General features: G+C 35.6%; 1 protein-coding gene, 1 long non-coding RNA gene and 2 pseudogenes across 10 annotated transcripts; 3 read left to right on the top strand and 1 right to left on the bottom strand.

Annotated features, from left to right (window-relative positions):
• Positions 1-86,594: 86,594 nt before the first annotated feature.
• LOC147829400 (uncharacterized) lies at positions 86,595-297,278 on the bottom strand. 2 transcript variants are annotated; one of them, XR_015449205.1, is made up of 5 exons: positions 297,137-297,278; positions 296,655-296,955; positions 218,247-218,434; positions 196,929-197,131; positions 86,595-88,294 (listed from the first exon to the last, which is right to left on the bottom strand). It is a non-coding gene; the product is annotated as an uncharacterized LOC147829400 (long non-coding RNA). The 2 variants fall into 2 exon arrangements; XR_015449204.1 differs by lacking the exons at positions 86,595-88,294; positions 196,929-197,131 and adding an exon at positions 214,076-216,837.
• Positions 297,188-428,437, top strand: Chrm2 (cholinergic receptor muscarinic 2). Of its 8 annotated transcripts, none has more exons than XM_087206290.1 (4): positions 297,188-297,327; positions 297,593-297,742; positions 422,473-422,544; positions 423,422-428,437. In XM_087206290.1, exons 3-4 carry the CDS (start codon positions 422,528-422,530, stop codon positions 424,860-424,862), a joined length of 1,458 nt encoding a protein of 485 aa, XP_087062416.1. In that variant the 5' UTR covers positions 297,188-297,327; positions 297,593-297,742; positions 422,473-422,527; the 3' UTR covers positions 424,863-428,437. The 8 variants fall into 8 exon arrangements, with proteins under 8 accessions (XP_087062416.1, XP_021119303.2, XP_087062414.1 ...); XM_087206288.1 differs by having other exon boundaries at positions 297,197-297,336; XM_087206289.1 differs by lacking the exon at positions 297,188-297,327 and adding an exon at positions 297,376-297,513.
• On the top strand, positions 355,221-355,680 carry LOC101714636 (translationally-controlled tumor protein-like; annotated as a pseudogene).
• Positions 428,438-503,463: 75,026 nt separating the features above from the next.
• LOC147829401 (heterogeneous nuclear ribonucleoproteins A2/B1 pseudogene) lies at positions 503,464-508,240 on the top strand (annotated as a pseudogene).
• The last annotated feature ends 68,476 nt before the right edge of the window (positions 508,241-576,716 follow it).

Consider the following 576,716-nt stretch of genomic DNA (forward strand, 5'->3'; position numbering starts at 1 on the left):
GACTTGAGGAGCTCAAATGGGATTCTTTGAAGTAACCCTTACAGCCACGTATTTAGAGGGGAGCAAAGATCTCACACCAGTAGCAGAAACTTCAAATGACAGTAGATTGTGGAACACTCCAAGAAGACTTATGAGTGACTACAAGATAATCAGAACTGGCCTGGAAAAAGAGAGTTGAAGATTTATTTGTTCTCTGCTGTTAGAAATAGCAACCTCAGTACTGGAAAGTAGGTTGCTAACTATGCCACCCTTCTTCTACTTTCTGATCCATCCCTCAAAATTACAAGGGCTATGTGAATCAGAAAGCTGGACAGCTCCTTGGATGTCTGTTTCAGAATATAGAGACCTTCAGAAGCTGAAGCATACTCTTCCTGCCTTTCCTGCATACTTGTGACTTAAGTATATCTTTCAGCCCAAGAAGACATCTACTCTTTCAGAAAGAACCATTTTAGAAGGAGGGTATTGGCACTGTGTTACAGACAGAGAAATCCACAGGTTATAGAAAGAATGCCCCCGGAGCACACTGTACACAGTAGTTTTATTTAACATTCCTTTTCTTTTTCTTTGAGTTCTTGGACACCATACAGTGAATATTGTAGAGGTTTTCTTCTTGGCCCAGTGGACTAGTCTAGATGAAAACTAGCCACATTTTGCAATTTATTATTCAGCTGTATACCTGAACATCAACTATTATACAAGTTAGATATGTGACACAGTGTCTCAATAAAATATGTATGTACATATATAAAGGAAATAACATTTTTAAGAATGACAAGAAGAAAAAACAATGAAAGTAACATATACTTGACACAAATTTTTACAAAAGAGTGTGTGGTATTGCCAATAACATATAAGGCAAAAAGAAATATCTTGTTATCAGCCCCTTCCAAATAAAAACAAGTAAACTAAATCAATGAATAGAATGTTATGGCTAACTACAGAATAAAATGAAAAGGGAGCTGGGTAAGGGGAAGATATAAGAGTTAAAAGGAAAGCATAAGTATGGTAGTAGAATTACATTTATTGGAATAGGAATTTAGGTATTGAAAAAGTAATTGTGAATTACATAACAGACTACATTAAATTCTGAAAGTAGCTTCACAAATGTATGAGAAAATTCTTCATCTATATGAAGAGTCCAAAAGAATCATATTGAATTATAATGTGTTGAAATCAATAATCAAGGATATGATTAAAAATTATCCTAAATTCTGAGATTAGACAACAATGAAACAAAGATTAGTCAATATCAGCAGAATAACTCCTATAATTAGCCACACATTGTCAAAGTTTAGAAATACAGAGACAAAGAATAAAAGCAAAGCAAACACAACAGAGTATTATGTTCAATGAAACAACAACAGCATCAGCACAAAAACAAAGACAGCTCCAATCCCTGGAGGGTTGGATTTGAATGAGTTAAATTGTTTGCTGTATTTATTTTTCTATGTCTCCCACAATTTTCATATGATATTTCTATAACTTAAAATTTAAAGAAGACATTATAGTGTATGTAAGTTATGACAGTTTCTAAAATTTGTAGGTTTTGAGTAGCTGTGTATGTTTATCTTTTGTTGTACATCAAAGTACTCATAATGCAACAATTTAAAATGTAGTTAAATTTATTTTCCTTTATATACTTTTGTAAATAAGCAGGATTTATTTTTATTAGAAAAGTTTTTATTGTGGAAGCATGAAATGTCTTTATGTGAAACAAATCTTTGAGAGATTAAAATGTAAATTTATGAATATTAGAAAAAAAATCTGAAAAACTATAAGAAAAAAAATAGCTTGGGAGAAAACTTCACCAAAACAAGACATCTAAAGCAGTAAAAAGGAAAATATTTTCCTACATAAGACATATTTTTGTTGGTAAAAAGATACTATAAAGAAAACAAAGAGATAAGTGTTATATAAAACAAATATTTCACAGCAAGATGACAAAGATTCCACACTGGTAATATCCAAGTCTTTATAAATTGATAAAAGTGACAAATAGCTTAATAGAAAAAATAAGTCACTAGTATGACTACACAGTTTGTGAAAGAGCAAATCTGAATGCATAATAAACACATGAGAAATGTTCAAATTCAGTCATTAGTAGGGATATGCAATTTAAAGTAACAGAGAGTACCAGATTAGCAAACATTCAGATGAATGATAATACCTTTCTGCTGGCAGAATATAGGGGAAAAGATTTGTTCTGCCCTGTATTGCTAATATAAATGTAGGAGAGTTTTTGCAAGATTTTCTAAAAGGAATTCAACAGCATCTGTTAAATTGTATCAGTTGGCTTAGCAATTCCATAGCTGGATATTTATACAATTATATTAAAGTAAACATTATAGTCTATAATGATATTTATACAAAGATGCACTGCTCTCAGTGGCAAAGAGAAGAGAGAAAGAAGACAATAACAAAATGCAATCAATCAGAGGAAGGCTAGGTAAATTAAGATAAATTTGGGGGCCGAGTGGTTGCAGGCTGACCGGGACCTGCTTCCTCCAGCTTGCTCCACCAGCTTGCCATCAGGACAGGCTTGCCATCAGGACAGGCTTGCCATCAGGACAGGGTGAGGGGACCACCCCCCCGGGCACGCCCACCAGCCGACGGCTTGGCCGCACTGGCGCCTCCAACGACAGCCCCTCTACCCCTGGCCTCTGGCCTTTTGGCTGTGAAGCTACTTGGTTACACACCGCACAGGCACATGGGGACATAAAAGCCATTGTCCTGAGTGGCAGAGGTGAACAACAGAGAAAGAGCCTGCCTCAGGCTCCCTGATGAAAACAAGCCCACCGGAAAAGTGAAGGGAATCTCTGCAACAAAGGCACACCAGACCACTGTAATTGGTAAGTTGGAAGGACAGGGAGCTCAATTTATCATCAGCTCCCATCAGAACCTGGAATCTGCCTGAATCTCACAGGTCTGTGACTGGCTTATTGAGACTCATTGACTTATAACTGGACACTGCTGCCCACGTTGTCTATTGTGGCAGCAGAGACATACCCTGAAGGAGGCCCTTCATTTTTAAGGGTGATAGATTAATAACTACCACAAAATGTCATTCTCTAAGATGTATTTGATGCTATGGTGTTGCTGATTGTATCACTTGGGCTAAGGGGCTGTGATTGATCTAATCAGTTGTCCTTCCTGGTATAATGAAAATGAGATAGCCTCAGAGTCATTAGAGACTCAAAACCTAAAGACCAGCTATATCTGGTAGACACCTCTGAGAAGCAATCATTCGATAAGGGTTTTAAACACATCAACAAAGATACTTACAACAAACAACTTCAAAATATCAACCCAGAAACTAAACCATGGACAGTACCAAAAAAAAAAAAAAAATGAGAAGACATTTTAGCAAGTCACAAACCCAGACTTCCATCCAACAAAAGGCAAATTCTGGGTGAAATGAGGTGGAAAAGTCTGATAATCAACCACCTGGACACTCTGAACTGATAGCACAGGAAGTAACAAAACAGATGAATGAGCCTCTAGAAAAATTCAAAGCAGAAATAATCTCCCAGATAACTACAGAGATTGTGAGCAAAGCGAGAGACATGATTAGAAGCTCTAGAACAGAAACTGATAAAAAAAAAATAGATGAGCTCAGAAACATGCTGGAAGCCAGGAATGCTCAGCATAAGAAAGAAATGGAAACCATGAAACAGATTCAAACAGATATTCAGGAGATTAAAAACTCTATTGAAAGCATGCAGAGCAGATTAAGAGAATCTGAAGATAGAATATCAGATATAGAAGACAGGATTGCATGGGGCTGGGGATTTAGCTCAGTGGTTCTGGCACCTGCCTTGTAAGCAAAAGGTCCTGAGTTTGATGCCTGGTGACAAAAACAAAACAAAACAAAACAAAACAAAGACAATAGACTCTGTAGAAGACAGGATTGTGGTGATGGACCATGAAAACAGAGATTTCTTAAAAATAGTAAGGGACCATGAGAAATCAGTTCAGCAGCTGCTAGATGATACAAAGAAGAATAACATAAGACTGATAGGAATCCACAAAAAAACAGGAGAAAGTACAATGGACATAAAAAAAATCTGTTCACAGAAGTAATACAAAACTTCCCAGATAGAGGTGGAGAATTGGACATACAGATAAGTGAGGCATATAGAACTTCAGCCATGATCAAAAAAAAACTACACCTAGACATATAATAGTCAAGATTCCAGAAATCCAACAGAAAAAAAAAATACTACAGGCAGTTAGAGAAAAGAAACAAATCACCTACAAAGGAAAGTCCATCAGAATCATGGCAGAGTTCTCAATATGAACCCTCAAATCAAGGAGAGCCTGGAGTGAAGTATTTTGAGCCCTAAAAGAAAATAACTTCCAACCTAGACTGTTGTATCATGCAAAATTATCTTTCAAAATCGATGGGGAAATTAGATACTTCCATGACAAAGAACACCTGAGAAATTTCGTGAACACCAAACCAGCACTCCAAAAATTTCTAAGCAATATCCTAGAAAAAGACAATGAAGGTCACAACTCCATGAGGTCCAACAGAGGGAAGCCACCAGGCAAGGTAAGAAACTAAAGGGAAAGGGGGAAAAAGAAATAAGAGCCAACAACAGTAAAACATCATGACAAGGATGAGTCAATATCTATCAATTATAACTATCAGTGTTAATGGCCTCAATTCACCAATCAAAAGAAGTGGACTGACAGAATGGATTAAGAAGCAAAATCCAGCAATATGCTGTATACAGGAAACACACCTAACTCAAAAAAGAATTCATAGACTGAAAGTAAAAGGATGGAAAATGGCTCTGCACAAGGCAGGAACCCAGAAAAAGGCAGGGGTGGCAATTTTATTTGCAGACAAAGTACATTTCAAACCAAAACTAATTAAGAGAGACAAAGATGGTCACTACATCCTTGTGAGGGGAACAATGCAAGAAGAAGAGATGACAATCCTAAATATATATGCACCAAATACGAATGCCCAAAATTATACAAAACAAATATTAATAGACATGAAAAACCAAATAAGCACTAATACAATTGTAGTGGGGGACCTCAGTGCCTCACTATCACAAATAGACAGATCATCTAGACAAAAAATTAACAATGAAATTCAAGAACTGAACCAAGCTATTGGAAAAATGGATTTAATAGATATTTACAGAGTGTTCCACCTCACAAAATCAGAATACACATTCTTTTTGGCTGCACATGGGTCATTCTCCAAAATAGACCACACGCTAGCTCACAGAACAGGCCTAAGTCAATGTAAAAGAACTGAAATTACTCCCTGTATATTATCAGACCATAGTGCAATAAAATTGAGGTCAATAACATGAGAAAGTGCAAAACTCCCACAAACACCTGGAAATTGAATAATACCCTCCTGAACAACCAGTGGGTCACAGAGGAAATCAAAGAGGAAGTTAGACAATTTCTAGAAGTAAATAATAATGCCAATACAACATACAGGAATCTGTAGGACACAATTGAAGCAGTTCTACAAGGGAAATTCATAGCAGTGAATGCCCATGTTAGGAAAACAGAGAGAACTCAGATAAATAACCTAATGCAGAATCTCAAACTCCTAGAAAAAGAAGAGAAGAACAAACCCAAAGCTCATACAAGAGAGGAAATTATAAAGATCAGAACAGAAATCAATGCAATGGAGACTAAGAGAATGATACAAAAAATTAATGAATCAAAGAATTGGTTTTTTTGAAAGAATAAATAAAATCAATATACCTTTAGCCAACCTTATCAAAAAAAAGGGAAGAAAAGGCTCAAATCCATGCAATTAATGAAAAAGGGGAAGTCACAACAGAACCAGCAGAAATCCAGAGGATCATCAATACCTACTTCAAGAACCTGTACCATAATAAAATGGAAAACACAGAAGAAACTGATAGATTCCTAGGTACATATGAGTTGCCAAAGTTAAATGAAGAAGATATAGAAATTCAAAACACCCCAGTTACAATGAATGAAATTGAAAATGTAGTAAAATATTTACCAACAAAGAAAAGCCCAGGTCCTGATGGCTTCACTGCTGAATTCTACAAGACATATAAAGAAGAACTAATGCCATTACTCTTTAAACTCATCAAAGAAATTGAAAAGGAAGCAAGGCTTCCAAACTCATTCCTGGAAGCAAGTGTTACTTTGATTCCAAAACCAGGGAAAAACCCATCCCAAAAAGAGAACTACAGGCCAATCTCCCTAATGAACACAGATGCAAAAATCCTCAACAAGATACTGGCAAACAGAATACAGAAGGTCATCAAGAAGATCATACACCCTGACCAAGTCGGATTTATGCCAGGGATGCAAGGATGGTTCAACATTCGTCAATCAATAAATGTAATACACTATATTAACAGAGTCAAAAGAACAAAAACCATGTGATCATCTCAATATATGCAGAAAAGGCATTTGACAAAATCCAACACCCATTCATGAGAAAAATGCTACAGAAAATTGGAATAGGTTTTATCTCAACCCGATTAAGGCTATCTATAAAAAACCAACAGCCAACATCATACTAAATGGTCAAAAACTGAAAACTTTCATGCTAAAATCAGGAACAAGACAAGGATGCCCACTATCACCACTCCTGTTCAATATAGTTCTGGAAACATTAGCCATAGCAATTAGAAAAGAGAAAGAAATAAAAGGAATACGAATAGGAAAGGAAGTAGTTAAACTCTCACTATTTGCTGATGATATGATACTTTACATAGAAGACCCAAAAAACTCTACCAAAAGACTTCTAGATTTAATTGACAAATTCAGTAGAGTAGCTGGATATAAGGTCAACACTCAAAAAACAATAGCCTTCTTATACACAAATAGCAGACTCACTGAGAGAGAAATTAGGGAAACAATTCCTTTTACAATAGCATCCAAAAAGATGAAATATCTAGGAATCAATCTAATAAAGGAAGCAAAAACCTTTACACTGAAAACTACAGCACCCTGAGAAAAGAGATTGAGGAGGATATAGGAAAATGGAAAGACATCCCTTGTTCCTGGGTAGGAAGAATCAATATAGTGAAAATGGCCATACTTCCAAAACTGCTATATAGATTTAATGCAATGCCAATTGAAATTCCAACAATATACTTCACAGAACTAGAGAAAACAATCCAAAACTTCATTTGGAACCAGAAGAAACCTAGGATAGCAAAAGCAATACTGGGCAACAGAGACATGGCTGGGGGTATCACAATACCCAACTTGAAGCTATACTACAAAGCTACTGTGATAAAAACAGCATGGTATTGGCAAAGAAACAGACCCAAGGATCAGTGGAATAGATTAGAGATGCAGAAACAGCTTCAGACATGCTCAGCCACCTCATCTTTGACAAAGGAGCCAACCACCATCATTGGAGGAAAGATAGCCTATTTAATAAATAGTGTTGGAAAAACTGGATTTTGACCTGTCAGAGATTAAAACTAGACCCATATCTATCACCATGTACTAAACTAAGATCAAAATGGATTAAAGATCTAAATATGAAGACAGAAACACTAAACTTGCTGGAAGATAAGTTAGGTAGAACTCTAGAAGATATTGGCAAAGGAAAAGACTTTATTAACAAAACCTCAGTAGTACGGAAACTAGCACAAAGAATCAACAGCTGGGATTTCATCTTATTAAAAAGCTTCTGCACTGCAAGAGAAACCACCAACAGCGCTAACAGACAACCTACATTGGGGGAAAAAATTTTTAGCAGTTGTAACTTAGACAAAGGACTACTATCTCGAATCTATAAAGAACTGAAAAAAGTCAGACCTCCCAAATTCAAAGACCCAATTCAAAAATGGGGATCTGAAATGAACAGACATTTCTCAGACAAAGAAGTAAAAGGAGAAAATAAACATATGAAAAAATGTTCAATATCACTGATCATTCAAGAGATGCAGATGAAGACAACCCTGAGATTCCACCTCACCCCAGAAAGAATGGCTGCTATCAAGAAATCAACCAATAACAAATGCTAGTGTTGGTGTGGAGAGAAAGGAACACTTGTCCATTGTTGGTGGGAGTGCAGACTGGTGCAACCACTATGGAAATCAGTGTGGAGATACCTCAACGAACTAAGGTTGTGGGTCCCATTTGACCCAGCTTTTCCCCTGCTGGATATCTTCCCAAAAGAATTAAAAGAATCATACCACAGTGATATATGTGCACCCATGTTTATAGCAGCACAGTTTGTAATAGCTAATGCTTTGCAACAGCCCAAGTGCCCATCAACTGGATACTGGATAAAGATGTGTTTTTTTTAATAAAATGGAGTACCACTCAGCCATAAAGAAAGAGAAACTTGAGTCATTTATAGCTAAATGGATGCATATTGAGGCCATACTCTTAAGTGAAATAAGTAGGACATATGTGTAAATATCAAATAGTTTCTCTAGTGTGAGAAATTGATAGTATAAATAAGGATTAAAATGATAAATAACTAATAATTGATACTTTGAAATAGGAAAAGGTCCAAAGTGGTAGGGGTGGTGAGAGGAGATGGGGAAAGGGAAGAATGGAGACGAAAAATTATGAGAAAAGGAAAAAAAATGGGAACAAAGTATGTAAATAGGGAATGGTGGAGGAGTAAAGGGCACACAGGTAATGGGGAAAAAAATAATAACCAAGATACATCAGGTATAAGTACAGGCACCTAATGATAAATGTATACGTATTGTATACCTAACATGTAGCAATAAAAGAATTTAAGCAAAAGAAAGAGATAAATTTACACCAAAAATATACAGCCCTTAGTGATGAGTTAGAGAAGTGGCAGCTGCTTTGGAAGAGCTGCTATGAGGTATTGGTGATTGAGAAAAAAATGTGGCCCTACTTCCAAAACCCCAAGTTCCCAAGTATGTCATACCAAAATGATTCCATAGTTGCTCCTCCACAAAATGGCTCAAATAAAGAGTAAGGATACCTTAAAACAGAGATTCTCAGTGGAAGTTTTTGGGAATTTGTGGGTATTGTTTTTATTGTTCTAATGCCTTTAGTGTAGTGAGTATGCTAACCATCCTCCTATGTGCAAGCCCCACCAGAACTCTAAAGCATTGTTTGACATCACTTATGACCTTCAAATGTCCTCAAGATTATTATTAGTGGTAAAAATTGTTCATACTTATTGAAACCTAACTTTATACAGCAAAAGTCTCCAGGTGTAATTGCAAGGCATTAGTGATATGTTCAGTTTTCAAGGGATAAAACTACTGTGTATAAAATGAAAACAATGTACTTTGGTTTTTGTTCAGAAATTTACCAGGAGCTATTTATAATTTTTGAGAATTATGTCACTGGTATCTATGTCATTCATTGTTTTTATTAGCCTACATTTGAATTTGGTACCTTAAAATATTTATTTATAGGTGTAATTATGTCTATTCTTTATCTAGCATTGTAGTTTTGTACAAGTGTTTATACATGAAGGGTGATCGAAATATATGGTGAATGTTTAAATTTTAAAAATTATTATTACAGTAAAAGACATACTAATCCTTCTCAAAATGTTTCCACTTACTTTCAGCACACTCATCTCATTTTTTGTGCTAGAGTCTGAAGCAGTTCCAGAAGTCCTCTTTTGTGTTTGTCTTATGAGGTATGGAAAGAAATATAGTGAATGCTGCTGCTGAGTGTCATCAACAGGAAGGCAGTCTTTAAGTGCAGTGGATCCTAGCATATCTTAGTTACTGGTTTGGCACCATGCAATTCCTGGCCCTTCCCAAAGTCAAAATGAGAACAAAACATAAATGTTTTGAATTGATTCAGGAAATCAAGGCAGCTATGGCAGCACAGCTAAAGACATTGGAAAGAAAGATTAGAAAAGAGTATTCAAAGTGAGGGGGAGTATTTCGAGGGGGATTTATGACAATGCTTATTTTATTGAAATAAATATTTAAAAAACTACAAAGATTCACGACAGTTATCAATTATATCTTGTTTTGAAATAGACATTACATTTTTGTATGTTAGTTTTTGTAAAGGCTTCATTTATATTTCACTTAGCATATTACATTCATTTTTAAAAATTGTTTTCGTAGCATTCTAATTTGTATTAATGTGCTTTGAGTATAATAAAGAGAACACTACCAAATCAGTTTTAAAAAACAAGAGGTGTAATATCACCTAGGGTTGAAAAGCACAGCTACAAATATCTGTGTCATCTATAAAATATTCAGTGTCTTGTAGAATTCAAAATTATAATGAACCTAATGATTTGTGGTATAATAATAATAAATCTAGAATATAAGGAAAATAGCTATCTGGGAATGAAAAGACCAAGAGGAAGATTTCTTGGAGGTGCATTACACGCCAAGTATCATGCTTATTAACTGTCTTTAATTCACATAATTTCTCTCGCCTTTTATTGTTGTTGGGAATAACTTGGCTAGGTAGATATGTTTCCCCACTAAAACTAACGAAACAGACTCAGAGCATTTAAGTGACTTATCCAAAAACAAATGCGGTTGTGTTGTGAACACAGAATTTACACAACTCTACTTGGCTTTAAAGCCCAATTTCTTAACCAGTGTACAAGATAATGTCCACAGGAAAAAAAAGCTCGCTGCAGTAGCTGGGGAGGCTGATGATTCAACAGGAATAGTTTCTGCCTGAGCCCTTCCAAGGGATATACGGCTCAGAGTAGTAAAGAGAAGCTGAACAGAGTTAGATTTCAACTCAATTTAAAGAATCGCAGTTGGTTTTCTCTCAGCTATCTAGTCTATTGGAGGAGGTACTGATTAAAAAAGACACTAACAAACAATAAAAATTAGTGTTGATTACCATTCAGAATTATATCCAGGGCTTTTTTTTTTTTTTTTTTTTGCATTTTCTGCATTTGAGTAAGATGTGTTTGGTCCTGGTTAACTCACTTTATTTTTAAAATTCAGTGACATTCTTCCACATGAAATTCCTTTCTGCAACACCCTGACATGTGGTCATAGAGCCAAATAACCAAAATTCAAGCAATAACAAGCCTGCTATCTCCTTGATATTCTGGGCTATGTGCATAATGCATAAAACTTTCTAATATTTTATTTGAATTTAAATACTATTGTAAATTACTTTTGGAGAAAGGTAGCAGAAAAATGTTTCCATACAGGGCTCATGTCTTAGACATAAACAAAAGATTAGACAGCACAAAGGATAAGAAAATAATTTTTCTTATAGTGAACCTTTTATTATCTTTATTTGTTGTGTCTGAAATATTTGAAGCCAGGAGCTATGTTTTCAGTAGTTTTGGTAAGGAACAATTTCTCATTTTACCTGGATTCCTAGTTGTTTGCCATCCTTCTCTGAATGTTACTGCCATTTTAAAAAATCACTTTATGTCATGGGCTTCAGAATAAAACACAATGGTATATACTATCTTCATAGACAGTTCACTGAAAAGATGAGCTCTGTTCAGCATCTGATCTATTTGTCAGGAAATGTAAAGAACCTAATGGGGTAAAACTCTGAAGTTTAAAATACCCCATTATATCAAATCAAGTGCACATTAAATACTGACTGGTAGAATTAAAATCCTTTCAAAAGGGTCCAGGGATTTAGCTCAGTGGTTTCACTGTCTGCTGCGCAAGCACAAGGACCCGAGTTTGATCTCTGGTACCCCCCAAAAAAAATCCTTCCAAAGATCATTCTCATGATGGACTATTAGTCAACACAGGAATGAGCCTAGGAAAGTTGATTTCTGAGCCCCTCAACATGAACTTAAAAAGGTTAGAGACTTCAACTGTTGGAGGGGTTTCCTGGAGTCCCTTTCAGATATTTGGTAAAATAAAACCCAAGGAAAAGCCTTTTGACACAAGAGTCCCTAGACAGTGTGTTGCCATTGTGCTGCCCAGGGCACTGGTCTGGAGATCTGATGTTAGTGTTCTCCAGCTATATATTTCATAGCTTTAAACTTTGATAACATCCGCTTGTCTGTGTATGCCTTTTGCTTGCTTATATTGCCTGGAATGGAAAAAAAACATAAACTTCCATTCAGTTAAACATAGATATGGGTCAAATAAAGGATATTTCTGGGACACTAAGCAGTATGTATCACATATTTAGAAAAAGGATTCTGTAATTGTAAGCCAAACAGTGAAGTTTAAATAAATCACTAGTATCTCGAGTTCCTAAATTCTTACTCCCACTTAAAAAACAAAACAAAAAACAAATAAAACAGAAAAACATAAGTGGAATACACCATAATGTTCAGGGATATTGGATATTTTTTATAGAAATAGGACAAACTGCTGTATAACTATATTTCTAGAGCTTAAAAATATTATTTCAATATAAATATATTATATTCTAAGAAGAGACAATCATTTTTGAGTCTGTGTAACCTATGAGTGTCTATTATATTCCCATCATGCAATGTCCAGTAGGATAAATGGTTTGCCAAGATCACAACTTGGTTATTAACACATATTGACCTCAAAATGACATCTGACAACCAGCCCAATGCTCTTCACATGATTCTATATAATTATGAGATGCTGGGGCAGATGATTCACGTGCTAATCTTTCAATGCCTCATATACCTGTCAAGATGCTTTAAACTCCAGAGGACTCTGTTATGAAGATGTTGAATTACACAGACACCACCTGTTTTCTGCTGGCCCAAACTTATTCCCAATAGACTTACCTAACATTATTTGCTTCCTGGGGTTTTTAGTCTCATGAGTAAAGTTACCCTTGTAGGAAGACATTGTTAAAATGCCAACTGATAAGAAAATGAGAGCCTGAGAAGGATACCTCTCATTATTATCATAACGTGGATTTATTAGTCATTTAGCTAATTGAGTAGAGTAAATGTTGCAAGATAAGTAAGCTTCATTTGAAAGGTGAAAATAATTATTATTTCTGACCGGCTGTTGAGCCTAAGGTAAGACAGTTAAAAAGTGGGATATATGGAAACTGATGGGCTATAGGTGGGGTGGTCATATAATTCATGCACAAAGTGAGACAGCATTTACAGTAAAATCTATACTATCTAGAATGCCAGATATTCATCCTAGGTATAGATAAATTACCTGGTGGGAATTTCAGTCCTCTGACAATACAAAAAAATGAATGTCCAAAGCCTGCCCTAGGGAAATGAGCTGTAGATTTGGAGCCTTAAAATGGGAAGAAAACAAATTTAGACAATGATAAATTTACTTAATCCACAATGTCATCCAGAGACATTGATGTTTCAAAGCCAAATCTCTAAAAAACCAAACAGGTAGATTGAACAGCATAGCATCACATTGTTTATATCCATAAATATCAGAGCAAACTGTATTTGCACTTCATCTTCCAACCTACTTGCAAATGATGTCATTATGCAGACCTAGCTTTGGCATGAAGACATAATTGGTATTCAGTCTGACAGAAACCCATTTCATTTAATTCCACTGGCTGAGTTCCAACCATCTCTCTATGTATGACAGCATACAAAGCAGGCACTTTGGGTAAAAGCAGGCTTGGCATTAGTATGCCAAACAGTGACCTGGACTGGGAATAGGGACAGAGCAAGGTTGGAAGGAGCAAAGGAACAGGGGGAGCTATCATTCTATTTCAGAGACCCACCGAGTTTGTGTTCTTGATACAAAGAATAAGGTTTATTTAATAAAGATTCTTATATCCTGTTAGCCATGTTGTCTGATGAATTTATGAACATAGTCATGATTAAACTTTTAACCTGAAAAAAATTACAAAATTCTCCAAGGAATTTACCTGGAATGAGAATCTGATTGCACATATTATATGTTTTTTTGTAATAGAAACTGAAAGCTGTACTTTTTTTAACATGCTAATTCTATCTCCCTGACCTGAGTATTTTGATTGAGCTGAGAACCATTTGAGTAAAGTACTTAATTGACTTAAGAGATTGCAATTAACCAATGATGATATTTAACACTTACAAGCCATCTCTGCTTTTCTCTTTCCCATTCTATGTCTTGGGAAAATGACTTTAAAGAGACTCCCTCATCCAGGGCTTCTGGTTGGATTTTGTCAGTGAGAAACACCAACAAGAGATCTGAAAGTTGGAATGAGTCCCTCATAGGTGACCCTCCCTACAGAGTATTCTGTCTTGTACTCCTACACCTTGTTTTTTCCAGGATTCAGGTAATCCTTTGATCTCAGTAACCCTGGGTTATTGTACCATTACAGTTCCCCCTAACCCCCATCCATAGCTTTGAAAATGGCCTCTAAACTACATAGTTTCAGTTTGTCATTAGCTTTCTGCCACTATTACTTAATCTAATAACAGCTGGCATTAAGGGAAAGAAGAAATAATTATCCAGAGGAGAAAAAGAAAATGCAAGCAGTGAAGACCAGGAGAATTTTGCTTCACAGGTATGGAAGGTAATAGCATTAATTGGTAGGAGTATGAATGGAAAGGAGTCTCAGAAGTCAGAGATGGGTTTATAATTCATTATTATAAAATATCTACTCAAGAATATTTCATCATCAGTAGAATGAGTGCTTTGATAATTGTTACAGAAATGAGTGGAAATTTGGGTTGATTTTTACTTTATTCTTTATATAAAAATAAATTTATATATTTTTATCATATCCATGATCATGAACCAAAATCACAGTTTTTAGTTGATTAATATGGGCCTGACTTTTCTTTAATGACCTCATAACATTCTTTTACCACACTCCAGTGTTACAATTATTAGGGCTTTAGATGCCTCAACCACCATAAGAGGGAGGAAAGTAAAGCTCAAGCAACAGTTGTGTGGATAGCTGTGCTGTGGGAAACTGAAAATCCTCTTTAATTTCTTCTATTTTCTTGATTAAAGGAAAGCAAAGTCATCAGCTGAACATAAATCTAGGGGAGGAGGTATAAGAGGTTTGCAAAGATGACAGCTTATGAAAATGTTGTTTGTGAGTTAAAAGATTGTTATGAAGAGTCTACCTGAGTTCAGTTAGTATTGGTTGAATGTGAGTCCAGTCAACATGACTAATTTTTCTCTAACCATTTGTCACCTGAGGAATATGAAAAACATGGGATTTAAACAAACATGTGGGAATAAAAAAGGGACAAAAGATTTGAGATGAATGCAAGAAGTGATTTTAATTTAGAGCATCATATCAAAACTCTTTAGATAGGGAATTAAAGACTGAGGAAAATAAAGGAGTATGAAAAGGAGTCAAGGTGCGTGGCTTGTACATATCAATGAAGATGAAGACTGTAAAAGTTAAGACACTAGAGCAAAGGATCTAGAAAGGTGGTAGATGGTAGATGGAGAACAGGATACGTAAAAATTAGTTTTGAGAAAGGATTAGAGATTTTGGTCATGGCTGTGGTAGGATGAGAAACTAACTATAGAAAATTTGAGAATTAAGAGTTTGGTTTTTGGAACAATTATTTACATGAAAATTTAAGTCACTAAGAATAACTGCAGAAAGTCACAGGAGCTAAAATAATCAAGGAATATGTATTAGTGATTTCTCAAATTGGTGGTAATAACAAAGGGGCATGTTAGTGATATAGTTTGCATTCAAGAGATTCAATTTTTTGTTTTGTTTTTATTTCCTGGGGAAGAAAGAAAGATAATTTAGGAGCAGTGAGAAGTGCCTCCTCCCAGGCGTAGTGACTGAGGGAATAAAAAGGAAAATCCACAATTGTTAGGAATTCTAGGAAAGAACAGCTTCAATAGAAAAGAAAGTTAAAGAAAAGATGGTACACTCTTGTACTTTTGCCGATGGTTTTCTATGAATTTCAAAGTTTTAGGAGTTTGGAAGAAGTGGGAGATGGACATAAAGAGTTCTTACAGAATTACAGTTGGATGTTCAGAGATAACCTGGGTGTTGCAACATTCTTCTCAGTGACTAAGTAAAGGCAGGTAAAATGAGGAAAATTGATCTGAGGGAGATTGGTCTCAAGATGATTAAAGTGGATTGGTGCAAGAGAGGAATAAGCAATTTACCAGGACCAGGGAGTAATAGGTTCCATGTTATTCCTGTAGAGAATTGTGGAGGTGGAAGGATGAGGAGAAAATAGTCTTATTCAGGTGAATAGACAAGTGTTACAGTCATGGAAATATAATATTCATTTTCCTCCTCTTCTTCCTATTTCTCTTCATCCTCATCCTTATACCAGATATAGCAAATATTTATCCTATGTCAGGTAATATAGTTGGAATCTACATGTACTTTATATTGTTGATTTCTCACAAGATAAATATTGTAAATTTTATTTAAAGTTTTATTATAAATTATTTTAATTGAGAAGTATGTATGTATATATTTATGGTGTACAACATGATGTTTTGATAAATATACACATTGTACAATGACTAAGTCTGACTATTTAAGACATTGTACTGATTCTCTTTCCCATTACTGGAACAAAATATTCAACAGGTGCATGTTAAAGGAGGAGAGGTTTAATACGGCTCACAGTTTCAGAGATTTCAGTTTAGGGTTGGCTAGACCCAGGGAAGAAACATGATGATGGAAGGGCACGGTGGAACAAACCTGCTCACTTCATGGTGGCCAGGAAGCTGAGTACAGGAGAAGAGCACCAGAAAGGAAAGGGTCAGAGGCCAAGTATATTCCCCAATGTCACGCCTCCATGACTGACCCAGGTACACACAGATGTGTACTTTACTAATCCCCTATGTGGCTCTCAATCCAGTAAAATTGAGAATCAAGATTAACTGTCACGAGCCTGCTGCAGACAGGCAGGTCTGCAGACCCTGTAGCAACAATGTAAGTCACACAGAACGTGCAGAATCAGCCCACGCCCTGGCAGCAATCCGCTCCTCTGTACAGCCATGTGGTTCCAGACTACAAAGACGCAGAGGTCACCGGACCACCAGACCACTGTACTGGGTGAGTTGGAGTCACCTTCACCTCCCATCAGGACCAGGACTATCTTCAGGGGAAGGGCAGCTGGAACCTGCAATACAGCTCTGCAGAGTTCAACCCTACAGGAGGACAGGGAGCTCAACTTGGGACTTGCAGCCAGAAATCTGCCTGAATCTCATGGGTCTGCAACTAGCTTGCTGAGACTCATTGACTTACATCTGCACACTGCAACCCACATTTTCTATTGTGACAGCAGAGACATATCCTGAAAGAGGCCCTTCATCTTCATGGTTTTTTTATTCCCAAAATTAGTTTTATTATTTTGCTTTTTTTCTCTTTTCTTTTCTTTTGCTCCTCTTATCTTTAATATTTTTCTCTACTCTGTGCAAATGTTTGTTTGTCTCTTCTTTTTTTCTTTTCTTTCCTTTTTGTCTTTCTTTTCTCTTTCTCTCTCTCTCACACTCACTCTCTTGCTTTCCCATATTGTTCATCTTTCCTTTTTGTCCCTCTTTTGGTCCTCATTCGGAGTTCTTCTTTATTTTCCTATTATTCTCTTTTTCCTTCTCACCAGTGTCCTCTGGCCACACTGCTAACCTTCCCCTATCCTTCTTCCCATCTATCCCTCCCTCCCCAACCCCTTCTAACTCCCCATCCCAAAGGGTAAAGTTGTTATATTGAAGAGTTTATTCACTATATGCTGGGTTGACCCTTGATCTTGATTTAATTCACACAGCTAAAGGTGATAGATTAATAACTACCACAAAATGTCATTTTTGAAGATGTACTTGATGCAATGGTGTTGCTGATTGTATCACTTGGGCGAAGGTGTTGGTATTGATCTAGTCAATGAACCTTCCTAGTATAAGGAAAAGGATATAGCCTTACAGTCATTAGAGACTCAAAACTTAAAGACCAGCTGTATCTAGAAGACACCTCTGAGAAGCAGTCATTCCATAAGGGTTCTAATTACAAGCAACAAAGATACCTACAATAAGCAATTTCAAACTATCAACCCAAGAGTTAAACCAAGGACAGTACCAAAAACAAAAATGAGAAGACATTTAAGCAAGGCACAAACTCAGACTTCCACCCCACCAAGGGTAAATCCTGGGGGAAATGAGATGGAAAAGTCCCATAACCAACCACCTGGATACCCTGAACTGATAGCACAGGAAGTAACAAAAGAGATGAATGAGGCTTTAGAAAAATTCAAAGCAGAAATAATCTCCCAGATATCCACAGAGATGGTGAGCAGAGTGAAAGACATGATTAGAGGATCTAGAACAGAAACAGATAAAAAAATAGATGAGCTCAGAAACATACTGGAAGCCATGAATATCCAGCATAAGAAAGAAATGGAAACCATGAAACGAATTCAAACAGATATTCAGGAGATCAAAACTCCATTGAAAGTATCCACAGCTGATTAAGGGAATGTGAAGATAGAATATCAGATATAGAAGACAGGATCGTGGTTAGAGACCATGAAAATAGAGATTCCTTAAAAATAGTAAGGGACCACAGCAAATCAATCCAACAACTGCTAGACGATGCAAAGAATAACATAAGACTGATAGGAGTCCATGAAAAAACAGGAGAAAGCACAATTGACATACAAAAACTGTTTATGGAAGTAATAGTGGAAAACTTCCCAGACAGAGGTAGAGAATTGGACATACAGATAAGTGAGGCATATAGAACTCCAACTAGCCATGATCAAAAAAAATCTACATCTAGACATACAATAGTCAAGATCCCAGAAACCCAACAGAAAAACAAAATACGACAGGCAGAGAAAAGAAACAAATCACCTACAAAGGAAAGTCCATCAGAATCATGGCAGACTTCTCAACACAAACCCTCAAATCAAGGAGAGCCTGGAGTGAAGTATTTTGAGCCCTAAAAGAAAAAAACTTTCAACTTAGACTGTTGTATCCTGCAAAATTATCTTTCAAAATCGATGGGGAAATTAGATACTTCCATGACAAAGAACATCTGAGAAATTTCATGAACACCAAACCAGCTCTACAAGCAATTCTAAACAATATCCTAGAAAAAAGCAATGAAGGTCACAACTCCATGAGGCCCAACAGAGGGAAGCCACCAGGCAAGGTAAGACACTAAAGGGAAAGGGGGAAAATAAGAAATAAAAGAGCCAACAAAATTAAAACATCATGACAAGGATAAATCAATATCTATCAATTATAACCCTCAATGTTAATGGACTCAATTCACCAATCAAAAGAAATAGACTGGCAGAATGGATTAAAAAGGAAAATGCAACAATATACTCTATACAAGAAGCACACCTAACTCAAGAAAAAACTCATAGACTGAAAGTAAAAGGATGGAAAACAGTTCTCCATGCCACAGGAACCCAGAAGAAAGCAGGGATAGCAATCTTATTTGCAGACAAAGTAGATTTCAAACCAAAACTAATTAAGAGAGACAAAGATAGTCACTACATCCTTGTGAAGGGAACAATCCAAGAGGAAGAGATGACAATCCTAAATATATATGCATCAAATACAGATGCCCCCAACTATACAAAACAAATATTAATAGACGTGAAAAACCAAATAAGCACTAACACAATTGTAGTGGGGGACCTCAATACCCCACTATCACAAATAGACAGATCATCTAGACAAAAAGTTAACAAGGAAATTCTAGAACTGAACCAAGCTATTGAACAAATGGACTTAATAGATGTTTACAGAGTGTTCCACCCCACAAAATTGGAATACACATTGTTTTCAGCTGCACACGGGTCATTATCCAGAATAGAACACATACTAGCTCAAAGGACATATCTAAGAAAATGTAAAAGAATTCAAGTTACCCCCTGTATATTATCAGACCATAGTGCAAGAAAATTGGAGATCAATAACATAAGAAACCGCAAAACCTGAACAAAGACATGGAAACTGAATAACACCCTCTTGAACAACCTAAAGAAGAAATTAAACAGTTTCTACAAGTAAATGAAAATGCCAGTACAACTTACAGGAATCTATAGGACACAATAAAAGCAGTTCTATGCAAGAAATTCTTAGCAGTGAATGCCCATATTAGGAAGACAGAGAAAACTCAGATAAATAACCTAATGCAGAACCTCAAGCTCCTAGAAAAAGAAGAGCATAACAAATCCAAAGCTCATACAAGAGAGGAAATTATAAAGATTAGGGCAGAAATCAATGCAACAGAGACTAAGAGAACAATACAAAAAATCAATGAATAAAATCAATAAACCTTTAGCCAACCTTATCAAAAAAAGGAAAGAAAAGGCACAAATCCATGCACTTAAGAATGAAAAAGGTGAAGTCACAACAGACCCAGCAGAAATTCAGAGGATCATCAATACCTACTTTGAGAACCTGTACTCTAATAAAATGGAAAAAAACAGAAGAATTGGACAGATTTCTAGATACATATGAATTGCCAAAGTTAAATGAAGAAGATATAGAAATTCAAAACACCCCAGTTAAAATGAGTGAAATTGAAAATGCAATAAAATATTTACCAACAAAGAAAAGCCCAGGACTGGATGGCTTCACTGATGAATTTTACAAGACATTTAAAGAAGAACTAATGCCATTACTCTTTAAACTCATCAAGGAAATTGAAAGGGAAGCAATACTTCCAAATTCATTCCTCAAAGCAAGTGTTACTTTGATTCCAAAACCAGGGAAAGACCCAACCAAAACAGAGAACTACAGGCCAATCTCCCAAATGAACATAGATGCACAAATCCTCAGCAAGGTACTGGCAAACAGAATACAGAAGGTCATCAAGAAGATCATACACCCTGGCCAAGTTGGATTTATCCCAAGGATGCAATGATGTTTCAACATTCATAAATCAATAAATATAATACACCATATTAACAGAGTCAAGGACATAAACCATGTGATCATCTCAATAGATGCAGAAAAAGCATTTGACAAAATCCAGCACCCATTCATGAGAAAAATGCTACAGAAAATTTTAATAGAAGGTTTTATCTTAACCTGATTAAGGCTGTCTATGAAAAACCAACAGCCAACATCATACTAAATGGTCAAAAACTGAAAACTTTCACAGTAAAATCAGGAACAAGACAAGGATACCCACTATCACCACTCCTGTTCAATATAGTTCTGGAAACATTAGCCATAGCAATTAGAAAAGAGAAAGAAATAATAGGAATAAAGGTAGGAAAAGAAGAAATTAAATTGTCATTATTTGCTGACGACATGATACTTTACATAGAAGACCTAAAAAACTCCACCAAAAGACTTCCAGACTTAATTGACAGATTTAGTAGAGTAGCTGGATACAAGGCCAACACTCAAAAAACAATACCTTTCTTGTACAAAAATAATAGACTCACTGAGAGAGAAATTAGGGAAACCATTCCTTTTACAATAGCATCTAAAAAAATGAAATATCTAGGAATCAATCTAACAAAGGAAGCAAAAGACCTCTACACTGAAAACTACAGCACTCTGAGAAAAGAAATCGAAGAGGATACAAGAAAATGGAAAGACATCCCTTGCTCCTGGGTAGGAAGAATGAATATATTGAAAATGGCCATACTTCCAAATTCAATGCAATGCCAATTGAAAGTCCAACAATAGAATTCACAGAACTAGAGAAAACAATCCAAAAATTCATTTGGAACCATAAGAGACCTAGAATAGCTAAAGCAATTCTAAGCAACAGAGACATGGCTGGGGGTATCACAATCCCTAACTGGAAACTATACTACAAAGCTATTGTGATAAAATCAGCATGGTACTGGCAAAGGAACAGACCTGAGGATCAGTGGAATAGATTAGAAGACGCAGAAACAACTCCAGACGTGCTTAGCCGCCTCATCTTTGACAAAGGAGCCAACCACCATCATTGGAGGAAAGATATCCTATTTAATAAATGGTGTTGGAAAAATTGGATTTCAACCTGCCAAAGATTGAAACTAGATCCATACCTATCCTAAACTAAGATTGAAGTGGATTAAAGATATAAATATTAAGACAGAAACACTAAACTTGCTGGAAGGTAAGTTAGGTAGAACTCTTGAAGACATTGACATAGGAAGACTTCATGAACAAAACCTCAGCAGCACAGGAACTAGCACAAAGAATCAACAACTGGTATCTCATCTTATTAAAAAGCTTCTGCACTGCAAAAGAAACCACCAACAGAGCTAACAGACAACCTACAATATGGGAAAAAATTTTTAGCAGCTGTACCTGAGACAAAGGACTACTATCTAGAATATATAAAGAATTGAAAAAAATCAGACCCCCCAAATTCAAAGACCCAATTCAAAAATGGGCATCTGAAATGAACAGACATTTCTCAGACAAGGAAGTAAAAGCAGCAAACAAATATATGGAAAAATGTTCAACATCACTTGTCATTCGAGAGATGCAGATGGAAACAACCCTGAGATTCCACCTCACCCCAGAAAGAATGGCTGCTATCAAGAAATCAACCAATAACAAATGCTGGCGGGGTTGTGGGGAGAAAGGAACCCTTCTTCATTGCTGGTGGGAATGCAGACTGGTGCGACTACTTTGGAAGTCAGTATGGAGATACCTCAAAGAACTAGGACTAGAGGTCCCATTTGACCCAGCTCTTCTCCTGCTGGGTATCTTCCCAAAAGAATTAAAAGCATCATACCACAGGGATATATGTGCACCCATGTTCATAGCAGCACAGTTTGTAATAGCTAAAGCTTGGAAGCAGCCTAAGTGCCCATCAACTGGAAACTGGATAAAGAAAATGTGTGTGTGTGTGTGTTTTTTTTATAAAATGGAGTAATACTCAGCCATAAAGAACAAAAAACTAGAGTCATTTATATCTAAATGGATGCATATTGAGGCCATACTCTTAAGTGAAATAAATATGACACACATGTGTAAATACCAAATAGTTTCACTAGTGTGAGAAAGTGATAGTGTAAACATGGGTTAAAATGATTAAAATGAATAATTGATAATTTCAAATAGGGAAAAAGGTCCAAAGACGAAGGATTGAAGGGAGGGGAAGGGGAAAAGAAAAGAGAGAAAGGAAAAACTATGAAAAAAGAAAAAAAATGGAAATGAAATCTATGTAAATAGGGAAGTGCAGAGGGGGTGAAGGGCACACAGGTAATGGGGGGGGGATAAGATCCAAGATACATCATGTACAGGTACAAACACCCAATGATAAATGTAAAGGAATTGTATACCTAAAATGTACCAATAAAAGAACTAAAAAAAAAAAAAAAAAGATTAACTGTACTGAACACAGCGAACAGGTGGTTTGTCCATTACAAGAGTTTGTCACTTCTGTGGAGGGGGCAAGGCCAGGACTTTGCTCCCCCCATGGTGAGAATTTATCCCTGTCTACGATATATCTTGCTTCTTTTTTCCCATTATCCCTCCTCCCTTCGACCCCTCTTCCCCTATTTATAAAACTTTGTTTCCATTTTCCCTCTGTTCTATTTTTTCTTGTCCCTTCTTTCCTTTCCTCCTACCCCTTCCCTTGTTTCCATTCCCATTGAATATTTTCTTCCCATTTCTCAATATCCATTGCACATTTTAGTTCTTATTTCCACTTTTGGTTTCTCACACCAGAGAAACAATGTAGTATTTAAACACATGTGTCTGATTTATTTCACTTAAGAGTATGGTCTCAAGGTGCATCCATTTAACTAGAAATGATTCTAGTTTTTCATTCTTTATGGCTGAGTACTACTCCATTTTATAAAAAACCCCCACATTTTCTTTATCCAGTTTCCTTCTTTATGGCAGAGGAGTTCTTTGTATTTTTTTAAAGCACGTTATTCTTTATCCATTCATCAGTTGATGGGCATTTGGACTGTTTCCAAGATTTAGCTATACAAACTATGCTGATATAAACATGGATGTGCATATATCGATTTGATATAATGTTTTTAATTATTTCAGGAAGATACTAGGAAGTAGAATAGCTGGGTCAAATGGAACCTCTAGTTTCAGGGGTTTTTTTTCCATTTAGTTTATTGGTATATTTTAGGTATACAATACAGTTACATTCATCATTGGGATCTTGTACCTTTACATGATGTATCTTGGCTCCCCCCCCCCGCATTCCCCTGCCCTCCGTTCACCCCTCCACCCTTCCCTATTTACAAAGACTTTGTTTCCATGTTTTTCTTTTTATCATATTTTTTCTTTTCCCTTCTTAGCTTTCCCCTTCCCTTCTCTCTTCCCCTATTCCTACACTTGATCTTAGCCAAAAGGCTGAGAAGCGATGACTTCCCCTATTCCTTTAGACATTTTCTTCCTATTTCAAAATATCAATTATACATTTTTATTCTTATTTATACTTTTAGTTTTTCACACCAGAGAAACTATTTGGTATTTACACATGTCTGTCCCATTTATTTTCCTTAAGAGTATCACCTCAATGTGCATCCACTTAGCTAAGAATGTCTCTAGCTTCTCATTCTTTATGGCTGAGTAATATTCCAATTTATTTTTTAAAAATCCACATCTTCTTTATCCAGTTTCCAGTTGATGGGCAATTGGGCTGTTTCCAAGTTTTAGCTATTACAAACTGTGCCCCTATAAACATGGGTGCACATATGTGACTGTGGTATGATTCTTTTAATTCTTTTGGGAAGATACCCAGTAGAGGAATAGATACATCAAATGGGACTTCCAATCCTAGTTGTTTGAGGTATCTCCATATTGATTTCCACAGTGGTTGCACCAGTCTGCGCTCCCACCAACAATGAAGAAGGGTTCTTTTCTCCCCACAACCCCGCCAGCATTTGTTATTGGTTGATTTCATGATGGCAGCCATTCTTTCTGGGGTGAGGTGGAATCTCAGGGTTGTTTTCACCTGCATCTCTCGTATGACCAGTGATGTTGAAATGTTTTTCATGTTTATTTGCTGCTTTTGCTTCTTTGTCTCAGAAATGTCTGTTCATTTCAGATGCCCATTTTTGAACTGGGCCTTTATATTTGAGGATCTGAGATTTTTGAGTTCTTTATATATTCTAGATCATAGACCTTTGTCTGAGAAACAGCTGGTAAATTTTTTTCCCACATTGTAGGTTGTCTGTTAGCACTGTTGGTGATTTCTCTTGCAGTACAGAAACTTTTTAATAAGATGAGATTCTAGTTGTTGATTCTTTGTGCTAGTTCCCATGCTATTGAGGATTTGTTCATAAAGTTTTTTCCTATGCCAAAGTCTTTGAGACTTCTACCTAATTTATCTTCCAGCAAGTTTAGTGTTCCTGTTTAAATATTTAAATCTTTAATCCACTTCGATCTTAGTTTAGTGCATGGTGAAAGATATGGGTCTAGTATTAATCTTTAGCAGGTTGAAATCCAGTTTTTCCAACACCATTTATTAAAAAGGCTATCTTTCCTCCAGTTCATACAGTTGGCTCCTTTGTCAAAGATGAGGTAGCTGAGTATGTCTGGAGTTGTTTCTGCATCTTCTAATCTATTCCACTGATCATTGGGTTTGTTTCTTTGCCAGTACCATGCTTTTTTGTTTTGTTGTGTTGTGTTTTTATCACAGTGGCTTTGTAGTACAGTTTCAAGTTGGGGATTGTGATACCCCCTGCCATGACTCTGTTTACCAGAATTGCTTTTCCTATTCTTGGCCTGTTCTGGTTCCAGATGAACTTTTGGATTGTTTTCTCTAGCTTTGTGAAATATGCTGCTGAGATGTCAATCGGGATTGCATTGAATCTATATAGCAGCTTTGGAAGTATGGCCATTTTCACTATATTAGTTCTTCCTACCTAGGAACAGAAGATGTCTTTCCATTTTCTTATATCCTCTTCAGTCTCTTTTTTTAGAATGCTGTAGGTCTCAATGTGCAGGTCTTTTGCTTCCTTCATTAGATTGATTCCTAGATATTTCATTCTTTCTGATGCTATTGTGAGTCTGTTGTGTATGAGAAGGCTATTGATTTTTGAGTGTTGACCTTGTATCCCGCTACTCTACTGAATCTGTCAATTAAGTCTAAAAGTCTTTTGGCAGAGTTTTTTGGGTCTTTTATGTAGAGTATCATATCGCCAGCAAATAATGGCAGTTTAACTTCTTCCTTTCCTATCTTTATTATTTTATTTCTTTCTCTTGTCTAATTTCTGTGGCTAATGTTTCCAAAACTATGCTGAACAAGAGTGATGATAGTGGACATCCTTGTCTTGTTCCTGATTTTAGCATGAAGATTTTCATATTTTGACCATTTAATATGATGTTGGCTGTTGGTTTTCATAGATAGCCTTTATCAAGTTGAGGTAAAGAACATCTATACCAATTTTCTGCAGGGTTTTTATCATGAATGGGTGTTGCATTTTGTCAAATGTTTTTTCTGCATCTATTGAGATGATCATATGTTTTTTGTCCTTGATTCTGTTAACATAATGTGTTACATTTATTGATTTACATATGTTGAATCATCCTTTCATCCCTGGGATAAAGCTGACATGGTCAAGGTGTGTGATCTTCTTGATGACCCTCTATATTCTGTTAGCCAGTATCTTATTGATGATTTTTACATCTATGTTCATTAGAGAGATTTCCCTGTAGTTCTCTGTTTTGGTTGGTTCTTTCCCTGGTTTTGGAATCAAAGTAACACTTGCTTCGAGGAATGAATTTGGAAGTATTGCTTCCCTTTCAATTTCATTGAAAAGTTTAAAGATTAGTGGCAGTATTTCTCCTCTAAATGCCTTGTAGAATTCAGCAGTGAAACCATCAGGACCTGAGCTTTTCTTTGTTGGTAAATTTTTAATTATGTTTTCAACTTCGCTGACTGTAATTGGGGTGTTTAGAATTTTTAGGTCTTCTTCATTCAAATTTTGGTAATTTATATGTATCTAGAAATCTGTCCATTTCTTCTGTGTTTTCCATTTTATTAGCATACAGGTTTTCAAAATAGGTATTGATGATCCTCTGGATTTCTGTTGGATCTGTTGTGACTTCACGTTTTTCATTCCTAATTGCATGAATTTGAGCCTTTTCTTTCCTTTTTTTGTTAAGGTTGGCTAAGGGTTTATTGATTTTATTTATTCTTTTGAAAAACCAACTCTCCAATTTGTTGGTTTTTTGTATCATTCTCTTAGTCTCCATTGGATTGATACCTGTTCTGATCTTTATAATTTCCTCCCTTGTACGAGCTTTAGGTTTGTCTTGCTTTTCTTCTTCTAGGAGCTTAAGATTCCACATTAGGTTGCTTATTTGAGCTCACTCCATTTTCCTAGTGTGAGGATTCACTGCTGTGAATTTCCCTCATAGAACTGCTTTCATTGTGTCCCATAGATTCCTGTATGTTGTACTGGTGTTATCATTTAATTTCAAAACTTAATTTCTTCTTTAATCTCCTCTGTGACCCATTGGTTTTTCCAGAGAGTGTTTTTCAATTTCCATGTGTTTGTGAATCTCCTGCAGTTTCTTATGGTATTGATCTCCAGTTTAATTGCAATATGGTCTGATAATATACACGGGATAACTTCAATTCCTTTGCATTTACTTAAACATGTTCTATGAGCTAGTATGTGGTCTATTTTGGAGAATGACTTGTGTGCAGCCAAAAAGAATGTATATTCTGATTTTGTGGGGGGGACCACTCTGTAGACATCTATTAAGGCCATTTGTTCAAAAGCCTGGTTCAGTTCTAGTGTTTCATTGTTGATTTTTTTGTCTAGATGATGTCTATTTGTGACAGTGGGGTATTGAGGTCCCCCACTACAATTATATTAGTGCTTATTTGGTTTTTCATGTCCCCTAATATTTGTTTTGTATAGTTGAGGTCATTAATATTTGATGCATATATATATATATATATATATGATTGTCATCTCTTCCTCTTGGATTGTTCCCTTTACAAGGATGTAGTGACCTTTGTCTTTCTTAATCAGTTTTGGTTTGAAATTTACTTTGAAAATAAGATAGCTATCCCTGCTTTTTACCAGGTTCCTGTTGCATGGAGAGCTGTTTTCCATCCTTTTTCTTTCAGTCTATGAGTTTCTTTTTGAACTAGTGCAATTCATGTATACAGCATATTTGGCTTCTTAATCCATTCTGCCAGTCTGTTTCTTTTGATTGGTGAACTGAGGCCATTAACATTGATGGTTATAACTGATATGTATTGACTTATCATTGTCATGTTATTTCTCTGTTGTTGGCTCTTTTTTATTTTTTTCTCCCTCTACTTTTAATTTCTTGCCTTGCCTGATAGATTTGCTCTGTTGGGGCACATGGAGTGGAGACCTTCATTATCTTTTTCTAGGATATTTTTTAGAATTTTTTGGAGTGCTGGTTTGGTATTCATGAATTGTTTCAGGTGTTCTTTGTCATGGTATTATCTTATTTCTCCATCAATTTTGAAAGATAGTTTTGCAGGATACATCAGTCTAGATTGGATGTTGTTTTATTTCAGGACTTGAAATACCTCAGTTCAGGCTTTCCTTGACCTGAATGCTCATGTTTAAAAGTCTGCTGTGATTCTGATGGGCTTTCCTTTGCATGTGATTTGTTTCTTTTCTCTCACTGCTTGGAGTATTTTGTTCTTATGTTGGGTTTTCGGGATCTTGATTATTATATGTCTAGGTGTAGATTTTTTTTTTTATTATTATGGCTAGTTGGAGACCTATATGCCTCACTTATCTGTATGTCAAATTCGTTTGCTCTGTTTGGGAAGTTTTCTGTCATTAATTCTGTGAACATTTTTTTGTCATTTGTACTTTCTCCTGCTTTTTTCATGGACTCCTATCAGTCTTATATTATTCTTCTTTGCATCATCTAGGAGCTGTTGGATTGGTTTCTCATGGTCCCTTACTATTTTTAAGAGATCTGTCTTTTCATGGTCACGGACCACCATCCTGTCTTCTATATCTGATATTCTGTTTTCAGATTGGCTCAGTCTGCTGTGTATGCTTTTAATAGAGTTTTTAATCTCCTGGATATCTGTTCACATCTGTTTCATGGATTCCATTTCTTTCCTATGCTGGGCAGTCATGGTTTTCAACATGGTCCTGAACTCATCTAATTTTATTTATCTGTTTCTGGTCTAGAGTCTCTAGTCATGTTTTTCATTCTGCTCACCATTTCTGTAGTTATCTGGGAAATTATTTTTGCTTTGAATTTTTCCAGAGCCTCATTCATCTGTTTTGTTACTTCCTGTGCTATCAGTTCAGGATGTCCATGTGGTTGATTATCAGACATTTTCACCTTGTTTACCCCAGATTTTGCCCTTGGTGTGCTGGAAGTCTGAGTCTGTGCCTTGCTTAAATGTCTCCTCATTTCTACTTTTGTTGTTGGTAGTGTCCTTGGTTTAATTCCTGGGTTGATACTCTGTTATTGCTTATTGTAAATATCTTTGTTGCTTGTATTTAGAACCCTTATGGAATGATTGCTTCTCAGAGGTATCTTCAAGATATAGCAGTCTTTAAGTTTTGAGTCTCTAATAACTCTGAGGCTATCTCATTTTCTTTATACAAGGAAGGACAACTGATTTGATTAATCACAACAGCTTAGCCCAAGTGACACAATCAGCAACACAATAGCATCAAGCACAGCTTAGAAAATAACAATTTGTGGTAGTTACTAATCTATCATCTTTAACTGTGTGAATTAAATAAAAATTGAGGACCAGCCCAACGTAAGTTTAAAGTGAATAAACTCTTCAATATAGCAACTTTACCCTTCAAGATGGAGACTTAGAAGGAGTTTGTGTAGGAGAGATAGATAGGTAGAAGGATAGAGAAAGGTTAGCAGTGAGGCCAGAGGACAGAGGAAGATCACAAGAACTCTAGCAAACTGTTGAAGATGAGAGGAAAAGACAGAATTAAAGAACAAAGATGAGTGCAGAACAACCTAACAGCAATAGGGAGGCTAGAAACTATATTTACTTTCCTTTCAAACTAATGACAATTGAGAGAAGGAAAAAGAGAAGAAAAGAAAAATAAAGAAGAAATCTAAATTAGGGCCAGAACAGGAACAAAAAGGGAGATGAAGAACAATGGGGGACAGAGAGCATATGAGCGAGAGAGAAAGAAAAGAGAAAAGAAAGAAAAAAAGAAGAGAAAAATAATAATTTGAAAAGAGTAGAAAAAGAAAACAAATTAAAAATAAGAGCAAAAAAAATTTTGAAAATAACAAGTAAAAAGTAAAAATGAAGGGCCTCCTTCAGGGTATGTCTTTGATATCACAATAGACAATGTGGGTAGCAGTGTGCAGATATAAGTCAATGAGTCTCAGTAAGCCAGTTGCAGACCCGTGGGACTCAGGCAGATTTCTGACTGCAAGTCCCAAGTTGAGCTCCCTGTCCTCCTATACAGTTGAACTCTGCAAGATTCTACTTCAGGTTCCAGCTGTCCTTCCCCTGAAGATAGTTCAGGTTCTAATGGGAAGTGATGACCCCTCCAACTTACCAACTATGGTGGTCTGGTGTGCCTTTATTGCAGAGATTCTCTTCACTTTTCCAGTGGGCTTTAATTTTTCATCAAGGAGTCTGAGAGAGGTCCTCTTTCTCTTGCTCACTTCTGCTCTATCTTCTGGAGCTCAGGACAATGGCCTTTATGACCCCCTGGGCCTCTGCAGTGTGAAACCAGGTACCAACACAGCCAGGAGGCCAGTGGGTGGGGTGGGGCAGGGGAGCAGCCTCAGATCTACATGGCTGAGGTCCTCACTAGTCTGCTTACTCCTTGCTTGCAGGTAGGGTGGGGCAGCCTCTAGTTTTAGTTTTTTGAGGAATCTCCACACTTATTTCCACAGTGGTTGCACCAGTCAACACTCCCACCAAGAGTGGAGAAGGTTTTTTTCCCCACAGCCATGCCATCATTTGTTATTGGTTGATTTCTTGATAATAGCCATTCTTTCTGTAGTGAGATGGAATCTCAGTGTTGTTTTATTTGTGTCTCTCAAATAACCAGTGATGTTAAACATTTTTCATATATTTAGCTGCCATTTCTACTTTTCCACCTGAGAAGTGTCTGTTCTTTTCAGATGACCATTTGTGGATTGGGTCTTAGAATTGGGGAGTCTGACTTTTATGACTTCTTTATATATTCTAGATGGTAGTCCTTTGTCTGAGGAATAGCTGGTAAAGACTTTTTCCTACTCTGTGGGTTGTCTCTTTGCTGCATTGATGGTTTCTTTTGCTGTGCAAAAGCTTTTTAATGAGATCCCAGTTGTAAAAAGAAAAAAGATTAACTGTCACTGATACCTTAAATATTTATTCTTGTGGTAAGAACATTCAAGCTCTGTTCTCTTACCAATTTGAAAGTGTACCATATTATTTCAACTGTAGTCAACATGTTGTACAGTTGATTTATTGAACATATTCCTCCTATCTTACTAAATTTTGTGTTCAGCATCTTCCCAAACACATCATCTTCCAACCTCTGACAACCATCATTGTACTCTATGTTTCTATGAGTTTGGCTTTTTAAAATGCCACTTACAAGTGAAGTCATGTGGTATTTCTTTCAGTGCTTCACTTATTTCTTTTAGCACAAAGTCTTGTACATTCATCTGTGTTATCCAAAATAATAGGACTTCTTTTTCTATCCTTTGAGTCTTAATACTTTCATACTATATATTGAACATTTTTCATTCATCAGTTGTTGGAAACTTATGTTCCCTTCATATCTTGGCTATTGTGATTAATGCTGCAATGAAAATGGAACTGCAGGTATCTCTTTAACATACTGATTTCATATCCCTTGGCTATTTACTCAGTGGGGAGGGTGGAGGATCATTTTTGAGAAAAACTCATACTGTTTTCCATAACAGCTATGTTAATTTACATCCCCACCAATGGTATACAAGGATTCTTCTTTCTCCATAGCCTGGTCAATGATTATCTTTAGTCTTTCTTATCATAGACATTCTAGTGAGTGTGAAGTGATATCTCATTGTGATTTTAATTTGCATTTTCCTGATAATTAGTAATGTTGAACATTTTTTAAAAAATATTCTTTTTGGCTATTTGTATGTCTTTTTTAGAGAAGTCCCCAAACAAGTTCTTTGCTCATTTTTAATTATTTGTTTTCATACTATTGAATTGTTTGAATTCTTTGTATATTTTGAATATTAACTCCTAATTAGATTGAGGATTTGCAAATTCATTTTCTTATTCCATAGGTTGCCTGTGCAGCCTGAAGATTGTTTCCTTTCCTGTGGAGAGACCTTCTAGTTTGATGTAATTCCATTTGTTTATTTTACTTTTGTGTGTGTGCTGTCATGAGATATCCAAAGTAATTTTTGACCAAATGAACACTATGAAAGTTTTACTGTACATTTTCTTCCAGTAGTTTTTCAGTTTCAGGCCTTATATCTAACTTTAATCCATTTGACTTGATTCTTATATATGGTATGAGATAAAGGTCCAATTTAATGATTCTGTATGTATATTCATGTATTTACCAGCACCATTTGCTGAAGAGACAGTCTTTTCTTCATTGTGTGTTTTGGCACCTTTATTGAAAATTAACTATAGATGCAGATTTATTTTTATGCTGTTTATTTTGTTTTATTTGTTTATTTGACTGTTTTTATGGTAATATCATAATATTTGATTACTATACCAATATAATGCATTTCAAAATCATGTAATGTAATGCATTTGGTCTTACTATCTTTGCTGAAGATTGCTTTAGCTATTTGGAGTTCTTTGTTGTTCCATATTAATTTTTGGATGATTTTTTTTCTATTTCTGTGAAAGATGTCATTGGAGTTTTGTCAGAAGTTGCATTGAATCTAATTTTGAGAAGTATAACATTTTAGCAATATTAATTCTTCCAATTCATGAACATGGGATATCTTTTTCTTTTTCAATTTCATTCATCAATATTGTATTCTTTTCATCATATAGACCTTTCATGTCTTTATTTAAATTTATTTCCAAATATTTTAATATTTTGTAGTTCCTGTAAATATATATATATAAATATAAATATATATATATATATACACATTTTTCAAAAAAATTTCTTTTCTGATATTTCATTGTTAATGTAATGCAGTGATGGCAAAACTTTTAAAGACCGAGTGCCCAAGTTGCAACTCAAAACCTATTTATTTATCGCAAAGTGCCAACACTGTAAATAAACTTGAATACTGAGGTTTTAGTTTAGAAAAAACAACTATTATCTGAAGCTCAGCTGCTAGGATAACTTGGCTCATGTGCCAACAGAAAAGTCTATGTGTTCACTGCAGCATTTATGCCATAGTTTCACTATCATTGCTATATGGGAACACTGCTGATTTTTGCATATTGTAAGTTGAAACTTCAGAAAATTTTTAAAAGTAAGTCTAACAGTTGTTCTGATAGAGTTTTCTATTTATAGGATATGGTTGTCTGAAAATAGACAATTTAACTTCTTCCATTTTGATTCTAATTAAAAGATTTAGATGGGTTTTTTAATTTATATATTAATTGGTCCATTTTAGGTATATAATACATTTACATTTATCATTGGGTGTTTGTACCTGAACATGATGTATCTTAGTTCTTATTTTTTCCCCATTACCTGTGTGCCCTTTACCCCCACCACCCTTCCCTATTTACATAGACTTTGTTTCCATTTTTTTTTCTTTCTTATACTTTTTCCTTTCCTTTCTTCCCTTTCCCCTTCCCTTCCCACCACCCCTCCACCTTTGGACCTTTTCCTATTTCAAATTATCAATTATTCGTTTTAATCATTTTCATCCTTATTTACACTTTCAGTTTCTCACACTAGAGAAACTATTCAGTGTTTACACATGTGTGTCCTATTTATTTCACTTAAGAGTATGGCCTCAATATGCATCCACCTCATCTTTGACAAAGGAGCCAGTCACCCTCATTAGAGGAAAGATAGCCTGTTCAATAAATAGTGTTGGAAAAACTGTATTTCAACCTGCCAAAGATTAAAACTAGACCCATACCTATCACCGTGCACTAAACTAAGATCAAAGTGGATTAAAGAGCTAAATATCAAGACAGAAACAGTAAACTTGCTGGAAGATAAGTTAGGTAGAACTCTAGATGACATTGGCATAGGAAAAGACTTTATGAACAAAACTTCAGTAGCATGGGAACTAGCACAAAGAATCAACAACTGGGATTTCATCTTATTAAAAAGCTTCTGCACTGCAAGAGAAACTACCAACAGAGCTAAGAGACAACCTACAATATGGGAAAAAAATTTTAGCAGCTGTACCTCAGACAAAGGCCTACTATCTAGAATATATAAAGAACTGAAAAAAATCAGACCCCTCAAATTCAAAGACCCAATTCAAAAAAGATTTGGATGCTTTTAAAAATTATTTTATCTTGCCTAATTGTTCTCAGGGAAAACTTCCAGTACCAAGTTGAACAGAGTGTGAATTCTTATGTGGGATCTTAGGGGGATATGGTTTCAAACTTTCACCTTTAATTATAATGTTAGCTGTTGGTTTGTCATGTGTGGCCTTATAGTGTTGAGGTATACATCTCCTATACCTAATAAATTGGGAGATTTATCCTGAAAGGATAACGATCAGTGTTGAATGCTTTCTCCCACATTTATTAACATGATCATATATAATTTTAAGCCTTCATTTTTAAAAAATGTGGTGCATTGTATTTTTGGATCTGTGTATATTGTAATATCCTCGAATCTTAGGGACTAATCTTGTTTGATCACAGTTTATGACCTTTTCAGTATGCTGCTGAATTTTATATGCTACTATTCAGGTGAGAATTTTTGAGTTTATAGTTATTGGAAATATTGTCCTTAATTTTATTTTCCTGTAATCTCCTTGTCTGAGTTTGTTGCTAGGGTAATGCTCCTCTTATAAAATGAATTAAGAAATATTCTTTCCTCTTCACTTTTGATTGAAGAGTTGTAAAAGTATTGATACTAGGTCTGAAATGTTTGGTAAAATTCTGCTATAGGCCATCAGATTTTGAGCTATTCCTTATTGATGGGAAAATCTTGATTAGTGATATAATCTTCATATTATTACAGATAGGTTTACATTTCTTATTTCTCAATCTTTGTAGTTTATGTGTGTCTAGGAATTCATCAAATTCTCTTAGGTTTTCCAATTTAATAGTGTATAATTTTTATAGTAGTCATCATTTTTTATTTCAGTTGTAATGTCTCCTTCATTTTACTTGTATATATGCATTACACATAGAAAAAAAACCTCTGATAAATTTTCCATGTGTTCTTGAGAATGTGTATTCTGCTGAAATTTTCTTTAGATCCATTGGTTTAATATGTAGTACAAATCCAATGTTTCCCTATTGATTTTTATGGATTTTTTTTGGTGTGGATGATATATCTATTGTACAAATAGAGTATTGAAGCCCCATACTGTTATTGTATTATAGCAAATATCTTTCTTCTACTCTATTATTGTTTGGTTTACATATTTAGGTGCTGTGATAAATTGAATCCTTTGTTGTTATATACATATTATATTCACCTTTTAAAAAATCTTTGTCTTTAAGTGTATGTCATCTAACTATAGCTACCCTTGTTTTACTTTGCTTTCTATTTGCATAAAAGTTCACTTTCAGATTAAGTGTGTCTTTATCAGAGAAATGAGCCTTTTGTAGACATCCTATACCTGCATCTTCTTTACTATTTTTTTAATCTGTTAATTTACTCTTTTGACTGAATAGATAAATCCAATAACATTCAAGGCACTCACAACTAAAGACTTAGTATTGGCCTTTTCTTACTTGTTTTCTGATTGTTTTAAAGTTTTTTTTTATTCCTCTTTTTATTTCTTTCCTTGTGATTGAAATATTGTCTCCAGAGTTATGCTTTGATTCCTTACTTTTATGTTTTGTATTTATAATTAGATTTTGGCTTTGTCTTTACTTTCAGGTTTGCATAAAACATCTTGCAATTATAATGACTGGTTTAAGATGACAATGAATTAACTCTAATTACACAAAATAACTGCATTTTACTCCTCAAAATTTTGTTTATATGGCATAATTTGCATCTTTTTATATTGTATATACCTTGACCAACCATTGTAACTATTATTTTTTCCATGAAGTATTTTATTTGGATGTGGGTATTACATAGAGAGAAAAAGATTCTGAGAATTATCTTCACTGTGCCTTTTTCTTTCTTCTTCCTGGTCCATTACATTATTCCAGCTGAGCTTGCCAGTACAATGCCATCAAACTGATGGGAAGGAAATAAATTAATCTGTCATTTTCCTATGTCTTTGAGATGTACACAAATCCAGAATTGATTGCTCCACTCATTTAACTTGCCTGTGAGGTTCACAACAATTTCCTCAGCTCTGTGATCATAAATGATTCTCACATTCACTAGTGAAACCATGCTTAACCATGACTTAGTAACTGGATGCTAATTTTGTAGCACAATCTCACAATAACTTGACATTTGTCTCTTTTTTGACAAATGAGTAGATGTACTGATTGTATATGCTCAAAGTTGACCCATTGTTAGATTTAAAATTGCTCTTACAACTATATGATGTTTTATGTAATCCTGACAGTGAATCTGATTTTCTTGTATCTGCAAGGACATTCATATACACTATTGTGAAAGCTCAAAAAGATGATAGAGGGGCCAGGGATTTAGCTCAGTGGTTTCTCTGCCTGCTGTGCAAGCACAAGGACCCGAGTTTGATCCCCAGTACCAAAAAAAAAAAAAAGATGATAGAATGACTGTGTCTGTTATTTTTTAATAGTTTAATCTTTTTATCTTTCTATAAAGATATAAATTATTTAAGTATAACTATCAAAACACTAGAATATTTGGAATTATGATGGTATATTTACTCTTGCCAGTAGGGTGTATAATTTCATATGTTTCTATGTTATGAATTAACATCCTTTTCTTTCCCCTGAAGATCTCACTGTAGCATTTTTGGTAAAATAAGTGCAATAGTGATAAACTCTCTTGGCTTTAGTTAGAGTGGAAAATTCCATATCTCTCCTTCACTGAACAAACCAGCTTTCCTGAGTGAAATATTCTTGATTAAGAGTTTATTTTTCCCTTAAGTACATTCAATAAGTCTGCTGTTCTATACATTTTCTGCTAGGAAACCCACTTCTAGACTTCCTAAAAGTTCTTTATATATTGTACACTTTCCTCTTGCTACTTTCAGAATTCTTTCTGTCTTTGATTTTTGATAATTTCATAATATATTATAGCATAATCTTATTAGGATTGAGCCTGGCTTCAAATTCATAGACTCTTTTGCAAAATGTAGTCATCTGTTAACACTTTCTATTGCGTTTTCTTTTTTATCTTTTTTCTTTTTTCTTTTTATTTCTTTCTCTTTTTAATAATAAATAATTACAACTTTTAAAATGTATTTTTTGCTTTGGCCATTCATTGTTTTCTTGATTTTGTTGAATTCTTTCTCTGTATGTTTTGAATTTCATCAAGGTTCCTTAAAATAATCATTTTGAATTCATTTTCAGGCAGTTGGTATATCACCATATGTTTGGAGTCAGCTACAGTGAAATTATTATATTTTTTTGGTGGTGGTGTTTCCTTGGTCTTTCTTATTGCCTCATGCTGATGTCTTTACTTTTGGTACTGCATTTGCACCTTCCAGACTTTATAGGCTAGTTGTGCTCAGTGAAGACCTTCTGCTACAGGAGAGTATAAGGGTGCAGTGGGATGTTGTACCTGTGACACGAGCAGTGGTGCATTGATGTGGTTTCTCTGAAGCTATCATCTAAGGACAACATTGAAAACATTTGCAGGGAAACTCAGCAGCTAATGATATGGGTGTTTGAGGTGGTAGTTACGGTTATTGTTGTCTTCATTGGCGACTTCTGAGGTTCACTAGATTGCTTTTTTTCCCACCAGGAAAGTGGTGGCCATAGTGTTCCTTCAATTAGCCCAGGGTCTAGTTGTAGGTTAATGCACAGTGATGGTGGCTCCATTGATTAACAGTATTAATAGCTAAACCAGAAGCACAGGCACATATGGAGCAAATACAGCTCTGGAATCCGAGGTGATAACAGAAACTGGTGCTGGGCCACAGGCCACCTCACTGCAGTGTCAATTACAACACGTGGTGTGTGAGTACTTGTGAGTGAGAGCATATGTTGTTCAGTGGCTCTAAGGTTAGGGTAGAACCTAGTTCTCCATAATGCCTGAGTTTGTGTTCCTGTACAAGCATTCAACTGTTGCTTATTGGCAAGGGGAGGGGTATGCAGATTCATCTTCTCTAAGATTCGCCAGTAGGAATTGCTATGGAGCAGGCCACTGGGGACCCCAGCAGTTTCTACTATGTAGCTAATACTGATAGCCTTTTCACTTTTCTTTGTTCCTACCTGTCACCTGCAGTCTCATGTGTGCCCATTTCAGTAACAATCCTTTCTGAGTAGGTCCTTTTCTTTTCCACTATGTTGCTGAAGTTTCTTTAATGGGCTCTTGAGCCTTTTAAAGGCTATTTTAGTTTGTAGTTAGCTGTTTAGATTTATTTCATTTTGTTTTCCGAGGAAAGAAGGCTGGTATATCCTTCCCCCTATCTTGATGATGAATCTGAAGTTTAAAAGTTGTGACAAATGAGACTCAGAAAGATTAAATAAACTGTGTGAGATCTCACTGTGAGTAAGAAAAATATTCAAGGCTAGGTCACTCTTTCCTTTGTAATATTAACTGTTTTTTCGACAATTCCCATATCTATTTATCTCTTTTTAATTGTTTTGCGTGGGGTTTTTTTCTTCCTAGACATCATAGAAATGTACATGTAGGAGAGTGTGGGCTCTTCTCTTGATGGGTGGTGGTCTCAGGTGATATTCCTTAGGGAAAATTAAATATTAACTGAAAAATGTGTGCAATTAGTGATGTCAAACCTAATGATTTCCCATTGGCTTGGTGTAATCTACATTAAAAAATGTCTAATTATATACCCACTGACTGTATAGCTCAAGCAAACAGAGATTTGCATGATCTTTGCTTAAAATAAAATACAAGTATTCTCCATGTTATTTATATGCTTTACCCTACTATAAATCTTTTAAAACCTCTCACTTACTTAAATGTTCTCTTTAGTGATTTATTTATTTAAATGCTCTCTTGGTACCAGGATGGAACTCGGGACCTTGCGCTTGCGAGGCAGGCAGGGGAACCACTGAGCTAAATCCCCAGCTAAATGCTCTCCTTAGTAATTTACTGCGAGATATTTTCTAGAGATCAACAATATACTACCAGTATATATAATATCAGTAGTGATATTATTTATTATTATCTAGGGTATCTGAAGCTTACTGCAGTGACTGACACCCCACAAAAGCATTTCTCATATAGCATAATAAATAATCCCTCCCACGGTCTTAGACAAAAATGTTGAACATTTCACTTTTTAGTACTTACAGTGGCAAAGAGCCTTCTTAAAACAAGATTCAAAAGATTTTCCTTTGGAATTGGAAAGGATTCCCAGGACATATACAGCATTTCAGATCCTTCTGTGTTCTATTTCTGTAGAACTCTTTTGTTTATTTAGATTCTCTTTTCTTTTCTCCATATTATTGTCTCATTTTATGCTAATTCTTCCCTTTCTTCCCTGTTAAAAAATCTTACAAAAGTAAATAAAATGTAAAATTGCAAAAGAAGCAAATATCTTGAATTTATCAACTTTCTACCTATCTCATACAAAAATCTACATGATGAAAAATAGAATTCAGAAACCAGCAAGATCATCTCCATCAATAAAATATAACAAGTTGTAAGCAAATATTAATCAAAGTTAAAATGAAATAAACCAGGAACACAAGCTTAATTATTGCATGGTTTTTCTTATATGAGAAACCCAAAACAAAAATAAAGAGCAAAATAAAAGATACATAATAGGAAGTAAGGTGATCTTTTTCAAATGAGGAGATGAGAGATGGAGGGAGAGGTAAGGTGTGAAGGAAAGAGGGAAAATGGAAATAGAGCTTTTGTAAATGGGAAGGGACGAAGAGATGGAAGGATCTGGAAGCAGTAGCAGTAGAGGATAAGAAAGAATTGAGATGTGTTATGTACATGCACCAACCCCCACAGTGAATGTAATCATTATGTACTGCATTCCTGTACTAATATTTAAAAATGTAAAAATACAAAAAAGTAAAGTACTCAAATTGCTTTCTTCTGAAGAAATTATAACCATCTCATTTAAGATTATAGTACCATTTGTTTGTTTGGGGGCTTCTGTCTTGTTGGATCTAATCACAGGAAATGACATTGAGAGTTTCATGTTAGAAGGGACCATGAGCTATTCTATGGATTAAGAAAAAAGCAATATTGTAATTACCAGAACAGAATATAAAAGCCAAAACTATTGTTTCTGAACATTAGATTTGTGTTTGCATAGTCTGCTTATCTTTATAAAAACAACTTTTATTTAGAGAGTACCTCTTGTTTATCTTTATGTATTCTATGTTTATCCTTAGTTGTTGTGTCTTTCAACCATACCCTTTATGCTGCCTTCCTTTCCCTCACACTTTCTGTATTTATTATATTAAAATAATTGTGTAGCAACTTTGTGTGCTAAACACTGTGCTTGATTTAGAAACAGAGGAGAAAATTCATGGACCCTATTTTCATTAACTCATTCATTTGTTTTCTCATTCACATAACAAATGTTTATTAAAAACCTAATATTCTTCAGGCATTACTTTGGAGATTTCAAATTCATCAATGAATAAAATAGAAATATCAGTGAAGAAATCAGAAACAACTGTATGGGTGCTTCAAAGACTGTTAGGTCTAGAAACAAAACAACAAATCATAGAGCTTATTTTCATTTATTCTTTTATTTATTAATTTAATAAAAATTTACTGCTAGTACTCTATTTGTTCAGCATTGCTTTAGGCATTTGGGATACAGTATATTATTGGCTCAAAGTGTGTTTTGTTTGAGATAAGTATAGTTATCTCTGCCCACTTTGGTTGCCATGTGGATGCAGTATCCTTTCCATCCCTTCCTTTGCAGCCCAATGCACCCTCAAATCTAAAATGAGTCTCTTTTAGGCAGTGGATCTTAATTTTAGAAAGTATATTAAGCCTGCTGCTGTCCCTGAAAAAATTGCATTTACATTTAAAATAATTGTTAAGTACTTCCTATTGTCATTGCATTATTTTATGTTTTGAAGTTTGTTTCTTTCTGCGTCTCTGATTTTATTCATTATTTGATGATTCTTTGGAGAGGAATGCTTTGATTCTTCTCTTTTAATTTTTTGGATATCTACTGAAAAATATTTCTTTGTGGTTACCATTAACCTTACATAAAATACCTTGTGGTGATACTGTACAAGCCTGTTTTATGTGAGCAGCTTAACTTAAATGCCATGCAAATATTCTATACATTTAACTCTCCCTCACCTTAACATTTTAGATTATTGATGTCACAATTTATATATTTTTATTTTTGTTAGTATATCTTAGTATGGTACATAATGATAACATCCTTTGAGGGGAGTTGGTACCTGTACATAACACATTTAAATTCTCTTTTTCATTTTCTTTCCCTCTTCTTCCTCACTCTTCCTTCCATCTCATAGTCTCCTTGCCATTTGCAAAAGATCTATCTCCTTCATTCATTTATCTATCTTTTATTTTGATTTATTTATATCTTTGGTCTCTGATATTAGAGAAACCATGCAATATTTAAGCTTCTGTGTCTTATTATTTCACTTGACCTTATGATGTCAAAGTGCATCTACTTTCCTACAAATGACTCAAGTTTATCCTTTATGGCAGAGGAGTACACCATCATGAATAACTACCAAATCTTCATTATCAGTTCATCTGTTTATGGGCATATAAGCCACTTCTAATATTTAGCTATTTTGAATTGTGCTGCGATAAACATGGGTAGGGAGGGGAAACAAAATTTAGAGCTGGCTCACAGTTGGTGACTGTATGTGCCCAGATTATGGGATTAACTGGCAGGTAGATGGTCATAGGTCAACATGCAGCCCTGTCTCCATCTGCCACGGGTGTGTGGCTCTGTTGTCATATGCTGGTTCCTCGAGGCCATATGGTATGTGGGGGCTAAGTTCACAATTTATATCTTTCTAATACTGCATATCCCAATACAATGTTGTATAGATATTTTAATACATATCTTTGGTATAACCTTTTATTGGTACATTTTAGGTGTACAATATAATGGCATTCATCATTGGAGATATGCACCTTTACATACTCTCATGGTTCTTATATTTTCCCCCTTCCCCTGCCTTCCCTTCAACACCTCCATCTCTCCCTATTTACAAAGGCTTTGTTTCTATTATTTTATTTTCTCATATTAATTCCATTCCCTTCTTTCCTTTCCCCTACCCCTCCCGCTTCACCCTCCCCTTTGCCCTTTTTCATCCTATTTCACATTATCTATTATACCTTTAAGTCCTTATATACACTTTCAGTTTCTCACACCAGAGAAATTATTTGGTATTTACACGTGTGTCCTGTTTATTTCAATTAAGAGTATGGCCTCAATGTGCATCCACTTAGCTATAAATGTCTCTAATTTCTCATTTTTGATGGCTGAATAGTTCTCCATTTTATTTAAAACAAAACCCCACATTTCCTTGATCCAGTCTCCAGTTGATGGACATTTGCACTGTTTCCAAGTTTTAGCTATTACAAACTGTGCTGCTATGAACATGGGTGCACATGTATCACTGTGGTATGGTTCTTTTAATTCTTTGGGGAAGATACCCAGCAAGGGAATAGCAGGGTCAAATAGGACTTCCAGTCCTAGTTCTTTGAGGTATCTCCATACTGATTTCCACAGTGGTTGCGCTAGTCTACACTTCCACCAGCAGTGGAGCAGTGTTCCTCTTTCCCCACAGCCCCACCAGCATTTGTTATTGGTTGATTTCATGATAGCAGCCACTCTTTCTGGAGTGAGGTGGAATCTCAGTGTTTTTTTCATTTGCATCTCTTGAATGACCAGTGATGTTGAACATTTTTTCACATGTTTATTTGCCCTGTCTACTTCTTTGTGTTAGAAATGTCTGTTCATTTCAGATGCCCATTTTTGGATTGGGTCTTTAAATTTGGGAGGTCTGATGTTTTCTTTAAGTTCTTTACAGATTCGAGATAATAGACCTTTGTCTGAGGGACAGCTCGTGAAAATTTTTTCCCACATTGTGGGTTGTCTCTTCACACTACTAGTGGTTTCTCTTGCTGTGCAGAAGCATTTTAGTAAGAAGAGATCCCACTTATTGATTGTTTGTGCTAGTTCCTGGGCAACTGAGGTTTTGTTCATAAAGTCTTTTTCTACCCAAATGTCTTGAAGAGTTCTACCTAACCTCTGTTCCAGCCGGTTCAGTGTTTCTGTTTTTACATTTAGGTCTTTAATCCATTTCAATTTTAGATTAGTGCATGGTGAAAGATATAGGTCTAGTTTTAGTCTTTGGCAAGTTGAAAGCCAATTTCTCCAGCACCATTTATTAAAGAGGCTATCTTTCCTCCAGTGAGGGTGTTTGGCTCCTTTGTCAAAGATGAAGTGGCTAAGTGTGTCTGGAGTTGTTTCTGAATCTTCTAATCAGTTCTGCTGGTCTTCAGGTCTGTTTCTTTGCTAGTACCATGCTGTTTTTATCACAGTGGCTTTGTAGTATAGTTTCAAGTTGGGGGTTGTGATACCCCCTGCAATGTCTCTGTTACCTAGAATTGCTTTTACTATTCTGGGTTTCTTCTTGTTCCAAATGAATTTTTGGGTTGTTTTCTCAAGATCCATAAAGTATGCTGCTGGGATTTCATTTGGGATTGTATTGAATCTATATAGCAATTTTGGAAGTATAGCCATTTTCACTATGTTGCTCCTTCCTACCCAGGAACAAGGGATGTCTTTCCACTTTCTGATATCATCTTCAATATCTTTTTTCAAAGTGCTATAGTTTTTAGAAAGAGGTCTTTGATTTCTTTTGTTAGGCTGATTCCTAGGTTATTTCAGTTTTTTGGATGCTATTGTGGAAGGAATTGTTTGCCCTATTTCTTGCTCAGTGAGTCTGTCATTGGTGTAGAGGAAAGCTATTGATTTTTGTGTGTTGACCTTGTATCCAGCTACTTGACTGAATTTGGTTATTAAGTCTAGAAGACTTTTGGTGTAGTTCTTGGGGTCTTCTATGTAGAGTATCATGTCATCTTCAAATAATGACAATTTGACTTCTTCTTTACCTATCTTTTTTCTTTTTATTTCTTTCTCTTGTCTAATTGCTGTGACTAATGTTTCTAAAACTGTATTGAACAGGAGTGGTGATAGTGGATATCTCTGTCTTGTTCCTGATTTTAGTGTGAAGGGTTTCACTTTTTGACCATTTAGTATGATATTGGCTGTCAGTTTTTCATAGATGTCTTTTATCAGATTGAAGTAGAGACCATCTATTCAAACTTTTTGTAGGGTTTTTATCATTAATGCATGTTGGATTTTGTCAAATGATTTTTCTGCATCTATTGAGATGGTCATATGGTTTTTGTCCCTGGATCTATTGATATAGTGTATTACATTGATTGATTTGAGTATGTTGAACCATCCCTGCATCCATGGGATGAGCCCCACTTGGTCAGGGTGCATGATCTTCTTGATGATCTTCTACATTCTGTTTGCCAGTATCTTATTGAGGATTTTTGCATCTGTGTTCATTAGTAAGATTGGCCTATAGTTTTCTTTTTTGGTTGGGTCTTTCTCTGCTTTGGGGATCAAGGCAATGTTTGTTTCCAGGAATGATTTTGGGAGTATTGTTTCCCTTTAAATTTCATTGAAGAGTTTAAACAGTAGTGGCAGTAATTCCTCTCTAAATGTCTTATAGAATTCAGCAGTGAAGCCATCAAGACCCAGGCTTTTCTTGGTTGGTAAGTTTTTAATTATATTTTCAATTTCATTGATTGATATTGGGTTTTTAGAATTTTTAAGTCTTCTTCATTCACCTTTGGCAATTCATAATTATCTAGGAATCTGTCCATTTCTTCTGTGTTGTCCATCTTATTGTCGTATACATTCTGGAAGTAGGTAGTGATGATTCTCTGGATTTCTGCTGGGTCTGTTGTAATTTCACCCTTTTCATTCCTATTTGCATGGATTTGGGCCTTTTCTTTCCTTTTTCTGATTAGGTTGGCTAAGGGTTTGTCAGTTTTTTTATTCTTTCAAAAAAGCAACTCTTGGCTTCATTGATTTTTTTGTAGTGTTTTCTTAGTCTCCATTGCATTGATTTCTGCCCTGATCTTTATAATTTCCTCCTTTGTATGAGCTTTGTGTTTGTCCTGCACTTCTCGTTCTAGAAGCTTGAGGTTCAGCCTCAGGTTGTTTAATTGGGCATGCTCTGTTTTCCTAATATGATTATTCACTGCTATGAATTTCCCTCATAAGACTGCTTTCATTGTGTCCCATAAATTCTGATATGTTGTATTGTCATTGTTATTTAATTGAAGTAACTGTCTGATTTCTTCAATTTCCTCTGTGACCCATTGGTTATTCAGAAGTGTGTTGTTCAATTTCCATGTGTTTATGAAAGTTTTGCAGTTTCTTTTGCTGTTGATCTCCAATTTCATCACACTATTGTCTGATAATATACAGGGGATAACTTCAATTCCTTTGCACTTACCTAAATATGTTCTATGAGGGAGTTTGTGGTCTATATTTGAGAATGACCCATGTGCAGCTGAAAAGAATGTGTATTCTGATTTTTTTGGGTGAAACACTCTTTAAACATCTGTTAGGTTCATGTCTTCAATAGTTTGATTGAGTTCTAGTATTTCATTACTTGTTTTTCATCTAGTTGATCTATCTATTTGTGACAATGGGGTATTGAGGTCCCCCACTACTACCGTATTAGTGCTTATATGGTTTTTCATGTCCATTAGTGTTTGTTTTATATAGTTGGGCTCACTAGTGTTTGGTGCATAGATATTTATGATTGTCATCTCTTCCTCTTGGATTGTTCCCTTTTCAAGGATATATTGTCCTTCTTTGTCTCTCTTAATCAGCGTGGGTTTGAAATCCACTTGGTCTGCAAAGAGGATAGCTACTCCTGCTTTGTTTTGGGTTCCCTTCACATGGAGTATTGTTATCCACCCTTTTACTTTCAGTCTATGAGTTTCTTTTTGAATTAAGTGTGCTTCTTGTATGCAACATATTGTTGGATCTTGCTTCTTGACCCATTCTGCCAGTGTTTTTCTTTTGATTGGTGAGCTGAGACCATTAACATTGATGGTTATAACTGATATGTATTGAGTTTTCATTGTCATGACTTTTTTTTTGTTTGATCCTCCCCCTTTGCTTTTAATTTCTTGTTGTGCCTGGTTGATTCATTCTGCTGGGCTTCCTGGGTTGTGCTCCTTGTTGTCTTTTCCTAGGATTTTGTCTAAAATTTTTTGGAGTGCCGGCTTGGCATTCATGAAGTACCTAAGGTGTTCTTTGTCATGAAAGTCTCTTATTTCTCCATTAATTTTGAAAGATAGTTTTGCAGGGTACATCAGTCTGGGTTGGAGGTTGTTTTCCTTTAGGGCTTGAAACACATCACTCCAAGCTCTTCTTGCCTTGAGGGTTTGTAATGAGAAACCTGCTGTGATTCTGATGGACTTTCCTTTGTATGTGATTTGTTTCTTTTCTCTCACTACTTGTAGAATTTTGTTCTTCTGTTGGGTTTCTGGAATCTTAACAATTATATGCCTATGTGTAGTTTTTTTTGTTTTTTTTTTTTTTTATCAAGGCTAGTTGGAGTCCTATATGCCTTGCTTATTTATATGTCAAATTCTTTTCCTCTTCTTGGGAAGTTTTCTGCCATCACTTCTGTAAACATTTATTTTATGTCATCTGCACTCTTTCCTGCTTCTTCATTGACTCCAATCAGTCTTATGTTATTTTTCTTTACATTGTCTAGCAGCTGCTGGATTGATTTCTCATGGTCCCTTAAAATTTTAAAGAATTTTTTCTTTTCCTCATCACTAAATGCATTCTTATCTTCTATATCTGAAATTCTGTCTTCACATTGGCTCATTCTGCTGCATAGACTTTCAATAGAGTTTTTAATCTCCTGGAAATCTGTTTGCATCTGTTTTATGGATTCCATTTGTTTCCTATGTTGGCATTCCATCATGTTCCTCAGCTCCTCTATTTTTTTTATCTGTATCCTCTCTAGATTTATTAATCATGTCTTGCACAATGGGCACAATCTTTGCTGTTATGTGAGAAATTATTTCTGATTTCATTTTTCCCAGATCCCCTTTTGTTGCCAGTTTAGTGGGTCCAGGTGATTGAGTATCAGAGTGTTCCATCTCATTTCCCTTTGGGATTGCTGTAGGTGATCTGGAAGTCTAGTTCTGTGGCTTATTTACCTGTCTTCTCATTTTGACTAGTGGGGGTGGGGCAGTAGGGTGGGTGTGTGTTTCTGGCACCCACACAGCACACCTTCTCTGGGCTCAGAGCCATGGAACACCTACCCAGAAGCTTCCTCTATGCTGGGAGCCACAGCATGCCTATCTGGTAGCCTCCTGCTGCCTGGGAGCTGTGGCGTGCCAATCTGGAGGTCTCCTCTGGCCTTGCAGCCATGGCATGCCTACTTGGAAGCTTCCTTAATACATATTTTTAAAAATTATTATACTAGAGTTTAAAGTGATTTATGTACCACTGTTATAGTATCAGATGATTGTGCCTTTAACTATATATTTACCTTTATTAGTGAGTTCATATATTTGTACATTTTTAATCTGAGTCCTTTCATTTGAGTTTGAAGAACTTATTTTTTATAAAGAAGGACTAGTGGTAATGAAGTGTTGGAGAAGCATATGGCTAGAGGTGACAGCTGAAGTCACATATTTATATAATACAGACATGAGTAAGGTATTTAAAGGCAAAGTGAATTTAAAGTGTCTATAAGTAAAACACAGAATGGGAGGAAAGAACTTCATGAAACAGGAATGTTAAAGAAAGGAGAAAAATTTTTGAAACAGGGAGTTGTCAACAATACCAAAACTTCCAGATTCTCAGCAGATGATGGCAAAAGTATCTCATAGGCATTGCTTCTTGGCCTTTTGGCTAAGATCAAGTGTAAAAATATCTCATAGGGTTGGTAGTCTGAATGCCATTAAGTAGGATGCCGGAAATGTGGTTTATCATTCTAGAAGCACTGGGTCTCCAGTGTGGAAGCTTTTTAATAAGGGGAATGGAAGGTAGCAGAGAAACATTGAAAATAGGCACTTCAGAAAATGAGTCAATGTTTGTAGTGTGGTTTAGTTCTAAAATAACCCCTTCCACATTCTGTGTGTGGAATACAATTTCATTGTGGGAATCCTATAGCTGGCTTGCTTTTAGATATGGGGCCTGGTCCATGCGGAAGTGGATTACTGGGCACATGACCTAGAAGGGGACATTCTTGTCTCTGGCTCCTCCCTTCTCTTTCTGCTTCCTGGCTTCCATAAGTTGAAGAGCTTTCCTCTGTCATTGCTTTCCATCATGCTGCTTCTGTCTTGGAGCCAACTAACCACAGACTGAAACCATGAGCCAAAATAAGCCTCTTCTCCTTAACTTATAGGTGTCAGATATTTTGTGCCAGTAATGAGAAAGTGACTAAGGCAGTTTATAATTCTAGCTGTTATATTAATTGGATATAGTAATTCAATATATACAGTTTCTTTAGTCTTTACATCCAAGAATGTTGTCTCCTTGCTTTTACAAGCTTCAATTTTAAGCATGTTTCTACTTTAATAAGAATGTATATGATTTTGTAATCAGAATTTGAAATTAATTTTGCTGGATTCATGTGAATTCCTATGAAGCAGATTCTCTTTCCACCTGTTCTGTGCCTTTACTTGTTTGTTTGTTGAGATAGAAACCTGAGAAGTATTTCTCATATGCAAAACATTCAATCAATGTTAATTAATAGAAGTAAAACAATCTCAGTTCCAAAGTGATGACTAGCTGATTTAAATCTTGTCAGTGGGTTGCAGTCATAGATTTACAGAAGGAACGTTTTTGTAGCCATAGACGCCTCAATTTTTTAACATGGCTACCTGTTTGAAAATAATGCTGTTGGATGTGAAGGGTAGGGTGAACAGAGGTTCAGAATGATTCATTCTCCTCCTAGGAAAGAAACTCAAAATAGAATTTCCTGCTGGTGGCAAGGTTACAGGGACCACATCATATACAACATTCTAGAAATACATTTGTTGCTGTGGGACTGCTTATCACTTCATCCAAATAATGCACTTATTTTCTACTTTTCAAATTAGACTTCCAATGATCCTTTAAAAATAATTGTCATCATAAGTTTCTAGTAGTATGAATAATTCTAAAAATAGACTATTGGGCTACAGAAAAAAATGTGCCAACTACTTGTCCAAGTTAACATTCTATATGACAAAAAGATAATGAATGCCTGTTGTACAAAGCAGTAGAGTTTAAATTAAATGTGATCTAGCTTTAAATACTGTGTGAGAGAGATGGCTTTGTCAGGGACCCGAAAAATATCGTGTATCCATAAATAGATGTGACTAATGGCAGATTTTCAAAAGTATATAATCCAATTGATCTTTACTCACCACTGCCTGAAAATGATGAAAGCAAACATCCAGTATAAACATTGATACAAGGATATTTTAAGCTCAGAGTGTTATTGGTATAATGTCCAAAGCACCCTAGACAAATAGTTGTGCTACACTTGAGTACTTTTTTTATTATGACACTCTCAGACACATATCCACTCTTCTTAATCATGAAGATAAAGAATATAGACCAACACCTTTAAGATCAACTCTCTGTGTTATGAACACCTTGTCCCTTCACTTATTTATTCTCATAAGTCTACACTGCATTTTAGGTCACCTCTTCATATCTGCATTTCAATTGTACTTTCTGTCAAAGTCCTGTAACCTGAAATGTTTCTCTGGTGCTCTCTCAATAGGCTATCAGGGTAGATGTAGCGAAGAGTTAAAATCTCAATATGGAGAATATGGGATATTTATGCTTCAAGCCTAAGGCTGCATGCCCCTTTCTTGTCATCCCCAGTACTGGAGATTCTGTAGATCTCCTGACATGGAAGATAGGCTTTTGGAAGCCTAAAAAATACCAAAGGCACAACCACAGAAGAGCAAGTCTTAGAGTAAACCTAGATCTATAATTCCCTAATCCATTTTAGTTTTTGATGATTTATAACTCCTATGGCCTTCAGTTTACATAAACAGTACTTAATTTATTAATCTGTTATTTATTGATGTTTTAGAACTCTCTGCTCTAATTATGCACTAAGATTACATTAGCAATGTAATATTTAATCTTCAAAACTTTCCATTTAGTGAGATTAACAATTAGTCCTGCCTTACAAAAAGGAAGTTTACAGGTGAAAGTGTAGGGGAACTCTATGCTCTCTGCCTTAATTACCTAAACACAGGATTATTTTGTACTCCTGTGTGTTTGGGAGATCATGTTCCTTTTAGAAGTATTCTGTGGTTCAGGGCTTTTCTAATCCAATATCATTACTTAACTCCCCCCAAGGTTGTTGCTAAATTGGGTATCCTAGATTAGGTTTAAATTCTTCCCAGCATTTGTAGTTTTGTTGTTCAGTGTGTCAAACCTATCAAAGAAAGGAATATAAGAATCTGAATTATTTTTTATTTATTGCCATATATTCCAAAGAGGATTTCTGTTTTCCACATTAATTCTTCCCCACGGAAACTCACATAGTATTTTGTTACCCTCTTATTCTAATTATATGAGTTATGGTCAAATTATAGTGAATATTTAAATTAAAAATATTACAATACAAGACAAATTGTCATTAATATTCCTCAAAATATGCTCCCTCAATTCAAGCATACTTAGCTCATCATTCTTGCCACTTTCTGAAGCAGTTCTGGAAGTCCTCTTTCATGAGTGTCTTTAGTTACATTGTTGTGGCTACCTTGATGTTCTGAACTGATTCAAAACATTTACCTTTCATGGTCATTTTGATTTTCAGAAGACGTAGAAGTCATATGATGCCAGATACAGGGGATAAGGTAAATAAAGACACGATGTAAAGTTTTTACAAGCCTGCTTTCCCTTTGGATGGTATGCAGCAACAGCATTCATTGTATTTTTCATCACTCCTCATAAAGACATTCACAAAAGAGTATTTCCAGAACTGCTTCAGAAAATGGCAAGACTGATGATAGAAGTGGGTTCAAAGTGAGGTGGACTATTTTGGCAGACAGAGATTGATAACAGCAATGTGTCTTTTACTGTAATAAATTCTTTAAATTTAAACTTTCACTGTATAGTTTGATCACACCACAATTTCATAGTCTTGAGACCATGACACAATACTTATGTAACATTAAACTTTTCACGAATGGATCTTTGAATTTATTTCCTTCTGTTTTTCTACACCAGGCTAACATTTCTAGTTCTGGACAAAATGTCTCAAACCAGTCCAACCTCAAGGACCAAGTTTAGTCAAACATGACAGAATTATTACACTCAAAATAGTTTCTGATGCCAAGCTGAAAGTCATTCTGAGGCTTAATGTGCTATGAAGGCAAGATTTTGAATTTGATCTTCCAACTTTTGCAGGGCAAAAAGAGCAAAGTAATGGAAAGAGCCTAATAAACCCAGAGGAAAGCTCCCATGTTAGAAATAAGGGAAAGATTTTAGTGAGATGCCTGAGGAGTGAATTTATTATGTTTAGTCAGATTCATTCACACACCAACCTATAGATAAAATTCTACTGAGTTCTGGAAGTGCCTCAGACTCTAGTAGTATGTGTAGGTGGCCATTGAAACCTTTTTGTATCTTCTATAATATCCACAAACATTTCTTTCTCTAACCCCACACTTCTTATATATGGAGAACTAATTTCTTATATCTGAACAACATAACTCTCTTATGTTAAATGTTATACACAGTGAAAGATGAGTCCTTTAGCTAAAGCATCTACACATCCGAACAAGATTCTTTACTCTGATTATAGTCATTACTACACTATTGACTTCAGAATTTCAGCTCCAAAGCTGAGTTTGTCATCGTTATCTCTGACCTGAGTCTAGATATTGTAAGTCCCTCTAAATCAATGTATTCTAGAAATCAACCATGGATTACTTCCATAGCCTTAGACAAACTTCAAGTTATCTTGGCTGCAATCAAGTAATCAACCAATAACAAATACTGGCAGGGGTGTGGGGAGAAAGGAACCCTTCTCCATTGTTGGTGGGAGGGCAGACTGGTGAGACCACTGTGGCAATCAGTATGGAGATACCTCAAAGAACTAGGGCTAGAGGTCCCATTTGACCCAGCTATTCCCCTGCTGGATATCTTCCCAAAAGAATTAAAAGAATCATACCACACTGATATATGTCCACCCATGTTCGTAGTGGCACAGTTTGTAATAAGTAAAGCTTGGAAACAGCCCAAGTGCCCATCAATTGGAAACTGGATAAAGAAGATGTGGTTTTTTAATAAAATGGAGTACTACTCAGCCATAAAGAATGAGAAACTAGAGACGTTTATAGATAAATGGATGCATATTGAGGCCATACTCATAAGTGAAATAAATAGGACACACATGTGTAAATATCGAATAGTTACTCTAGTGTGAGAAACTGAAAGTGTAAATAAGAATTAAAATGATTAAAATGAATAATTGATAATTTGAAATAGGAAGAAAAGGTCCAAAGGGATAGGGGTGGTGGGAGGGGAAGGGGAAAGGAAAGGAGGGAAAGGAAAAATCATGAGGAAAGAAAAAAAATGGAAACAAAGTCTATGTAAATAGGGAAGGGTGGAGGGGGTGAAGGGCTCAGGTAATAAGGAAAAAAATAAGAACCAAGATACATCATATACAGGTACAAGCATCCAATGATAAATATTAATGTATTGTTTACCTAAAATGTACCAATAAAAGCATTTAAGGAAAAAAATAATATACTGTTATTTAATATCAGAACAAGTTTCTTAATATCTGAAATGGAATCTATGCTATTAATATCTCTCTTATGATTATTTTGATGAAGAATGTATGCAAAGTGCTTAACATAGTGACTATTACATATCAAATACTGAATAAAGTAGGCTTTGATAATAATGAGCATGATGATGTCATGAACTCTTTTTTATTTCCTCAAGAAGATAGTGCCAATAACTTCAATTCCTGCTAAATCCTGCTTCTGCACTTCTCAATAGTGTATTGGAATAGGTCCCATATTTACCACAGGAAATTATTCCCATACTATGCTTAGGGAGTGCTGGGGGATTTGTGAATTAACCAAGGATAAGCTATTTTTTATGCTAAAAAGAGACGTAGCATCCTTAACTTAGTGGTAAATCCACTGAAATTTGACCATAAAATCTCCAAGGAAAATGGGAAATATTACCCTGCTCCAGTTAGTCCTAAGGAAAAATGAAAAGATAATTCACGTATGTAATACAAGCTGGGTGTGCACATACTTGTAATCCCAGCACTCTGGAAGCTGAGGCAGGAGGATGGCTGCAAGTTCCAGGCCAGCCTGGGCCAGGGAGACCTGTCTTACCCCTCTACACACACACCCAAAAAGTAATGCATATATATCCCACTCCAATTTTCTGGGATTTAAAAAAATTATGTACTGCATTCCTTGATTTGATATACAGAGAGAGTATTTATAAAATATTGCCTTATCAGCTGGAGAACTTGGTATCAATTTCATGAAACCCGGATAGTGGTTTTGTTTATGTTAACACTTCAAAAGCAAACCAGTAATGTGGGAGGTAGGTGAGTGGGTGGCATTTCATTTCAACAAGCATTTAGAAATCTCTGGAACTTAAGGCTGTACAAATAGAATTTACAAAAATGGAATTACTGTGGCTATTTTTGATGGATATCCCAGCAGTGATATATTATGTTCTTTTGCATTTTTGTTTATTTAGCTTGACAGAGAATATAAAAAGGTGCTTTTGATTAAGTACTTTAATAACTTACATTTATATATACCTTTCATCTCAAAGGCATTAATAAACTATGTTTATACAGCTTTATAAACTTTGCTCAGAATTGGCCTTTTCTCTATGGGAATGGCAGAAAGCCATCCACAACACACACCTCTACTCCACTAATGGGGGGGCGGTGTTGACGAATAACCATTTCAGGTCCAGGTAGACTCTGCTGCTGCAAAATGTACTGGAATCTTAACTAGTGGGCAAATTCTGGCTTGTCTAATGCGTTTTGTGAAAGCATTTCCATAACATTAATTAATGTACTGTGAAATCTACTGTTTAGACAGTTCATATTGAACTTTCCTTTGTTCTTGGTAGTACGTGAGGGGGTTTTATGAAAGCTTGGTATATTCTACTTAAAACCATTAACCTATTTCCCTCTGCTTGATTTTTAAAAAGAGTAACAATAAATACTTCATCCGTTATTTACTTAATACTTTTTAAAGACATTTTGTGAAGACTCATTTTTCCTATGGTTAGCAAGAAGAATAATGTTGTATATATGTCATTATAAAGAGTAACAAATAAGTAATCATACTTTATTTTTATTATCTATAGAAGATGATTTAAAATGATAGAAATTCCTTTGATTGTAGCCACTAGAGTTAAGTGAAGTGCAAAGGGTTGCTGGATTTCATATTGGGGCATCATGCTCATAATAGTTTTAAGTGTTCATTCTTGACAACTAAAAATAACCAAAATACAGTGGATTGGCTATAGGAATGGAAGAAAAATCATAATCTATAAATAATATATTTATTACACTCGAGGATTTAGGTAGCATTTGATCTTTAATACTCAATGTTAAGTCTTTGCCTTTGTCACACACACACACACACACACACACACACACACACACATACCCCTAATGGAGGGAATCCTAAATCGGGTTTCAGCACACCAATATGTTAATCTTTATTTTCGGCTTTGATGAATTTACTAGTCAATCTCTTTCTAATTTCAATTTCTTATTTTTATTATTGCCTATGGAATGTAATAGTGGAGAAAGTTCATATATTATCGTAATGGTGTATAAATGTATGAATCTCCAGAGGAATTTGCTGCTCAGAGTTTCAAATATAATTAAGATAAACATCACCAAATTTTTCTAGGTCCTGAAATAGTTTTTACTAGTATAAACTTTACAATGACATTAACATTTTAGTCTATTATATTATCCCTTAGTGTGTGGAATCAGACATAAATGGAATTATGAGACTTAAAGGATTCCCAATGTCCAGTTAGGAACTTTAAAGTGTTATTTACTCAAGATATATCTATGCTACATTAAGTTAAATTGAACAAGATAGCAAATTCAAAATATTGTTTTATAAGCATAAACATTTTATTAAAATCTGTATTTTGGAAAGACAAGACTAAAACCCACATTGAAATATATCTAGATTGTAGCTATATACTTTTTTGATCAATGCCTCAAATTTTTATTTTTATGTATTCAAATTTACATAAATAACTTTCACATTTGGGGTGCACTATGTTTGTTTAACATGTAATGATGTTGATTTTTCCCATATATACATATATATATATATATATATATATATATATTTTTTTTTTTTTTTTGGTACCCGGGCTCGAACTCAGGTCCTTGCACTTGTGCAGCAGGCGGCAAAACCACTGAGCTAAATCCCTGACCCTGTACTATTTGCTTTTTAGTGATTAGCAGCATGACTAAGTTCTCAAATTTGAACACAAAGATTTTAAATCAAGGGACTAGAATAATATTTATAAAGAAGTAAAGAAGCTAAGTATCATAGTCTAGAGGAAAAGATCTACATGTACTGTTTCATTATATTGTCACAGGATAATTTCATATAACATGTATGTTTATCTTGTGGTTCCCAAAGGTACAACAATCTCCTGCATTGTTCACACTGCTTAGAAACAATCAACCCCATTTTTTTCAACCTATTATACTTCTTGGAAAATTACTTGCTTAAGGAACTCCCCCACATTAAATTGTTATGCATTAGGAAATAGATTATGTCTGTGCACATGGAAACAGCTGAACTTGCAGGCTAGATTCCATGGGAAAATAAAAACTAAAAGAAAATGCATTTTGACAAATATAACTGGGTTAATACTATTTCTCAATCAACTGTTCTTTTACTTGGAGCTGTGAATTGCGAATAATTGGTCCAATCAAACATTTTTTTCCAATCAAACATTTTATTATAGTATCTATTTTATTGGGAATGTCTGTGTTTATTAAAATAACTAAGGTTTAAACATTTAACGCAGCTAAATGCTTTAATAAGCCCCTGATCAAAGAGTCCTATATTGATTATTATGTTTTTTAAAAAGGAATAGGAAGTAGAGACCTTGCTTCTACTGTTTTATCTAACTTTATTTTTCTGTGGCAAACCTATGTAGCTTATGTAAATCATTTTTTTTCTCCAGGGGTCAGCCTATGTCATAGTCATTTGTATGTCTTCTTTCACCCAAGATCATTCCTTGAGTGTATTGGGGGTAGAAAAATATCTGAAGTATAAAACACTTAGAACACTTAGCCTGATATGACCAAGATGCTCTTTACAATAAGTAAAAGAAGTATGTATTTGTCCAGTGTTTCAGCTTTTAAAAAGGAACATATGAATATGGCATCTGATTGGTCAAATTAATAGGTTTTTAGGATGCTTTCCAGGTATCTATTAAAGGACCTCATCATGCAATGCTAGTACATTTGATTTCTAGTATCTATTAAGAAAATCCAAATTATCTTTGATTGGAAGAAAATTCTTTGTTATCTCTTAGTATTTTCTACTAGCCTCAATTCTGTGACATACTCCTACTTACTGAATAGCAGCCATATTATGTTTGGATGATCACACATCCTGGTTTTCCTAGGTTGAGCACAGCCTGTACCTGTTGTCTCAGCATAGTTATTTATAGCACTGCTGTTTACTTTTCAGTGTATTAGTTTGGACGAAGTATATGGTTATCCTACTATATATACTTATTCAATGGGTATGTGCTGTTTCATGTTTTAGTAGATTTCAGAAACCTACAATTAGGGCTTTTAATTGTACACAAGTGACATATATTTGCAAACATTTCAACTTCTAGAACTTCTTCCATGCAATTTAGGACTTGGATTGGACCAACATTCATGAGACTTTTGAGTTTCCCAAAAGTTATCTAGAACTAGAAGAATCATAGAAGCCTGAATGCTTTAGGAATTTGAGAATACTTTCACTGATTCCTTTCTTTGAATAATGTTGCATGCCTCTGGATCTCACTTGTTAACAGGACTACAGTTCTTCCTGAAGCTTTTACATAATGATCCAAAACCATAGAAGAATCATATTGATTTTTCCCAATTTTAAAAAATATAACCTATGTGCACTCAGTAGTTCAGGAATTCCTTCTTTTATTGTAGAGTGTTTATGGAGTAATTTGATTGAAAAGGAGCTAATAGCTCCAAAACAGAAAGGATCCAGTGACTAGAGTACACATTAGAGAATTGGTAACTTTGATAAAGACTATGCTGCTTTCTTTCCACTTCCTCAGATAAACTTCTGACACACAACAGCAACAAATATGGAATATATGCCTGACTCGGTTACCTTGGATTATGTGAATATAGATGTGCCCAGATTTGTTGAACTGATCTCTGTAGCTTTGCCTTCATCTGTGGCTTTCTACTTACTCTGTCCCAGTTGGTTTTTCTGTTGATTTTCAACTCTCCAGTCTGATAGCAAACATTTATTTTCACTTTTGGCTCAGGATATTCAATTTTGATCACACTTCATACTTTAGTCAACTTTGGTCACACAGGCATCTGCTCAAAGAACTAGGCCTCTCTGAAGTCCTGTAGTTCAAATGCATGTCCACTTCTTTCTGTTGCCCTTATCTTTAAATCCTAAGAGTAGGGGAGAAGGGTAAAGTTCACTGTTTTCAAGGAGCTCATGAAACATTTGCTGTGCCTCTTTCTGTAGAACCGAGAAGTGGAAGGAGCCTTGAGCGGTTTCACAGATGAGAGGGGCCCTGTAGGCTTCTCGCGATGCTTGTTCTTTGTCTTATGAAAAGAGTATGGAAAAATGGTGAAAAAGTATGGACTAGATAAACTGTACTTTCGTTAAGTGAGAGTGATCTTCAATGTAGAAGGTGACTTAGGAAGTCATTAGGACTGTCTTCTAAACTGAAACTCAGGGTGTGTGCGCACACGTGTGTGTGTGTGTGTGTGTGTGATCATAAACTATACTCTAAAAATGTTTTCTCAATATATTTTCCATGCCAAAAAAAATCAAATCTTAAAATTAGCTAATGTGCAGAAATGATTTATAAAGTCTGAACCTTTTTTTCATACACATGTTGTTTCTATACCTCAAAGTCTGTGTGCATTTATGTTCATTGCACATAAGAGAAAAATAAGAGAAACAAAAAGATTCATAAAGAAGGGGTATAAATAAACTGAGAAATAGAAAAATTAATTAATTAAAAATTAGATGTTGTATACATAAAAGTTAAAAAAAACACATTTTATTCATAAAATTTTAAGGTCCATATCTTTCAAACCTTCAAATGATGGAATTAACTGGGTCTTTTAAAAGAGATACTTGGGGAATAAAGGTTTATTTTTAAAGTTGTGGCCTGAATTGGGGAATGAATGAATGTTGAGATACTCAGAGTGAAGCAACAGCAGGAAGCCATTGTTACCAGGAAACATACAGAGTCAGAGACAACAAGTGATTACACCCAAATCCAGGGAGGTCTGGAGTTACAAAGAAGACAGCCTCCCACAAAAGCCAGGGAAGTCAAGGGATGCAACTCCTGCCAGAACCATGGGCCTCCACAAGGCTGGAGCCTTAACTTGTACTATTTGTCTTTGCACTTTTAGATTTACCACTGATGGTTCTAATTAATTAAGCACAATTTTAAAAAGCAGGGCAAAGGATTCCACATAATCAGTGGGGGGAACTCTTGGGGTACAGACCAGAACTGAGAAGATGGAAAAGATTTTCTGGGAGTAAAAGAAAAGGAGATGAGCAAGCGGAAAATTTTCAACTCTAAGAGATACAATAGTGTTGTGACATACGTATCACTACATATCTGCTTTTACTGAGACAGAACCTGAATATAGTGTTGTTTAAATAATTTGCCTGAGCTCACACAGCTAGCAGAAATCAGACTACTGCTTTGAATTTAAGTTTCTTACTTAAGAGCCAATTCTAATAACAATGTTTTACTGTCATTCAAATAATTATATGTTTTCAGTCAGTTGTTACATAAAAAAATAAATATTTAAAAAATAGACATAATAAAATCAAACTTTATGGATGCTAAACTAAATCTAAATAAAATATAAGAAAGCCAAAAACTAGGTATTATGTAGAAGTGGTTTAGGGAAGGTCAGTAAATATTGTTTTACTCTTTTCCATTCTTTGCTCCTATTGCATGTTTTATTTCTTAGAATCCAAGAAAGAGCTTAGGATTCTTGTCACATCCATATCAAATTAAGTTTTGCATGCTTAGGGCCTTAGGCATGAATGTTTCTGGAAATTGGATGGAAAGAGCATTGCCATGGTAGAAAGGTTCACAAGTCAGCTTGAATTTACAGCACAGCTTGGCCCCATCAGTTTGGAAGACACAAGTGTGGGGGAGAGAGCTGAAACTCCCTCTGACTGCATACTTTCAAAATTAAACAGAAAGGGAGAAATTCCAATACTACAGCTATATCATGCATCTATGTATTACTTCTATATCCCATCCTAAACTGACAATACCATATAAATAGATGGTGAGGAAATACAGTAAAGTAAATATTCTCAAATTAAAGTGAAAAACAAAACTGTATGACACAATTTAAATGATTATGTTTATTTTTGCTCTGTAAAATATTATTCAGTTAAAGAAATTATCAACCTCATCACAATGTAAATTAAAATTTTGATCAGATTAACATTATGACAAATTGTAGTCCAGGTTGGAGTTTTTTGTTTTGGATTTTTGATTTTGCTTTCAGTACTGAGAAGTGAACACTGGGCCATCTCACTGAACTATGTTCTCAGACTTTTTAATAGTTTTTTTAAAAAATTATAAATACTAAGTTGACCAGAGCTATGATTATGGGTGCGTACCACGTTGTAAAATATTTTCTTTTCAACATTCAGTGTCAAATATAGAGACTTAAGAGGATGGAAAGTCAATGACCATCATTAGGAGTTTTAATGGGCCCCAAAAAATGAAAGTGTAGAAAGAGAAGGCATCCAATGGGCTACTTTCCCATGTTATTCAATATTAGGCCCCATATAAAAAAGAAAATAAGAAATGCATTGTCAAGTAAAGGAAAGGAAAGCGTACAGTATAAACAAATCACTAATTTTTTAAAAGAAGGAAATATAATTACTAGGAAAAAGAAACAAATTTTAAAAGATCAAGTATAAGAAATGTAATATGAAAGATAAGAAACCAATCACTTGTCAGAAATGGGTAGCACTTTGATTCAGTCAGAAGGACTAGCATGAACCAAGACATGGGTTTGAGGGTAGTGAGTTAGGTTAGTTACCTGTTAGAATCCTGTGGGCATAATAGTCAGAAATAAGAATCAGTGGCTTTTGGCTAAATAGAGACAAAGAATGATTGGAGAGTATGGAGGTTTCCAAGCAAAACCAAGAAAATGGTAGACTGGTGCTCTATGGGCATCAGTGTGACTGGATGGAGGGCAAGTTGATATCTCTTCCTGGGTATTGAATTACCTGGAAATTAATTTAATCTTGAAAGAGGCATAAAGTTCCCCCAATTAATTTTGGTAAAATTTATGAATAAGTTCCATTTAATCTTTCACTCCCTACTGTTTTCAGTACTCGTTAGGTACCTTGATGAAAACAGAACACCATGTGTATCTTGTGTTGCTTTATAGGTACATTTGTTCCAACACAACTTGCAAATGTCTTACTTCAGTGCCTTTCTGTATCATTTTGTTCGATGGGTTTCTGAGACCTATCAATTTTGTATGGATGTAAGTATATTTTATTTATTTCAGATGCCTAGTGGTTCCTCATATAGACATTATAGTTTATTTATCTATTGATGTTTGTGTTTTGCTCAATGTGCTTCAGGCATTTACCTCCTAGAATATGTTTACTCCTAGCACTGCTGTCTCTGCTTATCACAGGAGGTACCAGTGAAGCAGTATTTGGAGTCCTGTGGAGGTTTCTACTTTTAGCTTGGAGACAGAGCATTAAAGAGCTCAGTTCCTACCCTTCAAGTGAGAAAAAGAGCTAGACCAATTGCAATTAAAATATCAGTCTTTTTTTTTCTTCTGGAGACAGGGTTTCACTGTGTAGTTCAGCCTGGCCATGAACTCACTATATATCCCAGGTTGGCCTCAAACTTGCTGCGATCTTCCTGCCTCTGCCTCCTGAGTGCTAGGATTACGGGTGTGTGCCACCACACTCAGCAAAGGTCAGTCTTCACTCATGAGAGAACAAAAGTGGAGGACAAAAAGCAACAAAAAAATCTAGAGATGTAAGATTCTGTAGGAAAATTGAGCCTCCGAGTTTGCTTATGTGCAAATGCTGCTTGTGATCATTCAGAACATTGAACTATTTATGATTCACTGCAAGCATGAAAGTGAGAAGGCTCTGGAGATACAAATTTGGGGGTCTTCACAGCCCCTTTCAGGCTCTTCCTTTGGAGACCATACCTTTAGCTCACAGGGAAAACCAGGGAGAAAACCCAAAGAGAAAATGAGAAACTCACTATATGTTGTTGGCTATAGAGCTGAGTAGAGCTGCAATCACTACCAGATACATCCAGACTTACCTTCTCTATATCTCTTGTGGAGTAAAAATCTTAGCATAAAGTTGTGCCAGAATGGGCTAGTGGAGTCCAACTCAAGTTCAGAGAGGGGACCATGAAAAAAAAATTTTGCACTCTTGGGAAGACCAGAAAGGGAAGCAACCATGTGAATGCCACACCTCTAAGGCCTAGGGACAGAGTGGTTTGCATAAGACAGAGTCAGGAAATGTTCCCTTCTTCTGCCCCCTTCCTATGACCCCAGCAGTGCATGCAAAAAATAGTATAAACATTTGGGAGAGCTGGGAGAGACAGATTTCCTGGGTGCTATATCTCACTCAAAGGCAAGTGAGAAGCCCACCACCCAGGCAGGAGCAGACACTGAGGAAAAATCTTAATTAGTCCACAGTCTAAACATAAGAAAGGTAAAGCCCATGGCAAATCAAGGCTAATCATAGCTGCAATCTTAAATTCAACACACTTCCAGGCTAGGTAGATACAAACTCCCATACTAGAGTCTTAGAAAGTAAGGGTTATATACTTCTAAGATTTAAAATTATTTACTTAGGTATCTACTGTCCTGTCCAATGTACAGTAGCACCTTAGTTCATGAACTCAATTATCTCCATGATTCTGGCTACAAACCAGACTGAACAGGAATTGAGTCACTCCTTAAGGTCAACATTGAATCAAATCGTTGAATTTGGTTCTTGTCCAACTCAGTTTGAGGCTAGAATCATGAAAGAACTGAGGTACCACTGTAATAGGTTTTCAGTTAAAACAAAACAAAACAAAGACATACAAAAAAGTCAATAAAAACAGAGTTAGAAGAGAGAAAATAATCATCCAATTAAGACTGATGACATAGCCAATGGGAATATCAGGCCATCAGAGTTTTAAATAATTATAATTAATATATTAAATGACTTAGTGGTAAGACTAGGAAACATGCAGGATCAACTAAGTAATTTAAACAACGCAGAAATAAAATGGATCAAAGATCTAAATATTAAAACAGAAGCAATCTATGGAAGATAAAATAGGTAACTCTTAAAGACATAGGCAAGGACTTTCTGAAGAGAAATCCAATGACACAAGAAATAATATGAAGAATCAATAAATTGGATCATATCAAATTTAAAAACTTCTACATAACAAACAGAACAACCAACAGAGAGAAGAGACAACCTACAGAATGGTTAAAAATATTTACCAGCTATTCCTCAGACAGAAGAATAATATCTAGTATATATATATATAAAACTCAAAAAAATTAGACCTCCCTCCATATGAAAGACCCAATAAAAAACTAGGAAACTAAAAAAGAATAGACACTTCTCAGAAGAAATACAAGTGTCCAATAAGTACATGAAAAAAAAATGTTCAACATTTCTGGCTACTAGAGAAATGCAAATTAAAATGACATGGAGGTTTCATCTTATCCCATCTTACTCATTTTATTAAATGAAATAAGTGAGACATACAAGCTTAAATATGAGAAACCCAAAATATAAATGAAGAGCCAAATAAAACATAGATAAAAAGATATACGAATAGCTCCTGCCTCACAAGCGCAAGGATCCGAGTTTGATCCCTGGTACCAAAAAAAAAAAAAAAAAAGATATACGGAGATAAATCCTGTTCAAATGACACAGGATCAAGAAATGGAAGGGGGAGAAAAAGGGGGAATGGGGGCAAGAAAATTGAGATGTGTTTTGTACATGTACTGACTCCCCAATAAGGAATATGATCATTATGTACAGCAAACATGTATAAATAAAAAATGAAAACTGAAAAAGAAAGAATCAAATGAAAATACTAGATTTCAAAACAAAGTAACCAAGATGAAGAATGCTTGACACAGGATCCTAAGAAAACTCAATAAAGCTGAAGAATGTATCAGTAAAACTGAAGATAGTGTATGGCTTGTGTCTAGATGTCCCCCTCAAAGTTTCATGAAGTCATAGGTGGGGCTTTTTCAGAGATGGCTGAATTTAGGGTGCTGAATCTAGATTCATGGTGTAATGCTAGTATTAAGGGTGGGTGATTACTAAAGGATTCCACTGATTGGTTTGACACTACCCTAGTCCCAGTAGCCTGGCTACAATAGAAGGAACAGAAAGAGCTTTGTCTTGACCCTTGCTTGGTTTTCCTGCCTGCTGCCTGCCATGAACTATTTCTCCTCTGTGATGCCTATTTGCCATGCCATCCTGTCTTGAAGCCAGCTGATTGTGGACTGAAAAGTCTAAAAACTGTGAGCTAAATAAACCTTTTCCCCTTTCACTTGGGGTGTTGAGTATTTTGTCTCAACAATGAGAAAAGTAACTAAGACAGATGGGTTGATAGAAATTGCCCAAACTAAGGTACGTTTGTGTGTGTTGGTGAGTGAGAGAGACAGAGAGACAGAGAGAAAGAGAAAGAATTGGACATCCAAGAGTTATTACAATATCAGTCTTAAATGCAAATGAATGTTTGAAATACGAATAATTTCGGAAGAAAAAAAGGAAGAATTTGAATAAGAAAGACTTGAAGAAATAATGGCTGAGTATTTTCCAAAAGAGCCACAGACATAAAATTAGAGACATAAGAAACCAGTGAAAACCAACAAGGAAAAAAACTAAAGAACTCAAAGCTGAGCAGATTATGTTCAAAGCTGAAACCAAGAGCAAAGAAAAAGCCTTGAAGTTTTCCAGATTAAAAACAAAAACACATTCCCCACAGATGTTTGACAACAATAATACAAGAAACAGGAGGAAGCAATTTGAAATAAACTACTACACTGTCCTCATTATAATATTATTTGAAGATTGACTCAAATTATTTTAGCAATTGTATTTTAAAATCTACCACAACCACTAAAGTTGCTAAGTAATAAAAGGTGTATAGAATGCTAATTGATTAAATAAAAGAAGGCATCTTAAAATGCTCAATAACATACAGAAGTCATAAAAAGTGGAAAAAAGAGAACAAGAGGAGAAATTAGTAGGAAACAGCTGGAAAATAATACATTTTAACTCAGCTGAATCAATAATCACTTTTAATATGAGTAGTCTAAGCAGAGAAGTTAAAAAAAATTTGTGTAATAAAATAGAAGCAAGGTATATTTCATACTGTTTACTAGAAATAAATTTTAAATATAAAATAATGTTTGTGTTAAAAAGAAAAGGGCTGAGAAATATCTACCACACAAACATGAAGCAAAAGCGAGCTGAAATTAAACAGGCATGGTGATGATTCATGCTTATAATCCCAGTATTCTGGGTGGCTGAAGCATGAAGATCACAATTTCAAGCCCAGCCTGGGCAACTTAGTGACTTAGCAAGATCCTGTGTCAAATTTTAAAAAATGGAGGCCAGGGGATGTAGCTCAGTGGAAAGGCTCAAGGCCTTTGGTTCAGTCCCATTATGGTGATGGGGAATAAATTTGCATCTCACCATGCTTAAAAAAGAGGAATATTGTCAAGTTATTGCATAAAGGGATATCACATAAAGATAAACTGATTCTCTAAAGGCATTAACTGCCCTACATGTGTCTTTGTCAACACCAAGGCTTTGAAATACATGAAGCATAATCTGATAGCTCTGCAATGAAAAGAGATGAATGCATTACTACAGTTTTAGACTTCAATCTGCTATCTCAGCAACTGATAGAAAAAATAGGAAGAAAGTTAATAAACATGTGGATGTTTTGAACTGCACTATCAACTCACTCCATCTGATTGACAGTTGTGAGACAATCTAATGAGCATTATTTACAGGTGCACATGAAACATGGAGCAAAATAGGTCATAGTATAGAATTGATGTTAATATATTTATCATTTAGGTCTTCTCTGTTTCCAGATTTCTTCCAAGAATTTTATGGGAATACCTGGGAGACACTTTTAAGAAGATGTAAGACTTCTAAAAGTCTTAAAGGCAGGGATAAGATCAGGATGACCATTTGAGGAGAAGGTGCAGTTAATCAGAGGACAGAATCTAGAGCCCATAGCATTATGCCAAAAGCTACTGTAGAGAATTATTATCCTTCAAGGAACTGATGATATACATGGCACAATTTCAGAATTGCTACAGATCAATGCATATCATGTGACTTTGTCCCTTGTTTTTTCAATGGCATTTCTTCAAAATTTTCTTTCTTTTTTAAAAATATTTGTTTTTATTTTATTAGCACAAGAAGTTTACAGTCATCTTGGGGAGTAGGTACATGTGTGTAACACAGCTTGGTTCTTTTCTTTATCCCCTCCCCACCTGGCTTTCTTCCTCAGTCTCTAAATCCCCTTTCTCCATGTTTATTCATGTTTAAATCATTGTTCGTAGTTTGTGTGTATGACATATAATGTTTACATTCATTGTGGTATTTGGTACCTATACATGACATACTTTAAATCTTCTTACTTCCCTTCCCTCCACTTCTCTCCACCCTCTCAGCCTCCTAGACCCTTTCCCATTTACAACAATTCTATCACATTGTTTCCTTCTGTCCTTCATTTTCCTCTCTGTTTTTACCTTGCCTTGCTCAAATGAGATATATCATACAGTGTTTAAGCTTGTGTATATGATTTATATCACTCAACACTTTATTTTCCAAGTTCTTCAAAATTTTCTTATGCTTGTGTTACTATTATATGTGTGAGTGGGGTAGGTGATTTTCTTTTTCTCTTTGGATTCAGAGGAGTTGTTCTTGAAGAGCTGTACACAGTGAACTTCAAGCAAGGATCTCCTATGTGCCCGGACCTGATTACCATGATGAGATCTAAGAATCTGAGCTGATTCTATAGCAGTATGAGATTTTTGAGGCTTACAGTGAACTACTGTTATTTTGCACAGTAGAAAGACATGCATAGTTAGAATAAATGAGGAACCAGAGGTATGTGTCTGAAAGATGGTCATCATCAATATCTTCATTTTTTTGCACACACATTTCATTCCTCATTGAGAAGTAGAATACACTCCTCTCCATTCTTTGGACTTGAACTACCCTTAACAACTTGCTTCATGAGGACAATGTAATAGAAGCAATATTATTAGATTTACAAAGCAAGGTCATGGGAAGATATTTTCGCTTTGTTTGGACATGTTGAACATGTTTATCATTACCACTTTTTCTAGGGTAAATTGGAAGCCATCACATAAGATATACAACTGTCTTTAAACTGACTTTTGTGTTGAAGTCCATGCTAGCCACATAGAGAGGTTATGTTAAGAGAAAGACACACACACACACCAGAGAGAGAGAGAGAGAGAGAGAGAGAGAGAGAGAGAGAGAGAGAGAGAGAAAGAGGCAGAGAGACAGAGACAGAGATGGAGGGAGGCAGAGAGACAGAGACAGAGACAGAGAGACAGAAAGACCTATTCAGATCCAAGCTACTCTAGCCAGTCTAGCTCAGACATCAGCTGAATGATTAAAAGAATTATCTTGACATTCAGCCTCATTAAACCTTGAGTTGACTTCAGTTTCAGCTACCAGACCAAATACCAGGTGATAATCATGTAGCTGGTATCTTCAGCAAAGTGCTAGGTGATAATCATCCTACTGATTGCAGTCAGCCCAGATAATTCTGAGCAATAATGGTTGTTTTAAGCCATTAAGTCAGTTTATTCACAGCCATAGATCACCAGAATATTAGTATTAAAAAGTAATAGGTAAATAAGGCAGATCCAAAAAATAAACCCACACAAATTCTGTCATCTGATTTTTGACAAAGGTAACACTGAATTGGAATGGGAAAATATTTTTCCAAAATTGTTTGGTTAATTACATATCCATACAAAAGAATCATTATCCTTTTTGTCATGCAGAAAGATGAATTTTATTAAAGTCCTAATTTATTTGTGAAAGGTAAAATACAAAGCTTTTAGTATGTACTGTACATGTTTTGAAATGTCACCCTGTATGATATAAATATGTACAATTATTACATGTTAATAAAAACAAAAATAAAAATGAAAATATACAAAACTTTCCAAAAGAACTAGTTAATATGTTCATGACCTTTGAGTAGGAAGTTTTCCTTAAATAAAACATGTGAACTAATCCTAAAGAAAAGATTTTGACAAAATGTGTCATATTAACATTACATTTTTTATCAAAGTGTGCAAAGGAAAACTTGAATGTGGGAGGAGATATTTGTAATACTTACACCCAAACAGTGATATATGCACAGTCCAAGAACTCTTAGATAAGACAAATGTGAAATAATAGAAAAATAAATTGGCATTTCCCTAAAGATAATATCGAAGTACCAGTGAACATATGTCCTAGATATGACATTTAAATGGAAACCCCAGTCTGATGCATCCACACACCTTCCAGGATTGCTAAAATAGAAACAGAGTTGGTTATTGCAGTATATACACATATTGTTATTCATGAGTTGACTTTCTTGACTCAAGAAAATGGGGACTAAGTTGTACTGAATGATAATTTAATAACTTTTTAAATAAACCACATATCATGGTAATAACTCTCATTATCTGCAAGCAAGCGATACAGCTACCTTGATGACTGGGAGTATCTACTAAGCCTGATCATATGAACAAATTATGTCCTGTTACTCCATTCCTACCATATACTTATATACTCAGTATCTTCACATAAGATGTGTACATACTGCTTATAAAGGAGCAATAGTAATATTCTAAAATCGGACACTATCCATCAATGGAAGAAATGATAATTAAATTGGATTACATTTTTGCAGAAGTATACTACACAGTTATGAGAATTGTAATCTATAAATGCACTCAGTAATAAGGATGGATCACAGAAACACATTAATTAGGGGCATATGTCTGCATTCATAAAGGAAAATTATTGCTAATTAATTCTTGCACCATCATTTTTTAGTTTTTATGAAATTTATAATAACCTCATAATATTCTTGATAAGCTACTGCATGAATTATATTTCATAAAAGTATGATTTTATAGAGATCTTTTCTTTTAAAATTTGGAAAAGCTTGTGGTCAAATACCTTGACTATAGAGTTTTTGGAAAGTTTGGAGATGTAGGAACCAATGTGACTGGAGGGTGTGGAAATAGAGATGTGTTTAATACCAATTTAATTTATTTAATTGCTATAACTAGAAAAATATTAATAAATTATGTTTATATCTATGCCAGTCAGGTTTAATAATTTCAGATTTTAAATACCAATTTTAGGTTAAGATTTTAAATTTGTTGGGAGTTATTCCTTTCAATATTTTAAAATGTCTAGTGTTTCTAAATGTTTCTTCCTTTTCATTATTGTCTTACAATTAATTCATTTTGATATCTACTATTTTATAGCTAATATCTACACTATTTTCTGCTCTTTAGAAATATTTTTTTCGGGCCGGGGATTTAGCTCAGTGGTTTCGCTGCCTGCTGCTCAAGCGCAAGGACCCAAGTTTGATCCTTGGTGCCAAAAATATATATATATATATATATATATATATTTTTTCTCTTTATTTCTTGTATTTATTAGCAATACTTTTTTCTAAATTTGTCTTTCAAGGGTTTACAGTTTTAAAATCAGCATCATTCAGATGTAATTTATGTAAATATAATTTGTTTTAAATGCACAAATGAGTTATGACAAAAATTTGCATTCATATAGCCTTCATCACAGTCAAGATATAGAATATTTCTATTAATCAAAAAAATATTATCTTTGCACTCTATGACTGTCTTAGTTATTTTTCTTGTCACAGACACAAAATCCAATACCTGCAAATTAAAGAAGGAAAGGTTTATTTTGGCTTCAGTCCATCATTCGCTGGCTGCAAGGCAGGGTGGCATGGCAGGGGAGCACGGCAGAGGAGGAAGAGCCTGAGGCATGGGAAGCAGAGAGCAATCAACAGTGGAGGGAAGGAGATGGGCCAGGACACACCCCAGAAACCCTCCTCCTCCATTAGGCTTCAACTCCCAACATCACATTTAGCTATCCTCTAACCAGTGAACTAATCCACCAATGACTATCACACCCTCATGATCCAATCACCTCCCAAAAGCCCCACCTAAGTGCACAGGAGGCTTTGGGAGACATCTAGATATAAACCATAGCCATGATCAATCCACCTATGTCATTATCTGTGTCCAACTGCTTGGCAACCATTCATTTCTTGACCATCACAATCAGATGTATCTTTTCTTATGTTTCATGTAAACAGAATCACAGAACAAATAATTCTTTGTATAATATCTGTCATTTAGCATAATGCTGCAACTATGAGCTAATCTTTGTGTTGACATTTTAATTTTTTATTACCAAGTACTTTTCCTTTTTATACATCATTAGTTGATGGAAAATTGTATGGTTTACTTTCTTAGTTATGAATAAAACTACTCTGAGTGTTCTTGTGAAAATCTTTGTATAGATATATATTTTCTTTTCGGTAAATTCCCAGGTATGAAATTCCATCCTAAGTATATTTTTTAATGAAATGGGCAAACATTTTTTCAGAATGTTTTATTATTTCTCATTACTACCAGTAATATATTAGAATTCTAGTTGTCCACTATCTGAATTGTCTCCAGCATTTGGATTTTTCTAATAACTATTGATTTTGAGTATTGTCTCACATACTTATCTTTGATTTTCATGCTTTAATTTTTGATTAAACCATGTTTATAGTACATAATGTTTACATTCCTTGTGGGGATTTGATATCTGTGCCTAACACATTTTAATCCCCTTTTCATCCCCTTTCTTCTCCCCCTTTCCTCTCTCTCCATCTCTTGATCCCTTTCCTACTTGAAAAAAGATCTATTTCCTTGTTTTCTATTATCTATCTTTTGTTTTGCTCATTATTTACACTTTGGGTTTCTCATATAAGAGAAAACATGCAATATTTAAGCTTGTCTGTCTGGTTTATTTCACATAAAACTATGGTCTCAAGGTGCAAAATGTCTGTCTTTTTGCTTTTTATATTAAGTTTTGTGGTTTCTTATTTTGGAGCTATAGGATTTATTTGTATATTCTATGCATAAACCTTTTACTAGATAAATATTTTTCAAATAATTTCCCAAAGTATGCCATGAACTTTCATTTTATGGTAAAGCAATCACAAGTGAATGAACTAGAGAAAACACTACAGTTGAGAATCAATACCAAAGTTTTATTCTTTGACAAAGTTTATGCTGATAACTCTCACAAAGAAAAGAAATTTAGAGTATGATACAAAAATACTGGGAGGTATTCTGGTATTAAATGCTTGATATATATATGTTTTATGACATATATATGATATATTATGATATATAGTGATATAGATATAGTGATATATATAGTGATGTCATCCAATGCTATTGCTATCAGATGAGAAATATATTTGAAAATAAAAAGAAGAAATAGGATAGGGACTTAAATATTCTATAAAATACCAACTTAAAAATTTCCAGGATGCTTGCTACGTGATTATTTAAATTGTCAAGAAACAAAGAACTCTCTTGCCATTAAATTATTCCAGGAAAATGATAAATAGCATATCACATTCTTATCTATTTTATTACATTATCACTGTGTTAGTGATGTGACCAAAGAAATAGAGCTCCTAAAAATATATATATAAACTCCATTTCTGAAAAGAGATGCAAAAGCTAAGGAAAAATAGGAACAATGTCCTGTTTAATAAAAATGTTATGTGCACAAGTAAAATTTATTATAGGAATGCAAGAATAATTTAACATAAGGAAATCCATTTGTATACTCTACCATGCATTTAAAGATATTGACAAAATATTAATTGAAAACATGCAATAATAATAATTGATAAATGTTTTATTAAGATACTAGGAGTTTGCATCAGATTGAATACTGAAACCCTAGAGGCAAACCCACGATAGTTATAAGACAAGGATGTAAGTTATGCCAAATGTGTTTAAACAAAATTTAAGCTAAATATGCATCAAAAGTCCATGGGATTTAGCTCAGTAGTGCCGCCTCCTTCCTCACAAGCACAAGGTCCTGGGTTCAATCCCTGGTACCAATAAAAACAAAATGGTATTTAAAAATCAAAGACAAGTAATAGTTAATATTTTTCAATGTACATATATATATAGCATATATCACACATGATATATAATACCATGTGTAAAAATACACACATTTTTACTATAAAACTCATTGTCAACTTTAATCAACTGCAAATCATTCATGCTAAAACAGGTGTGGTGGTGCAGACTTACTGGGAGCCTGAGGTAGGAAGATAGCAAGTTTGAACCCAACTTGAGCAACTCAACAACTTCCTAAGGCACTGTCTCAAAATTCAAATATATATATATTCAAATATATATATGTATTACTACATGTATACAAAAGTATATATATGCACACACATATACATACAGGGCTGAGGCTATAGCTCAGTGTGATGTAAAGGTGCTGAGTTCAATTCACAGTACCACAAAAAAGAAATTATGCTAAAATAGTACAAATAACAGTAGACAACTGACAAAAGTCAAAATCTTTTACATATCAATAATAATCAGAAATTATACTTAGAAAAATATCCATAAAGTCTTTGTAAATAGGGAAGGGTGGAGGGTGTGAAGGGAGGGCTAGGAATGGGGAAAAAATAAGAACCAAGATGAATTATGTAAAGGTACAATTCCTAATGAGAAATGTAATTGTGTTGTATACCTACAATGTACCAATAAAAGAATTTAATACAAAAAAACCGCAAATAAATAAAAAAACAAAAATAAATAAAAAAAATTTAAAAAAGACATATTTAAAACTTTGTAACTTTTTAACTGATGCTCAGGCTCATATTGAAAAAAAGATAAAACTATAATTTTTGAAATTATAATTTTTACAGAAACAACCTTTTAAAAAATATCAATTTTCCTCATCCTCATAAATGTAACAAAAAATATAGATTGTTTAGAATAGACATGAAAATTTACCAATTTAAATGATCAGTAGCAATCCTAGAAACAAATTTAGACTTAAATTTAATTGTAATATACACTGTACTTTTCACATGAGTTTTTTTATTGTGTAACCTGTGCTTTATACTCATGCTACCAAACTGATTTCTGAAGACAAATGAATTCTTAAGACCCAGTTAATAAAGTGCTACATGTAATGCATAGTATGCCAAAAGAAATTGAATGAAATATTGGTTTTTATACTATAGACCAGCAGCCCTCATTTTCCAAGGTCTGATATGCATGAATTTCTGTTATCACAGTTTAATTAAAAAATATTAGCCTTTCAACAACCAGTTCAAATTTCACTTAGCACAATATATTAACTGTAATTGCATGAAGTATATAAAAGTTTTGCTGCTAGTTCTTTGTCCAGAATTCATCAGGTCATCACATAAATGATCAGTGACCAATTATTTCATTTTCTTCAAAGTTTATGGGTTATTATTCGCAGTCCATCTGTGAGTTTACTCACAGACAGCATCGCTTATCTTTGCATTGCTTTCCTGTCTTCCATTGATGCCCCATTTTACAGAAAAGGATAATCAAGGGAGGAAATGTGTCAACAAGGGTGAAAATGCAGTCTAGAAATAAAAAAGTGATATACATTACTCAATGTAAAATTGGGAACTGGTGATGTTGAAAAAAAGGACATAGATGTCCCAGCACAAGTAATATTGGCAAAGGTGTCATGCCAAAAGGACTGTTGGAGCTATTTCACATTAAACATCAGAAGGATAAAATGTTGGAGGCTGATGCAGGCTTACAAAGAAAGCAGGCAGTTCACTCAAATGTCTCAAAGATGTTCTGTGCTGTGTTTTACATGAAGCTAAACATTGTCCAAACTGCTCTCAATATGTTTGTTTTTAATAAAGAAATAATCATCTCCAAACAAATCTTTTAATATTTTAAATTTCATTATATCTATCAAATATTACTTTCACTCCCCCCCATATAACAAAGAATCTATGTTTTTTGACAGTCTTAAGATAACTAACTTCTTTCACAAGTTATTATTATTTTCCCAGATTTAGCTTGAACAGTCATTTTCATGGTCCTGTGCTACTATGCAGAACAAGGACTGTCTGTACATATGCAATAATATGTATTACATTGTAATAAAATATATTGTATATAGTATAGATGAATGTGATCTTAGGGCTTGGAAATTTGTTTTTTTTTCGGTACTGGGGATCGAACTCAGGACCTTGCGCTTGCAAGGCAGGTGCCGAAACCACTGAGCTAAATCCCTGGCCCTGGAAAATTTTTGTTTATAAAAATAAAAACAAATCAGTAGGCAAGTATTGATTATTAAATATTTATAAGCATTATTTTTAAAAGATTTACTATAATACATCATATTGCAACAACAAAATGGAAGAAATTTTCAAATCAGATACTAGGCATCAATATGCTTCATAAAAATGGCTAGTTAGAAATATATAACAATAACAAAGAAACAGTAGAAAGATGAACTTGAATAGATATATCAAAAAAGGTGAAAAATTAGTGATCAATGAACTTTTACAGATGTATTATTAAAGTCAGTTATTAAATCATGCATATTTTAAAATGATGTAATAATACTATCTAACAGTATTTATTTTACCTGGACATGCATTAAGCCTTCAGTAGAAATCACTATATGTAAATTCAGGCCTCACTCTCAGGGATTCCGATAAAAATAGAAATGGTAACATTCTGTCTGAAAAGCAAGAAATTTTAATTTGTGGAAACATTCCTGGGTGAAAGATATGGCAGACTAATGAGGTTGATAAAGTGATAAACCCGAAATTGAAATCAGAGGTCTGTGTCCTAAAAGACCATATTATTTCCACCTTACCAAGGAGACTTTATATTTTATGGATCAAAAGGGAGACCATGTCCTGGAATATTTCACCCTTTATAATGGTTCTATAAAATCAAAACTATAGATAGCTCTAAGGCTGAGAACCATTTGTTCCTTTCGTGTAGCTAGAGTAAAAAATTGAATGCGAACTTTACTTTCGCACAGCTAATCTTATGCACATACGGTAGACCCCCATGACACAAAAAAATGTAAAACTTTCCTTAAGAGGAATAACAGCAGAATTAAGAGCAAAATCCTCTCATGATATAAGGGGTACAGATAGAACATGATGGAGATTGGAAGCAAGATTTTAACACATAGATGTGGCTGGTATGCAAAGCTGCTTAGAAAGTATCCTTGCAACATTTTTGTGATGAGATGCCTTTAATAGATAAGTGAAAAAATCATACTACACAAAGCAATTCATACTGTGAGGGTATTTTTTTCTGGATTGTTTTCATTCCACCTCCCCTATTTCCTGCCATTCATGCAAAGCCAATGATTTTAGATTTAATAATGTACAGAAAATAGGAGCTCCAAGTCTCTTAAGCATAAAGATGGGAAAGTAAAAAATTTACAGCTAATTGTTTTCCTTCTTGCAATTCATTCTACACAATGGGATTTAGAATATTGGGCAATAGGTTTCCTTTATTCTGTAGTTTTCCAAAAACATTCATTTTATGATACTGTCAACAATGCTCTTTTCTGTAGTCTCTACTTTCCTCAGAAGATCACAAAATTGCTTCTTTTACCAATACCCTTTACTGTTTTTCAAAGTTGATTTCATGCTCTCTTTTATAGAAATTAGTGTCACAGGAAAATATGTGACAAATGATCCTGGACTTATTTCTAGTACTGTTTGAAAATAAACCATGAAGGAGTAAAGAACAAAGCCTACCTGTTTGTAACTTGTAAGTCAGTTTGAAAGATTTCGAATTAAGGCTTGGAAAGTACTTAATCCAAGTTGTTGATTTCCCCAGGAACTCTGTCTGAGCTTCAGGAAATACTTTTACTTATTTTTTAAAAAGTCTGTTTCTCTGCAATCTAGAGTGTGTCTTGGAGGTTAAATTGCAGGCAGAATCTTCCCTGTTTGGTCTTCTTTGTAATTTTAACTGAATTGATACAGGCAGTAGTTTTTCCTTTTTGACATTCTCAGTTCTCCTTTGAGGCCAATACTTTCTGTGTTAAAAATCCATACTATCTATAAAGTTTTCCTGCCTAAGCAAATAACTTTTAAAAATAAAAAAAGGAGGAAAAAACTTATAGATTAAGTTACATTAACCAATTGCAATGTGTAGACCTTATTAACACTCTAATTCAAACAAACTGTCAATAAAAAAGGAATTATAAGGGAAATGTAGATATGAATTGTCTATTTTATGATATTTTTATGGTTTAGCTCTAAAATGTCCTCCAAAAGTCTTATATGTTCAGAGTTGGGGCTTTCGAAAGGCAATTGGATCATGAGGGCGCTATCTTGAGCAGTGAATCAATCCACTGATGGGTTCATAGCTAGATGGGTTATTTAGGTCATGGGGCCCCATTGGAAGAAGGCTTTCTAATACACAATCTGTTATGAGTTGGGCAGCTTTTCTTTTTTGTGCCTTTTTGCCATAACGTTTCTGCCTACAAGCCAGCACCATGGACTGAACCTTTGAAACTATGAGCCCAAATAAATCTTTCCTTTTCAAGTTATATATACTTTGTACCCATGATCAGAAGCTTAACTAATACAGGCAGTAATGAAGTATTCTTCATTTTAGGTATTATAAGAGTATTTAAATTGTGCTAAAAAGGACTATATGGTTGAGAGGTACATAATAAATATTTATGGAAAAATATGTTATATCAATGAGTTTTAAGATTTTCATTAAAATATTCAAGGTAGTGCATGTAAAAAATTATATAAATGAGACAACATACATGGTGATAGTGATTTTTTGAATCTGGATGATGAATAAATTGAGTTTATTACACTTTTCTCTCTGCTGTTGTGTATATTGGAAAAATTCCTTCTACTTAGGAAAATCAGAAAAAAATTCAGCTATTTTATTTCTCTTTAAATATTGTGTTTTATGGTTTTGTGTCAGTTACATCAGCTTTAAACAAAGGTAATAATAATAGAACACTTTCAAAAGCATTGTTGTGAGCTTAAAATACACAGCACATGTAAATTTCTCATAACATTAAATGTCAATTATTTTAGTTGTATTGCATGAAGTACTTACTTTATTAAAGTACTTATCTTTAATCCTACACATCTGAGAATAGATTTTTACCAATTTTTATTTGTTTTAGTTTGTCTTTTTGAAATCCAAGGAAAATGAAATAAGGGCTATTTATCTGGGCTAACAAGAAGCTTGAAGACAATGTTAAAAACACTCACACATATGAAAAAATAATGAAGTGGATAGCTGTCGTGATGGCTAATTTTATGAGTCAGCTTGCCTGGGCTAAGGGATGATCAGATACCTGAAAAAACATTATCACCTGGTATCTGTGAGTGTATTTCCCACGGAGATGAGAATTTGGATGGGTAGACTGAGTAAATATGGTCTCTCTTACTAATGCTTTTGGCATGATGTAATCAACTGAGGATCTAAATAGAAAAAGAAAAAGAAGGTCTGTCTTGCTGGAGAATTCTGGAGTTCTCCATTGCTCTTGAAACTGGAATGATGATTTACTCCCTGATGCTCCATATGTATAATTGCTACTTATCTGTATGAATAACAGAAATAATTCTAGTTTTTGAAAATGAGATAGAGGATGAATAACCAAGACAAAAATAAGGAAGTGGTAGAAATAGTTTCTGGAGTGACTTTCAAAAACTGTTATTTTAAGATGTTATATTCTTTATTATAATAATAAATTATAATATAATATAATAAATTATAATATCATATAATAAATCTTATTCATGAATTTCATGAATAAGACTGTTCTAATTATGACATTTGGATATGAAATTTTGTATGAGATTTAAGAGGGGAGCAGTTTCACTCTTTAAATAGGGTGGAGATGGACTTCTGATGGAAATCAAAGGCTGATGTAATAGCAAGAGACTATGCCTATGATATGATATTATTATTAATGCTATTAATAAAATATCCAAATATATTAAAATGTGGCCAAAAGAGTATGAATAAAAAGACACACCTAACATGAAAAAGTATTTAAATTAAAGTAAAATGACTAGAGGACCAAAAAAGATCACTTTATAGAAAACATTGTGATATGCTAATTTGGCTTAACTGCCCTGCAGATTAGTAAAGTTCTGAGTGTATCTGTGGATGATTAACATCTAGCTCAGAAAACTGAGTGGGGAAACCCTGTGAGCAGCACCAACCAATGGGCTTGTTGCCTGGATGGTATGAAAAGGGAAAGAAGAAGTATTCCCCTTTCTTGGAAAAGCTCCAGTCTTTGCCATTGCCTTTTGGATACTGGTGTCTGGTTTCTTCAGCTTTCCAATGGATTCTTCAGTCTCTCAACTAAGATTTAACCCAGCAGTGCTACAGTTAGCTCCCCAGCCTTAGATTTTCAACTGCTTTCAGATCCTCTGGTCTGGAGTACAAACACCACAATTTTGCAAGCTTCTGCCTCTGATCCTGTGAGCCTACATGGTAAATCCCATTGAACATCCCAATAAATACATATTGGCTTTTTTTTAAGGTATTTTATTTATTTATTTATTTATTTATTTATTTATTTATTTATCGGTACCAGGGAACAAACTCAGAACCTTGCACTTGCGAGTCAGGTGACCGCACCACTGAGCTAAATCTCAGGCCCAATTTTCTTTTTTATTTTTGATTACGTTTATTTGTATATTTTAGTTATACAATATAGTTACATTCATCATTGGTATCTTGTACCTTTACATGATGTAGCTTGGTTCTTATTTTTTCCCCATTCCCCTGCCTTCCCTTCACCCCCTCCCCCCTTCGTATTTACACAGACTTTGTTTCCATTTATTCCTTTTCTCATTTTTTTCTTTTCTCTTCTTTCTTTTCTCCTCCCCCTCCCACTTCCCCTGCTCCTTTAGACCTTTTCTTCCTATTTCAAATATCAATTATACATTTTATCCTTATTTACACTTCTAGTTTTTCACACTAGAGAAACTATTTGGTATTTACACGTTTGTCCTATTTATTTCACTTAAAAATATGGCCTCAATGTGCATCTATTTAGCTATGAATGTCTCTAGTTTCTTGTTCTTTATGGCTGAGTAGTACTCCATTTTATTAACCCCCCCCCACACACACATCTTCTTTATCCACTCTTCAGGTGATGGGCAATTGGGCTGTTTCCAAGTTTTAGCTATTACAAACTGTGCTACTATAAACATAGGTGCACATATATCACAGTGGTATGATGCTTTTAATTCTTTTAGGAAGATATCCAGCAGGGGAACAGCTGGGTTAAATGGGACCTCTAATTCTATTTTTTTGAGGTATCTCCATATTGATTTCCAAAGAACAAAACAGGTGAAATTACAGCAGATATGGTAGAAATCCAGAGGACCATCGATACCTACTTTGAAAACCTGTACTCTAATAAAATGGAAAACACAGAAGAAATGGACAGATTTCTAGATACATATGAATTATCAAAGTTGAACAAAGAAGATATAAAAATTCTAAACACCCCAATTACAATCAGTGAAATTGAAAATGTAACTAAAAATTTACAAACAAATAAAAGCCCAGTCCTTGATGGCTTCAGTGCTGAATTCTACAAGACATTTAAAGAAGAACTATTGCCATTACTCTTTAAACTCTTCACTGAGATTGAAGGGAAGCAATACTTCCAAATTCATTCCTGGAAGAAAGTGTTACTTTGATTCCAAAACCAGGGAAAAAGCCAACCAAAACAAAGAACTACAAGCCAATCTACCTAATGAATATAGATGCAAAAATACTCAACAAGATACTGGCAAACAGAATACAGAGGGCCATCAAGAAGATCATACACCCTGACCAAGTCAGATTTATTCCAGGGATTTATCCCAGGGAAGCAAGGATGGTTCAACATACATAAATCAATAAATGTAATACACTATATTAACAGAGCCAAGGACAAAAGCCATATGATCATCTAGATAAATGCAGAAAAAGCATTGGCCAAAATTCAACACCCATTCATGGTAAAAACCCTCCAGAAAATTGGAATAGATGGTCTTTATCTAAACTTGATAAAGGCTATCTATGAAACACCAACAGCCAACATCATGCTAAAAGGTCAAAAACTGAAAACCTTCATGCTAAAATCAGGAAGAAGACAAGGATGCTGACTTTCACCACTCCTGTTCAATATAGTTCCAGAAACATCAGCCACAGCAATTATACAAGAGAAAGAAATAAAAGGAGTAAAGATAGGAAAGGAATTATTTGCCATTATTTGCTGATGATATGATACTTTACATAGAAGACCCAAAAAACTCTGTCAAAAGAATTCTAGACATAATTGACAGTTTCAGTAGAGTAGCTGGATACAAGGTCAATACTCAAAAAATTATAGGCTTCTTGTACACAAATAACAGACTCACTGAGAGAGAAATTAGGAAAATAATTCCTTTTACAATAGCATCCAAATAAAAAAGAAATATCTAGGAATCAATCTAACGAAGGAAGCAAAAGACCTCTACACTGAAATCTACAAGAATCTGAAAAAAGAGATTGGAGAGGATATAAGAAAATGGAGAGACATCCCTTGTTCCTGGGTAGGAAGAACCAATACAGTGAAAATGGCCATACTTCCAAAACTGCTGTATAGATTTAATGCAGTGCCAAATGAAATTCCAATATATTTCACAGAACTAGAGAAAACAATCCAAAAGTTCATTTGGAACCAGAAGAGACTTAGAATAGCAAAAATCAATTCTAGGCAACAGAGACATGGCAGGGGGTATCACAATCCCCAACTTGAAACTATACTACAAAGTTACTGTGATAAAAACAGCATGGTACTGGCATAGAAACAGATCCAAGGATCAGTGGAATAGATTAGAAGATGTAGAAACAACTCCAGACATACTCAGCCACTTCATCTTTGATAAAGGAGCCAACCACCAACACTAGAGGAAAGAGCCTATTTAATAAATGATGTTGGAAAAACTGGATTTCAACCTGCCAAAGATGAAAGCTAGACCCCTATCTTTCACCATGCAGTAAACTAAAATCAAAGTGGATTAAAAATTCAAATGTTAAAACAGTAACACTAAACTTGCTGGAAGATAAGTTAAGTAGAACTCTCTAAGGCCATGGCACAGAAAAAGACTTATGAACAAAACCTCAGTAGCACAGAATCAACAACTGGAATCACAGCTTATTAAAAAGCTTCTGCATTGCAAGAGAAATGACCAACAGAGCTAGTAAACAACCTACAATATAGGAAAAAAAATTTTGGCAGCTGTAGCTCAGACAAAGGACTATTATCTAGAATATATAAAGAACTGAAAAAATCATACTCGCCAAATTCAAAGACCCAATTCAAAAATGGGCATCTGAAGTGAAGAGACATTTCTCAAAGAATAAAAGCAGCAAATAAACATATGAAAAACTGTTCAACATCAATGGTCATTCGAGAGATGTAGATGAAAACAACACTGAGATTCCACCTCACCCCAGAAAGAATGGCTGCTATCAAGAAATCAACCAATAACAAACTTTGGTGTGAGTGTGGGGAGAAAGGAACCCTTCTCCATTGTTGGTGGGAGTGTAGAGTGGTGCAACCACTATGGAAATCAGTATGGAGATACCTCAAAGAACTAGGACTAGAGGTCTCATTTGACCCAGGTATTCGTCTCCTGGGTATCTTCCCAAAATAATTAAAAGAATCATACCACAGTGATATATGTACACCCATGTTTATATGGCACAGATTGTAATAGCTAAAGCTTGGAAACAGCCCAAGTGCCTATCAACTAGAAACTGGATAAAGAAGATGTGGTTGTTTTATAAAATGCAATACTACTCAGTCATAAAGAACTAGAAACTGGAGACATTTATAGCTAAATGGATGTATATTGAGGCCATACTCTTAAGTGAAATAAATAGGACACATATGTATAAATACCGAGTAGTTTCTCTGGTGTGAGGAACTGAAAGTATACATAAGGATTAAAATGATTAAAATGAATAATTGATAATTTGAAATAGGAAGCAAAGGTCCAAAAGAGTAGGGGAAGTGGGAGGGGAAGGGGAAAGGAAAGGAGGGAAATGAAAAATTATGAGACAAGGAATAAATGGAAACAAAGTCTTTGTAAATGGGGAAGGGTAGATGGGGTGAAGGGAGGACAGGGAATGGGGAAAAAATAAGAACCATGATAAATCATGTACAGGTACAAGCACCCAATGATAAATGTAAATGTATTGTATACTGAAATTCTACCAAGAAAAGAATTTAAGCAAAAAAACATTTTCTGTGGTATCCAGTAGACAGCATATGTTTGGATTCTGTTTAGTTGTTGGGTTTGACTATGTCTGCCTTTGGACTGGTTTACTTAGTCCATTTACATTTTTATTGATATGATTGTATTTACATATACCGATTTAATTTTTTTTTGCTTCATTCTTGCTTTGTCTTAGTAAAATAAACATGCACTTTAATTAATACTACATTTCTATTAAAATGACTAAAATGTAAACATTTTGGTACATTAAAAATTTTATCTTTTTTACTAAAAATATGACTTTCCTGAAAGTTTGAGCTAAGTGTTATGGACTAGATCCGTAAAGAAGTTGATAAAATGGATCTTTAACCATGTTACTGATATTATTGAAACATACAAAGCTTTGGAAATAAAGGATGTTCTTTTGTTCTTCCTCTACTACTCTATTGAATTACTTGTATATTTTTCTTTTGTAATATTTTAATTTTTAAAGTTATTTATTTATCATAATTTTGTGTTCTTTTCTTTTTTTCCCTTCTGATCCTTGGAATTGAACTCGGGACATTGCTCTTGTCAGGCAGGCACGATGCTACTGAGCTACATACACTGCCCTGTGTTATTTTCTTAATGTTTCTGCTATGGCTTATAAACAGTGGTGTTGAATTATGGCACACATGCCACAGTGAGTACACAGAGCCTTCTCTGTTGGCACACAAGGCAAGTCACCCTAGCCAAGGTTTGACAAATTATCAGCATGCATACAGCAAGAAAAGTCACATTGATTGTGCAAAACCATGCCAAATGCAAACTTTTATCTTTGAATAAAAGCTTTTTTCTTTATTGTAAGCACTGTTATTGTGTTTTTCTTTTGAGACAAGAGATGTTACTGTATGAATTGTTTTTTTCTAAACTAAAATGTCAGTATTCAGTTTTAATTGCATTGTTGGCTCTTTGTGATAAATAAGTGGGTTTTGGGTTATAGTTTGGGCATTCGGTCTCTAAAAGTTTCACCATCCCTGGCTCATAATATATATGAACTAATTAGATTTGACTTCAGATTTATGCTAACTTAATTCAAATGACAAATAGAAATCCTATTCCTATATAGCTATACTCTCCTCTCCCTTTGTGTTATTATTTATATACACATTACATCTAAATATGTTACAAGCTAAAATGCATGGTGATAATTCTTAGCTTATATAATTATATATCTTTAATGAAATGAGAGAAGAAAATAGAACAAATATATCTTGATAAGTTCTATGTTGCTTTTTATTCATCATTTCTCATTTCTTTCATTGGTACCTATGTTCCATTCAAATTGCCATTATGTACCATTTCTTTAACATTGTTTTACTCACATTTGGTTCCCTTGTGTGGCTATGTAAAATATATTACATTTCTGTACACTATGACATTGATCAGAAAGTAGAGCGAATGTTCAAATTTTAAAAATTTATTACTGTAAAAGACATAGTTTCATTAGTCCCTCTGAAGCACTTCATATTCACATTTAGGCTTCGAACACACTTATCCCATTGGTTACCCACATGGATCTTGCCACTTTGTGAAGCAGGTTTTCTGAAGCAGCATTTATAGAAATTTCTGTTAAATAAAACTTTACAGTGTATGCTTATCCACCTTATTCACCAGATATGGTACATGACTTCTAGCACATCCCTAAAGTCAAAATGGCTATGAACAGTAAATTCGAATTACCACTGATGGAATCAATTCATGACATCAAGGCAACCATGATAGTACAGTTGTGGTAAAGAAATAATGTTTACCTATATTATTTCTTTTTCCAATAATGTTTTTCTGGTGGTTTCTCTCTCATTATTGGTCTTCTCAACACACATAGGTTGGTGGATTTTTTGGAATTCCACATTTATCTGAAGATCTGCTTATTTTTACCTTTTTAAAAAATCTCTTTTACAGGATCTATAATTGCTATTAATTTAGCTGCACATTTGTTGATTCTTTTCTAATAATTTTTAATTAGTACACATTTGCAGTACACAGTGACTATGTTCATCATGGGGAGTTAGGACATGCATACAACAAATTTGAATTCTTTCTTTACTACCCCATGTCTTGGCCCCCTTCCCCTTTGCAGTAGTTTCTTTTAAGCATTCTTCTGTTAAGTACTATATATGGTTACTCTCACAGAGAGGTTTTATTTTTTGCCTACCTTTACTTTCTTTTTGTGGGTCAAGTATAGCTCTTTCTTTGTATAAGTCACCATTTTGTGCATGTGGATTTATGTGTGAAGACTGGACATACACATAGATATTGACCTTCTATCTTTGGGGTTGGTTGGTTTTATTTTTATTTCTTATTCATTTGTCTTAGTTGGACTACATTAGTGAATCTATTCACTCCACAGTACACAGCTGCTGGTGTAATCCCTCAGAGAATACTTTTATTTTTGAAGTGGTAGTGGTTTTTGTCTTCAATATCCTCTCTCTCTCTCTCTCTCTCTCCTCTCTCTCTCTCTCTCTCTCTCTCATTTAATGTCTGCTACTGTTAGAATCACAACCAGTTTTTAGTCCCCTTTCATTGCCTCATGATATTTCTATTTCTTGTATTAATGCCCTAGAGCTTAAGTTTCTCTGATCCAATTAAACACATGCCTCTTTGCAGGGGTGATCTTTATGGACTATTTACTTTTTCCTTCCTTTTTATTTTTATTTATTTTAGTACATATTTGCAGTACATGCACTTTATAATCATCTTTGGTGCATGGGTACCTGTATATAATTCAACTTGCTTTCTTTTTTTAAATTCCCTTTTCCATTTCTTCTCCTTCTTTTCCTGCTCCTCTAATCCCCCTTTCCCCATTTACATTCCTGTTGAGATTTTTAATCCTAGTTCACATTCATGGCATATAATGTTTGCATTCATTGAGGTTATTAGATTTCTGTACATGGCATATCTTTATTCTACTTATTTCCCCTTCCCCTCCTCCCCACGTCTAGCCCTTGGTGTCTTGGACCACTTCCCTCTTGCAAGAGATTCATCCCCTTGTCTCCTCTGAGATTTGTTCTGACTCTAATAGGGATCTTCCTAGATATTGTTTTTCCTGGTTATTTCTGACAAAGCCCTAAATAGTTTAGGGTTTAGCCTCATGCTCTTTGCAAACTCAACAACCCCTTCTAATTGCTTATTATCACAACTTCCTTTGTTTTCTAAAGTGCCCTCAGACTTGGACTTCCCTACACTCTGTTCCTAATTGTCATTTCACATGAGAAGAGCTTAGGGAGCACTCTGCTTTTACTTTTTTTTTCTCCCTCTGGGATAACTCAAAAGTGTCACTGTTGTGCCTGTACAGCTCAAGGGAAAGACAATATTCTACTTCTCTTTGAGCACATGAATAGAACGCTGGGCTAGGATGGTAGCTTATGGTCTTTTTGGCTTGTCTCTCACCAAACTCTTGCTCTTCTTTCAAAATTTAGTAGATTTTCTTCAATAAATATTTTTTCATTGCTATAGACTCTTAGGGCCACTTCTGGTTTTTTTAAATCTCACACTTTCAAATTTATTGTATATTTTGATGTTCAGTTTAAAGATTAAAATATAGAACCATAAATCTTTTTAAGAGTTGATACAACGCAGCAATGGAACCCAGGTGTTCATATTTTGAGTCTTTAAAATAATCTGCTGTGGTCTTTAAACATCATACAGCTCTTTCAATTGAATTTTCTTTTTTTCATTTTAATATTTATTTATTATGTTTCTTTTCTATTAGCACATGTTTGCAATTCATGAAATTTACAGTCATCTTGGGAAACAGTTACATGTACACACCACAGCTTTTTTTTTTGCTACTGGGGATCAAACTCAGGACCTTGCACTTGAGAGGCAGGCACTGGAATAACTGAGCTAAATCCCTGGCCCTTTTTTTTTTAACACCTCCTCCTCTCTCCCTTCTCCTCCAGTTCCTCTATCCTATTTTTCATTCATGTTGATATTATTGATCTTAGCTTATGTTATGGCATACAATATTTATATTAATTGAGGTTATTAGGTCCCTCTACATAGTATATCTTTTTCTACTTATTTCTGGATATTTAAAAAAATTTTTAATGTTCACCGGTCATGTTGATTTGTTGTAGAGAAGGTCCATGGAGCTCTTCATACCGCCATTCCAGAATCTCCTTTCACTACCCTCATTCTGTCACTGGGTACACCATCTATACTTATGTCAATATTACAGAGTCAATTATTACTATGTAATGGTCCCCTCTTATTTGTGGTTCTACTTTTTGTGATTCTAGTTACTTGCCATTAATCACAGTTAGATCTGAAAATATTGTGGAAAATTCTAGAAGTAAATATTATTGTTTTACAATGCACATGTGATAAAATCTAATGCTAATGCAGATCTGCCTTTTCCCACCTGGCTGAGAAGTCCTCCCTTTCTCCAGCACACCCATACTCTACGCTACCCATCCATCCACTCACCACTTAGGATCCATCTTAGTTATCAGATCCACTGTCCTGATACCATAGCTTATGTGTGAGTAATCCTTATTTTACATAATAATTGTCCCAAATCACAAGAGTAATAATGCCATAAAACACCAGGGCATGAGGCATGAAGGGACAGATTGAGTCTGGTACCCTGGCAACACTGCCAGGAACATAGGCAAAGACATCATATATATGGGGTTCAGTACCATGGTCAGCCACTGGTGGCTTGGGGATACATCTCCTATGGATGAAACAGGACTGCTGAGTACATATTTGTTTTCTTTTAATGTAATTGATTGGGGTAGCCTTGCATATGAATACAGGAACTAGGAGAGAAAATAAGGCACCTGGTTTATCTTAGAGTTAGGGTGAGTGAGAACTTAACTTTTACACATGAAAAACTACCAATGCATGGATCTCTGCTGATGACTTTTTTTTTTTTTTTTTTTTTTTTTTTTTGGTGCCAGGCATCAAACTCTGGACCTTGCTCTTGTGAGGCAGGAAGCGGCACCACTAAGCTAAATCCCCAGCCCGCTGCCGACGACTTTTAATAGGACATTTCATCCTATAACAGATTGTGCACTATAAATTATAATTCTGGTTTTACACAGAGCAAGTTTAGGTGGGAGTGATTAAGTAGGTTTTCAGGGGTAAAACCATACTGTATATCTCTAGAACAAATAACCAGTCTTCTTATTACCTGAAAACATAGGATCTGATTATGACCAAATAGAATGATCTCTCTTTACTTCAAAAGTTACAATCTGGGCATAGCTATTATAGTGAGGTTGAGGTTATCATAGGTAATGCTGGAAAAAATTTTCTCTGTCTCTCTATACATTCTACCCCTCACAACGTGCTTCCTGTGTCTTTTCCCAATTGATTTCTATTTTATTACCCCAAAACATGTAGTTTTGGAGAGCTAATATGTTTCAGCAGATGTTTGGCAATACAAAAAAATGAGTAGTTTTTCATACTTCTATAAGCCTTATTCTGTACTGTCAAATTTTAAAGAAGATACCTTGCTGCATGAAGAAAGGAGATCTTATTTTAGTTCCTTGCCTAAAGTTTGGGTTGGTGTAGTCTTTGTTCAGTTCACAGACTTAATGTTTATCTAAGACACATTTTTAGTATTGCCACAAGACTGACAACAGATGATAAAATACGCAGTTATATCGATATCAAAATCTTGTGAAGTCTTGGTTAAAAATGTCAGCAATCAGGCAGGCTTGACAAAACATGTCTAATCTCAGCACTCTGGTAGGCTGAGGCAGGAGGATAACAAGTTTGAGCCGAGTCTAGGCAACTTAGTGACTTAGAAAGACTTTGTCTGAAAATAAAAAATGAAAAGGGCTGTGGATATAGCTGAGTGCAAAGGTCCTGTGTTCAATCCTCAGTACTGTAAAATAAAATGTTAACATTTTCTTATTTTTTTATGGCTCCTAATAAAGGGAATGACATTATACTATTTTTTTTTCTTTGTAGAAAGTCTACAGCAATGCACTGTTCCCCAGGATGTCTCCTAAGAGCTCAATTGGTTCTTAGACATTTTTAAAAGGTAGAATTAAGAAATTATAGGAAAATAGTGATGTTTTTTAGGCTTTGTTCATAAGGATTGTTAGGTCCTGACGGTGGAGAGATTCAGATTTAAGCCGGCACCTCCCAGGACTGCAGGCTCAGGACTTAGGAGGGAAATGATCAGTATCTGCATAGTTAGTCCTACATTTTCAAACATCTTAAGTAACAATAAACATCAAAATCTCCTTTCAAAGACAACATCTTTTTCTTGCTATTATTTAGAAGAAAAGAGATCTCTAACAAGAGCCTGTTCTTTCAAATACAATCTCATTTCCAGGAAGGCAGCATGTCTGAAATCACTGCTATGGTGAGTATTAAGCTCATCTGACTGAAAAGCAGAAGCACAGCTGTGTCCCTAGGGTGCATTGTCAGACTTTTTGATTTTCAAAGAACCAACAGAGCTAAGATACATATAACCCTTTTTGCTACAGCTCATCTTAGTGCTCAAGCCCTCTGCATAGCTCCTCTCTCCTGCTAGGCAATTAGAATGGCCCTGAGCTTTTCAAAGCAAAGATACAGACCCTTTTACCTTTATGTCCTGATTGCACAAGGCTCACAGGCAAATTCTTCTAAGGAGGTTAAAATGCAGTGATCTCCTTCAAAGTCATGGTGTAGGACTCAAACCCAGCCTCCTGCAGGGAAGACAAAGGGAAGAAAGCAGGACAGACAATGTGTCAAAATGATATGCTCCATTCAATAAATACTTCTGCTGTCTCCTGCTTACAATAACCAAGTCTATTTTCAGCATCAGCCTCTGTTCTTTCTATACATTATTTCATTAGATGTTTAAAATGAACCAGTGAGGAATGTATTTGTTGGCTTCTAAGGAAAATCATACAACATTCCTCTGTGCTTCTGTTTCAACCCTCTCTTCAGTCATTCCTTAAAGAAGTTGAGATGAAACTCAAGTTACTCCATCTCAAGAAGGAAGTCATCACATCTAAACCAGTCAAATTTTGGGCTTCAAACTCATCCTCAGTACCCCTGATGTACAAGGATCTGCACACACAACACAGCAGCTGGTAGAAATCTCTCTGCTCACTCTCATTCAGTAACCAGGGCTCTAACAGAGACAAGATTCCAATCCAAGCTTAGAACAAGTGACCTCATTTCTTATTCCTTTCCCTTGGTCACTAGGAAGTATAACTTTATTTTTAAATTTTTTTAAATTTTGAATTGAAATGGAAGTCAAATTTGAGGGTAGATAAAAATAAAACAGATCTGACCTGCTTTGATTTGACGTCAGAAAGAAGCAGAGATTTTTTTACTCTGCATCCCAGAGGTCAGTGCTAAACTCTAGGCTCAGAAAACTCCAACCAGCCCCACATTGGCTCCAAGCATTTTGTGCCTGCTCTGATGTAGGATGGACTAGAGGCCCTGGACAAGTATCATAATGCCATCTTAAGTGCCCACAGCTCACATAACTTCAACAGTATTCCCATTACAGTTATTCCCATTACAGTTTTACATGAATTCAGGAAGTTTAAATAATTTATCCAAACTAGAGAGTGCTAATATATAGAGGCCAGCATTGAGCCTAGGGCTATCTGATTCCAAAGTCTCTACTCATAACTACTACTCTAAATTAAAACCATGTTACAAAATGAAATAGCAACTGAGACTGAGCAAACACTAAGTGAATGGATAGTGGCTGGTATTAGAAGAATTAAGATGAAGTAGCTTTTGAAGTAGGTAATGAGTCTTCATTAAGAAGACCCTAATCCATAATGAAACACAAATACTGAAAAATAGAAAAAAATTAGCAGGACACAGAAACACAAAAGGAGAAAGCAAATTTTATAAAGCATGCATTCAGTGGGCCATCTGTAGCCTGATGCGTTTATTTTGGTATCCAGAGAAGGCAAACAAATCCTGTTAGAAGGTAATCAGAAGTTTGGAATCCCATTCTCATGTCTATTTAAGTACCTGCTTTCCTCAATCATTCCTTACTGATATTACCTGCATTTGAAATGTTAAACATTTTATTTTCTGTCTCCAGTAACCCCTCAAAACAACAAAAGAAAAGGAAAAAAACCACGGCTTGTTGAATAAAAATGTATTTAAGCAAAACATGAAGCAGTACATTAGAATTTTAAAAATTCAGTCATTGTATTTGATGCACCAAAATTGATGCTACAGTTATCAGATATTATGATCTTCAAATCAAAACCCCCTCTTCCATTTAGTTATCAATCTGTGATTATATCTGTTGAATATTTGATTTTTAAATTAAGATGTTATTAAACTAAGTGAAAGGCTTAAATGAATTGTGCAGAAGTTGTACAACTATGTATGAATTTGAAGACATGATAGGAGATAATGTATGATATATGCATTTTTATATTTGATATGAATTTCCTAGAACCCTTGAACATTATCTTAAGATGAAATATGACAATATAACTTTTATTTCTAGATAAATATGAAATATCTGAAGTGCCCTCTGGCAGATATTTGTTTAAAATTTATAAAGCTTTTCTGTTCAACATTTCTTTGTTATATTTCTCACATAGTATAAATTGTCTTTGTATTCTAAGCACTAAACACCATTACAAAATAAATTAAAAGAAAGAGATTCTTGTATGAGAGTGAAGAATTCAATATTTAAACTGTATTTTCAGAGCTGCAAATTTTTTCCTATGAATAATTTATTCATCAAAATTTTTCACTAAAAAATTACATTAAGGGACAATTTGTTATTTCAGAAAATTTCTCATACTGCTTCATGCCCATGAGGAAAAATTTTCTCAGAAAATCTTATTTGTCCTTGAGGAGAGCATGGAACTAAGGATGGTGATAATAATTGTATTAAGTTATATTTTAGGAAAAAATGAAAAGATTCAGGTTTTGGTTTTTCATTGAATTGCATCCTGTGTTTCGTTGTGGAGGGTGGCGTGTTCTGAACTAAAAGTGTAGCTTACTTGTGCAGATGTGTGACTTCCGTCTTCAGGTGAGAATGGAGAGTGCAGAGTCCCTAAGCACAGATACGAGGCTATGTGTGCTGTGTTCATTGGCTTGTAGGTGGAGAAGTAGCAAATCATAACATGTGCATTTAAAAATTTTTCTTTGTTTTTATTACTGTATGTTTATGACACATAATAAATATATCCTTCATGGGAATTGGTAGGTATACACAGTACAACTTGGTCCTTTTTACTTCCCTGTCCTCTTCCTTCCTTCCCATTTACCCTCATCCTCACATTACCTTCCCACAAAGTCTGTCTCCTTGTTATCTACCATGCATTTTCTTTAAATTATTTATATTTTAGGTTTCTTATATAAGAAACACCATCTGTGTCTGATTTATTTCACTTAGTTTTATGGTCTCAAGGTATCTTTATTTTTCTAGGAATGACTCAAATTTACTCTTCTTTGTAGCTGAATGGAATTTTATTGTGTATTGCATATTCTTTGTCCATTCATCTGTCAATAGGCATATAGGTAACTTCCAAGATTTAATTATGAATTTTGCTGCTATAAACATGAGTATGCATGGATCACTTCTCTTTCAGGAAGATACTCAGAAGAGGTATAGCTGTTCACATGGAATTTCTATTTTTAGTTTTTTGACGCATCTCTATACTGATTTCTATAGTGGATTTATTAGTTTACATTCTCATATGTGTTTTGAAGACGTTAGATTTGTATTTATTCTTTAAGTAGAAGGCATTTCCTTTTTTAAACAGACCTTTACAAAGAAACAAATTACATATAAAACATTTAAAAGAATGAATTTAAGTAAAATGGGGGTATAGGTCTAGATTCTGGCCTTCTCAGAATCTCATAGTGGTTCTGGAGTATGAAGCAGGCTATGATACTCTTAACATTTGCCTGAAAACAGTATGAAAATCTTTGTTTTTGTAGTGCATGTAAGGCTTACATAAAAATTTAAAAATTCTTTCCTAAAGCGAAGGAAGTGAAAAGGCAGGAAAAGATCATAGTATGCTCCTCCTTTAGAAAACTATGTTTTGAAAATCTATTTGGATCTTATTGTATTTGACTATGTTAAAAGAATATATGTTCCCATCTCAATATTCTCCACACCCAAAATGTTAGGTGAAACAATTATGTGGCTGAAATGAATCTATTAGGAGATTTATGTCCTTCTGAAACTTGAAGACAAAATTAAGAATCCTATGTTAGTTTAATGATGTTTGGTTTATAATCATTCCGAAAACTTTCAGTTATTGTGTCAAGAAATTCTTTTTGACATCATCTGCTAAAAAATATCCTGGTAAAGAATATGAAGAGAATTGTGGTTCAATAATGACATATCCCTGATTTTGGAAGGAGATGAAAATTAAAAATAGTCCTGTGGTCAAAAATAATGTCCCAAATTGGGGGCTTAAAAATATTGTATCCGTAATTTGTAAGATGTGATTTGAATTAGGGATATAATGAAAACTGATGAGGATCAAAAGATTGTAGATAAGAGATTTAATTTATCAATTTTGGTCAAATATGTCTCTCAATGCCAGTGTTAATTAATTTTAACCACAAGAGAAAATAAGTGAAACAAATGAACCTAGCCATATATAAAATAGTGTAAATGTATTACAGAATTATTTCAATATAATAACAGTATATACAGACTGTCTGAAGTAAAAGTATAACTTCAAAATATTCTTAATCTGAGCTTAGTATTTTTAAATAATAATATTGGTGCTGTTATTCTTTTGTAAGACAGATAAGAGAATACGTTAATGTTCTGAGAACCATTTATTTTTATGCAAGATAACAGAAATATAGAAGCAAATTGAAAAAAATTAAATATGAACCTTATTATCCTAAATTGGAAGATAAAATGTTTACTAATTTTTTCCTTGTTCTAATATATACAATATATATGTATTTTCTTATTGTATATATTGAATAAATAATAGTTCAGTAAAAATGAACACCCCTAAACAAGGTTATGGACTATAAGCATGATTTCTCAATGAAACAAATCAGGATGCCTTGAAGAACAGGAACACTTTAGTTTGGGGTAATCAATAGGCAAGATGGATGTAAGACTTTTTTATATTAAAAAGCAACAAAGACATTAAAAACAAAAAAAAAACAATTTCACTTGTCTCCAATGGATAAGAATATCTTTGGAGAGACCACCAGTGATTAAATCCGGGACAGTTAGGTTCTGACGACATTAACTGACATGGCTCAAATGTATGAAAATTCATGAATCTGTGACTATAATAAAACAAAAACACAAAGTTACTGATTATCTTTGTAAGTTGACAAAGTAAAAAAGAAAAGTAAAGGAGAAATAAAGTATTTACTTGCTCTTCTGTTACCGACTATATGTCATGATAACCAAATAATCGATGAGGAAAAATTCTTTAACAAGAATTCTAGTGTTGAAATGGGTATCATGTAGTGAGAAAGTTACAGTTTTGCAAACTCTGACATAATAAAGAATCTAAGTAACCATGATATATGGATTCTGACTCCAACAGGTGAAATATTGATGATGACTTTGTAGGAAGTGTATGAGGTTGACATTAGTCATGCCTACTGGCCAGCCTTACTATAACTAATGTGGTACAATAAGAAATATACAACAACATCAGTAGCATGTTATTACTATGGAATCTGAATTGAACCAATCTTCTGTTTTTTAAAAAAAATGGTGGATAGAGGAACATGTTAAAAGCACAATATGGATATAATCGGTCAAGTTAATATTATAGAACAAATTGGTCAGTTTAATTGTCAAACACATTACATTAAAATGGAGAGAATTAAAAATTACCTAAGATAAATGCCAATAGTGTAGTTTAAGATATGCTATTGTTTCTGCTTCAAAAATATGGATTATAAAAGTATTTTTGAGGAAATTTGATTATGGATTAGACATTGGGTTTATTATATTAAGGAATATTATATTAGGGAATATTATAATATTATATTAAGGAAATGTTTCTTGTTCAGTTAGAAAGTGTCTCCAACTTCTTGGGTTACTGTGTCAAAATAGACAATTATTTAAATAACAGACACTTATTTTCTCACAGTTCTGGATGTGGAAATCTGAGATCAGGGAACCAGCACGCGTGGTTGGATTCCAGTCAAGGTCTCCTTTCTGATGTAGAGATAGCTGAATTCTCATTGTGTGTTCAGTGGCATTTCCACAGGGTGCGTGTGGAGAAGGAGAGAACTCTTCTGTCTCTTTCTCTTCTTAGAAGAGCACTAATCTCACCACAAGGCCCCCACTCTCATGACCTCATCAAATCCTGATTAATGAAGCCTCACCTCCAAATACTTTCACCTTAAGGGTTAGAACTTCAACACATGAATTTGGAGAGATCACAGCATTCAATTTACAATGTTTTTATATATGCTAATACCTTTGGGGATATATATTATATATGTAAAATTCTTATTTGATTGATATATGTGCTGAAATATTTTTGAGGAAATGTTTGATATTTTCATAACTTTAATATATGAAACAAACAGAAATACACAAGAAACAAAAAACAAAGATAGCATATTCATAACATTGTACTTCTGCAAACAAAATGCATACATTCCTTTAGTTCACAGAATATTTTACAAAAATTATTCCCACTGACCATTTACTTTTTAATGATGAAATAGTAAAAAATTATTTTTCTGAGTATAAACAAAAGTGGAAAAAATAGCAATGAGAAAAATAACAAAGGTGTCAAAATAATACCTGGGTCAATGGAAAAATAAAAATGTGACCCACAGCACATTTAATTACAATATACTTCACATTGATTTAGTAGTGTTTTTAAACAAAAGACCAACTTAGATCATTAGTTTATACAAACTATATTTGTGTCACAATCTTTATAATGAACAACTCTTGTCCTATTTACATGTTATGGAATTTTAAAAATTATAATCCAACTTTAAGTTGGAGAAGAAACTAAAATTAATAATGGAAAGCAATTCTAGGTGGAAGAGAATATGGAGCAAGTATACACCTTCGAAATATGTGTTTTAAAATTTATTGTACTTCTGTCTTTTTAATTTTTATTCAACTAGGGAAGAATTTCCTGTTACAGAATTAAAATTTGGTAAACCTTATACTGCTCACTCTCAGGAAATAAAAGATATTCACTAATAAAGAGTTTTACAAGAGAGAACTAGTAGTATCGAATAGGATGTGGGTGCTTTTTCCTTTCTTCATTGTGTACCTCTTTCCCCATTTGCAGCGGAATGTTTGAAACAGAACGTTAATACTTGCCTGGCAGTGTTATAAAGTATCTCTGTACTCTCTGGGACTGGCAGATCTATTAATCTCATTATAGTCTCATGCAAATTCCCTTGCTGTTTCTTTTTTTTATTTTGTCTCTGTGCAATGTCATCTATTCCTCCAGCACTTTGTAGCACTTCCAGCCATGGATTCTCAGCAATACACTGGGAATAAAAATCCTGTGTTGATCCTTCAGTGTCTCCCAATGGTTTTCGGAGGCAAGAGGCTAACTGGTGCTACTCCAGCCATATCTATTATAGTGATGGCTATGTCTGGTCACACCATTTTGTTTCACTGATATTGAGGAATTTCTTCTCTGACAAAGCTGCTCCATTCTTTTAGTCTTACTTGACCACTCTTTTATGTGACTAATTCTCAAATTTATGGTATACGTTTTTCCAATGTAGTCTCCAAATTGCATGGGATTAGATGATTCAGAGAAATCAATCTCTGGTTTAAATCAACTGGAAGGAATTTGGACTCATAACTGCTTTCGTGATGTGGGTTTGAATGGAAGCACAGGACAGCTTGTTCTCAAGTGAATCCCTGTCAGCAAGTCTGCTCTCCATTAAATCACCATTGTCATAGGTTAATTTTGAATTTAGCTCTTCACCTTTGCTTGTGTAGATGTGTTAAAATATTCAATATAGTCTAACATGTACTTTAAAATGGATCTTTGTAATCTTGGGGCTTAAAATAATTAACATTAAATTCAACTTTATCACAATTTTATGAAATAAATAAAATTAACTTAAACTTTACAAACAAGGAACAACTTGATTTAAGTTTAGGTATTTTGATTTATGAATCAAAGCTTTTAATCACTAATCTATACAATTTAAACAATTGTGGAATACTTCCTAGCAACATTTTTCCTTTTAGATTGTATAAGTATGTGTCTGATATCTTCAATTTAATTTCAGACATCCAGAAACTGTATTTCTGGTAAGTACCCTTTTTTGTATCTACAGGAAAAAATTGTATACAGAAATGGTGTTTTGGTATTTCCATTTAATAGCAGACTTCCTGCCACAGAATGACAGCCATTTACTGTCTCTCTCCTATACCCAGAGAAAGTCTGAGTAAATAATGTAAATTTTATTTAAATGATTACTCATGTTTAAAGTGCTGAATGGAAAAATATCTGTGGAATAAAAAGAAATTAAAGTCACAAGAGAGAGGGCTTAACTTTAAATACTCAATAAATCACCAAAACCATGGATGCCTTAGTAGCTTGGAACAAAACTTTGAATACTTTCCAGAAAAACATTTGGTCCAGAAACATAGCTGATTATGATCAATTACATAAAAGCCAGAGCTCAGGAAGAAATGACAGATAAGTTCTAGAAATGTAAATTAGATAGGCTCTGTTCACCTGCTCAGTGGAAGTTTTCAATGGATTAGGCCCATAGTTGGAAAGATTCATCTACAAAATGTAAATCCTCAAAGGATTATAGGAAGACATTGACTCCATAATAGCATAAAGGTAACTAAATTATATTTAAGCTATCCTAGTAAAACCACTGGACATGAAATAAAACAGTGAAAATAAAGGAAAACAGTATATAACTTTTGAAAAAATTACTATTAAATTTATGACAGCATTTTATTCATAGAAAAAGATTGCAGAAATGAATACTATCCTAACTTTTGAATTTCAACAGAAAATAACCTTCACCTTAGAATACTATACCCAGTTAAAATACCATTCAATGACTGGGGCAAAGTATGTAAAGATAAGTTTGAGAACAGCCCAAAACTGGAAGATCAGTATTCTCAAACTTTGCTAAACAAGACACTTAGGAATGGAACTTGAAAAATGAGAGTGCAAAAATAAAAGACTAAGGAAAACTAATTTAATAAATGTTTTTGGTTCTATGACTTTGAAATGGATATTCATAAAATGTAGTGTATATTTTACCTTTTAAAAATATTTTAACAGACTAAAATATTGGTATGTTGATAGCTGTTTAATGCAAAATGTTCCACTTTCAGATGAAAGACAAAAGAGACAATGAAAAAGAAACCATTCATTAATTTATTCAGTAAGTCTTAAGTTAGAAAGCCTACTCTGTTAGATTATAATAAGTAGATTAGTTGTGAGTATTGATTGATACTCATGATACTTATGATCTGTGGAGATAAGTGTTTCTAGGAAATAGTTGTTCTTAGTCTAAGTCTCTCAGAAATTGGTTACATAATAGGATTTTGCTTAATAAATTTTGGAGACTCCTGGGGTTTCTGTCTCACCAGAAACATGGGCAGGGAAAGTTCATCATTGACCCTTACCCTATTCCCTTTTGGTACTCAGTCTTTGCCTTTTGTTCCTTGTCTCCTGGTCTAGTTTCTCTGTACTTCATTTCATGATGCTCTCCTCTGGAAGTTTAGAGACCTCATCACCTGCACTCTTTCTGGTTCTGCTTTTGCTATCATCTTATCTGTAGAATTATCTCTTGTTACCAGTTATGATAAGTTTGAGTTGGTGGCCAGATGATATTATGGTTAGGAATACTGTACCGGAATTCTGTACCTGAATCCTGTCAGGATCTCAGTAATTCTTTTTCTCTGGATTCTCAAGAGGTAAGCAAACATTGCAAATGAAAGCAAGGAAATGTTTTGTTCACTGTGCTAGGTCTATAAATTGGATGATTTAGACTAGACTTGGTGGCTTAGGTTAGAAGACTAAGGATCTTCCTTCTCCTTCAGTCTAAACTAGAGTTTTGAATGTTGCTACTGTGTAATTGAAAAGGCTGCTTTAGTCAGGGTTGTGCAGAGGAACACATCACAATTATGGTGGATGAGAAGTCCTGAAATTTGTTTTCTGCAAGCTGGAGCCCCAGGAAAGCTGATGTTATAGTTCTAGTCCAGGATAAAAGTTTCAAGAACCGGAGAATCATTGGTGTTAGTTCTGGTCCAATCTGAAGTTCAACAAACCTGGAATCCCAATGACTAAGGGAAAAAGAAGATGGATGTTGCAACCCAGAAGACAGAGAGCAAATTCACCTTGCTCTCTTTTAGTTCCATCCATGTCTTGCGCCAATTGGATGATGTATACCCATGTTGTTAAGGGTGTTCTTCATTACTTAGTCTACCTATATCTTCCCAAAACATCCTTGAAGATATACCTCAAAAAAATGTTTTGCTGGATATCTTAGCACAATCAAGTTTACATAATAGGTCCACCTAACAAGATCCACCTAATATCCCTCCACCAACTCTAAGAAGGTGGTCCTGGAGAGAGAGACAGATGACCATAGAGATGGCCACTGTCCCTAGTCTCCCAGGAAGCCCTGGCTCAGTTACCTTGTGGGATAGCAAATCCTCAAATGTGCCTCTGGGATTTGTCTCCCCTCCAAGACCATGTTTTATAGAAGGTTTTGAGCAATATCCACCTCCTCATACCCATTAACTCCTCTGTTACTGATATAGGGAGAAGAGATGCAACTGCCAAACCTGGTAGATACCCGAAATGTGAATTAGTGTTCTCTAAAATTGAAGAATGAATTCTAGGAACAATGTAGGTTAAGAGTAGGAAAAATTTATTGAGAGAAAGATAGCTTCTGTCTAAGAGAGACAGAAACAAAACCAGAAAATGGGTTGTTCCTTTGCTTTTTGTTTATAAAATTTATGTGAATGCTCTCATGCTATCTTTGTCAATATGAAATTTGCTTCTTTTCACTCAACATTAACTTTTCATCAGTTTTTTTCTGTAAAGCAAAAAAAGAAAATGCAATTCCAAAGTAACATATAAGGAATGTCATCTCAATGAGTGGAGCAAAATCAGTGGGGCAAAATGACCAAATTTTAAAATATTAATTTCTAAGTAGTAGGTATATGTACAAGTTTTGTATTTTCCCACAATTTATTCACTTTAAAACTTTTAAAAAAATAAGTGAGTTACACATCCATATAATAGAGGAGGGGAAGAGATGAATGATAACACCATGGAGCACAAAGGTGGCAAATACAGTGTTGTCAACGTGATGAAATTTAACACCATTGGCAATGCCTTAGGGGTGTTATCTTCTCCTGATTGAGAAGACAATATCACTTGTATCATTTTATTTCCCCAAACCTATAAGCTCAATCTAATTACAAGAATATGATTAAATAGACTCAAATTAGGGAACATTGTAGAGAATACCTGCCTGGCCAGTACTTTAAACTAGGAGATAATGAAAATCAAGGAAAGATTGGGAAACTACCATAGACCTGAGCAGCTTATTAAGACATGGCAAGTAGAGCTTCCCTGCTGCCATCCCAAACTCCTAGGGCAGAGAAGCTGAGCCAGTCCCAGCACCTGGAAGGAAGCTCCCCTGCCGCCATCCCAAGCTCCTCAGGTAGAGAAGGTGAGCCAGTCCGAGCACCCAGAAGGAAGCTCCCCCACCACTATCCCATGCTCCTAGGGCAGAGAAGGTGAGCCGGTCCCAGCACCCGGAAGGAAGCTCCCCCACCGCCATCCCAAGCTCTTAGGGCAGAGAAGGTGAGCTGCCCGGGCACCAGAAGCACCCCCTCCCTCTTGGAAATGAGAAGACACATAAACAAGCCTCAAAAACAGACTTTTGGGTAACTGTGGCAACCCCAAAGGGAAACAAGATGGAACAATCTGATACTAAACCACCTGGACTCTCTTTCTGAACTGGCAACAGAAGAGGATCTGGGAAAAATGAAATCAGAAATAATTACTCAGATAACAGCAAAGATTTTGCTCATAGTGCAAGACATGATTAATAAATCTAGAGAGGAGACAGATAAAAAAAAAATAGAGGATCTGAGGAACATGATGGAATCCCAACATAGGAAACAAATGGAATCCATAAAACAAATGCAAACAGATTTCCAAGAGATTAAAAACTCCATCGAAAGTCTGTGCAGCAGAATGAACCGATGTGAGGATAGAATTTCAGATATAGAATAAAAGATTGCAATTAGTGACCAGGAAAAGAAAAATTGCTTTAAAATTGTAAAGAAACACGAGAAATCAATCCAGCAGCTGCTAGCCGATGCAAAGAAGAATAACATAAGACTGATTAGAGTCAATGAAGAAAGAGGAGAGAGTCCAGATAACATAAAAAGAAAACTCTTCACAGAAGTGATGGCAGACAACTTCCCAAGGAGGGGAAAAGAACTTGACATACTGATCAGTGAGGCATATAGGACTCCAGCTAGCCTTAATCAAAAAAAAATCTACACATAGGCATATAATAGTTAGGATTCCAGAAATCCAACAGAAGAAAAAAAATTCTACAAGCAGTGAGAGAAAAGAAACAAATCACATACAAAGGAAAGCCCATCAGAATCCCAGCTGACTTCTCAGTGCAAACCCTCAAGGCAAGAAGAGCTTGGAGTGATGTATTTCAAGCCCTAAAGGAAAACAGCCTCCAACCCAGATTGATGTACCCTGCAAAACTATCTTTCAAAATTGATGGAGAAATAAGATATTTTCATGATAAAGAGCTCCTCAGGAACTTCATGGATATCAAACTGGCACTCCAACAAATTTTAGACAATACCCTAGGAAAAGACAATGAGGATCACCACCCCAGGAAACCCAGCAGAATGAATCCATTGGGCGTGACAAATTAAACGCAAAGGGGGAGAATCCAACAAAAAGAAAAAGTCATGACAAGGCTTTTAAAACTTTCAACTTCATCTCCCTAATGAGTGTATAATTCAATCTTGTTATTGTACTGATTAGTATTTTTCTGATTCTAGAGTTGTACACCTTTCCTTGTGCTATACTGGCTATTTATCATCTTCTTATGTCTACTTTTTAATTGGGGTTGTCTATTAATGAGCTCCAAGAATTCTTTATATATTCTGGTCATAGGTTATATGTATTGTAAATATGGTCTGTTTAAGGACTACTTTTCATTTTAATGATGTCATTTCAAGTTCTAAATTTTGATGGAATCTCATTTATCAATTTTTTTCTTTTATACATCATGTCTTTTGTATCCTAGGCAGTTCTTGCCTACCCTGAATCATAAACATTTTCTCTTATAATTTCTTCTTAAAGTTTTATACTTTTAGGCTTTCATATTTAGGTTCATAGATCCCTTCAAGTTATTTTCATGTATGGAAATAAAGGGTTGAGGTTAATTTTTTATATACAGATACCAGGTGTTCTAGTGCCATTTGCTGAAAACACTATCTCTTCCTCAGCTCTTGAATTGAGTTTATGTTTTATAAAATGCTAATGTTAAATAATCTTTCAAAACTCAGTGGACCATATATGTGTGGTTCTATTTCTAGATTCTCTATTTTATTCCAATGATCTATATGCCTTTCCTTACACCAACACTGCCTTGATTACTGTAGCTTTAGAGGAAGTCTTAAAATTAGGTACTAAACATGTTCCAACACTGTTTTTTTTTTTTTTAACTTTTCTAGGTCCTTTGTACTCCTACATAATTTTTAAATTTCAATATCCAATTCTTCATTTATAGCAAGTATACACAGACCTAAATTTTCATATATACCTTGTGTTTTCTAATCCTGCTAAATTCAAATACAAGTTCTAGGGGTTCCTAGAGATTCCTTAGTATTTTCTCTGTAGATGATCATTTCATCTACATATAAAGATTTTGCTTCTCCCTTGCCAATCCTATCCTAATTGTGTCTTTTTATTGCCAGACTATTTTGGTGGGGCCTAGGTTTCAAAGTTTAATGGACAGATGAAGAGTAGGCATATCTGCCCTTGTTCCCCACCTCAAGGAGAAAGCATTGTATCTTCTCCATTCATAGAAGGCATTCTCACTGGAAGTATGGAGTACATGTCTTTAATCTGTTGAGAAAGTTCTGTTCTACTTCTAGTCTCCTGATAGCTTTTACCATGAACAGCTGTAGAATTTAGTCCAATACTTTTTGTCCAACTACTGACAGGATCATATGGCTTTTCCCTTTCCTCTGTTAAAATGATGACTTCTGGGGGTGGATCTTCCAATGCTGAACCAACACTGCCATCCCTATAACAAAACCACTTTCTACATCCTGCCAGATCTGACTTCTAATAGTTTGTTTTGTTAAACAAATTTCTATCTATGTTCATACTTTTTTCTTCTATTATCTTTATCCAATTTTAGGATTAGCACAATGTTGAGTTCCTACAGTGAGGGGAGAAGTGTTCCTTTTTTTTTCTGCTTTAATTGTTTGATATAATTTATCAGTTAAAATGTTTATGAGCCTGCTGTTGTCATATAGGTAGGCTTTCAAGCTAGGAATATACTTTCTTTAATAGGTGCTATTCAAATTTTATATTTCCTCCAGAGTTAGTTTCATTAATTTGTCTTCCAAGGTACTTCTTAGAAGTTGTCAAATTTATTTCAAAAAAGATTTTTGTAATATGATTTCTATATCCTTTTAAATTCTGTAAAATCTGTGGTAATGTCTCCTAGATCTTGATATTGTAATTTTTAAAATGTATAATTAATATTGTGTAATAGGAAGAAGAAGTCTAAAGGAGCAGGGGAAGTGGGAGGGGTAGGGGAAAGGAAAAAAGGGAAAAGAAAAAATATGAGAAAAGGAAAATAATGGAAACTAAGTCTTTGCAAATAGGGAAGTGTGGAGGCGGTGAAGTGAGGGCAGGGGAAGGGGAAAAAAATAAGAACCAAGATACTCATGTAATGGTACAAGATCCCAATGATGAATGTAACTGTATTTTATACCTAAAATGTACCAATAAACTGAATGGGGGAAAAAAAAGACATGGTAAGTAATGTCATGTGGTTAATTTAGATCAGATCCTAGAACACAAAAGTGGGCACTAATGGTAAAACTGATGAAATCTAAATACTATTCTGGGCTTTACTTAATAGTGAAGTACTAATGGCAGTTTATTACTTTTGACAAATGTAATAAAGCAATGTAAGATGCTACCAAGGAGGGAACTGGGTAAGGAATCCTCCATATTATTTTTGTAATTATTCTATAAATCTAAAATCATTTAAGAAAAACAAGTTTGTCAAGAAAATAGAAAGATTTTTAAATAAATTGTTTTAAGTATAGGTAAATAACATCCCATTACTGGAACGTTGAACGGACAACTTTTAGAGCTGAAACAAACAGGCTGTAAAAATGGAAAGAAGGAGGTTGTATGAAATTTTGATGGCGTGTTCTTGATCCAGTGCTGGATTCCTACTCAGTTTGCCTCCCTCTTTCCATTTTTCAGTGTTTATCTTTGACAATTTTTTCAGTTATTTCTGGGATTTTTATTTTACTTAGAAAGAAGGTCCAGAAAGCATTGAATTATGCTATCTTGTTTTTACTGGAAATTGCATTTAGTTTTGAGGTTCACAGAAAACCTGGCTGACAAGTCTGCTCTATTGTCCTGAGCTTCCCAGGATTCTTCAAGGTCCCCACATCCAGCAATCTTCCTGCTGTGATCCAGAGAGCACCAGAACCAGCTACCCTCACCCGGAAAGTTCCTGAGCTCAGCATCATCTGCTAACAAAAGGTATTTATAAGCTCTGCTTTTAAACTATTCATTACTTATGAGTAGACTCACTCTATCAGAGATCAAAAGGTAGAAAATTGCTCTTAAAGTCAGTTTGACCATTTTTCTCTCACTTGTAGGCACAGAAATGTGTCGTGAATTGCCTATTGTGGAATTTTCTGCTCTTTCATCGGTACAACTGAGTTCCTTAATTCTGATTTTTTAAAATTTTTTTTCAGTGAGTTAAGTCATCACATGTGTATGTGTGCAAATGTTTTAACTGAGCTCATTATACTTGAAGAGGAGTGACAATAATTATTTCGACATTACTTTCTGCATGGTTAGGATAATCAAACATTTAGTAAGGAAGAATAAAAGCACTGTAGGTGGTATAAATGAGCAGGAGAAAGAGCTTCCAAAACTCTCTTCCAAATAGCGAGTGCTTCTCCTCCTTTCTCTCCCCTCATTCCACTCCACCCACGTCCTTCCCCTACTTTTAGTCTGTTCCTAAACCAGGAAGTAAAAGTTGTGAGTGGGAAAGGGTGGGGAATGTGTATGTGTAACCAACATGAGAATTTATTCTTTTGACGAATCAAAATGATTGTACTATGATCACATCTTCCCACATATAGTCCTGAATTCCAATGCCAGGATTCAACTCCCTTTGCAAATGGGCTAGCTGGTTCCTTCACCAGCTTTTCAAGTAAAATGATATAATCAGAATATTAAATTAAATTAAATCATCAAATTTTAGCCTCTCATTTACAGAAGAGAAATGGACTAGAACAAATGGAAATCATTGTTTAATATATTTGTTGGAGGTGAAGTAGAAGTAGGACTCATATCTTCCAGACCCATTCCAGTGCTCTTTTTATAATACCAGGTTGTCTTATTATAGTTGTAGCCATTGAGAGCTGTTGTGTTTTGATATGTGGTATTCAGGAAAGCAGAGGAGTAGATGAGAGACTATTTCCCTGCAGCTTAGTACTCTATAGAAAAACAAGCAAATGAATGAATGACTATCATAGACACACTTATAACAACTTGAAACATACACACAGTAACATACACTTAGTAATGACTTGAAATGTACATTCAATTCTTATGATTCCTGATACTGGTACTCTCTGAATTCTCATTGCTATTTCATCTTCATCTTTTTAATGAGGGGATCCTTATAGGAGCTCTAGGGACACTGCAATCTTAACATTAAAAATCTTTTCTCCTCAAATAAGATAGAGTGACTATGAGCTAAAGCCCAGAATCTTGAATACAGAGAAGACTCCAGTAGTCAGAAAAAAGGGAAAGTTTTCATTTTCCTGGGCACCCTACTTGAACAGGGGCACTGCTATTTAGGAAATAGTCTCAAAATATGTTTGAATGGATTCTCCAGTGAATATTTCCTATAATCAAGATGTTATAGCCAGGTGCAGTAGTTAATTCCAGCTACTTGGGAGGCTGAAGCAGGAACATTTAGTTTGAGGCCAATCTGAACTATACAGTGAGACAAATAAAACTAAAAAAAGCATGTTTAATTCCAGGATTTGTATATTAGATCGAAGGAATTAATCCACCTATTATCAGACTGATTGGCAATAATAAGGACAGTGGTGCCAGAGTTGTTAGATTAATCACAGATCAGAAGCAAGATGAAACCTGACATCTAAATAAGTGGGAATCTCACCTCTCAATCCTTCAGTGATACTGGGAAGAGGTACAGTATTATTAATGGATAAATTATTTGGGAAAATGTATCTCCTAGAAAGCTAGGGAAATAGAAATCCTCATCCCCCATTTCTATGTGATCTAATAGAATAAAAAGCAATTATAGTAAAATGTGGGTAAGTTAATGTGAACTTAGGCACAGTTTGATTTTTGGCCACTGTGTGGCTGCAGGCTGATTGCCTTTCTACGTGAGGTGAGAAGAACTTCTGAAAAGCAAGAGGGCAAGATGTTTGGATGCAGTTTGAGAGATGATAACATTAAGTTCATAGGAAAGCTTGCAAATGAGCAAATTCTGATGAAGGATATGTTTTCATGGTGATGGCAAAATGTTTTGGAAATAAAAATAAATTATTTTTCAGTGCTGTCTGAGTAAAATTATGGTGGAGTTTGCCAAGCTGTTGAAAATGTTTGTTGAAAGAGTAAATTCAGTAAGGTCATAATAACTCTATTTAAATCATCTGAAAGATTATCATGAAATAATGAGATCAATGGATCAATGAGACCTTGGATCAGTGAGGGAATTTTGACACTATATAAACATTTTGGTACTATATATACATTTTGATACTATATATACACTTTGATAACTACTCGTCAACTTGATATTCTTCATTTCTCATATGTAGTGAATGATGTGTGTAATTATTTCCTCAGGTAAACTACACTAGCTTGTATTAGATGAATACACACACAATGTATTTATTGCTTCTAATGAAAAATATGAATAAGATCATGGCGAATGAATATAATAAATTATTGTTGTATAAATCACATTCCTGTGGGAAATCAAATTCATTCTAGATAGTTCTAATTAAGAGATTAGAATGAGTGACCACTTACTGAACTGTGGGCAACATTAAGGCAACCAGTAAAAACTCTGAGACTAGCAGTAGTTGGAAAAATAATGTTTTTCTATGTTTGAAGTGACTCATAAGAAATCAATGATTCAAGAGTCAATGAGACCAAAAGAGGTGATCTACTTGCTTGTGTTTATAGAAGTCACAAGTTACCCTGAAACCTGCTACCCTTTCTTCTTGCTTTGTTAACTCTGTGCCAATTCCAACCAGAAGACACCCAGTACAGGGAGCCCACCACCCTGCAGTGCAGGGCAGGAAATTTCAGAGGATAAATCCAGTTGGCCAAATGGGTAGAGTCCAGCAGGTGTACTGTACATAGTGGTTGAAATGTGGCTCTTTGCCATACCATATGTTGCCAGATACCAATAATATGTGTGTTTGATTTTAGGTTTTTTGATACATTTTATTTTTTTTATTTTGAAGGGTTTTCAAAGACAGGTTTTAGAGTGTGCCTTCTCCTGTATCTATCAAATAGTTCATGTCTTAGACATTCAAATCCTTCCGTATAATTTTCCTCTATATTGCCTCCTCTTTTGTTTTTATTTTTTTATTTATTTTTTATTTTTTTGGTACTGGGGATTGAACTCGGGTCCTTGTGCTTGCGCAGCAGGGGGCGAAACCACTGAACTAAATTCCCAACCCTCTTTTGTTTTTATATAATAAGATCTTATTTCTCAACATTTCTCCTTAAATTTGTCCTCCAATGCTGCAAATCTGGTGATGTTTTCTTGAACAAATTTTATATTGCTCATGTGAGTTATTAATTGACTGACAAATGAGAGATTTGAACAAATTATATAAAGAGATAACCCCAGCACTCTAAGAGACTGAGGCAGGAAGATTGCAAATTCAAGCCCAGTCTCAACAAATAAAAAACAACCGTGGATTTAGTTCATCCCTAAGTCCCTGAGTTCCCTTCTGAAAGAGAGAGAGAGAGACAGAGACAGAGAGAGAGAGAGAGAGAGAGAGAGAGAGAGAGAGAGAGAGAGAGAGAGAGGGAGAGGGAGAGGGAGAGGGAGAGGGAGAGGGAGAGAGAGAGGGAGACAGACTGGGAGAGAGAATGAGAATACAGACCATAGCTCCAATCTGTGATGCCAGCTGTCTACACAATGGCATCATTACTAGGACATTGGGGGATGCTAATGGATGTAAGAAAGTCATACTAATTTTAAGATTTGAACATTTTATGTGAAAGAATATCAAATGTTATATCTTAAGCCTTTGATGAAAACTTTCATAAATCTGCATATTTGAAAGAAGCATAAATACACATTCAGGTCTTTTGAAGTCTCTGTCACTGATTTCTAGAGATGCTTCATATTTTGAATTAAATGTTTAGTTTTGCTCACTCTGCTTCCCTCTCTTCATTGACCCTCATTTTTCTCTTGTGTCTTAATTCCTACACTTATCATCTAAATATTAGCACATAGTGTTTATAGTTACAAGGCTTCTATAATATTGTAAAAATCATCAGTTATTTAAAATAAGATAGTGAAGATTGGAGAATGGAAAGTGGAATTGTGGTGACAAATAAAAGATCGTACATTCATTTTCTCCAACATTTCAACAAATTAAATTTAAATGATTATTTTTGCAAGAGATCATTTCAGGTGAATCATTCAGGCCAAACTCTGGGAAGAACACATATTGGATTACACAGAAAAAAATAAAACAATATGCTTCAAACATGCAGGTCTGGGTTACTTGTTTGACGGGAGGAATGAGATACATATATGTCAAAATAAAACAAAGGAAAAACTAAAATGAGTTCATGTACCTTGGCAAGAATTCCAGGGAGAGAGATATAGAGAATTTTTTCTCCATAACACTTGATATGAAACCCTGGAATCCTAAGACATCCACAATATTTAAATGATGTTAGAATTCACAGTGAAAGCAATAACAGATGTACCAAGAAGATTTCTTTAGGGAAACACACACAACACACACACATGCACATGCACAAATGACTAAAGGTAGAAACCATGAAATGAAAGTCTTGATTTTCAGATACTAAGGCTGGAAATACTGATTTAATAATGATGTGTTTGAATCTATGTTTTCTCATGTGTCATAGGAACTTGTGATTATTTTCTGAAATGGCCACTTAAGAAGAAATATGTTGTTAATGGAATTTTCAATCAGTCCTTTTGCCCAAATTACATCTATTTTAAGATCTATTTTTGCTCTTACCTGAACGTGTCAATAGAAACAATGCATAAAAATGCTCTGGTTAGCATATACATTGATAAAGCATATACACTGATAGACAACAAAGATATTGGTGACACTGATGTCACAGTATTCCTTTGTCTTCCTACATTATTAAAAAGCTGTACTATTTTCAATACTATACAGCTAGAAACGCTGATCTATCATTCTTAAATTAGAAGAAATAAGGAATTAGTTCTATAATTGCACCAGATTTCTGTGTGGGCTTGCTTTTCAGATGGTGGGACAGGGAGGAAGAAATCAAGAACAGCACTAGGTACTTGGTGAGTTGAGAAAAAGAGATCTTATTTCAGGGAAACAAGTCAGTAAGAATTTTCTAAGCTGATTACTGCAAAAGAGGCACATATGCAGAATAATACATAGTCCCAAAACTTGCACAGATATCCCTTCAGTCTGTTCCTAAACAGTAAGTTATGTACATATAAAGTAAAAGTCTATGAAGCCAAGCAAAGAATGCCAGAGAAACTGAAAGCTTAACAATTCTCAAAACTTACCCATGGCTGGTACACATTCAAATTTATCCACACTGGGAAATCCTCCAGGAACACCAAGGTCTTTAGTTAAAACCCAAGAAGGTAAGACCTCAGTGTACAGTTAAAATAACATTCAAGTTAAAGCTTCTTGAGGTTTTTCCAAACAAAGCTAGAAAATATCAAGTTAATTTAGAAGCAACACAACTACCAGCCAAAATAAAATCTTATGCATTGTAAAGAAAACAATAAAATCTAGATGTTCAACAACATAGTATCTATAATTCAGCCTCAAATGGTAAAAGTCAGAGGAGATATAATCAAATAGGAAAATATGACCTACTATCAAAAAAGATTCAAATAATAGAAATAGATGCAGAAAGGAGAGAAATAAAGCAATTAGCTGGTAAAGACTAGGGAATATTTTAAGAAATATGATTAAGATAAACATATAAACATGACAAAAGAAGAAATGGAAGATGTACAAAAAGTAGCAAGTGCTGCTCTTGATAATCAAAAATATAGTTAAAGTTAAAAAAATGCACTGAATGAACTTTATGGCAGAGTAGATACTGCATAAGAAAACATCAATAAATCTAAACATATAGCAAATAGAAATGAAGTTGTGGAAGAAAACAAATGGAGGTGAGAAATGGAGCAAAGAGTGGTGGGAAAATATCAACCAAACTAGCAAAGATTCTGGAATTAGAAGATGAAGGAAAAATATTTGAAGAATTAATGACTGAAATTTTAGGTTTGTATGGAAATTCTAAACACACAGATCCAAGACCTTCAAAGAAACTCCAGCAGAATAGACAAAGTGTGAGAGCATGGTAAACCTTAATGAAACTACTGAGAAAACAGTGATAAAGAAAAAGAAATGTTCAAAACTGCCAGAAAAAAGGAAACACAAAATTGGCATAAGATTTCTGTCAGAAATGTTAAACAATGGAGCAACATCTTTAATACAATGAATGAAAGAGAAAGAAAAACTGTCAACTGAAAATTCTGTATCTCGTGAAAATATCTTTCAAAAATAAAGACAATGTACTTTGTCAGACACATAAACTATCTGAAAGAATTTGTGCCAGCAGACATCCTAGCCCATTTATAAATCAGCAAAAAGATGTGACTAGACAGAAGGTATCTTTTTTCTTTTTGGTTTGTATCATTTTTTCAGTCAGAAAATGTGGATTTCAAAGATGACGAAAAAAATGTCATATTGGTCAGTAAAGAAAATTTTAGAATGGGTTTTTAGCAAATGACCTGCAGCTGGAAGAGAAAGCAACATTATCAGCAGCTAGTAAAAACTGGGGAAGAAGAGAGACATGCCAAACTAACTTTGCTCTTTTTTTCTATTGCTTTACTAGGACAACTTAAGAACAATTAACAAGTGCAGTGGATTTCCAAAGTCACCTTAACAAATTTCCTCACAATCCTACAGTCAAGAGGGAAAAAGTTATAATGATGACAATGCATTTGATGTTTTCTTAGCCAGTTAAGGATTATAATTTTAAAGTGTTGCTAACAGAAGCACAGAATTTAACAAGAGTGGATTTCTTCTCATAAGGATTTTCCATTGTTTTATTGTTTAACTGACACATAAAATATAATAATTATACATATTAGGACTGATGAAACACAAAGTTACTCTTAGCTTTATGACAATGTTCTTTTATAATAAAAAGAGTTTGTTTCTAATTAAAATGAATTTCATGGGAAAAGCATTGATTACAGAGTATACAAATTCGGCCACTCAGTAACTTAGGACTTACTTTAAATAGCTAAAATTTCCTGTGATTTTATGCCTTCAGTTTTCAAAGAAAAAGCATTGTATTTGGACTTGAAAATATCTAACTTTTTTTTAGTTTGAATAAGTCCTCTTCCTAGATTCTCATAAATAGTCACAAGTTGATTTTGACCATTTAGAAACCCTGAAGTGAAAGATAATACTGTAAACTATATTAGCACACTAAATTTATGCAACTCGAAAGACCTTGTTCAAATGTAAAACTGATTAGCATTTTATAATTTTCAAGAGATTTTTTTCTGAAGTGTTTAAAAAACTTATAAACTCTAGGTAAAAGCAAATCCTTTAATTAAACATGCCACATTTGCTTAGCTACACTGTGGATGATAAATTAGTAAGTTTTTAAATATTTAAGAAGGAGGAATATAAATTGGTAAGAGAGGGCTGGGCATTTAGCTCAGTGGTTTCTCCGCCTTCTGCACAAGTGCAAGGACCCGCATTCGATCCCCCGTACCAAAAAGAAAAAAGAAAACACAGACAGTTACAAAAATAAATTGGTAAGAGAATATTATTAGAAAAAGCAAGATGGATAAAGAATAGTCAAACGGAGATTATTTCTCTCCTCCCCCAAGACAGTAGACATAATGGTGAAATCCATGGTATGTCTGTTGCTCCATTTTAATCTTCCATTTAGTGTTTTTTCTCCAAGAACAATTTTTATTTATTTTTACAGTATACCTATGATGAAATATAATATGAGAGGCAAGAAAGCACATACACTCACACACACACACACACACACACACACACACACGTGAGCATGCAAACAGTGAATACTGATTTTTCTCAGGCTCTAAATGCCTGAATATGTAGCCAACATATAAAGCCAAGTGAAGTAAGAGTATTTACTCAACTGTAGAAGTGAAGGTTACATTGCTTCAAAAACTGATATGCAGCTCCTCAAGCTGTGACCAGCCAGGTGAGGCAAGCAGTTTGAAGCTCCGCGGCCGTCCCGGGCCCCGCCCATGGCACAGTGAGGTCCGCTTAGCCTCACGGGCGCCTCGAAGGCCCAGTGCCCCCCGCCCCCCGTGCCTCTAGCCTTCTGGCTTTTCTGCTACCTGGTCCCACACTACAGAGGCACAGGAGATTATAAAGACCCTTGTCCTGAGCGCCTCAAGATAGAGCAGAAGTTAGTAACAGAAAGAGCCTCTCAGGCTCCTCGAAAAAAACTGAAGCTCAGTGGAAAAGTAAAGAGAATCTCTACAATAAAGGCACATCAAACCACTGTACTTGGTCTGCTGTTGGCTTGCTGAGACTCATTGACTCTTATATGCACACGGATTCCTATGTTGCCTACTGTGACAGCAGAGACATACGCTGAAGGAGGCCCATCATTTTTATTGCTATTTGCAAAAAAGAAAAAAAAATTCTTTCTCTTATTTTTAATTTTTAATTTATACTTTTTTTAACTCTTCAAATTTTTACTTTTCTTTCTTTTCTTGCTTTTATCTTTTCTTTCTCTCTCTCTCTCTCACTCATTCTCTCACTGTCCCACATTGCTCCTCATCTCCCCACTCGTTCCTTTCTGCACTGAATTCAGATTTCTCCCTTATTGTTCTTTTCTTCTCCTTTTCCTTCTCTTATCATTAGGCTTGAAGGAAAGTAAATTCGGTATCTAGCCTCCCTATTGCTGTTAGGTGATACTATTCACACCTTTGTTCTTTCATTCTGCCTTTTTCTCTTGCCTTTAACAACTTCTTAGAGTTTGTGTGATCTTTCTGCGTCTTCTGGCCTCAACTGCTAATCTTACCTGTTCTTTTTACCTTTCCCTCCCTCCCCAACTCCTTGTAACTACCCAGCCCAAAGGGGAAAGATGCTACATTGAAAAGTTTATTCATTATAAACTTATGTTGGGTTGGGCCTCGGTTTTAATTTAACTCACATAGTTAAGTGTGATAGATTAATAACTGCCACAAATTGTCATTTTCTAAGCTGTGCTTGACACTATGGTATTGCTGGCTATGTCATTTGGGCTAACATGTTGTGATTGATCTAATTAGTTTTCCTTCCTGGTATAAGGAAAATAAAATAGCCTCAGAGTCATTAGAGTCTCAAAACCCAAACACGAGCTATATCTGGAAGACACATCTGAAAAGCAATCATTCCACAAGGGTTTTAAACACAAGCAACAAAGATACTTACATTAAGCAATTTTGAAATATCAACCCAGGAATTAAACCAAGGACAGTACCAAAAACAAAAAGGAGAAGACACTTAAGCAAGGCACAGACACAGGCTTCCATGCTACAAAAGGGAAATTCTGGGGGAAATGAGGTGGAAAAGTCTGATAAGCAACCACTTGGATACCCTGAAATGATAGCACAGGAAATAACAAAGCAGATTCATGAGGCTCTAGAAAAATTCAAAACAGAAATAATCTCCCAGATGAATACAGACATGGTGAGCAGAGTGAGAGACATGATTAGAAGGTCTAGATCAGAAACAGATAAGAAAATAGATGAGTTCAGGAACATGCTGGAAGCCATGAATGCCCAGCATGAGAAAGAAATGGAAAATATTATCACCCAACATAAGAAAGAAATGGAATCCATGAAACAGATTCAAACAGATATTCAGGAGATTAAAAACTCCATTGAAAGCATGCAGAGCAGACTAAGAGAATCTGAAGACAGAATATCACATATAGAAGACAGGATTGTGGTTAAGGACCATGAAAACAAATTTCTTAAAGATAGTAAGGGACCATGAGAAATCAAACCAACAGCTGCTAGATGATGCAAAGAAGAATAACATAAGACTCATAGGACTCCAAGAAAAAACAGAAGAAAGTACAATAGACATAAAAAAACTGTTCACAAAAGCAATAGTAGAAAACTTCCCCGGCAAAGGTAGAGAATTGGATGTACAGATAAGTGAGGCATATACTCCAACCAGCCATGACCCAAAAAATCTACACCTAGACATATAATAGTCAAGATCCCAGAAACCTAACAGAAAAACAAAATCCTATAGGCAGTTAGAGAAAAGAAATAAATCACCTACAAAGGAAGGCCCATCAGAATCACGACAGATTTCTCAACACAAACCCTCAAATCAAGGAGGGTCTGGAGTGAAGTATTTCAAGCCCTAAAAGAAAATAACTTCCAACCTAGACTGTTGTATCCTACAAAATTATCTTTCAAAATCAATGGGGAAATTAGATATTTTCAAGACAAAGAACACCTGAGAAATTTCGTGAACACCAAACCAGCACTCCAAACAATTTTAAGCAATATCCTAGAAAAAGGCAATGAAGGTCACAACTCCACGAGGCCCAGCAGAGAGAAGGCAACACACAAGGTAAGACACTAAAACGAAAGGGGGGAAAATAAGAAATAAAAGAGCCAACAACAGTAAAACATCATGACAAGGATGAGTCAATATCTCTCAATTATAACTATGAATGTTAATGGCCTCAATTCACCAATCAAAAGAAATAGACTGGCAGAATGGATTAAGAAACAAAACCCAGCAATATGCTGTATACAAGAAACACACCTAACTCAAAACAAAATTCATAGACTGAAAGTAAAAGGATGGAAAACAGCTCTCCAAGGGACAAGAACCCAGAAAAAAGCAGGCATAGCAATCTTATTTGCAGACAAAGTAGATTTCAAACCAAAACTAATTAAGTGAGACAAAGGTGGTCACTACATACTTGTGAAGAGAACAATCCAAGAGGAGGAGATGACAATCCTAAATATATATGCACCAAATATGAATGCCCTCAGCTATACAAAAAAAATATTAATGGACATGAAAAAACAAATAAGCATTAATACAATTGTAGTGGGGGACCTCAACACCCCTCTATCACAAATAGACAGATCAACTAGAAAAAAAATTAACAATGAAATTCTAGAACTGAACGAAGCTATTGAACAAATGGACTTAATAGATGTTTACAGAGTGTCCCACACCACAAAATCAGAATACACATTCGTTTCAGCTGCACATGGGTCATTCTCCAAAATAGGTCACATGCTAGCTCACAGGACAGGTCTAAGTCAATGTAAAAGAATTGAAATTACCCGCTGTATATTATCAGACCATAGTGCAATAAAATTGAGATCAATAATATAAGAAACTGCAAAGCTCCCAAAAACACCTGGAAATTGAACAACACCCTCCTGAACAACCAATGGGTCACAGAGGAAATTAAAGAAGAAATTAGATAGTCTTCACAAGTAAATGCTTATGTCAGTACAATATACAGGAATATGTGGGACACAATGAAAGCAGTTCTACACAGGAAATTCATAGCAGTGAATGCCCATATTAGGAAAACAGAGAGAACTCAGTTAAATATTCTAATTCAGAACCTCAAGCTCCTAGAAAAAGAAGAGCATAACAAACCCAAAGCTCTTACAAGAAAAGAAATTATAAACAACTGAACAGAGATCAATTCAGTGGAGACTAAGGGAATGATACAAAAAAATCAATGAATCAAAGAGTTGGTTTTTTGAAAGAATAAATAAAATTGATAAACCTTTAGCCAACCTTATCAAAAAAAGGAAAGAAAAGGCTCAAATCCATGCAATTAAGAATGAAAAAGATGAAGCCACAACAAATCCAGCAGAAATCCAGAGAATCATCAATACCTACTTTGAGAACCCGTACTCTAATAAAATGGAAAACACAGAAGAAATGGACAGATTCCTACATACATACGAATTGCCAAAATTAAATGAAGAAGATATAGGAATTCTAAACACCCCAATAACAATGAGTGAAATTGAAAATGTAATAAAAAACTTACCAACAAAGAAATGACCAAGTCCGGATGGCTTCACCGGTGAATTCTACAAGACATTTAAAGAAGAACTATAGCCATTACTCTTTAAACTCATCAAAGAAATTGAAAGGGAAGCAAGGCTTCCAAATTCATTCCTGTAAGCAAGTGTTACTTTGATTCCAAAACCAGGGAAAGACCCAACCCTAAAAGAGAACTACAGGCCAATCTCCCTAATGAATATAGATGCAAAATCCTCAACAAGATACTAGCAAACAGAATACAGAGAGTCATCAAGAAGGTCACACACCCTGACCAAGTTGGATTTATCCCAGGGATGCAAGGATGGTTCAACATCCGTAAATCAATAAATGTAATACACTATATTAACAGAGTCAAGGACAAAAACTACATGATCATTTGAATAGATGCAGAAAAAGCATTTGACAAAATCCAGCACCCATTCATGAGAAAAATGCTACAGAAAATTGGAATAGAAAGTCTTTATCTCACCTTGATTAAGGCTATCTATGAAAAACCAACAGCCAACATCATACTAAATGGTCAAAAGCTGAAAACTTTCACACTAAAATCAGGAACAAGACAAGGATGCCCACTATCACCACTCATGTTCAATATTGTTCTGGAAATATTAGCCATAGAAGTTAGAAAAGGGAAAGAAATAAAAGGAATAGAGATAGGAAAGGAAGAAGTTAAACTGTCATTATTTGCTGATGATATAATACTTTACATAGAAGATCCAAAAAACTCAGTGAAAAGTCTTCTAGAACTAATTGACAGATTCAGTAGAGTAGCTGGATACAAGGTCAGCACTCAAAAAACAATAGCCTTCTTATACGCAAATAGCAGACCCATTGAGAGAGAAATTCGGGAAATAATTCCTTTTACAATAGTATCTAAAAAACTGAAATATCTAGGAATCAACCTAACAAAGGAAGCAAAAGACCTCTACACTGAAAACTACAGCTCTCTGAAAAAGGAGACCGAAGAGAATATAAGAAAATGGAAAGATATCCCTTGTTCCTGGGTAGGAAGAACCAATACAGTGAAAATGGCCATACTCCCAAAACTACTATATAGATTTAATGCAATGCCAATTGAAATTCCAACAATATTCTTCACAGAACTAGTGAAAACAATAAAAAAATTCATTTGGACGCAGATGAAGGCTAGAATAGCAAAAGCAATTCTAGGCAACAGAGACATGGCTGGGGGTATCACAATCCCCAACTTGAAGCTATACTGCAAAGCTACTGTGATAAAAACAGCATGGTACCAGCAAAGAAACAGACCCGAACATCAGTGGAATAGATTAGAAGTTGCAGAAACAACTCCAGACATACTCAGCCACCTCATCTTTGACAAAGGAGCCAACCACCATCACTGGAGGAAAGATACCCTCTTTAATAAATGGTGTTGGAAAAACTGGATTTCAACCTGCAAAAGATTAAAACTAGACCCATACCTATCACCATGCACTAAACTAAGATCAAAATGGATTAAAGATCTAAATATTAAAACAGAAACACTAAACTTACTGGAAGATAAGTTAGGTAGAACTCTTGATGACTTTGGCATAGGAAAAGACTTTATGAACAAATCTTCAGTAGCATGGGAGCTAGCACAAAGAACCAACAACTGGGATCTCATTGTATTGAAAAGCTTCTGCACTGCAAGAGAAACTACCAACAGAGCTAAGAGACAACCTACAATGTGGGAAGAAATTTTTAGCAGCTGTACCTCGGACAAAGGTCTACTAATGAGAACATATAAAGAACTGAAAAAAATCAGACCCCCCAAATTCAAAGACCCAATTCAAAAATGGGCATCCAAAATGAACAGACATTTCTCAGACAAAGAAGTAAAAACAGCAAATAAATATATGAAAACATGCTCAACATTACTGGTCATTCGAGAGATGCAGATGAAAACAACACTGTGATTCCACCTCACCCCACAAAGAATGGCTGCTATCAAGAAATCAACCAATAACAAATGCTGGCAGGGGTCTGGAGAGAAAGGAACCCTTCTCCATTGTTGGTGGGAATGTAGATTGGTGCAACTACTATGGAAATCGTTATGGAGATACCTCAAAGAAGTAGGACTACAGGTCCCATTTGACCCAGCTATTCCCCTACTGGGAATCATCCCCAAAGAATTAAAAGAATCATACCACAACAATATATGTGCACCTATGTTTATAGCAGCACAGTTTGTAATAGCTAAATCTTGGAAACAGCCCAAGTGCCCATCAACTGGAAACTGGATAAAGAAGATGTAGTTTTTTTTATAAAATGGAGCACTACTCAGCCATAAAGAATGAGAATCTAGAGACATTTATAGCTCAGTGGATGCATATTGAGGCCATACTCTTAAGTGAAATAAATAGGACACACATCTGTAAATATTGAATAGTTTCTCTAGTGTGAGAAATTGAAAGTGTAAATAAGGATGAAAATGATTAAAATGAATAATTGATAATTTGAAATAGGAAAAAGTCCAAGAGTTTGGGGTTGGAGGGATGGGAAGTGGAAAGGGAAGAAGGGAAAGGAAAAATTATGAGAAAGAAAAAAAAATTGGAATTAAAGTCTGTGTAAATAGGGAAGGGTGGAGGGGGTGAAGGGTGCACAGGTAATGGGAGAAAAACATAAGAGCTGGATACATCATGTACATGTACAAACACTCAATGATAAATGTAAATGTATTTTATACCTAAAATGTACCATAAAATATATATATATAAATAAAAAAACTGATATGCAAAGGGAAATATTTGAAGGATATAAATACCCTTACTAGACTCTGTATATTTACAACTCTTAAATAAGTTTCATTTAAAAAGCCAAATTTATATACTTTTGAATGTATTTATTTTCAGTATTACCTGAACACTCACTAGATTATTACACAGAAATTTGTCCTGGACTTTTTCTTGATTGTACAGTTAAATAACTTTATCTTTATATCTGGTTTTACCTAGCATTCCACTGTCACCTCAAAGTAACAGCATTTCAGGCCCTAACTGATCATTCATGCATAAGAAACAGAAGAATCTTAAGTTTTAGTTCTTAGAATATAAAACTGAAGTTATTCCTTTAAGAGAGAATTTTTTGAGTCTATTAAGAAGCCTCAGGAGAAATGCTAGCACTCAGAAGTCTGGTTGTGAGGGAAGAAATAAGAACATTAACTTCCATAGTTCAATTACTGTCTATACACTAGTGATGCTCAAATAGGTATTTCAATCACAGATCCCTCCCTTGAGACTGGAGTAGGAATGTCCCAATGCCTACTGACATTTCCTGCTCAGAGGAAACCACCATAAACTTTGCAGAAACAGAATTTGTTTCCTCTACTAAGCTTTCTTTTATCTCTGTGTTCTCCATCTCCATGAAATCTTCCAAGGCCAATATGTGGTTCCAGTGTGGTGGACAGTGTTAAGGCAGGCTGGTGTTGAAGGAGAATAGGAGAAACAGTTCAGTCTTCCATGGAAGACGTGAATGGTGGGAGAAAACATTGCAAATATGGGTTTTCACCCATATTTTCCGAAAGGTAGATTCTGTAATTAAAGAGGCTTGTTCTCTTCTCTAATCATTTCTCCCTCTAATTTATTAATCTTTTATTACTACTTCCATTAAGAAATTGAGGCTATCATGATTTTCAGAACTATAACAAGGCTCCCAACTCTACCTATAATCTTCATTAATTTTATTTATTTAAATTTTAACCCAAGTGATGTTGTTCTAAAAATGCTAGTCTAAGTGTTCAGGATCTTGCTTAAAATTCTTCAGTGTACTTTTCACATTGCTCTACAGAAAAGATGCAAACCCCCTGTTATGACATTGTGTATTTGGCAATGTCTGAGGCTTCATCTACTCTTTTGTCATAGCCTAGAATTCTTAGGTAGGCTTACAGGATCAGAAGTGGAAGAGTCCCAAAGGCTGTGTGCTCCATCAGAGATGGCAGAATATAAATTGTGTGCTAGAGAGCCAGAGTATGGAAGGCATGGTGCTCCTTGGAATAGCCACTGCTGCAAATCTCTTTTGGAAGGCTGAGGAAGGCTGATGATTCTCCCTTGGAAGGCTGAGGAGTCTGACCTAGAGGACTGAAAGAACTGGTGACCAACATCCAAAGCCCATGGTGAAGATCAGAGCTCCTATAAAAACAAAACAAAACAAGGAAGCCCTTCCTTCTTCTTTTCCTTTTCATTCCATTTAGGCTATAAGCTCATTGGTTAGTGCCACCAACATCTGCAGCGGGTCTTCCTCCATCAGTCTGCTGGTCCACATGTCAAGCATCCACAGACACACCCATCACATTACTAAGCTGCTAGGCTGTTCCTAATCAAGTCTAGTTGATATATGGCAATTAACAATCACACCATGGTTCCTCATAGAGAATTATTGCATAAGTCATGTAATAATAAATGATGGACATATTTTTAGTCTTACAAATTCTTCAATTCTCAAAGTCTATTCCTTTCTGCAGCAGCTACATTTAACTTATGTCTCCAAATCTTCTCTCCTCACTGATTTTATCTCTTTGACCTACAAATATACTGTTATTGAAAAATGAATCATTTAGTTCAATTCATTACTATTCAAATTACTTTCCAATATCCTTCTTCTTATCACAATTGATAGAATAAACTGCAACAACTATCTGTATTTATTTCACATTCACTCAGTTCTCATTCAAGAAGGATCTGATGCCACTCTTTGCTTGTTAGATATCAGCAAACTAACTCCCTGTCACCAGAGAGGCACTGAGGATCACAACGCTTTTGAAAGCTTAGAAAGAAGTTTGATGTGGTTGTAAGTTACTCTTACACCAAGACTGTAGAGAAGACTTTGTAAGAAAGCTTATCTTATGAGACACCAGACCAAAAATTGTGGCAAAAACATTTAATAAAGTAAGAGTAGACATATATTTGACCTCCAGTGACCTACTGGACTCTGCCTTGCCGCTCCAGTTAGCTTCTCAAAGAACTCTTCCAGCATGCCTGAGTAAATCCCTGAGAACCCAAGGCCTATAGCAGATACCAAGGACATTAGTATGCCAATCCATCTCACCACACTCAGGACTGTAAAGGCCTTCTTTCCTGCCAGAAAGTTCTTACTGTGCCATCCTTAACTAGGGATTGTCAGCCCCTCCAATTAGCATTATAAATATGTAGAGTGATTTATTAGCTGGATTTCTCATTTCTGGGGTGTAACCTCTGACACTTACAATTTAAACAAAAGGTTTAATTTATCTTTCAATTCAAGGAATTCAGCCCATGTCTAATAGGCTCCAAGGCAGGAGCATCATGGTAGAAGTGCATGTCAGAGCAAAAACGATTAGTTCATGGGGGCTGAGGATCATAGCAAGGGAACAGCACCAAAGAGAAAAGGGTGAAGGACCAGCAGGCCCCAAGACTACACCTCCATAATCCATCCAGACACACCGTTAAGTGTGCTCCACTAATTCCTCAGATGGATCCCAAAGCAAATTAAGTTGACACACTGCTCTAACTGCCACAAGTGTTATAGCTGCAGTCTCCCTTCTGGAGCACTGTTTCTGGATCAGGCACTCATCCCTATGCCTCCAGTCTTTCATATGTGCAGCTAATTATCTGTCCATAACTTTCCCTGATATATCTTACTGAGTCTATGGTTAGTATTGTGTCTTTCTGTGTTTCTTGGTCATTTTATATTTCTGGGGTTTTGAGGTGAGGTTTTAAGAATTCTAGTGGGCTGTGCTGCTGATGAAATAACCTCCTCTGAATGATTGAAGATCACCAAGATGGTTGGTCACCAGATAGTCATACTGCCTGGGGGCCACAACAGCCTAGAATGACCAAGTCCCTAGCCATATTAAAATGCCTCATACCTGGGAAGTTGTATTTATAAGATATCATATCTGTGAATTCCCCAGACCACTGAAGCACAAAAGGAAAAAGACTGTCTTAGTTACATTCTCATTGCTGAGACATAATACTTGACATTCACAGTTAAAGGAAGAGAGGTTTATTCTGGCTCACAGTTTGCAGGGGTTTCAGTCCATAGTTGGCTGGTTCCAAGACAGGGGAATGACAGCTGAGGCTTATTTATGGCTTGACAGGCAGGAAGCAGCCACCATCAAGGGAGGAGAAAGGATGAACATAACCATCCTTCCAGGCCGCAGCCATGGTGACCCATCTTTTCCCACCAGGCTTCACCTCCCAACGTCACACCTAGCTGTAAACCTAGACTAATGCAGTGTCACTCATCCATAATCCAGTCACCTTCCAAAACCCCCACCTATGAGCACATGAGGTTTTGGTGGAGTGACATCTAGATACAAGGCATAACATTCTGCCCTGACCCCCAAAAGATTCATATGCATCCCCTTATGCAAAATGCATTTCATTCTTCTCTAAGAGTTGCAAAAGTTCCAAAAATTTCAGCATTGCTGAAAAGCTCAGGTCCAAAGTCTCCTCCGAGATTTAAGGCAAACTCTTAGTGACAAGACCTTATAAAAATGAAAAGAAAGTTGAACACTTCCAATACAATGACACAAAATAAACATTCCCATTCTAAAAGGTAGAAAGAGGAATAGAAAGGAATGGACCAATGCAAGACCAAAATCCAGAAGGGCAAACATCAAATCTCATGGTCATGTCCAACATCTGGGACAATCTGTGGCAAGATGTGGCCTCCATCAAAGAGCTTAGGTGGCCCCACCCCTATATCACTACCAGTGGTTCTAGTCCTCAGGAGTTCTCTCTTTGGCCATCTTTGTTTACTCCTTGAGGCTTTCCTCAGATGATCCACATTCCTCATGTTTCCAACCTTCTAGGGTCTCTATTGAACTTTCAGCTTCACAATCACAGCTTCACAAACATCCCTCAGGGGTACATTGCCTGGCCTCCCAGTGCTTCTTCTGAAATATAAGTGGAAGCCTTCCTGACTCCACAACTCTTGCATTAGCATGCATCTAAAACCAGCACCATGTGGATAATGCAAAGTCTACCACCAGCTCAAGTAGTAGCCAGGCTTTCTTCTCTCCCACCTGTTCCGGTTGAGTGCCTGGATTGCTGATAACCCTGAGGAAGAAGTTGCCTAGGTCACTACTATTCTGGAACATGGCACCCCAGAGGACTCTTCTCAAAACAAAGTGTTTACCCTTTGTGATTCTGAGGTGAAAATCGTGGAGTCCTCCTGGTTCTTGTGATGACCTCTGGCCATCTTTTCTATTGTCCTGTTCTGAGGTATTTGGCTTTCTAATGCGAACCTTTTCAGCAACTAAGTTCTCTTCTGTTCTATCTCAGCAGGGAGCAACTTTACTGGAGCTTCCTTTCTGGCCAAACTCAAAACTATTTAAATCATTCTGCTGTGCCATTTGCTTTTGATTCTCAAGGAAGAGTGGCTAAAGTCCCCCAACAGTAGCCATGCCACCCCTTCAACATTAGACTGCCTTGACATTTCCTCTGCCAGATTAATTAGCCCACTGCCCTTAATCGCAGTCTCCAAAAATGTCTTTGAATACTAGCAAAATGCATACAAATGTTTGGCCAGAGCATAACACACATGAGCTGGAGTATGACTGCCAAAGGAGTCCTTGTTCTCAACAGAAATTTCCTGAGCTTGATCTTAACTGGCTGCATTTCTTTTAGCATTCTGATTTTCTCAGCTCTGACCAGAATCTCCCACCAAGCTTGGCTTATAGCAGTCTAGGGCTGCTACGTCAGCCCATATCTCTAAACCTTTCCATACTTCTCCCATAAGTCAGTTCCCAAAGGCTCTGAACCAGATGCCCAAGAAGCATCACAGCAGTGACCCCACTCCTAGTAACAAAATCTGTTTTAGTTACTTTCTTGTTGTTGAGACAAAATATCTGACACCCACAAGTTAAAAGTGATAGAGCAATAATATACATACAATAGGCTTTTGCCTTGCCCTTGCTTTGTCTCCATGTTTTTTTTCCCCACAAAATATTTTGTTCCAGAAATGTAAAAGTTTGCACTGTCCAGTGCTCCTGACCAGTGTTTTGTAACTGCTTGAACTGTGAGACCTCTCAAGAATGTTCTGCTAACCCTCTGCTTTTGTGAGCATGCTTGCCTACCCTGTAGATCTCTATATAAGCAGTCTCTCATTTCTAGTCAAGTGCTCAGACTTTGGAGTACTAACTCCTCTGAGCCCACCAGGGTAATAAAAGGGTTTTCTCCACCTCTTCGAGTGACTTTTGGAACCAGGAGTCTGCAAATTGCAGTAGCTGTGACCCAGAGCTGTAACACTCAGATGTAACACTGAGCTATGCCTCAGAGCTGTGGCACTTGGCTGTGACAATGAACTGCAACATGAGGCTATCCCACTGAGCCATTCTGCTTTGTCACAACAGAAGGAGGTGAGTTTTAATTTGGCTCACAGTTTGTAGAAGTTTCATTCAGTAGTAAGCTGGTTCCAAACAGCATGGCAGAGGAGTCTTGCTCATGGCAGGCAGGAAGCAGCAAGCCATCAAGAGGAGGAAGGATATATATACAAAGCCTTCCATGCCATGGCCCCAGTGACTCACCTCTTCCCACCCTTACCTCCCAACATCACACTCTGCTGTAATCCCATCAGTGTACTAGACCAGTACCACACCCATGATCCAGTCCCAGAAGCCTCACTTATGAGCCCTCGAGGCCTTTGTGTAATACCTAGATACAAGCCATAATGAAGATCTTTGGAAATTCCAAAATAATGGATTAGTCTCCGAGTAAAAAAAAGAAGTAGCAGTGTTGCTAGAGGCTAGGGGAAGAAGCTGTCTCCCTGGGTCTGGGTAAATCCAGCCCTAGGATTTACACACAGGGTCAATACCTATGGCCAAAGACTTATTCTGTACCAATTGCTTTTGTAGGTCAGGAAGTTATATGGGGACACAGAGAAGATTAGGGTCTCTGAAAACATAGAATAGATTTAAAAGAGATGCTGGGATAAATTCAGCAAAAAAATCTGAGGTCTAGGGCCAGGCCCTCATCCCACGTTGTACTTCCAAATCCCCACCAAAGGGTAATAGGGAGGCTTATATAAGACCTTATTATATTTTTATGCTTCTAAAGCTGTTGCTGGCTCTTTTGTCTGGACTGCCTCGCTGTTCTTTTGTTAGACTGTGTAATTGATTTGGACTTTCTGAGTTCCTTAAATCCAGCTCTAGTGAGAGGACAGACAGGTAGCTGGAGGAAATCATTATGAACCCTGCTGATGGTTCCTTTTAGGTTTGACAAGGGACATTGCTAGGAAATGACTATAATCCTAAAACTTACCATGGTCATGAAACAATACTGCTTTCCAGGAGTAGAGAAATGAATTAGTTTTTGTAGAAAAGACTTGAAGCCTGCAGTTATGTTTTACAACATGATTTCCCAGTTTAACAACCATATCAGACTAGAAAAAAACCCCCAGTGGTATTTACTATATCTCCTTGTACTGTCAAAATGATTTAGAGAGGTAGCCAGTGTTATACCCATAATGAAAAATATTATATGATGACTCATGATATGTTTTAACCAACATGTCTGCTACTGACACTTGATATGCAGCCTGTACAAGCTAATTGTCCTCCTAGTCTTCCACAGGAAGAGTAGGATGAACTTGCCTTCCCCTAGGAAGGAATCCAGTACAGAGCTGGTGATATATCATGTAGGCTGGGAAAACCCTAGAAGAATATGAATTGTTTATTGCAGCCCAAACATTACATTTAAAATTTTTTATTTTGAAAATTTTATGCATACACAAAATATGAAGATTGTATATTAAATCATCATGTATATACATCATTGTACACTTTTAGTATCAACATTTATCAACATTCTGACATTCTTGTTTCATTTATACTACCCACATCTTTCTCCCAGCAGTATCCTGAAAAATTCCAGATGAATATTCATGATTGCTTCAGAGTAGCTCCACCAAGGAAATGGCTTGCGTTGCTTTGTGTGTCATCTAAACACAGTCAACGAAAGATAGATGGGCACATGGATGAAAATCCAAAGCTGTCTTAACATTTTATGGGCATCAGCTCAATGAAACATTCCCGAGCCTATTATGGGAAACTATTTTTAAAGGCCTGGCTCAAAATAAGAGTGGTTCAACACCTGCTTTGTTTCTTTAGATAGTGAAGGCCTCATATTCCTGTTTGGGAGTTTTATTCTAGCTAAATTGCCAGATAAGTGGCCAAGTTCAAATGGGACCCAAGCAACAAGAACTCTTGAAACATTTCAGGGGATGACTAACAGAAGCCAGGGTTTATTCATTTAGAGTCAATGCTATAATTATTATCTATGAATTGTTTTAAGGATGACTAGACCCTGAATTTTCAAATATTCACTTGACCCTGGAGTTCTTCATTGGAAAATATTTGCCCATTGCTAATCAGTATACAGAATTTGATCTATAATTTGTAACTTGTCTTGCAATCATATTATCTTATTATTAATGGGCAAGTCTTGATTTCTTGATTTAATATGTTAATCTTTCAGTGGGTCATCCCTTAATCAAAGTCCATATGTTTGATTGAAGGAGTTTTCAAAAAGGTTCATTGAAAATGTTTTCATATTAAGAAAAAGACTGGATTTGCTTTAGTATCATAATTTTATTATAGTATAATGACATGAAGACTTTTCTATTCTTACAACTACAAGGATGAATTTCTTCCCAAATGTGACTATGCTCATGACTGAAAAATCCTTGCTTTGATAGTTAAAAATTTTCAGAGTCAGATTCTAATATCTCTTCCTAATCTTATTCCTTGATTTCTATGGTATGAATTGTGGCCTCTTTCATGTTCATATATTGATGTCCTGAACTTCAATTTTACAGGCCTGGAGATGGGGATTTTTTTAGATAATTGGGCTTAGAAGAGATCATGAGGTGCCCTTATGATGATTTACCACTCACCTAAATAGAGACATAAGACAGCTTCTCTCCCTCCTTCTGAAGACATAGGAAGGTAGCCTCCAGCACATCAGAGAGCCTTCACCAGTACATCCTGATCTTAGACTTTAAGCATCCATAACTATGAGAAAATAAATTTATATTGTTTAATCCTCACAATCTATGGTATTTTGTTATGGCAGTCCTTGACTTTTTTTCACATGTCATACCAGAGAGCTTCAGTGAAATATCTGTTTTCGTTCCCACTAATCCCTCTACAAGGGATACCTCCCTCACTCCATTTCTTCACATAATATCTTATTGGTTTTTCTAAGCCCAGCTCAATTATTACCTCATATTCTCTACTCTGACTTCTTATAGAATTTTATATATTTCTTCTCTGACAAATTCTTCATTGCATGGTAATCACTTATAATCATGACAGGGTTTAAACAATCATATGTCCAGAAATGAATTGTATAAGAAAGGAAGCATCAACAAGTCCAAATTCCTGCCTTAAAAAAACCCCCATGATTGAACAGTATAGATAGACTATTATCTGTCTTGTCCATGAAGAATGGCTGGGGCTCTTAACGTGGATATGTCATGGGTACCATGAGGAAGAGGGAGAGATATGGCTTCCACCACTGGTCTTACCAATAGACTTCAGGAAGAAATGATGCCCAAACTCAGATGTATAGGGAGGATGTGTAGTTTTACTCTAGCCGAGTCTTGGTTGGAAACCTAAGAATTTAGCGCAATTTTTATTTTTGTATATACAGTCTCTGAAGACCTACACATCAAGAGCCATATCCTTTAATTCTTTGATACTTACCTGTGACCTGACCTATAATTTGCATATGATGATAACAAGATTTCTAAGCCACCCACAGGTTCTCACTTTTGCTATTTGTTGAAAAAGTACACAATTATAGGGTCATCAGGCAGAGGTCAAGAGAAAAGGGAGCACTTTCTCCTCACTAACAGCAACTTTTAACTAGGATCTGTTCAGAAGAAAACCAGTTTTAGTAGCTTATCAAAAAAAGGAAAAGGGGAACATGGGGATTTGTTAGAATGCATGAGTCCAGGATGTAGCCCTCGGTCTCTTTTGTATGCTGCCCAAGTTTATTCACTTCTTCATACAGAAGTGTTCTGAAGGAGTTGTTTTCTCTATTTATAGTCTCTCCCATGGTGTATTCCACTTCTATCCAAACCACCTCATCGAAGTGCTCATCATTTCTCATATCTAAAGTAGCTCAGTCTTCCCTCAGTGTCCATTGGGGTGTGTTCCAGGATTCCCTGTGGATGCCAAAAGCAATGCATCTTCAAAATGGCATAGTATTTACGTATAATGGTCATGCTCCCTCCCATATACATCACATTCTACCTAGATTATGTATAATATCAAGCACAGTTAAAATACTATGGTTGCCATATTGATTGCTTAGGGAATAATTACAAGAATAAAAAATGTCTGTACGTGTTCGGCACAGATGTGATTTTTTAAATACATTCTTCTGAGGTTGGTTGGATCCACGAATGGAGAATTCATGGACCCAAAGTGTCAATTGTATGTAACATTATGGCACTATCTCCCTCCCCCTGGCCACTTTACCACACTCAAAACAGTATGTTTTTTATTCTACTTTTCACAGATTCCACTCTTCAGATTTCTTTATGTGTGATTCTTCCCTAGAGGTCTGTCTTCAGTTATTTTCTGTTTTCATTTTTAATATTCTTCTTGTTGAATATAACCCTCCTTTCTTGCTTTTGATAGATCAATTATAGTGTGTCTTTTTGTCCTCTCCATTGATATATTTAAATCTACTTCACTGTTCACCCCACTGAACATTCAAATTCAACACATTTGAAATTGAACTTCATTGACATTTCGTATGCTTAGCATCCACTTAGTTTGTCAAGTCTGAAAAGCTGAAATTATTCTGTTCTGTGATCCTCTTAATGTTATGCCCTTTTTCTTCTCAAAGTATCCCCTGCTTATAACAGAGACCTCAACTTGCTCTATCCTCTGATCTAACCAACCTACCTACCAAGCCTACCCCTCCTCTAAACTGTTCTTCCACATGCTGTTATAAGTTGCTCTGTTTTGTTTTTAAACAAATCTAACAATGAATATTCCTATGAAAATGTCTTCATGGGGAAGATACCCAGTAGAGGAATAGCTGAGTCAAATAGGACCTCTAGTCCTAGTTCTTTGAGGTATTTCCATACGGATTTCCACAGTGGTTGCACCAGTCTGCACTCCCACCAACAATGGAGAAGGATTCCTTTCTATCCATACCCCAGCCAGCATTTGTTATTGGTTGATTTCTTGATAGCAGCCATTCTTTGTGGGGTGAGGGGTAATCTCAGTGTTGTTTTCTTCTGCATCTCTTGAATGACCAGTGATGTTGAGCATTTTTTCATATATTTATTTGCTTTTTTTACTTCTTTGTCTGAGAAATGTCTGTTCATTTTGGATGCCCATTTTTGAATTGGGTCTTTGAATTTGGGGGGGTCTGATTTTTTTCAATTCTTTATATATTCTAGATAATAGACCTAAAATAATCATACCACAGCAATATATGTGCACCTATGTTTATAGTGGCACAATTTGTAATAGCTAAGGTTTGGAAACAGCCCAAGTGCCCATCAACTGGAAACTGGATAAAGGAGATGTGGTTTTGGGTTTTTTCTTTTTTTTTTTTGGTACCGGGGATTGAACTCAGGTCCTTGCACTTGCGCAGCAGGTGGCAAAAACACTGAGCTAAATCCCGTGGGGTTTTTTTATAAAATGGATTACTACTCAGCCATATAGAATGAAAAACTAGAGACATTTGTAGCTAAATGGATGCATATTGAGGCCATACTCTTATGAGAAGTAAATAGGACACACATGTGTAAATACCAAATAGTATCTCTAGTGTGAGAAACTGAAAGTGTAAATCAGGATGAAAATGATTAAAATGAATAATTTATAATTTGAAATAGGAAAAGGTCCAAAGGTGTAGGGGTGGCAGGAGGGGAAGGGGAAGGGGAAGAAGGGAAAGGAAACAAAAAGAGAAAGAAAAAAAATGGAAACAAAGTCTATGTAAATAGGGAAGGGTAGTGGGGGTGAAGGGCGCACAGGCAATGGGGAAAAAAAAGAAGAACTAAAATACATCATGTTACAAGTACAAGCACCCAAGGATGAATGTAAATGTATTGTATATCTAAAATGTACCAATTAATACACAAATTTAAAAAAGAAAAAGAAAAATGAAAATGTCTTCCTGGCTTTCCATGACTTCACATCAATGTCCAACGCCTTTAGCATTTTCTCAAAATCTGGCTGCTTATTTGTTGCCACTCTACTCTTGGACCCTGGGCTCCAGGTGTCCTGCAGCACTTCTGGATTCCCTGGCTCCACTGATCATGTAGAAATCTCTTCCTTACCATGCACTGATGCTACCATCTTGACCAGCCTGGGAAGTCCCTTATCTAACTAACCTTCACTCATGCTTTAGAATTGTAATTATCTACTTTCTAGTATCGTCCAATACACATTGCCAAATCTTATTAGCCACCTATATTTCATGTTTTTCCATAATATTTTCCACTTTCTTTTTAACAATATTGCACTTTGATAAAAGATTTTCTATTTCTTCCCTGTACTATATCTCTTTAATATTGGCACTCTGCATTCCTTTTCTCTCTCCTCTAACACTTAGCATTGCCTGCCACAAATATCTTCAGAGTAAATGGACCCACATTTTATAAGCAGCTTTATCCTTTATTAAAATGGTGCAAAATAAATATCTCTAGTATCAGAGATTCTCATTTATCATATAAGGGATGAGATAGTATCCACTTTATATAGTTATGATTATTAAACGAAATGTTGTACTGAACAGATTTTGCAACTATACAGAGGACATTTTTTTAAAGAATTTCAAATTAGGGCTCAGTCCTTGGTTATAGTCCTTAGTCAATAAAAGTATGCTTATAGTTCTCACATATGTTTGGATTTCATAAAATTTGCATAGCCATGAGAGGCAGATCCAACCATAACTTTCATATTTCAAAAGCATTAGTAAAAATAGAAGGTGCTTAACCGAGCCACTATGTTTAAAAATAGAAATGCCAAAAAAGCATGTCGCATTAATCTTCTGAGATTAATGCCCTAGTCAGGATGTTGTCATATATATGGATTCAATATTTGGAATCTTCCCCCATATAAATAAGTAGTAAAAATCACAAACCGAAAGTACAGCTTTCTACAACTTCATTCTATATTTTCATCTATCTGTTTTTCTTTGGTCCATGCAGCTCTTAAATGGAAAAATAAAACAAAAACACTGTATTTGAAAGCTTTCTCTGCAGGATGACTCAGTATTTTGGCTATAGTTCATTCTATTTCTTTAGCTTATGGATCCAAGGAAGTCAATTTAAAGTTTTTAGGGAGTCAGTGTTCTCACCCCTGGATCTATTGCTTAAATAAATAACAAAAGAGTTAAATGTTTATCCTTCAACTGCTGCTACATTCAGAAAATGACCGAGGAAAACACAGTCACCTTTTACACTGTATTGTTACAGAATTAGTATCTTAAAGGTAAAAGGTAAAATCTGCTTTCATTATTGACTAAAACAGATTTCTGTACCTCAGAGTCAGGGAGTTATGGTTGGGAATGTTAGATGCCCCTCTCTTTTGTGTGTGATCTGAGATTTGTCTGGTGCCCTATGACAGCAGAAGCTTTAGTCTCAATTCTAAGGGTCAAGCTACTCTGAGGTCCCTGCAGTATTCAGAAAAGAATTGACTTTGACTTACAGTTGTTTTTCCTTTTCTTTTCTGAAAGACAAAGAAAAAAACCTTTTTTTTGTTGTTGTTGTTCCAGCATCAAAATCAATGACAGAGCCTATCCTGAGCATGGAAATTGAGATTCTATGAAAGCATGGGGCATGCCTTGTGATTCATCTATGTATCTGCGTATCTATCTATAATTTTATTTTTCAGTATGGTATTGAGCAGTAGAACTTTTCAGTTCTCCCGCCTGCCCAAACTGGAAGTATCATTGAGTATTACAGGTTTCATTCAACATGATGGAAAAGATTGCTGATCAAACTCTGCTCTGTACCAATTAATTATCTTCCTTTTTTTTGTTTTCTTTTCATACACAAAGTGATAGATATTGTTCAACTAATTTTATTACATCCTTATTTATATTTATCTTTGAAGTACGTATTTTTCATAAAAATTATGTCAAAAGGAAATTTTACAATAATAATTGTGTTGGAAAAACTACTGTATCATACATAAGAGGTTACTGTGAAGAAAAAAAAAACATACTTAATTCCAGAGGTAGGACTTGAAAATTGGTATCTCTACACTGAAAACGGATTTTAGCCATCTTGTTAAAGACATCAAACATTTCTTTTGATTCAATCAGAAATCCTGAAATTGATGTATGAGGAAGCTTTCACACCATGTGATAAAATGCTATGTACTGTGTGTCTGGTTGCCACTTACAAGGATATGATACACATGTATCTGAGATGTCATCACATTGCAACAGTATTACTGTTATCACTTCTGGCACTGAAATTATGAATGAAACTCTTTGTTATGGTTCATCTTGTACAAGCTTACTTTAGACAGCTTTAAGAGACATTAAACTGTTCATAACAAATAAATACATGGGAAATATTTTCTATTCTCATTCATCTGGCCCCCTTTTTAAAGGCTAAAGATTGTGACACAGATATGCAGAAAATTTAGCACCATTAAGAAACTTGAATGTTGTTTTCTCCTGGCCACTCTTTATATTCTGTTTGAGAATTTATTGATGTGTAATGTGCACATTTAAATTCTCACAGAGTAAACATTTATGTAATTGGCTCTCAGATCAAGAGATGGAATATTATTTACTAGTATATCCTCACTGTCACTACTCCAAGGTAGCTGCCACCCTAACTTCTCATGGAGGAGTTTCACGTTTATAAACAATAAATTGCCCACCCTTCCATGTATTTAAATCAGCTTCACTGAGTTATAATCATGAAATGAATCATAATGATATAATTTATTGAATGTTATCTTTATCAACTAATATTTTATAGTTAATGAGTAAATATATTAGCATTTATTAATATTACTTTTTAGTAAAAATATATTACATTCAAGTTGATACTAGGTTATATTCCTTATATCAAATAAATGTCACCAATTTCAGTTGTGCAGTATTATGAATTGTGGCAAACACTTGTGTAATGATCAACTGAATCAGCATGTGGATTATTTCTATTACCCCACAATAACCTCCCCCATTCCTCTACCACATAGACAGTCATATTCAGTTTTCTATCACTGTAGTTTTGTATTTCTTAGCATTTTCTGTGAATTGAATCATATAATATGCAATATCTTATATCAGCTTTTTTATATAGCCTCATATTAAATAAGTTATTGCATATACCAGGTCTTTGTTCCTTTCTTGTTACTGAGTAATGTTCTATTATTTAGCTATATTGTAGTCTCCTTAGCTATATTGTAGTCTCCTTATTTGCTATTTAATGGACTTGAGCACTTGCCAAAAATATTAATACTTAAATATTTACATGGTCACATCTTTTTATTTCTCTCATCATTTTTCCTCTTGCATTTTTATTTAATCTGCCAATTTCTGACTTTGTATAAGAGTTGTTAAAGCATTCCTCTTTGATATATGGTTATATACAAAATATTAGCTGCTATTTATTTTCTGTTATTCAATCTGATTTTGTTCCTTATCCTTTCCTTACTTAGAGATATCTTTGATATTGAGAGGTGTGTCTTTGGTTACCTTTTTTCTTTATTATTTGCTTGTTAGGTAAATGCCTTTCTGAGTGGTGGCTGTAGAGCTAGTATTAGCAAACATTTTATGTATCAAGACAAGTATTTTCAGGCTTATGAGTCATACAGTCTTTGTGGCAACTATTGAGCTTTGTCTTGTAAAAAGAGAACAATCATATGAAACATATAAACAAATAGACATGACCAAGTCTTACCCACAAGAGGCCACATTGGCCAAGGGTTGGAGTTTACCCAACTCTGCTGTAGTGTGGAACATCCCTTTATTTTTACTGATCATGATTGACCCGCAAATACTATATCATTTCCAATATAGAGTAAAAACTTTATGTGTTACAATTATATTCATATCCCTCTCAGAACTTTGTCAGCTGTTGCACTACTTGTTTCGATGTATAATATAAATGCCATTACACAGATCTATCTTTAAATTTCAATTATCTCTTGAAGACACAATTTAAAATATTAATCCACAAATTTATCAGCTTGTCAGTTCATTTGCTGTTTTATTTATTGTAGAAAAAATTTGGTTTCAGGTGTCATTTTCTTTCTGCATAAAAGATCTCCTTTAGTATTTTTGGGGGGCATAAATGACCTACTGACCTTGAATTCTTATGTGTTTTGTTTGCATGAAACATATTTATATTTCACCTTGATGAGAGCATATTTTCCCTGAGCAGGGAATTCTAGCCTAACAACATTTTCCTTTTTAGCACATTGAGCATACTGCTTTATAGTCTTTGAAGTTTATTATTTTTGAGAATTCCACTGTGATTTTTATCTACATGTCTTTTCTTTCACTTTTTTTTTTTAAAAAAAAATCTTTGACCTTATGTATTTATTTATTTATTGGTACTGGGGATCAAGCTAGGGTCCTTGCGCTTGTAAGGCAGGCGGCGGAACCACTGAGCTAAATCTTTCACTTTTAGTCTCTCTCATTGGTTTAAAAACTTTTGGTTGTGATTTTCCTTGCTTTTTTATCTGTTTATTCTATTGAAGTTTGTTGATTATTTTTAATATCTGAGTTTATAATTTTGATCAAATTTGGAACATTTTGGCATTTTGTTTTCAACTATCTCAAAGACCCCTCTTCTTTTTTCTTGACACTCCAAGTACATACATGTTAGAATATTTGTTGTTATGCCATAGATCATTTCGAATCTTTTAATATTTTTTCTATTTGCTTCACCTAGGTAATTTATAATGTCATATTTTCAAGTCTGTCATATATAATCTAATTAATTCCATTTTGTGTATTTTTCCCATTTTAAATGTTTTATTTTCTATCACTAGACATTTAGTATTCATTTCCTGTATTCAGTTTTTCATCTCAATTTATTTACTTTTCCTTCACATTGATTAAGGTAGTTATATCTTTCTGTGACAAACTCCTCAACTTTTTCAATATGAAGTCATTTGCTCTGATTGATTTTCCTGGATGTGTTTTAACTTTTCCAGTTTCTTTGCATGTCTTGTAATTTTTCTTTGAGTTTTACATTATGAGCTTTATGTTATTGTATAATTAATAAATTTAAAGAGATATTGAAATCTGGTCTTATACACAATTATATTATTTGGATAATCTTTCACATCTTGCTTTTATGGTTTCCTATTGTTGGGTCCTGAACAGCCTTTAGTCTGAGGCTAACTTAGTCTACTTCTAGACCAATAATCTAAGTGTTCTACAAAAGCCTCAGGGAGGACTGTGATTCTTCGCTGTGTCTCAAACACAATCACCACCTGTCTGAATTCTGACTTTATTTGCCCTGTTGTTTTCAGGGGCTTTTTCTTTTCTTTCCTTGGGGAATTTCGAGGAAAGCCAAAACCCTGAACAATTGTGGGGCTTACCTTGGGCATTCTGCCTTTCTTAGATTGTAAACTTTTTCCACATATTTCACAATATATACAAAAAATTGCATCATGTGTCTTACACCGTCAGTTATCAATACACAGTCATTAAGGCGGCCAGTGTCATTCTATTGTGGTGAAGGGTGGCAGAAAATTTCCAAAGTGAAAGTAACTTGGTTTTATTTGGTGGTGCTACAGAGAACAAACTAGCCTAGAGCCAGTTATCTCATCATAATCAGATATATGCAAGTTTCTTACATACATTTTTTAAAGCTTCAGTAGTTTCTTTCCACATATACTTTTGAAAAAGAAGTCATGGAGGATACTGTTTAAGAGAAAGATAAATTTCTAGGATGGATCATACTTTTCAAAAATGTTTCTCTCAGTATTTAACAACAAAGGGCTTGTCTCTACTTATGGTACTGAAGCATTATCAGTCACCCCTCTGACTGTAGGAGCCCAGATTTTGGTTTTTTTCCTGTGTCTACTTAAAAATTTAACTTATAAGTTTTGTACCTACTTACATTGACTTATGTTGTTCTTATTTACTTATTTCCTCTTTCTGTTATAAACTCTTGGTCATTATTTTAGCCCCAAACTATTAATCCTAGTGTCACTACATATGGAAAGCTATGAAATTACAGAACTTGCACTTCTTGGTCCTTGAAAACAGGCTACTGAGGCTTTAACTAGATCTCTTTGGAAACAACAGGATATAGAGGTATTTTCACTGTATTCTACAGTACCAAATAAAGCCAAGATTAATTTCACAATGGGAATTTATTGCAGCAATATAATAACTATATGAAACATATCAGTGGCCACATTTTAATAAGCATGTTTTATCTATGATGCATTGTAAATGGATTTAAAGGGATTGATAATTTATAAGACTACAGAATAATGAAGTCATAAGTTTATTAGAAAGACTACATACGTTAACCTTTCAAATATAATAAAACTCTTGCACAAGTAAGCAGTTATTTTTCAGTTAAATGATTACACAGTTCCCAAAAGCTGCAGAGTACTGTAATAGGCATTAGTGAGAAAAATAAATCCATGTCTCCACAGTCTTTTTCAATATCTATTATGTTTTCACCAACTTTCTAGTCAATATGATTGTTTCTAGCTAATTTCCTTTTGTTCAACTTTAAACAAATTTCCTCTTTGTGCTTTCTCAATAGAATGGAGAAAAAGAGGTCATGCCCTCTATTTAAGAGTCAACACAATTAGTATTTGTTATTGAAATTTACGTAAAAGTGTGCTTTCGAATAGTAAAAATATTGTGTCAGGCATTACAAATTTTGCAGCAGTTATCAATATTATAAATGTAATCTAAAATAGCTCCTAGGAAATGCGAAAACCCCAAGTTCAAGTGTATTTTGAACTGTGATTAGATCATCAACTCGATCCTTGGCAAATATAATCTACATAGAAAATGTCAATTTACAGTTATTTTAACATAAAAAAATTTATTTTAATTACCAGTGACTATATTCTTTATGACATTTAGGAAACAATGCCAAAGGACGAAAAATAAGAGGAGCAGGACCAATAATTAAACACTCTTTGATAAAGCTTACTCCCCTGAGCATACAAAAACAATGGACATTATGCTCACTCATTAGGCGCAAAATCAGACACATAGTTACACTGACTCAACCACTACCACTTGGACAAAAAGAAAGTTATATTTATTTCTTAGTTACTTTTCTCACTGATGAGACAAACTACCCCACACCCAAAGTTAAAGGAGGAAAGTTTTATTTTGGCTCAGATTACAGAGGTTTCAGGCCATAGTTGGCTGGGTCCAAGGTAGGGTGGCATGGCAGAGGGCCATTGCAGAGGAGAAACAAATCATGGTGGGCAAAAGGTATCAAGCATCAAGGCAAAAGCCTCTCCCTTTTATCCCTTCCAGGGTATCCGCATTTTGGGTGGTGTCAACCACACCCAGGGTGAGCCTTCTGGCTATCCACACTCAGAACTATGCTTAACCAATCAGTGAACTAATTTAGTAATTATACATCCTTAATCCCAGTATCACACCATTTAATCCCAGCTTCATACACTCTAGATCCAGCCAGCCACCTCTGAAAAGCCCACCTATAAGCACATGAGGCTTTGGGGGGACATCTAGTTAGAAGCTGAAACAATCTAGGAGATTTTCTACAAAGCTAAATAATTCAGGTGCTACCTTTTCTTAAAATTCCTATTTCCTCACTTCAAATAGTGATCATACCAAGACCCTTGTGAATAACATTCTCCTTCATATTACATGTGGTTTGTCAAAGTCATGATTTGCCAGTGCTGTGTAACCCTTAGCTGTTGATATCTTCTCTTTCATACCTCCTAATCTACACTTCATGTATCACTTATATCCTTATATATTCTATTTCTTCTACATTCTTCTCTCTGCATACATAGCGCTACATACTCTCATATACATGTCTGACCATCGACAATTTCTCTACTACAATGAGATAAACTAAACTGAGTACTTTTACCTATAAATCATATATCTAAATATTTATATATATATATTTTTTACTATGTTGCAAACCAAAGTGTGGACAATTATTTTGCTAAGCAGAGCTTATCTGAAATCTCCTGAAAATAATCTGATGTAATAGACTGGGAGAATTTTAAAGACATTTTCTAAATTATCACACAAATTTTTGAAAGTATAGAAGTGTTTAGAGACTAAAAATTATTCATACTATCATTGTCAAGTAGCAAGTACATTTTAAATCTGATTATCAGAAGTCTTCTTTTATTCTCCACACTCAAATATATATTTTAATTTTTATTACATATATTCTGTATATTAATTTTTATTAGTACATGTTTGGAGTAAATAATGTATACATTCCTTATGTGAAATTGGTGCATGTGCAAAACACATTTAAATTCCTGTTTTAATCCCCTTTTCCTACCCTCCCTGTTATCTCCCTCCATTTCTTGATCCCCTTACCATTTGAGAAAGATCTATCTCCCTACTCCTTATTATCTACATATTATTTTTTTTTGCATTTAATTTTAGGTTTCTCATATAAGAGAAACCATACAATATTTAAGCTTGTGTGTCTGATTTATTTCACTTAAAGTTTTGGTTTCAAAATGCACCATTTTTTTTAAAAAAAGACTTGTTTATCTTTCTTTCTAGAAGAGTAGTACTCCATTGTATATAAATATCATGCTTTCTTTATTCATTCATCTGTTGATGGGCATATAAGCTGCTTCCAAGATTTAGCTATTATGAATTATGCTGCTATAGCTCTAAAATTTGAAGCACTTTAGAAAATTTGGTGTTCTATTATATAAATAATCTTCTATTAAGTACATTTCTCATATTAAAATGTAATTGCATTTGTTTTAATTTCTCAGGACTTTAATGTAAATCTTTGGGCATAAAACACAAACAACTTTCTTAAGTAATTTAAGTATAAAATGTTAAGTACTACTTATTGTAAAGTATTTATAAAATGCACAAAAGGGAGATTTGAATATCTCCCAACATGACAGATAACTTGAAAATACTTCTGTCATTAAACACCAAAAATGACTGAGTAAATGCTACCAAATTTACATTCAAATTCATTGCTGGCTTGATAGGAAAGAAGGTAGATATTTAGAAACTAAGAATAAAATGGCGTACAGGATGGTAAGTTTGCTAAATATCGGGTGCCACATAAAGTGCTAATGTTAATGCCTGGTAATAAGGATCTTTTGGTTATAATAACCAGGGGATATAAAAAATTTGTTCTTTGCAGTAAAAGAAGAGTAGCAGGAAATTGCAAATAAAATTTTAGCCCAGGCGTGCTGTATGTTAGCGAAGAAATATACTCGTGGATATTCAATATCTCTAGGCAGGTAAAAATTGATACCTAGAAGACGTAAGAAGCAAAAGTAAAAATCTTTTCTGATCCTTCATATACAATAGCTGTTCTCACAGCTATTGAGGTCTGAAGGCTCTATACCGGTATCATTGTAAAAGCTCTCCAATAAGTTAATTTTTAAGATGTTGTAGGTTGACAGAATTCCTAAGCACTTGCAAGAAACATATGTGCATCTTTTCTCATCTACCCAGAAGACAAGGCAGTAAGAATTTTGTCAAAATGTTGAGAAAATAGAGCTGACTAAGTGGATGGTATATATAGCAAAAGTGTCTTTTATGAAGAGGAAAATAAATACATTGTCAGAGAAAATTGCACTTACTATATGATTTGGGGAAAATTACTTCATCTGTCAATTTCTGCTTCAGCATCTGTGAAAAAGGAATTTAATAATGTCTATCTCATGGGACACTTGTAAAGGTTGAGTTAATATATATGCAGCACATAGAGAGTTTGGTGTACATTGTAAACAATAAAAAAACACTATCACATTATTTTTTCTTTCCAAAAATTTGAAGATTCTTCATTTTCTGTTTGTTCTCCTTTTGTATATCAGTTCCTTTCTTGTTCATTTCTGCTTTATTTTGATAATGATGATGGTTCTTAGAGGTATAATTTCTGTATACCAACACATATCTATTTCCAGTGCTTAGTTTGATAATTCTGGTGATTGGCTACCACTACACTCAAGGTAGAACAAAAATCTCTTGCCCTAAAACCTTTCTTCATGCACTTTTGAAGTCAATATCCAAAACATATATGGCAACTTAATGATTAAAAGTAAAGAATAAAACAAAAACAAAAATCAAGCAAGCTGATTTTAAAAATGGGCTAAGGAATTGAAGAGATATTTTATAAATAAAGGAAACAAAACTGGCCATGATGGAGGAGGCTTATACTCCCAGGAGTTTGGGAGGTTGAGCCAAGAGGATCGCCAGTTTGAGCCCACCTAGGAAATTTATGACTTAGACAGACATCATCTCAAAAAAAAAATTAAAATGTTTGGGAATGTAGCTCATTGTGAAGACTCTGGACCCATACCCCAATACTGCAAAAAACAAGTGATTTTTAAAAAAGAGCCAAAGAATTGAACAGACACACTTTTCCAAACTAGCCAATAAGTACTACATACATGACAATGTGCTCAAAATTGCTAATCTCAAGGAGTTCAAATAAAAATATCAAACATAAATAGAGTTAGTGAGAGGCTATGGGAAGGGTGAGACATTATATATTGTTACTGGAATGTAAATTGATATAGCAATTACAGATTCAACCAAAATGTTCAATGGAAAATGGATAAAGACTTTCACACAAACTCACATACATATACACAGCATACACAGATATGCAGGAATACTGTTCTGCCTTAAAAAAGAAGAAAAATGTCCCACAGTGTGACAACACAGATGAATGTGGAGGTCATTATGCTGAGTGAAATAAGCTAGACATGGAAAGACAGATACTGTATGATCATACTTGTATGTGCGATCTGGGAACATCAGACCCACTGAAATAGAGTGACATTGTAGTTACCAAGGACGGGGCGTGCGGGAAAGAGGAACAGGATGGTGAAGAGCACAAACTTTTGGGTATAGGACAAAGAATTTTGTATAGCATGGTAATTGTAGTAAAAAATGGCAATGTAAAGACTTCACTATCTCAAAATAAAAATAGATAAATAAGATGTGCTAGGATGTAGTATAGAGAGAAGGATCTGGGTACAACTCCTAGTATAGAAAAAATAAGTGAATTGCATAGTAGAAATTAGCTGAAACAGTATTAAATCTTACGTATTCTCAAGATACAAGAAATGACCCCTGCGAGAGGACGACTGTGTCATTTAGCTTGATTATGATAAACAATTCAGATATATTTGTATACCAATATCATGTTGCAAATCTAAAATACACATCACAATTCTGTCCTTATACATCAATAAAGGTGAAGAAAAAGGACTTTATCCCAATTAAATCACTCTTGCAATTGTTCAAAATGTGGGTCTATTCTAGACTCCATGTCACACATATAATATTAAACAACATACGTATAATTATATACATTAGGTATGATATATGTTATCTATATATACAGGCTAACATTAATGCAACAATGTTTTTAATGACTTTTTCTTTAGAATGATTCTTGAAATCAAGCAAAATGTCTCATTCAATCTTGTTTTCATTTTACTTTCTGTTCTTTAAGGTCTTTTGCTTGTGTTTATAATCGTTTATCAATTTTCAAAACTGTTAGATTTCATTTGAGGTTGTATTGATTCTATAGATTAGTTTGGGAATATTCATCACTTTAATAACATTGAATTTTTACATTCATGAATATATCACCATTAATTAGTTTTAATTTAATTTATCAGTAATGCTTTGTAGTATTCAATGTACAAATATACATAACTCATGAAAATTATTTCCAATTACTTATTAGATTAGAGATTCAAAACAGTTTTTCTTTTATTATTTATTTTGAAATAATTTTATATTTAAAGAAAAGTTGTAATAGTAGTACAGAGTTTGCATATATCCTTACTCAACTTCTTTTTTTTTTTTTGATTCCAGGGATCAAACTTAGGACCTTGTGCTTGTGAGGCAGGCAGTGGCACCACTGAGCTAAATCTCTGGCCCTAGTCAACTCCTTTTAATATTAACATCTTATATTATAGTAAGGTCATTAAAACTCAGAGATTAAAATTGATACAATGTTGTTAACTAAACTACAGATGTTATTTGAATTTCACCATTTTTTTCCATTAATGACCTTTACCCAGTCCAGAATCCAAGTTACTATTCCGTATTGGGTTTATCATGTGTATTTACTATCATCTATAATTTGTGAAAATTCCTTCATTATCCCCTATCTTTCATGATCTAGACTCTTGAAAAGAACTTGTCCCTTATTTTGTAGACTGTACTATGGAAGAAACTGATTTTTTTACTATTTTGTTGTTGTAGTTGTTATAAAAGTGATGCTCTTTATAGTGAATTATACCAGGGACATAAGAGGGCATTATGTCTTACTCCTACAGCTTTAATCTTTGATGATTTGCTTACGATAGTGAATTCTGGTTCTTTCATTGGCATGTGCATTTTTCTTTTGTAAAGTTGATGAATGCATTGGGAGATATGCTATGAGTCTATTCAAATATCCTATTTTTTTCTCACTTAATTTTAGAATCTTCTGGCATATCTTTCTAGTAACAATTATTATTATGATGGCCTAATGGTGATTTTCTATTTTATTAATTCCTTCTACATTTATTGAGTGGACTCTTCTGTAAGAAAGAGCTTGCCCTTCTCCTCTATTTAAAAATATTTAATCATTTATTTATTCATGTTTACGTATATGACTATGACCTTTTATACATTTACATTACTGTATGAGTAAAATGATTTTGTAGCACCTTCCATGTAGTAAAAAGATCTTGGAATTATATTTCTAATTGCTTCCTCACATCCTTTGTGCATTTTTTGTTATATATGTAGCGTATTGCTGTTATTTTTTGTCTTTGGCAGTTAATTATCTTAAGAAAAATTTAAAAAGAAAAGAAAAATATTTTATTTTTTATTACTTATTCATTCATTTGCAGGGCTCATAATTTCTTTCATTAGGTTCAATTTAATTTCTTTTAGGAGTTCTTGTAGTGTATCTGTTCTGACAATAAATTTAGAGGGTTTTTTTTGGTTAAAAGTTTCATGTGGTGTTTTTGGTGTGAGTGGTATTTTCACTGGGTAGGGAATTCTGGGTGACAGTGTTTTCCATTCTACAGTTAAACATACCATCCCATTCACTGTTTTATCTGTTTAATTTGGCATGATTTCTCCTCTGGGCCCATAGTTTTAAAGTTGTTACATTTTAATGTTTTCTTTATCTAGTTGCATTAAAAATATTCTCATTTCTAGGTATTTGAATATGATACATATGCATATTTATTTTTTTATATTTGACTTACTATTACTTGACCATCTTGGATCTTCATTTGATCTTTCATTTCATCATTAGTTCTCCAAATACATCTATTTCTTCTATTATATTTTCTTTCTCTTTTCTTTCCAGGATTTTGATAACACCTATTTTACCATATAATCTTTCTTTACAGCTCTTAAGCCCTTTCTGTTATGTTATGTTTTGTTTTTTTTTCATATTTTTCATTTGTGTTTCAAGTTCACAAAGTTCCTCTAATAATATTTTGTGTTGTTGGGTCCCTTTGACCTAAGTGAACCTTCAGGGAAGCTTTCTCAACAACTTCTCTACTTGGTTCTGTTAACACATTCTAGATTGTTTCATTCAACCTCGGTTACAAAGGATACGACCAAAGGTCAGTGAGCTGGAGTTGTGGTCAGTAGGGTGGACTCCTGGGATGTGGCAGAACTTTTAGCAAGTGGGGCATAGTGGAAAGAAGTTAGACCAGTGGAGGCCCTTGAAGGAGATATTAGACCCTACACCTTTTCTCCTTTTCTCTTAACTTCCTGGGCACCATGAGGTGAATAGGTTTTTCTCGCCACGTGCTTCTGTCACAAGGTGCAGGCTCCAAATGATGTAGCCAAGTGACCATGAACTGACATATTTCTTCTTTTTTTCTCATTAAGTTTATTAGTACATTTTAGGTATACAATACAGTTACATTCATCATTGGGAACTTGTACCTTTACATGATGTATCTTGGTTCTTATTTTTTCTCCATTCCTCTGCCATCCCTTCAACCCCTCCACCCCTCCCTATTTACTAAGACTTTAAAAAATTTTTTTCCTTCTGCCATATTTTTTCCTTTCCCTTCTTCCCTTTCCCCTACCCTTTCAAGAGTATTTTGTCACAGGTATTTTGTCACAGTAATGGAAATTCTCTCTCTCTCTCTCTCTCTCTCTCTCTCTCTCTCTCTCTCTCTCTCTCTCTCTCTCTCACACACACACACACACACACACACACACAGTAATTGTTATCCTTGGTATTTACCCAAAGGAGTCGAAAGCTTATGTCCATACACACAAAAATAAATTCTCCATAAATGTTTCAAGCAGTTTACTCATAATTGCCAAAACTTGGAAGAAATAAAAATATCTTTTAATAGCTGAACAGGAAAACAAACCATGATGCATCCACATAATTCCATACTTTTTATTGATTTAAAAAAAAAGAGCTAAGCCATTAAGCCAGGAGAAATCAGGAAGCGTAGAGGAATGTTACTAAGTGAATAAAGCCAATCTGAGAAGACTACCTATTGTCTGATTCCAACTATTTGACCTTCTCTAAAAGGTAAAAACATGGAGGCAGTAAAGGGATCAGTGGTTGCTAGGAGTTAGGAGGGGGAGAAGGATGATTTAGGGCAACAGAAATACTTTTTATGACACTATATTTGTGGGTCTACAGCATGTTAAATTTGTTTTAAACCACGGAATGTACGAAACTGGACCCTAATATAAACTATTAATTTTGGGAGATATCAGTTGTAGCAAATGTAAACTCTGGAAGGGAGAATCAAAAAAGTTTATGCTTGTGTAGAGACAGAACATTTGGGAAATCTCTATACATTCTGTTTTATTTTGCTGTGAACCTAAAAATTCTCTGAAAAAATGCACTCATTAAAGAAAAGGCGGAGGATCAACAAGACAGATTAGTTAAATTTAAGTGGTAGCTCCCACTGCTGGCATGAATGGAAATATCCAAGTTCATTGCCAGCAATATCAAAGGCTGAGGTGTAATTGTTTCCAAATTCTTAAGGATCATTAGGAATCGTACCTTGTGTTAATAGACACTCCAACAGACTCTGACCCTATCAATGTGCATTGTGATGAACAGAATAAGTCCACAGCCAAAACATGATTACAGGCAAGAGTTACAGGTGTAACAATAAAAGTAAACACAGCAGATGTTGAGATTGGAAGATGTTGGTAGCAGTAAGAAGCGTGACATCACTACTCAAAATTCAAATGTTGTGCAAAACCATGGAAGATTGCATCTGCCTTTTCAACATTCTAGATCACCAGAAACAATAGCAAAAAAGAAAAATATTAACAGATGCCTAACATCTTTTTATTACCATATTATAATACCTACTTATGACTGAAAATTAATATCATGCCATAGTCTTTCACAGTTATCATAAATCTACTTGTCAATGTTTATAATTTATCTTAGTCTGATAACAAATATTTTCTCTGTTCTCAAAAAGACTTGTTTTGCTAAAGACATTATTTTACCAGAAAAATTTTCCCAATTTTTTCTTCCAAAAATCATAATTTCCTTCTACCCAAATTTTGAATAAATGAAGCGAAAATCCCCTGGTTTCCTCACATTGAGGATTAAGAAATATATAACAGCTTACTAAATCAAATAAATAGATAATTAAAAGTAATAGTATAATAAACATTCATGCATTTAGTACCCAATAGTAGTTATTTGCACATGGGAGAAATTTATCTTGTTCAAATTTCACTAAGGAGGGAGAAAATAGACAAATTATTAAATAATTTAACTGTATTCTAACATCAAATATTAGAAAAAAAGGATTTTAGAGATTATTTTATTCGGTATTCTAATTTAACACTAGAGAATAAAATAGAAAATCGAGGCGGCTTAATTTAATTACCTATCCAGATGTGTCGCCAGAAGGCAAATATCCATAAAATTGTTAAAAATGCCTATCCATTTACAGTATTATTATTATTATTATTATTATTATTTCTATTTCTTATCTTGAACGCTAAGCATTTCTTGATTGAAAATGATTAGTATTGAAACTGATCCTATGGGAGCTGGATCCTGATGCAAATTTTTTCTTCTTCCAAAAGGAGACGGACACTAACCGATAGAATTATTTCCTATCATAAATTCAGGCCCACTCTAGGACTCTCTTGATGTCATAAACTGCTACTGCCTGTGCGTTAGTGGCAGAGATTTTACTGATGATGCTGTTGTTTTCCCTCATCTTAGATCAGGACCTGGCTCTTTTCTCTTTCCAGAGGAGAGATGACAGATCAGATGCTGCCAGCAGCTATCTGTCAACCAAGATGAATGGCCCACTGCTGTTTCAGCTGTTCCTCACTCTGGAGTTCAGGGCATGTGTCTCACACTACCCGTCTTTCAAAGAAGTCAGTTTCCTACGTGGAAAGAAGATCTGTAAATCCCAAGGAATACAAAGGTGAAAGAGAGCAGTGCACATTATAAACGTGCTTTATTCTTCAATCTGTGCCTGAGTCTGCAGTGCGCTCTTATTTATTCCACCCGTTCCCTTGGGCACATCCACATTGCATTTATGCCAGACAGAATCACCGCACATCTGCTGTAAAATATCCCCGGGATATCTTGCAGAGCTGGAGTTGCTGTGGACTTGTGGAAAGGGTGCCAGACCAGAATTCAAATGACGTGGTTTACAGTCCTGGCCCTGTGACAGATTAGCTATGTCACCTTGGGCAAATACCTCTAGTCTGCACCTCAGGATTTTTAATTCCCAAATGAGAGCCTCACTGAAGTTCCTCTTGGCTCTGATTCTGTGATTTCTCAACGTTTGATTACAACAATAACTAAAATGTATCGCACATACATTGGGCTAGACATTAAAAAAGTGTTTTATGTAGATTAAAATATCTACTCTTCATGGAGGCTTTTAGTGAATTACTATCTTTAATTCATAAAGGAGGAAATTAATGCTACACACCTTCTTTAGGGTCCAAGTTTGTGAGGGTAGAATTGATACTAAAACACAGTTCTATCTGCTAAAAGAATCAGCTCATCAATATGAAAGAGACATTTAAAAAGAGGATAGTCTTCAAAGGTGCAGGTTGTTCTAGTTATCTTTAGGTTCAGAATTTCCATGGAATTTGGGATTTATCTGAATAGCCACTATCCAGTCACCCAGCACCCTTTACTGTACAAGATGGTATCGAACATTGTTTCCTTGGAAATTCAGACACTTTTATGAATGTCTTAAAAGTGTTATGTGACAATAAAATAGCTTCTCCTCACAAAGAATGCCTCAATTTGGAATGCTGCTTATAAATTAGCACAGAAGGTAGCAATTAAAATTAATTATATTGTTAGATACACTTGCATATTTATAATCTGCTAGACGAATTTCATTCTTATTGATTTAAAAAATTATTGGAAGCCTAAAATGCACGAGATACTAGAACCAATATTTTTAAATAATGCTAATAATCTTCAGAATTTTTCAAGGAAGCACTAGGTGATAAAATTTTTATTTATGTGTTTCTTATTTCTGTTAAAAAGAAAAAAGAGAGCAGAGTTGCTGGAAATAAAACAATAGGATCTAATGGTGGGTTAAAGCATGACCTCCAATTTCTTCATGTGCAGAGGCCATTTACCTCAACTCATTATTGGGTTCTCTATTTACAAAAGTGGTTAATGATACTATATCCAGAGTCATAAAGTATCATCTGCTATATTAATAGATACATTAATAATCTTTCAGTAATTCTGACAAAATACCTGGAAAATTCACTTAAAGAAGGAGGGAATATTTATTTTGGTTTACAGTTTCAGAGGTTGTAGTTGTTCTCCCCTGATTCCATTGCTTTTAGGCCTGTGGCAAGACAGAAATATCATAGCAGAAGGGCACGGCAGAGTATGAAGCCAATCATCTTATGACAACCAGGACAGAGAGCGCCCACGCGAGAGAGCTAGAGGCCAGGTAGCAGACGTAGTCCCCAAGAGCACGCTGTGAGGTCGTGCCCTCCTGATCCACTTCCTCCAACTAGAACCCTTCTCCTGACCTTTCATAACCTCCCAAGAATGCCATCGAATTAAGATCCCCTCAATGGAACCATGCATTTAGAACTCATGATGAAGTTACAACTCATGATCCAGTCACCTCCCTAAAACCAACACAAGAAGACTGAACCCAAGAGACTTTGGGGGGACACTGACAGTAACAATGGGCTTTTAAGAGACATCATACTACCATGATCTCTTCTTCTATATTACTGATTGACATCAAAATGTCCATTATATTACTTTCAACTTAAAATGTTCAACCATTCCTCTTTGCCAAGGAAAGCAGACTCAAGTTCCTCGACTTGACATACAACACCTCATCCAATCCAACAGGAATTTTCCTTACTTGTCTCCCAAATGTTATGTGGTAACCTGGCTTTTCCCCTCTTTCCAGCCTCACCATGTACTTGTGGCTGATTCAGGTCCAAATATATGACCTCTCTCCGTTTTAACATGAAGTTTTCTGTCTCCCTGAAATTATTCTCTCTTTCTAGCAGCTATTCTTGTGGTTCAAGGTCACACTGAATTTTCCTCCCCCGTAAGAGCCTTTCCAAGCACTGCCTCTCCCCAAGTAGTCCTGTCTTACTCTCCTCTCTTGAGGTAAGTGGTGTTGGATGGCCTCCCATAAGACGTTCCAGTCATCGGTCCACTCTATTACCCTGCAACAACCAGACCTGCATCTTCCCTGTTTTCTCCAAAATAAGACCTACTTAGGAAATAATCACCCTTAAACACTAGAGCTCAAAAGTGCCAGCCCCAATCAGCCTATCCTTGCCTCACCTGCCTTACAGAGTAGCCACTGAGCAAGAGACTAACGAGGGCAGGAAAGCCAATGAAGTAGTGACAGGCTCGGTAGAGCTGGCATTGTTGATCTCTAGTTTTCAAAGCTGATTATTTTCTGGTTAGGTCTTATTTTTGGAGAAATACATTTTTTAGGTTCCCACATTATTCTTTGCCCCCTAGTGGAGTAGAGATGGGTTGCAATAAACAATCTGAAAATCTCTTGGTGGAGGGGTGGAAGGGAAGCAAGGGGAATGAGGAGAAATTAAGAACGTAGGTATATCATGTACAGGTACAAATTCCCCATGATGAATGTGATCATAATGTATACCTTAAATGTACCAAAAAATTTAGTGGAATACAAAAAAAAAGAAAGTTTGGGATTAAAACAGAAAAAAATTCATTTTCCCTGGTTCTCTACTAAATACATTTATGATTTTTACCAAACGTTAAGTATTTCATTTAAAATAGACCCATTGGGCCGGGGATTTAGCTTAGTGGTTCCGTCACCTGCCTCGCAAGTGCAAGTACCCGAGTTCGATCCCCAGTACCAAAAATAAAATAAAATAAAATAGACCTACTATTTAACAAACCGAGACTATAGGATATAAATAACAAAATAAATGTTTTTTTCTTGCATACATCTTGGAAACTTTTATATATACATCATGTGAATGCTGCTGAAGAATGTAATACATATCTGTTATGACTTTATATTGACAAAAAATGAATTCACATGGAAAGAGAAAATATTATATAAAACTCCCAATTAATTGATTTAAAAAATAACATTCATTTTATCAACAATGCTCAAGCTGAAAATCATAATTGTCAAAATATATCCTTAAAATGATGCTAGATATGGTCTCATTGAGCTCCCAAAGGGTACCTGTGCTGGAACCTTGGTCTTCAATGTGCTATGGTGAGATTATAGAATCTTTAAGAGATGAAGCTCAGTGGAAATATTTTATTTCATGTGGGCTCCACTGTCAAAAAAGATTTGTGCTATTCTCGGAGAGGATTAGCACCTGTGAGAGAAGGTTGTTATAGAAGTCATAAGCCTGGATTCTCCTTGATCTGTTGTTACCGTCTTACACTGGGTTCTATCCATCCTTTTCTCACCCTCTTGCATGTGCTCCCACCATGATGGAATCTGCCATCTTGTAATACACCAGAGTCTCTCACTAGAGTCAAACAGAGGACAGTGCCATGCTGTTGGACTTCTGAAACTGTGATCCCTTTTTCTGTATCAAATGCTCAACCTCAAGTATTCTGTTGTAGCAACACAAAACAGATTAAGACAAATGGCAAAAGAGCATCATCATGTTGCATGTAATATGATAGAAAGTAATGTACCAGGAAACCCTGGTCAAACTTCAACCACACATGGATTTTTTTTTTTTTTTGCACAATTTGAAGAAAGAAAGTTGAGAATGATATAGGAGTTCTTCTGAAGAAATTTATGGTATGTTCAACTTGGTTTTCTTATGCATTAGAATTTCAAATTTGTTTACAATTACATATTGTTTTTTTATGCTATAGAAAATGATCTTCATTCCATTTAATTTTGTTATTTTCTCAATACTATCTCACCTCTGATAGAATAATTTCCTATCCTTAGACATAATAAGTTGCTTGGTAATGTTAAACAGATTGGACCACTGAAATTTTATACTAGTGATTTACAGCCTGAAATAGGCCATCTACACCAAGAGCTAAATGTTATTAAAAATTGCTTTTTAGTACTTTGTGATCATTAAGAAATTTAAAGACAATTCTATTGCTTAGATATCTTCAGTTTTCCATGTTAACAAACTTTAGCTATATTCTTCTGTGTTGCCTGGTATCTTTGTTTCTTTATTTCTAATGATCTTGTTATTACCAGGAATTAACATGGGATAGATTTTAAAATCCCTGTTTGATAAATGGAGAAATAAATTCTGAAAGAAGAGATTAAATGACCTATGATCTCTGAGGATAACTTTGTATTATATAACTAGAACCAAATAAATTGGTTCTTAAATCTCTAATGTAGATATGCAACCTGAGTGAATCTGATTCTTCTACATAACTTTATTAATGGCAAACTTTACCTCAGCTTAGTGTGCAATCTATCAAATTTATTAATTTATAGTGGTTCCTTGGTACTCATAGTTAATTGGTTCTGAGTGTCATGATGAATACCAAAGATGAGGAGTAGAAAAAAAATTGTTTTGGTTAGAAAGTGTAGCAAACCACAAGGCAATTGGCACTGACAAATTCTAGCTTGTACATCAAGTATCAAAAATATGATGAGTACCAGGACAAAATTTTTTGTGTCAAAATGCATTGAGTACCACATTTGATGTCTTCAAAGCAATTGAATACCAAGGCTTGACTGTATTTTAAATTTTTCACTTTGTTCCTCAGCTCTGACCTACTCACCTAGCTCTTTTCAGCACTTCAAAATTTTTCTTTTAATATTTAATATATTACTGGAAAATCTTCCAAGATACTTAGTCCCTTACAAAGGTCCATTGTTAGGCCTGAGTGATCTTATTATATGTAAACTTGAAAATTGTGCTTCACTTAGTAGGCAGTTTCCTGGGACCTTTAAAGGCCAAACTCTTTGGAACAAAACAATTTATTAATGCTTGCTGCTTCTCCAGATTATGCTTGAACTATTCCCCACTTATTGCAAGCTTTCTTTCATGGGTGTTGCTAAAGAAAACCAGAGCTGGACAGTAAAGTGGTAAAAACAGATTTTATCCAGGATTACTGCAGTTGAAGAAAAGAGACTTCACTATAAAATTGGACAAGTGGATATTTATAGTCAAGAAGTAGAATGGAATTGAGTAGATAGACAATTGCTAAAAGAAAACATCTAAGGTAATTGAGAATAGTGGTTAATCCAAAGTAACAGAATTCTTGCTAAGGCCAGCTAAGATCACCAGACTTTACCTGTATGTCACTGAGCTGATTAGATGTAGAGGTAGTCAGATGTGCAAGGTGGACAATCTATCTAAACTGATTTTTTTTCTTTTTTTTACCGGGGATCAAACTCGGGTCTTTGCACTTGTGCAGCAGGCAGCAAAACCACTGAGCTAAATCCCTAGCCCTATCTAAACTGATTTAACAAGGTCCTTAGTAAACATGGACCATGAAGAGACAAACACGGAGGTTCAAAAATTAAGGCCTAATAGGCTACAGTAAAGGACAAAATCTTTGTCAACTTCACTCCTGCATTAACCTAGTGAATGCAGCAGTGTGTTTCACTGTCTGTTCACCAAGTATTTTAGACTTCAAAATAACTTCTCCATCACCTTCTTGATTCTTCCTTAAGGCCAATTTAAAAATAGTAAAATTACATTTTAGTCTTCTACCCTCACATGTTCCTTCAATAGAACTGACAAGTTCTTACATATTTCTTTCTACCATATTTTATGAATATTGCTTCACATATTTAAACAAGACTCTGTACTTATTTTTTATTCTACATCATCTCTGAAATCATTAATTTCTTCTGTCAATATAAAAGAAGAAATTTGGCTTTAACATGTTAACCAAATGTATTCAATCTTTATATATTTTATTGAATAAAAATCATATTTTTAGGACCATAGGTGTAGCTCAGTGGCACTGTGCCTGCCTGGCAACAGGAAAGTCCTGAGTTTGATCCCTGGTACCAAAATAAAAAAGAAAGAAAAAAAATCATATTTTTAAGTTTGCTTTTTTTTTTGCTTTCAGATCCCCAAAGAATCCAATTATAGCTTTGTTTGATCAACTTAAATTCAAAACAAAACCATAGGACCATAGTACTATTTTAAAATATTTAATTTTTTAAAATATCCTGTCCATGGCACAGTTCTCTTTAGAAGAGAGGAGGTCTATTAACTATAATTAAAATGTCTCCTTTACTTTAGATGAGTAAAATCTATGCTCAGTTTTTCTAACATCTTCCAGGTAGCATAGGACTAATGGAAAACTTTTTTGTCTCTACAGTTGTTGACAGAGACGTTTCAGGGATGTACTAAAGTGGATGTGTCAGCCCAGCCATGTTCCTATTTATTCATTCTAGCATTATTGGATTATGGTTAAGCCACAATTATCTCACAGAAACTTTCTTAGAGCTTTTCTCATTTTATAAGTTCTAATTAAGGTACAGCAGACAGTCTGATTCATAAATCCATTTAAACAGATGTACACAGACTTTAGTGTCTCAGTACCCTGAGAAAAAATAATTAATAATAGCTGCTCTCAACCTCTGCTTACTGTTACATGCTAATTTCTCTGGAGAGCCCCCAATTTCTACAATGATGTGTGACTTATATGGTCCATATTCAAAATAATGGTACCATCTACCTAGTAGAAACATTGATTGACAAATATATACATATGTGTATTGATAAAGAAATATACAACTAAAATGCACACATATATATTGTTACTATTGGTTGTTTTCTTTTACTATTGATTGTGAGGTACTGATACCTCACATGCCTGGAAGCCACTAATCTAGAAGTTCGGATAGGCAGAATAGGGCCAGGGTGGAGCAAGAAATAATCTGGTTGTTTAGAGCTTAATGGAAACTCTGTACTTAGGGAAGATGGTTAAAAGGTAAGATGTAAAGAAATGTTTCAGAACAGATGCCTGATTAGGAAGAAAAAGTGTCAAAATGAAATATGGAGAATTTAAGCAAATGGCTCATTTTTATTCAAAGTAAAGTCTGTTTTCAGCTTGATTGTAATTTGTTACAAAGACATTTAGGACTTTATACTTGAAGCCCTCCAGGAAAACATGATAGAATTGTCCATGTGGGTTCAAGAAACAGGAGGTCATATTTCTGGAACACAGCACACACATGATTTCTCAGTATACACATGTATAAAATTATAATAACATTGGACAAGAACATTGAGTCCATCTAACATTTATGAGGATATTGTCCCTGTCTCTGCTGCTGAGGAGGTGAGGCTTTTTATTTCCTCAATGTATCAGTTTGTTACCCTCACTCATGCTTTTGGAGAAACAGATGGAAGAACTACAGAGGAGCTGGGGTTATTTGCTGCTTCCTTGTCTGTGTCTTTGTGTCTTTGGCCAAGTTGGGCACTGTGATTAATATGAGATACAGATGTCAGCTGTGCACTCAGCCTCGATCTCCGGCAGGCTGACAGGCTGATTGGGCTGTGCAGGTGATGGCTCCCATTTCCTTGGGCTGTGTAAGTACCTCCTCCCAGAAAGAATTCTCCATGGCAGCTAAAGAATAATATTTATTCCTTGGAGTATGAGGCTTTGAGATAGAGATCAAACTATAAAGGGCTTGCTTGTAAAGTTTCTAGCAACTAAAATACATGCTTACTGCAAACTCAGGGAGTCTGTAAATACACACAGTCCTACTCCCAGCTCAACAAACTGACTTCCAAAGGAGAGGAGTGATTCGTGTATTTTATTCAAACTGGAATCAGATTTGGTTTCCAATCCTATATCAGACACTTGTCTTCTGTTTATGGCGAGTTAAATATAGCAATGTGGATCTCATTTCTGCATGTAATAGATAACATAATACTTAACTGATATATGGTTGATATGATTAAATAACATGATCTATATTAATTTGTGTGGTTCACAGTAGGTCCTTAATAAATTGTAGTTATCTTTATCTCTTTTTTACTCTTTTCTTACCTTGAGAAAAATAATTTTATACACAGACATAGTGGTACTTCAGATCATGAACACTTCTGTTCACGAACAATTTGGGCTCACAAACACAAGCATTAGGCAGAATTTTGCTGACATTCACAAACTGCATCAGGTGATGAATACGACCATGACCATCTTCCCCAGAATCATGGAAGTAATCAAGTTTTTGAACCAAGGTACCTACGTATATGTTTACATTTACATATAAATCATATATACAATATACACTAACTCCCAAAAATATTTAGGTGAATATTATTATTCTTATTAGTCCCATTCTATACAGTACTGTGTAAGGAAACACATATGAAGTGGATTTCCTTGCAGCTTTAGGTGCTCTTAGGGGCTTGAGAGCTGATGTCAGTCATGCTGCACTACCGACAGGCCATTAATAAAGTTTTGAACATAAAATTACATTTTAGACTGTTTATAACTTGTCTATTACTCTTACCAACATGTGAACTTCACATGAAAGCTCTCTATCCAGTATAGCTGCTGAATAACCCTATAGTTAAAAACCAGAGGCCTGACAAATTAGAGGTATAAAGCATCCTTGTTCTTTCTATTCTCAGTAGAGAATCTGAAGACTTCTTAAAGATGAGACTCAGTCTTTGATTTTCTAGACCATAATGCATTTTTCCACAGGCATTATATTTTACTTTCATCTTTATCTCATGCTCTAGAAAACTGGATATGCACCCATAAAGCTAGGCCATGGTGCCTCTCTCAGTTATAGAATAAGTTCATCTCCAAAACGCTTTTAGTTTCAGATAAGTCTGAATAATTAGAATTTGCTCAAAGGAAAGAAGGGAAAAGATCAATTAAGTGAGAACCACATGGATCTCAAATAATTTATCAAAAGTATTCAGTAAAGAAAGACAGAAGAACTGTTCAGCCATCTTTGGTTATCTCAGTTACATTCATTCTGCTGTCTGCTCACTAACCAATATGATTACCCACTATCCAATAATTGAATCCCATTCACTATTTATCCTTCCCTTCAGAGCCCCAAACCTTTGTCAGCTTGATAAATACAATTGCCTTTGGGTTACTGTCCCATTTCTGGTACCTGCACAGCTAAAAACAAACACAGTTCCAATCCTAGTTCTTACATTGATTGCCTGATTATTTATTTATCCTGTTCTCCACTTACTCAGATACAATCCAAAGAGTTTGAATTTTTCTAGGATCAAATCTAATATATTTGATTACTCAAACACTTCACTCAGCTTGTGACATAAATCTCATTCAAATGATGCCCATCAAGTATCTGGTCTCCTGTCAATTGTCAATCCCTGCCAGAAATTTCTAACTAATTTGATGCCACTGAATATTTCTTCTCCATGAAATTGTACTTACTGTGACATTCTGTGTTCAATTTATTCACATAACTCTATATAATTTGTCAAGGTATTTACTTTAAATTTCTGTGGTATTCTGAAAATTCTTAAGATGAAATGTTCAAGTATTGGTCATGAGCTAAAACAAGAAGGTGTAGTGATAATTTTGACACATTTTATTAAATCATAGACCTGGAATCCTATGAACAAAGACAGGATAAATTAAGTCTTCAACTTGTGAACATTTGAATTACAAACTTTCACAGATACAAACAGACCATGCTTTCTGAACATTCGTAGATGTGAATGAATCACAGAGGAAGCTCAGGTGTTGCTGGACATTGTTACAGTTTGCTGCTGAGTGCTTACTGTACAGTGTGCTAGTGTACAGTAGTACAGTACTCAGTCAGAGGCCAAGACATCTGGAAGCAAGAGGAAAAGCAGTGGCGATGTGCAGGGGACTGCTAGGAAGCACAAAGCAAAATACATTGTGTATCTGTATCAAAGGTATATAAAATGCTGTTGGACTTCCAAATGAATCCAACTTATGAATGTTCTCCCAGAACAGAACTTGTTTGTAAGTCAAGAACTTACCATAGTCATAAAACCTGCCTTTGTAAACCCAAGATCTGGGGCTGTCCCACTTTACTAAGGCTCCCAACCAACACCAGACACCAGGCTTACCCCATGGTAGATGCAGAATCCAAACCTACCTCGATAGTCCTGGCATCAGCCTTGTCCTGTGGACTCAGTATCAGGTCCAACCCATGCAACAGAATCACCCATATGGACCCAGGCTCCAGACATGACTTTGTGGACCCATTATCCAACCTTCCCAAGAATTCCAACAAATTTCCCATGGACCTGCTAAGAATCTCTGGATGGACCAACTAGTGAAGGGCTTTTCCTGACAAAGCCAGTCTGGAAAGCTGGAAGTGGTGACTATATCTTCAAATACGTGGGTATCCATGGCAAAGATCACAAACTCTATGGAAAAACAACATCAAAAAAGGAAAAAAAAATGGATCACTAATAGCAACACTAGAAAATGGAAGGTTACAAACTGCCTGAAAAAATTCAAACTAATCATCTTACAAAACCTCAGTGAACTACACGGGAACAAAAATAGAAAACTAAACAAAATCAGAACACTACAGAAACAAAACTAGAAACACAACATAGAGAAACTATAATGAAAAGAACCAAACACATTCTGGAGCTGAAAAACACAATTACTAAACTAAAAGGAATCATAGAAATCAATTGAACACTTTAAGAAATAATTGATGAGTTCAAAGAGAGTCCATATGAAATTACACAGCTAGAGAAACAACAGCAACAACAGACAAAAAAACAGAGCAAAGAAAACCTACAGAAATAATGGGACATGATCAACTGAGTCAATGTATTATTGGAATCCTAGAAGGAATGCAGAAAGAGAAAGAGGCAGAAAGTTTATTTAAACAAACAGTGGCGGAAAACTTGCTAAATGTAGACAGGAAAATGAACAGTCAAGTCTATAGCTCACCAAAGTGAGCTAAACAAAAAGAGATCTTCACTGATACATTATCATCAACTCCTTAAAAGGCAAAAGTAAAGAAAGAATTTTGAAAACAGCAAGAAAATATTGACTTAATCACATACAAGAAAAATGAGTAATGCTATCTACAGGTTTCTAAGCAGAAACAAGTGAAAGTATTGAAAGAAAACAACAAAACAAAACTAACAACGAGGAATACTCTACAGAGCAAAGTTGTCCTGTAGAAGTGAAACATATATGGAATGTGGTCAAAATATATGGCGAACATTTAAATTTCTTTTAAAAATCATTAAAGTCATATTTCCATTATTTCCCTTCAAAATACTGCTTTCTTCCTTCAAGGACACACATTTCATCATTTTTGACACTTTCTGAAGCAGTTTTGAAAATCCTCTTTGCTGAGTGTCTTTATTAGCTATAATCAAAAATGTGGTAAATGCTGCTATCCAGTGCCATCCAATAGAAAGTTAAGCTCATAAAAACATTACAGTGTGTCCTTATCTGTCTACTTACCAGATCTGGCACCATGTGACTTCTAGCTCTTCCTCAAAATCATAAAGGTTATAAAGGGAAAATAGTTTGAACACTTCAAGACACTGAGGCAGCCATGACAGAGCAACTAATGACATTCACTAATGATTTCCACAAGTGCCTCAGAAAGTGGCAAGAATGAAGGGATTGGTATGTTCAAAGCAAGGAGGAATATTTTGAGGATGATTAATGGTAATAGGTCTTTTATTGTAATAATTTCTAAAACATAAACATTGATTATAATTTTCAATCATGCCTCATATAAAGACTTTCCCAGACAACTGAAAGCTGCCCAAATGTATTGTCACTAGATCTGTATTATGAGAAATGCTAAGGGGAGTTCAAATTGAAACAAAGTGTGCTAATGAATAACATGAAAACACATGAAAGTATGAAATGGAATGTTAAGTAAGAGTATAGTCAGATTCAGAATAATAGAATACTGTAACGGTGGTGTGAAAATCACTTTTGATTCTAGTATAAAAGTCCAAAAACAAATGTATTAGAAATAACTATACAGAGGGTATTAAAATATATGGTGAATGCTTAAATGAAAAATGATTGCACATTGCCATTAGTCATTGTCAAAATATTCCCCCTTTCTTTGAACACACTTATTTCATTATTCTGGCCACTTTCTGAAGCAGTTCTGAAAGTCCTCTTTCATGAGTGTCTTTTTGAGGAGTGATCAAAAACACAGTGAATGCCGATGCTTAGTGCCATCCAATAAAAAGGAAGGCTCACAGAAACATTATGGTGTGTCTTCATCGACCTTATTTATCAGATCAGATACAGTGTGACTTCTGGTTCCTATCCAAAGTCAAAATGACCATTAATATAAATATTTTGCACTGATTCAGGAAATCAAGTTAGTTACAACAGTTCAACTAAAAACACAAAACAGGAGTTCCAGAACTGCTTTAGAAAGTGGCAAGAACAATGAGATAAGTGTCCTCAAATCAAGGGGGAATAAGATGAGGATATTCATGGCAATGTGTCTTTTACCTTAAAAATATTTTTAAATTTAAACACTGGCCTTATTTTTCAATCATTGTAGCTCTAATAATTTGTTGATGGAGATGTAATAAAATGTAAATAGCGATATTGATAACATAAAATATGGGGGAATAAATTGAAGTGTAGAATTTTTAATATTTAGTTAAAGTTAACTTGTGATCAGCTGAAAATGGATTATTATAATTATAGGATGTTTTGTGAAAGTCTTATAGTAGCAGTAAAGAAAAAAATGTAGAAGCTACACAAAAACCAAGAGGAGAATCAAAGGATAGTACCCCAAAAAGTCAAATCATAAAGATACCAATAAAGGAAGAAACAAAAGAACAACAAATCATTAAAAAATTAACAAATGACAATGGAAGTCCTGAATGTTCAGTAATTATATTAAATGTAAATGGATTCAATGCTCTAATAGAAGTGCATATCTGCATTAGTCTGCTCTCATACTGTAGGGACAAAATACCCAACACCTGCAACTTAAAGGAAGAAATGTTTGTTCAGTTCACAGTCTCCAAGGTTTTCTGTCTATTATTTCTTGGCTCCAAGACAGAATGCCCATGGTGGAATGGCATTGCAAAGGAAAACTTGTCACCACACAGCAGCCAGGAAGCAGAAACAATGGAAGAAGAGAGGAAACCGAGACAAGAGTAGATTTTTCGGGTCAGACCCCTGTGCTCTTTAATCAGGCCCTACCTGCAGACACAAAAATCTGTGTGTCATTTTAAAGTTAAGCCACAGCAATATATATAGTGAATGGATTAAAGAAAACAAAATCCATCTACTTGATGCCTCAGGAAACTCACCAGCTTTTAGGACATCCATGCACTGAAAGTGATGGAAATAGATATTTTATGCAAATGGTAACCAAAAGAGCAAGAGTGGTAGTATTTGTAGCATAGAAAGTAAACTTTTAACATAAAACCATCACAAGAGGCAAAGAAAGTTATATAATGATATGTAGATCAAGAAGATATAATAAGTATAATATATTTGCACTTAAAATCAGAGTACCTAAATATATAAAGCCAATATTGTCACAATTGAAGAGAGAAATAGGTAGTAATGCAATAATAGTAGACTTTTTATTCAATAATTACATATTCAACAATACATATGTATTTATATTCAACAATAGTTACATCATCCAGACCCCTCAAAAATATCAACAAGGAAACAGTAAGCTTGAATGACATTATAGACTAGAAGATTCTAAGAGACATATAAAGATTACATCCTACAGCAGAAGAACACACTTTTGCTTTCAAGTATGCATAGAATATTTCCACAATATAGATCACACAATTTCCTAATAAATTTAAAATGATTGAAATCATATTATCTTTTCTGATCACAATCTTAAGAAGCTAGAAATGCTTAACAGAAAGAAAATAGGAAAATTCACAAACATATGGAAATAACCAATGAGTCGAAGAAATCCTAAAGTATATGAAAAAAATGAAAGTAGAAACAAAACATAACCAAATTTATTGGATCTAACAGGTGCCAATTCAGAAGAAACATTTCTGGTGGTAAATGTGCACATGAAGAAAGAGGAAAGAGCTCAAATACATTAGACATCAAGATACTGAAAAAGAAAAGAAAAAGCAAGGCAAAATTTAGTAGAAGAAAGGAAATTATATAGAGAAAGCAGAAAAAGTTAAAATAGATGTTAGGAAATTAATACCAAAGATCAATGAAACTGTGTTTTCAAAAGTAAGTGAAATGAACAAACCCTCAGCTGTGCTAAGACAAAAGTAAGAAGATTCATAATAAAATCAGAAATAAGAGACATTATAACTGACACCACCCAATTATAAACAATCACAAGGAATCTCCTACAAATAACTACACAGTAAGGAATCTAAAGAACTGAATAAAGTCCTAGAAATATGAAAACACTAGGAGTGAATGTAGAAGAAATAGGAAATTTGAAAAGAGTAATAATGGATGAGAGTCAGAAAATAATAATAAAAATGTTCCAACAAAGTAAACATCATAAATTAATGATTTTACCGATGAATTCTACTAGTCATTTAAAGGAAAAATAATGCAAATTCTTCTCAAATTTTTCAAAAAACTTAAATAGAAGGAAACATTTTCAAACTCATCTGATACTGAAACCAGACATAAACAGTACAAGAAAAAATATATAGGTCACTCTCAATGATAAGCATAGATGTAAAAATCCTCAATAAAACCCAAACAAACTAAATTCAATACACATTAAAAAAGTAAGTTGCCAGAATCAAGTGACATTTGTCCCTGAGATATAATGATGCTTTCATATACACAACCCAATAAATATAGTGTACCATAGTAACAGAGTTAGGGATAAGAACCTTATGATCATCTCAAGAGACAGAAAAATCATTTGATAAAGTTCAACATTCTCTCACCTTAAAAACTATCAAAAAACTACATAAAATAGAAATGTACCTATGCATAACAGGGGAAATATATAACAAGCTCACAGCTAACATTATAATGACCAGGCAAAAGTTGAAATTTTTTCTCTAGATATGGTACAAGACAAGGATGCCAACTCTCACCACTTTTGTTCAAAATAGTATTGAAAGTCCTAAAATAATAAGGAAAGGCAGAAATAAAGGATGTATAAATCAATAAGGAAAAAGTAATTTTTTGTGTTTTCAAATGACAGACCCCACCAAAATTGGTATAACTACTAAGTTCAGTACTGTATTGTGGTTTAAAAAATCAACATACAAAAATCAACTGCATTTATATATGTTAACAAATTATCTAGAAAATATCATGAAATTAAACTCATTTTAATAGATATAAATAAAATGCTTAGGAACAAATTTAACCTAAGAGCTAGAAACTATTAAACATGCATAAAACAAATTGAAGAAGACAAATAAATGGAAAGTTATACTATGGTCATGAATTGGAAGAAGGAATATTTTTAAGATGTGCACAGTACCCAAAGCAACCTACAGATTCAATACAATCTTATTAAAATTTCAATGACATTTTTCACAGTAATAGGAGAAAATTCTATTCTCTATTTCACATGAAACAAAAAATGACCCAGAATAGCTAACACAGTTGCCTGGAGTCATCATATAACCTGGCTTCAAAATCTACTAGAAGTTATAGCAATAAGATGCATGCTAATGGTATAAAAGCATAGATATGGCAATACCATAGTACAGAGAGCTCAGAAATAAATCAATAAAATTTCATTTGAACTGACCTTTGATAGAGATACTAAGGACATGCAATGGGGAAAGGACAGACTTTTCACAGATTTTACTGTACTTATAGCATGTAGAACTTCCAGAGCCTTAGACTTGGACTGGTGCTATACTCTTGATTCTTTTTATTCTGAGGTTTCCAGCTCCTTGGATTGAGCAGCTACTGGATACTTTAGCTCTCCAGGACACACACAGACATTGTGGGCTCTTCTGCCTTTGATCCTGTAACCCTACCTAACAAGTTACCTTCTGTTGATTCTGTTCCTCTTGAGAACCCTAACAAATACTATAAACAAAGTCAACTGAAATGGATTAAAGAGTTATATATAAATGCTAAAACCTGCTAGAAAAAAACATAGAGAAGAAAGCTTTATGATATTGGTATGGAGCTATGGTTTTTTATATGTCCTCAAAATTATAGGCAATATAAACAAAAATAAACAAATGAGATTGAAACAAATGTGAAAATTTTCTACACAGCAAATGAACTAATAGATTGAAAAGCAGAATAGAAGATAATTGCAAACAGATAATGAGTTAATATCCAAAGTATATGAGAAACTGAAACAACTCAAAAACCTGAGAGAAAAGAGCAAAGGACTTGGATATTTCCAAAAGAAGACATACGCAATATAATCAAAAATTACAGTGAATATTTAAAACATTAAAAAATATTACAATAAAAGTCATATTGCCACAAATTTTCTTCAGAATATACCCTTCCTTCAATCACTTAGCTCATCATTCTTGCCACTTTCAGAAACGGTTCTGGAAGTCCTCTTTTATGTGTCTTTAGTTTCATTCACCGTCATGATGACTTTGATGCACTAAATTGATAAAAACCTTTACCTTTCATGGACATTTTGTTTCTTTCTGGAAGAACCAGAAGCTTTATGGTGTCAGGTCCAGTGAAAAATGTGGGTGAGAATGCACTGCAGTTTTTTACAAACATATCCTTCCATTGGATGGAACTTCAGTAGCAGATTCACTGTCCTTTTGATCACAATTCATAAGTTCCAGAACTGCTTAAAAAGTGGCAAGAGAAATGGAATAAGTGCATTAAAATGGAAAAGGGAGTATTTTGAGGATAATTAATGGCAATGTGTCTTTTATGTAATACATTTTTAAATTTTTTAATAGTCACATATATTTTGATCACACTTTATATATATATAGTCAAGTGTTATATGAAAAATGTTTAACAGCACTAATCATCAGGTAGAATCAAACCCACAATTAAATACCTCATATCAGTTAAACTGGCTATTATCAAGACAACAAATGATAATAAATGTTAGAGATGATGTGGAAAAAAATATTAAACATTGTACTCATTTGGTAGAAGTATAAATTGGTACACCCATTACAAAAAACAGTAAGGAAATCCATTAAAACTTAGAAACATAGAACTTCCATAATATCCAACAATCCCACTTCTGCATAGAACCAAATGTGAAAGTTCACCTTCACTGTGTCATCTTTATTAGCTTGCAATCTTCCCAGGGGTTAATAAAGCACAATTTTGGTTGTGCCTGTGTGAGTCATACAGTTTAACTTGGGTGTTATATATTGTCCCCGGCCTTTTCCCTTCTGCTGGTGCTCCCAGGCTACAATGAACTAAATAGTTTTGCTGTGCCATGCTTTTCCACCATGATGTTTTCTCTGTGGATCAAGTTGACCATGGACTGAATCTCCCCAAACCATAAGTCAAATTAAGCTCCTGCTTTAAGTTGTGTGTGTTGGGTATTGTACTTCAGAGACAGGAATGTTGACTAATACAGAAAATTCGCACTGTGAATGGGATTGTTGCTCTGACTGTACTTGTCCATGTGATTCTGAAACCTGTGGAATTGCTTTATAGGAGGAATTTGGAAAAGTTTGGAGGATCAAGCTAGAGAAAGAAGAGCCTGATGGGTGACTCCTGCAAAAACCTGTACATTTTGTCCCTACTGATACATGTGGGAAATTGATATTAAGGTAAATTAATAATTTGTCTGATGAATAAATTTCAGGGAAGTTTAATGTTCAGGCTGTGGCATGGGTACTGTTAGCTGCTTTTAGCCCCATATTCACAATGAGAATCAGGATCAAAAAGTAGAGTAGAACAATTTGAAATACTTAATTTTTTGCCTAAAAGGAGCTATGCGTAAAGGTAGAGTTAAAGGAGGTATGGTTGCTGAAGAGTTTGGAGTCATTTTTAAAAACCAAGACCTTTGTACAAGAACAAGAAGTATGCCATGAGGGAATTTCAAGAATCAGTAAGACACCACTCATTGCAGGCTTTATGTTACAAAAGTATAATCCTTCAATTTGAGACACAAAGTCCTGGGCCCTCTGCTTATGAAGAATCACACAAGGAATTGGCTCTATGTGAATTCTTTATATGTGCTCAGCCATTCAGGAATTCAGAGTCTGCTACTGTTATGATCCAAGAAAGCTGGGCTGCTTCTCCCAGTGATAGCAGACTGTGACATCATCTTTATGTTGTTGGTTTTACCAGCAGACAGAATGCAAGAGCTATGGGACCACTGAGACTTCCACCCAGATTTAAAAGAAGTCTGAGAGGTCAGGCAATGATTCTCAGAGAGAGCAATGTGTGACACTGTTGGAAATGAAGACAAGCGTTCAGTGCAATGGAGATCCCTGGGAGTTGGAGATGTCAGAAATGTGGAATGTCTAACAATAAAAAAGTATAAGAAGCATATGGAACCAGCACAAAAGAGAGGCCATCTGCACGCAAACAGCAAGGCCATATAGGTGGGGATACCCAATCTCTTTGGTGTTCAAATCCGGCCACAATCTGCCCAGGGTTGTGCCCATGGAATCACAGGATTTAATGTGTGCCCTGCGGGTTTTTGGTCCAATTCAATTCTATGCCCTATTCCTTCCTTTTTAAATGGGAATATACTTACACTGTGCTATTTTGCCTTGAGATTATGTAACTTTAAAGAAACTATGGAGATTGGTAGCTAAGAGTTTGCCTTGAATCTCAGTAGAGAGTTTGAGTCAGACTTTTGAAAAATGTTGGATTGTTGAGGCTTTTGAAAAAGGATTACCACATTCTTGGTTATATGTAGAATAGCTGTGTCATGTTAGGTGGGATTATAAAGTTTCTATCATCTTCATTTAGAGATTAAGTATCAATTTAAAAATGTGTGTTTGGGTGTCAAGTAGATAAGAGGTGCGATATGACAGTCAACCCTAATTGTGTTAACTTGATGGGCTTGAGATCCACCCAGTAATTAGTAAAGAACATTTATGGTTGTGTCTGGGTGGGTCATGGTGATGTGGTTATGGATGCCATATACAATCTTCTTTCTTGCTCTCTTGCACTGTTTCTTTGCTCCCCTTCCTAGCTGCCGTGATTGTTCTGTCATGCTCCTCTGCCATGATGTTTCTGCCCTGGGGCCAGCTAACCATGGGCTGAATCCTCTGACACCATGAGCCAAATTAAACCTTTAAATTGTAGGTGTTCCATCTTGTATCTCAGAAATAGTAAAGTTGACTGTCATGATTCAGATCTAAAATGTTCCCCCAAAGTCTCATATGTTCCAAGGTGAGGCCTGGTTGAAAGAGGCAGTTCACTAGGGAAGTGACCTGGAAGAGTATATTCTTGTCCTTAGATTCCTCTCTCTCACTCTGCTTTCTGATTGCCATGGGTTGAGCAGCTTTCCTGCACCATATCATTCCTTCATGTTATTTCTGCCTTGGAGCCTACTATCCATGGACTTAATCATCTGAAAAACATGGGCCAAAATAAACCTCTTCTCTTTAAATTGTGGGTGCAAGGTATTTTGTTTCAGCAATGGGAAAGTGACTAATACAATGGTTAGTACACCAAAGAAATAAAACCTGTAAATCAGAAGAATATCTACTTATAAGACTTATTGTAGCATTATTTAAAAATGTCTAGATATAGAATCAATTTAAGTACACATTGACAGGTAGATATAAATATATAACATATTTTTTTGTCCAACAGTTGCATGTATGCAGTGGAATGCATTCAACCCTTTAGAAGAAGGGAATCCTAACAGTTTTGACAACATAGTCAAACCTGGATGACATTATGTTCAATGAAACAAGGTAAGTACACAGAAAAACGTATTTTATGATCTCACTGATATATGGAATCTAAAAGCCAAACTCACAGAAACAAAAAGTAGAATGATAGTTATTAGTTCTGAGGGAAATGGGGAGGTGTTGGACAAAGAATAAAAGATTTCCATAATGCAGGATGAAGAATTTGTGGAGACCTTATGTATTGCATAAGGACCATGGTTAACAAAATTGTGTTATATAGTTGAAATTTGCTTAGAGAGGTGAGCTTAAATGGTCTCATCACTAAAAATCAATTATCTGAGGTGATTGCATGTTAGCTTGATGGTGGCAATCATTTCACAATGTATATGTATATTGAAACATTATGTTGCATACCTTACACAATCTTTAATTTTTCCATTATGTATCAATAAAATTTGAAGAAATAATACCTATATTTCCATGGTGTTTTCAATCTTCCCTCACATTTTGTTATTACAGCATTATAATAGTGTAACTACATAGAGGTCAATTCATAACATGAAAGAGTAGTTTAGGATATGCTGAAGTTTGGGAAGTAGAAATAAAACTATTATTGACAAAAAAGTCTTTCAAGATTTTACAACATGTTTTGCAAGTTCAAGATATATATTTAATTTTTTAAAATTTTATTTTAACAAAGGTATTCTTTTTTTAAAATTACTTAAATTCTTTTATTGGTACATTGTAGGTATACAACACATTTGCGTTTCTCATTAGGAACTTGTACCTTTACATAATGCATCTTGGTTCTTATTTTTTCCCCATTCCTAGCCCTCCCTTCACCCTCTCCACCCTTCCCTATTTACAAAGACTTTATTTCCATTTTTTCCATTTCTCATCATTTTTCCTTTCCCTTCTTTCCTATCCTCTGCCCCTCCCACTACCCCTACCCATTTGGACCTTTTCTTCCTATTTTGCATTATCAATTATTCATTCTAATCATTGGTACATTTTAGGTATACAAGATAATCACATTCATCATTGGAAATTTGCACCTTTACATAATCTCTCTTGGTTCTTATTTATCATCCTTGCCCAGCCCTCCCTTCAACCCCTCCATCCCTCCCTATTTACAAAGATTTTGTTTCCATTTTTTCATTTTCTCATATTAATTCCATTCCCTTCTGTCCTTTCCCCTACCCCTCCCACTTCCCCTTCCTCTTTGCCCCTTTTCTTCCTATTTCACATTATCTATTATACCTTTTAGTCCTTATTTATACTTTTAGTTTCTCACACTAGAGAAACTATTCAGTATTTATACATGTGTGTCCTATTTATTTTACTTAAGAGTATCGCCTCAATGTGCATTCATTTAGCTATAAATGTCTCTAACTCCTCATTTTTTATGGCTGAGTAGTACTCCATTTTATAAAAAAAAAACACATTTTCTTGATCCAGTCTCCAATTGATGGGCATTTGGGCTGCTTCAAAGTTTTAGCTAATACAAATTGTGCTGCTATGAACATGGGTGCACATATATCACTGTGGTATGATTCTTTTAATTCTTTGGGGAAGATACCAGACAGGGAAATACTGGGTCAAATGGGACTTCAAGTCCTAGTTCTTTGAGGTATCTCCATACTGAGTTCCACAGTGGTTGCACCAATCTACACTCCTAGCAGCAGTGGAGCAGTGTTCCTCTTTCCCCACAGGCCTGCCAGCATTTGTTATTGATTGATTTCATGATAGCAGCCATTCTTTCTGGAGTGAGATGGAATCTCAGCATTGTTTTCATTTGCATCTCTCGAATGACCAGTGATGTTGAACATTTTTTCATGTATTTATTTGCTATTTCTCCTTCTTTGTCTGAGAAATGTCTGTTCATTTCATATGCCAATTTTTGGATTGGGTCTTTAAATTTGGGAGGTCTGATCTTTTAAGTTCTTTATAGATTCAAGATAGCAGACCTGACAAAGGTATTCTTAAAATATTCGCCCTCTAGCTGCAGCTTGTCTTGTGAAAACTGTGTGATTTCCAGTAGTTTAATGTAATATATTTAGTAGTATTTTTCATGGATGTCATGAACAAGGAACATGGGAAGTCCTGCCAAGGACTTAACCAGTTACCAGTTAAATTATTTAAAAACAAGATGTTAAGTGGTTTAAGAGGAGTACAGTACCGGTCTCTTCCCTCAAATTTTCACCATTACATTTTAAGGAAGGAAGCCCCCTGTATTAGTTACTCTTCTATCGTTGCTGAGAAAAAATACCCTACACCTAAAGTTAAAGGAGGAAAAGTTCATTTGGTTTACAGTTCATTGAAATTTCAGTCCATAGTTGTCTGGCTCCAAGGCAGGGTGGCTTAGCAGAGGGGCATAGCAGAGAAGATCCAGTTTGTGGCAGGCAGAAGACAGTAAAACAAGCAAGCAAGGGACAAGACAAGGCTCTTTCCATCCCTTATATTGTATCTAGGTTACTGGGATTAGGGTGATGCCAAACCAATCAGTGTACTGATTTAGCAATCACTCACCCTTAATCCCAGCATCACATACTTTAGATCTAGCCACCTCTGAAAAAGCCCCACCTATGACTGCATGATGCTTTGAGGGGACATCTAGACCCAAACTGTAACACCTCCTCCTCTTCTTTGATGATTAAAATGAACTATCTCAAAGCTCCCTTCTAGCATAAAGGAAACATAATATTTTTTTAATTTTGCATTTTAACTCATTTTGTATGTCAGGCTTAAAGTGCTTTTACCTATTTTTCTGGTTAGACTACTGGGTAAATCAAAGGTTCTATGAGTCAGATAACTTTAGAAAAAAAAATTGCACAGACAATTCTCCTAAATGTACCCGAGCACCTTACACTGTTGCTGATTGTAGTGAGGTTTTATGTGAAGAGATGTGTCGCTTGCCTTAAACTGATCCTCATGCATGACTACTGACTTTTCCTTTCTTGGTAGTAACTTATCATTGATGACTATGTCCAGGGTAGTTGGAGCTCAGGTGATAATTTACATCTAACCCTGGAGGCAGGGTTCAGTTAAATAACATTCCACGTGGCGAGGAGAGACAGTGACAGAACTGAAGGTTTTCAGTTTCATCTTTGCTGAACACAGTTAAAAGTAGCATCTAATGCCCCCTTCTCAGTTGCTTCTCTGTTACTTCCTTACACCCTATTTTAAAAATATTGGAACTCTAGAGTAGTGTTAATTCTGGTTCTGACTTCAGAAATTGTCTCCATGCTTTCTTCTTAAATTATATCATTTAGGAAAAAGAACATGGTCACAGACACACTGGAGTTTGTGGAAGAATGAGAGGTGTGGTGGAAAAAAGCTTCTTTGCTTCCAAACCCAGAAGTTGGCCCTCTGTCTTCCCGGGAGCAGAAAGGAGAGAACATTCTCACCTTCATCTCTAGCCTCTGGAACTGTACTGGTGAGAAAGAAGATTTGCCAGAAAAGAGATACCTCCTCAGATTGTGCTGTGACTTTTCCTGCCTGGTGGAAATTTATATCTCTGTCAGCTGAGTTGAAACCTTGGAAGGAAGATTCATGAAGGCAGCCATCTGTCAGGGAAATTGATGCACTCTGTTTACTCTGAAATTGCCTCTTCTCAAATTTTTCAGACTTGCCCTTAGCTAGTTCTCAGTCTGGAGTACATGGCAGTTTTGTCTTAAATGGCTACTCTCAAAATATATTTCATGTACTTAAAATTCAAGGGCTCGCATGACAAACTCCTATGATTTAATAGTCACCTTTACCAGGTTTGAATCTTGGTCCTGCCATTTACCATCAAGATAGACTTAGTCTACTATTTAGCTTTTCTTGAGCCTCAGCTAATCATTTGCAAAATGATATCAGACTATCAATTTGTTAAAATGATTGTTAGAGTTTAGTGATATGCTGTAGATAATGAAGTGGCCTGCACCTAACCTAAGAAAGAGCACTCATTACATGTTGTTACCTCAGGCACGCTGATGCCAGTGTAGGGAATGATCATGTATATTACGGGGAAGCATCACTCTTACGGTCATCCAAGGCTCCAAGAGAACAGGAAGTAGCAGAGAAATAATGACTTTCCTGACTTCCCTCCGATCACTCATATCTAGGAGTTCACCAGAGCCTTGGGGGTATACAAGGGCAACCTCAGCAATAAGGAAAATTCATCATGCAGTGCCAGCTCATTGGCCTCTGTTTAATAGTATAAACTGGTTGAAAAATTCTCCACATAGGCAGGGTTAGTTCTCATGAGGCCAGATCACTTGGCAGAGTTTTCTGGGCTATTGGGCCATTGTATTTATCTTGAGAAAAATCACTATAAGCATGTTAAATTGGAGAGAGCCCACGGTTCCCTAGAAACACATCAGCTGTCAGAATCATGTTCTACACAAAAGTCTGCAGCTTGATTTCTTGCCTGTCTATATTAAATGCCAAAACCTCTGAGTATATGAGTGCATGTGTGTGTTTGAGTATATGTTTATATTTATAAGGCAAGGCATCCTCCTTCTCCTTCTCTTCCTCCATCTCCTCCTTCTCCTCTTCCTCCTTTTCCTAGTCTTCCTCTCTCTTCCTCTTCTTCTACCAAATACATATTTTGTTAAATTGAGATCATTGTTAAAAATCTGCTTTTTTGCATGAATTTATATGATCTTGAAACACTTATGTGCTAAATAATTAAATCATTTATTTCCATAAATTACAAAATATTCACTGAGGAAGAATTCTCAGCAGTGGTGAGATGTTTGAATGCAATAGATAAAATCCTAGTGAATTTCAGGTGACAGATTCAAACTCCTCATCTATTTCACACAGCGCATTTACATTCCAGTGACTTGACATGCAAAGGCTTCCAGGACAGGATGTCAGGTGGCCAGCTGGCTAACAAGTGACAGGGGGGACTTGGGAGAAGAATAGGATTATTGCTTGCCAGATACTGCTACACAAAGACTTGAAGCATTTGCCAACTAGCATGAAAGAAATATCTTCTGCGGAAAAGAATGATTTTTTAAAATTTCTTGAGATAATACATAATTGACAGACATAGTCTTCTCTCATTGAATGTCTCAGTTGGTATTGGGCAGCTAGACTCTAGGGAAGGCCCAGAGTGGCTGTTGTGACTGATGGCTCCCAGTGGCCCAGAGTCTTCACCAGCAAACTGGGGTGTGAGCCCTCTGGTGTTCACAGCTGATCATACTGTTCATATGGACACACAGCTTACCTGGGTAGCTTCTGTTTGCTGTGGATCCACTCAGTTTCTTTCTCTGTTTCTGACCTGCCTTGATCAACTCCACATCCTCTTGCTCATTTGCTTATTTACCAAGCCACTAACTCACCCAGTGACTGCTCACATATTTGCCTGTTTTATCTGCCCCTTTAAATATATATGGGCATTAGCTCAATGGCGCTTGTATTAGGATATCTCTGTGGGTCTGTGAGTACGCACATGTGTGTATATGTTTACATATATGTAAAAAGACTTAAATTTTGACCCAGGTTTGGGTGTCCTCCAGAATCTTGATTTCCTTGGTTCTTTTAACCATACATCTCTGGTGTCCTTTCATGTCAGTGGAAGAGTAATTCTCTTCTGGTAGAGTTAGGAACAAGGGTTTTCCTACCTGTTGTTTTCTTTTCTCTATCTCCTTAGCAAAGTATAGAATGAAAAGAATATTTGGGAACCAAGAACCACCCCAATTTTTTTTATTTCAGCAATTGTTTTTAGGGCAGTGGGAACTGTGTCATAGAGGTACCCATTATGGTATTATAGTGATAGAACAGAGAGGAAACACAACCACTTATTGCTACCCCCATAAAGCAAAGGGTCACAGAGAGCTGGGGCTGAGCTGGACCTTGAGAAGCCATTATTCCATTCTAGCTTTCTTAAGGTGTGGCTCTCTCCAAGGTGTACTGGTCTTCATGGGTTTTCGGGTACAGGTCAGGCACCAAAAACTATTTTTAAACAAGTGGGACAGTAAAAGAATATTAGAATTCTTAAACTTTTTGATTGTTTCTAATAAACACATCTAATATTACTCAGAATGATGAAGAGAATAATGTTTTCTAAAAATTGAAGTACCTACCATATATAATTTTCTTCTCAATATTCCATCTTTACAACCATTGTGTATGGTTGTAGTATTGCTGAAAGTCAGAGTGGCCAAGAGATTTGCCTTATGTTATGTATCTGTTACATGGTAGAATGTGAATAGTAACTGTAACCTTCCTTTCAGTAGTCTTCTATTAAGCTAGGGGTGAATAGGTATGGAAATGAATTTTCTGTTGCTCTCTTTCATACAGGTCTTAGTACCAGTAGGAGAAATTAATTCTTTTCATCTTTTATTATCAAGTTATGATTCTAATTCCTTGAATACAAAAACCACATCAAATTTCATTTGGTAGCAAATCTAGTATATAGTACATAGTAGGTACTTAATAAAAGTATGTTGATATTTACTTCTCTTAAATTTCTTGAAAAATGCTTTATATTTCTGCTTTCTTTTACTGTCTTCGCTAACTTTCTTCTCTTGCTTTTTATTCGTATATAATTTCTCCGAAGTCTATATATTAGAACTGCTTAATTTCTGGAAGTTTGTAAACTTTTCTGCCAAGGGTATTGAAATAAAATGAATGTGAATTTAAAAAATGGTAATAAATTTTTTTCTTTCTCTCTTTGAAGACTATTACTGTAAAATAAATTGTTTCAATGAAAAAGATTGTGATAATAAAATATTTGTTCAAAGGACAAAATTTTTCTAGATTTAAAACCTAAAACCTGACATATTTATAGAATACTTATTCTGTGCCAGATTGTGTGCCTGGGTCATGATATAGAGACAAAAGTTGTAGTTCCTGTCTTCAAGTAAATTACTGTTTAGTGAAGCTAGAGGGAGGATTAGGAAAATAATATCTGACATGTAAACTAAAGGTTACATTGCTGTGTGAGAAATGTTATGATGGAGATTATTCAAATATTTTGGAAAAAAGAATGTTGTTATTTAACTGAATGTTGGGTCAGGAAAGATTTCCTAGAAAAGTGGCACATGAAAGGAGTTTAGAGGAACCAAAGTAGGAAAAGGAAACAGAAAAAGTAAACAACTAAATGACTCTCAAGGTTCATTTTCTATAATTTACTTGATTCATTCTAATTAAATTTGATTCATTCTAATCTTTCCTTGAATAGCTTCTTTAAAGACATACATACACTATTTATTTCTATGATATCTTTGTTTTCTCCATTTTGTAACACTGAATAATACACATCATAATTTTTCAAAGCCGTAGGCCAACTTGCTATTACTCTTCAGTTAATTGAAATAGTAGAATGGGTTCTGAATTTGTAATGTCTTTTTAAAAATATTTTTAATTAAATAAAGTCCTTTTACCATGAAGTCCGAACCAAGTTAATAAAGCTTTGCCTAGTAAATATCCATGATTCTGACTATAGAAAAGAAAAATTTGTAATGAACATGTCAAGTATTGAAAGCAGATGCTTTATGATAATTCAAAATAATTTCTTCCTTTAAAATGATAAGCCCCACTTCCTGAAATTTATACAATATCATACTTTTGCTAAAAAATGTTTTTCTTGCAAAGAGAATATAAGTAAACTTCAACACAACTCATCTCAAATGTTAAATTATATTTTATTTATTTTTTAATTCTTATTTTATTGATACATTTTAGGTATACAATATAATTACACTCATCATTGGAAATTTGCACCTTTACGTAATCTCTCTTGGATCTTATTTTTCACCCTTGCCAAGCCCTCCCTTCAACCCCTCCATCCCTCCCTATTTACAAAGATTTTGTTTCCATTTTTCCATTTTCTCATATTAACTCTCATATTAACTCCCTTCTTTACTTTCCCCTACCCCTCGCACTTCCCCTTCCCCTTTGCCCCTTTTCTTCCTATTTCACATTATCTATTATGTGTTTTAGTCCTTATTTACACTTTCAGTTTCTCATATTAGAGAAACTATTCGGTATTTACACATGTGTGTCCTATTTATTTCACTGAAGAGTATCGCCTCAATGTGCATCCATTTAGCTATAACTGTCTCTAATTTCTCATTTTTGATGGCTGAGTAGTACTCCATTTTATAAAAAACCACATTTCCTTGATCCAGTCTCCAGTTGATGGCCATTTGGGTTGTTTCCAAGTTTTAGCTATTACATATTGTGCTGCTATGAACATGGGTGCATATATATCACTGTGGCATGATTCTTTTAATTCTTTGGGGAAGATACCCAGGAGGGGAATAGTTGAGTCAAATGGGACTTCCAGTCCTAGTTCTTTGAGGTATCTCCATATTGATTTCCATAGTGCTTGCACCAGTCTACACTCCCACCAGCAGTGGAGCAGGGTTCCTCTTTCCCCACAGCGCCCCCCTCCCCAGCATTTGTTATTGGTTGATTTCATGATAATAGCCATTCTTTCTGGAGTGAGGTGGAATCGCAGCGTTGTTTTCCTTTGCATCTCTCAAATTACCAGTGATGTTGAACATTTTTTCATGTATTTATTTGCTATTTCTACTTCTTTGTCTGAGAAATGTCTGTTCATTTCAGATGCCCATTTTTGGATTGGGTCTTTAAATTTGGGAGGTCTGATTTTTTTTTTAAGTTCTGTATAGATTCGAGATAGTAGACTTTTGTCTGAGGAAGAGCAGGTGAAGATTTTTTCCCACATTGTGGGTTGTCTCTTCACACTGCTGGTGGTTTCTCTTGCTGTGCAGAAGCTTTTTAATAAGAAGAGATGCCACTTGTTGTTTGTGCTAGTTCATGGGCAACTGAAGTTTTGTTCATAAAATGTTTTCCTACAGCAATGTCTTCAAGAGTTCTACCTAACCTCTGTTCCAACTGGTTCAGAGTTTCTATTTTAATATTTAGATCTTTAATCCATTTCGATTTTAGTTTAGTGCATGGCGAGAGATATAGGTCTAGTTTTAATCTTTATGGCCATTTTCACTATATTGATCCTTCCTACCCAGAAGCAGGGGATGTCTTTCCATTGTCTGATATCATCTTCGGTCGCTCTTTTCAGAGTGCTATAGTTTTCAGAGAAGAGGTCTTTGATTTCTTTTGTTAGGTTGATTCCTAGGTATTTCAGTTTGTTGCATGCTATTGTGAAAGGAATTATTTGCCCTATTTCTGTTTTAGTGAGTCTATTGTAGAGGAAAACTCTTTGATTTTTGTGTGTTGACATTGTATCCAGCTACTCTACTGAATTTGGTTATTAAGTCTAGAAGACTTTTGGTGGAGTTCTTGGGGTCTTCTATATAGAATATCATGTCATCTGCAAATAGTGAAAATATGACTTCTTCATTTCCTATCTTTATTCTTTTTATTTCTTTCTCTTGTCTAATTGCCTTGGCTAATGTTACCAAAACTCTATTGAACAGGAGTGGAGATAGTGAACATTCTTGTCTTGTTCCTGATTTCACTGTGAAGGATTTCAGTTTTTGACCATTTTGTATGATATTGACTGTAGGTTTTTCATAGATGGATTTTATCAGATTGAGGTAGAGACCATCTATTCCAAATTTTTGTAGGGTTTTTTTTATCATAAATGCATGTTGGATTTTGTCAAATGCTTTTTCTGCATCGATGGAGATAATCATATGGTTTTTGTCCTTGGCTCTATTGATATATTGTATTACATTGATTGATTTGTGTATGTTGATCCATCCCTGAATCCCTGGGGTGAACCCCACTTGGTCAGGATGTATGATCTTCTTGATGGTCCTCTTCATTCTATTCACCAGTATCTTGTTAAGGATTTTTGAATCTATGTTCATTAGTGAGATTGGCCTATAGATCTCTTTTTCAGTTGGGTCTTTCTCTGTTTTAGGGATCAAGGAGATGCTTGCTTCCAGGAATGAATTTGGGAGTATCACTTCCCTTTCAATTTCATTGAAGAGTTTAAACAGTAGTGGCAGTAGTTCCTCTGTAAATGTCTTGTAGAATTCAGCAATGAAGCCATCAGGACCTGGGATTTTCTTACTTGATAAAGTTTTAATTATGTTTTGAATTTTATTGGTTGATATTGGATTGTTCAGAATTTTTAGGTCTTCTTCATTCAACTTTGGTAATTCATCTGTATCTAGGAATCTGTCCATTTCTTCTGTTTTTTCCATCTTATTGGCATATAGGTTCTGGAAGTAGGTATTGATGATCCTCTGCATTTCTGCTGGGCCTGTTGTAATTTCACCTTTTTCATTCCTAATTGCATGGATTTGGGCCTTTACTTTCCTTTATCTGATGAGGTTGGCTAATGGTTTGTCAATTTTGTTTATTCTTTCGAAGAACCAACTCTTGGTTTCATAGATTTTTTTGTATCTTTCTCTTAGTCTCTCTCCATTGCATTGATTTCTACTCTGATCTTTATAATTTCCTCCCTGATATGAGCTTTGGGTTTGTCCTGCTCTTGGTTTTCTAGAAGCTTGAGGTTCAGTATCGGGTTGTTTAATTGGGCTCGCTCTGGTTTCCTACTATGAGTATTCACTGCTATGAATTTCCCTCATAAGACTGCTTTCATTGTGTCCCATAGATTCTTATATATTGTATTGTTATTGTCATTTATTTGAAGGAACTGTCTGATTTCTTCTTTAATTTCCTCTGAGACCCATTGGTTATTCAGAAGTGTGCTGTTCAATTTCTATGTGTTTATTAAATTCTTCCAGTTTATTTTGCTATTGATCTCCAATATCATCACACTATGGTCTGCTAATATACAAGGAATAACTTCAATTCCTCTGCACTTTCTTAAACATGTTCTATGCAAGAGTATGTGATCTATTTTGGATAACAACCCTTGTGCAGCTGAGAAGAATGTGTATTCTGATTTTGTGGGGTGGAACACTCTGTGAACATCTGTTAAGTTCATTTGTGGAAGAGTTTGATTGAGTTCTAGTATTTCATTATTTATTTTTTGTCTAGTTTATCTGTCTATTGTGACAGTGGAGTCTTGGGGTTCCCCCCCCTTCCATTGTGTTAGTGCATATATCACTTTTCATGTCCATTGTTATTTGTTTTATATAGTTGGGCACACTAGCGTTTGGTGCATAGATATTTATGACTGTCATCTCTTCCTGTTGGATTGTTCCCTTTATGAGGATGTAGTGTCTTTCTTTGTCTCTCTTAATCAGTGTTTGTTTGAAATTCACTTGATCTTCAAAGAGGATAGCTACTCCTGCTTTTTTTCAGGTTCCCGTTGCATGGAGTATTGTTTTCCACCGTTTAACTTTCAGTCTGTGAGTTTCCTTTTGAATTAAATGTGTTTCTTGTATGCAGCATATTGTTGGATCTTGCTTCTTGACCCATTCTGCCAGTCTATTTCTTTGGATTGGTGAATTAAGACCATTAACATTGATTGTTATAACTGATACATATTGACTTATCATTGTCATGACTTTTTCTTTTTGTTGGATTCTCCCCCTTTACATTTAATTTCTTGTTTCACCCAATGGGTTCATTCTGCTGTGCTTCCTGGGGTTGTGATCCTCATTGTCTGTTCCTAGGACATTGTCTAAAAGTTTTTGGAGTGCTGGTTTGGTATTCATCAAGTTCCTAAGGTGCTCTTTGTCATTAAAGTATCTTATTTCTCCATCAATTTTGAAAGATAGTTTTGCAGGGCACATCAATCTGGGTTGGAGGCTGTTTTCCTTTAGGATTTGGAATACATCACTCCAAGCTTTTCTTGCCTCGAGGGTTTGCATTGAGAAAGTCTGCTGCGATTCTGATGGGTTTTCCTTTGTATGTGATTTGTTTCTTTTCTCTAACTGCTTGTAGAACTTTGTTCTTCTGATGGGTTTCTCTAATCTTAACAATTATATGCCTATGTGTAGATTTTTTTTTTTGATCAAGGCTAGTTGAAGTCCTATATGCCTCACTTATCTGTATGTCAATTTCTTTGCCCCTATTTGGGAAGTTTTCTGTCATTACTTCTGTGAACAGTTTTTTTTTTATGTCATCAGCACTCTCTCCTGTTTCTTCTTTGACTCCAATCAGTCTTATGTTATTCTTCTTTGCATTGTCTAGCAGCTGTTGGATTTATTTTTCATGGTCCCTTACAATTTTGAAGAAATTTTTCTTTTCCTTGTTATTAATTGCAATTTTATCTTCTATATCTGAAATTCCATCCTCACATTGGTTCATTCTGGTGTGTAGACTTTCAATGGAATTTTTAATCTCCTGGAAATCTGTTTGCATCTGTTTTATGGATTCTATTTGTTTCCTATGTTGGGATTCCATCATGTTTCTCCACTCCTCTCTAGATTTATCAATCATGTCTTGCACTATTAGCACAATCTCTGCTGTTATCTGAGAAATTATTCTGATTCTTTTTTTTCCAGATAATCTTTTATTGCCAGTTCAGGGAGTCCAGGTGGTTGAGTATTAGAGTGTTCCATCTCCTTTCCCTTTGGATTTTCTGTAAGTGATCTGGACACCTGGTTTTGAGACTTATTTATGTGTCTTCTCATTTCAATGGGGGTGGGAGGTGTGCTGTTGGCACCTGTGCGGCTCACCTCCTGTATTCTGGGAGGGGTGGAATGGTGGCCCAGTAGCCCCTTCCTCTGGACTGGGAGCGGTGGTACCTCAAATGATAAATTATAAAGTAGATCCTTCTAGATTAATGTGCTATTCCAGTACTTAGACATAAACATCTGTCACTGAATTCTAGCAGGATTTGGATTTACAATCTTCAAAATGCAAAACAAGCAAGGAACAGTCACAACAACTTCATCTGGTTTAATACCATAACAAGTATAATTAGAGCCTAAACATCCATATTAATAAGGAGCCTGGGGTTAAAAAATGGATAAGGAGAGAAGAAGAAGCCAGAAATTATAATAAGAATTGATCTTTTTTGGCCACAGATATTCAAATCCTGAGAGATGAGCATGCCTGTTGAAACAGTGCATATGTTTTAACTAATACCAAATTAGGTCTTTGTCCAAGCTCTATCACCAGCTGCCAGTATAAAGTTGGATGGGTGATTTCTTCTTTTATGTAACTGCATTGGATGTTCTCTTAAATATCTTCTTCTGTAAATTATTTTTTATTCTGATCCTTATTGCTAGTCTAAGTGATTATTGACAGGTTCTACAACCTGCTAGCTAGTTTGAGAGAGTGAGCCACAGAGCCTGGCAGGAATAATCAAAGCACATTTGCAAGTTGATTCCCTGGCTTCCCAAACTTTCATTTGAAATTGTGATAGAAGCTTCCATGGCCCCATAACTCTCATTCTGGATACCTACAAAAGCAGTATCACATGGACAATGCAAAAGTATGTTGATAGTGGAATTATACCTGTACTCATGGGAACCATAAGTTCCAACAACATCTGGATATCTGCTGTCCTTACTGGCTAAACATCGGGGAAAATAGTCTAAGAAAATGATTCCCTGGGAGATCCTGGTCAAGAGGCGAACCCAGGGCTATTTTCTCAAAGGAAAGTCTTTGATACAAATTTGTATTTCCACACCTTAGTTTCCTAATGGGTGAAGTGGCCTTGCACATTTCTGACATGTTACTGAGTCATCCTTTCACTGCAGTGATACAAAGCACTTGGCTTCTTTTTATTGACACCATGGGGTACATCTTCACACATGCTCTTTTTATGGCCAACCTACAGCTTTTTAAAATCTTTCTTCTATTTTTTTTTTTTTGGCTCTAATTCTCACTGTGCATTTGGCCCAAAGCCACTAATGAAATCCATGCTTATGCCTGCATATTTTGATACCTTAAAATCTCCTCTATGAAAGACTATTGCCTTTGAGTTCAACCTCACGCAAAGTATCAGAGGGTGGAAAAACTCAACCAGATTTTTTGCCATTGTATAACAAGGATGATCTCTATTGTAATTCTTGGCAGAGTTCTCATTTCCACCTAAAACATTAGCATAGCCTTTATGCCCATGTTTCTATCAACATTGTGGTTTTCTGAGACTCCATTAGAATTATCCATTAAGCTCAGAAAGCAAACTAGGCTTTCTGTGTATGAAACTATAAGAAAAAATGATCCTGGGGGAAGGCCCATGAGGTAAAATATAGCAATGAGCAAAGAAGTTGATAAATAACTACATTTAACAATTTTTTAAATATGTAAAATAACAATATGAAATTAGTAGCAATAGTCCAGGGGCAAAAGCAAACAATATTTGGTGGACCCATAAGTGAAAGTGGAGCTTATCCACTTCAGGAACCAAGATCTTTTGGCAACTGTGGAGAAAAAAGGGGTGTGGTGTTCGCATTCATTGTGTGGGGAGATAAGACTGAGAAATTAGAATAAGTTAGGCTTTGAAAGATACGTAGTGAGTATTGATAGAATGATTGGTAGAAAAAATGCTCCTGACATAAATGAGAGAACTGAAGAAACATTTCTTTTGCCTAGACTTCCCTAAGAAATTGAAACCATAGCCTACTTTCCTTGAAGGGAGGTGAAGTCAGGCAATAAGTTAATTTTCAGTTAATGTCTCTGAACTGGAGCATCCTGGGATTCCTATTTAGATCAAATAAAAATTTCTGAAATGTATGCCCCCAGCCACGACTCACTCGATTCTCATGTAGAAGATCTCAGTGTGACATCATACAAAATTAAGATATACCCTATACCCTAGGAACATCACACATTGACTAAAAGTAAGAGTTGGGCATGGCATTTAGCTCAGTGGTGCTGCACCTCCCTGGCAAGCACAAGGTCCTGAGTTCTGTTCCTGGTACAAAAAAAAAAAAAAATCAGAGTAAAAATTGTGACTAGGGAGATAAGAAAAAAATTCAGGTCTCAGACATCAAGAATATAAGATGAGAAAATAACAGAAGAGAACTACATTAAAATATTTAAAGAAATAAAACAGTGAATCAGATAAAATGAAAGAAAGAAATCTTAGACAACTAGCAGGTATAAAAACAAGTATAAAATTCGCATAGTGAAAAGATATAATTATTGAAAGTAAATAAAAATCAGTAAACTATATACTTTATTAAATTTTTCAGAATTAATTAAAGAAATATTGGTGGTGTAAATGCAAAATGATATAGCAAGTATAGAAAGTTGCTGGGAACTCATAAAGTAAAACATGAACTTACTTTACAACCTTTGAATCCCACTCTTAAATACATACCCATGAGAGATAAAAACACATCAATATAAAACCTGCTTGCAAATTGCTTTAATGAATTTATTTATAATCAATAAAATATAAAAGCAATCTAAATATCCATCAGCAAGTAAATATTACTCATGAAGAAAAAGCACAAACTATTGATGGATGCAAAAGTATGGATGTGTACCTGAAACTAAACATAGACTATGGACTTCAAATGCCTGAAGTTAATGAACACTGTAGACTTAAAAGGTTTGTGACTGACAGACTACAGAGCAGGAAATATGTCAGTGGCTGCTAAGGATTACTGATGAGAGGAATTGACTCCAGAGGAGAATAAAGGAGGGGAGGAGGAAGTTCCTATACACCTTGATGTACTCACCGTTACCTCACCTATGGACTCATCAGAACTTAGGACTTAGAGTAAAAAGAAGGAATTTTGGCATATGTGCACTAGGACTGAAAAATAAAATTATGATATGAAATCAACAACAAAAAGCAAATATTTATCAGTAGGATGACTTTATCCTAATTTAGCAAATAATAATTCACTAAGAAATTTAAACGGGAAATTAGTGTTATGATTTCTGCCTTTTAAGACTTTGCTATTAATATTAACTTCTGTCCATAAAAATGATATAAATGTAACAAAAATAATTGTAATCCAATTGGCATTTGTAGAACTATATCAATCACAGCCCTAGTTAGAAACAGATGATTGTTTCAACTGAGGCAAATGAGCAGGACTGAGTAACGGAACTACTTTCTGAGTTGTTGGCAGAGTTAAGGGAAACCAAGGAAGAAAGATAAGTTTTCTAACCATGAGCCACTGTATGGCACCATGACCACCTCTAACCATAAAGAAACAAGCATAACCCATCCCTGAATTTAGTTGTAGCAGTAGGTATAGAAAACTACTACTTTACAAAACTGCTATTTTACAGTAGAGAAAGGTAGCCAATGCCTATCTGTGTCCTTACAGTGAGGGAATACAAGGATTAAATACCCTGCCCATACTCTCTTTCTGGTGCACTATTAAAATGTCAGTCTCCTTACATACACAAGGGTAAGGAAAGGTACAGGTAAGAATAAAGAAGATTAGATGTTCTCCAATCTAGATGGGCAATCTCAGACTATTCAACATAGGAACACTGCACCCGACAATTAAATGATTCACATTCTTTGTGAACAAGTAAGGGACATTTATAAAACACACCACATTCTAGGCCTTAACAAAAGACCTAACAGGCATTAAAGAATTAACATTACATGAAATAAATTTTATTACTATAATACAATTATGTTAGGAGAAATAAAAGATGAATTAAATCCTCATGTAGATTTTGAAATTAAAAGTGTTTTTCTACATAATTCATGGTCAATGAAGATATCATAACAATGACTTAAGAATTTTTAAGCTGCATTATAATCAAAATTCTGCATATGTAAACATATGAGAGGCAAATAAAGCATTAGAACAAAATCTATGGAATTAAACACATTAGAAATGTAAGATTAATGAGTTAGATGTTCAATTCAAAGAGTTAGATGAAGAAAAACAGAATTAACTCAATGAAAAAAGGAAAACTGATTAGAAATTTATTAGAATACTAATAAATCAAGACCATAAATTAGAGAAAGATAATGCAAAGATAAAAAACCCACAAAGTCAAATGTAAGTATATATATAAAGATGAAAAATGAAAATATTAGTGGAATTTATCTCCATTTATGGGGTATCCTTCTATAAACAAATTGATCTATTAGTATAATTTTTCTCCATTTATTACAACTTTGCCCTTAGTAAGGTTGGGTTATTTAGTGCACTTGAGAAGAGTGAGTTGATTCTGATCATAATTACTGTTTGTCTGTCTCTGTCTCCCTCTTAACTTTTTTTGTTGACACATAGACACATAGGATTCAAAGTGGGAAAGGAAAGTTAGAAATTGTAGAGCTACTAATAAAAGATAAAGAGAGCATCATATTCAAACTGTTTGGTAAGTAGAAGTGGTATTGCAAAGATGCCATCTATTCACTCTCTACATTTTACTAAAACTATAGGTGCCCAAGACAACATCTTGATGGACATTTTAAATTCACAGGGAATGGATTTGAATTACTTGAAGTATGGCAAAACTAAACGAGGCTTTTCTCTACTTGTGTTCTCTTAATTGGTTCCCATTGTTAGTCCACTATGATCTTTGGCATCTCCAAATCAAATTTCTATGAACCTAATTTTGCCTTGTGCTGGTGCTTGATGACTTGCTAATTTTGTATATTGTGTGTGTAAAGTTGGTATTATCATATTCTAAGATGTCTGGTGAATGATTTGGATCCTAAAATGAGTCATTTCAGAGATTTGACATGGATCAATTTAACTTCCAAGGACCCAGAGGAATTGTAACCTTTCATCTGGCAAACAGTGCAGGCTGATGCCAGTGAAGACAGAAAATTAAACTGTTATTGAGAGTTTATGGTATCCATGAGCAATATTGTAAGAATGTTATCTATATTACTTTTGGTAGAACTCACATCAGAACTTCACGAGATGGATATTATCATTTCTATTTTATAGAGTAGGTATCTGAGAGACAGAATGTTTTAACGAAGTTCTCCATAACTACATGGCTAATCAAGTCATGCAGCCTGGGATTCAAACGTGGGACATCTGATCTAGACCCTGTGTTTTTGCCCACCACATTTGAACACCTAGACAAACACATCTAGGCTTTGAAAATGAACAGAATAAGAAATGGGGGTGGACTTAAATTTCTTCAGATTATTAACACAGAAGGGTAAAATAATTTAATTGTGGTTCTGCACATATTTTGATCTTCAACTTTTGACTTACAAGGCATTCTAAAAATTAGACCTGTTTTTCCCCCTAGGGAATTTGATGATAACAGACTTCTATGGCTGGATCATTATTATAACATTTCTGTAATTTCATTAGCATGGTGTCTTTATGCAGTTACTCTTGAAATATATTTATGATAACATTTGATCTCTTTGAGAACTTCTGAAAAAATGACGACATAATTTGAGAAGAAAAATAGAATAAAGAGTGACTTTTCAGCCTTGAGTAAGAGTGAATTTGAAAATGATTTACTTATTTCACTCTTCTGACACATTTCTAAGACAAAGCCAAATAAACAGCTGTTAATATAGAATGCAATCTTTTTTTGGGGGGGTACTGGGGATCAAACTCGGGTCCTTCCGCTTGCAAGGCAGGTGACGGAACCACTGGGCTAAATCCCCAGCCCTAGAATGCAATCTTGACGGACTAGTATGATAATCTGGGCAGTTATTCTGTTTTCTAGAGGGGAGTAGCATATCTCAACATCTATAACTTTTATGGAAAAGTGAATGGATTATGAGAATAGAAAGCTGGGAACTTTGGAGGTGGTGATTTTTCCTTCACCCTTCTCATGATCACTTCCATGGAAAAGCCGACTCTGTGGCACAATTCTCTTGGCTTCTTGTTACCCACATATCCACTCTGTCCAGAGGGAGGTGGAAAGCACTATCTGATTTGGAGGAGAAAGTGGTTATACATAGCCAGCATCTTCCTAAGAAGCCAGTAGATTTCAGGGAATACATACTGTTTTGAATTTGTAATGGCAGCACTGCCTCATGGGTTTGCTGTAGGTCTTTATTGCTGGATGGGAGAACCATTCTCAGTCTAGGATTCTGAAATTCAAAAGTGTTTCCACTTTATTATAGATAAGGAAAATGTTTAATGTCAGTATTAATGTTTCAAAATATTTATTTTGTTTTCTGTATGGTTCTGCCTTTGTCTTATTTTTTGAAGTAGTTTAGAACCCAGGTAAGTTAAAGGTGCACAGGTCATTTTATATTTACCAAAGATCCCAAACAATAGAGAAACTAGAGAAATGATTGAGGGGGTAGTAAAGAAGGTAGAGTTGAAGAGAACAAAAGAGAAAGAGAAAAATACAAAGAGAAAGAGAGAGTCTGAGACTGAGACCTAGACAGAGATGGAGAGAGAGAGAGAACAGAGAAGAGAGGAGAGAGGAGAAAGAAGAGGGGAGAAGCTTTATAATGTAGCTCATGCCTGAAATCAGGCAGATTTATGCTAAAGAATTCCAGAATAGAAGCTCTAAATAGATCTAAAATTGAGGGTGCAGGATGAATCTTGAGGCACTAGAACTGGTTTCATATTTCTTTACAAAGTGTAGCTGGGGAATAGCACCATTTTCAAACCACTGGATGACTAAAAGTTGAACAGAAGAAAGTTGCACTTGTGGATATTAGGCACATGCGAGGTTAAAAGTAACATACTGAGAGGTTAAGTGAAAAATGGGGAGCAGTGACAAAAATGGTGTGCTGGAAGAAAAAAAAGTCAGGCACAGAAAATTAAACACTGCATATTTTCACTTACATGTGGAAAGCAAAAATTTGATCTCATTTGATCTCATAGAAAGTAGATAAATGATTATGAGCGTTTGGAACAAGTATTGGGGAGCAGGAATGGAGAGAGGACAGTTAATGGATACAGAGGTGTAGTTAAGAGAAATGTCTTCCAATGTTCTACAGTGTAGCAGAATAACTATAACTACAGAGGGCAGTTAATTGTATATCTCTAAATAACTACCAGAGAGGACTTTGAATGTTCCTAACACAATGAAATGTTTGAGGTGATGGATATGCTAATAACCTTGATCTGATCATTACTTATCACATGCATATATTAAAAAGCCACATTTTACCCCATAAATATGTTGTACATGTGTCAATTTTTTTTTTAATTTTAAAAAAGGGCAAAACACCAAATGAAAAATTTAAAAAGAGGATATACTTGCCATTCTTACGGAAAGTCACTGGTATCTTCATTCCCACATTTTCCTATTCCATGCTTTGGCTATTGGAATTTTTATGGCTGCCATTTTTATTTCTGTTTCTGCCTTTGTTCCTATTGCTCTACCTAATCTTCCTCCCTGTTCTCCACTTTCCCCTCTGCTCACCTAATTCTTACCCACTCCTAAATGCCCAACCAAAGAAGTATCCCTGTCTTTTTAGGAATTTTCTAGGAGTTATGGAGCATTTCCCCACTTCCTCCCACCAAATATACACATAGAAATCAGAAATGAAAATGCTAATAGAAAATTTGGAAAATTAAATTTGAGTAATCTACCAGAAAGCAGTATGATAAAAATAATAGGAAAGTTAAGAAAAATTTAGAAAATTAGTCCCAGAGTCTAAATATCTAAATCTAAGGAGTTACTATTGAAGAGAACACAGGCAACAAACAGTGGGGTATTATCTCTGATAATCCAATAGATGTCTGAAAACTGATAACAATAGTTTGCTTACTAACACTGCCTATCAAGTGCCTAAGCTCACAACATGCGAACTGACTCCTACCCTCGCAAATTATGGGAAAAAATTGAAAAACCAGAGAATAAGAGATTATCAAAGCTTCCAGAAAAACAAAAAGAAACCTACACAAAAAACAATGAAAATCAAAATTTAGCTTCCACAGCATTAGAAATTGTATTTTAATGAAACTATGCTTTCACATTTAAAGGCCAGATTAATCCTACCTTAGAGTCTATCCTTAGTGAACGATTCAGACTATTAATCAATTGAAAAATTTTAAGATTTACTTCCTATGTGCCCTTTTCTAGGAAGCAATGGTGGTGGCCTACTGGGAGACACACAATTCAGGAAGTAGGAGCTTTAACACAGAGGACAGTAGGGGAGGCTTTTCATGAAGGTGAAGAGTGATCTCACACTGACAACCACAAAATCGGCTTAGTCCAGATGAGACTAAGCAATTTCAAAACTGCAGGATTTATGTCTCTAAAGAACAAATAGAGAGCAGAGAATGTGGTGGAGTAATTGATGAGTGGGCATATACTTTAAAAAAGGCACAGAATTCTGAAACTCACCCAACAACACAGCCAGAAAAAATATTTTGAATTGTTTCCCTAATCTATTTTGATATTCCCTAACTGGGTAGTTTCTGTTTAAAACAGAACCGGATGGACAGAATTTTTTCTATTCCTTCCTCTGTTACTTCAAATGGGCATCAGAAGTGGTTTGTACTCATCACTTTCTCCTGTGTGAAAGAAAATTAGTCAGAAAAAAATGAAAGAAAGCCCTGTTACCAGCTTGGTTAAAATAAAAACAACGAAAACAAATACAAAGAACAAACAAACAAAAAACCAAGGTGCTAGGTAGGACCAATTCTGTGCTAGCATAAATAATATTAACATTAAAAAATCTTTAGAAATCCTAAAGAAAAGAAATTGGGTAGTGGTACATGCTAGCTGACCAGCACTATGGGAAGAAAAGGAAAAGGTAAGAGGACATCCCAAATTGTGCATATGGGTGGCGACCTGGCATACATAAATGCACATAGAGAGCTATTCTGGGAAGCTATGCCAGACTGTCAAAGGGATCCCTATTAATGTCTAAGATGGCATCATGGCCATCTGTCCCAAGGTTGAGGGGAAATTACACATCTACAGACGGGAACATCAAAAGAAAAGACATTTATTTGCTGTGCCCTGAAGCACTATAACTGCAATGTGGGAAGACATTTTTTTCTGCATGCAGGGAGACAGGATGATTCTATCTTCTTGTCTGTCTTTCCTCTGACAGGTGCCCCAGAACTGTTTATAGAGTTTTCATAAAGAATTATTCATTGTGCATTCCATTATTCACACACACCCCAAGATTTAGTTATGGAATCTCTTCTCTACTAGCCATATTTCTTACAATATAATAATTAGTTTTCAGAATGTAGGGGGTGATTGCCACATACTCTTAGATGCAGGAAGCACATTTGGGTCCCTGCTTTTCTTTATGTGAATTCCTGCCTCAGCAGTAATTGGTTTTAATTTGGGAGGTACTCAGATTTTATCTTTTGATTCCAACATAGGTCCACACAGCCTAGCATTTTACCACCTTCATGGGAGATTGACAACCTTAAAGCAGGAAATGTGAAGTACTCATACATCTTACTGAATGAAACCTTGCATTTTTGATGTGAAATGTCAAGGTTAGTCACCAAAGGAATCTGGCTATCTGTAAAGCTTTACCATAGAGGTAAAAGCCTAAGACCCAAACAAGTTAGCTTGATTCGTGGAGGTCTTCAGTCACAAAGTATCTTTACTCTCCATGTCATGCGTATGGGATCATTTTACACAGTTTTTTCATATTTCTATTGTCCAAGGAGGTGGTGATCCTTCAGTTCAAAATAAGTTCCAGGATATGTTTTTGTTAGCGCGTTTGTCACAGTCTACAACTGACATGGCAGTATTCTGACTGCTGCCATCCTACTTCCCTTAGGATAGTTTTCAAGCACAAGTCTGAAAGATAAAGGCTAGATCCTCTCCTAAGTATGACTGATTGATGATCATGTAGTCAAAGCTTCAGGTACAAGGCTTGTGATGGTGACTCTTCAAAGTCAGATTCTACTTTCCATGAACTGTCTTATTTTGAAAGATTTGGAATTTCTTTTTTTCTTTTTCTTTTTTTTTTGGTACCGGGGATTGAACTCAGGACCTTGTGCTTGCAAGGCAGGTGGTGGCACCACTGAGCTAAATCCCCTGCCCATAGCTTTTTGTTTGTTTGTTTTAATTTTTATTTATTTTTTGTTTTTGTTTCCTTTTTATTTTTATTTGGAATTTCCCATATTTAATCCACTTGACCATGCTTTATGTATCATTCCTTTCTGAAGAGTCATCTTTCCTCAATTTTCTCTTCACTCCTCATGAACTCTAATCATAGATATCTTCACCAAATCACTTTATATTGTAAATTAACATGATATTTAGAAAGAAACAATTCAGGTTAGATAAAAGGGCTGAGGTAAGCTGTTTTGAACCTGTTCTAATTAATTTGCTGGAATTCTTGCCTTAGGAAGGGAAGAAGGGAGCTCTTCCTTTCCTCCCTTCTCCCTCCCCTTCTCTCCCTCCTCCCTCCCCTTTCCTCCTCTTTTTACTCTTCTCCATGCAGGAAATCACAGGATGCTCAGGAATAGTTCAAACCCAGCTCAAAGATTCCATGGAGCCCTTGGTGAGTCACAGGCTCCTTTACTAAAATTTTGTACTTTCTAAAAAGAAAACATGTGAATAACTTATCATCACATTCTACCAAGTTAGTATTCATCTGTGTATACTAATTTTATAACTGATTGCTACAATTCCAATAAGGGAATATGTTCAGAGTGCAGAATGCCTGAAGAAACTAAATGCCAGAGCTTCCAGCACAGAAGACTTTTCTCAGAACCAAACATAGCCATTGTTCTATATGTTTTTCTGAGGGGCTCACAGACTCCTAACAGCAATCCCTAAAGCTTCTACCCTTGTCTGAAGAGAAAACTGGGTGAATCAGGCTGCATCCATGAGATGTTTAATTTCTCAACTCCTCAACTCCTTCTGGTGTGTTTCCCCGTCACAACCCTCCACTCCTGTGTACCTAGCATGTTGGAAACTGGAAAATCTTGCTTCCTTAAACTAAGTAGATAAGGGTTTTAAAATGACCAAACCATGGTCACTTTACAATTGCATTGCACTCTAGTTGTCTGTGTGGATTAATCAATGGAGAGTGAAGCCTGAAGTGTCATTGAAAATTGATCAGTTCATGTATTGCATCTGAAAATGCCTGCTGCTTTTGTGTCATCTCATCTCTTTCTCTCTCTCTCAGCAAAGATTTTTCTGGAAAAAAATCTTTAAAAATTGTTTTAGCACCTGAGCAACATAATCATACGCACTCTTTTCATGGTGATTCACTAATCCATCACCTGATTTGTGGCCCTGTAGCGCTTGGATGAGGGGTGTATGACAATGGACAGGAAAAACAAGGATCCTTCCTGTAGGACTAGAGATCATGAAAGAATAAAGATAAAGAAGCATTAAAGTTCACGATAAGGAAAATGATATGGTGATGACCAAGGAGTGGGTGAATCTGAGCTGACTTAGCTTATGTGGTAAGGATTTTATGGAAGTGGTGAGCTGAGGCTGAAATGAAAAAGATGAGCCATAAAGAGATCAGCATGCCAATTACACAGAGAAGGTGCTGCTGGCATTTGAGGGCAGAAAATAATTTTATAGAGTTTGTTCTGTGCTTGCTTGTTTAGCAGTACTTCTAGCAACTACTCAGTATATGCTGATAGCAATCCTGAGTCCAGCTGTTACAGACTGTCTTGAGATCTTGTCAAGGATCCCAGGAGGAAGGAGAAATTACTCCCAGCTGAGAACACAGAGGGACAGGGATTATAAACAGCAACAAGATAAAGAGGCAGATGAAAAGCTAATGTGTCTGGTGGGAGTGATTTAGGGTGAGAAAGAAAAGAAAAAAGAATTGGATATAGGCATGTTCCAGTCACATTGGAGCCTTGCATGCTATGGTAAGAACCTAGGATTTCATTTCAGGCACAATTAAAAGATATTAAATGATTAAGTCAGATTCTAATATGATTTACATTTTAAGATCATTGTAGGAGGCCGCCAATGTCTCATTTTACAAATTTACTTAAATTACTGGATTGGTTACCTGAGTTCAAAGTCAAGATTTATTTTACAGTTTTTGTAACAACTTTTACTTTAATTTTATAGATTTGGTTCTGCTAGCTGTGTACTCTAGAGATAATTTTATCAGAGGGATTGCATATTTAATCTGAGTAGTCATGAAGTTATGGAATCTTGGTCGTCCAAAAACCTTCCATAGTCATTATTAGAAGTCAATGTACACTTTAATTATTACTCTAAATTAAATTCTGAAAGGGAAAATAATCCTGAATGAAGCCATTTATCAATTCCTAAATTATTATGTACTGTTGAAAAAGAAGACTCTCAGTTAATGATGAGCTGCTCATACAATTGGGCTTTTTGTTTCCTAGTTTCAATTGAGCCAAGAGGATCTAGTAGTGTGGAATTTTAAAGTGCTGTGCTAGACTGCTGGCTGGATGTTGCAAGAGGTGTCTGAGGATGGGGCAAAAGTGCTCAAATTCACAGGGAAGGTAGAAACAGCTTGAGCAGTGAGAGGCTGCACTGCGGTCTGTTGGGTGTTTCTGTCCATGCTCCAGGTCCACTTTGCTAAGAAGGGCAAGCAGCGTCTCCATTCCATCCCCAAGCTTACTGGCAGGTAGAGTCAAAGAAAATACATCCTGGGATTAAGCTGCTTAGAAAAAAGTGTCTGACATAGGCCTGGGTTATCTTAAGGAGAGAGGTGAGAGACTGTAACTATTGGCCTGGAGCATCAGGAGAGAGAAAAAGAAAAAGGAGGAGGAGGAGGAGGGGTGGGGGAGAAATGTTAATGCTAAATGCATTCTCATTAAAGGCTAAAAGCAACACCTGAAAGAATACATGTTTTTCCCATCAATTTTTTTGAAGATCTAGAGTTCAGACAGCAAGCTGGCTTGAAATTCTTTCAAATTTTACCAGTTATAATCCCTGGAATAGTGATGGGAGGTTTTCTGCATTGATTTTTTGGAGGAAAAAGCAAGGGGCTGAGTTAGGAGTCCTGCCTGGTGTGGAGGGTATGCACAGCCCACATGGGATGAAGGAGGATCTGGAGGACCGAGGAAAGCACTCAGAAAAGAAAGACTCACAGATCAGAGAGCCTCAGCATCACTAGCTAGTGAGCTGTCCTGCTCACACACTAAAGCTCACCCATGATCCTTCACTTTGACCCAGCTTGAGCCTGAGGCCCTGACTTGTAGGAAGGATCAGCTGGAATAGGACCAGAGTCTAGCAGTGGTACTGTCTGAGATGCTGACAAAACAGAGCACCAGCCTTCCTCACTGGTGTATAGAGGCTGCTCAGAGACCTAACAGGCTGATGCATTTAAATGTATGTAGCAAAGGACAAAATTACATTTTCATTTTATTACATCCTGCTTATCATGCTTGTTCAACATTTCAGTTATAATGAGACCCAACTGTTATAGATTATTCTAGAGCGTCGCCTCAAAATGGAGGGAAAACATTACTTTTGCTAACACGGAGCAGAGCATTATTTTTTTCAGGGGTTCCTTATTGTCTCGAGGACTATTAGGGTTAAGTTTTCCCCATACTTTCAGAAATACATCTATTTATTTATTCATTTATCACATATATTTTGATCACTGAGTGTTTTCCACACATTGATTTTAGTAGTCTTGTTTTGAAGTGTTGGTTAAACTCAGCTGCAGAGGCAAACACCAAGTGCAGTGGGAATCTCGACTCCAGGGACCCTGTGGGATGCTCAGGAAGTATTCAGATGAGTGTAGTGTGGTGTCAAGAACACTTCTTTCCCAGGCATACAATAGAGAGTCAAGCCAAGTGGGTGGTTCCCTAGAGATGTATACATTTTCACCCACCTGTTGTAGTCTTTGATGTGCTCTAGAAACACGTCTACTTCTGACTTAACACACAATAAAATAAAATTAATGCCTTAGTCAAAGTCTCACTGCTGAGACATTTTATCTGACAATTTGTTGAGGTTTCAGTCCACAGCCTCCTACTTCCACTGCAGGAAGGCATGGCAGAGGGGCCTGGTGGAAGAGAGCTGCTCAAGTCAGGGCATCCAGGAAACACATAGGCAGACAATTGCCAGGGAGGGAGCTGTACCCTGCCAGGCCATCTCCCATTGACTGCCTCTATCCACCAGGCCCACATCCTAACATCAGGCCAGCTATGAACCTCCTTAGTCTAATCATCTTCCAAAAGCCCCACCTTTGAGTTTGTGAAGTTTCGTGGGGAAATTTATATATAAACCATAATAGGGAATATGTTGTTTTTACTTAAGTCTTTCTTAATTATGTGAAGACTACATTTCTCTTATTCTTTTTGACTGATTTCCCTTATTTTTTCCCCTTATTCTTTCTCTTATTCCTATTCTTTTTTACTGCTTTCCTGGAAGGTTAAGTATGTAACTGTTTGCGGGTTTGGCTACTCTCTTCCTACTCTATTAAAATGTCAGCCTCACAGTTCATGCATAGATGGAAATGGGGACTGAATTACTGTCATTTTTCTAAATCCCCAGGTGATTTTATTAGCCATGTTTGACAATCAATAGTTAGGAAGTCCAAAATTGAGGTGCAGCGAAACGCCGTAAGACTGGTCCCAGGTCTTTGCCTCCAAATGCCAAAAATTTTTCCAGATACTGCTGAATATGGTTTATGGAAAAAAATCACCCCTGGTCGAGACACATTTCTTTCATTCTACATTAACTCTTTCCCATTTTCCCATTAAGAAGAGGACCTAGAGAAGGACTCCCTAAAATGACAGGTATTAGCCAAAAAATATTCTAGAAGGAAGACATAAGCAGTTGCAAATGTCGCAAAATAATGTAAGTTGAATTGAGTTCCCCAAAGAAATATATTGAAGTCCTAATCCAAGCCCTACCCCACCTGTGGTTAAGATGAGACTGGGTTGAAGTAGGATGAGTGTAAATTCAGTAACTGTCATCCCCCAAAGCAAAGGAGATAGACACATAGTGACAGAGAGACACAGACCTATATAGGGAATAAAGTGCCAGGTAGAGAGAGACAGAGACAGAGACAGAAACTGGCGTGATTAACAGCTGCAAGCCAAGCAGTGTCAGGGGATGGTGGCCCCCTGAATGACAGAGTAACCTGAACCAGAGCTTAGGAGGGAACGTGGGAACAGGATTCTGTCTGAGATCCTTCAGAGAGAGAGTGTATCCTGCCCAAACCTTGATTTTTGGAATTTTAGGCTCCATAACTGAGACCATTAGATTTCTATTGCTTTAAGCCATCTAGTTTGTGGTAGTGAATTAAGAGAGATGAAGGAGAGAATAGAAATGGTAAATGAAGCAAACAAAATGAGAACAATATGCATAGATTGGATTAAGTTTATTTTGAACACACAATCAAATGTAGGTTGTAAGATAAGCTCGGTTCTGTATGATCATAATTACAAGTTTTATGAATGGCAAGTCAGAAACTATGTCAAGTCACAATTTGGTGGTGAGCAGAAGTAAGTGCTCAGAATATAGCAACTGATAGAACTGTATCGCCTAACTGCATGTGTTGACATTCGATAAATGGTTTGTAAATTGTTATACAGCCTAAAAGCAAGAGAGCACTATTGCACTATGTTTCATTTCTATTGTTCCAATATCTATATATAATTCATTTGTTGTACATTGGGAAAATTTTTAATTCTCTTTTTATGAGTCCCCACCAACTTTCTTTATGGTAGAACAAACTCATAGACTATCTGAATTTTATGATAAGTACATATTACTTTTATAATTTCAAAATAAAAAATTATTTCTAGGGGTTGGGGATTTAGCTCATGGGTTCCACTGCCTGCCTTGCAGGTGCAAGGACCCAAGTTCGATCCTGGGTACCAAAAAAAAAATACTTCTAATTCTGAGTAAAAGTTTATGATTTACTATTGTATCCATAGTATTTCTATTTGTGTTTCCCTGTACAATGCTTGTAATGATTTGTGTCATCACTATAATGAAATTCCTGAAGTAATTAATTTATAAGAGGCAAAGGTTTATTTTGGCTCCTAGCTCTGGAGGTTTCACTCCAGGATTGCTTGGCCCTTTGCTTTGGGCCTCCAGGGAGGGCACTACCTCATAGCAGGAACATGTGGCAAAGTATGCTGTGTACATCAAGAGCCAGGAAGCAAAAGAGACAGGAAGAACCTGGATCTAACCATCCTTTTCAAGAGCACACCCTCAATGACCTAAAGGCCTTCTGTTATGCTCCACACTCTAAATTCCTCCACTTCTCAGGAGCAGCACCCTAGGACCCAAGCTCATAGCACATGGAAGAAATAAAAACTTAAAGTGGTTCATTTTCAAGCATGCATTTAAGAAGTCCCTGAGTAAATTAGACCTTGAGGGAGAGATAAAAATAGTAAGAGAGTCTTTGTAGAATGTGGCTGTGAGTAGGGGAAGGGAAAAGTAAAGCACAGTTTTCTAGCTAAGACTAAGCAAAAAATCTCTACATATGTGCGTCTACTGCATGAAAAATCTGAGTAAAAAAAGAGTATTATGAAGAAATCCACACTCAGATTGAGACAAGGGCTGGAGAACTGCATTATAAAGAAGTAAAGAGAGCAGGGGATTTAGCTCAGTGGTGCCGCCGCCTGCCTCCCAAGCTCAAGGTCCCAAGTTCGATCCCCGGTACCAAAAATTTAAAAAAAACAAAAGAAAAGAAAACTTAGGGAGATTGTACCTCTCAGATTACTCAGCCCATGAGGAATTGGGGGAAGGGACCTGCATGCCAGCAAGTAAACTACTTACTGTAACTGCCCCAGGTGTGCCTGCTGGCAAAGCTGACATCTAGCCTTGCAAGGCTGACATCAAAGCCTCTCTTTTGGTGCTTTCTTGCTTGAGTCCATTCTTTGGGGCTGGACAAGCAAGGACATTTCTCACACATGTGCATCTTTCAGGGGCACTTATTCAACCCAAAGCAATGCCTCAAACAAATGCTGGCTAATAAGAACTCAGTCCTTAAATGAGAAGGTAACAGGGATAAAAGAAAGACAAAATGGCATAAAAATATATTTTCCATAAAAAAACTATCCTGTGCTTTATTTATACAATATTTAAAATATAAGCATAGGGAAAATGGAAAATATGACTAAGACTGACTGAGTATACATAGAAAATATTGAGGTGAGGAGGTGAGTGAACATTAATTTTTTATGATTATGACAAAAGACAAGAACAATATATTTTGCATGTTAAAAAAACAAATGACTTCAAGTTATGCCATTGAGATTTTTTTCATTAAGTTTATTGATACATTTTATCCAATGCAGTTACATTCATCATTGAGATCCTGTACCTTTACATGATGTATCTTGGTTCTTATTTTTTTCCCCATTCCCCTGCCCTCCCTTCATCCCCTCCACCCTTCCCTATTTGTAAAGATTTTGTTTCCGTTTTTTTCCTTTCTCATATTTTTTCTTTTCCCTTCTTTACTTTCCCTTACCCCTCCCAATTCCTCTACTCCTTTAGACCTTTTCTTCCTATTTTACAATATCAATTATACATTTTGATCCTTATTTACACTTTAGTTTTTCACACCAGAGAAACTATTCGGTGTTTACATATGTCATTGAGTTTTTAAACCCAGAACAAAAGAGGAAGTGATTTTTTTTTATGTAGTTTGTCTACAATTAAAATATGCTCCTACCAAGTTGATATGATGAGATCTCCCCGGGTGGTGTAGTTTGATAAATGGAAACTGCTGGAGTGTCTGAGAGCATCATTTACTAGTTCTACAATAGTTTGGACCTATTTATCTTCTTCCAACTGTTAACACTTTGAGTCACGCTCCACTGAGCTCCTACAGTAGTCTCAGTTGCATTTCACAATGTCACTTCTCTGCCTATCACACTCACTATTCCCTCTCCTTATTTTAGTGGCCACCTCCTCTTTCTACCCCTTAAAGCACCTTAGTCTTTCATTTATTTATTTATTTATTTATTTATTTATTTATTTATTTATCTATTTTTGGTACCAGGGATCGAACTCGGGTCCTAGAGCTTGCGCAGCAGGCGGCGAAACCACTGAGCTAAATCCCCGGCCCTAGTCTTTCCTTTAAATTCACACAAGCTGCTTCATGCCATTAGACCCCTCCTACAATCCCCTACCTGCTATGATGTGACGGGGAGATGTCTGTAGAGATTGAACTGGGGAGCAAACTTGCAAGCGTGTGTCTCAGTGAGGAACCTTGTCCTTCTGGAGGAAGGGAAGCCTCTTCCTTTCCAGAGATCCAATGTCTGCTTCTCAAGGGATGTGCCAGTGATCTACACCCACTTGCATAGCATACTTTCTTTTTGCAAAAAATGAATTTTCCCAGAGAAGGCCCCCTTTTCTAATTAACCAAAATACTCCTATGAGTTGGCTCTGGCTCCACATACCTCCTTTACACCATTTCAGGCAACTACTTGCAAAACCTACTCAGTGCTTTTTTTTTTTGCTACTATAATAATTTTTCTAAAATATGTAATAATAAATAACAAAAACTTTAGTTTGGATTTTTTTAAATAAAGAGGCAACCAAGTACTTACAGTATTTAGGAAGAAATAATAGGCTAAGCAATAGGCATTTGGGCAGTAATTCTCAGTCTGTTACTATATGACTCCCTCTACCAGGATTTCTTGTGCACTTGTTAAAAGTATAAATTCCTAAGCCGCAAAACAACCCACTCCCTGTAGGTCTCTGGTAAGAAGTGTAAGATTTGTAGCCAGGAAATCAATACTTAAATTAACTCCTAAAACCATTATTTTATACAGCAAATTTTGAGAATTAGTGTCTTCACAGAAACCATAAAGGACAGATGGCACACTTTGGATTTAAATGGAGAAACAAAACAATATTATAGTAAGTGTGCTGACTTCAGCTTACCTTCTATGTCCAACAGTGAGTTCCATCTGTGTCCCCAAAATTGATCACGAGTGTGGGCCAACTTGATGTCTAGAAGCAGAGGCCCTGGATTCTCTTCGAAGAAAAACTGAGTCTCATTATTGAAAGGCAGTGGTATGGCAAGCTTGATGTGGTCAACTTTCTACAGCTGGAGAGAGTTGAATACCCTGAACATGTGGTGAGATCTGTAAATAAGAAAAGCAATTCCATTATTCATAATGACATGAGAATTCACAAGGTTCTGCTTCAACATCCCCAAAAGCTGGAATCTAGTCATGGCATCCAAAATGACTCTAGGAGGGCTGGGGATTTAGCTCAGTGGTTCCACAGCCTGCCTCTCAAGTGCAAGGTCCCAAGTTTGATCCCCAGTACCAAAAAAAGAAATCACTCTAGGTGTTTCAGAAGGTTTGAATACAGTTCAGTGTTTGTGGATTGTTGGAAAGCAGGAGGAGCCTTAAAAGAAGGAAATGCAAATAAATGCAAGAAGCTGCTACAGCTGCTTAAGCTGAGAAGGAAGAGAAGAAAAATAGCACTGTCCAAAACCCATAAAGTGGCATTGTGGCAGCTGGAACTGTCCTTGAAATTCCTGAGCAAGAATCCAGGAGCCTACAGTCCTTGGAATGCTGCTAGACTCATTGGTGATAGAGTAGGAAGTGCCAGAGAAAGAGCAGAACTAAGAAATTTCTCTTCTTCTGTTTTCCAGTTCATTGCCTATGCTTCCTATTGGCAGAATTTAACCAAGTCCAATTACTAAAGGACTCCAGGAAAATAGTTTGGAACCTTCTGGCCTCTGATAGATCAAGAAAAAAGCTGAGAAGTCCTGTGAGGAAATGGGATCCAGGAAGAAACAAATTGCTGCACCCATGAACAGATTATACCAGGAGAGGTAGGGAACATTATTCTACTCCATTTACACCTCCAGGTCACCGTGAAGCTTGTGTAGCTTGCAGTTCCTGGGCACAGGTCACTGGGTTCCAGATTTTGCTGACTTTGATTTTTAGTAAAGTCTCTATAGCTGGTTTCCAGTAGGTAGCCTGACTTAATTCACAAAGGTACAGCATGGACATTTAGATTTGTGAAATCTTCCCCAGTGACACCAATGTCCAATACATTTGGGGCCAGTGCCATGGGCAGTGGTGGCAGCCAAGGGGTCAGGTGAGCAGGGAATAGTAGCAATTGCAATGAGTCTGTGAAAAAATGTGATACATTCCCTTCAGCCTCCCCAACACTTCAGGGGACTCTTGTTCTGCATGAGGAGGGTGATGAACTTCATCAAGATTGAGAGTCCTTAAAATATATATTGAACCAATTCATAAAAATTCAAACTCATAATTCAAATACAATACATGATTATTGCCTTGACTTTACATTTCTTTATAACACAAAACATTCAAGATAGGGTGTTATGCAGGGATTAGTCTCATACTTAATATGATTAATGTTACATTAAGTGAATTTAAATGGTATCTTCAGCAGAGTATTTATGGTACCTTTGAAAAGTGATCCACACAAGAACAAAACTCATATTAGGAAAACAGAGAGAGCAGAAATAAATAACCTAATACTGAACCTCAAGCTCCTAGAAAAAGAAGAGCATGACAAATCTAAAGCTTGTAAAAGACAGGAAATTATAAAGATCAGAGCAGAAATCAATGCAATAGAGACTAAGAGAACAATACAAAAAAAAATCAATGAATGAAAGAGTTGGTTTATTGAAAGAATAAATAAAATTGATAAATCTTTAGCCAACTTTATCAAAAAGAGGAAAGAAAAGGCTCAAATCCATGCAATTAAGAATGAAAAAGGTGAAGTCACAAAAGATCCAGCAGAAATCCAGAGGATCAGCAACACCTGCTTCAAGAAACTGTACTCAAATAAAATGGAAAACGCAGAAGAAATGGACCAATTCCTAGATACATATGAATTGCCAAAGTTAAATGAAAAAGATACAAAAATTCTAAATACCCCAATTACAATGAGTGAAATTGAAAACATAATTAAAAGTTTACCAACAAAGAAAAGGCCAGGTCCTGATGGCTTCATTGCTGAATTTTACAAGGCATTTAAAGAAGAACTATTGCCATTGCTCTTTAAACTCATCAGTGAAATTGAAAGGGAAGCAATAATTCCAAATTCATTCCTGGAAGCAAATGTTACTTTGATTCCAAAACCAGGGAAAGACCCAACCAAAACAGAGAACTGCAGGCCAATCTACCTAATGAATATAGATGCAAAAATCCTCAACAAGATACTGGCACACAGAATACAGAGGGTCATCAAGAAGATCATACACCCTGACCAAGTCAGATTTATCCCAGGGATGCAAGGATGGTTCAACATACGTAAATCAATAAATGTAATACACTATATTAACAGAGCCAAGGACAAAAACCATGATCATCTCAATAGATGCAGAAAAAGCATTTGAAAAAATTCAACACTCATTCATGATAAAAACCCTACAGAAAATTGGAATAGAAGGTTTTTATCAAGAATGAGAAACTGGAGACATTTATAGCTAAATGGATGCATATTGAGGCCATACCCTTACGTGAAATAAATAGGGCACACATGTGTAAATACTGAATAGTTTCTCTAGTGTGAGAAACTGAAAGTGTAAATAAGGACGAAAATGATTAAAATGAATACTTGATAATTTGAAATAGAAAAAGGTCCGAGGGTTTGGGCATGGCAGGAGGGGAAGGAGAAAGGGAAGAAGGGAAAGGAAAAATTATGAGAAAGAAACACATGGACTCAAAGTCTATGTAAATAGGGAAGGGTGGAGGGGGTGAAGGGTGCAGAGGTAATGGGAGAAAAAATAAGAACTAAGATACATCATGTTCTGGTACAAACACCCAATGATAAATCTAAATGTATTTTATACCTAAAATGTACCAATAAATATATAAATTAAAATAAAAAAGGTCTTTATCTCAACCTGATTAAGGCTATCTATGGAAAACCAACAGCCAACATCATAGTAAATGGTCAAAAACTGAAAACCTTCATGCTAAAATCAGGAGCAAGACAAGGATGCCCACTATCACCACTCCTGTTCAACGTATTTCTGGAAACATTAGCCACATCAATTAGAAAAGAAAAAGAAATAAAAAGAATAAAGATGGGAAAGGAAGAAGTCAAACTGTCATTATTTGCTGATGATATGATACTTTACATAGAAGACTCAAACAACTCTGCCAAAAGACTTCTAGACTTAAATGATAGGTTCAGTAGAGTAGCTGGATATAAAGTCAACACTCAAAAAACAATAGCCTTCTTGTACTCAAATAACAGACTTACTGAGAGAGACATCAGGGAAACAATTCCTTTTACAATAGCTTCCAAAAAACAATATATCTAGGAATCAATCTAACAAAGGAAGCAAAAGACCTTTACACTGAAAACTACAGCACTCTGAAAAAAGAGATTGAAGAGGATACAAGAGAAGGGAAAGACATCCCTTGTTCCTGTGTAGGAAGAACTAATATGTGAAAATGGCCATATTTCCAAAACTGCTATATAGATTTAATGCAATGCCAATTGAAATTTCAACAATATATTTCACAGAACTAGAGAGAGACAATAATCCAAAAATTCATTTGGAACCAGAAGAGACCTAGAATAGCAAAAGCAATTCTAGGCAACAGAGATATGGCAAGGGGTATCACAATCCCCAACTTGAAGCTATACTACAAAGCTACTGTGATAAAAGACAGCATGGTACTGGCAAAGAAACAGACCTGAGGATCAGTGTAATAGATTAGAAGATGTAGAAACAACTCCAGACATACTCAGCCACCTCATGTTTGACAAAGGAGCCAACCACCCTCACTAGAGGAAAGATAGCCTCTTTAATGAATGGTGTTGGGAAAACTGGATTTCAATCTGCCAAAGATTAAAACTAGACCCATATCTCTCACCATGCACTAAACTAAAATCAAAATGGATGAAAGATCTAAACATTAAAACAGAAACACTAAACTTGCTAGATGATAAGTTAGGTAGAACTCTTGAAGACATTGGCACAGGAAAAGTCTTTATGAACAAAACCTTAGTAGCATGGGAACTGGCACAAAGAATCAACAACTGGGATCTCATCTTATTAAAACACTTCTGCACTGCAAGAGAAATCACCAACAGAGCTAAGAGACAACCTACAACGTGGGAAATAAATTTTACCAGCTGTACCTCAGACAAAGGACTATTATCTAGAATATATAAAGAACTCAAAAAAATCAGATCGCCTAAATGTAATGACTCAATTCAAAAATGGCATCTGAAATGAACAGACATTTCTCAGACAAAGTAAAAGCAGCAAATAAACATATGAAAAAATGCTCAACATCACTGGTCATTTGAGAGATGCAGATGAAAATAACCCTGAGATTCCACCTCACCCCAGAAAGAATGGCTGCTATCAAGAAATCAACCAATAACAAGTGTTGGTGAGGGTGTGGGAAGAAAGGAACTTTCTCCATTGTTGGTGGGAATGTAGCGTGGTGCAACCACTGTGGAAATCAGTATGGAGTTACCTCAAAGAACTAGGATTAGAGGTCCCATTTGACCCAACTATTCCTCTCCTGGGAATCTTCCCAAAAGTCATATATGTGATCATACCACAGTGATATATGTGCATCCATGTTTATAGCAGCACAGTTTGTAATAGCTAAAGCTTGGAAACAGCTCAAGTGTCCATCAAATGGAAACTGGATAAAGAAGATGTATTTTTTTAAATAAAATGGAGTACTACTCAGCCATAAAGAATGAGAAACTAGAGACATTTATAGCTAAATGGATGCACATTGAGGCCATACTCTTAAGTGAAATAAATACGACACATGTGTAGATACCGAGTAGTTGCTCTGGTGTGAGAAACTGAAAGTGTAAGTAAGGATTAAAATAATTAAAATGAATAATTGATCATTTGAAATAGGAAGAATAGGTCCAAAGGGGTAGGGGAAGTCGGAGGGGAAGGGGAAAGGAAAGAAGGGAAAGAAAAAATTACAAGAAAAGGAAAAAATGGAAACAAAGTCTTTGTAAATAGGGAAGGGTGGAGGGGGTGAAGGGAAGGCAGGGAATTGGAAAAAAAAATAAGAACCAAGATACATCATGTACAGGTACAAGTACCCAATGGTAAATATTGTATACCTAAAATGTACCAGTAAAAGAATTTAAGCAAAAAAAAAGAAGTATTACTGAGCGAGCTAGAATGAACTCTATTAGGGTTTGTCCCCCCATATATCTAGATATCCTCCCAAAGTCTCATGTGCTCTTAAGTGATTGGGAGGTGATTGGATCCTGGTGGGAGGCACAATACTCAACAGTGCATTAGTCCACAGATGAGTTTATAGCTATATGTGATGTTGAAAGCTCGAACCTGGTTGGAGGAGCTGGTTCATTGGGAATGTATCTCCCTCCTTCTTCTTCCCATTCTCTCTCTCTCTCTCTCTCTCTCTCTCTCTCTCTCTCTCTCTCTCTGAACCCCCTCTCCCATGACAAAGCTGTTTCTCCTCTTTGATGTCCCACCATGCCATCTTCCCTTGGAGTCAGCAGACTATGGACTGAAACCTCTACAACCTGTGAACCGAAGTAAATCTTTTCCTCCTTTAACTCATGGGTGTCACATATTGTGCCTCAAAGACAAGGAAGTAACTAATACAAGCACTGAAAGCTTGAGACACACCAAAGAACTGAGTTAAGGTCTGTGATTTGCCTTTATCTTATTATGTTTCAGGGTAAGAGAATAAAAGCTCTAAGCCTCTGCCAAAAAAAGTCTATGGATGATATATGAGCATTCTTCTGGCATGAATAATCTGACTTATTTTGTATTTATTTTTCATATGGAAAAATCTTTGAATAGTGTTTGCCCTTTTCACTAAACCTTCTATAGCCTTTTGACCATGTATAGATAAAAGTTATGAAGCTACAGTCATCTCTCTTCTGAATTGGTTAGTCTAAAACTATGAAATGAATACATGTCTAGATTTTGAGATTCTTTTCCACTGTACCTAGTCTCTGAATCAAGAGAAGAAAGGAGAAAGAGAGCTGTGGCACATCTCACGAAAATCATGGGTTCATGCATTCAGATACTTGGCGTCCTCATCAGGGTGCTTTCAACATATATTCTGGACGTCAACTTTAAGTGTGCCTAAAATAGGCTTTAGTACGGTATTATGAGATCTGGAATGTAAATACAAGTGTACATTTTTTTTGGTACCAGGGATTGAACTTGAGTCCTTGCACTTGCACAGAAAGTGTACATTTTTAATAGTTATAACTGTTTCCTAAGAATGGACAGAAAAATAAATGAATCATGTTTTGTTTTAGTTATAGGGAGTCCGAGTAATAAATCAGATTGTAGTTGCATTTCTTATGCTTTACTTCCATTATGTGAAAAATTTTAAGTTACAATTGTAGAACATAAGAAGGCAGCCAAAATGTGGTGTCTCTGTCATGTAGTTCTAGGGAGTTGGATTCAAAATGGACTCAACAGCACCTTTCGGGACTCCTTAATGTTGACAGGTAAGTGGGTATGTTTCTATCTAAAGCTGTAAAGTTGACTAATTCTTTTGGGAAGAAAAATGTCCAATGCATTTCTAGTCCACACTTTGGAAGCATTTGGCACTCAACATGATTTCTCATGCTCTGTAGTATCATTTGGAGGTGACTTTTAAAATATATCTAATAACTTTTCATCAATACCTTTCTTTCAGGGTGAAGAAAAAGTTAAAGAGTTAGGAAAAAAAGAACAGTTTCCTTAATGATATACAATGATATACTTAGATGCTGCAACATGCTGAATATAACAGTAATCTGTGTGTCTTAAGCAAACCACATCATATTATAGATGCATTTTAATTTTCAATTTCAGAAGAATTCATTGTAAGAATATTATGTCATGTTTCATTAATTATGTGTGGGTGAACATCTTTAACTTCAAAACACACATTTGTCAGTATTCTGTAAAAATATAGATCGGGGGAATATTATTTGAGTATAGTTTCATTCCTGAATCATGATCAAGAAATCTAGTTTTGACCACCAAGTATTGAGTATGAATAAAACTCGAGGTGGGTTGATATTCAGAGTCAACATTTCTATCCACAGCTATATATTCTCATGACATGTATATTGCTGATTTCCCAATACTATTGCTGTTAATACCTTCAGGTAATTACAGCACAAAAACATTTGAAAACTAAATGAAAGATCTCTCTCCTAGTGGTTTGAATTTTTAGTAAGAGCTCAAAGATTAACCAAGATGCCATACATAGATACCATACTGAGTAGAAGAGCAAAGCCATATCCTGTATCTCAAGGGTACCCACAGCTATAAACCAGAATATTTGGTTGCATTCAAAGTTGTATGTCATTTCCACTATGTGATAACCAATAACCTAAAGAAGGATTTTTTACAGATTTTTTTGTTAACTTGCTGTTTTCTCTTTGAATGGAACATTAATCTTTAATTTTCTACTTCGCAAATGTCTTGTCATGCTGTGATTTATACTCACTTTAACTCTCAGTACAACAATTTTGAATGATTTAACTATAATTTTAGATTCATATCTCTCTTTCCTTTAAGATTTAATTTTTACTGGAATATATAATTTCACTAATTTAGATCATTACTTTTTTATTTTTAAATATGCAGAATTAATTGGCTATAAGCCAGGATTTAACTATCTCCTCAGTCTAACAGTATCTAAATTTCAGATACTTTTTATCATGTACCTTGTTTGTAATTTTGATCTTTGGTGCTTATGCAAGTAGTTATACTTTTATCGCCATTAATTGATGCATTATAAGATTGGCTTTTTTCATAAAATATATGCTTGAAATAATTTGAGATCTTTTGAGTTGTATAATTCACATTATGTATTGTATTGATGATTTTATGTCTATTAAACAATTTCTCAATTGGCTATGTGAACTGGCATAAAAGTAGTGCAAAAGGTACAGTTAAACAACATATGTAAAATTAGCACACAGGTGACATGAACATATTTTAGGGACCTAATGGGAGGGGTTTGGTGCATGGATGCTCACCCCTGTGTATAGATTAATAATGATATAACCAAAATGAATTTGGTATTATGGGACCAGGATCCTGAGAGAAAGATGAGTTTGGGTTCCCTTTTGCCTAGCTGGGCCTTCTCTTCCTCACCTATGTGATGATGCGTTCTGCCTAGTTACTATACAGCATGAAGGCCTTCACCAGACACAGGGATGTTGGTATTTGGATGATGAACTTCCCAGGTCCAGACCTGTGAGAAATAAACTTCTTTTTCTTATAAATTACTTAGTCTGTGTTATTCTGTTACAGCATCACAAAGTAGACAAAGAAGAAACGCAGCATGTTTTTGAGGTATGTCACAGTAGAATAAAAAAAGGGGGAGAATGATTTTTATCCCTTGAATTCTGGAAAGGGTAAATCTTGATGAAAATTATTGATAATTTGCTTTTCATAATACAGCTTCAGATTAATACTCAGCTCTTTCTGTTCATTTTCCAAAAGCTTGGGAAAGAATGCTTCACCAAAATTTTTAGGTTGGCGCAGCTTTTGAACACAAAAATCTTTTCAGACATTCTAAAATCACTGAAGACCTTGAACATCTAGGTCATTTTCATTTTATAGTCCTTGGAATATTTCTCTTCATATCATTCTTTATGAAAATATCTTTATAGTAAAAATAAAAGAGTTATATAATTTTTATCAACATAGAATACCCATTAATAAATAAATCCCATAAATACAGAAAAAACATCAGTATGTAGTAATCATTCTTCAGCTTTTAATCTTTAACATATTTTTATTATATTTAAAATGTAAAAAACAGTTATACTGTATAAATATACATCTTCATATATAATAAATAGACATCTTTATATATTTATATAATAAAGATCTTTCTATGTAGTTATATACACATCTTTATATATATGATATTTATGTAAATCTGGGAAGGCATGGGTGTTCTTTTGAGTGAAATGGCCCATTCTCTCTCTTATTTTTCCAAAAATATTTTAAATAGTAGTGAAATGGGTAATATTTTAGGTAAATATTGATTTAAAAATTTAGTCTCATTGAAGTTTAAAACCTTAAACAGATCAATCTGAAGGAAGAAATGAAAAATATGATAAAAATAAGTAATAAAAAGCCCCAAAAAACAAAACAAAAAATAACTCAAATCCACATAGTTTCATAGGAGACCAATAATACAGCTTCACAATTGAGAGTCCCAGTGTTTCTTTAATTGTTCTGTAGTATTAAAATTTATCGAGAAATTCTTAATTTCTTTTGAAGAATGAGCACCATTGATAACCTGAAAAGGGTAATAAAAAAGTTATATACAAATATCATACATGAATACCCAAGATAAAGTTCTAAATAACTAAAACTCTAGCCAAATGTCATTATAGAAAATAACACCCTATGACCAAGTCAGATTTATTAAAGCACTATAAGTTTTATTTATAATTGGGAAATTCTAGTTAATATTAAGAAACCTAAGTAAAAACTGCATGGTAATTCTATACATGCTGGAAGACTGGCAAAATTTAACCTCCAATTTTATTATAAATCATCAAGAAATAGGACTTGATGAATATTTCCCCGACAATTTAAGGTGAATCTTTCTGTGTTCATATACACAGAGTACTCCAAAAGATGTATACATCTGGAAAAGAAAAATCTGTATAAATACGTTAATTCTAAATTTATTGAGACATCATGAGATTAACAGAAGCTATCTTTGGTTTGTACCACTATAAGAGGTACTCAGAATAGAGGCCATTAGTTTCCAGACATTTATTAGTATAGCAAACTGCTGATGTGTGTATACAGTTTTGACACTCTCTCTCTCTCACTCTCTCTCTGTTCAAGTGTCATAGTCAATGATTTCTGACCCTGACTATCCAACTGAAAATCAAATACCCAAATCCCTTTGCTCCAGTCTCCCCTTCCTGCTAACCACCTATTGCCCTTCATCACCTCCTACCATACTATAAAAGTTACCTTTTAATTAAATTTGTGTCATAACTCTCTCCACCTTCCACAACTGCACTGTTATTTAGCTTTAGAACTAAGTGAATATACATATAACATTTATTTACATCTATTTGTATATTGACATACATATTGATATCTAGATCTTGATATATCATAAGTACATTTTCCCTAGTTTTAAAAGTACCAACTTATTCAGTGTGAAACAGAGATATTTCAATTGAGATGAAGAAGACAGGCTGCCCATTATCTAATCTATTCTCCATTATCTTCTAGAAATATTGGACAAAAGAAATTCGTTAGCAGTCTAAAAATCCTAAAGAAGGAATAAAATTATCAGAATTTGCAGATTTTACAGGATACCTGTTAGAATTTTAAGATACCATTTGTTTCTCAGAACTTTGTGTGATTATTGAAGTATTGTACATTGCATTGTCCAATACTATAAACATGTAATTGGTGTCTGCTCTATTAAACAGAAGAGTATTAGATTATTAATGATAAAAGAATGCAAACATAATATAATAAAGTATCAAAATAAACCTTCACTATTCATAAATCAATAGCTTTCATATACAGATAAATGAACAATTACAAATCATGACCTTAGGAATGATCCCATTTAAAATAGCACCATCAGTAACAAGAACAAAAAATATTCAGAAATAAATTTAACAAAAAGTACAGTATCAGATTATCAATGAGAAAAGAATGCAAACATAAAGTAATATAATAAAGTATCAGAATAAATCTTTCCTATTCATAAATCAATAGCTTTCATATTCAGGTAAAAAACAATTACAAAACATGACCTTAAAAAAAAAAAACATTACCTTAGGAAAGATCCCACTTAAAATAGCAGTACCAGCAACAAGAACAAAAACTATTCCGAAATAAATTTAACAAAAAGTGTATAACCTTGTCACTTTAGGTCCCCAACCAGTTATTTTGCATAATGCTCCAAATGTGACTTTGATGAAGTTTTCCTATAGATTAAATTCAGGGTATATACATTTGGCAAAGATGCCATAAATGTGAGATTGCTTATTTCTCAGTAAACTATGTGACAGGCTTATGGCATCGAGTCCATTATTAATGTTGAATTTATCACTTCATGAAGTAAATGTCCACAGGTTCTCTACTCTAAAGGGTTTATGTTTCTTTGTATGAATAAATATTTTGTAGGGAAATATGTCATAACGTATTGTGAGCCAACATAATTATTCAATTTCTAATCATAGTTTCTCCCACTTTTGCTAGCATTCATTGCTGGTTTGCCTGATACAGTTCCTATTGAGGTGCTTGCCAAATAGTGATTGTTCCTATTATTCCTTCTACATTTATTAGTTGGAATTCTGTACAGTATGCTCCCTGTTCACTTATATCTTCCTGATTTCATATGCTCTTATTCTGTGAGTTACAATAGAAAATTTTAATTGTAGAGCTTTTCCCCCCACATTTGGCTGTTTGGGATCCATTGGGGCTTTTTAAAAATTTTTCCTTACTTTTTGGCATTACAAGATGTTCCAGGATTACCATGTAATACCCCCTAAACCTAGATTTCTTTCATTTGATTATGATATTTAGAAACCATTATTTGGGTACAAGAGTGCTTGGCCCATGAGATCTTGCAGTTGTCCTAGCTACAGGAAGCCAAGCAGGGTACAGCACTCCTGAGAGAAGCAGAAGCCTGGTGTCCAGGCAGTCTGCAATAACATTTAAAAATGTAGACAGTTCTTACCATTGTGACAAATTTTTCTTCTGGAAGATTAATTTTTTCTATTTTTAATCTATCTTCCATTATCTGCCATTTTTCCATTTTTTCTGGGCTACTTGCATGAATCTGTTTTCACATTTCCAAGTTGCATTCTCATCATTTGCCCTTTCATTACCATTTCATCTCTCTGACTTTAATTTTAACATTGAGGGGTGCCTCTGTGTTCTCTTCAAGACCAATGCCACTGTAGTTGGGCCTTATTTTACTTTATTAATACTTATGTTACTTTATTAATACTTACGTTGAGGGTCTTCTTTTACATTTGAATTTTTTCTCAGACTACCTTACTTTTAAAGTAGCTCAGTTCTTGCTTTAGAGATATGATATTGTTTTGAACCTCTGAGACTATTAAGGGTATTATCCAAGAAAATAGTGTATTTTCTATTTCAGTCATTATTCTAGGTTTTCCTGGGAGATTACTTATTATATTATATCTTTTTCTTTCCTTTGCTTTCCTTCAATTGTTTGACTCTTCTGTTTGTTCCTACATACAACTAATAGCTTATATTTATGAATATATTAGGTTGTAGAGTTTCTAACCCACAAGTAAAACAAGTTTTTTCTCCCATAGTAAGTGCAGAACTTGTTTAAAAAGGATCCTACTGAGGGCAATCATGGGAAAGGCACTAAAAATGGGAAAGCTTATGAGTAGCCGAGTTGTTCTTAGAAGGTGAGAGAAAACAGTCTGACTTATAGGTTCGACAGTTCTGGTCTGCCATGGGCATCTTTCTCTTGACCCAAGTCTCTGTACAAGGAGTCTCACAGGGCAGAATTTCCACTGTATTTGAAAAGTTGTTTACTTAGTTCAAGCTTGTAGGAAAATTTCTGAGAGAGAGACTAATTTCCCACAGTTGGGAAATTAATCACTTTGTTAAACACCTGATGTGTCTTGTCCTATTCCGAGTTTTAGCTGCCTTTGGAATTGGGATACTTTGGAAGTCATATTGAATAAAGTCGTTTATTTGGTGACTGCTTTTTTCCTTCACCTGTCACCTGTCCTGAATTGCAGGTGACTAACTTTGGGCAGATTTTACAAGCAATCTCTGTCAACTGACAAGAAATATCACTATGTTCTAATCTATGTTCTGATCTCTCCATTGTCAGATTTAATAATCCCCTTTTGGGTTCTTTGGTGGGGAGATAAATTCAGTGTCCTCACCCTGAAGTAGAATTTGAGGAAGGAGGAGAGGTAGTCATGGTAGATATGTCAACCATCTTGAATAAAAATTCCTGAAAGAAATTTGGAAAATAGAAACCAAACGCTTAAAACTCCAGTAATTGAGCAAATGTTTTCCTCAGAAAATCATACATATATTTTAATATAGTAATCCAAATCAGCTAAGGGCAGAAGGATTATGTATGATGGAAAAAAAAAACCCTCAGAAAAGGCAAGTGAGCATAGAGTTCAGAATTTAGGCAAGGAGATTCAGCCTAGAGGAATGAAAAATCCAATTCTCTGAGAATTAAGAGAACAATTTCAGAAAAAAATCATTTACTTTAGTGAAGACGATTGCATAACAAAATTCATGTAGATTTTTTATCTTCTTGATTCAATAAGAAGCCTAATAACTAATTAGAATTAAGAAAAGAAAAATGGAAGCAGAATAAAGACATCTGAAATTATCTCAGATTTAAAATGAAAAAACTAGAATTTTGAGCAGGAGTAAAATATTTATAATGTACAGCATGTAGTGAAAGACAGAGATAGAGGAGAGAGAAAAAGACTAAACAGTAATAGTAGAGCAACAGGTGCCAGAAAGGTTGTGGGAGGTTGGAAAATCCAGGATATAATACAAAAACCATTAGAAACAGTAGTAGAGGTTCATCTAGTGTAAGAGAAGTAGCCAATCTAATTAGTGGAGAGGTTAACAGGGGACTGGAGAAACAAAGTAAGCTGATTAACGCTAATTTAAAATGAGCATGCAGCTATACTACAAAGCTACTGTGATAAAAACAGCATGGTACTGGCAAAGAAACAGACTTGAGGACCAGTGGAACAGATTAGAAGATGCAGAAACAACGCCAGACACACTCAGCCATCTCATCTTTGATAAAGGAGCCAAACACCCTCACTGGAGGAAAGATAGCCTCTTTAATAAGTGGTGCTGGAAAAATTGGGCTTCAACTTGCCAAAGATTAAAACTAGACCTGTATCTCTCACCATGCACTAAACTAAAATCAAAATGAATTAAAGATCTCAATATTAAAATAGAAACTCTGAACCAGTTGGAACAGAGGTTAGGTAGAACTTTTGAAGACATCGATGTAGGAAAAGATTTTATGAACAAAACCTCAGTTGCCCATGAACTAGCACAAACAATCAACAAGTGGGATCTCTTCTTATTAAAAGGCTTCTGCACAGCAAGAGAAACCACCAGCAGTGTGAAGAGACAACCCACAATGTGGGAAAAAATCTTCACCTGCTCTTCCTCAGACAAAAGTCTACTATCTCGAATCTATAAAGAACTTAAAAAGATCAGACCTTCCAAATTTAAAGACCCAATCCAAAAATGGGCATCTGAAATGAACAGACATTTCTCACACAAAGAAGTAGAAATAGCAAATAAATACATGAAAAAATGTTCAACATCACTGGTCATTCGAGAGATGCAAATGAAAACAATGCTGAGATTCCACTTCACTCCAGAAAGAATGGCTGCTGTCATGAAATCAACCAATAACAAATGCTGGTGGGGCTATGGGGAAAGAAGAACCCTGCTCCACTGCTGGTGGAAGTGTAGACTGGTGCAAGCACTGTGGAAATCAGTAAGGAGGTACCTCAAACAACTAGGACTGGAAGTCCCATTTGACCCTGCTATTCCACTGCTGGGGATCTTCTCCAAAGAATTAAAAGAATCATCCCACAGTGATATATGTATGCCCATGTTCATAGCAGCACAGTTTGTAATAGCTAAAACTTGGAAACAGCCCAAATGCCCATCAACTGGAGACTGGATAAAGAAAATGTGGTTTTTTAATAAAATGGAGTACTACTCAGCCATAAAAAATGAGAAATTAAAGACATTTATAGCTAAGTGGATGCACATTGAGGCGATACTCTTAAGTGAAATAAATAGGACACACATGAGTAAATTCTGAATAGTTTCTCTGGTGTGAGAAACTGGAAGTGTAAATAAGGACTAAATGTATAATAGGTAATGTGAAATAGGAAGAAAAGGGGCAAAGCAGATGGAAGTGAGAGGGCTAGAGGAAAGGATAGAAGGGAATGGGATTAATATGAGAAAATGGAAAAATAGGAACAAAATCTTTGTAAATAGGAAGGAATGGAGGGGTTGAAGGGAGGGCTGGGCAAAGGTGCAAAATAAGAACCAAGAGAGATTATGTAAAGATGCAAATTTCCAATGATGAATGTCATTATATTGTATACCTAAAATGTACCAATGATTAGAATGAATAATCGATAATGTAAAATAGGAAGAAAAGGTCCAAAGGGGTAGGGGTAGTGGGAGGGGCAGGGGAAAGGAAAGAAGGGAAAGGAAAAATGATGAGAAATGGAAAAAAATGGAAATAAAGTCTTTGTAAATAGGGAAGGGTGGAGGGGGTGAAGGGAGGGCTAGGAATGGGGAAAAAAATAAGAACCAAGATGCATCATGTAAAGGTACAATTCCCAATGAGAAATGTAATTGTGTTGTATACCTACAATGTACCAATAAAAGAATTTTTAAAAAAATAAATAAAAAATAAAATGAGTCACTTTATTTAGTTAATTTAAATTAATTTTAAATAGAGAAATGTCTTCCTCAACTTCTCAGCTATTTGTAATTGGAAAAAAATAAGAGTATGCCCCATGCTTTGTGGCTTTTTCTCTTTGATAATACTTTTTCTTTTCTTTTTTTTTTTTTTTGCCTGAACTTCAAGAACCTACTTGGTGCTAGGAGGACCAGCTACGGGCAGAAGCACATGTGTACCACTGGGCTCCTAATACCCCTGTTCTTTGTGTCCCCATGGCTGTGCTGCTGTAGCTCATGTGCTGCCATTGCCATGTGAGTCACTTTCCTTTGAGTTCATTACTGGAGAGAAAATCACAAACTGTCATCTGTCATCTGATCCTTCCTTATCTTCCATCATCTATCTTAGTGCTCTCTGTCCTCTAGAGAGATGACAATCTTGTTTTTGAAAACCTTAATGACATTTCAGTACTTGATCAAATCTAAACACCTCACATGGGTACTTCGATATTTGACCTATTTTCTTACTCCTGTCCCCTCCTGTTTGTCCATCCCATGAACCCAATCTCTTTCAGCCTCAAAAGCTACTTTTCTCTCCCATGACATGCCACTTTGAGAAAGGCTGTCTTTATCTCTGTTCCCAGCCATTCCCTCATCCCTCTCTTCTGAACTTTGGTCACGAAATCATCTATATGTCTGCACTTCCACATCATGCCCATGAGATGTCTTATCTCCTCCTCAGCCACCGTTCCCTATTTTTGTGCCTTTTATGGATTTCTTACTCCTCTGAATTTTTACAATCCTTATTCTATCATGTTTTTATTTTGTAAACAATAGAAGACTGTAATATTAGTTTAACCTTTTCGTTTTGTGATATAGTTCCTTGAAGTTTCTTGAATCAATGTAGAGTTTTTTATATAGTGGAAAAAGTTGCTTAACAAAAGTTTTAAAAAAAGTTTTCATATTTTTCCTCAGAAATCAAAGAGAGCTCTAAATTCTGTAAGGGCCAAATGGAGTCAAATAATGTTCTTTAACTCTCAGTTAAAGAGTAACTGACAAGAAAGAAAATAATTGAAGTATTCTCTTATGGGAGTGCATTTGCAATCTTTCCTTATCTGAAAAGTTTTCTTACTAGTCAGCCTCTCTGTTTTGGATTTTATCACTGGAGGATTCAATAGGGTGGTATTCTGCCTTTTGTTGTAGTTAGAGGAATAGTACAATGCTATTTCTTTAACCGTACATTCTCCACATATGAATTTGACAGTGAGAGTTAGTTAGAATTAGTTAATTCAAAGGACAAGAATGCTACCTTTATTTAAGAATCATCTGTACTATTTAAAAAATAGTACAGTGTGTTTCAAAGAAAACTGCACAATATTCAGGCTGTATGGAAGCCAATTAATCTGTCAGCCATTAAGTAAATGAAATCTTACAATGCTCCTTGGCTTCTCTGAAGCAGCAGTACATTACAGCAATCTGGCAAGGCTCTCAGCCATTACAAGTAATAGAGTTAGAGAGCCCATACTCCTGGTTCTCAGGGCAGGAGAGAGGGAGCAAAACAGAGACACAGAAACAGCCTGTCTCTTTTATAACTGGGAGCCTTCTTCACATGACACCTTTGGATCCACATGTTCCCTCTGAAGTTCAGCATGGGAGTCACTCATCTTTGCCTGAAAATAAAGCACTATGTCTTTCCAGCCATGAGAAAGGCATTCTGCAGAGTGAAGTGGGCAGGGCATTGAAGGGAGGATGGCATAGGAGGATGAGCTTAAGACACTGCAGGGGCCTCTGGGAAGCCCAGCGAGTGTTTCCTGGGCTGTACTCCCTCCTTGCATTGCAGAAGCCGAACAATTCCGGCCAGGTTTCCTTTCTTCCTTTTCTTCCTAAAATAAAATATATATTTTGTAAAATAGAAAGAAGGAAGCCTTTGAGTCCTACAGCCTTGGAAACTAATTTAAAGAACACACAGAAGATAATCAGATGGACTTAGGTAGGTACACTCTTTTCCTGTCATCTTTTAATAAATCATCTGCTTTATTTTTATTACAAAAAATGAAAGGAAGAGGAGACTTCAGGCCTCCCACAAAGGGTAGAAAAATCAACCAGGCACATTCAGAAAGAAAGGACCATAAATAAATAAGCTTATTTTACAGTGTTTATTTAGGATAACCAGGGCTTTGTGTGTAACAGTGGATAGGACTTTTGATTAGCAATGGGAAAAACAAGTTGTGAAATAAAGACCACACAACATGCACGAACTTGGAAACCCCAGGCAAACCTGAAACCTCTTTCTGGCACCTGGGTTGATTTCTCCTTGGCAAGAAATGTGTGCTTCTTTTTTCACAAGAGTGAAATAATTCCCTGAAACAGAATTTAAATCAGTGCTTTGTTCAAGTTTTTGCACCACACATAAATTGATGTATAATTCATCTATAATTTTATGGAAGCTATGTAGATGCATTACAGAAAATTGAAAAGTACAGACAGATAATAAAGCCAAAAACTGGAAAAATGCACATTCAATATTAATATCGTATATCCTTCTACATCTCTCCCTGTCCTCTCCAAGTCCCTTCTGCTTCTCTCTCTCGCTCTTTCCTTGACTTGTTATATAACCCACATATGTATCTTTTTATTAAAAGATCATGCCATATAGAGAGCATACCAAAAATTGTATACATTAGGAAAAGAAAAACTTGTATAAATATTTTAATACTAAATTTATTGAGACATCATGGGTTAATACAAGTTACCTTTGACTTCTACAGTTACAAAAGGTGCTCAAGGAGGTGGCTTTTAGCTTCCAGATATTTATTTATTGTTATGGCAAACTCATGAAGTACATATACATTTTTTGTGGACTATGTATATATATGCAGCATATAATATATGTATATACATATACCATATACTTTTTTCAGTTAATAATATTTATATTTCCATTTTATTAAAATGTAATATCCTTTGATTTCCAAAGAAGAGGACTTGGAGAAAGACAATAGATGAAGTTTAGGAATACTAGTGAAGCACATTAGCTTACATATTTAATAAAGGGAATGGATTCAACTTTGAACATGTAATTTTACAAGTGCACTGATGGAAACAGAAAGACTAACTCTTTAAAATCACATGAATTTCAGAAAATGCTGAATATTAGCTGACTCCACATAGCTGATATATAGATATTTTTTCTGATTAAGTAGTTTTTTCTTAACTCAAGGATTTCCAAATGGCTCTTCTTAAGACAGTTCCTAAAATTGCACACCATTTGTATCTAAGAAAAAGAAAGGGTGGGGAGTACAGGTGTGCACAGAGAAGGCTGTTATGTTTTTCAAAAGCATTGCTCAAGCAGAAAAGTCAAAATGGTAAAGTTGGGTTCTCAGACAGTTTGTGAAAACATTCACACTTAATACAGCCTTGGAATACTGTTTCCATTTTTTCATATATGCACCTCCTATAGATAATGCTGGAGAGAAATGAAGCATAGATTAATTACTTGCTTTGTACTTCTCAAAAGTACAAAAGTTAGTATTCCCTAACTTACAAAGAATTTCATTTCTCTACCTTCATTAAGATGAGTCATGGGGGAAGAATACATGTGTATATTTGTGTATATATAAACATCATCTTTTTTCTGTTGAATTTTCTAAAGTTTTTGTAAACTAGTTTCTAGAATGAAATGAGATTTATTTTTATTTATTTGCAATGTTAGGGATCAAATCCATGACTTCATGCATGTCAAGCATGTGTTCTACCACTGAACTATACCCTCAGCCCATTTGTGTTTTCAAAAAAAGGAAAAAGAAATTAAAAGTACTGCTAGATGTAGAGATGACCTGGTTTGTTTGTTCGTTTTTAGATTGAGCGTAGATAATACAAGAGGAAGAAACTTGGAGGGTAAATAAACAAAGGAAGAAAGGCTGACCGATATCTGCATGCATGGAGGTTTACACTATGCTTGTATGAGGAGTACATGATATTCTTGCTTATGAGACCAGTCCACATAGCACAGGGGTAGGGGAGGGAGAGAAACATTTCTGTTTAGGTGCCTGTCTGCCAGTGAGTTAGGATCACCTCCAAGAGCATTCACTCTCCTGCAATTCCAAGTTGCAACTGAACAAGGGCTGATCAAGTTCCAATTGGGGCACAGAAAACAATCTTGGAGCCCGATGAAGGAAGAGGCTTGTGTACTTCAGGTATGATACCCTCAGAGGACAAGTAAATTGGAGCTGGTAGGGGACAGTCCATTCTGTCTTCACTTGAGATTAGAGGTGGGTCCAGGAACTAGTGTCAGCAAAAGGGACTTCTGCCACAGAATGGAGCACAGGTCAAGCCTGGATTGGTCAGTGCTGCTTATAGTCAAAGGTTGAAGGGTATCAGGTGTCAAAAGCTCAGAACAAAAAGATGGACATGGACCTATAAGGATAAAAGATAAAAGTTGCTTTGGCAAGCTCATTTATTTTGCTAACTCTCAAAGTAAGCCACATCTACCCTCTAGCAAAGAATTCCCACATCCTCTGTGATGCAGAGAAATATGAGAAAGAGACTAAATATAAAATAGAAAAATGAGCAGCCCTGTCCTGGAGGATGATGTTTCTTGTGATCTGCATTTTTTTGGTAAAAAGTGTGAGTTCCAGAATATACTATGGTGCCTGAAGCTCCTCAGTAGAAAATTAATATAAAATCTCTTCTGAATATGTCTTGAAAGATTAGACTTCATCTTCAGTTATGTTTTCCAGAGTCCTTAATGGCTACAAATTCTAACAGGAAGGAATGGATTGTGATAGTTATAATTCTAGATCTGTATTTGTTAAGATATAAGAAAAGTATTTTAAAATATCAGCACATACAATGTTTATTATAAACAATCCTGTCACACTTCACATCTTGACAACTTTGCCTTTTGGATAGATAATAAGAATAACAATCTATATCTATATATAATGATAGATAGGATACATAGGTTTCTATATTTTAGGATTACAAAAATCTGAGGATAATCATACAATATCCTGGTTTTTCTACTCTCCTTGTTTTCACAATTTTCTTGGCCAAATATTCTTCTTCCTGTGATATAGTTATCTTTGTATCCTATCTATATATTATATAGCTAAAGTTGGTGCTTTCTGCTTCAATCAAGTGCTTGTTCTTAGAAGTTTACTACCTCAATCCTAATTTTAGCCTTTTCCTATGCTGGCTGCTTAATTGCAGGCCAGTTACTCTATGTTTCTTGGTCTCCTCTGTTATTAAAAAGACATAGTAATAGGAAGGGACTTACAGGGTATCTGAATGATTAAAAAGATGGTGCTTTGCCTAGTGGCTTATTACACTACCCTGTAAATTCTTTGTCATCATTTTAGGATATAATCGGTATGGCTGACTCAGCTACTAAACAAATTTGTACTGAGATTATTTCCAGACATATCAGTGATTCTCATGCCACCACTTGCATCCCTGGATGCTGTATCTTTAGTAGGTACCTGTTTTTCAGCCAGTAGAGGGACACCACATCTCTTTTACCTTTTCTGATAATGGTTCTTGGACAGAATATTTATGCGCTGGTGATAAAGGCACAAAATTTCTGCTTGTACCAAAGTCCTCCCTTCTCCACACCTGATTTCTATCAGGCCAGCTTGGAAGTGAAGAGGGGCCAGGTTGGGTCAGTGAGCTGTGGAGAAGTCCCACACTGCATGGAGAACCATCCATTGCTACTGTTTATGCATTGTTTCCATCTGCCAGACTCCATGTCATGACCAACTTCTTTTTGGTTGCTATTTATCTCTCTAGTCTTTCTTTCCGTGTTCCTCAGAAATCTTAGTACGTACCTGAGCTCCAGTTTTTGACAGAGTAAGCTCTTTTTCCATGAATTTCTGGAACCCATGCAAATCTAGGTACTTGGATAGCAGCTATACTTTAGGTTTACAAAAATCTGAAGATAATCTCTCAATGTCCTGGTTTTTCTCTTAATTCTCTCTTCTCATTTTCACAATCTCTTTGCCAACTATTCTTCTTCCTGTAACATATCAGAAAGCATAACGTTCCTTAGGATATAGAGCTGGCCTTTTCCTCTCTGTCTATATTCTTGCTGATGATTTTATCCTGTACTGTGAATTTAAATGCCCTCAATACACTGATGAGTTCCAAGTGCTGGTCTTGGATCAAAGCATTTTCTGACTACCATATTCTTAATACCACTTATTCCTTGGAGTCACACTTTGATGGTGTCACACACAACTCAAACAACAGATCCATGACTCAACAGTGGATCCTCTAAATTTTCATCTAAGAAAAAATCCCCATGATCACTTTAGGCAGAAATGTGGGAATCATTCCCAATACATCATTTTCATTCACACCTCCCTGCAGTCTGCTATGGCTGCCCTGACTCCCACCACCAAAGTCAGGCTCAAATACATGTCCAGTCTTCTACATCAGCACTGTCGGCCCAACCATCACCCTGGCCTGCACACTGTGTCACATTTATATGCTCCTCCTATTTTATTCTACTTTCCTTCTTAATGATTTTCTATTTAGCAGTTGTAATCATTGCTAAATTTCATTTTCTTTTAAAAAATACCTGTTTAGTTACAATTTGGATAAAGCTGAACATTATTCCCAAGGCTCACAAACTGCAGAACTTAGTTTTACCTTTGTCTCTAGCCAACTTAATACCACTTTCTTTCTAGCCTGTTATCCTCCACCGATGCTGGAATCTGTGTTTTATATATTGTCATCCTGTCTTTCTGTTTCTGTGAACTTGACCACATACAACTCCTTCTGTCTGCACAATTCTTTTACTACCATTCACTGGGATGGATCTTAATATCTGTTTTAAACTTCAGCTTAAGTAGAACTTCTTCAGAAGGATATCCTTTGACCATTGGTCTATTATGTTGTCCCCTGCCTTATTTACTTATTTGGAGAAACTTTTTCCTTCTATTTGTAACATTTGTTTAAATTTATGTTATTTCTTAACTAGTTTAATATGTGTCTCTATCCAAACCATACTACAAGCTACACAGAAGGAGCAACCATGTCGCTTTTGCTTGTCACTGAAAATGCAACTTTAGCATATATTAAATGTATATTGAATATTGTTACGTAAATCAGTTAGTTAAGGAATTAGTTTATTCATGATTTACAGAGAAGCTGATAAGAGAAGTGTTATGTGATCACATGCCTCAGCTTGTAAGTTATGTGAAGGTAACAATAATAATAAGAGACTAGTTCTCTATCACTCAGCACTTCTATATATCAACATTGATTTAAATGCTTCATTTCTATTAAATCATTTTAGAGAAGACAATAACAGCTTACACATTAATACGATACAGGGAAAACACATTTATACTTCTCTGTTTAAGTTACAGATTTTATTCATACTAAGAGAATACATTAAAAAAAAAGAGAAGGTGACTTTTGTGCCTTTAAGAAATTTGTGGTCTGGATAAGGACATAGAACATAGCTAGCAAGCGAAGAATTCCTTATTTGACACCTAAGTGCAGGATGGTATTTATTGGAATCATTATGGACCAAAAGGACAAAGCAACAAAGATTCCCTCTCAAGTGGCATGAACAGGGAGAATGACAGAAGTGGGCTAAAGAGTGAGAAGAACAAAGGATAAAGGGGACACAGGGTTTTCTAGGTTTAACCTTAAAGGCCAAAAATTTTCACTCCATAAAAACCTTATTCTTATTTTTGCTTTACTACATTTATGTAGTAGTACTCCACATAACGCCTTTCAATTTAGCCCTTAGTAATGACTTCTGTTTGAGGAGAAAAATCAATGTTTGAATGTAAAGGATTCTCACTAGGAAGTTACAGGGTCATTTCTTGAATGTCTGTAATTCTTTTTTTACACTATTTTCATGTCCTTAATAACTGATCTGATATTATCTTATCAACTAGTTTTCATTTCTCAGCTTAACAACTTCAGTCTTCCTTTATTCACTCAGGAATATGCCAACTGCCCTCCACATATATCCTATCTTCTCACCTTTTTTGGTTTTTCATGTTATACTCATAGTCTAAAATGTTTCAAATTTTCTTTTTCAAACTAACTCTCTTCCCCTCAAAAAACTTGAAGTTGAGCTATTCTACATCTTCTCAAATTAACATCACCGAATAAATGATTTTATAAAAACAGCTATTATGTTTAAGGCAATGAAAATGAATTTTTATTATTTTATTTTGTTCTATTTTCTCATTCCAGAGTCCACGAATACTTGCTCCACAGACACTGAGATCTACTTTATTATAACACTGAGCATAAAATACATTTTAAAAATAAGATACATAGTATCTGCCTTCAAGAAATCAAATGTGGGAATTTTATATATAAATTATCATTTTTATTCAGTTGATCTGTTAGTGTAATATGATCACAAATTCTTAGCAGCTTTTTCAATAAAAAAGTATATTTTCTGCTGTTTAAATTTGGTTTGGATCTATAACTTTCTTTGACCAATAAAATATGGCAAAGATAAGGCTTATGAGCTGTGCTAAATCAGCCTCAAGGTTAACAGATTCCACCACTACCTGGAGAATAATTATAAGGTTCTACATAGCTCATGAACAATGAAAGATCACATAAAAAAAACATCCTATCTGATGGGCAGCACCGTATGTCCTGCATTAGTCAGATTTTTCCACTGCTGGGAGACAATACTGGACACCTAAACTCAATGGAAAAGAGTTTCAGTTTGGCTCACATTTTAAGGGGATTCAGTCCATGGTCAACTGGCTCTAAGGAAGAACAGCATGGGAGAAAGGTGTGGTGGAACAAAGCTGCTTAGTTCATGGTGGCTAGGAAGCAAAGCAGGGGAGCAGTGTCAGAGAGGAAGTGGCCTAGGACCAGACATAGACCTCAAGACCATATCTCTCCCAGACACACCCAGAAGTGAGCTCACCAATCCCCAAGGCAGATACCAAGCCAATCAAGTTGACAGTCCACCTTAACCACCACAGCCACTAAGACCAAGATATAAGAGATCATCTTGGATCCCCCAGCCCTAGGCAAGAAGTTGGCTGACTAAAGCAATATAGGTGAGCTTGAAAAAACAAGCAATAGAACTACTTGGCCATACACAGAATCATGGCAAATAACTCACTGTTGTTTTAACCTACCTGGTCCTGGTTTGGGAGTGGTTTACTAATAGATAAATGTTAATTTGGCATTACCATTCACATCTTCCTTAATTAGTAAAAAGAAGAAACAAATATTATAAATGCTATAAATATTAAAGGTACAGTTAAAAAGAGATTTATATTATTTCCCTATGTGTGAAAGGCAAATAATTAAATTAAGTCTTTTGATACTAATTCTATTTGCATTATATCTGTATCATATTGTTACTTTGATTAATTCTGAAAATTTTTGTCCCTGCACTAAAAAAAGTAATATGAAAGGTACATGTGAGTGATTTAATGGTTTTCAGAAGAATTCTACAGCACTCAGGCACTGTTATTCACCATGTCACCTGTTGTCTTTCCCTCATGTTCAAGGATTTGATTTACTTGTGCCAGAAATTAGGCTGATCCAGTGAAAACCAATTAAACCCTACCCCATAAGAAAAGCACAAAATAATTCATCATTTAAGGTTGTTTTCAAATAGAATAAAAATTAGTTTGGAGGTGGTATGAAAGGAGAAGGAAACATCAATACAGAAAAAAAAACCCAGAATCACAGAAATCATTAACATTGATTTCATTCCAGGATTCTGGGTCAGCCAAAAAGTTGGGAATGCTAATTGAAGAAGACACATTTGGTACATTGGAGGATAATGATGCAGACTGGAAGGGAATCAAAGCTTATCATGCCAAGAGGGCAGCCCAGCCTATGTTCATTCAGCAAGCATTGGTAGTTTTTTTAATTCCATTTCAGTTCAAGTTCTAGGTCATGCTTCTCAGTCAGAATTAACTTTGAAAACCAGAAAATATAAAGGCCTAATCTCATTTTTGCACATATTTGTTTCCTATAATCTTTTAACTTCTACTACAACATAGAATGTATCTGCCTTTCTACTTCTTGTGGGGATCATGTGTTGGGCAGTATGTGGTGTATTTGGGAATAATGATAAAGATGAGATGGCTTTTAACAATAGTTGTATTCATATTAGCATTTGCTTTGAGTCCAAATTTGGTTCATTCCTATACAATGTCAAAATGTTTCATTTCATCAAATGTGAAATTTTCTGCATCTTTTATGAAACCAAAAATCTTTTTATAATAAAGTATTGTATTAAAATTTTTCTTGTATTTATTTTTACTAAATTAAACTGAGTTGAAAGTCCTATCTAGAAATTTAATTAAAGCCATTGATGAGTTGTCTTTTTAATCACCAATCATGAAAAGATCTTGGTATCTTCTTTTGAACAGAAGGTTCCATAAGACCCTTTCAAACCTACATCTATATTGGCTTCTCTTAAGGAACATGTTCTAAAGTTTCATGGTCAGTATTCTCTGGTGACTCGGTAGGATTGGAAATCATCACATTTATTAGTTAAAGTATGTATTTGAAATTTTCTGGAGTTAGGTTCACAAATTTCAAATTTCCTTATAAGATGTTGTATTTCTCAAATTTCACATGGGACCACCAATTTACAGCTATTCCGTATGAGTGTTACTGCTAATGTAAGTGAGAATACCCACTTAGGGGCAGGAATTTTTTAAAAGAAATCTTGCAGTTTTCCTGGACTTTCTTTTCTCTTGCATCAGTACTAAAGTGTCCTACTTCACCTACCTCTTTCTGTTTTCCTGCACTCTGTTTCCTCACCACCTATCAAATTCTTGACAGCTGTCCTGTGCTCTGTAATTATCAGCTCTTACTCCACTTTAAGTATGAATATTGTCTCAGTACCTACTTGTGGGTTCCTAAGGCATTTTCTTAATTTTTCTATGCATTGATTTTTCTCTTCTATATAGTGGAGATAATGACTAGTGCCTATTCCACAGGTTGATAGTAAGAAAAAAGTTCTTAGAATAAGGCCTGACTTGCATAAACACCACATATGGGTCAGTTAGTATTATTTATAGTCTAGGAATATTTCATTTTAATAATTGACTTGTGAAAATATAAGTATGTTTAAAACTCCCAAATTATTAACCAATAAATGGAGTTATGATTTAAAATCTATGGTCTTATTCTGTGCATTCGAATTTCTTTTCTGTATTAGTCTCTTTTGTATAGCTGGGAAAAATACCGAACACATACAATGTAAAGGAGAACAGGTTTATTTTCTATGGATTCATGTCATAGTTGGCCAGCTCCAAGAACGGCATGGCAGGAATGGAATGGTACACAGGACAGGTACTCATTCCAAGGCAGGCAGGAAGCAGAGCATGAGGGGAGGAGATAAGAATACACTCTGCCAGGTCATGTGCACAGTGGCTCCATCTTCTGACCAGAGAAGGGTCAGAAGAGCATAATGAGCCATGAATTCATCAATGGACTAATCCATTACTGAGCACGGTATTTCCATGATCCAAGCACCTTTCAAAGCCAGATCTCTGAACACTCAATATTTGGGGGAACACATTAAGCAATACTGGCTCAAATTAAGCATACTATACAAGACATTTATTATGACATATTCTGTGAATATTTGTATTTTAATAATTGGCTTATGAAAACATAACTACCTTTAAACTCTCAAACTATTAACCACAAAATGGAATTAAGGTTTAAGATCTAGGATCTCCTTACGTGTGCTTGAATCTCATGGTCTACGTTTATAATTTTTCTCTATACTTTTCTTTTTCATCTATACATTCCTATTTAGGACAACAAAAAAATCTTGACCTTTTTAATTTTGTGGATTAGATGCTGGCATACAAAGTTGTATAGCAGACAGGCTGACACAATACATACAGTAAAGAAACATCTAACCAGCCTAGGTAATTCATATTCATTTTTCCGGTTGCACTTGAATAATGATTATTTGAAAAGGCTTTCTCTGAATGTGTGGCTGGTTGCATTGTTATTTAGAGCATGATTATAAAATTGTTTATTTAATATCTACTTTCTCCATGAACTGTAAGCTCCTTGGGGTAGGGAGCTGTCTCTACCATGTCCAGCCCAGTCTCCACAGAGTGATGGTTACAATCACTCCTTGTTAACTGATAGACAGTGTCTAAGTGTTGCAGTGATTGTCAGCATCAGCTCTGCTGAAACTATCGCATGAGGTTCCTAGGAGAACTGATTTGAGTTATGGGTATGAAGTGTTTATGACTGCATCTCCTGATCTATGACAGCTTTTTAGGAATTGTGCTTTATTTGGGGAACTCATTTTCTTTGGAATCAGTTGCTAAGAGTCTCCTCTCCCCCTTTCCAATTTTTCTCACTTCTAGATCTGCAAACATTATATTGCATTTTTGAAATAATGCACCAAAGAATCCTGATCAATTTTTCTCTCAAAATTTTCTGGCATCTGGGGGAAAGTGCTTATCATTGTTTCTCTTTGGTCTCAGCCAAATGCAAAGACTCATTCACATTGGAAAATAAACCTTGTCAAAGTCTTTGTAGCCAGTTCTCCTCTAAGGTGGCTATGTTAGCATCTTCATAACTTTGCAAAGAAAATAAGAAAAAAATTACAAAAATCTTAGCCCCTTGATAACAGTGGATACTGGAGCTGATCCTCACCAGGTTGCTTTGATAAACCTGCTGGATAATTACATAAAAGTGGGCCTGAACATTAATTTTCTTTCTTTTTCTTAGTTATCTCATTTACTTCCTTCCCTTTCCTCTCTCTACTGAAGGAAATGAAAAATATTAAAGGAAGAAAACAATTTAAGAAATTCCTTCATTTTTCATTTTGGTGTTACCAGAATGTCTTTTTTCTTTTCCTCTTATTATTCATGATAATTATCTAAGTATTGGTCTGTATTTACTAAAGAAACATATAACACAAGATATACAAATATATACGGATTAACAAGATTAGCTTACAATGGCCACCCACAGAGTCAGATGAGGAAGAGGGCAGAGGGTCTGTCTGCACATTGGAGACCGAAGGATTCAGCTGAAGGTCTAGAGCTCACTGCAGTGTCCTTTGCAAGTCCATGTCAGGAGACTGAAGAGTGCTCTGGAGGCTGAAGGATTTGTGCCAGAAGCCAAAGAGTCTGCACTAGAAGCCAGGAGATAATGTCCAAGGTGAAAGCAAAGACTGGAGCTCCTCTGAAGAATAGAAACAGGAGCATCCTTCCTCATTGCATCTTTATACCATCCAGGTGAGGAGCCACCCTAGGGTGCTTCTTCCACACTCTAGGGCATGAAATAGCGGAGCTGATTTAGCTAAGCTTCTCACAATCAAACTTCTCAAGTTGACACAGTCATACAACCACCACAGTCTCTGTGCACCATATTATCTCTCTAGTCCACTTTATAGTTGCTGTTTTCATTTAAGCCCAAGAATTTTCATGAGATCTAAGAGATGGGCATCCAATACATTATTATTCTCATTATAAAACTCATGTTTACCTCTCCATAACATATAAAAAAACTATTTGGGGTTTATTTTTATGGACAAGCATTCACTGAACATTATAGTCAGAAACCTAATATTTGTTTTGCAATCATTAGAACTCCAGTATCTTCAACTTATATTTCAGATCTATAAGTGTTTATGATTCTCAATAAGCTGGCAAAATATGAAAAGTGCTGCAGGTGCTCTGGGATCTGGAAATTCAGAGGTGAAACCGATTCTGACATGATAGCTCAAGAGAATAGGAAGCAGGTTCTCATTAAAATGCTTTCTTTAAAACATCTAGAGTAAATTCCATCTGGCCCAGTGGTGTTTTAAGAATTTAACTTATCCAGTAAATGAAGAACAGTGCATGAATTTAGCACTATTGGGTTGCCATCCATGCATGAGCTCTCTACTTCAAAAGACATTTTAATAAAGGACATTCTGAATTATCTTTCTGCCAACAAAGGTAAAGATTTCATTTGTCTCCTATGATCAGTCTTGCTTTTTATCTCTCTGAATGCCTTTGTGTGTGTGTGTGTGTGTGTGTGTGTGTGTGTGTGTGTGAAATTCCTATTAATAAGTGTAAGGTGATAGTTCATGGTGGTTCTGAAATGTATTTTCCCAATAATTAGTGTTGTTGAACATCTTTGTACATACCTGATGGCCATTTGTACATCTTTACTTTTTGTGGTAATGTCAATTCAAGTCCTTACCCACCTTTAATAAAGTTATTTGTTGTTATGGATTTTTCCCTTATTGGGTTGTAGGAGTTTCTCATATATCTTGGGTATTAGCCCTTTGTTAGACATATGGTTTGTGAATATTTTTCTCTATGGTTTATATTTTTGTTTTTATTGTTTCTTTTGCAGTACAAAAGCCTTTTAAATTGATGTATTCCCACTTGTTTATAGAAAACTGTTTGAAATTCTCTCAAAAATTTTAAAAGAGAACTGCTATCTGGTCCAGCAATTCTAGTTCCAGGTATTTACTAAAAGAGTTAAAATCAGGATCTTGAAATAATGCCTGCATAGTATTTAAATAATACTGTAGCCATACCATTCACAATAGCCTAGATATGGATACAGTCTAAATCCCTATCAATGAATAAATGGCTAAATAAATGACTAAAAATAGAATAATATTCAGCCTTATAAAAAGAAGGAAATCTTCCCATACACGATAATACTCATGAACCTGGTGGATATTAGACAAAAATGACAGGAGCCTGTAACAGGACAAAAATGACATGATTCCACTTACATGAAGTATCTAAAACAGTCACACTCACAGAGGCAGAAACAAAAGAGTGTTTGCCAGGAACTAAGCAGAAGTGAAAAGTCAGGAGATGCTGTTCAGTAGGAATAAAATTTTACTTTTACAAGAGTAATAGGTTTGGAAATCTGCTGTACAACATTGTGCCTATTCTTAACACCATGTGATACATTTAAAAATTAATAAGAGGGCAGATTTCATATTAAGTATTCTTGTCACAATTTTAAAAAAGAGAAAAATCAAAAGATCAGGAAGAGACTTTTGGATGGGTATATTTATTGGCTTGATGGTGGTAATGTTTCACTGTACACGTGTCAGAACCCATTTCTACATTTTAGATATGCTTATGTTTGTTGATGATTTGTTTCTTATTAAAACTGTTGGCATTCATTAAATTTACTTGTGTTCCATGCATTTAAACACATTCAAATTTGTGCAGTTAGCACCCTCTCAGGCCACAAGACAGTTCCATCTCACTGAAAGATTCTCTTTGCTACCCTTTGTAATCACATTATCTTCCTCACCCAGATCTGACAACTGCTGATCTGATCTGCAGCTCTGTCATTACAATGATGTTAGATAAATAGGTTGCAACTGGTTCAGAATGGGTTCTTTCATTCAGCAAAATGACACAGTGATTCATCCAAGATGCTGCATTTACTATTAGCTCATTATTTTATTTTGTTGTATGGAATTCTATAGTATGAATGTACTCTGATTTAACCGTTGTCCAACTGAAGATCATTTGGAATACTATAAGCATTTGCATCCAGTTATTGAAATATAGATTTTTCATTTTTCAAGTGTGAATGCCTAGGAGGCTGTTAGATCACATAGTAAATGGGTATTTAACTTTATAAGAAAACGCCAAACTGTTTTCTAGAGAACCTGACCCATTTTTCACTCCCTCTAGTGATATATGAAAATTCTAGTTGCTCTTCTTCCTTCCTATCTCTTGGTGCTTTTGGTACATTTTTAAAAACTGTTCTAAGTTTGACATGGGTATCTCATGGCAGCTTTAATTTCTACTTCTCTTTGTGTAATTTTTAGAGGTTTCTGTAATGATTTTAATGGACACTAAATTTTTCCACTTTGAATAGAAACTAATTGCCATGTAAACCCATAATTCCCCCATTACATTATAGCTGTCTCATACATTTCATCCACATATATTGAAAACTTCACTAGACAGTATTGTAACTTGCTATAGAGAGGACCATGAACACCCCCAACAGTCCGTGTGTATCTCTAGAGACACAACAAAAATGAAAAATATGCTGTTTACTGTTCCCTCTAAGGACCTATCCTCACCATTTGAAGGGCTGGCTTGAGTTGAGGAAGCAGGGGTAAAAGAAAGTGTAGATGTTGTTTCAATTGGGTATTGTTATAAAAAAATAGGCCAAGTTGGAGGCAAGATGTCCCAGAATAAAGTAGAAGGGCACCAAGCCTTTTATTTTTTTATTTTTATATATATATATATATTATTGGTACATTTTAGGTATACAATACATTTACATTTATCATTGGGTGTTTGTACCAGAACATGATGTATCTTAGTTCTTATTTTTTCTCCCATTACCTATGCACCCTTCACCCCCTCCACCCTTCCCTGTCTACACAGAGTTTGATTCCATTTTTTTTTCTCTTAATTTTTCCTTTCCCTTCTTCCCTTTCCCCTTCCCTTCCCACCATCCTCAAACCCTTGGACCTTTTCTTATTTCAAATTATCAATTATTCATTTTAATCATTTTCATCCTTATTTACACTTTCGATTTCTCACACTAGAGAAACTATTCAGTATTTACACGTGAGGGCACCAAGCCTTTTAAATTCTAGTCACAGGAATTCCATAACATCAATTCTATCACATTTTATGGGCCATAGTGAATCACAAGGCTTTCCCATGATAAAGACTCAAAGTATGACCAAACAGAATCCATCTCTTCATGGAAGATTGCAAGGAGAATGGAAACAAGAAAGGGAATCATTGTGACTGCTCTCTATATGATGATTTTGCAAATGTTTGTAAATGTATGTGTGTGTGTATATGTATAAATGTATTGAAAAATATTACAAACTCATATTTTTCAAATATATTAACTCAGAATAAAATATGTATTTTAAAATTTATTTAAATGAATCTATTTAAATATATCTAAGGACAATCATTCAGTAAATAATATCATAGGTAGTATGTGGATATAGGAAAAGGTAAACATGAATTTCTAAATAGTTGCCTACCCTTTCTGCTATTTTCATTTTTATAGCATCCTTTCAACATTGTCTGCATGCTCTATCATTGGTAGTTCCCATGGCCCTTTCTACCTGAACAGTAGGATTTTTTTTTTTTTTGAGAATACGTGGCTTACCATGTACTTCAAGGTAAAGTGCTGAGAATAGTCACTGTGTTACTGAAGCTAGTCGTACAATGACTCCTTTTCAGCTATATCCTCAGACATCTAGACATGCTACCTGACCTCTGGAATAACAACTTTTCCATAAAAAGCCAAGGGCACTCTAAAACAGCTGAGGTTCCAACACTTGGCTTAAACACAATTAGTGAATTAGAGTTTAGATTAATCAAAGACTTCATCTGAATTTCTTAAAAGGCCCCTTGATGATTTTATAAGAGACTTTTGAATTCTGTATTCAGCACAAAAGCATTAAAAGTAAAGTAAAATTGGTTGTGATTATCTTAAAATATTCAACCTGGGCTCATTCCAGCTAGTGGAAGTATAAATAAAAGGACTGGTTTTGTTGGTTGTCTTCCAAACCACATCTGTATGAAGGGAACAATTAAGAAGAAAACTTGGGATGGTGAATTGGATCACAATTCGTGTAAGAATAGCTTATTTCTATGTTTTGAAATGCATAAAAGTAGTAGTTTTATCTTTTCTTCAGAATGGAGATCTTAAAGAGGCCAATATTCATTTATTTTTAAAGATAAACTAAATCTATAAACACAATAGTCCAATCATTCACTGTTTTCCCTCATTTCTTTTGGAATTCTGAACAGAATCTGTCTTAGCTACTTTCTCTTTGATAGGACAAAATACACAACATCCACACATAAAAGGAGGAAAAGTTTATTTTAGCTCACATTTGTAGAGGTTTCAGTTCATAATCATCTGGTTCCAAGGCAGGGTGGCATGGCAGAACAGAAACAGTCCATGGCATGGCAGTATATATCCAGGCTATGCCCACAATGACCCACCTCCTCTCATCAAGCTTCACTTCCCAGCATCACACCCTGCTATAAAACCATCAGGGGACTAATCCAGTATCCCACACCCATTTTCCAGTATCACACATCTATGATCCATTCATCTTTCAAAAGCCTCACCTAAAAGTAGATGAGGCTCTTGGAGGACATCTAGATATAAGCTGTAACAGATACCTATACTTCCCCCACAAATCTACTATGAAGACATAGCATAATAGCACAATTGACCAGAATTTCTTGTTGTAGTTACCCTTAGAAGAAACTGCTATCATTAAATGACAAATTAGTAGTTAATATTATTCATATATATAAATAGGCACAGGGAAAAACCATTTTATGTAAATGTTTAAGTTAATAACTCACAGTAAAACAAAAATTTTAAGTTCTCTTGTGTTCTTATCTTGTTTTTGAATTATATCTATCAATATTTTCTTTATATTTAAAAATACTTACTAACATTTTTGCAGAGGCCATTTTCTAATTGTGAATTTTGATTCGCCTCATGTTGTTGATGTCAGTTTAAGATTAAAACTCTGGATGCTGTTTTCTGATATTCTGTCCCATCTCTTTCTCTTTCAGAGAAGTCTGAGTTGTTTGGGAGCCTTTCCATTTTTTTCTTAGAGATCAAATCCTAGAAGTATGAACGCCAGAAGGATTACATCCATGGAGATGCTAGATCATGTGGCTTTTAATGAACAATCAAAAGCATAGGCAGATAACCATGTACTTGACTTGATCATGGATGGTTCCAAAGTAGACAGAAAGAGCAGGAGGCACAGAAGAGTGACTTAAGCATAGAGGCAAACAATTGTTCCAAGTTCAGATGTCCTGGATGTAAGACAATAACTCCATGAAACATGTTCCTCTACTTCTCACCAGCTCAGGGGCCTTCAAAGCATGACTTCCTAGGAAAGGTATAAGTTCATAAAAATGCAGGAGGTGTTCAGGAGGTTTTTAGCCTCAGAAGAAGGTATAGTATGATTTCAGGGCCAATAGGTAAATTTCAGGAGAGAATTCCCCTGCTTATACATCTACATGGCCGTTTAACGAGGCAGCTCTGTCAACACTTTTTGTCCTAGACTAGCTAAGCTTGGAATGATTCTTAGCCATTTTTGATAGCATGCTTTGGTATTTTTCTGGAGCATGTGACAATATATTTGAGGAACTAGGTTTCTCTTCTTTCCACTCTACCAAACTTGTCTCCTCTCCCTTTAAGTGAATTCTCAAATTTGTTGCCAAACACTGTGCTTGGCTTTCTCAACCTGAGTGACCTCAACTTTCTCTTGAATCTGGAAATATTATCTGCACTAAGTCTTCATGAAACATCTGCTTTTAAACATTTTTAATCAACCTACAGTTATCTGCACATTAGAGGATTTATAGGGGTCCGGTAAATATTTTCTACATGCTGATCAATGCCCCACGTGGCTTTGTCAGGGACAGCAGAGTTCATTCCTGCAAGAAGTTAGCCTAACATGCAATTTATCCATAAAGGGGGTGATACACTTACTAAAGCCAAATCACATTGGGTGATAAATAATATTTGCAAATGCCCTTTGTCATGGGGACAATAAATGAGGGCGGGGGGGGGGGCGGAATGCAAAGAAACCCTAGTTGCCTGAAAGGGAATCTAAAAGGACAAAAAGTCCGGTTTAAACAAAGCATAAAGATGGTTAAATATAGGTTGGATTACTTCAGTATTTTGCCTAAAACTAGCTCCTTACCTTTCATTTGGAGGACTCTGGCAGCTTGCACAGGAGAATTTTAAGCTATGCAGAGCTGTTCAGAGCAGTATTTAAGAGGCCATATTGCCAGTGAGTAACTCAATCATAAATGTTAGAGCTGGAAGGTACTTCTGAAATCATCTATTCCAACTTCCTTATTTTACAGACGAAGAAACTGAACCCCAAAGAGGTTAAGCAACTTGCAATGTCAGTCATAGTGACTGCACAGAAGCAATCAGCCACATCATTAACCCAGCACCTTGTGGAGGAGCCACTGCACAGCTACAGCTCGGGGATCAGGGCCCTTTTCAATGGATTTCAGAAGCTGAAGAACACGTTTTTCCTCTGCTCATCTTCCCTTGCCTTAAACAGGATGCATTCTACTCGCGAGTTAATTTTCTCTACCTCTTCTCTGCTTAGACACTCATTCTTTTACTCCTGTGGTGTGGGAGCTGACTCCACTAGCTGGCTACAAAAGTCTTCTATACTTTAATCAACATTACCAAAGAATGAAACTTCCACATTAGTTTTCTGTAAATACCACTTTGCTTCCTTTCATCTTACGACTTCATTGTCACTTAACCAATACCTTTAAGGATTTTATTGGCATAAAAAGAGGCAAATGGGCAAAAAAAGAGGTATGATCAAAACATAAGGTGAAAGTCAAATTTTTAAAAATTCATTACAGTAAAAAATACACCGCCATTGATTCCCCTAAAATTACTCCCCCTCACTTTGAACGCACTTATCCCATTGTTATTGCCACTTTCTAATGCAGTTCTGGAAGTCCTCTTTCATGAATGTCTTTATGAGGTGTGATTAAACAAATAAAAATATGGTCAATGGTCCTGCCACGTCCCACCCAAATGAAAGGCAGGCTTTTAAATATATGATGGTATGTCCTCATCCACCTATTCATGAAATCTGGGACCATGGAACTTTTTGGCTCTTCCCAAAAGTCAAAATGACCATGAAACATAAACATTTTGAAACCAGTCTGGACATTGAGGCCTCCATGACAGCACATTTAAAAACATTCACAAAAAACATGGTTTTCAGAACTGCTTCAGAAAGTAGCAAGAATAATGGGATAGACATGTTGGAGGGGAGAGGGAGTATTTTGATAGGGATTAATGACAATGTGTCCTTCTCTTTACTAATTTTCTTGTTAAATGTAAGTACTCGTCATATTTCTTGATCACTCCTTATGTTGATTTCCAAAGTCTGTGGTACCTTGTCAAAGATGAGGCAATGACTCTGAACTACCATCCCTTTTCTTTTCCCAACTTCATGATAACTTGATCTACAACACGTATTTCTACTTCTCAGGATTTTTAAGCTGAAATTCCATGTCTACCCTTGAAACTGCATAATTTACCTAGTCCAGCAGTTATCAATTTGGGTCCTAGGGGTCAGAGGAGACAAAGATGTGAAGTATAATTCTCTAAAGAACTTTTCAAAATCCAATTCTCCCCTCAGATTTTAGCTTCACACCTTGGTAGATTCTTACAAGTCCATCTTCCTTAAATTACTTTCTCCATTCCAAGGGGCACTCTGGAAGTGGCCTCAGCAAATTGTGTTTTAACCTCTCTTTCATATGTTTGTGATGCTTCACAGTCGCATAGTGCAGTTTCCAAACTGAAAGTGCTAATTTTTGTGCGGAGTATCTGGGTTAAAATCACTTTCACTCCCATCAGGGTGTACTTTCTGGCCTTTGGTTGGCAAATTCAACACCTGTGCCCTTAAACCATGAGGTCTATGGGATCAAAGCTCACACTGTGACATCATCTCCTCAGCTTTCCACGGACAGTTGGTGTCCCCAATTCTGCTTCCCTGGACCAGCCCACAAGACTGTTGTAATGAGGCCAGTGCCCCTAAACTTCTTATGAAATCATTGCTTAGCGGGAAGATACAAAAATGATTTTCATTATATAATACTTATTTTCAATCTTAAAATCCTAACCATTTTAGTGATGATGAATTGGGGTCTCTTACACATCAAAATTTTACAAAAACAAAGAAAAGCATTATACATACAAAGGCCTAAAGATTAATTGAAAAAACAGTTCTCTTACTCTTGCTAAAACTGAAAAGGTAGCTTTGGCTTATGTAGATACTTCCTAAGTGTGGGTGTTAGTATTTATATGACTATGTCTTTGGATAAATATAAACAAGAATTTGTGTCTGTGTCTATTTGATTGAATGGATCTCTATATTTAATGAACATATGTAAATAGGTGTGGAGATGTGCTTCTTTTTGGAAACATACCTATAAATAGATGCATGAGTAAAGAAGTATTTATTGAAGCATCTGTACATAAATGCCTTTGGTTTGATTTTAAACAGGGGTGAAGAAATCCACTTAACCTCTGCTGTTCTACTTTCCAGAAATATTTTGAATTTTTAAAGTATAGTTCTGATTTCATGCAATGTTACATTAGACCTCATATAAGTTATATAATTTTTCCTATCATAAAAATAACATTTGGTCTTGGAACAGACTTAGTAACCACAGAAATATAAAGAACATGTTTGTTTCTTCTAAATTGGGGCTTTTAATGTTTCATATAAATCACTGTTCTCCTCTCTCTCTCTCTCTTTCCTCATGCTCTTCTTACACAGTCAATATAGGCTTCTCAGGAGTGTCTTAAAGATAGAGCAGTTAGATGTTTACAGCAATTCATTGGATCAGACATTATAGCTTAGAAATTGCTCCTGGCCATTACATATAAGAGCTTGACACATAGTACATTAGAGCAAGACAATATTATAACATACTGAGGAGAATATCTATATACAAGAGAATTGTACCAAAGATGTTGAGTGGACTACTTTATATAAAACAAGAGCATCTACTCTCAATCAAGTAAGTGTAATAGCACTCAAGCATTGAACACATAGTATGCTCTAGGTATTTTTTTATATGTGATGTTGTTTCATGCTCAAAATATCTTTAAGTGGTCATTCTAATTCCTTCTTCTACAGTGAGTTAAATGAGGCTTGTAAAGAATTTTCCCAGGGATCAAATAAATTTATAACAATGAGGTCTCTTTGATAAGGGCAATAATCACCTCCCAAAGGGCCCATCTTCTTTATTAGATCACTGGGGATCAGGTATCAACATATTAATTTAGAGGAACACAAATATTCAGATCATAGCAAGCCTTAATTCCCACAGGTTAATTTGCCTTCATGAGATATTTATGTATTATCAATAAAATCTCTTTTAGCCTAAATTAAAATAAATTCTTGCCCTTTCTTATACAGATTTATCTAAATATTGCTTAGCTTTCTGATGGGAAGGGGCAAAGATGTGGCATGCATCCCCAATTTGGCAGAAGGCTGGAGAAAAAAGTCATTTTTGTGACTATGACTTTCTCACTAAATCTCCATTTCTTACCAATATATCCTTGAGACTTTGATAAATGCTGAATTTTCTCTTCCATGTGACAGAAGTAATATAATACAAGAGGTGAAAAGAGAGCTGACATTGTCCCCAAAGTACTATATAATATATTTAATTAATTACATAAGTCTCTGGACTTTATATCATGAATTCCAGGTTATTATAATTTTGACTATTTAATATCAGAAAAACATCTATATTACAGGTTGGAGGAAGTCACACCCAAGGACTCTTCACCTTTCCAAACTGAAGCACATCCTATTGATTTCTGACATTTTAATTTTTTTATTCTGATACACTAAGAATCCTACATGAAAAACCTTTACATCTTTTATGAAACTTATTTAAAATATTTCCATGTAGGACACAGGAACTGGGATTTAGCTCTCAGAAATTAAAAAGTTTATGTCTTTTTTCTAAAATCAAGTCAATGGAGCACCTGTGATGTACTATTACTGTCTGTCTCCATGAGAACTGAGCTGTGTCTTTTCCACCCACCACTGTCCGTGTCTCTTGCTCTCAGCATGGCCCCTGATACACACAGCTGCCCAGTAAATACTTGCAGGGTGGAAGAACAAGGGAAAGAATGAAACAGATCTCTGTAACAGAAAGCACCTTAATTTTCTTCTTTTAAATTTTTAAAATTTTAGTAGTACATGTTTGCAGTACGTGCATTTTACAGTCTTCTTGAAGAGTTGGTTAATACATGTAATATAGCTTATTTCTTTATTTTAATCCCCTTCTCTCCCCCTCTGTCCTCCTCTTCTAGTTCCTCCTTCCCTCTTTTTCATTCTTATTGATGTTATTAATCTTAGTTCATGTTTATGGAATATAATGTTCACATTCATTGAGATTATTAGGATATTATACCTGGCATATCTTTTGCTCTACCTATTTCCCTACCCCCTGTCCCTCACCCCTCACCTTTATTCCCTTGGACCCCTTCACCACATCCACAAGAGATCAAGGCTCAGGGATTTAGCTCAGTGGTTCTGCTGCCTATCTTGCAAGCGCAAGGTCCTGAGTTTGATCCCCGGTACCAAAAAATAATAATAATAATAATAATAACATCCACAAGAGATCCATCATCCTCTTGTCTAATTTCATCTTTCCTTTATTTCTCTCTTAGTTTGTACTTTGCCTTACTCAAATGAAAGATACTATGTAGTATTTAGTTTGTGTGTCTGATTTATTTTGCTCAGCATTGTATTTTCCAGGGGCAATCATTTTCCTACAAGTATCTCAATTTTTTAATTAAATTTCTTAACAACATGTTTGTCTCATGTGATACCTCCTTAGGAATAGGTATCATACTTTATTGATTTCTACTGGCATTATGGAGATATAATCCACCTACAATTACCCATCTAGAGTACAATTCAATGGCATTTAATATATTCCCAGAGTTATGCACCTACCACCATGAAAAAACTCCACACATCTTAGACTTACCTCACCCAAGCAATATGCCTTCTGTTTTTGCAGTTTTGTCTATTCTAGGCATTTCATATAAATGGAATCACACAATATGTGGTTTTTGGTGACTGACTTCTTTTACTTAGAATACTGTTTTCAAAATGTGTCTACATTGCAATATTTACCAGTACTTAACATATTTATTGTACAATAATATTTTCTTCTGTGGATACATCACTTTATTTATTGATTCATTACATGATGGATATTGAGCTGTTTCCATTTTTTGCCTATACTGAATAATGCTGTGCTAAAAATATAATTTTTTGTGGACATAGGTTTTTATTTCTCTTGGGTAAAGAGCAGGGCCTGGAATTGCTGGATGATGCAGTATTTATATACTGAACTATTTGAGGTATTGCCTGACAGTTTACTGGAGTGTCTGCATTATCCTACATCACATCAGCAGTGTGTGAGCATTATAATTGTGGTAGTACTTTATTAAGTTTAAATCATCATTACCTGGTGTAGCATAAGATATAATACTTAGCATTCACTACACTGCAAGTTATTTCATCCTCAAATTTTCTGTTTTTTAAACTTTTTTGAAAATGAAAATCAAAAAAATTCAACTTTGATGGAACCATTTAATTCCATATTTAATTTACTAATCCATATTTATCCTGCTTGTTTGCATAATTTAAATATAAGAAGCAATAGATATATATGTAAACAAAATCTACTCTAATATTTTGAAACATTAATTATTCCACCATAACAGAGACTGCCTATATTTTGTTCCCAAGAGATTGTAACATTACTTACACAAGAAGGAATGGGGATAACATGTATGTTCTAATACCTGTGGCATGTATTGTTAGAAAAAAATCATGTACTCTAGGAGTGATGAAACTGAATTTAGACAGAAAGACTAACCGCTCATTGTCAAGTGAGCAGAGAGAATTGAAGCTGGGATTTTAATTCAGGTCTTTTTATATCAAGTTGTGTGTGTGTGAGTGTGTGTGTGTGTGTGTGTGTGTGTGTGTCTGATAGGGCATTTCTGCAACATTCACCTCTAAATAATTGGTATTAGGATAATAATTTTGGCATTTCGGTTTAGACATTCTCTACCTGATTAGTATTAGCAGAATAAATGGTGATTTGCTCACAGAGAAGCAGAGAGCTGCTCTGTGCAACACAGTGTTCCTGGGACATAAGGACAACTTTGGGCACAAAACTTCAGCTCCTGTCCCAATGTTTCCTGAGTTTAGATTAGAAACAAATGTACTGAGTTTTTTTCCATCTCTTTAATTCCAATTGGTATTTGTTATATTTAATATGTTAGAGACCTAAAAATACTTCTTTAGAACAAAAGTCCATTATGGCATTATCTATTTGTAAAGTCTGTGTAAGCAGAAAAATACCTTCCTGCCTCATTTCAGAATGGTCAAAAACTAGTATTTCTCACAAACTCTCACCTTGCAGATACTTCCTTTTTTCAAGTGGCAATAAGAAGTTGAAACACATACTCACACATAAGGGAGTAAAATCTATTTTTGAATCAGCTTTTGTTCCTCCAGTATGGTAAATATAATCATACTCATTAAAACTCGGTGGATGGATATGTATATAACTGGCACATTTACATTTTAGTATAAAATCTCAGAGATGTCAGATAACTACATGCTTCAACTAACACATATTGAATGTAAACTCTGGTACAATCCCACATTAGAAAGTTTATATTCATTAACTCAAAGTACCCAAAGTATTAGAAATTAGATAGGTATTGTTATCTCCACTTAATAAATACATAGAAATGAGGCTTAGAAAAGTCAATTTTGCCTAAGTTCACTCAATTATAAAACAATAGAAGTGGATTTTACATCTCAGATTTATTCAGCATTAAAATCTGTTCTTTTTCATTACCTTGTTACCTTCAGGTCAAACTACTAATGTCTGGTAAGAATGCCTAAAATATCTTTAAAATATAAGAAATTATTTTTAAAAAGCCTCCAAGAGACCCAGGGTTATTCTAGGGAACATATAGTTCCTCTAAATGAAAGATAAGTGATGTATTTTCCTCCAAGAATTAAAGAAGGATCGTTTGAAATTAGCACATTGTATACAAACATCTGCTGCAAAATTAGATTTGTAAAGCTTGAAAATAGCTTGTCATGTTTTAAAAGTAGATTATACCATGCATCATTGTTTGCCCTATTATTGCAACTGGGTAACACTTTTGTAAAATATGATACTAAGTAAGTAAAATGAAGGTCAATATATATTGTACTTATGAAAAATTATTTTTCAGTATTACAAGTTTATTAGGACTTTTAAAAACCAGTGACTGCACCTGTACTTCTTTGCCTACACACACACTGAGGTTCAATAGCAAGGGTCTGCTTATTCAAGTGTCTGAGCTCTGTTTCATTTCAAAGGTACAGAAGCCAAAAAAAATCAATATTTAGAATATGGTGCATGTGTGTACATATGCGCGTGAATGTGTGTGTATTTTAGTATGATTCTAAAAGACATGTTTTTAATAGTAAAAGAGTTAAGGAGAAAAATTCTCCACATGTATAATTTAATATAATGTTAGATACATTTTTTTTTAAAAAAAGGAATTCAATAAGGCTGGGGATTTAGCTCAGTGGTTCTGCTGCCTGCCTCACAAGCAGAAGGTCCCAAGTTTGATCCCTGGTACCAAAAAAAAAAAAAAAAGGAATTCAAAAAGAATGTGTAGATGTAATCAAGATGAGCATCTCCATGAACCAGAAAGGGAATGGGAACTCTTTCTGAAGCACATGGAAATGGTCAATTCTACTCCTGGAATTGAAAACATCTCCAAATATTGTGAGTTCCAGTCAGACTTAATAAAGAGACAGAGACAGAAAGATGGAAAGTGACATAGATAAAGACAATGACAGAGAGAGAGAGAGAGAGAGAGAGAGAGAAAGAGAGAGAGAGACAGAGACAGAGACAGAGACAGAGACAGAGGGAGAGAGACTGGATTCAATATCTATCCAAAGAGTAGAAAAATCTAGCCAAGTCTAAATACAATAAAATAAGTCTGTGCTTAAATAAAGTTTATGTATAATATGTTATAAATATAACACAAATATATTCATATAATGTATTGTATAAAAATATTTAAACACTGGGTACACATATACACGTAAGATACATATACATACATATGCACATATGTTTTGGTATACAGTGTGTATAACATATATTTTATAATTCTGTTATGGTAGAATTCATCAAGGAGAGACAATAAATTTTTGATCTATTAATTCATTTTAACATTTAAAAACCTGGACCCAGGAGAAACATAGCTTGGTGTGATTTAGATTTGGGACATACTCCACACCTTTGCAGATAGAAGACAGTCAGGCTGCCCTGTGAAGAATCCCCATCCCCTGGGAACTGAGAAACTTCTCCTATGACTGAAACTGACCAGAATAAAGAATTAGAGAACAGGAGTTAAGGATTTTAATTTCTTCGGATCTTGAATTGCAAGAGCAAAAAGATTAAATTTTTGGACCTTAATTCTCCCTTGATAATTTAATAACGGAAGAAGTTTCCTATTGTGCAAAATTGGAATATTTTGAACTTTATGAGCAAATGTCTTGTAATTTTATTGAGTCATTTGTGTTTATTATGTATTCTCTAGTGAACTATATTCAGCAGAATGTCAAGGAAACGTTGGAAGTGGGAATGATAAAAATGATTAGACATCAAGTTTGGAGTATGGGACAGTCTTTTATTTAACTTAATGAATTGATCATTCTGACCCTTTCAGAACCCTAGCTTTGAGATGAAAAGGGGGCACAAGTTTACCTACTCACAGTTTACCTACTCACAAGTATACAAAGAAGCAAGACTGTGTACCCCAAAAGCAGCTCACAGAGTTGAGCAATGATCTTCCTCTTTCACGGATAATTCTGTACTCTCAATGTCCATAGGTTTATTCATTAACCTTAGGCTACACCGAGAAAGACATAGAAGACCATAAGGTCTGTCATTGACTCTAGACTTGGACTGAACAGGTTTCAGTCTCAGCTAAGCCGTTTCCCAGAAGGGTGACTGTGGACAAGTTACTTACTCTTTCTAGATTTCCAAATACTCATCTATAAAATGAAGCAATTAAGGAGGGTTGTTGTAAAGATTATATATTTTAGTAAATGTGAAAGTTGTTAGGATAAAACTTAAGATATGGTAAATATTACATGAAAATTACTCAAATGACAATTCTCTTTATTTTCTTATGAACCCTGGGCTTGCTCTCAAGTGATCATTCTGACAGACAAATCCAGGTATGACCCAGCCTACATTTCCCTCTCCTCAGATCAGCCTGACCTCCAGATAAAATGATTCTATATCACTTCTGATTGCAGGTGTGCTGGATGTGGGGAAATTCATTTCTGAGTGGAAATTTTAATTCCAAGGGAAATAATACTGAAGATAGAACAAGATACATTCTCCAATTCTGCTTTCCCAAGAATACTTTACATCATTTGCTTAGCCCATCTTACATTTGTAAGTCTCAACTTGGCAATGTAGAATAGAGAAAGTGTGACACTCAACACACTTTAATTTTCAAATGTGCAGAAGCTCCTCAGTGTGTGATGGGATTATGTCATAATAAACATTGCAAATTGAAAATGCTATAAGTAAAAAATTCAGTAAAGACACGTAACATACTGACCATCCTAACTTAGGAATCCAAGTACACAGTAAAGTACCTGTTGTTCACCCTTGTAACCGGGTGACTCCCCAGGAAGCCATGGCTCTGCCACTGCCCAGCATGGCAAGAATATCAGATTGCAAATTGCTAACCCAGAAAAACATCAATATTGAAACTTCAAAGGGTTCTACTGATCTGTATCTCTTTTGTACCATTGTGAAGTTGAAAAATAACAAAATTAAGCTATCATAAATTGAGGAATGCTTGTATTCATTTATTATTCTATTGTATAATCCTTTTCTATTTCAATGGAGTCTAAAAAAGCATATTTACTAGAAACATTAATACATATGTGTAGATTTTAAATGTTACAACATAATTAAAGTAAAAATACTGAAAATCTATATCAATAAGAGTATTAAAGTATAACTCTGGGCATGGTGGCCAAAGACAGATGCCAACTTCTCAGGTCAACTTTCTTCTGGCACTTTGGAAGGAGGATCAGGCAGGACTAGGAGAATGAGTCATTGATATCACAAATGAGAAAGCAGCAGTGAAAGTAGGCATCAGTCTTTTATATGTAATTTTAGGATTAGTTGTCACTAAAAGACCCTGGAGAAGAGAATGGTTATATCCCTGGTTATGCTATAAAAGGCTGGTATGCATAGTGGGATTGACTACATGGATTTCATGGTGTGTGCAGCAAAAAGTCTGTGTATGGTTTTTGAAGTAAATATACTCCAAAAGTAAAATAAAATTTTCATTAAATTAGAATAACTGCTGATAAAGCATAGATACCCTAGGTATCAATGTGTACAAAACATGAAAAACAATGTTCTTAGCTTTACATAGGCAAAACTATGTAAATGCTTAACTATTTATCAATAGTAGAATGGATAAAAATATTCATATTCTACACAGCCAATAAAATGTATAGCTGTACAAAGAAGAAAGTACTGTTGAGCACAATAACATGGACAAATCTCACAGGAAATGTATTGATCAAAGGACTTCAAACAGCAATTATTTCATTTCAATAAATTTCAAATAGTAGAGATACTCTACTTTAAGTCAAATATACAGTTAATACAAGTAGTCCTATACAAGTAGTACACAAGTCATAGTTAACCAATGGGGAGAGATATTGAGTAGGAAGAAGCACATGTAGTAGAAGAGGTTTGTATCTTGATCTTCGGGATGGTTGCAAGCATTTTACACACATATACACATACTTTATACAGTAAATTATACTGTGATTTACTGTACATTTAGCCTCAAAATATGAAAAAGAAAATTAAAAAGGAAATAGAAGAATTGCAAAAGTAGAGACACAGATAGGAGGGTTATGAAAATGATTTCTTAAAAATACTCAATCAAAAATCAATTGATTACTTTATTGCTTAAAAAATTTGGAAGTTTTTTTCTAAAGTCTAAAAAATCTATTGGAACACTTGAAAAATTATTCTTGATGAGATTATCACAGACCAAGTAAACTAAAAAGAATGAAGCAATTTTTCATCCAGAAAGTGCTGAAAATGGAAAGAGAAAGAACATAGATTCAATATACTTTGACTCAGCAATATATAACTCAGGTTATAGTCGCAGGGCCAAAATAGTAATGAACATTTGCTATTGATTAACACAAAAATTAAGGAAGAATAATGTCAGGCAAGTAAGAAATGAGGTTGATGATAATTATATAATTATTATTGGTGACAATTATATAATTATTTCTATTAATGTTATAAACATAAAAAGCAGCAGATAATTCATAAAATTAAAAATCCATGAAGAGGTAATAGAAATAATTAAGAAAAATTATTGAAGTGATCCAAGAAAAGGCAATTATAACACATTAATTAGAAACATGAACACTTATACTAAAAGACATAGAAACTATTTGTTAGAATCTAAAAATGAGAAGGTGTAGGGCAGCTATGTACAATTTCAAAAAGAGGAAAACCTCACTTTGCATAATAGTGATAGATCATAAAAGTGACCGTGCAAACCTAAACTGTGAAAAACTATCTTAATAAATAATGCAAAAAAATCGAAATTGTTCTTTAACCTTAAAAATTGTTGTTGAGAGCCCACTGCAGACAGGCAGGTCTGCGCACTCCCTACCGAGGTCGCGAGTTGAGTGGAACACACCGAATTAGACCGCGCCCAGGCAACAATCCACTGGACCCCCCCCCTCCCCCCGTACAGCCACCTGGTTCCACATTACAAAGACACAGAGGACACCAGACCACCAGACCACAGTACTGAGTCCTCCTGCTCCCAGCCCAGAGGTAGGGGCTTCTGAGCCTCCATCCCACTGCTCCTGGTCCAGAGGAAGGGGCTACCTGGCCACCATCCCTCCCATTGCTCTCAGCCCCGTCCCACCTCTCCCAGCTCAGAGGGGGTAATCTGTGCAGGCACCAACAGCCCCCCCCCCCCGCCCAGTTGAAATGAGAAAACACGTAAATAAATCTCAAAACCAGACTTCCAGATCACCTACAGCAACCCCAAAAGGAAATGAGATGGAACACTCTGATACTCAACCACCTGGACCCACTGAACTGGCAACAAAAGGGGATCTGGAAAAAACGAAATCAGAAATAATTTCTCAGATAACAGGAGAAATTGTGCCCTTAGTGCAAGACATGATTAATAAATCTAGAGAGGAGCTCAGGAACATGATGGAATCCCAACATAGGAAACAAATGGAATCCATAAAACAGATGCAAATAGATTTCCAGGACATGAAAAACTCCATTGAAAGTCTGCATAGCAGAATGAGCCAATGTGAGGACAGAATTTCAGATATAGAAGATAAGATTGCAATTAGTGACCAGGAAAAGAAAAATTGCTTCAAAATTATAAGGGAACATGAGAAATCAATCCAGCAGCTGCCAGATGATGCAAAGAAGAATAATGTAAGACTGATTGGGCTCAATGAAGAAACAGAAGAGAGTGGAGATGACATAAAAAAATCTCTTCAGAGAAATAATGGCAGAAAACTTCCCAAGCAGGGAAGAAGAGCTGCACAAACAGATAAGTGAGGCATATAGGACTCCAAATAGCCTTGATCAAAAAAAATCTGCACATAGGCATATCATTGTTAAGATTCCAGAAACTCAACAGAAGAACAATGTTCTCCAAGCAGTCAGAGAAAAGAAACAAATCACATACAAAGGAAAGCCAATCAGAATCACAGCAGACTTCTCAACACAAACCATCGAGGCAAGAAGAGCTTGGAGTGATGTATTCCAAGCCCTAAAAGAAAACAGCCTCCAACCCAGACTGATGTACCCTGCAAAACTATCTTTCAAAATGGATGGAGAAATAAGAGACTTTCATGACAAAGAGCACCTTAGGAATTTCATGAATACCAAACCAGCACTCCAAAGAATTTTACACAATATCCTAGGAACAGACATTGAGGATCACAACTCCAGGAAGCAAAGCAGAATGAACCCATCTGGTATGACAAGAAATTAAATGTAAAGGGGGAGAACCCAACAAAAAGAAAAAGTCATGGCAATGAAAACTCAATACGTTTCAATTATAACCATCAACATTAATGGTCTCAATTCACCAATCAAAAGAAATAGACTGGCAGAATGGGTCAAGAAGCAAAACCCAACAATATGCTGCAAACAAGAAACACACTTAATTCAAAAGGAAACTTATAGAGTGAAAGTTAAAGGGTGGAAAGCAATACTCCCTGCGACAGGAATCCGAAAAAAGCAGGAGTAGCTATCCTCTTTCCAGATCAAGTAGATTTCAAACCAACACTGGTTAAAAGAGATGAAGAAGGACACTACATCCTTGTAAAGGGAAGAATCGAAGAGGAAGAGATGACAATCATAAATATCTATGCACCAAACACTAGTGCACCCAACTATATAAAACAAATACTAACAGACATGAAAAGTCATATATGCATTAATACAATTGTAGTGGGGGACCTCAACACCCCACTGTCACAAATAGTAGATCAACTAAGTAATGAAATACTAGAACTCAATTGAACTCTTGAACAAATGAACTTAACAGATATTTACAGTCTTCCACCCCACAAAATCAGAATACACATTCTTCTCAGGTGCACATGGGTCATTCTCCAAAATAGACCACATACTCACACATAGAACATGTTTAAGTAAGTGCAAAGGAATTGAAGTTATCCCCTGTATATTATCAGACCATAGTGCACTGAAATTGGAGATCCATAGCAAAAGAAACTCAAAAAATTTCATAAACATGTGGAAATTGAACAACACACTTCTGAATAACCAATGGGGCACAGAGGAAATTAAAGAAGAAATCAGACAGTTCCTTCAATTAAATGACAATGACAATACAACATATCAGAATCTATGAGACACAATGAAAGCAGTCTTACGAGGGAAATTCATAGCAGTGAATATGCATATTAGGAAAACAGAAGGAGCCCAATTAAACAACCTGATGCTGAACCTCAAGCTTCTAGAAAAAGAAGAACAAGACAACCCCAGAGCTCATACAAAGGAGGAAATTATAAAGCTCAGAGGACAAATCAATGCAATGGAGACTAAGAGAATGATCCAAAAAATCAATGAAGTCAAGAGTTGGTTCTTCAAAAGAATCAACAAAATTGACAAACCCTTAGCCAACCTTATCAGAGAAAGGAAAGAAAAGGCCCAAATCCAAGCAATTGGGAATGAAAAGGGTGAAATTACAACAGACTCAGCAGAAATCCAGAGGATCATCAATACCTACTTCCAGAACCTATACGCCAATAAGATGGACAAAAAAGGAGAAATGGACAGATTCCTAGATACATATGAATTATCAAAGTTGAACGAAGAAGACCTAAAAATTCTGAACAACCCAATATCAACCAATGAAATTGAAAATGTAATTAAAAACTTATCAACTAAGAGAAGCCTGGGCCCTGATGTCTTCACTGCTGAATTCTACAAGACATTTAGAGAGGAACTGCTGCCACTACTGTTTCAACTCTTCAATGAAATTGAAAGGGAAGCAATACTCCCAAATTCATTCCTGGAAGCAAGCATCACCTTGATCCTCAAAGCAGAGAAAGACCCAACCGAAAGGGAGAACTATAGGCCAATCTCACTAATGAACATAGATGCAAAAATCCTTAATAAGATACTGGCAAACAGAATGCAGAAGATCATCAAGCAGATCATACACCCTGATCAAGTGGGATTCATCCCAGAGATGCAGGTATGGTTCAATATACACAAATCAATCAATGTAATACACTATATCAACAGAGCCAAGGACAAAAACCACATGATTATCTCCATAGATGCAGAAAAAGCATTTCACAAAATCCAACATGCATTTATGATAAAAACCCTACAAAAAATTGGAATAGATGATCTCTACCTCAAACTGATAAAAGCCATCTATGAAAAACCGACAGCTAATATCATACTAAATGGTTAAAAACTGAAATTCTTCACACTAAAATCAGGAACAAGACAAGGATGTCCACTATCACCACTCTTGTTCAATATAGTTCTGGAAACATTAGCCATGGCAATTAGACAAGAGAAAGAAAAGGAATAAAGATAGGAAATGAAGAAGTCAAATTGTCATTATTTGCAGATGACATGATACTCTATATAGAAGACCCCAAGAACTCCATCAAAAGTCTTCTAGACTTAATAACCAAATTCAGTCAAGTAGCTGGTTACAAGAGCAACACACAAAAATCTATAGCTTTCCTCTACACAAATGACAGACTCTCTGAGAGAGAAATAGGGCAAATAATTCCTTTCACAATAGCATCCAAAAGAGTGAAATACCTAGGAATCAACCTAACGAAAGAAATCAAAGACCTCTTCTCTGAAAACTATGGCACTCTGAAAAGAGAGCTTGAAGATGATATCAGAAAATGGACAGACATCCCCTGCTCCTGGGTAGGAAGGATTAATATAGTGAAAATGGCCATACTTCCAAAACTGCTTCATAGTTTTAATGCAATTCCAATTGAGATCCCAGCAGCATACTTCAGGGACCTTGAGAAAACAATCCAAAAATTCATTTGGAACAAGAAGAGACTCAGAAGAGCAAAAACAATTCTAGGTAACAGAGACATGGCATGGGGTATCACAATCCCCAACCTGCATCTATACTACAAAGCTACTGTGATAAAAACACCATGGTACTGGCAAAGAAACAGACCTGAGGACCAGTGGAACAGATTAGAAGATGCAGAAACAACACCAGACACACTCAGCCATCTCATCTTTGATAAAGGAGCCAAACACCCTCACTGGAGGAAAGATAGCCTCTTTAATAAATGGTGCTGGAAAAATTGGGCTTCAACTTGCCAAAGATTAAAACTAGACCTGTATCTCTCACCATTCAGTAAACTAAAATCAAAATGGATTAAAGATCTAAATATTAAAATAGAAACTCTGAACCAGTTGGAACAGAGGGTAGGTAGAACCCTTGAAGGCATCGGTGTAGGAAAAGATTTTACGAACTAAACCTCAGTTGCCTGTGAACTAGCACAAACAATCAACAAGTGGGATCTCTTCTTATTAAAAGGCTTCTGCACAGCAAGAGAAACCACCAGCAGTGTGAAGAGACAACCCACAATGTGGGAAAAAATCTTCACCTGCTCTTCCTCAGACAAAAGTCTACTATCTCGAATCTATACAGAAATTAAAAAGATCAGATCTCCCAAATTTAAAGACCCAATCCGAAAATGGACATCTGAAATGAACAGACATTTCTCAGACAAAGAAGTAGAAATAGCAAATAAATACATGAAAAAATGTTCAACATCACTGGTCATTCGAGAGATGCAAATGAAAACAATGCTGAGATTCCACTTCACTCCAGAAAGAATGGCTGCTGTCATGAAATCAACCAATAACAAATGCTGGCGGGGTTGTGGGGAAAGGGGAACCCTGCTCCACTGCTGGTGGGAGTGTAGACTGGTGCAACTACTGTGGAACTCAGTATGGAGATACCTCAAAGCACTAGGACTGGAAGTCCCATTCGACCCCACTATTTCACTGCTGGGGATCTTCCCCAAAGAATTAAAAGAATCATACCACAGTGATATATGTGTGCCCGTGTTCATAGCAGCACAGTTTGTAATAGCTAAAACTTGGAAACAGCCCAAATGCCCATCAACTGGAGACTGGATAAAGAAAATGTGTTTTTTTAATAAAATGGAGTATGACTCAGACATAAAAAATGAGAAATTAGAGACATTTATAGCTAAGTGGATGCACATTGAGGCGATACTCTTAAGTGAAATAAATAGGACACAGATGTGTAAATACCGAATAGTTTCTCTGGTGTGAGAAACTGAAAGTGTAAATAAGGACTAAATGTATAATAGGTAATGTGAAATAGGAAGAAAAGGGGCAAAGGGGAAGGAAGTGGGAGGGCTAGAGGAAAGGATAGAAGGGAATGGGATTATTATGAGAAAATGGAAAAATAGGAACAAAATCTTTGTAAATAGGGAGGAATGGAGGGGTTGTAGGGAGGGCTGGGCAAGGGTGAAAAATAAGAACCAAGAGAGACTATGTAAAGGTGCAAATTTCCAATGATGAATGTCATTATATTGTATACCTAAAATGTACCAATGATTAGAATGAATAATCGATAACTCAAAATAGGAAGAAAAGGCCCAAAGGGGTAGAGGTAGTGGGAGGGGCAGGGGCAGGGGAAAGGAAAGAAGGGAAAGGAAAAATGCTGAGAAATGAAAAAATGGAAATAAAGTCTTTGTAAACAGGGAAGGATGGAGGCGGTGAAGGGAGGGCTAGGAATGGGGAAAATATAAGAACCAAGATGCATCATGTAAAGGTGCAATTCCCAATGAGAAATGTAATTGTGTTGAATACCTACAACGTACCAATAAAAGGATTTAATAAAGTGCAAAAAAAAAAATTGTTGTTGAAATGTTGAAAACTCTATCAGCTATATACATATAATGAAATTAAAATCCTGCATTATTAAACAAATATTTTATAAATTTTTAAATCTGTATTTTATTAAAATTTTAAAACAATTTAAATTTACAGTGATAATTATATTATATATACTAATTATATTACTACAGAAATGAATATTTAATATAAAATTATAAAGCTTAATAAATTATAATTTTAAAATTCTATTTATTTAATTGTGCCTAATGTATATTTATTACCCTGTAATTTAATATATTAGAAACTTTGAAAATTTCAGTGTCTTATTTCTCCATGAAAAATGCATCGAGTACTTTGAATAGTAATTGTCTTTTTTTACAGTGTAACTTATGACACAAAGTGAGTGTCTTTTCTATGTCTTAGCAAATTGTCATACTCCTTTCTAAGTTTGGATCAACTTTCCACATTTCATCCTTCATTCTTTCAAGGTTGAGAAATATGTCTAATAGTTTCTTTACTGTGAAGTGTCTTGTTGTCTCAGTTACTTTTCTCTCATTGCTAGGACAAAATACCCGACACACAAAGTTAAAGGAGAAAAGGTATATTTAGTTCAGTTTGTAGAAGTTTCAGTCCATATTGGCTGGCTCCAAAGCAGGGTGGTTTGGCAGAGGGGCAACAGTTCATGGCAGACAGAAGGTACCAAAGTAACAAAAGACCTTAACAGTGTCTTTCTGCTCCTTTTATCTTATCCAGGCTACTTAGGGAAAGTAGCACTCACAGCCTTAATCCCAGTGTCCTTGAGCCTAGCAATGCACCATAAATCAATTCCAGCATCACACAATCTAGATCCAGCCACCTTTGAAAGAGTGCCATCTTTGACTGCATGAGGTTTTCAGTGGACATCTAAACACAAGTCATATAACACTTGCCAATGTCACTTTCCTAAAGTGCCTGCACTTTTTGTCACAATAGCTTTCCTCATCTATACTGACAGATTCACAATCTACTGTGTCTTGAATGGCACACTATCAACATTCACACTGTCAGCAATTTTTCTACAACTTCATGTATGGTGGATTCAAGCCACACTTCTACCATTATCTCCTTCACTTCATGGTGGACTTTTATCTTTGTTGGCCAATTCTGACTTTCCATTATCCATTTGTGTGTAATGTCAGATAGGTTTTATCGTGAAAGACAGCAGGACAACACAACTATATCCTTTATTCTCTGTGCCTAAAGCAAAGAATAGGGGCATGTGACCAATCACCACTGAACTTGGACGTGACAGTCAGTGGTCATCATGTGTATCTGTTATTTGCACTGTTATTTCTAGATTTAAAGAAAACTGGCAAGAGAACTTTTATTTTATGGAATTTTCATAGCTAATATACCCTAGCCACTGCATGATTTAAATTATACTTTTGGGAGGGAGATCTGTGTCCTGACACTCTGCCATATTTGGAATTGAATATAACATCCATGAGTATTAATTAGTAATATTTAACAAATCACAATAAAATGGTCTAATAAAAGAATGGACAATTATTCTCAGGCTCATAAGTCTATGAGTCTATTAGTGAGGCTACTACAGTCTGTGGTTGACTCAGTTTGACTATGAGCTGTGTGGGTTGGGAATGAGTGTTCTCCATGTGTCTCGCATTGTCTTTGAGTTAGTGAGATATCAAAGTCATGTAGAATACCTGAAGAACCAAACTTTGATTGGCTCAACTGCTATCACTATAAAGGGAAACCACGTGGTAAAGCCAAGTTGAGCCTCAGTGGTTCAGAAAAGTATTTTCTCCTCACACTGACAGGACAAAAGTAATAAAGAATTGCTTACATATATATAATACAAGCTGCCATTCCAACTCCAATGTTGCTACTCAAATGCCAGAACTCTGTTTTTAAGCTTTCTCAATTCATCATTTTTGTAAGTAATCATTTTGTCTATCATCACTACAATCTCAGATATTTGTCATAAGGAAGAATACCAAATATTATACCTGTGACTGTGAAAGATAGATTGAAACACAGGGCTTAACCTGTAGCCAGAATCAGGCTGTCTACAATTTCCCCCCAAAATTTAACTTACCTACCCAGAATTTTGTTGTTCTACATTATGAGAAAATCTGGATTCTAGAAACTTTCGCCATGAAGTAGGAGAGAATTTCAGCTCTTGACATAGGCTCTTTTAAATGAGTGATGAGGAAAGTCTGTAATACATGTATACCTACAAATACAGTGAGTTTCTATTCCCTTTTTGAAGTTCTGTCTCTGAGTCATCATTTTCTTGGAGAAATAATTGAGAAAGAAAGGGAGAAATAAGCTATCTCTCCAAAACTTTGAAAATGTTTGAAGCCCACATTTCATGGACCACGGTACAAACTGCAGTAGAAGCAGAAAAATGTTTTTCTTCTACAGTGTAAATTGGAGTTCCTTCTTCATAATTGTATATCGTATCACACAATAATTTTTTTGGAGGAAAGAAATATCCCTTTACCTAAACTCAAATTGCTCTGATGACTGGAAGAAAATCTGGGAAAAGGAAATAGAGATAGCACTTAAAGTGGGTATAATTTAGTATTACCTTCAAAATCATGCATCTACTCTTGCTAATGACAAACAGAAAAATAATGATATTGAGAACCTATTGGTCATGCTCCATTGATTTTTTTCTTTCTTATTGTTTATGTAGTTTTCCCAGAGTTTGATCTAGCTTTTTGCCTCCCTCTCAGCAACAAACAGTTGCCCTTTGGTATTCCTTTATGTCTAAAGAGTTATGTGCAACATGATGAAAATGGAATACATGACTGAGATGTCATGAATACAGAAATGATGATGCTCTTTCCTGATCCAAGCACAAGGAAATACAAGAATGGAATGGGGAAGAGAGCACAATCAATTTAAGAACTGTTCGTCTCCATATTTGAGTTGTTATACCTTTTGGAACAACCAAATTAATAAATACCAGAGACAATTACAAAATAGTGTAGGCAAAAAGAAACTCAGCAGTCTTCTTGTTCAATTCTTTCAATTTTCTGATGAGGAAACATGACTCAGCGATTTTGAAATTTGCTTCATGTTAAGAGATTGGGAAGGACTACAACCTCAATTACTTGGTTCCTAGGTCATTGATCTTTCTGCCACTTCATGCTTCTCTAGGTTGGTAACAATAAGAATAGGTTCAAAGATTGTTTTAGAACAGTCCATATATCATAGTGAGTATAGTACAGTATTGAAAAAGTACCTCCAAATAGATTTCCTCTAATGAGGAAAAATTCATGCCAAATAAGACTCATAACTTCCAAGCTCCTAAGATAATTGCCTTGTGTATCTCCCAGACATCTCAAACTGCGTCTATTGAGCTAAAACAAATCAAATTGAAATCCTGTTGAACTGTTCTCTTGGTTGACTTCAGGGACCGCACAGCTTCAGTCTGTCTTATCAGTTGAGCTTAAATGAACTGCTGAAGATAAATTGCTGAAAACAATTTGCTTGGGAAGTGGGCTCACTTGTACAGAAAGTTGTGGCAAAAAGAGAGTGGCTTTTTAAAAGTCTACCTTGAGTTTCTAGAAACTATCTACAGTCAAGCCACACTACCTATTTAGAATTTATCTTGCACATTTCCTCACCAATGTTCCTTCGTGAACAATTTATATTTGGGAGTAGTAAGAGAATCAAGTCTAACAGATACATATTTGTATATATTTTGGTTTTATTTTACAACAAAATTGAGAGAATCATAGCAAGTTAGAAGCAGAAATACCTTGGCTCTTTCTGAACCCAGACTAGAGCTCATAGTACATAAGTCTTGACTTAGTTGCCATTTCCATTATAGTATACTAAGTGTTGGTTCCTTTCATAATTATCCTTTTAGATCAGAAAAAAAAAGAGAAATCCTGTCTTTATTCCACTGGTCTGTCTCCATATGGTGTCCCATTCAAGAGATAACACAATCTAATGTTTATAAATGATTGAACAACTGTTTAAAGTTTAATTGGGATTTAAAGAAAAATCCTATCCAGAATTTTATTCACACACAGTGCAATATTTCTTAACTTTTTACCTGTCTCCTCAAAGCTGCCCTCTAAAATTCAGTGATTGCTTGCCCCTACAACAATATTAATCTCTTCCTTAAAGCATCCCTCACTTTAAAATCCAGCCCCTAAAGTCTTTTCTCTTATTCACCACTCTCCTTTTGTCTTAAAATCTTTTCTTCTGTAGAACTACAGTGCCCTCCTCAGCATCAGTTATTCTACCTGTCTACACTACATGCCAACTTGCATAAGTTCAGGTACCAGTGCACAATGATAGAGGTGATTTGATGTCTGCAAACAAATGAAACAAGTCTCATATACTATTCAACAGTAAAATCTTTTACTAACATGTATGTTTTTGACACTCAATTTTTTTTTCTGGAATAAGGTGAAGTACACATTCATACATAAAATGCATGATTCTGTATTTCATTTCATTCCTATTGGTAGTGATTGGTATACCCCGTATACCTCCTTTAAAGAAAGAAAGCATGAATGAGTTCAGTAGAACAAGGTAAAATTAGTTTTTTATCTTATCAATTCTGTTTAGCCTTGTGTAGCTACATCTGAGCCCAGAATCCTGATTGGATAAAATAAAAGAATGAAGTTAGACCTATGTTTCACATGATCAAATCTACAAAAATTTAACTCAAAATAAATCAGCCAGAACTGAAAGCTAAAACCATAAAATTCTTAGAAGAAAACATAGAGGTATCTTCATGACCTTCAATCTCACAATAAATTCTTAGCAAACAACATGGAAAGCATGAGCAACAGTAAAAACTATACAAATTGTATCTAATCAAAATAAAAAATTGTTCATCAAAGAATACTATCAAGAAAATGATAAGAAGATATACAGAATGAGAGAAAATATTTCCAAATCATATATTTGATAAGGGTTTAATATTAAGAATATATAAAAATTTCTACAACTCTTAAAAAATTAAGAAATGGGCAATGACTTGAATTTACAAGTCTTCAAAGAAGATATATAAAGGGTTGATAAGCACATGAAAAGATCTTCAACAGCATTATGCATTAGAGAAATGCAAATCAAATGACATATTCATAATGATATTCCACTTTACATTTACAAGATTGTCATAATGAGGAAAACCAGATAACCACAAATGTTGACAAGGGTATGGAAAAATTGGAATCCTTGTACAATACTGGTAAAAATGTAAAATGGTGCTCCTATAGTGGACAGAATTATCATATGACACAGCAGTTCCACTCCTTGATATGTATGCAAAAACAACTGAAAAGAGACAATTAAGTAAGATGAAAAGTACTAGAAATCTGCTGTATAACATTGTAGTTAATAGTACTTTAGGGTACATGTAAAAATTTGTTAAGAAAGAAGATCTCATGTTAAGTAGTTCTTAACATAATAATAAATAAGGGGATTAAACAGATACTTGTACACAAATATTCATTGCAATTAGTGACAATAGGCAAAAGATACAAATCCTTTATATGTCCATCAATAGAGGAATAAAGATACAAAATATGGTATAAAAATACCATGGAATAGTACTCACCTATAAAAAGCAATAAGATTTTAATACATACTGCAACATTGATGAATCTTGGAAATGTTATGGTATCTAAACTTAGCAGGTAAGTATGAATACTACATGATTTAATCTATATGAATGATATAGAACAGGCAAATTCATAGAAATAAAGTGTAGATTAGCAATTACCAGGGACTGGTAGAAATGGTATATTAAAAGGTTTTTGAGGCAGATAGTGGTAATGTGTCCACAACAGTGTGAATGTGCCTAGTCAATGAGTTGTACAGTTAAAATGGTTTAAATAGTTTTCTGTTATATATTTTACATAAAATAAATTTTTAAAAAATTTTGTGGCATGCATTTAACGCATTTTCTCTTTGAAAAGATAGCATTAATTCCTTCATTTTATCAAATTATTTGGACATAGATGGGCTTTCATAATAAATAAGCACATTAATATACTGATTCAAATTTAAGTATTTGGAAAAATAATGTATTAATATTCCATATATATGTATAATATAATAATAGAGGTATAATAATAATAGAAAATAATAGGCATCACTAACATATAGAAAAGAAAAGTTAACTGAGATCTCTTAAAATACTAAAGAATATACCAACCAGGGCCATCTACCAAGAATGCAGGAGCAGAGCTTCTGGTGGCATTCTATGGGGAAGTGTGGCATTCTCGGATGTGAATAAGCAATAAACACAAAGGAAAGCATCAGCTCATGTCTAGCTGATGTTAGGTATTACACCTTGAGTCCCAAAATTAATCGGCAATCTAATTTTTTTAAATGCTTGGATTCCTGCCCTTTTCTAGCAAGTTAGATACTTAGTATTCAAAGTTGTGTAAAATAGTCTTCACTTTTAGGATGAAAGGAAGTGAGGAGATTAATTAAGGGATTCCTCTACACCAATCATTACCGAAATGCAATGAACATCAGAAATTACCTCATAGGGAAAAATTATGAGAAAAGAAAAAAAATAGAAATGAAGTCTATGTAAATAGGGAAGGGAGGGGGTGAAGGGAGGACAGATAATGGGGAAAAAATAAAAACCAAGATACATCATGTACAGGTACAAGCACCCAATGATAAATGTAAATGTATTGTATACCTAAAATGTACCAATAAAAGAATTTAAAGAGGAAAAAAAAAAAAGAAATTACCTCATTGGCTTGTTAAGATGTAACAAATAGCTCAGTCTCATTTCGAGGCCCAGATTCAACTGGTTTACATGGAACCCACAAGGATTTTCTTTTCTCAGAAATTCCCCAGTGCTGTTGAAAGACTCACTTAAGAAACACTACTCTCAAACTTGTCAAATTCTGAGTTCGTTTGAAGCAGGAGATTAGCATGGCTAAGGGCTGGGCATTTGGGCATGATCTGAGAATCACAGAGACTTGTCAATCATGACCAGTACACATGCGCAGAACAGCTTCTGAGCCATGGATAGGACGGCTCGGATCTGATGTCAGAGTGGGAGTATAAAAGATGGCAGCCATTGGTCTCGTGGTCACTGGCTTCCTTCTCTGGCAGCATACTGTTGTATGTGCAGGCCATGTTTACTTTTACAACACTTCTGTTTACTGCACTTCTTGTTATTTAGACACTTCTTGCCTCTTTTCTCCCTACTCTTCTCCTTAAAAATTTTTCTTTAATCTTTAAGAAATGTAAAATCTTCACATTGTTTATTTTCATTGTCCAGTTCTTTGAACAGGACCACAAAAATCTAAAAAGGACCCCTGGACACCCCAGCGTCTGGTAACAAGTTTATGAATATCTAACTATCCTCCCTTTTCTGCCATGTCTGTGTGCTTCCTCTCCCTCACTCTGTGGCACTTCAACTAGAGTAGCAGCAACTTTTCACCAATGATCCCTGTGGATTTCCTTGCTCTTCCTGAATCAGGAAAGAAAAGTGGTTTTCTCACTTGAAAAACAAAGAAAACCTTTATCACATTAAATTTAAGTGGCTTGTTCAAAATACCCTGTGCTTAGTGACATAAGTGGAGTTTAAGAGTGTACTCCCAGGCTCAAATAATCCTTGTCAAGAATGTACGAAAGCGCTTATAACTCTTACCCAGCCAAGATTGTGGGAAATGGCAGACACAGAAAAACAATGACTTAAAAGTAGAAACAAAGTTTTTAAAACTCTCCTCTGATTTTCTTCTCTCTGACAAATAATGAATAAATTATGACATTTGTGCACAGATGGAAAGTATCTCATAAAATTAGCCTGACTTCAGGATTAGAATGGTGACTGACTCGATTTCTTTGAGTCTCTCTGAGCCACAAATAAAATATGGTTGGACCTATGTTTCCAACCAATACACGCTAACAACTATTTATATAGAACCAACATTATATCAGGTATTGTAGGTAATGAAGATATGATTTAAGGTACTGTATATGAATAATGTGCATAGGTTTTATGCAAATCCTATGTCATTTCAAGTAAGCAACTGGAGTATCTTCAACTTTTAGTATCCATGTGGAATCTCGGAACAAACTGCCAATACCAAAAGGACAACTGAACTTATAAATATTTAAACAGAAAACTTAGAACATCAAAAACTGAAATTAAAATAATGCTACTGATAGAGCCTGAGAGGAATTTCTGACTTATCAAAAATAAGAATCAAAATGTATAATTGATATTGTGAAATAGGAAGAAAAGTTCTAAGGGAGTGGGGGAAGTGGGAGAGGTAGGGGAAAGAAAAGAAGGGAAAAGAAAATACGAGAAAAGGTTAAAAAAAATGGAAACAAAGTCTTTGTAAATAGGGAAGAGTGGAGGGGGTGAAGGGAGGGCAGGGGAATGGGGAAAAACTAAGAACCAATATATATCATGTAAAGGTACAAGATCCCACTGATGAATGTAACTGTACTTTATACCTAAAATGTACCAATAAAGTTAATGGAAAAAAAAGAAAATATTAACCTGTGGTTGATATGAGTAGCAATGCTGCTCAAGAGACAATCTTCTGGTTACATGATGGACTGTATGGGAATATACCTTTTTCCATCTTCATGAACATTCCTGTAGATTTCAAGCCCCAAGAGCTGTTCCATCCAGAAAGCCAAGCATTGGTCTTCTGCTGCCTTATTAGTTCCATTCATTCTGTCTCCCACCTTCTGCCTTCCTGTAAGCGTCTCTGCCTAAATCCATTCCAGTATGAAAATGTTTACTATTAAAATACAGATGTGTGCTGAAGTGAGAAAGTGTTACATTGCCTCATCACATCTGAAGTTCGAAGTAGAAAGGACAGAGGGCATGGGACTGCAAAGTGGAGCAAGCAAAGCCCTGCCAGAGGTTGTGCTCAACAAGTTTCTACAAGGAGAAAAACCAGAACTATCTTTGGATCATTCATGAACAAATTCTTTTTACAGAAAAACAAAACAAAAGAAACAAACAAAAAAATGTGTGAGGCCCAGGGTATGGTTTCCCATGTCCAGGATATAGTTTTAGAAGTTTTTCTCTTAGCTCAATTTGAGTAGGAGTCTTTCTTTATTTACTAGGTTGCTAGTTTGATAACTGCAAGTGAATTCCAAGCAATAATTGAGGTGTAGTGATAATAATTAAGAAGCTACTATAACTTTATCCCTTTCAATAAATACTATGCTTTGTGCGAATGTAGCTCTTATTTCAAGGATGACTATTGAAAGTGTATTGTGGGATATGGTAGAATTCAACTATCTAGTTGTAAGAATAGATCACAAGAAGTTTGTTAACTAAGAGAATTAAGTCGTTTCTGGGAAATTCCACAAGTCTGTTTGTTAAAAGAATGTCAGAAAACTTTGAGACCTTGTAAAAGTCTCACAGGAGACAAACAGGTTTTCCTAGTTTTCTTATTTACCATTTTCAGGGATCAGAGAACCACGACCCAATGACTCTACAGGTGGTAGGAGAGATAGGACTCACTATGAACATCTGTGATGTTTGTGGGGGGCCGGTGGGCTTGATTTTGGCTGAGACGGTCCTGCTGTCTTGATACTATCTGATAAGAAGAGGGCTGCGGTGTGCTCTTTGATGTACGGGATTGGTGAACGGAAACAGGGGACTTGTGAATTCTCCTGTAGCTTTCATGAGTCACTTAAAGTCACTGGTTATCATCAGAGGTGAAAATCAGAAAGACAATAGCCAGAATAACTAAGCTGCTTTCCTACATGTATAAAAGCCTTGCTTCTTCCCTTTGTGATGGTCGAATAGTGCCGGAGGAAGTAAACTGCTGTTTGTCTCCCAGGCTGTCTCCTTTTCTTTCTTTAAAAGTCGGTGCTTTCTGGGGTTCCAGGTCTCCCTCTAGAGAGACCGTCAACAGTGTATTACTATAATAAAATAAAAGTATCTGCAGCATAAGAGAAAATAAGTGTCTGGAGTGAGAGAATATTTTTGCAAAAGTCTATAAGCAACAGACATAAAAATTACAGTGCATCCATTTTTGTATTGTCAAAGGAGTTTACAAAATCATGACTTCTAAGAAATGAGAAATGAATGGTGAATTGATAGTACTACAGTTTGAGATGGGAAAGAGTTACATGAGAGGCAGATATAAATACAAAGCTGATGGAAATGATACAGTCAACTTGTCATAAAATTAGAAATAGAAATGCCAAATAAAATATGTACGAGAACAAATGAGGACAGAAGAGGAACTACCGAAAATTAAATTAGTAAAGAGCATGATGAACTTGAGATACTGTTTAAGGAAACACATAGGAAATGGAGGTGGTGAGACATAAAAACAATGAAAGATTTTGGCACCTTTGGTAGTAGAATCAATTAGGTGCTCTGAGAACAATCCTTCCTCAACCCACCCTCACCCCTCCAAAAAAAAAAAAAAAAAGATGCAAAAAAGCCAAAAGAAGCAATAACCGAAGCAGAGGACAAATTCAAAGACAAAGACCAAAAGTAAATTCTGGGTAGGATATATTTTACCATTGTATTTTTAAGTGCACAATTCTACTCACCCTTCCAAGTATTGGGGATTTTTGTAAGAAATGACCCACAACAGAAATTAAAAAATCATGTTTTTGGATAGGATAATGGCTTACAGCACATTTACCATTGGGATTGTGAGTCTAGGGCCACCTCAAAGGTACAAGCTGTAGCCTAGGAGTGAGTCCTGAATGGAATTCAGACCTTCTTGTACTGGACTCTGGTTTCTGGCAGAAGACAAAGCAAATCATCTCTACAGGAAAAGTATTGTAAATTTAGTCCTATAGGAATTCTACAGATTTTGATCAGCCAATGATAGTAATTTTATAAGAGATCTAAAACACACAAAGAGACAAAACACCTTAAGTGAGAATCAGCAAAACAAAACACCAGAGATTCCAAAATTTGAAGATACTTTTACACATGTAGATATAAATTATAGACTAGTGATGCATAAATCATTTAAAGAAAAAAAAGTTAGAAATATAAATGCAAGTAATAAGGGGATAACTAGGCTGATTTTATTTTAATGGAGCTTTTGAAGTTATACATAGTTGTGAAATTTAAAACTTCATGGTCTGAGCATTTGAATTACACATCTAAAAGTTTTAAATTGAAAATAAAAAGGCTTCCATATATCATGATAAAAATAAGTAAATAAGGACGAACAAGATCTTTGAAATAGGCAAAGAGCAATGAAAGTCTTAGAAAGAATGCCAATTAAACTAACTACAGATCCCAAAGCAACAATGGCAGCCAGGTAACAGTGAATTAACAGGCTTATAGAATTTCAAGAAAATAACTGTCAAATAAAATTGCATACCTCCCAAACAATCTTTCATAAACAAGAGAAAAACAGAGGTTTTAAGTAAGTCAAAAGCAAAAGAGTTTATCAAGTAATGGATCTTCTGTGAAGGAAATTTTGTAAATGAATCAGAAGACAAATCAGCAAAAAATGTGACCAAGTGTTAAGAGCTGGGATGCAAAGAGACTCCTTTATATGTATTTTGTGTATTTCCAAATTTTCTGTAATACATTTGTATTTTTAACATATATTAATGTTAGTTTCAAGCATAAGAAGTATTTCTTTCTTGAGAATGGTTTCTGGTTTTTACCTCTCAAGATAAATGCATTAAAGGAAACAAAAGGAGGGAACTAATGTTTTTCTCTCAGACAGAATCAACAGAGAGAATAGCATCCTGTGGAGAAAAAGTTTGATTCCTCTGATACAAACAGTCAATGAAAATAATTTAAGAAAACACAGCAAAACATTGACTTCTGTCCACCTTTCTCTGCTATTACAATTGGGGTAGGCAGGCCAGGCCAAAATTATTATTTCTAGTTTGCAGATTAGGGGAGGTTAAGTCTCTGTCTTCCAGTTTCACACTTTAAAATATCACAGCCCAGATAGTCTTTGTTTGCTTACTTCCTATGATTCTCTTTTCACCATATGTGTACACCTTCCAGCATGACTGGTCTTTGTTATCAGTCAGTGTGATTATATGACTTTGGGGAAAAATTATAGTTGCAGTGCTAAGAATTATTTTTCAATGAGTTCTTAAGACTTCAAACAGCCTCTCTAAGCCACTGACTTTTCACAAAATATAACAACCAGTACATTTCAATGTAGTGTAGCAAAATGTTGCTTCATTCTTTATACCATTGTTCTTCCAAACCCACTATTTGGACTCTTTTTTTTCAGTGTCCTTGGGCAAGTCTTTATAATGCCTTTACTCTCATGGATGTTAAATGTAAGTCCCCTAGACCCATCCATCACAAAGTCTCCATTTCTATAATTAAAATGCTCAACCCAGTTTAAGAATAATAACTCTAAACTTGATCTATATTAAATATTTTCCCCCTCCCAGTTTGACATTGCTTCAAGCAAGGCAGCCTTCAGTGGAGAAAGAGGATGTGTACATATATGTCTCCAACTGCTTTTGTTTTTCTTACTAACTCGCACCATCACATTGAGGGTTCTTGCTGGCTCCTGGCTATAGATATACGTAGGGCAGTGTGACATAAATTGGGCAAAGAAAATATTATATAATGTGTCATACCACAGTCTGGTGTTGGTATTCTCTGGCTTTGGCAATATTTCGAGCTGACTTTCTTGTGAAAGTGTTTATGAGTGCATTAGAGATTCCTCATTGGAAAAAATATGCAGCATCTCTCAGTGTGGGCAACAGTCCATCCTCCAGCCAGTCACTGTGGACAGACACTTGGTAACTGCAATTGAGAATACACCTTCAGCTTATTATTTTCTGTTGTGATGGCTTTGCTATAGATAAGGACTCTGTTAAAATGACACACAGACCAGTTTCCTCTTTGAGAGTTCTCACCTTAAGGAGAGCAAAGAGATCATTGTCTTGTGTCCGGTGGGTGCTGAGCTGATGTCACTTCACTCCCCTCTCATAACACAATCAACTCCAGTCTCAATTTCTGCTTTTAACTTTCTGAGAGATAGTATAACTTTGTAAAAGTGTAATTTGTTGGTCCTTACTGCTTTCTTTTTGTTTTGGGGACATCACAAGCCCTAGAAAAAGGCCTTCTTTTCCCCTGATACTTAGGAGTCGAGCAAAAAAACATGAAGATATAATACCCAGGATCCTGACCCAGAATTTTCAGAAAATGTTCTAGAAAAAAGCAGTGAAAAAACACTTATAAAGGAAACTGAAATGTAACTAATTTATGTTAACCTGATTCCCTTTTACATCAATTTGCCAAAATGCCACTATTTAATATTATTAGGTGTTTGGGGCATTATAATAAGAACATATTTTAAAACATAAATGTATACCTCAATACTTTTACACTTACCTGCAAATGCTTAGCCACTCATCTGCTGCTGTTTATTGCCACTGATTTAGAAACAGAACTGTCAGCTATCTAAGAACCAAGTGTTCTCAAACTTTGACATACCACCTAGAGAGCATTTAAAACACACCAGATCCCACACCACCCCAATGATATCAGAATCTCTAGGGACTGGAAGTAGGCTTGGGTACTTTCAAAAGCTCCCCAGCTGATTCTATATGCATCCAGGGATAAGAACTGGTGCTATGAGCTGTCAAAGCTGGGATCCATCTGAAATCTTTTTATATCCACAAGTTAGAAAGAACAAGATATCTCTGAAGTAATTCTTCTTGTGACTTCCTCAACTCAGAGTTACAGTTCTGTAAAATGCAAAGCTTGGCTGGACTAAGAAGGAAGGGACTCAATTCCCTGACCTCTGGTGCTTCTGTCCCCTCACCTGAAGATTTGGTTGATTCATGTGCTTGAAGATGGAAGATAGAAACTAGATTTATATTTCTGAATTTTTGCTAATAGGATATAAGTGCATCTCACATATGGCCTTTATAAAGCAGGTGGACACTGGGGTTAAGGTCATAGTAGATCATAAGAGAAAACTGTTAAGTTTTCAGGGTTTTGGAGAGCCAGTTGTTCTTATGTCATTGGCTTGAAATTGACCACGATGCACTTGTAGCAACTGCAACAAGTCAGGGTTCCTCTCCAGCCAGAGCACTAGCTGTGGAACATTTACCAGCAATCATTAGATGTTAGTATTAAAATCTCTTCTCAAAGTATTCCTATTTTCAAAACTTGCAAATAGACATTTCCATTTCCTCAACAAATTTGATAGAAATTTTACCTTGGACAAGATTTTTATAGGCCTGAAAACAAGGAGAACAAACCAATGTTTATTCTATTAAAGTATGTGCTTTGCACATATAAACTACTGAAGTATAACACAATAAATACAGAAATGTAGCATAGATATTTTTCAACTTAATAATCTTGGTCGATTCCTTTGAAAGAATTTGGTTCTACTAATTAATATCCATTTTCTGCATTTTTTTTCCAATATATACATGAGGAAGCAGTGTTTTTGTTTTTCTAGGTGTCATGTTTATTCATGTTGTTGTTGATATGGGGATATGTTTAGGTATTTTTTAAATTGTTGTAGTAAATTATAGATAAGTATCATTTCTCCTTCTCTGTAGTTAGAATTCATTTTAAAAAGAGGATATATTTTGTAGAATTGCCACACTCTGTAAGAACATGTCAATTGTCACAAACAAAAGGTCACGCACTATGAAGGCTGTGGTGTAGTATCCTGTGAGGTAGGTTCTTCCCCAAGCTTTTTGCTCAATACATTCTCTTCTGAGAAATAACCTTAAAAGATGAATTTAGCTTATGCAACAGAAACATTCAGCGAAACCAAAGAGTCAGACAGTATCAGCTGTTTAACATGTAAGTAATGATAGCTGTTCTATAATCCAGTAGCAGATTAAAAATAATGAATAAATAAGTAAAAAAAAATGTTAAATTATCTTGACCTTGACTTTACTCAAGATAAATGTTTCATAACTCCTATGATTCTTCAGTTCCAGCAAATTTCAAGCATTTGTTGGGTCCATGTTTTTGTCTTACACCTTCTTCTCCTTATGACACACCTTCTCCCTTCAACCTCCTATGTTCTGCAGTCAGTTTTCCAAGGACTACCCAAAGATTCTCACTTTGCTAGTCCACTCCTAGCTAGTGCTCCATGATGCAGAACTCTATTATGAGTTGTAACTTCATACACTTTATTCACCTTCCAGACCTGATGAAAATGTATCATTCCTATGATCCAAGGTCAATTCAACGATTTCTATAAACACGTGGTCATTACTGAAGTTATGAGAGGTTAATGCTTCACTCTCTGCATTATGGCAATAATATGAATAACAGAAGAGTTGTTTGGAATACATAGTTTAATGTATTCCAAAACATACATCTAAAGATTGATAATTTTTACAAAGCACATGAGAATTTGGAGTTATAGTATTTGAAGCCAAGACATGTAGTAATTTGACAGGATGCATAAAATCTTATCTAAAGTGGAGGAAGTCCTCTTCCCCTTTCTCTAAGGGAGAACTTCAGTAAATTCACCCATGGACACAATAGAATCTTTACCTTTCTCTAAGGAAAAATGGTGGCAAATCTACCCATGGATAACAGATTAACTCTAACCGGTTGAAATCGTTGCCAGTTTATTTTAAACCACATTTGTAGCTGTAGATTTAGCTCTTGAGTCTGACATGTAATAGGATAAAGGAGCTATGGGCTCTTGTTGGATAACTGCACTCTATCCCTACACAACATACCCATTAGGCTATGAATAGACATCTCTTAGAAGTTTGAAGCCTAATTTTTATGGTACAGTTAGCTGATGTAATTTTATTTATGAAGAATCAATGGTATGAGAAAAGTCTTAGAATATGATGAATAATAAAAAGAACCAGTGTTCATAATTATTATTGTGATCATTACTCTTGGAAATGTGCAGGGGGCAAGCGTTATCTCTGAATGACGTGATTGTAAGTTAGTGATGTTTATTTTCTCAAGTAACCTAGTAACAGAAGAAAATAATAAATATTACAAACCTGAGGGGTTTTACTGAGTATCAGAGGGGATTGGGTTCTTCTTTATTTATTTTAATGCCCCCAAATAAAGAACGCTGCACACAACAAGTATTAAATCAACATCCTGAGCTCCATGACTGGCAGGACATAGCAACAACACAAAAGAGTAGAGTTAACCACCCTTTCCTCACATTCCTTCATCTCTCAATTCCCTGGGTACAGGTTTTAGTTCCAAACAGCAATTTTTCTACCATTATTTTTTGTGCAACTGCAGCCTTGTTATCTCTCCAGAACTCATTTCATTGTCTCTCTTTTAAAATTTTAACTATGATGTTCCATCTGCTGTCACTGAACTGGAATGTCCTCAAAATGTAAAGCAAGTCCCAGAGGGAACTGACTCAAAGACTCATTTGCCTGATAAACAGAAAAATCACAAAATGGGTTTTAACTCCTTCTAATTAACAATGTAAAAATTGTAGAAGAAAGAAAAGGAGACAAAGACATTCTTGGCATGCACATAGGTAGGTCTGAGTTCCCTCATCCTATATCCACTGACTGAAAGTGACTATTCAAGGAGCTTCACAGTGCCAACAGAATTTTTCCAGGAGTGATGGGTTGTGCAGAGGGCAATCTATGGGAACTGCTTCCTTTAGAGCATTTACCCATACAGTGTTTATAACCAGGATGTTTCACTCACCAGCATACTTGATGAAAAAGAAAGTGTTCTCTTCTTTTTTAGCAAGTGACAGAACAATTTCAGATGTTCCAGATATGTAAAAGCCTGTGTAATTTATTGAACAGATATTTATTAAATGCTTGTGTTATACCAGACCCTGTGCTGAAGCGTAAGTAGTCCTTGGCAATATAACTTACTATTCGGTAGAAGAGACAAGTATTAATAAATACTTATACAGAGGAATACAGAATTGCAGCTGTGATAAGAGCCATGAAGAAATGGCACAGGGTATGTGAGAGCCTCTTTGTGAAGACTTGTGGTAGTGAAAAGTGACAAGGTGGTGATAAAATCCTTGAACTAAGATCAGAAGGATGAGTAGTGGATTACTTCTTCAAAAAAGACAATAAGAGATTTAATTAAACCAAGAAGAAAAACCTGTGTGTCTTGGGCAAAAACCCTGTGGGAGGTAGGTGGGAACATTTTAAATCCTGGAGATGAAAAGAAAACCACACTGCTAGAATCATGAAGAATGAACGTGATAGAGGCAGGTATGGCCATCTAGCCAAGTGCCTAGGAGTTTTGCTTTTGTAATTTTTATTTAGAAATAATTTTAGGGTCATAGAAAAGGTTTAAAGATAATAAAAAGAGTCCTCACATTTCCTTTATTTGGGCTCCCCTAGTGTTAACATATCATATCTTCATGATGTCCTCATCAGGTATAAGAAAGTGGTTTTGGACTCAGTACGGACAAGGCAGTCAACAAAACTTGAAGGCTTATTTAGATTTCATCAATTTTTCCACCAGCATCCTTTTCTATTTCAGGATCCAAACGAGCATACCATGTTATTTCAATCATCATGTGTTGTTAGTCCTCTCCAATCTGTTTCAGTTTCTTTTTCTTTCATAATCGTGACTTGATAAAGAGTACTAGTCAGGTATTTCAGAGTGTTCCCTTTGTTTAGTTTGTGAGGTTATGGATTTTGGGAAAGCATTTTATAAAGACAGAGTCTTATACAATGAATCTCATCAAATGGTACATGACATCAAAATGACTTCATATTGATCATATTAAGTTTGGCCACTTTACTGACAGTATCTGTGAAGTTTCTCTACTGTTAAATTGTGGCTCTATTTATTATTTCCTGTACTCTGTTAGTTAAAACTGTGTCACTACGTCCTGCTGGCTAAAGAATGAAACTTCTTGAGCCAGAAATTTCAACCATTGTGTGGATATCTGTTAAAATAACTGCAACAATGGATATATACCAGGGGAAGATATTTTGTCTTTGTTTATTGTTGTTGTTGTTGTTGTTTTTGACACACAATCTCACTATGTAGCCCAGGCTGGTATCAAGCTTGCAGCAATCCTACCTCAGCCTGCTAGGTGCTGGGATCACAGGTGTGTGCCACCACACCTGGAAAGGAGGAAGATACTTTGAAGTTGAACAATATCTTTCTTCTTAGGGTGTTACTATGAATTTTAGCATGCATTAGTGAATCCTGCCTGCAGTAATTATTACTGCAGTGACTTTTTATTTTGCTGATTCATTTTGTGTTTATTCTTTTGAATTAATCTATGAAGATGTGTTCCTTCTCCCTTATTCATTTACCTATTCCATCATTTACTTAAATCAGTATGGATTCATGAATATTTATTTTATTTAAGAAGCTATGTCTAATATGATAATTATTTATGTTTTTGCTCAAGTTGATCCAGATAGTAGCCTTTGGGAACTCTTCTAGATTAGTTCCTGTATCTATTTTTATTTTCTATAGGATGTTTATTCTTTACTGATCATTATGTTTTATTATTTTAATTGATAAAAATATACATTTATGGGATGTGATAAATAACACAATATAATATGTAATAAAAAAGCAGGGTAATTATCATCTCCTCTCCTCAAATATTTATCATTTCTTTGCACAGAGAGCCTTTGAAATCCTTCTTCTAGCCCTTTTTTATGACACAGGATTTCATTACGGAGTTTAGGCTGGCCTTGAACTCACTATGCAGCCCAGGCTGGCCTCAGACTCACCATGATCCTCCTGCCTCAGCCTCTGAAGTTCTGGAATTATAGACGTATACCACCATGCCTGGCTCTTTGTTCCAGTTCCGTATAAAATATTTAATATATGTTCCTATATCTTTTTAAATGCTTTGATATTTGCTGTTTAAACAGTTATTTGCTGTACAGCATAAGAAATATTAAACCCAACTCACTTTTCCAGCATAACCCCACTTTTCGTGGTACATTAACTTTTTATCTATTATTAGATTTGACTTGCTGATATTTTGTCAGTGTTCTGGTCCTGACATGACCCTATAGCTTTTCAGGATGTTACTCCTAGGGAAACAGAATAGATGTTACACAAGATCCCACTGTAATTACTCTTATATTTGCATCTGAATATATAGTTATCTGAAAATAATTTCCCTTGAATAGTATATGACAATTGTATAATTCAGGTGGAGAAACAATAGAAATATGTCCCTGTAGGATACTTGCACTATATCTGAGATAGTATACACTAGAGAAGTATACAATAAACCAGAGGTAGGGAGATAGATCTTTCTCAAAGGGGAAGGGGATCAGGAAATGAAGGGAGAAGAAAAAATGGAAACAAAGTCCTTGTAGATCGGGAAGGGTGGAGGGGTTGAAGGGAGGACAGGGGAATGGGGAAAAATAAGAACTAAGATGGATTATGTAAAGGTGCAAATTTCCAATGATGAATGTCATTATACTGCATACCTTAAATGTACCAATATACTTAATAAAAAGAGAAAAAAAGAAACAAACTACAGATTTTTAAAAAATAAAAACAACTATTAAGTGGGTACCAGTAAAACTAATCTTGTCAGTAAATTAATGTTAATATAAACTCACCAAAAGATAAGCAAGCTAGACCTCTTTGTGATCAACATACACAACACCACTTAAACATAAATAATCTTTTTATGGTTACATGTATACATAAACCCCTTTTAAAATTGATGTAAATGTAACATTTTATAAAAAATAAAATGATGAAAATACATATTATTCCAATTTAAATTTCAGGAATATGTATCTTTTATCTCTAAACTAATAGGTAGTCTAATTTGTTTCTATAAAAGTATGACACAGAGTAAGAAGTATCAGTAACAAATAGCATCAATTTATAACAAAGACATCAATTCATCAGGAGGATATGGCAATTTTATATTTACACAACTAATGACAAAATTCCACAATGCATCAAAAAAGATAGATCTATATGTAGAAAAAAACATTTATGTTGGGAAATCTCAACGGCTTTCTCTTGATAACTGATAAATCAAGAAAACAGTAAAGATACAGAAAGCAGCAGTAGATCATCAACCAAATGGATCTAATAGAATATCACAATCATATTTGTTTTGGAATATTCAGCAAGAAAGTTCATGATCTTGGCCACAAACAAGGTGTGATAGATTTAAAATGATAGAAATTATGCAAAATATGCTCTCTAACCACAAAAGTATTGAGTTATAAAGTTATATCCTCCTGATGAATTTATGCCTCTGACCACAAGGAATCTAGGGAATTCTAAGAAAGAAAAAAGCAAAGGAAATAAAATAAACACATATTCACCTAGGCACTTCATATTCCACTCATTCCAAATTACAAATTAATAATAGGCAGATAATTGAAATATCTCAAATGTGCAGAAACTAAATAATGTATATTTATTATACAATATATAGATGGTAGATAAATTTAAAATACTTTGGGTGAAATAAAAATAACAATACCAAATATAAGTTAGATGCAGCTAAGTCAATATTTGAGTCTGGTGAAAATTGAGAAAAATTCACTTTGCATACTAATTTTGACATGGAGCATGTAATACACTAGAAGAACTCAAAGCAGGTAGTTTGCTAAATGTAATCATGACAACAAAATTCCGAAAACAGCTCTGCTTTTGCACAAATTAACCGAAACTTTCATCCTGAACATCTGAAAAAAAAAAAGCAAGCAAATTTTGAGCATAAGAAGTAATTATTTCAATTCTACTGTCCTACAAACTATCCCAACTAATCATTTGAAACTTATGAGACAACTCAAAACTGCATATAGAAAACAAAACATGGTCAAGAGACAGAGAAATAAACACAAGCACACTCGGATGATGGAGATGTTGGAATTTCAGACACATATTTAAAAATAATTATGATTAATGTGTTCAAGTCTCTGGTGGAAAAATAATAAAATGCAACAATATGTGTAGAATTTAAACAAAGCAATAAAACTGTAAGAAAGGCTAAAAGGAAATGCTAGAATTAAAAAAACATAGACACAGAAAAAGATTCACTTTGACAAACTTGGCAGCAGACACAAAACAACTTAGGGAAGAATTTATGAACTTATAGATTTGAAAACAAAAATTACCCAAACTGAAACACAGGAAGAAATTTTTTTAAAAACACGTGGAAAATAAAATAAAACAGAGCACCCAAATTTGTAGGAAAATATTAAATGTTCTAACATATATTCTTCCAAAAATAAAAGGAAAAAAATAAGGTGAATGAAATATTTGAAAAGATAATGGCTGAGAATTTCCTAAAGATAAAATGTATCAGACTAGAGATACAAGGAATTTTGGGACTTCTAAGGGTAGTAGCAAAGGAAATAAAGCACACACATATTCACCTAGACTCTTCGTATTCCACTCATTCAAAATTGAAGATAAAGTTAATATCTCAAAGGCAGAGAACAAAAGCCTATGTGATATACATGGAAAGAATAGAAAGAAATGTAGCACACTTCTTGTCAAAAACTATGTAAGCCCAAAGAAAAAGGATCACTATATCTAAAGAGCTAAAACTAAAATACTATCAACCTAAAAGTTTATATATAAAATACTTTCTATAAGTTCAAGAGGAATTATGGTTTTTTAAGGCAAGGAATAATATTGATAACCAGCAAAATTTCACTTCAGGAAATACTTTTTAAAAATCATCTCCCAGAAGGCCTGAATATATTAGGGAGAAGCTTAATCTACACAAAGAAATAAATATTCCTAGAAATGGTTAATATAATTTTAATATAAAAGATGTTTTATAAAGCTCTATTTGTTGTGAAGCACATTTTACTGCCCAATGTGTAAGTAATAGGAATGCATTTTGAGTTTATAACTATGAAAATATGTCATGGATGACAATAGCATAAAAAGCAGGAGGGAGGAGTCTATTGTAATTTATAAGATTCTTGTACTACATGGAAAACCTTGATATTATTTGAAAGATGATTGGACAAATTATTAAAGAAGATATTTTATGATAATTAAATATGTGTATATATTATAAACCATAGCTTAATCACTAAATTCTTAAAGAAGTTTAAAATGACACAGTAATAGAGATTCAGTGAAATTTGGGGGATACAAAATCAATCTAAAAGCTTTCAGCAAAAGAAACAGAAAAGACTAATAAAAAACCAGGAAACAGGTGGAACACACTGAGGGTTTATAAGAGACCAAGCCTGGTTCAAGATTTCATACTCATTCAGTGGACTTCACCATACCAATAGGGAAAAAGTTTAATCATCTCAATAGATGTAGAAAAGGCATTTGACATTCATCAGAAGTAAAACTCTCAGTAACATGGAAGAGAACTTGCTCAATTTGATGAATGCATACACCAAAAAAGTAAAAATCCTATTAGCAGGGAAAGGCCAAATGTGGAACATAAAATCTGTCCTCACCACTTTTAGCATTATACCAAAATACTAACCAGTGCAATTGGAACAGAAGAGCATAAAATAAAATGCAGATGAATTTTAAATTTAAAAATACAATGTTATCTGAATGTAAATGATATTTTATGATAAACATTTATAATAATTTACATTAAAACTGATAGAATTAGTAACTGAATTTAGTAAAGACATCAAGTACAAAACAGTCTATTTTATTTCTATGAACTATAATTAAAAATTGAAATGAAAGTAAAACAAAAAGGTTGAAGGGAGGGCAGGGGAATGGGGAAAGAAAACAAGAACCAAGATACATCAGGTAAAGGTACAAGTTCCCAATGACAAATGTAACTGTATTGCATACCTAAAAATGTAAAAATAAACTTAATTTTTCAAAACAAGAAAGTAAAAAAATTTGAAAAGCACCAAATACATGAAACACTTAGGTAGAAATTTAGAAAATATTTGTGTGACCTATTTGCTGAAATCTAAAAATCACTTAACAAATTTTAAAGAAACCTAAATAAACAACAAGTCAAAGACATAAGACCAAAAGACTACATAAGCACATATGCACATATGCATATTGAAATTTTCAGTTGAAAATCTGGAAAATGAAACTAAGTTTAGTGATGGAAAGTAGATCAATTGTTGCTTAGGAACAGAGATGAGGATTGAGATAGATTACCACAGGACATGAGGATACTTTAGAAGTAATGAAAATGTTATCTTAATTATATGATGGTTTTATGAGTATGTAAAGATGTCAAAATCAAATAAACTGTACTTTAAAAATATATAATGCAGTTCCATATGCATCAATTATTCCTCAGTAATCATAAAAGATAAAAACATATTCCTATACATGCCAATTTCTTAATACAAACTTTATTGGTTATTTCTTAGCCAAGAAATCTTATAAATGTTATATTTGTTAATGGCTTTTAAAATACAAACCTAAGTATCTAGCCTCAGCATTCAAATTCTCACACAAAATTTTGATTCTGTTCTAAGGAAGAAGTGAAAGTCAAATCATTATGAATCACAAAGTAATTAAAAAAGAGAAAAGAACTATTAAAAAGTCTAATTAGAGAAAAGGTCAATATCCAGGACATTATTTTCCTGATGTAAAGATGCTCTAAAGAAAATTAATCTTCATCTAGCTTCAACCTATAAATTAAAGTTGCCAGGAACCCAATGCTCAGTTGTAGTTATTGTAGAATTATAACAAAGCAACTTTGTGTCTTCTCTTTGATTTTATTTATTTTACAGCATAGGTCTCTGTTTGGAGTGATGGTACATCAGCATGGACTGTGAAATTTAAAAATAGAAAATTCAGAGATACACCCACCAAGCTTCCAAGTCAGCAAGTCTTCATTCTTCTGAAATATCTAGATGTTTTTAAAAAGCTGCATTGGAAATGGTGATGCCCTATTGTTCTTTCAAGATCAAGGCCACAAAATCAAGTTGAATGTGAGTTTTATGCAAAGGTAGGATCCACACTGAAGTCTTTTTTAGTATGTGTGGTGCCAAAGTGAGTAAAATGTTGAAGTCTTTCAGGGACTCTAGAATAAAGTTTTGACTCTTAACTGAAGAAATATAAGAGTATTCAAGTTTGAACCAAAAACTTAGACTATAAAAATTACAGCATTTTAATGTTTAAAGATTTGGAAATTTGGAAGATTTGGCAGAGGTAGTTGTGTGGTAGAGTACTTGCCTAGCATATGTGAGGCCCTGAGCTTGTCCTCCAGCACCACAAAAAAATAAATAAGCAATAAATAAAGATTTAGAAAAGGGTGAAGAAATTTTACTTGGACATACTTACTACAATTTTTATTTAATTATTTCATTATAATATTTATTATAATATTTATGATTTATTGTTCATTAAAACAGAATCCTCTCTCTCTCTCTCCCCATCTCTCATCATTTCTTTACTCAGTTCTCCACATTTTTCTCTCTTACTCAGTAAAACACATCAACGTCATCAATATTACCAGGAAGTTTGGTTATATGAACCTAGAGGTCAATACAGAAGCACCATAATTCATATACTGATGTTGAATTCTGATATAGGACAAATGAATGAGAGAGGACAGTGTTCTAGTCAAAAAATATTTTTATTACTTATTTTTATTTATAATAAATAAATTTTTATTCACAGAATTTTTCTTATACCATACTCCTTTACATTTCCATTTTTAGGCCTTCTTGAAACTAAATATAATAAAGAAAATATCCCACCATGGTCACTTCAACATGATAACCACTGTCACTATTGTGGTATATACTTTTTGAGAAATTTTCCATTCAATTAAGAAAATACGTATGGAGTATTTTTTATTTTTGTGCATTATGCCAATTAGTCCCCACAAGCAAACTATAAAAGAGGCAGTATTTTTTCCATTATTTGAAATGAAATAATTGAGGGAGAACATATGAAAGTCTCATCCAATTTTATATTTCTAATTAACTAACATTTGTTATATTAATTCTGGTTCCCAAGTCTTGACAACCATAAAACATTCCTTCTTTACATACCCTCAAAAGTGTGTGAAACTGTTTGCTCCTCTATTGTCCACCGCTGTGGTAACAAATGATAAACTAAATTTTCTAACTACTACAGCTATAAAATAGAACCTGACTTTGACAGCAAAAATCAAAGTTTCAACAGACAGAGCAAAGTCACATTTTTAGCATATCTGTGAAATACTCAATTTGTTTATCATTTCCTTAGTATTTAATATTCACCCTTTCTTTATTCAAGTTTTCCTTCCTTTTATACTGTACCTTGCAACTTCAGACTTCTCTAAAATTCCAAATACAGAAGTAGCCACTTTTAGTTCAATTTTAATATCTAAATAAGGTTGCCATATCTACTTATTTACTAAACAAAAATGCAAGAATACACAGTTAAATTTTAATTTTAGGTAAAAATTAAAGATATTTTTAGTATATTTATACCCCATGAAATATTTGGGATGACTAATACCAAAAAATTATTTGATTTCTCCTTAAATTCAAATTCAATTAGGTGTCCTGTATTTGATCAGGCAAGCCTAATCTAAAGTAAAATAATACAGTTTTAGAGATGCCACATGATGAGAAATAATCCTGCATGTCCGTGGCAAATAAATCATCAGGCATTATCACAAATTTTACTTGCTGTGCTTGTTTGTACAGAAAAGAACACTCGAAGTCTACAATTAAAAATGCTTTTTTTCCTGAGAGATTTTTACTAATCTCGCTCCCAAATACTTTGAGTAAAAGAACACAAAATCGCCCAAGCCACCGATCACAGAATGCATAAAGTGCATTGAAATGGACAGAGTTCCCATTTTGTTCAAGGATAGGTACCCTCATGGAAGGAAGGACTCATAAATACGGACCACCCTTTCCTTCCACATATCCCCAGTCCCCCTTTCTCACTGTATTGCAATCTCAACACAAATCTGGAGATAGCGACTTTGTAAAGATAAATTGCTCATATGCAACTACCATCAACTAACCAGCATAGGGAGTTTCTTCTCTTTGTTCTAAGCAGCAAATGGGAAGACATTACAGAAGGCAACCTGAGGCTCCTTTACATTTTTCTTTGGCTTCCACCCATGCCTGAACCCTAAGCATTAGTGCCCTATGGTACAAACAGAGAGTCCCTGCCTGCCAGAAGGAGAAAGAGGCTTTCCTGGATGGCAGTTACTCAAAGTTAGTATGCTACTTGATGCAGTCTATTTAAAACTTTATTAGGAGCTTGGGTTTTTCTCCCCTATAATTTAGAAGGCAGAACAGAGAGGCAGTTTGCCCTTAAAACAATGCAACTGTGAGCTCCTGAGCTGTTGTCAGGCCCACTTCCAATTCACAGAAAGTAACTCCCTTCGTTGTATGCCAGAGATCTGTACCCCTAGGTTAATGAAAGAGGGTTAGCTTAGCTTGTGCTTAATTCTGGCCCTTTAAATGGTAAAGTGATTATAATTGAAGAAATAGAGGAAGACACGTAAGGGACAAGAGGAAGACATGGATCTGATTCCCTTTTGTTAATCTTGCTACCCACTAAAGACATGGCCTTAGGTAAATCACTTGCTCTCTCTGACCTGCGATACCCTCTTCTGTAAAATAGGCTTGACTAGATTATTGTGCAGATCCTTTTGAAACTAGAGGTCTGTGGCATTTTACATTAGCTTTTCGTTTCCCTGGGGATTCTTGTGTTTTGTTCAATTCTTCCAGCTTTGTTACTGCTTGAGCAGTAGTCATAAATCACAAGGCTTGCTGGCTCTCTAACAACTCTTTCAGAAATCGTTAAGAAACAAACCAACCCAAGAAATAGCAAGGGCTGCTGCCTTGAAGGGCCTTTGGGAAGAAAGGTAAGGCTATAAAATTCTTAAAATACAAAAACAAAAATAAGAGCATTAAAATATAAGGGAGAGAGGGATGGAAGGAGAAATGTATTTAAGCAAAATATGCAGATATTAGACAAAAAGATGAGCAAGAGAAAAATATAGAGCAGAGTTACAGTAGGACTAGAATGAAATACCACAGGAAAAGTGTGAAAAAGAGCAAAACACAAGGCAAAAACAGGTCAGTTGACAGAAGTAGAACTGTGCTCTTCTGGCAAATGGAAGGAATATAAATTTTCCCTAAATATTCTTGAGTAATAACGAAAGCACAGACATTCACATATACAACTACCAATTTCTATCTGGATTGTTGGGTTATAGGACATGAAAAAGACAGGAAGGCAAGGTAATGAATGGGGTGGAGTAAGTGGGTAGTGGTTCTGACGATGCAATGGAAGAAATTAGTCATGTGGGAGTGGAGGTGCAGAGGAAATTATGAAGAAGAGCGGTGATATGTGTCTGTGCTCCCTAGGAAGAGTGAGAAAAAGCAACTCTTGACAGAATTGGAGAGAGCTCTGGATGTTGAACTCTTGAAAAATGGAACTTTCTCTGAGATATTTTTACACTTTCCATGACAGAACAGAAAGACTATTCAGTTTGACAGACACTTGGGCTACATTTCATGTTTTTTTTCCCATTGGATAGCTGATGGGTAGTTGCTTCCTCTGTCTTTCTATTGAAGTAGGTTCACTCTGTCTAGCAGAGGCAGCTGTACCATGGGTTCCTGTCCTCTCTTAAGACAGACGCAAGCATCACATGGTCATGAAAAGGAGGCAGATTATGTTTCTTCTCTCTTTCCAACCAGTAAGAATGTTTTTTTTTATAATATTTTAATTCTCCTGAATGTTAACAATGGGTCATATTCTCATCCAAAAAAGAGGAAACTGAATAGATCATGCATGCATCTCTGACATTTACCAATTGTCAAATGTTAAAGTGTAGTTAGAGAACATGATATGAACTTAAAACCCAAGGATACAAAATAGGAGCTTTAGACAGTGCATGGTTATGGAGTGGAGAGTGATATAGGTGGTAGAATGAAAGAATTAAGGTTATTGTCTTCTAGACAGACTTGTCTCACAGGCCAGAAAAGGAGAATACCCATAACTCTCTGAATCTTTTAAAGCTATCCTGGTTTCGTACCCCATTATGTGTACAGACATTATGTCCAGTAAGTGGACTCTACCCTTGCACAATAAGGTTGTAACCTGCAGAGTGTCAGGAAGACAGCTGTTTTGTATGTTGATGTCTGCAGATTCACTGTGGCTCAGAAGATGCAATGCTCCATTATGCCCAGCAAGGTCTCTGTCTGGGAGCTGTGACTGCCTTTGTAGGCTGCAACCAGTGACATAGTACCACCCTTCCACATCTTGCTTCATTTATCTAGAATGTAATATCATTTTTCCCTCTTAAGCCAAGAAAGTTTGCACTTTTCTTCATTTCGAATGTGTATAATAGAATAGCTTCTAAGAACCTCAACTGTAGTTATCTTTCCCACTGTACCCCTCTCAAAAACAAACCACAAACCTTGCCTCATTAGGGAAGTATTATCTGCACATCTGGGGAATGGAAGTAGCTTATGTGATAGTTGAAATTCCCCAGAGATTTCTACATATCTCTTGTACACTTAATGAGGAAAAGTTACTTTGCTTTGTTTTCTTTTGTTTTGTCTGGTGCTGGGGACGAACTCTCAGTCTCACATAGGCTAGGTAAAGAAAAATCTACTTCATAAGTTTTGTTGAATTTCAGATGTGTGTATGGGAAGTGGTGAAGTTGAGTGGGATATCTTGCAATACATATTGTCTGTGTCACTTTCATCAGTTTGGATCTGCTGAGAAACAGATACAAGGAGTCAGATGGGTATGCAAGATGTACAGACTCAAGGAAAAGGGCAGGAGCAGACAGGGTGATCTTTTAGACCAGGATGCAGATGTAATATTATTGGAAGTGAAAAAAGAATGAGTAAAGAGAATCTTGGTAATTTTCAAAAGAATTTCTGAACCCTTGACAGAATGCCACTAGCTGGAGCTGTCCCACCAACATGAGCCAACTGTGTAACCTCTGCTGTTACCAGGGGAAGTTGGTGGAGACACGGACTCTATGGATCCAGAAGGAGAGAAGCTCGAGTCTCCAGTCTACTGGGCACACCACAGAAGGTATTCTCAGATGCACATTTCATGGCTGCTACAATGTTGATATTATTCATTTCCTTAAAAATTTTGCTTTGTAATATTTGATGACTTGCTATCATTAGATTTTCTCAGTCTCAAGTGAGCCAATACTATATTTAATGTGCTATTTTTAAAAATAACTTTGATAAAATTATTATGCATGTGTTGTTTGAATTTACTTCTTGTTTTATCTATTTATACATGGAGGCATAAAGACAAATCTCTATATAAATATAATACCTATCTTTAGTATATTAATTAGATTGTGTCTATGTCCTACTCAAATTCAGACTTTATGTAAGGAAGTTATAGTGAGAAGCCATATTGACATCTCCATGGTAACAGGACTAATCAGTTCCTACTACCAGAAAGGCTCCTTCAGACCAATGGCATAATCATTATTCTCTCCTGCAGTGCTTACAAAGAGCTCCCAAATGAATTTGTGAAGAGTTAAGTTTCTTTGAATTTAATTTTCTGCCTGCTCCAACACTACAGAGGAACACCTGAGTCTCAATCAAAGGGATGCCTATTCTTAAACTAAGAAATCAAGTTTACATAGTTCAAGCCAGGGTGTGTGTGTGTGTGTGTGTGTGTGTGTGTGTGTGTGTGTGTAAATTTTATACTTATATAAATTTAACACTTAGTTATTAGTAGCTGGGTCAAATCTCAATAAAAGGATGAAAATGAACACAAGGATATATGACATCTGAATTCACATGTTCTCTCATGTTCTGATGACACGGGTCTTGGGTAAACTATTTTAACCAATCTTTAGCTTTTTTTCCATCACAAAAATGAATAACTGCTCATTTGACTTCTTCTTGTAGTTTCTAAGAAAGTCAAATGAGTTATAAGATTGCACTGGAGTGACTGTGAATGTCAATGAGAAAACACTAAGAACTAGAAATTGTAATGTGCAAGATAAATTACTCATGGAATTTATGCCTGGCATGATAGCTTTCTTTCAGCAAAGGGGTGAGCAATCTTCTAAAAGCTTCATATATATATTATATATATATATATGTATATATAATATATATATAATATACATATGCCTTCACTTCTGAGAAAAGAGAAGACTGCCCTCTTACTCATGTATTTGTTCAAAAAGTACCTTTCAGACACTGTTCTAGACCTTGGAAATGCAACAGTGATTGAGAGGGAATTGGGTAGACAAGGTCTATGTTCTCAAGAAACTTTGTGCTCCACATAAATCTTAGTGTGTCTCTTTGCTTGTGTGCCCAGGAAATGGATTTTGAGATAGAGATTTGCCTACAGGAATGCATATTAAGAATCAAGATATGAAAGAGAAGGAGAGATACAAGAAGGAAAAGAAATAGGAAAACAAGTTTGGGCAGAGGGAAAGTTAAAACTGAGACTTACCTGTAACAAAGGCTGCAACAAGCTCCAGAGGCTCTTCTGGAGCTGGAGTGGCCTTCCCACTGACCTGGCATCTTATGTGGGCTGCAGCTTCCTTTAGTCAAGGGCAATTCCAAAGCAGCAAGTTTGTAAGATGTGGTCTGTGAGCAGGCAACATTTCCACAGCTCAGGGAATGAATATCTAGGTCTTTAAGGGTTTTCTGAAAGTGGTTCACAACATTCAGAATGACAAATTAATGTATGCTGTATCAGATGGTTCATGAACTGAGAATAAGAAGGCAAAGCAAGGAATTGTAGGGACTCAGGGAAAGAGAGGGCTTTTATACAGAAAAGATAATAGAATATTGTTGTAAGACATCTAAAAAAAAGTGAAGAACTGAAGCCTGAAGAAGAAATGAAAGGAATTGCAAATACTTTGGGGAAGAACATGGTGGGTGTGTTTAAAGAACAAGAAGGAGGTCAAAGAGACATAAGTGAGATGAATAGAGAGGGGATTTGTAAGAAGTAAGGTAAAAGGGATGGTATAGGGGGATGCTGTCTTACACAGCTAAACTAACCGTGTGTTAGCTTAAATTTCCTACTATAGTGAGGCTCTGGTAAACAAGGATGACAACACTCTCGCACTTTTGGACTTTATATTCTAAAAGAGGTGGGAATTGGGGACGTGGAGCAGTAGATTGGAAACACAAATATAATGATTATTTTCAATAGTGGTAAGCAATAAAAAGGACATTTCTCAAAGAATAATATGATAGAAAATTCATAAGGATAGTAGGTATCTTTAGTCTGCATAATCAAAATAGTACCTTTGGAAAGGTGATAATAGAACTGGGACCCAGATCACCTCAAAAACACATCACATATGTAAACTACTGAACAATAGTGAAACTGTATGCATTTATGTGCATTCATATTTATCTTACTTGAGTTAATAGAATGTGGTTGTCTTTGTTACTTTTCCCATTGCTGGGACAAAAAAACAGGCAGCCAAAGTTAAAGAAGGAAAGGTTTATTGTATCTCACAGCTTGTAGAGATTTCAGTTCATATTCCATTGGCTCCAAGGCAGGGTGGCCAAGCAGAGGGGCATCACAGAGGAGAAACTGGCCATGGCAGAGCAGGCAGAAGGCAGGAGGCAGTGAGCCTGCCTTCTTTGTGTCCCTTTATATTTTATCCAGGCTACAAACCTATTGATGGGTGCCAGCCACACCCTGGGTGGGCTTCCCTTATCCACGCTCAGAACTTTACTAAACCAACTTAGTTATCACACCCTAATCAAGCATCACACACCCAGGATCCAGCCACTTCTGAAAAGACCCACCTATCAGGGGGACAAACAAAACAGTGTCCTTGGAAAAATTGATTAGGGATGATTAACTTTACTTATGGCAAACTCGTAGCTGGGTACAAGATGTTACTTGATTGATTCTTGAAGAGAATTTGACCATCGAATCCTGGGGTTCAGTTTTTCAGGGATAAAACCAGAATCTTAATCTACCCCAGCTCATCACTATTACTCTAGGAATACAAGGCCAATGCATGTCCAGAGAACAAGATAGATGGAATGGGTCTAACTGAGCCACCATGTGTCAATTTTTCACTTGTTTACTTAATTAGAACTTGGTGAATGTAACTAAGGCAACCGCCTATGTGAGTCAATTAACTTCATACAGTTCCACAGTCACTGAGAAAATTTACAATCCCAACTAACATTCCAATCCAATTCACCTCAAAAAAATGATTATACGTGGCATATCATGTACAAAACACATTGCTGTGCAATAAGTAAACTAAAACAGCCAATATATGTTGTGTATTTTCAAGAATATTACAAGCGTATTAGAAGAGGTGATCTTTTAGAAAGACAGAACTTCAGGCTATCTGTGATGAGTATGATGGATGCACAGTGGTTAGTCATCAATTATTAAATATTGCTTTTGATCACAAAGAAGATAAAGCAGGTGAATTTAAGCAATTCCTCAGCAATACTAAACATTAAAGATCTTGCATTTGATCAGCATTAATATACAGCAGGTATAAAATATAACATTGATTTATTTACTTATTCTTTTTGCACAGATACCAATAATTAAATTATGTCCCTGAGAAATAAAAATATGTATGGAATTATTAGCACTCAGTACCCCAGAATGTGACCTTTTGGGGAGGTAAAGTGGGTCTTTACTAATCTCAAATAAATTCATTCATGAGGACCCTAACATGATTAGCATCTGCATAAAAAGGGCAAATTTGATGACAGACATTCATGTAGAGAACATAGACTGTGAACATCAGGGTAACAATCTACAATTCAAAGAGAAAAACCTGAATGGATCTTTCTTTTGTAGTCCCTAGAAGAATTAATCCTGTGAACACCTTAATTTTTGAGTTCTGGCCTCAAGAAATGTGAGACAGTTCTTAGTTCTTCAGACCACTGAGTTATAGAAGCCCCAGCAAGTGAATACACAATGTTTAAATATGTTCTCAAATAATGTCTTAAGGTAGAAAAACTATTACCTAATGCAATGGTTAATTCAAGCTCATATATTTATCTAATTCACATGGAAATAAGAAGTTTGGAAAAGATTCATTTTCAAGATAACTAAAAATCACTCCAAGTACTGTTATTTGATAAATGAATAAATTAATATTAAATGTGTATATTAAAGAATGCACTTAACATAATTCAGCCTGAGGATTATTGGGATGACTGAAAGTATTTTGCAGAGTTGAAATACAACCAATGCTTGAATGAGCACAGGGCTGAGAAAGATTGTGTGTTCTGGCTATGGCCCGAGAGAACTCTACCTCCTGAGTTGCTAGAATAATTTGTATTTATTGTTGTTGTTTTGTCTTTTTAGAAAAAATTTGCCAGGCTTCTATTTGTCTGTTTCCTTTGTGTTTGTATGTCTGTTTTCAAAAGCTCTTTAGTTCTTATCATTGGACCTTGGCAATTGTCTAAGTACATGGGAATCAGAAAAATTACAAAATTTTACAGAATCTGTAAAAGTTTCATATAAAATAAGAAAAACAAATAGGTCTGTATGAGTCACAAGACATATTTTATGACCTTTTTAAAACATCTACTTTTAAAGCTCAAGAGATGTCTGCCTGTTTGCTTTTGTGAGTTTATAGATAAGTCACAACTGTTGCATTTTGCTGGAAGTCTGTCTTCTGCCTAAGTATGCTATTACTTCATTGTCGTCCTAACACATGAGGTCAGCTGGTGTCCTGTCCTAATCATCCTGTGTGTGTCTATGTGCATGGCACATTTGGGATGTATTTATGGAGTGAGCCTCTAGTTTATGAACACTCAACTTTTGCGCAGCTTGTGGGGAAAAGAGGTAGACAATTTTGAAGAACACAACTGTTCTATGTTCTTTAATTCAGATAATCTGAAAGATTTATTGACATAGTAAATTCTTTCATGGAGGATCTGCATCTTGAAGTACAAGCTTTAAAACCATATCTCTGGATCATGCGGGGGGAGAGGAAGAACTCAGATTTCCTGCCATTTGTATGGATCCAGCTTTAGCCCGAGCCCCACACCTGCTGCCGCCCCATTCCTGCTTGCTCTGCTGATATCCCATCCGTCTCCCTGGCTTCCAGCCCTTTGCCCCTCCTCTTCTGTGTTCTCTCCCTAGGCAGCCTCAGCCTTGCCCACGGCTTCAATTATCACTTAGGGGCAAATGACTCACAAAGTTATATATTTGCTTAGACCTTTATTTTGAGATCCAGAACTGTATTTTCAACTGTCTACTTATCACCTCTTCTTGTTTTTCTCAAACTTTCTCCAAATCCAAGCCAATATATCCAACATGATCTATCCTCTGAGGCTTTATTCTCTTCCAGTGTTTCCTATTAAGTGAATGACCTCACCACTCCCTCTGCCAATAACCATATCCAGTCTTCACAAAATTTCATAAAAGCTACCTCATCAGCTGCTTTAGGAGTCATGCCTCTGCTCAACATTATGTCCCCACTCAGAGTTGCCACCACCTGTGCATTGGACCTAGGAGTGGCCATTTGACCTGGCCACATCTTCTCTTGACTTCCCCTAAATAGTTACTCCCAGTTGTGACGAGAACATGTTTCTGAAAGACATGTGATTGTTGTTCTACCATCCTACACCCACTTAAATCTTCCAATGGATTCCAACTATTTTCACTAAAAAAGACAGGATTCCTAAACAATAACACGATAGTACCATGCATGGCCTCCCTCCTCCATGCTTTCTTGATCCACCTCCTTTGGTACATGACTGTGTAAATCTTTTTCCTTTGCCCAAAATAAGTACTTTTATTTTGTTTTTGTTTTTCTACTATCCATAGTCTCTCTTACTACAGAATATTTGACTTCTCATTCCTCTTACTAGAAAATATTTCTTCAACTTTTCACTGGATTAATTTCTATACATTTTGTAAATATTAGGCTACTCCTTCAGGCTACTTCTTAGGCCACCTCTTGATCCATCTGGAAGATTTTGATCCCTCTACTGCATAACCTCAAAGTAACATCACATCACAACATCATATTTATCATAGTTATAATTTTCTCTTTGAATTATTTGCTTAATATGGTATTTTCATATTTTCAACATTATATCTCAATTGTGTAGTCCAGATTAGGAATATTGTAATTTCTTATAAAATATTTATTAAATAAATGAAATATGATGAGATTGCAATGAATCAGAGACTCCTAAGCATTCCCCCCAAGGTTAAAAAGAAAAATATGAAAAATTCATTCAATCCCTGGTACCAAAAAACAAACAAACAAACAAACAAAAATATGAGAACTTCAGTTAGGGTGTAAAGATAGTGGTAATAAATGACTGCATCTGAATGAAATAATTGTAGAGGTGATAAATCAGGTAGGCCTTTAGCTACATGCCTAGGGTTGGATTTATAAGAATTTCAGATACTGGTGTCAACATCTACCGTGTTTTTCAGAATAAATATTAGTGTGTGAAGAAATGGAATTTTATTTAGAAAGAAATAGGATGAGAAAATACTGGGACTGTTCAGATATAAGATCCTTGATCAAATTTGTTTCAGAGTTCGTGGAAATATCTTGGGGCTTGTATTTTGCCTGTTTCAAAGCCTTCCCACAATCTTAACTGTCGGAATTATTCCTACTCCAGAATATAGCATATCTTACTTATTAACATCATCTACTCTCTCCTATAATTTGAGATTCTGAGTGCCATGACTGCCCAGAGTGTCAGAAACAATCAGAATAGAACAATATGTAAAGAGAACAATACTTGTGGCATAGGCAGCAAAGTCTCATTTCACACTCCCATTGCATATACATGCTGGTCACTTGTGGCTCCAGACTTCAGAGCTCTAGTGTCTTAGTACCACTATTGATGCCCTGGAAGTAACGGAAAGCACAGGAGGCTCTTTATTGGTAACTTCATGTTCAAGAGTGAGTCCTATCAATGCCACTCATGTTTCACAGGAACTTATCACACAGCCCCATCCCACCACAACTGCAAACCTACCATGGAACTCCAAGAAGGGAGAATTAGAAATATTTGGTAAACTTCATAATATCTAATCAGAATAGTATCTTTACTTACTTTTACATTTTATAGTATTATGATCATTTCATATTATGTCCTGTTACTCATTTTGTGGTTATTTACTGCTTTCCTCTTTTTCAAAGAGGCCACCCCAAAAAACTCAATATTGTATCTTAATCTTTATCTCTAGCATGTAGGCCATGCATGGCATATGGTAGGCAGTAACTAAATAACGTGTACTCAATGAAAGACTGGATAATGCATGGTAGCTTATTTGGTCCAAGCCATCAGGTAGTGAGCTCAGTTTGCTTTTATTTTAAGTGAAACTCACTGGTGTATTGTGAAGATGAATAATCAGGAAGCACTATGTGATTTAAGGAAGAGACTGAGACTAGCAGATGGAGATGTAAAAACAGGCAATTCAGAAGTGGAAAGTTCAAAGATACTGCATGGGGAATGCAGCATTGGGTCAAAGATAAGGTCCAACTGGCTTTAGCAAAGCTCAGGTGAAGGGACTTGATGGTCATCCCAGGACTATTTCAGGGGCTATTTATGTTCCTTTCTCAGGTTAAGATCAGTACAGTCACTCCCCAAATCTGAGAGGTCTGAGGAGTCTTGGCAAAGAATAATTAACTACCTGGTCTTATCCTGATAATCTGTTGGGAGCCAGAGCCTTGTCCTCTCTCCAAGGTACTGATTTAAAACTGCAAAATATGGCTGAACTGTCCTTGGTGCTGAATATTTAGTATCAATAAACTGCTTTCTCAAAATTTATTGACTCTCAAAAAAAAAATTTATTGACTCTCTTGCTGACCTGAGATGTGTATTGCAGTCACTGTACTTCACTGAAACTTTGGTCCACAATACCTGGCACAGTTATATTACTACTAACATAAAAACCCATCTGGAAATTTGGATAAATGAAATCATTGTTAAGCATGTGGTTTCTGTGAAACAAGTAAAAACTTAGTATATTTGCTTCCTATGGCAGCTGCAACAAATTGCTTCAAACTTGGCTTAAAACAATGGAAACTGATTATCTTATAGTTCTCTATCCAGAAGTTTGACATGAATCCATGGGCTAAAACCAATGGGTAGTAGGCCAAGTTCCCTCTGGAGGCTCTAAGAGAAAATCTGTTTTCTTGTATTACCCAGATTCTAGAATTTGCCTGTGCTTGTAGGCTCATAACTTCTTCCGCTTTACATCTTCTAAGCTATAAGTGGCCATCCTCCTCATATCACAACACATTACATTAGACTAAGACCCCCATTGTTAAGATAGTCTGTGATTTCATTCAGCCCACTTGAATAATGCAATATAAAGTCTCTACCTGAGGTTGGCAGGCTGGCACTCTTTATTCTATTTACCATCTAAATTCCCTTTTCTCCTTGTATGGTAATATAGTTACATGTTCCAGGGATTATAATGTGCACATTTTGGAGGGATTATTCTGTCCATGAAAAATGGTAAATAAGGGGGCCGGGAATTTAGCTCAGTGGTTTCATCGCCTGCTGCGCAAGCACAAGGACCCGAGTTCGATCCCCGGTCCAAAAAAAAGGTAAATAAAAAATTGCAGATTATAAAACCATAATAAAATAAAATTGATCAAAGGAGCATGATGAATAACTGGTTTCTCTTTCTCAATTTCCATATGTACATGAAAATATAAACACATATGTGAAACACATATTTGTACATATATACATGTATGTCATGTGTTACATATGCATTAACAGTGAAATATTAAAATATTTTAATTATCTGGAATCCCTTAGGGAGCTAGGATGGACTCATTGCCGTTTAACAGGTAAAGAAAATAAGACATTAATGAATTAAATGACTTATCCAAGACCTTATAATACAGAAGAATTGAAATCTGGATCCAGAGTATTTTCTACTTGACATCCCTGTTGTAGTCCATTTAGGAACACAATTTGTTTTGTAATAAAATTATAACAAAGCTATCAAATGATTAATCTTTTTAATTTATAAACCTGAAAGTCATGGATTCACAATACTAAGGTAAGCTGAAAGCATAGAATAAGTTCATGATATTGGCCAAGTGAGCACTCTTGAAAAGGTGTGCTTGGGGCTGGGGATTTAGCTCAGTGGTTCTGGCACCTTCCTTGAAAGTGCAAGGTCCGGAGTTCAATCCCCAGTACCAAAAAAAAAAAAAAGAAAGAAAGAAAAGAAAAGAAAAGTTGTGCTATGAGGAAGGAATACTCTGATTCTCTCAGTGCCCTTGTTAAAAGAAACTGATGTACCCAATGTGGCTAGGTGTGTAGTCCCTGTTCACGCCATTGTAATAGGAAGACACTGTGCACACAAAGTACATCTTTTCATTGAGAAGTTTAAGCTCTCCATTTGAATATCTTCCTACTTCACAGACATGTGCATATAAATAGACACATTGGAGGAGTTTTTTTTAAATGGGTCAAGATGGTCACTATTGAGAAAAAATGTAAACATCAGTGATGGCAGGGGAGATTTAGGAGAAGATAAATGGAGACTTGAGATCTACCCCTAAATAATCATTCATTTTCAAATCTATGCTGTTTGGAATTGTATTATGAAGTATTATCTTTGCTGGAGAGCTGCTTTTATTCTTTAGGTCTAACTGAAAGCTAAACAAATACTCTGCATGTTTATACACAGTCACACAGAAATGCTTAAAATATGCTGTCTTCCTAGCAGTGCTGTGCTTTGTAAAACAGGCATTGAAGATGCTATTTATATCTTTAATGAAGCATTTAGATTCATTTTTATGGTTCACCATGGATTCCTTTGAGAGAAACCGTGGCACACTGGTTTTAAATACTAGATTCTGACCCCTATCCTTGGCGACTAAACTGCTATAGTTCTCAATTCTGTCCTCCACTCTTTCACAACACCCCCAAACTATTTTGAGTACATTCCTTTTGTCTGTGCCATCAAGTTAGTAAAGAGGCTGAACTGCCACTAAACAAGGGGAAAAGTGAGCAAAAAGAAAGAAATAGAAGCTGTTTTAGAACTCTTGTTGTTTTAAATACTCTCTTTAAGAGCTAAGTAGAATGTGTTTATAAGCTGCACTTGAGGGCCTGAAAACTTTCAGTTCAGTCTGAGAGACAAGCTGTACCTTCTACCAGTTTAAGAAGCACAAAACAGCAATGATTCAATGCCTTTTTCCTGACTGCTCCTAGTTTAGTTGCTCATAATCCCATGGGCATACTGTGGGCTTGGCATAGGGAACTGGTTCTTAGTTGTACTAATTGGATCTTGAGTATCAGGACATCAAATCTCACTTGGTAGAGGGATTTTCCATAATTACTTCCCACAGCCCCTCTCTCTAACATTTTTCTACAGGATGCAATCAGGTACACAATTCAGTCCTATTTTACTGTCTTTGTTAGCCTTTCAAGTGTGTGCTTTCCCCTTAGTTCATAAGTTATCTTCACTATGGATAGTTCCAGATTACAAACAAAAATATCAGCCATAAGTTCTATAAGGAGAAAGGATATAATAAAATTTGTCAATTTTCACTTTCCAAACAAGTCTCTCTAATGAGTTATAGTAAAAAAAAGTTCTAAGTGATATGGAATTTTATGTGATATATGAATAATATGTTTATGTTAATGTGTACAGTTTTATCTAGCCTGAGTAAGAAGCTCAACAGAAAACACAACCCACATTTCAGTTTGAGTTTTAAGTCTTCCATGAGAATGACCCTCATAATAATGTAATATTGAGAAATGTCCTCTGTAATTCAAGCTGTAAGCAATTCATCTATCACTTAGAATTAAAACTGCATAGTCTTGAACAGAATTGACTTGACTATTGAGGAAGAGTCCATTATGTTTACTCCTTGGCTACAGTAATCATACCCCAGTGAAAAATGCTAGTTGTTTCAAAAGACAACAAATCATAGCTCAGATCAGAAATAATTTAAGGAGACATCTAGGTCTAAGGTAACACAGAACAATTAGGATATAAGAGTTTGGGGTCAAGATGATCTGGTGAAACTCTAATCAATCCTTGAGGTGCGGAATAACAGAGTACCAGTTGGGCCTGAGAGAATGATTAAGGATGAAAATGCTTAGAATGTGAGAACATTTCTGAATTAGGTGGTCAGCAAGAACATTTGATTTCCTTCTATAAATGCATAAATTTTTAGGAGGTTAGTCTGGATCATTTTGCTATCAGAAAATATTTATAATCTAAAGTTTCAAACTAGTTCCTATTAATACAGATACCACTGCTCATGGCTTTAGAAGCCAGAGGAAAGTAACTGTAGGAATTCTGCATTTGCTGTGAGGAAAGACAGGCATCTTTGCTTTAGAAGAGAAATTCCATACATCTTTTTTAAGAGTCATGTAAGATCAGGGAGCACCTTGATTTCATATTTTTTACCAGGAGCTGCTAAGTCTACAAAAGTAAAGAAAGGGAAACATTAGTCAGTTACTCCTTCAACTGTGGTCATGATACATATAATTAATAAAATAACTAACTATATAATTAACTGGTGTGACTTGAGGGAACAGGATTAATTTCCTTACTGAAAATTTCCTTGTTTCCAGCCACATGTGCCTCTATATTCCTCTAATATGTATTTTTTTTAATTAAGAAAGAAACATATGAGTAGAAGTAGTTGGACTTTGATACAGAGAAAAGAAATCCGTCACATACATCCCCATTTAATCACATGCCAACTGCCAAAAAATTTGTATCAGTCAATATCAGTGAATCATAATTCATTTACAGAATGCCTTAGCAAATAGGATTTTATTTAATCTGTATCATGATTTTAGGGCAGAATTTATATATCATTCCATGTAAAGGAACTGAGGTTAAGTATTTTCTGTAAGGTCACATATGTAGTAAGTGGTAAATTTTCAGCCTCAACATGACTTTGTCATATGAAAGATTTTGAATTTAATCTTTCCAACAAACAAACAAAAACAAACAAAAAATAAACCCAAGCAAGTCTAAAATTCGTATCTTCCCAGTCTTCCATCTTCTGCACCTTTCCCCAAATTGTCCAGGTGATGAAGCAACAGGATTTTCCTCTCCAGCATTACTCTTAGGAACTGGGTGGCTTATTTCCTACTGTCATGTTGACAGTTTACATCTCTTTCCTTTCTCATTCACCACTTATGACTGTTGACCAGCTCTGGTGCAAGACCCATAGCAACCTGAGAGAACATTCTCCAGGGTAAGCTGGCAAACTGAAGGCACAAGTTAAGGCTCAAAATGATCTTCCTTTCTTTTAAGTTCATTCTGTGAACAGAAGCCACATTCCACTTCTTAGATATAGGAGATATGATAAAAAGTATGAACGTTTACAAAGGAAATGTTTTAAATTTAAAAAGAATTATTACAGGAAAGACACATTGTTCTAAATTTCCCTCAGAATATTCCCCTCACTGAACTCACTTTTTTATCATTCTTCCCACTTTCTGAAGCAGTTTGGGAAGTCTTCCTTTCTGAGTGTCTAGTTGCACTGTCATGGCTGCCTCGATGTCTGGAATCAGTTCAGAACATTTATCTTTTGTGGGCCACTTTCACATTGCAGTAAAGTCAGAAGGTTTACCATGCCAAGCCCTCCTTTTTGCTGGATGGCACTCTCCAGGAGCATTCACTGTATTTTTTATAACACCTCATAGAGACATGAAAGATTTCAGAACTGCTTCAGAAAGTGGCAAGAATGATGACAGAAATGCATTCAAAGCAAGGCGGAGTACTTTGAGGGTGATTAATGGCAATGTGTCCTTTTTACTGTAATTTTTTTTAGTTTTATGCATTCACCACATACTTTGATCACTCATTATATTACTCCCTTCTCCAATGCCGTTATATAATTAGAATAAGCTGTAGCAGCCATAACCAACAGTTCTCTTCTCAAGAAATGTGCCAGAGACACTCAAAGCTCAGTAAGTTCATGGTCAGTTTATTTGTTTCAATGGACAAAATTTTTTAAATAATAGAAAAGAAAACTACAGAGAGTTTAGAGATACAATCTTAAACACAGCACACTGGGCAACCAGCATAGGAGTGCTCCTCTCCCATCATAGGCTTTCCCATTAACTAGCTCTGGAGATTAAACGTGGCACGGAATTACTTGGGGTCTCATCTGATCAACAGGAATGGTATAAATCAGAGGACCAAAGGTCATTGATAATGTCTTCAATTTTAGCAGTAAATTTCTGGTGATTGGTTTAAATACTGAAGTATTGTTTCATCACTAAAGTGTTTTATGGACAAGATCCAAGCTGTCATAACTTCTAAATTCCAGGTAGAGTTTAAGTCACCGACAACCCACCTATGGAATCAGGTAGAATTTAATTCACCAACAACCCACTGATGTAGATGCATTAAGTTCTTTTCTGAACCTTTGGTTACACCAAACTTTTTATCTAAGAATATTTTGGGCTATGTTTTCTTTTACACTCCAATTAGAGCTTTAGCTTCTGGGAGGCAGAAATCCTTCCTTATTTTTTATAGTCCTAATTGCTAAGAGAATATCAAATGATATATAAGCACTGTTGAACCAGTCCCAACACTTTAAATTCAGTCTCTGTTAGGCTTCTGAGAAACTTTAATTTTTAGAGGTTCCAACTGGTATTCTTAGAACCACTCTCTAAAATTAACACCATTGTAATAGGAAAGAAAAGCAATGAATGGCAGCTTGTTTACATGAGACTTGCTCAAGAAAGAAATATTTCTAGGGGGTTGGCATTAAGCTAGATAAACTGTCTACCCCATATGCTGGCATCAGTAAAAGGAGAATATATTCTGCCAGCTGCAGAGTTCTAAGGCCAGGTTATGAGTCGTTGTTATTAAAGACATTCAGCGATTACCACTACATGCTTGTTAGGGACCCCTTTTAAATTAACTCACTTTCTAAGAAAATATTTGTCAATAAAAGCCTTGTGGGAATAGTGTATTTACATTGACTGTACCTAAGGCCTTGCCTCAATCCCTTCTGCGGGGATTTATTGAATACTGACCTTAAAACTTTGTAAATGAGGTCCTTAAGCCCAACACCCATTCTCCTTGCTGATTGAATGGGGAATAAGGGGAAAAATGTCCAAGATGTGTCTTATTAGTCACACTACATTAGGGAATGCTAGTGAATATGTCCTTATGCATGTTATTAGGAGAAACAGCCTGCTTTTCAAGTGAAAAGATCTATATGCAGTGATATCACCAGTCACACAGAGCTAAAACTTCCTGGGAAAGATGCTACTTTCTCCACTGCAATTATCTCACTCTCAAGAATCAGAGGATAGATCAAATGTAGTGCGGAAGCTGTCACGTGTCATGATTGCTCCCAGGATGGGAGCTTTGGCATGGTCAGTATTTACAGCTTTCCCGTGAAAGGCCATTTTTCACTAGCTTAAAAACCTAGTACGTTATATGATCTGAGAAATTATGTGACTTGCCATGAGAAAGTGATTATTTCACTCTAAGAAGAGCATGTTTCCCTACAGACCAAGAAGACTCAAGTATTCCTGGACGACTTTTAGCTACAAAGAATTACTGAATCAAATAATCTGGGGCCTCATGTATATATAAGATATATTATATCTTATATCATGTATAGATAAGGTATATTATGATAAGATGTTCACTTTGAACGTATTACAATCTTTTCTCCTCCATCAGATATTTTAGCATCTAACTGAGAGGTAGAAGTCTAAGTTGTTTGTCAAAATATACCTGGAGATAGATGTTGTTGGAACTTTAAGTTCACTGGGTCATAGAAGTCCTCTAAACAAACTCTCCGATCTACCTCCTGGCTGGAGACACACACACACACACACACACACACACACACACACATGCACACACACACACACACAAGCACAAGTGCTTCTCTAACCAAACATGTATCCCACGTGGCCTTTCCTCCTGTGTACTTAACATTGATTTATCATCATTGCAGCTGCTTAGCATTTTACAGGGTGATCTCCCTCCCTCTTCCCCTGCCATTTCCCCCTTCTTAATATTCCCTGTCTGCAAGAGAGCTCTGTATTTTAAATATTTTAGACTCAGCAGCAATAAATGTTTTCAGGCTTTGGATAACACTACCACTGCTAAGACAGGAAGAGTTTAAAACATCTGTGATGCCAAACTTCAAAAAAAAAGGAAAAGAAAAAAATAGCAAAGCATTGTTTGTCAGACTGTCACTAAACATTGTCAATCAAAATCAGTCCCATTTGTATATGAAACTTTCTATTGCGGAATCTGAAAAAGAAAAGCCTAGGATTTTCTAAAAGAAAAAAGAGAAAAAGAGATAATCTTTTCCAGCTAGAGAATAGAAGCTTTTAAGTTACTCCATGGGAAGGTTTGTGGGAAAAATAAATAACTGAGAAAAATAGCAGTATCTATTATGGGGCTATTATTAAGATTTCAAACAGTGAGGAGTACTGAAGCATCCATTTCAAGCAGTGATTGTCATGTAGTGGAGATGTACTTTGAACCCAGGATTGATATATTTCAAACTAAGGTCAAGGAAAAGTTCCATTGGCAAAAATCAGATAAGTCAGCCAGGCTTTCCCAAACTTCCCACTAATAAATCCTGTGCTTCCCTAGGTCAACTCTTGAAAGGCTGCTTGAGTGAATGGGAGCTGAAGGACCAGACCAGATCTCCCAATCCTGGCTCAGTTTACCCATACCAGCAAAGCCTTCACCTTCATCTTATTTTCAGTTCCTTGAAAATACGGGGGCGGGGGGGGGGTGTAAACTCTGATCACCATACCTGGTGAGAAATCAATAGAATGGTGCTCGCCACCCTCTTAATCTACTTACAATGAAAGAGTGTGGACTTATGCACCTAATTCCTGAAACCTAATTATTGCTGCACTGAAATCAGCATGGCGCAATAAAATATGCACCACACTCCTAAGAATGAGACCCTTTGTCTTCTTTTCTTCACATTAGTATGACCTTATTGACAGTCTTATTCAAAAGCAAACTTTATGGAAGATTCAAAGTCATCCCTGCAGGAATCAGAGCAATTCAGTGCCTGACTAAAACTAGTGTCATGAGGCAGGAGTAATGAAGTTTGGCTTACAAGTGGAAATTACTAATTTATTAGAGTTCTTTGAGGTGGAAAATAGGCATGTAGATAAAGAAAAACCCATAGATGCATTCTACAAAGTCTTTAAAAAGCACCTTTGAAAATGTTCCACACCAAGAGTTACTAATAAATGTAAATGCTATATTCCTGGGGTGAAGGAGCACTCTTTTATCTCAGAAAGACAACTTGCTTAAGAGATTTAAAAAATGTTCAAAAACACATGCTCATTTCCTGTCTGGAAAGAAACTAGAAGGGGAGAGGGACGGGGTCCCCTGGGGTCAGTTTTATGATGGGTTATGTTTAACATGCTCATCACACGAAGTGCATGAGCAGCGCAGTTCCATTGACAAGACTTCCTATTAAATATTTGTTTCAGTAGGCCACAGGTGTGACTCAGGAACCTATATTTAAAATGCTTTTTTTCAGTACTGAGATTGAACTAGGGTCTGCCACATGCTAGGCAAATGCTCTACAACTGAACTGTATCCTTAGTCCCTTTTTGATTTTGGATAGGGCCCTGTTCACAGTGTTGCTCAGGCAGCCCCAGAACTTTCTATCCTTCCGAGTAACTAGGTGTGTGTCACCACTCCTGGCTTCTTTTAAAATATTAACTGACATAATTATAACTAATTCCTCATATGCCAGGCTCTCAACTGATGACTTTTCATGAATTATTCTACCATTCCTTAGAACACCTTTAGTATATATTACTGTACCCATTTCATAGGTTAAGAGACTGAGGTACAGAGTAGCTCAATAATTTCTCTGAAAGGACACAGTGCACAGGCAGAGATATAAGTACAGGTAATAAACTTCTCTGTGATGGGTTGGGAGAAAAAAATCATTGATAATTGTTTACTAAAAATACTGTTTCAGTTTGCAACTCCTTCCAAAATGCCTTATGGACAATGACTTCTATTGAATACAGTATTTTAAACTTTGATTTATTGAACTATAAAAAAGTATTTGTTAGCTTTCATTGGCTATTTATTTTTAGAAATTGGTAGCCCATTACTAAGACGGCATTAATAATGCAAAGGAGAACAAAATAGCAACAAATCATTGGGTTTTCTTCCCTGTTGCTGGTCATGAATCCATCCTCTTCATTTTTGGGGGGCCTCAGTGTATGCGTGTGAGTGTGTGTGTGTGCATTCAAAAATATTCAGGCAATGTCATGGAAGCTTAGTAGACAGAATCAATGGAATAGAGAATAAAATTGTGAACTTATTTTCAAAAGAAAATAAATTTTTTCTCCTAAGGGAGAAAAAAATAACAAAATCAAATGTTCAGTGCCATGGACCCAATGCTGGGGAAGCAAAGACACAGAACAAGACACAGGCAGAACGGTGCTGTCTTCATTTTTTTATTTTAACAGGGATCTCATCTCCCAGTGATGACAGGTTGTGAGTGTGAATATTGAAGGTAGAGATGAATCTTCGTAATATTTTATGTCAAGATAGCTTTAATCAAATGAATCAAGCTTGTGTCAAATTCTGCTTAGAAATTAGTTTTGAGTTACCAGAAAGGGCAGACATTTTCAGTATTTCTATCTCTCAATGAATCTGTATTGCTGTATAACTAATCATGATTGTCAGTAGCTATATAGTTGCTTCATTTGGCTGTCTTCTCTTACTAATTAAGTTAGAAGCACATAGAGAACAAGAACAGGAACGTTTGTTATGTTGTGTGTCTCCTAAAGCCCAGCAAAGGTCTGAGCACCAAGAATTGAACTGAATTGAACTGGATATGTTAAATTAATTTACTAGTCTTTGACATCTCTGTGACCTAAAAGATGATGAGCCCCATTCTGTCCCTCAGTTTAAGATTTCAACTATTTTTCATTTTATGAAGTTAGATGAAAGAACATGCAATTTGATAACACATATTAATATTACCTTCATGTATACATATACTTTTACAAAAGCAAGTATTACTGTCAGCTATACTTGAGAATAATCATATCATTGTATCTTTATCAAATGAGGTTAGCACTTAAAAATAATGGGTGCAATGTTCAGAAGGAATTACTCATTAAAATAAGGTAATAAAAGCCTAAGGCTGGCCTAAACACGAAAAACTTTGTGTTCTGTTTTTTACACGGACATCACAAATTCCCCCGAAGCACCACACACATTTTGCAGTGTACTTCCCATTAGCTGAGCTTTGTGTGAAACAAGAAAGCAAAGCAAAACAAAATCAAACTCCTTCTGATGCATTTGGTAACTTCTCAAACAAATACATAATCCGAGTAGTTCAGCATGATTCTATATTTACTACAAAGCTTAGTGCATTTAGTCTAACAGTTCCCCACCTGGAAAAACTGGGTTTAAGTGTCTTCCGAGATCAACAAGCGATACTGCATTCGTCCCACGATAGGACCTTTGTAGTCCACACATACTCGCAGGAATGGGCTTAGGGACTGGTGCTGGGGTGGTGATGGCCAGACTGATGTAGAAATTGCAGGTGGAGAGCTGGGCTCTGGGGATTGACATGGAGAGAAGCAGACAAGACCAAGAGCCAGGAGAAAAGGCTGTCGTGTTCGCTCGGAAGAGCCGCCAAATCAGAAAGCAGACAAGATCTCATTGGAGGAGCTCCTTCCACGGCAACTAATCCTGTCACACGGAAAGAAAATTGTAAATGTTCTCTCCAGAAATTGTCCGCCCATTGCAGCTAATTGAACACACACGCACGAACGCAGACCGGCACTCCTGCTATTACCCCAGGCGCCTGGGTTCACAGACCCTCTTCGGCGAACGCGGACACACACACACACACACACACACACACACACACCCGAAGTCTGCAGGTTGGACGAAGCTTGGAAGTCGCAGATTCCCTAGGAAATCGCCAGAGGCACTGGAATAAGTATTATTCCCCCTACACTAATTACTACTTCGCGGCACTTTGGTGAAGCAATGAATCCCGCCCAGCCCGGCGCTGTATCCAGGTCTGGCTTCTATTTCGGTCTCCAGGCTCTTCTGCGTGTAAGCCAGGTTTGAAAGTCGTATTTGTTTCTCCTTCTGTAGTTTGGAGTAGAGGGCGGGGGCAGGGGCAAATGAACTCTGAGATCCTCCGCGACTGGTCCCAGACCAGCAGAGCGCGGGCACGGCGCAGAGTGCGCGACTCTCTCTGCATGCGCTCGAGCCCCGCAGCCCTCGCCCAGCCTCTAGGTCCGGCGTCTCCCCGCCTCCCCCGCCCCACCCCTGTAGTGTCGCGACGCCAACTAATCTTCTCCTTTTCTCTTGCAAGATCAAGGGAGAAAGCAAGCCAGCGCCTGGCTTCGGACTCTAAGCGGTGCGCAGCTCGCGCGGGCGGGTCGACCCCCGCGCAGGGCTCCTCGCTCCCCCAGCCTTCAGCACATCGCAGCCAAGGGTGGACCCGAAGCTAACGCACAGGCAGGTAAGGGCTCCGCGCAGCCCACTTCGCTTGCTCACTCCGCGGCCCCGGTCCGCCGGGCTCCTCCCGGCGCGGAGAAGTCTGGGTTAGGGGGAATTGGAGGGGTCCCTCACACGTGCAGATTTTCCAAAGGAAACTTGCGCTCCTGGGGCTTGCAGAGATGAGGGCAGCGGTGATGGGTTTGGAAAGAAGGGGGAAAGGAGGCACAGCGTGGGGCGTGGGCGCGATTACGCGGGTCACTGGGTCCGGCCGAACGTGGAGAGAGCAGGCTTCTCCAGCGTCGCTCCCTGCTCCAGCGTGACATCCCTTCTGCTGTCACCAGCCCCCGCCCTGTGACCGCCCTCCCCAGATGCCCTCACGGGAAAGACAGGAGAGCTTTGCCCCTGGCTCCTCAAGCTCCTGAGGTCTGACCGTGTTGTCTGCGCTTTGCGGTGGAGGCCCCTCTTGTTCCTGCTCCGCAGGGTCCTCGGCTGCGCCTTTGGAGCAGCCCCTCGGTGCTGGAGGGAGCTTTAGTGTTGCGCCCGAGGACCGCGGCCAAGGTTGCGGGGGTAATAAAAATGGGGAAAGGTTTCCCGGACGAAAGCGAGAGAAGCCGCCGGGCGCACAAGGCTGGCGTCCACCGCGGCTGGGGATAGGGCTCCAGCCTGAGCCGCTGCGGCCCCTGAGGGCAGCTTTGCCATCGAATCACTGTGGGTCCTGAACCACCCCAGAAGACTATGGGGTCATAGACAGGGAAAACCTGAGCCTCACATGTCCCAGGCGATGCGCTTGTACCCGGGGACCTGAGCCATCCTGGCTAACTTGTGGCTCTCAGACCAGGAGGTGCTGTCCAAGCTCGGTGGTGCGCAGAAGGCGCCGAATTCCACCTGTGAGCTCCTCCTGACGCCCCTAGGGTGCCCCCTTTGGAGTCCGTGGAGCTCGCCTAGCGCAGCTCTCCAGTGCTGAAAATCCGCCCAAATTATTGACCTGGAGCGGGGCGCACACCCCCTGTCTCTGTGTGCCTCGGGGGACTCTCTTCCCTTTCTGTGCTTCCTGACCGTCGCTGTCCTCGAGGCTGCTCTGAGCCACAGAGCTTGTCCGGGGAGGCTGGACCGACCCGCTCCCTGGCAGTGAGCTCAAGAATCTTGCATGCGTGCGAGTATCCATGGAGAAAGCCACTCGGTGCGCAGAGGCAGGAAAGGAGCCTGGACATGGAGGTAAACGCTTAGCGCGCGCAGACCTGTCACCCAGGCCGCCCTCTTGTGTCCTCAAGTCGGTTCACGGCCACAGCGCGTCTGTGACTGCAGCCGCCCGGGCTCTGAGTCTGCCCGCCAGCGCCTGGGGAGCCCCGCTACCGCGCGGGCCTCTGCTCCCCAAGCTCCTGAGCCCCCTGGCGCTGACTTTCCAGTTCCCTTTGCTCCCTTCTTTTCTTTATTGTTTTTCTTATATCTTTGCTCTTTTCTTAGCGCTGGGTGCCAGAGGGGAAGTGGCAATTTCTGATGCGTCCAATCCCTGGTATTGGCAGCCAGAGACACGAGCACACTTTCCCCACGCTCTGCCACACTCCCGCCTGCGCTCCAGCACGCAACCACTGCCTGCCTGAGAAGGCACAGCCTCCATCCTGAGGGAAGCGGGGGGCGACCTGGAGGGCCTGCAGGATAACGGAGTCTGGGTTGGGGGTGCACGTGGTCACTCTGAGGCTCCAGCAGTGCGGGGCACAGAGGGCTCTGAAGCTGCAGCGCCCCTGGCCAGGGTCCCCACTCTGCCTCACTTGGTGTCCCTGCCAGAGCCACCCAGGGAAGTACAGTGACCCAGAGCAGGCTTGGACCAGCATGTCCCTTCTCTCTGCAGTTCTCTTCCCTGGGGATTTTGAAGACAAGCAGTTTATGAATTCTGTGTCAATGAACTCCAGACTGTGTAGTAAAGGCCTTTGCATCTTATTGCTGGCCATCAGTATTTACATATAAATTGCTGGATAAGTTTATGGTTAGAGATATTATATGTATAATAACAGATATGAGTTTTCATTGCTAAGCAAATATCAGGGGTGATGGTAGACTGAAGTGGAAACCACTACCAATTAGGTATACCTTTGTCACTACTGGGGGATAATATCAAGGCACCGGTGACTGTAGAAGTCAAACCAGTTGGCATGGCCAGGAGTCAGTTTCATGGTGGGAACTGTGCAGCATCAGGCTGCAATTCAGAAGGCAGACTTATGAGACTCTGGTCAAATGGATGGAAGAATTCTATGCCCAAATTTCACTGCAGCTTTGCAGGCTTGGCAGCTAAGGACTCAAGAAGTAATATTAATGCCAACTGAATTTTCATTGTTATCACTACTATTAATAATGCGCTCCAGTTGTGGCAATACAATAGGCAGGCAGCTTCGCTGTGTTTACTTTCCTGGGGTAAATGACCTTGCCAGTCAAAACTTAAAAATAAAGCTCGACAACACCACCCCTCCAAGTCATGGAAGATTCTGCCAAGTTGTTTTACTGTTTTAAAGCTCCGTGAATGAGGTGGATTGAGAATGGGAGTAGGGCGAGGACCCAAACTTCAGAGTGGGCTGCCTGGCAGATGTTTGGTCTTCTATACAAGAAAGAGGTGATGCTTGCTCATCTCGTGTCCCTGAGGGTGCCTTGGAGGGGTTTGGAGTCAGAAAACAGGTGGATTGGAAATCCGTATCACAGTCCACACACAAGAGAACCCAAGGAACACATGTGCAGCTCTTGGCTGGCTTCTGAGTCAGATGTGAAAGAGACTAGCAGTTCAAACACAGTACAAATCTTTCTAGGGTGTCTCAATTTGGGGGGACAGTACTTCTGCCTTCACATTAAAAACAGGCAGGTGAACAAAATCCACACTGCCCTAAATGTGACCCTGTTCTCTTCCTTGCCAAACAGTCCACAAAATGGGAAGCTGGGTGCATGTTAGGGGGCGGTTTCCCAATACTAGTACTGAACTACCAGCCCTCAAGGTCAAGGTCAGAAGAAGAACACACAGCTTCAGGGGTAGGAAGAGAGAGTGCAGTGCCCAGCCTGCTGGCTGGTGGTTAGGGCCTGAGGGTGTGACTGCAGTTCCTCAGTGAAGAACAGTCCCTCACCGAGCTATAGCAATGAATGACGTTAAAGCTCCTGCAGAAGAGAAAGAGAAGAAATCAGGATACTATGAGAGGGAAATGAAGGGGACTGAGGGGAATAAAAAAGAAAAGAGAAATCCCAGAGGGCAAGAATCCTGCAGGACTGGGTCCAGCCTCCACCACACGTGGTGGCTGTGCTTGGAGAGTGTGAGAGAATATTCCTTAGTCTGCGCAAGACCACTCAAGGCCCATTCCTAATCTTATCTTAAAATGGCTTCCTTTTAAGAAGTGACGTAGAAACTGCCTTTTGGCCCACAGCTCCCTGAAGGACTGGTTTTCTCCATCGACAGTGATTCATCATTTTATGATGTGGGTTGTTTACGTCATTTTCCTGGGTAGACTCCTTCCTATCAAACGCTGTCTGTGTTTTCCCATGGCAATTAACAACTGTCTTCTGTTCCCCATCATGTATCCTCATGCTGCTTCCCTTTGGTTCTTTGAGCAGATGTTTGGACTCCTCTCTCAAAGGGTCAGCAGGGCAAGTGTCTGGATTGCACAGCCCCTGCCATGCTGGGTCATGTAACAATGCTCTGTGTTTGTGTGGGGCAAGGACAGCTGGCCACCTCTCCAGGGATATGTATTCTCAAGGTCTGAAGTCTCTGACAGCATCCAAGCAAGAAATATATGTTATCTTATCTGTTTTATTTATTGCTTCACCCTTGCAGTTTAAGGCAGTGGCAGCACATCTTCAGAACTTAGTAAATCTTGGTTGAATAAATAAGATGAACTCATTTTGTCATTGCAGCTATCCTACAAAGTAAATGCTATTTTCTTGATTTTACAAAGGAGGAAGTCAGCATATAGAAAGGCCCAGTAATGGCCCAAGATCACAAAGCTGACAGGATTTAATCCTGCTGGGCTCTAGAGTCCTTGCTGTCTGACGGTGCTGGTGGGTTTTTGTACACAGTTGTACCATTTGTTTCCCCATATTTAGGGAAAGCAAAACTGTAGTACTCAGAGTTCAATGACATTCTCTCCATCTGTTTAATTCAACTTTGAATATTTTTGTTTGATCCCCTAAACCCTAAGCAAAGAAAATTCAGTGCCAAGTAGATTCTCAGGTGTCACAACATGCTTGATCTATATAGTCAGTGGTTGCTTAGCAAAGGGAGACAGAGGCCCCAAAATGACAGTCAGGGAGATGTCACGTCTACGTCTCAACAATACTGAGATCTTACTAAAAAGATTTTCTAGTGTCTGAGGCAAGGAGTGAAGGGGAGTTTTGTTACTATCCACTTGAACTCGTGATAAGCGTTGAAGTGGATAAACAGACTTCCTAAAGTGACATAGCTAAAGAACACACACGCCAACTTCTAGTCTGACTATCTCTTCATTTTGCCATGCTGAACTCTATTGCTATTGTTGGGACTGAAAGTGCTAAATTTCAGTGGTTTCATTTAATTTTAAGCTGAATGTGTTGTCCGCCTTTGCTTTGAAAGGCATAATGTGACTTTGTGAACTCCTGTTAATGAAAGATGAGGTAGGCTCTGTTTGATTTACCTCCTTCTCCTCTATATATTTTTTATTTAGTTTGTTTCAATTCTTCTTTGTTTTTGCATATGTGCAATCTCCTTTTATACTATGACCTAAATATACAATCATCTTAACTGGTGTTGTTACCATGGTAATATTTCATGGTAGATAAGGGTACACACTGAAAAAATCATTTTTTTTTTTTCATTAGTAATGGAATTCTCTCCCCCAGGCTTACGCCGGTTTCCAAGTTTTCATTAATTGGCGCCCTCTTGTGTTCAGTAGCAGGAAGACCATTGATTGAATAAGACAAGGACTTCATTTTCAAGGCTTAAGGGGAATTTCAATTTCAATCACAATTTGGAGTGAACATAAATTAGAAAGATTTTTCTTAATATAATTTAAGAGGAGATTAGAAGAAGACATTTGCTATCTGGGAATTTAAAATGTTGTTTACTTATGCAAGGTTCTAAAAAGTTATAGCATAGGGAGGGATATTTCTTTCCTTTCGTGCTTAATATTGTTGTGAAAGTATTTTCATGGGACAGGGACAAGGAGATACCATTCACATATCTCTGGGAAGGGAATCCAATCGGATATTGGCTGTGTTTAAGTCTTTAAGACTTCAAAATGGAAGTGTGCTACCTTTAGAATGGGATATTTTTCTTGATGGAAATACTTGGAAGTTTTCTCTTTCTATGCTTTTATGAATACTAATATCAACTGTACATTATCATTAATTATGAATGACATGACAAACTAGAGCTAAGGCTGATATACTATAAACATCTCTTCTTCCTTCCTCCCTCCAAATCCCATAGCCACCTTCCAATCAGTCACCAAGGGAAAGCAATCCCATTCCCAGGCTGGGTCTAGAATCCACCTCTCCCCCCCATCAGCACCTCTTTTACAAAACTTTAGCCACCTCTCACACTCTGAACCATCACCAGAGCCATATGTTGGTTGCTGGTCTCCCACCCTGCAATCTTTCCCTAGTATAATTTATTTCTTTCACTGTCAGGGCAACCTTTCTAAAATGCAAATCTGAATGTGTGATTCTCTTGTTAAAAATTCTTCAGGGTTGTTCCACTGTTTCAGATAATCCCTGAAATTGAACACACATGAGATCTTCCACAACTGATTAAAGCCATTTCCCTGCTATAGCTCTGCCAGTCATTTCTTCATTCTTTGATGGTATAAGGACAGAGTACACACAAATAGCTTACTAGCATGACTGGCACCAAGTAAATGTACAATAATATTAGGGAATATAATTCCTTTTTCTTTATCTTCTTCTTTTCCTTCCTTTTCATGAATTTTAAAATTATTATACCAATAAGAAATGGCAAGCAGCATACTTATTATTTTATGTAAATAATAAATATAATAATAATAATTGATATTGCTGGCATTTAATATTCAATTTAAAGAGCTCTGAGGATTTGCCTGAATTGTTTTCCTGGATATTAAACTAAATTATTTACAAAATTAAAGTGCCAGGCAACTTAGATGATTTTATTTGATACTGGTAATAGAACAGCATCTACAACTAGTTAGGGGTTCAGATAAAGTCTAATGTAAAAAATAAGGCCATACTCTTTTATAAATGATGGCAAATATACATTTAAAATATGTTAGCAGTAGAGAGATTTTTTTAAACAGTTCACTTTCTTTTCCCCAAATTTTTGCATAGTTTGTAACTGCATATATATATATATATATATATATATATATATATATATATATATGCATAGTCTCTTTCCTATTTTATTGTATCTAACAAGCTATAAACATCTTCACAGGCTAAACACAAGTTTAAATTCAGATTTCCAGCAAGTAGATAATGGAACAGCAACAGCAAAACTGAAGATTTATCTCTTTAGTGTAAATGAAAATAAATAATAACAATTTGGTAGCAGAGCAGTGGTTTTTGATATATTAGGCTCAAAAAATCACCAGAATCACTTTTTTCTGAGGTTGAGAGCCCCACATGCCCTTGAGTGGTAACATCTGGGCAGAATTGAAGACACATTTTAGTAGTCAATATTCCCAGTCAGTGTTTGGAATGGCAAGATTCTGAACTGGTTGCATCACCACCATCTTCTAAGTCTTTTAAGGGAGGCCAACTCACAGGCTGAGTACCTGAAATGCTCTGTTCCTCTTGAAAAGACTGTGAGTCAGCAAGTTGGAGGTGACTCCCAGGAGTCTGGATTCTTAACAAGAACCTTCCTTGACCCTGAAGTAAGTAATCATAGCAGCACATTTTAAATAATAGCAGAAGGAAGAACTGGAAGGTCTTTGGATTGAAGAGGAGAGTAGATAGAATACTCACTTCCAAGGCTGCTGCCAATATTATCACAGGAGTTCCCCATCCCCAGATGGTTGCTTGTGCCCAGGCAGAGTGCCTACTTGTGGCAAGAGATGTTTTGACTTGTGGGAAGGTTGTAGAGTAAGGGATGGATAACAGTGCCAGAGGGGGCCATGAATAAAGAGGCTTCTCTTCCATTTTACAGGAAAACTCCCTGTCGGATTCTTTCGATGGGGCACAGTTCCGTCTGTGTACCTTATGTCCTTGGAGTGGGTACTGGTCATGTAAGAGACATGTAGTTCATGTTTTGCTAAGCCTGGCTTCATTCTTCCTCAGGCCATGATCCCTCTCATTCTCTTCGACGTCTTTGCAGACCAAATCGAGAGCAACTTTCTGCTGTCTCCTACTGGCTAGTCTGTCTAGATTTTCATCACAAATCTCGCTGGATCAAGCACCTGGGCCTCTTCCTCTTCCTTTCTCCCAGTCTTAAGGAAACAGTGAGAGAAAAGGATTGTTTTAAAAATGAACAGGGATACATTTGGCTGTGGCTGTCACAAAGTATTGGAGCGCTGATGCCTCTGCTAGGAACAGGAATGTTGTAATAATTATTCCTAATGTTATTGTTGACTCTGAGTCAAGATGATTTTTCTGTTTTAATAAATCAGATAAGCTTTTTCTCACCAACCATGTAAAACCAATAGATTAAAAAATGAAATAATGTAGGAAAGAAAGCCTCTTATTTTAGATTATTTAATTAAGTACCAAGGAGCTCTTTTCAAGGGACAGGATGGGAAGCTAAGGAGTTATCAGAAGGCTAATTGCCCCCACTTTTCGGAAAAGTTAAGAACAGAACAGTTTGACTGATAGAAGGAATAAAATAATTTCCACACACCATTTCATCTTGCTGAACTCAATGGAGATTTTCTAATCTCTGTACCTTTTTTGGTGCTGTTACAGAGTCAAGAGGCTTCTCCCCATAATCAGCATGAAAACAGGAAATGTTAAGGGAATTCACCTTAACTGTGCTTTTTTTCTTCGGAGAGCATGAGAGCATTTGGTTCCTTTTAGAGAGGAGACAAAAGGTGGCCCCTGGGCCAAAGTATATTTCGTAGATAAGTGCTGCTTTTTTGCTTTATCCTTAAAATTACTTTTCGATCAGATTTTATCAGTGGAGTAGGTGTTATGTTTTCGCATAGAAGCTTAAGTGTTAAAGACTTTTTTGTATCAACGGGTTGTCTATGAAAGGTAAACATGTTGTCCCACTTTGGGTTTCATTTTAAAATGAAAATATGAAATGAAAATATTTTCTGTGACTAGATATTTCCATGTTAGGTGAAATTTCAGAATTGTGAATGAGACACACTTTTGGGACAATAATAATGACAAAAAAAACAACAACACAAAATAACAGCTGCTGTTTCTTTTGTTCACAACATTTTAGGGCATCTGCTCCTGTACCACACACCTATCCTATAGGTAAATGGTTTTTTAAATTTTGGCTTCCTAAGTAGAAATTGTGGCTCTTTCACGGTAAATATCTTGGCCTGAGAGTGAATTTATGGCTTTCACATCAAACCCATGTTTAAGGTCAAAGATCAGTTTTTAAATGTTGTTATTTTGCTTTGTTATACCATGAGCAGCTTCTTATGAGGATATCTCATTATATTGCTTTGTGTCTAATTCTGAAAAAGCCAAGGCAAAAGTAGAGGAAAGTAGAAGGAAGAAGGAAAAAGAGGAAAGAAGGAGTCTCACTCTCCACCAGTGTTCCAGAAATGGCAAGATGAAAAGGCAGAGCTCATGTTAGAAAGCTGAGTGAGGCTTTAGATCCAGTGTCACAGGCTGGTGTAGTTCAGTTTATAGACGTCACACCTGGAAGGGAAGGGGCCTCCTCGGTCCTCTGGAAGCTCTTTCTGGGCGCAGAGGTGAAAGGAACTTTAGTAAGATTTTCAGTATGGAATTACCTAGGCATAGAATATGATTTCACTGATATTTATAAAATGTAAATGTACTGGGCATTTCTGTTGACTAGGAAAATACTAAGTGTTGGTAGAATGTTTTTATTTGATGTCTTTTTAGCGTTTTATACTGTTGTAACTATTCCCTTCCACTGCGCAGCAGTTACTATTACTTAATGCTAACTTCTGGATTGCAGATGTACAAACAAAAGACCAAAAGACTAATTGTTTAAATGGATGAACCACCAGTAGATTAATTCTGTTCCTGTTTATATGTCCATTGTCAACGCTACTTGTTTGCATGCCATAAATCTCCTGAGAATCATTAGTGTCTATTGGTAAATAATAATACCAGCTAATTTTTACAATTAATTGAAATTTCACATGCTTACATTTCAATATCAGTCAATATTTTACACAGTGACACTTTTAATCAAGGATTATCTTTCACAAGGGAGCTACAATGGGGCTCTAATTAAATAAAGTGATAATTGTTCCTCTCTCCCTAGCAGTTTGGTAGTTACATAACACATTCTGTAGGAAATTCACATCTTTAGCACTGCTCTCTAAACTCCTCCATTTATAAGGAAATTCCCTGGCTTCTGTCTCTGTAGGAATTTATGGAAAATTCAAATTGTTTTTATTTTCTAGCAGTGATACAGAAAGGGGTCATATTTGTTTTCCACTGAGTTTCCATATTCAAACAAATAAATAATATCTTTCTATCACTGAAGTATTCAGATTGAATCCCAGAGGTACTTTTCATGGGAGAAAGAGGTTGTCAAATGGCTCCACCTTTGATGCTCATAGCTTATTTTAGCTTCTTTATCACAGTACAAGTTCCCATGGTCCATTCCTCTTGGATCTGTTTTCTATCTCTCAGTCTTCAGCTTCTTAATTGCTCCTGTTTCTCTATAGCTTTTTTGGTCCAAAGCTTTGTTATATTTTTCAGTCTGGCTTAGTCCTAGTAGTTTAGTAGGCATTGAATCTAGATTGCTGTCTGTAAATGGTGACCCTGCTCGCTTCTCCTCTAATAAATATCACTCCCATCCCCATATCTTCGCATTTCTTGGTGTCTGAAATACATTTTTAGAAATAATTGATGGTGACTCTAAATCCATAAGGCGATTTTCCCAAGACCTGGGAATACCGAGCACCAAAATCCCTGTGCAAGTGTTTCTTAGATTTTTCTAAAGATCATTCCTGTTTGGTTTCTTTTAATTAAATTAATTTGACTTATTTATTTCACTTGTAGGAAACATTGGGCTACATTTTAAAATTATTTCTACCAAACCTATGTATTCTTGCTTTACTTTTCTAATATTGAAAAATTATTGAAATTAAACTTGATACCAAAAGGTTAGTCATCTAAAATTCAAATTATTTATTTTCTTTTTTACTATGCATCATTAGCGGAAGACACCTTTTAGGCTGCACTAGTTGTTTTTTTAAGTAAGCTTTATATTTTGGAGCTGTATTAAGTTCACAGCAAAATACAGTGAAAGATAAAGCGAATTCCCACAGACTCTCTGTCCTCGCATACGCAATGCCTTCCTGTATGGTCAACATTTCCTACTAGCATGGTCCATTCCTTACGACTTATGAATCTCCACTGATAAATCATCAGCAACCAGAGTCCGTAATTTACATTACACTTCCCTTTCGATGTTATGCATTTCACAGATTTGACCACTGGTTTGTATCCACCATTAGAACATCATAAAGCGTATTTCTACTGCCCTGAAAGTCCTCTTTGCTCTTCTTTTTTTATCTTTCCCTCCTCCCTAACTCCTGAAAAACAACTCATCAATTTATTTTACCATCTCTGGTTTTGCCCTTTTCCAGACTGTCTTGTTTCTTCCGTTTCTTTTTATGACTTGCTACTTCATTTCTTTGTAGAGCTGAGTAATACTCTGTTGCACTAGTTTTACCCTTTGGGATTTTTTGATCAATAAATGTCTTCCATTTCTCCTTAAAGTTAAATTTTAGCTATACATTACAGACATATTTTTTTCTTTCATAATGTACATTATCTTGTTCTTGTACTGGATTTTTTCCAACCTTCATTTCCACATTTAAAATTCTGGAACTTTCCAATAATAGTCACAGAATCATGTTCTGAATATTTTAAACTTCTCTTTATTTTTCCCTTAACAGACCCTACCCATATTTCAGTCATTAAGTCAGTGAGAAAATAACATTGTTATTTGGCATCTCATGGTTTTTATGTAACTATTTTTACTCTCTCAGAGGATATTTTTTTATAATTCAGACAATAAATTTTTTTACCTCTTTGTTGAAGGATTTAAATGGTTTATTTACGCAGCTTTGGCAACTCTTCTGATACTTTGAGTTTAAACTTAAGAAGAGGGAAAGAAAGGACATCATAAAGCTGCTTCTTTTCAAATTCTTTTCCTCAGTCAATCTCCCAAGACTCAGCTGTCATGTTCATGATAAAGCTAAGTAAAAACAGGGGAACCTAAGTGAAAGACCATTTTATGAAAGACCATTCAGACCCCTAATTAAAATACCATAAAACTTATTTTATTTCACCAACAACAGACTATTATTTCCATTTGAGAACCCCTATAAGTTCATTTAATAGTCCTGTGAGGAGTGCCCTTACCTCTGTCCTCCACCTTTAAGAAAACTGATGCTGTTTGATACATTGGTCTGGCCATTCCAGCTATGTAGAGTAGACAGGGTCTTTGCACTGGATAGCTAATGATATCCCCTTATTTAACTTGACTTTAAATACTTTCACTTAGGCCTACTTTTTATCTCACACATGTACTTTATAGTCAACTCCTTTATATAACAAATTCTCATTAATATTCTCTGGTTTCATCAGAAGAAATCCACTCTATAAGAGGAGGTCTTGTGTACCTTTTTCTGTTTCTCCTTTTACTTCTCTCCATTATTGAATCTGATACCTGGCTCTATCTCATACAAAGAAGAACTCAACAAATATTATTTAATACTGATTTTATGCCATTAACTAACTACCTCAGTCTACTTTTGTTGGCTTCATAGTACCAAGTTATCATTTTCTGAGATAGTTCAGAGAAAGTCTTTCTAAGCAAAGTTTACCTTTTAGAATAAATCTTCCCACTTTTAAAAGCAACACTTCCTCTAAGCCAGTGCAAAAATGTCTCTGGGCTACCTTGCAGATATATGGTGGCATAATTTTGTTTTAGTGGGATCTAGCGAGTCTCAAGCACATGAACTTTTATAGAAGCCCAATTTAATAGCTTTTATATATAACATATATTAAAACAAATTTTAGTAAACAATAGATCACATACAATTTTATCAGATCATTCTCCTCATGTTAGAGAAGGATTTAGTATCATTTTCTCTTTTTATTTGATCCTATCTGAAAATTATATAACCAAAGATAAAGAGAAATTTATATCATAAAAGTAGGTACTATTCTGGTTTACTTGTCCTCTGATAGCCTTAATCACAAAGTTAGAGTACAGGACTTATTAATCTTTGCTTTCATTCATTCAGTAAATATTTACTGGACATTTTTGTTGTTGTTCATAGCACTGTGCTTTTGGCCTGACTTGTCCCTTTTATCCAATTACTTTCTCATCATTTACTATCAACAAGGGAAAGGCATTTCACTCACGAGGCTTAGTATTTTCTCAAACAGCGCTGCTGAAGCTTTGGTGGCTGTGTGGACCTGTGCCCTATGCCAGGGGGAGTTTTCCTCTGGCCTTTACCACTTCATATGGAATTTAGGAATAGAAGGTTTCTTGCCTGCTCAGGAATGTCCCAAAGGGTGTCAGACAATGTAAAATCGTGGTAAAGCTTATCCACTTTAAGACAATCTGATCATCATTTACATTTCTCCTCCACTTTCAGAGATGAAAGGATTTGGTGGGGGTGTTAACCACCATCTAGACCGACACTTTTATGTTGCAGTTAAGAGACTGTGACGAAGAAACAGCAGTGGATTGTTATGTGTTTACCGTGATCAGAGGTAAGGGAGGCAGGATTTGGAATCTGAACATCCTAGCTCTGTTTTTCTCAGGCTTTACCTAGCTTTACCTAGAGACTCAATGATTTAGTGTCATGATTTCTGTTGGAAATGCTGGAATTTGAGCATGAATACTTGCCAAAACTTTAATGACAGATGTGAAATCATGCGAAGCAATCAGAAAATGGATTGGCTATTATATCATTTTTCTGGGTACTGCTGAAAAATCAGCCCCAGGTCAGTGAGCTACTCTAATCTTGGAAACAGCTACAGTACATTCCTACTTTACAAAGGTAAGAGGTGTCACCTTGTCATTTTCGCTACTGAATTGCATGTAAGTAGAGTTTTAATTAATCATCGTAGTTGAATGATTAATTCAACCTTTTCAAAATTGAACCAATTTTTTAAAAATATTGTGTGATAAAAACAAATCAATTTAACCTTTTAACTCTACACAATCAAGAATAACTTCATTTTATTTGTTGGCTTAAGACATATGATGACTTTGAAAAGCAAAAGGAAGGGTGACAAATGAACCCTTTTATCAAACTACATCAAATTCTATTTTTTCTTCTGCTTTCTCATTTCTTAAGGTCATTAAGAATGTCTGTTATTATATCTACTGCCACATTTACAAAAAAATGCAATCCATGCAGTATCTTTAGAGTGAACAAGGAGCAAATTGAAGAGCTCTAGTTTGATGTCGTCTCTCTGAATTCTGTCAATGTATTTTTCCTCCAAAGAGCAGATTACTTCATCCTGAAGTCTTAATGACCATAAATGTAATCAACTTTGCTACAAATCTTCTCCAAGTGAATGCCTATGTTTTTTAATGTGGGGTAATTTTATATCAGGGGAAGAGGAGAGGAGCATCAATTGGGAGTCAGTTGAGGAATTGGCCTCGTCTGTGACACTGAGGATTTATAGTCCAGAGAAATTCTCAACGAGGTGACAGAATGCACACTCAGAGGACTGGCACCCTGGGGACGTGATATGCTCCTGGGATGTTGGGAAATCACTTGCAGAGCTATTTTAAGAGGTGTTCAGAACTGTGAGAGGACCAGGGAGTAGGGAAGAACGTAACAGAGGTTTGCTTGTAAATACTGTCTTCTCTTTAGGCATTACGCTGTGGCAAAATAGAAAAAGATGGCTTGCCAGAAAATAAGGCTGCTTATCTTGCCTCACTAGCAGAGAATTATGCACTCAATGGGGACTGAAAATTAAAATTGAAAGATTTCAACGAATGATAGGAGATCCATTTTTCTGTTTGTTTTGTCTCTCTTAGGTGAGCTCCCCAACTTGCAGACAGGCTGTTGCCATTTGCTGGTACTGATAATCCACCAAAAAACAGACAGGACTTTGTTTTCAAAGTATGTTTACACAGGCTGAAAGCTAATTTGCCTCCACCTTTCTGAGAAAACATTTCATTTATATAGGCCCACACATAGGACTATATATAGGATTATTATATAGGATTTTCACAGGAATGGCAAAGCTTCTTTGGCAGATTGTGTCTCTTTAAGAATGGAGCATAGAATAAATAAATGGGACCTCAGTGTTTCCCTATGTTCTTGATCTGTGAAAACTCCAAGATGTCCAAAGAGAACTGGGGTACTGCTCTCTTGCAAAGGTGAGCAGATCTCAAAAGCTCCCTTTGAGGCTACATTTGCCTGGAAAAACAACTTAAGTTCCAGCAGTATCATACATATACACATAATGAGAATATTGTCTGTATTTAAAACTGGAAAAATCCATCCTTCATGTCTGTATTATTTTTATTTTATGATTCTGCATTTTAAAACTTATTTTTTAATCTTCCTGCATTATGCAGTCCATCATTTACCACATAGAAGGCATATACAAGTGCTTTATGAGAGGGATTGCTGTTATTGCATTAGAAATATTTACTTATTCATTTATTCTTCAACATTTAGTGCTACAAAATTAAGTACCTCCAGTTACTCTGCTGGATATTTAGTATCCAAAGATGAGTCATCATAATTCCACTCCTTACAGTCTGTTACAGCAGATAAGGTGAGGAAAAAATGCTGCAGAATTGTGGACTCTAAAAAATCACAGAGGAGGGAGTAAGACCAACCCAGATGAAGTTTGGTTTAATAAAGCAATAACAGGTTAAGTAAGTCTTTAATGGATTGATGAGAAGGAAGAAAGCCTCTCAGAAGAGTTTACAAAATACGCCAAAGCAGTAAGAATGAAACTTTTCAAGTCCCGCACATTATTTTCACAGTCTAGATGGGTATGAGGGTATAGGATGAAAAGCTGAAGAAAAAGCTATTTTGGAACAGATCGTGAACAGGCAACAACCCATTCCAAAGGGCTAGATTAGTCTTGTTGGTTACCATGTGCAAAACATTTCATCAAAGGGAAATATTTTATCTAAACCATCTACCCTCCACTATTCTATTTCACTTGATATTCACTTAAGAAAGTAATAGAAAAACTGGATGGGATTGTGGCAGTGATTAGTTAAATTTATGAAATGGCAATGTGTAACTTATGATGTCTCCAAACAGCATCTTGTGCTGTGAGGGAGGGGTGATAGAAACCCAGATGGACAGGTCTGACCATTTTCTACTCTTCTATGCCTTTGCCATTCATAATTTCAAGTGCTCTAACCTTTGGCTAAAGCAGTGCAGGTCTGTGTGCAATCTAAAGTAGGTGGTCAAGGCTCTGACGGCAGTGGAAAACACATCCTCTTCTTTCTAACCCTTTGGAGAAGCGGGGTCCCAGGTGGTTTCCTCCAGTGCTCCTTAAGGAGAGATAATTTTTCCAAGGTGACATAGCTTAAATGAATCCACAATGCCCAACTCCCACTCTTTTGTATCTTTCATCTTTCCACACAGAAATAGCACTGTGTTATTGTCAGAAAGGCCAAGTACACAAAAATAACCAAAATACAAAACAAAACAAAACAAAACAAAACAAAATGCTAGCTGGTTGATCTTCTGCGCTAAGTCCTCTAGACAAGCGATGGAGAAGTTAAGAGTGATGATTCTGAACTTTCTCTTGAATAAACCACCCTCAAGAAATAGATTATTTCACCATACAGCTCGAAACCTGAGTGACCTTGCTTGAAAGTGATGAGTCTGCCTCCTCCTGAGGAGACCCAGCATCCACGTGGAAGAGAAGCAGAAGTCCCGCTGCCTGTATCTCTGTGAAGTCAGTCGCCTAGAGATTCCCCTAGTGGTTCCCCTAGAAGTCATTCCTGTAGACGTCATACCTAGAAAATTTTTGAAATTTTTGCTTGAAAATATCTTGTGGAGCAAGGCAGCCCCTCTTTACTTTTGAAGAAGCAGAGGTGGGGAGGAAGATGTTGCTGTCCTAGGAGGTGTTTTGATGACCACTCTTTATTTATGGAGACAGCTTGGCTCAGGAAGCTCTGGGAAGGAAAACAAGCTATAGGATTTTTAAATCTTCAGAGCAGAACCTACAGTTTCTGCTGTGAGCCCAAATGGGCACTCTGGGACTCCTCAGTAGACCCCACTTTCCTTAAGGCCATGTCGACCATTCCAGTTCTCTTTTTCTTCCTGCCCTGGTTCTGCTAGATGTCTTGCTTTTTCCTGATGGGTTTAGACAGGAAAATCTCCAAAACAGGAAGACATAAGTTAGTTCATTGGGCTCTAATATGAAACCCAGAGTTTCTTAGAATAGGAACAAAATTTCCTCTCTTCTGTGTAATAGCTGCTAAATGTTCACCTCCCTGCAAGTCTCTGCACAGGAAGACAGATGTGATACCTCTGAGAAACTTTGTGATTTTGTCCTTCCTTCCTAGAATGAGTGGTTGACCTGTGGTGTGAGAAGCTATGGGGATTCAGTGAGAACTATTTTAGCAGATGTTCAAAAAGGAATTACATACATGAATAGTAATAACATTTTCAATAGGGAATAAATTGTGAGAAATGAGATATTAGTACTTCTTTCTGAGACTATTGACAAAAACTTGCCTCAGTTTCCCTTTACGTAGCATGAGATATGATCTATTTTATTTCTGCCAATGAAAAAAATCATAAGACAAGTTATTCTTAATAATATGACTCAGGATCTGCAAAAGGATATTGCTGTGATTGTTTGAATTAAAAATCCTTTTAAAAATAGATAGTCTGATACCCAATCCAATTTAGAGTGCCCCCATTTCCTTCAAAGTTATTTCTCTTCAATATTGGTGGAATATTCAACACTGATGGAGAAGCGTTTTCTGCAGTTAGATGCTTAGCTTTCACTCAGTGGGCTTTTTCATTGTGACGTCAAGCTCCTCTTGACCTGAGGAAGAGAAAGACCCTTTTATACTGTTTAACATTTACTCCTTTCACATTTCTGCATCTTCTCTCATTTACCTCTTGTGAGGTAGGCATTGTTACTGATTCCTAATTGAGGAATAGAGTAATTAAGAATTTTCCAGTTATAAATATATGATATTACCAAGACATGTATTAAATTTCCTTACTCAAGTATACCACATTTTTCCAGAAAAGAGTGAGGCTCAGGACAATACATAGTCTGAAAACTTCTTATCTCTAATGGATAGTACTCATTTTGTGAGTTTTTTAACTGAACATAAGAAATAAGTTTGGAAACATTTCATAAACACTTAAATGCTATACCTATTAAGTGTTCTAGAATTACAATCACTACAGTGATTTAGATTCAGAGAGAACCTCCAACTATGTTTATATGGTTTATCTAAGTAGTACTGTCACAGGAATGCCATTTTCTCTATATTGAACACATTTGTAAATTCCTTATCTTGTTCAACTTACTCTTTTCTGTTAGACCAAGAGCCAATTCAGAATTACAAAGCATGGGCATGAGATCTTGACTGCCTTCCCAGTTAACCAGAATTCTCTCCTGAATAACAAAGACTTCTTGTTGTAGCAGATTTCACCATGTCCAGTTGCTCCTACCTGTCCATCATGAACCCAACGATTAATTTTCATTTATCTTTTTGAACCTAGGGTCATAGATTAAGGTTATTACTACATTACCAATGACATCCCTTCAAAGCTGACATTAATATGTTACAAATCTTGAATACAATTAAGAAATGTGTAGTTTGCATTTAAAAATGATTTTCTACAAAAGCTGACTTAATTTTGCTGAGCTGTAGTAGGATGGAGAGAACTGAAAAATAGTCTAAGGAAAGGTGTGACCACAGGGCATCAGGGCCGTGATGTGATGTTCACTCTGTTCCATGTTGCTGCTCTAAAACAAGGCAATGTACTGCTGTGTGTGTGTGAAAAGCTAAGAAAAACTGATATATTGATCCATGTTTTCTAGGGAGAAATGTATCTGAACAGAGAGTATTCTGTGATCATTGGCTACCTTTCAAATTAAGTAGTTTTCTTTTGCAGAATCCCCAAAGAAAGCTAGTACTGAAAAGAAAATTGCCATGTTCTGCAGTAGTGAGAACTTGTGACTCAGGGGAAGGAAGATCATGAATAAAAGCAATCTGTTTACCGGCATTGTTCTGACGAGAAATCCCAGAAGACCACCTTATTCTGATAGCCACAAGCCATGGATTGTGCTCTGTTGAATAACAGAACTATGTTGTGGAGGCTTCCAGCCTGAAGAGGATGTAGGTTTGCCTCTCTAGCTTTACTAAATATGAGGGAGGGTGTGATCGACCAAAGACCAAAGACATGGTCTGTAGTCACTTAAACTACCCTTTACTAAGTACATATTTGAGTATGATTGCATGTGTCTATGTCTAACTATATCTATCCTATCTATCTATCATCTATTTATCTATCTATCGATCTATCTATCTATCTATTTATCTTCTATCATCTGTCACCTATCATCTCTATATCTCTATCCTCAAACTTTATATCCCTTCATGTGTTTTATCCTCCATTCTCTCCTTGTCTTTCTTAACCTAGGGAATGGCACCATCATCCACTAATTTACTAAATTGAGAAACTTAGCACTCATCTCTTTTAAAATAATCTTTTTCTTTTACCATAGTTTCAAAAGTACAGCCAAGATAATCCAGACAATTCCAATGCACATATCACAAAATTGCTTGTTAATACTAATAAAACAATATCAAGGACTAAAGCCCCCCTTTATTCAGATTCCTCTAGCTTTTCTTCTGCCATGTCCTTTTTCAGTTTAGGATCTCATTCATATACCACCATAAATTTAGTTATCATATGTCTTTCCTTAGGCTCCGAGATACTGTGACAGTTTCACTGTGACAGCTCCCCTTTGTTTCTGATGACTTTGACCATTTCAGTTGTACTCGCCAGAAATCTGTAGAATGCCTCTCAATTTGATTTTGTTTGATGTTTTTCTCATGGTTAGCCTGGGGTTATGGGGTTTTAGGAAAAAAGATCAAGGGTACATGCTATCTATGTGACTTACCACTGATCTCCTGGCTGAGGTCCTGTTAGCTCTGACTTCTCTGACTTTTCATTCTCTTCTCTCATCTTGCTCCTTTGTCATGACTTTCAGTGCATGGCCTGAGACTTGTCAATTTTCCAGTCTCATCTTGAGCTGCTGCTGCTTCAGCCAGATGTTAACCACACTTATTTGCCTTTAACTTTCTTGAACATGCTGTGCCCTTTCTCATTTAAGCTTTGAGTAAGTGGCACATATTGTCCCATTCAGATAGAATATTCCATCTTGCCACTTCAGCATGCTTAGTTTGGCCAGCTTCTTCTTACTGTTCCACTGTTTATCTGAATCCCACAGAAAGCCTGTCTTTGTGGCTTCAATCTGAAATATTGGCCTGAGTTTATGAACCCTTATGAGCCTTGTCTGTTTCCTTCCTAAAATTTAATGCACTTATCTAACTTTCAATTTAAGATTTGGATATCTCAGTAGAAGGCACTAATAACTAATAACAGCTGTCTAGTTTACCAGAGAAACTTGAAGTGGTGTCTGGTACATGGCAAATATTAACACTGGTTACATGGGTGAATTAATCATAGTGTCCTAGATGAAAACAAAGCTCCAATTTGAAAGATAAAAGGAAAAATACTTGTACTGGGAATTTCCAATAATAATTTACACTTAGGAAAATCTTTTTTTCCTAGATTATTGATAGTTAGAAATTGTGCTTCAGTTACTTTACTTAATTGATTTGTATAATACATTAATTGAGCGCATACTTTAAGAAAACAAAAAGCATGAGGCTTATTTTCTGTGACAAATTAAGGAAAACTACCCCAGAACTCTTCAGTGAAATGACTTTGGTCCCAAGATTCACTTTAGATTGGCTTTTCTGGTGATCTCTGATGAGCAAAATGGTGTAAATCAATATATCAAGCTGAAGGGAAAGATAAAAAGAAAGACTTATGGCATGAACAAAATGAAGACATTTGGCCCAAACCCAAAATAAACACAGAAAGTAAGCAAATAGATGTCAATCCATTCATTTCTGTCCAAATATGATAAGGACCCAAACACCAAGAGAGAGAAAAGTGGCATAAGTTTGGAGATATCTAAGGATGATACCAATGAAGAAAATATAGTGCGTTATTCTTATCAACACTTTTTTTTTACAGTAAGGTTAGATTAAGGATGCATGCCTCTTTGAGCTTCTGTCCTCCGAAACAAATAGAATTCCTCTCTCCTATTCCTTTCTCCAACTTGCCATTCCACTAATCTTAAAATTGTAGATTTCTTAACAGAACATTCTGTTGCATATTTTGTACTTAGGGTCAAGATTTTTACTGGAGAAATGAAGACTAATATTTAAAATTTTTTTCAGATAATGGAAGAAATTAAACAAAACATTTGAGCAATGGAAAAATTGCCTCTAAATATTTCTAAAAGAAAACAATAACAATAGTATACTTATTCAGAGAAACAACACATTCAGCTGGGCTTCTGACTTCTCATCAAGAAATAAAAATCCTCAAGAAAATAATTTTTGAAACATGTATAAGATGATATCCATCAGAACATTTGGAAAGTTAGTCTCTGTTTTCTATTACATAGCAAAACAGTATCCCGCAGCTCTCTGAGAGATGGAACAGTTTCTTAATGACTGTGAGGTTAGACTAAATTTTGTTTCCCTGAATTCCCATGGATTTGGTAAGGAATTTTAATGAAATATTGCAGTGTATGTAGGGGTAACATTTTCCTCATTCTGAATGATTATTTTCCTAGGTAGACTATTACGTTCTTAAGGATAAATAATTATTGACTAAACTGTAAGTCCGTTCAACCCAAGAGAAATAAGACCCCTGTGCATTCACAAGTAGTAATTTTACTTTGCATGACATGTGTCTGTGTGTTTGTGCATATGTATTCACTTGAGCACTCATAATTGTGCATTCAGTGATTACATCTGAAACTGAATGTACCCAAGAGCATGGTTAGGGGCAAGCAATCTCAGATGAGGAAGAAGAATCTTGAGGAGAAAACATGAATAGACTGAAAGATGTGGGGGGAGTGCCTGCCCAGGTTGGCAATGACAGATTATCAAGAGCTTTGAATAAAACCTTCATTTAGTTGAGTTTGGGAAGTGGAACAACATTAAATGGTTAATCAAGAGAGAAATATGGTTGATTTGTGTTTATGAGATGTGTCTCTGGTTTAGGATTGCAAAGTGATTTGCAAAAGAAGAAAGACTGAAAAGAGGAAAGAAAGATGAAGCACTAAGGTAGTAATAGGTCCTGCCATAATTAATAGGGCATGGATTGGCAGACTAGACTGGCCCAAGTGATCCAGTAAGTGTGGTAATGATGATAGATTGGATGTGAGGAGCAGATAGTTTCTCAGGCAGGCAATTTGGCAGATGGAGGTGATATAGATCTTGCAAAAGAGTTGATTATTTCAGCTGTGCACATGTGAACTGGAGGAAACTAATGTGTATTTAAGAGAAGACTTGGAGTAAGTAATTGCATATGCAGGTTACAGTAGAGAGAGCTGTACTGAAGATATATATTTAGCATTTATCAGTATAGTTGTGTCTTGGTATCCACAGGGGATTGATTACAGATACCTAGGTCCCAAGATGCTGAAGTCTGTCCTATGAAATAGTGTAGCATTTGTGTATCATGTACACATATTCTGCTATATATTGTAAATGATCTCTACCTAATACTTAATAAAATGTAAGTGATATGTAAGAAGCTGTTATGTTGTATTTGCAGGGAATAAGAACAAGAAAATTATATCTGCCCATAATCAGTATAGGAATAATTTATTTATTGAATTGGATCTGCAGTTGGTCTAAATCATCAATATGAAGGGCTAATTGTATACTAATGACAAACTGCAATTGTATATGTAGATTCATATGCAAGCAATTTATTTTCAGTTTATCCTGGTTACCAACTCAGTGGCTGGTTACCAACTCAGTAGTGGAAAACAAAGGCATATAATGAATGAACTCCTAAAGTGGAAAGGAGTGTTGGACCCATTTTCTCAATAGAAAACAGTTTATGTTTTATTCATTTTCCTTCTTGTTTTCTATCCTTGCCTTTTGAACACTGTAGGAATAACTCATATAATTAAAGACTGGTGGATTGCACCATTATTAGAGCAATTTTTAGCAAGCATGAATAACAGTCATAAGAAGTAAAAACAGACCTGAATTTTGTAGTATCTCACAGGGGAAAGCTCATATTTGCATATTTTCACATCTTCATTTTTGCTTGTGTGTAAACCCAATAACTATTTCTCTTTACTTCGGGCTCTTTGCTTATGCTTATATCTCTTTCAATATAATTTCTAGGAGATTTTTTTAAATAAGAAGAATCCTCTTCAAAAGAAAACAGAATTCCAAATGTCACCTCTATTTTAAATTGATATCTATTCACACTTCTATACCCATTACTGTCATAAAAATCACAAAGCCTGGCATACATAAAGGTACATATTCCTCTGAAATACTGTGGGGTGTCTACTGCTATCAGCAATAGTCACACTGGGGGTACCAATAAGAAAATTCTAAGCAATCTTATTTATGATTATTAGGTATTTTAGATGAAAGGTTAAAAGTGAATTTAACAGAAAAACAGAGGGCTCACTTAAATTTAACATATACTTTTATAAAATATTTTTCTCCTGATATATGTATTTCTTATAGTTCATATACATGGTTTTTAGAATGCTTATCTGATAAGTTCAGGTTTGTATCATGTGCTTTTAGAATTGAAAAACAAAACTTATCAGTTGTTTACATTGAAGTGTTAAATCTAGAAAATATTGTTAATTTGATGAGACTTGTCTCCGATGTCAAGCCCTCAACATACGGAATTTGGAAGAGATTGTGACACCCCTGGCTGTCATCAATAATTAAGTTTTTGGCATATTTATTTTATCATTTCTATAGCTAATTACTTCACATTTCTAAGTCTCTAAAATTATGAATTGAATGTTTAATTGTGTGTGTGTGTGTGTGTTTAATGAAGGATTATGTGGTGGCCTTTCCATAATTTTACTAAAGAGAGACTGAAACTGTTACAGTGAGTAATTCATTTTCAAGGTTGGAAAAAGAAGTAGCTGATTGGAAAAGATGAGCCATATCTCAGTACATGGTAAATAGAAAACGGCGTATAGGGTTTAGGATTTACTCAGTGAATATTGAATGAAGTTAATTCTGAATGTAGGGAAATGATGTTATGATGGCTAAACAAAGTAGTAAATTAGAAAAAACTAAATAAACACTACTTGTTGTAATTTGTTCAAAGAAATCTATGAAGATGAACTCAGTAGTCAAAACTTTCAAAAAACCTCCAAAAAGAAGTTTCCAAGTTTCAAGTACTGCTGATATAGAACATAGGGTAACAATTATGGAAGAACAGAAAATTATGAGTTAACAAAAACACAACTAATTTATGAGTTGACTGATTTTATGGCTTATGATTAGTTCATAATGTTACATAAACTCAAAATACTGTGGTTAACATTATTCTCAGGAAACTTATTCCTAAGGAATATTATGTAATTCTGAAGTTTAATGAGTTAGTTATATTTTCTATGATCTGTCATACCTTTCACAGTATATAACTTTAATAGTGATTTAGTGTGGATAGTTCAGTTTAATTTTGGAGAATATCTTGTGCATATGTTGTTCTTATAAATTATTTGGAAAGAAAAACAATTCTGTGTTGAAATATCATCATTTGGCAAACAAAAATGTCCCCATGGTCAGAAAAAACTTCCTGTTATGGCAGTACTGACATAGTCGTGTAATTAATGTGTTTCACTCCAGAATCTCAGCCACTGATTCTAAACTCCTTGGGTTTTTGTATGGGAGCTATCAGGGAAACCATATCAATCAGCATCATTTCTGTCTACTGTCTAAATGAGATGCAAAATATGGAAAATTTTCTAGGCTAAGCCACATCTTTGTGCATTTGTTTTTAAAGAAGTATGATGTTTCAGAATCCAATTCGTGTCACTTAGAATCAGAATATATACCACTCAATCAAAATTAAGAAATTAAGGATGCATTAATCTAAAAAAGCCTTGTGTCATATTTTACTCCATTAGAAACAATACAGCCAACACATATAGAAAACAATACATTCCATGTGTCCTCACTGTATTTATGTGCATTATAAAGCAGAATGTTGTCATCTCTCCTGTGTTTTACAGTATGCCTTTCTTTGACTCAACAACCTTTTTTAAAGAAAGTCAGGATCTTGTTCAGAGTCAATATGTGGAAGGAAAGATACTGAGCATAATATGTTAGGGTACAAACAGTACGTATGGGTGCACTTTCTAGTTTGCTTTCATGCAAATATCTTTAGCAAATTCCTGCAGCAAAATACTGAAAATTATCTGGTCAATAAGAATCAACTTCTCTAAACAGGAGTGCTTCATTTTTATCATTGTCATTATTTTTCCTTTTAGTTTCCCAGGACTGCAGACTGTTTAGACAAACAAAAACAAATGCAGAATCCTAGTTAGCAGGATTCCCTCTGCATGAATTAACAAGAGAAAAGCAATTTCACCCAAACAAAAGGCAGGCTTTTTGTTTGTGATACTCCCAGCAGTGGTACCTTACCCACCCTTTAACTCTGAGAACCTGACAGCTGTCCAACGTGGACATGTATGAGATTGTGAAAGGAAACAAGGACCTCTGAACAACTCTTATGACTAACCTAAGTGCTTTTCTGCTGCAGCAGCATGATGGTAATACACCTAGCCATAGGGAGAAGTGAAACTGTCCATTATTATGAGCAGGTTGCCTCAAAAAGATATAAAATAAGGTCCATAGTTTGGAGCAGTAACATCTGAATGATTTTGAACACATACCTCCTTTACCTTGAGTTCTCCCAGAAGTAGATCCCACTTCATTTTGGAAATTGCAAGAAGCTATTTAGGGAGAAGGGAATATGAAACAGGAAAAGAGAATCAGCCAGGAAATTGTTTTCTCTTTAAACTGGATGTCTTACAGGGTGACTGAGTTTAAACACATGAGAAATATTATGAAATGGGTAAAAATCACTCAGAGTTGTCTTATCAATTGTTGAAATGATTATTATTTGGTAGAGACATTTTTAAGGCTGCTTCTAGGAACTTTAAATTCAAGATCATTTTCAATTTCCCTTAGGGGTGGATACAGCAGCCTTTTTCTAGGTGTTTAAAAAAGTTCTTAGACAAAGAGAAGCAGATACTGCATAAGGGAGTCATCAGAAGTGCACTGAAAGTCCTGACCTTGAGTAATGTGTGAGTATTTATGAATTGTATAAATGTATAAACTATTATTTGGTTATGCATATTATACTATAAATTATTTTAAAATATGAGATAAAAGTAAGTGAGAAAAGAGTGGCTGATATTCTCTCCTTTTCAGTTGTGACTAATTCTCGTCCCCTGGAGAGTGGATACCCCAGGATGGGCACCAAGACCCTGGGAGTGAAAAATGGCCCTTTTCAAGATCCAGGCATATCAAATTTGCATGAAATGAACATAGCTGGTGACTCTAGTTCACAATCACATTCAAGGTAGAAGTAAGCTGAAGTGTTTCAGACCCACAGGCTTTTGATGCTCAGGTTTTCAATGTCACTGTGTCTTTACCATCCAGGCAGATTTGAAAAAAGACACATTAAACACTGACCAAAAGAAAAAATAGTGTATTTATTTATCTGACATATTTATTGAGCATCCATCATGTGTTGGATCCTGTGCTAGAATGAATCAAACAGACCAGCAAGCTGCTCATGAGAACAAACTTGTAGTGCAGTGATCAATGATCTTTGGATCCTACCGGACCTGAGTTTGGCTTTGCCTTCTGTCATTATTTCCCTATTTCCATTACTACCTTTAGACATATCCAGATACTTTAAATCCATTTGTTGTAAGAACTTACCCCTTTAGTTCTGTGATCAGTTGCATTTACTACACTAATACTAATAATGTCTTAAATGTGCAAGCTCTACCAATTTACAAAAAACTTGCTCCAACTTCTACATACCTCACAACAGTGTTTTATGTTTCATTTCCAAAGACTATGAGGGAAAGCAAGGGCTAAATGAGTTGCCAAGTTGCTGCCAGTTATAAATTGCTAGAGCCTTGAGATGTGATGTAAGTTCAAGTTTTCTGACATAAGAATGTGTGTTCTCTCTGATTATGCTAATCTATTATATAGGTAGATTATGATTAGTCTCTTTCTCTTTAAAGAACTATAATAGTTAATTAAAATGGATTAGGTAAATGAAGCACTGTCTTTAACACTTCAATCCCCACCTTACTGTATCCTTGTTCTTTCCATGGCTTTCGTCAGAGCCCATAGGCTTCCCTGCACCAAAGCCTATTCTCGGATCAAAATAAGAAAACATTCATACTATGATCTATCATTTTTATCTATCTATTCATCCATCACCAATCTACTACCTTTCTATCTATTTATTTTTATAGTCAGTTACCATTTATTAAAATAATCAGGATCATTTTCAGAATTACTAATTGATGTACAATTCAGGAGGGTTTGGATATAGGTAGCAGAATGTTAGGAAGTGAGACATTAAGCTGTAGTGTCTTCAGAGGATTTCCACATTTAGTGGGGGGCAGTGATGACAATGGAACCCAGGGCCTTGCACATGCTGGGCAAGTGCTCTACCACTGAGCTCCACCCCTAGTCCAGGACATACACATTTTAATTCATTCTCATTCTCTGTCTTTCTGTATCTCTGTCTCTGCCTCTCTGCCTCTCTGCACTCTCTCTTTCCACTCCCCCCCCCCATTAAAAGCTAACAGACACAGCCCTGGTTGAATGCATCTACAGTCAGAAGCTGGTGCGAGGCAGGTATTAAACCCAATTTCTGCCAGATCTTAGGAATACACACCATAGCTCAGATACTTTCTTTTCCTACTCTTAGTCCAGGAAATAGAATTGCAGGGCCCCAGAGCAGACAGTGTGTTTTTCTTTGAGGAGCTTAGGATCATAGCAGGAACAGAGAAAAGAAAATAAGACTTCCAAGATCCCATGGAAAGTGACACCCAGGGGCCGAGCACAGCAAGGAGGACGCAGCTTATATCAACCCTGGATGTAAAACGGCAAATCATAAATGACTAGGCCCTAAAATGTTGGTTGCAGTCCCAAGCCCAGGCCAGCTCTACAGGAGACTAATGCCAGGCATCTCTTCTCTACACTGTCAGTATAGATAATTGCAATCAAATGTGTTGATGTTGAACTGTGAAATTCCACAATAGAAGGTAAATATTGAACACCATGGAAAATTCAGTATGTTTTAAACAGCAGCATCACAGCACAAAAGTTTGTGCTCTCTGGATCTTTCAAATAAGGCAAATACTACTTGCAATGTTTTGTTAGTTTTTTGTTCATTTTTCTTTATCCAAGCCAAAATGCCTAAGCCTAGGATTAATTCAGAGTCCAGAAAAAGCATATCTTGGTTGGAAGATTAATGAATAGGACAGAAATAGAAAACGGACGGAAGAAATCCTGATAGAGAAGATAAACGACAGAAACTTGTAGAGTAGCTGCAGGTTGTGTAGTCTTCAAGTGCTGATGGTGAAGAGGAACTTCTCTCACTATGTGGAGGCCTTGCTGGTATGGAAAGTTCATTGTTCGGCACCATGGATCTCCAGGTGGGTCACGATTAGAAATACACCAACCTGGAGGACTCCATGCTGTTGAGCTGTTCATGAGCAACGAACACTCCCAACGCCACGCGCCCAGGACTTAAATTGGTGTCTACCATAGCGCACACGAGAACCTCCTCTAAAATGAATCCTTCTTCTTCCTCTTTCAAAAACTTCCCACTTCTGCATCAAAATACATGTTATTTTTGTACACATTATTAAAGCTGGTGTCACAATGTGCTGTTGTGTAAAATATTTATATTTTAAAACCTGGTTAGAAACAATAGAGGTATATGAAATATTAATTTGTAAACTTTAGTTACGTATTAGATGAATTTGAGTAAAAGGTAAGCCTAACATATAAAACAATTCAGCATTTTCTGAACTTTAATTTTGTTGGACTTCTAAAATTGGTATATCAGCTTGTTATTTGTAACAAATAAAACACACCCATTACTTTATAATAACTACATTAATTATTTTAATTTAAGTTATTTTTAATTGTTTTATTGAATGTGTTATAATACAGTAGTTCCCTCTCCTCTGCCAAGGACACATTCTAAGAAATTCTATGGATGGTGGAAATCTCAGACAGTAGCAAACCCTATTCCTACCATTTTTCCTATTCATATGTATGGATGGTAAAGTTTAATTTATAAATTATGCACAGTCAGGGATTAGCAAGCAATAGCTGATAATAAAATAATTGTAATAATGTACTGGAAAAAGTTATTTACAATTTATACATTTAATTGTTGAATTTTCTATTTAATAGTTTTAAATCATTGTTGACTAAGTGAAACCCCAGAAAACAAAGTCATTGAATGGGAGACTACTGTAATGTTTAATAAGGTTAAAACAATGATTCTTGCTATGCTGTAATAAGAATTCTTCTTGTCTTTCAACAGACTTATGGCATTGGGTTTGGACTTAAGGGAGGCTTTGTATATGATATTATCAAGTTGAATTTTATCAACTGTTTTGTTTTTAATGTAACAGGATAATCTCATTACAATATATCTTTGCTTATTAGGACTGTTAGGAGATGCCATATTATTTGTTTTCCCCATAGTAACACATTTTTAATTGAATAACTTTCACTGTCATGCTGTTACTCTTTTTATATGCTGTTAAATTCCATACATTGTTTTGCTAAAGCTTTATGAATCTATTGTCACAAGTGAGATTGAATTAGTTTTTTTTCAATTTAGAGTTATATTTTACTTATATCAATCACACTGATTGCATAAAATTAATTAGTGGCTCTCCTTTTTTTCTTGTGCCATTGAAGAGTTTATATAGAATAAATGTGATTATTTCTTTAGGTGTTTGAGTGATCCTGCCTACATAACTTTTGATTAAAAAGTACAAATTAATTTTTTACAAAAAAACAATTTTAATTCTATTTTGATTATTCATTTTATATAATTTTACATTTTAATATTGGCAAATTTTAGATATAAATTAACTAATGAAAATGCAGCTTTTATTAAATATTGTGCACATGATGCTGTTAAGTAGATTGTGAACCAAATTTACTATTTTTATTTTTTTCCCTAACTTTAATTGTGCTTTTCTCATGCTTGTTTAGTAAATTTTCCCAGAGTTGCTTGTGAATTTTAATTTGCTTGATTCTATTCTTTTATCATTATTGCTTACTTTGGTATTCTTTCCCAATTTTATTTCCTTTCTTTTTATAATTTCTTGAATAGAATGCTTACTTCTTTCTCCTCCTCCCCTCCTCTTCCTTTCTTTCCTTTTTCTTTTCTCCTACTCCTCGCTCTTCTATCTTTAATATTTCTTGCTTAGTATTAAAAACATTTAGATCTATGCATTTGTTTCTGACTATTGCTTTTGTCTTATCTGAACGTGTAGAATACAGCCTGGTGAATAAAAGCACAGGATTGGAATGGAGCAGGACAAGATTTGAATTTTCACTGGCACACATAACATGCAAGGAACTTTAACTCACTGAGTTTCTTCATTTTTAATTTAGAGTAAAAATACTTACCTCACACTTCTTTGTAGAATTATAATAAGATTATACAGTTATAAGTGTATAGTATACTCAAAAAGTCAAATATTCAACATAAATAATTTTTATTGTACATGATAGTTTGATTTTTCTTTTAGCCCAATAATCATTTTAATTTATAATCACTTTCCAGTTCAATTATTTAAATACAGGATGACCAAAAATCTGATTTTTTGTTAATTTTTGTAAGATAACAAAATATAAAAATGGCAATTTTATCAAATTGATTCAATACAAGAATAGACAGGTTGAAATGACGCCTACCTGAGTGATGCTCAGGATAGTACATAAATAAACGTGCTTCAAAGTGATGTTAAGGGTAAACTGTGAAGTGGTTAAATTTGAAAATTCTATGGTTTTTCTTCCTTTGTTCTTATTTTTAAAATTTCTTGAACAATTCTAATTGAATTGCTTTCTGTCTGGAGAATGTGGTCTTATAATATCTACTTTTTGAAATTTTCTCAGTTTTTCAATTACTTGGATAGTTGAAGATTGTTACTTTATTAGAAAAGACCATGTTATACATACCCATACACACAGGTATAAAGATATACATGTTTTACTTTTATTCATTTTCATATCATTGTGTAAGTCATTTCTTTTTGTCCTCGCTATTAAAAATAAAGCCACCTTAACTGTCTATTTCCAGTTATTGAAACAATTGTGTTTAGGCCAAATTCTAACTAAATTCTAGGTTGCTTTATGCATATTAAGGATTTTACACATAATTGTTACTATTTTTTCTGTTCTAGATTATTTCTGGTATAAGCAAAATTAATATTGTTGCCTCCTATGTCTTTAAGTTTGTTCAGTATATATTTGCCATCCTTTTATTTTTAATTGTTTTGTGCTAGTTTACTTAGAACAATTCTTTTATGAGTATTAAATTATTTGAATTTATTTATCTATTTGTATTTTTTATTCTCATATCTGTTTTAAAATTTGTAGTTGATTTTTATTCTTGTTTTTTCAGCTTTAATTTTGTACTTCTTTTATCTTTTATTTCTTTTCTATCATTGCCGTTTGAATTCTCTCTCTGTCAAGTAGTGGTTTAGAGAATAAATATTCTTTTAAAAAATCTGATTAGTTCTTAATTTTACTTTAAAGGCTATATTCTATCTTTTATTTGTTTTTCTGTCAAGTAGCAAAAATATCCTTGGATAAAATTTTCATTAACATTCATTTATTGCACATTCATTTTGAGATCTTTGGTTATAATATGATTCTTTAGAGTTAAATTATTACTGTTTAATTTTTCTTAATTATTCCTTATTAATTGTTTCATTATTTATTTGTATATATAGATATTTATGTTTGCTTTTATTCCAATATTTTTAATTAATTGCTTTATATTATACAGCCACTTCTAACTTTTGTTGCCTTAATTTGTGGAGTTATAAGTCTTTATATAACAAGATCTATTTCTAAATTTTCTTTTCTGATTCAACTTTTTTGAAAGTGGCTTTAATGCTTAGTTTTGTTTTACCAAACTTTATTTCCAGAGCCAATACATATCAATGGGTAATTTTCTCTTGCCTTCATGTTTGAATTTTTAGATGACTATAAAATCTTGAAACTGAATGTTCAATCTTTAGGACTGTAAGTGTTTCTTAGCCAGTTCATAAAAATGGCAGCAGGAACATCAGTTGTGTTGCTTCTCTCTGGGAAAGAAATGGGATGAATTTTCTTGGCAGAACCTGGGAAACCCTCACTCAACTGGATAGGTTTTTGTGTGAAATCTCCATAGCTCTTTATTTTTCTCATATTGGGGTTATTAGGGAAATTCTAATATATTCAAATGATATTTTTATTTCTACATTTCACCCTAAATCTCTCTTTTTATATCCACAAAAAATATCAAAATGAAATTGAAAATATCCCTTTGTTCCTCTCTTGAGTCTATATCCAGCCTATATGACATGCTAGTCTTTGTACTGTATGAGGTCATTGGTAGTCTGTCTCAGGCAAATGAACTTACAAAACTGATTTTAGCAGGGAAGAAAAATGAAAGAAGAGGGCACAGACCCAAAAGTTCCAACAAAAAGTATCTTGTTCCTATATTTTCTCAAGATTTCTAAATCTCTTATTTTCCATCCCAGAACTTCCATCACCCCAGATCACATTCTCAGTGCATCAGGAATCCATGAAAGTAGAAACAGAACTCCCAAGCTCGCTGCCCCAGGACTGAGTTATTCCATCCCTTACTCACTGTTTTATTTCTACAATCCATTTCTTTATGACTTTTCCATGGTGACCTTTCTCCATCCCTCCATAAGGAATATTTGCTTGATTTCATTGGAAATATTAGGAAGGATTTACAGAGAAATCACTTGAAGTTATCCATGAAGTATGAATATAAGTTTACAAGCTGAGAAACAAGCAAAGGATATTTTAGGTCTAGACAACAGTAAAAATAAATGCTATTATGTTTGAGAACTTTACACTAGGTGTGATTGATAAACAGGGTGTGTGTTTAAAAATTATTATAATAAAAGACATATTTCCACTACTATGCACAAAATATTCCCCCTTGCTTGTAACACAGTTACCTCATCATTCTTGACACCTTCTGAAATATTCCTGGAATATTCTTTTCCTGAGTGTCTTTAATTGTGCTGCCCTGGTTGCCTTGATGTGAAGCATCAGTTCAAAAGCTTTTACCTTTCCTGGTCATCTTGACTTTGGGAAAAAGTTACAAGTCACAGGGCAATAGATCTAGTGAATAAGGTGAGAGAGGACACAACATAATTTTTTTTCAAGGCTGTCTTTCTGTTCCAAGGCACTGGGCATCAGCATTCACAGTATTTTTTCTTTTATCACAATTAGCAAAGGCATTCACAAAAGAGAACTTCTAGGAACTGCTTTAGAAATTGTCAAGAGTGATGGCAGAAGTGTGTTCGAAGCAAGGAGGCATCTTTTGAGGGGGACTATGGAAATGTGCCTTTTATTGTAATAAATTTTTAAAATTTAAACATTCACCATATATTAAAATCACCACTTGCATATACTGAAACTGTAAGCTGTTTATATTTATTTTTCTATTTAAACCTCAAAACAACAATGTATAGTAACAGTCTTCAGCATTGTCTTTCTTTTGGGAGATAAGAAAAGTCAGTTGTGAGTAATTTATTGAAATTTGAACACGCAGGCAATGAAAGGGATCATAACACAGTGCTTTTTGGGGGAGGGGGGGTAACCAGGGATCGAACTTGGGACCTTCTGCTTGCAAGGCAGGCTTATTTTTAAGTACCGTGCAATAGTTCCTCAGTTGTTTATCATTTTTAAGTTAAAGATGGCGTAAAAGAGGGCATAAGTAATTGTGTTTATTCCTAAATGTATTTACACTCAGATCATATTGTGATATCTTTTATGAGTAGGATTTTTAAATATAGACCAGTAATGATTTTTATAAACCTATAAAGCAGAAAAATAGAGCAGTTGGGTGGCAGAGATGAGGCCACTGTCCCTTATGCACTGGGGAGAATTAAGCTTCCTAATACCTACTGAAGAATTTTAACTTTTCTCTTCTATTTAACAATAGCAGCCTGCTCGCATGTAGGAACTAAATTTTGAATGATTAAATGTTATTCCAAAGTGGAATTTCTGACAGAATCAATCTGCTTATCTGAAAATCTAAGTTATTCTGTTTATGAATGTCTTGCAAAAATAAGCAGAAAATCTATTTTTATCATCTACAAATCTACCCCATGTGAGTTAAAGGAATCAGTAAAATATACGTATGACAGAATTAACTTGGAGGATCAAAGATAAGAACGTGCTTCTAAAATAATAGATGAGATTGCCATAATAAGCTCATAATTTGAAATGTCTACTCAACTACCTATGTAACAGCATTGGACAATAAAGAGACTTTAAAATTCTTTGGACTCTTAAGCTTTTAAATTTGTTTTCCCAAGTTGCTGACCAGCCTTTACCTTACTGCTCTATCTTTTTATGTGCTAATTGTGTAATAATATGCTTAACATGCCAATTGGCCAGGGCATATCTGAATCCCACTGGAATATCATCCGTGACTCAAAGCTGATTCTGGGCTCAGTCATTGATTCCAACTCTTCTTTTATTCTCATTATGATTATATCAGCATTTGTAGGAAAAGGAAAGAAGATAACACACAATCACAATCTTGTTTTCCATTACATGCTTGATATCTCAACAATATTTTATAGAACATGTATTTTTTTTGGAGAGATGATAGACTATTATTTACTGATGATTATGTGGCAAGTCTAAGCCTTTTAAATACTTACTCAGTTTAACCTTCATTGCAACTGTATGAAGTAGGTTGAATTTTATGCCCATTTCTTAAAAAAGGAAAGTAAAGCAAAGAGAGACTCAATAACCTGGTCAAGATTAGGCAGCTTGTTAATGTTGCTGAAAGAATTTGAATGCCAAAAAAACAAAACAAAACAAAAAACCAGCTCCAGAGGTCAGCTTCAGAGTTTTGCCAAGGTATGTGCCACGAAGATCCACAGTATTCACACATACACACCCACGCCCACACGCATGCACACATGCATGCTTGCAGAAGAAGCATGTTCTTGAAATGATCATGTTCATCAAGCACATTTGTGGAGAGGCTCAGACACCAACCTGACCACATATACACTTTTACATGAGCTTTCTTCTTCAATTCACACATGCTTTGCATAGCTGACACAAATCCACAAAAATAAGCATGCAAAAAACACATCATAACACATAATTTTTGCCAGAGAAGGGCTGACTTTAAGATACTAAGATCATCTTGTAGTACGTTGTTTGAAGATTATAATAGACAATAGGGGAAACAAGTGTTATTTGTTGAATAAATTTTCTCCCCAAGATAAAATTATATATTTAATATATAAATAATATGCAATGATATATAATACAAATTCTATACATACATATCTCCACACAAGTGAAACACCATTTACATTTAGCACTTGGGGAAGTAATGGAAAATATGAATTTTAGCCAAGCTGAAGTGTTGGGTTAGGGCTAGGGACAAAAGAAGCAAAGACAACATTGTATTTTGATGATCTAGGAAATTCAAGAAGATAAAAATAATGCTTGTCTATTTTCTTTTCAATATCTGAAGTATTGTTCAATTCCTATTATATAGTGTCAATAGATGATATGCATTCAGAAGATGTTAATTACCTACAGATGTTATTAGCAGAGTAAATCAGTACCATTCTATCTTTATGTGACCTTACTACTTCCTTTTCTTTCTGGAAGTTTGAATTGAAGTCAAGTAATTATTGTTGCAATAAGATGGATTCACTGACAGGATTCTGAATCATCTTTTATCACTTTAAGGCCCTCATATGAAAGCATCAAATGCTTTATTGGCTCAGCTACAACACCTGTCACCTTTGTAAGATGTGAAGTCTGTGAATCTCTTTTCATCACTGAGACTCCCAGAATAAAGCCTACCATGTTTACTAAGGAAGGACATAAAAAGGAACATGATTGGCGGTGTGCTGATTCTCATGCACAGCTAAAACTGCCACCATTCTCTCCTCTCAGCAGCATGTTGCCATCTTTGAAAACTTGAATCTGGCTGTCATCATTGCTATTGTTTTCCATGTTACCGATGTTTTGTTAGTTTTGAACCGTTTCTAAATTTTATTGCATCAATCTTAGGTTTTAGTGTGGTTAATTAAAATTAAGTGGTTCGTGTGTGGGGTCAGAAAGAGAGAGAGAGAGACAGGGAGAAGAGGATAGAGAGAAGGAGAGAGAGAGAGAGAGAGAGAGAGAGAGAATTTGGGGCCCAATGAAGTGAGTCAAATTATATATAGTCACTCAGTTATCATTCCAAATATCATGCTTTAAATTTTTTATTACTTCATAATTTTGTTGTTCCAATATGCAAACATTCTGTAGTGGACCTGACCATACATGATTTGTGTCAGTTCTAGAGAAAACTTTGGGTATTGCTGATTAATTTCATACAAGTACTTTCAGTTTAAAAGAAGGAACAAAACCAAGAGTTTAAATGAAAAAAAAATTTCTTATATTCAGCAAAATAAGAGTTGGACTTCAGCAATAATGTGGCTAAAAGTTAATATTGTATCACTTCAGTTAACCGACATCATAGTTGAAAATCCAATAACCCATGTAACAAATACAATATATCTTAGACTGATAACATCTTAAACAGCAGCAAAATCAACAACAGAAAAGCAGGGAGATGCTTGTTTAGTGCTTGCTGTATATTTAATACTTGGCTAAATATTCTGTAGATATAATCACCCCTTAAAGTAGATGCTGTTATTCTCCTCATTTATCTTTAAGGAACCTAAGGGTCAGAATATGTATTAAGTAACTTGCCAAAATTTATACAAGTAGTTTCTGTGAGGGCTGGAACTGAAACCCATGCTGTGCACCGCCATACTGTGCTAACTCTAATTTATTTGGAACCTCAGGCTCCATCTTTATGCACATACTAGTTTGAAGGAAGGAGCCAGTGACTGGAATAATTGTATTGTTTGCAAAGAGCACTTAGCAACTAGTCACAACCTAACTATGAGATGTCTCAGTTTAATCAATTTTTCCTTTTCCATCAAGCTTTATTATGAAAGCTTTCTTTTTCTTTAAATGTGATGAAAACACGGATATTAAGTTTTCTATCTTCCTGTGGAATTCTTTCTATGGGAAAATGAATTTTTACTTTTACAAAAAAGATTACTGAAAGTTTTTAACCCCTCTCTATCAATAACATGATGGTTTTCTTTGAGCAAAATATGCTTAAATATTTACTTCTCAATATTGGATCTATTGAGGAAAAAGTATTAGTGGGAGTTTGAGTACTTTCCACTGTTCAACAATTTTGTATTGAGTACATAACACAAGTTGTTTTAGATTCCTGATGGTGGTTCCACCAATTTTGGCATGTTTTACAAGTAATGTATATGCAACAATATTTAAAGGACAAAATCTATGCATAGTTTCTCACCTCAGTAAAAGCTCCTAGAGCACATCTATTTTAATCTTAGTTACTTACAGTTTAATACTATATATTATATTATTATTTATTACATATTATTATATGTTATATTATATTATAATGGGGAAAAGAGGGAATTATATTTATTGCTCATTAATTTCCAATTATGACTCTGTGTGCCTTCAATGATCTTTGCGTGTCACAGTGGGAACAAAACTACTGTTTTGAGGGATACAGAGATAAATCCTGTTCTCTGTCTTGAGAGAACTCTTGCTCTCTGCCTGCTTCAAGTCTTCTCCTGTACCCTGCCCATCACATTTAGAATACCTGTCACTTACGTTGGTGGTAACAAATCTTGATAGTTACAAAAGGTCTCTTCTGTCTCTCTAGTAAATAGCAGAGCTACCATCTGAGCCCAGAACTTCTATCTGTTGGGGTGAATTATTAGGCTAAAATAATATTTTTGATGAGAAATAGTACTAGAGTCTAAGACATCCTATGGTTATCAATTAGGAAAAGATTACTATTCCAAACCTGGTAATTGACTTTAAATAAATTTAATACTAGCATATACAGCATTAACCTTAGAGTCACATCCTCTCTGAAATGAGTTCTAAATGATGCCTGTCTTATAGTGTCTTTGCGTGGGTTGAGATAATCTGATAGCGTTTCCTACAAAGCATGGCAAATAAACCACAATAAATTGTATTGTGAAATAGCTTTATTTAGGTCCTTGCTACTATGTAGAAGACAAAATACAGGAGGAAAATCTAGAATTCAAATGAAAAGCTACTTTTTGCTAAATTTATAAGTAATGCATTTATAATACATTAAAGTTCTAACAAAATGTCTAACTGAATGAGCATTTAATAGCTATCTAAATGCTTTTGTAATATAAAATAAGAATATTCCATTAATTTGTATGATGAATATTTTAGCCATCTTATCCGTGGCTGGCAACTCTCTGATATAAAAGCCTGAATAAAAATAAAATAAGTAATGGATCAGCCTATTTATTATTCAAGATGGCAGAATACCTGCTTTCTATTTCTACAGTGAGAAGTTATTCAAAGGAATCCATTTTCAGATACAAAAAATTCTTTGAAATTCTTGCTAAACTAATTTGTCAGTCTGGAAGCAATTTCAACAGCACAGTTTTCTGTTTTTGAGGAGACATTTCTGCTTAGTTAATGTCCAAAGCACATTCAGCCAAATCATCTCTGTCCCCAAACATGAGTGACCTGTGATAAGGTCACCTCAGTGAACACCTAGGACTCAATTCCAAGTATAGAGCAGCCCCCAGTGCTTGTCACCTTAGTGATGCTAAGTTGTCAAAATGGTGCTGTGAGTAGGTTTTTTTTTTTAAGGATAACAAAGCTGAACTTCATAGAAATGATAAAACATGCAGATAGTAGAAATAGGATTCTGTTTATGGCTTTCTTTTTCCATTATAGTATACTTTTGGCTTATTTCCCCAAACTCACTTCCAAATACAAGAATTAAACCTGTGGGACCTATGTACATCTGTACATAGTGCCACACAGTGCTGGTTATTCATGTCATATAATTTTAGTGTATTAGAAGAGTCATGCTCTTCCTTCAAAATATCCACAAACAGGTGAGTAAAATCTGACTGTAGCTCCTCTCCTCTCCCACCTAATTCAATCTCCCATCGTGCATCAGGATTCCAGAAATATGCATGCAACTGCTCATCTCTGATTCTTTTTGTTTCATTTCATTATTGTTCCAATTGTTAGTCTCCTTTCCCAGCTCATGCAATTTTCCTCAATTGATTATGTAATCACTGAAGTAGCAACTTCAAACTCACCTACTCTCCAGTTGATTGCAAAGTATTCATAAAACAGCATCTAAAGAAAGGTTATGTCTGAAAGAAAAACAATTACAGCTTTCATTCATTATTGCATATTATAGTGGTTAGCTTGCTAATTTCAGAAGGGCAGAACAGGGCTCTTTGGGGAGGGAAATTGGATGCCCACCTGGGAATGACTTCACCTCTTTTCTGAAAGGTGCTTACGGTAGGAACATCATAATTTGCATCTAGAGGAGCCCATGGATTGACTAAGAAAACTCCTCTTTAAAACACATAAAAGAAAATGTGGCAGGATTTCCTAAGAGAAGGAACATAATGTTTCTTGATTTAAGTACTACCTTGAGAGTATACTGGATAATTCTAATAAGCATTGGTGATTTTTTTTTTTAGACAGTATCTTGCTGTGTAGTTCAGGCTGGCCTTGCACTCTTTGTAGGCCAGGCTGGGCTTGAGATCACAACAAGTCCTCCTGTCTCTGCCTCCCAGATGCTGGGATTCCAGGCATGCACCACCATGTCCAGCTCCAGCAATAGGATTTTTGAGCCTCAGTTTCCTCATTATAAAATAAAAATATAATCAAATCTACCTTATTGAAGAGGGACACAAAGGATAATGGAAATAGCACATGTTGGTAAATTGAAATTACATCCAAATGTTTGGTATTATAGTGAAACAGATGTTGCTAAATGAAATCTTGGGTACTTTTAATTCTTTAAAACAAGCATTGATTCTTTTTCATAACTACTGATTTCTCTTGAGCACAGAAAGTCTTGTTACCCTACAATCCTAGTGGAGTAATAGACCAGAGGGAGGCATAATGTATCCATCAAAATGTTCACGCTGTATGCATAGACCCTTTAGGAGTTAGTTGCATCATTAAATAAGCCTCAACCACAATGCTCACATCATTCCTGCAAAAAGTGTACTTTGGAAGAAAGCAGTGCACTTAGTAAGAGAGATATATAGCTATTTCAAGACTCATTTTGATAGTTTAGAGCAGTAATGGCGAACCTATGGCATGCATGCTGCAGTGGGCTGTTTGCACCATTGAAAGCTCTAAAATGTTCACCATCACTGGTTCAGAGAAAGCAACTACAAGGAACAATGGTAAAGTCAAATAGCTTGCTTAAAGTTACAAAGTATAGTCATGTGTTACCCACCTCAGGCTGAATGGGATTAATTAATTAGGGCTGTGCATGCACACCAGCAGATTAATTTACTGAATAACTCAGTGGGGAAAAAAATCTAGAAAATTTTCAATTGCTTACACTACAATGAATCATTGACATGACTAATTTAACTCCCCTGAATTGACTGATTGGTTTTAAATTGAAGTGATCAGTAATTTGGGCATATTGATTCCATTTTATTTTATGGAGAGTGTTAAGAAATCCCAAGATTTTGAAAGGATTGTAACACACTTTTGATTACAGGGAAACAAAAGAATCTCAGAATCTCTCAATTAGAATTTCTCTCTAAACTCTCATATACCAACTAGTTCTAAATCATGGTCACAATGGCAAAATCGAGAGAAGATTGTGTTGGTAGAAATAAGCAGAATTATCAGGAGCTCAGAGAGGAAGCCTGACAGACAAGCACCTCCCATTATTCTTCGCAACAGAGCTGCTGTCCACACTGGCAGCACTCTGGCCACTCTAAAGCCAGGACAGCGTGACATCAAGCGATAGAAAATATGGCAAGCACAATGATCTCCAAATCAGAATATATTTTGAAAGAAGGAATTCATTTTACTGTAACTTTTCTGTTTCTTAAGTACTGTGAAATACTTTTAAAAAAGTATTGCAGAATCACACTTTCTTATTTAGAAGCAGGAGACAGCAGGATTAGATAAAGCCTGAATTCTCATACTCCTCTGTCTCCTTTCCTCCCTTTTCAAGCTTGCCCCAGTAGAAGCACTTGTCTATGAAGAGCTAACTGAATAGAAAATGATAACCCAATAGTGTTTCCTAGTCTCAGGAACCATTTCTGCAGTATCCTCACTATTTTGGCTGGACTATGTAACTCCTATTAAAGGACCATTTCTCTAAGATTTATTTTACATCATCATTTCAATTGTCTTTTGAGTTTTCAGATCAGAACTCTTAAAAATTATAACTCACGTAAGTTAAATGTGACTTCTTTGGTGTCTCCATTAGCGAAACAGCTGCATAACTTTGAAATCAAATATTATTTTAGAAAGAACATACAAAAATGAACATATATATATAATATTCATTTCAGATCTTATGCAATCCCTATAGAGACATATTTTCTCTGTCATGAATCTTCTTTGAATTTCATGGGGAAGAAGTTTTTTTCATTTTTTTTTACATATTTAAACTTCATTATCTTATCTATAGGAAGCCCTCATGATATGAACTCTCAGGATTATAATTACATACAGTGCCATTTCAAATGAAGATTTATTTCATGCCTCCTCTCTTTTTCTTTGTCTACATGAGAATTGCTACATTTTGGAGATAATGTTTTCTTCTCTATGATAGCCTATTTTTCCTCCATATCCACATCCTACTTTAAAGTTTACCGATTTCTCATACTTTTCCTTTATTTACGCATCCTTTTTTCCCTTAAATGTTGCCTTGTTATCATTTCCTTATTTTTAACACTACAGAACATAATGTACTTGAGTTTTTGCAAAAAATTGAAAATGTTATTTGATATATTATGTAATGTTCTTCATATAAACATACAAAGTTAAATTCTTTTTACAATTCAGGATTAGGGAACGTTGTCAGTTCTCTCTCTCTCTCTCTCTCTCTCTCTCTCTCTCTCTCTCTCTGTCTCTCTCTCTTTCTCTGTCTGTCTGTCTCTCCCTGGAAGATAAGGTTTATATGACCAGAATATCTTTACCTATCAGGAAGGTCAGTTTCACAGCCAAATTTTCAACTCAGATTCAGAAGTTTTCTTTTGTTTAGGTGTCTTTTGTTTATTACTTTCCCTCTATTTTGTTTGTTTTATTTTTTGACTCCTGTTGTCCTGCCTCTTTTAGTAACGGTTCTAGTAATGCCTTTAATTTATTTCAAAACCTCATCAACTCCATTTTAGAAATAGGCACATTATGAAAAGAAAACAGTAACTTCTACATAGAACTCAATTGAATTATTTTCGAGGCTTCTCACTTTATCTTTGCTCACTTTCTATTTCTATGCCTTTTCACTTATTATCTGCTTATCTTTCATTTTTCTCACATGCCTTTTTTCTTTTCATACTTTCTTCTTTAAATGTTCAAATTGTTTCCCTGTTCAGCATTGCTCACCACATTCTGAATTTGCTCATCCTTCTCACCATCTGATGCGAGGAGGATGTAATTATGTACCTCTTTGCCTCCTATTGATTCGTAACCATGTAAAACATAATTCTGGCTCACTGGGAGAAGAGAATGGCTATCGACTTCCCACAGGGTCAGGATTGGAAAAATGTCCTGAGCGATCAATTATGTTGCCCATGGTTGTGCACTCCAGAACTACACCATTGTAGCTGTTCTGCATAGGCTGGCTACTCTGTGATGACGGAAGGTGACGAACCATGTGGGACAGTGAGTGGCTGTCAGTTTTCTCCAGACCTAATATGCACTCTTAAGCATTAAACCTCAATCATCAATCACTATCACCATACCCCCCCCAAATATAAGACCAGCCTAGGAAAGGCTATGATGTGGGATTCTTTTATAAATTTCATCACATCTTAGAATTTAGAAATTTCCTTCCTTAAAAATAACTGAGTTAGCCAGGAGGTCAATGTTATACAGTTTAAGTAGTCCAGCCTTAAAAAAGCAAGTGGAGTCAGGTAGCACATGAATGTGCATAATTCACCTTGAGTGCAATCATAGAACAGAGGCGATCAGCTTCAAACTTCCCAGATTTCTTGGTCCCTTTCTGTGCCATTGTGCCCTGTATGTACTTTAGCAATGGCAGTCACCAATCTTCAGATGCTTCTTTACCTAGATGTTACTTCCTCACCTTCCTGCATTTCTCTGTGTTTCTCAGCTGGGATTTCAAATGATTCAAGCATGCTTAGGGATCAATGACCACAGCAGAGAGCAGTTCTCAGTGGATAGTGGATAGTTATCTATTTTGTGACTGATTTTTACATGTTTTTCATCTTTTCAATTTTGCCAGGCTTTTGTCATTTCTTGCAGCCAATGTATTGTATGTCCTCTTAGCTAAGATAATGAATCTTTCTGCACACCAGCTCCTTCTTTTTGTAGGTACATATTAGCAAATTGGGAGAATAAAACAAAGTGATTGAGTGGTTTGCAAGTGATTCAGATTTTGGAGTTAAAGAAGGCTTCGAGTTCATCTACAGAGCTTGAAAACATAGTCACTATCATGTCATCCTTAGGACTGTGGCTCATCAGCTCCACATTGTATATTTAAACTGTTCATATCTTTGAAGCTCTGTATAACATTTGGAAATTCCAGCCCAGAATACTTCTGAGGAAACAGGAAGGTGCTGCTCCATGGACATGGGCTTAAAGACTTTCTTCGTGTACTTCTTTTTAAAAAGCGAAAGTTCCTTGATGTAACATTCAACATCCCATGGCTCTTCTGCCATAGCTCACAACCCCAGTTTATGGTTTTCCACACTTTACACCGCTGCACACACTCTTCATCCAGTTTCCCATATTCCTGCCCTCTGTGAACCCTACTGCATCACATACTGGCTTTCCTCTGCCACTCGCTAGAGCTGACATGGTGAACTACAATTTACCTTACAATAGTTGAACTTGATGCTATGAACCTAAAAAGGAATCCCCAATGCCTTCCTCACAACTCGAAGCAGTGAGAAAGTTCTACTGACACTGTGATCATATTTCCAAAGGTTCTGTTTAGTTGCTTTTTTCTTTCCTAGCAATTTTATGCCGATAAAGATCTTGACACAATACAGTCTTTTTTTAGAGGAAAAAGTACTTTACAAAGTACAAAGATACAAGAGAAAGTGACTCTCCCTCACATGGTTGCTGAATCCTGAGCCTCAGTGTACTTACCTGTGGAATAGGGTTGGTAATAGACTCTGCCCCGGAGGAGTGTTGTTATGATCAAATGCGCTGTCACATATTAAGTGCCGGCCAAATATCAAGCCTTATGAACCTTAACTACACTGTTCTTTGGTAGATCTAGTAAATCTGATGACAGGTTTTCTGGAAGATGTTTCCTTTAAGTCATCTAGCTACACAAATGGCAGTTACAGAGAAAGTACTATTGTTTCTTATAAAAACAGGTCACAAGTTATAAAAATGAATAATAACACTACTCAAACAAGTTACCTTTTGCCCTAGGATGGTCAGTAAAATGTAAACTTTCTTAGTCAGATTTTGAGCTCTGGTGACCAAAATTGCAGGGCATGGACTCTTAACACTGTCCCTAAAATGTACTCACTGTGGTCTCAGTACAAACTTATTTAATAATTCATGTACAATAGCTCCCTGTTATCAACCAGGTAAGTTATTTTAAGCTAATCAATTATTTACTTGAGTTCAGTCAATGTTAGGCACAGAGAGATGAATGGATTCTTAAAGAGAATTGGCCATGAATATAAACTCTACATAAAACAACTCATAGAACATTAAGGAACTCGAAGTTACAGAGTAGAATCCATCCACCAACATTTCATCTAGCGTGTGTGTCTACCATGAACCCTAATGCTGTTTTAATTTGTGTTAAAATGAATTTTTATATTGTTTGTGAAAAAATTTCATAAATCCTAAAACAAAACAAAAGGAATTGAACTATTTAATCTTCATCTCTGGTATAGACATGTTACAAACAATGTGCTGTCTGTTCACCTAAATATAAGCTTCCCATGGAAAAAAGGGGCATATGCTCATATTAGTCTAAGATTATCTGACATACCCAACCCATGACAATTTTGGCATGAGGTTTTTAAGCTTACAGTTACTTTCACACTTTGGGATCGGGTATGGTAAAATCACATTTGTCAATGGAAATGACCCAAACTGTTCTGTAGCAAGCTTCCCCATCGAACATGGCAAGCCCTTCTGCCTGCTCTGGGCACTGGGCCTTCACTTCTTTCAGGACACCCAGCACAGCTCTACCACCACTCGCGTTTTGCTCCAGGCAGCTCTAGTTGGCGGGCAGCTGTAAACTCCTCTGTGTAGTGAACCACCTTTCATTCCCTCAGCTTCCATCCACTTGTCATGGTTCTACCTTATGGAATAACAGTATTTCAGAAACCATATTAATACTGCACTGAATGTTATTACAATTCCGCTTCTGCACTTGTACCTACTCTGCTATAGTTTTACAATCACCAGTTCATTCATCCATTCAGCAAGCATTTATCAATCTTGTACTAAATACAATGGATAAAGAAATGAGGGAGAAAGGCATATAAGATACAATCTCTTCTTTTAGTAACTAATATGGAGCAATTTGTTAATTCCCAGCTTAAAATGTGTCAGTCAGATTTGAACATGACCCTCCAGAGGTTCTCTGAGTGGTCCTGACTATACCCTATTACTTCATGTGAACTGAGAGCTTTATTTCTACTAATGAATGCTAGGTTTGAATGCTAGGAATGAATGACTTTACCATAGCTGTATCAGACATCAGGGTGCAAGTCAAATAAAAACTCAGATCTTTCTTTATTTCAAACAGCTGAATGAGGCACTACACATCAAATATATCTAACCATTCAGATATGATTAATCTCAGGTTCCTGAGGGAATTTCAGGCTCAGTAGTTGTACAATGGATGTAATGTCACAGAACAATTAAGTGGTAAGTAAAAGGAAGTGTCACTTCTCAAAGAGTAGGTGAATTAATGTTCTTTTATTTTGTTAAAAATTTGAATAATATAAAAGTATAAACAGCTTCACAAAATTATATGGATGATAGGTCCCTAATATGAAACTGACTCATGGGCCTCCAAAATCTCCTATGAACCAGAAGGTTCCACCCTATGGACTGAGTAGTGGGAAGCTAATCTTGACACCTGTATCTGCAAAAATATTCAGGCCTCCTTACTTGACCCAGTTCTTGCCTTACTTTAAGGTCCCTTTGATTTTGACTCTTTACATTTTTTTTCTTCTCCTAATTTCATGCCTGACTCTGAAATATTTCCTTGTGTACTTACAAACCTTACCGAGTGCTTGCGACTTGTGATTTGTCCTTCTATTTGCCTCCTGGGAGGAAAGAGTCTGTAAATCGTTAGATTCTTATTTGAGGCTTTGCTCTGGTTCTCCATAATCTTTATTTGTAATCTAACTCAGACTTGTTTATTTAACTCATATTTCTGAGCCCCTATAAAGTGTTGGAAAGAAACAGACTGACGCTTATGGACAGGTAGAGTTGTATACATTTTGGTGCAGTGTTTGGGGTGGAGTAATGATCAACATCTGTGTGGAAATCCATGCATTCTATCCCATCACACAAATGTATCTTGGATAAGTTTTTAGTCTCAGACCTTGGAGTTCACATATTTGACTCATTTTATACCAGTATTAAGGTATACAAGTAGCCTGGTTATTCTGTCTTATGACTGAAGCAGTGGAGTTTGCATTGTTTTGAAAGTTATAGCAAGAAACATTGCAGAGGAGGTGATGAAAACAGGTTATATGAAAGAAATTAACTATGTAGAAGAGAAAAGAGCCCAAGGAGTCTGTGGCGTTCACCTTCATTTCTCTGAATACTTTAGCTTGTGTTCAGCTCTGAGCAACCAGGGAAAAGGCAGTTATCCTGCGTAGTGTCTCCTGATGGAGCTCCTGCTGCAGCTGTCAGATGTAGGGAGCCTTAATTGACAAAATTCTATTTATACCCAGGGATAAACTTAGAAAACCAAACCACACTGCCGAAACGATCATGTTCAGTGAGCCCCCTTGTTGCGGTCTCTATCAGCCAAGTGCCCAAATCTCCAAGACACATTTTTTGTTTGCCTTTAAGTTACTAGATGCTTCACACCTTGGAATATGCTCATAGTGAAGGAGGAACACAGCTTCGGATGTCAGGCAGTCCAGGTTCGAAATTTGTCTCTATTCGGGAATATCATTTTAAACTAGCTTATTACTACTTGATCATTTAAATGGAAATTGTAATGGTCTCTACGTTACAATAGTACCACAAGGATTAAATAACCCCTAGGATGAATAACTCTTAAAACAGTGCCTACATATGGCTCTCTAGACCAGATGACCTGTCTACAATCTCAGATGTGCTACTGGCATTAAACTGTGACTATGTGACCTTGGATAAGTAGTAGAAGCTTCCTCATACATAAATAGGGGGTGAGGATGCATGCCATAAAATGCTTTTAATGCTACAGTTTCTTTTAGCACCAAAATATGTAATCATCACAACTATCAATTGATGGAGTCCCAGATATTGCAGTTTTTTAAAAAAGAAGAGATATAGTGTTGAAAAAATTACCTATATTCTTAAAGAACTCCTCAAAGAAGCATTAAGGCCCATAGGAAGTACTTATGCAATAATATACAATTACAGTACAAATAACCCTGTAACAGGCCTATTTTGAATAGTATTCTGGAAATTACATTTTTAGTCATATGACAAACTGAAGTGGCACAGGATTAATGAAGTTCTTTTCTTAAAAGAAGCGTGTATATCTTTGTCACATTCACCCAATTAGCAAATTTAAATAAAGATATTGAAGTAGTAAATCACAAAAATCTGTTCAGAGAATTTCACTATGTCACAAGGATTACATATAATGACATGATCAAATTCATAATGTGACAATTATATTTAAGTTAGTTACTCCTAGGAAGTGGACTCATAAGTTAGACCCTGTTTCTCTGATATACAGTAACATCTTTGTTATGAAGGGTCTTCAGTGGTCGGAGTAGAACTCTGGCTTTATATTTCAATATCTCAGCTCCTTTTCGAGAAACGAAACTGTTTCTTGTTCTGTGATGCTCTTGCAAAGAACCTTGCATGGAACAGAGCAACAAAGAGCAAAATAAATGGACAAGAACATGGAAACATGAGCAAGAAAAAGGAAGAGAAGGAAAAGGAAAAGAAGGGAAATTTGCTATAAAGGTTGAATCCAAGGTCAAGTCTCAACTTTCTGCCGGTGTGACTGGATAATTTATTTAACTTTTCTGAGCTTTGTAGTTCTTAGGAGTAGATTAACAATATCTGATTTATTGTATTATATAGAAAACAAAATTTTCCAAGAGTCTATCACAGGGACTGGAAAGTGGTGGATGTTCAGTAATTTATAGTGAGTATTTTCTTAGTGCTAAGACAGAGGGGATGCACACCATATATTATGTTGATCCTGAGCCATGGTCATGTGCTTTATAACTTCAAAACAGCCATAGGAACAATGTTTTTAATATTCATCCACTTTACTTGTATTCATTGTAAATAATGAAACTGATTGAGTTAGCAGGGCATCTACTCCAGCTGCTATTTCTTCCTAGATTATTTGGTAAATTTTCTTCAGCAAAGAATTCAGTCATGATTTCAAGAGTGTGGAGCAAAGGGGCTCTGGCTTTGCTGTTTTTGACAGTGCTGTAGATTGGAAAGAGCCCTTGATTTTGAATCGAATATCTCATTTGAATACTAACTGAAGCATTACTGGCTTCTGTTTCAGGGGTAAAGGATTTAACCTTTGAAAATATGTGACTGGGGATGGAAATGGAAACAGAAATAGCACCTATCATAAGGGGATGCTATGAGGGTGAAATAAGAGGATGTATGCAGATGCATTTCATGAGGGTATTAAAACACTACCAGCATGGATGCTGACCATTGCTATTGATCAAGGACCACAGGAAAGGACTTCCTTTCCCCCTTGCATCCATAATGAGGCAGGAAATATGAGATGAGATGAAGGACCCACACTTCTTTTTGCTATTATTCCCTACCAACTTGTTCTCTGGAAGCAGAACCAAATTAGCTAATTGACTTAGTCAAGCATCTTAGTTTTGGACTGAATTAAAAACTTTGGTATTTTCTCCTTTTCTTCAAAGGTATTTTTTGATAAAGAATAAGAAAATTAATGTGTAATTTGCTCATTCATTATTTTTAAATTCTGGGGATATAATCCAGGACCTTGTACTTGCTCTGCCACTGAGCTACATCCTCAGCCCTTTTTGTTTTGAGAAAGTCCTCACTAAGTTGCCTATGCTGGTCTTGAAATTTTGATCCTCATCAGAAGTTGGAATTATGGGTATGTGCCACCATGTCTGGTTTGCTGGTTTGATTTTTGTGGACATGTGTCTGTATCAAAGAAAGAAGTTATGTTTTTTGTCTCAGCCTATTCAAATTTTCACTGCCAACCCACAGAAGCTGGAGGGCACAAAGATATATAGAAGCTACCTCCTCACCCTAGGTTTCAGGGTGGGTTCCACTGGGAGGTTCTGAGAAAAAGAGGGAGCCTTTATTACATTTTGGAGTCCCTTTATTTCTTCTCTCTTTGTTGTTATTATGAGGCTCATCTTTCTGAGATTAGAGCTACCAATCAGAGGTTAGCATGAAGTACAAGGGCCTGATCCATGGGGGATGATAACATACATGTGGGTTTATTGAACAAAGATACCCTGAATGGCATAGAAGACATATTCTCACAAAGAATGTAAATGATTATGGAACTGAAGAACAGAGCAAATTTGAGGTTGATGGTTGAATATTTGATATATTTTATTTTCAAATAGTAGAAAACTATGTGCCTGTTTATTCAGGGGAAAATTACTAATTAGAGGATTAAAACAAATCTCATAGTTAACAAAAAGAAAAAAAATATGATTAAAATCTCAATAATGTCAGTAAAAATAGGAAAGGAATAAATAACAAAACAATGATAATCAAAGAAAATGAAAGGATTAGTGTCAAGCCTATGTCATTGCACTAAATATGAAAGAAAGGAATGTTACACTAAATGACAGAGATTATTACATTGTATTTGAAAAAGAAGGCTCTTATAAGCATGTATGAGAAATAAAGCAAAAAAAGCAACTTTGATAATTAAAAGTTATCACTCTTAGCAATAATAATTCAGCTAAATTTCGCTTTCTTAAAAATCATTTCTATTTATATTATGTAGATTGGAAGAAATTCAGGCCTAGACTTTATGGGCTATGGATTTCTGAATTTTAAGTTTCATATTTTTTACTGGTGCATTGTAAACTTATAGAACAAAAATAATGACTCCCACTTGCCACTGACAAAACAGTAAATTGTGGCTAAATGACAGCTTTAATGTGTTAATCTTGAAGATACTTCTATTGGACTCTTAAATCTCTGCTTTTGTTCTCCATTTACTACTCAGGCAGACAGATAGTTACAAAGTTTGAGCTGATGGGATATTTTCTTCTTTTGATATACAGCATTTTTATTGTCTTATTTTTTTCTACTAGTCATATTTGAAAAGCTTATGTTAAATGCATGTTTAAGAATCTGAGAGACATTTTGAATAAAAGTTATCTCAGTAATTAAAATTCCAGATAATTTTCAATTTAGTTTTATTTTATCACCTTTACCTTTGGGGCTGTCATTTTTCTACTAGTATTTAAAAGAAAAAATATTTTGCTATTGTGCATTACTTGCCTTATGAGTGGCCATCAGTAAAGGTTTCAAAAGGATTTTTTGTGTCTCAACTTCTGGAATCTAGTTGGACATTCAGAAATGGCTCCCTGCATCATTATCTGCAGTGTAACATGACGCTTAGCTAATTTGTTTGCGCATTGAAATTGAAAAATTCTGCTCTTAGAGATTTTAATTTTAACTGATATATTAATTCTGCAACTAAAATCACCAGCACTTTACACAATAGATTTTAAAAATAGCCAGAAAAGTCCAGAAAACTCTTAACCCCATATTTCCTCTTAGTCTTATTTGAAGAAGTTTTGAGATTTAGTAGGATGTTAATCATAGAAATTACTCTATCCTAAGTTTTCTGGTACAATTTTCTAATTGTGTTACTAGGATCATTTTAATTCATTCTAGTTTTCAGTGCCTTAGATATGTGTTTGATTAATGTTTATAAAGATCTTCAGAGACTTTTTGGAATGGAAAAAAATTAAAATATGTCTTCTTTAGTAAGGATTTTAGGTATCTTGGGAAGTGGCACTACTTTAGTTTTCTATTTGGTTAAACTACTGTGGGTACAAAGACAGAAAGGGTTTTTTGTTCCAGCAAATGCACAGCAGGAACAGCTGAAACCTGGAGAGAGATAATGCACTAAGTATAGCAGTTAGGTGATAAAGATTTTGATTCCTAAAGTGGCAAACCCCAAGCCTCAAAGCAGCAGAAGTGGTTGAAGCAGCAAAAAAAGGAACTGGAAAGAACTTCCTGGAGCTTTGGAGTTGTCTTTGGATACCGTAAAGAGGTCAGGTGAGATACATCCTACAGGGACAGATCCTTGTTGTTGGTGACAATTGATTGTAGATCACAGAAAGCACGATGCTGTATTAATACTTTTAGCAGCATTTTCCTTATTTTGAAATCCAAACATCCCTTCAAAATTGCTGTTATCTATAATGTCCACTCCTGGACACATCTGTGTTGTTTTCCTTTGGGTTTGCTGGCCTGCTATATGCACTCTGGTCTTACCTCCTTGAGCTGATCATTGAAGGCTGCATTCATCTTCTTAATAACTTAAATATGCTGCTTCAATTGTCTCATCCAGAAAAGTGACTGAAAGATACATCCTGAGTCCAGATACGTTATCCCCAAACAAGAATATCCTGGGTACCCTTAAAGACAAGTTTCGCTTGTGTTCTATGGAGTCTCTGGTTGCTGTGGGGTTGCCACAGGCAACAACTATCTCAGCATGTTAAATAATGAACAAATGAAAAATAAATTCTAGAAACACATAAATTAATGAAACGGGTGAGGGGAAAAAATAGAAAATTTGAAAAGATATACAACCAATAGATTGAATTAGTAATTAAAAATTTCCACACAGAAAAGCCCAGACTCAAATAGTGTCATTTATAAATTCTATCAAATTCTTAAAAGAAGAATTAATAGGAATTTTTTATCAACATGTAAGGCACAGAAGTGGACAGCATACTGTCCAACACTTTCTATGACGCAGAATAAACCCTTACACTTGTGGTCAGTTGATTTTGATAAAGATGTGAAACGAATTTACTGAGAAAAAAAGGAAAAAAAATAATTTACTAAGGAAAGAATTATCTTCTCTACAAGTGGGCTGGCAAACCTGGATATTCATGTGTAAAACAATTCATATCACTTTCTTAAAACATACATAAAGGCTAACTAAAATGGTTTATAGACTGAATGTGAACATTGAAACTCTAAAACCCAGAGGGAAACATGAGAGTCCCTTGAGTTAGGTAATGATTTCTAAAATATGACAAAAAATACTAAGAGAAAAATAATAAATTGAACTTCTCTAAATAAAACACATTTTAATTTCAAAATAGCTTAAAAACACAAAGAATGAAAAGAAATATTATGAATCATATATTTCACAAAGATGCTGAGTCTAGACTATATAAATAACCAGTAATGAAAAGACAAGCCTAATTGAGGGAGAAGCAAAAGGTCTTTTTAAAGAAGATGTACAAATCATCAATAAATTTACTGCAATCATCATAAAGAACAATAATGATCAACATCACAGGGAAATGTAAATTAAAAAACTACAATGAGAAACCATTTCAAACACATGGGGATGTACAGAAGTTTAAGACCATATATTGTTGGTAGGAATGAAAAAATTTGTAACTGCTTTGGCAAACATTTTGGTATTTTCTGAAAAATTTAAATACGGAATCACCATATGACTCAGTAATTCTAACCCAAGTGAAGTGAAAATACATGTCCACACAAAAGCTCGTGCATGAATATTCATGTCAGTACTGTTCATTATAGCTAAAAGAAAAGTAGGAACATCCACATTCCCATCAATCAGTGAACAGATAAAGTGCTATTTCATGTAGTGTAATATTTTTCATAAGTATAAAAGAATACAGTGCCAATATATGTTTCAATATGGATAAATCTTGAAAAGAGAAAAAAGCCAGACTGAAAAGATAACATACTGTATAGTTCTACTTACATTAAATTCCAAAGTAGGCCTATCTAGAGATAGAAGGCCCGAAAGAGGCTAACTAAGCCTAGTAGGGTTGGAGGAATTATAACTAAACTATTTCTCCTATATGTTCATATATTTCTCCTCCATTATCATTAGTCTTGTTATCAAACCTTAAATTTGGGTTCTACAAAGATTCCTTTCTCTCTTTCCTTTCTTCTCTTGAACACTATATTAGGTCAGTTTCTAATCCATTCTTATTTTCTTTCTTACGTTAATAGAAATGCTTCTTGCATTATCTCTTTTTACCTGGACATCTGATGTTGTTTTCTAACTACCCTCTTATAGTCTCTTTAATTACCCTTATCCTTCAGATACCTCTTCTGACATCTAATCACTGCTCAAAAATTTTAGGTTGTGTTAGCTTTACATTGGTGGAAAAAACAACTTTTAAAGGAAGAAAGTTTTATATTGGCACAATGGTTTTGGAGGTGTTAGATCATGGTCAGTTGGCCCTATTACTTTTAGATGTATGATGACACACGAGTATCATGGCAGAAGGTCATGGTAGAAGAAAGCTCCTCATCTCCCTGCATCCAGGAAGAAGAGAGACAGATCGAGAGAAGAAGGGTCCTGACAAGAGAAATCCTTCAAAGATGTCCGCATTGACTTCTTCCAACTAGGTCAAATTTCCCAGGAGCCCATGCAACTATGAACTCACCAGTGGGTCAATCCATGATGAAGTTAGTGCCCTCACTGATTCAGTAACTTTGCAAATGGCTCACCTTTGAGCACAGGAATCTTTGGGGGGACATTTTTGATCCGAACTATTACACAGACATATTCTTATTAGAATAAAATCCAAATTCATATTTTTGCCTCTTAGAACTTCCTCTTTGAATGTTTACCAGCAATCTAAATGATACTTCTTTCTAGCCAAATAGATCCATTTTCCTACTCAGTCTAATTCTGTCATTTATCCAAAGTCCAAATATTAATTTCTTTTCTCTACCATCCCACCGGTACTTAAATTGTATAGTCTAGAAGAGGGTGAATGATCCCTTACATTTATATGTCCAGATTCCCAACTTTCCTGAGGCTTAACCTTGCCTTTATATTGAAATCACTGCACCTCAAAAAGCACTTCTTAAGTCTCACATTCCTAGCTTCTGATTCCAGTAGTGTTTGGTGCAACTTGGACATAAACATAGTCTAAAACTACTCCAGTTAATTTTAATATGCAATCATAGTTTGAGAACTTTAAATAATTTCTTTTTAACTCTGTGATTCGTCTCATCCTCAGCACTTTGCACAATACTTAAAATGGAAATATGCTTAGTTAATCAGTTTTGAACAATCACTACTTTATTATAATACTACAGTATACTTTTACTAATTTTTTAACGAAATCAAATTATCAGATTTAATTCTTTGAAAAAATGTTATATTGACATCACAGTAAGGTTATAGGCTTTGCCCTTATGTTGTTCTTCCAAATCTCTCAAAGTGGAAGAATTGATTAGTCAGAGTTCTATCAATATTTACAGTGATTTAGCTCAGTGGCACTGTGCCTGCCTGGCAAGTGTAAGGTCCTGAGTTCAATTCCCAGCACCAAATATATATATTTACAGTGTTTATTAGTGACCCCAACTGGAGACATAATCATTGCTCACAGCATCAACTACTTGGAGATCAGGCCTAGTTTTATGAACATTTTCCTTTTATGCTATGTAAAGTAGAAATAACAACAAAGGAGAAATAGCATTTATCTTGAAAGAGCTCACAGCCTGATAGAAGGCATAAAATTCAGTGAGTGAGGTATCTGGCCATAGAGAGTCAGTGGTGACACATCTAGCACTGGAGATGAATTTTTCAATATTAGGAGTGCCCACTGCCATCATAATCACTTTGACAAAGTATGGGGCTTCTGACCAGCATAATGAAACAAGAAAAAAGATAAGGCTTAGAAAAGAGTAAGAAAGGCTGTTGTTCTTTGCAAATAATGTTATTTTTTTTTAACTTGGGCAACAAATATAATCTGCAGAAAAGTTATTAGAAATAATAGAAGAGTGCCAGGGATTGGCTCAGTGGTTCCACCGCCTGCTTCGCAAGCTCAAGGTCCCCAGTTCGATCCCCGGTACAAAACCAAAACCAAACAAAACAAAACAACAACAAAAAAAGAAATAATAGAAGAGTTCCATAAATCGGAAACAAAGACAAATATGCAGAAACAAAATTTACTTTCTATGTTCCAAAAACAACAAAAAATTAATTGTAAAGAGGACATTATTTGCTATCTCATCAAATATTCAAAAAAGTAGAAACATATTTTTAAATTGTCAGACAAGAGTCGGAAAAATTATAAAACTGTGAGAGACATTAATGAAGATCCACATAAATGCAAGTTGGATTGCATTCAATGGTAGAGAGACACTACTTTAAAGCTATCAATTGACCATTAGTCATCCTTTACATTTAGTACAATTCTAATTAAAACCTATATTCTGGAAAACTGGGTCTTAGCCATGAGAACTTGTTGAAAGGTGTTCTGAGATCAAATAAACAGGAAAACAGAACAAGGTTATACAGTGTGCAATTTACAGACAGAAGTGTACCTTGTGTGGCAGCAAGAGAGGTGAACCCCGCAATTTGGGTCAGAGAGGGGTATTATATAATGGTCAGGACAAAAGTGACTTCATCCAAGCTGGAATGTACCTGGTTTATCTCAAACTAATATCTATGATGTCAGGCATATCACTGGGTCTGATGGCACTAGGGTCTGATCCTAAAGCTCCATACACCACTCTAAGGATTTTGCTTGCTTACAATCTGGAGAAACTATGGGAAAACTGACCAGGGTACTCAAGGGAAAGCAGTCATTATGCTTCAACATGGTAGCTGACAGGCCAAGCTGGATACTTGCAAACTCTAAGAGGAATTTTCATGAAACTTAATAAAGCAAATGCTAAAATTTCAAAGAGGAATAAAGAGCCAGCTAAGTTAAAGATTTCTGCTATACTAAATATTAAGACTTATAATGAAGTTATTTTAATTAAGGTACTGCAAACCCTTTGGAGGATTAAGCAAATTGATGAAAGGAATAAGATGGAAACTTCAGAAACAGAACTGTACATACATAGAAGACCGTTTTTTTTGTTGCTTTTTTTTTCTTTGTACCGGGGATCAAACTCAGGGCCTTGTGCTTGTGAGGCTGCAGAACCACTAGGCTAAATCCCGGCCCAGAAAGCTGTTCTTCTATAATGTGTGCAGCATTTATTATGACAGAAATAAGGTGATACAGGAACTATACGAAGTAATAATTGGGATAAGAATCTAATTAACAATGGGAAACCAATGATAGTCTAAAATCAAGCTGGACTTGGTTAAATAGTAGGCAGGGGCAGGCAACCAACTATCTAATGGTGAAGGGTAAAGAGGAAGCTTGGAATAACAGACACGGAGATGTGCAGAGCAACTGTCTTTAACTCTGGTGGGAGATGTATCAGACGGACCTGTGATTCCTGTTCACCTTGGTGAGCCCACTCTGCAGTTCCCTCTTGTTTTTTGTTTTCCATTAAGTTTATTGGTACATTTTAGGTATACAATACAGTCACATTCATCATTGGGATCTTGGACCTGCACATGATGTATCCTGATTCTTATTTTTTCCCCATTCTCCTGCCCTCCCTTCACCCTCTCCACCCTTCCCTATTTACAAAGACTTTGTTTCCACTTTTTTCTTTTTCTCATACTTTTTCTTTTCCCTTCTTTCCTTTCCCCTACCCCTCTGACTTCCCCTTCCCCTTTAGACCTTTTCTTCCTATTTCACAATATCAGTTATACATTTTGATCCTAAAGTTCTTTCTTGTTTTGATTTCCTTGGGCTACCTTGGAGACAGAGAGGCTTCTTCAAGCTCATCGTGGCTTTTGGTATTTTTATTAAAAGGAGAACTACCCCTTTAGGCTTGGTACAGGCATCCACATCGATGTTCCTTATGCCCTGAGAACATGAGAGAGTCTGATTATGACAGAGAACAGCACATTTCCTCTTAATCTAAATGTCAGTTCTCCTGAAAATTTGTCTTACGTGACAAAACAGAACGGCTTTGCCCCAAAGTCAGAACCTCCACTGTTTTTGTGTTAATATGCACACTAAGATTGTCCCCTTGTCATGGCCATGTCACTGTACCAGTTGTCCCCTCATTTTGAGGGGGTGGTGTTTACGTGTTCATTACAGCTTCAGAGTGCACAGCTCATTTGGGACTAAACAAAACTTATTTTCAAAATTTACATCTATTTTGGAGCAGGGTGAGGATTTTCCATCATTAATTTAGCCACATGATACAGAATGGATTCCATGTATACCAACATACATGAAGTAATATACCTTTCCAATGATGTGCTCTTGCCTAACATCAAATATGTGGATAATTCTTATTGTCTGAATGGTGTTTTTGCTTCTGATATATTTTAGATTACAATAAGTCTCTACTCAGATTGAGACAAGTCGAGCAAAGGAAGTATTTTAAATATCTCTTGTTCACCGAATTTCTCATACCCAGGAAAGGGGTAGAAGTTACCAGTTTTCCTTTTTTTTCCGCCGCTCCCCCCTCCCACCGTGCGCTGCTCTGGTTGCACCGTGTTCGCTCTGAGCTCCGGCCTCCTGCTAAGCTAGCACGGTCGCGTCTTCCTTCAGCCACTATCACGATTATCTATCGGGACCTCATCAGCCACGATGAGATGCTCTCCAACATTTACAAGATCCGGGAGATCGCAGGCGGGCTGTGCCTGGAGGTAGAGGGCAAGATGGTCAGTAGAACAGAGGGTTCAGTAGAAAAGATGACTCGCTCATTGGTGGAAATGCCTCTGCTGAAGGCCCGGAGGGCGAAGGTACAGAAAGCACAGCAGTCACTGGGGTGGATATTGTCATGAACCATAACTTGCAGGAAACCAGCTTCGCAAAAGAGGCCTACAAGGAGTCCATCAAAGATTATATGAAATCAATCAAAGGCAAACTTGAAGAACAAAGACCAGAAAGAATAAAACCTTTTATGACAGGGGCTGCAGAACAAATCAAGCACATCCTTGCTAATTTCAAAAACTATCAGTTCTTTATTGGTGCAAACATGAATCCAGATGGCATGGTTGCTCTCCTGGACTACTGTGAGGATGGTGTGACCCCATTTATGATTTTCTTTAAGGATGGTTTAGAAATGGAAAAATGTTAATGGATTTGGCGGTTACCTTGGATCTATCACTTGTCATAACTGGCTGCTGCTTGTCATCCACACGACACCAGGACTTTAGACAAATGGAACTGATGTCATCTTGAATGCTTCGTTTATTTTGACCATGATTTATCTGGAGTGGAGGCATTGATTTTTAGGGGGAAAAAACATGCCATGTAGGTTGTCTAAAAATAAAGTGCATTTAAACTCATTTGAGAGAATGCCTCTTAGTTTGATACATGCATAAACTAAATCCATCATAGTGTTGGTGGATAAGATAGAGGCTGGTCACAGACCACTGCTAGAAAGCATAAGACTGTTCAGATAACTTCTGCAATGGAAACTACTGGGACTGGAATATAAGACAAGAATCAAAGTTTTAATTCTGAATTGGAGTGAAGGGGAAAAGACTGTACTCATAGCAGTGCCAATATTTGAAGTGGAGCCTTATGTATTTCATCACCTACAGTGGAAGTAGTTAACCTTGGAAGAGATTACCAAAAGAATAAAAAAGACTAACTCAGCTGTCGTAAAAAAAAAAAAAAGAAATTACAAGTGTCATGATACATTGTAGTATAGTTGAATATATTAAGTGATTAATGGTTATCTACTAATAGGTCTGTTGATTGACTAATGTAGAAATTGCCTTAAAATGAGTGATAATTCAAACTGTCAGTCATAGTAAATTACAGATCATTCATAGATATATCATCATCCTTTGAGTGTGTGTGTGTGTGTGTGTGTGCAGACAGATGTAAGTCTATTTCTGAGTTCTGTGTTTGATTAGAAGTGAAGAAATGAAGACCTTAAGTACAAGTATCATTTTTTTTTGTTTTGTTTCTCTGGATATTCTAATTTTTCTATAACTACCTTACACTATTTTGTAATCAGGAACAAAATAAATTATAATTTTCAACATTTCAATAAAAGTTCTAACAGTAGAGTTACCATTTTTTCCATATTACCCTTTGTGTCTCTGTTTGCTTTGCTTGTATGTGAAAAGTCTTCAAATTGAGGTGTCTGGAAACAGCAGTAAGATGGTGTATTCCTCCTTCCTTATAATCTGCTTTATTTCACACAGATCAAGGTCACACATGCCTTCAAGTCCCGAGATCAAACCATTTCTAACAAACCACTCAAAATGAATAGAGTTTCTTATAAGGACAGTGATTTAAACCAGGAGTATATTGTACTTCGTTACATGCTGAATACTAATATACTTGAGCTTTTCTCATTGTTTCTAGGCTCAATGACAAGTTTTTACTGGAATAAAAATAGGTAGCCAAACATATACACATCATTTATACATATATTTACCCAAGGTCGTAGAGAAAGAATGATTATAGCTTTTAGTGGCCACATAAATGAAGTTATCTTTAATGACTTGAATATACAGAAATAGAAACTTAAAAAACTTTTGAAGCCTGGGAAAATTTCAGCTCCTATAAAATTCCCTTTTCTATCAACACTAATTCTTATGTGTACAAAAAGCCAAACTGCAGGTAAGATTTCATTTTAGAGTTTAGGGAGTTTAATACGCAAACTGTTTTTCTCTGTGATTTAAAAAAAATCAGTGATTTTTTTTCTTCTATCTATCTGGCATGTAGGTCCACTCTATCACAGCACATTCATAACTTGGTCATCCTTTCTATTTAAGAAGCTAAAAATAAGAGATGAGGCCATGACTGTGATTGCATTGGAATCTAGCTCTCAGGATAGAGTGTGAGCAGTTTGAATTGACATTTGTGTCATTGTCAGAAACCAAATGCTTGCCACGTCAATTGGTGTTAAACACAACATCTGGTTCAGTATAATTAGGTTTTCAAGTAAGTTGATGAGAAAACAAGCCCCATGCACTTATCCAAATGGGGAAGTGTAAAGAATTTTCTTTTGATTGGCATAAATATATCTGATACACTTGAGAAAATAGACTATCAGTCCTTGAGAGAAGATTTTTCTAGGCTTTAGGCATCAAACATGACCATGACATCTCACTTAGGAAGGGTCAAGAGTCAAGGTCTCTTTTATCACATGGTCTGTGATGACACTTCTTAGAGTTAATAAGGGAGGGTCTCCTGTGCTTGTTTCTAACTGAGAGTTTGTCCCACCAATAAAGAGGAATCTAGCTTGATGGCTTGCCATTTCCAAGTGTATTACCACTGCCGTCCAGAAGGGTCTGAGTGGAGCTTGGGTTTTTGCTCCACTGCACTGGGCTTCCCTATTGAGAGAGAGGCGTGTAGTCCTGGAGTTGGGCCTAGGCCAGCCGGGTGGGTAGAGTTAGGTGATCTGGCAAGTGCTGTCCTCCCCCTCTCAGGCTCTGACTACTGTCTCTGCACATTACTCCCCAAATCACCAATGCACAGAAGCCTGCTTCTCCCCCAAGATACCCTATATTTGATCCTTTAGCTGATGGCTTCAGAAATTTTTTAAAAGAAAGATGCCTGGAAATAAGTTTAACATATCAATAATCCCAATTCTAAGAGGCAAGATAATTATAGACAATTATTTTAGCTTAGGAAAACTAAGCTAGTCTCTTTTTACAACTGTGTTCTCAAGTCAGCTTTTAATTTAGACCATCACATTTGTCAAACTGGTAGTCCCCTGGAAACAGCACAGAAGGAAACAAACACATAGATCTCCTTAAAAGACAATCCAAATCCCAGGACCCTATTCCCTTAAAGTAGCTTTGTTTGGTTTTAGAAAGAATTGCTATTTTTCTCTCCCTTTATAGGGTTATGCAATGCAAAAACATTTAATTTGAAATTTCATTTAGGGGTTCACAGGTATGAATAACAATAATATGGATTGAATTAAATAGCTTTGAGCTCAAGTTCTACTTCTAATGCTCCACTCCAGTTATGTAGATTTAGGAAAAAACTTGGGCATAAATGTTTCTCTGTCTGTAAAATAAAGATAATATTATTACGCTACTGAACTAATGTGTTATTGTCAAAAGCAAGTGCAGGAAAAATACACACAAAGCATATTTTATATGTTAGCGTTCTATGCAAATGTTATTCATTTAAAATAAGATTATGGGATTGAAATATCAAGGAAATAATTTTTGAAGTTCAGTAACTTGACTGTGACAAAAATAAGTATGATAAGAGTAGTAGGGCTTACTATCTATGTTGTTCAAGTGAGGAAAAAAAGATTCTAGAAAAATTAATTAAGAAAGTTCACAGAACTGGTGCAGTGGGAGATATAAAATATATTTTAAAGAAGTATTTGATGAAGTTCTATAACAGAAATTGTGCTTACAATGAAAATTAAATACTTTGAAATAAAATAATTTATGTAAATAGATTCATAGCAAATTTAATCATTTTATCCAGTGAATATTGATTGTACATCAAAATCGCGCTAGGAATAGGTTACTAGTTGTGATGTTGTTCTGTAATTGATTGATTTCTGTTTTTTAATATATGGCTCAATTGAAGTCTGCAAAGCAAACCCAACTTTATATATTTATAGAAAATAATAGTAAAATGGGATAGTTTTGAAATTTAGAAACAGAAATTTAAGTAACATCAAAAGGGACTAAATAGTCAAAACTAGGTGATACTTAAGTTAGCATGTAAATACTTATCATTACATTTCAAAAAGTAAATCAAATAGGTAGTTGACATTAGAGACTCACTAAAGTGATAGGAGAATTAGCACATCAGTACTGTGATTCCCTTGCTTTAAGGTCATGAATAGAACCTGGGGTGGAGGCCGAACAGGAAGCAGTAAGAGCTCTCTCCCAGCTAGATCTTCCCTACAGGGCAAACCTGGTATAGTGATAAAAGACATGGACTAGAATTAGATTGCCTGGTTAAATATGGGCTGTGAAACTCTCTTGTAGTTATGTGACTTTGGGAGAGTTTCTTAATCCTCTTGTACCTTTGTTTCTTCAACTATAAAATGAAGTTAATGATTGTGTAGAATTTACAGAGTTATCACAGCATTTATGAGAATCTAGCCCAGATCCTCAAAATGATTACTGGCATGGAGTCAATGCTGTTAATGCTATCTTTCTAAAATCTGGAATCACAGACTGAGGGAGACACTTCTAACTCGGAATGTTTCCAGAGAAGATAAAGATAGCATGAAAATAATAATGCATAGCTATTTATTGAACATTTATTGAGCTCCAGATGAAGAACAGCATTTCTATTTTATCTTTTCAAAAACCCTGGGAGTTAGATATTATTACTTTGATTTTGCATAGGAAGAAATTGAATTAGTTAGATTATATGAGACTAACAACTAAGTGATTAGATTTTTGCTTGGCTTTGAAATACCTTTTCCCACCAAGGAATGTTTATTTTAGGGTCAGCCGACAAAATTGGGATATAACCCAGCCAAGCAGGGACCAAGAAAGAGCATATTATCTCTTAATATTTGAAGGACTGTCAAGTACAACAGGGTTTTGACCCTGCCTGGCTAATAATATAGTCCTACATAAAATTTCCAAACAGGGATGCAGTTCATTGCCTTATCTGCTTAGGCCTGAGTTTACTGCTACTGCATTAACCTCTTATCTGAACTTCATACCACTAAGCTTTTCTTAGCACAATCCATCCTGTATCCTGTTATGAGAGTAATCTCCCCAAAGTACTACTGCCATTATATCAGCCTCTAGCTTAAAACTCTCTAATGTTTCTTGCATAGATGGCAATATAAAATAAACTTAGCTTTCCAATTTTTTCTTGACCTAGTGGCAACCAGCATTTGGAATCGTTATTTTGGAGATGAGAAAGAGCCTCAGACCTAACGTGTGCTTGGCCTGTCATAATCAAATAAGAAATGTAGAGCTCTGAAAGGTCAAATGATTTATAAAAGCCTGTAGATAAGACAGGAGCACAATGCCCAGGTCTCTTCACCACTACTGCAAACAAGGTGTTCAAATAATCAACAATAACCAAGCAAAGAGAAGAACATTTCTTCAGACAGTATGATAAGCTATATCTCTCTTCCCTGCAACCCAGAGACTTGTCTTTTCACAACCTGCAATTGATGTATTCTAGAGTTGTCTTTCAAACTATAAATATGTCTGATCTGATTAGCTGAAACACATATACATAGTGGCAGGCAAACTCAAGCCCAGCACCACTGAGAATGTCCATGTCACTCTACTTGTTTTGCTTTTCATTTGTGTATCTGTCATTGTTAACTTTGAGACTGTTGTAAGGCAGAAGAGTAGTAGGCAGTGCTTAACTGTAAAATGTGCATGGTTCATGGCTTAGAGGGGTAAATGCAACTTCTGGATTTAGCAATCAGTTTGAGCTCTTTGGGTTTATGTCAAGCTGTGCTATCCAAGATAGTAAAAATACCTCTCTGATCCTCATTTTCCCAGGCCTAAACAGATATCTTTGCATCTTTCAGATGCCTGTGGAGTTTGAAGGAAATAATTGAAAATACCTGCTCAGATGTTAGAGTTACAGCTGGGCCCCAAGAGGAGCTAGTTTGTTATTAATAGCAGCTTTACTTTTGAACACTCAGGGTAGGTCTTTGCAAATTAACCTAGTAAGAGAAACAAAACCTACTGTACGTAAAGTCTGTTGTTTTGCTCTCATTGGAGACCACTTTTAAGTCCCCAAAGGTCCACAGTGTGTGGAGATGCAGAAGATCTGCAAGAAGGCTCAGGTCCAAGCCCACAACCATGTGAGCAAACATTTTCCTAACTTGTGCTTCTTGGCCAGGAAAGCAAGATTTTGTGTCCTGCCTGGCCTCTTCTTTCCCTTGGGAAGTGCTCCTAGCCACCTGTCCCGAGGACCTGTGTGAGTCCCATGACTAAAGCTCAGTAACAAACAGGGAGCCCCACCTACCGGACTCAGTTTTTAGCATACCTATTTTGAAAGATAAAACACATTTTTGTCCAGAGCTCAAAGTGTTGTTCTCTCATTCTTTCCGAACTCACATCCCCTCTCTGCAATGTCTGGCATTCTTAGTTCTCCTCTTGTCCCTTTGCCCTTTCATTTAACACATCCCTCCTTGACAGAGGCTCACCTTCACTGTTGGGGAAGAATAACCCCAGGGCAGGCAGTTGTCTCATCAGCCGGGTGGTGCAGGGGAATGCAGAGAAATAATTTAGTTTTTCTCAAACGTCTTTACCCTCTTTGATTTTGCTCATGCTTTGCTGGTTGGCAGGCACACATTTGGGCAACCTCGGGTAATGTATAAGAGAATTTTTTAACTGAGTTTTCTTTCTTTTTTTTTCTATTCGAAACGTGTTTTTGTCCTTCATATTATTTTCTAGTCTCTGACTCTTTAAGTCTTCCTCCCATGTCCGGTGTTGTGTGTGTGTTGGCATTTCCCTTTTAATCATTGCCTCCGTGGGTCGAAAGGCAGCTCAGAAGTCACCAAGCCCAGGGTAGACAAGGGCTCTGCCTCCATCTCACATAGCAGGCAGCCATTCAGCCTTTCTTTAGATATATCCAGTGTTGGGAGCTCCTTTTCTGCAGTGCAGCCCCTCTCATTTTGTGAGCACATTCATCATCAATGTTCTGTCTTATTTTTACTTGTCATCTTTCTCTTGATGGCATCTAAACACTACTGAGGTAGTCTCTGGAACTATACCGAATATCTGCCACATTTCATATATGCTTGTCTCTACTTATGGATTCTTTTAATTCTATGCCTTTAACTATTTCTGGTATTCTATGACTTTCTGCTTTGTTTAATTTCTGGTGGAAATTAAGCTCCCAATGTTAATTTTTTCCAAATATTGAAAATGAAGAGAGCGATAGGAATATAACTGTATTAGTTATTTCTCCAGTGCTGGGACAATATATCTGATATACGCAACCTAAAGGAGAAAAAGGTTATTCTGGCTCATGTTTCAGAGGATGCAGTCTACAGCAGGATGGCTCTAAAACAGAAACATCATGGCAGAAGGCCGTTGGGGTGGGGGCACTTGCTCAACTCATGGCATCTGAGAAGTAGGGAAGAGGGAAATCCTGAGAAGAACGGGCTATGGACCAGATGTAGTCCCCAAGTCACATTTTCGTGATCTACACAGATGTGATGAGAAATGGGTGTTGCTATTCTCTTCGCCATCTCCCAAGCCAATCAAGTTGACAGTCAAGATTAACCACTACAAGTCCACCTAAACATAACTTCTTAAATCACATTTAATCTCCACATCAAGGACACTCATAGTTTTACCTGACGTGGTATATAACTATCCCATGTACTCTTTAAAATGCACTAATCCCTTTCCCAAGCCTCAAGTTACACCAATGCCCAAAAGTCCAAGTCCAAAGACTCCTTTGAGATGCAGTCAAATTCTTAGCTAAGGGACCCTGTAAAAGTGAAGAAGAGAGCTATGTGCCCTCTAAATAAAATGACACAAGGTAAACAGTCCCATTTCAAGATGGAAGAATAAGGACAAAGAAAATATTAGAGCAAAGTAAGTCCAGTACCGAGCAGGGAAAATATTAAGTATGGTGGCTTCATGTCTGGCATCTGGGACATGTGGTAAAATGATGTGAACTCCAAAGGGTGGCCCAGCCCCTATGCTGTGCTAATTGCAGGCCATATGGCCTCCTCTTTGGCAGGCTCTGCCCACTTCCCGTGGTTTCCTTTGCCAGACATTCCATGTTCCTGGCATCTCCAATTTCCTGGGGTCTCCATTATTCCATCCATCACCCTCTCAGTAGTTCCTGGCAGGGATACCACCTTGTTATACATTGCCTGGCCTTCCAGGCCTTTTTTTGAATTTTCCCCAGAAGCTTACATAATCTTGTAACTCTTGCATGCTGCATACCTGAAAAATCACCATTATGTGGATGATGCCAAGGTCACTGACAACTTGAGAAGTAGCTCTTTGAACCATAGCTACAGTGGCTTTGGAGTGTCTGGATGGCTGAAAGCAAAGAAACAGGGACTTGGGTACCTCTGAATGAACAGGGCAGCCTGGGAATCTCTTCTCAAAGCAAATTCTTTCAGAGCCTATGATGAATGCAATCTGGCCAACTCCTGAAATGCTCTCAAGGCCTCTTAGCCATTGTCTGGATGCAAAGTACTTGGCTTTTTTTCAGTGGATCTTATCTCTTCAGCAACCACATTCTCCTTTGCCCAAGTTTTACAGCCACTTCTTTTCTGACCAAATTGAAAGTTTTAGAGATATTTCTGATCTATCTTTTGTTCCAATTTTCACTGCATATCTGGTTTAAATGAGCCAGCATTACCCATGCCACAGGCTGAATGTGGCTGTCTTGCCATTTTCTTCACCAGATGAACTAATCCAGCATCTTTTTTATCATTTTTATTAATACATGTTTGTTTCATGATACATCTACCTCCTTTACACTCAGCCACCTGAAAAGTCTCAGTACATGGACAAAATGTAGACAAATTCTTTACCAGAATGTAACATGAATGGGTTTTAGCCTAATTCCCACTAGAATCCTTGTTTCCTTCAAAATCTCATGAGCACACTCTTTATTGTCTACTGTCCTGATAGTATTCTGGTGTTTTGAACATTCGCCAGAAATTGTCTGCCAAATCTTCCTTATAACCTTCTAGGGCTTTTCCAGCCTACATATCCAAGCTTTTCTAGATTCTTTCCTCAAATGTGTTATAAAGTTTTCTAAACTGTGTGGTTAGGTATAGTCATAGCAATCACTCCACTTCTTGGTACATTAGTACAAATTATTATAGAAAATTATTTCTGTACTGGTTACCTTGCCATTGCTCAGAGAAAAATACCTCATATGTACAATTTAAAGAGAAAAGTTTTATTTTGGCTCATGGTTTCAAAGCATGGGTGGCTGGCTATGAGGCAGAAAGCTCATGGCAGAAGTGCATAGTGAAGGAAAGCTGCTCAACTCATGGCATCTGGGTAGCAGGGAGCAGAGGAAGAGGCCACGAGGGCAGAGCCAGGGACAGATGTACTGCCCAGAGCCATGGTTCCATGATCTACCCAAACACACTCAGAAGTATGCTTTGCTAATCTCTTAGGTATTTCTCAAGCCAATCAAATTGACAATGGAGATTAACCATCTCAGTAACTTTCTATCCCTGGAATAGCATTTTTATTTCTTATACTAATGCAGCCTTTTATACATATTATAATCTCTTGGGTTATGATATGAAATCTTCAATTTTGTTAATTTATGCACACTTGATACCTGGTGTTCCTATTAGGGTTATACCAGCTGCCAATCTAATCATCTATTGACCAAAATTCTGTTGCTGAATCAGTGGTTCTTTAACTTGGTACTATCTTTTGGAAACATATTATTGTAAGAGTGAAAGACATTCTTCCAGAGATAAAAAAGAAAACTGAGGATAAGAACCAACAAGACTTTCAGGTGGGATCATTTTTCAAATTGAAATAATGTCAGATGATCTGATAGGAACTTATTAGGAAAATGAAATAGAAATCAGGGCTCACATAGTCATATTTATTGAGAACACATAGTGTCTTTAAATACCAAAAAGAAAAGAATGGGAATATTCATAAGTACTGGCAAAACTATTGACTGATAGACTTCTTTCAGATAGTTTAATACATGTGGATTCATACTATCCACATGGGGAAAATCTGGACATACATGGACATAACAGTGCAGGACAGAATTGAAAATCATTCATAACCCTGTGGCAGATATACGAGCCTGTGATGTGTGGATGTGTACTTACCAACCACAGCTGCAGTAAAAGGAGAAATGTAACTCTTCAAGTTGGCTTTCTAGCTACAAACAGGGCCCACTCTCTATATGGAAAGGGGGAATCTGGTATAAAAGCAGCTATATGAACCAGTGCACTGACCAGGCTCTGTACTGACAGCTGTAGGCATGAATATCCAAGTAGAAAAGCACAGAGAAAGAAGCTCTAAGAGAAGGATGCATAAGGAGGAAAGGGCAAGAAACGGTATACAGGCTGTATGAAAATTTTGGGAATTGAGGGGAAATCAAGCTTTGATGTTCATTATTTTCAGTCACATGTATAATATGGAGAATCTTCCTGGAGACTTTCTCAGCTCAATTTTAAACAAATATTTCCTTATCTGTATTAATATTAGTTTATTATATCTCAGAAATCATATATTGAGCACTTAGTATATGCTTGGCTAAGCAATGAGTGCTTCCTATGGTTTCTCAGTTAATTCTTACAACTTATTACAACAGTTATATATCATTATTCTTTTGTTAGCAAAGAGGGAAATCAAATCAGAAAACTGAAAAAAATGATGTGAGATTATAATCACTGCTAGTTCGAGACTCAAACCCAGCTAGGTATAAGAATAAAGAAGATAAGTATGATAGTATACTGCTATTCTTCTATATTAACCCAACTAACCTCCAAAAATTAGCTCAGTTATTCTGATCTTGCATAGATTATAACATAGAAGGAAAAATAGCACCACGTTAAAGCAGAACTTTAGGAAAGAGGGAGATACTCTTGACCAGCTTTGATCCTAGCTAAATTCACAGCATGCAATCAGTGAATTCTCCCCAGGCTCATTTGCCTCAGTAGGTAAATGGGAATAGCAACCTATCTCTGGTGTTATTCAATACATCAAGCTATATGATATATGTCAAAATTCCTCAAAGATTAAAAGTAATTGGCAAATGCGAAATATTTGGAACATATAAACAAAAAAAATTAAGGGAGTTAGATATCTGAGGCAGTATCCCACACATGATACAAGCTGATAAAACATTAAAGCATTTATACATGGATTAGGAAGCATTTATAGAAAGTCTACAAATTAGATGCTCTGCCAAACAGAATGAGATACAAGGATATGTATGAGACATAGCTCTTCTTTCAAAAGGTTTACAGTCTGAAATGTTTATGTTGATGTTATTGCTAAATTATGGAAATATAATTTTATTTTCAGCATATGTTTACTTATGTAAGAATACACTGTATAGATTGTCTTGAATTTCTTTTGATTTACGGCACAATGGAGGATATTGAAAATTTTGTTTTCATCTGTGTTTACTCACTCCCAAAACAGAGTGTAGACTTTAGCTTAGCACCAGTGTTTTCTGTGCTGTGCTGTATTCGGTCTTACTGTAAGGAGAATAACACTACTCATTTTGAAATCACTTGAAGGTGGAGAGGGAGGATAATTTAAAAGGACTCACGTAGTGACTTAAACTTAAATTAAAAGTAGAAGTGTGAAAACATTTCCGGATAAAGCATTTTTCCCCGAGGAAGGAAGCAAAAGCTACAAAAGCCACTTTCTGGCCCTGCAGAGCTGCTCTGTTTTTCTCTGTTGGTGTCCAAATCTTCAGTTACCGGTCCACAGAGTGGCAAGTGGAATTTTTGGTTACTTTCCCTGGTAGATTAGATGTCCAAAGGAAGCAGTCACTGGATTAAGCCCATTGAAATCTCTGCCCAAATAAAATCTCCCATTTTAGGTAAAGCTAATCATTTTTACTTTCCATCCCCTGTAGTTATGTTAGTTTAACCATCATTGTCTCAGCAGACCCAGGAAGGATTTGGTCAGTTTTATGCCCAAGGGTAGCAGTAACTTGGAGTACCGTGAAAGCAGTTTTTTTGGTCTTCTTACTCTTCTTCTCCTCCTCTACTCCTCCTCCTTTTCCTCTACTTTTTCCCTATTCTTCTTCCTCTTCTTTTTCACCTTTTTTTCCTCAAGTGGAGAGGTAGATAAAGGAGGAAAAAAATAAAAGTAAGTATTTGGTATGAAAAGACAAGCATACGTGTGCCTCTTTCCCTTATATTCTCCCATTATCCTAAGATCTAGGGCTGGGCAGTTAATTAGAAAGATAAAAATGACATTAAAAACAGAAGATAAAATTGAACAAACAAGACAGTAATTTTGGTTTATGTTTTTTTCCACCTCTGATAACCAAGGTTAATACAGACATGAAGTAAAGTGATTATTATGGATTTTTATCTAAGTAATAACACAAGCATTCACCATGGGGAATGTATTATAGCTCTTTCATCATTGCTGATTTGGCCATCTTCCCAGAAATCCTCCTCAGTTTTGTTGTGTACCTGTTAACCTGGCAGAAATTCCTCTCTCTGGGATTTCTGCTAAGAAGTCCTGGTTCTTTGAAGAAAATGATTGTCCCCAGCAATATTATTATTTATTATTATTGTTACTATTATTATTAATTTAAAGAAAACAAGAGTAAGGATCTTGGAGAGACTGGAGTTGACAGAATGGTGGAGTGGGGTTAAGTGAAATTAAAAGAACTTGGCTTCTACAGAGCCAAAGAGAAAAATATTGGGTTCAATTGGAAAGAAGTCAATAGTTTACATAAAAAGATGATAGAGCTTTCTCTTTTGATAGTGTCAACTTCTACTACTGTAGGAGAGAGGAGATACTTGTGAGAAGTGGGGGAAATTGAGAAGACAATCAAGGTTTGAAATAGCTGCTGAGAATGTTTGGATGGAGAGATGACCGAGGAGGACCTGGTTGTGATTGTTGATCTTGCTTTAATCCTGGCTCTAATCCTCTTGGTTATGTGGCTTTCTACTGTGGTCAGATGGGTTAACACGGCCATCAGAGCATCTGGAAGGGTACAGAGCATAAATCAGATTCTATGTGACAGCAAGGAGCATGTGCTCCAAATCCATCAGTTGTTCAAGTGACGGACTTGGACTATAGCCAAGACGAAGATGAAAATTAGAAAATGACATTGGCAGGAAAACTATTGAGTCAAAGAAAACTGAAGAACCTAGTAAAAGGTCTTTCTATAGTTAAAAAGTCACTGTTTTAAAAGTAAGAAAGTGGAAGTCAGAAATAAGAAGTTATAGTCAGAGAGGGAAATATTAAGATTTCCAGGTTGGAATAGCTCTGATTTATAGGTCAAATCTGTGTACGTTGGAGTGTATGACTGAATGTGAGAGGGAGGTAAATGGAGAGGAGATAGCAGCTTATGACTTTTAAGGGATCAACTCCTGGGCTTCTAAATCAACTGAGGGGTTAGTGGAATCAGAAGTGCAGAAGAAACTCCAAGGGCAGGAGCCAAAGTATTCTGATGCAGGGGACCACAGTATTGATTATACCCAAAGCAGGCTGTAAGCAGTGCTGGCTGTGAAGAGTTAATCCCACAATTGACTTGTTTTCAGAAGCTCACCTTTACCTAAATTGATTACCAAAAAAATGAGTGGCTTTGATGGACCAGGACCTTTGTCAGTTGCACCTGCATTGGTCATCTTGGCACCTCACTTTCTGTCTTTCTTAGTTCTGTCTTTTAGTTTTATTTCTCAACTCAGGCCTGTGTCATACACTGGGCAAGAGACTGGAGCCTACTGTAGAAGTTTCTGATAATGTTTCAGGGGTCCGCAGTATTCTGAAAAATTCACTTGGATAGTCATACATTTGGAGAAGTAACAGAGGCGTTTGTATGAAATCCCAAGAATCTCACATTGTTTTTATTTGGTTAAGAGAAAATAGTTTGAACAACAAAAAGAAATAAGTCATCTCCCTTCCAGCGACCTTTGCGGTGTTCAGAGAAGAAGGGGGTCAACAATTTCCAAGTGAGAAAGGTAGAGCCAGTCTATTCACAGTGGATTTGTAGGGGCTTCACAGCTTGATGGGAATTAACAGTAGCTATGGGAAGTGAAGGAGGTGGGAAGAAGGGGGCAGGGAGTAGAGAGCTACGGTGTGGGACACTAGTGAAGGTCACTGAGAATAAGGAACAAGATAGAACTAGCCTTTGAGATCCATGTATTAAAAGTCTATCTGCATTTGGTCACTAAGAGACCAGAGTGTCCCTGGAAGGTGTCATTTTTCCCTGGGGCTTATTACAAAGAGGATTGTATTAGAGAGAGAATAAAATTCAGAAACTAATATTCATCACAGTACATATAATCTTATTTAATGTTTAAAACAGCTTTAGAATGTGGACATATTTGTCCTCATCTTATAGAAAGGAAGACATAGAAACTCAGAAAGGTGAAATAATTCTTTCTTGCCTATTAATGACAGCAGGTGCTTAAAGAAAAAAATCCAAACCCACATATGTCAAATATTCTTTTTTATATATTTATATATTTCTTACATAACTTGAAAAGAATATTGAACAAGAGTGGTGATAGTGGACATCCTTGTCTTGTTCCTGATTTTAGTGTGAAGGATTTCAGTTTTTGACCATTTAGTATGATATTGGCTGTTGGTTTTTCATGGATGGCTTCTATCAGTTTGAGGTAGAGATCATCTATTCCAATTTTTTGTAGGGTTTTTATCATAAATGCATGTTGGATTTTGTCAAATGCTTTTTCTGCACCTATAGAGATAATCATATGGTTTTTGTCCTTGGCTCTATTGATATAATGTATTACATTGATTGATTTTCGTATATTGAACCATCCCTGCATCCCTGGGATGAATCCCACTTGATCAGGGTGTATGATCTTTTTGATCTTCTGCATTCTGTTTGCCAGTATCTTATAAGGATTTTTGCATCTATATTCATTAGTGAGATTGGCCTATAGTTCTCTTTTTCAGTTGGGTCTTTCTCTGCTTTGGGGATCAAGGTGATGCTTGCTTCCAGGAATGAATTTGGGAATATTGCTTCCCTTTCAATTTCATTGAAGATTTTAAACAGTAGTGGCAGCAGATCCTCTCTAAATGTCTTGTAGAATTCAGCAGTGAAGCCATCAGGGCCTGGGCTTTTCTTAGTTGATAAGTTTTTCATTACATTTTCAATTTCATTGGTTGATACTGGGTTGTTCGGAATTTTTAGGCCTTCTTCGTTTAACTTTGGTAGTTCGTATGTATCTAGGAATCTGTCCATTTCTTCTGTCTAAAGGGGTAGGGGTAGTGGGAGGGGCAGGGGAAAGGAAAGAAGGGAAAGGAAAAATTATGAGAAATGGAAATAAAGCCTTTGTAAATAGGGAAGGGTGGAGGGGGTGAAGGGAGGGCTAGGAATGGGGAAAAAATAAGAAGCAAGATGCATTATGTAAAGGTACAATTCCCAGTGAGAAATGTAATTGTGTTGTATACCTAAAATATACCAATGAAATAATTTAATAAAAAAAAAAGAAATCAACCAGTAACAAATGCTGGTGGGGCTGTGAAGAAAAAGGAACATTTCACTGTTGGTGGGAGTGTAGACTGGTGCAACCACTATATAAATCAATGTGGAGATTTCTCAAAAAACTAAAACTAGAGGTTCCATTTGACCAAGCTAATCCTCTTCTTGGTATTTCCTGTAAGAATTAAAAGCATCATACCATAGAGATATATGCACATCCATTTTTATAGCAGTTTGTAATAGCTAAATACTGGAAATAGCCAAAATGCCCATCAACCAATGAATGGATAAAGATGTGATTTTTTTATACAATGGAGTACTACTCTGTCATAGAGAAGCCTCAGACATTTATAGCTAAATGGATGCACCTTGAGACCATATTCTTAAGTGAAATAAATCAGAAACACATGTTTAAAAAAAAAAAGAAAGAAAAGAATATACATATAACTCAGGATTCACACTTGGTGGGCTAATGGATAAGTCAATTAATTTTAAGTCTACTTCTTTGTTTTAAAAAATAATATAAATTTGGTCCAATATTTGCTTTTTAATTAGTTAAGTGAAATGTTTGTTAGAACAATGAGAAGCAAATATATAAAACTTTACATACATATATTAATTCATTGATAAGTGCTCATTTTTATACTCTTGAATTCCTGTAAATATAGTTAGATACATTCACTTATTTATTCATTAACTTTAAATATTATAATTTCCTATAACATAAGCCTATACTATAAGTAATTAGATGCAGGAAATAAAAATATTCCCCTGTATTAAGATCAAATTGTTTCCTATAAAAGAAAATTTCTCAGGCAGTTCCTGTGGTAAAAGGGATCCTGCTCATTCACAGTATTTTCATCCCTCTGATGAAAAATATTCCTTTGTTCTTAACTATCTACTGGGATTAAAAAGATTCACAGTGATCTTTATTTGCATTTTTCTGATTACTAATCTGATTACTAGTGAGTCTACCATCTTTACTTTTTATTGATCATAAATATTTCCTCTCCTCTGAAGTGTTTGTTCATTCCTTTTATTGTGCATTTCCTTATTGGGGTAATTGCCCTTTGCTATGACGACAACCTCATTTGATAAATGTAGAGTTTGCATCATGAAGATGAAGTAAGTTTTGCAAAGCCATGCATGGAATTGGGGGAAGAGTCTAATAACAAGCCCAGCAATTAGAGGATAGAAGGAACTCCCTTCCACTGAAATCCCTCATCCTCAAACAGGAATGAGGTCATTGGCTTGGGACCATCTGGATATCCAGCTAACATGGTTCTTGCTACTTCAGCCCCATTCTGGCAATGGAAATGAGCTAAATGTGCAGAGCATGTCAGTGACAAGGGAACCCTGTCCATTTGAATGAATAGGATTTGTTGTAAAGAGCCACCAGGACAGAGAATGCAGTCTGAGGAAAGGTGGGTGAATGGAGACTTGATTTGAAACCAGTTGTAAGATATATGATGCACACTAGAGAAATGACACTTGGTAAAGAATATAATAATGTGACTGGCTGGTGAGGCTGACTGGCCTGAGGAGGTTTTATTGCCTCAGCTTCCTTTTTTCCCCCAGGGTATTTGTAACACTCTTGCCAGTTCTTCGTTCTTCTCCTCCTCTGATTGCTTCTTCCTCCCTCTGCTTATGAGAAAAGAGGGAAAGGGGGATTGTCATATAAGAGAAGAGGCCAGAGGGACATGATTTAATGTTATTTCCTAGTAAGATCTTCCAAGAATCACTTGAGATCTGGGATGGAAGAAATCTCTCCAAGTGTGATATTTTGGTGAATTTATTCCTCCCTCTTTCTCACTATATCTTACCCCTTCGTCCTTCACTGGATATACCCTGGACCATTTTCCTTGAATAACATATAGACTTGTGCTACTAAAGGAAGTCCTGTCTTTGTACCAAGATCGCGCCTGTGATGTACAGGCACGCTTTTCTTTTCTTCCTGCTATTTGTGTCATAGGTTCCTCCACCCAGCTTTTCCTCTTGCTTTTGCTTTTTATTCTTTCTTCAGTGTCTCTCAGTTGAAGAGCAAACAGTGTCTCTACAGTAGGCCTAGTTTTTATGTGGCTGTGGCTGGCTCCTTTATCAGATACATGGGGTCTTGTTCCCAAACCCATAAACTTTCAATTAGAAGTACTGATCTTCAGGGATGGAGGGAGTAGAATGCAGATCCTAGGTGTCTGTGAGAGGAGCCTTGTGCCTGCTGGGCTGATGTCTGAGATGGGCAGAGGTAGATGAGATGGCTTATGGGGGTTTGAAAACAAAAAGACAGAACAAACCACAAGAGAAATTTTGGACATATCCAGTGATGCCTTTCCAATATTTGGAATGAGACAAGTAGTCCTTTTTTTCTACTATGACTATATAAAATGTATGAAATTTGTAATTCTGCCATATTCTACCTCTACAGAGTACAAAGTATTCTGCTGAAAGCAATTGTTTCATTTCCCTCCTTCCTTTTTCATTTTCTTCTGTTCTTTGTACTGTCATTCACATGTGTACTTTATTGACTTTTGGATTTAATTGTGTCATTATTGAAAATCTTATAATCCAGCCCTATCATTTTACAAAAGAAGATTTGAGGACTAGAGATATTCAGCTTGCTTACATTGTTAAACTATGAAGCTTTGGTTTTCCGACTTCTAAATTGCTCCTTCCTATCTATTATGATCAGAGTTCAACTCCAGGAAACTATTCTCAGAAATCTTCTGACAGAGTAGCAACTTTTTCTCTGTTTCATTTAGTAAAATAGCTGACCACCTATAAGCTCACATTCTCATAAGGTGTTTGTCTGTATGAATACCATTAACTTTGAGGTTTATTTCCAAGTGATCCTGCAGAGACCTTGCTAGAGTTGTTATCCTTTGTAACAACCTATCAAAATGCAAACATATATAGACAGCTTCTGATGCATATAATTCCTGTGATTTCCCCAAAATCACAAATATCTAGGTTATATGAGTAGTTTCATGTATTTTGCCTCTCTTTAAGAACCCATATTTAGTAAAATCTCATATCAATGGAACATTTTGTTATGTCACATATACAGTCATCCATGCAACAAACATTTTTTGAATCCTGCCAGGCAGTGAAAATATAGTGGACAGATATAACATTTTCCCCTCAAAAAGACCATAGGCAGTGGCTGAAACAAACACACAAACCTAAAATTAAAATCTAATGCCAGGCAGAGAAAGCTCTTATACCGTAACGGTTACAGGAGGGGCAAACCAAGAGAAGGTGAGGCAACATCAGAGATGAAGTCCCTACGGGCTCCTAATCAAGTACTCACTTCCTCCTCATGGCCGGTGTATCAACAACACAGAGGGCTAGGGTCAAAGTCTAATCTATGGCAGAGGAGAGCGCCTCAGGCCAGCACACAGATTCTGACATTTTCCTAATTATTGTCCCTCCTGTGTTCTCACTCTAACGGTGAGGGGGGAGCTTGGCTCAGACGTTGGTTACTCAACTATACAAGCAGAAGTGAATCTTTATAGGGAAATAATCTTTACAACATGGAGCAGACCTCCAGTCAGAAACTTGGTGTTATTCCTTTGAGGTAATAGATAGTGAGCTGGCATTTTGAGAAGCTCCAAAAAGGGGAGAGGAAATGTAAAGCCAGCCAAATTTGTCTCTCATATAGATAGGTAGGTAGTCAGATAGACAGATGATCTCCTCCACAGTGATTCGATGTCATTATCACAAAATTGTTGACCTATTGACTGAGCCAGTGGAGCAGGTTCATATGTTTATCTTCATGTGAATTGTGTTGCTTTTACCATTGTCCCTTTGGCACATTTCCACTCAAATGAATGCAAATCATTCCACATTTCTGCCAGTTTCTTCTTCCACATTACTTGTTGTTTTTTGTTTGTTTGTTTGTTTGTTTTGCAGTACTGGGGATTGAATTTAGGACCTTGCACTTGCCAGGCAGGTGAGGCACACTGAGCTACATCCTCTTTATTTTTTTCCAGTACCAGGGATCAAACTTAGGACCTTGTGAGGCAGGCACGGCGCCACTGAGCTAAATCCCCAGCCCCCACTTTGTCTTTTCACAAGTTCCATTAAGTTGTACATTATCATCTAAATTGATTGATCTGGTTCACTTTATTTCTTTTCAATAACCTTCACATTTTATTCTTTATATTCAATGAATTTTCTATCCAAATTCCTTTTAATTTATTTTTTTCTTTTCCCAGGATCAGTTAGTTCATGTCATTATACACAACATAGGAAGACCAGTGTACAGGGAATACACGAAAGCCTTTTGCCAAGGTAGGCATGCTGGATATAGTAATTCATTCTGCACTCTCTCAACATGGGTAGCACCCAGAGAAGCAGACAGACAGGAACTGCATCCAAGAGTTCTGCTACCCTTTAGCTGCTAGTTGGTTTCAACTAATGAGAGGCACAGAGGATGACCAGGAAGTAACAGGAGTGTGAGATTACGGTGTTTATTATGCCATCTTTATTTCTGCAGGGTAACTATAGATTGTTCCATCCATCTGAGGACCACAGCTTTTTGTTAGATGGAGCTCCTTGGAGAGCTATGCTCCTGAGGCTGTGAACACTTCCTTTACCATCTCTTTCAGTCTTATGGGCAGCAATGTCATGGCTGGCACTGGGCCCTGTTCTGTGTGCTCCACTTTCTGCTACTGTGCTCTCATATAGCTGTGCTGTAGGTAGTAGGATGTATGAGCAACCCTGAGCATATTATAGAAGAATAGAGGTTCTAGAAGAAAAAGTAAAGGTTTGATGATGGAAGTGTGCAGAACAAGGAAAATGGCTGAGTAGAGAAACCTTGAGCGTGGTAACAGGATGTCCTCAGGAACTTTCTTCTTGGTGTTCTGGCTGTGTCATTTTCATCCCTTCTCTTTATCCATATTTTCTCCATTCAGGAATATATAATGGCTAAATGACAGCTGTAAAAAACGAAGTTCTGCAATGAGCAGAGCCTTGAGAAAAATTATTTTGTAAGTTCTGGTATGAAACAATAGCTCATGGTATATTTATGTTTATTTAACAAGTTTCATAAGTTCTGTTACATTTACTATGTGTTTATGCTATAGAAAAATGTTTTTGCAAGAGTCTGTTTTCACTAGTAACATTTCTCACTGGCTGCCTCTCCCTTTTCTGGCACATTAATTTAAATGAAGCAGGTCTTGATCTCGGGGAGATATTCACTTAGTTGGATGGTAATTATTTTCACAGGTAGAGAAACCCTGGGATAAGCCATTTTTCACAGCTTCCCTTCTTGCTCTGCTGGTCTCTGTTGCCATTTATCCATAAAAGGAGTACTAAACATTTGGATCTCCTTTAACATCGGAAACTCCTTTTCAGACAAACTTTCACCTTTCCTCTTAGTTCCTCATGACTGAATTGCAAAATGTGTCCTGACTGCTCCCTTCATAAACCAAGATACTCTGTCCAACAGTCATATCAGTGTATTAATTCATTTAGTTTTTATGAATTATGTGGCTGGTGTAAATACTAATAATGTGAGTGAAAGTGGCATTTTAAGTGGGTTTCAACTTGATATTTGTTTACTTCTTGGAATATTCCAGTCCTCAGCGCGGCCCCCCCGGCCCCCACTGCCTACATGGCTCTGTGTTATTTTCCTAATGGCAAAGTCTCAATTCCAGTACCAGAATAAGATGGAACATGTTCTACCTTAGGCCTTATCAGCACACTGTGCTCTACATCCCAACTCTGAACCAGATGTGCTGGGTATCCACAGCCATAGCAGAAAACATGTCTTGGTCCAAATACCAAACCCTGGATACTTTACAATCAACAGAGATTTATTTCCTCCTCATTCTGGAGAGGAGGCTGGCAAGTCCAAGGTCAAGGTGTTGCGTTTGATGAGAGCTTTCTTGTCCCATCGTCACATGATGGCAGGTCAGGTTGAAGGGCAACAGGAGAATCCACCTCTGTGAGCCTTGCAAATACTGGCATCAATTCATGCACCAGAGCTCTGCTCTCAGAAGCTAATTGCATCTCAAAGACCCCACCTCAGCACCATCACACTGGGGATTCATTTTCTACACTGAATATTGGAGGGAACATAAACATTTCGACCACAGAGACATGATTTAGCTTGACCATTCACCACTACAAGGAGTGTTCTGGTCTTTTTATGTCTGTCTTCTTAAGGAGGGACATGTTCCTTTGTCAAGCAGTCGGAGCCCTAGTAAAGCATGGCTACTGGTCTGAGAACTAGATTTTGCACATCTTTGGATGTGCTTTGTTTCTGGCATTTAAAAATGTTATCATAAAACTAAATTGATAGCGACTAAGGAAGATCAGGATCCTTGATACCTAAATTTCAAGGTGAAACATTTGACATAATGTTATCTATATAAAGTGTGGCAAATCACTATCTGAACAATAAATACACCTGTATCTGCACAAGTATTGAGTGTGAATTTTAATTTCTTCTTACATATTTTATTTTACCCAAATAAATGTGGGGTATGCACCAACTGATATTTATAAAGCACTTTCTTTCACCCTTATACCATTCTTAGTGTTAGAAGTAATGCAAAAAGAAAATTGTTAGGTTCCAGTCCACCCTGGTGTGAATTGTTGGTGGGGGGAGGGTAGATGCTATAATTTCCATTATCTTACTATTGCAACATAGACTGTAGACTTTAAAAATAATTTTGAACAAGGCAAGGAAGGCGATCACATGAAAGGATGGAGTCTATTTCAGGACTGCGGAATGGTATAGAATATACTATATGGCCTTTAGGAGAGCAGGAAGAGAAAGAATTGTTAGTGGCCTCTTTGGTTTGAGTCTTCCTTGATTTTTATACTTTCTTTTTTATATACTATGACTTTTCTGTTTGAGCTGTTTTCTGGATGATCCTTAATATAAATGTACTGTTTAATGGGAAATTCCAACTCTTAGTCATCTAGAAAAATATACAAGAGGCCAGGGCTGTGAATCATCATTTCTATCCCTTGCTCAGCAAATCATTTGGAGGTTGTATAACTACTCCTATTCATACAAAAGCTGCCAGAATAGTTTGTTTTGAGTTTGAAGGTTTTGTTTCTGGTTTTTGGTTTTTCCTGAAATAGTAAGTACAATAACAAATCAGGAAGTTGCACTATTAGCAAAGTGTTCATGGGTTCTGATTTTCTAGTTGTTGACTTACTGATTGGATGGTATTGAGAGTGGGCAGAAAGTATTAAACAAGCAGATGTGTACCTAAAAAGATGTGTACAGAAAAAGAAAATGAGTGTAATTGCTTGCTCACCAATGACATCTTTACTATTGTGAAACTTATTAGATTATTCTTTTTTGACTATAGCTCAAGGACACTTGAGAAATGAGTTAGGATCTCCAATAAATTGAGAGCAACCATGGAAAGGTATACATACATGAAAAGGGCACCAGACAGAGACCAGGACTGTGTTTCTGTATCATAATAGAGCATCTAGCATCTGTTCACCCCTCAATCAACTTAGAACCTTTGTTCTTTTTAATTTTTTTCTACTGCATTTTTATATATACTGTAGAATTGTGCAACCAAACCTAAAATATGACTTTTCAGTAGCTTTACCATATTAAAAAATCTTTGTATCTGGAATACTTTATTGAAGTCACATCTCTAATTAGTCAATACATTTTGTCAATTCAGTAATTTTTTGCATGAATTCATTAAGAAAATACACTTGAAATCTGAATGAACCTAGTTTAATAACTAAGTATTTACAATTTGATCACCTGATTTGGACAAACAGCACTTACAGTGGCTGTTTGACAGTATGGAGTCTTTTAAATCTGGGAACACATTTTGAAATTGGTTACACTGATGGCATTTAAACAATTGAGATTTTTAGTAAGAATTTGGAAAATTGTTGAATCACAGTGCATGTTTATGCAGATGGGCTTGAGCCAATTGAAAGAGAAAGAACAACTGGTGGAGTAAGTAAGAGGATAACGGGTGAGCAGGTAAAAGAAAGGATGAGGTGAATACTCAGAAGTGCTGCCCAACAGAAAGACTGTCCACATGAGCAGCTGGGGCGGGGAGAACAAAGTACTTGCTCTCTCTGGTTCTAGTACTGTCATCTGGGAAGACTTTGCATATTTTCCTTTATTTATTTCTATTTTCTCATTGTAAGAGGAAGGTGCAAGGTCATCTGTTGAGGGCAAGTGATGGGAATTGGAAGAGATTCCACACCATAAGAAACACTCCTTTAATTAAGGTAGGATGTAAATGGGCCACCAGCTCTTTTTCAACACAATGAATGGATTACTTCTTCAGTCGACAGTGATATTGTCATCTCACAGTTATGAAAACCTGGTTCTATTCCTCCTGCATATAATCTGCCTGGGGTGCGTCTCACCTTTCAGAGGTATCTGAAAAAGTGGTTGAGAGACTCCTTTTATATTACACCCCAGAGACCTTAAACCTTTTCTGGAAGGTCTGCTACTGTGGGAACAATGTTATCCAAGTCCTCTTCACCTATGTCCCCTTACACGCTCTTCCCCAGATCTTCTGTTCTCTCCTCTCCACATCCAAGCCACTAGCTTTTCACATCTGAGAACCTTACCCAAGCTTCTCTTCATGTTTTCTTTCTTCTACTTTCCTCTCTCCTTTCCTCTCCAGACATCTTTCACTACCTCTTTTCTTGATTAATAGCCTCTAAATACATTCCTCAGTTTTAAAAAGTTTGAGAATTTACCCACTTAAAAAATGTATACATCCACCACCTGCCTTGCAAGAGCAAGGTCCCAAGTTCAATTCCCAGTACCAAAAACAAAAACAAAAACAAAAATAAATAAATAAAAAATATATACAATATGTAAATGTCCAGGCACTACTCTACTAATTTTTGCATTAAAACATTTCCCCAAATAAGTATTTTAAAGGAGACTGCACTCTTTTTCTTTTTTTTTAGTTTTTGAGACATGGTCTCACTATGTAGTCCAGGCTGGCCTGGAAGTCTCAGTGATCCTCCTGCCTCCGTTTCCAGAGTGCTCAGATTACAGGTGCACACCCCCACACCTGGCAAGACTGCACTCTTATCCTTAACATAAGTGAAATTATTTGAGAGAGAGTAATCATACATTTGTTTGCCGAGGTAAGGGTGCCTAAAAATGTGCATACTGACCTCGAATTTTACTACTGTGGATCCAGCTGTCCAGGCTAGGTTCCACTGGGAAGGAAATGGAAAGGTAAGTAGTAGTTATTAGGAGAGAGGCACAGTATTCGCAGAATGTGAAAGATGTGCTTAAATGTGAAGTGAGAAACCAAGGTCCACCTCTTCCTATGCTGGCGCTCTGGGACACAGAAGATAAAGGGATAGACAGAGTACACACTGAGAAGCACAGGAAGGTCAGGGCCTCTTCCCAGGCCTAGCAGCCTCTCTGAGCATGCCTGCTGCCCCAGAGGGTCCCACTGTGAAGGAAGGTGAAAGCAGAGCATGGCAGGAGCTCTGCTCCAGGACCTTGTAACATCCCCAATCCAGATCCAATAAGTTCAATTAGCACTTTCTTTTCTTATTCAAATGTGAAACTGACCTGAATTTAGTATTTAACATTTTGTAACAAACTTTTTTAAAAAACAAGTTTATCCTGTAGTTCTGTTACCTTGAATGTTGAATTGTTGAAATGATTGTGAGAATACTACCTGGTGTTTCTCAGGTGTAATTATGTTTCACAGATAATTTCCATAAAATATTTGGAATGTTGCTGATATTATATATGACTCACAGTGTGATGAGACTTTCTAAATTTACCATTACTTTTAACAACTGCTTAAAAAATGAAAGAATTTCTCTTAAAAAAAAACATGAATGTTAAATTGTCCCTTCAATTCAAAGACACTGGAGAAAAATTTAATGAAGAAATATAATTTTGATAAAAGTAAGAATTTCATATCAGTTGGGAGAAAAATCTAGTACAAACTTCAAAACTATGTTTCACCTCCTAGAGTTAGACATTATATTGAGAAGAAACAGCAGCGTCCCTGTTAGGAGAAGCAGAAAAGTTGTGATGTAAACACATGTTTATGCAGAGTGTTTTCTGTTCTACTGAAAATCCTTAGTGTGACTTCGGAGTTCACTTACAGAAAAATATCAAGCTCCTTAACATCAACAAATATTTATTAAGAGCTTGAAATAGTAGGAATTATAGCTGATACAGTCTTGCTTTCAAGGAACTTATTTACTTGTAGGTAAATTCAAGGTAAAAGTTATTATAATAAAGACTTGATTGGATTATATACTTGAACCGATTAGATTAGTATTTACAATGAAAGAAAAATAATCAGATTCAATGGGAATGGATTTGTGATGTAATGTGGAAAAACCAAAAGGGAATAGAACTGGGGAGGGGAAGAAAATGACTTTTAAAGTAATATATTGTAATGTATTGTCCCAGAATTCAAGAGGAACTAAGAATTCAAGAGAAGTTTTAAGAGAACAGGATACATAGATCAGAAAAAAAGGAACAAAAGACAAAATGAGGATAGCCAGAGTAATGGGGACCCCAGTGGCTAGAGGTATACCCATTCCCTTTTTATTTTCTGTAATTCATACATTTATTTCACAAGCATTTCTCTTATAAGTACCAGGCATGGTGCTGTGCAATGAACATATGGAATTAAAGAAAACCCAAGAACTGATCACACTGCAGTGGTCATGATTGTGTTGTTAGATGAAGAAAGGTGTATCTGGGAGTTCAAGAAAAGTTAATTTACCTACTAGATCTCAAAGCTCCAAGGCCTCAGGTATTTTATTTTCATGATGTAAACTGATGGAAAAATATGCTCAAATTAATTATCTTTTCTTTATTTGGAACACTCACCTCCACAAATCTACTGCTCCTTCCTGAAAATGTGTCTTAGCTAAACAAGGTTCTCAGTTTTGGTTTAACATTAAAATCCCCCAGGCAACGTTAAAAAAAAAAAATTGAAATCCTGGCTGCCACTCTGAAGCAATTAAATCAAAATCACTTAGGTTGAACCTGGACAAAGGCATTAATTATAAAATCTTTCCAGATGATTCTAAGGTACTTCTAGAGGTGAGACATGCAACATGTATGCATTTAAGCTAATTCCTGTTGTGGCCCAGGTCTATGCAAGGTTTCTAGTTTATTATTCATGTTGTGACAGAAACATCTTTTCCTTTTGGTGGCACGAATATCTTCTCATTATACTTTTCATCTGCACACTGCACTATTTGGTTAAATCGATATGACGTTGCGTCATTGATGAACTACATTTTATTTGCAGAATATTCTTATTTTGAATAAAATTTGAATTTGGCCATTTGCCCTGGGTCATGTATATTCAAAAAGAATCAGTCAAATACTTTTATTTTTTGGCCAGGTTGCTATTGGAGAAAAAAAAAATGTCAATCCCAAAAGGAGCTAGAAGGCAGATAATATGATTTTGCTTCTACATTTTTTTAAATGAAAAAAAGTATACTATAAACTAGAAACAGCAAAATAATTATTGATTAAAAAAAGGAAAAGTTAGCATAGATGAGGCTTGGTGGTTTGAATTACTGCCTCCTAAATGACTTCTGCAAAATAAGAAAAATGAAAACAACGTAGTGAGTTTATTTTATAAAACTCTATTTAAGAGCATGTGTTTTATTTTGATATTCACATACATTTCCTGGTTTCAGTTTTTTGTTTCTGTTTGTTTTGTTTTTAGTGAAATTGTGCTTGATGATGGTGTCTATAAGTTACTTGCAATGTCTTTATAGGATGAAATAAAAGTTGGCAATATTATACTAGTTGTTAGTTTTAGGTGTTAAATGGTTCAAAAAATCCAAAATCCTGTCATGAGATTTTTTTTTCCATTTTAAAAATTCTTTTAAATAAAGAGTAGGTGAACATTATAGAAACTAGACAAGTTACAGACACATAGCATTTTGTCTGTTCTTGTCTTTCACCCTTTTAGCCTTTCAGGTTCTCTGCAGAAATACAAGCATTATAATTACAATTAATTCTATATAGAATTCTGGAAAACTACAGGATTTGCGTAAAAATTGCCTGTGTTTCTTACACAAATGGCAACATACACAATTGATCTAAAATTTTCTTTTCTCATATAGCACTGCAAATATCGCAGCATTTGGGAAGCAATATGTTAATTATCTTTTCAGTTAATTTTAAATCTAGTTATCAAAATAATTTATTGATATGCTTATAGAATCAATGCAAAAATCTTTTGAGAAATCTTGTAGGATGACATCTGATAGAAAGGAAAAGAAACATGTAAACCCATCATTTTACAAAGCAAAAAAGGATTCAATGATTTAAAATTTACATATTAGTCAACTTGTTATCAGCCACAAATGAACTCTATGTTTAGAAAGATGGCTTAGAAATATGTTGAAAATTAGATATGATGATGATCAGGAATAACCATGAATTCATAAGAATAAATTAATAAAAGCCTCATCAATTTTTCTAAACCAATACAATAGAAGATTAACATAGATCCTGTCCATTTCCATTGTAATTTGACACTCAGCTGTGCTTTTCAGGATCTGTATACAAGTAACACTATGGAAGGTAAGGGATTTCACTTTTTGGTGGTTTTTTTTTTTTTTTTTTTTGCTGTTCTGGGGATCGAATTCAGGACCTTGTGCTTATGAGGCAGGCGGCAGAACCACTGAGCTAAATCCCTGGCCCAGGATTTCACTTTCTCTATAGGGTAAAGTTGAGTCTGTCTCAACCCAGATTGAATAGTTTTATCTGGAAAATATTAATTACCTTTTGGAAAGACTTTAAAGATTACCTCACATATTTTCAGTACTTTACTGTTTTACCTACTGATTTTTACCAATGCATTGATGGCAAAGGGGGTATGAACAATACAAACAGGACAAGAAAAATGAATGATAATGCAGGGGCATCATAATTCAAGATTTTGATATTATGAAATAATATGCAAATTAAAACAAATTTAATTTTAAAGAAATTCAAACTGTTGACTAACCAAGTGTACGAAAGTAGATATAGCTTTAAAATTCACAAAGAGAAAAGTTGGGTATTTTCCAGGTTAACTGTAAATAGATTCTTCTAAACACACCTTAGATCCATTCATCTTGAAGATTGGAACTGCCTATAGATGTAGAAATGTTCTTTATTTTCTTTCTTCCCCTCCCTTATGTGACTTTTTGTTCTGTCTGTAATCTCTTTTAGAGGTTAGCCATTGACTTCTATCTTTATGCTCCTTAGTTCAATTTTACTTACATGCCTATTCTATGCACTTGATATTCCCTTAACACTGTAGTTATGCTAAGCAATCTTCTGTGATGATATTTAGTTCATGGTATGATCACATATATTTCTATCTTTTAAGAATTTCTGTATAGTTCTAATTCTGTTGTGGACTTTCTTCACACACAAACATACACACATACAGGAGCTTGTACAGGATATTTTATGGGAGTTTGAGAGAAAGAAAAGTAGACATGGTGTTTATTGTTTTATCTTTTAAAATTTAATTTAGAAATAATTGAATACATTTATGACATATGATTATTTGACATGTATAGTGAAATGATTAAATCAAACTAACATATCTCTCACTTCACACACTTAGCATTTTTTTCTGCAATAGATCGCTAAAACTAATTTCTTCTGTTGAATTGTAAATTTGTAAGCTTTAACCGATATCCCTCTACCTTCTTTACCCCAAGTGAAAGCTTGTCAAATAACTAAAAAGTATATGAAAAAATAGGTAATCAGGGGCCAGGGATTTAGCTCAGCGGTTTCGCCACCTGCTGCGCAAGCGTAAGGACCTGAGTTCAATCCCTGGTACCTAAAAAAAAAAAAAATGTAATCAACAATATTAATCATCAGGGAAATGCCTATTATAACTACAATGAGTTTTACCTCACACATTTAGAATACCTATTACCAAAAAGACTAAAGATAAAAGTATTGCTGAGATTGTGGAGAAAAAAGAACCCTTGCACACTGTTGTTAAGAATGTAAATTAGTACAATCACTTTGGAAAATGGGGTCTGCAAAAAAACTGAAACTGCAACGACCATGTGATCCAGCAATCTTACCTCTAGGTTTATATTCAAAGAAAATAAAATGAGTACATTGAAGCTATCTGCATTCCCAAGTTTATTGCACCATTATTTACAATAATCAAGCTGTGGAATCAACCTGTGTCCATCACTGGATTAATGGATAAAACAAATGTGGCATTTATACAAAATGGAATATGAGTCAGCCTTCCATTTCCAAAGAAGGAAATTCTCTTGTTTGGAGCAACATGGACAAAACTAGAGGCTACTATGTTTTTGGTTTTGGTTTTGGTACTGGGGATTGAACTCAGGACCTTGCACTTGCAAGGCAGGTGGCCGCACCACTGAGCTAAACCCTAGCCCAAGAAGCTACTATGTTAAGTGAAATAAACCAGCACAGAAAGACAAACACTGTTCTGTTTTGATCTGATATCCATTAGCATGAACCAGCAAGTGGCAAATATGTGATATGATTTATACAAACATTAGTGGAAATATTATACTCGGGAAGAATAGTAATAGCTCCACTCATCAGAGCCTATTTGACCATCATATTCATATCTACACTTAAGAATATAGAAACTAAGTCACATAAAGAATACTTGAAGTAGACAGAAATATTTAGCATGGAAAGACAGAGATTATCATCAATTACTCAAATGATGCGATGTGGGATTTAAAAATATCTTAAGTAGCTATGGGAAGCAGATCTTAGGTCAATTTTTAAAAAGATATGATGGAGACTTTGTGTTGGAGTAGAAGTAGCCTGGGTTCCACCACCACTCCATCTTCCTTTTGATTTAGGCATTCTTGTTGCTCATAAACTAGTATGTACCCCCCTAGCACATCAATCTTCCAGAGTGCTGTTTAGATTACTGCTTATCTTCTCAAAATCATTGTCTCAAAACTAGTGTTTCTCACTACCTATGGGATGAAGTTTGGATTAGTCAGAGTAGGATGCCATAATAGAATACCATACATTTAAACAACCAAAATTTATTTTCTCACAGTGAAGACTGTGTGGCCCAAGATGAAGGCTATGTCCACTTCTCTTGCTAGTATAAGGTCTCTTCCTGGCTTCCTGCTTTTCCTTTATGTCTTCACGTGCAGGACAGAATCAGAAAAAGTCTTCGGTGTCTTTCCTTATAAAGACACTAATTCCTTCATGAGCTTCCCACGATCATGAATTTATCTAAGTCTAATTATTTCCCAAGGACACCATCTCAAATACCCTTCTTTAGCGATTAAGCCCTTAACATGTAAATTTAGGTGAGACACATTCAGTGGCTTTATAGTCTAGTTCAAAATCATGCTTCCAGTTTTATTTTTTTGTGTTCCCTTATACATCTCCTCTTCATTCCATCTGTCCATTCATTCTTTCTTATGACATTCTTTATACCCTCATGACTTCCTTACATTACATATCCCTATCCCTTTTATTCAAATCCTACTCATCTTTAGTTAGTAATATTTATAATCTCCTTTTAACCTTTAATTCTTTATTTACTTATTTTCCACATAATTACATGGTGGGGTGATAGCTGTTTTAATTATTTCATAGTTACATTTTCATTCTTTTTTGAAGCAGACCATGTCTTAAATGTTTTTATATTGAGTACAGAGTTCCCTAAAAGATTTTTTGTGCTTTGATTCGACAGATCTTCATTTATGCAATAAGATTTAAGAAAAACTCACTTTATACAGCAGGTTAAATACAAATATTACATAATTTGTTTCTTAAAATCTTAACTTTCTCTAAAGCTCCTATGTTAATACTTTAGAGGAAAAGCCCCATCTCTCTTTTAATCTTTTCATTTCTAACTTTAGTTAAACTTTGCCTAGAGACTTTCAAAACATTTTGCTTAAGCTTCAGATTGCGTGAAGAAACAGGGAAACAGAGTAGATATAATGTCCTTTGAATGTCCCCAACTTTCAAAACATTCAAGAAAAATAATTTGGAAAATTAGACAAAATAAATTGATGACTTCTGTTCTTCATTCTCTTAGCCCAGTGCCTGGCAATAATAAGCACTGAATAATTAGCTGGAATGAAAATGAAATAATTTTCAGGCCAATTTCTAAAATCCACCAGCAAAGAAGGTGGAAATAGTGAAGTCAAGAACAGATTGCAGCGACTCTTTAGGTCAGTTTGTTTACTTTCTCCCTACCCCACCCTTTCTAGCGCTTCTTGAACTATATCCTATAATTTAGACCTTCATGCTTTGGGAAGTGGATAACTTCTTGAGGACATGCTGAAGGTGTTTAAGAAAAATACAACCAAAACTCAGAAGATCCAAAACGAAAAATATATTGAAGAGAAGCTAGACTTATGAAAAAAAATTACTCATAGTGAGTCCTCTTTCTCTATGAGTTCAGTAAAGATCTGCCTTAGGACTAAAAGACAAAGTAAAAAATACTTTAAATTCCTTCCAGGTTACAGGATCTCTTTAGTTTTATGTTATTGTTTTACATATACTACTTCCATCTATATTTTTGGTGTTAATCTCTAACGGGAGTAGCCAGTGCTGAAATCAGTGGATTCTGACTGCAGTTGAACCGTAATAAGTATCTGAAATCTGCTACTTTGTTGACCTGATTCTAAAAAGGGCAAAATGGTGCCACTATCTCCTTGTTCATTGATCTGATATCTGAGCATTATGTATGCACACTGAGCCTTGGAGGAATCAGCAAGCAGCCATTTTTGGGAATGTCAACATGACTTTTATTTCTCTGGTTTTTTCTTCTAAAGTTCAAAAAAGGTCATCATTCAGAATCGCATAAATCCATTTACAGATAAAACACAACCAGAAGACTTATTTTCTTTATGTGAGAATTAAATTCTTATTTCCTTTTCAAAAATTTCTTCTACCTTCCACACTGGGAGAAGTTCCTTGTATTTTTGTTCATTTTAAGGCCTATCCAAGCTCAACCTCCCTCTTTGAATCTTTGTCTTATCCCAAATAAAGCAAAGCAGCATCTATTACTTTATATATCTTGTTTCCAGAAAGAATAGCCTGTGGGGATTCCATTACTTATTCTCTGCTCTTCAGCCAATGACACAATGGTCTGTTGCTTGCCAAGAATTCTGCTTTTCCAGACCAGTGATTCCATTCCCTCCAGCGTTTTCTCAGATTTAATTTCTTGTGAAAGAGAAAAGGATATGGTTGATAGTTCTGTCAGATAGAAGTTCAGCATTGAATGAATTAGGCTGGATTTGGTAAAACACTTGTGTCTAGATCTCAATTGCTGGTGAAGGTGCTAGCACTGTTCGTGACCGTAGTGGGGTCATGACGGTGACAGCGTTGACTGTGGTAATGGTGGTGATGGTTATGGGGACAGCGGTGATGGTAGCAATGGTAGTAGTGGTGACTCTGGTGGCGATGCGATGGTGATGGTGCTTATTTATTGTCAAAATGTCTTTCTAAAGAACTAAGTGGCTCTTGGGATGATTTGACCCAATTGTAGAATAATGGAAAATATGACAAGAATTCAATAATCTAAAGTAATAGCAAATAATTACAGCCAGTATGACACAAATTGACTGATTCTCAAGAGTTGAAAATAATTAAGTTGCCTCATTGGAGACAAAACATTTAGCAATACTGTCACTTTTGCTTGCTTTTTGCCTTGTCTACAGTCTCATTTTTGTTAATTTCTTCTATTAAAGAAAAGAAATAAAATTACATTGTCTTTTATGTTTATTTCACTTGAGCATATCAATCTATTTTCTAGAAAGTGTTCACTAACTTCTTCCAGTAATCAACCCTCATTTTGGCACTGAGGCTTTTACCATGGGCCTTGTTTTCTGGTTAATATAGTTTATGGGAGAACATATGATATTCATTTATATTATATATATTTATTGAATGACTTTTCATGTTCTGATGCTGTGCTAAGCAGAGAAGATACAATGCTTGCCCTAAGTTCTAAGTGAGGACATAGAATTGCAAACTCCATCGCACAGCAAGAAATTTGTTACAGTGGAGACACAAAAAGTATACCAAACATAAGAGGAAAGTTTCACGCAATGGTGAAGAAAAGCTTTATAGTGAAAATTCAAAACTTGCAGGGAAAATTTAAGCAGTGAATCTTTCCAGAGGGAAGAAATCAAATATATAAAATCACACTGACTTGGGTGCATGTGGCTTTTTGTAGTAGCTGCAGCTATTCAGCTCTGCTCTAGAGACTACTCAAGGCAAAGCATAGTATGGGGGAAAGCTGTTCTGACTTTAGACATGACTTGAAATCAGGCATATGACATCAAGTGAAAATGTCTGCAGTCCATTATATTTTGACCAATTTCAACAGCAGAATGACACACTGAAGCGTCGGAAAGATCATAGATAAGTCAGGGTAGAAGAAAAAGAAGAATGGCAGGATGCCCTTTGATTATCAATTAGAACTCTGTACTAATATAGTGATGATAAGAACGTAAACCTGTAATGAATGCAGAGAATAGCAAGGAAATACTATCTTCAAGGACAAAAAAGAAGTTTTAAAACGTAGAAAGATTGAAGGATGATTTCTAGGTTCCTGGCTTAGCACAAGGCAATGAACAATGCAATCTTGTATAATTAGTTGTCAAAAGTGCATTTTCAAAAATATATACTTGAACATTTGAAAGAATAGGCAATACTTGAATATAAACCTGCAGAAATGTAAGGCTGCAACTTAAACTATCAGAGAAGTGGAACATACAGCACTCTGTACGAAACTGTAAATTTTCTATGACTCAGAACTCTCATTCTTGTTTTGTTTTTGTATTCTGGAAGCATTTAACTCATATAGATCAAACTTTCCTCCATCTTTTCCTGAGAAATGTGGAGTAAAAAAGTTAAACACAGTGTATCATCTTTTACCAAGTAAAAGTATACTTACAATAGGAAAAATAGATAAATTCTGTATAATAGAACCTAGTAGAAAAAGGGGAGAGGACAGGGGAAAAAAGAAAAATAGCTAATTAGTAATTATTTTCACAAAGATAAGAAAGAAGTAAGAGACTAAGGTTTTACTTTTGAAATTAGGAAAGCTAATGCAATTCCAAATAAAACAAGATATAACTCAATAATAAAACCACCACATGAACATTCTCAAATACTAAAATGTCATTTTTTACCACCCTCAAAGTCTGTAGAATCAAGGGACAGATATTTTCTACTTTATTAAGAATATTATGACATTTCCATTTATTTTGTCTCTTCCTATTGGGTTCATTTTTGCAAGCTGTTAAGTGTTTGGAACAATGCCTAACACGTTAGTGACCATCCTAAGAAGGCCAACACAGAGAACAAAACAGGAACTCAGAGCGGGGTAGTTTATCACCTTCTCCAACCACACTGGGTAATTCCAACTCATTAAAAGTTAATAAAGTTCCTGTTCCTAGCCTTAACAAGAATATATTGAGATTATCTACATGAAATACCTAGCAATACCTCTGTGTGGTAAAGTAATACGTTTTGTTTGGTTCAGAAACAAAGCACTGTGATTACAGAGACCTGAGCATGATGTTTCCAATGAAAAGAATGGTTAGAAAGAATGATTAGACATCAGCTTGTTAGAAGGAAGCAAAGCTCTACCATGGAAAGGGAACCAGGGGTACAAAAAATCTCAAGTTTGAGCAAAGTTTTGTAAATTTAAACAATCACCCAGCCTGAATTTTAAACTATCAAGGAGTAGTGGGCTATAGAGCATTAGATAGTATTGAAAGCTTCAAAGTTTAGACCTTTAGACTTGGGGTGGTCTTAGAAGGTTTTGAGTGGAGGAGGAATTTTGACATCATCTCGTTATGAATGGTAGCTTATTAATATTAATAATACTAATGCAGTCAACAAATAGGCCTTATTTAGTGAGTGCTTATTAAAGTGCCAGATAATAACTAACTCAATCCCAATTATACCCTCTGATCTAAGTAATATTTATCATCATCGCTATTTTCCAAATTTATAAACTGAGAAATAAAATGGGTGAGGAACTTGTAGAAGTAACATGTGACACCTCATCAAGCTCAAAGCCCAAAAGCTCAGCTTCTGCATCAGGTTTGTCATTTGTATGACAAGATTAAGGGCTAAAAGCCAAGAAACTTCTAAGGATTCTATGAGTATGAGGTCTGATAACCTCAGAGACTAAACATTAGTGACAACAAAAGACTTCTACCATTGTACTGTTACTTGGAACAACATTATTCATTTAGATAAAAGGTAAAAAAGAGAAAATTTTATCTTCTGTTGTAAATATGGATGTCCAAAGCAGTCCTGAATCAACTTGGTCCGTGCAAAGATGCCCCTAATTCTGTACCTAATTCACTAGTCATACAGTAATTACTTTTCTTCAGGGATATTTAATCCTTTCATTCCATTCCTAGAGTCTTGCTTCAGAAAATGTTGCAATCTATTGACTACATAAAATGATGTAATTGCTTTTCTATTAAAATGCATAACCTTTATATTGTACGATGTATACCACTATCAATTTAAAGCGACAAAATTTTCAGTAGTTCAGCACCATTTTCAGTAGTTCTCACCATTTTTGTGAGGAAAAAGAGCAGGTGTTTGCTTTGGAGAGATTCCTATGGTGCAAAGACATTGTAGTTTCCTCTGATTCCCTAAATCCCTCACTCTGGGATCTTATATTTCTTCCTAATCATCTAGAACTGCCCAAGGATACGCTAGACATGCTTCCCTGAATTTTTTTGTTTCTCCACTCATGTGTTTACCAAGTATTTGTCATTACCCATGTATAAAGTCTTATGTTAAGAGCTAAGTTTATGGTATGTAATAAGATCTAGCCACTTTGCTTAAGTAGGAAAGGAATAAAAAAGATTCTAAATATGGATACAAAGCTAGGACAAAATATATCAGTAAAACTGAGAAAAGACACCCAAATGCAGTTTTGAGGAATCAGAAGAAAAGTTACCAACAGAGAATTACTTTTAGAATGGAACTTGAAAAGTCTTACCCAACACAGGGGCAAAGCAGGCAGCGGGTAGGCTGCTAATACTAAACTATCATTACAAAAGGAAATATTATGCACAAATATAAGGAGATAAATTAATGTCCAGGAAACCTTAATTATTTTAATTCACATGCCAAAGCAAGTTTTTGATTCATTTAGCAGAGTGTTCCCAAATTGTGTTCCATAGGATATTTTTTCTACAATATGTTAATGCCTAATGCTCAAGTAAAAATGTCCTCTGCTCACATTACTTTAAGAAATACTGAAATAATGGAAGTTAAAATTGTTGCATTATTGTAGCACTTAATACACCAGTGTACATTGTTATTCAAAACTAAAAAAATTTGAGGAGTGAAATTTTCCCTTATTTGACAATGGAATAGTTAATTCCACAGAATATCTTTATTAATTTCTGGAACCAGTGCTCCACAGAGCAGACTTTGCAACTTTTAGTGTTACATCATACTGAGATTTTGGAAAGAAGCAAAAACATGGTATCAAAGTTTCAACACAGAGCACTGGAATAAACTTTACAGATGTAAAAAAGTATATTACAACCACATTATTTCATTTGTTTGTTTGCTTTTGAGACAGGGTCTCTGTATGTAGTTCAGGTCGTCCTTTAAATCACTATGTACCTCAAGCTACTCAACGGCAATCCTCCTGCCTCAGCCACCCAAGTGCTGTGATTACAGTTGTGCACCACCACACCTAGCTTACAACCACATTATTTTTGATTAGTTACTAGGATTTAGGAAAATTTAAAAGTAAGTTTGAAAGCCATCTGTGGTATCTGATATAGCACAAATCATGACAGTATAGATATTGTGTTTATTCTAATCTAAGACAGAGTTACAGTTCAATTTTCCAAGATTTTTTTTTCAAGAAGGTACCTAGATTAGCATTTTAGATTCAGTTCCTGTAACTTGAATTTGTTTGTCTTATACTAAGGACCATTTGCAACTTGAACATTTCCTTATGTTTCCTATGAATTATTCTACTCAGAGAAGCAGTATCAAGATATATTTGATGAGTTGTATAGAATCCAACTGCTATGTGGGCCTCGGGGGATAAATGACACATATGATTACATCAATATTTTCTATATTAATTTGACAATGATCAATATTTATATTGAGATATGTTTTTTAAACATTAAATATGCAAACCAAACCTAATAGCTTTTCCATATCACAAAAGGATGAAAACAGGAGAGGAAGATCTTGAAGACAAAAACAACGCTCCCTTGTTCTCTTTGACATAAATTGATGAATTCCCAATTACTGTATCTTTTGTTTCATCCCTCTAACATCTTAGAAATACATGGGAATCCAATCATCTGATTTATAATTCATGTTTAGGAAGAAATGGAATTGGACAGAATTACTTTTCTCAGCAGGCTGTAAGCCCACCCTATAAGTGTCTTTTAGATTAAATCCACAGCTAGAAAGTACCAAAGCACTTACTTATTTTGCCAGTTTCTGTTTTAAAATTCATATTTAATATCCTACGCCATTTAGTTTTCTGGATGCATTTTCCCTTCAAAGATAAAATTATTTATATAGATGCTTTCCTACTACCTAGTTTATTATTGAAAAATATACAAGGAACATTCTCGTGGGCTCAATGTCTTATCTATAGATTCTCAGCTAAATTTTTTATTATTGTTTCAGTTCATTAGTGCGTTGTGCAGTACATAATACATTCCTTGTAGGAAGTTGGTGCGTGTGAAAACACATCCCAATTTCTCTTTGCACCCCCTCCCTATCTGCTACACATCTCTTGATCCCCTTCTTCTGTTTTTCTTTCTTTTTTTTCAGTCCATGTTTACAGCACGTACTGTTCACACTTCTTGTGTGGAGCTGGTACATACACATAACACATCGCAATTCCTTTTTTCATTCCTTATCCCTCCACCTCTTTATCCCCTTCCCCCCTGAGCACGATCTATCTCCCTACTTCCTATTATCTGCCTTTTATTTTGCTTTTCAATTTTACTCTGGGTCTTCTCTTTAAGAGCAGAAGATTGTGCAGTTTCTGCATGGTCCAGAGGACAGCATAGTTAAGTTCCTTAGGAGCTGTTGAATGTCACCTTTCTCCTCACATCTTTGGTTCATCCACTGAGATTTGTTTAGTCAGTGAGCACCATCCATTTTCTCCTTCCATAATTCTCTGATCATAGTTTTGACAATCCTTATCTTCTTAAAAATTTGGTCTGAATGTCTTTTACAAGGATTTATGAAAATGTGAAATCATGCCTCCTTCAGTTCCTGGGGCAGGCCCATTTGTGAGCAGGAATCACCTGGAGCTTCTGTTATACACACCTTACCTGGGCCTCCCTTGTCAATAAGAACCCCTTCCACATCTCAATTGAGTAGAAATTTTACTTTTGTTCAGTCATTCTGATTTGGGGTGAAATACACCAATCAGATACTGAACTGTACTTTCTAGTATTTACATTAATTCACTCACTAGCTTAATTTCTACCTGTCAACCTCTCACTATATCCCACACTTTTGTATTAGGTAAAACCAAAACAAACAGGCAAAATCAGTATAAACTAAACAGAAACTGTTTTACTCTTCTACTTGAGTCAGTGTACCTGGGATGTCTGTGACCCAAGTTTGTTTCTGTCTCTGGATACCCTTTCTCCATTTCGCTGTCATTTTCTCCTTCTCCTTCCTCCTTTTCCTGTGTCCCTCCAGGGTACACTCACAGCCCCTTTGCTGTGTGGCTCGCATCAGAGGAACAGCAGAGGGTCTTTGCTGGAGCAGCAGCAACCTGAATCCAGAACTTCCTCCTCTGTCTAAGGCTTTCTTCGCCTCCACTGGGAACTGAAAGAATGGCTTAGCAGGGTGCCCTGCACTTATACATCTGGACCCTGGGTCTTCCCCTTACCCTGCAGCTTGGAGGGCAGAAGATGGATCAGGAGAGCATGTCTCTCAAACTCTGCCTCAATGGCCCTGTACTTATTTGATTAGCCAGTATTTAGGTCCCTGGTCCCAGTAGCTGAGGAGACAAACCCTAAAGACAGTTCAAGTCACTGCACTTCCTATGTCCAAAGCTGCACCAGTGAACCTGGGGAAGGCAAATGGGTCATCCTAAAGGCCTTCATGGGCGAGGCTACATCCAGCAGACCTACCAAGAACTCTTTCCAGGAGCTTAGTTTCCTAAATTTGTACCCCTTCTTTTACCCTTCTAGACCAATTACCCTTCCTGAGGCCAATTAATCTTTCTCTGAAACATAACCAGGCCCCAGTGAAGTTCCCCACTCCTCCAGGAGAGTGTATATAACACTCTATTGATCCAAACAATTCCAACATTTTCTTATTATGCATATTACAAGCAAATAGATACGGTGAACAGATTAGGGTTATATTAGCATTTTTCTCCTTCTAGGACAAAAAGACATATTGTGTGTATCAGTGCTACTTATAAAATTGCTCTAAATACCAAATAGTTTCTCTGGTGTGAGAAACTGAAGGTGTGAATGAAGACCAAAATTTATAATAGATAATGTGAAATAGGATGAAAAGGTCCAAAGGGGAAGGGGAAGTAGTGGGGGTAGGGAAGAAGAAATAAGGTAGGGGAAAAACAGAAACAAAGTCTTTGTGAATAGGGAGGGGTGGAGGGGGTGAAGGGAGGGCAGGGCATAGGGAAAGAAAAAGAACCAAGATACATCATGTAAAGGTACAAATTCACAATGATGAATGTCATCACCTTGTATACCTGAAATGTACCAATAAACTTAATGAATTAAAAAAAAACAAAATTGCACCTACATGTGCTTTACTGACCGATGCCTTGCAAATTGCATAATATATATACACATGTATATATAGTACATATATGTATATACATGTATATATGTGTGTATATACAAGTATGTGTGCATATATGTATATATGTAATGTATATGTGAATTGCATACATAAAATATCCATATATTTATATATGGGTATATAATATATTACATATATTATATATGCATCCATGTAAAGCAATGGATTTTCTTTCAGGAAAAGTTTATAGGTACATATATCTAGAAAAATTTGGAGGTAAACAATCATGATGGTTCCTCATTAAAAAAAAAATAAAAGAAAAGGGAAAAGAAAGGAGAGAGATGGAAGAAATATGAAGGGAGGGAAAGGAAGAAAAAGTAAGAAGAGAAGTTGAAAAAGAAAATACAAAATGGTCATCTGTAGGAAATAGAATTCATGTGAATTAATGTTTCTCTACTAATAACTAATGTTTTGAATACTCACTATCTATTGAACTGTATGTTATTTACTCTACATACATTATCTCATTTAATATTTATAACAATTTTACAATTTTGTAATGGCAGAGAGGAGACTAAAGCTTAGAGAGTTTAAGGTTGCACAGCTTGTGAGGTGGGGTCCAGCAGCATTGTTTGCCTCTGCCTGTAATCGTTATTGCTTCTCCCTCAAATGTTAACAGAGCATGTAGACAAATACTAATTTAGTAGATAATCAACTGATTCATGTCCTGAGGCCATTGCCTAAGAAAATCAACAAAAAAGAGATAATAAATTTCCTATGTATAAATATACACAATAAAACTTTAAGACACTGCCAGCCTTGTTAAAATGATTGAATATTGGCAATTTTATATGATTTATCCTAATAAAGATGTCTATGTACATATATGTATTATATATACATACATAAATTTATATATTCATAATCATAATCCTTAATAAGTGCATATCAAGTAAGGAAATATGAGTACATTTACAATTTTACATAATCTTTCCACCAAACTTAGGAAGTTCATACCATTATTTTGCTCATTTTATAAATGATGAAAGAAAGGTATGGAAAGATTTTATTTCTTGTTGAAAGTCACAGGAAGAAACAGAGCCAGTATCTGTTCCTCACTGGTCTGATTGGAAGCTGCATCCTCTTGATCACGATTCCATATTGATTTCACATTTTATATGTGTTTTCTATGAATGTTAGGAGGAAATGCATGCCAAGGTGAATGTTATTATTATAGGGCTTTTACTTTTTGCATCCTGCCTACATGCACCTCCTCACATTGATTTGATCTTTCTTATTTCAATTTCACATTTACAGAGACAAAGATTGAGGTGCTTAAGTAATGAACTCAAGATTGCACAATGATTCATGACTGAAAGAGAACTGAAATGCAGGTTCAGGCTTATGGGTTATTCCTATCTCAGGATGACACATGGCAAATCCACGTCTATATGAATCCAGATGATTCATTGGGAAGAAGTGAACTTAATGAAAATAAAATCTATCTATCTTGCCTTGCAAGCTCATACTAAGGATATGCATCAGTGGTGTCCATCATGGCCTCATTACCCTTTCAGGAGTTCAAATCCTTCTGCTCTTTGGGGTTCACACAGGTGACAGCAATCTGTGTCACCCTTGACCCCTCCATCTCTCCCATCCTCACACTCAATCATACAGTTTAAAATCGAGTGTGTATTTTCCATCTTTACCATGTCTAGGGCTGTTCTTTGTCATAGACCATTGTCATGACCTAGGTATGAGTCTTCTTGTTGCTGGTCTTATCTCTTGGAACTCATCTTCACTACCATTTGTGAAACCTTCTCACAATACAAATTTATTCAAAGTACTTTCTTTTTAAGAGTGCTTATCAGATCCCTGTTGACTGTAGTGTAAGGTTTGAGTTTCTCAGGTGGGGCACACAGGAATCCAGAGATCCTCTCTGACCAGGCTGTCTCCTTTCACCTCTCCACACCACATTCAGCATTTGCTGCCCACCCAACCTATCTGCACTGCAGTTCCTTGCTTCTCCACATTTTCTCAGACTACCACATCATCGTGATCATATTTATTTTTTAAGAATTTATTTTTTTCAGAGAAGTTTTATATTCTTAGCAAAATTAATAGGAAGGTAGAGATATTGTTCATGTACTTCCTACACCCAGATGTGCATATCCCAGGTGAATGAGAGTTTCTGTGGCTATGAGTCCTTGCCAAGGCTGCTGTTGTCAGTACTAACATCTTTCTCCTAGGTGTGTAGTGGTGCTCATTGTTGCTTTGATTTACATTTCTCTGATGACATAAGATATGGAGCCTCTTTCATATGCTAATTTTTAATCTGAGTATCTTCTTTGCTGAGATATCAGTTAAGGTTTTTGACCCACTTTTAATTCAGGTTGTTATTGAATTTTAGGAGTTCTTTGCTGTTTTATATAATACACTTGATCTTACCCAAAAGGCCGAGAAGCAATGTTTTATATAATAGTACTCTATCAGATGTGCCTTTGCAAATGTTTCCTCCAAGTGTGTAGCTTGTTTTCTTATCTCTTGATGTTGTCTTTCCCAGAGTAGAAGTTTTTAATTTTAATGAAGTTCAGTTTATCAATTTTTTCTTCTATGGTGATGCTTTTGGTGTTATATCTAAAAATTCATTACCATATTCTAAGTCATCTAGGTTTTCTCTTATGAACTTCTAGGACTTATATAGTTTTGCATTTTACATTTATCTTTGCATTTTGAGTTAATTTTGTAAAGGGTATTAGACTGGTGCCTAGAAATGATTTTGCATGTGTTTATTCCATTCTTAAAATTTCATGTGTTGTAGACTGCAGCATCTTTGCTCCAGTTTACTGCCTTTGGTTATTTGTCAAAGGCCATTTCACTATATTTGTATAGATCTACTTCTAGAATATGTATTCTCTTCCATTACTTTGTATATTCTTTTGTTGATATCATTGTCTTAACTACTGTAGTTTCATCCATATTTAAACTTTATACAAAATTGTTGAACATAGTAAAAATACATACCATATTATTCTATTTCAGAAGATTGCCAGGCTGGGGTTAATCTTGTTATCTACCATCTGGAGGTGAGGAGTTAGATGCACTTTTGTCGAGGGCATTTACATAAACAATCTCCTAGTGTTTTTCTCTTTGATGGCTATCCTTTTCCTTGTCTGCATGGTTGAATTACAGTATATGCATAATCAATTGTCAATGATTCTTTGGGAGGGAACTTTGCAAGCATACTGCCTCATGGGAGTAAACCAATTTCTGCCTCTCAGTGAGCATCAAATTTAAAATATCCCCTATCAACTCCCTTTCTTTTAGGCTGTCAGTGGTGGTGAACCTATTTCATGTGTGCCACAGCTGGCTATTTGTTGTCACTGAAAATTCTAAAAAGTTCGCTATCACTGCTCTAGGTCTTCCACAAGGCTGTCTCTCTTGGGCACACTTTCCTTCCAGTGTACAGAATTCTGTTCTCAGGCCTGTATGAGATGACTGTCTTCCACACTCCTGGAGAAGTAAAGCTTCCTCGCTATGTGTTCCAGGTGGACATACTCCAGGTTGTCTAACTTGCTCCCCTGTCAGTTTTCTCCGAATAAGCCCAGTGCAGGTTTTGTCCTTATGAAGATAGATATGCTGCATTTTCTTGCTTGGGGACAAGTCACAATTACTTTTACTATTTTCCACACATTTTTTGGTCTCTCTTTCCTACCAGGTTGTTAGCAACATTGAGTCCATGGTCTGGATCTTACATATTCAAGAGTGTATCCTTAGCACCCAGTGCCTGGAATATAGTAATTGTTCAATACATTTTTAAATATTATTTTCAAATGGATGTTTTAAAGAATGAATTAGTGTACTTTATAGATGCAACAATATTTTTCTATGGAGTAACAATAAGTCTTTGGAAAGGTATATATGTCAGGTGAATTGAATGGCAGATACTCATAACTTTTGGGACATCATGTAGCTTGTCGTGTTAGTATGGCATGACCTTCAACCTTTACCTAGTTATATGAGGCCCACCTGTATTACTGTGAAAAATCTCATTTACTTAAATTCAAATAATTCTAAATGTTAACCATATATACAAAATACCTTTGTAGTAACACTGAGATTAATATTTAGATAAATGAATAGGTACTATGGCCTAAATAAATTGATCCATAAAATTAACTACTATAGTCATATAATCTTGATGGATGATACTGATGAGTTGATGGTAATCCCAGTTCACTCAGTGGTATTTGTATTTATAGAAGTGAGTTATGACTGTATCTTTACAAACATATGGGACTTGGGATGGGAATAACCACAACTTGCTCCTGCTCCAAATGAGAAGATTGCATAATCAGAAGCAAGAGTTGGACTATTACACCACTCCCTTGGTTGCCAGATTGAGCATCACTGTTTATTAGATAGCACTGAAAGATTTCCTAAACTAACGTGCCTTAGTTTTCTTGCTGACCAAGGTGAGGGTGAAAATAGTACCAGCCTTGACATTTTCTTTGTAGATACTCAAAAAGTGTTACCTCTTTTCAGTGCTAGGTCCCTGGGAACCATGGAGAGGTGAAAGGCAGTGCACATGCACAAATCCCTTCAAGGTGAAACCACAGAGCTATGGCTGGCATACAGAGAAGTGCCAGGCATGGCCACCATGGGACAAGTAGCCAACTCTAGCCTTATGACTTTCTGCTTGGCTCTGGAATAAGCTAAGGCTAGGAATAATATGGAAATTGGATAGATGCATGGTTTTGACCCTATATCTTGTACAAAGGAAAAGTTTCTCATACTTGGAACACATTTCCAAGTTCTAGGATGAAGGAAAGCCAACCACAGAGCAAAGAGAGTAAGTAAGATGGAGAAAAATACAGATCCCAAACATTTTCAGAATCTGAAAGTGCTCATGAATTCAGTTCACATGAAAAGTATAGCCACCAAGTGAAACATGAAAAACACGTCACCTAGCTCACATGTACAGTGCCAAAAAACAAAAACAAACAAAAAACTGATGTGACCATGTTTCCACTGTTTTGTCCAAAGGTTACTAGTGTGTGTGGGATTGCTGTGATGTCATTTAACTGCAGGAGATTAATTGTGAGCAGTGAAATGAAGACCTTGCTATTTCACATGCTCTTTTCTGCCTCTCTGAGTGTACCTGCTCCTTTGACTAACCCCTGTCCCTGACCTCTGCATCACAAAATGACAGACCTTGGAAAGAAGCAGGGGGCATTCTAATGGAAAAATAAAGCTGTCATTTTTGCAGTCAAAAGTGTCAGAGCTCAAACATCATTGGAGATTCAGAAGAGTCAGTAATGTATTTCGTATCCAAGCTTACTGATATTTAGTGGCTATTCTGTATGAAAATTAGTTTTTTGAGTTACCCTTACATTGTAACATAATTAATATTATATCTTAGCTTTAGAAATATTATTTGTACCTCCCATTTTCCCCTTTCTGGGTCACAGTACATAAGCCACATTAATTCTTTATTTGATACAGCGCTATTTGGTTATATAATATTCATTTTCTCAAGTACTTTCTAGCATTTTCTAACAAAGAAACACATTTGGCATTTATTCAAATATTTGTCAAAATTCTTAGGTTATTCTTCAAAGTATATATGATCAAGGAAAACATTAAATATTTTGGGTATCTATTTGTCATTTGAATTTATATTTTAAATTATGACATAAAGATTGATTTAAGAGTGGAACTAGATTAAGTGTGATCTCAGTTAAATATTGGATTAATATTATGTTTAATAGTAAAGAGAGAATCTGAAGATTTATGATCTGTATTCATTATTTTGGAAAACTTTCAATTCTATACAAGATAAATCTGAAGCAAGAGAATGACCACCTAGATATCACAACAGTCTTTTAGAGGTAAGAAGAATGTGGAGTAAGATAAACTTTACTTGAGCATAATTTCTTATAATTTTTAATTAGTGTATCATTCATTTATACACAGCAGACACTTATAAAACAATAGCTTTCATATATCAATATCTTATTATGGACAGGTGGCCAAACATGAAATTAATTTTATTTTGTTTATATATCACCTATAGTCTGTATGAATTATGTACACAAATACATCACAATCAGCAATAGAGTGGCAAAAGTTTTCATTAACTGTGCCATTAAAAGTTAAGCAAGATCAATTTTGCCAATATCTAAAGACATATAATGCACTCACACAGGTATATAAAAATTTCCTTTTAGATGTACATATGAAGAAAAGTATGTCATCAGAGGAACAAGAGAGAAAATTGGAGTGAATTAAAAACATTCCTTCATGTAAATACTTAAAACTGTAAAGATATTAAGCTTTCTGAAATTAATTTCCAACAGTCTAGTAAAAATTCCATAATGATAAAGACATTCATAAAGAACTCCAAAATTCATGCGAAATAGTATGAAAAGGGCCGGGGATTTAGCTCAGTGGTTCTGCCGCCTGCCTCACAAGTGCAAGGTCTTGAGTTTGATCTCCAGTACCAAACCAAACCCCAAAGGATGAAAATATCATTAAAAACAAAACATTAACAAACGTTACTTATAATTAGAGTTTTTAAATATATTATGTATGTTAAATATAAAATTATAATAGGAAAACAAAAGAAAAGCAAAAGATCAGCAAAAGTAAGCCTAAAAATAAGCCCCACTATAAGGACATATTTAAAATATGATAGAAATTATTTTTTAATTTGTAGAAAATAAGTATTTTTAAACTATTTGGAAAACATCAATATCAGATATCTTCATATCTCATTCTAAATACAGTGCACATAAATTATTAGTCTTGAGTAAATAATATGTGAAAAAATGCAAATTATCATTATATATTTTCTTCTTCGGGGTGGAGAAAGTTTTTTTGAATGTCACCATAAAGTGAGTATCAATAGATACAACATATGCCCACAAATCCCTATAAAAAGACAAAATGCAAATTTCTAAAACACCAATGGTCAATAGCCTGAAAAATGTAAAGCTTCACAGATCAATAGCATGATAACCAAAACTTCAAATGGGATATTTTATCTGATTTGCACATTTTCAAAGGGATAGTTCTTAGTTTTGTTGGTGGATATCAAAAAAGAACACAGCCATCAAATTCTCTTGCAATTTTATTATTAATACAACAGCAATTGTATATCAGCTGGCTAACAATCCAGCTTGTTTACATTAAGAAAGCAATTGGAGATCCATTTTAAAATTTCATGTGGAGAGAAGCTTGCTGCAGCATTTTTTATCAGAGAGAAGCATGAAATGACCCGAGTCCCAAAGGCAGCATCATTTAATGAAATTAAATGCGAGACCCCCGCAAAACTCCATATCACGTACCCATTAGCTGACGTGTTGGAAGATTATCTAATGCCACCGAGAAAACATCATGATGGTCCTTATTTGACAGTGTTGTATGTACATGTGGGTACATGATTTGTTGCTCCTGTGAATGTGTAGAAAGATAAACAAGTTTTTCCAACTATATAGTAAATGATCACAGGTATTTCCCACCATGTTAAGATTTTTGACAACAAAAAATAAATCAAAACTTTTCTCTATTTGTTATCCTAACCTTAGCTAGAAGAAAATTATCTGTCAAATAGTCCAGTTAAATACGGGAGATATCTCTCTGGGCATAGTATAGATTATTTCAATTATTTTTGCTTTTTGTTTTCTCCTGTTTTTCTAATTTGAAAATCAGAGGGAAAAAATAATTGTGATCATATTTATTTATTTATCTCCAAAGGAAGAGGAGTGATTCTAAATAAAGGAAAATAGTATCACACATTTTTAAAGTAAAATGAAAAATACACCTTTAGTTGAGTCTTAATGCGGATCATCCTCAGCACTGAATCCTTCACTATAAAACAAGACATAATATATAAGTCCATTTGTTTTTGTCTAATCTGTGAAATTTTGTTTAGATTCAGGCTTTCAGTGGACCTTGTCAGAATATCCTTCCTTCTCCTTTGTGAATTAATGTATATCTTAAACATACTCTCCAGGAGTTTTCCCTTCATCACCCACCCCCTCCTTGCAGGGCTACTTAGGCAGTCATTACCGTGCTGCTCTCCTAGAGGATGGAAGTCATTGGATGACTATTTCCAGTCTGTCCACTAAATAAGTCCAGGATGAAATCACTGGTGCAGAAGTGTCAGTTAATTGAGGAATCAGACACTGGAGAGACCAGACTTGGTGAGAGAACACCCTTATCCCAAGGACAATCCTCTGCCATAATATTCAAGAGCAAACACAAATGAACTTACCAACTAAATCGCATTCCTCCTCTAATATATGATCTCCTGCTCTAGTGCTGAGCCACCATTTAATGAGTTGACATGGAGCTGGAAGGAGAGAATTAGTTCATGCTTGTACATTTTCAATATTGTGTGTGAAATGAAGACACAGCAATTTGAATCTCATTTTCAAGCTTGCATGGATGAAGAAGCACAGAAGAGAGCCAAGATGTACCAGGGTATTCAGAATAAAGAGAACAGACATGATGACAAAGAAAATCAGCTGACACAAACCGAAGGCCTCTTCAGAGAGACCAGCAGGACTCAAAAAGTGAGATTCCAGACAGAAGAACCTGTTTTGTCATTGTAGGTACACAGGGTACAGTTTTTAGGAAGATGGAGGTCTAAGGGGGAAGTGAGTGACATTGGGTCTGACCTCACAGTCAACATCACAGGAATGGTGAGAAAATTAAAGTAAAATTAGAGTCCTAGAACAGTTTGAGAGCTGAAAGATAAGTTAGAGTAAAACATCCACAGAGGACACGAATCCAACACAGAGAGGTTAAATAGCATCTCTAGGATGAGAATGCAGATATTTATCCTCACAGATCCTTGTGCTTTGCATGAACTTAGCCCGCACTGCTGTTTAAATAAAATGGATCCCCGGGAGAAATGGGGAGGTGGTGTAGGAGGACAATGCCTAGTGTCAATCTGCTAGAGTCCCTGAAGACAGCATCTTGCATAACTAAACATTTTATCTTTGAGATAAAACACATTCAAAATAAAACCTCTCCTGTGAGCAGGAAACAATTATCAGTAAATCCATCTATTACAAACTTACACAGAGTCAAGTAATAAATAGCCACTATTTGAACGTGAAAGATTATGAGAACGTAATGAATAGAATAAGTGGAACAAAGCTACATAATTCACCTGAGTTTAAGAAATTCAAGAATGTACTTCCTCACACAAAAGAAACAATGAGATACTTAAGTTTTTGTATCTGATTTATTTCACTTAAGAGTATGGTTGGCAAATGCATCCATTTACCTACAGATGTCTCAGGTTTCTCTCTCTTTATGTCATAGTAGTGCTCGTGTGTGTGTGTGTGTGTGTGTGTGTGTGTGTGTGTATGACACATTTTCTCTATCCATTCATCTGCTGATGGGCATATGAATTCTTTCCAAGACTTAGCTATTAGAAATTGAGCGGTAAGTAAGGAGCAGATTGGGGAAGAGATACTGGAAAGAAGGAAGAACGTCTTCAAATGGAAAGGGGAACAAGGAGGGGTGGGGAGGGAAGAAAGGGAAAAGGGATTTTAAAAAGAGAAGCGAGGAGAAAACCTTGAAACAGCTTTTTAAAAAAATTAATTTTATTGGTACATTTTAGATATACAATATGCTGACATTCATTATTGGGAATTTGTACCTTTACATGGTATATCTTGGTTCTTATTTATTCCCCATTCCCCTGCCCTCCCTTTAACCCCTTCACCCCTCCCTATTTACAAATACTTTGTTTCCATTTTTTCTTTTTCTCATATTTATTCCTTTCGCTTATTTTCTTTCCTTTCCCCTACCCCTTCTTCTTCTCTTTCCCCTTTGCACCTTTTCTTCCTATTTGACATTATCTATTATACATTTTGATCCTTATTTACACTTTCAGTTTCTCACACTAGAGAAACTATTTGGTATTTACACATGTATGTCCTATTTATTTCACTTAAGAGTACAGCCTCAATATGCACCCATTTAGCTATAAATGACTCTAGTTTCCTGTTCTTTATGGCTGAGTAGTACTCCATTTTATTTTTTTAAAAAACACATCTTCTTTATCCAGTCTGAAGTTGATGCTCAATTGGGCTGTTTCCAAGATTTAGCTATTACAAACTGTGCTGCTATGAACATGGGTGCAAGTATATTGCTGTGGTATGATTCTTTTAATTCTTTTGGGAAGATACTGAGCAAGGGAATAGCTGGGTCAAATGAGACCTCTAATCCTAGTTTTTTGAGGTATCTCCATACTGATTTCCACAGTAGTTGCACCAGTCTACACTCCCACCAACAGTGGAGAAGGGTTCCTTTTTCCCCACAGCCCTGCCAGCATTTGTTAATGGTTGATTTCTTGATAGCCATTCTTTCTGGCATGAGGTGGAATCTCAGTGCTGTTTTCATTTGTATCTCTCGAATGACCAGTGATGTTGAACATTCACACTAAAATCAGGATTAATACAAGGATGTCCATTATCACCACTCCTGTTCAATATAGTTTTGGAAACATTAGCCACAGCAATTACACAAGGGAAAGAAGTAGAAGAACAAAGATAGGAAACAAAGAAAATAAATTGTCATTATTTGTAGATGACATGATACTCTATATAGAAGACCCCAAGAATTCCACCAAAAGTCTTCTAGACTTAATAACCAAATTCAGTAGAGTAGCTGGATAGAAGGTCAACACACAAAAATCAATAGCTTTCCTGTACAGGAACAACAAACTCACTGAAAGAGAAACTAGAGAAACAGCTTCTTTCACAATAGCATTCAAAAAAATTAAATACCTAGGAATCAATCTAACGAAAGATGTCAAAAACCTCCACTCTGAAAACAACAGCACTCTGAAAAGTGAGATCAAAGAAGATATCAGAAAATGGAAAGATATCCCTTTCCCCTGGGTAGGAAGAACCAATATAGTGAAAATGGCTATACTTCCTAAACTGCTATATAGACTCAGTGCCTTACCAATTGAAATTCCAATACGATATTTCACAGACCTTGAGACAACAATCCAAAAATTCATTTGGAACAGAAGAGATCTAGAGTAACAAAAGCAATTCTAGGCAACAAATACAAGGTAGTGGGTATCACAACCCCAACTTGAAACTATACTACAAAGTTACTGTGATAAAAACAGCATGGTACTGGCAAAGAAACAGACCTGAGGATCAATGGAACGGGCTAGAAGATGCAGAAACAACTTCAGAAATACTCAGACACCTCATCTTTGACAAAGGAGCCAAGCACCCTCACTAGAGGAAAAATAGCCTCTTTAATAAATGAAACAGCTTTTGTAGGTGGGGAGGGGAAGAAGAGTTGAGGGGAGGGCAGAGGAAGGGAAAAAAAAGAATTATGATACATTGTTTATAGGTACAAATTCCCCATGATGAATAGGATCATTATGTAAGGCAAACAAGTACTAATAAAAATAATTTTAAACAAATGAAACAAAATCAGCCTATATGTACACAAAAAATACTTTCTAAATAACAAAGCACTGAATAACGTTTTGAGTAAATCTACTTTACAGCTGACAGTTTTGCAAATTGTGAAAGTAATTCTCTTTTTACTTCTATTCCTCTCTTGACAGACCAATTGTAAGTCATTTCTTTAGCCTCTAAATAATAATGAGCCTGGACTGAGTTCCAATCCTTTTTTGAGTGTTACTTTATTTCACTCTTGAAATTAATAACCTGCTAATCAAGCATCTTCCTGGTATATACAATGAGAAAACTTATTCTTGAAAGATTTCAGAAACTTGCCAGACTTTTGGAGTGGGTGCATACATGCAAATTGCTGTCTGGGGTTGTCCAAATGCTCTTGCCAAAACTCATACAAGTTGCAGCTGGAAGATCAGACATTTTAACCCAAAGAAAGGCAGCAATGTAAGCAAAAGCTATTGCTGATTAGAGATTCAAATCCAGCCAAAGATCCCCATGATGAGATGGCTCTTGCTACTAGCTTGGTCAATAACATTAATAGCTTATTGTAGGAGCCCACTCACTCTGTGTAGATGTAGTCCCCAATTCTCCTAAGTCCTCTGCCCACTGTGCCCTCCACCTCAACAGAAGGCAGCCCTCCGGAGTTTCCTGAAAACCCCATCCTTGACATTTATGGAACCAACTGATCTCACCTTTAACCTCTTCATTTCTATTTGCAGGTTAATTCTAGGGCCTTTCCACATGCAAGCCCTCCAGATTCCAGACTGTGTTGCTTTCTTGAGCTCTTTTCTAACTGGTGATAATCACTGCTCTGCCATCATTTGGCATCACTCACCAGTATTTTCCCATCATCTGAAATAACTCATTCTGATTTTTAAAAAGGGAACTAAACCACATATTTCTGATTTTCATTGGTTCAGTCATTTCCAGTTCTGAGGATGGAACCCAGGATCTTGCACATGCTAGGCAAGTACTCTACTACTGCAGTACACCAGCCATACACCAAATATTTTTAATGGCTTCCTTAACCTATTTTTACTCCAAATAATTTCTTCCTTATGCATTGCTTGATCCTCAAGTTACAAAACAGAGGTCTATACACTTTCTTGTTTTGATATCTACCTCAATTTTGCATACTGCTTTGCATGTAATCAAAACTGCTTTTCCTGAATTTTCATCCTCTGACTTTTATACCTTTGTGTGTTTTATTAATTTAATTTGCAATTTTCCAATTCATTTAACTGCCACGTATGAAATTATTGTTTAAGTTACATAAATCCACTGACTCTCTTAAAGTAATCACTCAAGGGTTTGTGTTTATTTGAAGAGGAATGTGGAGTTCAAATAAATAATAAAGGAGTCACATTTCAGTGATTCCAAAATCTTTATTTTAAAGTACAGGTTGGAAATTTTAGGATGTACTTGACAGCATGCCAAATATAATGAAAAAATTTTCCACCCTCCCTGTCCCTCACAATGCCTGTTTTTGGTATTTCTGTACTCTAGCTTTGCCTTCCTCTCCGTTTAGACAGGGCTGATCCCCTGTGACTTACTAGTTTAAACCTTGTTTGAAAGGTCAGCTTTGTTCACACAGTCATTTGTTATTTTAATAACAATACCAAAAAAAAAAAAAAAAAAAAAGACTGAGCAAAGCAGGTCAAGCCATCAACTTTCAGCTTTACAACGGGATTTGAAAGCAACCAAACAAGGGAAGAGCTGAGGCAGGCTGCTCACAAGTCACATTCCTAAATGCAGATACAGAGCTGAGAATGTTTTGTCAGGAAGAACAGGGACTACAAGGAAGCCTACAAATAAATGTGCCCTTGCAATACTTCAGCTAATTATTCCCATGCCACTGACCACATGTGGACCAGAGTGAAGATTCACTGAGGCTGTATAGACCTCTTATCCAAAGTCAGGATGAGAACTAGGTGTGGTGCATTAAGGGGACTGGCTCAGCAGGAGCTGATGGGCCATTTTATCTCAAAAGACTGCCAGGACAATACATCTTGCTAGTAGAAGTCATCTCTATCCTACTTTTGAGTCCTGGATTCTGGGACAATGAGGAGGATGATTAGAAATGATCTGCACTCACTAATCAAGTTAAGTTTCTTACTTCCAGCCAGTCATAGCAAAAGAGTCACGTGGTAGAAATTAGCAATGAAACTCTTGTTGTGGTTCTCAGACAACTTCGGCATCTCATATATTCTATGTTCACTGAAGATAGAATGTATGAGGCAGAATGTGAATAAATTTATAGAAGATAAAGATTTGGATGAGGTAATTGGAGTTGTCAAAACAAATACCCATGAGTAGGAAAGAAAAGCTTAGAAGCAAGCCCCTCAGGGCTGGGGATTTAGCTCAGCCGTTCTGAAGCCTGCCTGGAAAGCGCAAGGTCAAGAGTTCAATCCCAGGTACCAAAAAAAAAAAAAAAAAAGAAGCAAGATCCTCAAAAAGGCAACTGGCATTTAGCCAAATGAAAGTTCTTTACTTCTTTTGGTCACAAGCTATTTTCTTTCAATTAGTAAAAATGCTGAAATAAAATTTTAAAATCTATTTCTTTGAAAATGTCACCTGGAGTGATATGCAAAATGTAAGTCATAAATTACTTTTATTCATGGTCAAAGATCACAATTTGACATAGAATGAAAATTTCGCTCTTTTTATGTGTCACCAAGAAATCTTAGTTTCTAAGTTTTGTTCTAAATTTGTGAAAGACTAAAAGTCTTTCTTTAGCCTGTCAGAAAGATTATCTTCTCCAAAATAAACGAGTTTGAGCTAAAAAGTTTAGAGTCACTAAATAAAGTTTTGAGTATCTACATCAAGAATATTTACTTTTCTTTGACTTTCTGGCCTTTAGGCTGGGAAAAGAATGAACAATGTTCTTAGGTGAATGTTTAGACCAGCGATAACATTTCAGACAGAAACTTGGATACCATAGAATAATAGAGGAAGAAAATAAGAAAAATGACATAGAATTCACTCATATGAAATAAAAATTACTCAAATTACTTTGTAATGTGTTGAGAGAAATACAGGGTACTTGCTTTTTCTCCTTTCTGTTTCTTTTTTAAAGTTCTGCCCCTGTTCATTAGTACCAGCTGTTAAATGATAACTTAATCATAGCGATTACTTAAAGAGCACCTGCTAGGAACTTCCTGTGTTATGTTTACATAAAAAATTGTGAGTGATACATTTATGTTCCCCATTAAATATGGAAGGAAGTTCAACAGAGTTAAGTTCACACAGCCAGAAAAGAGCAGAGATAGCCTCCCTTTTAGGCCTAACTCCAAAGCCTGTGATAACAGATATCATCATAGTTTTGTTATATTAAAGTTACAGGAAGAGGAGGTGGATCACCCTTGGAGGACGCCAAGCCAGCCATGTGCTGGTCCATCCTCAGATGGATAGCCAGAGTTTGTGCTGCTCTCTCTCTCTTGAGAAATGTCCAAAAGATAGATGTCATCCTTCACTTTTGAACAATTGCTTACAGCCATCTAGTTTTTTGATTTTCAAGATCCATGGGCTTGCATGCTGTCACATTGCTCTGATGTTCATGAGAAGTTCCCTTTAGCCTATGGTCTTTATAAGAACCAAAATACTGTGTTTCCTTTCTCCTTTTCCACAAATACATTCACCGCTTACATGCACACACACACACACACACACACACACACACACACACATGCACACACCCATGCACACAATGATTAGATAAAGAATAAAAGGGCAAAATGTATCAGTTTTCTGTACTCTTCAAACTTGACATTGTAGAAATTAGCTAATTATTCACAGAATCCTGCTCTAAAACATTCTCTGAGAGCTCCAGCTATGCATATCACTGTCTCAGCAAACAACACACACTCCAACTGCTTTGCTGATGATGGTACAGTTGTGCTTCAAGACAAAGTATCCTGCCCATCAGATCATGCACTTGGCTCATTCCATTTACCATCTCTCGGATGGCCTTCCTTCGTGCATTATTTAGGAGTGGAAATAGTCTTTAAATATCTCTGTATATGATCTGCTCAAATGTTAAGCTACTTTTTACTAGGTGGCAAGGTAGAGATGGAAGCAGAGATACTGTACTAGAGTCATTAATGAGCCAAGGTGGAAGAGTTCAAGGAAAGAAGTGTCATTTAAATCATAGCTGTCACACTGGGCCCCAATAATGCCTCAGTCTGCATGAAAGAGCTGGTATTTTAAAGTGTTTGGAGAATGAAGAGTGTGGATATTCAAATACTTCAATATAACTAACAGGGAAGGGAGAGAACATGGGATAAAGCTGGAGGAGGAGAGGGTTGGGCAGCATATGATGAGATATATTATATGTGCTAATTTATGCCATGATTCCCCTGAACCTATCAAGAAGGAGCTGCATTTCAAGAAGGTAGTAGAGTTGACTGTCCTGACATAATCCTCATGACTGTCTCCAACCAACTCACTTTTTAAATCTAAATTAGTGCTTAGAAACAAAAAATCTTTGCTGAATTGATGCAGCTTTTTATGTTCACTCATCTCAAATGCCATTAGACCACTTAATGAAGACTTTAATCTTCTCCATGCTTACATTTTGCAAGTGTTAGTGCAATAACACTGTGGTCATTTCACTCAGTTCTAGAAATAGTCTGCAATCAGACTCTGGGGAAACAATCATTTTGTGTTTCAATTGGAAACAATAAAAATAGTTCCTACCCATTACTTTCTACACTTCATTACTATTTTATTTTTATAGCTTAATTGAATCTCATATGAATCATAAGTGTATGAGGCTTGTGCTTTTTTTTGTTACTGAAAAGTGAGAGGATCCAAGGTTTGGCCCCAGGGAAGTAAATTAGTCTTTCTGGGCTTCAAGTACAACACACAAGCATGTAAACATATAGCCTGTGGGCTACTTGACCTCTTTTTTAATGTTATAATTACATTTTTTAAAAGGAAGTTTTGTTACTTATACTGATTAACTATACTCTATATTTACACACAATCCAGGCAAGCTGAAAGGTTGGACACCTGAGATTTATGCCAAAAGAAAGATGGTATCTGTTCAGTGAACTTATATGTACATGTATTTTAAAAAGTCATGACCAATAAAGTTATGTCTATAAAGCCCAATCCACTTATCTTTACTTTTCACACCAATGTTTCTATAGAGTGAGAAATACATGCATTGATGAACTTGATGAACTTTTCCTTTCTTTCTGTAAAGAGTGCATCTGTGGCATACTTAAAAATATTGTCCTAATTACATCTCAGTGCCTTTATCTCTACTAAACTATTTAGTCTGAGTTTTTGTCTTCTTTATACTCAAAAGAAATCCACATCTCCATGAACTCGCTAATTGTTTACAACTTCTGATCCCATCGATTCTTATCCTGATTACCCTGGCAGACCCTTCAAAGAAAACACTAACTTCCTCTTTAACTTTTCTCTACTCTTACACTATTTTCTTTCCTCTCTCCCAAGCTGTCCTTGATCTCTTCCCCAGATCTCCGTGTTGCCATATGGTCAGCCCCAGCTTCCAAGAGAAGGCACATGCACCATTGAAAAGGCTCCCTAATGGGAAGCATTGTTGGGAATTGCTCAGCTCCTGGAGAACAACAGCTTTTATTCTAGGATCTTCCAGCAGAGTCATAACAAACCTCAATTTCTCTGCAAATTTGATTCACATTTTTAATTCAAAGCAATGAATTAACTAATTTAGAGTTATTAAACCACCAGCCTGCCAACTTCGGGGTGGGGGGGGAATACAAAACAAAACAAAATAAAAAGCCGATTATTCACATTTCCAGCTTCTCAAGATGGTAAGAAAGACACAGGCACTGATTCAAATACAGCTGCCTAATCTCACACAACTGTCAGCAGCTCTCTGGTAACTGTTTCCCTTTCCTTCACTTCTCCTCCCCCTTATGACACAATAAACTTCAGCCAGGCAGCTCGCTCCACTTGAAATCCACGGGCCCTACTAATTTGCCATCCACCTCCAACTTCTGTCCAATGCCCAGGACAAAAGAGGCTGGGTGCTGGCATGACAACTCAGGTGGGATTGATTTTTCAAAGTCCAAAGACTGAGTATTTCCTGGCTCCTTTCTGTTTATACTCCTCCACATCTGTTTTCCTTGTGTGAGCAAATAGCTAGGCTGTGCCATGGATGTAGTGAGAAAGACAAGGATTCTCGTTAAATCACATTTAGGACTCTTTCCCTGTTAGTCATGACATTTTTCTAGGGTAAGTGGTATTTACAATGTGTTTTGAAGAAGGGAAAAGATAGTTTGGCTGACATGGAGTGGAAGTTTGTCCCAGAATCACTAAGAATAGTATGATATTTGACAGGCAGCCAAAACAGCAAGCGTGTTTACACTGTAATAAGGCCTTGCAGAATCCTGATGTTTTTCGCATTGAAAAAAATTCATGAATTCTCTTCTGTTTGTACTGTGTGGATCAGATTGCTGTTTCAGCTACTTTCAGTCTTTTTTATCATTTGATGTCACATTTTTTTTCACAAAACTACAACTTCTATATAACAATATGCATGGTCCTTAACAGAAAAGCTTGAAATATACAGTTTTCAGTGTGGCTTCTTTTCAAATATGTTTCATAATGCATATCTAGTAGAGACTACTATTCAATTTCCTAAATGGGAAAAACTCACACATCGATTCCCAAATGCTTTGGACACATTTTTTTTTTTTCTCAGATGACATAAGAAACTTGGTATAGATGAGCAAATGGCTAAGACTTACTCTGTGTTTCTGAACCTCAAGGTTATCAGGGTCAATGTGCAGAAGCAGACACCCACCACCAGTGTACTGCATTTTCCTGGCGAGAAGCTAGAGTACAGAAACTGCAGAACAAAATGAAAATGCAAAAGTTCAAAAATGTCAGATACACACAAATAGTAAGAGGAAGAAGGAAAAGAGAAAGAAGAGGCAAGGGACAGATATTTAGGAAAGATTTCCAAGGAGCCTTCGTTACTTATTCCACCTCATTCTGAGCAACCTTCCTCCACAGATTTCCAGCCTTGGCACTTGCCATGATACTGGACCAAAACTCTAGGTAACTGGAAGTTTTCTCAGCAATTTATGTTTCTCCTCTCTAAGTTTCTTATGGATAAGGGAGTGCTCTAATCTGTTGGGTGTGGCATAGGACTTCTGGAAGATATTCTGGAATGAAAAACAGGCTCCTGGTTTCTGAGCAGGGATCTTGTGCCTCCATGCAGGCACCAATCTATCACATCACTTGTACAGGGAGACTCAGGAGCTCAGAAAGAAAGACTAGACATGCCCACTTTGATAAGTCACGTGGTTTGGCTGAAGGGAAGCCTGATCACAGTGGGAAAGCGTGGCCACTCTCTTTTCTTCTCTGATGCTATCAAAGTGTTCTGAAGCTGAAATGTCGATATTGGCAATTGTAAAGGCTGTACTGACTGGTAGCCACAGGTCAGGAGTGTACTTTCTCTGTAGCAGAGTTTAAAGATTTTCAAGGTTTGTAAGGGCCATTTTAATGTAAGCAAACTCTTGTTAGCACTAGCTACATCAATAGCAAAATGGTGTACCATGAAACTTTTCTTTAGGGAAAACAGTCTTTGTCCCTTAAACATATCTCTCCTTATTTGTCTTTGTTTTTCTAAGTTTTCTCTTCTACATTATTGATGGCAAGAGCGACTGATTTTTTGGATAACCTCAAACCCTATTTAAAATCTGTACCAATGCTGCTTATTTATCAGTGGGATTCACTGACAGTTGAAGAAAAAAAAAACTAAAACAGATAATAGACTATATACCCCAGTGGACATCTCTTCCATGTCCGAGAAAAACTTATGCTTAGAATGTCATTTATCAAGTTGGACATGGTGATGCCTATCCATAATCTGTGCTGTTGATTGCCAAGGCAGGAAGATTGGAAATTCCAGACCAACCTGCACAACTTATTGAGACCCTGTCTCAAAATAAAATAATAAAATTTTAGGAAGGAGTCGGAAAGAAGGACAACCACTCTCTGGATTCAACTCCCAGTACTGCCCCAGAAGAAAAGTCATTCATAAGATTAAAATATTTATAAAAATTATGTAAAAATTAAAAATAAATAAGCTTCATTTGCTTCCTAATCAATTACAACACAACTAAGATTTCCCCATCTCATTCTTAAAACAGGAAAAAGATACTACTTAAGTTCCCTACACTTTCATCTACCAGTTCCTCAAGTAGGTAGAGTCTTATTTCCAATAATGCCATGATATTTCTTTGTGTTACTACAATGTGTCAACCTTAACTTTTTCATGTTTTCTACAATAGTATTTTGTACTGAAAGCTACATATCTAAGCATAACATTGTCCAAACAGTCTTTTAATTATCAGAGCATTCCATGGTAATTACCCTTTACACATGTAATGTAAACTCTGGTGTTGGCCTAGTGGCACTCTGTTAGTGTGGAAATTTCAGGCAGCACTGGCCAAGTGGATGCTTTTATCATTGGTTCTTGCTCAGTGAATACATTGCTTTTTAGGTTTTGCTGCTGGAAAGAGACAGACAAAGATTGCCCAGAACACACAGCCATTTTTAACCATGTGTTCAAATAGCAGCAGATATTAGAAATTGAAAGAAGGAGATACACTAAGATTACATTCTAAAGGCAAAAGTTAAACAAAGATTAACAATAATAAATTCAAATTCATGTGACTCTGGATTTCCAAAATTCTTTGTGGTAAAATTTAATTATATGATTATATATTTACCTCTTTCTGGATTCCAGTTGTTCCCAACAGGTTCAGTTTTTCCTGGTACTTTTTCTTCTAGAACAGTCTTGTAGTAATTCAGTTTCTGTGTAGTGATGGGACACAGTGACAATAATGTGGTCCTAGCATCAGGCATACTTAAACTGGAGTCATGGCTCTGGTACTTGTTGGCTCTCTGTCCATTGTCATCTATAAAACTGGAAATAAAAGTAGTTCTTTTTACAGTTATTGTGAAAATTAAACGACATGACATGGAAAAAAATCTAGCACTTAGCTACTCACATTTGGATGATTTTATTACACCTTAATAAGCTCTAGGTACATCTAGGAACATGGTTATCACACGTGCACCAGGGATCCTGCCTGATCTGGGCTTCTGTGAGTAAAATCTCTTTTGTTTTAATTCTCCCTCTTGTATCTAATATGTATCAGATTTTGTTTGAAACGAACATTGTGGTTAGTATTATCTCAGTAACAACTCAGAAAAATCCATTGTCAGTATTTAGAACTTTTGGATCATTGATGTGGATGTTTTTGTGAGCAGCTGTTTATCAGTTTACATGGGTGTATATAATGTAGGGAATCAAATCCAACACAACTGCTCTGTCACTGAGTATGTTTTTAGAAAAATGTTTTGAATCTCTAGGGTCACATATTTTCATGTGGAGGATCCCACTTACTAGTTCCATATTTTATTGTGGATATCTCCCTGCAAAGTCATTGCATTGGCCTGGCCTTGATGATCTTCATTTTGATGTCTAAATAAAAGTTCCAATTTGATGCTGGGGCTCAGGGCTTGGTTATGACAGGTCACTGGCAGTAACTAGGATCAGTGGTAGCTATGGGAGACTGTTTCTCACACAAGCAATAAGTACTTGTAGCAGAGTCTATGGTTGGGTGGCCTGTTGGGCTCTCAAGTTATTTAATTCTTTGACCTTTAGTTCAACATTTTTTAAACAGTATGTAACAGAAACATTCATTGCTATGAAACATAATTATCCTCAAAATACATTAATTTCATCATTATTTTATTGATAATTGTTATTAAGCATGTTTTTGGTAAATAATATCATTGATTATGATAATTTAATATTACTTCTACCAGTGTACCCCACACATTTCCATTATTAACATATATCCAACACACACACACACACACACACACACACACATAATTTTCAGTTAACTACTAGAAAATGTGATTAATGTGTCCTAGTCACTTTTCTTGTCACTGAGACACAAATCCTGACCCCCCCCAGGAGAGATTTATTTTGGTTCATGTTTTCAGTCCATGATAGGCTGCCTACAAGGCAGGAAGACCATCATAGTGGGAGGGGGCCCTGCCTCAGAGGAAAGCTGATCACATTGTGGTGGCCAGGACAAGAAGCTGGGCATGGAGAGAAACAGCATTCTAGGTCACACCCTCAAGGACCCCCCTCTCCTAACAAGGCCCCACTCTCTAACACAACAGCTAATGCACCCTCATAATCCAGTAACTTTCCGAACACATGAGGCTGTGAGGCCATTTTATTTTGGATATAAATCATAATATTCCAACCCTGGATCCCAAAAGACTTTATGCAAAATACTTTTAGTCTATCTCTAAGAGTTGCAAAATTCTTAACAGTTCCAGTACTGGTCAATGGTCCCAGTCCAGAATCTTCTCTGAGATGCAAGGTAAAGACCCCATGACTCTTGTATTCTGTATGCTCATAACACCAGCAATATGTGGATGATGTCAAGGTCCACTGCCAGCTCAAGCAGTATCCAGGCTTACTTCGATCATTGCTGCAGAGGCCTCTGAGTGCCTGGATGCCTGCTCACTGTGAACTGAATCCTAAAGAACCAATTCCCTATGTGGCCCTTTCTGAGAAGGAGCCCCGGGGCTCTCTTTTCAAATTAAAGGTTCACAACTTTGCACTCTTGAGCTTTACATGATCAGCATCTTACAGATTCTTGACAAGTCCTCAAGGCATCTTTCCTATTGTTCTGTTGCAAGGTACTTGGCTTTATTTTTTTTTTAACACAATCTTTTTTTTATTCATACATGTTTGCAGTACATGCATTTTACAATCATCCTGGGGAGTGGGTACATGTTTTTTAATGCACCTCCCCTTCTCTTTCCCTTCCCTCCTCCTCTAACTCCCCTTTTCCAATATTAATTCTTGTTAAAATTATCAAACTTAGGGCCAGGAATTTAGCTCAGTGGTTCTGCCGCCTGTCCCATAAGTGCAAGGACCCGAGTTTGATCACCAGTGCCAAAATAAAATAAAATTATCAAACTTAGCTCATATTTATGACATATAATGTTTACCTTCATTGAAGTTATTAGGTTCCTGTACATGGCTTATCTGTATTCTACTTACATCCCCATCTGCTCCCCTAACCCCTCACCCTTGGTCCTACATCTTCCCCAAAGATCTTAAGACATCGTACTGCAGCAATACATGCATACCTATGTTTATAGCAACACAGTTCATAATAGCTAAATCCTGGAAGCAGCTTGTAAACCCATCAACAGACGACTGGATAAAGAAAATGTGGTATCTATATATAATGGAATACTACTCGTCTATAAAGAAGGACAAATTTGAGACCTTTGTAAGAAAATGCATGCACCTGGAAAATATAATGTTGAGTCAGATAAACCAGATACATAAGCTTAAATACCATATGATAGCTCTCATTTGAGTGAGGCCAAGTAAAAACAGCAAGAATAATGAAGGAAGGATAGAAAGAGACAGGGGCTGATCTCTTGGCTTCTTTTCAATGCTAATCCTTTTAGCAATGAGGCTCTTTACAGCACCAAATGTGCAAGCAATTCCTTTTTGGCTGAACTCTAAACATTTTAGATAGGCTTTTTGCTGCTGATTTTTAATGTAGATAAAACTAAAATTTACCAACAGTACCCTTGCCACATCCTGAATGCTGGCTGCCTTGAAATTTCCTTCACCACATTAATTAGTATGCTACCCTTAATCTCAGTCTCTCACAAAGTCTCAGGAAATAAGCAAAGTGTAGAGCAATCTTCTGCCAGAATGTAAAGAGATGGAAGAAAGAGAAAGGGAATGGGAAAAAAACAAGAACCAAGATATATCACGTACAGGTACAAATTCCCAACGATGAATGTGATAATGGATATCTAAAATGTATCAATAAACTTAATTTAAAAATAAAAAAGAACGTAATGGTCCTGAGTCCAACTGTCAATGGAGTCCTTATTTCCAGATGTAACCTCCTGAACCTGGTCTTCACCATCTGCATTTCTATGAGGATTCTGGTCTTCTGAGCTCTGACCAGATGTCTCACCAAGCTTAGCACATAGGCTTTCAGGGCTTCTCTAGCAGACATCTCAAATCTTTCCAAACTTGCAAACCAGTTCCAAAGAACTCTAGAACCACATTGTCAGGTAGTTGTAGCAACAACCAGTACCAAAATCTGTCTTAGTAACTTTTCTCATCACCGAGACATTACAACCAACATCCACAACTTAAAGGAGGAGAGGCTTATGTTGGCTCACATTTTCAGTCCATGGTAGGCTGGCTCCAAGGCAGAAAGAGATGGGGGAACAGGAAAGCTCTTCATGTCATGGAGGAGGCCAGGAAGCAGACAGAGAAGGGAGGACCCAGGGAGGAAGATAAATCCATTTATAATCATTCCACCTATTTCAGCAAATTAGTACCACTCATTTAATGTTTGACATTTATAGATCATGTTTCAGAGACGTTGTGTCACTTTGACCCTTGATAAAACTCTGAATGTAAAGGGGGATTGTTATTATTGCTATTGTTGAGAAAAAATATAGGTAAGGCTTATAGCACTTAAGTGACATGCTTGGAGTTATGCAACTAATTAAGAGCAGAGAGAGCACCCATGACTGTGTGAATAAAATATTGAACTGTGATACATTTATCTCTGCCATGCACAGGGACTCTTGCAGCCAAGAGAAAGTAACAGCAGAAAATTTGTCGTCTCATAAATTTCCATAGTAATTCCAGAACTTCACTATAAACTAAATTGTAAAATTCCAGATGGACTCTTATTATATACTTGCCGTATTAAGACATGGAGTCCTTAGAAGGTCATATTAATTGTTCAGTCTGTTGTGATTGTTTCATCAGTGCTGTAACAATTACGGCCTTAGTAACACTCTGTGGTGTCAGAGTGTTAAGCAGTTAAGACAGCAGAGAGACAAAAGCTGACTGAAGGAGAAGCCTTTCATGGAAAAGGAATGGCCCTGAGTCCTGAGTCCTCCCTGCATCACCCTGGTATGAAGGAATGCCACCCTTCAAATATTTGTGCTCCCTTCTAAGAGGATGCTTTCCATTTTTAATTAACAGTGTCTGCATAACTTAGCACTTATTATTACTCTGAAAATTCAGGGCCTCTAATACCAACTAGGTATGTTAATATCACATACATTTACTGTTTTTCCTAAAATTTCCAGATTCTCCAATATGATCTGTCTTAGCTAGCAATCTCTAGGCATAGTTCCTCACTATGTTAATGCCTAACAATTTCATATATTACTGAATAAAATATAATTCTTCAAGTGGGAAGGGAGACAGAATATCTAAGCAAAAGGGGAGGATGTTAGTTTTTGTTTAAGATTATTTACTCAGCAGCCTGTGATCAAGAAGTTGCTTAACCTCTTCTATAACCTCAAATTTCTTCTGCATATAGAGATGATATAATGTGTTTCATGTATTCCTATACTTATTAATACTTAGTGAGATAATATATATTTGAAAGACATAAGACTAAGTTTTCCTTTAATTATTTTTATATTGAAAAAGTCATGCATGTCACTGGTTTAAAAAAGGAAGAGTAGAAAGAGAGAAAACAAATAAATAAATAAATAATGAGGAAGAGTCAGAGTAAGAAATAGCTCAGTTAGTGTGAATTATATAGAATCATTATTAATTACTACAAATTATGATAAGAATCAGATAACTATGGATAAATCTCTTACTTGCCCTTCTAGTTTAATCCATTAAACAAAAGACTGAACTACTGGATTTCAAATGCCTGTTTTTCAATTTAAATTTTATATATTATTTCTAGAAGACATTTTATAAATATTATCCTAAAGCTAGAATATTGCCCTGTGGTTTATCCAAAGGAATGTGGAATAATACTCAAGTGTCAAAGATGATATTTAACAACTGATATTTTAGTCAGAGTTAATTAAAATTAATATTTCACAGAATATATATACAAACAGTTCTGTTCCAAATCCCCATGAATTTGTACAATGAAGAGAAAAAAGTAGTACTTATAAACAAGTCAGAATTCTGATCTTATAGTTATGTTGGCTTTTAAGGATTTATTAGAATAATGATAGGCAATAATAATGGAATTATTTTGTTTGAACAAATCGGAGTAATAATGGCTAAAAAAAAAAGGATTCTAAAACAATTCTACTGATGGTGAGTTCCATTCTGTTAACTACATTCTCCTGATTAAAAACTTCCATGTCTCCCAGTGAACCATTTCTTTCTATGCATATAAAATACACACACACACACACACACACACACACACACACATATACACCTGTGACATCATATAATGACTTATTGCATGAGATAATTATATCCTATAATAATCTGTATTTTTGTGCTTGGCTTTTATCTTATAATCTACTAATGTACAGGTTTTTACATCAAAGACAGGACACCAGTATATCTCTTTTAACAGCTGTATAATGTTTCCTTATAAGACTATTCCAAAATATATTTAGCAATTCTTTATCAATCATCAAATTTAATATTTCAGGATTTTTTGCTATAACAACATTACAGAATGAACATTTTTTAGTAGACCTCTGTAGCTGAAAAACAAATTTCAAGATACAGAATTCCCAAGTTTCCTAATAAATTTAAGGTTTTATACATTTTTAGTTGAATTATTATTTAAAATTTTCATAGAAACAAATAAATTTTCCTCCATGGATGTTAGCTCCATATTCATACCAAAGCATTTAAGAATACTTAAATACTTTCTACTCTAAGTAGAAAATATTTCAGTTGCTTGAGTTTGCATTTTAAAATTATGAGATTATTTCTTTACATATTTAAATGTCTTTAATGTTTAATTTTTCATTTGTCTAACTAGCAGGCCAATATTTTAGATTGTTAGTTTTTGTCATTACTTTTTTCAAAACTCTTTTATATTAAGAAAAAAATGAGTACTTTTCTTTTATGTATTGTACACATATTTTTTCTACTGTTTATTTTTGTTTGTTTCTACGCATCAATTTTAAATAATTATATGGTAATACATATATTTTTCTATATGGTTTATGTATGATTATGTATGGTTATGTATTTATGTATGGTTATGTATTTGGGGTCTTATTATGGTCAAACTCCTGCTCAAAGGGTTGCTTTTTTATTTTAAAATGCTTAAAGATAATTTGCTATCCAAAGCAGAAAAAACTATTTGTTTAAACATTACTAGTGCCATGAAAAAGGGAACATATTTTCTACATGGATTTCAAATGATAATCCACTGCTCCACCTGTACCCTAAAGCATTGCTTTGTAATTAGTGCTATCAGAATTTAAAGATTTCTGAATTTTGAAGTAAAAACAAGTAATTTCTCATTACTTAATCTTTTCTCTGCCATACAGCTCACAGTAATTTTGACTAGAGGGGTGGAGATTGGACTAGCTTTTCCCTCAGATACCTTTTCCCCAGAAATGTGTCATCACTCTTTTGACGAACTCTTAACTTCCTGTCTTGAATTCCCACCATACTTTATCAACGGTCACCCAACTTTGACAAGATTATTTGAAAAATGGTGATGATAATTTACTTAAGTTCAACAGACTTACAAAGTGCACTTAAGTTTAATAATTGTGTTTTTATCAGCCTATCTTTTTCACCAGAGCTTACATTTCTCACAGGCAGGGACTTCATCTTAATCAACACTGAGAGCTCAGAATGAATCATGATGCCTGAATGAAGTGGCTCCATGGGTATGTGAGGACAATGTGAAAGAATTAGTATCTGAACAAATTTGAGTTTTACAGTCTCACCCCTCTCACTGATGTAGTATATGATCTTACATCAGTTTATTCATGTTTTGGGGCTACAGTTTTCTCTTCAATAAAACTGAAGGTTTGGCAGAAAGCATAGTAAGATAATACATTTAATAGCAGTTTGAAACAATACTTTCAGAAAATGGGTATAATCCTATCACTATGATTTAATAAGCAATAATTATTTTGCAAGATATAGAATACTGGAAATGCTACAGTTAATGCTAGACAATTACAGTTGCAAAACAGAAGTCAAATAAAAAAATTTTCACTGAGGGGTAATAAATTTACATTGGGTAATAAAGTATTTTTACATTGTCTTTATTATGCCCATCACTAATATCATAAAAAAGGCTTAAGGTAACCAGGATGAGAACTTCTATTGATCATAAAAGTCACACATTCAGCTTTATGCTTTCTCTCATAATTTTGTCCTTTCATTGCTTTATGAATTTTTATATTCTTTCCAGAAATTTCTGGATGCTTTGGAAAGTTTTATGCATAATTTTGGTTTATTTAGTTTAACTCATCAGGATTATGCTTTGTTTATTGATTGAAGGGATAAGTAGAAAGATGCTAGATAAATAGTCATATCTATATATGGTCACATTCACAATGTTATTGAACTTTGCTAGTTTGAAAGGTCCTTTTGAATCCTCCATTTAAAATCTTTTCCTTCTATGTAGGGAATTGTACAATAAACATGCAAAAGAAGGAACATTTTGGGGTAAAAGCAATTCAAAGGGAAGAAGCCTGATGCATTTTACAACAATGTTTATATTGTATTTGTTAATTTTATTCTATCTTTTTACAGGTTTAAATGCTTATTTGACCACTTGTCTACTGAATGCAAAATGAATAATTCAACAAACTCCTCCAATAATAGCCTGGCTATTAGCAGTCCTTATAAGACATTTGAAGTGGTATTTATTGTCCTTGTGGCTGGATCCCTCAGTCTGGTGACTATTATTGGGAACATCCTGGTCATGGTTTCCATTAAAGTCAACCGCCACCTGCAGACTGTCAACAATTACTTTTTGTTCAGCTTGGCCTGTGCTGACCTCATCATAGGTGTTTTCTCCATGAACTTGTACACCCTCTACACTGTGATTGGCTACTGGCCTCTGGGACCTGTGGTGTGTGACCTTTGGTTAGCTTTGGACTATGTGGTCAGCAATGCCTCAGTCATGAACCTGCTCATCATCAGCTTTGACAGATACTTCTGTGTCACAAAACCTTTGACCTACCCAGTTAAGCGGACCACGAAAATGGCAGGCATGATGATTGCAGCTGCCTGGGTCCTCTCCTTCATTCTCTGGGCTCCAGCCATTCTCTTCTGGCAGTTCATTGTAGGGGTGAGAACTGTGGAGGACGGGGAATGCTACATTCAGTTCTTTTCCAATGCTGCTGTCACCTTTGGCACTGCCATTGCAGCCTTCTACTTGCCAGTAATCATCATGACTGTGCTATATTGGCATATATCCCGAGCCAGCAAGAGCAGGATAAAGAAGGAAAAGAAGGAGCCCGTGGCCAACCAAGATCCAGTGTCTCCAAGTCTGGTGCAAGGAAGAATAGTAAAGCCAAACAACAACAACATGCCCAACAGTGATGGTGGCCTAGAACACAACAAAATCCAGAATGGCAAGGCCCTCAGAGGTGCTGTGACAGAAAACTGTGTCCAGGGGGAGGAGAAAGAGAGCTCCAATGACTCCACCTCAGTCAGTGCTGTTGCCTCTAATATGAAAGATGATGAAATAACCCAGGATGAGAACACAATATCCACTTCCCTAGGCCATTCTAAAGATGAAAATTCTAAGCAAACATGCATCAAAATCGTCACCAAGACACAAAAAGGTGACTCATGCACCCCGAGTCATACCACTGTGGAGCTAGTTGGATCTTCAGGTCAGAATGGAGATGAAAAACAGAACATTGTAGCCCGCAAGATTGTGAAGATGACTAAGCAACCTGCAAAAAAGAAACCTCCTCCTTCCCGGGAAAAGAAAGTGACCAGGACAATCTTGGCTATTCTGTTGGCTTTCATCATCACCTGGGCCCCATACAATGTCATGGTGCTCATTAACACCTTCTGTGCACCCTGCATCCCTAACACAGTGTGGACAATTGGTTATTGGCTCTGTTACATCAACAGCACCATCAACCCTGCCTGCTATGCACTTTGCAATGCCACCTTTAAGAAGACCTTTAAACACCTCCTTATGTGTCATTACAAGAATATAGGCGCTACCAGGTAAAAGAGTCTGGAAAAGAAGGAAGGAGGTCAAAGGGAGCTTGAGAAGAATAAAAAGGATGAAAGAGCCCCCACGTTTAAGATCTCTGCCATTGCACTTTATAGTCTCATTATGGAATGTGCAATTAAGGAGCTCAACTGTGACACTTCGCTCGTGCCCATGTTTTAGTCTGATAAAACTTGTATCTTATCAAGCCAGTCAGTTAGGAGCAAGGGGACAATGAGACATGTTGGCATTGCTGATTTAAGGGGCAATTTCTGCTGTCTCGTACTTTTCTGAGAAGTACTTCTGAATCTACAGTTGTACCAGTCTCTGCACAAGAAGAATAACGTTGATCCCTTTTTGTTTCTTTGTTGTTGTTCTCATGGGTCTGTGCATAAGGATGAAATGGCACAGCTGCAAGCTGACATGGAGACTGGAACATACAGAAATGGACACCACACAATGGAGATGTGAGGAGAGCATTCAAAAGGAGGCAGACATGGTCTCCAGAGTATTGAGTGTGTTCTGTTCTTGTTGGAGGACATTATTTGCAGGATTGTAATGTAATCAATGCATATTTTTTCACCTTTTCTTTTTCCTACCATAAAAAGCAAACAAATAAACACAGAACTCCATGTAGGTCACGCCATTTTTTTTTCTTGTTACAGCATTAATTTTTGTACCTTCCTGCTCTACATTGTGTATAAGTAAAATCTGCAACATTTTCAGTAAATCTAGTTAGAACCAGCCATGCATATGGGCACTTCAGCCATCTCTACTATGTCCTCGGTATTCTTGGTGGTTACAAATCTCTATAAGCATTTAGTTCACCTCTGATGTTTTGTGTAGAATTTTTTCACCAATATGTTTTTTCCCCTGAAGTAGCCTTTATTTTAACAGAATAGTCTACTGGAAACATAAATGTGCTTGAGGAAAAAAGGCATTCCAAAATTAATTTCATCAATTAAAAAATGTTCAATCTAGTTGGAGAAAGTTCACTGGGGCCAGAGGAATTTTGAGATGAGAAAATAGACAGTGAAAAGGGCACTGTGCTTGACCCGGAATCTCCGTGACCCATGTATGGAATGTTAACTTGTATAACATGAACTCCTGACTTTGCAGGCAGGAAGATGTTGCTTTGTCCACTTGGAATTTTAAACATGATTAGTTTGCTGGGACAGTCCCAAGAGACTAAGACCTTCTGCTCGATGCCTGCCAATGGATGATATTTAAATTATTATCAAGGATGACTGTAACCATTCTGTGACAGAGTGAAAGAGGAAAATGTAATTCACAAATATTTACTGAAACTATATATCCCATGTTCCTCAAATTGTGAATTCTCTTTAAGATCATTTGCCTTTAAAATTCTCCAAGCTGTAGAATTATAGTAATCTTTGTGATAGAAATATAGTGGCTAAAGATACCAAACAAGTTCACAGAATATGACAGAAAAATGTAAGTGGTCCTTCACACCCCTTCTCACCATCTAATTCTAGACCATGAAAAACCCATGTCAGAAATGATTATTTAAGTGGTAGCATTACATGAAATACTATGTTGGGACTTTTTATTTGATAGTCAAACTAAATACAAGATTTTATTGATTCCCATTTAACTGTTTAGTTTACCTCTTGTACCCTTTTTTGTATTATTCACTCTTGTCTTCCAATAACATTTTCTAAAAATGACCTAAATGATAGAAATTAAATTTATAAATGCCTTTTCAAACTTCATATTCTGCTTTATAATATCTTGCCCAGTAATACCGATATGAGCTACATGATGAATATATGTCAGTATTAAGCCTCAGAACTTATTAGCACTATTTTATATGACTTTTGTCATTACTGGCATCTCAGTAATTTGGGGAGTCTTTAAAAAAATAAGCACAAGGGAAATGAAAAACAAATGTTGTAAATAAGAAGCCAATTGCCAACAATATTTGAACATATTCCTTATAAAAATAACTCCATGTTCAAATTATTTCATTTGTCTCTCCCCAAAATCTTTATGTGTGCACTTATAGCATCAGTTCATTAAATCCATTTAGTCCACAATTATACCGCTGCATACTTTTACATTTTTAAATCCATATTTTTTCTTCAAATCAACCAATGAATTGAGCAGAAAGAACAACAAGCCAATGGGCTTCTTGATTTTCTGTGAACAACAAAAAAAATAGCCTACTGTTTCACTTTTTAAACATGTTACAGTAACTTGATATAGGTTTAACTTCAGTTGGGATAAACCTTTGGAGCCCTGAATTCAGGTTTGGAGATTTTGTTAGCTCTCTCAGCCAAGTCATCATGAGCCCACCTGTCTCACTCTCATTGACCCTGCATCCTTCCCTTTCTCTGTTTGTTCTTGATATGTGCCCAAGCTATAACTTTATTGAAAGAGGAACTGTAACATTCAAGAAAAAATTAAAAACAGATGATACTATGGAAACCTTTGCAATAAGAATCGGAAAATAGGAAGGATGATTGTAGATAAGTGGAGCAATAGAGACTATAGTCAAAGACTTGCATTAACTGTTGCTGGTTTTGCTTATTCCAGTGATGCTCAGTCATGGGCAACTTTCCTTCCAGGAGACACCCTCAATATGTAGAGAAATTTTCAATTGTCAAAACTGGGAGGAAGCATGGTATCCAGTGTGTAGGAGGCAGGCTTGTTGCTGTGGCTGCTGAGCAGGCTATGATGCGCAGGATAGACTCCATGCCCTTTCCAAACAAAAACTAGTTGCCTCAAAGTATCAATAGTGTCAAGGCTAAGAAACTCCTGTTTTTATTAAATTTCTAAAGTTTATCTCCTGTGAGTGGGAAAATAATTTTAGTCTAGTTTTAGATCAATGAAATTGCTTTCTGTTGGGAAAAAAAAAGGAATACTCACCAATCATGTGTCAGAAACTCCCCTTCATTGACTCTGATATAATTGTAATGCACTGCTTGAGAACCACGCCACATCTGTATATTCAAACTCACCAGAACATCCACATTACTTCCAGCATTTTAGTGTCTGATCATAATCACCACAAAGTATAATTACGAGATTGCAGCAGTTACTTACCAAAATGGTTGCAGTTGATAACGGTCAGTTTCAGCTGGAGCTGCCATTTTTCCTTTCAACATAATGAAACATGCCTTTAAAAGCAATGATTCATTTCTTTTGTTTTCCCTTGAAACATCAGTATATGTCCAGTATTTATTTCTTCTCTTCTTGCAGCAATAATGTAAATATAATAGAGTGATCTTGTAAGAAGATGAATTTAAGAATACAAGGAGACCCAATTCATTTCTTAACAAAATAAATGATTGTCCTTTTGCCAGTCCACCATTAATTTAACATCGGATCGCAAGTTTTTCGTCTAAGTCATCAAAATAATAAATCACCAGGTATTTGAGTTGTAGAAGCTGGAGGTCCCACCTACTCCTGCTTTTTGTCTACTCATTGCTTTTCAATTCAGAAAAGATGACACTGGGGGAGATAGAAGTTCATATTGATGGCAACAGTTACTTAGCAATGAACTCTACTTTTATTTTCTCCTACTTAGTTCATGGACAGTTACTTCCTCCCCACCAGTTTGATAATATCCCTTTCAACAACCATAGCATTGGCATTCAAATAGATTAGGAAAGCACCCACAGCTGGATGGACTTGTGCAAAGTATATTTTCAGCATGTATATACAATACCACACCTCTTCAATATGCTTCTGTTAAAGAGGTGGATGCTGTAGCATGAACTGTGTGCATATTTAATGTATCTTTCTGGAATATGCTGTATGCTTAATATATATATTCTATAAATATTATAATAAAATGTACAATAGAAATACATATTTCTGTATGCAAATAAATATATTATACACAAAATCTTAATATGCAGTGTGGTATATATTGCTTCACAGTAGTAACAGTCGATTTCATGTGCCCCAATTTCCAAGAAAGTAGTATTTGCATTTAAAAAAAGAGACTTAAGAAGAGCTAAAATCCTCTATTAAACTGTGTCATAATCTTGGAAAGCCTAACACTGATTTTAAATATCTCCTGGAGAAGTAAATTAATAAATTGTGCTGGCATCACCCTGCATGATAACCATGCTTTCTTCTGTGCCCTGACAGGCCTGTGATGAGCAGCTTCACAGCTGGTGTGGGTCCAACAGCTGTGTTGATCGCGTGTCTGATTGCCTGATGAGGCTGCAACCAACTCAATCTCATACAGTTTCACTCTTTTTCAAATTGACTGATTTTAGTGAAATAAAAAATAATCAGACTGGGAAAAAAGATGACCTTCAGAATTTTTTTTTTATCTGACAAGGTAAAAATTCTACAAGCACTGTATTGTATAAACCACTCTTTCAATTTGGGCCCAATACACCATCCCATACATTAAATGCCAAAATATTAAATGAACTATAAAATGCGAGTTTCCTCATGAAATTACAAAACAATTTGTTTCTAAATGTCCTGCATTTTCCCCATAGTGATCCTCCTCCATTCTTCATTGTCCATACAACTATCCACATTCCTCAGAGCATTACCTTTGGTCCAATTAGTACAGATTTATTATTATAAGTTGATACTTTCATTCCTTCCCAGGAGATGCCTGTATTTTAAGAGGAAAATTGTAAACTGTCAACATGTGAAAGGTTATTATTACAACCCTTAGACACCAAACTATGGCCCCAATTTCCTCCGGGGTGTCTTGGGCTCCCTCATAGCTTGTCCACTGTATGGCCAGCATTGGCCTATTGTTGCCCTATGAAAAGTTCACTTAAGACCTTGTGGGAATAGGAGCATGCACAATTTTCAGTCAGGCATTTGTCATAATTAACTACTGTCCAAAATCAAGAATTAGAGCCTCACAAGTTTTAAAAAAAATAAACAATCTAGAGCCTAAAAGCAGTTTGTTGAACACAAAGTGTGTAAATGAGAAACTCCATTCAATCCATAGTTTGGGAGGACCAAGAAGTGATAATATTCTTGAAAATTTTAACATTATGTAATGGAAACTAAAGTTTCTATTTAATGTGTATATAGCTACTAGGAAGCAAATTTTAATAGACAAGTAGCATTCCTTCGCTACGTAAATATGAACTATTTTACGTAACTTACAACTTTGGCTTTCATCATCACCTGGGCCCCATACAATGTCATGGTGCTCATTAACACCTTCTGTGCACCCTGCATCCCTAACACAGTGTGGACAATTGGTTATTGGCTCTGTTACATCAACTTACAACTTTGGGTTACAAGGTTATACTAGCTATAATGAATCTTAAAATGCTGTTAAGACAAAGGAATATGGTCTCTCTTATTTGCTTGATGAAAAGTAATGCATCTTCATTAGAGAGAGGCACATATAATATAAAATCCTAGTATTTCAAAGATCTTATAATATGACAATTATTTAAATTAAATGAATGTGAATTCCCATCATATAGTAAGATTTAATAAATGAAATGTACACATTGGACTAATTTTAAAATGTATACATATATTTTTTTAATTTTTTTTTTTTTGGTACTGGGGATCAAACTCGGGACCTTGCTCTTGCGAGGCAGGCAGCGGCCTGAGCTAAATCCCTGGCCCTAAAATGTATATTTTTGACGCCATGTTTTTTATTCTTTAAATTGTCTAAGTATAATTTTTGATGGCATGGTTAAAGACAATTCAATATTTATAAATTGAATTAGATGTATACATTTTAACTATAAACTGCACATATTTATACAAGTTTATATACTTATATCCACACTGTACATTTTATTTATACAAGAAAGAGAACATATTTAAAGGATAGGACATAAGGGATAGGACGGAATTTAATGGAAAATTGTTCACAAAATCAAGGAATGAGCTATGTATCAGTGGAAAATATTCAGCATAGCAAAGGAGTGTTGTCCTGGGTGTGACAGTGCACGTATGCAGAGACATTCCAGCTTCCAAATTTAGTGCTAAGGAAACAGTGATGCCAAATTTCAGAAAGAATTGGAAAATAACAATTACACACCATGTTCATAGGTGTTTTTCTCTTAAACTATCATCCTAAATGAAGAATTATTGTCAGAAAGCACAAAAAATAAAACATAAAATGTTTTACTTGTTTTCAGAAAATGATCATCATGTTTAGAACACAGTTGTGAACATTTTAAGAGATCAGACTGGATATCCCTGAGTCCTCTGTAGGAAAGAATGCCAATCAGTGCTGGCAAAGCACAATTTTAACACAACTAAGTGGGTACTGACTCTGCCCTTGAAGATTTTCATTTTACTTTCTCTAGCAAATAGAGACTATTCCAGGCTATTCTTTCTATCCTCTGCCCTACACTTCTTAAATTCCCAAGATTTTGGATAGAAGGAGGACAGGCTTGTTCAGGTTCTAAAGAAGTACTTTGTTGGCTAAGTATGTAGGGAGACTTTCCCATTTTTGTGTTCTTTTCCCAGTTGATATTGGGACATAGGTGTGAAATTCTTTTCCTTTTTCCAAGAAATGAAAAGAAATCTAAAACCCTCACAAACTAACATGAAATATTCCCAAGCATATGTAGACCAAGAAGGACCATGGTGGCCAGGATTGTAGCTGATCATGTTCTTGCTGTGAGGCAATGTCACCGCCCATCCTGAGACGCGCTCATATGGATGTACTCATGTACTCAAGACCTTTTGAATTGGGGGATTAGTAGAACCCAAATTTACTGTCTAGACACACCTCTCTATAGTCTCCTTGAAGATCATAAAGGCTGAGCCTCAGCCTTCCCAGCAGGGGACAGTTCAAATTCCTAGGTTCTTTATCCTTAGCACCATCCCATATCCTCCTCCTCTCCCAATGGGCTGCATCCGCAGCCTCAGATTTTATTATCATACATGGGAGAAGACATAAATATCAAATATCATCACTAGGCCCATCTTCCCCATTGCATGCCAGATCAGACTTTTATATTTTATTGTCCAACTACCCAGGCAGCCTTCTTGGACATATCACATATACCTCAAACTACCACATCCAAAATCATAATCTTGATACCACTCACAAACTGGCTCTATTCTATTGGTTCCTATCCTTTCATGCATTCCAGTTGCATAAACTGGAAAACAAAGCATTGTCTTTAATTTCATCCCAGTCATAGGTTAAGTTCTTCCATTTTCAATTTAGGAACAACAAATTCGTCAAATTTATCTACCAACTTCTCCCATTCCCAAATGTAAGGTGCAAATGACCTTACTGACCATGCCACATCAACTGCAACCCCATCCCATCTGGCTTTCACCTTGCAGACAGAGCAATCTTCAGAAAGAAAATTTGAACGCACCACTTTCCTTCTTAAAATATGTTGGCGATGCCCTCTTTTGACAAAGTTCAGATGCATTAATCTGGTTTATAAACCCTCCAAGTGCTTAGCAGCTCCCCCTGTCTATCCTCCCTTCTTACCTCACTGTCACATTGCAACAACTCACATTTGTCTTCATCATACCCTCTTCTGCCAAAAGGCCTTTACCCTTGCACATGCTAATGTTTTCCCTGGAAGGTCTCTCCACCCCTCATTACCTGAATGATTCCTAATAATCCTTCCCTTCTCAGGTAAAGGATGACATACAGTTTCAGGATCATCTGCTCTGACCTCTCAAACTACACCAAATCCCCCACTACAACTCCTATGGCATTTCTCAGAGTACAGTTTTATTGATGTGCATGAGATTATTTGGATAATGTTTTGTCTCCCCTTGTAAGCTTTAAAAGTACCAAGTCTGTCTCTGTATTTGTCTGCCTGAGACATGGCAGACATTTATTTATACCTGGTCACTTACATGTGATCATTGTTCTTGCACTCTCTAAAACCTTTTCAGTGGTGGGAACTTGAAAAAATAATATTTATATGTAGTTCACATTTATGCATATAGTTGGTCTTCTGTATCTTCAGTTTCTGCATCCACTGATTCTGTAAACTGTAGGCATAAAACATTAGGGAAATAAATGTATCAGTAGTAAACAGGCACAGTTTTTCTTGTAATTTTTCCATAAATAATACATTATAATGATTCACATTCTATCCCATTTTACATAAGGCACTTGAGTATCTACAGATTTTTATATTTGCAGAAGGTCTTGGCATTAATTCCCTGTGCACACTGTGGGACCACTGTACACTACATTGCTTTAAGTTGAAAATATTTATGTAAGTAACATTTTAAAGCTTAGCAGTAACTCTACAGGGTTCAGAAAGTTCCTAGTGGAATAACTGATAAATAGTGGCATCCGATACAGGTTATGTATCTTAGTATAGTGGATGACTGTGATAGAAATCAGCTTTTCTAGGGCTTTCAGACTGCACTTTGTGGAGCCAAAAGAAGAAAAATTTAACTTTAAAGTGCCCAGGGTGCCATTATTCTTTACTGGTAAGACCCAAATCCTTTAGTGTTTTGCTTCACACATATCACAACAGTAAGATTATCAATATCTTTTGCTAATCTAGCTCATTTGGATGCCATGTGTGTCTTAGGTCTGGCCATAATCATAGGAAGAGTTGTGGAAGTCATATTCTAGATGAGGAGCTTCCATAAGATTAAGTATTTGCCCTAGATCACAGCTGGGAGGTAGAAGAGGTAGGACTCAAATCTAAAAGTGGTCGTTTACAAGCAGGAAGGGCTTATGAAATTGCTGATCTGGGCACAGTCCTTCAGAGAATAGACACGCGCGTGCACGCACACACACACACACACATCAGCCCACTAGTATGGTCATACAGCACCAAAGCTTTTAAGAATGTGAGGCTTTAGATAAGGTAGAACAGTTTCCTTCCCCCTCCCCAGAAGCCTTCCCTTTTTTTTTTTTATAGTTAGTGAGCTTTTTGTAATTTCTAATATGATGGTTAGGTTCTCTGGCAGTAATCTTTAAACAGAACCATTCCTATTAAATGGAAACAAGACCAGGAAAACCACTGTTAGCAGAGTAAAATGTTCCTTCATGAAATGCCTACCAATTTACACAGCAAACTATTCACTTTTCCACATGCTATTCCTTCTATTTTTCCAATGATGTGGGCACTACCTTTCGTTTTACAGATGAAAAATATGTGACTTAAGAAGTTAAATGATTTGACCTACACAACTTTGATCTCCTATAAATAAATTTCTCTTTCATATTTAAAACAGCTTACTTAGGCAATGAAAAATGTGGGGTCAAACATAAGAGTGCATATGTGCTTGTGGTACCATATATTGTATTTTCCAAACCTAGTAAACATGAATTTGTAAAGCAACACTATTAGGAGCTGCTTCCAGGTAATAAGGAATGTCAAGATGCTGTTACAAGGTAGGTCAATGCTGCTTGTGATTGTATCAGTGTGAACTATTGGAATTCATCTCACCCTGGGGCTGATGTGACCTGGCCATCAGATCCAATGATCTCATTGTCCTATTTACTTCAAAATAGTCCACACATTCAAATGGCTATATTTGCCTTTCAGGATACTTTAAGAATCACCAAGATCTATTATGTTTGTTTCCTAAAATCCAACCTGCTAAAATTAAATTCATACTTACTATTTTGTGTATAATGTGGGTTGGGGCCAGAGGGTGAGCAAAACAAAGTCATCTTTAGAAATATTTTAGGATAAATTCTGATGAAGCTACTTCAGGTTTTAAAATCAAATTATTGGGTGTAAAAGCATATATTTTTCTATAGAAAAATAATTTTCAATTTCCCCTTCTAAATATCTTCCTGAGTTAATGACATCATATTACAGTGATACATGGATACCTATGTTTATAGAAGCACAATTCACAATACATAAATATTGTAAGCACACTATATGTCCACCAACAGATGACTAGATAGATCAAGTACTAGTCTCATAAAGGAATAGAGAATAGGGTAGCAGTAGACAAAGAAACGTCAGTGAGATCATTATTGAACTCATCAAGATTTCTGAGCTGTACAAATGAGTGTGATTGAAAGTACTATTGATTGACACTATTAATATGCTTTCTTGAGAGTAACTTTCATAGAAACATAAAATTTAATTAGTGGCTGTGATGACTTCAACTCTCTCTACCTTGTGAGAAATATCTTATTTAAAAGAAATGAAATATTTTCTTTTGTTGCTTCTTATTTTGTTCTCTATGAATAATTTGCGAAGGAATATATGTGAAAGGAAGTTTTTAAACAATGTATCACAAGGATTATTTACATGAATATTTTGAAATATTCATTCACCATCGCTTCTTGGCCTTTTGGCTAAGATCAAGTGAAATATTCATTCACCATTATAAGTAAAATTACATAAGATTAATGCATCTTCACAAAACAGAAGACAGAAAATGCACTAACTCTACTTAAATATAATGAATAATGAATAAAATGAAAAAGAAAGTAAAATGAAAGAGAACATGAACCTTCACTAAAGTACTACGAAAATATTTACTGGTGTTCTAAAAATCAGATTACTAGCTCTTTTTATCGGACTGTTGAACAAACAATGAAACTCATGAGATGGGATAACAAATAAGTTTGCGTTTTGAGAATGTGGAGGTATTACGTTACACAGGCAACAAAGCTTGTTCAACACTAGACAGGGGCATATTTATTCTCTTTTTCTAAAGAATGATAATCTGAAATAGCTAGAAATATTTTCCTAAGTATGGAGAAATGTCTTACATTATTTAGATTACTTCGTGGATTTATTTACATGCACTGGTATTGTTAGACTCTCCCTACTTCTTGCTTCTCTTGTTTCTGGTCTTCCAGTTGGAGATTTTTTTTAAAGAGTGCATTTTAATATATTCCTTTCTGAAACAAACATAATGTATCTGTTTGTATATCTTACTACGTTGGGCTAGAAATATTGTAATGTTAAAGCCTTAAGCACACATTCTAATATTCCCTTTTATCAAAAACTATGCTTCTTGGGCCGGGGATTTAGCTCAGTGGGTTCACCGCCTGCTGCACAAGCACAAGGACCCGAGTTCTATCCCCGGTACCAAAAAAAACAACAACAAAACTATGCTTCTTTACTGTCAACTACAAAAATTCTGTAATTGAATGGCCATTATTTTCTGGCACATTCTTTTTGTATCATATATTTGATAAAAAGAATCTAAGAAAGTTAATGCTTTGATATTCAAAACAGAAATCATAAAATATTTTCATTAAAAAAAAGTAAATATCTGTTTAAAAAAAAAAACTGGAGGTCAGTTTGACATGGTAGCACATTCCCATAATCCAAGCACTCTGGGAGGCTGTCAAGAGCATCTCAAGTTTGATCCCAGCCTGAACACCTTAATGATTTAGTGAGACAGTGTCTCAAAATAAATAAATAAATATATATATATATATAACAAAATAGCTGAGGATAAAAGCCCTATATTCAAATTCTGGGAACACAGGGGGAAAAAGCTAGAAGGCCAACTAAAAACTGTTTGAAATATATATAAAACACAAGAGAGTATTAGTTTCTTTCATATATAAGCAGTTTTTGCACATTGACAACAAAAAGATAGGTATCATAAAAGTTTGGCCAAAGACATGAAAAGGTATCAGAAATTCACAAATAAAAACGTAAGTTAAATAACATTTAAATAGTGTAAAGTTGCAAGTTTGACCCCCGGTACCAGAAAAAAACACCATTTAATATGAAAAGCCTATATTCTCATTATTAATAAAATGTAGAAGAAAGGAATAACGAGCTTATATTTTATATAGAAAGTGATCAAATATTTTTAAAAGAACATCTACTTGACAAAAGCATGTGTTATTTTCAGATCGCTAATGCGGTGGTTATAGCATATTTTTTTGAGAAATTTGATAATTTATGAAAACAAAATAAAACCTGAGAATGAGAATCATTCAAGCATATGTTTCAAAAGAAATGAAACAAGTGGCTTGGTTGTTTGAAAAAGTCAATAAAATAGACAAATCTTTAGAAAGATGGTCAAAGAAAGTATATACAAATTACCAATCTTAGAAATTAAGGATATATCATCATGAATCCTGAAAATAGTTACAGCTCTGTAACTATTAATGAAATTGAATTAATAATTTTTAAATATCCCCTGAAAATGAAAAATTTCCAAAGGGTCTCATTAGAAAATTCTCCCAAGCATTTTGAAAAGAACTGACACCAGTAATTCAACTCATTCTATGAAGTTAGCATTATCAAACTACCCAAAGAAGCTAGCCAATGAGAGAAGATTAAAAACCAATACCTATAACAGGTAAAGATATAAAAATCCTTAGCAAAATATGAGCAGATAAAATTCAGAGCTATAGAAAGCAGCATTGCACAGTATGATCACTAGCTCTTTATCCAAGAATATAAGACAAATTTGATAGTTGAACATTATTCAGTGTGAGGACACTAACAGGTCAGATAAAAAGAACATGTAATTATATGATGCTAGAAAAAGAATTTGACAAAAATCAACATGAATTCATGATTTTAAAAGTAACTCTCAAAAATAAAAACAGGAAAACTATCTCAACTTGATAAGAAACATCCACAAATCCATACAGCTAACATTATTCTTAATGATAAAAGGCTGAATACTTTTTCCATTATATAAAGACCAATAACAAGGATATATGCCCCCACCACTGAAGTCACAGAATGCTAGAATTAATATCCAGTGAAATAAGACAAGGAAAGGAAATAAAAGGATACAGATTCCAAAGAAAAAGCAGATCATTTCCTGTTTGCAGAGGAATTCAAATTTCAAATAAGAAAATCCTAAAAATGTCTCTACTAATGAATACAGAAAGCTACAGGATAGAAGATAAATATACATAAATCAATTGTACTTCTGTATAATACCAATGTACATAAGGATCACAGAATTTTTTAAAAATTACCTTTTACAATTGCTCAAAAAATCAAATATAATGTACTTAGGTGTAAATCTAATACAAAATGTACTGGATATTTGATAAAAATTAATACTCATAATTTTAAACAGATATCAACAAATCAAGACATATGCTGTGTTCATGGCCTAAAGATTAAACATAGTAAATGTATAACACAGGCCAGCATGGTATTGAACACCTCTAATCCCAACACTGAGAGGCTGAGGCAGGAGATTTCCATGAACTCAAGGCCACCTGAAATACATAGTGACTTTAAAGCCAACCTGGACTACATAGCAATAATCTGGCTCAAAAACACAAAAATTCAATGAAAAATAAATGCAAAAATAAAGGAAATAGAATAGTTAAAATGATTTTGTAAAAGGAGAATAAATTATGAGAAATCAATCTACCTAATTTCAGGACTAGTATAGCAATAGTAATTAATACTGTGATATTGGACAAGAGTTAAGTTTCTTTGTTTCTATTATTTTTATTTTTGCTTTAAACAGTCAAAGAATTTTTGGTCTGGACTCATAATCTCTTTTGAAAGTACACTTCGGGGCCGGGAATTTAGCTCAGTGGTTCCTCCGCCTGCCTGGCAAGCTAAGGACCTGAGTTCAATTCCCAGTACCCCCCCGCCCCCCGCCCGCAAAATGAAAGTACACTTCAAACACATAGGCTTGGTCATTTCCATATCATAGTAACCATACTTGGTGTTTTTTTTGGGGGGGGGGCGTAATGAACAAATCTCTCTCTCTCTCCTTCCCTCCCTCTCTCCCTCTCCCTCTCTCTCCCTCCATCCCCCCTTCTCTCTCTTTCTCTCTTTCTTGACAACTTTCTTGAAATACCTCACCAATATTTGCCAACACATTATAACTTTCTCCAGATTGCCCCAGAAACTGCAAGTTGTCTACTCACAATTTACTACAGGCAGCCATTTCAGTATTGTTTAACATGAGCTTCCCTCTTTCCTATTCTTTATAGTATCTAGCCTAGTCATATATTTTGAGTTATTGTTTATTCTGCACTCTGATAAAGTGGTTATTAAAACTATGTTTTGTATATGTGCATGAAAAAGCATATGCAAGAAATTTCATATTTTGTAACTGTTAAAATTGTTAAACACCTAAATATCTAACACCAGTGAAGTAAAAGTATAAAATGATAGAAAAGTATTTTAAAGAAATGAACTATGTAAAAGTTAACCATATATGTTATATATAACTACATGTAAATTAACTATATAAAACTAACTATATAAAAGGCAAGTTGTAAGATACTGTGCACATAAGAACAAAGGATATCTATAAATATCCTACTCAGGCACACAGGCATATGGTATTTTACAATTTCATTTATACATATGCAAGTATGTGAGAAATATTCTGGAAATTTACACAATAAATTAAAATGACTCTTTTTTTCCAATGACTGAACAATCAAGAATAGGGGTGTTTGGGCCTGGGATTTAGCTCAGTGTTTTCGCCGCCTGCTGGGCAAGCTCAAGGACCCGAGTTCGATCCCTAGTACAAAAAAAAAAAATAAAAGAAAGAATAGGGGTGTTTATCAGGGGAGACTTTTGTGTATGGGGCAATGTTTTACTTTTTAAAAAAAGAAAAAAAATTATTTGTTGGGATTAAAACAAGTGAAACAAATAATACTGTCAATTGGAGTGGAAACACATCAAGTTTTAATGGATGATGTATAGTCAACTTGTAGCTGTTTTATTTTCTTTGCTCCATTCAGTAATTTTCTTCTGCCTCTCAGAAACATTTTTTATACTTAAAATTTTAAATGGTGAAAATATTTTAAAGAAAATAAATGATGGTGCTGTGTAACAGTAGGTTCTGGCCCAATAAAATCTACACTAACATCCTGGACCTGGAAAGTAGTTCGTGGTGGTTAAATAAGGAGATTACTGAATAGAACATTATCTTGGTTGTAGGTCATTATTATTTATTTTCAAACAGTATAAACATTCTCAAAATAGTTCAGCCTATGGAGAATTTGTCATATGGACTAAGCTGTCACAGATACAGACAAAAAGCAGAAACAAGTCTGAAGAGAACAGAGGAGTCCCACAAAGTTTCTGAGCAGTTGAAACATCCACTCTTCTTTCTCTCCTCCCTTGCACATAAAAATGGGGAAAACAGGAATGACAGTAAAAAGAAATAGGGGTAAAAAATGGCTGGTGAATTTATTTTTAATCATTGGGTTATTAATAATGTATATATTCGTCATTTATTCATTGATGGACAAAAATGAAGGGCAGATGCCAAGAGAGAAGAACACAAGTTTAAAATTATGATGAATTATTTGTCAACACAGTTTGTCTTCACACACGAAAAGTCCTCCAACTTATTTCAAGACCATAAGATTCTAGAAAAAAAAATGAATAAATGATGTGCTATCAATTTCCCTGAGTTTTTTTTTAAATGAGAAGACTTGTCTGGATTAATTGCATTCCCAGTAGGAAGCAAGGGGTTCATGAGGTAGCCTCAGGGCTTTTATCTATTTCCCATGATGTATACTTTCTCTCACAGTTACTCACTATGTAAAGAATTCCAAAGAACTATCACCTGTGAATTGAAGCTCTGATTCAAGGGACAGCATGCAGTTGCCTTGCAGCAGGGGGTTACTAGAGATTAAGCCTAGGGCCTTTGTACTGAGCTACATCCCAAGCCACCCCCTCCCACCCTTTTTAGGGATGGGTCTCTCTGAATTGCCCAGGCCTGTGCTCAAACTTGTTATCCTCCTGCCTCAGTCTCCTAGAGCACTGGGATTACAGGCTGGGATTACTGGCTCTAGTTGCCTTCTTGTAGACTCCTTGCTTTTCAGCTGTGTGGGTTGGTCAAAAGGAGGTGGAAAGGGACACTTAAGAGACACAATCTGGTTGCAAAGTGTAACTTCCTTCAAATATTCAATGGCTTTTCCACTTGCTGTCTTTCCCCTGTATTTTAGCACTCCTTGATTCTCAAGGCTAATGCCTCATGCATTTATTTTACGACCTCAGAGAACCAGAGCCCATTTCCAGAAATCTTAGAGAGTTTGGGATTTATCATTTATGTCAGAATCTTCTCTACCACATTGATAATAAAAAAATGCAGAAAACAGTTTTACTCAAACTCAAACACTATTTTTGATAATAAAAAAATGCAGAATGCAGCTTTACTCAAACTCAAACACTATTTCCACCAATAACTTAGAAGTATAGCCCCCAGGGAAGAGAATTATGTAATTAACCATAACAACTTTAGTTATGTTTTAATTTAACAATAGAGTCCTCAACAACCTCTTTAAGTAGGTTTGTTGTTCCAAGGCACCGTGATTTTAATATGAAGTTTACTTCAAATAGAAAAGTAGAAAAGTACTATTAAAATCTGTCCTGGAAATTTCATACTGTGACATGTGGGAAAAAAATCTAATAAATATCTAATTCCCCCATCCTCCATACTAAAAATGAAGGCTAAATATGGACCTGAGGTTTTATAATCTATGAAAGAAATTCCCATTTTCCTGTGTTCTCCAGATACAAACTCTAGTCATGTGTTTTAAATGATTACCTCAGATATATGGAGTAGCTCTACATTTTAAGCATTATATTTAAAGCCTGATATTCAGTTTCTTCTATAGTTCAAAGTTACTCATGCCACTTTCACATGGCTTTACTCTTTAAAGAACAAAACTCATGGTGCTGCTGTTCAAGATTAAGCTAAATTCATACTTTCCTTTATCTCCCTGCCAAGGGGCAAATACATCATTGTCTTTTATCTTTAAATTGCAGAAAAAATAATCATTGAGGTAGCTTCTTATACCTAAGCATTCTTCATATTTCTTTCAGAGAATAGATAAAAGAAATGTTTAAAAGATTTTCAAAATTAAATTCAAAATATACAATGACAAAAAAAATAAAATTTATTATTAAATTCATGATATAAAATTATAAATAGTTTCTAAAATTTCCTCTAAAACAATTAAAATTAATTTCATGATTCACAGAATTTGGGAGGATTACCTGGAGGTGTATTTGAAAACATCACTGCAGAACAACATAATATATTTTAGGGCAGGATTTTGTGGGTTCAAGAAAAGTGTTCCTGGAGGAGATCAGACTCAAAAAATTCAAACAAAAAATTAGTTAAGGTAAGAATCCCAAACTACTGATAGAGAAATCCAAAAGCCTGCTTTTATATTTATTAATTTAATGTACAGGAAATACTCAACCTCTTCATATTTATTTAGCCTGTAGCAATATATAGAACATTGTGCCAGGAACTGGGATAGAAAAATATAGCGTGTCCCATGGTCTCACAAAACTCTCATTCGTCTGGTAGAAATCTCATAAATATTTGATAGCAAAAATTCTCCATGAAGGAAGGAATGGGTGAATAGCTAAATGAGTCAGTTTATGACTAGAACCCTTTTTATAGGAAATGATAACTGAGACAGCCATTCTAAAAAACAAGACAGTACCCTGAAATTATTGATAAACAGTTTAGTTCATTGTCCCAGTTTTACTTAAATTTTGTTATAAAAAAGTTTCTAATGATTATCATAACCAGTGACAGTAACTGGTACATTCGGCACATTGCTGAAACACAGCAGACCCTCACTTACATTGAAGAGAGTCTTAGTGTGCTTAAACACACTGTGGTAGACTGGGTCACTTGTAAACAGCAGGAACGTGTTTCTTGCAGTTCTGGAGGCTGAGTAGTCCCAGATCAAAGCACTGGCAGTTTTGATGCCTCGTGAGTATGCACTTTCTGGCTCATCTTCTGCTATGTTCTTGCTGTTTCTTCATTTGTGCCCTTTTAAGGGTACTGATCTCATTTATGAGGGCTCCAAACTACTACCTAAGCCTAGCACACATCAGGAGCCTAGTAAGCTGATACCGTCACATTTAGGGTTAGGATCTCAATACAGAAGTTTTGGGGAGGCACAATCATTCGGTATCTAGAAGGTAGTTATAAAATGTGTGTGTGATAGTACATCAAAGTATTTTTCAAATACTCTGACATGAAGTTCTAAAGTCAAATCACTAAGTCAGTGGTAGAAATCAGAGTACTTTTAGAGCTGTAAGGGTTCCCAATTCCTGTTGGCCAAATAAACTTGGAACTGTAAAGTACAGAGGAGAGCAAAGTTGCCCTTTTACTTAAAAAAAAAAATCTATCAAAGCTAATTTAGGTGTGTATAGGATTAGGAAGCATTGCAAATGAGAATTTAGCTCTACCTCCAATCCCAAAAGAACAATAGAAACTCTGTCTTTGTATCTCTCTCTCTCTCTCTCATTCTTTCACTTGGTCCTTGAACTTCAGAAGCACCAAGAAGTTGGCTGAAAAAGGCAGAAACTCGAGTGTGAATTCTTTCTGACATTAGCCCTCTCCAATCACTCTCAATTAGTAGGCACAGTAGCTAATATGCTTTGAAAGTCACTTTCCAATAACAATGCAAAATATGAATGGTAATTTGAATGGATGCCAGCCATAAAGGTAAGACTACTACTCTGATTGGATAGAGCTAATAAAAGAGCCTTCAGCAAAATAAGTTATACATCATCCTTTTCATGTATTTGTTCCATCTTGCTTTGGCTTATATCTGCCCCTTTATATTCCATTCAATGTAGTCACATTGACATACATTTATGAAGACTGTTCTATATCTAATCTCAATATCCATGCTGCCTCCCCTATGAATCTTGCAGTCATGATAAATGAATAACTGAATCATTTGAAGAACAATCATATTTGACTTTTTCCCCGGGAAACTATCCATTGGCTGTTTTAGGGATTTAAGATAATATTTCGTATCTCTTTTTCCCCCTGACCAACTTTTTAGTTCCAGTTCCTACATAACTCCTAAATCCAAAGGGTCTCAATACCAGCTGTGCAACAGAATCACCTACAAAGATCTTAACAATGCCAATGCCTTAGTTACACCTAACAAAAACAGAACCAAAGGGCATGGCCCCAGTTTCTGCATTTTTACAATCACCCCATGTGTTTGAGGAACAATGAGAATTAAAAATCATGGACTATGGTCACAGGTCCAGCCCTCAAAGAATGAATTGTATTTGTGATCTTTTCTAAAACCAGACATTGGACTTAATCTGAAATGTGTCTTCTAGCACATGATGAGACTAGAAATAAAATCTACTAGAGGGAGCAAGAAGGAGCAAATATTTTACAACTTTATAGGGAAAACACTTTTCTGATATAAGGACAAACAATATAATTGTATGAGAACACTATTTTAATGTTTTAATTTTTACTTTTAAAATAATTTTGGACTAATAGAAATCTACAAAAATAGTGCAGAGCTCCATTCAGTAGTCTTCACCCAGTTTTGCCAAATGCTAGTGTATTCATAACCATAATACTTCCATCAAAACAAAAATCTTAATAATTATAATACTATTAATTAAGCTACTGACCTAATTCAGACTTTTCCATGTTTTTGCTTTTCTGTTCCAGGATCAAGTTCAGAATACAACATCTTTCCATTTAGCCAGCATGTCTTCTTCCTCTCCTACAGTCTGCCACAGTTTCTGTCTTTCCTTGTATTGCACAACATTGATACGATATTTTTATAGAGTACTCCTTGCTTTGGGTTTGATTTTTCCTTATGATAGGTGTCTTGGTCCATTTGTACAGCTATTGCAAAATAAGAGGTTGGTAGCTTGCAGAAAAAGAGTTCTATTTCTCATAGCTCTAAAGGCTGAAAAGGTCAAGGTCAAGGTCAAGGTAGCATAACACTCAGTGTCTGGTGAGGAGGGGCTGTTTCTCGATTCAAGGATGAATGGTACCTTCTCCCCTAGTCTTCATATAGAAGGAGGGCTCCACGCTTATCTCTTAGTCATCATCTAAAGCCCTCCTCTTAACATTATCACCTAGACAACTAGACTTTCAACGTGAGAAGTTGGAGAAGATGGAAACAAGCAGCCCATAGCCAATAGGGCTGTGGGCTATAAGGAAGACTATCACACAGGTAAGGAATCTTCTTGGTACGTCAAATTAGAATATGTATGACAGCAACATCTACCTTGACATTAACCTTGGTCACTTTGTTAAAGTTGGGTCTGCCAGATCCTCCACTACAGAGTTCCTGTGTATTCCTTTGCCATATTCCTTTCATTGGAAGTGGATTACTATGTCTATTTCATACTCAAATAGAGGCTCTTGAAGGTTGATTTGTCCTTTCTCCACTTCTTATTTATTTAATCATTTCTTTATACAAGTATATACTCCTGGATATCATTTTTATTCCTTGCAGTATAAATCAATAGCATCATCATTCCGTTTGTTGCATAAGGATTGTTTCAGCTTTGGTCACTGGAAGGCCTTTGAAGTTAGTTCCAGTGTGGCTTTGCCTTGTGCCCATCCTTTGTTTTGTCTTGCTTTCTTCTCTTGTTTTGTCTGAGTACGTTCTTACCTTGTAGATTACAATTAGCTCCAGATCTTTCTTATGTTTTCAATGTCAGAGCTGTAGAATTAACTATTTCTTGAAGGAGTTCTGGTTTCTTATATTGGAAAATGGTATGCAGAAATCAACATCTAGATATTGCATATATTCATTACTCTGAAGTGTCACTATGGTAAGTTTTTCAGAACCATTTCCTTTTTACTCAGCATGCCTAAATCTTAATTCATAATGAACAATGGGTCCTTTAGGAGATAGAAATAAGATTCATTGTAACTGGGAGGCATAAATTCTGTTTCTTTTGGGGGGGGCACTTTATTAAATTCTTTTATTGGTACATTGTAGGTATACAACACAATTACTTTTCTCACTGGGAATTGTACCTTTATATAATGCATCTTGGTTCTTATTTTTTCCCCATTCCTAGCCCTCCCTTCACCCCCTCCACCCTTCCCTATTTACAAAGACTTTATTTCCATTTTTTCCATTTCTCATCATTTTTCCTTTCCTTTCTTTTCTTTCCCCTGCCCCTCTCACAACCCCTACCCTTTTGGACCTTTTCTTCCTATTTTGCATTATGGATTATTCATTCTAATCATTGGTACATTTTAGGTATACAATATAATGACATTCATCATTGGAAATTTGCACCTTTAAATAGTCTCTCTTGGTTCTTATTTTTCACCCTTGCTCAGAGCTATCTTCAACCCCTCCATTCCTCCCTATTTACAAAGATTTTGTTCCTATTTTTCCATTTTCTCATATTAATCCCATTCCCTTCTATCCTTTCCCCTAGCCCTCCCACTTCCTTCCCCTTTGCCCCTTTTCTTCCTATTTCACATTACCTATTATACATTTAGTCCTTATTTACACTTTCAGTTTCTCACACCAGAAAAACTATTCGGTATTTATACATGTGTATCCTATTTATTTCACTTAAGAGTATAGCCTCAATGTGCATCCACTTAGCTATAAATGTCTCTAATTTCTCATTTTTTATGGCTAAGGAGTACTCCATTTTATAAAAAAACCACATTTTCTTTATCCAGTCTCCCGTTGATGGGCATTTGGGCTGTTTCCAAGTTTTAGCTATCACAAACTGTGCTGCTATAAACATGGGCACACATACATCACTATGGTATGATTCTTTTAATTCTTTGGGGAAGATCTCCAGCAGTGGCATATCAGGGTCAAATGGGACTTCCAGTCCTAGTTCTTTGAGGTATCTCCATACTGATTTCCACAGTGGTTGCACCAGTCTACACTCCCACCAGCAGTGGAGCAGGGTTCCTCTTTCCCCACAGCCCCACCAGCATTTGTTATTGATTGATTTCATGATAGCAGCCATTCTTGCTGGAGTGAAGTGGAATCTCAGTGTTGTTTTCATTTGCATCTCTCAAATGACCAGTGATGTTGAACATTTTTTCATGTATTTATATGATATTTCTACTTCTTTGTCAGAGAAATGTCTGTTCATTTCAGATGCCCATTTTCAGATTGGGTCTTTAAGTTTGGGAGATCTGATCTTTTTAATTTCTTTATAGATTGGAGATACTAGACCTTTGTCTGAGGAAAAGCAAGTGAAGATTTTTTCCCACATTGTGTGTTGCTCTTCACACATCTGGTGGTTTCTCTTGCTGTGCAGAAGCCTTTTAATAAGAAGAGATCCCACTTGTTGATTGTTTGTGCTAGTTCACGGGCAACTGAGGTTTTGTTCAGAAAATCTTTTACTACACCGATGCCTTCAAGGGTTCTACCTAACCTCTGTTCCAACTGGTTCAGAGTTTCTATTTCAATATTTAGATCTTTAATCCATTTTGGTTTTAGTTTAGTGCATGATGATAAATATGGGTCTAGCTTTAATCTTCGGCAAGGTGAAACCCAATTTTTCCAGCACCATTTATTAAAGAGGCTATCTTTCCTCCAGTGAGGGTGTTTGGCTCCTTTATCAAAGATGACATGACTGAGTGTGTCTGGCATTGTTTCTGCATCTTCTAATCTGTTCCACTGGTCTTCAGGTCTGTTTCTTTGCCAGTACCATGCTGTTTTTATCACAGTAACTTTGTAGTATAGTTGCAGGTTGGAGATTGTGATACCCACTGCCATGTCTCTGTTACCTAGAATTGCTTTTGCTATTCTGGGTCTCTTCTTGTTCCAAATGAATTTTTGGATTGTTTTCTCAAGGTCCATGAAGTATGCTGCTGGGATCTCAATTGGAATTGCATTAAATCTATATAGCAGTTTTGGAAGTATGGCCATTTTCACTATATTAATCCTTCCTACCCAGGAGCAGGGGATGTCTGTCCATTTTCTGATATCATCTTCAATCTCTCTTTTCAGAGTGCCATAGTTTTCAGAGAAGAGGTCTTTGATTTCTTTCTTTAGGATGATTCCTAGGTATTTCAGTTTTTTGGATGCTATTGTGAAAGCAATTATTTGCCCTATTTCTCTCTCAGTGAGTCTGTCATTTGTGTAGAGGAAAGCTATTGATTTTTGTGTGTTGACCTTGTATCCAGCTACTTGACTGAATTTGGTTATTAAGTCTAGAAGACTTTTGGTGGAGTTCTTGGGGTCTTCTACATAGAGTATCATGTTATCTGCAAATAATGACAATTTGACTTCTTCATTTCCTATCTTTATTCCTTTTATTTCTTTCCTTGTCTAGTTGCCATGGCTAATGTTTCCAGAACTATATTGAACAAGAGTGGTGATAGTGGACATCCTTGTCTTGTTCCTGATTTTAGTGTGAAGGATTTCAGTTTTTGACCATTTAGTATGATATTGGCTGTTGGTTTTTCATAGATGGCTTCTATCAGTTTGAGGTAGAGACCATCTATTCCAATTTTTTGTAGGGTTTTTATCATAAATGCATGTTGGATTTTGTCAAATGCTTTTTCTGCATCGATGGAGATAATCATATGTTTTTTGTCCTTGGCTCTATTGATATAGTGTATTACATTGATTGATTTGCGTATATTGAACCATCTCTGCATCCCTGGGATGAATCCCACTTGATCAGGGTGTATGATCTTCTTGATGATCTTCGGCATTCTGTTTGCCATTATCTTATTAAGGATTTTTGCATCTATGTTCATTAGTGAGACTGGTCTATAGTTCTCCTTTTCGGTTGAGTCTTTCTCTGCTTTGGTGATCAAGGTGATGCTTGCTTCCAGGAATGAATTTGGGAGTATTGCTTCCCTTTCAATTTCATTGAAGAATTGAAACAGTAGTGGCAGCAGTTCCTCTCTAAATGTCTTGTAGAATTCAGCAGTGAAACCATCAGGGCCCGGGCTTTTCTTAGTTGGTAAGTTTTTAATTACATTTTCAATTTCATTGGTTGATATTGGGTTGTTCAGAATTTTTAGGTCTTCTTCGGTCAACTTTGGTAATTCATATGTATCTAGGAATCTGTCTATTTCTTCTGTGTTGTCCATATTATTGTCGTATAGGTTCTGGAAGTAGGTATTGATGATCCTCTGGATTTCTGCTGGGTCTGTTGTAATTTCACCCTTTTCATTCCTAATTGCATGGATTTGGGCCTTTTCTTTACTTTTTCTGACAAGGTTGGCTAGGGGTTTGTCAATTTTGCTGATTCTTTCAAAGAACCAACTCTTGGCTTCATTGATTTCTTGTATCATTCTCTTAGTTTCCATTGCATTGATTTCTCCTCTGATCTTTATAATTTCCTCCCTTGTATGAGCTTTGGGTTTGTCCTGCTCTTCTTTTTCTAGAAGCTTGAGGTTCAGCATCAGGTTGTTTAATTGGGCTCATCCTGTTTTCCTAATATGCCTATTCACTGCTATGAATTTCCCTCGTAAGACTGCTTTCATTGTGTCCCATAGATTCCAATATGTTGTACTGTCATTGTCATTTAACTGAAGGAACTGTCTGATTTCTTCTTTAATTTCCTCTGTGACCCATTGGTTATTCAGAAGTGTGTTGTTCAATTTCCACATGTTTATGAAATTTTTTGAGTTTCTTTTGCTATGGATCTCCAAGTTCATCGCACTGTGGTCTGATAATGTACAGAGGATAACTTCAATTCCTTTGCACTTATTTAAACCTGTGCTATGTGTGAGTATGTGGTCTATTTTGGAGAATGACCCATGTGCAGCTGAGAAGAATGTGTATTCTGATTTTGTGGGGTGGAAGACTCTGTAAACATCTGTTAAGTTCATTTGTTCAAGAGTTTGAGTTCTAGTATTTCATTATGTATTTTTAGTCTAGTTGATCTATCTATTTGTGACAGTGGGGTGTTGAGGTCCCCCACTACAATTGTATTAGTGCCTATATGACTTTTCATGTACATTAGTATTTGTTTTATATAGTTGGGTGCACTAGTGTTTGGTGCATAGATATTTATGATTGTCATCTCTTCCTCTTGGATTGTTCCCTTTACAAGGATGTAGTGTCCTTCTTCATCTCTCTTAATCAGTTTTGGTTTGAAATCTACTTGACCTGTAAAGAGGATAACTACTCCTGCTTTTTTTGGGGTTCCCGTCATGTGGAGTATTGTTTTCCACCCTTTAACTTTCAGTCTATGAGTTTCCTTTTGAATTAAATGTGTTTCTTGTATGCAGCATATTGTTGGATTTTGCTTCTTGACCCATTCTGCCAGTCTATTTCTTTTGATTGGTGAATTGAGACCATTAATCTTGATGGTTATAACTGAAACGTATTGACTTGTCATTGCCATGACTTTTTCTTTTATGTTGGGTTCTCCCCCTTTGCATTTAATTTCTTGTCATGCCAGATGGGTTCATTCTGCTTTGCTTCCTGGAGTTGTGATCCTCAATGTCTGTTCCTAGGATATTGTGTAAAATTCTTTGGAGTGCTGGTTTGGTATTCATGAAGTTCCTAAGGTGCTCTTTGTCATGAAAGTGTCTTATTTCTCCATCCATTTTGAAAGATAGTTTTGCAGGGTACATCAATCTGGGTTGGAGGCTGTTTTCTTTTCGGGCTTGGAATACATCACTCCAAGCTCTTCTTGCCTTGATGGTTTGTGTTGAGAAGTCTGCTGTGATTCTGATGGGCTTTCCTTCATATGTGATTTGTTTCTTTTCTCTAACTACTTGTAGAACTTTGTTCTTCTGTAGAGTTTCTGGAATCTTAACAATTATATGCCTATGTGTAGATTTTTTTTGATCAAGGCTATTTGGAGTCCTATATGCCTCACTTATCTGTATGTCAAGCTCTTTCCCCCTGCTTGGGAAGTTTTCTGCCATTATTTCTGTGAAGAGATTTTTTATGTCATCTGCACTCTCTCCTGTTTCTTCATTGAGCCCAATCAGTCTTATGTTATTCTTCTTTGCATCATCTAGCAGCTGCTGGATTGATTTCTCATATTCCCTTAAATTTTGAAGCAATTTTTCTTTTCCTGGTCACTAATTTCAATCTTATCTTCTACATTTGAAATTCTGTCCTCACATTGGCTCATTCTGGTGCACAGACATTCAATGGAGTTTTTCATGTCCTGGAAATCTATTTGCATCTGTTTTATGGATTCTATTTGTTTCCTATGTTGGGATTCCTTCATGTTCCTGAGCTGTTCTCTATATTTATTAATCATGTCTTGCACTAGGGGCACAATTTCTCCTGTTATCTGAGAAATTATTTCTGATTTCATTTTTTTCCAGATCCCCTTTTCTTGCCAGTTCAGTGGGTCCAGGTGGTTGAGTATCAGAGTGTTCCATCTCATTTCCCTTTGGGGTTGCTGTAGGTGATCTTGAAGTCTGGTTTTGAGACTTATTTACATGTTTTCTCATATAGACTGTTGTGGGGAGCTGTTGGTGCCTGCACAGATCACCTCCTCTGAGCTGGGAGAGCTGGGACTGGGCTGGGAGCAGCAGTAGGGATGGTGGCCCAAAAGCCCTTTGCTCTGGGCTGGGAGCAGAGGGAGGGATGGTAGCTGGGAAGCCCCTGCCTCTGGACCAGGAGCAGTGGGATGGAGGCTCAGAAGTCCCTAACTCTGGGCTGGGAGCAGCAGGACTCAGTACCATGGTCTGGTGGTCTGATGTCCTCTGCATCTTTGTAGTGTGGAACCAGCTGGCTGTACAGAGGAGCGGGGGGGGGGGCGATCCAGTGGATTGTTGCCAGGGTGCAGGCTGATTCGGTGTGTTCTGAGTGACTTGGGACCTTGGTAGGGTGTCCGCAGACCTGCCTGTCTTCAGCAGGCTGACTCAGCCTGTTCCCTGTGACTCGGAACCTCGGTAGGGCATGCACAGACCTGCCTGTCTGCAGGGGGCTGATTCAGCATGTTCCCTAAATTCTGTTTCTTAAGCTGCTACTTGGCCTTTGGATATTTTTAAGATCTTGAGTTTGTTTTTCGAGATATTTTCATTATTGATTTAATAAAGATATTTTTACCTCCATGGTTTTCTTGGACACAAGGTTTTGGAGAGTTACATAGTGGGCTTACTATCTTTGCTTAAACATGATATTCAAACATCTCTACCTCAGGAAAACATTTTATAAATGACTACCTTCTTTTTTGTTTGTTTGTTTCTAGGAATCAAACACAGGACCATGTCCTTGCCAGGCAGGTTCTGTACCACTGAGCTACATCCCTGCCCATGACTACATTCTTTAGCTCTTTCAGTAATTCTTTTTTAGTTAAATATCTGGAGTAGAAAGGAGTTGACAGCTTAGTTATTTACTTCAACCCTGGCATCCATTCTCAAAAGCACCAGATTTTTGTAATTAGATTTTTTAAAAGATCATTTATGTCTCCTCTCTCATTTCAAAAGCTTATAGCTATTCAATAGTGGTAACTGTTACTGATTAAGGATTTCACGGGAACCTTGGGTTTGAGTCTAGGTTACTTTAATTAACTGTAGCATTTGAAGCTGCCACTTCAATGCTGCAGAGCATTGAAGCACTGTTAGAATTCAATTCTGACCATTAAATTACAGCACAGTAAATAAGATGCTTCTTACTTAGAAAAGGGAAACAGAAGCTTTGCTAAGAATCCAGCTCTGGTATACCTGTGCTGCCTGGTCTCCTCAGCAAGGATCTGCAGTAATTCAAAAGTGAAAGTCACCCAGGGAGGGGAGGAGACCCCATTGTGCCACTCTCCTGCTCCTAATGGTATGTGATAGAAAACAGGTTGGGTAGAAAGGGGAAGTACAAAATTCTGAGAAAGACAAAATATCCAAAAATAAAATGGTATATTATTTGGTGTGAGATAAGTAGCATAAAAGTTTTTCTTTCATTTTTGAGTTGTTTGGGGAAAAATACTACAATATGCTGATAGATCATTCATTAAAATCATTTATACTGTTCTTTATCACTGTGAGGTGAAGATATGTTAAGTTGATCTGAAAAATTCAAAAAAGGTGGAAGGTAACACAAGTATATCTTAAAGAGGGAGAAAACATTCACAATACCCTCCAAAAAAAAGAAAGAAAGAAAAAATTCCAAAGGGAAAAAAGTCCATCCTTGGACACAAAAAACTCTGAGTGAGAAATGTCTTTTATGGATTTTTTCCAAAACGTTTTCATTTTTTCAGTTTTAATTCAACTTGGTCTAATACATTCTCTGAAAATACTTGTTCCCTGGTGGGCATGTATAAGCACTTTCAATTATTTAATGAAATTGTTCCAAGGTTTTACCTATAATTTTAAAGTCTTTATTATAGTATCACAACCTGGAACAGTTTATATGTACATAAATTTGTTTTATTTTGTTTTGTTTTTGGGGGATTAGGGTTCAAATCCAAGATGGCACTCTACCGCTGAACTACATCCCCGGCCCTTTTTAGTTTTTAATTTGAGACAGGGTCTCACTAAACCAGGCAGACTAGAACTTATTATCCTCCTGCCTCCGCATCTTTCAATGTTTATCTCCTGCATTTTGTTGTTAAGAGATGGGTTTTACTTTAACAGAAGTAAGTAAAAGTACAACATAGGAGAATCAGAAGGGTGTGTTACTGTCCCCAAGGATTTTCCAGGAGTTTCCCTCCCTGAATTAAAGTTTTTTAGTATTCTTGACATAAAATGTGATGTTCCAAATTAATCAATAAGAACCCTTTCAAGGACTTTTCCATTTAAAAGGTGATTCCTAAGGGCCGGGGATTTAGCTCAGTGGTTCCACTGCCTGCCTTGCAATCTGAAGGACCTGAGTTCCATCCTCGGTTCCAAAAAATAAATAAATAAAAATAAAAGGTGATTCCCTTGAATCCTATCCTATTGTTCCCACTGTGACTTCTCTTTCTATTATTGGTACCCTTTATGACAGTGGATTACTTTCAGTGATGTATCAGTTAATTAGCATTTCTATTATTTTTATATTTTGTTCTCAGAAAGATATACAACAAATGAAAAGTCATATTCCCTGTTGGGAGCAATGCTACATAATTCTAGGGAAAAATCATTTGAGTAGACCTAGTTCTCCTGCCTACAGACCAGCTATGAAATTCCAGACATAATTGCATTTTGGGCTTTGGTCACAACTGAGACTTCAGTGATCCCGGGATGCTGTAATGCTCCAGGACAAGACCACACCTGAGGGAGATGCCAGAGAGGAACCAATCTTCATCTGCATAGTTCCTCATTGTTCTTAGATTTCCACTGCCCCCCAGTATTTTTACACCTTGTTTATCCCAATGTAAAGTAGTGAACTCTGCATTTTTCATTTGTTACATCTGTTTCCCCATGTACTGAATAAGAAGTGCTACAAGCTAGGGGGCTTTTGTCTTTGCTGCCCAGAGCAGCACTGATCAGACCCAAAGCTCAGCTTCTTCTCAGTCTTATTTTTCTACCTTTCCTGTAATTCACCGTGTGCTGCTGAGGCTCGCAGGAGACTAGGACTTACTGCAGAGGTTCGAGTAACGTCCCCTTCCCCTGTTCCCTACAATTTCCTATTCAGAATTGCCCCAAAGTAGTGGGTATCCAAAGCCCTCTATACATATCACCATGAAAGAAGATTGGGGCTCAAAAGTTATAATGGGTAAAAAATGAAGAACAAAACAGGAAAGATCAAACTTCATTCTGGCAGAAAGTCTCTCAATAGACTTCCTTGAAAGTGAAGAGTTATGTCTAGTAATGCTTGGGACAGTCATTATTCTTTTTAATACTTTTAAAAAATCATTCTTAGTGAGTTACAAATGAAACCTGTAATGACACCATAAAGTCAAAACACCTCCAGGAAGATGCCGAAAGAAAAATGACATCAAAACTCATAGCTATGTGGATTAGGGGAAAGTACTAGAAGAAACACCTTAGAATCATACTATTTAAGATGGGTTTCCAAATATTGAAAAGGTTAGAACAAAAGGGCCTCTGAAAAGAGATCAGGTTGCATGAAATCAGTGTTTTTCACAGGATCCTAGAGCCATCCCCTAAGAGGTACAAATCTTTACAAAAAATGCCTTGAGACAATGCTGTGGGATCACTGCTTAGGGCAAAGCAGATGCTGTTAGGGGCCCAGGAAGCCTAGTGGGCTCATGGCTCTAATAGATCCATCACAACATTGGTCAGTTTTGCATATTATAGTTTTAAGTATAATGTTTTATTCTGATGCAAGCACTGCTTTCATAGGACTGCTAGGATCTACTCTGACAGGAAGTTCTCCAGATTGTCCTGCTCAAAGTCATCGTCTTACTACAGCACTTAGAATTTGTGCTTTGATCATTTTGGTCATGTTTATCCAGACATATGTTTAACCAAAAATGTCTATGATTTATAAAACAGCAACATTTTAGACAGATTTTGACAGCAAAACATTTATCCTCTACATAAAGTTCCTTTTGCTTGTTTTGTCAGAATTTTGAAGATGATTCTCAAATTTTTTTTTAAAATTTCTATTATTAGTAGTAATACGGTATGGGCCTGAACTGTTGAGATGAGAGTAAAAACCTTTAGCTCAAGCTCTTGATAATCTTCTCCCACATGATTTGACTAAAACAGGGCATACAGGTTTGAAAATTTATCTTTAGCAAAATGTACTATCATAATTGTGCTCTTTATTATATCACATGTACTGTAGAAATAACCATACATTGGTGAATTACTAAGACAGAGCATGAGCTTAGATCTGATTTTCCTAAAGTAGATTATGTTTAATGTTAGGGTCTAAAGATGTTGTGCCCAGATCGCGAAGTCCCCAAAGACCACCAAGGAGCTGATCCTGATGCAAACGCACGAGGGTCGTTTATTCAAGCTCAAGCAGGGACTCTCAATTGTCACCGATGCAGCAGATCAAGATCGAGAGCCCCGAATTTCAAATTAGCGGGGTTTTTATAGAGGTTACAGCAAGGTTTGGAGATTTTCCATTTAGCAGTTACATGATTGGTTGACAATTAGCAAGCATGAAGTGTACATTTTTGATTGGCCAGGTGCATGGGGGGGGTGAGGGGCGGTTACATGTAGGTTTTACGGGGGAAATGAGGGGCAAAGGTTGGTGCTCGACTGTCACGTACTGATGGTCAGCAGACACACTGACTATTAGTCACGACCATTATGTACTGACAGTCAGCACATCTACAGATTGCTCTATGGAAAGGGGGCCCGGAAAGTTCATTTCCTGGGCAAACAGATGGCTGAGTAATTAATTTAGGAACTTTGGTTTGTTACAGATTGTATCTTCTGTCCCAGAGCAAACACATTTTAACCATTAATTTGAGAGGCTAGGGGAATGGTGGATTTTAATAAAATGGAGTCGCTTTGGTCTCACAAAGATAACATGAGCTTTAATGCAAAAAAGTTTATTGTGGAAAACAATTGGAAAGGTGTTGAGAAGAGATACAGCTTTGTTTACTGATGGCTTCTTTGAGTGTACTGCTGTACCATGTGAGTCCCAAGAGGAAAACGAAGCAAATTACCTAGGTGAATTTTTCTTTCCAGGATTATCTTCTATTCTGCAATATACTTTTGGAGAACCACTGGCCTAGACATTGCTCCCAGTTGAAAGTGTAATTATATTAAACGCACATGTGCACACGGCCAAATTGAGAGATACCTTCAGAAAAATGTATGACTTGATACACTGGAAAAAGTAATTTCCTCTTGAAAATTGATAAATTCTAAATTATCTAAACACTTTATATTATTTTATTTTGCCATTTAAAAATAATCTCTTTTCTAAGTTAATTCTATTTATCCGTACTAATTATTAAATCAAGATATTTTTTAAATAATAGATTTTCATCATCTTAAAATTATAAATTATGCATCTGCTGAAAGTTGTAGGATGATCCAAAAATTGCTTCTCATAATGTGTTTCAGACTAAAAATTCCATGAACTTTAACCCTTGTAACCTAAGTGTGGAAAAAAGAAAGAATTTTTGAGCTTTTCCTACCTCTTCCATATTATATGATGATTACAATTATGAGCCTAAATCACAGCCAGACCCTGAGTTTGTGTCAATAAATTCAGATCAGAGCAACAGAGGCCTGAAACAGCCCCTCTGTTCTGGACCCAGGGCCTCTGCTTCATGGCTGCGTTCTTGAGTTGAGTGGGTGGCCATTTCTATTCTGTGGACACCTAAGAACGTATTGGCTTCTTTCCACATCCTCACTAATATTTGTTATTACTGGCCTTAATTATTATAACTATTCAATTTTTATAAAATATCACCCTGTGTTTTTGTTTCTCCCACTTTACTTTGTCTTTTAGTTTTAATGCCTTCTCCTAAAAATGCAAAACTTTTGATTTTCATGTGGCAAAATTCACCAATTTTTTATGAGCCATGCTGTAGAGTTATAAGTAAGAAATATTTGCCAAAACAAAAAATTTCAAAGATTTTTTGTGTTTTCTTCCAAGACTTTTATTGTTTTTGTACTTATATTTAAGTCTATGATCCAGTGTGAATTCATGCTAGTATACAGCATCAATTGAGGATCTAAATGCATATTTTGTCCTGTGACTAACCAGTGGTCCCAAAGCCATTTGTTCAACAGAGTAGTAGTTGAATTGCTTTATACATTGTTAAAAATAAATTGGCTAAAACTATAGGAATTGATTTCTGGGCTCCACATATTCTTACATTATTATATGATTTTCTTTATGTCAGTACCACTCTGTTTTAGTAGTAGCAATAAAGGAAATTTTGAAATCAAGAAGTGAAAGTCTCAAATATTTGTATTTCTTCTTGAAACTCTTCTGGCTCAATAGTTTGCCTTCACTTAATGTTTATGGACTTAATCAGTGACTGAAAAAAATAATAAGATCTGTTGAAATTTTATACACATTCTATTGAATTGAGAAGTCCAGAACTGAAATATTAAAAATATTGAGGCTTTTAATCTATTCTCATGGAATGATGCCATATATTTAGATCTTTATTTATAGATAAGGATGCAGAAGGCTTAAGTAGAGCCCAAGAAAATAGATTGCCATTCTACACCAAAAGAATAATACAACATAATCCATTAAGGTTTATTCAAGCAATGTAAAAATGATTCATTATTAGGAAGCACTCACCAAAATCCTTTCTATCAATACACTTAAGTAGAAAAATAAATAATTACATCAATCAATGTTTTAAGGACATTTAATAAATTTCACTAGTCATTCTGAATAAACACTCAAAATGAATAGTAATAAATTGCTTAAATGTGATAAAGTCTATCTGATACCTAAAGTAAATAATATTATAATATCTGTTTAATACTTATTTTAAATGCATTTCAAATAAGATTAGTGACTAGATAAGGGTATTATTGGCATAACATCCATTGTCATTTTGAATGTTTAACAAAGTACAAGGAAATATAAAACTTAGTAAACAAAAATGAAGGTCAGTAAAGAAGAGTTAAGAATCCTTATGAGTGATAACATTGAAATTCTAAGAAATCTATAAGCTCTGATACAAAAATCTGATATAATTAATTTTTTAAAGTGTCTATGTGTAAAATAAATTACAAAAATTAACAGCTTTGGTGTACAAGGACAATAAGCACCTAAAATGGCCATAATAACACTAATTTCATTTATTATTATATAAATCATCATACTATTTTGGAAAAAGCTGACTATTCATGATGGAAAACCTAATTAAGGAATTAATAAGCCAAAATATGAGTACACAGTCATGTATTGTCTAACAACCTACATATATTCTAAGAAATATGTCAGTAGGCAATTTTATTATTGTGTGAATATAAGAGTGTACTTTGAAAAACCTAGATGTCATAGCCTACTACAAACAGAAGTTATAGGATATAGCCTGTCATTCCTAGGCCACACATATCTATATCATGTTTCAGTTTGGAATACTCTATAGAATCATAACACAATGGTAAGTACTTGTATATAAGAAAATATATAAGCAGAAAAAAAAATATTAAAATTATAGTGTAAAAGACAAAATATATGGTACACCTGTATAGGGCATTTACCATGAACAAAGCACCCAGGACAGAAAATTGCCCTGGGTGAGTCATGTAGTGGCTGAATGACTAGGACATTGCTGTAGCAACTGTAGACCTTACAAACACACTTACATTTAGACTACACTAAATTTATTTTAAAAATTTCCTTCCTTCAATAATAAATTAAACTTAGCTTAACTGACACTTTTATTTTATAATTTTTAAATTTTTCTAATAACAGATTAAGACATAAACACATTTACAGCTGAGCAAAATTATTTTCTTTCTTTATATATTTATTTTATACTAAGCTTTTTTCTCTTCAAAAATACTTTTTATTTTACTTCTCAAATCTTCATGTTAAAAACTACTACTGGAATGAACACATTAGCCTAGGCCTACTCAGGGTCAGGACCACAATAACACCATCTTCCACCTCCTCCACATCATGTTTCACTAGGAGGGCCTTAGGGACAAAGACTCACATGGAGCTATTATGTCCTAGGATAATGACTTCTTCTGGAATGTTCTCTGAAAGACCTTCTGGAGCTGTTTTACAGACAACTATGTTTAAAAATATAAGTAGAAGAAGTACACTCTAAAATCACAATAAAATTATAGTATTGTAAATTTATCGACAAATGACATGGTTGTCATCAAGTATTATGTACTGTAAATAATTATATATGTTATACTTTTCCATGAATAGTAGCATGGTAGGTTTGTTTACACTAGATCACCACAAATGCTTGAGTAATATGTTGCACTATGACCTTAGGGTGACTATGATATCATTTAAGTGATGAGAATTTTTCAGCTTCATTTTAATCTTATAAAACCATTATTGAATATGAGGCATATCCTTCACCAAAATGTCATTATGCAGTGCATGGCTATAAGTAATTGACTAAAATTTGAGTAAATGCTAGTGCATAGTTTTCTATTGGATAGAAATCTTTAAAATTTTAAGTGCTAATTTTTTCATCAAATGTATTTAATATAATATAAATTAAGAAACTCATAAATTAAAATACTTGGAGTTTGGGTTTATCAAAAATGTCTGACAATATCTAATGAAAAAATAAAAAGGTGACTGGTAAAAAGGTTTCCATCATTAGATAGTAAAGATAGGAATTGACAACAGAAAGCACAGTGCAACAGAAAGCACATGTATTATTAAATTTATGAAATATATAAAAGCTTATTTATATAAATGTAATTTAATTCAGTAGGTAAATAATTAACATTATATGACTAAAATTGACAGCAATTCCACGCAGACTTTAAAAAAGAAAATTTAAACATTAATACATCTACCATGAAAAGGAAAAGAAATTAAGAAATTACAAATCTCAACAATCTGTTGAGAAAATTTCTTAATCAAAAATTGTAATTGAGAAATCAGAAAAGAAGCACAATAGTATAAATGGAAATAAATAAATTTTAATTTTTTATTTTGCAAAGCAATGAAAATGCAAAGGCAATAGAAAAATGGTGGATGTAAATTTGCAATGGAGATGTCCAATTGTCAATTTCTGAAATATTAAGTTTTACATATTTTCAAATTAAACCAAATAGTTCAATAGAGAAAGTACAATTATGAGGAGATAATCTGAAGAAAAGCAAAAGGCAATAACCAGCATTATGCAAAAATTTTCACAAAGGCCCACCTGGAAAACAGCTGCAAAGGCACACAGACCCCCAGCTATGGGCCTGCTGAGATATCATTGGTAAGTGCACACACCCCAAGCAGAAGCCCACCTGGACCACATTGGTTTGAGCAAAGGCCCCAGAAAGGGCCCCACCCAGGCACCAGCAGCTTGTGCACTCAGGCCCCAGCCAAAGACCCACCTGGAAAACAGCTGTTTAAGTGCACAGTCTCCACCCAAAGGCCTTCTTGGACAACAGCTGTTCAGGTGGGCAGGCCTCAGCAAGAGGCCCACCCAGATACCATTGCTAAGTGTACCCAGACCCCAGCAAGAACCACACTCAGACAATAGGGTAGCACAAGGATTCAGAAGGCCAGCACTCTGAACCCAGGAATTGGCACAGTGGTGAGCAGCAAAGAGAAGGCCTCTCTGAGGCTTGCTGAGAATTGAAGCCCACTGGGTGAGCAAAAGGTCACCTCAAAAAAGGCATAACAGACTGAATCTGTTGAAATGAGAAGACATGTGAACAAGACTTAAAATCAGACTTCCAGATCACCAAAGGCAAGCCCAAGGGGCAACAAGATGGAACAATCTGATACTCAACCACCTGGACTCCCTGAACTGGCAATGAAAGAGGATCTGGAAAAAATAAAATGAGAAATAATTTCTCAGATAACAACAGAGATTGTGTCCATAGTGCAAGACATGATTAATAACTCTAGAGAAGACACAGATAAAAAAAATGGAAAACCGAGGAACATGATGGAATCAGCAGAGGAAACAAATGGAATCCATAAAACAGATGCAAACAGATATGCAGGAGATTTAAAACTCCATTGAAAGTTTACTCAGCAAAATGAGCCAATGCGAGGACAGAATGTCAGATATAGAAGACAGAATTGCAACTAGTCACCAAAAGAAAACCAAAGATTTCTTAAAAATAGTAAGGGGCCATGAGAAATTAATCCAGCAGCTGCTAGATGATACAAAAAACAATAACATAAGACTAAAGTCAATGAAGAAACAGGAAATAGTGCAAATGACATAAAAAATCTGTTCTCAGAAGTAATGGCAGAAGACTTCCAAGCAGGGGAAAAGAATTTGACATAAAGATAAGTGAGGCATAAAGGACTCCAACTAGCCATGATCTAAAAAAAAATCTACACAAAGTCATATAATAATCAAGATTGCAGAAACCCAATAGAAGAACAAAATACTACAAGCAGTTAGAGAAAAGAAACAAATCACATACAAAGGAAAGCCCATCAAAATCACAGCAGACTTCTCAACATAAACCATCAAGACAAGAAGACCCTGGAGTGAAGTATTTCAAGCCCTAAAAGAAAACAACCTCCAACCCAGATTGATGTACCCTGCAAAACTATCTTTCAAAATTGATGGAAAAAATAGGATACATTCATATTAAAGAACACCTTAGGAACTTCATGAATACCAAACCAGCACTCCAAAAAATTTTAAACAATATCCTAGGAAAAGACAATGAGGGTCACAACCCCATGAAGCCCAGCAGAATGAATCTATCAGGCAAGACAATAAATTAAATGCAAAAGTGGAAAATCTAACAACAGGAAAAGGTTATGACAAGGATAAATCAATATATATCAATTATAACCATCACTGTTAATGGTCTCAATTCACCAATCAAAAGAAATAGACTGGCAGAATGGGTTAAGAAGCAAAATCCAACAATATGTTGGATACAAGAAACACACAGAATCTAAAAAGAAACTCAAAGACTGAAAGTTAAAGGGTGGAAAATAATACTCTATATGATAGGATCCTCCCCCCCCCAAAAAAAGCAGGAGTAGCTATCCTATTTCCAGATAAAATAAACTTCAAACCAACACTAATTAAGAGAGACAAAGAGGGCCACTACACCCTTGTAAAGGGAACAATCCAAGAGGAAGAGATGATAATCATAAATATATATCCATCAAATACCAGTGCACCCAACTATATAAAACAAATACTAAAGGAAATGAAAAATCAGACAAACACTAATACAATAGTAGTGGGGGACCACAATACCCCACTATTACACATAGATCGACTAGACAAAAAAAATTAAAATACTAGAACTCAGCCAAACTCATGCACAAATGGACTTAACATATGTTTACAGAATGTTCCAACCCACAAAATCAGAATATACATACTTTTTGGCTACACATGGGCCATTCTCCTAAATAGACCACATACTTGCTCATAGACCATGTTTAAGCAAATGTAAAGGAATTAAAGTTATCTCCTGTATATTATCAGATCATAGTGTGATGAAATTGGAGTTCCAGAGCAAAAGAAACCACAAGAATTTCATAAACACATGGAAATTGAACAACACACTTCTGAACAGCCAATGGGTCACAGACAAAATTAAAGAAGAAATCAGACAGTTTCTACAATTAAAAGACAATCCCAAATACAACATATCAAAATATATGGGACACAAAGCAGTCTTATGAGGGAAATTCATAGCAGTGAATACTCATATTAGGGAAACAGAGCAAGCTCAAATAAATAATCTAATGCTAAACCTCAAGCTCCTAGAAAAAGAAGAGCAAGACAAACCCAAAGCTCATACAAGGGACAACATTATAAAGATCAGAGCAGAAATCAATACAATGGAAACTAAGAGAATGATACAAAAAAATCAGTGAAGCAAAGAGTAGGTTTTTTGAAAGAATAAACAAAATTGACAAACCCTTAGCTAACCTTATCAAAAAATGGAAAGAAGAAAAGCCCCAAATCCATGTAATTAGGAATGAAAAGGGTGAAATTATGAAAGACCCACAGAAATCCAGAGGATCATCAATACCTACTTTGAGAATCTATATGCCAATAAGATGGAAAACACAGAAGAAATGGACAGATTCCTAGATACATATGAATTACCAAATTTGAACAAAGAAGACCTGAAAATTCTAAACAATCCAATATCAATCAATGAAATTGAAAATGTAATTAAAAACGTACCAACTAAAAAAAGCCCATGTCCTTATGGCTTCACAGCTGAATTCTACAAGACATTTAGAGAAGAACTATTGCCACTACTGTTTAAACTCTTCAATGAAATTGAAATGGAAGCAATACTCCTTAATTCATTCCTGGAAGCAAGCATCGCCTTGATTCCCAAAGCAGAGAAAGACCCAATCGAAAAAGAGAACTATAGGCCAATCTCACTAATGAACATAAATGTAAAAATCCCCAATAAGATACTGGCAAACAGAATGCAGAAGGTCATCAAGAAGATCATACACCCTAACCAAGTGAGATTCATTCCAGGAATGCAGGGATGGTTCAATATGCAAATCAATAAATGTAATACACTATATTAACAGAGCCAAGGACAAAAATCATATTATCATCTCAATAGATGCAGAAAAAGTGTTCCACAAAATCCAACACACTGGTAAAAATCCTACAGAAAAATTGGGATTGACAGTCTTTATATCAACCTGATAAAAGCCATCTATGAAAAATCAACAGCCAACATCATACTAAATGGTCAAAAATTGAAATCCTTCCTGCTAAAATCAGGAACAAGACAAGCATGTCCACTATCACCATACCTGTTCAATATAGTTTTGGAAACATTAGCCACAGCATTTAGACAAGAGAAAGTAACAAAAGAATAAAGATAGAAAACAAAGAAGTGGGCCGGGGATTTAGCTCAGTGGTTTCACCGCCTGCTATGAAAGTTCAAGGACCTGAGTTTGATCCCCAGTAACAAAAAAAAAAAAAGAAAGAACAAAGAAAACAAAGAAGTTAAATAGTTAAATTATCATTATTTAATGATGACATGATAATTTGTGTAGAAGACCCCAAGAATGCCAACAAAAGCCTTTTAGACTTAATAACCAAATTCTGTAGAGTAGCTGGATGCAATGTTAATACACAAAAATCAATACACACACCTGCCAATCTGTATGGGGCACTGCTGATAAGTCCTAAGATTGAGCTGATGATGGTGACTGATGATTGTTTAAAGATACAGCTTCAACTTTGTGATCATCCCACACAGGAAGAAATTGAACATGGTTACTAACATTTCTAACAGCTACCTTGAAATTATAAAGCTGTCCAACAGTGTCACTCTTGCCAAAAAATATTTTTCCTGTCACATAGTTCTATTCAAGAAGTAAAATATGTTTAATATTTGTGACCTCATGAATGTGACCAGCACATCTATATTAGGGGGAAATAGGAAATATATATGGTAGAGTAACATTTATACACTTTGATATACAGCAGATTCTTAAAACATAAATAACTTTCCCTTGAAAGTGCCTATCCTGAAAAAAGTGTGTAATTTCAGCTTAAAGTATGTCAGATATTTGTGTGCAATGACAAAAAAATTCTTTCAAGTACCAAAGAGAAATTTTCTAAATAGGAAGTAAAATTTTTTTCATCAAAAGTACTATTTCATTATACATTTTTAAGAAGGTAGTGAGATGTGTTGATGGCCAAAGTCTTTTGAAATTGAAGAAAAAGGAAAATTTTCTGTCTTGGTGCCATGTTCTTATGGATATAACTCTCACTTTACAGGAATACCTATGGAATATGTGGTTCTGATTAACTAAAGATTAACTGGCAAATATTCACTAGTAACCATTACCAAAATACTTCTGCCTTTAAAAGTATGGTATGCCAGAGATAAGTTAGTGGGAGATTTGGGGATTTGAGCCATTTGACATACCTTCTGTGTTATACTGAACACTTGTAACTGAAAGTAACCATAGAAGGCACAGACAAGAAAGAGAATTCTACTGACGATGGGAAGTCACATGAGAAATAAATGTGTATTATCCATTAAAAAAAATCAATAGCCTTCCTGTACATGAACAACAGATTCACTGAGAGAGGAACTGGAGAAACAACTCCATTCACAATAGCATTCAAAAAAATTAAATACCTAGGAATCAACCTAACAAAAGAAAACAAAGACCTCTACACTGAAAATTATAGCACTCTGAAAAGAGAGATTGAAGATGCTATAAGAAAATGGAAAGACACCCTTTGCTCCTGGGGAAGAAGGACCAATATAGTGATATTGGCCATACTTCCAAAGCTACTATATAGAGTCAATGCAATCCAAGTTAGAATTCCAAAAACATACTTCACAGATCTTGAAAAAAATCCAAAAATTTCTTTGGAACAAGAAAAGACCTAGAATAGCAAAAGCAATTCTAGGCAGCAAGGACAAGGTAGGGAGTATCACAATCCCCAACTTGAAACTATACTACAAAGCTACTGTGATAAAAACAGCATGGTACTGGCAAAGAAACAGACCTGAGAATCAATGGAAAAGATTAGAAGTTGCAGAAACAACTCCAGACACAGTCAGCCACCCTATCTTTGACAAAGGAGACAAACACCCTCACTGGAGGAAAGATAGCCTCTTTAATAAATAGTGCTGGAAAAATTGGGCTTTAACTTGCCAAAGATTAAAACTATACCTATAACTCTTACCATGCACTAAACTAAAATTAAAATGGATTGAAGATCTAAATGTTAAAGCAAAAACTCTAAAATATCTGCAAGAGATGTTAGGTAGAACTCTCGAAGTCATTGGTGTAAGAAAAGAATCAACACAAAGGATCAACAACTTGGATCTCTTCTTATATAAAAGCTTCTGCACAGCAAGGGAAATCCCCAACATCATGAAGAGACAACCCACGATGTGGGAAAAAAATTTTACCAGCTGTTCCTCTGACAAATGTCTACTTTCTAGAATATATAAAGAACTTAAAAAAATCAAATCTCCCAAATTTAAAGACCCAATCCAAACATGGGCATCTGAAATGAACAGACATTTCTCAGACAAAGAAGTAGAAATAGCAAATAAACATGAAAAAGTGTTCAACATCACTGATCCTTCTAGAGATGCAAATGAAACAATGCTGAGATTCTACCTCACCCCAGAAAGAATGACTGCTATCGTGAAATCAACCAATAACAAATTCTGGCAAGGTTGTGGGGGAAAAGGAACCTTTCTCCACTGTTAGTAGGAGTGTAAACTGGTACATCCATTGTGGAAATAAGTATAGAGATACCTCTAATAATTAGGATTAGAGGTCCCATTTGACCTAGCTATTCCACTGCTGGGTATGTTCCCAAAAGAATTAAAAGAATCATACCACAGTGATATAGGTGCACTCATGTTTATAGCAGCATAGTTTGTAATAGCTAAAACTTGGAAACAGCCCAAGTGCCCATCAACTAGAGACTGGATAAAGAAAATGTGTTTTTTCTATAAAATGGAGTACTACTCAGACATAAAAAATGAGAAATTTATAGCTAAGTGGATCCACATTGAGGCGATACTCTTAAGTGAAATAAATATGACACACATGTGTAAATACCAAATAGTTTCTCTAGTGTGAGAAACTGAGAGTGTAAATAAGGACTAAAAGGTATAATAGATAATGTGAAATAGGAAGAAAAGGGACAAAGGGGAAGGCAAAGTGGGATGGGTGGGGGAAAGGAAAGAAGGTAATGGAATTAATATGAGAAAATGGAAAAATGGAAACAAAGTCTTTGTAAATAAGGAGAGATGGAGTGGTTGAAGGGAGGGCAGTGGAAGGGGGAAAAATAAGAACCAAGAGAAATTATATAAAGGTGCAAATTTCCAATGATGAATGTCATTATAAAAATGAGTGAAGGGATTGAAGGGAGGGCAGGGGAATCAGGAAAAAATGTGAACCAAGTTATGTCATGTAAAGGTACAAATTTCCAAAGATAAATGTCATCATATTGTATACCTAAAGTGTACCAATAAAATTAATGAATGGAAAAAAGAAATTATCACAATACTGTAAAATAATAAACAAAATTTAAAATGTAATGAAAAATTTAAAAATTAACCTGCACTTACCTTTGTAAACCTTCATGGGTGGTGTGAGAAAGACAAGAGAGAGGAGGGTTTTTATACACGATGCCTTTCTCTATCGCTAATGCAATCACTGCTATCTATTCCCTCAGTGGCATCTTTTGTTTTTTTTCATGCAGCTTTAACAAGGAATCTATCCAATGACACTTCCTTTTCCCCCTTTTGAAGATTTTGTGGAGATGTGACATTGGTAGTGTAATTGGCACGGCCATATGGAAAACATTATGAAGGTTTCTCAAAAATATTAGAAATAGAACTACCCCCTGAGCCAGCAGTCCCATTCCTGGGTATATATCTGAGGAACAGAAATCAGTATGTTGAAAAAACCTCTGCACTCTTATGTTCCTTGTATCACTGGCCACTATAGCTAAGATTGGAGTCAACTTGAGTGTTCATCAGTAGATGAATGAAGAAAATGTGTTGTTGATACACAAAGGAATATTTTTTAACCTTAAAATGAAAGAAACCCTGTTGTTTGTGACAACCTGGAAGAGGCTAGAGGGCATCATCTTATCTTAAGTAAGCCAGCCACAGTAATGAAAATGCTACCTGATGTCACTTCTACGTGGAATCCAAGAAGATTGTACTCATGGGAGCAGACAGAATGTTGGCTACCAGAGCCTGGTGTTTCAGAGTATTGGGGAAATGTTGGTTAAAGAATATTGAATTTAATTTACCTAGGAGGAAGTTCAAGAGATTTCTTGTATATCGTCATGACCACAGTTAACCAAAATAAATTGCAGTTATAAAAAATGCAAATTAAAACAACCCCGAGATTTCATCTTACTCCAGAAAGAATGGCATAAAGAAATTAAATGGCAAATGCTGGTGAGGGAGCAGGAGAAAGCAACCCTTGTTCATTGTGAATGGGAATGTAAACTAGTACAACCACTATGGAGATCAGAATGAAGATTCCTCAAAAAACTAAAAACAGAAATTCCATTTTACCTAACTATTCCCTCCTAGGTTTCTTTCAAATAGTTAAGGCATCATATTACAGTGATACGTGAATACCCATGTTTTAGCAGCCCAATTTGTAATAGTTACATCTTAGAAGCACCTTATATATCTATCAATAGATGAATGGACAAAGAAAATGTGGTATAGATGTGAATGAAGTACTACTCTGCCATCAGGAAGGATAAACTTAAGTTATGTTTAGGAAAATGGATGCGCCTTGAACCTATAGTGTCAAATGCAGTAAATTAGACTACAAGCTTCACAAATTGTATGTTTTCACTTATATGAAACACCCTCAGTATAAATAAATCAAAGAGCATGATAAAATATAGACAGTAGGAAAGAGGAAAGCACGTCTCTGGCGAGTGGGAAGGGGATTGAGAGATGGAGAGAAGGTGGAGAGGTCAAGGGAAGGGGAGGTGAAAGATGAGATGTAGCATGTACATATCCCAAATATCCACAATGAACGTATTCGTGACATAACACAAATATGAACTATTAAAAACATGGCACATTTGAAAACTCCTAAGAAAGAAGGATGGCAATTATTCTCTCCATGAAGACATAAGAAATATGTGAGCTAATACATATATTGATGAGTTTATTTAACCATTCCCTGGTACACACATATATCAAACCACAGTACCAAATACTATAAATATAGTTTTCACTTGTCAATTAAAACTTTTAAGTAAATAGAAGGTGATTGATAGGTTGTCACTTTTATTAGCAATTCAGTAAACAAAACCACTCTCAGGTTATATTCATAGTGTAGCTACAAGAGACTGACAAGTTGCTGAAATGGTCTAATTCTGAAAGAGTCTCGGAGTATGGAAAATTGGTAATCTGGTTGTAAGAACCACAGTAGAAGAAAGGAAACTGTATTAGAACTTGCCAAAAAATTTGGCACAAGAACAGGTCAGCTTCTAGTGAAAAGTCTTCAAAATAAGTCCAAGATATCAATAGCAAAGAGGGAAATTGATCAGCTCTCTCTCCCTGTGTGTGTGTGTGTGTGTGTGTGTGTTTGTATTTGTTTGTTTTTCAGTAACAAGGATTACTAGAACCCAGAAGTTTTTATTGTAAGACAACATCTCACTAATTTGCTAAGTTGCTCAGATTGGGCTAGAACTTGTGATCCTCCTATTAAGAATGCTCTTTCCCATCCAAGATCAGATCTAAAGGTGCAGATACAGACTCACATATGGACTTAAACTTGAAGGGCAATAGGTAAGAAGCAAAGTCATTGTTATGGCTCCGCACAATCTGTATTTCCCAGCTTTCTGAAAGCTCCATTTCCTAGCACCCTTTCCTGTTGGAAAATTACAATTCACCAAGTGTCATATCATCCTTCAACTTTTTTTTTTTTTTTTTTTGGTACCAGGGATCGAACTCAGGTCCTTGTGCTTGCGAGGCAGGCGGTGGAACCACTGAGCTAAATCTCTGGCCCTTCATCCTTCAATTTTGATATAAACTTGACACAATGGAATGCAAAAGTGAATTCTTGAAATGGTGTGCCCACCTGCCTGCCTATCCCCATCCTATGGGAAGAGGAAAGAGGCCAGCAAACATGGCTGCCACATCCCACTGGGATTGACTGGCTTGTTTTGGGGAGACAATCAGAGAGCTGAACGGGTGCCTCCAAGTCCTTTCAAAGCTTTCAAATAAAGATTTCATTGTTTCTTTTCTCCTTCCAAGTGTGTTCCTGAATTCATTATGAATGGAGATTTATTCAAAACTAGACTTAGTTATGTCTTGTGGATTTAGGCTGAGACTGCATTTATCTATTCTACCTGGAAGCCCTAGTTTGGAATCTCTGGTGTGCTTAGGAGGAGAAGCTAACAGTCCATTAAGGAAGGATAGTGTTGTTCCCTCGTAACACTAAGCCTTTGTATTATTCTCAGGAAGGGAAATAACAATCCATTCTTTGAACCGAGTCATGAAAGATCTTTAGTTCTCTATTAGTAACAATATCATGCATCCCCTAGCAGGAAGGGACAAGCCATTACAGAACAGCATGATAAAACTGGGGACATTGTTTGAAAACATCTTAGTTCTGTTTCCTATTCTTAGTAACTCTTTTGAATTCTGGTCTTCTGGTCATACATAAAGCAATAAAATTTTAGGTAATTCCCTATTTTTTTTCAGTGTAGCATTTACCTGTGCTTTTTATTTTACAACTATGACTGGTAAATGAGAAATTAAAAATTCACCTGTAGCCTAGTCCCTGAAATTTCTGTGAGTACAGTTTTAACATTACTCTTCCTGTGCCCATGTAAGTTAACCTTACAACAAAAGAGTTACTGAATGTTAGCTTTTAAAAGTAAAAAGACTCATACACTTATATAAGCTGCCTTAGTCACTTTCTCATTGCACGAACACAATTATCTGACATCAATAAGTTAAAGGAGAAGAGATTTATTTGGACTCTCAGTTATAGCATCTGCTCAGTTAGCTGGCTCCAACACAGAAATAGCATGATGGAAGGGGGGTGGGGGGGAGAGAAAGAGAGAGAGAATGAGAGAGAGAGAATCCTCCTTTCACAGGCACATCCCCAATTGCCCACTTCCTCTACCTGAACCCCATTTTCTAACAGTACATTCAGCCAGGAACTCATCAATTATTAATCCAGTGATAAGTGCAGCACTCCATGATCTCATCTCCTTCCAAAAGCCCCACCCCAGAACACACAAACCTTTTAAGGGACATTCTAGATCTAAACCTCAATGTAAGTAATATATCTTTAATACTTCTATTTATTCATATATTTCTTGGGAAAAGTGATTACAAATGATGTGTTGTAGACAAAAAATAAAATCTTGCTTACCTCTAAAACTCTACTGACTGAGTAAAAGATTTTTTTTAAGTCAAGACTGTGTAAGTACAAAACTAGCTGGAAAAAAAGGCAAAAGCTGCAAAGTTTTGGAAGCTGAAAACAAATGGGTGAGTATTAACCATGTTAAGAAATACACATCATCTGAGGAGGTGATGGGGAATCCATGACAGGAACAGGAATGGGGAGTCCAGGCACCTGGAAAGAGAAGTGATCAGGAGATTAAGGCAAAAAGTGTGAATCAAGTCTGTTACACCCTTCTTTCACTGGTGCCTGTAGTTAACCATTTTAATTTTCTCTCCCTGGAAGTTTATGCTCTGAGAAGGATAAACTAGAGAGTCACTGCCCCAAAGCACAGGAAGAACAGCATGTAAAAGTGGAAATGGAGAATTAGTGTAGGGTTATAAAATGAATGTTGAGATTTGCTACTACATTTTCCTACTGACATCTGGACACTGAGGCATAAACCCTTCAAACAGCAGATTGGGAAGGGATCCTCTGGAGAATCAGGCCAGCCCACAGGAAATATTTACAACAATGTTAGGGCTGTCCACACACCAAGCTCATCAGACAAGAAGCTCCACTCACTTTCAAACTTTCTAATCAGCATTTTTATCTGCTCTCATATGTGAGCAGATGCCATCTGAAAGTCCTCTCCTAAAGAAAAATGAAAATAAGAGTTAATTTAGAAGAAACAAACTCCAAAGGAAAAGAAATGCTTTCCTCAACATTCAGTTTGAAAAATGTTTATCTTAAAGAAAAAGATGAATGAAAAGTTCCGTGCTCCCTGAGTACAGGGATCATCTGACCACATTTGTGTGCTGGCTGACTCTCTCTCATGCTGAACCAGGAAACTTCATTACCAAGTAGTTCAACATATACATCATAAGAATAAAGGATTTTCCTTTATAATTTAATTTCCCCTACAATAAATAATTCCATATTATCAATTGCCTTCCATAATTTAGTATTTCCATAGGTGATTTTTATTGATGCTTCATTACAGTTTCATAATACAATTAGATTTCCCTAACTGCATTTTTGTGTCTCCACTATTAAAAATACATCCTCCATCTTCTCCTTGTTCTTTCTCCTCCTCCTTCTCCTCATTCTTCTTCTTTTGCATATCATTCAGTGTTATGCAGAGTTTCAGCCAGTTGTCATATAGACACAAAATCGTTCAAATTGGGTTTCACCATTCATTGTGATGTCATTTGACTTGTTTTATACATTTACTGTGTTATCTGAATAAAAGTTTCGGCTACAGATGATATTATTTTGTATTCTTATTATATCACGTTAGGCATATAAATTTAGATTGACCATCTTAAGAATAATAATGAATTCAAGTGCAGCTGTTCGAGTAGTGACCACAAGATCCAAGAAGAGAAATATTAAAAGGCCATCAACACCATCAGAGGAATATGATTTACAATTGTGGAAAAAGAAGAAAATCTTTTTACAAGCATTGGAGCTGATTGAAATAATCAGTGATAGCTCTTGAAAAATAAATGCATAATAGTAGATATTTCAAAGTCAGTAGAAAGAATGGAAAATAAATTTGAACTGATTATCTACAATAGTGGAAAGAGAAGACAGAGGAGGAAGGTAATAGAGAAAATACAAAACAGAGAAATGAAGAGTACAAAAAATCTAACATATGACTAAAAGGGCTTCTAAACTGAGTAGAAGAAAATGAAGGAGATAAAATTATTAACAAAGTAACTCAAGAAACTTTTGTAGTTAAAAGATACATTTCCAGACAGAAAGTATCACTGAAGACCTGCCGTAATGCACATCGAGTCTTCCTCTATATTTTCTCCATTAACCCGCTTTCTCTCATGTCTTCTGATGCTATTTATTATAGCAATATAATATCTGTTAATGCTTGGTAGACTATGTCCCCTTTAGCCTTGTTCAATTTTTTTCTTGGTTATTTTTATTCACTTAAATTTCATCATGTCATTTGATATCACTTTGAATAATATGCCCTCCCTTGAAGCCTCTGTGTATTTTTACTAGGATCTTGTAAGTTTATAAATAGATCTGAGTCTAAATTTTATCTTTAGAATATTAAGTTTTTCCTTTTGGAATCTTTTATCACAGGCTACCAACTCGTTGTTTATATTTGATTGATTGAATTTTTATCAATAAATCTTACAGATTTTTCCTTAGTAATTCCTAGGCATTTTGTAAATTTTGAGAATTGTAGGTGGTGCCTATTTTTCACTATACTGTCCGTATTGATCCCGCAGACATTGATTTCTAAAAAAAAACAGTACCACGGGGGAAGCCTCCTACCACACTGTTGAGTGGCTGCTCTCCGGGCAAACTAGTATGAAATTCTCCCACCAGCCCAGAACCCAGGTGTGGGCTGCATGGGTGCTGGGGTTCCAGGTGGCTTCAGGATGGGCACTTCTGCAGGAGTATTCAGTCTGAGGTGATTTAGGACATTGGTTGCTTTAATATCAAACATTTCAGGATTGGCTTAGGGTTTGGATGGAGAGAAGGCTCTTTTCTTCTTAAGATATAAATGAAGGTGGTCCTGTCCTTTTATACCATGTGAACTCGCTTTCCAGGACAGTTTTCTGAGCGGCCCTGGACTGTCCCGATTTTCTCTCTTTTACTTCCAGTGTCTTTCAAGAATAACCACAAAATGTGCCCCAAATGCACTATTTTGAGATAAGGGGGAGTGGCTGAAAGAGCCACCCTCTGCATCAGGGCTCCCTTGCAAAGATGTCCTTCAGGGGTTTGTCTCAGCAGGTCCTGTGACCTGGAGTATAAATCCTTGGGCAGGCTGCCTGCTGGCTGCCTCAGCTGTGTACAAGTGGGTGCTCACAGTGGAGACTGCCTTGGCTCTGGTTTTCCTGAACCTTGATGGGACACTCTACAGTGAGTCCTGGGATTCCTTGCTACTTGTTTGTGAGTAACAAACCTACCTGCTTTAGTTTCCTCGATGTGCTTTGTGTGCTCTCTCACTGGAATCAGACCTAGTATACAGGGAATGTGCTTTCACACTCAGCTTCTCCTGCAAAATCATAACTCTAAAAAGAAATTCACATGTCCTTGTTACCCTTCTGTGCAACCTTTTGGAGCAAAATGGTGTAGTGTGTCTAATGAAAATTACTGCTTTGGAAGATATACCCCCAAAAATCTATTAACTGTATCCTTTAATATTCATTAAAACAATAGAAGATAATTTTGCTGAACTTTATTACAAAAACAAAAACATATGGAAAAAGTCTTTAGAGAAAACAATATCAAGTAATAATCTCTCACTAATCCCAAAATTTACTCCTAGCTTTTTCTTTTTCCTTAAAGTGTAATTCTGTGATGTTTAGCTCACTTTCTTACTTTTTAAATTAAAATTGGGTATTAACTACTCTTAACTTTAGTTATCTCGGTTGTTCTTTTTGTTCTACTGTCTTTGTGGCTGAGGCACACAGAAGGAGATCCAGTTTCAGAGGTCCAGGTTGCTTTTTCTAACAGCTGCACTGTATTGAATTTAGTACAGCATGATTCTGTGTCAACAGTACCTTGAGATCCTGGTAGGAAGTCTATTTTGCATAGATATCTTCATCATAATCTCCTTTTCTTCTAAGAAATTTATTCATTTAAACTTCCTATTTCTATCTGGATCAACTCTGGTAAATTTTTTATACATGTATTTATGTATTTGTTTCTTTGTTTATTATTCATGCTCTTTAGGTTTTTTAAGTGTTGCAATACAGTTGTATATAATTTTTTTTTTTGGTACCAGGAATCGACCTTGGGACCTTGCACCTGCAAGGCACGTGGCGGAACCACTGAGCTAAATCCCCGGCCCTGTATATAATATTTTTGTGAACACCTAAATCTATATAGCACTCTTTTATATCTGTGTCTGTGTCTCCTTCTTTTTTTACTAGTCAATATTTTTGTTCCTTTTCCTTCTTGTCCATCAGACTTGTGGGAATCTAAACAGAGAAAGCTCTCCAACCAGAAGAGCAACATTGCAGAGCCATGAGGACAAACCTTTCTCCTCAGCTCTTGGGGTCAGAGCAAATCAGTCAGGTTACACAAGAATGTTCTGTACTGCCAAGTAGCTTTTCATGTGGCACAACTCAGAAAGATGTTCACAGATATGCTCTTTTCTCGTGGCTCAGTCTGTGAGGAAAAAAATAATGATAAAATCAGGAATCCACTAAAAGATGAATATGACCGTTCAAAACTATAAAGGACCCTTATCATTTTTTCCATGCAAAACACACTTAATGTTCACATATGTTCTTTAAAAATTAAGCAAAACAAAATCAACATAAATGATGTTAAGCAAGCAAGACTAAATATGTCTGTAACTTTGAGCCTGTGTCTGGAGTCCACAAGCACCGACAACTGAAATGCTCAACTTCACTCAGAACATGTGCATCTGCGCCTGACCCCTGTGAGTCCATGATCCACAAGAGCTAGAAGGAGAAACAACTAACCCTAGGATCCTTGCAGCCAGGCAGGGATATTTCCAAATCTCTTTCCTTATGGAGCCCCAGCACACTTGAATGAGGAAGAAAGTGAGAGGAAGTAAGAAAAAGAAAGGAAGATATAGAAGGAAAAGGGAATAGGAGGGTGGGAGGAAAGAAGAGCAAGAATAAAAATATCCAATATTGGGTATGAAGAAAATGAGGGCCAATATTAAATACAGATGAAATTAAAGAAGTATAAAAGGATGCCATGTGTAATATGTTGAGAAATAATTTGAAAACTACAGGAAAGATAATTTCTTTGCAAGCTATATTTCTAAAACCAACTCAAAGCAATAAAACAAAAGAGTATTAATATCCAAAAAGCTTTATAAATAAAATATAGCTTCTATCAAGGAAGAAATTGCAAAGAAAAGGTTCCATAGGCAAATCCCAGATAACCAGTGGCAATTCTGATAAAAGTAGATCATAGGAAAAAAACAGCTGTTTTTATTATCTTATTGTAGCATCACATTTTTAATTGAAATTTGGTAAAGATGCTATAAAATAATTTCTCAAAACATTTCATTTCCAAATATATGTGCTAATAGTCTAATAAAAACATTATCAAAATGAGTCAAATATAAATCAAATAGAATGGCTCAATTTCAAGAATTTTTTAAAAGATACCTGAAGAATAAATTATCCTATCAATAGAAGTTGAGCAATTTTATAGAGATATCAATCTTTCATAACAAAACCTTCTATGAAAACTGAATTTGTAGTTGGTTTAGTTATTGCTTTATATATTTTGAGCCTATATTAATAGGTGGATATGTGAATAGGTATTTTAATGAACACAGTTATTTTCTGATTGCTCTTTGTACTAGTATGCAACATCCTTCTTTGTTATTTGTTGACATATATCATTATTTTGTCAGTAGTTAATATTGCTGCTTCAAATTTCTTCTGGTTTATATTTTCCTTGTGTACCTATTCTCCAGTTATTAGCATGTGTGTGTGTGCTCGCACACGTGTATGACTGTGAGGTGTATTGGTTTTGCTCACAGAAAATATTTTGTTGGACTTGTTTTAATCAGTTCTGAGTCTCTATTGATTACTGAGTTAACCCATTTACATTCACTACCTTTATTAGTACATAAGTCTTATTTCTTATGTCAGTCAGTTTATTTTATTTGCTTACCCTTATTCTACGCTGAATAGATAAGATTTTCTTCCACTACTTCAAATATTGTATATTTTTCATGTCCTCAATGGACCTAATTTTGATTTTCCAAAATTCATCCATTTAAGCTTTACTCTCCAAAGTGATTGTATCTGGAGATAGTGTCTTTTTAATTTTTTATTAGTACATGTTTGCAGTACATGCAGTTTACAATTATCTTGGGGAGTGAGCACATATATACAATATAGTTTGTTTCTTTTTAAAATTCCCTTCCTCCTCCTTTAATTCCCTTTTCCAAACTTTCATTCTTGTTGATATTATTAATCTTAGCTCATGTTAGTGGCATGTAATGTTTGCATTCATTGAAGTTATTGGGTTCTTGTATATGACGTAACTTCATTCTGCTTATTTCCCTTTCCTTTTCCCCTTGCCCCTTATCCTAGATTTTTGGACTTCTTCCAGTTTTCAAGAGATCCATTCCCTTGTCTTTTTCTATCCATCCTGTATTATTCTGTGTACTTTGCCTTACCAAAATGAGAGATACCATATGGTATTTAAGCTTCTGTGTCTGTTTTATTTGACTCAACATTATGTTTTCCAAGTCTATCATTTTCCTAAAAGTGTCTCAAATTTGACATTATTTATACAGTCATTAGAAGACCATTAAGGTTAAATGAGGTCATAAGGAAAGGCCCCAAATTGATAGGACAGGTGGCCTTCTAAGAAGAGGAAAAGGCCTCTCACTCAGCCCATCCCAACCACATACATGCAGGAAAGGAAGGCACCTTTGAAGATAGCATAAAAAAGAAGCTAGGGCCAGGGATTTAGCTCAGTGGTTTTGCTGCCTGCTGTACAAAGCAAGGAACCAAGTTTGATCCCTGGTACCAAAAAAAGAAAAAAAAAAAAAAAAGAAGAAGAAGAAGAAGAAGCATCCATCTGCTACCAGGAACAGAGCCCTCACCAGACCCTGATGATGCTCACATGCTGATCTCAGACTTCCAGTCTCCAAACTAGGATAAAATAAATTTCTATTGATCAAGCTGCCGGCTATTTCTGGTTATAGCGGCTGAAACTGACTAATACCTTACAATATTTTTCTTTCATTCCTCTACCACATGCACAGACTCGACATCTTACAGGATAAAAGGCTGGGTTAAAGTTGCAATAAGTAATTCAGTTTCTCTAGAACCTCTCACTTTTCTGCCATTGTTGACTTTCCTTCACCTTCTGGCAGGTTTCAATACAGTGATTCTGAAGTTGTACCTTGTTCAGTTATGTCATGACTTCAAGCAGCTATATTCCCCCTGACATCTATGTTCCTGTGTGAGGCTGATTCTTAGGGGTGTGTGTGTGTGTGTGTGTGTGTGTGTGTGTGTGTGTGCGCGCATGCATGCATGCGTGCATGTGTGTGAGGCAAGATAGGCAGCAGCATATCAGGGAGATGATCCTTCTCCTGAGCTAGGGGTCAAGCATGAGAGAGGACCCCAGAAAGACTTGAGCATGTGTGATTCACACAGTAACCTGAGGTTATGAAGACAACTCAGACCTCTGGATTTCTGAAAACTCCAAATCAAAGTGCTTTTCTATGTTATGGGAGTACAAAAATCTTACTGTGTAGATGTAAACTACTTACCATGGATACCTTGTGATCTCATCTCCTTTCTATCCAGGATTTTAGAAAATGACAGCATGCCGTTCTTAAAGAAAAGATGAAGATATCTAGTTCTATCTCAAATTTCAGTGCCTCTTTCTGCTTCTATTGTGTGCAACAATTTCCCTAGTTCAATTTCTCCCTAGAAACTGTCAGATAATATATGTGGTCCATACTTTCCCTACTGCATAGGAGAGGAACACAAACCAGGGAGCCTTATCCTTCCTTCCACCTGCTGCAAGGAGCATGGAGGATATGCACACAAGGACACCAAGGTTTTTCTACCTAACACAATGCCTTCGTTAAGTGGAAGTATTCTTTCCCCAAAGCACTAATTAAAAAGTCAAACTGCATGTCTGCAAAATGTTCCCTGAATAATTGTTTAGTATGTCCACTGAATTGTGGACTGTTTACAATTGTGATCTGTTTACAAATCACTCTAAAGATAAGATTAAAAGAACATTTGCTTTCAGCACATTCTTTGGCCAAAAAGAATTTTCTTCATACTACAGTTATTTTTCCTCCTTTGCAAAACTTTACTCGTTTAGTAAAATAGACAGTTGGATGAAAACAGGTAAAAGAATATCAAAGATGCTGAAAGTATTTTTGTTCCTTTTTTTTCTTGATGAAAAATTTTATAATTGTCATTGTGATTTTTTTTCAAATATATTATTTGCAGATTTGAACAAGAAACATAAAAACAATTAAAAGTGTTCTATTTGCTTTCAGGCATAAGAAAAATATCACTTTCCTGTGTAGTTTGTACATTCCTAATAAAGAAAGAATTCTTGAGAAATGTGTGAAGAGTGGCTCATAGCCTCTGAATGTTACAGCTTTTGATTTCTGACTCATAAAAACTAAATTTACTTTACTCGACTTGCTTTTTATTTCAGTATTTACTTTCACCCTAGATGGAATTCTGCATTTGAGGATTTCAGCAAATAGTGCTAAATGACTCCTGATTTCACTCTATTAGATATAAGGTCACAGATACAGTGACATACTCTATGGCCATCTCTACACCATCTAAACCCACAATTCAAAAACGTGCAAATTTTAAAAAGAAAGAGATAATGGCACCAGGATTAGCTTTCATTCTTCCCATGTCATAAACCTGGGACATGACCTAATTGGAAGACTAAGGGTTAAAGGAACATATGATCCCTGTGCTTCATACATTGTTATAAAAATCTCTGAAGTCTTTGCAGGAACCATTCCAGTTGGGCAATAATGTACATTTGGGCTGGGAATTTCTTTTATTTTGGAGACTCTGGTTCTGTGCAGCTAAGAAGGACGAGAAAAGATCCTGGAGTCAAGGTTCAGGCTGCTGGTTCTAGAGTCACGGGAGTAGGGTTTATTGATCCTTGTAGTCATCATCTAAGCTTCCCAGACAGCTTCACTGAATAGTGCTAAGGAGCAAGGCATGTTTCATAAGCCTCTCCCAGAAAATCAAGCTGGAGTACAAGAAGGTGATCAAATCATGCATATGTTTATCCCATATCTGGTCAGGGTAGCATGTGAGATGTGTGTGGCTCTAGAATCCAGATTCTCACCCACAAAAAATAAGCTTCTGCTTGTCATATGACTCAATATAAAGAATTAACATGATAAATTCTTCATGTCAACTCTGATGGTGGCAGTTAGCTTAGAAAGGAAGATTCACCAAACTGCACATTTCTGTAAAGAGAGCCAACATGAAGAAGTATTGACTTGTCAATTACCTATAAAAACTTAGGCCTTTCTGTAAAATTCATGAATTGTGCTTTGTTATTCAGTTTATCACAAATATCATTTTTTGAACTTCATGTGCTTATCAATTTAGAAAGGAAAAGAAACAGACTGGCTTCCAATTCACCCACTGAGGATGAATGAGGAAGGAAATGTAGAGATGGTTGGAGATAGGCAAAATATTCATTGATCTGGAAAAAAATGAAGAACTCTTATCTCATGTGGAGTGAAGCGATTTCTTGGGTAGAATTCATTTCACTGAGATTATAGAATGAACTCTTTCTTTTTTCTCTTCTTGGTACTGGAATCAAACTCGGGTCCTTGCACTTGCGAGGCAGGCAGCGGCACCACTGAGCTAAATCCCCGGCCCTATAGAATGAACTCTTCCTATAAATGAGATGATATCTCTACATTATTAGTATTTGTGTATACTAGATTTCCCAAACTGAAATAACACTTAACTCTACAACTGACCTTCAAATAAAACTTCCTAAGCAACAATATAATAGGATTACCTTAGGTTAAATATTTGTTAAATTTAGGATGCTATTGTGAAAGTTGTTTGTCCAGTTCTTCTCTCAGTGAGTCTGTTGTTTGTGTACAGGAAGGGTATTGATTTTTGTGTGTATTTAAATTTTCTTATCAATGTTGTTTGTAAATTAGGAAGTCCTAGCTGTAGGACTTCTAGGACAATATTGGTATATTGTGGTATTATAGGTACCCTGTTTAAATTCACCAAGTAGTCTGAAAAATCTCAAAAGAAAAGTAGTCCAGGGCTCAAATTAAAGTTACTACTTTTCACTTATTTCTTTTAAGGCAAAAGACATAAAATTAATTACATCATGCCATTAGAGCCAAACCATTGGGTTTAATAAAATGTTAACACAAACAAAAAGATTAAAAAGAAATGCATTATGTAAGAGTACAAGGAATACAAATTAAAAGTAAATTGTTCTATGTAAATGTCAGTGATTTCTGAATTGCTTCAATATAATTTTCCGCAGAGATAAATTTGATTCAAAATCATGGGGTTTGGTTGGAGATGATCATTCACTATGATGGAAATTTACCTTTGTACTGATAGGTTAGAATTTTTTTAGAGGAAAAAAAAGGCATCTGGATTAGCTGGAAGCTCATGATAGCTTGCTGAATGGCAGAATATCAACAACCAGCCCCCATGTATACATTAAGGACGCTTTGCTCAGGTGGGGACAACAGGACCACAGTGTAGGATCAAGACAGAGGAGGGACACGTAGGTCAAGGTATAGCATGACTTGTGTACATAGGACTTGTGTACATAGGAGGCTTCACTTCCAGAAGAGCACTGTGCTGCTCACTGCTTCTTGTGTTGAGAGGGACTTGGCCAGAGTGCAGGTAAAGAAAGCTCTGTCACAGGCCATCTGAAGAAAGAGGAAATCATTTCCCTGCTGAAAATAGAAACCAGTCTCAAAACTAGAAGGAAAAAAATATTTCAAAAATACCACTCTTCAATACAACAAATTACATTATTGCTTGATTCGTCATGTCTACAAAAAGGTGGTGATATAGACAGATGCCAGGCTCCAGACTTGCAGAATTAACTTAGAGGCAAGAACCAGAAGAAAACTGAAGGTCAGTGACTGTGTGAAGAAAAAAAAAGCAGTTGTGGGACCCTGCTTGCTGGCTCTTGCCATGTTTCTATGGTTGAAAGGGCAATAACTTGCACACTGTGATCCCAATCAAGAAGACTCCTCAACAGATAAGGGAATGCCAAAGACCAACACGGAAGGGGAAATATGATGACATCATGGAATGATAGGTCCGGCCAAATAACGATCCCCCACATGATCTGAGAGAACTGTGCAGCATTCCATGAAGGATTCAACATTCCTAAGGAACATCAAATGGCAACATTAGGCAAAGGGATGATAATGATAGGAAATTATGCAAGCATCATCTCCTGTCTTCCACTCTTTTTTTATTCATCAAGTTTATTGGTACATTTAAGATATACAATATGATGACATTCATCATTAGGAATTTGTACCTTTACATGTTATATCTTGGCTCCTCAGACAAAGGTCTACCATCTAGAATATATAAAGAACTTACAAAAATCAGACCTGCCACATTTAAAGACCCAATCCAAAAATGGGCACCTGAAATGAACATACATTTCTCAGACAAAGGAGTAGAAACAGCGAAAAAACATATGAAAAAATGTTCAACATCACTGGTCCTTCCAGTGATGCAAATGAAAACAATGCTGAGATTCCACTTCACTCCTGAAAGGATGGCTGGTATATGAAGAAATCAACTAATAACAAATGCTGGAGGTGTTGTAGGGAGAAAGGAACCTTTCTCCACTTTTGATGGGAGTGTAGACTGGTACAACCACTGTGGAAATCAGTATGGAGTTTCCTCAAAAAATTAGAATTAGAGGTTCCATTTGAACCAGTTATTACTGTCTTCCACTCTTATGGATCACAGTCCTTAACAACACAGGAATTAAGCATTGATACAAGAATATAATTAAGGTCTCAAGCCACCTCAAAACCCCTCACCCCTAACCTCCTGTCCCTTTTCTCTCAAGGAGCAGAGAAGGAAATGAGAGCATCCTGCCCACTGTAAGTCTCCAAGGCTGAGGTTCACCTGGCACTAATGGGAGAGGAGATGGCATTTCAATTGAAGCATGAAAGTTGCCTTAAGCAGAATATTTATTAATTGAAAATGACAGCAAATTCTGGGAGCTGCCAGTGGAGTTACTAAGGATAGGAGAGAGGAATGTTTTGGAGTGATTTGAGAAAAACAATAAGAAAGAAAAGAAAACTTCTGCCTGTTAGTGTCCCTATCCATTATCCTAGCTACAGACATAATATAGTTAGAGGTGACTTTTAGCAACGTGTGTGAATAAAATAACTTCTACATTCTCCAGTTACATAAAAATATGTGGAACATGCATCAATAATCAAGAATAAGACTGATCTGTAAGAAAGTTTGGATAGCATATGTTTAGAGCCAAATCAACTATTTAGGGAGGTGTTTTTCATGCAATTCTGAAATATTTGTATTAGATATGGCACATGAACTTCCCATCCAGTGTTCAGTATAAACTCAGTTTTAGAAATGAAAAGTCTTAACTGGAGACTGGATAAAGAAAATGTGGGGGGGTTTTATAAAATGGAGTACTACTCAGCCATAAAAAATGAGAAATTAGAGACATTTATAGCTAAGTGGATGCACATTGAGGCGATACTCTTAAGTGAAATAAATAGGACACACATGAATAAATACCGAATAGTTTCTCTTGTGTGAGAAACTGAAAGTGTAAATAAGGACTAAATGTATAATAGGTAATGTGAAATAGGAAGAAAAGGGGCAAAGGGGAAGGAAGTGGGAGGGCTAGAGGAAAGGATAGAAGGGAATGGGATTAATATGAGAAAATGGAAAAATAGGAACAAAATCTTTGTAAATAGGAATGGAGGGGTTGAAGATAGCTCTGGGCAAGGGTGAAAAATAAGAACCAAGAGAGACTATTTAAAGGTGCAAATTTCCAATGATGAATGTCATTATATCGTATACCTAAAATGTACCAATGATTAGAATGAATAATCAATAATGCAAAATAGGAAGACAAGGTCCAATGGAGTAGGGGTAGTGGGAGGGGCAGGGGAAAGGAAAGAAGGGGAAGGAAAAATGCTGAGAAATGGAAAAAATGGAAATAAAGTTTTTGTAAATAGGGAAGGGTGGAGGGGGTAAAGGGAGGGCTAGGAATGGGGAAAAAATAAGAACCAAGATGCATTATATAAAGGTACAATTCCCAATGAGAAATGTAATTGTGTTGTTTACCTACAATGTACCAATAAAAGAATTTAATAAAAAAAAAAAAAAAATGAAAAGTCTTGTTAAATGGGGACATTTAGATATTTTAGAGAGTTTATGTCATGCTACTTCTCACAGGCACAAATAATGTTGATGTTACTTCAAAAAAGTCAAGCAGTCCTTGGCCAGGCCAAAAGAAATATTGTGGAACTTTGTCACAAGAAGCCGTCATTCTTGTACAGCCTGAATTGATCGATTTCCATCTGTAGACTTACATTTTAGGGAAAATGAGAATGGGATTGTTCCATTCAGAGGAGAGTCACTAAAAGAGAAGTTTGTGGAGGCCATGCCACATAGAAACCCATGAAGAAAACATGTGGGTCTAACTTAGGACGATAATAGGTCATACATCAAAACTTTCTGGGCCTGGTGTTTATGCCGCCTGTCTTGCAAACGCAAAGACCTGAGTTCGATCCCCAGTACCAAAAAAAAAACCCCTTCCATGTTCTTGCAGGATGGTTAAGTAGTAGGCAGGATGTGCCTGTCTTCAGATATTCTGAAAAACAAGGACAAAAAGGAGCTTAGTCACAATGCCTATAGGGTAGAACACACCTCCTCCTGGCCCCAGTGGTGACTGTGGGTGTGAGCTGCCTTTCTCAGGGATGGGGTTTCCAAGCAGAGGCTCCAGGCCATCTGTCAGGGGTACAGCAGGGGGACTTTCTCTACAACCAGGAAGAGGGACCCAGGAAATGATCCCGGATTTCCTTCCAGCTACATTGTGTCTGATGCACATGGCAATAATTGACCTCCTTGTACCTGTTTCTTCCAGAAATTTTTTCTAGAAAATTTTCTTCTAGAAAAATAAAATGGTGTGATCTTCTTCTATGTTGAAACGAGAAGAAAAACTAAAATAGAGAATGATTCTGAGGGGGATCCTGTCCATAATGGCACTGTTTCTCTTTTCCTTTCCTTTTTTTTTTTTTTTTGGAGGACAAAGAGAATTGATCTGGAAGTTTTCAGGCTTTCAGAATTGTACATATGGAAATTACTTTTTGGTATACCACAAAAGAGTGTCCTTACTTTGAATATGCATATTTACATCAGAATTAGTACAAAAGCATGTGAGCATGTTTTGATTAGTAATTTTAAATTTACTTCTACTGGGCCTGGGATTTAGCTCAGTGGTGCCACCACCTGCAAGTGCAAGGTTCAATCCCTGGTACCAAAATTAATTAATTAATTAATTAATTAACTTCTACTTATGTGCATCCACTGTTAAGGATGCTCTTGTCTAGACCACACCCAAAGCTTAGAATCTAGAATCCCTCAGTCCAATTTATTTGATTGAAAAACATTCAAATCAGCTTTATAAACATATGTTTTCTCATTTTAGAATGAGGAAAGTGTACAGATGCCTCCAAACATTTCATTCATGCCTAAATTGGCAGGAATATTTTCCTGCCTTTTGGCAAATATCCTTCTCTCTGGGATTTGTGCAGAGCTAATGCCAGACTTACTCAGTGTGGTTAACTTGTGTTTGTGCAACAAGCTTATCATCCACAATGAACACATGGCTTTTAGGCACAGAAATTAATCAGTGCTGGGCTCCTGGCATAGACTCCGGGATGCCTGCTACATTTGGGATCTATTATACAAAGCAGAACCTAGAATTGCAAAGCACAGAATCCCAAACATAGTTCTCTGTTGGCCTCAGACTTTGCAAAAAAAAAATGTCTAACAGTTTTTGTATAAGTAGTGAGAAATATAGATGGACAGTTAAAATTGTGTTAGTAAATGTATCCTTTTGCCCAGGACTTATATAAGAATCAAATGGAATAGCCCATGCAAAAACATTTTAATAATGCATGGCTTTGGTTATTTTTTAAAAAAGAACTTGAAATAGTATACAGTGACACATAAATATGGCAAGATACTATAAATTTGAAATAGATGAGGTGAATAAAAGCAAAAAAATATATATGATAGCCAAAAATGAGGCTGAGCCCTGCATCCTTGATAATGCTTTTCAATAAAGTCAGATTTAATCATTTTTCAAAAGGTATCAAATCAATTCCTTAATATACAATGTCCTTATGATTAAACTGCCCAAGAGAAGCTCAGTTATTCCCTAGATTATGGTAGTAGGAAGTTTCTTCTGTGAATTTCTCAAAATAGAACACTATTAAAATGAACAATATATCTTTCTCAACAAGTTACCTATATTTTGAGAGCCTGATAGTGTCATACTCAAAGCAATTCTGAAAGAATCACATTGCAATTCCCTGACGATTTCTCTTTATCCAGACTAACAGGTGCCAGGAGAAAGGAACTGGTTGCTGTTGAAACATTTTGTAAATTGTAGTGAAGTATGCAAATACTGTGCAATATACAATAATTTTCATTATCGTCCTGGCTTTAGAAGCCAGATACTCGACTTCAGTCATAATGTAGTAACCAATAGGAAATCTAAAACTCTGACCAAAAGGAAAGCTATGGACATCTTATTTTCCTTTGTTTGTTTTTTCTGGGAAATAATTTTCCTCCCTAATAGATTTGATTACCTCTTTCACAGTTGTATCCAATCAGCAGTCACTGATTTTCAAACAGCCTCTGAAATGGTGAATCTCAGAATTTCTGGATTTTTTGTCCATCATGGACAGGTAGATTCTTATAGGAGAAAGAAATGATTGGTTCATGCAACAAAAGCAAAGTATGGAAACTTCAAAATATTGAATACACTGAAGTGTTATATACATATTTGAAATGTTATATGCATAGGAGAAAGAAATGATTGATTCATGCAATAAAAGCAAAGTATGGAAACTTTAAAATATTGAATACACTGAAATGTTATACGCATATTTTTTATATGCATATATGTGAGCATATTGATATTTTAGAAAGCATCAGTAATTTAAACTGAATACAGATATTGCAATTTTATGACCTCTGCCACCAGAGCGTTTTCTTACAATTTTTCTGATGATGGTCTTCCTTGCTTTGAGGTTAATGCAAGATGTATTAACATATTAACCAAACTATCTTCCCTCTATGAAGATAAAATCTACTTTATGGTCACACTTAATAGGAGCAGAATGGAAAGGTTTTTTTCCAGGTTTTTTTTTTTCTTTTAGTTCATTTTTTAATTTAAAATGACTTTCTTTGGAAGTACGGCCATTTTCACTATATAGGTTCTTCCTACCCAGCAAAAGGGGATGTCTTTCCATTTTCTTATATCCTCTTCAATCTCTTTTTTCAGAGAGCTGTAGTTCTCAATGTAGAGGTCTTTTGCTTCCTTTGTTAGATTGATTCCTAGATAGTTCATTTTTTTGGATGTTATTGTGAAAGGGATTGTTTCCCTAATTTCTCTCTCAGTGAGACTGTAATCTGTGTACAAGAAGGCTATTGATTTTTGAGTGTTTACCTTGTATCCAGCTACTCTACTGTATCTGTCAATTAAGTGCTGCTATACAGATTCAATGCAATCCTGATTGAAATCCCAACAGTATATTTCAACAGATCTAGAGTAAACAATCCAAAAATTCATTTGGAACCAGAGGAGACCTAGAAGAGCAAAACCAATTCGAGGCAACAGAGACATAGCAGGGGGTATCAAAATCCCCAACTTGAAACTATACGACAAAGCTACTGTGATAAAAACAGCATGGTTCTGGTAAAGAAACAGACCTGAGGACCAGTGGAACAGATTTGAAGATGCAGAAACAACTCCAGATACACTCAGCCACCTAATCTTTGACAAAGAAGCCAACAACCCTCACTGGAGGGAAGATAGCCTCTTTAATAAATGGTGTTGGAAATATTGGATTTCACCCTGCCAAAGATTAAAACTAGACCCTATATTTCATAATGCACAAAACTAAAATCAAAGTAGATTAAAGATCTAAATATTAAAACAGAAACACTAAACTTGTTGGAAGATAAGTTAGATAGAACTCTTGAAGATATTGGCATAGGAAAAAAATTTATGAATAAATCCTCAGTAGCTCGGGAACTAGCACAAAGAACCAGCAAATGGGATCTCATCTTGTTAAGAAGCTTCTGCACTGCAAGAGAAACCACCTACAGAGCTAAGAGACAACCTACAATGTAGGAAAAAATTTTTACCAGCTGTTCCTCAGACAAAGGTCTACTATCTAAATCTATAAAGAACTCAAAAAAATCAGACTCCCCAACTATAAAGACCCAATTAAAAATGGCATCTGAAATGAACAGATATTTCTCAGACAAAGAAGTAAAAGCAGCAAATAAACATATGAAGAAACGTTCAACATCACTGGTCATTCAAGAGATGCAGATGAAAACAACACTGAGATTCCACCCCACCCCAATAAGAATGGCTGCTATCAAGAAATCAACCAATAACAAATGCTGACGGAGTTGTGGGGAGAAAGGAAAACTTCTTCATTTTTGGTGGGCATGCAAACTGGTGCAACCACTGTGGACAGCAATATGGAGATACCTCAAACACCTAGGATTAGAAGTCCCATTTGACCCAGCTATTCCTCTGCTGAGTATCTTCCCAAAAGAATTAAAAGAATCATACCACAGTGATATATGCTCACCCATGTTTATAGCAGCACAGTTTGAAATAGCTAAAACTTGGAAACAGCTCAAATGCCCAACTGGAGATTGGATAAAGAAGATGTGGTTTTTCTATAAAATGGAGTACTACTCAGCCATAAAGAACAAGAAACTAGAGACATTTATAACTAATTGGATACACATTGAGGCCATACTCTTAAGTGAAATAAATAGGACACACATGTGTAAATACCAACTAATTTCTCTGGTGTGAAAAACTAAAGTATAAATAAGAATCAAAATCTATAATTGATAATGTGAAATAGGAAGAAAAGGCCTAAAAGAGTAGGGGAGTGGGGGAAAGAAAAGAAGCGAAAAGAAAAAAATACAAGAAAAGGAAAAAATGGAAACAAAATCTTTATAAATAGGGAAGGGAGAAGGGGGTGAAGGGAGGGCAAGGGAATGGGGAAAAGAATAAGAATCAAGACACATCATGTAAGGATACAGGATCCCAGTGATGAATTTAACTGTATTGTATACCCAAATTGTACCAATAAACTTAATAGAAAAAATAAATAAAATGACTTTCTTTAAAAAATAACATCTTTTCATGGTTTTTGAATAAGAATAAATATTTTCGAGTCTTCACTATGAACTAAACACTAAGCATGATAATTGTAGTGATAGTAAAAAACATTTTGGTCCCTTTATGCAACCAACCACCACTTTAAATTCTTTACATGCATTCCCAATTCTATCACCATGGCAAAACTACAAAACAAACACTGTTATCCTTTCTATTCAGCAGATGACAAAGAGGTTAAATAACTTTCCCAAGGTCTCAGAGCGATCTGCAAAGCTAATAATACAGAAGCAGAGGCTTTTATCAACAGAGACATAGAAGCTTATAGCTTCCTTGAAGAAACTTGAAAATAGAGAGGCACCGTGCATCAAGTGGCAGGACATGAAAAAGCCTCGGTAGTTATGGTATTTTGAGGCAAGACAATTCTAGCATTTCTGGACCATGAAACGACTGGATGAGATTTAAACCAAGTCCCAAAGAACACACAAGCTTTAGTGTGGCAAAGGAGAAGAGAGGAAAGAAGGCATATTCTAGATACAGCCATCAGCACATTTCTTCCCTGCCTGTGGTAAGGGAAGATCTAAATTCGGCATGCGGTACAGTAGAGAAAGTGATCGTGTGAAAAAGAAAGAAGCTAAACATTCCACTGTCTATGAAGAAATGTAATGCATTGTCAACCTGATTGTTGGAAAGAAAACACAAGTCCATTAGTGAGGAAAATAAGATGACATTTGATTATACTGCAATCTGGAGGAATAAATTATGTTTAATTGCTGTTCTCTTCTATGATATATATTGCACATTTCTCTATTCTCCACCGAGTTTAAATTGCTTCCAAGGACTTTCTCACCTCCACCAGCTTTTCCTTGGTCTTTATTTAGTAGTCTTATTCAGTGACACTTGAAATATTATTCTAATTAAAGTGCTGGCACTTTAGGGGTGCTGTGAAATTTCTCCTGGAAAAGTGCCCTCTTGTCTTTCTTATCATGAAACCAGGAGAAAGGTTTAAGGACTCATCAAGTTTTGAATCTTTTTAAAGCCTCTAGCAATTCATACCATAATCTTTCCCCTGAATGATTGTCAGATCTGAGGTTACAGATCATCATGCTAGACCTAAAGGTCAGCTTTTTTAGCCTTTTTATGCTTTTCAAAATTTCCATAAGAAGATAAATGCCAAAGGATCAGTAAGCTAAACAGCTTGGACACCCACTGCTGCTTCACAGGCGTGCGAAATGTCTCCATCTGACTCATGATTAGAGATGAAAAATTGTCATCTAGCTCAGGATTAGAGCTTGACATTAAAAGTATTTATAACGTGTGAGCAGAAACTGTAGGCTTGGAAAAGCATTGCTGGAAAACTGGAACTCTTAAAAGAATTCCGAAGGGTTAAAAGGATTTGGAGACAAAATGTGTTAATGTGGAGGAAATACACCATCTGCTGTGATATCTTCCAGTTATTTCATTATACCCATAGTTATTAGTCAAGAATAAATAATGTCATATAATCTTATTTACACAGAGACATGATCCTAACATTTCATCTTTTTCAATTTACACTGCTGAAATGTCATTCTTACTTTTTCTCTAATCAGTGGTCTTTCTAATATATTAATATATGTAATAACTTCATATATTTATTTAAGTAATGTTTATGATATCTTTATCATAAAACAGATAAGCTGCTAAAATTCTGAATACTTTTGAAGAAAAATGGCTGATACAAATTGATCAACACTGTGAACATCTTAGAATAAGACAGACTTTTCTGCATGCAAAAGCAAAAAAGGAATCCCATGTCATCGTTGTTTCATGAATATGGCAAGATTGGCGTGGCATAAGTCTGATGAAGAGACAGAATCAGCTTCTAAGAGCAGGATTTGTGATGCTTCCTGTCTTCCACTCATGTAACTAGTGAGACAGATTCAAACCTGTGAATTCAGATAGAAATTTTATAGTTTTATCTTAAACTAAAAATGAGAAATCTTATCAAAATTCCACTTCAGACTTTGACTTATATTTAAATTAATTTATATAGCATTGGAAAGAAACACATTCAACATTGCAACTTTTCCTGTCACAGTGAGGTGGATCAATCATTACTAGAGATTTTAATTCAATTTTTTTCAGAATGATAATGGTGGTTAATTTACTTTTCTTTCTTAGCAGTGAAAACTTCACTTGGTCAAATAAACTCATTTCAATGATACAACCACCTATTACTTCTATCATTTCATACAATAAAGCAATTAAGAAAATTAAGAAAGATTATTTCAGAATCTTTAAGTTGGATGAATTTAATGTATGAAAAACTAAATATTCTTATTCTTCTTTCTCATTACATTCATATATTCTCCATTGATGAAGAGACCAGTATTTATTAGTCATTAATATATAAGACAAACCATAAAATCCAGGCATGGAATTTATAAAATATATATTCTGAATTTTGACATATACAGTGGTACCTTGGTTCAGGAATGACTTTTATTTTTTTGCAAACAATGTGATTTACTATAGATGTGTTTGACCACATTTTGTTTTTGTTTGCCCAAGCTGCATTGGGTGACAAATATGACTGTGACTATTTTTTCCAAAATCATAGAACTAATCAAGTTTGGGATCCGAGGTACCACTGTAACTGTTAGTCATGAAGCTGGGAGTCAATTCCTGGTGTAGGGCTGTTTTCATTTGCTTAGAGAACTGGGAGAGGACTGGTTAGCTGGGAATAATGATGGCTTTTCCAGAACCTGTAGGATGCAAACTGGGAAGTTAGCCTGAAAGAATAAACCTTGAAAGAATGTGCTCTGATGTGATTGCAATCACAACTAGGTATTTACTTTGAAATACATGGAAATCAATAGGTGGCAGGAATCCTAAGTCTAGCAAAGAGCAATGGTTCATTAGGTACCCAGGTCAAGAGCAAAGGCTTCTAATGAGCTTGTACATGGGGCTCTGCATGTCACTCAGCTGGAGACTTGTCCCTAGTTTTTTCTTCTCCTATTTAACTGCTGTAGTCCAGTCTGCTATGACCAGTGCCACACATATTACAAATCTGACATTTCAATTATCTCGTGGACTCCATCTCCTTGAAGGGAAGTAACCAGACTACAAGAGTGTATCTTTTTGCTGAAGTGAAAAGCTAACAGAAGTTGTGACTCTTCTAATTTTTAAAAGGTTAAAGCAATTGAGAAATATTCTGCTTTTCTGTCATTTCTCAGATCACTTACAATCAAATCTCCTTATTTCTTCAGAGGACAGCCTTAAACATCAGTGTGGCCACTTGTTCCTTTTTTTTTTCTGTAGATCAAAGACTTCTTTCTCTTCATTTTCTTTGTTTTCTCTATTTAAATTATATTGTTTATATAATTTAGCTATGTAAATATCTCATTTTCCTCTTTTTTTCTTATCTTTTCTTTTTGCTCCATTCTACTAGAGATTTGTGTTTAAAATGTATAAATACTCTTGGATTATAAAACACTGCTACTATATTTTTATTTTTCTAAAGTTCGTGTGTGTGTGTGTGTGTGTGTGTGTGTGTGTGTGTGTGTTACTAGGGATTAAACCCAGGGCCTTTACAGTGAGCTAGATTTCCAGCCTTTTAAAATAATTTTTTTGGGGATGGGTTTTCTCTCAGATTCTAAGTTACCTAGGCTGGGATGAGACTTACAATCCTCCTGCCTCAGCTTCCTAGAACTCTGGCATTATGGGTATGTGCCACCATGCTTGGCTTTTGTCTCTTTTTTTCCACACATATTCTTTGATGGTCTGTCTACTATGGATCCAACTATCTATTTATGGTTACTGCGCATTGCAGCAAGGCTTAGAGGGGAACTCAAGTGCCATATAAGTTTAAGTAGACAACAGTTTAAAAGACTTGGGCTAAATAAATTTCTTGAATTTACTTTCTTCCTTTCACTTTGTGTTATTGTTTCATGGATCTTGCATTATTGTTTTGTGGATCTTGTTTTTGTTGTCTTGTGTTTTGTTGTTTTGTTTCACATTTGGTTTGCCTCTTTGCATCCGTAGTAGTTTTGTTCTGTCAATCTAAACTGGAATTATACTTCCAAGAATCCTCTTCCTTCTCAGGTTCTGGGCCTGAGCTCATCTGTGTAGGTCACATGGCATGACTATAGCTCATGCATATCACCAGGGGTCTCCTGGCTGCTCTTAGTAGCAGGGCTGCAGCAACTGCTGTTTCTCTGAGATCTCCTCTCTCAGACTCTCCAACTCCCGGACCAGGCATATCTGCACAGTGGGTATTTATAAAACTGAATCTTTTCATGGATCTTCCTTAGGAAGACACTAAAATGAGAACGAGGAAAGAATGAATTTAATTCCAGAGGGTGATGAAAAGATGTCTGCAGAGGGGAGGTATAGAGCAGCCTAGGGAAAAACCCGTCTAGATACATACAAGAAGAGAGAGGGGGAAAAGTGAATTGCGACAGAATGTGGCTGGTTCACATTAAACACTAAGGAAGCTCAGCCATAAATTTCCAGCAACAGTGTACATGGCTTATTAAAAGCTCAGACCTGCCCTGGAGAAATTGGCACCATCAGAAATCAGCTACATTATCGATCAACTTCAATAAAGTTGTCTGGGAAGTAAAACAAATTCCTCTGGCTGGCTCCCCATGCCACAGCCACACAATGGAGGACTAAAGGTCTCTTACAGAGAATAAGGTGTATCTGTATTTACTGGTATGAAGTAACCTCAGTGAACTAGGGACATCAATAACACTAATAAAGAGTCCTGGGAATATATAATTTGGGAGGTAACTTTAGGGGCTATAAATTAGTGGCTGCCTATCTCACCCAGCCCAAATGTGAGTAGACTAAAGTTCTTAGTGAGAAGAAAGTTGGTTGTTTTATAGAAATCACAGGAGAAGCTGGTCTGGAGAAACAAGAAAAAGTGGGTAAGAATCTCCATCCTCCATGTTTTCTCAGTTAAACATGTGGGCAAAATTAGAGCGAAGCAGGTCACTGGAGTCCCTGCTGCTTTACTAAGTAGTGTTTAGCAGCTAATGGACTCAGACTCCCTCCTTACGTGTAAGTGGAAACAGAAAACTGCATTTGGAGCAGAGATAAACCTTAGCACACACCAAGAAATAATAAGACCTTGCTCCATAAAGCCTAATCAGTCTCTCCTACAACATTTTCTTAATCTTCCAGTGCCATAACCTGTTTTTGACTGAACTTTTTGTTCTACTCCGCATGTTGTTTATATTCAACGTGTATAAAGATATAGTTGACAAAACTGTACACATTTACAGGATCAAACATGTTATTTTGACACGTGTATACACAATGAAAGTTAAATCAAGTTCATTAGAACATTTATTTTATGTTAAAAGAACATGTAAGGGCCGAGGATTTAGCTCAGCGGTTCCGTTGCCTGCCTTGCAAGCGCAAGGTTCCGAGTTCGATCCCCAATACCAAAAAACAAGAACATGTAAGATCCACTCTGAGCAATTTGTAAGTAAACAAATTATTACTATTTATTATAGTCACCATGATGTACAATAGGTTTCCCAAATTAAATTTATTCAACCTTCCTAAATGGAACCTGTGCCCTCTGACCTACATCCCCCTATCCCCCACGGTCACATGGAAGATAACAAACATCGGAATTGTATATTGTATGCTATAATTTGTGTTACAGGCAGGACTGTGTATGTTGACACACACACACACACACACACACATGTCCAAACACATGTATGTTTCAAGTTTATTTGGGAATGGCTAATGAGAACCACAGCCTCACTAGGTGGAACTCAGTCATAAAGGTGGGAACACATTTTTGTCCTACTTGGATTGTAATTGTTTATCAATTATCTATAATACTTATTAAAAATAATTTTTTAAAAGGAATAAACAAAATATGGTTTCATTTAATTAAAAGAGTCAATATCAAAGGAAGCAGAGGAGAGCTGACTGCTACCGAAAGGACTGTTACAAAAAGGAGGATTACAGATGAATGGCTGGTTATACAAAGACGTGTTCAGGAGATGAAAGCACAAAGACCAAAGGAAATTTCTATCGCATGAATTTGTATGTTATACCTATTTGGTATTTTTAAAAACTAAAAGATTTAATTAAGCTAAATGGGGAAAATACAGATTTCACCATAATTTTAAGGATAAGGAAACATAATTTTATTTGATTATTATTTTTTTCTCTGCTGGAGAGCAAACTCAGAGCCTTGCACATGCTAAACAAGGTACTCTACCACTGAGCTACAACTCAGGCCACTTTACTTGACATTTTTAGAAAATAATTTTATTTAGAAATTTTCTCTAATTTGCTCTCTCTAATCCTGCCACCAGCTCGCCTCTTTTCTAGCTGCAATTAAAATAAAACTAAAACTCACTCTTGCCAAACTTTCTCATTTTCCACTTTCTCTTATTAAACTGTTTTGCCTTTGTTTATAGAAAGCAGCCAAACTTTCTTCATCTCAGTACATTAAAAGTCTTCAGTAAGTACTTGAGTATCTCTGAATTGTCTTCAGTATCTCTGAGTTGAAAACTCACTTCTAAAATTTCTCCTGAAATTTCCTCAGCATGTATCCTACCATTATAGCACATAAAATTAAGTACCCAATATATAAACTGTACAAGGCAAAGGTTTCAATTTCTCTCTCTCTTCTGATGTGCCTAATAGCGATTGGTAATTCAATACTTTAGCCCTAACTTGCTAAACAGGCTTCTTAGTTATGTCTGTCTCTGGTTACAATGTTTTTTTGTGCTCAGCTAATTTTTATTTCCACAGGTGATAAAAGTAATGTAATTTGGATTTTGATTCAACAGTCTGACCAACTGGAAATTTCTAACTCCTGGCACATAGCATGGATTTGGTCTCTGTCAGTTGACAAATACTTGGAAATTTGAATGGTAAAAAATTTATTGACTATGTTAATTCTGATAATTCTGGAAATTTTGACATTTGGAAACTTCAGGATAGGATATTTTTGCTATTTTGTCCTCCTATTCATAAACAGAATCTGTTCCTTTTTGTTTTGCTTGAACCAATTTGGGTTTCCTTAATTTGAGAGATCAAAGCTTCTTTTTTCTTCCCCTAAATCAAGCTTTGTTCTTTAATATTTTCTCATTATGTCCACAATAGTTGCCAAAACCTAGAAAAATGGAATTTCAGCATTCAAGATGTCATTTATTTACAGTGGCCTCTTTTAGAAAGTTTTGATTTTGGTAAATTGTTACATCTAAGTGAAGCTTTGAAACAGAAATGACAGAAAATCCTTAGAATGAAAAATATTACCTTTCATTGACTGATATACAGAAGTCTATAAAGAATAAAATAATTCCAAATTATAAATTCTATCGGAATTCTCCTACAGAGGCTATATGAAGAAAAAAATGAATTTATATAATGAAAAATTACTCTTTGAAGTATAATTAACATAAACTGTAATAATTAAAATATAAAATCTTATGCTTTTTTATGTGTGGATCCATAAAATATCACCAAAATCAAGAGAGTAGCTGTATCCATCATCCTCTAAAGTTGCTTCTTGAGCTTTGTAACCCTCCTTCCCATACTTCTCCACCCTGAACAACCTTTGATTTATTTTTGTCATTGGACATTAAATTGCATTAAATTAATATAAATAGAAATGGTTTGTATTGAACTTTAGCTTCTTTAATACTGCAAAATCATCTTTATGTTGCATTATATCAATAGTTCTTTATCATGGCTGAGTAATATTTCATTTGTGAAAATACCAGCTTCTTTATCCATTAATATGTCACTGGATGATTTTATTATTTCCAGTATTGGCTAGTAAAATTACAACTACTAAGAACATCCATGTTGATATAGTTGTATGGACATGTGTTTTTATTCTTTTTAGAAAATACCAAGGCAGGGAATGGCTGGGTCATAGAGTAGATGTAGGTTTAAGTTTTTAGAAACTGATAAACTCTTTCCCAAAGTGGTTGCACTATTTAATAATCCCACAAGTGTGTGAGAATTCCAAGTTCTCTACTGTCTAGCCAATGCTAGGTGTGGCCTAGTTTTAATTTTAGACATTTGAGTAATAAATGTTCCATTTAGTTTTCCACCTAGTCTTATTTTCCATTTCTTTTCTGAGACTATCTCTGTCTTTTTAATTTGTTTCAAACATGTTCAAAATTATTTGTTGAAACATTTTTGTACTCTTATTAGACTAATCTAACATCTCTTTCATTTCAGTGTTGCTATTAGTTATCTTTACTCGTTCTGTTTGAAATTTTCCCTAGTTCAAATGATTTTCATTTGCAACCTGGACATTTTGGGTATGATGCTATAGACCTCTGGGTTTTGCTCCAGTTTATGTGCTACATTTCTTACTGTCATGTTTCAGTAGTCTCCAATAACACTTTCTCTTGGTTGAGTGGGGGCATCTCCTCTTTCCTGCCAGGCAGGGGTGTGTTTGTTCTCTGCTCCACCTCTGTTGACACCAGGGTAGAGGGCTCCTTGCCACTGTGGGTAGAAGTGGGCCATCAGGATTCTTTCTAAATTTTCACTGATACCTCTGAATGTCACTCTTCTTACCCAGTCTGTATAACACAGTGTGTACCCTTGTCACTGCTGAGTAGTATAAAAGTCTCCAGGCTCCTCTAAGCTTCCTCTGATACCTAAGGGGAAGGACACCTCAAGTGGACACCTCAAGACGGCCTCCCGGTGCGGTCCCCGTGGTCTCCTCATGGGGAATGTGACCTTGGCACCACTGAGAAGGGCGTAGGTATTCACTCTGCACCAGGTTTACTCTGGTAGCACACTGATGATGAGAAGGGTGTGGAGTGAGGTGCATTGTCATTACTAGGTACAGGGGGGTATCCAGGTTTTCCAGAAGGCCTTTGTTACTTCCTTACCATATTTATTGAAAGGAATATTCTTTCTTTACTGAATTACTTTGGCATCATTTTTATGAGTCAGTTTGTTACTCAAGGCAAATGAAAGCCTAGGAGAAACTCACACTGTATCAATCCCCAGGTCTCCAAGTCCCTAGTTGCTCTACCTAATTCTTTCCGACTTTCAGTCTTCTGTTGTTTGTCTTATACACAGTGTCCAGGGGTTTTGTTGCATATAGTGAAAAAATAGGAGAAAACATGTTTTATTTTTATCCCCCCAAAGTCATTCTATTTTTGAGTTTTGAGAAGTTTTTCTATATTCTAAATACCAGTCCACGATAAAATGTGTGATTGTAAATATTTTCCCAGTCAATGAATGTATTTTTATTCTCTGAATAGTAGCCTTTAAACAGCAGTATTTTAATTTTTATGAAGTATACTGAATTTTTTAGCATATTACGATCTGGAATTTACATTTAAAATATTTCCTAATTCTACTAAGATTTTGATCCTATATTTTTCTTTCAAGGTTTATTGTTTTAGAGTTCACAATTGGGCCTATGATCCAACTTGAATTGATTTTCGTATATGGTAAGAGATGTGAATAGAAGTAATTTTTCTTTCAAATCTGAGTATCTAATTGTGCTGGAAGAAGCACTTTCCTTATGGAATTGTCTTTGGCATCATTTTGTAAATCAGTGATACATGGTTGTGTGGGAGTGTTTCTTGGCACTGTAGTTTGCTCTGTTTTGCTATTTTTCTGTGTTTGCACCAATAACACATGGTCTTGTTGACGATAGTCTTATAATTCTTGAAATCAGATAATGTCATTTCTCCCATTGGTTCTCATTTTTCAAAGGTTTTTTTTTTAATGTTATAAGTACTTTGCATTTTAGTATGAATTTGAAGGTTTCTCAATTACACCAACAACAAAACACCTGCTAATTTGGTTGATACTGTATTGAATCTGTAGACCAATGTGGAGATAACTTATATGTTAATAATAACTGAGTCTCCTGACTGGTGTGCACACTATGGCTTCCCATTTCATAAGGACTTCCTTAATTTCTCTCAGCTGTATATTGTGGAGTTCAGCCCCCTCTTCTTTCACAGTCTTTGCTTGATTAACCCCTAAGTATGTTCTATTCTTGCTGTTATTTTGAAAATTACTTTTTTATTCAATTCTCAAATTTTGTTCACAGTAGGCATAAATATTACAGATTTTTGTGCATTAATTTTGTATCCTGAATCATTGCCAAACTCAGTTGTTAGAGCAAATTTTCATATATTATGTCAGATTTTACTTAATTCAAAAAGTTGTGTTCAGAATCTGTGTTCTTTAGGAATATTGATCTATGAATTATTTTCCTATAGTTATTCTGTCTGGCTTGTTATCTATATGTAGTAGGAGTAAGGAGGAGGGTGGAAGATTCTCTTATTTTTGGTTTTCTGGAAAAATTTGTGTAAAAATGGCATTATTAAATTCATAAATGTTTGGTAAAATTTCTTAATTAGAAGATTTTTGTGGGAGGGGTTAGTTTTTTAATATAAAAGTAAAATATCTAACAGAAGAAGATCTATTTGGTATAATAATCATTTTGTTTCTTTAAAGTCTACAGTGCACTTCAAAGCAACTAATAAATCTGCAAGTTTTTAAACACTGAATTTTCCTTTACTGAAAATTCTATGGCATCAACTACTTGGTTAACCACAGCCTTGTCATTTACTGGTTCTTGATGCATGGTTACATTCTGCTGGAAACATTTCTAGGGTCAAAGTTTAGTTAGGTAACAGGGCAGTTAAAAGTGTGATGGGTTTGATGATATAAATTAGACCTTGATTGTGAGAGAACTTGGAGAACTAAAGATCCTCAACACCAAAAATTGTTGCAGAGTATGGCAAGGATATATTATATTTCTCCTACTCTAATAAAATATTTATACAATTAATATAAAATAATTTTTACATTGAAGGAACATAATGATTTTTGGCAGAATTCTGAAAAAAGTAGCACTTGCAATTAATCATTCAAAGTTTTGTCATAAATTAGTTATTGAAAAGCTAATAGTGGTAAGGGGCAATGTAGTACATCTGCATTCCAGTCCAAGAAGGGCTAAGGAAAATCTTTTACATAGAAACACACAAGTTATAAAACTTATTTACTTTTCTGACATAATAAACTGTTCATTGTTAATAATATGATGAAATAAACCTTACTTATGGACTAATGCATATTACAAGTTTAGAACAGATTAGATTTAGAAAGATTTACACAAAAAAATGGCTCTATAATCATAATGCTGGAAAAGAATATCATTATTTTTATGGAAAACTATATTTATTTGTAGTAATGAGAAATGTGGAGCAAGTTATAATGATGAATTGTGCTAACATGATTGTGAATAAAAATATTTAGAAGTGGAAAATTTCAGTAAACATTTTTCCACTGCTTATGTAATTCCAGAAAGAGGTTTTCTTTCTCAGTATATCATAGATATTATTTCATCTTGTTCTCTTCTACATTTATATAAAATTAGCTCCCAAACTGTTGCTTTAGTAGTTATCTGTTTATGACATTTTTCAAGATTTTATATCAGTTATTTGTCTTGTATCATAGTAAGTTAAGTGTTTTTGAAAACATGGTTAGGGATTCATTTTGTTTCTTAAGTATGTAGATAACTGTCTGTGGGAAATAGTCAATTTTCAGGTATTGTCTCAACACCTTGGTCTATACCAAAGTTACTTTATATTTTCATTGTTATTGTCCATCTCTATGAATTGCTTTTTAGATAATTTCTTCTTACTTCTCTTCCATTTTACTACTTCTCTCTTTAGTTGTATCTAATATGCACCTATCTTCTGCTATGTTAATTTTAACTATTATGCTTTATTTTCAGGGCTAGGAGTTGAATTATTAAGCTTTTTTCATATTTGCTGGATACTCACATTTTGAATTTCTTTACAATTCATCAATACTTTATGCATATATATGTGGTATTACATAATTATATATTCTAATTTGTAATTCAAATTTAGAAATCTGTTATTTCTGCTGGATTTTGCTTATGCCATATTTTCAGTTAAAGTTCAATAATTTTGACTATATAAACATGTTTTTTAAAAGTTATTTGTAAGAATTTTTTCAGACTCATGAGTAACTTCATCCAGAGAAGACTTACCAGCACTAAACTCTCCCTTCAGAGTCTTCAAACACCACAGGTAATGGGGATTGAAGCTGTAAACCTGTGTGGCTGTGAGTTTCCAGGGATGATAGTTTCTTGGATGTTTGATTTTTTTCTACTATGCTAACTGCCTAAATTTTCAGCATTTATTTGCATTTCAGTACTCTTCAGAATCAAGTTCATTTATCCTCTCTCCAAGAGTGTAGTAGTTCACAGTTCTAACTGTGTTTAGGAAGCTTGCCAATTAGAACACCTACCTAAAGTGAGCTATTAATTTGTCCATTGTTCCTGATTAATTTGGTATCATGACAAGTACAACTTTACTTCACTAGCCTGTCATGATCTTTCAGGATAAATGTAAAATTGTTTTCCTTACTTATCCAGTATGTTGTGTCTCTCAATTTTGGACTTCTCACCAATATCCTAGCTCACTGCTGTATTCTAAATGATTTAAAAAGGAATATTTTGTCTTGTTAGAGTTTTGTTCATAATGTGGTCATATTTCAAAGGACAGAAGCCCTGAATATATCTTAAAGTACCAATAGAAGTTAAGAGTATTGGTCATATATTAAGATTATTGAATTAGTCGTGATGAAAAACATTTCATAAATCTTTCAAAGACTTCATTAATTTCCTCAAAAATTTTTTATTTTGCTGGCAAGTCGTTGTTCATATTATTCTTTTATGATTGTTTATAGCTTTGTAACATCTCAAATTATATTTTAATATCATATGGTTACTCTATATTTTCTCTCATAAACACAGATATTTAGGGTGTATTAACTCTGATCATCCCTCGCCAATGTTATACTGTCCTTACATATTGTCATTTGATATTCCTCAGTTGTTATTGCCATTTTCATATGTTTGCAAACCTCAAATTTTAGATAATCTTTTCTAAATGTCCCAGTTTTCTTCTTATAGCTTCTGCCATCAGTGAATTTTTGAAAATGATTTAAAGGATATATTTTCAGCTTAATTCATCTCTTTACACCACTGTCTCCAGTGTTTCTAAATCATGACCATTTACAACTGTGCCATCAATAATTCTGTGCTAGCATAGATATTTAAGGAATTTGTAAAATTAGGCAAATTATAACCTAAGTTACATGTGCTGCACACCAAATGTCCAATGCATGGATGCTATTGTTAGTAGAGGTCAAAACAACACATATGGACCTGGGATTTAGCTCAGTGGTTTCGCTGCCTGCTGCACAAGTGCAAAGACCCGAGTTCAATCCCCGGTACAAAAAAAAAACCACATAGGACCTCTGCCTCTGAAGGTTCCAGATGGACAGTCTTGAGGTTCCCAATAAATCATTCCCAATAAAGAACCTGTGTGTGCTTGAGCACTAATGTATTTACTACCTAAAGCACCCATTTTGGTGTAATTCAAATAGTTATTGCAATTGTTGCTCAAACTTTATTCTAACATAATTCCAAGACTTTTGGCCTATTTGGTGCACTTCTTCCCTAATCTTAAATTTCAGGATGACAAGCATTTCTGGTTCTTTAGCCCTCCTTGCTCCTTCTGACATCTCTACTGTAGGTGCCTTGTTATCTCCCCATGTTCAGTGTTCTTTGGGTGTGACACTGGCATCCTTACTGGTTGGAATAATCCAAACCAATGATCTACGTCTTTCCTAGCACTCCATCACAGGTAATCAAATTTTCAACAGCAAATTTTAATTTTCTATATTACTTTTCTCAGAACCTGTTCTGCATAATTGTGAGTTCTTAACATCTCATTAACAGGGAAGTGTTATCACTGACCTTTGATATACTGAAGGTTTCAGTACTGAAATTTATATAACTATACCTAAAAGGAAATAGGGAAATACTCGGCATGTTGGTTGAAAAAGCAGGAGGATCAGATCTCAAGTTCAAGCCTAGCCTGGACAACTTAACAAATTAACCCAACTGTGTCTCAAAAAAATAATAATTATTGCAATCCAGCATGGACAATGTACCTAAATGTGTCCCTTGACAATACAATTGTCTCATGTGTTTCAGATGTTTTTTGGCTTATTAGTCTGGGTTTTAATCTGCATATAGGATAATTAACTTTACAAGGTCTTATACAATAAATAAATAAATATGCTGTGGACAAAATAAAATGGGTAGAAAGTAAGGGAAAGAAAGAATTGAAATGTGTTATGCACATGTGCTAATTCCCTACAATGAATGTAATAATTATATACTGCAAACATGTACTAATAAAAGTAAAAAATAATAAAGCAAAAAAAAAAAAATCAAAGGAAAAGACAAATATAAATAAATATATACATAAAGGATCTGTGTGAAAGAAGAAAAAAGTAACTGTATGTGTCAAGGGGTTTTTCCAGTTATTTTTAAAGATTGTTTTTAGCTTTCACTTTTAGAAATTTGAAAATAATAAAAAATAAATAAGAAGAGATGGACATGCAGCAAAGGGCCTGGGTTTAATCATCAGTACTGCACAGAAAGAAAAGAAGAAAAAAAGAAAGAAAAAAGAAGGAAGGAAGGAAAAGTAGAAAGAAAGAAAAGGCAAAGGGAAGGAAAGAATAGGAAAAAAAGGGTACTGTATCGTTTACCAGCTTTGTGACCTCTACAGTTATTCAGTTCTCTGACCTTGGTTTATTATCAGTAAATTATGGATAATTAATTCAAATACATATTAAATAGTATACAATATTTAATTCACAGGGAAATGAAAATCAAATCAAAATGTTTAATATTTAATAGTTGTTCAATAAATATTAATTTACTTTCCCTCATTCCTAAATTATATGTATTAAAATGTTAATATAAAAAACAGGGCTAAAAATTGAAGTTTAGCTTGGAATACTTAAATTGGTGGTTTAAATACCACTCAGCCAACACTTCCAATCTCTCTGTGGCTCTTTCCTAATGAGTACTCTTTAGGTAGCAGGAAAGTAAAACTGACTGAGACAATGAAGTCTAAATCCAGTGAGGTTCCACAAATGTGCCTTGAGAGCCTGTTCGGTTTGAGGCAATGCCCTAGGTGCTGAGAAACCACATATCTGAGCCACAGTCTCTGGCATCCAACCAGACAAGAATGAATCACTGGCAGGGCCACTGGAAGAGAGAAGTCTATTGCAGCATTGTTTCAAAGCACTGTAATCACATGCAAGTGCATTAAAGAAATGCAGAAAAAGCACAGCCCACAGAAAAGGCAATGTGACAGGATGCTGGGAACCTTGCCCTGAGGTTTTATGAGTTTCCATGGAAACCGTTAGACTTGAATGCATGGGTGCATAAGGCAGTCTTTCCAGGTGCCTGTTATGGGTTGGACGTGGGGAAAATTACATTTCCATGACAGTTACAGATTAGCTGAGCAAGTAGCTTTCTAAAGTGATGTACTTGCAAAAAATAGATAAGCACTGTCCAGAGTAAAAATGTTTATATTCTCTAGTGCAGCTGGGTAATTAGATCACCCTTTAGAAAGGACCAGATTGCAGTTCCTACTTTCTGGCCATTTTGCTCAAGATAGTAGGATCCTTTACACAGAAGCAATTTTCTGTGGGGAAAAAAAATCTCATAATACATACGTAGAATGTAGGAAAGAAAATTGAAAATGGAAGAAAAATTGCCCCAAAGAGATCCATGCAGATATTTTTAAGTTTGCTAAAATAAAACATGGAATGAAAGTGTATGTACACATAAGTTATGAAATATGTATAATGGTATTGAGACATGAAGGCATTTGGCAGTGGAGTGAAGCAATACTTTCTGTTGTGATTTGGGATTTAGGGAAGCAAATCCCAGCCATGTATCACAGATGTAGAGGTGATGGTAAAAGAAAAGAAAATTAGAAAATGTTACAAAAGAAAACTCACTACCTGGATAGCCTGAGGTAGGCAAGACATAAATAAATACAAATATATACACTACATCTGCTATACATAAAAGGAATGATCAAATACATGGCGAATGTTTAAATTGAAAATATTGACTACATTAAAAATTCCGGTCGCGGCTGCGCTGGGTGCCATGTGCACGTGCAGTTAGCGGTGTTTCTCGAGCAGCAGCAGTTCTCACTACAGCGCCAGGATGAGTCCGTCATCTCGCTGGGCTGCGGGAAGTTGGGCTGCAGCGACTGAGTCCACGATGGAGAGAGAAAAGGAACAGTTTCGTAAGCTCTTTATCGGTGGCTTAAATTTTGAAACTACAGAAGAAAGTTTGAGGAATTACTACAAGCAATGGGGAAAACTGACAGACTGTGTGGTTCTGAGGGATCCTGCAAGCAAAAGATCGAGAGGATCTGGTTTTGTAACTTTCTCGTCCATGGGTGAGGTTGATGCTGCTATGGCTGCAAGGCCTCATTCAATTGATGGGAGAGTGGTTGAACCAAAACGTGCTGTAGCAAGAGAAGAGTCTGGAAAATCAGGGACTCACGTGACTGTGAAGAAACTGTTGGTGGAATTAAAGAAGATACTGAGGAAAATCACCTTAGAGATTAGTTTGAAGAATATGGAAAAATCGATACCATTGAAATAATTACTGATAGGCAGTCTGGGAAAAAAAGGGGGCTTTGGCTTTGTTACTTTTGATGACCATGATCCTGTGGATAAAATTGTATTGCAAAAATACCACACCATTAATGGTTATAATGCAGAAGTAAGAAAGGCTCTGTCTAGACAAGAAACGCAGGAAGTCCAAAGTTCTAGAAGTGGAAGAGGAGGCAATTTTGGTTTTGGGGATTCTGGCGGTGGCGGTAGGAATTTTGGACCAGGACCAGGAAGTAACTTTAGAGGAGGATCTGATGAATATGGAAGTGGACGTGGATTTGGTGATGGCTATAATGGGTATGGAGGAGGATCTGGAGGTGGCTATTTTGGAAGTATCCCTGGTTATGGAGGAGGAAGAGGAGGATATGGTGGTGGAGGACCAGGATATGGAAACCGGGGTGGGGCTATGGAGGTGGTTATGACAACTATGGAGGAGGAAATTATGGAAGTGGAAATTACAATGATTTTGGAAATTACAACCAACAACCTTCTAACTATGGTCCAATGAAAAGTGGAAACTTTGTTGGTAGCAAGAACATGGGGGGACCATATCTTGGAGGAAATTGCGGTCCAGGAGGCAGTGGAGGAAGTGGGGGTTATGGTGGAAGGAGCTGATACTGAGCTTCTTCCTATTTGCCATGGGAAGGTGTCTTGCTGCAGGTAACTAATGAAGAAATGGTCAACCACAGAGTCTTCAAGAAATAAGAAATTCCGTACCATTTGAAAGTAGTTCTTGTTGGTGCCTTCATTTAAGAAGTACTCTCTTAAGATTAAAGGGAAATGAAAAAAAAAAGATTAAAGGGAAATGTTTTCTGATAAAAACAAAACTTTGATTTTAGTACAGGTTCTTGATAACAAAAAATGAGTGTTTGTAAAATAACGTCAGAGATAAATGTATCATGTTTTAAATTAGGTTTTGTGAATAGACAGGTTTATTTTAAATATAAAGTTTATAAAATAAATACTTTTATATGCCAAAAAAAATCCATTGCTACTAATTCCTCTCAAAATACTCCTCTGGTTTCAAATACACTTATCCCATCATTCTTACCACATTCTGAAGCAGGTCTAGAAGTCCATTTCATTAGTTTCTTTCTAAGGTATGATCAAATCTCTGGCGAATATTGCTGTCAAGTGCCATCCAACAGAGAGACAGGCTCAGAGAAATATTACAGTGTGTCCTCATCTACCTTATTCACCAGATCTAGCATCATGCGATTTATGGCTCTTTCCCAAAGTCAAAATGACCACGAAAGTTAAATGTTTTGAATCAATTTAGAAGGACACTGAAGCATAACAGTGAACCCAAAGACATGCATGAAAGAGGACTTCTAGAACTGCTTCAGAAAGAGACAAGAATGATGGACGTGTTTGAAGTGAAAGGGATTAAAGGCAACATGTCTTTTACTGTAAGTTTTTATTTAAACATTAAGAATGCATATGTTGCTATGGATACATATGTGTACATTATGTTTTTCTGATATATATACATATATTTGTACATATATAGAGAGAGACAGAGAGAGGTTGCCAAGAAAATGTGCACACACTTCAGCAGTTTGCTGTATTAATAAATGTCTGAAAGCTAAAAGCCACTCCTTTAGTACCTTTTTGTAATTTTAAAGACCAACGGTAACTTGTATTAATCTCATAATATCTCAATAAATTTAACATTAAAACTTTATGCAAGTTTTTCTTTTCTTCATATATATTTTTGGCAGACTATGTATAAGATCTTCTGAATCTTCTACAGTGAATATGTTGTTTGGTGAACTCTAGTAGAAAAGACAGCAGTAAAAAAAATGGTAGGGACAAAACATAGCCTCAAGAAAACATACAGTAAGTATTAGCATGCCAAAAATTTTAACACAAATTAAGGATTATTTCTGAAATCTTGAATGATGCTGAATAAAGAATACAGAGGGAAGAGATTAACTGGATAAATATTTTGGAAGAACATGAGTTCTGAGTCAGATTTTAGAGTTGGCTGGCCATGGGTTGGTAATGTAAAGGGGTATATCATATCAGTGTACACAAAACTTGTGTTCAACCAAACACAAAAGCCATAAAAGCATTTATGAGGGCAAACTTGCAAGTCTACAAGTTGTTGATCTTGTCTTGTCTCCACCCAGAGATAGAGTTTCATTGCCAAGCGAACTTTAAGTGGTTTGTTTTCTTTCCAGCTTGGGCTTTCCACAACAAATTTGTGTTATACTCCCCAAAGTTATAGATCCTGGAATAGATACAGGAAGAATGAGGCTGAACACAACCCTCAAAGTTTTATTCCTCTATAAGAACAAATAACTCATGGAAATAATGTAGTAATCTTGCTACAAATGTAGAAAATACAGAAAATTATGTATCCATCTGCCATATAATTACTAAAGTTTATTTTTTTTGTATATTCTCCTTGATCTTACATGATTTTTAAGAACTGCCCAGTATCTTTTGTTGAATGAAATAAACTTAAAAAAAAGACAAAATGCCTCATGTACTTCCCTAAGGGCTGTGCAAGTAAACAATATGTATGAGCTTAGCTTCAATAATCAGAAAATTGTGAACATGATGATTAAAATCCATCTCTGAAGCCATACAAATGTGGAACATTTTATTTCATGTTTATTATGGTGGAGGGGGTCTTGGCCAAACTAGTTAATATTAATAAGCTACAATTTTCTTAAAAGTAAAATAAAGATAATAGTACAAAGTTTAAAAGTTACCATAAGGATAAACTAATGTTATATGAGCTAATTAGTCATTTAGCTCAGAACTGGGTAAATATAACCAATCAGTAATTGTTAAGTGTCTTTAAAAATTTCCTCCCGGGTCAAAACTTATTTGTCACATCCAAGGAGAGAAAAAGGTGCTGAAATATTTTCTGCCTTAAAAGTTTTAAAGCTAAATCATTTTAATACCAAATGTACTACAATGTTATGTTTATTGCAGCACTATTCACAATTGGGAGATAGATGCAATCAAAGTGTTCATCAACTAATAAATACATAATGGAAACGTGATGCATTTATTATATATTTTATTTGATATTATATATTATATATCATATATACTATATGTTCTCTATGAAATGTATTACTATATCTTATATATAACATATCATATAGTTATTATAGTATGTATTTAATGTATAATGTGTATATATATATTATTATATGTGCCAGTGATGGCAAACATTTAGAAACCCAAAACCCACTGATTGTGCTATAGTTTTAACTCACATTTATATTATGACTAAAAGATTAAACATCTTTTGCATACTGTCTGTATCTTCCTCAGTGATCTTCTGTGTAAATATTATCCAGTTTTGTTGCTGTTTGTTATATTCATCCATTCTTCTTATCAAATTGTAAAATTTCTTTATGGATTTCTCTTAGTTACTTTCTCCTAACTGGGACAAAATACTCAACAAGTTAAAGAAGGGGTGCTTTATTTTGGCTCACAGTTTATAGAGGTTTCAGTCCTGTGGCTTGAAAGCATGGTGCCATGCAAGGGAGCCATGGCAGAGGAGAAACAATCCATAGCATGGCAGACAGGAAGAGGACTTTCTCCTTCTTTCCCTTTTTATTCCATTCAGGGCTCAAGCCTTTTGGTTACTGCCACTCATACTCAGGGTAGGTCTTGACTTTTCAGTAAGTCCATCAGTCACAGCCAGAACTATACTAAACCAATCAGTAGGCTAATCCAGTATCACACACCTATGGTTCAGTCACTCCCAAAAGCCCCACTAAATAGTGCATGAGGTTTTCGAGGAGCAGCTGGATATAAGCCATAGCAGGATATAAGTCATATTTAAATATCATCCAAATTTTAATTAGATATAAATCAGGTACAAATATAGTGACTATTTTCTTCTTATCTGAGTTTTGCCTTTTCAATTTCTTAACATTCTGGAAGCTCAGAGTTTTTAATTCTGTTAAAAGTATATTCTTATTTTTCTGTGAATTGTACTTTTTGAGTTAATATCTAATGATTCTATACTCATCCCAAGGTAGCAAAGTTTTTCTTGCTAATTTAACTTGATAGTGCTAGTTTTTGCAGTTGTGTCTGTGATCTCTCTGAGCACTCTGTATGGATACAAATTTTATATAATATCCCCACTACATTTTTACTTCATGGATACTGAGTATTTCTAGCAGGATTTACTGAAAACACAATTCTTTCCCCTTTGTAAGTTCTGTGGAAATCAATTGAAAATATAGGGCAGAGTTTATTTTTGAGACATCAGTTATAGTCTATTGACTTATGTATCTTGATTACTCTAGAATGAATCTTGAAGTCAGATAGTACACATCCTTAAACTTTATTCTTTTTAAGAATCTCAGCTCCATTCTTTGTCATTTGAATTTCCATATCAATATTGCAAAAATATCAATTAAAAATTCTGCTGAGGTTTTGATTGAGATTGTGCTAAAACATGGTGCATTTCCATATGTTTTCTGTCCTCTGAATTTCTAAAAAATTGGCAGTTATACCCAGATGCTTGATCATTTTCATTTTCAGTCCCTTTTCCAAAGTTGTACATGTTGCATTCCATGTGTGTGTGTTATTTTAAATCAGGAAGCTCATCATGTCTTGTTGTTCTGTTTTTATGACATTATCAGCTGTTTCAATAATCCATTGGGGTTGAAAAAGTTATATTCTAATTTTATAATTAGCTTTTATTTATTAATTAAAATATTTTATAAAAAGATATTTTCCCAAAATGTTTTTTGGTTGCCTAAGAGTATAGTTCATACAGGGGGAAGACAAAATGAACATTTTATTATTTTATTTTATCTATAATTTTCAAAATAAGGAGTTATTTTCCTATTATCCTCAAAAGGCAATTGATCAGTTTCTTTAAAATTGAATTTGCATGTATGTAAATATATTTGATAGATTTTTAAAAATTGATATTGTCATATTTCAAAAATGAATGCCATTTTTGGGTAAACTACCCAAAGGTTATTACTTTATAGTAACATAATTTGCATTTCACAATGTGACATTGGGGGTAACTACACTAAAAGGCATAATAAAAGAGATTTTCAGTTATAGATGCAATTAACTGACTAAAAATGTTGAATGCCACAGGAGTTTCTATGAGTGAAACAACTACCATAATGATATTCCTATTACCAACTTTATCTTTATAAAGCAATGGGTAACCTCATTAAAGTTCCTCTGTATCATAGGATTCATTTCTGTTGACAGCAGACTTTTTTTGCTATTTGAATGCCCCACAGTCTGACATTCCTAACTCTCCTAAATGCAAGTAGTGCCTAAAATATTGTCAAAACCATAATTATTCCCACAAAGTATTGTCTAAGAATCGATGTCATCAGGGAGACTAGTGATTTATCTGATCTGCACATATATTTGTATTTAATAACTTTTAACAGCAGTGATGGTGTTATTCCCAGTGGGGTGCATGGTGACTCACATTGCGGCCCTGGGTTCAAGTCCAGCCTCTCTCTGAAAGTGCTTCAGAATGGAAATGGCCTGCACACTACACCACACCAATGGCTTGGGGAGTTTTGCCTGCTGAATGTACCCGGCACATTTTGAGGTCAATTCATCTGAAAATATTATGGATTAAGGGACAAAGAACAATCACTATCAAGAGACGAGGGAGTGGAACTATGTCTAGAGGAAGGTAATTTCTCTCTGGGTGCATGTTTTTGTAAGCCATGCATTATGTATGCCAGAGCAGGCCTCTATTATAATTGAATGCAAATATTCTCTACTGAGATAACAAAAAAGAAAAAGGACTCTTATATTGATAAGAGTCCCTGAGAACACATTCTACATAACAATAGGAAAAGAGATTCCCTGGAGATTTCTGATCATGTCAGCCTCAAACCTTAGTTCCCAGGCTCCGACCTTTTAGTACTGAAAATTCACACTTTGGTTTTTCAGAGTTCTATACTGTGAGGTTAATTCCTTGGAAGGAAATCCCAGGGCTGGACAACACCATCATGATGCCAAATACCATTCTCAAAGTGATGATTGTTATTTCACAGCTTCCTAGGTTGGGGTCACACATTTTCATAAGCTGCAAAAAGTAAATAGAAAAAAAGAAAAAGGAATACATTAGTATGTCCAGAGGTGGAATATTACTTTGTACACAGAATACTCCTGATTTTAATGTTATCTTAAAAATTGTAATCACTCACTATTTTTGTACCTATTTTGAAATTCACTTCTTCAATCTCTACTACACTTACGTGCAGATTTTTCTTTCTATCTATTGATCCATTCATCAATGCCTACTTCATTCTACACCCACAGATATTCATATTTTAGTAGACTTGAAGGCAGAATTCTGTTTTCTATTTCTGTGCCTACAGATGTAAGGGTGTGTGTGCTAACCTCATGGTATTTATACATACATTTAATTGTATATGAGAGTTAAAAATGAGTATCTGTCCATCTGTCCACAAGTCTGAGCATAACTAAATTTACATACCTATTTTCTCCATTGTATTTGATTATCAATGCACATAAAATATGCATACATTTTGTATAATGGAGCATATTTACAGGAATATATATATATACATCATATATACATATATACATATATATGAGATGAGTGCCCAAACTGCAACCCCAAAACCACTTATTTATTGCAAAGTGCCAACAATGCAATAAACCTGAATCCTGAGATTTTAGTCTAGAAAAAGCAACTCATACATTACCATCTTTTGTCTTAAAAACAACACACATGTCATAGGTTTGCCACCACTACCCAAGCTCACTCACAGCAGGGGCTGGATTAGTGCTTTCTAAATGTGGTTTGGATATATATGGTTAAAAATTGGAGAATACAGAAAAACTTAATTGACCATCTGAAATCTCCAATAAAGGGATAGTAGAAGAATTTTTTTTAAATACTATTAACTCATAAGGACAAAGAGAATGGAAGAGAAAGTAAACAACAGGGGAGACTGCAGCTTAATTTTGAAAGCAAGAAAGAAGATGAATAGTAGGTAAGAGACACTGCAACTAAAAGTGAATATTGTTTTCAGGGACCTAAGTAGTAGAAAGGAGATTGAGGACAGTTGAGGAGGATTCTACTCTTTTAGACCTTGTAGAAATTAAATACTTTATATTAAGTATAAAATATTTTATAAAATAATTTACATAGTATGTAGTTATTTCTTAGCATAGATATAAAAGAGAAGCATGGAATTAAGTCAGATATAGCCCCTGTTCCTTGTCTATGTTAATGGCCCTGGAATATAGCTCTTCATTTATTTGTATAATGTTAATTTTGGTCCTGTAATGCCTATAAAGGCACAGTCCACACTAAGAACAAAAGTGTTATAAATAACCTAATATAACCTCTCTTCTCCCTCAATATCTCATCTCCTTATATCTACCTCAACCTAAATTTGATTACCTTTTAGCCTCTTAAAATATAATTACATATACATGTTGCTTTTTGTTTGTTTTGGAACTTTAAATAAAAGGCAACATATTATGTGTTTCAGCTTGCTTTTCTTCACTCAGCAACATATAACTGAAATTCACCTCCATTGGCATATATAATTGGAGTTACTTGTTTCAAATGATACACAATATTTTCTTGGGTGAAAATATCAGACTTATGTTTGTTTTCTCTTAATTGACATTTATCAAATTTTTACTACTGTGAGTTCTTATAAACCTAGCCAGGTACCTAAGGCCAAATTATCTTGGGTATGTACATGGGCATAGAGATGGTGAGTCACAGGATATATTCTTGATAGGAGAAACAAATTACATTTTTAAGGTGAGTCAAAACAAAAAAACCCACTCCCACCATTAGGTCTAAATATAATTTATTTATCCAACACTTTTATTATGTGATACTTTTATTTTTTTCCCCATTAACTTTATTGGTACATTTTCGGTATAAAATACAGTTACATTCATCATTGGGATCTTGTACCATTACATGAGTCACTTGGTGCTTATTTTTTTCCCCTTCCCTTGCCCTCCCTTCACCCCCTCCACCTTTCCCTATTTGCAAAGACCTTGTTTCCTTTCTTCTCTTCTAATATTTTTTCCTTTCCCTTTTTTCCCTTCCGCTACCCCTCCCAATTCCCCTGCTCTTTTAGACCTTTTCTTCCTGTTACACAATATCAGTTATACATTTTTTTAAATTACAGTATTAAGATCTAGGAGACATTACCACAGATTTTACAGAATTTTTTTTTTTTTGGTACTGGGGATCGAACTTGGGTCCTTGTGCTTGCGCAGCAGGAGGTAAAACCACTGAGCTAAATCCCCGGCCCAGATTTTACAGAATTTAAAAGGATATAGAAAGCATATTATAAAAATCTTTTTTTGAAATAAATTTGACAACTTCTAAGGAGTACCTTGAAAGACAAATTAATGAAACTAACTCTGGAGGAAATAGAAAATTTGAATAGCACCTAATAAAGAAAGTATATTCCTAGCTTGAAATCCTGCTTATATGACAACAGCAAGCTCATAAACATTTTAACTGATAAATTATATCAAACAATTAAAGCAGAAAAAAGAAGGAACACTTCTCCCCTCATTTTAGGAACTCAATATTATGCTAATCCTAAAACTGGATAAAGATAATAGAAGAAAAAAAAGTATTAACATAGATAGAAATTTGTTTAACAAAACAAACTATTAGAAGTTAGATCTGGAAGGATGTAGAAAGTGGTTTTGTTATAGGGATGGCAGTGTTGGTTCTGCATTGGAAGAACCACCCCCAAAAGTCATCATTTTAACAAAGGAAAGGAAAAACCCATATGATCCTCTCACTAGTTGGAGAAAAAGTATTGGAATAAATTCTACAGCTGTTCATAGTAAAAGCTATCAGGAGACTAGAAGTAGAACAGAAACTTCTCAACAGATTAAAGACATGTACTCCATACTTCCAGCGGGAACACCTTATATGAATGGAGAAGATATAATGCTTTCTCCTTAAGGTGGGGAACAAGGGCAGATATGCTTACTCTTTATCTGTCCATTAAACTTTGAAACCTAGTCCCCACCAAAATAGTCTGGCAATAAAATGACACAACTAGGATAGGATTGGCATGGCAGAAGCAAAATCTTTATATGTAGATGAAATGATCATCTACAGAGAAAACACTAAGAAATCTCTAGGAGCCCCTAGAACTTGTACTTGAATTTAGCAGGATTAGAAAACATAAGGTATATATAAAAATTCAGGTCTGTGTTTACTTGCTATAAATGAAGAATTGGATATTGAAATTTAAAAGTTATGTAGGAGTACAAAGGACCTAGAAAAGTTTAAAACAAAAACAGTGTTGAAAGACGTTTAGTACCTAATTTTAAGACTTCTTCTAAAGCTACAGTAATCAAGGCAGTGTTGGTGTAAGGAAAGACATATAGATCATTTGAATAAAACAGAGAATCTAGAAATAGAACCACACATATATGGTGCACTGAGTTTTGAAAGATTATTTAACATTAGCATTTTATAGAATAGAAACTCAATTCAAGAGATGAGGAAGAGATAGTGTTTTCAGCAAACGGCACTAGAACACCTGGTATCTGTATATAAAAAATTAACCTCAACTCTTTTTTTCCATACATGAAAATAACTTGAAGGGATCTATGAACCTAAATAAGAAAGCCTAAAAGTATAAAACTTTAAGAAGAAATTATAAGGGAAAATATTTATGAATTCAGGGTATGCAAGAACTACCTAGGATACAAAAAACATGGTGTATAAAAGAAAAAAAATTGGTAAATGAGATTCCATCAAAATTTAGAACTTTAAATGGCATCGTTAAAATGAAAAGTAGCCCTTAAACAGACCATATTTACAATGCATATAACCTATGACCAGAATATATAAAAAATTCTTAGAGCTCATTAATAGACAACCCAATTAAAAAAGACATAAGAAGATGATAAATAGCCAGTATAGCACAAGGAATGGTGTGCAACTCTAGAATCAGAAAAATACTAATCAGTAGAATAACAAGATTGAATTATACACTCATTAGGGAGATAAAGTTAAAAGTTTTAAAAGCTTTGTCATGACTTTCTCTTTTTGTTGGATTCTCCCCCTTTGCCTTTAATTTGTCACACCCAATGGATTCATTCTGCTGGATTTCCTGGGGTTATGATCCTCATTGTCTTTTCCTAGGGTATTGTCTAAAATTTTTTGGAGTGCTGGTTTGGTATTTATGAAGTTCCTGAGGTGCTCTTTATCATGAAAATATCTTATTTCTCCATCAATTTTGAAAGATAGTTTTGCAGAGTACATCAATCTGGGTTGGAGGCTGTTTTCCTTTAAGGCTTGAAATACATCACTCCAAGCTCTTCTTGCCTTGAGGGTTTGCATTGAGAAGTCTGCTGTGATTCTGATGGGCTTTCCTTTGTATGTGATTTGTTTCTTTTCTCTCACTGCTTGTAGAATTTTGTTCTTCTGTTTGGTTTCTGGAATCCTAACTATTATATGCCTACGTGTAGATTGTTTTTGATCAAGGCTAGCTGGAGTCCTATATCTGGAGTCACTTATCTGTATGTCAAGTTCTTTTCCCCTCCTTGGGAAGTTTTCTGCCATCACTTCTGTGAAGAGTTTTTTTATGTCATCTGCACTCTCTCTCTTTCTTCATTGACTCCAGTCAGTCTTATGTTATTCTTCTTTGCATTGTCCAGCAGTTGCGGGATTGATTTCTCATGTTCCCTCACAATTTTAAAGCAATTTTTCTTTTCCTCCTCACTAATTGCAATATTATCTTCTATATCTGAAATTCTATCCTCACATTGGTTCATTCTGCTGTGCAGACTTTCGACGGAGTTTTTAATCTCTTGGAAATCTGTCTGTATCTGTTTTATGTATTCCATTTGTTTCCTATGTTGGGATTCCATCATGTTCCTCAACTCCTCTATTTTTTAATCTGTGTCCTCTCTAGATTTATTAATCATGTCTCGCATTGTGAGCACAATCTTTGCTGTTATCTGAGAAATTATTTCTGATTTCATTTTTCCCAGATCCTCTTTTGTTGCCAGTTCAGGGAGTCCAGGTGGTTGAGTATCAGATTGTTCCATCTTGTTTCCCTTTGGGGTTGCTGTAGGTGACCTGGAAGTCTATTTTTGAGGCTTATTTATGTGTCTTCTCATTTCCATGGGAGTCCTTCTGGCACCCACGTGGCTCACCTTCTGTGCCCTAGGAGCTTGGGATGGCAGCAGGGGAGCTTCTTTCCAGGTTCTGGGACCAGCTCACCTTCTCTACCCTAGGAGCCTGGGATGGTAGCAGGGGAGCTTCCTTCCAGGTGCTGGGACTGGCTGAGCTTCTCTGCCCTAGGAGCCTGGGATGGAGACAGGGAGCTTCCTTCTGGGTGCTGGGACCAGCTGAGCTTCTCTGCCCTAGTAGCCTGGGATGGAGGCAGGGAGCTTCCTTCCGGTTGCTGGGACTGGCTCACTTTCTCTTCCCTAGGAGCATGGGATGGCAGCGGGGGAGCTTCCTTCCAGGTGCTGGGACTGGCTGAGCTTCTCTCTTGATACTTTTAGATATCTTAAATGTTGACAACTGGTTACAAAATAATATTTTCTTAAGTTTGTGGTTTGTAAGTCTAGATTATTAAATCTTCAGAGAACATAAGCTCATCCTTAAACCTATTAATTATATGAGATCTTTCTTTGTATATTAACTCAAATGTTACCCATATTTGTAGGTTTACTTATTTTCTTCTGATGTGGAGGTATTTTAGTTGCTAAAATTTTCTAATATTTATGTTTGAACTGACACATAAGTATATAAAATTTGTATAAATTAAAGGAGAAACTTGTCATGTTTCAATACATGTATATATTGTATAATTTTAAATATGATCACACATATCTATCTTCCCAAGCGTTTGCCATTCCTTTATGGCAACAACATTCAAAATCCTTTCTTCTCATTTTGTAAAAGGCACAGTGTATTATCATTATCAATAGTCACCCTACTGTGTAACAGCAGAACTTCTTGCTTTTACCTATCTGTAACTGTATTGTTATTACTATTGTTATTAATTCTTTATTAACTTTATAATTGAAAATAGTGTTAGGAGTGAGTGGGCAACCCACTTTCCAGTCCCCCTTCTGTCTCTCTTAGGCAGAAGCTTTCTTTCTCCCAATACATTTTTCCTACTCTTAACCTCCATTGTTACTAGAATTCACTCTTCAATTTTAGAGAACACAAATTTGTGTTTCAGATATCTACTAGGTTTGGGGGTTGCATCCCTCCTTCCTATATAATTCTGGAGGTCTGACTGAGATTACTGGTTGGAGAAGTAATTCTTCGGGCCGATGTACCACCACTCCCAGTGCAGAGGAGGAGGCTTCTGAGCCAACATAACACCACTGCCAGCACAGAGGAAGTGAGCTTGCATGTGCCAGCAGCACCCACCCAACCCACCCCCTGCCCCCTCATCAAAATGAGAAGACACATAACCAAGTCTCAAAACCAGACTTCCAGATCACCTACAGCAACCCCAAAGGAAAACAAGATAGAACACTCTGATACTCAACCACCTGGACTCCTTGAACTGGCAACAAAAGAGGATCTGAAAAAAATGAAATGAGAAATAATTTTTTTGGATAACACCAGAGATTGTGCCCATAGTGCAAGAAATGATTAATAAATCAAGAGAGGACACAAAAAAATAAAGGAGCTGAGGAACATGATAGAATCCCAACATAGGAAAAAAAGGGAATCCATAAAACAGATGCAAACAGATTTTCAGGAGATTAAAAACTCCATTGAAAGTCTGTGCAATAGAATGAGCCAATGTGAGGACAGAATTTCAGATATAGAAGATAAGATTCCAATTAGTGACCAGGAAAACAAAAATTTCTTTAAAATAATAAGGGACCATGAGAAATCCATCCAGCAGCTGCTAGATGATGCAAAGAAGAATAACATAAGACTGATTGGAGTCAATGAAGAAATAGGAGAGACTGCAGATGATGTAAAAAAAATTCACAGAAGTGATGGCAGAAAACTTCCCAAGCAGGAAAAAAGAACTGGATATACAGATAAGTGAAGCATACAGGACTCCAACTAGCCTTGATCAAAAAAGTCTACACATAGGCCTATAATTGTTAAGATTCCAGAAACCAAACAGAAGAACAAAATTCTACAAGCAGTTAGAGAAAAGAAACAAATCACATACAAAGGATAGCCCATCAGAATCACAGCAGATTACTCAACACAAACCTTCAAGGCAAGAAGAGCTTGGAGTGACATATTCCAAGCCCTAAAAGAAAACAGCCTCCAACTCACATTGATGTACCCTGCAAAATTATCTTTCAAAATTGATGGAGAAATAAGATACTTTCATGACAAAGAGTACTTTAGGAACTTCATGAATACCAAACTGGCACTCCAACAAATTTTAAACAATATCCTAGGAAAAGACAACAAGGATCACAACTCCAGAAATCCCAGAAGAATTAATCCATCAGAAACAATAAGAAATTAAGTGCAAAGGGGGAGAATCCAACAAAAAGAAAAAGTTATGACAATGATAAGTCAATATGTATCAGTTATAACCATCAATGTTAATTTTCTCAAATCACCAATCAAAAGAAATAAACTGGCAAAACGGGTCAAGAAGCAAGATCCATCACTATGCTGCATACAAGAAACACACTTAATTCAAAAAGAAACTCAGAGACTGAAAGTTAAAAGGTGGAAAACAATACTCCATATGACAGGAACTTGCAAAAAAGCAGGAGTAGCTATCCTCTTTGCAGATCAAGTGGATTTAAAGCCAACACTGATTAAGAGAGACAAATATTCCTTGTAAAGGGAACAATCCAAGAGAAAGAGATGACAATAATTAATATATATGCATCAAACACTAGTGCACCCAACTATCTAAAAATACTAACAGACATGAAAAATCATGTAAGCACTAATACAATAGTAGTGGGGGACCTCAATACCCCATGTCACAAATAGATAGATCAACTAGAGAAAAAATAAGCAATGAAATACTAGGACTCAATCAAACTCTTGAACAAATGAACTTAAAAGATGTTTATAGAGTGTTCCACCCCACAAAATCAGAATACACTTTCTTTTCAACTGCACACAGGTCATTCTCCAAAATAGACCACATGCTTGCTCATAGAAAATGTTCCAGTAAGTGCAAAGGAGTTGAAGTTATCTCCTGTTTATTATCAGACCACAGTGCTATGAAATTGGAGATCAATAGCAAAATAAACTGCAAGAATTTCATGAACATGTGGAAATTGAATAGCACACTTCTGAATACCAATGGGACACTGAAGAAATTAAAGAAGAAATCAGAGAGTTCCTTCAATTAAATGACAATGATAATACAACATATCAGAATCTATGGGACACAATGAAAGCAGTCTTATGAGGGAAATTCGTACCAGTTAATACTCATATTACAAAAACTCAGTGAGCCCAATTAAACAACCTGATGCTAAATCTCAAGCTTCTAGAAAAAGAGGAGCAGGACAAACCCAAAGCTCATACAAGGGAGGAAACTATAAAGATCAGAGGAGAAATCAGTGCAATGGAGACTAAGAGAACAATACAAAAAATCAATGAATCCAGGTTGGTTCTTCAAAAGAATAAACAAAATTGACAAACTCTTAGCCAACTTTATAAGAAAAAAGAAATAAAAGGCCCAAATCCATGCAATTAGGAATGAAAAGGATGAAATTACAATGGACCCAGCAGAAATCCAGAAGATCATCAATACCTACTTTGAGAACCTATATGCCAATAAGATGTAAAACACAGAAGAAATGGACAGATTCCTAGATATGTATGAATTTCCAAAGTTGAACGAAAAGAACCCTAAAATTCTAAACAACCCAATTTCAATCAATGAAATTGAAAACGTAATTAAAAACTTACCAACTAAGAAAAGCCTGGATCCTGATGGCTTCACTGCCAAATTCTACAAGACATTTAGAGAGGAAGCACTGCCACTACTGTTTAAACTCTCCAATGAAATCGAAAGGGAAGCAATAATCCTGAATTCATTCCTGAAAGCAAGCATCACCTTGATCCCCAAAGCAGAGAAAGACCCAACCAAAAAAGAGAACTATAGGCCAATCTCACTAATGAACATAGAAGCAAAAATCCTTAATCAGATACTGGAAAATAGACTGCAGCAGATCATACACGCTGACCAAGTGGGATTCATCCCAGAGATTCAGGAATGGTTCAACATATGCAAATCAATAAATGTAATACACTATATCAGTAGAACCATGGACAAAATCCATATGATCAACTCATAGATGCAGAAAAAGCATTCAACAAAATCCAATACATTTATGATAAAAACCATATCCAAAATTGGAATAGACCATCTCAGTCTCAATCTGATAAAAGCCATCTATGAAAAACCAATAGCCAATATCATACTAAATGGTCAAAAACTGAAATCCTTCACACTAAAATCGGGAACAAGACAAAGACGTCCACTATCATCACTCCTGTTCAATATAGTTTTGGAAACATTAGCCACAGCAATGAGACAAGAGAAAGAAATAAAAGGAATAAAGAAAGATAGGAAATGAAGAAGTGAAATTGTTTTTATTTGCAGATGACATGATACTCTAAATAAAAGGCCCCAAGAACTCCACCAAACATCTTCTAGACTTAATGACCAAATTCAGTAAAGTAGCTGGATACAAGGTCAACACACAAAAATCAATAGCTTTCTTCTACACTGACAACAGACTCACTGAGAGAGAAATAGGGCAAATAATTCCTTTCACAATAGCATCCAAAAAACTGAAGTACCTAGGAAACAACCTAACAAAAGAAATCAAAGAACTCTTCTTTGAAAAACAGCACTCTGAAAAGAGAGATTGAAGATGATATCAGAAAATGGAAAGACATTCCCTGCTCCTGGGTAGGAAGGATCAACATAGTGAAAATGGCCATACTTCTAAAACTGCTATATAGATTCAATGCAATCCCAATTGAAACCCCAGCAGAATAGTTCACGGACCTTGAGAAAACAATCCAAAAATTCATTTGGAACAAGAAGAGACCCAGAATAGCAAAAGCAATTCTAGGTAACAGAGACATGGCAGGGGGTATCACAATCCCCAACTTGAAACTATACTACAAAGCTACTGTGATAAAACAGCATGGTATTAGCAATGAAACAGACCTGAGTACCAGTGGAACAGATTAGAAGATACAGAAACAAATCCAAACACACTCAGCCACCTCATCTTTGACAAAGGATCCAGACTCCTTCACTGGAGGAAAGATAGTCTTTTTAATAAATGTTGCTGGAAAAAATGGGTTTCAACTTGTCAAAGGTTAAAACTAGACTTATATCTCTCACCATGCACTAAACTAAAATTGAAATGGATTACAGATATAAATATTAAAACAGAAACACTGAACCGACTGGTACAGAGGTTAGGTAGAACTCTTGAAGACATTGGTGTTGAAAAGATTTTATGAACAAAACCTCAGTTGCACATGAACTAGCACATAGAATCAACAAGTGCGATCTCTTCTTATTCAAAAGTTTCTGCACAGCAAGTGAAACTATCAACAGACTGAGAAGACAAACCACAATGTGGGAAAAAGTTTTCACCTGCTGTTGCTCAGACAAAGGTCTACTATCTAGAATCTATAAAGAACTTCAAAAAATCAGAACTCCAAAATTTAAAGGCCCAATCTGAAAATGGGCATCTGAAATGAACAGACATTTCTCAAAGAAGTAGAAATAGCAAATAAACATATGAAAAAATGTGCAACCTCACTGGTCCTTCAAGAGATGCAAATGAAAATGCTGAGATTCCTCCTCACCCCAGAAAGAATGGCTGCTATCATGAAATCCACCAATAACAAATGCTGGCGGGGTTGTTGGTAAACAGGAACTCTGCTCCATTGCTGGTGGGAGTGTCGACTGGTGCAACCACTGTGGAAACCATTATGAAGATACCTCAAAGAACTAGGACTAGAAGTCCCATTTGACCCAGCTATTCCCCTGCTGGATATCTTCCCCAAGGAATTAAAAGAATCATACCACAGTGATATATGTGCACCCATGTTCATAGCAGTGCAGTTGGTAATAGCTAAAACTTGGAAACAGCCCAAATGCCCATCAACTGGAGACTGGATAAAGAAAATGTGGGGTTTTTTTTTGATAAAATGGAGTTCTTCTCAGCCATAAAAAGTGAGAAATTAGAGATATTTATAGCTAAATGGATGCACATTGAGGTGATATTCTTAATTGAAATAAATAGGACACACGTGTAAATACCAAATAGTTTCTCTAGTGTGAGAAACTGAAAGTGTAAATAAGGACTAAAAGGTATGATAGATAATGTGAAATAGGAAGAAAAGGGGCAAAGGGGAAGGGGAAGTGGGATGGGTAGGGGAAAGGAAAGAAGGGAATGGAATTAATATGAGAAAATTTAAAAATGGAAACAAACTCTTTGTAAATAGGGAGGGATGGAGGGGTTAAAGGGAGGGCAGGGGAAGGGGGAAAAGATAAGAACCAGGAAAGATTATGTAAAGGTGCAAATTTCCAATGATGAATGTCATTATATTGTATACCTAAAATGTACCAATAAAATTAAATTTAAAAAAAAGAAAATAGTGTTATCAATTTTTAACTTGAATTTTCACCTTTTAAAAAGATACCTTTTTGGCCGGGGATTTAGCTCAGTGGTTTCGCTGCCAGCTGCACAAGCGCAAGGACCAGAGTTCAATCCCCAGTACCAAAGAAAAATTTTTTTAAATAAAAAATAAATAAAAGATACCTTTTGATAAGTACAACTCCTTAATTTTAATGTGGTCTAAATTATCGATTTTGTTCCACTTATAGTTAAAACTTCTTAAATCTTATTTAATATCTTGTCCTACTCTCAGTATATGCATTTTCTTCTAGATGTGCTATGTTTTTTGATGGTTAATGGTTTTGTGCCTTTGGGATTGATCTTTCACAGTGCCAAGCTTCAGGTTCTATTTTCAGTATTGTCCTCATACAAACCAATTGGGATCAATTAATTAGGGCTTCATTTCTCCTTTGTTTTGTGAGGTGGCACTGACATATACCTGAATTCCACTTATAGGTGGATCTGATATTGTGTTTACACTTACATTTATCAATTGGCCACTTCCTAATACCTCAATCCTTTATTCTGTATAGTTCTATAATGAGTCTTTACATATATTAGGACAAGTTTCCCACTCTTCATAATTTTCCTAATTATCTTGGCTACCAAAGTGGGCATGCATAAACATTTTATAATCAAATGCTTACTCTTCACAAAATATTCTTGTTGGGATTTTTAATCTGTAGATCGATTTGGGAAATATCATTATTATAATGCCAAGTTCTGCTATTGACCATCACATGCTATCACTTCTCTTCTTTAAATGTTTCTCTTCTATAAAGTTTTATAAATTCAATATTCATATTTTGAACATAATTTGGTGGATTTATTACTAGTGACTTTATAGATTTTATTGCTATTATAAATGGTAGGACCCACTTAAAATGTATTTTCAACTGATTCACAAAAATATACAAATTGTACATATTGGTGTATCTTTTATCTTTATTGTTATGCTTGCTACCAGCAATTGTTTGTTTCTAGTGACTAGAGTTGACTGTTGTGTGTGTTCATGCTACATCTGGCAACCTTGCTCATCTCTACTGATTTATATCTAGCTTTGAATTTCTTATAAACAAATAATATGCACAATGTTTTATTTTCTAATCTTTATAGTCTGAAGTGATTTCATTTAACTTATTCCACAGTTTAGGGCTTCTAATACATTGTTAAATAGAAGTAGTATAAACAGGAATACCTGCCTTGTTCCTAAATCTAAAAAGAATAATTCCAGTGTTTCTCCATTTATAATTTTGCACATTGTAGGAATTTTGTTGTTAAGTTGTATCACATTAAGTAAATTTCCTTCTGTGTATAGTTTATTTAGAGTTGTACTATGAATGGCCCTTGAATTTCATCAATTCTTCATTGCATGTCTATTGAGAGAGCATATGGCTTTTCCCCACAACCTATTAATGCAGTGAATTACACTTATACATTTTCTTGTATTAAAACATTACTACACTCCTGGTATGCACCAACTTGTTCATGATATATTTTTGGTGAATATTTGCTAATATTTTGTTTGATATTCTGGAAGTCATTCAAAAACTTAACATTTATTATGTTTCATTTTAGCTAGTTTGGAGTTGTGTCATTCAAGCTTTGTTATTTTCTGCCACAGTACAAACTGTTCCAGTATGTAAAGTATCTGAAACATCATAGTTTTCCTTATTACTCATGTTGCATTCACATTTTAAATCAGTCACACAGGTCCTCAAGGTGAAAGATCTTCTGTCATCTGGGACTGGGCCAGTTGATAGGAAGAGAGGAAAATAAATCAAGGATTGGCTAATTAGACTTTTTTCTGGAAACCACACAAATTCAATCTACTATATTTCATTAACCAAAGCCAAACTAAATGACCATCACAGTCATTAAAGAATAAAAGAATTATAATCATGTCAGTTTTGCAGAAAGAAAAAAAACTAAAATATATCAAATAGCTCTAATAACTAGGTTCACACTTTTAGTAAGAAAATATTTAGTTCTCTCTCCAGCCAACATTCAAAACAGGACTTTCCCTTCCACCAAAGAAAGCAATCCTAAAGTCCATTTTGTCACAACATCAATTTCACAGATCAAGATAGCTAGAGAATGTGGGTAGATTTCTCCCATATCCTAATCTGGTCTGGATTTGGATCTTCCTGATTTGAAGACCTATGAACTCTCCTAAAATCCAATACACAATAATATAATCCAAACGGACAACTGCAAAAGATATCAGAGCAGGAATGACGGCGCATAACCCTGTTCCCACTTAACAAACACTTGTTTTTAGAAATTTTGAGAAAGTTCAAAAAAGACGTTTTGAGGATCCCCTCCCTGAAACTTGGTGGATAATGCTTTTTAAATAGGCCCTGATTCTCTACCTTGGGAATTAATTTGTCTAATTTTCTCCCTGGATCCCTACCCAATGTAGTTTTCTATTTTTTTTTTATTTTCTATTTTTTTATATGAGCCTCCATATCTATATCTGAATTGGATATCACCAAGATGTTTTTCTTGGAACCTAAGCAGCTCTCTCAGATCACTTCTTGCCTGAAGATAGTCAGAGTCCCAGAATCTTTTTAAGTATCAACCAGTCATAGTCTATTTCAATCCAGGCTGTTGATTTTTTTTTTTTTGATAGCACAATTCTCTCAAACGTATTTTTAGCTACTCTATTTGTTTTAGTCAGTGCTATGAGAAATGACCACACCCAGATTTCTTTTGAGTCACACTTTCTCTTGAGTATATTTTTTCTTCCTCTTTTTTTTTTTATTGCTTTCTCTACTTGACTATGGATACTTGCAGTTAAATTGAATACTTTATATACCCTTCTAAGTTACTATAGTACTTTTCAAGTACAGTGGTACCTCAGTTCATGAACTTAATTTGTTCCGTGATTCTGGGGAATATGACTGCGTTCATGTTGCACAGGCAAAATGGCTGTGGTCATGTTCATCACTCACTCAATGTGGAGGTTTTGAATGGAAGCAAATTTTTGCCAAGACTTATCTTTGGGTACCAAATTTTTGGGGAACAGAAGCATTCATGAACCAACGTACAACTGTATTTAGTCACTATATAATGACAACCCATGCTCTCTAGCCTTGGAGGTAATAAATGCTCCTTGCTGTCTATCATAAACCATTAAGTCAATATTTCTCCATACAAGATTGTTTCGTATCATTTTCTGTATCAAAGTACAAGTAAAATTCAGCATGAACCAGATTTTGCCATGAGGCTCAATAATCCCAAACGGAAATCACTTAAAATATCCAAGCTGTATGTCCCGTTTAAGATATTGGATGGTAGCAGCTTTGTTCCAAGTTATCTTCATTTAGAGACAAAGGTTAAATGTAGACCTCACTAATCACTTCAGTGGGATAAAGAAAATGTTGGAGACCACATGCTGGCTCTTAATGGCTTTTGCTCTCAAATAACTGACAACAGCAAATCATACGATATTGCTTAATTTTAATAGAATGGGGAAGAGCAATCTTTCTATATGCCTGGAAGAATGAAAAACAATAAAAAAGAATATGAGAAATTCATGGTGCTTATTATATGGCCCAGATTTTAAAATGTGTTTTTATTTTCTTTCCCAAAGAAGCATGGGAATAAAGAATTAGTTATAAATGTTGGCTGAGGTTTTTCCAGCTCTCACCATGCTGGAACCCTCACTCCATAATAAGCACTCCTTCCTGATAGATAGGTGCTCTTGTGATGGATGCATCAAGGCACTAGGCCTGAGTCACTAAACATTCCCAACATCATCCTAATTCATTTTATTCTGATTCATGCTCACCAAATTATCTTTCAATAAATTGCTTTTTTAAGGAGCCTGTTCACCAGAGGGAAAATGCACCAACAAGGGAGATGTGAACATTATGTTCTGTCAGAGCTATAATTCCCAGTGAAATTGACTAAATCAGCAGTCAGCTTTTATATTGTGTGAGATTTTTTAGCATGAGTTGGCATCACCAAATCTGATCAAACCTGCTACACTGACACTAAAAAACTCAAAAAGCTGTAAATTCCAGGGCAAGTGACTGCTTTCGAGGCAGGGAGAACAAACAAACTGTTTTCCATTTTATCTAAAGACTACAGGAAACTCTTTTCCTGGAAATGAAAACAATAAACCAAAACTCTTGTGTTTCTTTTTTACTTTGAAAGACATAGAGAGAAAAACATGAATAAGAATTAGAACAGAAGAGACTTAACACTGTGTTTGGCTTGGAATCAAGTAGAAACACCTTCCTGCAACAGAAAAACTGGGCATTAACTAGAAGTGAGAAAACAGACGCTGGTGTAAACCTCCATGGCGGGTTCTGACTATAGTTATATTAGACGTGGCTGATGGAAGACACAAAGAGAGGATTTGGAGCAGGTTTCAGCAGACTTCAAGAAAGGCAAAAAATACTCCATGTCTTTCTCTTTATATTAGTCAATTTCCCAACAGTGGGACATGATACCCAGTTTCCACAATTTAAACAAGGAGAGATTTGTTTGGCTCACAGTTTCCAGTGGGTTCAATTCAAAGCTGTCTAGCTCCAAGATGGAAATACACAGTGGAAAAGGTATGACAAAGGAAAACTTCTCTTCTTTTGCAGCTATGAAGCAGAGAACAAGGTCACGTGGGCTAAAACCACCAAGGACAGATGGACAAGGCTGCCCATGCCCTTTGAATTTCACATCTCACCACAACCTGCCCTACATGCTGGATATGTAGCTACAGGATGTAATCTTTACCCTAACAGGTTTTGGTCGGGCTTTGATACAATTCTGTTTATTTTTCTATTCCTCCCTTTGGGAATGAGTCATTGTATGCTGGAAATGTTTAACTTATTTTTTGATTTTTACAAGGGCTCACAGCTAAGAGTTTGCCTTGATTCTCAGAAGTCTTTGGACTTGGGTTTTTCAGCAATGCTGGAATTGTGAAGACTTTGGCCACTCTTAGAGATGAACTAAATGCATTTTTTATAATGAGATGGACATAAACCTTTTAAGGGTCAGGGTTGGAATGTTATTGTTTAGATTTAAATGTGCCCCAGATGTCTCATGTTCAGAGGTGGAGTGGGATTGGAAGACACAGATCATTATGGGTGGGATTTGGAAAGTATGTTCTTGTCCCTGGCTGCTTTCTCTCTCTGCTTCCTAGTTGCCATGCAATGAACATGCATTCTGCCATGCCATTTCAACCTTGGAACTGGCCAACCATGGATTGAATCCAGCAAAACCGTGAGCCAACATAAACTTCCCTTCCTTTAAATTGTGTCTGTTGAGTATTTTGTCCAAGCAATGGGAAAGTGACTAATGCATTCTTGGTTGCCTTTTTCTTGGTCTTTATATACAAGGTAAATCATACTCAGTACATTTGGAATGATTCTACCTAGGATACATAGTACAGAGCTAGGCATGAGATAGGGATTAGGGAGGAAGGAGCGAGTTCTGACTGTGCTGGCAAGTTGCTGCAACTTTTGTGTGTCATAAGAATGGCAATGTATACTTAACAAATATTTAATGAATGAATGCTTAGGAGTATAAATGACTAAATCAAAACTTGCAGATATAATATGTTCATAAAAAGTAAACTAATACTGAGGCCATATAAAATACAATACAGAAGAGTTAGGAAGTCTGGGTTTGCTATCTGCTTCAGTAGATGATAAATCAATACCAAATCATCACACAGTATATACCTGCCACATGAATGGCTTCACTTTAAGTCAGGAAGAATTTTTTCTGGTCTGAATCAGCAATCATATTGAGAACAGCATGAATGGTGTTTTCAGAGACAATAGAGAAAGATCAGTGATGCCTATGTCTTTCTGTTCTCCACCCTTGAACTTCTAGATCTATTCTCCCTAAAGAATAATATTCATACAGAGATGTGTAAAAGCCAAAAATAAATGACCTTAGGCTTAGCAAATGTAAAAGGAAAAAATATGTTTCAAACATGAAATATATTGCTAAATACCTGATAAGTATAGACCATCAAGTTTATATTTAATTTAGAGGGAAAAAATGAGTACTAAAATGAAACAAAAGAAACAATTATCTCAGAGAAAGAGAATTTAGCTAACACATGCACTCTTTCAAATAAACAATATGCAACTTCCAAAACTCTCAGGAAAAAAGTGGAAGTTTGGATAATTGTTTCCTAAAGGCTTATGTAATTAAAGGATTAGTACCCAGCTTGTGGCACAATTAGGCAGTGTGAGATCTTCAAAGTGTGTGGCCTAGTGGAAAGAAGTCAGGTCTTTCGGGCCATATCTGGAATCCCAGCCCCTCTTCTTGCTACCTAGCTCCTTCCTGCCCACATGAGTTGAATAGCCTGCTCCTGACACGCACTCCCCCCATGATGTTCTGTGCCATCACTGGCCCAAAATAACAGCAACAAATGACCATTGTCTGAAACCTGTAAAACCATGAGCCGAGTATTTATCCTCCTTTAAAACTGATTTATCACAGGTACTTTGTCACAGTAATGAGGAGCTTACTGGGATAAAATGTTCTTGGTATAGAATGGAGTCACATAAAAAAGGAGGAAAAAGGAAAAGGAACATTATTGAAAGTATAAGCAAGAATATGGAAGATAGCATGAGGAAAGTCGAATAAAAATAAATTAAAAGAAAGAAGATAGGGGCAGAGAAATAAGGAAAAACAGAAGGTATATACTGAAAAGAAGAAAACTAGTGAAAGGGAAAAATACAATAATGTTTAATTTGTTTGAGAAAGCTTGTTGTACTATTGAAATGTTCCATGATGTACCTGGGAAATTGCAATGAGAAAGATCCTGAAGAAGATATCTTCCAGAAATTATGCTAGGATCCTAAAAAAAGAAAGAAACTAGAAAAAATGTCAAATCACTTTTGAAGAGAGAATTGTTAGGGCAACACAGCTTTTCACTGTGAAAACAATGGCACCCAGTGTTTTATCTTCAGCCTAGCTGTCACTAAAGCAGAAAAGCTTTAGGCCACCCTTTTTTTGAAAAAACGACTAGAGAAATGCAACACCCATATGTAGTTAGAAAACAAATAATAGCTGGAGTGATTTAAAAATTAACTTCAGATAACTAAAGGGTAAATGTAGAAACTATAGTAAAGCAAAAGATAATGCTGAATGTTAAAAGTATTTAATTATAAAACTAGAGCTAAAACTGAAGGGATATTTGTTACAAAAACAAAATATACATGTTGTAACTCATGATTATTTAAAAATATGAGGTAAAGAGGCTTCCTGTCACTTTATGTCAGTAGATTTACAATAAACCATTTTAAACCATAGATAAAATATCTTAAGAAGTGCATGTACATACATTTGATGCTATTCAAATTTCCATTCTCCACCTTTTCTAGTTTTAGATGATAAATATTCTCTAGCTGTCTGTATTTGATTATATGGAATCAAATATTACCTAAATGGTAAATAGTGAGTTTTTCTTCTGCCATTCAAATACTAAGATGCTTCCTGAGTTTTTGACCTATGATTAAATTTTCTCTTAAAAATTTTTCTGAAATATGAAAAACAAATTATGATCTGTGCTCTAAAACCTATTCTTCCTCTTTTTCACTTGTTACTAAGGATGCTATATCATCTTTTATCAATTACCAAGACAGAAATTCATAATTTGTAATATACTGGTAAGTCATATGTAATGAAATGTTTATTTTAGATACTGACATGATAATTTTAAGGTCTAGCCAGGTGTGGTCAGTCTCTGTGCACCATTTTAACCTTATGAAGCTCTTGTGGAATGTGACACATCAAGACATGGGAGAAAACCAAGAGACTGCATGACACTAAGACTCATGGACTGTAGGATCCACTCAGGATATAGGTAGATGGGATCACTGGGAAGCAAGCAGTTTGGGGAGTAGCAGACCTGAAGCTCTTTAGGGATATCAACAGGAAGATGAAGTGATGTGCTGGAGGGGTTAGGAAACAGACACAGACACAGAAACAGGCTTCAAAAAATGCAAGAGTAAGAAGAAAAGGGAGATTAGTGAGCATTATTTTTATTAATTGCAGTTTTAAGTATTATAATTGTGCCTGGTTTCTCCCTAGAAAGTCAGATGGATGAAAATATGATTCAAGGTACTTCAGGATTACTATATATACATTTTAAAAATAAATATCATACCACTACCATGATAAAGTGATGGAGTAATTCATCTGTCTTAGTTACTTTTCTCTTATTGCTGAGACAGAATACCCCACACTCAATGATACAGAAAGAAAGGTTTATTTCAGCTCATAGTTTCTAGAGGTTTCAGTCCATAGTTGGCAGGCTCCAAGGCAAGGTGGCATGATAGAGGAGCATCACAGTAGAGAAACAGCTTATGGCAGACAGAAGACACCAAAAGAAAGCAACAAGCAACTAGCACCAAGCCTGTTCCTGTCCCTTATATTGTATCCAAGCTACCCACCCTCAGAATGTATAGCACTCACACCCTTAATCCTAGTGCCCTTCATCCTAGTATTGGATCATAAATCAATACCAGCCTCATACATTCTAGATCCAGCCACCTATGACTGCAAGAGGCTTTGGGGAACCATCTAAACACAAGACATAATATCATCATTGCTCTATTTCTCCGTATTTGTTCTCTAAAATCCATTATGTAAAAGAATGTTAAATTAAAACAATTTTTTTCAAAAATATTCTGTAGCACTCCCCTACTCTGGAGACCCAATGACTCTGCCATACCTTCTGATGCTCTAAAACCTAGAGTGGTGGGAGATCAACAGAGATAATGCTGGAAACCCTGAAAGGGAAAAAATGCTGTAATTCTAGAGTTCTCTGTGTATTTCCAAGAGCAAAACAATTAATCCACCTGTACAGTTCTAAGAATTAAACCAAGCATCCAGAAAAAATGGAGTAGAAACATTCATATGGAGACATACTCACAATCCAGGGCACATCACAAAGAGATGGCTATTTTCCAAAAAGGCTCCCTCAGGACACAAAAAGATACAGCCTTCCAAGATGAACTGCAAACTTCAACACACAGAAAACAAGGTAACAAGATGCCTTCAAAACTACACACTCCCCAAAAGCTAACCCCACAGATACTAAAGATGATGAAATTCCAAATAATTTTTAAAACTGCCAATTAAAAGGATCAAAGAGATCAGAGAAGAGACAAATGAGCAGCTGAATGAAATAAGGAAGACAAACAGGATACAAAAGAATGATACAGGAGAATAAGATGGATATCCAGGGCAAGAAGATATTTAGAACTCTAAATGACAATTACCAGAAAAGAATCTCTTCCCCTGACACATCATAGTCAAACTGCAGAAATTCCAAGAAAAGAAATAATTTTAACAGCTTTCAGAGAGAAATGCAAAGTTCCATATAAGGGAAACTTTTAAGAATAACAGCAGATTTCTTAACAGAAACTTTATAGGCTAGGAAGACTCGAGATGAAGCCTTCGAAGTCATGCAAGAAAATAATTGCCAATCCAGATTATTATATCCTGCAAAGCCATCCTTCAAAAATTGAAGGGTAGATAAAGTCTTTCCCTAATAAGTAGAAACTAGAGAAATCCATGAACATCAAGTGGAATTGCAAAAACATACTCAAGGGAAGATAAACAGAGACAACTATGAGACAAGGGGTAACAAGAGAAGACGAATGAACACCAGAAAGGAACCAAAACCCAGAAACCAACAAATGACCAGAATGAGAACACACCTTCCAATAATAACTCTTAATGTTAGTGGTCTTAATTCATCAATTAAAAGACACAGAAGGCAAAGTTGATCAAAAAACATATGCCAGGGATTTAGTTCATTGGTTCCACTGTCTGCCTCACAAGCTCAAGGTCCCAAGTTTGATCACTAGTACCAAAAAAAACCCATAAAACAAATAAAAATGTATATTGCCTGCAAGAAACACCCTTGAAAAACATACACACTGAAATTGAAGGGAAGAAAATGATACTCCAAGCAGTTATAGCTACAAAGCAAGCAGAAATAACTATACTCATTTCTGATAAAGTAGACTTCAAGTCAAAGCTGCTCAGAAGAGATAAAAAGGCCATGACATACAGACAATGGGAAGAATACACTAAAGAAATAAAACAATCATATATTCACCAAATATTGGTGCACCCAACTTCATAAAACAAATACTACTTGACAAAAAAGAACAGATAGACCTCAATACAATCATAGTGGAGAACTTCAACACACCACTGTCATAAATAGATATGTCAACTAGACAAAAAGAATCAATAAAGAAACATCAGAATTAAACTACACTACAGATCAAACAGATTTAATCAATATCAATAGAGTATTTCATCCAATATCAGCAGAATACACCTTCGTTTCATCATGCAATGGAACCATCTCCAGGATAGACATATTTAGGTAATAGTGCAAGTCTCAATAAATACAAAAAAATTAAAACAATCTCATACAGTCTGTCACATCCCAGTGGAATGAACCTAAAAATCAACAGCAGAAGAAATCACAGAAACTAACTGACACATGGAGATTGAGTAATACATTTGTGAAAGATCAATGAGTCTCGGAAGAAATCAGGGGAGAAATTAAAAAATTCCTAGCACCTTAAGCCTTATTTACACATTCAGTTTCTCACACTAGAGAAACTATTTGGTATTTACACGTGTGTCCTATTTATTTCACTTAAGAGTATGGCCCTAATGTGCATCGATTTAGCTATGTCTCTAGTTTCTCATTCTTTATGATTAAAATGAATAATTGATAATTTGAAATAGGAAAAGCTCCAAAGGTGTAGGGGTGGTGAGAGGGGAAGGGGAAAGGAAAAATTATGAGAAAAGAAAAAAATGGAAACAAAATCTATGTAAATAGGGAAGGGTGGAGGAGGTGAAGGGCGCACAGGCAATGGGGAAAAAAATAAGAACTAAGATACATCATGCACAGGTACATGCACCCAATGATAAATGTAAACATATTGTATACCTAAAATGTACCAATAAAAGAATTTTTTAAAAATTCCTAGCACCAAGTTATATTGGAAACCCTACACACCAGAATCTGTGGGCCACAATGAAAGCAGTCCTAGGAGGAAAATTTACAATTATGAGTGCTTACAGTAGAAAAACAGAATGAGCCCAAATAAATTCTGATGCATTCAAGGTCCTAGAAAACCAAAAACAATCCAAACCAAAAACCAATAGAAAAAAAATGTAGATGCAAAAATCTTCAACAAGATCCTCCCTAACAGAATTCAACATCACTTTTAGAAGACTATACATCAGACAAATTTGGTTTTATTCTAGAAATACACAGATAATTCAAATTACATAAATAAATGTAATACATCACATAAATAGAATCAAAGATAAAAATCAAATGAGCATCTCAATAGATTTTGAAAAAGTCCTTGGCAAAATCCAATACCCACTTATAATTTTAAAAGTATTGAAAATAGCTTTAGAAGGACTTTCAAAATGACAAGAGTTGTATATGACAAACTTACAGCTAACTTTAAATTTAATTGGGGAAAAGTGAAAGAATTGCCTCTAAAAACTGGAAGAAGACAAGGCTATCCACTGTCCCCATTCCTGCCCAATACAGTAATCAAAACTTATTCAAAACAATTATTCAAGACAAAAAAATAAAAGGGATACAAATGTGAAAGGAAGATGTCAAATTATCTCTACATGATTCTTTACACAAAAAAATCCAAAAAAAACCCTCCATCAGAAGACTTGATAAACAAATTCAACAGAATTGGAAGATACAAAAATTAATGCACAAAAATAAATCTTGTTCCTGTGGACCAATAACAAACCTATCTAGAAAGAAATCACAGTAACAATTCCATTCACAACAGCTATAAAAAATACTAAATATTTAGGAATCAACCCAATGAAGGAGGTTAAAACCTCTGTAATGAAAACTGCAAAACCCTGAAGAAATAAATTGAACAAGACATTATTAAAGTGGAAAGACATGCCTTGTTCTTGTATGGATACAATTAATATTGTTAAAATGTCCATGCTACCAAAGTGATCTAAAGTCTCAATGCAATCCCTATGAAAATATCATTAACATTCATCACAGCATTAGAAAAAACAATCCAGAATTTCATTTGGAATCAAAAAGACACAAAATAATCAAAGCAATCCTGGGGAAAAAGAGCAATGTTGCAGGGATCACTATACAAAACTTCAACCTATACAATACATCTCACCTCAGTCAGAGAAGCTGTCATCAAGAACACATGGATGTACACAAATGAAAATTCATAAATAAAGAATATGAAAAACAATGAACGCTGTCAAGGATATAGGGAAAGAAGCAGCCCTCCTATATCTCTGATGTGAATTTAAACCAGTACCACCATTATGGAAATTAATATGGAGATTCCTCATACCATAGACCATAGAAATACCATTTGGCCCAGCTGTACCACACTTAGACATACTCTCAAAAGACTTAAGGACTGCATATACTATAATGATACAATCATACCCATGTTTGTGGCAGTACAATTCACTGTAACTAAGCTGTCAACAAAGATGAGATGCCTGTCGACAGATGAATGGATAGAAAATGTGATATATTTATGTATGTATGAATATTACTCAACCATAAATCAGAACAAAATCATGTCATTTGTAGAAAAATGGATGAAAGTAGGAACTATCATGTTGAATGAAATTAGCCAGACTTAGAAAGTCAAATATCACATATTTTTCTTATATAAGAAATAAAAATACAAAAATTAATATAAATAAATTATTAAATCATCATAATTAAATAATAAATAATTTAAAGAAAAGAGGACAGGAAACCAGGAGGTAGACTTTTGGAGACAGGGAAGGGAACAAGTGGGGGAGGAGAAGAAAGGGAGAAGGGGTCAAGGGGATTGAAATTGATTAAGATACATTAGCTCATACACCAAATTCCCATAATAAACCCCACAATGATGTAATATTAACATACACCAATAGAATATAAAGAAAAGTTACAATTTAATACCATAACACTAAAAATATTCTACCACACAAAATTAAACAGTTGTTTTTAGTCTACTTATTTTCAGTACATTATCCCTGCAGGTGAAAACTGTTTTATAAATTGAAAACTAGTACCATAAATTAACAAAAAATTTTTATTTTAGTAACATGTTATTTTGCCTTTTGGGAATATTATCCTATGGAAAACTTTTGTGTAATTAGTAGCCTGGAGGAAAATAATTAAATTCTTTCCTATGTTTTCTATTTCCATATTCTAACAGAAGCACATTCTAATATTTTAATATAGTCTATAAAAATGTACATTCTAAAGATATATGTAAAGAGTTAATTATATATGATCAGTAAAATAAAAAATAACGCTAGGGTAAAATTACTAAAATAAATTTGAAACTGGTTCATCTTATAGGAGGAAATCTTTGTTTTTTGAATTATCTTTTTCTTGCATTTAAGTAGCTCACTATGAATTTGGATCCAACTTCAAAGAATTGTGAAATAACTGATCCCAGTTTTTTTTTACTGTGGTCTTCAAATTAATTCATTTTTTTTTCAATTTTTAATCTTTTGTCTCTTGCAATGTATTTTTATTCACATATTGTGGTTTTCGTCTCTAGTACATAGCTAAAGTTTCCAAATTCTAGTTTTGAAAATATCTGCTATCACATATTTGGATGCTCTTTTTATTTATTTATTTTTTTTTATGGATGCTCTTTTTAACTTCTTCAGTTCTGAGAGCATTTCAGTAAGTTGATTCATATTGTTGTTATAGATCATATTTTATTGTTTTTCCCATATCTGCTAAAGTTTTATTGGATGAAAATGTTTTAAATTTTGCCTATTGGGTATTGGATATCTTTGAGTTTCCATAAATGTTTTGTTTTGTTCTGGAATGGAATTGTTATTTGATGATAATTTGATCATTTTTGATTATAGCTTTTAAGATTCCTTTCAGGAGATTTAAGTGTTCAGCCTAATTTTTCCTCCTAAATGAGGAAAAAAAAAAAAAAGCTCCAACTATTTTGAGCTATAAATGCAGAGAATTGGCAGTCTCTGTGAGGACAGACACAATTCCTTGTCCCTTTTGAGCATTGAGCATATTAACTTCTTGGCCCTTTAAGTACGTGACAATGATTCACCAAAACCTAATCCTAACCCTAAAAAAAACTGTCCAAATGAAACATAGAGGAAAAAAAGAACCAGGGAAAATAAAGAGGGCTTCTGTGAGCTGAGCTGTGGGAGAAAGGTAAGAAGTTAACACACATGCAAATAATGTCCATAACAGAGGAGAAATAGAACAGGATAGAAATAGGAATAATATTTACAGAAAGATGGATGAAATTCTCCAAACTTTGCTGAAAGTTATAAATTCATATTTCTAAAACACTCAATAAATCCTAACTACAAGAAAATGTAGAAGACACATAAACTGCTTAAACTGGTGATAAAATTCTTGAAAGAAGACAGAAAAAAAGAAAAATAATATATTCAGAAGGACAAAGAGCAGGATGATAGCAAATAACTGAATGAAGATAGTATCAGTGAAAAGATTAAATATTTTTAATATATTGGGAAAACACTGTAATCCAAAATCTTATACCCAGCCAAAATATCTTTCCAAATTTAGGATGAAAAAAGACATTTTTATATTTTAAATTATCTGAAAAATTCATTATTATAAGATTCACACTATAAAAAGTGTTTTAAAAACTTTAAGGGTCAAGGTGAAGGCAAACTCTGGAAATATAATAGCAGATTGGAAACATGGATCTACACAAAGTAGAAGATTGGAAAAGACAATTTCATGATGGCAACATAAGGTTTTAAAATATTTTTAAAACATTTTCTTAAAAGATAACTGAATTATTAAACAAAAAAAATCACAATGCAGTGTTGTGTTTATATTATATATCATAGTAAAATATATGGGTACAAAAAGACAGAAATAGAAGGACATTATTGTAAGGTCCTTATACAACATCTGAATATCGTAAAGTAGACTGTATCAAATCAAACAGATGAACTATGAGAACTAAAATAACAAAGCAAATTATAGATAATTAAAGATAAAAAATGAGGTAATAAATATACTGTATTAATATAGACAAAGTCAGGTAAAGGAAAACAGAATAAAGATCAGATGAGATAAGTAAAAAGTAAATATTATTAAAATCAGATTTTTTAAATTATCATGTAAACTATGTGGTCTAACTAAACCAATTTAAAGTCGAAGGTTGAGAGAAAGAAATGAAAAGCATGACTCAACAATACGCTTTTTTCAAAAGCATGTTTTTCAAAAAGTCTACTTCAAATAGAAGACAAAAAAAGATTATAATAAAATAAATGAAAAGGTTATGCCATGAAAACCTATTCAAATGAAAATTAGAATGACTATCTAAATATCAGATGAAGTGTTATTTCTGATCAAATATTACTAAGGATGAAAAAAGATTATACAAAAGGTAATAAAATACATCAAACATAACTGTTTTAAGCATCTATATACCTAATAACAGCTTCAAAATATATGATACAAAAGATCAATAGCACTTCCAGGAAAGACAGACAAATCCACAATGACCATCAGAGATTTTAACATTTCCCTCTCCACAATTCATATAATATAAAATCATGTAATGAAGATATTGAAGGCTTAAAAAATGTTTTCAATCATTTTAACCTAATTGACAATTGAAAAACAGTCTACCAATCTGTTTTCCATTACTATGACAAAGTACCTGTGTCTGGGAAATTTATAAAGAAAGAAAGCTTATTAAGCTCACAGTGCTGAGGGTTCAAGCATGTGGTGATGGCATTGACTGGACTCCACTGAGAACCCCATGGCAGATGTCATGCATGGTGGTGGGTGGGAATATGTACAAGGAGAGGTCTCATGGTGAGAGAGGAATTTAGAGAGCAATCCAGGGTCTGGCTTACTCTTTGGTAACTACTCTCAGGAGAACTAACCAGAGCCCAGAGCAGCTACATCAACTCTGAGGACAGCACTGTCAATGACTTCCCATGAGGCTCTTAAAAGTAACACCACCTTTTAACACATCGTATCAGGGACCAAACTTCCAACCCAGGAACTCTTGAGAGACAAGCTCAACCCATATCCAAACCATAGCAGACACACTGCCCAACAACAGCAAATCACACATGCTTTTTTAAGAACACAGAATATTTACAAAGGTGCAGATTCCATCCACAAATTTTAAAGGATTAAGGTAATGCAATGTATATTATCTGATAACAACAAAAATTAAAAATAAGTAAAAGAAAGATATCTGGAAAAGTCCTGAAACTTTGAAAGCTAAATACTTCACTGGTAAAAGAGATAATACAATAATTTGAATGAATTAAAAATTAAAGCACAACCACTGAACTTCTGAAATGTCCCTGAAAACAGGGATAGGAGGAAGACTTATGGCACTAAGTGCCTAAATTGGATTAGAAGAAAGAAATAAAATTAATGTCCTCTCCTCCATTTCAACAAACTAGAAAAAGGAATGCAAATAACACCCACATGAATGGTGGAAAGGAAATATAGACTGGAATAAGAATCAATGAAACAGAAAGCACAAAAACAAGAAAAATCAATAAAGTCAAAAGCTCTTTTTTAGATAGAGTAATAAATCTTATATACCTCCAGCCATACATATTATGTGAAAAATCAGGGGGAAACAAATTGTAGACATCATAGATGACAGAGGTGATGTCACTGAAAGGTCTACAGATAATAAAAGGAGGGTAATTAATGTTACCTTTGTACAACTTTCAGGCTATAAAATCAGTCATTTAGATGAAATGGATAAATTCTCTGAAAGACACAAATTTTCAGTGCTCATTATAAATAAATAACATGAATAACTTGACATCTCTTTCTCACAGAGGAAACACTAGACCTAGAAAGCTTTGATGAGGAAGTAAACCAAACTCTTCCAGAATAAATAATACCCCTTTACACAAATTGTTCTAGAAAATCTAACTGGGAGGAGGAACGCCTCTTTGTCTGATCTGACTGCCAGACTGACTGCCACAGACTAGGTGGCTTCAGCAATGGACATTTCTTTCTCACAGTTGGGAAGGCTGGGAAGTCCAACATCCATGTGCCAGCCAGGTCAGGTTCATTTTGAAGTCCCTGGTCTTGACTTGCAGGTGACTTCCAGCCCTCTCTGTGCCCTAAGACATGTTTGTGCATTTGGAGAGAAAGGAAACAAAACATTCCAGTACTCTGGTGTCTTTTCTGGTAAAAGTGTTAATCCCACCATGGCCTAATGCTCATGGCCTAATTTAAGCCCAATTACCTTCCAAAGGCCCCAACCCAAAGACCATGACATTTGGACCTACAGCTTCAATAGATGTTTTTCTTGGGTACACAAACATTCCATCTACAGGGCCTGCCAAGTCACCTTGAACATTGTCCTGATACCAAAACTCAGGATATTGTAAGTAAAGAACAGACAAAAACCTCATGAGCATAAATGCAAATATTCTAAATAAAATTTTAGCAATTTAAATTTAACAATATAAATTATTTACATATATATGCACATAATATGTCTATCACATATATTCATATATATATATCACTTAACCAAATTCAGCTCTGTTTCTTCCAATGAAGCTTTCAATAAACTAGGACTGGAAAGTAACTCTATAAAGGGCATCCATGAAAAGCCTACAGTTAATGATTCTGTATTATGATATTGATTTTAATTATAGATCTGTCTTCCATTACTGAAATTCATCTAACTGCACACTAAACAGGGTGAATTTTATTTCAGGTGAATGATACCTCAATGAAGATGAAGAGTCAGGTTATGAAATCTCTCATGTAGAGTGGTCTTTAATATTGAATGTTTCTATACATTGCTTGGTAGACACCTATACATTTCCACTGAAAGGAACTTCACACACATACACACACACACACACACACACACACCCCATTTTAAAACAACACCAATCATGGCAAATAATTTCTTTCATCAGGGAAAACACATGTCCATGTAACATTTCCTACTTGTATCCTATTTTTTTCAGTGAATTTTCCTGTCAATAATTCATATTTTGATATTTGCAGAACTTTCATTGTGTTATGAATTTTTATGCATCAACAGTATTATAACAACCTATTACACTTGCTCCAAAGTTTTCCTGCTAATTAGTTTATTTCTTCCAAAGAAATGCCTCTGGTTACTTCAAATTGTTTTTCTTCTGAGAGTTTCATGCATTTTATTTACAATTCATCACCAAAATGACTAGACACACTGTTTTACCACTGTTACATGGCAATGTCCCCAGGCAGAGGCACAAGTCTGATGGAAGCTAAAGCTCATGGAAGCTATTGCTGTTGTTATCCAATTCTGGGTAAGACAACACAGAGGTGTCAGCATAGAGAGCAGACAGAAAAGCTAGCGAGACCTCTTACTGCATCACTGAAAAAAAAGTCAAAAATGTCTCTCACACACAGCAATAAAAACAAGAAGATTAGTAAAAGCACTATATACATGAAGGTAAAACTAATGGAGATGAAGAGATGCAGTCACATTCCAGAATGAGGAGTTTGGGAGCAGTGTACATACAGGAAGAGAACTGGGTTATAAGAAGTCAGTGATCTACTAGAACTTTCAGAATGCTATCCAAAATGGAGAAGGTTGCATTCGTCAATATTAATTTTGAAAAAGTAGCCTGGATTAAAACACCTATCTGCAGATAACTGCCCTCAAGTTTCTGTCTGTAGTCACTGGCTTTAATGGAATGCTCTTCTTATGTTTCTAGCTCACATAAGTCCTGTTGCTCTGACCCCAGGAGACTTCAGACCAGAAAACAGATTAGTGAAATGCAGGAAGGAGAATTTGAACAGAATTTAATGAAATCTTTCTAGCTGAATTTATAAGTCATCTATGATCAAACCAGACCTTTATCCCACTTTTAGTCTTTATCTTAGTCTTTATCACAGTTTTTTGTACCACGTTGATGTGTAACACTTTGAAAAGCCCTCTTACTGTTCTCCCTTCCTCATCCCTTAATTCAGTTCTGTGGATGGTGAAGTAAGTAGCAACCTACTTAAGGATATAGTTACAATTTTGCATATCTTTGGTTTATCATCTCTGCCCAGACCCTTACTCACAGTAGCAGCAGCAAACACATATTGCGAAGATGTATTATTTAGAAGACTTAGAGAAAGTGTTTGGTAGATGTATACCTAGGTCATTAATGTTATTATAAATCCAGAAACTGTGTTTCTAATGATTCAGGGTTCAAATAAATGCATTGTAGGCAACAGGGATAAAAGCTGTTGTTGAACTTGGCCAGCCTTAAAATTATATCTTTAATCATACCCCGCATTTGTCTTAATAGACACTGCTTCAATAAAGCAATAGCTGCACAAAATAGAATAATTTGAATTAGGACAGAATGAAAAGCTCTGATTTGAGTAAGTTGCAGTGAATTCAGAAAAATGTAAAGAATCTCCAAGTTCATTGCTCTTGCCTCCCCACATCCTATGAAATATACTGAAGAGTTATAATTCTAACTCTTAACTTTTCTCTATTAATAAATTTGTTACAATTCTGTCAGTTTATGCACTCTGTTTATACTTAATCCTATAACAGCATTTATTGATTATTGGGTTGTAATCTTAGAAAGAAAACATTTTTCATGTGAGTTCTTAATGTCACAGCTGAAATTTAGCTGACCTGGCCAATAAGGGACACCTCATTGATCTTTCCATAGTAACATGTTTATTGGCTTATAGTTTGCCACAGATTGCAGCCACTGTGTGTAAGAAATGTGATTCTCATTAAATGAAAGAGATAATATCTCAGTCTCCTCCACGCTCAAAGCATACTCAGCTTGCATAATAACTCTAGAAGACAGGGTTTGATAACACAGAGCGCACAGATGTAATATGAGAGTGATAATTATCTAGTGTGATGCATGGAGGGTTTTTTTAAATTCTTTTATTGGTCCATTTTAGGTATACAATATGTTTACATTTATCATTGGGTGCTTGTACCTGTACATGATGTATCTTGGTTCTTATTTTTTTCCCCCATTACCTGTGCAAGAGATTCTGCCTCCTCTCTTTGATAGGATTTTTAGCATTATTCATAAAAATGTAACACATGTACAATGGGATATAATAAATTAGAAAATATATTTGGAGTTTTGGAGAAATTATTTTTTCTATCTAGGAGGAAAGAAATGAGAAGGGAAGGAAAGGAGAGGAGAGAGGAAGAGAGGAGAGAGGAGGAAAGGAGAGAAAATAGGAGAGGAGAGGAGGGGAAAGAAATGGAGGGAGGGGGGAAGGGAAGGGAGGGAGAGAGGAAAGAAGGAAAGAAAGGAAAGGAAAGGAAGACAGGCAGGCAGTCAGGTGCTTATAATGTAGTTTCTGTGTTTTAATTTCCAATATGGAATGAAACTATCATACAGGAATGTTATTTTTAAATGATTTTTTAAAGGGAGGAGGTGGAGGAGAACCACAGAGAGGTAGCTATTTTAATTTCAGGGGAGCAAAGAAAAACACTACTGATAAGCTTAAATTGTTAACCAATTTATGCCTAAAGTGAAAGCACTGCTGAACACCTGGAAGGACAGAACGGAGCTGGGCTCCTGCTGTAGGGCTCCAGGCTGCTGCTCTCCCTGCCCTGCTTGGTTTCCAGAAGTTGTGGTGTCAGGATGCAGCAATGCTCCCAGCTAACTCTCCACAGAGCGTGGTGCAAGTTATTCGAGCCGAAGTCCTGCCTGCTTCCCAAGGCCCTGAGCTCTGGAATGATTCGAAGATGGAATTCAGTGACTATTATTCCTCCTTATGTTATTAATCAGGAGCACTCAACACATAAGCAAGATTTGCTAACAGACTGTTACTAACACAACAAAGACATCCTTTAATATCTATCATTTTCATACACATCAATTTCAGGTCATTCCCGGAAACCGTTAACAACAGTAAAATCAAATTGCTTAGAGCACATGGTTAGACTGTTTCCATTTCCCATCTTCTGTTCAGAGCATCCTGAATGAGTTATTCAGGAAACATTTAAAAATAAAAATACTGTTAATTCCTACACATGTGTAGAGGGCTTGAAAAGTGCAAGCATACATGTTACATCATGAATTTCTGAAACCATATGAGACACATTACTGATATTATTGCCACTTTACAAATAAGAAAAATGAAGCCCAACCAAGCTTGAGTAACTTGCCAGGATTAGATGCCTATTAAATAGTGGAGCTGAGAGTACAATTTATATTTTTATTGTTTTGGGCTATCTACATCAAACTAAAAAAAAACAACCAGCAAGCTTCAAAATAGAAAGTACCTATCTATCATTAGGCAGAGTTCTCTCTGAACACCACAAGCTCATTCATGCTGAGCACCAGGTACACTTCATAGGCCTAGAAGCAGAGAGTATTTGTAATATTCAGTGTGTCTCTAGCAGTGCCCCTCCTCCTGGCCCACCTGACACAGCCCCTCTGCTGTTAGTGCCTTTTCCCAATGAGAGAAAAACTTCAATGCAGAATAAGCATCTGGAACATTGTAAGGCAATTAAGCAAAGTAATGTTGCACCTGTTGAATAAATTTTCAAATAGGGGCTTGTGCTTTTAAAATCTTTTTTTAAAAGTTTTAATTTTCTATTCATTTAGTGTACTGTATTTAATGAAAGAATTACACCATAGTGGATTAGGGGGAAATGGTTCTTCTTCTAATTTTTCACAGGATGCTCAGCTGTGGGAGAGACTCAAGGCCTTGCCAGAGAGCATCCAGCACGCTGTTGTACCCCACCAAGCCTACTCATCGTGTATTCTGTCCTAGGACCCTCTTTCCATGCTTCTCTAAAGAAGCCTGAGTTTACACAAGTCTTTTCTGAGGAGTGGGGGCATTTGTTTTCCAAACAGCACTGTGCAACAATTGCCACAAACTTGTTGGCTAAAAGCAACACCCATTCATTAAGTTAAAGTTTCTGTGGGTCAGTAGCACAGACAATGCAGAATTGTACTTTCTATTCATGGTCTCTCCAGGCTAAAATTGAGATGTTAGCTGAGATGTGTTACTTCCTGGAGTTTGAGGTGCTCCTCCTAGCTCTCAAATGTTGCTGGCTGAACTCAGTTTCTGGAGATGATATGACTAAAGCCCCCGGTTTCTGTCTGGCTATCAGCCAGAGGGTGATCTCAGCCTCTAGAGCAGGCTTTGGGTCTGAATCACAGAACTCTCCTCCCAGAGCAGTCTGCTACATGTTTGTTTGCTTCCCCCTCAACTGACAGAAGAAGGATTGCAAGTGATTGACCAGCTCTTAGAGGACCCACCTGATTAGGTTAGAACAACCTAGGTTAAGATCCTTTATTGATTAACTCAAAATCCACTCGTGATTAATGAATAATCAATGGATGGATACATCATCATTATTAGTCCCAACTACACTAAAGAGGAAATGGAGAATACTGGGGTTACAATGTAGGCTGCATCTTAAAATTCTGACTACCACCATGGTCAATGCTTAAAAATGATTTAAAAAAGACACAAAGAAAATGCATTGCTATATAGATTCCTATTGCCGTTCTCTTTAATTATTTTCCAAGAAGATATTTTAAAGTAAAATGTGAAAAGTTCCATTTATGTTGAATTACCCTGATCCCATAGCAGCTTCTGCCCCTAATCGCACAATAAGAAGAATCATCTAAGAGGCATTTTGACCTTAAAATGTCAAAAATATAACAGATCTCTAATGCTATAATGCATCAAATCCAAAAGCCCTCCATGCTTTCTTTCATGGCTACCAAAGAATGCTGAGGTTGTGCTCATCACAGCCAGTAGTTATGAGACCGTAAATAGACTGCATGATCAAACAGACTTGACACAGTATGATGCATGGCCGCGTGTCTAACTCATCCTGCAGTGAGTTTTCAGTGGTAGTGCGCTTCTGAGACAAAGCTACCAAGTTCCAAACAGGCAGAAAATGAGCATAACAAATTAAACTTCAACCTTAGGCCATAATAGTCCTGTCACAAGGTAATGTTCTAATGGGAGAGGCTTTGGAAATTAAAAAAAAAAAAACTTAAGGGGTCATCAAGAATTAGAATTGTGCATTTCACCTAAATACTAAGCTAAAGACAATGAAGCTTGAAATCACTGCCTTAAAAAAAAGGAAATCAATATATGTGGTAGTTACATCTGTAGTAGAAAGGGAAATCATCAGAGCTTAATGGGTTTGTCCTGGGTATAATTGACATCCGTTCATTAATAGGCATTAACATTTATACTTGGCTTTCAAAAAGAATATATCATTATGTCACAGGCATGGTTTTTATTTATTCTAACATTAGAGACTAAAAGCAACTTTCTTATGGTTTGTTTTGTCAAGTTGATTGGTCGAATTGAAAAAAAAGAGAAGATAAAAAAGGAAAAAAAATGTGCTTTGGGCAATAATTTCTTGGCCGTGCAAGTAACAGAAATTTCTGACTAAGCAAGCAATGGGGGCTATCTACTCAAAGAATGGCAAGGCATAATACTTTAAAATGGTTATGAGCATGACTGTCATGCAGATATAGGATAAAATATCAAAAATTATAATTTACTTATTAATTAATGAGAGAAATGATAAATGTTGACTGTTGCAAAAGGGAACTCAAATACACTTACAGTCATATGAAGATTGCTAGAACAAATTTGAAATGATGCAAGACTAATAAAAGTGTTCAAAATCCAATACCCAGAGGTTGATTATTGTATTCCATCAGACACAGTTTGCATTCCTATGCTCAGAATATTTCATATTAGTATTAATTTTCTACAAGTTATCTTCTCCAGAGAGCTTTAAAATAGCCAGTTAGAAACAAAATAAAAAGCAAAGGCCCGTATCCTTACAGGATCAGACAATCCTTGGAGACTTCAGTATTTTATTGAAATAATATCCAACAACCTCTTTCTCCCATTTCAAATTCATGCACAAGTATACACGACCTTTCCTACATAATGAGAAAGTCAGCAAGACCCAGAAATGAACCTGGAATGGCATGTGTTATTGAACTGAAGACATGTTTTGTCTCCTTTGATTTTTCTTGCTGACTACTTAGTTTTTCCAATTCAAGTCCGAACAGTAGACATTGGTAAGCCATTAACTACTCTCAAGTCCATACTGAGTATGTTCAGAAGGCAGCAGACTAAGACCAACACTTTTCAGTCCCATGTGACAATGATGTAATCCACTTCCTAGGGCACAATTACTCTTAAATGAATTGAATAAATTAAATTTTGAGCTGAGCAATGAAATTTGAACTTCTTTGTACTCTATAAAGTATAACTAATTTGTAAAATCTTCAGATAAAGGAGGTGAATTATTTAATTATTTAACATTAATATTAATATATGACAAAACCACCCATGGCAATGGGATGAGAAGGGTTGGGGATGATAAATCTTGAGCTATTTTTATCTGATTAGTGTGAACTCGTAAAAATTAAGGGTTGGAATTATTTGCCCTTTTTCTAGTATGGCAAGAATCATTAAATCTTGACTAACTTTCTGACTTCATCTTAACTGCAAACTCAAATCAGTGCATCTTTTTACTCAACCTTTGCTTTCCTGAAGACAGTTTTCCTGCTCCAGATTTGCTAACAGAAGGGGACACTGTGAAAACATCTTGATAATTGAGACATCGTTAGTCTAATTACTTAGATCACACCCCTGCTTCACCTTCGCCCTCCCTTATTTCGTGAAGAAGCATCTGCTAAATGTCAGTAGCTAAGACGTGTCAGACAGAATCCTCAGCCACATAATTTAGTGGCTGGGAGGCAGCCAGACAGAAGAGGAATAAAAATGTTTCTTCTAAATTGTTTCTTTCAGTTGTCCTGCTGATTGTTTTACAAAGAAAGAAGCCAACAAATATAGAAAGAGAATATTTCTGAGCCCATGTTAGAGTGCCTGTGTGTGTGTGTGTGTGTGTGTGAAACAGAGAGACAGATTTACTAGTAAGGCAAGGGTAAAAGTATACACACATACGGGAAGAGGCATGATGTCATCAGCATGATTCATATGGCTGTTAATGATTTAATAGCCCTTTAAATAGGATAGAGAGTGAAATATACAGAAAACTGAGCATACCATTTGTGCTCTGATCGATCAGATATTAAAATGTAGCTAGCAGAGTAGATGCCTGCCATGTGTATGCCTATTTCAGGATGATATAGATTACATTGATTGGTATTGTGGCTATAATCAACATTCTATATGCTATCTATAAAATACAGACATATAAAAGAAATCATTTCTCCCAGATCCAATAAGACTTTTCCACAGTCCCTTTAAGCTCCTACTGATAGCAAAACAGAAATTCTTTCTGATCCCCTCATTGGAGTGACTATTTACCTGAAATAATCAGCATGTTGATTACATATCTCTGGTTTAAATTACTGGGGGAAGGATCTGTCCAAGCATTGCCACCTAAATATATTTTTATTCATTTATTTATTGGTCATAGTATGAAGGTCTCCCTGTGTAGCCTAGCTGGCCTTAAACTCCTGATCTTCTGGCCTCAACCTTCTGAGTAATGAAAGATTACAAGTGTTCACCCCCAAGCCAGGTTCCAGATCTCATTTTCTAAGTGGTGGTGTCATCTGCAGTCACTCAGATACATGTCCAGTTTCATAGCACAACAACTCTCAGCTTGGGATAGCCCCAGGTGGTATGATTTTGTTTCAGACCTAGGATGGTAGAACAACCAGAGGAAAAGGCCATTTTTAAATCCCATAGCTGATTCTTGTGTATACAACGCATTCATGGCCACTTTAAAGACTCTTGGCCTCTGCACCTCCCAGACCTATAAGATCAGTAACCATCTCCAGGGAATGAACATGTACACTATTGAATGGGTACATAAAATGGGGCAAAAAATTAATAAAATATTTTTGAAAATGAGTGATAATTAATGTAAAACTCACTTAATAACTTCTTTGATATAGAAAGACCAAGGAAAGAAGTTCAAACAACTATGTGCTCCTTGATTCCCTCTACCTGATTTACCATTAATTTGTCACATTGAGTCATCTCTCCTCTGCAGACAGCACAGAGCATTCTGTCAGCTCAGTGAGGACAGGAACCCTCCTGAGTCTTTCTGTATCTTCAAAGCCTACAACAGTCATAGGTGGATTGTACAAACCTGTTAAGTTTTGTTTATTCAATTCTTTGTCACCAGGATCATATATGAATTTGTTCTATTCCACAATGTCAATTTCTCTGTCTCTGAAGTCCAGCCTTCTGTGTTCCTTTCTGTGAGAAATGTTCCATCAGAAACTGATATTCTCTACTGCAAGATGTTATGTACCTCAGGAACAATAACAAACAAACAAACAAAATAAAATAAAATGGACAAATGAATCTTATTCACACCCACTCTCCAGGACATTTCTGTAAAAGAAAAGAAAAAAGAATATACAGTATTTTAGAATGAGATTACTTTTGTCCATGAAATCAGCCACTTCCCAATTCCAACAATTACTAACAATAACAAAAGAAGAACTTTTCATTTCTCTGGTTTCTATAATTTACCATTCGGCTCAGGACTTTGTTTGAAACTTCTTTGAATTATTAAAAGGAATAATGTGTTTTTCTTTCTCTGAACATTTTACAACATTTAATAAAAGATCCCATAGTCATACTCTTAAAGATGCTTATTGGGTATCTACTGTGCTCAGGAAATAGGGATATAAGTTGAAAAAGACATGATCTTGGAACCCTTTGGAGAGGAATGTGTATAAATCAATGATCACCAACTGAAAACTAGCCTAGTGGAAATTCTGATATGTTTCCATGAGAGGACAGAGAAAAGGATTTCAAAACATGACTGGATTCTGTGGAGAGATTGCTTAGTTTACTTGAACTGAGGTTTTGAAGACATGAAAGAGCTGCATGATAAGTATGTGTGTACTGGAGATGGGAAAGAAGCTCTTCAGGAAAATTGACTGTATTAGGTATGAATATAGGAAGATTTATTTGGAAAACTAGAGTCGAGCACAGCTATAAAAACACTGTGGGAGACTTGGGTGAGACAACAAGAGTAGAATTAGAGGGGAATGCATGGTAATTAAATAAAAATTTAAAAGGTGAGAGGCAGAGAGCTCAGAAATAGACTCAAATACAATTCCGCATGTGATAAACTGTTACTTCAAAAATAAGAAAATTATTTCTTGATAATGGTTTGGGATAATTAGTTAGTAACCTGGGATAAGTAATAAAACCATGGCTGTTACATCTTACTGATATGAGGAAGGTGACTCATAAACAACTCGGAATGGAAAAATTAAACAATGAAAGCTTTAGAAGAAAATATAGGAAATGGTTTTCCTACTAGGGATGAAAAAGAATTCTTTCTGGACCTAACATGAAAAATAAGTAAATATAAAGAAATGTGTTAAATATTCTGTTGAGTTTTCAAAGGAGAACAAGAAATATTGCTTAGCATAAAATAGCTTTTAAAATGAAGGTACATTAAAATATATGCCTGCAACATCATTTTGATAATAATGATATTAGTCAAGGCATTATTTTATTGATTGACAAGCTATATTTTATTTTATAGATGCAATATCTAATTTAATCCCCTTAGCAAATCTTTCTTTTTATTGTACCAATGAAGGAACTACAAATATGAATGATATTGCTCAAAATTCTAGGGACAGTATTCTGGCACCATGGATTTTATAAAGCTGTGTTGATTTCAAAGTCTATGTGCTGAACAATCATAACACTGACTCATAAGTGAATAACTACCTATTTAAACACAGATTCCTACAGATAAATGAAGACCAAAATATAATGTCCCAAAGAAAAATGGGTGAAGCGTAAGAACAGATGATACATTTTCTCTCTCTGAACCCATTTGTCACTCACACCCATACATTATCACACATATGCAAAAAACAGCACTAAGTAGCAACAAACAGATAAATCTTCCTTAATCAAAAAAACAAAATTTATTTTTCACCTATTAGATTGAAAAAGATTTTAAAAACTTGTTAAAGTGATTTGAAAATAATATATGGAGGAATATATTCCCAGATAATTTTAGTAGGAATGCAAATGTGTATATAAATTTTGGAGAGTATTTTGGTAACATTTTATCAAAGTATTATTTGTGTATACTCTGTGATCCAGCAGTTACAACTATGAATATTTCCTAAGTTAGTAATCTGATGTGTATGCAGATAGAAAATAAACACAGTTTTCATCACAGTGTTATTTATAATATTACAAAGGCTAGGACCAATTAGAATTTTCATTATTATGGATTAATTAAATATAGTGGAGCCATGTATCTTAGTTTTCCTACGACAATTCCAGTTCCAGGCTATTCTCCTGTCATGATTATAAATAGTGTTCACCTTTGACTCCCAAATTGTCTGTCATTTTGGGAATTAAATTATAAAATCAATCTATTTGAGTATTTTTTAACAAATACATTCCTCTATACTCATTGGAAATGAAGATATAAAACTATACCATGTGATACTCTATACAGAAGACCACAAGAACTACACCAAAAGTCTTCTAGACTTAATAACCAAATTCAGTAGGGTAGCTGGATACAAGGTCAACATATAAAAATCAATAGCTTTCCTGTACACAAACAACAAGCTCATTGAGAGAGGAACTAGAGAAACAACTCCTTTCATAATAGTATCCCAAAAAATGAAATACCGAGAAATCAGTCTAATGAAAGAAGTCAAAACCTCTACTCTGAAAAAAACAGCACTTTGAAAAAAGAGATTGAAGAGGATATCAGAAAATGAACAGACATCCCTTACTCCTGGGTAGGAAGAACCAATATAGTGAAAATGGCCATACTTCCAAAACTACTAGATATATTCAATGCAATCCTGAATTGAAATTCCAACAGCATACTTCACAGACCTTGAGAAAACAATCCAAAAACTCATTTGGAACAAGAGACCTAGAGTAGCTAAAGCAATTCTAGGAAACAAAGACAAGGTAGCAGGTATCACAATCACCAACTTGAAACTATACTACAAAGCTATTATTATTGATTTAAAAAAAAACAAGCATAGTACTGGCAAAGAAACAAACCTGAGGATCAGTGGAACAGATTAGAAGATGCAGAAACAACACCAGACACACTCAGTCACCTTGTCATTAACAAAGGAGTCAAACACCCTCACTGGAGGAAAGATAGCCTCTTTAATGAATGGTGCTGGAAAAACTGGGTTTCAACTTGCCAAAGATTAAAACTAGACCTATATCTCTTAACATGCACTAAACTAAAATCAAAATACATCAAATATCTAAACATTAAAACAAAAACACTAAACCAGCTGGAAGAGAGGTTTGTTAGAACTCTTGAAGACATTGGTGTAGGAAAAGATTTCATGAACAAAACCTCAATCACAAGTGAACTAGAACAAAGAATCAACAAGTGGGATCTCATCTTACTAAAAAGCTTCGGCACAGCCAGACAAACCACTGACAGAGTGAAGAGACAACCCACATTTTTACCAAAAAAAATGTTTACCAGCTGTTTCCCAAAGTTCTACTATCTAAAATACATAAAGAAATTAAAATTTCAGACCTCCCAAATTTAAAGGCCCAATTCAAAAATGGGCATTTGAAATGAACAGACATTTCTCAGATAAAGAAGTAGAAACAGGAAATAAACATACGAAAAAATGTTCAACATCACTGGTCATTCAAGAGAAGCAGATGAAAACAACTCTGAGATTTCACCTCACTCCAGAAAGAATGGCTGCTATCAAGAAATCAACCAATAACAAATGCTGGTAGGGTTGTGGGAGAAAAAGGAACTTTCTCCACTGTTGGTTGGAGTGCAGACTGGTTCAACCACTGTGGAAATCAGTATGGAGATACCTCAAAAAAGTAGGATTAGAGGCCCCATTTGACCCAGTTATTCCCCTGCTGGGGATCTTCTCAAAAGAATTAAAAGAATCATTTCACAGTGATATATGTGCACCCATGTTTATAGCAGCACAGTTGTAATAGCTAAAACTTGGAAACAGTCCAATTACCCATCAACTGGAGACTGGATAAAGAAGATGTGGGGGTTTGTTTAATATATAAAATGGAGTACTACTCAACCATAAAGAATGACAAACTAGAGACATTTATAGCTAAATGGATGCACATTGAGGCCATACTCTTAAGTGAAATAAGTAGGACAAACGTGTAAATGCCTAATAGTTTCTCTGGTGTGAGAAACTGAAACTGTAAATGAGGATCAAAATGTATAATAGGTAATTTGAAATAGGATGAAAAGGTCCAAGGAGGAAAAGGGGGGGGGGGGGCAAGGGAAAAGAAAGAAGGGAAAGGAATAAATATGAGAAAAAAAATAAAACAAAGTCTTTGTAAATAGAGAGGGGTCGAAGGGTTGAAGGGAATGGGAGGGAATGGGGAAAAAATAAGAATCATGAAATAGCAAGTAAAGGTACAAATTCCCAAAGATGAATGTCATATTGTATACCTAAAATGTACCAATAAACTTAATGAAAAAAATAAATAAAATGAAGCTAGTAGAAAAAACCTATATCATGTGAGATTAAGTACTGTATGTAACATCATATGAGTAAAAAAGGCAGTCAGTATATAAAACAGGCCACAAAATATAACTACATTTACTTTAAAAATGTTAATGCATAAAATTATTCATCTGTGTTGATGTTGACTAATAGAGTGAATTAAAACTCTGTGGCATTTTTGAAACATGGACTATTCCTCAAAAGTCTTGTTTTCTTAGAAGTAGGGTTTTTGGAGGTGATTTGGTCATGGAGGCACCACAGTTATCACTGGGTTGATAAATTGATGAATTCAGAGCTAAATGTGTTATTAGGAATTGGGAACTGGTTGGAAGCAATGTGCCACTGAGAGCATGTCTTTGGAGGGTCTATCTCCCTCCCGGCTCCTCCTTTCTCTCTCTGCTTCCTGACTGCCATGAGATGAGCAGCTTTCCGCCACTGCCCCCCACCCCATGACATTTCTGCCTTGGAGCCAACCAACTAGGGACTGAATCCTCTGAACCAAACCATGAGCTAAGTTAAATCCCTCCTCCTTTAATTTGTGGGTACTGGGCGTTGTGTCCCAGCAATGGAAAAGCTGACTAACACACTCTGGTTGCTGGAATCCAGGCAGTTTATATTTATCATTTATATTTCTACAGTTTGAATTTACATAGTAAATGTGTGTTATAAGAAAAACAATGGATTTTTTTTATTTAAGAAGAGCAGATTAGAAGCAAGCAAATATCAGATTAGGCATATAATACAATTTTGTTTTGTATTTATTAGATAGTAAATATATTAGTTTAAATATCAAAAATCATATTCGGTGAAAAGACACAAACTCATATAAAATTCAGCAAAAGTTAATTTTATTGCTAAGATGGACAGATGAGAGATAGATGAATGGATGGATGGATGGATATAATGATGGATGATTAAATAAATAAATGGATAGCTAGGTAGATATATAGATGATAGATAGATAGATGTTCGAAAACTAAAGTTACCAACACTTTAATGAAGGAATAATTTCATCAATATCTTGGAGCTTTTATTTTGGCATTTAATAGGCTAACATCAGGCCAAATACCAATGGATACAAGATTAGCTATAAGTACAATAAACTACTAGTAACTTCTACTCATGTGCTACAGAATAGATAAGAATGGTAGCAGCCTTCATAGGAAAAGAGAATGAAGTAACAAGAATTCTTTCAGATATGTCTGAACTGCAATGTTTCTTTGCTCTGCACCTACCACCAGCATCCAAAATATGGTGACAAAAAGAAATTTCTTCAATTGAAAGAAAATGGAAGTGGAGTTCCTTTGGATTGAACTCTAACATCTCTCTTTTCTATATTTTCTTTCCCCACATACTGTATTTTTTCATTTATTTTATAGAAGATTGATAAAAACAAGTGTGAATATGAAGCAATATTAAAAAACAAAGCCAAAACCAGGGTTCTGGCTCTGCTCTTCATTATAAATTTTTTTTTAATTTAAAGTATTTTTTCTGCTAAGATTTACTTGGAAAAAACGTTGTCCCTCAAGAACTGCTGCAAAAGTCACTAGATTTTCTGAGGAGACAGAAAGATTTTTATTGCTGCTCTATATAAATTGTCTTTAATTCATAAATTTTAGCTTGCAAAGATGATATTCAGCTAATGTTAGCAAAAAGAAATAACATCTTTAAGCACTTTAATGGTAAGTAAGATTTTTTTTAATTAAGGAAGATCATAGTTCAAGATAAAATGCTCATGTTAATGCATAAATGTTCATTAAAATCAGTTTCAAAAATAAAAGAAAACAGGTGAGAAATTCACTTTAGCAGTTATGATACTAAGTGGTATTTTGCAATTCAGTATTGCTTTCCATGGTAGTGTTTAATGTTATGATTTTTTTCTCAATCATACTGAAATAAAAGTCATCATGAAATCATCATATTCAATCTATTATATCCATCCTTCCTCTAAAATCTTACAATTAAATAGTTCTATTTCAAAATACTCATATTGCTACATATGGTCATTTGTTCAGGGTAGAAGAAAAAGTCTACCTTTTAATTTTATCTACCTTGTGTGCATAGCTGATACCTGGTAGATGCAAATTCTGATTTGTGATGTTTCTAGTGCCAAATAAGTGAGCAGTTAACATGGATTTTCCATTACTTGTTAAACCAGAAGCACCAACAGTTGACAAGTGGAAGTCCAACATCAGCCACATTAGTGAACAATCACAATTAATTAATCAATATTTTTCAACTTTTTAATGTTTGATTTGCTGTGATTTCTAAGTGTTTACTTTTTCAACAAACTGGTATTCAAATTTTAGTAATTAAAAAAAATGATTTTAAGATTGCCCAATCTCCAGACCCCATAAAACTTGGATCCTTTTCTGTGACAGCAGTGATTGCCTTTATTTCTATAAATATGCAATTGCAAAAAATAGTATACATGCTCACAATACAAGAAAATTGAAACCACAAATTTTTTGCATTGTCCTTTCAGTTAATGAAAAATATAATTTGTTAACCACTGCCAGCAAATAGTGAAAGATATGCAAAATTTCTAACAGTCTGACACCTTGATTATCTCTTTGAGTTAGTAATCCCCAGAAAGTAAGTACCGACTCCTTTTGTCTTGAATGCTTGGTTTTTAGGTTATCAGAATGCTGTTTCCCATCTCATATCCCACCCGCTAAGGTCTCTTTTTGTCAGCCAGCAGGATACAATATCTCTGGAAAACAATCAAGCAGAATGTGAGGGGAATGTGGAGGGCATATTTTGAGAATTTAGGAAGAATATCAGAAGCAGTCCTGGTATCACAGTAATCCAGAGATAGTATGCCTTTTACTTGATTCCTTACAGCAAGGACCCAGGACCTAGAGGGGCCTTCCCATTATCCACACCCAGAGCCATGCCAAACCAGTCAGTGGATTAATTTAGTAATCACACACCTTTCATCCAAGCATCACACAATTAATCTCAGCCTCACACACTCTCAATCCAGCCACCTCTGAAAAGCCCCACCTATGACTGCATGAGGCTCTGGGGGGACATCTAGATACAAGCCATAACAGGAGTTATAAGGAAGAGGGTTGACCTTGTCAAAAAGTGAATCAGTGATATACCAGACAAATGGGAGAAGTTTATTATAAGACATATATAGAGGGGAAACAATGATAGATATAACTGAGAAGAAATAAAACAATTTGGACTATGAACAAGAATTGTTTCTAATGAACAAAGAACAATAGAACACAAAACACTCATAAATATAACTCTTTATATAATAAACAATTGAAAAACATGAAGGTAAACCTGGGAATATAGTGCCATATTCTGGGTAATATGATAGAAAGTTACACTTGAATCCTTACAACTTTTTTCTTGTAGTTGCAAGAGCAAGAGAGAACACTGTACAGACATTCATGGGAAGAATGTAACAATAAACTACTGAAAGCAAAATGATAAAAACAGAAAATCTGGCTATGTTCTAAAGAACAATATCTGCTTGTACTTACACTACTTTCCTGCAATAACAAAGTCCAAAAACAATAAAGTGAACTCAGTATCTGTATGAGTATAGTAAAATTGTGTATCCAAAAGAAAAGACCCACCACAGTTCACCTAATTTATGGTTCATTTATATAAAATTTAGTAGGAAAGAACATTGAGCATTTAGAAATTCTGTATGGTCATTCCAAGTGTCTTAGCTTGTTTCCTGTTGCTATATCAAAATACCTGAGACTAATAGTTTATAAATAAGACATTTACATTGGCTTATGCTTCTACAGATTGGGAACCTCAAGAACATGCCACTGGCATCTGGTCAGCTACTTGTGAGAATCTTTGATGTTTCTTAAAAAAGCAAGGGAGGGCTGAGGAAACTAAAATCGTGGTTATAATCACCCATTCCAGCAAGAAAGGTGATGAATGACTGAAACACCTCCTCCTCATGGCCCCATCTCCCAACACCGACACAGCAGCAATCAAATTTTGACATGTCAGAGGACAGAAACCATAGCACCAGATGCATGCAGCTTTAACCACATCAGTATTTAGGCTCATGTGCCTACAGAATCACTGAGAATCGGCAGTAGGTATTGTTTTAGTCATGACTGAGAATGTTTCAATACCTCTTTGCATTACCGAGTCCTCTTTTGTCATAATGTAATGAAGACAAAAGAACAGCCTCCTTTAAGAGCTTTTGATTCATTGACAAAGATGGACCATACTCATTTCCTTAAAAGAAACCTCAATAAATTTCAAAAAGCAGAAATTATCATACGACAAATTTTTGAAACTTAGAAAATAGAAGTAGAAATTAAACCAAGGTTTTAACAGAAACATCTAGAAAGTAAATTACTGTTAAGTAAGTCTTGGGATGTTTCAAGGATTCAAATGTGAACTGATGGTGTGACCCTAATGAAGAGAAAAATGTTCATCGTGGCCCGTGCTCAGGAGAATGTGTCCTGACCACCACCAGCTTCTTTGTAGCCTTTCTCCTTGAGGAACCACTGGCTTGCAATGGAATGCCTTCCTTGTCTTTCTGCCAGCAGAGTTATTATTGATGATATATCTTCATTGGAAGACAGTTTGTACCCTGAATTGCAATGGCTTTCAGAGCCATAGGAAGGAGGGAGACCATGGCTCCTATAAGTGGGATATGATGTCACTCCATTGGAAAATCTTCATTCAGCAACAGCATCCCAAGTCCACAGTGATCCTACTTGGCCATCTAAGAAAGTGTGCTTCTCTCCTTTGCACAGAAATGCAGATCCTCCTGGACTCCAGAAACATTCTTTACAGAGAAAAATCAGCAACTAAATTGTTGCCTCCTCAAGATATCTCCTTAAAAACAGTTAAATGGTCTGATTCACAGAAACAGATATTTTCCCTCTGTCCCTTTCAAGATAAGATGACATAGTCTTAATCACATTACAGGAAGCCAAGTGAGAAAGCAGTCTAAGACAAGGGAGAATGTCCTTTCAGATGCAGAATAAGGGTAGAAAACTATGTTTAGTGGCATTTTTTTCAAAGAACTAAAGCAGTGGTAGAGCACTTGAGTCCAGTGAAGTGAGAGCTGGGAACTGAGCCCTGAAACAGAGACTGCCATATATTACTTAACTGGAAGAAACTGCTGCCAAAAGGTTTGAGCTCTCAATCTCGGGTCCCTGGTCACCATTCATCCCTCCTCAGCAAGCAATGGCATGTGCTCTGCTAAAAAACAAAGCCCTGAGATAAAGGAATAGAGAATGTGATAAAGTAACGCACTGTGCTGTCCCCTCTCCTTCTCTAGAAATAGTCAATGGAAAGCTAGGAGAGGAAGTCTGGGAAGGGTTGGTGGAAAGGGAAATATACAGAAAGCTAGAATGATGTTTGGGAGAAGGGAACTTATGAGCTGATAAATTCCTTTGAGTTATTTTGTTGCTTTAATTCTAAAGAGTGACAATTCCAATAAAAACACAAATGAGCAATAGATTAAAGAAATCTTACAGACAGGTAAGCTCTGGCTATCCTAGGAGCTCTCCTTTGTTCTATTTCAGTGCACCCTGTTTGTCTCTCAACCAATGGTAAAGTAATTGTCGGCATACGCGTGCCTATTTCCATTAGATTCAGAGATGTTGAAAGACGTGCGCGGTCTGTTCCTTGGTTGTACCTGGCAATAACAAGTGTCTGTTCAAAGAATAAATGGCAAGGTATAAAGATAAGAATTAGTGGTCATATAGTTAAACCTTAAGTCCCAGAAGGAATTACTTAAGAGTTGTTATTCAGGCTGTTTTGAATACTTTCAATGAAAAAGAGCTATTTACCTGTAAAAGCATTTCAGATCATTTAAATTATTGAATAATTTGCTTACAAAAATGAGTAATTCATTATCATACTTTAAGCTACTTCTTCTTCCAACTGCCTGATCATACAAAGCTAAATGAGCATTTTTACCATATAAGCCCTCTTTTAAATCTAACATCAGCTAGCATGTATCTTCTTTGACACTGTTATCATAAGTAATTTACAAATTCAGAAAATGGGGCTCAAATAAATTTAAGGACTTGTCCAATGTCAGACTGCTGGGTATTAGCAAGTATTCGGGGGCTTGAACTCAGTTCTCTTTGATTTCATAATTTACTAGCACAACCACAATAGCTTACTAAATAATAACTGCAGTTCCTTAGAGGAACCTTTGCAAAAGTCCTTCTACATCAATAATATCTCATTGTCCTTCACATAGGCTATAATACAGCATAAAAATTAGTACTATAATTTAAATATTATCTGTTAAATGCAGAGGGACTGTTACTAAATTTTATCTTGGCCACAAAGTATCCATTTTAAATAAACTAAACTTGTGCAGGTGCCACCTAACTTTCATTTATTTTGTAGTAAATAAAATTCGCAGATTATTTTTGTAAGAATTGCTTCAGAAAGGCCTTCCCAACCTAGTAGTAAAATTTATCATATTAGCCAAAATGCAAGATCATTCATCTTTGCTAACTGTCATCATTTAGGATGAGGTCTGTCCAATCATTTTAAAACTTGATTCTGACATTTATCATATTGGTTCATCTCCAAACTTTGTCATTTGCAAATTTGATAACCATACTTTCTAAGCTTTTTATCATATCATTACTAAAATATTAAAAGACAAGATAAATCACAGTTTAGCAATATTGTAATAGAAATGCTCCTGAATGTAGAAAGAGCTAAACATCTCTGGATAAATTGCTCAGTAATTTGTAGGAAAATAATCCAGATTATTTTTCCCCATATTATCAAGGAAGATATAAGAGTAACCTTTGTTGAAGGTCATGTAGAAATCATAATATTCTACATGTCCACTACCAAAATGAACTAATTGAACTTGACATTTTACTAATTGACAAATTCATGTAGGCTGCTGGTAATCGCATAGCATTTTCTACAGGCTTAAAAACAATATAGTTAAGAATATCCTTTCAAGTTTTTCAGAAGATAAATATCAATGCTCTGGATATTTTGCATTTTTGTGGAAAAAAGAAAGCCTGAGCCTTTCAGAAGACACAGCGATAATATTTTGGAATATTATACATTTTTTTCTCAACACAGTATGGCTATTTCATCAACCTCACAATAGTATGTAACTACGTTTTGTATGTTTAAATATTTTGAAACTCTCAAATTGTATTATTACAATTGTAGTGTTTTGAAACCAGAAGATAGTCAATGTGCAGAATTGCCATAGAAACAGGCTAAGTTCCTTAATATCCCCAAACCAATAAAACATATTTCCATTTCAAACTTTCATTTCAGCAATTGACAATACTGACTTAATTATTCTTCAAATATATTAGCTCATCATTCCACAGCACTTAGTTTAAAATCTGTGCCTCCTGTTATAATAAATATTTTGAAACATTTTCCTGTTCATAATTGCAAATTTAACCTTATATTTTATTTGAACTTTTGCCAAGTGAACCTGGATTTCAGCAACCATAATTCATCCAGGTCTCCATTTTACTTTTATGATTTCATTGATTTTGATCACCCATGATTTAACTATTTCATTCTGTCTTTTGCCAGCAATTAATCTCCTCTGAGTCCTCTTTGGACCTGTCCTAGGTTTGCTGCCCCTTCTCGGGCGTGTTGACCAGATGCCTTTGCACTGGCCACCCAGTGGTGATGCTGAGAACTTGGTCATTTGTGTCTGGCTCTCAAGTAGTGGGGATGTGAGTCTCACTGCAATTCCCTAATGTTCCACATGATGGTGGCCTTGTCTCCGCAAACCAGACTTCACCTCCCTAGGAGCTAGAAGTTTATTGGCTTCAGTTCTAAGCTTGGGTAATAAAGCAGCTGTCAACTTGCCAGTGTCCCTATGAAACAGTTCTCAGCCCGAGCCCCATCCACCACCTGCAGCTGAGACACCGCCACTGAGAGCTGTATGCAGCTTGCAGAATAGCAGGGATAACTGAACACTTTCAAATGCTTACTTACATGAGTGTGTTTTGCTTTTGAGTTTTATTTTTCTGTTGAAAATGTTTTGAATTTTGAGGATGAAAACTAGGAGGATGAAAATGCATAGTAAGAACTTAAGTAAAGCTATTTTTCTGCCCTGTGTTTATTAACTTTTACCTTTAATCATTTACTTCCCTGAAAAACAGTGCTTTCCAACACAGTAGCCAACACAATGATATATCTTGAGTATTTAAGATCTAGTCCAGATTAAGGTTTGTGGCAAGTGTACAATATACATGATATTCCAAAGACTTAATACCAAAAAGATGATGTAATAATGATTTATATTCTAACGTGAAAAGATAATACTTGGGGTATGTAGGGTTAAAGCATATTATTACAATTGATTTCAACTGTTACTTGTTATGTTTTACAAAGTAGCTACTAGAAAATTTAAAATTACATGTTAGTTACTTTGTGGTTCATATTATATTGCTATTGGACTGAGCTCATCTAGAAGGCAGCTAGATGAAGTTTACTAGAACCAGAGTCCTTGTTTTCCTATGAACTTTCCTCAGATATACTCTCACTTCCACAGCCTCCTTAATAGATCTATTTCAGAATCCCAATTCCTGGGAAGTGTTAGAGACCTCTCTATGACTATGGCATGGACACATTGTATATGGGTTCAAAAGAACAGCTTAAGGATTGTAGTTAATCATCTGACTTATGTGTGTGGGTGGGGACTTTTAATTGATTTCTGATCCCTCTACTACTGATACATTGATTTAATGAAAATGGATTGATTGATAGTTTCAACTTTTTTTCTTTTTGTCTTTTTCTCCAATTTCCTTATCTATGAAAGATGTATAATGTTCAGATATGGGAGTACTATGCTTCCTGAATAAAGACCTATGACAAAGACACAATTATTATGGGGCTACAGAGAAACAGCAGTGAACAAGAATGGCCTGAGTACTGCCATCTTCTGTCATATTCTAAGAATCATCCTGGTGTTTCAGAATAGACCATATAAAATGGTATGACCATATAAAATGGTATGACATGGATATAACTGAAAAAACAATCAATTGATTCTATAGGACATGGATGTGAAATTTTCAAGATTCTGCAGAAATTCTATTCACTATTTTGTTACTCTGGAAGCTATTACAAAATCACGTACATTGGACACAGTTTAGATTGGAGAGCTAGCAAGTCCTTCCCTCCATTACTTAGATATATTTTTCCTGTATTTAGAAGGAAGCTAATGAATCTTCATTTAGATTAAACGTACCATCTTAGGGGAGGAAAAAAGTCCCTAAAAATGTAAAATTCATTTGTGTGAAGTAGCCAACAAACTTGAATGGAACGGTTGTGGCACTTTTAACCATCAACTAGAGAAAAAAGTGTCCTAGAATTCATAGTTGAAACATAGTTTTGTTTTAATCAATTGTGTTTATTGATACATTTTATATATACATAATGATCACATTTGTCATAGGGAACTTGTACATGTATGTGATATATATTGATTCTTCTTTATTCCCATTTTCTTCCCCCCTTTCAACCCCTCTTCTCTTCCTTATTTACAAAAGCTTTGTTTCCATTTATTTTCTTCTTTTCTCATCTTGTAATTTTCCTTTCTTTCCTTTCCCTCTGCCCTTCTTAGTTCCCCTTCCCATTTGAACATTTTCTTCCTATTTCATGATATCTATTATAAGTTTTTGTCCTTATTTACACTTTCAGTTTCACGCACCAGAGAAACCATCCATTATTTATACATGTAGGTGAAACACAATTTAACACAAGAGTATAAAATTTAGTAGAGCTGATCCCATCACTACCTTACCTAGCCATTCATAATATGGGTGTCCACTTCACATGCACCAGACCTATGCTAGATGTTAAGGATAAAGAAAGAAACAAACAAACAAACAAAAAACAGTCTCTACATCCAAAAATTAGTCTCCCATACACAAAACGTTCATTATTCAGATTACTCAGTGACTGGCATTCTAAACATTACTTTGATCACTTTGAAGTTCACAGATTTTACATCCAGAACAACATAATAAAGAGCAAATAATAATAACTATACTAACACTTCTTAAGCACCTACTTGGTATCACAAATAGTGCTGCTTTTCATATTTTATTTCACAGTAATTTGGAGGGAAGAACTTATATTATCATCACTATTTTGCTAAGAGAGAACAGGTTTGTTGAGGTGAAGTTCAACATCACATAAAAACTGCAGAGCTGGAATATTCATCCAATTTGTCTAATTGCATTATTCCCAATCCATTGAAGATCATTTAAAGAAAATGGATTTTCCTAACTTTATAAAAAGGGAAATATCTTAGTCATTCAAAAGGAAAATTTACCAAGGGTCAAAATAAAGGTTTCCTTACTTGATGAAATAATTAAATTGGCCTTCCAGTAGTGGAAAAGGAATTCATTATCACTGTTATTATTGTTTGTAAATATTTCTTATGAGCTAGTTACCTCAATATTGTATAAGACTAAATACCGCTTTACAATATATATGTATCTCACAAATTTAATCAAAGACAAAGATGTTAGGTCAACAAAGTATCCTCACCCCTTACCCTTGCCTTGCTGTTCATATATTCCATTATTTGTAACATTTTCTGCTTCAAGAGGGGAAAAATCACCTGAGGCAAGCTGGTCCAGGGACTTAAGAAAGAATTGCATTAGTGGATTTTTCTCACTATAACAAACACCTGAGATAATCAGTTGATAAAGCAACAAGCTTTGCTTCAGCTCATGGTTTTAGAAGCTTCATTTTAGGATTGGTAGGTCCTGTTGTTTTGGGACCTGTGGAAAAGAGCCACATCATAGACTCTACCTCTTAAATGTCCCACTAGCTCCATATAGCACCATGCTGGGAAACAAACCATTAATGCACAGGCCTTAGAGATGACTCAAGATGCAAAGTGTAAGGAAAGATCCATATTCAGCACAGGATTTTGGTAGGTAGATATGATAGTAGAATATCTCGGAATGACTTACATGGTAACAATAGAAAGATTTTAAAGACCAAGATAAAGTGATCATCATGTCTAAGATTGTATGTATGTACTTGATTTGGAAGGTGTTTGAATAACCCAAATATAGGCCATTGTGTCATACTTATTCTTCTAATTCAGCTGCACAGACTGGGATTGGACAGAGCAAATTCTTTGTAGGCAAAAGTTCCCTGGGGAAATTGTACTTTCAAAAAAAATATACAATGGATATGGATAAGACCAGAGTAAGAGTCTTTGAGAATCACACTGGGTTTACATATATTTAGTTGCAGTGTATGATTGTATGGTTAAATATTTTCACAATTAGTATGAATATCCTTGGGTAACACAAAACACCATTCAGTCTAAACTAAAGGTTTTCAAGTAACAAAATCGAATTTATAGTTTCTAACTCCTGCCTCAAAGCACAATTAATAGTTCTGATTAAATTGTTCCAAGAAAGGCACTGATATCACGATTTTTGTTTGAAATAGTCTCTTGGTAATCACATTGTATAATTATATTTAAAGACTTGAGAGTAAGAACCAAAAGAAAAGTATATTTACCAAAACTCTTAAAAAATTCCTAAATGTAGACTAATTTTCTATCATTTGTTTACATGACCAATTAAGGACATCTATAGTCATCCTCATTCAGGGATTCTGTGTTTGCTACTTTGCTACTTTCTGGAATTTATTTACAAACTCAAAATAAATAGTAGATATGAAAGATCAATTTACTGGAAAATTTAAGAAGCCCAATGATCAAATTTTCAGTTGAGATCCAAAATGCAAACTTTGTCTTATTGTCGTAGCTCTTAGATTAAAAGTATCCTTTGCATGGTCTACTTAATGCAATATATTTCTCATTTTTGTATTTTAATTGATGATTTCACTCCTTAAAATTACACCCTTCCCAGCATATTGCTCAGGTGCTTTATAGTGTTCTCATGAACAAGAAGTTTTAATGTGCTTTGTGGAAAAAAATAGGTGCATTTGACGAGCTTTGTTAAATAGTTGTAGGGCTCATTAAGTATGAATTCAATCTTAATGAATCAACAATCTGTATTGAACAAAGTGACTTTAAACAGAAACATACATAGAACAAAGTTATTATTGACTGGTTGATTAAAATGTTGTGAACAGCAAACTAAATGCTTATTTCTCCTGGGAACAATAGTTTGGGATCCACTAATTCATTTTCCATGTCAACTTTATAGCACATAACTACAGCAAAAAATAATTGATTTTATCTCATTGAGAGATCTCAAATTTCCCTTACTATAACAAATAAACATATTTTAAAAGAAATTCAAGATTTCTGTTCACCTAAAGATATTATATAGGTCATTTAAGTCATTGTCTTTTAATATTTCATCCATAAAATATAGAGGAAAGAAAGAACATAATAAAGTTCCTCAGCATAAATTGAATAAGACAAAAATGTACAAAAAACTGAATAGTATATAATCACTTTACCACCAACAAAAGAAAATATCTGTTAAGGAATTAGGACATCACTAAAAGCAAAATATCACACAGTACCTCATAAACTTATATGTGTGATTTTTCAAGTAACAATAATACTAAAAATTACCACAAAGTCCTGCTATGTGCTAATGTATTTGAAAGTCCAAATGAAATGGTTAATTTTGTTAAGAAAAATACTGGATGTGCTAAAAAAAAAACTATGGTGAATAAGCAAAAGCAAAAAAAAAAATCTACTGCAGTAAAAGACACATTACTATTAATCCCCCTCAAAACAGACCTTTTCATTCTTAAAAGACTTATGCTGTTGTTCTTGCTACTCTCTGAAGCAGTACTGAAAGCCCTCTTTCTCAGATGGCTTTTCATGATGGCCTCCATGTTTGGAATTAATTTAAAACATTTATGGGAATTTCTATCCAATAAAAACAACATACTGTAGTGTGTCCTTATCATTCTTATTCACCAGATCTGGCTCTTCCCCAAGACAAAATGATTATGAAAGGTACACATTTTGAATCAATTAAGGACACTGAGGCAGTACCACCCACAGCAGCTCAACTGAAGGTACCCATGAAAGAGGACTTCCAGAGCTGCTTCAGAAAGTGGCAAGAAAAAGGGGAAAGTGTGTGTGAAGGGTGGCAGAGTATTTCAAGTGGGATTAATAGCAATATTCATTAGCAGAAACTTTACGATATTTGAAATCATATTGACATCTTGTGAAAACTGACTAATTATCAAAACTTTTCTGAGAAACTGGATGCCAATGAGTAGGAAAGAAGATGAATGACACATGACATTGATATGTTGTGCCTGTGTGCCAAATGGATATCGGTGTAATGGTTATATGTTAGTTGTTTTGAGCAAAACCTCTGCACATGATAACCTCACATTACATGTGCCCTAAATTGTATGATACACTATGATTCATAAATTCCACTAAAGCAGAGAAGGTTATATAAATATTAAAGATAACTTTTTTATATTAGTATACGTACATTACACATTACTTAAGTTGGCAGCAGAGAGAACATTAGCCAGAAATATTTTGAGGTGAAATAGTTCTGGAAGTCATGTTTTGTGATTGTCTTTAGTTACTCTGCTGTGGCTACCTCGATGTCCTAAATCAATTCATAATATTTAACTTACATGGTCATTTTGACTTCAGGGATGAGCCAGAAGTCTCACTGTACCACATCCCTTAAATAAGGTGGATGAGGACACACTATAGTATTTTTATGACATAGAGGCACAGTGATCACAAGTGAATCCAGAGGCCTCCATGGAGAAATGCACCAGTGGAGCAGAGCAGTGGATGCTGTGAGCTTCATTGGCTGGGCCCAACCCCCTCCATTTACATGAGATGAGAGGTTGCAGCATTTTGGCCCAGGACCCAGTTCTCCCAGAATGGGGCACAGTATTGTTAATGACTCCACAGCAAACTACATGTTGGCCCCACAAGAAAGCCAATTAATAGCAACAGTTATGACACTTTGGGCATAATATTAAAATCAGCATCAATATAGCATTACATACAAACTGAATATTGGAAAATCTAATGAACAATAAAGTAACAGACTTGTCCATAGAAAAGAAATGTATAATTACAGTATAAGCACTCAAATGAACCAAATATTGTCCTACTATTGTCCTACAGTAAATATCTACTGAATGAACTAACTTTACCTCTACTAACAGTAGCACAGTATTACTCAACAGCAATAGTGTAAAGTTAACTCTTTATCTAGAGATTCATAAAGCTTAGTAGTTATTCTAGTAAGAATAGAGGGAGTGGAAAAATTTTTAAAGTAAGATTTGAAAAATTAATTGGTAGTATATGAAGGAGGAAAGAAAGTATGATAGGAAGTCCTATTAAGGAGTAAAAGAAAGTTAATAGTAATAGAGAACAGTCATTGAAAAGAACAAACAAGAAAAAGAAGAAAAAAGCAAGAACAGAAATAAAGAAAAGGAAGAAAAAATGTTGGAAAAGATAAAAGGCAAAAATAATAGATAAAAAGAAGAGAAAGAAAGCAAGAGAAAAACCTCAAATCCTAAAAAAGGAAAAATAAAAATAATACAAAATAGGAAAAACAAAAAAGAACTGAGTTGAGGAAAACATTACTGTATTATTTGCATGAGTGGTTTCTTTAAATGAACTGCAGTTTGGGGATCCAGACAGACATGATTTTCTATGCCAAGTTTTAGGACCTATGGGTCTTTGAGGTGCTCCCCTTGTGCTGGAAGCCTGGCTGTTTATTCTTTCCCAGACTGTGGTTACAATTCATGCCAAGGTGTGTCCTGCTCCTTTTGGTAGATGGGAAACATGTTCAACTCTTTTTTCTCTGCTGGTTGTAGACCACAAGGTGGGGGTTCAATTAGGTGGTTGGAATTAATGTTCACAGCCCTGGGCTCTGGTTTTCCCTTTTCATCCCAGGTGTTGTCTTCAGCCAGACTTGAGTCCATTGATTAGTCTTTGCCTCTGCTGCCCCATTCATGATCTTTTTGGGGCACACTACTCCATCACAGAATGATTCTCTCATTGGAGAAGATGTTGCTCCTCTTTCACAAGTCAGCTTTCTTATGTTGAGGGGTGGAGCACTGCTTTGGATCAATTCTCTCTCATCAACATGGTTATACTGATTTTATAAGCTCATCAAAAACCAAAAAACTATGCGCTGAATGGTTATAGCTTCCTTGCATCTAGAAAATGCAAACTACCCACTTGGGACACAAGGTACATGGGCTGATTGGGATAGGAGGATAGGAAGTGATTACAAGTGGCCAAAGCAAAGCTTCAAATGCTATATGTATGTGTTCATCATCACCCCTGGGGTGATGGTTTCTAGCTTTTATGAAGACTCTGCCATGCAGTTACCACATGCTCTCCTGCCTCACTCTACTGTTTTCCCAAAAATAAGGCCTGACTAGAAAAACTGACAACCCCAGGCAGCCTGTCTTGCTGTACCTGCCATTACAGAATAGCCATAAGAAAGACAATAGTGAGGTACAATTTTCTGCATAACACTGGCCATCACCACAGTAACAATCAGCTAGGGATGGTTCCAGCTAGATATTTCCACTTAGTGTTAATTTCTGGGAAACACAGTATGTTACTATACTGAATACTACACTTTTGGTATTTAGATCATTAGCTAAGAATGAATAATTACTCATTTGTTTACACTGCAAACCTACAACCTGCTATGAATCCAACCCCCCCAAGTTACACTTTGAAATAAACATATGTATCTCTTAAGGAAAATCATTCCAGAAATTTATAGAAAGTCACAGTATGACCTAATTAAGTGTAAATGATGCTAAGAAAAACAAACATTCTAAAATTTCATGGCTCTCTAAGTGTAAATCCCTACCAATATATTTTCACAAAAATGGCTCCTTTATATGGAAAAGACCCTCAGCACTGTGCCCACCACACGCAAAGTGTCAGTGCACATATGTTGCTCTAAAAGTGAAGATATCACCAATGCAATGATAGAATGCATCAATATATTGATGTTTCTAAATAGCATACTGGACCAGGCAGGATGGTGTGTGACTGTAATCCCAGGACTCAAGGCAGCTGAGGTAGATCACAAGGTGGAGTTCAACCTGACCAATTTGGTGACTTAGAGAGACTCTTGCTGTTTATCTGAAAACAAATGTCTGAGGATATACCCACAGTAGACTGTGAGATGCAAGGTCCAAGCCCCAGGATTTCAAACGTGAAAAACTAACAGATAGATGACAGATAAAAACATTCATAGATACTTAGGTAAAAATAATAAAATAAGTGGCCACTGATTTATTTTCTATGAAGAAAAAAATGGGCCATAGGGTTTTCTATCACATGAAGACTCAAGTCGGGGAAGCCCAAGACATGAGCTCACTTCCTTGACAGCATCTCCTAACAGAACTTAGAACCCTTGTTAACAGGTATCACAATGTAGTAAAAGCCATCTCCTGAGCTCACTTGGCTGGAGACGGTCAAGAGTGAACATGCTGAGCTGCTTCTCCACTTCGAGAGGCTGAAGCCTCAGGACCCCAGGCAGAGAAAGTATCTGTGAAAGATTAAGAAGATGGCTGACTCCATCCAGACACCACAGGCCATGCTGCAGCAGCTGCATGACTGTCACAGACACCCCCGGGATGGTCTCCCCAGGGGTGGCCACCAGTGACCTACCAAAATCAAGGTACCCCAGTGAAGTCTCCCTAAGCCCAAATACCAGTGACACAGAAACTGGGAAGAGCATGGGACAAGTATCACCAGGCCCAGAAACACCCAGTAGCTCTGGACAGGTCTCCCCAGAGCCAGGCACAGAAAACCTAGAGTCTGGGGAGGGAGAGACCAAAGTCACAGCCACCAGCCCCCGGGAGACACTGAGAAGCCTGGTGTACATCCACCCAGGTCTGGCTGCCACTACTGGAAACAACTTCACAGAGAGCCTTGCAGAATCCCGGCCAGTGTGGTCCCTGCAGGCAGTCAGGCCACACTCATTCTCTGAGTCCTTCCTGCCCATTTTCCTGGGCAGCCAACCCGTCTATGGTCCCTTCTTCCCGGGCACCTCCAAGACCCACACCTCTACCTGATCAGTCCTGATTTGGGGAAGGGACACCATGACAAGGTCTCTTGAGAATTCCATCTCCTTTGAGGGCCTGTGTGATAAAGATTGAGATGTGTGGTGTTTGGACAATAAACAGCTTTTCACCACACACTGGGTAGGGGAGGGAGGAGACCCGTATACTGCGTCACCTCAGTTGGAATTAGAAGAGGCCTTTAGGCCTCCTGAGCTAAAGGAGGATTCTGAGCTCTTAATTCATTCATCACCTTGTATACCAGAACATCCTAAAGTGCCTTGTCCAGGAGAGGAGAAATCCATCCACCACAGAGGTGCAGACCACTGGAGAAAGCTGCATTGTGTGAATGGCCATGCTTTTCAGGCCAAACGCTTCACCAGGCAAGCTCAATGTGCTGTCTGCAGAGACCTTGTAGGGGGACTTGGCTGGCAGGTATATAAGTGCACCAACTGTAAACTCTCAGTTCACAAGAAGTGCCAAAAATTTGTCACAATTGAATGTGGGCAGCATTCTTTACTATCAGACCCCATGGTGCCAGTCAATCCATCATCCATGGTTCAGACCCTGCACACACAGCGATCCCACATAGCCTTTCAACTCATGAGGAATTAGAACAAGTTGTTGAAGATAATGAGGTGAGGAACACTGGGGAAAGTGGCAAAGCTTCATCTGGTTTAGGTCTTGAGGACTTTGATTTGCTCAAAGTGATTGGCAGAGGAAGTTATGGGAAAGTACTGTTAGTCCAACTGAAAAATTCAAATCTTATGTATGCAATGAAAGCAGTGAAAAAAGAGCGTGTCAACATTGTTAGGGTACAGAGACAGAAGCGCATTTTACAGCAGGCATCTAATTGTCTTTTTCTAGTTGAACTGCATTCTTGCTTCCAGACAGAAAGCAGACTGTTCCTTGTTCTAGACTATGTCAATGGGGGAGATCCACTATTTCATATGCAGCAACAAAGAACGCTTCCTAAAGAACATGCCAGGTTTTACTCTGTAGAAATCAGTTTAGCAGTCAACTATCTTCATCAGCAAGGAATACTTTACAGAAATTTTAAATTGGAAAATGTATTACTGGACTCAGAAGGCCACATTAAACTCACCAATTACTGAGTATGCAAGGCAGGCTTATAGCCAGGAGATACGACTAGCACTTTCTGTGGCACTCCTAATTTCCTGGCTCCAGAAATTATAAGAGGGGAAGATTACAGTTTCAGTGTGGGCTGGTGGACTCTTGGAGTACTGATGTATGAGATGGCGATCAGAGAGTCTCCATTCTATCTTGGTGAAAGCTTTGATAACTCTTATGAAAACTCAATCAAGTATCTCTTGCAAGTAATTTTGGAAAGAGACATTTTCATACCTCATTGTCTGTCTGTAAAAGCTGCAAGCGTCCTGGAGAGGTTTCTGAACAGGTATCCAAAGGAATGATTAGGTTGTCATCCTCAAAGGGGCTTTGCTGATGTTCAGAAGCATCCATTCTTTCAAAATGTGGACTGGGACATGATGGAGTGAAAGCAGGTGGTGCCTCCCTTTAAACCAAATATCTCTGAGGGATTTGGTTTGGACAACTTTGGTCCTGAATTTACTAATGAACCTGTCCAGCTCACCCCAGACTATGATGACATCGTGAGGGAGATTGATGGATATGAATTGGCAGGTTTGAGTATATCAATCGTCTTACAATGTATGAAGAATGGGTCTGATCCTCATTTTTCAACTATGGATTTTGCTTATGTTGCCATTTAATGCTTGGAAAAACGTATTACCAGCCTGGATAGAATTAACCACTTCAGAATTGTCTGGAAGCTAATTTTAATTTATTGTTTTGAGGTTATATTTAGATGTAATACTTGATTCTTATAGTCTATAGTAGAAAATATAGAATTTTTTTGTTCATAGATTTGATTTCTATGAACTAATTTAAATAACAATGAGGCAATTGCTTGTTAACCACACTTGTATGCACATTCCATTTGTTGAGTGAGACATAATGCTGAATATTTTTTCTTTTTACTTATGATACAAGAAAACAATTTGTCTTTTAAGTAAAATATCTTATCTATACTAGTTTTTCTCCAACGACATTACCTGTACCTTTTGGGCTCAGTTTATGTAGTCTTCAGAAAAATCCAAAAAATAGCAACAATTTTGAAGAAAAACACATATACTTGTATCTTTTTTATATGAGGAAGGGACAATATATGGCTCCGGGCCTTGGAGGGGTAGTGGTTCTCATGAAGTGGGGCATCTACAAATGGTTGAGGGATGATTTCTTAAATGTTTATGAGTTTTAAGTTGTTCTGAATTTGGAACTAGATCGTTAACTAAAATAAGGATGCTATATAGCATCCTTCTGTTTTAGTATCATTTTTATGCCAAGGATTTGAAAGGTAACCATCATCATCTAAATGTAAATAAGTTATAATGGTACAATCTTAGTTTAATTTAATTTTAGTTAATGATCTGGTTTTGGATTTAGAGTGGTTTAAAGTGTGTGAACATTTAATAAATTGTCCTTTGATCTTTTTTGGATGCCCCATTTCATGAGAAGTATTGCTTTTCCAAGGCTTGTGGTCATGTATTTTCTTTTCTTCATATAATTTAGTTTGAAACTAATGAAAACATCAGAGGAAAATGTTTATACACATTCACATGTTCATTTCCGAGGCATGTATGTTTCTCTTAATGCCTGGAACTTGTTTTAAAACAAAAAGCAGTATTCACAACATAAACTTATAGAGCATTCTAATATGTCAGAAATATGTTTATGATCTTGCCTTTAAGTGTTGCTCTTTTCCATAGGGCATTTCAGAATGTAGAATAATCACCCAGGGTGTTTCTTTAACATGTTTATTACTGAGCCCACATTAGAATTATTTTGAGCTTTTGAACTTCATTTTGAGAAACACTTTCTTCAACATATTCTTTTATCCTCCATTTAAATAGCAGAAAGTGTGTTCATGGTATAATATTTTAAGATGGTACAAGCAGAAATTTACAACTTTATGTACATTTTTGAACAAACTTTACATGAATGACTTCATAAGATACCTTCCTTGTTCCTCTCAACAAAATCTTATCAGTTTTCTGCTAATGATATCCAAATGATGAGCATTTTTTTATGAGGTTTTCACTATTATTCATGGTGGTCATTTGTTTTTCAATTTTTAAAGTAATAAGATTAACTGTGTATTTTATACAGAATTGCATTACAAATATGTTTTCAACTATTTTTGTAGTTAAGTTTTATGTCAGTTCTTTTCATGTCATATAGAAAATTTCTCAAAATACTCTTTAGGAGAATAAGTCATTTATAGTCAGAATGGTTGGCATTCTGGTGTTCTAAAAAAGTTTATTTTGCATAATCTTGTGGTTAGATCATTTTATGCATATGTAGCTTGGGTTAAATTTCAAGTACTGTGTTCGGCACTGGTATGTTTACTGTATGAATTTGTTTTGCTTTGATTTTTGTCATGCCTTGGTCATCATAATGTGATCTGTGTTGTGTTCTTCTTTTCTCATGTTTACAACCTTTAAATAAAACATTTAATATAAATTTTAAAAACATTTTTATGAGCCTGTCCTCCCATTAAATGACACTTGGCAGCAGCGTTCATTGTGTTTTTTATCATAACTCTTAAAGACACCAGAGACTTTCCAGAACTGGTTCAGAAAGTGGCAAGAACATTGGGATAATTGTGTTCAAAGTGAGGAAGTGTATTTCTTAGGGGAAGAGGGGGATAATAGCAAAGTATTTTGTACTGTAATAATTTTTTCTTAATTTAAACATTCATTATATATGTTGATCATACATTGTAAGTGGGTGGCACAGTTGTATGCAGAAGGAAATCATCTTTACTGATAAATATACCTCCTGAAAAATGAAGTGGAGAAGACAGGAAACAATCAGAATGAGTTGGAGAGTCCATCACATATATAGAAGGTGTATCTTCTAACCTGGCCAAAGGCCAAGAGTTGAAATGATGATCTAAGCAGGTGGTTTCCCAAATCACACTTTAAAAGTGGATTAGTGGATAAGACTTTTCAAGAAAATCACTTCAATACCATTTACCTCCAGGAATAATCCATCATGAAAATTCATGAGAAGCCTTCCCCATCTATCAACCTTATAACAGCACTTCCTTGACACATACTGCTGTTCCCAGGAAACTCAATCTCTTGCTGGTAACCATCCATCTTCCTTCCTTCTACTCACTTTCTGATCTCAGAATGTGAAGGGTGAAAGTCTCCATACTACTTGTTAAGAGTTGGGTCACAATTTCCTAGCATCCTATGCTTCTATTGTAAACAGCAAACTGCATTCAAATTTTTTAAAAATAGAAATATTTCCTTAAAATATACTGCTAAGAATTTTGCACATTAGTCAGGTTTTGTTTGACCAAGATGCAAGGCCTTGGGATTTTTATCAGCTTTATACATGTAGTGAATTTTGACTAGAACTGACAGACTATGTTATAGTGTAGAGGGTTTTTTTTAATATTATAGGTTCATATTGAACGTGATGTAGTTTAGAATCTCTAGAGGTTTAATATCTTTTTTATACATCAATAAGTGTTAGAGCTGAATTCTTTCTTATTTTGTGCTAGAGAAATTGATTTTCTTAGACATAATGAAAGCATTTCTATTTCTGCTCATAACATTCACAGGTAATTTCTCTGATCTGACTGTAGTAGTAGGCAAATTGCATTGCTGCCCGCATTATTCTCTCATTTGATATTTCTTGCTACTCCACTGACAGATCAATTTTCCTAAAAGTTCCACTTTGATCATGTCCCTCCCTTGCTCACAGATACTTTGTAAAATTCTACCATTTAGTCTATAATATCCAAACTTCTTTGTTCACAAATAGAAGCTCTCCACAATCTGTCAAAATCTCCTCATATTATTTCCCATTTTTCCTTTGCACAAATTCCAAAAGCCTTACAAACTAGCTTAGTACATGGTCACCAAAACATTTTTGCCTCTGAAGCACCTCCTTGTTCTATTTTATTTTGCTATTCTCAATTTTTTAATTGAAAAAGAGATGTAAAACTTCAAAAAATTGCAAGACTGATGCTGAGAACTCAGATATAATGCCCACACCAGATTTACATGTTGTGAACAATTTTCCATGTTTACTTTTTCATCTTTGATTACATATCTGGCCTATCTTATGATTCTGTAAAAATATCATTGCTATTGAATTGAACTTTTCTAATAATTATAGATTCATCTATAGGTTTTAAGAAGTACATAAAGAATGCTCACCTATCATTTACCTCTGTTCCCTTGATGGTGACAACCTGCAAATCTGTACTATAATAAAGCAACAGATATTGACAATGACACTGTCAAAGTGTAGACTATTTCCATTGGTTCAAAGCTCTCTCCTGTTGCTTTTTTACAGCCACACACACACTGTCATGTGGTCTATCCCCCTCTTTAACCATTTGCAACTTTAATTGGGTTTGCTTTTCTATAATTTGACCATTTCCAGAATGTTATATAAGTACCTATGGAGTATGTAAACGTTTGCCATTGGCTATTTTCCTTCATTGAACCTGTCTGGAGAGTCACCCAGGTTGTTGAATGTAAGAATAAGTCATTATTCTTATTGCTGAGTAATATTTTACTGTATGGAGGTACAACACTGATATATTCAACTATTGAAGGATATCAGAGTGGTTCCAGTTTGAGTTATTACAAATAAAGCATGTCTGGGCATTTGTGTAGGTTTCTCTGTGAACAGTATTTTTTATTTCTCAGAATAAATGTATGTAAAGGTAACTGCTAGATTGCAGAGTAATTGTATGATTAGCTTGTAAGAGACGTACCTGACTTCCAGTGTATTATAACATTTTACATTCTTATCAATAAATTTTTCATTGTTACTTCCCTCTTTTCTTTCTAGAATTCCAGTTACATGGATGCTACAACTTTTGGTGTTGCCCCACAAGTTACTGAGGTTATTTTCTTTCAACTTTTTTCTTACTTCTTTAGATTAGATTACTTCTGATTATTTGCATTCAGAAAGATCTCTCTCTCTCTCTCTCTCTCTCTCTCTCTCATTTCTTCAGTGCATTATCTCTCTGCTGTTGCATCCATTTACTGTTAATCCTATACAGCAAGTTTTAATTTCAATGATTACATTTTAGTTATATTTTCTGCATTCTGTTTACTGCAACCATAATTTTCTTTGTAACCATGTTCTTAGTTATAATTACTTTAAAATCTTCTTACTGCTAAGTCCTATATTTGAGCCAACTTGATATTGTTTTGTGTTGATGGTCTTTCTTTTGAACTTGTGAATAGTAGGCATCAAACTGGATAGTCTTATTCAGTGAG

The sequence above is a fragment of the Heterocephalus glaber genome, unplaced genomic scaffold (assembly GCF_053883595.1).
Source record: "Heterocephalus glaber isolate CG9 unplaced genomic scaffold, H.glaber_assembly_v1.0 deba00000621, whole genome shotgun sequence".
Lineage (NCBI taxonomy): Eukaryota > Metazoa > Chordata > Mammalia > Rodentia > Bathyergidae > Heterocephalus > Heterocephalus glaber.

Excerpts from the sequence above, each read along its gene's own strand:
- Chrm2 (XM_087206287.1), top strand. The coding sequence starts at position 298,868 with ATGCGTGCGAGTATCCATGGAGAAAGCCACTCGGTGCGCAGAGGCAGG. Across the intron at positions 298,936-423,421 it reads AAAGGAGCCTGGACATGGAG|GTTTAAATGCTTATTTGACC; the intron begins GTAAACGCTTAG and ends ATCTTTTTACAG.